This window comes from Macaca mulatta, chromosome 7, assembly GCF_049350105.2.
Source record: "Macaca mulatta isolate MMU2019108-1 chromosome 7, T2T-MMU8v2.0, whole genome shotgun sequence".
Classification (NCBI taxonomy): domain Eukaryota; kingdom Metazoa; phylum Chordata; class Mammalia; order Primates; family Cercopithecidae; genus Macaca; species Macaca mulatta.
Genome location: NC_133412.1, coordinates 174,931,166 through 175,455,995, shown reverse-complemented (window position 1 = coordinate 175,455,995; position 524,830 = coordinate 174,931,166). Strand labels below are relative to the sequence as shown.

At 46.4% G+C, this 524,830-nt stretch overlaps 3 protein-coding genes, 14 long non-coding RNA genes, 1 other non-coding gene and 2 pseudogenes across 40 annotated transcripts; 8 read left to right on the top strand and 12 right to left on the bottom strand.

Annotated features, from left to right (window-relative positions):
- Positions 1–1,688: 1,688 nt before the first annotated feature.
- Positions 1,689–11,507, bottom strand: LOC144330415 (uncharacterized). Its single transcript, XR_013396575.1, has 3 exons — positions 11,343–11,507; positions 5,670–8,015; positions 1,689–1,847 (listed from the first exon to the last, which is right to left on the bottom strand). It is a non-coding gene; the product is annotated as an uncharacterized LOC144330415 (long non-coding RNA).
- A 3,980-nt stretch (positions 11,508–15,487) lies between these two features.
- HSP90AA1 (heat shock protein 90 alpha family class A member 1) lies at positions 15,488–21,756 on the top strand. The gene is made up of 11 exons (NM_001195667.1): positions 15,488–15,546; positions 16,145–16,306; positions 16,396–16,762; positions 17,083–17,216; positions 17,511–17,831; positions 17,947–18,112; positions 18,538–18,728; positions 18,831–18,978; positions 19,218–19,486; positions 20,056–20,389; positions 20,977–21,756. Exons 2-11 carry the CDS (start codon positions 16,145–16,147, stop codon positions 21,084–21,086), a joined length of 2,202 nt encoding a protein of 733 aa, NP_001182596.1. The 5' UTR covers positions 15,488–15,546; the 3' UTR covers positions 21,087–21,756.
- A 24,913-nt stretch (positions 21,757–46,669) lies between these two features.
- Positions 46,670–140,236, bottom strand: DYNC1H1 (dynein cytoplasmic 1 heavy chain 1). The gene is made up of 78 exons (XM_015144508.3): positions 139,862–140,236; positions 128,936–129,023; positions 124,260–124,433; positions 123,767–124,022; positions 123,273–123,459; positions 120,551–120,822; positions 120,232–120,459; positions 118,753–119,829; positions 117,875–118,054; positions 116,810–116,959; positions 112,368–112,514; positions 109,394–109,534; positions 108,854–109,030; positions 108,609–108,719; positions 108,405–108,524; positions 106,434–106,673; positions 103,491–103,646; positions 103,237–103,350; positions 102,587–102,697; positions 102,298–102,507; positions 101,970–102,116; positions 100,947–101,113; positions 100,685–100,858; positions 99,290–99,455; positions 99,006–99,194; positions 98,720–98,914; positions 97,786–98,068; positions 96,841–96,941; positions 95,612–95,771; positions 93,866–94,109; positions 93,193–93,376; positions 92,709–92,921; positions 90,949–91,187; positions 90,291–90,447; positions 87,263–87,490; positions 86,517–86,747; positions 86,128–86,268; positions 85,633–85,866; positions 85,338–85,544; positions 85,128–85,249; positions 83,851–84,016; positions 81,120–81,283; positions 78,895–79,024; positions 74,634–74,767; positions 74,054–74,168; positions 73,791–73,952; positions 73,502–73,716; positions 73,194–73,398; positions 71,303–71,476; positions 71,077–71,196; positions 70,750–70,870; positions 67,187–67,382; positions 66,476–66,593; positions 66,174–66,389; positions 64,862–65,074; positions 64,608–64,735; positions 62,442–62,595; positions 60,134–60,280; positions 59,892–60,042; positions 59,504–59,757; positions 59,253–59,387; positions 59,066–59,160; positions 58,408–58,582; positions 57,837–57,912; positions 56,805–56,965; positions 56,421–56,532; positions 56,257–56,317; positions 56,038–56,161; positions 55,823–55,936; positions 53,925–54,095; positions 53,481–53,698; positions 53,274–53,377; positions 49,475–49,686; positions 48,836–48,989; positions 47,910–48,052; positions 47,610–47,778; positions 47,276–47,403; positions 46,670–47,033 (listed from the first exon to the last, which is right to left on the bottom strand). Exons 1-78 carry the CDS (start codon positions 140,115–140,117, stop codon positions 46,905–46,907), a joined length of 13,941 nt encoding a protein of 4,646 aa, XP_014999994.2. The 5' UTR covers positions 140,118–140,236; the 3' UTR covers positions 46,670–46,904.
- LOC144330421 (uncharacterized) lies at positions 89,208–206,798 on the top strand. The gene is made up of 3 exons (XR_013396581.1): positions 89,208–89,549; positions 89,889–90,513; positions 205,639–206,798. It is a non-coding gene; the product is annotated as an uncharacterized LOC144330421 (long non-coding RNA).
- Positions 113,201–117,440, top strand: LOC144330426 (uncharacterized). Its single transcript, XR_013396586.1, has 2 exons — positions 113,201–114,239; positions 115,656–117,440. It is a non-coding gene; the product is annotated as an uncharacterized LOC144330426 (long non-coding RNA).
- Positions 121,207–130,690, top strand: LOC144330418 (uncharacterized). Its single transcript, XR_013396578.1, has 2 exons — positions 121,207–121,280; positions 129,985–130,690. It is a non-coding gene; the product is annotated as an uncharacterized LOC144330418 (long non-coding RNA).
- On the top strand, positions 132,947–140,236 carry LOC144330422 (uncharacterized). The gene is made up of 2 exons (XR_013396582.1): positions 132,947–133,461; positions 138,806–140,236. It is a non-coding gene; the product is annotated as an uncharacterized LOC144330422 (long non-coding RNA).
- On the bottom strand, positions 137,183–139,781 carry LOC144330412 (uncharacterized). Its single transcript, XR_013396572.1, has 2 exons — positions 137,346–139,781; positions 137,183–137,212 (listed from the first exon to the last, which is right to left on the bottom strand). It is a non-coding gene; the product is annotated as an uncharacterized LOC144330412 (long non-coding RNA).
- On the bottom strand, positions 150,751–157,411 carry LOC144330404 (uncharacterized). The gene is made up of 3 exons (XR_013396564.1): positions 156,302–157,411; positions 152,096–153,122; positions 150,751–150,948 (listed from the first exon to the last, which is right to left on the bottom strand). It is a non-coding gene; the product is annotated as an uncharacterized LOC144330404 (long non-coding RNA).
- Positions 174,047–179,496, bottom strand: LOC106999575 (uncharacterized). The gene is made up of 3 exons (XR_001446484.3): positions 176,477–179,496; positions 175,731–175,869; positions 174,047–174,270 (listed from the first exon to the last, which is right to left on the bottom strand). It is a non-coding gene; the product is annotated as an uncharacterized LOC106999575 (long non-coding RNA).
- PPP2R5C (protein phosphatase 2 regulatory subunit B'gamma) lies at positions 179,568–348,864 on the bottom strand. Of its 23 annotated transcripts, none has more exons than XM_015144498.3 (16): positions 347,405–347,613; positions 346,344–346,409; positions 323,499–323,664; positions 251,277–251,476; positions 225,307–225,417; positions 224,237–224,329; positions 224,024–224,154; positions 217,618–217,677; positions 214,514–214,622; positions 212,960–213,013; positions 204,988–205,158; positions 200,340–200,467; positions 197,217–197,318; positions 195,119–195,191; positions 189,733–189,849; positions 179,568–182,393 (listed from the first exon to the last, which is right to left on the bottom strand). In XM_015144498.3, the coding sequence occupies exons 1-16, from the start codon at positions 347,429–347,431 to the stop codon at positions 182,262–182,264; spliced, it is 1,740 nt and encodes a 579-aa protein (XP_014999984.1). In that variant the 5' UTR covers positions 347,432–347,613; the 3' UTR covers positions 179,568–182,261. The 23 variants fall into 23 exon arrangements, with proteins under 23 accessions (XP_014999984.1, XP_014999986.1, XP_014999987.1 ...); XM_028851842.2 differs by lacking the exon at positions 179,568–182,393 and adding an exon at positions 185,032–185,181; XM_028851847.2 differs by lacking the exons at positions 179,568–182,393; positions 347,405–347,613 and adding exons at positions 185,032–185,181; positions 347,059–347,123.
- Positions 186,678–191,238, top strand: LOC144330410 (uncharacterized). Its single transcript, XR_013396570.1, has 2 exons — positions 186,678–187,422; positions 189,455–191,238. It is a non-coding gene; the product is annotated as an uncharacterized LOC144330410 (long non-coding RNA).
- On the bottom strand, positions 226,778–229,973 carry LOC144330425 (uncharacterized). Its single transcript, XR_013396585.1, has 2 exons — positions 227,045–229,973; positions 226,778–226,907 (listed from the first exon to the last, which is right to left on the bottom strand). It is a non-coding gene; the product is annotated as an uncharacterized LOC144330425 (long non-coding RNA).
- LOC144330406 (uncharacterized) lies at positions 240,951–243,690 on the bottom strand. Its single transcript, XR_013396566.1, has 2 exons — positions 242,203–243,690; positions 240,951–241,069 (listed from the first exon to the last, which is right to left on the bottom strand). It is a non-coding gene; the product is annotated as an uncharacterized LOC144330406 (long non-coding RNA).
- LOC114679649 (uncharacterized) lies at positions 299,467–303,700 on the top strand. The gene is made up of 3 exons (XR_013396558.1): positions 299,467–299,590; positions 301,358–302,058; positions 302,829–303,700. It is a non-coding gene; the product is annotated as an uncharacterized LOC114679649 (long non-coding RNA).
- LOC114679767 (U6 spliceosomal RNA) lies at positions 306,460–306,560 on the bottom strand (annotated as a pseudogene).
- Positions 348,865–372,743: 23,879 nt separating the features above from the next.
- On the top strand, positions 372,744–374,744 carry LOC144330402 (uncharacterized). Its single transcript, XR_013396559.1, has 2 exons — positions 372,744–372,844; positions 374,711–374,744. It is a non-coding gene; the product is annotated as an uncharacterized LOC144330402 (long non-coding RNA).
- A 2,142-nt stretch (positions 374,745–376,886) lies between these two features.
- Positions 376,887–384,279, bottom strand: LOC106999574 (uncharacterized). The gene is made up of 6 exons (XR_001446483.3): positions 384,230–384,279; positions 383,296–383,413; positions 382,780–382,968; positions 381,861–382,203; positions 378,695–378,776; positions 376,887–378,295 (listed from the first exon to the last, which is right to left on the bottom strand). It is a non-coding gene; the product is annotated as an uncharacterized LOC106999574 (long non-coding RNA).
- Positions 384,280–437,003: 52,724 nt separating this feature from the next.
- Positions 437,004–437,988, bottom strand: LOC718869 (eukaryotic initiation factor 4A-II pseudogene; annotated as a pseudogene).
- Positions 437,989–438,086: 98 nt separating this feature from the next.
- LOC114680071 (small nucleolar RNA SNORD2) lies at positions 438,087–438,155 on the bottom strand. Its single transcript, XR_003732141.1, has one exon. It is a non-coding gene; the product is annotated as a small nucleolar RNA SNORD2 (small nucleolar RNA).
- Between the last annotated feature and the right edge of the window lie 86,675 nt (positions 438,156–524,830).

Sequence of the window (524,830 nt, the reverse complement as noted above, 5' to 3'; positions counted from 1 at the left end):
CTATGTTAGAGTCTATACGTCTTTGAAGCTGGTCAATTTCTTTAGAGAGGAACTTCACAGATGAGGAAATTGAGGCACATGGAAGTCAAGTTGTCTCTCCAAAGTCATACAGAGTGGTAGCAGAGCAGGGATTTAAACTCTTAGCCAGTAAAGAATGAAAAGATAGGATTACTAATCAAAGAAATACAAATTAAAATCAGGGCTGGGCATGGTGGCTCACACCTATAATCCCAGCAGTTTGGGAGGCCCAGGCGGTCAAATCACCTGAGGTAGGGACTTTGAGACCAGCCTGACCAACATGGAGAAACCCTGTCTCTACTAAAAGTACAAAATTAGCCGGGCATGGTGGTGCATGCCTGTCATCCCAGCTACTTGGGATGCTGAGGCAGGAGAATAGCTTGAACCCAGGAGGTGGAGGTTGTGGGGAGCCGAGATTGTACCATTGCTCTCCAGCTTGGGCAACAAGAGTGAAACTCTGTCTCAAAAAAAAAAAAAAAAAAAAAAAAAAAACAGATTGAAAATTTTGTTTTTTTGAGACAGGGTCTCACTCTGTTGCCCAGGCTGGATTGCAGTGACCCAATCATAGCTGATAGAACCAAGCCCTGAGAGAATTCACTGTGAGCCTGACCCTCCTAACACTGCTATCCTTCCTCAAAAAGCACTGGGAGATTCACCAGCTGTTCGTTTTTAAAGAGGAAATTTTTACATAATAAAAATGTTTTTGAATATTTATAGTTCTTTTTTTTTTTTTTTTTTTTTGAGACAGAGTCTTGCTCTGTTACCCAGGCTTGAGTGCCATGGCACAATCTTAGCTCACTGCAACCTCTGCCTCCCTGGCTCAAGCTATCCTCCCCGCTCAGCCTCCCAAGTAGCTGGGACCACAGGCCCATGCCACCACTGCCTGGCTAATTTTTGTATTTTTTGTAAAGATGGGATTTCCCTATATCACCCAGGGTGGTCTTGAACTCCTGAACTCAAGTGATCCACCCACCTTGGCCTCCCAAAGTGCTGGGATTACAGATGTGAGTCACCATGCCCAGCCTACATTATAATTTTATTTTTGGAATTTTAAAATAGAATTTAGAAGAGATACCACTAATGACAGGAAGCCCAGGGTCCCTGTGAGAACGGAGGGACATCAGGGAAGCCGCTGCTGGGCAGTAGCACTAACGGGCTAACACTCGGGAAACAGAAGCAAAAACGAAGTGTCCACATTCTCACTCAGTAAGAACGTCAGGGCCGGGCGCGGTGGCTCACGCCTGTAATCCCAGCACTTTGGGAGGCCGAGACGGGCGGATCACGAGGTCAGGAGATTGAGACCATCCTGGCTAACCCGGTGAAACCCCGTCTCTACTAAAAAAATACAAAAAAACTAGCCGGGCGAGGTGGCGGGCGCCTGTAGTCCCAGCTACTCGGGAGGCTGAGGCAGGAGAATGGCATGAACCCGGGAGGCGGAGCTTGCAGTGAGCTGAGATCCGGCCACTGCACTCCAGTCTGGGTGACAGAGCGAGACTCCGTCTCAAAAAAAAAAAAAAAAAGAACGTCAGCCACTGGCCTTTGTAAAGCAGAGCATTCTTCACCAGCCCTAAACACACGTGTCACATTTAATTAGCTTAGCTGTTTTAATGTGGGTAACAAGATTGAATGTTGACTGAAATCCAATGTTAGGGAGGTCTTCTCCTGCATTTTTTTTTTTTTTTTTGAGAAGGAGTTCTGCTTTTATTGCCCAGGCTGGAGTACAATGGTGTGATCTCGGCTCACCGCAACCTCTGCCTCGCGGATTCAAGTGATTCTCCTGCCTCAGCCTCCCGAGTAGCTGGGATTACAGGCAGGCGCCACCACACCGGCTAATTTTCTATTTTTAGTAGAGACGGGATTTCTCCATGTTGGTCAGACTGTTCTCGAACTCTGGACCTCCAGTGATCCGCCTGCCTCAGCCTCCCAAAGTGTTGGGATTACAAGCTTGAGCCACCGTGCCCAGCCTCTCCTGCATTTTTAAATGAAATACAAAATTGTTGAAAAGGTTTTCATATAAGCAGCATGCTGTACACTATGGAGTGCTGCTTGGAATACTACATTATGAAGTAGCTTAGAAATTTTTTTAGTTGGCTATTATACATCCATTAGCCACTCAAAGTATTAACTTAGCATTATGATTTGCTACAACATATTAATTGGGGCTAGGACACATCAGTTTATAAAACATTTGCATAATGCTTGCCTGCTCTAACTTTGGAGAAGGTACAGGGTGTTTGCAATATGTGGAGGTTTCAGCTCATTCTTGCTCAGTTCTACTTAATAATCCACTTCTACTCTAGCTGTTCTGTCCTCTAGTGAAATAATTTAGAACTACATTAAGACAGAAATGGAACCTGGTCTAACTGTCCCATCCCTACTCCTCATTTTACAGACAACAAAACTGAGGCTTGGCCAGGTGCAGCAGCTCAAGGACTGTATCACTTGAACCCAAGAGGCGGAGGTGGCAGTGAGCCGAGATCGTGCCATTGCACTCCAGCCTGGGCGACAGAGCACTTTGGGAGGCCAAGGTGGGCAGATCATGAGGTCAGGAGATTGAAACCATCCTGGCTAACATGGTGAAACCCCATCTCTGGTAAAAATACAAAAAGTAGCCAGGTGTGGTGGCGCATGCCTGTAATCCCAGCTACTCTGGAGGCTGAGGCAGGAGAATCGCTTGAACCAGGGAGTCGGAGGTTGTGGTGAACTGAGATCACACCACTGCACTTTTTTTGTCTCAAAAAAAGAAAAGAAAAAAAAAGGATGGGGGCAGTGACTCACGTCTGTATTCCCAGCACTTTGGGAGGCCAAAGCAGGTGGATCACAAGGTCAGGAGTTCAAGACCAGCCTGGCCAAATGGTGAAACCCTGTCTCTACTAAAAATACAAAAATTAGCCAGGCGTGGTGGCAGACGCCTCTAGTACCAGCTACTTGGGAGGCTGAGGCAGGAGAATCATTTGAACCTGGGAGGCGGAGCTTGCAGTGAGCTGAGATTGGGCCACTGCACTCCAGCCTGGGAGACAGAATGAGACCCTGTCTCAAAAAAAAAAAAAAAAAAAAAAAATTCCCCAAGGCTTAAAGGGAAGAGACTTGCCCCTAGGTCAGTAAAAGAGGAGCAAAGAAGCCAGCATTCCCTCTCCCTGGAGGTGGCAGGGAAAAAAGGCATTTGGAAGGGATAATGTTGATCTGGAAGAGGAACAGCATGAGAGCAGAGGTGTGAACTAGCAGGGTGCTGGGCAGAGGTGTGAACTAGCAGGGTGCTGGGTAGAGGTGTGAACTAGCAGGGTGCTGGGGTGGGAGGGCCTTTTATTGCAGGGTTTGGAGATGAGGGCAGAAGCTGACAGGACCAGGTAATAGAGGACTACAAGACCAGGTTATAGAGGACCCGTAGGTCCAGCCCAAGTCTATAAGGAAGTCTGCACTGAAACTCACAACCCATATGTGACAAGGTAGCCTGATCAGGGTACCTACTACCTGGTCCGTTGGCCACATAGGCAATTCCTGACAGCCAGGTGACCCCTGGCTCAGTGTAGACAAAGGAACGATCAGCTCCCCTACCAGGCAGGAACATCACATCTGCTCATTCCTCCTCTAGTTTCAGCTTTAACCCACCCCACCTCGAGAGGTAGCTGCGGATAAACAAGCCCTCTGGGCACTGGATGGACCAGCTAGGCCTGTTCTTCCACTGGCTGAACCAGAGGTTGCCCTTGGGTGGGACTCACCAAGGCCTCTGCTCTTGCACTGGCCAAGACCAGAACAGGAGCAGCAGTGGAGGGCAGAGCCAGCCTGCACCCACCCCGGTTTGTGCCCACCACCCTATAGTTGCAAGGGAGATCCTGGGAGGTTTTAGGGAGGAGCAGGGAGGGCTGTCCACAATCCCCGGCTCTCTCTCTACCTTAAGACTGCTTGCTTCAAATTTTGCTTTTTTTTTTTTTTTTTTTTTTGAGACGGAGTCTCGCTCTGCAGCCCAGGCTGGAGTGCAGTGGCCCGATCTCAGCTCACTGCAAGCTCCGCCTCCCGGGTTTATGCCATTCTCCTGCCTCAGCCTCCTGTGTAGCTGGGACTACAGGCGCCCGCCACCTCGCCCGGCTAGTTTTTTTTTTTTTTTTTTGTATTTTTTAGTAGAGACAGGGTTTCACCGTGTTAGCCAGGATGGTCTCGATCTCCTGACCTCGTGATCCGCCCGTCTCGCTTTTTTTTTTTAACCCTTCATTCTTCCTTTTTTTTTAAAAAAAAAAAAAATTGCTTTTGTTGGGCGCGGTGGCTCATACCTGTAATCCCAGCACTTTGGGAGGCCGAGGCGGGCAGATTACCTGAGGTCAGGAGTTCAAGACCAGCCTGGCCAACATGGAGAAACCTGTCTCTACTAAAAATACAAAATTAGCAGAGCGTGGTGGTGGGCGCCTGTAATCCCAGCTATTCAGGAGGCTGAGGCAGAGAATCACTTGAACCCAGGAGGCAGAGGTTGCAGTGAGCCGAGATCGCACCACTGCACTCCAGCCTGGGCGACAGAGCCAGACCGTCTCAAAAAAAAAAAAATTGCTTTCTTCTCTTACACAGACAGTTTCATTCCTACTCCATGAAAGGCTAGAAGCTTTGCCATGAATTTTTCAGGGTGAAACACTAATGATGGTGGTCTAGACTGGAAGTCACATAATTCTCACTTTCCTGATTCTCCCATTCACAGGGAATAAAGAAAAAATGAAATTCCTAAACTTCAAAGTCATTTCCAACTGGAGGCCCCATATACAACCAATTAGCTGGCCAGTAGGTGGCGCCAAAGGTTAATCACAGCCTTTGGGCGAAGGGTTCCCATTTGGTCCCGCTGGAAAGCAATTCAGTTATCCATTCAGCACACATAGATGGCTGCGTGCCATGTGCTGGGTCTTGAGATGAGAAAGACAGAGTCTAATTTCAATTCACAGCAGGGCTAAGAGCTGTGGAGGAGGCACCCAGAGTGAATTTGGCCAGAGGAGGTGATTTCCAAGCCAAGCTCGGCAGACACGTGTTTGCCTGGAGAAGGGCATCGCAAGAGATTCCAGGTGCATTTGGAGAACAACCCAGCATGGAGAGACGATCGGGGGCAGAACGTAGACGCTTGGGCTGCTGCAGTAATCTGGGTGAATGAAAGGGAGTGCTGTAACGTTGAATCTGAGGGGCCCTGAGTACACTTAACAGGATCTGCTGCCCCTGGAGGCTGGAGGGAGGGGCGAGAGAATGGAGCTGCTGCGAACTCAGAGGAGGAGAGGAGGCTGGAACAAAACCAGAAAACAATGCAGCCGCATATTCTTGGTGCACCCTCCACCCTCACCCCCCTTTCGTGTTCTGTTTGCCTCTCTCAGTATCTATTTCTCTGCCATATTCTTTTTTTTTTTTTTTTTTTTTTTTTTTTTGAGACGGAGTCTCGCTCTGTCGCCCAGGCTGGAGTGCAGTGGCGCAATCTCGGCTCACTGCAAGCTCCGCCTCCCGGGTTCACGCCATTCTCCTGCCTCAGCCTCCCGAGTAGCTGGGACTACAGGCGCCCGCCCCTGCGCCCGGCTAATTTTTTCTATTTTTAGTAGAGACGGGGTTTCACCATGGTCTCGATCTCCTGACCTTGTGATCCGCCCACCTCGGCCTCCCAAAGTGCTGGGATTACAGGCGTGAGCCACCACGCCCGGCCCTCTGCCATATTCTTAAATCACCAGGTCCCCTGGTCAGGGCTGACCATGGTGCCCCATTAGGCTGCCTCAGGGAACTCAGCTGGGTTGTGGGCAGGGCTGGAGGTGCCTTGGTGACACGTGGGTGCCCGGCATTCCAGGTCTGAGAGCACCAAGGTCAGGCATGGAGATGGGCACAGGAGGGGGCCTCCCAAGGAAGGTGTGTGTTGACATGCCAGCAGTGAGCAGGCAGAGGCAGGGTCAGCCAGGCCCTGGGGTTTGAATACCAAGAGAGGGACTACAAGCTCAGTGTCCTGGGAGCCTGGCAGTTTTCTGCACTGGGAAGTGGGCAGATGAAAACGGGAATGTAGAACACACAAACCCAGCAAGAGCCAGCTGGAAGTGGAAATGGTTTGGGGCCCTGAGGGCCTGGATCAGGGCAGGACCCTAAGCACAGAGAGAAAGAACGTTTTAAAGGAAAAATCCACCAGACTTGGCAGCTGTCAGAATGTGGGGGCTGAAGACAAGAGATGAGTCAAAGATGACTCAGAAGATCTGAAGGTGAGTTCAAGGGAAAATGGCAGTACTTTGGGGAAGGAGTTCAAATTTATGTCCAGGACCCCTGGTTCTGCTAGGAGACAAGAGCATGCCCGAAGGCATCCCACTTGTTTGCATGTTTCTGGCCTGTCCCTCCCCGACTAGAACATAAGCTCCTGAGGGAGCTGCCTCTGCTTTGTCAGTTCTTTGTGCTTTGCCCAGAGGGGCTTACGCACACCGTCCCCTGCCTGACTCAGAGCAGATGCCAGGGGTGCAGACTGAGGCTGCCGCAGGAGGGAGGCTCGGGAGGCCTGCAGCTGAGGGGTGACAAGGAGGAAAGAGTCCTGCCACCCTCTCCCACAGGTGCTCCAACATCCAAGCACCCCCAGGACTGGACCCCCTCACAGGCACAGCCTCCTGTCCCCCAGGCCTCTCTTCCTCTGAGATCCCAGGCTTTCTGGCCCTACTGAGACTGCCATCCTGGGAACCGTCTTTGTGCCCATTCATGCCTGTCTCATTCCCTTCCTTCCCAATACATCCCTTCTAGCACATTCCTGCTCATGTTCCCAGCATCCTGTTCACTGGAGGCCCATCCACATGAATGCGCCACAGACATTGTGGTCCAACAAAGGTGACACTGAACCACTGGCAAGGGTCACCTGCCACCATCTGCCTGAGCCCTGTGTTCCCCTGGTGAGCACAGCCTCATCCACCCGGGAACCTCTGGGGCTCCTGTGCTTCACCCGGTTAACTCACTCCCCTGACCGCTCCCAAGTTTGCCCCTGCTCCGCCCACCAACTCTTCGGGGACAGGTCCTCCTCAGGTCTCACTGGAAGTGTGCTTCCTCCACCCCACGGTCAGAGTGGACGTGGGTCAGACTGCAGCTCCTGGGAAGACACCACAACAACCTCCTCTGGTTTCCAGGCCACATTTCCAGTCCCTTGGCCCCCGCCTACCTCTGACTTCAGCTCCAGTGGTGGCCAACCCCTGCCCCAAAAGGGGCTCTGTGTCCCCCCCACCCACTGCACTGAAGGAATTTTCCAGCCTCCATTTTCTTTTTACTTCTTGCCTTCTCACTGTTCCCTGGCTAACTCCTAGTATTCCTTCTAGATTTCACCGCAGACCCTCAGGGCTTTTGCAAACTCTGTTCCCTCCCTCTCCTGCATGCCCTTCCCCACACTCCTTCCCCGCAGCCAGCACCTGCCCTCCTCAGTGCTTGGGGTGCCCCTCACCATCCCAGCGCTCTTCAAGAGTTTCTGAGTCCACATATTTAGGTGGTGGGGGCTTTATGTCTGCCTCCGCCACAATGGTGAGGACCCAATTTTGCTCCCACTTTGACCCAGGGCCTGGACACGGGCTTTTGGTAAACAGATATGAAATGAATGGTGAACAGACAAATAATGAGCAGTAAGACTCCATTTCTGGCTTATCAACGTGGCCAGACATATTTTTTCAGCCGCACTCCAACAGTGGGAGGGGAGGGGAAGGAGAGTTTGCCGACTTCCCAGTGGCAGCATGTGGTGAATTCAAGAAGTGACCAACCCCAAGCTGACCTTTGAAAGACAGGTTAAAACTCGCTTGGTGAAGTTTTGGTACTGAAGTATCCTGATTTTATAGTTACTCAATGGAAAAACTGGTTTGCTCTGTGGAAATCCACTTTAGGGTCACCTCTGAAACATAAATGGCCAGCACCTACTCCCAGGATCCCCCCACGTCCCTTCTTTTTTCTTTTTTGAGAGAGTCTTGCTCTGTCTCTTAGTCTGGAGTGCCGTGGCACAATCTCGGCTCACTGCAACCTCCTCCCCTCAGGTTCAAGTGATTCTCCTGCCTCAGCCTCCTGAGTAGCTGGGATTACAGGCACATGCCACCATGCCTGGGTAATTCTTTGTGTTTTTAGTAGAGATGGGGTTTCACCACATTGGCCAGGCTGGTCTCTAACTCCTGACCTCAGGTGATCCACTCGCCTCGGTCTCCCAAAGTGCTGGGATTACAGGTGTGAGCCACTGCACCCGGCCCTTTCATGTCCCTTCTATGGTGACACCCCTATTGTAGAGATATTTAGACCGAAGCACAGAGAGGCTGAGGAGCTTGCTCAGAGTCACACAGCCAGTGAGTGGCAGGATCGGAATTCACAATCTGGCTCCAGACCTGTGCTTTAACTGATGCCATCTTTCTTGGAAACTGTGTCTCCAAGAAATGACTGGATTTTTTTTTTTTTTTTTTTTGAGACGGAGAGTCTTGTTCTGTCACCAGGCTGGAGTGCAGTGGCGCACTCTCGGGTTTAAGCGATTCTCCTGCCTCAGCCTCCCAAGTAGCTGGGATTACAGGCACATGCCACCACGCACAGCTAATTTTTGTATTTTTAGTAGAGACGGCGTTTCACCATGTTGGCCAGGATAGTCTTGATCTCTTGACCTTGTGATCTTCCCACTTTGGCCTCCCAAAGTGCTGGGATTACAGGCGTGAGCCTCTGCACCTGGCCTTTTTTTTAAAGTATATATATATATATTTTTTTAAATTTACTTTTCCCACACTACACTGATTTATAATTTTTCTTTCCTAAGTATGAACCACTTACTTTTCCTATATAACTATAGCTTGATCCTGAACATTTCTTCAACTTTCTACAAGGTTTGCTAAACATTGATTATTTAAAAACAACTGTTGGCTGGGCGCAGCGGCTCATGCCTGTAATCCCGGCACTTTGGGAGGCCGAGGCAGGCGGATCACATGAGGCCAGGAGTTCAAGATCAGCTTGGGCAACTTGGTGAAACCATGTCTCTACTAAAAAGCAAAAATTAGCTGGGCATGGTGGCGCACGTGTCCCAGCTAGTCAGGTGGCTGAAGCATGAGAGTTACTTGAACTGGGGAGGCAGAGGTTGCAGTGAGACAAGATTTTGCCACTGCACTCCAGCCTAAGTGACAGACCCTGTCTCAATAAAAACGACAATAAACTGCACAAAAGTACAATTTGATGTATTTCAACGTATGTATATACCTAGGAAATCATCACTACAATCAAGATAATGAAGATTCATCATCCAAAAGTTTCCTCAGGTCCCTGGGATCCTTCCCTCCCGCCCCTGTCTACCCACCTCCTACAGGCAACCAGTGATCTGCTTTTTGTCACTAGAGATTAGTTTGCATTTTCTAAAATTTTATGTAAATGACTGACTGACTGGCATCTTTCTCTCGGCATAATTATTTTTCAAAAAGAACATTTAACCAAGGTAGACCATATTCTGGACCATTAAACAAGGCTCAATAAATTTAAAAGGATTTGAATCATGCAAAGTATGTTCTCTGACCACAATGGAATTAAATGTTAGAAATCAATAATAGCATGGTGGTTCAGTCCTGTAATCCCGGTATTTTGCAAGGCCGAGGCGGGCAGATCACTTGAGGCCAGGAGTTTGAGACCAGCCTGGCGAACATGGTGAAAGCCCATCTCTACTAAAAATACAAATAAGTTAGCCAGGTGTGGTGACGCACGCCTGTAATCCCAGCTACTTGGGAGACTGAGGCATGAGAATTGCTTGAACCCTGGAGGGGGAAGTTGCAGTGAGCCGAGAGCATGCCACTGCATTCCAGCCTGGGCGACAGAGTAGGACTGTCTCAAAAAAAACCAAAAAAATCAATAACAAAAAAATCTGAAAAACCTCCAACTATTTGAAAACTAACTAAAACATTTATAAATAACCCATGAGTCAAGAAATAAGAAAAGCACATTTTAAAAATATTTTGAACTGAATGAAAAGGAAAAAAACAATGTATCAAAATGTATGAGCCAAGGGCAGTTGTGGTGGCTCACACCTGTAATCCCAGCACTTTGGGAGGCCACAGTGGGAGGAATGCTTGAGTCCAGGAGTTCAAGACCAGCCTGGGTAATATGGCAAGACCTCATCTCTACAAAAAATAAATAAAATTTAGCTGGGTGTGGTGGCACATGCCTGTGGTCCCACTCCTCAGGAGGCTGAGGCAGAAGGATCACCTGAGCCCAGGAGGTTGAGGCTGTAGTGAACCATGTTTGTGCCACTGTGCTCCAGCCTCAGCACAGTGAGACTGTGTCTTTTTTTTTTTTTTTTTTTTTCTTTTTTGAGACAGTCTTGCTCTGTTGCCCCTGCTGGAGCACAGTGGCGCAATCTCGGCTCACTGCAGCCTCTGCCTCCTGAGTTCAAGCAATTGTCCTGCCTCAACCTCCCGAGTAGCTGGGACTACAGGTGTGTGCTGCCACACCCAGCTAAATTTTTTTGTATTTTTCATAGAGATGGGGTTTCACCTTTTTGGCCAGGCAGGTCTCAAACTTCTGACCTCAAGTGATTGGCCTGCCTCAGCCTCCCAAAGTGCTGGGTTTACAGGTGTGGGCCACTGCACCCGGCTGAGACTGTGCATCAGGATAAAAAAAAAAAAATCACACCAGACCTGGGTGTAACTGCCCTGGAGGCCCTTGCTCTGGGTGACCCTGAGTAAATGACTTACCTCTCCTGAGCCTCAGGGTTCTCATTTGTACAGTGGGACCAAAGCCACCTACTTCAGAGTTGAGAGGATTAAGAAACCGCATGCAAAGTAGCTAGCCTGCTGCCTGGTAAGCATGTAAGGGGGCATAAATTGCTATGGGGTAGGCTATCACCTGAGCCATTTCCAAAACCAGAAGCAGCTCATTTAAGCTTTATAACCACTCCATGAAAAAGACATGTTTATGTCCATGCTACAGATACTGAAATGGATGCATAGAAAGGGTAAGTGACTTGCCCTGGGTCACACAGGCAGTGGCTGAATTAAGATCTGAATCCAGGCCACCTGGATCCAGAATCCATGCTCCAGCTTTACTGAGGGACACTGAAAGGTTTCAAATGGAGAAGGAAAATGGTCAGATTGCCCTAACAGCAACATCACTGTGGGATGAGGTCAACAAATATTTAGGATGCTAAATCTGCAGGGCTTGGTGATCTATTAGAAATATGTTGTTGAGGCTAGGCGTGGTGGCTCACGCCTGTAATCCCAGCACTTTGGAAGGTCGAGACGGGCAGAAAACAAGGTCAGGAGATCGAGACCATCCTGGCTAACACGGTGAAACCCCCTCTCTACTAAAAATACAAAAATTAGCCGGGTGTGGTGGCAGGTGCCTGTAGCCCCAGCTACTAGGGAGGCTGAGGTAGGAGAATGGCGTGAACCCGGGAGGCGGAGCTTGCAGTGAGCTGAGATTCGGCCACTGCACTCCAGTCTGGGCGACAAAGCGAGACTCTGTCTCAACAACAACAACAACAACAACAACAAAAAAAAAAGAGACTCCGTCTCAAAAAAAAAAAAAAAAAAGGAACATGTTGAATAAGGAAGAGGAGGAGACTGGACAGAAAAGGAGGTGAAGCAGGAGTGGAAGAACTTGAGGTTGGAGGGCTAGAGGAAGCAGAGGAGCACATGTGGTCTGTCCTCCGAAGGAGAGGGCACCACATTCTGAGAACCTCTCCATGACAGAACACCTGGCCTGGTGGGAGGTAGGTGGGAGTTCCTAAGAAAATGTGTGAGCAGAAGTTCCATTAGAAATTAATTAGAGGCCGGGCGCGGTGGCTCAAACCTGTAATCCCAGCACTTTCGGAGGCCGAGACGGGCGGAACACGAGGTCAGGAGATCGAGACCATCCTGGCGAACACGGTGAAACCCCGTCTCTACTAAAAAATACAAAAAACTAGTCAGGCGAGGTGGTGGGCGCCTGTAGTCCCAGCTACTCGGGAGGCTGAGGCAGGAGAATGGCGTGAACCCGGGAGGCGGAGCTTGCAGTGAGCGGAGATCCGGCCACTGCACTCCAGCCTGGGCGACAGAGCGAGACCCCGTCTCAAAAAAAAAAAAGAAAAGAAAAGAAATTAGAGAAGAACAGACGGAATGGTGTTCCATGCAGAGGGAACAGCATTTGCACAGCCTTGTGGGGGCGAGTCATGCGGAGAGTGCCAGACACGGAAATAGGAGCACAGTGGGAACTGGGGCTGTATGGGTAGGCAGCAGCGACCTGCAGGGCCTCACAGGCCTAAAGAGCTCTGTTCTCTTCCTAGAAGGATGGGAAGTCAGCTAGGATTTGCGGAGGGTGGGGAGGAGGGAATAGAGAGGGCCAGGTCTGTGTTCTCAAAGCTCACCCTGGCTACAGGTTGGAGACAGACCAGACCAAATGCAGGGAGCAGTCAGGTGATTATGGAGGCCTTCCAGGTGAGTTCCCGGTTGTGTGGAAGCGGGAGATGAAGGTGGAGGGAAGTGGCTGGGTTCAAGAGGTACTTAGGAAGCACAAGTGGCAGGACTCAGTGGCAGATCCCTTATGGGGAAGCTTGGGATTCTTTAAGGTGGTGGGATAGTCAGTCACCTGGCTAACGAACCCTCATAGAGGGCTGGAGAGGTGGGAGAAGCTCATGAGGCTCAGCATCCAGGTCTGGAGCTGAGTCCTGGCCCGGCTCTTCCGTGAGTCATCTGCACACAAGTTCTATTAGTGAGAGTGCTGGACAAGATTTCCTGGGGACAAGGACCCACCTCCAGGAGCTCCGTGATGTGCCAGGGAGAGGGACATGAGTCTGAGAAGAGAGAAGGAACAGCCAGGGGCTGGCATATTGATGGTAGAAACCATGGCAGAGGTCTCAACTGGTGTGTAACTGTGGAATGTCACCCGGAGACAGGACAAAAATGTCCTGTTTATTTTTTATTTATTTATTTATTTATTTTTTGAGACGAGTCTCGCTCTGTCGCCCAGGCTGGAGTGCAGTGGCCGGATCTCAGCTCACTGCAAGCTCCGCCTCCCGGGTTCACGCCATTCTCCTGCCTCAGCCTCCCGAGTAGCTGGGACTACAGGCGTCCGCCACATCGCCCGGCTAGTTTTTTGTATTTTTTTTTTTTGAGACGGAGTCTCGCTCTGTCGCCCAGGCTAGAATGCAGTGGCGCGATCTCGGCTCACTGCAAGCTCCGCCTCCCGGGTTCACGCCATTCTCCTGCCTCAGCCTCCCGAGTAGCTGGGACTACAGGTGCCCACAACCGCGCCCGGCTAATTTTTTGTATTTTTAGTAGAGACGGGGTTTCACCGTGGTCTCGATCTCCTGACCTTGTGATCCGCCCGCCTCGGCCTCCCAAAGTGCTGGGATTACAGGCGTGAGCCACCGCGCCCGCCGTATTTTTTTTTTTTTAGTAGAGACGGGGTTTCACCGTGTTAGCCAGGATGGTCTCGATCTCCTGACCTCGTGATCCACCCGTCTCGGCCTCCCAAAGTGCTGGGATTACAGGCTTGAGCCACCGCGCCCGGCCAATGTCCTGTTTATTAACGGAGGCGGGAGAGCTGGAAAGACAGGAAGTTGTGGAAGGAAGGAGGGACATTAAAGGTGGGGCCTGACGGGAAACAGTGGTTCCCAGTGATGCCCAGACCCAGGGAGGGGCTTTGGGGCAGGTTCACTGGAGAAACGGGGAAAAATGAAGGTCCCAAAAACAAAAGACAGACTGTCAGAGCTAGGGCCCGGGATGGCTCTTCTATAAGAAATCTCAAACCCCATTGGCAATGGCAGAAACTGCGGTAGGAAAAGTTCCAAGTGAGGAGAGTGGGGACAGTGGCTGGTGGTGACAGGAAGGAAACAGGCGGAGGAGGCACTCGCCAGGGAAGACCTTGCGCCCCTTCAGCGACCTGCTCACCGCCACGCCTGCTTCCGGATTCCTCCCCGCCGGTCCCGGCTGCAGTGTAGGGAAGGCCTGGGCCGGGGGCGCCCCCCAAGGCTGCGGAACAGCTATCACGGGAGCCGGCACACACCCAGTAACCACCGCTGGGGCCCGCGCCACGTGGCTGCTAGTTTCCATCCACCCCGCTTTGTAATGCTGGGCAAGACGCTTTATGTTGATTTCACACACTCTTAAAGGGTCCCAGGCCGCAGTCTGAAAACCCCTGCTCCTGAGTAAGTTGGTTTCCCTAGAGACCAGGAAGCGGAGGTAGTTCCGTCGTTTGTTTACACGGTAAGGAGCTTCCAGATTATTCCGAGGACCTGGCTATGAGTTTAGGCAGGAGGAGGCCCAATCATGGGAGGCGCCAGAGAGGAAGAGGACATGGACGAGGCATGGGAGCCAAGTCTAAGGAACCCCAACACCTCTAAGGTTCTCATAGCTGGCCTTGACCAAAATATCTGAAAATTCTCATGTAGAAACTGGTTCTTCCAGCCTGAGCAACATGGTGAAACCCCAACTATACAAATAAATACAAAAACTAGCCGGGTGTGGTGTCCGCGCTTGTGGTCCTCCGCCCGCGCTCGTCCCAGTTACTCGGAAAGCTGAAGTAGGAGGATCACCTGAGCCCGGGAGGTCGAAGCTGCGGTGAGCCAAGATTGTGCCACAGCACCCCAGCCTGGGCGACAGAGGGACAGCCTGTCCAAAAACAAAAAAACACCAAACCTGTCTTTTAGGGAAGGTTAATCACCAAAATGTCAAGTGTTAGATACTTAATTTGGAGACCTCAAATCGATCGGCAAAACGATGGGCTTTTAAAAAGCATGCCGGGTGTAGCTGGGTAAGCATGAATTTATTCACCAAGGGCCCGATTCCCAAGCTAAGGGACCCTGAAGTGTGAAGGACATGGCTTCCGGGGAACCCAAAGGTAGGGAGCGCTCCTGAGCCAGCAGTGGGTCTGGAGACTCCCCGAGCGCGCAGGCCGCGGGACGGCGTCCCCTGCGCGCAGCAGCTAGAAGCCAACAGCCCAAAGGCCCCCAGGGAGCAGAGCCCCGCGATCCCGGCGCCGCCTGCGGCTGGATTTTTTGGCAGCGGGCGCGCCGTCCGTGAGGATGACGGCTCCGGTAGTCTCCCGGGCGTGCGAGACCCGGGGCGCTCCCCGTCCACGCACGGCCCTCCCTCCAGGCGCGCCTCCCGCCCCAGCCCCGCATTCTGCGCAGCCCGGGTGACCAAACTACACCTCACTTCAAAGGCCCCCACGCCCGGGCGTGCCCTCCGCCCGCGCTCGGCAGGTGGGAGTGCAGGGAGGAGGGCGCGGGCGGCCCCAGAAGGCGCCCGGACCTTCCCGAGAATTCCAGGCCGCGCAGGCGCATTGAGGTCGGCGCGGGGGCGTGCGAGAGGCGCGGGGCGGTGATTGAGGGAAGGTTTCCCGGGCTGGGCCATGAGCAGGGCCTGCGCGCGCCAGCGGGAGGGGCGGGCCACGGCGAGGGCGCAGGCGCAGGCGCGCGGCCGCGGCGGCGGTTGGGGAGGGTTCTTCCGGAAGGTTCGGGAGGCTTCTGGAAAAAGCGCCGCGCGCTGGGCGGGCCCGTCGCTATATAAGGCAGGCGCGGGGGCGGCGCGTCAGTTGCTTCAGCGTCTTGGTGCTGCTGTGCCGTGGAACGTTTGCAGCCTTTTAGCCAAGGTGTGAGGGGCGGTTGTGGGGGCCTGTGGAGGTGGATTGGGGAGTGGGGGCGGTTGGCGCGGAGCGGAGGCTGTGGGGGCCGAACGGGAGCCCTGAACCCGCCAGGGCCGCTCTCCCGGGAGGCCGCGCTGCCTATTCCGGAGGCCGTGGGCCCGCTGCTGTCTCCGCAGCCCGCCTCAGGAATGGGCTGGGCGGCTGCTCCCCGAGTCTCCGCGGCAGCCCCGGAGCTGGCGCCGCACGCGAGCAGAGCGGCCCTTTGGCTGGGGGCCCCCCGGGCGGCCCAGCTGGGGCGCAGGCGGAGGAGGCCGCCCTGGCGGAGCCGCGGCCCGCGCGGGAGGGCACACGGGGTGTCGGTTGGGGACCGCGGCGCGGGACTGGGCCGGGCCTGCAGTGGCCTCCCGGAAGCGCGCACACGCTCGTGGTAGTTACCGCGCTCCGAAATGAGGTCATCCTTTGTCAGCCGCCCTTCTATTTTCGGTTTACTTAAACTTCGCAAATCTGCAATCCGGCTTTAAAAATATTGGGAGGACGCGATGGAATCTCGTGTTGCCCCTGTAGACGCCCTGCAGGGTTTTAAACCGGCGCGGTGTCGTTCCAGATGCCTGAGGAAACGCAGACCCAGGACCAACCGATGGAGGAGGAGGAGGTTGAGACGTTCGCCTTTCAGGCAGAAATTGCCCAGTTGATGTCATTGATTATCAATACTTTTTATTCGAACAAAGAGATCTTTCTAAGAGAGCTAATTTCAAATTCATCAGATGTAAGTCGTTTATTAACCCAGAATAGGATTTTGGTTTCAATATGAACTTCTTGGGGGCTGTATGCTTAATTAATATTTTGTGTTAATAGGCATTGGACAAAATCCGCTATGAGAGCTTGACGGATCCCAGTAAATTAGACTCTGGGAAAGAGCTGCATATTAACCTGATACCAAATAAACAAGATCGAACCCTCACTATTGTGGATACTGGAATTGGGATGACCAAGGCTGACTTGATCAATAACCTTGGTACTATCGCCAAGTCTGGGACCAAAGCGTTCATGGAAGCTTTGCAGGCTGGTGCAGATATCTCCATGATTGGCCAGTTCGGTGTTGGTTTTTATTCTGCTTATTTGGTTGCTGAGAAAGTAACTGTGATCACCAAACATAACGATGATGAGCAGTACGCCTGGGAGTCCTCAGCAGGGGGATCATTTACAGTGAGGACAGACACAGGTAGGTACCTGAACACTCACTGGTTAAGTCAGTGGCGGAATGGTGGGGTGTTGCAACCCTTGGACCCCTGGGGATGCGGCGAAGTTCACAGAAAGTGTGTTTACCCAAGGATCAGGAACAAGCTAGAGCTCTGAATTAGTGTGTAATGGCATGACTTGGTGATTACTTCTTTTGGGCAAGGCACTTAGATCTGCTGTGGGAGCCTTTGCATCTGTAGTAAGGGCAAACCTCGCTTCATAGACACGTTATAAGGGTTAAGCATGGCGTTGAGCACTAAATTGAATGTATTATTGAGTCAATTTTCCTTATTTCTCTTGCAGGTGAACCTATGGGTCGTGGAACAAAGGTTATCCTACACCTGAAAGAAGACCAAACTGAGTACTTGGAGGAACGAAGAATAAAGGAGATTGTGAAGAAACATTCTCAGTTTATTGGATATCCCATTACTCTTTTTGTAAGTTTCTACATAATTGCAGAGTGAATTACTGTCTGTAGGTGACTGGGGTGACTGTACTACATCCTTAGTTCCTAGGTCTGTTGAACTAGTTTGAAGCCTGGGGAACCTAAGCTCTACTAACTGTGAAGGTTCCTCGGGTTATTAAGTAGATATATCAAATATTGATGAGAAGCTGCCTGGCTGCTTCTCATCCTCGGTAATTTAGGCTTTGGCCTTAGGTTGAAAGTAGTGGGGCAGCGCTATGACTTAGTTCTAGAGTGCAGCAGTGATGCGATTTCATGTCTTTTGAAGGTGGAGAAGGAACGTGATAAAGAAGTCAGCGATGATGAGGCTGAAGAAAAAGAAGACAAAGAAGAAGAAAAAGAAAAAGAAGAGAAAGAGTCTGAAGACAAACCTGAAATTGAAGATGTTGGTTCTGATGAGGAAGAAGAAGAAAAGAAGGATGGTGACAAGAAGAAGAAAAAGAAGATTAAGGAGAAGTACATCGATCAAGAAGAACTCAACAAAACAAAGCCCATCTGGACCAGAAATCCCGACGATATTACTAATGAGGAGTATGGAGAATTCTACAAGAGCTTGACCAATGACTGGGAAGATCACTTGGCAGTGAAGGTGAGTGAGGGACTGATGGATGCTTCAAGCTTGTCTTTAGATTATCATCCCACCACCCCAAATATCTGCTATAATGCATTGTTCATTGATACTTAGTGTGTTTGTTCTATTACAGCATTTTTCAGTTGAAGGGCAGTTGGAATTCAGAGCCCTTCTATTTGTCCCACGACGTGCTCCTTTTGACCTGTTTGAAAACAGAAAGAAAAAGAACAACATCAAATTGTATGTACGCAGAGTTTTCATCATGGATAACTGTGAGGAGCTAATCCCTGAATATCTGAGTAAGTATAGATAGGAAAAATAATCACTGTCACTGATTAAAGAAATACTTCTGGCTGGGCATGGTGGCTCACACCTGTAATCCTAGCAGTTTGGGAACCCGGGGTGTGCGGATCACTTGAGGTCAGGAGTTCAAGACAAGCCTGGCCAACATGGTGAAACTCCATCTCTCCTGAAATTAGAAAAATTTGCCCGATGTGGTGGCAGGCTGAGGCATGAAAATAGCTTGAAAACCCCCCTGGGAGGCAGAGGTTGCTGTGAGCGGAGATTGCACCACTGCCTTCCAGCCTGGGCAACAGAGTGAGACACTGTCTCAAAAATAATCTCCTATCATCTCCAGGTTCTTGTCTTTGCTTTTGGGGGTTTACATAGTACCAGTTTTGTCCTTGGAATGACTCAGTGCATTTGATTTTTATATTTTTTTCAGACTTCATTAGAGGGGTGGTAGACTCAGAGGATCTCCCTCTAAATATATCCCGTGAGATGTTGCAGCAAAGCAAAATTTTGAAAGTTATCAGGAAGAATTTGGTCAAAAAATGCTTAGAACTCTTTACTGAACTGGCGGAAGATAAAGAGAACTACAAGAAGTTCTATGAGCAGTTCTCTAAAAACATAAAGGTTGGTGTAAATATTTGACCATTGGTAGTTTTCCTGCTGGCCTCTTTTTAGATTTCTTTTTGAATTCAGAGAGTCTTTAGTAAAGAACATACTTTGTTTTAGCTTGGAATACATGAAGACTCACAAAATCGGAAGAAGCTTTCAGAGCTGTTAAGGTACTACACATCTGCCTCTGGCGATGAGATGGTTTCTCTCAAGGATTACTGCACCAGAATGAAGGAAAACCAGAAACATATCTATTATATCACAGGTAGGGGGACGCTATGTTACAGTCATATACGTCGTTCTTATAACCTTGTAGGCTCTGTGGGTGTGTTTTCTACTCAGGTAGCACTGTTATAACTGGCGTTGATCTAGGCAAGATAATTAACATGAACTAGGTCATTATTTGTCTTAGGTTCTGCCTAGGTATCTGGCTAGCAAAAGTTAGAAGTAGATGAAGCCATTCTTACTGTTAAAAGGTCTAAAAGTAACTTTGTAATACCTCAGGTGAGACCAAGGACCAGGTAGCTAACTCAGCCTTTGTGGAACGTCTTCGGAAACATGGCTTAGAAGTGATCTATATGATCGAGCCCATTGATGAGTACTGTGTCCAACAGCTAAAAGAATTTGAGGGGAAGACATTAGTGTCAGTCACCAAAGAGGGCTTGGAACTTCCAGAGGATGAAGAAGAGAAAAAGAAACAGGAAGAGAAAAAAACAAAGTTTGAGAACCTCTGCAAAATCATGAAAGACATACTGGAGAAAAAAGTTGAAAAGGTATGTGAATACAGCATTTCCTGATCATTGATACCTCTAAGGTGTTTTCAAGCTTAGTCATACATGACCCATTTTTCTTTGCTTTCAACTTAAAATAGAAAACTATGTCGTGTATGGTTGGGCGTGGTGGCTCACGCCTGTAATCCCAGCACTTTGGGAGGCTGAGGCAGTGGATCACAAGGTCAGGAGATGGAGACCATCCTGGCTAACACGATGAAACCCCGTCTCTACTAAAAATACAAAAAAATTAACCAGGCGTGGTGGCGGGCGTCTGGAGGCTGAGGCAGGAGAATCTCCTGAACCCGCAAGGCAGAGGTTGCAGTAAGCCAAGATTGCACCACTGCACCTCCAGCCTGGGTGACCAAGCAAGACTATCTCGGGGGAAAAAAAAGGTGGTGTACGTAAAACGAAATTAATTATAATCTGTGCTCTTTGACTACCTAATGCAACATTTAAGTTCTATTTAATAGTATTTCGGATCTATTGTTTGGGTTCTTCAGATTTCATTTGACAATGAAAGTTTAGGGTTTAATCTTTCTAGGCTCCTAGTCATCACTTCTTGATTACAGGTGGTTGTGTCAAACCGATTGGTGACGTCTCCATGCTGTATTGTCACAAGCACATATGGCTGGACAGCAAACATGGAGAGAATCATGAAAGCTCAAGCCCTAAGAGACAACTCAACAATGGGTTACATGGCAGCAAAGAAACACCTGGAGATAAACCCTGACCATTCCATTATTGAGACCTTAAGGCAAAAGGCAGAGGCTGATAAGAACGACAAGTCTGTGAAGGATCTGGTCATCTTGCTTTACGAAACTGCACTCCTGTCTTCTGGCTTCAGTCTGGAAGATCCCCAGACACATGCCAACAGGATCTACAGGATGATCAAACTTGGTCTGGGTAAGCCTAATACTATGTAATGTTAAAAAGGAAAGAAATAGGCCGGGTGCGGTGGCTCAAGCCTGTAATCCCAGCACTTTGAGATGCCGAGACGGGTGGATCACGAGGTCAGGAGATCGAGACCATCCTGGCTAACACGGTGAAACCCCGTCTCTACTAAAAAATACAAAAAACTAGCTGGGCGATGTGGCGGACGCCTGTAGTCCCAGCTACTCGGGAGGCTGAGGCAGGAGAATGGGGTGAACCCGAGAGGCGGAGCTTGCAGTGAGCTGAGATCCGGCCACTGCACTCCAGCCTGGGCGACAGAGCGAGACTCCGTCTCAAAAAAAAAAAGGAAAGAAATACACATGACAGTGAAGAAAGTGGTAAACTTTCAGTTATCCAAACTTGGAGCACCTTGTCCTGCTTGGAGGCATTCAAGAATATTTTTTTTAGGGATAAGTAAGGTCTTATAAGAGCTAAGAAATGAAATTGAGATTTATATGCCCTGTAAATACTGTCTTGAAAGCAGGTATAAATCAGGAGTATTACACTAATAGCTGGCTTTAAGAAATCTTTCTAATACGAGGATTTTATTTTGGAAACAGGTATCGATGAAGATGATCCTACTGCTGATGATACCAGTGCAGCTGTAACTGAAGAAATGCCGCCCCTCGAAGGAGATGACGACACATCACGCATGGAAGAAGTAGACTAACCTCCGGCTGAGGGATGACTTACCTGTTCAATACTCTACAATTCTTCTGATAATATATTTTCCAGGATGTTTTTCTTTATTTTTGTTAATATTAAAAAGTCTGTATGGCATGACAACAACTACTTTAAGGGGAAGATAAGATTTCTGTCTATTTCTAAGTGATGCTGTGGTACCTTAGGCACTAAAGCAGAGCTAGTAATGCTTTTTTAGTTTCACATTGGTTTATTTTAACAGACTGGGGTAACGTGTGTTGTAAGATGTATGTAACATGATGTTAACTTTGTGGTCTACAGTGTTTAGCTATCAAGCCGGATTTCTAAGTAGACCAAATCTTGTTATTGAAGTGTTCTCGAGCTATATATACCTGGATGTTTAGAAAAGTATTTGTTACATCTTGTAGGATCTACTTTTTGAACTTTTCATCCCCTGTAGTTGCCAATTTTGCATGTACTAGTCCTCTAGAAATAGGTTAAACTGAAGCAACTTGATAGAAGGAACTCTCCACAGGGCTTGTTTTCCAAAGAAAAGTATTGTTTGGAGGAGCAAAGTTATAAGCCTACCTAAGCATATCATAAAGCTGTTCAAAAATAACTCAAGTCTTGTGGATGGAAATGTAGTGCTGGAGTCACATTCTGCTTAAAGTTGTAACAAATACAGATGAGTTAAAAGATGTTGTGTGACAGTGTGTCTTATTTAGGGGGAAAGGGGAATATCTGGATGACATTGGTGCCAAAATGTAAAACATGAGGTGCTAGCAGTAGACGGTTAAACACTGGCCGCTCCAAGGGTTGACGTGATCTTCCCAGCATATACTCCGCAGGTGTGGGGTGGAGCACATGAAGTAGGCACAGAAAATAGCAATGCAGACGTGTATCCCCTGTCTCCGTGAGTTAACACGTGTTCTCCCCTTAGCGTCCACATTGTTTTGATGTTATTCATGGAATACCTTCTGTTCTAAATACAGTCACTTAATTTCTTGGCCTTACAGTGTCTCAAAGTTGTTTACCAAATCTACTTAAAGCTATCGTGTTTGAAATCTCTCCTTACTAATTTTCTGGTTTTTTATTGAGCCAGCTGACACCTGTAAGCAGCAGGTAACAAGCTGGTGGGAAAAAGATGGGCTGGCACAAGTCAAAGGAAAAAGTGCCAGGAGCAGTGGCTCACGCCTGTAATCCAGCACTTGCGGGTAGATCACCTGAGGTGAGGAGAGCAGCCAGCCTGATCAACATGGAGAAATCTCATCTCTACTAAAAATGCAAAATTAGCTGGGTGTGGTGGTGGGCCCCTGTAATCCTAGCTACTAGGGAGCCTGAGGCAGGAGAATCACTTGAACCCGGGAGGTGAAGGTTGCCGCGGGCTAGGATTGTGCCATTGCACTCCAGCCTGGGCAGCAGGAGCGAAACTCCATCTCAAAAAAAAAGACGGAAAATATCAGCTCAATAGGTAAGATTCCCTCTGGGGACTGGGGGTGGTAATGGCTAAATAAAAGTCTTCACTTCTGAAATTTGGTGGTTCTAGAAAGAAAATTTGGTTAGATAGCATATAGGATTTGTATTCTGAGCCTAATGCAATATATAAAAATGATAGGAAATGCCTGGGACTTGGATATGTGACAGTGACTAAGGGGACAGTACACAGGCAGGGAGAGGCCTTTGTCTCAGTCCCTCGTGCTAAGCAGGTATTGAATGCTTGGTAAATGGCAATCACATTTAATCCTTTAAATCTCTGAGAAGTTCTTAGTTCCCTTAGACAATATATAAGAGGAACATGTAAATTGAGGTCTTAGTAGTGGCTGAATTTAAACTCCAAAGCCCCATTTTGTTCTAAGTTTTGTTGCATACTGAAAGGTGTTAGCAGCTAGAAGAAAGGTTTATGGTGTTGAACTAGAAAGTGAATGGCAAAAAGGGCAAAAAGTCAATTTTGTTTTATCCCAGGTCTAGCAAGAGAATATTAAATCTTAAGATTTCTTTCAATTTAAAACATAAGGCACTTGAGGGGATCAGTCAATGTAGGACCTCCATAAATGATTTCCCAAATGAACTCACCCTCCTGGAGTTACTGGAAAAGCGTTTATGGCAAATAGATGGGTACTTACCTGCGCATCTGGACCTATCTCCCAGCAACCCCTGTGCTAGAGACTGCACCACCAAGAAGATGGATCCCCAGCCCAGTGAGTGAGAAGATGAGCTAGATGACACATGAATGTCGTGCTGAAAATGCCCTTGTACTGCTCCAGGACCACAATTCTTACTCTGTCGCTTCAAAATTCACTGTTGTTTCAAACCTTCCATAATCAAGTTCCATCCTGCCAAGGAGAGTAGTGAATGCAGAAAAGACATACAAACTGGACAAGAGAAAGACTTCATAGGCCGGGCGCGGTGGCTCAAGCCTGTAATCCCAGCACTTTGGGAGGCCGAGACGGGCGGATCACAAGGTCAGGAGATCGAGACCATCCTGGCTAACATGGTGAAACCCCGTCTGTACTAAAAATACAAAAAACTAGCCGGGCGAGGTGGCGGGCGCCTGTAGTCCCAGCTACTCAGGAGGCTGAGGCAGGAGAATGGCGTGAACCCGGGAGGCGGAGCTTGCAGTGAGCTGAGACCCGGCCACTGCACTCCAGCCTGGGCGACAGAGCGAGACTCCGTCTCAAAAAAAAAAAAAAAAAAAAAAAAAAAAAAAAAGACTTCATAGATGACATGGTTGTCTAGGTAGGAAACTCATAAGAAATCTACCAAAATGATACTAGAAGTGATTTTAGCATAGGATAGGAGATCAATATATAAAAATCTGTTGAGCCAGGCATGGTGATTCACGCCTGTAATCCTAACACTTTGGGAGGCCAAGGTAGGATTGCTTGAGCCCAGGAGTTCAAGACTGCCTAGGCAACAAAGCGAGACCCTGTTCCTCTGAAGAAATTAAACTAAGGCCAGGTATGGTGTTTCATGCCTGTAATCCCAGCACTTTGGGAGGCCGAGGTGGGTGGATCACCTAAGGGTCAGGAGTTCCAGACCAGCCTGGCCAACATAGCAAAACCCCATCTCTACTAAAAATATAAAAATTAGCCAGGCGTGGCCGGGTGCGGTGGCTCAAGCCTGTAATCCCAGCACTTTGGGAGGCCGAGACGGGTGGATCACGAGGTCAGGAGATCGAGACCATCCTGGCTAACATGGTGAAACCCCGTCTCTACTAAAAAATAACAAAAAACTAGCCGGGCGATGTGGCGGACGCCTGTAGTCCCAGCTACTCGGGAGGCTGAGGCAGGAGAATGGCGTGAACCCGGGAGGCGGAGCTTGCAGTGAGCTGAGATCCGGCCACTGCACTCCAGCCTGGGCGACAGAGCGAGACTCCGTCTCAAAAAAAAAAAAAAAAAAAAAAAAAAATTAGCCAGGCGTGATGGCAGGCACGTGTAATCTCAGCTACTCGGGAGGCTGAGGCAGGAGAATAACTTGAACCCGGGAGGCGGAGGTTGCAGCGAGCTGATTGTGCCACTGCACTCCAGACTGGGCAACAGAAGGAGACACCGTCTCAAAAAAAAAAAAAAAAAAAAAAAAAAGCCAGGCATGGTGGCACATGCCTGTAGGCCAGCTACCTGGGAGGCTGAGGTGGGCGGTTGCATGAGCTCAGGTGTTCAAGGCTGCGGTGAGCCATAATCATTCCACTGCACCCCAACTTGGGACACAGAGCAAGACCCTGTCTATAAAAATAAAAAAAAGAATGAAAGAAAGAAAAGCAGTAGTTGCCTGGGGCCAGGAGTCAGAGTGGGGAGTGACTGCAGAGAGGCAAGAAGGAGCTTTTGAGGGCAATGGAAGTGTTGGAAAATGATCAGGTGGTACCAGCTGTGTGTGCGTGTGTGTGTGTGTGTGTGTGTGTGTGTGTGTGTGTGTTTTCTTTTTTTTTTTTTTTTTTTGAGACGAAGTCTCACTCTGTTGCAGACTGGAGTGCAGTGGCGTGATCTTGGCTCACTGAAACCTCTGCCTCCTGGGTTCAAGCAATTCTCCTGCCTCAGCCTCCTGAGTAGCTGGGATTACAGGCACTCACCACCATGCCCGGCTAATTTTTTGTTTTTGTTTTCCAACAAGTCTCACTTTGTTGCCCAGGCTGGAGTGCAATGGCGCAATCTTGGCTCACTGCAAACTCACCTGGTGGGCCCATATTCCAGCTTTCATTTTATTTATTACATTTTATTTGGTGGGTTTTTTTTTTGTTTGTTTTTTGTTTTGTTTGTTTTTGTTTTTGAGGCAGAGTCTGGCTCTGTCTCCCAGGCTGGAGTGCAGTGGCAGAATCTCGGCTCACTGCAAGCTCCGCCTCCTGGGTTCACACCATTCTCCTGTCCCAGCCTCCCAAGTAGCTGGGACTACAGGCGCCTGCCAACACGCCCGGCTAATTTTTTTGTATTTTTAGTAGAGATGGGGTTTCACCATGTTAGCTAGGATGGTCTCAATCTCCTGACCTCGTGATTCGCCCGTCTTGTCCTCCCAAAGTGCTGGGATTACAGGCGAGCCACCGCTCCCGGCCTGTTTTTTTTTTTTTTTTTTTTTTTTGAGACAGAGTCTTGCTCTGTTGCCTAGACTGGAGTGCAGTGGCACAATCTTGGCTCACTGCAACCTCTGCCTCCCAGATTCAAGCAGTCCTCCCGCCTCAGCCTCCCAAGAAGCTGGGATTACAAGTATGTGTCACCACGCCCAGCTAATTTTTGTATTTTTAGTAGAGACAGGGTTTCACCATGTTGGCCAGGCTGGTCTTGAACTCCTGATTTCAAGGGATCCGCCTACCTCCACCTCCAAAAGTGCGGGGATTACAGGCATGAGCCACCACACCTGCCTTATTTTATTTTATTTTATTTTATTTTATATTTTATTATTTGAGACAGGGTCTGGCTCTGTTGCCCGGGCTGGAGTGCAGTGGTACAAGCTCAGCTCACTGCACCCTTGACCTTCCAGGATCAAGCGATCCTCCCAAATCAGCCTCCCAAGCAGCTGAGACTACAGGCGGGTGCCACCATGCCTGGCTAACTGCTAATTTTTGTATTTTTTATAGAGACGGGGGCGGGGGGGGTCTCACCATATCGCCCAGGCTGGTCTTGAACGCCTGCCTCAGCCTCCCAAAGCTCTGGGATTACAGGTGTGAGGCATCACACCCGGCCCTTCTTTATTTTATAGATAAGGAAAACAAGCTCTGGAAGTGGAGGCCGCACAGGGCTCTCCGGGTTAAAGGGAGGCCAGGGCCGTGGTGCAAGCACCAGGCTTCTACTCCTGCACCCTGGCACCTCCCAAATGGCCAAGGGCTAGGCAGGGTCTGGGAAGTGGAATGGACGTCCTAGGCTCAGCTCTGCTTCCAGGGAAGGGGTTCAGGAGGAGCAGATAGGCCCAGTCTTGAGTTTAAGGCCACCAACGTGTGTGTGTTTTGCTTAGGTTTGTATCCCAAATACTCATAACAGTGTCTGGCACATGGCAGGCACACAAATCTTTGCCAACAAATAACAAATTAACCTAAGCACTTCATGGTTTATACTTTCACTTACAGCTTCTAATTTTTTTAATTTTTATTTTTTTGAGACTGAGCCTCGTTCTGTCACCCAGGCTGGAGAGTGCAGTGGCACCATCTTGGCTCACCACAACCTCCACCCTTCCAAGTTCAAACAATTCTTGTGCCTCAGCCTCCTGAGTAGCTAGGACCACAGGCACACATCACCACACCTGGCTAATTTTCTCGCTTTTATAAGCTATTTATTTTGGAGATTTCCAGAACAAGCAAAATAGAAGAAGATAGATAATAACAAATGTTGGCAAGAATGTGGAAAATTGGAACTCTCACAGGTACACTGCTGGTAGGAATGTAAAATGATACTGTTCTGGAAAACAGTCTGGCTGTTCTTCAAAATGTTAAACACAGCATTGCCATACGATCCAGCGATTCCACTCCTGGGGATTTACTCAAGATGAATGGATAAACAAAATGTGATCTATGCATATAATGGAATATTATTCAGCCTTAAAAAGGAAGAAAATTCTGACACATGCTACAACATGGATGAACCTTAAAGACATTGTACTAAGTGAAATAAGCCAGTCACAGAAGGACACACACTGTATGATTCCACTTACCTCAGGTACCTCGAGTAGGCAAATTCAGAGAGATTCAGGAAATAGAATGCTGGTTGCCAGAAGCTTGGGGAGGAGGGAAGGGAGAGTTGGCATTTAATGGGAACAGTTTTCATTTGGGAAGATGAAAAAGTTCTGAAGATGGATGGTGATGATGGTTGTACAACAATGTGAATATCTCCACCACTGAACTGCAGACTTAAAAATTGTTAAAATGATAAACTTCATGTTATGTATATTTTATGTATGTATGTATGTATTTATTTATTTATTTTTGGAGAGTCTCACTCTGTCACCCAGGCTAGAGTGCAGTGGCGCGACTTTGGCTCACTGCAACCTCCACCTCCAGGGTTCAAGTTATTCTCCTGCCTCAGCCTCCCGAGTAGCTCGGATTACAAGCACTGCCACCACGCCTGGCTAATTTTTTGTATTTTTAGTAGAGATGGGATTTCTCCATGTTGCCCAGGCTGGTCTCGAACTCCTGACCAGCTGAGGTCAGAAGGCTGAGGCAGGAGAATAGCTTGAACCTGGGAGGCAGAGGTTGCAGTGAACTGAGATCGTGCCATTGCGTTCCAGCGTGGGCAACAAGAGTGAAACTGTCTCAAAAACAAACACACACACACACACACCCAAAAAAAAAAAAAAAAAAAAGACAGAGAAATCATTCCAGGCAGAGGAGCTCTGGCGTGTGAGGTCTTAGAAAGAGACGTCTGTCAGGTTTTTTTTTCTTTTTCTTTTTTCTGTTTTTTGAGACAGAGTCTTGCTCTGTGCCCAGGCTAGAGTGCAGTGGTATAATATCGGCTCACTGCAACCTCTGCCTCTCGGGTTCAAGTGATTCTCCTGCCTCAGCTTCTTGAGTAGCTGGGATTACAGGCACCAGCCACCATGCCCAGCTAACTTTTGTATTTTAGCAGAGATGGGGTTTCACCATGTTGGCCAGGCTGGTCTCGAACTCCTGACCTCGTGATTTGCCCACCTCAGCCTCCCAAAGCGCTGGGATTACAGGTGTGAGCCACCACACCCGGCCTGTCACATAAAACTGACCATTGTAAACCATTTTTAAGTGTATAATCCAGTGCATTAACTACCTTCACAATGTTATGCAACTATCATTACTATTTCCAAAACTTTTTCATGTCCCCAACAACTCTGTGCCCGGTAAGCCATCAATTGCCTGAGATGGTCTCCATGTCCCCTTGCACCAGGCTAAATCCTTCCACTCTTCCACTAGCTGGCCCCAGGTAATCCCTTCCATTATCTGGTCTCAGAAAATATTTTCCTGACATAACGTAAGCCCTGCATACACTCTCCTTGCATCCTCTACCTTTCTTTGTAGCATTACGCAGCTGTAATGAAGTGACCATTCGTTTCAGGTCAGTCTTCCCGTCTCTCCGCTGCCTGTCAGCCCAGGAGGGAAGGCGTGAGTGTTCACCGCTAAATTGGTGCATGTGGCAAACACCTGATACGTATTTGTGGCCTGAGTGCAGAAGTGGTATGTACAACTGATGTTTTCCCCCTTCCTGTGGGGATGACAATTTGTTTAAATAATTCTGTACAATTAAGGAAGCTTTTGTTCCCTTTGCTAAGCCTTCAAGATCTGCTCAAGACTTTGAAAGTGTGATTATAGACTCTTCTTCCACAGGAGGGAATGTCACATCACCTCCCTGGGAAGAACATTCCAGGAAGCAGGGCTTTTAGTGAGTCACGGTGTATTAATAGCACCATCAAAATCTGAACAAAGATGCCATTATGTTAGTGCAGAGCCAGTGAGCTGAACACGCTATCTGCCAAGTGTATGTTTTTGCTTGGAACATCTATCATCTTCTTATGAAAGCATTTTAGGCCTTAACACTTGATCAATGAAAGTTCTAGAACTTGAAATGCAGTCCAAAAAGAAGCACTCTTGTTTTTTGTGAGCCACCACGCCCGACCATGAGGTCTTGTTTTTTTAATGCCAGGTTAAAATTCAAAAAACAGGCCGGGCGCGGTGGTTCACGCCTGTAATCCCCGTACTCTGGGAGACCAAGGCGGGTGGATCAGGGGGTCAGGAGACTGAGACCATCCTGGCTAACACAGTGAAACCCCGTCTCTACTAAAAATACAAAAAATTGGCTGGGCGTGGTGGCAGGAGCCTGTAGTCCCAGCTACTTGGGAGGCTGAGTGAATGGTGTGAATCCGGGAGGCGGAGGTTTCAGTGAGCCCAGATCGTGCCACTGCACTCCAGCCTGGGCAACAGAGCCAGACTCCATCTCAAAAAAAAAAAAAATAAAAATCAAAAAACAAAAAACAGGCCAGGCACAGTGGTTCACACCTGTAATATCAGCATTTTGGGAGGCCAAGGTGGGTGGATCATTTGAGGTTAGGAGTTGGAGACCAGCCTGAGCAATGTGGTGAAACCCCATCTCTACTAAAAAATAAAAATAAAAATAACAGAAAACACATTAGAACGAAAACCAATAAAACATTTAACATCTGAAGGCCATTTGTTGTGGATATAGAAAAGTATGCTATTTTGCACTCTACCCCCTGCTTATTTTTTGTGGTTTTTTGAGATGGTGTCATTATGTTGCCCAGGCTGGACTCAAACTCTGGAGCTCAAGTAGTCCTCCCACCTCAGCCTCCTGAGTAGCTGGGATTCCAGATGTGCACCACCACACCTGGCAACAGTTTCCCTTTTTTGTTTTTAGATGGAGTCTCTCTCTGTCACTAGGCTGGAGTGCAGTGGTGTGATCTCACCTCACTGCAACCTCCGCCTCCCAAGTTCAAGTGATTCTCCTGCCTCAGCCTCCCCAGTAACTGGGACTACAGGTGTGCGCCACCATGCCTAGCTAATTTTTGTATTTTTAGTAGTGGTTTTAGAGGTTTCATCACGTTGGCCAGGATGGTCTCCATCTCTTGACCTCATGATCCGCCTGCCTCAGCCTCCCAAAGTGCTGGGATTACAAGCGTGAGCCACCGCGCCTGGGCAAACACTTTCCCTTTTAATAAAACCAGTTGGTACCATCTCTAAGCACTTCCTGAATCCTGTGGATTCTGCTGTCTCAGTCTCCTTCCTTAGCCTGGGAGGTCAACACCCATAAGTGAAGATGCCCAACCGCACTGCAAGTCATGAAAGGGAAAGTGAGCGTAAGAAGATGCATTTTTCAACCATCAGGGATGGCAGAAATTAACGGAGGACAGTACCAAATGTTGGCTATGGTCTGAAAATGGGGTCTCCAATGTGACCCGATGGGGGTACAGATCAATACAGTTAATCTGGAGGGCAATTTGGCACATCTAACGGAGTTGAAGAACTTACCCTGAGCGCTTCCTGGTATACGCTAGAGAAAGTCTTTCCACTTGCACCAGGAAAAAGATACAAGAATGTTCTCCACAACCCTGAAGTAGGGGAATTTGAAAATACCTAAATGTCTCAAAATCGGAGACTATCTTGGTAATTTGAGTTAATAGGAAATACAGGGGATAAAGGGACATGCTAAACTCTGAGGAAGCAGGCAGACAAATCCAGATGTGTGGGATATTTGCCTTGGTCTCTTCCACAAATAAGTGCCATTTAAACAACTCTTGTTGCCGGGCGCAGTGGCTCATGCCTGTAATCCCAGCACTCTGGGAGGCCAAGGCAGGCGAACCACTTGAGGTCAGGAGTTCGAGACCAACCTGGCCAACCTGGTGAACCCCTGTCTTTACTAAAAATACAAAATTAGCCAGGTGTGCTGGTACATGCCTGTAATCCCAGCTGCTCGGGAGGTGAGGCAGGAGAACCACCTGAACCCGGGAGACGGAGGTTGCAGTGAGCAGAGGTCGCACCACTGCACTCCAGCCTGGGCAGCAGAGCAACACTCTGTCTCAAAAAAAAAAAAAAAAAAAAAAAAAAGGTACACTCAATGCAACCTTCCTCCTTTCTCTAAGTCATTCTGAGGCAATTCGGAGATTTCATTATATCATTTCACCCATAAGTATTTTGTCTTTTCCCTACTATTTCTCTGCACTCAAACATATTCAAGGCACTTGGTACTACAATTAAATGCACAATTAAGTGAGTGAACAAGAACAAGTCAAGATGTTCATTTTCATCATTTCTATTTAACACCGTACTGGAGGTTCTAGTCAGGGGCAATTAGTCATGAAAAAGAAAAGACATCCTGATATCCTGGTTGGACAGGAAAATGTAAAAACTATCTGCATTTGTGAATGACATGATCTTGTATATAAAAAATCCTAACGATTACAAACACACAAATCTATAGAACTAATGAGTTCAGCAAGATTTTAGGATATAAGATTGGCCGAGCATGATGGCTCACACCTGTAATCCCAGCACTTTGGGAGGCCAAGGTGGGAGGATCACTTGAGCCCAGGAGTTCAAGAGCAGCCTGGGTAACTTAGCGAGACCCCTGTCTCTACTAAAAAAAAAAAAAAAAAAAGGTTAATATACAAAAATTAGTTGTGTTTTTATACACTAACAATGAGTGATCTGAAAATAAAGAAATAGTTTTATTTGCAATAGCACCAAAAAGAATAAAATACTTAAATAAAATTAGGTCAGTCTTGGTTGCTCATGCCTGTAATTCCAGCACTTTGGGAGGCCAAGGTGGGTGGATGGCTTGAGCTTAGGAGGTCAAGGCTGCAGTGAGCTAGGATCACTCACTGTCCAGCCTGGGTGACACAGTGAGTCTAAAAAAAAAAAGTAATAATAATAAATAAAATTAACAAAAGGAATGCAAGACTTTTTATACTATGTATTGAAAACTACAAAACACTGTTGAAATTAAAGACAACTTAAAATGGAAAGCCATACCATGTTCATGGATTGGAAGGCTTAATGTTGTGGAGATAAGCAATACTACTCAAACTGATCCACAGATTCAACCCAATCCCTATTAAAATTTCAGCTGGCATTTTTGTGCAGAAATTGACAAACTGGTTATAAAGTTTATATGAAAAGGTAGGCTGGGCACAATGGTTCACGCCTGTAATCCCAGCACTTTGGGAGGCTGAGGCAGGTGGATCACGAAGTCAGGAGTCAGCCTGGCCAAGATAGTGAAACCCCATCTCTACTAGAAAAATACAAAAATTAGACGGGCACAGTGGCAGGCACCCGTAATCCCAGCTACTCGGGAGGCTAAGGCAGGAGAATTGCTTAAACCTGGGAGGTAGATATTGCAGTGAGCTGAGATCACGCCACTGCACTCTAGCCTGGGCGACAGAGCAAGACTCTGTCTCAAAAAAAAAAAAAAAAAAAGAAAAGAAAATGTAAGGAACCCAGAAAAGCCAATCTTGAAAAAGGATAAAGTAGTAAGACTCACACTTCCTGACTTCAAACATTACTAAGAAAAAAAAGTGAGGCCAGGTGCAGTGGCTCATGCATGTAATCCCAGCACTTTGAGAGGCTGAGGCAGGAGAATCACAAGGTCAGGAGTTCGAGACCAGCCTGGCCAACATAGTGAAACGTTGTCTCTACTAAAAATAAAAAAAAATAGCTGGGCGTGGTGGCTGGCTGCTGTAATCCCAACTATTTGGAAGGCTGAGGCAGGAGAATGACTTGAACCTGGGAGGCATAGCTTGCAGTGAGCCAAGATTGCACCATTGCACTCCAGCCCGGGCGACAATGCGAGACTCTGTCTCAAAAAAAAAAAAAAAAGACGGCTCAGCGCGGACAGGAGGAATCTGAGGAGCCTTGCGGGGGCCTGGGCTGTGGGCAGGGCTGGCGGGGAACAGGCAGGGGGATGGAGGAGCAGTGGGGCCTATGGGGGAGGGCCTGGGTGGGCTGGTGGGGCCCTTCTGTGCTGGGTTGCCGAGGAGACAGCAACATCATACAGGCTGAACAGCAGGACCTTCGCCACCCTTAACTCCTGGGTGATCACTCTGGGAACAAAATGGATATCCCATCCAAGAGGGAAGTGCAGAGCGGCAGTCCTGTGCTCTCTGACGGCCCTGGAGCCTCAGCCTCAAAGACTTTACATAAGCGTCACCTCCAGGGCCAAACTGATCTTGAGCCCGGATTCACAATGGCGCCAGCTTGAGTAACAACACGCTGTGCTCATAGTTGGAGATCATGGACCAATTACTTGCTACACCAGGCTGAATTCGGGGCTGCTTTTCTGGGAACAGAGGAAGCTGTGGCCCAGCCGGGGTCTCGGTACAGATGGGTGCAGATGTGCTGGGCACGAGTGTGCCCAGGTGCCCCAGCCAGGTGTGTGGGCCACTGGAGAGGCTGCCACCATCAAGAAGAGGCTCCCAGCGCCAAGAAAGGCCTGAGGCAGTCTGACCCACCCGGGGAAGTGAGGACGACTCCTCACACATAGAGGATGAGGGTGTCCCGCCCCATTAGAGTGAGGATGTGACTCCTTCAAGACTATGCTGGGTGCCAGTGGCTCACCCGATAATCCCAGCACTTTGGGAGGCCAAGGCCGGAGGATTGGTTGAGCCCAGGAGTTCAAGACTAGCCTGGGCAACATAGCAAGACCCTGTTTCTACAAAAAATAAAACATTAGGCCAGGCGTGGTGGCTCACGCCTGTAATCTCAGCACTTTGGGAGGCTGAGGCGGCCGGATCACCTGAGGTCAGGAGATCGAGACCAGCCTGGCAACATGATGAAACCCCATCTCTACTAAAAATTTAAAAATTAGCTGTGCATGGTGGCGGGTGCCTGTAATCCCAGCTACTCGGGTGGCTGAGGCAAGATAATCCCTTGAACCTGGGAGCTGGAGGTTGCAGTGAGAGCACGCCACTGCACTCCAGCCTGGGCAACAAGAGCGAAACTCCATCTCAAAAAAAAAAAAAAATTAGCCGGGCAAGGTGGTGTGCACCTGTAATCTCAGCTACTCGGGTGGCTAAGGCGAGATAATCACTTGAACCTGGGAGAGGGAGGTTGCAATTAGCCGAGATCACGCCACTACACTCCAGCCTGGGCAACAAGAGTGAAACTCCATCTCAAAAAAAAAAGAAACAGAAAATTAGCCGGGCAAGGTGGCGTGCACCTGTAATTCCAGCTACTCAGGAGGCTGAGGCGAGATAATCACTTGAACCTGGGAGGGGGAGGTTGCAATTAGCTGAGATCACGCCACTACACTCCAGCCTGGGCAACAAGAGCGAAACTCCACCTCAAAAAAAAAAAAAAAAAAATTAGCCGGGCGAGGTGGCGTGCACCTGTAATCCCAGCTACTCAGGAGGCTGAGGCAGGAGAATTGCTTGAACCTGGGAGGCAGAGGTTGAAGCGAGCCGAGATAATACCACTGCATTTTAGCCTGGGCAATGGAGTGAGACTCTGTCTCAAAAATATATATATAAAAAAAGAAGTGTGTGTGTTCATCCTGGGAAAACGCGCCTCTACGGCCTTCTAGGGCTTCCCGTTTTCCCTGGTGGCTGATCCAGAAAAGGTGCTCAGATACTGAAAGCCTAAACCAGATCACCGTTGCAGGTGGGTGGAGGAGTAAAGATGCAGCATGTGGGGAACGGAGAGCATTTCAGTATTGCCTGGGAACGAAGGGATCTGAGTCTCAGCTCACCCTAAGCCTCTTAGGAACTACGCTGGGGAGAAGGAGCTTGAGAAATCTTTCACACACATTGCAAGGAAAGGATGTCTGGTTTTGAACTAAAACTATTGGTGAATCGTTAAATATTGTTAAGTGGGAACTCCTGAATCACGTTTTTCCTTTAAGGCAGAAACGCAGCGTTGAGTTAAGCACTGGTCTGAACCTGAGGGCAGCCTAGAGGTCAACGCAGAGGTCATCTGTTCTGAATCCTCACTCACCCACCATGCCTGGGGTGGGAGCCTGATTTTCTCTTTGCTCTCTGATGGTATGGAGGGTGGGGACAGGTCTGGAGACTATATTTGCTAACCCCTCTTTGTGGAAAGACCATTCTGCATCGGCTGGGACCCCAGTCTCCCCTGCTCTTCTCTCCGGAGTCTGCTCCCCAGACTACACTCTGCCTTCCGGACCCCAGGTAGGAGCGCTGGGAGGCGTTTCTGGCCTTGCAGCCGCCTGGCCCTACCGGCCGCCGCTCCCCTGGGCGTGGCTGCAGGGGTGGGGTTACAGGGCTGGCGCCCCGGGAACCCGGTCAGTCCAGTCTCGGGGAGGGAGGCCGCCAGCGCGCCTGGGGCTTTGGTCTGTCTGGGGAAAGCCCTTGTCATCTTTGTCCTCTTACTGCCTGGTTGACAGGCATTTAATTATTATTATTATTATCTTTTTTTTTGAGATGGAGCCTCGCTCTGTCGCCCAGGCTGGAGTGCAGTGGCGCAATCTCGGCTCACTGCAAGCTCTGCCTCCCGGGTTCACGCCATTCTCCTGCTGCCTCAGCCTCCGGAATAGCTGGGACGACAGGCGCCCGCCACCACGCCCGGCTAATTTTTTGTGTTTTTAGTAGAAACGGAGTTTCACTGTGTTAGCCAGGATGGTCTTGATCTCCTGACCTCCTGACCTCGTGATCCGCCCGCCTCAGCCTCCCAAAGTGCTGGGATTACAGGCATGAGCCACTGCATCCAGTCTAGATAATGTCATTTTTCTCAAAGCACCCAATTCGTTTTGTTTTGTTTTTTTTTTTTTTAAGACGGAATCTCATTCTGTCTCCCAGGCTGGAGTGCAGTGGCACCATCTCCGCTCACTGCCAGCTCTGCCTCCCAGGTTCACGCCATTCTCCTGCCTCAGCCTCCAGAGCAACTGGGACAACAGGCGCCGGCCACCAAGCCTGGCTAATTTTTTGTATTTTTTGTAGAGACGGGGTTTCACGGTGTTAACCAGGATGGTTTCGATTTCGTGACCTCGTGATCCGCCCGCCTCAGCCTCCCACAGTGCTGGGATTACAGGCTTGAGCCACCGCGCCTATAACCTTTTTTTTTTTTTTTTTTTTTGAGACGGAGTCTCGCTCTGTCGCCCAGGCTGGAGTGCAGTGGCCGGATCTCAGCTCACTGCAAGCTCCGCCTCCCGGGTTCCCGCCATTCTCCTGCCTCAGCCTCCCGAGTAGCTGGGACTACAGGCGCCCGCCACCGCGCCCGGCTAGTTTTTTGTATTTTTTAGTAGAGACGGGGTTTCACCGTGTTAGCCAGGATGGTCTCGATCTCCTGACCTCGTGATCCGCCCATCTCGGCCTCCCACAGTGCTGGGATTACAGGTGTGAGCCACCGCGCCCGGCCTTTTTTTTTTTTTTTTTTATTAAGAGAAGTCTCTCTTGTCCCCCAGGCTTGCGTGTAATGGCCTGATCTCGGCTCCCTGCAACCTCTGCCTCCTGGATTCAAATGATTCTCCTGCCCTTCCTTGCCTCCCAAGTAGCTGGGATTAAGGCACCTGCCACCACACCCGGCTAATTTTTGTATTTTTAGTAGAGACGGGGTTTCAGCATGTTGGCCAGGATGGTCTCGAACTCCTGACCTCAGGTGATCCACCCGCCTCTGCCTCCCACAGTGCTGGGATTACAGGCGTGAGCCACCGCGCCCGGCTCCCAGTTTGTTCTTATACCTCACAGAGTGTAGGAGTTTCTTATAGCTGCCAACAAATTACCACAAACTGGTGGCTTCAAACAACAGAAATGGCTTTTTTTTTTTTTTTTGAGGTGGGGGGTCTCACTATGTTGCCCAGGTTGGTCTCAAACTCTGGGCTTAAGGGATTCTTCTGCCTCAGCCTGCCGAGTAGCTGGGATTACAGGTGTGCACCACTGCACCCAGAAATCGATTCTTTCACAGTCCTGGGAACAGCCCTCTAGGGCTTTCTGCTTTCCCTGGTGGTCTTGGAGGTTAGAATTCTGACAGGGCGTGTCAGCAAGGCCGGTTTCCTCTGCAGACTCGGAAAGAGGGTCTGCTGCAGGCCCTGCTTCCGGCTTCTGGTGGCTCCTGGCAGCCCGGGGCACTCCTTGGCTTGGGGACACCTCTCCCCTGTCTCTGCTTCCGCGCGCGCGTGTGTGTGTGTGTGTGTGTGTGTGTGTGTGTGTGTGTGTGTTTCAAATCTCCTTCTGCCTTTCTCTTATAAGGACACCTGTCATTGGATTTAGGGTCTGTCCTCAATCCAGGATGATCTCATCTTGAAATCCTTAACTTAGTAATTTCTGCAAAGATTCCGTTTCCAAATAAGGTCACATTCACAGGTTCCAGAAGTTTCGATGTGGATGTGTATTTTGTGGGGGGTCACCATTCAACCCACTCCACAGGGCCTCCTGAGAGCATTTTAAACAAGACCCTCCCTTCAAAGAAGACGACACTGGGCTGGGCACAGTGGCTCATGCCTTTAGCCCCAGCACATTGGGAGCAATGTGGGAGGAGTTTGAGACCAGCCTGGGCAACACAGTAAGACCCTGTCTCAAAAAAAAAAAAAAGAAAAGAAATTCTCTTAAAAAAAAAAAAAAAAAAAGATGGCCAGGTGCAGTGGCTCATGCCTGTGATCCCGGCACTTTGGGAGGCCGAGGCAGGTGGATCACCTCAGGTCAGGAGTGCGAGACCAGCCTGACCAACATGGAGAAACCCCATCTACACTAAAAATACAAAATTAGCCGGCCGTGGTGGCAGGTGCCTGTAATCCCAGCTACTTGGGAGGCTGAAGCAGGAGAATCACTTGAACCTGGGAGGTGAAGGTTGCAGTGAGCCGAGATCACGCCATTTGCACTCCACCCTGGGCAACAGGGGCAAAACTCCGTCTCAAAAAAAAAAAAAAAAAAAAAACGACACTGTGTGTGGCATGCAGACTTCCACTGCCCTGGGTGACAGGTGATGCTCTTATTTAAAATGCAATTTTCCAGTGACTGGGCATCCTTTGAGCCTTGTGATTTTCATGGGCAGTGATTTGTGTGGGAGTGGGAAGTTGGATGTTGAGGTGAAATGTTTACCTTGGGGTAGCCAATGAAATGAAAACCTCTTCACCTGTGGGGACTCCTCACTGTTTTGTCCAGATTTACTGATGGGAAAACAGGCTAGGAGAAGCCACTTTAGATGTCTGAAGTCACACAGCTGGGTTGGTGGCAGATCCGTTTTTTGGAGTCATGTCACTGCTCAATGCGTTCTTCCTGTCGGCTGTGCAGACAAAATCAATCCACTTTAGTGCATGGCATTGCACTAAAAAAAGTTTAGGAGGCCGGGCATGGTGGCTTGCGCCTGTAATCCCAGCACTTTGGGAGTCGAGGCGGGTGGATCTCCTGAGGTCAGGAGTTCGAGACCAGCCTGGCCAATGTGGTGAAACCCCTTCTCTACTAAAAATACAAAAATTAGCTGAGTGTGGTGGCTCACATCTGTAATCCCAGCTACTTGGGAGGCTGAGGCAGGAGAATCGCTTGAACCCTGGAGGTGGAGGTTGCAGTGAGCCGAGATCACTCTGCACTCCAGCCAGGGCAACAAAAAGCAAGACTGTCTCAAAAAGAAAAGTTTAATTGACATGAGGCTGGCCATGCCATAAAGGAGACAGTTATTACTCAAGTCAGTCTCTTCAAAGGCTCGGAGGTTACACGTTTTTCAAAGGAAGTATGGTGGGTGGGGGGCTAGGGCATGGGTGCTGCTGCCTGGTTGGGGAAGGAACTGTAGGGGTGTAGAAAATGGTCCTCAGGCACTGAGTCCGCTCCTGGGCGGGGACCACAGGACTGGTTGAGTCATGTTCTGGCTGGGGCCATCCTGTTATCAGAAAGGCAAAATCCTAAAGACATCTCAAAAGGCCAATCTTAGCTTAATTGCAGGAGTGATTCGGGGAAGTTGCAATTCTTGTGACATCCAGAACAATGACTGGTAATTGTTTTAACTAAGCCGACCAAGACCAACCGTTAGCACAATTCAGGGCCCTCTCATCCTTCTAACCTGGTGGCCTTTTTTTTTTTTTTTTTTTTTTTTTTGAGACAGTCTCGCTGTCTCCCAGGCTGGAGTGCAGTGTCCTGATTTTGACTCACTGCAAGCTCCGCCTCCCGGGTTCATGCCATTCTCCTGCCTCAGCCTCCCAAGTAGCTGGGACTACAGGCGCCTGCCACCACACCCAGCTAATTTTGTTTTTGTATTTTTAGTAGAGACGGGGTTTCTCCGTGTTAGCCAGGATGGTCTCCATCTCCTGACCTCGTGATCCACCCACCTCGGCCTCCCAAAGTGCTGGGATTACAGGCGTGAGCCACTGCGCCAGCTCTTGGTGGCCTTTCATTAGTTTTACAAGGGCGGTTTAGTATGGGGAAGGGCTATTATCATTCAAACTCCAACTAAATTTCTCCCAAAGTTAGTTTGACCCACTCCTAGGAACGAGTGAAGACAGCAAGGCTGAGAGGCTAGAAGCAAGATGGGGTCGGCCACATCAGATTTCCCTCAGTGCCATCATTTTGCAAAGGCAGTTTCACCCAGGGAGTCTGGTTCTAGACCCGTCAGCTATTCAGCCTCCGGTGGAAGCTTTGTGGCTTCAGGCTCAGGAGTCTTCGTGGATAGTGGGAGGCAGATTTGCCCTAGGCAGTTGCCCTAAGGAGTTAACTAAAAAATCAAGACCCAGCTGGACCTTTTCCTTTAGCTTAGTGATTTTGGGGCACTCAAGGAACACTGCAGACAGAGGGGCACGTTCTGGGGGAAAGGCATTTGGTTTGGGGCGTGTTAGGTGAGTGGTCTCTGGGATGTGCATGTGTTCATTCATCCAGCAAATACCTGCTGAGCACCCCTGCCTGCTCAGAGCCAGGTTCGGCTTCCGGGACACGGCTGGAGACAAAGCAGCCGAGCCCCAGGCCTGGAGCACTGGTCAGTTGGGAGGGAGTGATCCTGACCCTAACTGTGATAGAGGAGGAAGATGTGAGCACGTTACAGAGTGCAAGGACCAAAGAGAAAAGTGCAGAGTGTGTGTGTGTCTGCATCTGTGCAGTGCGTGTGTGTGAACATGTGTGCATCTGTGCAGCGCATGTGTGTGCGTGTACACATGTGTGCACCTGTGCGTGTGTGCACCTGTGCGTGTGTGAGGTGTGTTGAAATAGGAGGGGACTCCAGGAGGGCCTCAGGGAAGGGTCACCCTAGAGTAAAGACTGGCTGGAAGGAGAGGTTGGCCAGGTGGAAGGCGCGGGTGGGCTGAGCTGCAGCAGGAGTTGGGGTGTGGCGAGGGATCAGCCTCTCTGGCGTGCTGCGTGGCGGGGTTTAGCAACATGTGAAAACAAAAATCTTGGGGCCCCCAAATCACTAAGCTAAAGAGAAAAGTCAAGCTGGGAACTGCTCAGGGTAAACCTGCCTCCCATTCTATTCAAAGTCATCCCTCTGCTGGCTGACTATCAGTGCATATCTGATCGCCTCCTTTGGAGAGGCTCATTAGAAACTCAAAAGAATGCAACCGTTTGTCTCTCACCTGCCTGTGACCTAGAAGCCCCTCCCCACTTGGAGGCTTCCCGCCTTTTCCAGACTGAACCAACATCCATCTTACGTATGTTGATGGATGTCTCATGTCTCCCTAAAATGTATAAAACCAAACTGGGCTCTGAGCACCTTGGGCGCATGTCAGGACCTCCTGAGGCTGTGTCGTGGGTGCCCTTCCTCAACCTTGGCAAAATAAACTTCTTTTCTTTCTTTTTTTTTTCTTCTTTTTTTTTGAGACAGAGCCTCGTTCTGTCGCCCGGGCTGGAGTGCAGTGGCTGGATCTCAGCTCACTGCAAGCTCCGCCTCCCGGGTTCACGCCATTCTCCTGCCTCAGCCTCCCGAGTAGCTGGGACTACAGGTGCCCGCCACCTCGCCCGGCTAGTTTTTTGTATTTTTTAGTAGACACGGGGTTTCACCATGTTAGCCAGGATGGTCTCGATCTCCTGACCTCGTGATCCGCCCGTCTCGGCCTCCCAAAGTGCTGGGATTACAGGCTTGAGCCACCGCACCCGGCCAATAAACTTCTTTTCTAAATTAACTGAGACCTGTCTCAGATATTCGGAGTTCACAAGCATTGCTCCAGTCTGAGAGTGGACGATGGGCTGGGGGCCAGAGCGGGGAGCTAGGGCAGAGATCGAGATGGAATAGCGGGGCCCAGGACAGGCAGGGAAGTGGGGAGATGGGGCTGAATTCTGGACATGTTTCAAGGTTAGAGTCACCGTTTGCTAATCAGCCGCCTGTGGGGTTTGGAAGGAGGAGGAGCCAGGGCCTTGGGAAGCATTTCAGCCTGAGCAACGAGATACCTGGAGGTGCCGCCAAGGAGCAGGGACAATTTCAGGGTTTTACCTTGGACAGGTGGAATCGGAAGAACCCATTAGAGACCTCAGGACGGGGCTGGGCAGAGTGGGAAACCAGGGCTGTGAGTGGAGCCTTGGCCAGGTCGAGGGGGGGCCTCGATCAGATGTCTGGAGGGCAGTGGGGACACGGGGGTGGAGCTTAATTGGAGGTGGAGGTTTGGTGGCTGTTGGTGCAGGGGCAGTGACTCCAACAGGAGAGCATGGGGTCATACTCTACCAGCTTCAGTGACTGTCGAGGCCCGGCCGATCCTGTTTCATCGTCCCACCCGCACCCCATGTGTCCCCCTCAAAGAGGAGGCCTTTGTAGACACAGCCACGCACCCTGGGTCCGGGTGTTCCTAGCCTTGGCTGTGTCGGGGGCGGGGCACTGCTGCAGGAGGAGCAGAGTGGTGGTCATGAAGCGCACACTGCACCTGTCACTTAGGTGACTTGTCACTTGAGTCCAGAAGACAGCTGGGATTCTGAGGTCAGAAAGCCGACTTCCAGGGGTGGAAGAGAGAAAGTGGAAGTGAAGAGGAGGGGGCTTCTCCTCCAGGGTCCTCCTTAAGGCCTACTTTGACCTTGGCTAGGAAAGAGAAGTCCAGGAGGCCGGGCGCGGTGGCTCAAGCCTGTAATCCCTGCACTTTGGGAGGCTGAGGCGGGCGGATCACGAGGTCAGGAGATTGAGACCATCCTGGCTAACATGGTGAAACCCCGTCTCTACTAAAAAATACAAAAAAACTAGCCGGGCGAGGTGGTGGGTGCCTGTAGTCCCAGCTACTCGGGAGGCTGAGGCAGGAGAATGGCGTAAACCCGGGAGGCGGAGCTTGCAGTGAGCTGAGATCCGGCCACAGCACTCCAGCCTGGGTGACAGAGTGAGACTCTGTCTCAAAAAAAAAAAAAAAAAAAAGAAAAAGAAAAAGGAAAGAGAAGTCCAGGAGTGACCAGGAGGAATTGCAGATGTTTGTGTGTAACAAGGTGACTTCAGTAATAATAAGGTTGGGCCGGGCGCGGTGGCTCAGGCCTGTAATCCCAGCACTTTGGGAGGCCAAGGTGGGTGGATCACTTGAGCCCAGGAGACCAGCCTGGGCAACATGGCAAAACCGTGTCTCTACAAAAAAATACAAGAGGGCCGGGCGTGGTGGTTCACGCCTGTAATCCCAGCCCTTTGGGAGACCAAGGTGGGCAGATCACCTGAGGTCAGGAGTTTGAGACCAGACTGGGCAACATGGTGAAACCGTCTCTACTAAAAATACAAAAATTAGCCGGGCATAGTGGTGGGCGCCTGTAGTCCCAGCTGCTTGGGAGGTTGAGGTAGGAGAATTGTTTTAAGTGGGGAGGCGGAAGTTGCAGTGAGCCAAGATCGCACCATTGCACTCCAGCCTGGGCGACAGAGCAAGACTCCATCTCAAAAAAAAAAAAAAAGTTCTGCAAAGCCCGTTGGCGATGGTGTTGTCCTAACTGGTGTTTGGGTGGCCCTGGGGGTTGGGGGTGGGCTGCGCCACCTGCCATTGCTTCTCAGGTGCATTGCTTTGAGAACAGGAAATGGGCACCTTTGAAAACAAGGTTCGGACTTAAATGCCCATTTCAGCTTCTTGCCAACCACCTTGGCGGCAGCCTTCAGTGTGAAGGTGGGGCCCCCCTCAGAACGCCCATCAGGTCCTGGATGTGGCAGAGGGAAGACTCAGGGGTGGGTCTGGCCTCAGCTTCATTTGCCCCTCACCAGGAAAATCCTGCCTTGCTCTTTGGAAGAGCTGTTGAGAGGAAAAGACGGAGCTCGGCCCTGCCAACGGAGGGCAGGGTGCCAACGGAGGGCAGGGTGGTTTGGGCCAAGCCTCCCAGGTCCGTGCCCAGCACTGGGTTGAGGGCTTGGTGGAAACAAAGCTGAGTCCCCAATGATGGTGGGCTCTTAGGCTGTTTTTGGGTGATACGAATATTGATCTAACGCATTTTTAAAAATTCGTTTGCAGCTGGGCACAATGGCTCATGCCTGTAATCCCAGCACTTTGGGAGGCTGTGGTGGGTGGATCACTTGAGCCCTGGAGTTCAAGGCCATCCTGGGCAACATGGTGAAACTCCATCTCTACAAAAAATACAAAAATTAGCCAAGCATGGTGGTGGCACCTGTAGTCTGGGGAGGCTGAGGTGGGAGGATCACTTAAGCCCAGGAGGTGGAGGCTACAGTGAGGCGAGGTTGCACCACTGCACTCCAGCCTCGGTGACAGAGCCAGACTGTCTCAAAAAAAAAACCAAAAACAAACAAAAAAAAACCCAAAGAGGCTGGGCGCGGTGGCTCACACCTGTAATCCCAGCACTTTGGGAGGCCGAGGCAGGTGGATCACGAGGTCAGGAGATCGAGACCATCCTGGCTAACACGGTGAAACCCCATCTCTACTAAAAATTCAAAAAATTAGCTGGGCGTGCTGGCGGGCGCCTGTAGTCCGAGCTACTCAGGAGGCTGAGGCAGGAGAATGGCGTGAACCTGGGAGGCAGAGCTTGCAGTGAACCAAGATAGCGCCATTGCACTCCAGCCTGAGCAACAGAGCAAGACTCCGTCTCAAAACAAAGAAAGAAAGAAAGAAAAAGTCAGCCGGGTGTGATGGCTCGCACCTATAATCCCAGCACCTTGAGAGGCTGAGGTGGGTGGATCACCTGAGGTCAGGAGTTCAAGACCAGCCAGACCAACACAGTGAAACCCTGTCTCTACTAAAAATACAAAAATCAGTGGGCGCCTGTAGTCCCAGCTACTCAGGAGGCTGAGGCAGGAGAATCACTTGAACCCAGGAGGTGGAGGTTGCAGTGAGCCAAGATTGCGCCACTGCACTCCAGCTTGGGTGACAGAGCAATATTCCGTCTCAAAAAAAAAAAAAAAAAAAGAGAAAGAAAAATTCATTTGCAAGGCAGAGCCTGCAAAAACCAGCCTCAGTGACAGAAGGAAGAGTCAGTGCGTGTGAGCATGTTAGACTTGACTCTGCCTCGAGGAACTGCTCCTGGACTGAGAAACACTTTTGTCCTCAGCTGTCAGATCTTCATGATGGCAATTCGGAAGACACCCCCGGTCGTTCCGACTGGAGCTGCAATGACTGCTCTCTGGGTGGCATGAGCTGTACAGTGGCTTCCTACACACCGAAGTCAGAGTCCAGAGAAACTTCATATAGTAGACGCCCTGTCACCAAAAACCCCAATTCTTGTCATAAAACTGGCCAGCTGGGCCCCTATGTCCCCGGAAGCCAATGATGTGGACATGTAGCCTGAGGACTCGAGGATGATGGAGGAGGACCAGACACCCAGGGCTGCCGAGTCCTTCCTTACTCCCATGGAGCCCCTGAGACTGGCAGACATGTGCCAAGCAGAGCTCGAGGGGCATGGCCACCACCTACGTTCGGGAGTGACAGAGAAGAGGGGCTCAGAATCTCCTCCAAGAGGAAGCTGGAGCCCTTCCTTGCAGAGCGTGAGAAAAGGAACAGGAAGCAGCAGTGCATGGCCTCATCCAAGACGGGCAGACTCAGTCCAGGAAGGGGTCCCAGCCCAAAAGGGGCAGGGGCTCCTCTGATCAAAGCTGATGTCAGTGTACATAAAAAATGTCTTTAGGGGCTGGGTGTGGTGGCTCACACTTGTAATCCCAGCATTTTGGGAGGCCAAGGTGGGAGGATCTCTTCAGCTCAGGAGTTCGAGACCAGCCCGGGCAACATGGTGAAACCTCATCTCTACAAAAAATACAAAACTAGCCGATGTGGTGGTGCGTGTCTGTGGTCCCAGCTGCTCAGAAGGCTGAGGTGGGAGGATCACTTGAGCCCGGGGGGTTGAGACTGCAGTGAGCCATGATCATGCCACTGCATACCAGCCTGGGCAACCCTGAGTGAGACCCTGTGTCTACAAAGAAAAATGTTTTTAGGGGCTGAACTCAGTGACTCACGCCTATAATCCCAGCACTTTGGGAGGCTGCGGTAGGAGGAGCCTTTAATGCCAGGAGTTTGAGACCAGCCTGGGGAAAATAGCGAGATCCCATCTCTATAAAAAATACAAAAATATGGCCAGGCACAGTGGCTCGTGCCTGTAATCCCGGTACTTTGAGAGGCTGAGGAAGGAGGATCACTTGAGGCCAGGAGTTTGAGACCAGCCTGGCCAACATGGTGAAGCCTTGTCTCCACTAAAAATATAGTAATTAGCTGGGCATGGTGGCACATGCCTGTAATCCCAGCTACTCAGGAGGCTGAGGCAGGAGGATCACCTGAACCCGGTAGGTGGAGGCTGCAATGAGCCGAGATCACACCACTGCACTCCAGTCTGGGCGACAAGAGCGAAACTCCATCTCAAAAACATAAAATAAATAAATAAAGACATTGAGATGCCAGAAGGCCGTTTCCACGGGTGTAGCACACTCGTCACCTCCAGCACCGTGAACGTGAGACGCAGCCAGCCAGCTGTATGGGCCACTGCGATCGCCACCACTGGCAGATTGTGTGGGAATGGATGTGCTAGGGTGGCGATGGGCAACTCCCTTATCCGAAGCAGGAAACTCCTTTGTCTGGAGCCGAGTCCTGGGGCCCCGGCCAAGAACACGAGCGGTTGGGGGTTTTTTTTTTTTTTTGAGACGGAGTCTCGCTCTGTCGCCCAGGCTGGAGTGCAGTGGCCGGATCTCAGCTCACTGCAAGCTCCGCCTCCCGGGTTCACGCCATTCTCCTGCCTCAGCCTCCCAAGTAGCTGGGACTACAGGCGCCCGCCACCTCGCCCGGCTAGTTTTTTGTACTTTTTAGTAGAGACGGGGTTTCACCGTATTAACCAGGATGGTCTCGATCTCCTGACCTCGTGATCCGCCCGTCTCGGCCTCCCAAAGTGCTGGGATTACAGGCTTGAGCCACCGTGCCCGGCCTTTTTTTGTTTTTTTTTGAGACAGGGTCTCACTCTGTCGCCCAGGCTGGAGTGCAGTGGTGAGATCGCAGCTCACTGCAGCCTCCACCTCTTGGGCTTGGGTGATCCTCCCACCTCAGCCCTCAAGTAGCTGGGACTACAGGTGTGCACCACCATCCCTAGTTTAATTTCTTGTAGAGACGGGCTCTCACTGCATTGCCGAGGCTGGTCTTTAACTCCCAGACTCCCCAAGTGCTGCGATTACAGGCGTGACCCACTGTGCCCAGGCCCCAGGGCTTCCAGAGCCACATCTGGCTGCGTCTGTGTCTGAGAAGGGGTCCGAAGGTCTTAATTCATGAGTGCTGTGGCCGCTCTGGAGCAAACTCATGATGCAAGCGAGGTGGGGAGGGGCATGGCTGGCGTGGGGAGGGGCATGGCTGGCGTGGGCTGCCCTCCCGGGGCTGCGTGGAAGGCAAGGCTCTCTGCCCCGGACGAAGGTGAGAAAGAGGAGGCGGAGTCGGCTCATGCTTAGTGTTTTATTTCCTCAAAGGAGCCCTGCCATCGGCCTTCTCAAATACCTCCTGGTATCCTCCCAACTTCCACCACTCCCAGCCGTCAGATTCCATTCAGCTTCCTCCAACCTCGAACCAACCACTTTCTTGTCACAAGCTCAGACCTTCCAAACATTTTAATAATGAATAAATGTTAAATAACAACTTTCACTATTACAGAAAGGGGCAGCTAGAAAAGTTTAGTTCTACTCTGTGCACAAGACCGCGACACCCCGCTCGTAGAAGCTGCGAGGATCCTCCTTTGTAGCAATTTCAAAGTCGACGGTGAAAATCAGGTCTGCACGGGTGAAGTTCAGGTACACAGGTAAGGTCACCTGCAGGAGAAGCAGAGGGGTTTACTGGTGGCTTCGGGGAAAAGTAAGAAAACTGGAAGACTGCCAGGGACAGCTGATGGGGGCCCTGGCAAGAGAGAGGTTGGGACAGGTGCAAAATGGTTTTGCTCTAGGAACCTGACTTCCAGGTGCAAGCAGCACCCAGGGGTAGAAAGGAGGCGCCTCTGCCCGTGGTTACTGCAGGGGTCGCTGCGGGAGACCCCGGAAAGGTGGCGCTTCCTTACCACACTGGCCTTCTTCTCGGCGTTGGTCTGCTTGAGCCAGCGCAGCTGCGTCAGGGGGAGGGCGGTGGAGATGGCGCTGGACAGCGACAGCTTGTTGTTGCTGCACGTGGCCCCTTGAAGTTTCAAACCTGTGAGGCGGAAGCCAAAACCCAGGCTGAGGTGACCACGACAGCCACACAAACCCTGTCACAGGGCTCCCAGAGGCTGCCAAACACAGCGGCTCCACCCGAGCACCAGCGGGTCACCCTAAGTGCGTATATCTGGGAACAGTGGTCTCAGGCCACCGAGGTCACCTGCAGAGAAGAGCCGGTATTTCCTGTGAGACTCCACTCACCCGTGACTCCAAAGCTGCAGGCGTCCAGGGTGGCGCCCTGGGAGGTGGTGACGTTGACTTCCAGGCAGAGCTCCTCCAGGGACCAGCTGTTGGCCTGGGCCACGTACTGCCTGGTGGCCGTGATGTACGCCTCCGGCACGAACAGGCCACCCAGGCACACGTGGATGTTCTGTGGAAAGCGGCAGCCCCCGGGGGAAGGAGCTCAGGTCAGACCTGGGCCCTGTGTTTGTCCCCAGAGCCACTCCCACCCCAGCCCAGGACAGCTGCTGGCCACCCCAGACTCGTCAGGAGCGCCTTCACCTTTAGCTCCTTGGCGCCACCAGACGCAGCTGCCAGTGAGATGTTCTGCAGCTGTTTGATCCTCTCGCTGAAGTCGGACACCCACTGGATGACCGTCATGCCGGCAGGCACCGTGTAGTGGGACCAGCTCCGAGGCAAGATCCCTGCAGTCAAGGCACAGAGCGCAGGGCGTCAGCTCTCACAACTGCCCCAGCACCGATGCGGCAAATCTGCAAGTGCTCCGGCATCCTGGCTGCCCACACAGGCGGCTGGCGGCTCCACCTGCTGCCTTTCCCAGGCTGCGCTTTATGCCCCGGGCGCCGCCCTCACCTCCGTATCTGCTCTAACTCAGGCTGGTCCAGAGCATGTCTCAGAACCGTGAAATTTCTAGGGTCAAATTAGTCCAGGTGTGTCTGTCTGCAGGACCATAATCACATTCAAGTAAAACCGTGGCTATAAACTCATGTCACACAAGTGGCTCAGTGTTCCTGGTGATTAGGGCTTTTTGGGCAAATAGGAGGATGCTGGGGGCTCCCCACAACTTTGGACAAGCCCCCCCATGCCTGCCTGCCCCTGCTTTTCCACTGTCCTGGGGGATGGCCATTCTTCACAGGCCGTAACCTACTACCGTCTGTCACTGTCCTGGACCACCACATTCCCCATTCACTGTCTTGGAAGACCCCTAAAAAAACTGTAGAAGTTGCGTAAAGATTTTGGTCAACATTCAGCGAACCAGCACAGAAGAAAAACAAATTCTTCAGCATTTCCAATCCCTGCCCCTCCCCCTGCCCACCTTGAGGGTAAGAGCACAGAGCTGCTCTCAGAGGCAAACCCCCAGGCCTGCTGTCCGCAGGCACGTGGGGCTGTGTGGCTGGGCTGGGCCAGGCTGTGGCCCCAGGCCAAGGTGCCCGCCGGAGGCCACACCGTGAGTTGGGCGTCTCACGCACCTTTCACCAGCTCATTGATCAGCGTGCGCAAGTAGTTGGTCTGCTTCTTCTTTCCTTCGCACACCTGGACCACATCCGCAAGGTCCTGGCGAACGTCCTGAAGCAGCTTCGCGCCCATCTTCACTTCTCTCTCAAAGAACCTGAACAAAGGATCCTAAAATCGTTCAAAAGGGTGAAGAGAAGTTAGGAAGAGGTTCTTTCTGCAGCAGAAAGATCAAACAGAAGTAACTCGGCCTCCGGGGAGAGCCCCAGAGCTTCCGACCTGTCCAGAGTCATGGACAGCTCTGGCAGAGCGTGACTTGGAATCGAGCTTGTGTGAGGCTGAGGCTGCTCGGAAACCCGCCGAGGCCCTGCCTGAGTCGCAGCTCTCGGGGCCCTCTCGGGAGGAAGGGCTGCGGTCGCTCGCTGTGGAAGCTGTCTGCCTATCTCGCCGTCTTCTGAGTATTTTCAGTCCACTTCAAAAGGGCCAACTCATTTTGCCCAATGCCTGGGCTCAGCTAGACACCTGCCCTGAGGTGACATGGATGTGAGCACGTTCCGTCCGGCACAATGGAACCAATGATCCACGGAACGATGGTCTGTGACCATATCCAGCACCTGGGACCTTGGGACCTGGCCGGCCCGCCACCCTCCAGCTACCTTGATATTCTCCACAGTGCGCTTGAGGTGGCTGAGTGTCTGGGGGATGAGGTGGAGCCAGTTGGACGCGGTGGTGTGCAGCGTCCGCATCCAGGCAGGGCGGCCGTCAGACGTGGAGTCTGTCCTCGTCTTTTTCTCGGTCTCTGCGTAGGCTAGGTCGTCCTCGTCCTCCAACATCTGCATCTTCAGCATCTTACTGATCATGTCCACACCTGGCCCATAGTCCCACAGTCACAGCAGGAGGGAGGGAGGGGACGGGTAAGAAATCACAGAGGGAAAAAGGACTTGAATGTAAAGGCCACGTGGTGAGTCTGCACTGGGAACTGCAGCAATCTGAAAGGTGCTCAGTCGTATATATATATATATAGAGAGAGAGAGATGGAGTCTCGCTCTGTCACCCAGGCTGGAGTGCAGTGGTGTGACCTTGGCTCACTGCAACCTCTGCCTTCTGGGTTCAAGCGATTCTCCTGACTCAGGCTCCCAAGTAGCTGGGATTACAGGCACGCACCATCAGGCCCAGCTAATTTTTTTGTGTGTTTTTAGTGGAGACAAGGTTTCACCATGCTGGCCAGGCTGGTCTCGAACTCCTGACCTCAGGTGATCTGCTCGCCTCGGCCTCCCAAAGTACTGGGATTACAGGCATGAGCCACCATGCCTGGCCAGTCGTATATGTTTTTAAAGCACAGAAAACGGCCTGACCAGAAAGCTAACGAAACAGATACAGAAGAAAAAACTGTTACCAGGTCAAGTACATGACTCTTAAAACTGACCCAGCAAGACAGACACAGTGGCCCACACCGACAGTCCCAGCACTGTGGGAGGCTGAAGCGGGAGCATCTGTTGAACTCAGGGGTTCAAGACTAGCCTGGGCAACATAGTGAGACCCTCATCTCTACAAAAAATGAGAAAGCCAGGTGTGGTGGTGGTACCTGTGGTCCCAGCTACTTGGGAGAGTGAGGTGGGAGGATTGGCTTGAGCCCAGGAAGCTGAGGCTGCAGTGAGCTGTGATTGCATCACTCGTCTGAGTGACAGAGCAAGACTCAGTCTCAAAGCAAAACAAAAAAACTGAACCAGCAGCTTGAGTCCAAAGACTCAAGGAAGGCTCTTCAGGACCCTGGGTTCACTGCGACACCTGGGCCAAGCCCCAGCCCGCTTTGTGCCCGACCATGAATGAGTGCGTGCTCGAGAGGGGCTCCAGGAGAGGGTGCCACCTGCCCTCTTAACTCAGAAAACTGGTCGCCATGGTGTCCCTTGACCTGTGACTGCCACCATGTGGCTGGGATTACCCCGAGCCTTGTGGTGCCTGTAGTGTGCTCCAGCCCCGCCCAGGTCACCCGGCTTTCCCTCCGGCCCCGCCCAGGTCTCACGGCTTTCCCTCCGGCCCCGCCCAGATCACCCGGCTTTCCCTCCAGACCTGCCCATGGCACCTGGCTTGTCTCTGGGATGTGACTGGTGATGATGTGGGGCAGCTGGATCTCTGGGTTAGGGCAGCTCCCCTTTCCTGCCCCGACACAGTGCTGAATGTCAGGCTCCCAAGAGCGCTGCCTCTGGGACTTGCACCGCAGGGAGGCAGAGCCTGGGCCTCGCTGCTGTGCTCTAAGTGGGACTGGACTAGGTGACGGGTGTGCTGTCCCCTGCACAGTGCTGGCACAGTACGGGGCTCAAAGAGCAGACATGATAGGCCTGAGGGGTCCTTCACAGGGACCCAGTTGTGCAGGGCCACACTGGGGCTCCCGGCATGTGACACCCAGTACTAAGCACAAGCCTCTGTAGGAGCCAATGCCCCTGCCCCACCCTTGGAAGCATGCTTGGTACCCAGGGCTCCAATTCTCCTGGGCTTCCTCGCCAGCTCCACATGACTCAGCTGCCAACCGTCTTATGTGTTCATTCTGAATGGGCAGCTGAGTTTGCGGGCCCAAAGCTGGTCTACAAGCACATCCTCCGTGGGAGACGGCTGCTCTCACAGGAGGCACAGATGCCCTGCAGGGTGGCCTCGGCTGAAAGTCAAGCCCCATAACTGGAAGTTCTGCCTACAGGACTAAAGAGGTGGCCTGATACTATCCTGTTAACTAGCCGTGAGCTTCAGCAACCCCTTTGTCTTCTTTGCTTTTCGTGATTTTTCCCCGTAACAAAAAGTCGAGATTTGATCAGCCACTGTCAACCCCATGTGTAGTGCTTGGAGGCTTTGTGAAGGCCAACTGCTGGGCCTGTCCCTAGTCCTGATGGAGTGCGTCTGGGCAGAGCCTGGGAACATGCATTTCTTTCTTTCTTTTTTTTGAGACGGAGTCTTGCACCGTCACCCAGGCTGGAGTGCAGTGGCGCGATCTTGGCTCACTGCAAGCTCTGCCTCCTGGGCCCACGCCATTCTCCTGCCTTAGCCTCCCGAGTAGCTGGGACTACAGGCGCCCGCCACCATGCCCGGCTAATTTTTTTTTGTATTTTTAGTAGAGACGGGGTTTCACTGTTGTTAGCCAGGATGGTCTCGATCTCCTGACCTTGCGATTCACCCGCCTTGGCCTCCCAAAGTGCTGGGATTACAGGCGTGAGCCACCGCACCCGGCCGGGAACCTGCATTTCCAAGAAGTTCTGGGGAGGTTACTGCTGCTGGTTTGGGAGCCACACTGTGAGAGACACTGGGTTAGAGAATTTTTAAGGTCCCTTGTGGCTCACAGCACTTGAAGTCTTGAAGAAAACATCTTGTAAGTGAAAAGGAAAAAAAGACTGCTAAAAAATTCTAGGGAAGATGAATGGTTTTAAAATATCCCTTAATATCAGGTACTTTTCAACTCTTGAAGAAAAAAAAAACAGTTTTTGTTTTTTGAGACAGAGTCTCGCTCTGTTGCCCAAGCTGGAGTACAATGGTGCATTCTCAGCTCACTGAAACCTCCGCCTCCCGGGTTCAAGCGATTCTCCTGCCTCAGCCTCCCGAGTAGCTGGGATTACAGGTGTCTGCCACCACACTCGGCTAATTTTTGTATTTTTTGTAGAGATGAGATTTCACCATGTTGGCCAGGCTGGTCTCGAACTCCTGACCTTAGGTGATCCACCCACCTCTGCCTCCCAAAGTGCTGGGATTACAGGCGTGAGCCACTGAACCCAGCCTTTTTTTTTTTTTTTTTTTGGAGACAGAGTCTCACACTCTGTTGCCCAGGCTAGAGTACAGTGACGTGATCTCGGCTAACCGCAACCTCCACCTCCCAGGTTCAAACGATTCTCCTGTCTCAGTCTCCTGAGTAGCTGCGATTACAGGTGCCTGCCACCATGCCCACCTAATTTTTGTATTTTTAGTAGAGATGCGGTTTTGCCATGTTGACCAGGCTGGTCTGGAAATCCTAATCTCGAGTGATCTACCCGCATTGGCCTCCCAAAGTGCTAGGATTCAGGTGTGAGCCACTGTGCCCAGCCAGTAACTGCTTTTCAATATGAGATGAAAATCTCTATGTTATTTCTAGGCTCATTTACATAAATATCAAGGCTCTTCTCTAGAACTGAGTTGATGCTGCAGAAAAGATCCCTGTTAGAGCCAATTCTTTCCCCTGCCTCCCCTCCGAGTGGAGCTAGGAGCAGCTGGAGACTGGCAGGGAGGCCGAGGCTGACAGAGCCACACCCAGCATAACCAGGGAGGGCCCTGGGACAGCAGCGCACACTCACCCTGTGTGTGAGGACCCTTGCCACCCACCCTGCGTGAGGGGAGGACCCTCGCCACCCACCCTGCGTGAGGGGAGGACCCTCGCCACCCACCCCATGTGTGGGCACCCTCGCCACCCCCCCGCGTGTGGGGAGGACCCTCATCACTCACCCTGTGTGGTAAGGAGGACTCTCTCGGCGTTGTTGGGCAGGCCCAGCCAGGAGGGCGTCTGGGTGTCAGGGAGCAGCTCCACCCACTGCACAAACTCCTCTCGCCTAAAAAACCAGTGCGTTTGGAAACGATGTTAGAGGCTACCTCTGAGTGACACCAGACGCTCTGACGTCACAACTGTCTCCATTCCAGCAGGCAGCAGCATACCTGATGCCATCTGGCATTTGAATGTCTTTATGCCCGTCAACCTTGCATGCCAGCTTAAATTCACTGTCGAAACTCCTGGTTGTGAACAGGCGCTCCAGGAAGGTGTTGAGCAGACGTTGGTCAAACTCGTTGTCCACGCGCCCACCATAAATGGACTGGGCCATCAAGGTCTTTAGTGCAGACCACGGGATCTTATCCGGTGAGATGTTCTGCCTGCCCTGGGGGAGGAAAAGCAGGGTTCGTGTGTGGTCGGAGGCGGGCATGCCCGGGGCTCCCTTTCGAGGGGCACAGCTTTCCTCCTCACTCCCCATGGCCCGCTAGGCTTTGGCGGTCATGAGCGGTCAGCTCGCTCTTCCAAGCTGAGTCTGGCCTCTCAGCACCACGCCCTGCAGCGTCCTTCCCAGGTGCACATCCGCTGCCTGTCCTGGCACAGCCCACACTTGCCTTGGCTGTGTCGTCCAGCCACGTGTCCACTGTATCGCAAGCTGACCGTAGGTCAGACTCTCCAAACTCATACTTCTTTGACCACCCCAGTGGTGCGTATCGTAAGCGTTCTTGGATGATGGCGTGGAACCAGGCCAGCAGGAAGTACAGGCGGGCACGCTCGTTGGGAGACTGGGTGAGGAAAGTGACCGAGTACAGTCATTAGATAGCAGCACTTCTCCAAGAACAGCGCAGAGGCTAGGTCAGAGTCAAAGCTTTACAAAGAGCTCTCCACATCCTGATGATGGCAGCAAATTCACACGAGTACTGTTGCTAGGAGAAAAGTATGCCAACTTTTCTATTAATAGAGATGTCATCCAATGAGGCCATCAGAGAATTTATTCAGCCAATAAGAAATCTACAGAATGGCCGGGCGCGGTGGCTCAAGCCTGTAATCCCAGCACTTTGGGAGGCCGAGACGGGCGGATCACAAGGTCAGGAGATCGAGACCATCCTGGCTAACACGGTGAAACCCCGTCTCTACTAAAAAATACAAAAAAAAAAACTAGCCGGGCGAGGTGGCGGGCGCCTGTAGTCCCAGCTACTCGGGAGGCTGAGGCAGGAGAATGGTGGGAACCCGGGAGGCGGAGCTTGCAGTGAGCTGAGATCCGGCCACAGCACTCCAGCCTGGGTGACAGAGCAAGACTCCGTCTCAAAAAAAAAAAAAAAAAAAAAAAAGAAATCTACAGAAGACAGAGTTTCTAAGAATGTCAGAAAAGGTGGATATGGCACAAAATAGAACAGAATTGACAGAACGAAACCCCTGCCCTTCTCTTGCCCAAGAGTCTTGGTTTTCACTTGGCACCTGGGAGGGCTCGGCTTGGTCTCCGGGGGCCTGTGCTGGGGGAGAGGAGATTGTCCGCCACCTGGGGACACAACGCTGAGTCCCAGCTTCTCCGTGGGAGAAGCTGCTCCTCTGGGACCTAATCACACCCCATAATCAAACATGGCTTTTACTTTTCAACCTGCTCACAGGAAGGAAATTTTAGAGAGAGAGACAGGATCTCACTATGTTGCCCAGACAGGTCTTTTTTTTTTTTTCGCCCAGGCTGCTGGAGTGCTGTGGCCGGATCTCAGCTCACTGCAAGCTCCGCCTCCCGGGTTCATGCCATTCTCCTGCCTCAGCCTCCCGAGTAGCTGGGACTACAGGTGCCTGCCACCTTGCCCGGCTAGTTTTTTGTATTTTTTAGTAGAGACGGGGTTTCACCGTGTTCGCCAGGATGGTCTCGATTTCCTGACCTCGTGATCCGCCCATCTCGGCCTCCCAAAGTGCTGGGATTACAGGCTTGAGCCACCGCGCCCGGCCAGGTCTTTTTTTTTTTTTAGATGGTATCTCGCTCTGTCGCCCAGGCTGGAGTGCAATGGTGCGATCTCAGCTCACTGCCAACCTCCGCCTCCTGCATTCAAGCAATTCTCCTGCCTCAGCCTCCCCAGTAGCTGGGACTACAGGCATCCACCACCACGCCTGGCTAATTTTTTATATTTTTAGTAGAGACGGAGTTTCACTATGTTGGCCATGCTGGTCTCAAACTCCTGACCTCAAGTGATCTGCCCACTTAGGCCTCCCAAAGTGCAGGGATTACAGGAGTGAGCCACCACACCTGGCCTGCCCAGACAGTCTTGAACTCCTGGGCTCAAATGATCCTACTGCCTCGACCTTCGAAAGTGCTGGGACTACCAGTGTGAGCCACTATGCCTGGCCAAGGAAGGAAATTTTACCTACAGCCGAAAAGCAAAAGCACCTGTGCAGTTCACTGCATGGCACTTCTGGGACGCCCAGGGACCCACTTCTGCATTTGGTGATGGCACTGGGCTTCAGCTTCTATGGAGAAAGCACGCTAGGAGGACAAGGTGCTTACCTTGCATATCCGTGAGACGGGAATGCTGCTGAACGTCCTCAGCATGTTGGCCTTCACCCCTGGCGGTGGCTCGAACACAAAGATGCGGCCCGCACGGAGCAGATTCACCGGCACCTAAGGGAGAGCGCGGCCCCCGTTACGGCTCGGGTGTGGACACGGGCGCTGACAGGACTGCCACACCAGCCTGCAACGTCTCCACCCCTTCGACTACCCACCTTGGGGTTGATCTCCATGGTGAGGAAGAGTCGGAAGCAGGCATGCGGCTGCAGGGAATGCAACTTCTTTTCCAGCTGCATCAGCCACCCAGGGGCCAGATGCACATTCTTCAGCATCACCCACCTGCACACACAACGTGAGAGTCACACAACACGCCAGGCTGCCTGCCTGAATGCCTGGGGACTAAGGCTTTCTTCAGCCAAAGAGAACAGGCCTACCTGCCCGACTTCACAGCGGTGTTGATTGCCTTATCTGCTTGGTTAAAGCCTTCTGCAGAGCCTGGCGCAAGGAAACTTAGTGTCAGCAGTGGCAGCCGCGGTCATCAATGCCCACCACGAATCCTGCAGGGCTCCAGCCCATGAAGCCCATCAAGTGCCCTTACCGATTGCAATTGAAGTGATCTGCGTGTTCTGCTCGGCTGCAAGGTCCTCGACATGCCCACTGGCGTCGTAACCAGGCACAGAGCACATTAAGACAGGAGTGTTGGGCTTCACCTGCAAACAGAGAAAGCAGAAGTTACAGCGCTGCCAGCAAATAGTGTGTACCTGTCAAGGGAAAGGAGCGCCCCGAGTGAGGGGCCTGAGATGTTCTTTCGGGGTCCAGAGGTGTGGGCACCACACAGCCGGTTGAGAATCTGCAGCGAGCTCCTGGTCTTAGGAGCAGACTGTAGCCTGGAGTGACAGGAGACGCCAGGGCTGCTGACAGCTGTGGTTGGGGAGGTGGGCGTGGAGTCTCTTGAGACGCCTGGGCTGTATCAGGACATTACCTCTGTGCCCACAATGTGGGTCAGGTCGAGCGGCTGCTCCATGATGGACATGAAAGACTCCCCAAGGTTTGTTGAAACAAACATGTGGGCCATGGCCAACAGGCGGTCGGGCCGGAAAGCCTGGATCAGGAGCAGGCGGTGGATGGCCTGGCCAATGGGTGCTGAAACAGGTACAGAGGGGTGGGTGCTGGGTGGAAGCAAGGACTTGGAGACACCCTCCCCTGCCTGCAGCGTTCTTCCCAAAGCACCCCACGCAGTATTTCAGGATCAGCTCAAATCAGGAAATTCAGCCACATCTCCTGTGCCTTCCGTGAGCCCTCATAGGACACACCTATGAGAACACTTACCACCTGGATGTCTCCATAGGACAAGGTGCCGTTTGCTGATTTTTAAATTACTACACTAACACCTGCTGACTTCCTGAAAACACCTGAACGTACTCAGGAGGGGGGTCCACGCTCTGCCCTCCACAGTCTGACACTTCCCCTCAGCCTGGCTAGCCCAGGGTCTGGCTAACACACTCAAAACCGGCTGATGGCATTCCATTCCTCTGCAGCGTGAATACAGCCAGTTAACTCCTTACCATCAGGCAGGAGCTCCCCACCTAGTTCTCTTATGGTCTTCAAGCATGAGATGAATAGGAATTGGAAATTTCTGATCTACCTCTAAGCCAACACCTATCTAGAAGCGATCTCCCTAAGTGGTTTCCTTAAAAAGTTTAACATTGAAACACTTATCTTGGGCATCAGTGACCACTCACTCAGAGACAGGTCTCTGTCTGCTGCCCAGGCTGGAGCGCAGTGGCGCAGTCGCAGCTCATGCAAGCTCGACCTCCCAGGCTCGAGTGACCTTCCTGCGTTAGCCTCCCGAGTAGATGGGACTACAGGTGTAGCCAAGGCTGTATTTTTTGTAGAGATGGGGCCTCCCTATGCTGCCCAGGCTAGTAACTTTGCATGTTTTGAAAGCATCCGTTTAAGCAGCAAAACCCAACTTTACATTCAGGTTCAGAAAGAAAACCACAGCGGGGCTTACTTGCAGGTGTTTCTTCACTCCAGAGGTAGGGCACGGTCTGCTCCGGGGAGCTGCTGTCCAGCCAGATGCCAAATTGCTGTGGAGACAACAGTGGAAGCACCCATGGGGCAGGGCCGGCCTCGGGGGACTGACGCAAGAGTCTGACGCGAGAACGCAGACACGACATTCTGGGTTTTATTTATTTTTTTTTGTTTTGTTTTTTTTGTTTTTTGAGACGGAGTCTCGCTCTGTCGCCCAGGCTGGAGTGCAGTGGCGCGATCTCGGCTCACTGCAAGCTCCGCCTCCTGGGTTTACGCCATTCTCCTGCCTCAGCCTCCTGAGTAGCTGGGACTACAGGCGCCCGCCACCTCGCCCGGCTAATTTTTTGTATTTTTAGTAGAGACGGGGTTTCACCGTGGTCTCGATCTCCTGACCTTGTGATCCGCCCGCCTCGGCCTCCCAAAGTGCTGGGATTACAGGCGTGAGCCACCGCGCCCGGCCGACATTCTGGGTTTTATACAACATGCGATTCCTGACATTTCCTGGGAAAAGGCCGACATTTTTCACTGGGAACATTCAAAAGAACAATCACCTCGTCTGCCTGAACCTTTGCAATCAAGTCCTTAAACGCGGGAAGGCAGCTCAGCCTCACCACCGCCTCCGCCTGCTCCACAGTCAGGCCCTGGATCCTCGGGGTGGAGCCAGCACTCAGGACGATCTCATTTCCTCTCAAGAAGTGCTGGAATTCTGCATCGTAGGTGGGCTCCCTGCGAAGGGTGCAACAGGTTAGCTAGGGTCCCTCATGTTCATTCCCACTGTCACTAAAATAACAGTTGTGATTTAAAGAAAAGAAAAGAAAAAACAGGCCAGGCACAGTGGCTCATGTCTATAATCTCAGCACTCTGGGAGGCCAAGGCAGGCAGATCACTTGAGGTCAGGAGTTTGAGACCAGGCTGGGCTGCCAACGTGATGAAAATCTGTCTCTACTAAAAATACAAAAAAAATTAGCCTGGGGTGGTGGCAGGCGCCTGTAGTCCCAGCTACTCAGGAGATTGAGGAAGGAGAACTGCTTGAACCTGGGAGTTGGAGGTTGCAGTGAGCTGAGACTGCACGACTGCACTCCAGCCTGGGAAACAGAGGGAGACTCCATCTCAAAAAATAAAAGAAAAAATAAAAGCACGTATCTGATCATGAAACCCTTGTGGGCCACCAGCAAGATGGCATCCTCCTGCGGGCGTGAGTGCTCTTACCCCACAGTGCCCTTCAGTTTGATTCTTGCCAGCAGCATGGCAAAGGTGATGTGGTCCTGATGCAGCATGCCTCGAGCCACTCGGTTAAATGCCACCTGGGACAAGAGCAGGAGACGATGTTGTTCCATAAGAGAAGCAGCACCCTGCTTCCCCCCGCCGGGGAGCGGCTGAGGACCTCGCTCTCTACCTGGAAGAGGTCCTTCGTTATAATGGACAGGCGCTGTGTGTGGTCGGTGACGCCCTTCAGGTTCGGGTTCTCATATAAGACGTTGTGATAAATGTCCAGGAAAAACTGGAGGGAGTACTGGTACAAGAAGTGTATCTGAAAGGAAGCAGTGGGCAGCCGTGAGACAGCTCCCCTGGCACCCGCCGAACTTCTGCGTGGCCGACGAGCTACTGTGCGGGGCCGGCCAGCCTCTGTGCCGCCAAGGCACCCACCTGCTTGAGGGACTCCATGGTGAAGTAGATGCTGCTGCAGGCGGTGGAGAGCGGGAGGTACTGCTGGGACACGGTCTCCACCTCCTGCATGACAATGTCCGTCTCCTCAACTTTCCTGGTGACCTCTGCAGCCTCTCTCTTCAGGTTCTCCAGAGTGGTTATGATGGTGTCGTCGTCCAAAATGCGTCCTTTCACCTCGTTCAGAGCTTGTAGTAGAGATTTTTCCAGCTGACGCAAACGGAGCTGAAATTCCCCTTAAATGAAAACATCCAGAGTTTGCAATAATACTTCAGAAGTGTTTGCCACAAACGTGGAACATCCTAGTCACTTAAAAGTTCAGCCCCTTCACCTGTACCAACCATCTAACAGCCACAGGTCCAGATCCTACCTTGAAGTTTAAGAAGATCAGATCGTTTCTCATCCACATCAGGTCTTTCTGCTTTAAGTACTTCATTTAGACACTGGCTTTGTAAACTGCTACGGGTGACTGTGAAGTTTACAAAAGTAACCCGGGAACAGAGATCTGGTGGGAACTCGACCTGCCAAAATAGATAACAGAACAGTCTGTTTTAATTCAGCTTCAAAACCAAATCCTGCCAGATTTCCCTGAAGAAGAGTCCCATTCCTTACAGTTGGATCCCGGGTGGACAGGAAGATGACAAACGATGGCGACAGGTCTATGTCCTGGTCCCCGAGGGTGATCAGCACTCTCCCTCCTGTTCGCCGCACTTCACGGTTCAGCACTGGGTTCAAAACTGGATCGTAGCTTTCCACATCCTGCACAGCACACGGGTGGAACTTGATGGCCAGGGCTTTGTAACTTTATCTTCACCCAAATGCTATGTTGCTGTCCTACTTTAGATAAGCATACCTTCCCAAAAGCCACCCACCACTTGTGTATGGTGGCCACTAGCTATGTGTGGCTACTTACATTTAAATTAACTAAAATTGGCCAGGCGCGGTGGCTCCCGCCTGTAATCCCAGCACTTTGGGAAGCCAAGGTGGGCGGATCACAAGGTCAGGAGATCGAGACCATCCTGGCTAACATGGTGAAACCCCGTCCCTACTAAAAATGCAAAAAATTAGCCAGGCGTGGCAGTGGGTGCCTGTTGTCCCAGCTACTTGGGAGGCTGAGGCAGGAGAACGGCGTGAACCCGGGAGGCGGAGCTTGCAGTGAGCTGAGATCACGCCACTGCACTCCAGCCTGCGCGATTGAGCGAGACTCCGTCTCAAAAAATTAACTAAAATTAAAAACTCAGCCAGGCGTGGTGGCTCATGCCTGTAATTCCAGTACTTTGGGAGGCTGAGACAGGCAGATCACTTGAGGTCAGGAGTTCAAGGCCAGCCTGGCCAACATGGTGAAACTCCATCTCTACTAAAAATACTAAAAAGTTAGCTGGGGGTGTTGGCACATGCCTGTAGTCCCAGCTACTTGGGAGGCTGAGGCAGGAGAACTGCTTGAACCTGGGAGGTTCAGACTAGGAGACAGAGCAACACTCCGTCTCAAAAAAACAAACAAACAAAAAATTAAACACTCAGTTCCTAGTCACACTAGCCGTGGGAAGTGCTCAGTATAAGCCACCTGAGACTAGTGGCTACCACACTGGAGAGTGTGGACCATAAAGCATTCCTGCCCCTGAAGAAAGTTCTGGGGGACAGTGCTGATACAGACCCTCTGAACGGCATTGTATTTCATTTCTTAAATTTTTTTCAATTTGCATAATGAATTCATCTTGTTGCAAATCTGATGCTTCCTAGTGACCTTACGTGCTGTATTTAAAAACAAATTTTTAACTTTTAAGTTCAGGAATACAAGTGCAGGTTTGTTACATAGGTAAACTTGTCATGGGGGTTTATTATACAAATTATTACACCACCTTGGTTATAAGTCTAGTACCCATTAGTTGTTTTTCCTGATCCTCTCCCTCCTCCCACCCTCCATGCTCTGAAAGGTCCCAGTGTGTGTTGTTCCCCTCTATGTGTCCATGTGTTCTCATCATTTAGCTCCCACTTATAAGTGAGAACAACTGGTACTTGGTTTTCCACTTTTGCATTAGTTTGCTGAGGATAATGGCCTCTAGCTCTATCCATGTTCCTGCAAAGGAACATGTTCCTTGTTCTTGTTTCTTGAACATTTTTCTAGTTCTTTTTTTTTTTTTTGAGACGGAGTCTCACTCTGTCACCCAGGCTGGAGTGCAGTGGCATGAACTCGTTTCACTGCAGCCTCTGCCTCCCAGGTTCAAGCAATTTTCCTGCCTCAGCCTCCTGAGTAGCTGGGACTACAGGTGTGCACCACCACACCTGGCTAATTTTTGGATTTTAAATAGAGATGGGCTTTCACCATGTTGGCCAGGGTGGTCTTGATCTCCTGACCTTGTGATCTGCTTGCCTTGGCCTCCCAAAATGCTGGGATTACAGACATGAGACACCACGCCTGGCTGTTTCTTGGTTTTCATGGCTGTACTGAATATAATTTTTTTTTTTTGAGATACAGTCTCTTTCTGTCTCCCAGGCTGGAGTGCAGTGGCACGATCTCGGCTCATTGCAACCTGTGCCTCCCGGGTTCAAGTGATTCTCTTGCCTCAGCCTCCCAAATAGCTGGGACTACAGGTGCCCGCCACCTCAACCAGCTAATTTTTGTATTTTCTGTAGAGACGGGGTTTGGCCAGGCTTTCTTGAACTCCTGACCTCAGATGATCCACCCGCCTCGGCCTCCCAAAGTGCTGGGATTACAGGCATGAGCCACCTTGCCCCACCACTGAATAGAATTTTAAATGCAAATAATGATTCTGCCAAATTTATCTATTATAGAACCATCTCAAAGCTTTATCCTTCTGATACAACGTGAAGTCTTACAAAGTTGAAAACTAAATGCAGTCCCCAAAAAGGAATTCACTCTTGAATGCGGTGTTTCAAGAATTCAAAGGTCAACACCAACCTGGACCAGAAGGGGGTTCCCAAATCGCAGTGCACTCTCTAAGTTCTTCCTGAAGGCGTCATCCAGGAAGCTGGTCCGTGTGATCTTACGATCCTTATATTCATTCATAATGAATTCTGTGGCCTGTCCAGAGGGGTCAATGATCAGGGGATACCTGAGGATGAGGCCACAGAAGAGAAGGTTGAAACACTGAATGGGAAAAGCACAGGATCATGGTCAGCCAAGTCCCTGATGAGAGGGACAGGCTGTTACCGCCACCCGAGGGTGCTTTCCAGAGACGCTTTCAGGTTTACCAACAAAGCTTACATGCTTAATGCTAACATCACATCATCCTTTTGAAGAATTATTGGCATGAGGAGGTAGCTTGAGTCATATACCAGGAGGGCCATGGTTAAAAATCCTTTTTCTTCTGGGACAATCGTCCTCCCTTAGCATCTGGCACTGTTAGAATAGCTTTTTCGTATTTACGATCCTTCTAGACAGCCGGTATCAACACCGACGCTGAGCAGCACCAAGGGATTAACTTTACACAGAATTTAAATTGCCAGGGACTGTGTCAAATTACAGACACTATCTCAGGTAATCCTCCTAACAGCCCTACGAGGCTGACACTGTTATCAAACCACTCTACAAATGCGGAAAGAAGGGCACAAAGAAGCTAATGTGAAGTACCTATAGTCTAGCCAGTTAAAACGTGGAAAAAACCTAGCTGGTAATACACACAAGCTTCTACAAAACTCAAACTATCAAAGGGCATATGCTGAGAAGAACCACGCTGCTCTGCCTTTTGGACCCTGTTCTTTGGTCCCCAAAGTCCCTTCCCCAGGTGATGGCTTTTACCAGTTTCTCGTCTGTCTTTACAGAGAAGGTCTAAGCATTTACAGACACATGTGTCAGTGTGGGTGTTGTGGCCTCGGGGGAGGCCTCTACCACCTGCTCTGCACCTGTCCAGCCTGTATTCGAATGTCCTGTAAAGACTGCCCAGCACCGCAGTGTGGTGGGCCCTCAGGAGGACCATCTGAGTTATCTCCAGTCTTCAGCTGGGACACACTTGCTCTTAGATTAGCCATTTTGTACACAGGCCAAGCTACTGTTGAATGAACACCTAGAAGTGGAACTCCTAGGTGAAAGGGTCATTTAGGCAAATCTAGCCCTGTGCACAGGGTGTACTGATCGATTCATATTCTTGTTGGCGCCACCTGGTGAGACATGGCGCCCTCTCAGCACCTAGCCCATCTTCACTGCAGTTACGTCCCCGTTCTTATTCTGTCCTTCCTAAACAGAAAAACAGGCAGCACTTCCCCTTTAACTAGCTATTTTCAGTTCTTGTAACAGAGGACTGTTTGAATGTCCACCCCCAAACACAACCCTGCCAATCAATTTTATTTTTATTTATTTTATTTATTTTTGAGATGGAGTCTCGCACTGTCACCCGGGCTGGAGTGCAGTGGCGCGCTCTCGGCTTGCTGCAATCTCTGCCTCCCGGGTTCAACTGATTCTCCTGCCTCAGCTTCCTGAGTAGCTGGGACTACAAGCGCCTGCCACCACACCCCACTAATTTTTTGTATTTTTAGTAGATATGTTGGCCAAGCTGGTCTCAAACTCCTGACTTCGTGATCTACCCGCTTCGGCCTCCCAAAGTGCTGGGATCACGGTGTGAGCCACCGTGCCCAGCCTATTTTTATGTTTTTTTGACATGGAGTCTCGCTCTGTTGCCCAGGCTGGGGTGCAGTGGCATGATCTTGGCTCACTACAACCTCTGCCTCCTGGGTTCAAGAGTTTTTCCTGCCTCAGCCTCCTGAGTAGCTGGGATCACAGGCACACACCACCACGCCTGGCTAATTTTTTTGTATTTTTAGTAGAGACAGGATTTCACTATGTTGGCTAGGCTGGTCTCAAACTCCTGACCTCACGTGATCCACTGTGTCTGGCCCCTGCCAATCAATTTTAGAAGGTTACAAGAAGCATTCACTGCAGAATAACTCAGACACTTGACAATAAAGAGAACAGCACACGCCCCACCGTCAGAGGAGCATCAAGCTGCCAGCACTGTATGCCCACGTCCCATTTTCTAGTCCTCTCTTCAAACAAGGGTGTATTTTGAACAACATTCAAGATCACCACCCACGTTCTTCCCGAGCCTCTCCTTGGCACCCGAGCTCGTACCTGTTGAACCGTTTCAGCATGATGGCGTTTTCTGTGCACAGGTCATCAGCAGGCAAGGAGCTGGCCTGCCAGCGAAGACGCTCATCCGCATTGGAAAGGTATTCCGTCCTGGCAATATCTGTACGGAACTGAAAGGCAAGGCCGTTACCTTTCCTCCTCTTCGAAGCCACAGATGGGGCGTTCTAACTGTGCACTAAACACCAGCTTGCCTCACACTGCTCGCACATCCTTTCTGAATTCCCCGTGATTCTCACCTGGATGTTGGCCTGCTGGAGGTGATGGGACCAGGTAGTGAACAAGTTCTGACGCATCTGCTGGTCAAAGTAACCCGCGTAGGCAATGAACGCAGCCGACAAGAGACAGTCCCCAGCAATGGTGGACATCTGGTTTTTGAAAGTTTCACTTGTTTTTTCCCATCGTTCACGTTCAGCAGACAAGCTCTTCAGAAGAGCAGTGCTTCGGTTTACCTAAAAGGAGAACCGAACAAGATGCTCAGGGATCAGGCCTTTCAGGATTTATACCGAATCCTGTAAATTGGTTCATCCACATCATGTGCAGGGTTTTGGGTGGGTTAGAAACGTGCCCAAGTTGTTCACAATCCCAAAGGAGATAAGACCCAGATCATACATAACTAATGACCACACACGACTCAGAATCTCAGCGGGACAGAGGCTGAGTGCGGAGTGAGGCCTTCAGGCAGCAGAGCAAACAGGTCTGGAGCTGCCAGTGGGGGATTCAATGGCTGTAAAGCATCCAGTTTGTATCAATCTATCCGAATTAACAACACTTAGTGAATAGTGAATACTCAAGTGTGTATTATTTTCCAGGGAAAAAAAGTGCTCTGGGCCCTTACAGATGTTACAGAGCGAATTCACTGAGGCCAGCATGGTACATGCAGCGCGTGTTAAAGTGTGTTTTTTTTTTTTTTTTTTTTGAGATGGAGTCTCACGCTGTTGCCCAGGCTGGAGTGCAGTGGCGCGATCTCGGCTCACTGCAAGCTCCGCCTCCTGGGTTCCCGCCATTCTCCTGCCTCAGCCTCCTGAGTAGCTGGGACTACAGGCGCCCGCCACCGCGCCCGGCTAATTTTTTTTGTATTTTTAGTAGAGACGGGGTTTCACTGTGGTCTCGATCTCCTGACCTTGTGATCCGCCCGCCTTGGCCTCCCAAAGTGCTGGGATTACAGGCTTGAGCCACCGCGCCCGGCCTTTTTTTTTTCTTTGAGACGGAGTCTCGCTGTGTCTCCCAGGCTGGAGTGCAGTGGTGTGATCTCGGCTCACTGCAAGCTCCGCCTCCCGGGTTCACGCCATTCTCCCGCCTCAGCCTCCCAAGTAGCTGAGACTACAGGCACCCGCCACCACACCCGGCTAGTTTTTTTTTGTATTTTTAGTAGAGACGGGGTTTCACCATGTTAGCCAGGATAGTCTCGATCTCCTGACCTCGTGATCCACCCGCCTCAGCCTCCCAAAGTGTTGGGATTACAGGCTTGAGCCACCGCGCCCGGCCTAAAGTGTGTTAATCTCTGCTTCCACGGCAGGAAAGACTGAGGATGAATGATGATAATCTTACTTTTGCCTCGACAGCAGCCAGATCTGCCTTGATAGCCTGGGCCTCTGAGATCAGGACAGCGTATTCCTCCTTGTAGCGGGCGATGCTGGCTTCCAGGTCTCGGATCATCTGCTCCACCTCGTTGGCCTTCTGCTGGTTGTCCTTGGCGTCATCTTCCAGCTTCTGCAGCTCATTGCGTAGGGGCTCCACTCTCTTTAACATGTCTGCATAGTTAAGCTGGGAAGAACCAATTGATAACTGTTATTTAAGTGACAGAAAATGAGGTTATCTTTCACATGGGAGCTCTTGGCTGTGTTAATCACCTGTGCGATTGCCCATTTCACCATAGGGCCGCAAGCCAGGGAAGCCCGATTAACAATTTCGTAATTGTAACTTGGATTGGACATGTAATTTTTCTTCATCTTCTCCCTTATGGCGTCACTGTAAGAGAGGAATGATATTTCTAAGCACATGCGGGACAAAAGCAAGGAAGAGTTTTCATAAAATTAAAATGGAAGAGACCAGAGCCAGCTGTCATCTCATTGCCCTAGTGACTGACCACTGGGGATGAGCGAGACTGACCCTTGGTTCTCAGGCAAAAGCTGGAAATGTGCTCTCAACACTTGAACAATTTCTTTCTTTTTAAAAAGCGAGACAGGGTCTTGCTCTGTCACCCAGGCTGGAGTGCAGTGGCGTGATCTCGGTTCACTGAAGCCTCGATCCCCTGGGTTCAGGCAATCCTCCCACCTCAGCCTCCCAAGTAGCTGGGACTACAGGTGCATGCCACCCCACCCAGCTCATTTTTGTATTTTTTGTAGAGACAGGGTGTCACCATGTAGCCCAGATTGGTCTCGACTCGTAGGCTCAAGCACTTCACCTGCCTTGGCCTCCAAAAGTTCTGGTTTTAGAGCCGTGAGCCACTGTGCCTGGCCTGAACAGCCGAAAGTTCTGGGACTGGAGGCGTGAGCCACCGTGCCTGGCCTAAACAACTGATTTCAATTTCTGGCAATACCTTGGCACTTCCACTTTCTCACCTGATCTCCTCTGCAGAGAAGTTGACGATGGTGGGGATGAAGTTCTCCCGCATGATGATGGAGCGGATCTGCTTCCAGTCCGTGGTGCTTTCCCCCAGCAGCAGACAGATGGACTCCAGCGCCAGCTTCACTGCAGCAGGAGGGTTGGCCATGGACCTCACCTCTACCAGGTGCTGCTTCTTGATCGACTTCACAGCTGAGTGGCAGCAGGAGTGGATGAGGGTCGACGGGTGGGAGAAGACAGAGCAAAGCATGGTGAGAATGAACCAAACAGTCAGGAGCTCCAACTCCAATGAGAGAAAGGACAGCTAGCTGCTCAGAAGAGCTAAGAAATGAGAGACTTTTCTGTATTAAACCCTCTGGAATAGGGTAAGTAGCTGATCTCTTAAATGATTACGAAGATCTTACAAAATGCAAGCATTCCTTAAAAAGCAGGATATTACCTTTAATATTTATTTGAGACAATAATTTATTTGAGACAGAGTCTAGCTCTGTTGCCTAGGCTGGAGTGCAGTGGCACGATCTCAGCTCACTGTAACCTCTGCCTCGCAGGTTCCAGCGATTCTCCTGCCTTAGCCTCCTAAGAAGATGGGATTACAGGCCCCTGCCACCACGCCTGGCTAATTTTTTGCATTTTTTTTTTTTTTTGGAGACAGAGTTTTCGCTCTTGTTGCCCAGGCTGGAGGGCAATGGCACGATCTTGGCTCAATGCAACCTCTGCCTCCAGGGTTCAAGCAATTCTGCCTCAGCCTCCCAAGTAGCTGGGATTACAGGTATGCACCACCATGCCTGGCTAATTTTGTATTTTTAGTAGAGGTGGGGTTTCTCCAAGTTGGTCAGGCTGGTCTTGAACTCCCAACCTCAGGTGATCTGCCCGCCTCAGCCTCCCAAAGTGTTGGGATTACAGGTGTGAGCGACTGAGCCCTGACAAGAATATTTTTAAGTGTAATTGTGCATTTATTTCATACAATTTCAACAGACATTTTAAATTTGCTACAATTTAGAGGGATGAGTAAAGATGTGGAGTTAACAGTTCTAAAACAATGGCTGCCAGGCACAGTGGCTCACACATGTAATCTTAGTACTTCTGGAGGCTGAGGCAGGTGGGTCGCTTGAGCCCAGGAGTTTGAAACCAGCCTGGGCGATATGGCAAAACCCTGACTGCACAAAAAATACAAAAATTAGCTGGATGTGGTGGTGCGCCCCCATAGTCCCAGCTACTCAGGAGGCTCAGGTGGGAGGATCGTCTGACATGGAAGCCTGAGGCTACAGTGAGCCACGGTTGCACCACTACACTCCAGCCTGGGGGACAGAGTGAGACCCTGTCTCGAACAAAGCAAAACAAAAACAATGGCCCACGACTGCTATACACTGAAAAAGTTTTCCAGGCTGAAACTTTTGTAGATCAATTTTAAGTAATTATTTAGAAGGTGAGAACTACATTAAATTATCATCCAGGCCGGGCGCAGTGGCTCAAGCCTGTAATCCCAGCACTTTGGGAGGCCGAGACGGGTGAATCACGAGGTCAGGAGATCGAGACCATCCTGGCTAACACGGTGAAACCCCGTCTCTACTAAAAAATACAAAAAAAAAAAAAAAAAAAAAAAAAAAACAAACTAGCCGGGCGAGGTGGCGGGCGCCTGTAGTCCCAGCTACTCGGGAGGCTGAGGCAGGAGAATGGCGTAAACCTGGGAGGCGGAGCTTGCAGCGAGCTGAGATCCCGCCACCGCACTCCAGCCTGGGTGACAGAGCGAGACTCCGTCTCAAAAAAAAAAAAAAAAAATTACCGTCCAAATCCAACTCTGAATGAAAATCTATAGCTTGGATGGTGCCTTTGAATTCATCTTGTTGTATAAGGTAAAAACTACAGATAAGTGGGTTATTTGAAACTGGTTAAATACTAGTGGGCAAGAAGAGAGCACTGTTTTTTTTTTATTTTGTTTTCATTTATTCAAAAATAGAGATGGGGGTCTTGCTATGTTGCCCAGACTCAGGCTGGTCACAAACTCCTAAGTTCAAACGGTCGTCCTGCCCCAAACAATCCTCCTGCCTCACCCTCCCAAAGTGCTGGGATTAATGCGAGCCACCTTGCTTGGCTGACAGCAGTCTTAATCACTGCATAAACTGCAAACTAAAATAGGGTGGCAGGTTATTGCCCTTTCTTTTTTTTTTTTTTTTTTTTTTTTTGAGACGGAGTCTCGCTCTGTCACCCAGGCTGGAGTGCAGTGGCCGGATCTCAGCTCACTGCAAGCTCCGCCTCCCGGGTTTTTACGCCATTCTCCTGCCTCAGCCTCCCGAGTAGCTGGGACTACAGGCGCCCGCCACCTCGCCCGGCTAGTTTTTTGTATTTTTTAGTAGAGACGGGGTTTCACCGTGTTAGCCAGGATGGTCTCAATCTCCTGACCTCGTGATCCGCCCGTCTCGGCCTCCCAAAGTGCTGGGATTACAGGCTTGAGCCACCGCGCCCGGCCATCTCTTTTTTTTTTTGAGATGGAGTCTTACTCTGTTGCCCAGGCTGGAGTGCAGTGTCTCGGCTCACTGCAAGCTCTGCCTCCCAGGTTCATGCCATTCTCCTGCCTCAGCCTCCCGAGTAGCTGGGACTATAGGCGCCCGCCACCACGCCTGGCTAATTTTTTGTATTATTTTTTTTTTTTGAGACAGAATCTTGCTCTGTCGCCCAGGTTGGGGTGCAGTGGCCGGATCTCAGCTCACTGCAAGCTCTGCCTCCCGGGTTTAGGCCATTCTCCTGCCTCAGCCTCCCGAGTAGCTGGGACTACAGGCGCCCGCCACCTCGCCCGGCTAGTTTTTTGTATTTTTTAGTAGAGACGGGGTTTCACCGTGTTAGCCAGGATGGTCTCGATCTCCTGACCTCGTGATCCGCCCATCTCGGCCTCCCAAAGTGCTGGGATTACAGGCTTGAGCCACCGCGCCCGGCCAATTTTTTGTATTTTTAGTAGAGATGGGGTTTAACTGTGTTAGCCAGGATGGTCTCCATCTCCTGACCTCGTGATCCGCCCACCTCGGACTCCCAAAGTGCTGGGATTACAGGTGTGAGCCACCGCGCCAGGCCTGCCCTATTTCTATAGCATCTTATAGGCATGTAAGGAATGGAAAAAGAGAAGTAAGTGACTGCTATCAATACTTAAATTAGCAACTGGGTCATAGCCAGAGCACTCAGAAATAATTACAAGACAGTCACACTGAATATTTTGTATTTCTTGGTGAAATTCAACTCAGGGATAAATAGCATATTTATGTTATTATCAGCAGATCTCTAAAAATGTATTATTGACATAAAGCTTATATTGTGAAGTTTCTTTTATGAGAGGGGTTTCACTATGGTACATACAATCTAGCTTTATAGGAACTTTGCTTTAAGAGATGAAGACAGTCTCAAGCACTCAGAAAAAGCTTCAGATGGTTACTAATGATATTTTTGGAAACATACATAACCAGAACCTTTGAGGGAAGCGTGTGTGCGATGTTCAGTGACCTGAACTCCACAGTAATGTTGAGGAAGAGCACCCTTCCTAGACGTCAAAGCTCTGACAGTCTTTACATACCATTCTGGGCCTCAATGACAGCAGGTTCCACCTTATCAAGATCTTCTTTGACACTCATCTGTTTGTCTGCTATTACCTCCTGCTGCTTATGCAGCTGTTCCTGGATTTCTTGGCTCATAACCTAGAAAGGAAGGATGGCTTAGGTATGGGTTAAGCATTAATTTGCTGAGTAAATTCTAAACAACATTCTTCACTCTGCCAACACACACACACACACTCACACACTCTCACACTCTCTAACCCTAAGACCCATTTTGAACTACAGTTCCTACTCTCTGGAGACTGAAAATGCCCAGTCCGTACAGGCAGAATTCCCTGACACCATACCTTCTTCTTTTCAGCCTCCTGCTGGTCTTTCACCATCTTTTTCAGCTTGTCATTGGCTGCTGCATTCTTCACCTCCAGCTCCTGGCTCTTTATCCTCAAGTCGCGACGCAGTTCTTCTACCTAAAGAGCAAAGCCCACACTCTGAGACGAGAAAGGTGCAGAAATCACATGGAAAGGGGTCCTCACTGCAGCTCACTCCCGTGAGGAATTTGTGCCTGTGGCGCACCTGGTCAACTGTCTCCTTGATCTTCCTGAGCCCCACGTTCAAGTGCATCTGCTGCTCCTCCAGCTCGCTCCGCTTCTCGTGGAACAGGTTGGCGTAGTGATTGATGAAGTCCAGGTAGTGGCGAGGGGTGATGGCCATAGTTCTGCCGCCTCGCTTTGCTAGTCGAGCATTCGCCTTTCAGAAAACAGTTACATCTTCTCACTCTTCGGGAAACTCTGTGACTTAACCTCAGAAAACAAGTTTGGTCTTGGCAGACGGGTGTGACATGACAGAAGGAGCCCAGCCCTCGGGGGCCAGAACACTCGAGTTGGGCCTCAGCTCAGCCACTTAGAGCTTTCGAGACGCCCCCTACACTTCCAAACTTCTCTAAGCCCCTTAACTTCTCTAAACTGAGGATGGTGATTATGCCAACTTTAGAGGTGTACTTTATGTGAAAGGCATCACAAATGTCAGTTACTACAGAAAGGTTAGCTAGCCTGCTTCCACCTTTTATTAATAAGAAATGACACAAGCAAGAAAGGGGCAAGGCAGGCCTGACGTGAGAAGCTGCTCTGGTCCCTTGATTTCTGGAGCACAGCAAGATGATCAGACTACCAGGGGAAGCTGGGGCTGGAAGACATTCCAAGGGCAATGGAGACGGCCTGCAGGGACTGGGCAGCAGGACACCTACAAGCTCAGAATGGATGTCACAAACCTCTTCCGGGAGAGAGGAGTAGACTGAAAGCTTCTATTACAGAAAATCTATAGCAAGGATTAGCAAAATACGGCTAGCAGGCCAAGTCCTGCATTTTTCGGTAATGAGGTTTTACTGGCCACTGTCACACCCATTCACAAATATACAGTCTTTGGAGGCTCTTGCCCTACAATGGCAGCACTGAGTAGCTGTGCTGGAGACTACTCCACCTGCAAAGGCTAAAACATTTACGATCTGGCTCTTTAAAGAGAAAGTGTGCTGATTCCTGGTCTACAGTAGAGAGTAAGGGCCTGAACATACAGCAGCACTGGGAGAAACAGGCCAAGGAGATCACTTTATTAGAGGCAGAGTCAGTGGGGGCACTAAAGTGTTAGATGGCTCCAGAATTTGCAGCCCAGTGACAAGAATGAGACGTTGTTAAGGAGGCAAGAGGTAAGAAACAACTATTTCCTTTACAAATAACAGTACAATGTCAAATATGAAGTGCCCTCCTAAGGTCTATTTATGGTTTTTTGAGTCTATATCTTGCTCTGTTGCCCAGGCTGGATTGCAGTGGTGTGATCTCAGCTCAATGTAACCTCCTCCCACCTCAGCCTCCTGAGTAGCTGGGACTACAGGTGCCCACCACCAGGCCTGGCTAGTTTTATTTTTTTATTTTTTATTTTTTTTATTTATTTATTTTTTGAGACGGAGTCTCGCGCTGTCACCCAGGCTGGAGTGCAGTGGCCGGATCTCAGCTCACTGCAAGCTCCGCCTCCCGGGTTCACGCCATTCTCCTGCCTCCGCCTCCCGAGTAGCTGGGACTACAGGCGTCCGCCACCTCGGCCGGCTAGTTTTTTGTATTTTTTAGTAGAGACGGGGTTTCACCGTGTTAACCAGGATGGTCTCGATCTCCTGACCTCGTGATCCGCCCGTCTCGGCCTCCCAAAGTGCTGGGATTACAGGCTTGAGCCACCGCGCCTGGCCCGGCTAGTTTTATTTTTATTTTTTGTAGAGATGAGGTCTCGCCATGTTGCCCAGGCTGGTCTTGAACTCCTGGGTTCAAGCGATCCTTCTGCCTTGGCCTCCCAAAGTGCTGGGATTACAGGCATGAGTCACTGCACCTGGCCTTAAGGTCTATTTTTATAGCAATTTAGTTTTATGTTAGCATGATGGTTAGTTCTGTGTTTTATGTGTTGATCTGAAAATTGAACCCACCTGGTGAAGAGTCTGATGAACAAACACACAGCTGTTCACAATGGCTTCCCGATGGGATGGTGGCTGTGGCAGTTTATCATACACAACGGGCATGTAATCAGGAACGATGTAATTTGGCTTCTCCAGGTCCATCTTACTTGTGAATTCTTTGCCAACCTGATACAGTGCTTCGGTGGACCAGTCTCCAAACCAATTCAACACACACCTGAGAAAGAGGCCCACGTTTCAAAACAGGTATGAAGGGCAGGCTTTGCCCCTTGGAAGGACACCGACTTTCCCGACCCAGAGCCAAGTAAAGGTCCGCATACCTGTTGAAAAGTGCTGGCGATGTGGCTGCCCGGTCCTTGAGTCCTTCCGAGGACGGGTTCATGGTGAACACGACGTGGAGGTTACGGATAACCTGGCTGGTGAACCACTTGTAGAGCTCCTCGTGCGAGTCCAGCATCAGGCCTTCCTTCTGTGCCCCCTCTTTGCACTGCGTCATCAAGGTGGCATACTCATCTCCTTCAAAGAGACCAGGCACCTGGGAAACAGCACAGGGCTGACTTACTGGTCCCCCGGTAACACGTAACGCAACGCAACACGTCACCTAATTACCTCTCCATTGGCCAGAAGGGTATTCATTCGCTCCAGGAATCCAGAATCTAATACATTAGATTCATCCATTATAAATGCTATCTTTTCATTTTTACAGCCAGAGCGTCTCAATACTGTCCGCAGATCTTCATCGAAGTCTTCCCCTGTGTACTTCCTGTGGACCTACAGAAGCACAGGCAAGTTAGGTCCATTCCTACTCACTGAGCTCTGCACACACATCAAGAATCTGTTGCTGGGATTAAGAGGCCACCAACCAGACGCACCTTAATCTGGTACACACTCAAACCGTTCATCCAGGCGACAAAACGAGACAGGGTAGTTTTTCCTGCTCCACTAACACCAATCAGAAGCAAGTGGCCTTGAGGCTGACGGAATATTCTGAAACATCATGAGAACTGATCAATGTTAAGGCTTATAACGCCTCATTCCCCTTTTGACTCATATCTAGTGTCTACAGTATTTCGGACATGTTTTAACTTGAACTCGTATATTAAACGTTTGCTGAGCAACTGTCATTTGTGAGGTCCAGGAGAAATGCAAAGGCCGGTAAGACACGGTCCTGTCCTCCAGACTGACATGAGACTAATGCAATCCTAGCAGAAGGTCAAAGGGCCCTAATCATGGCAGGCATGCAGTGCTGGGGGGAGGAAGAATGAAGTTCTGCTTGGGATAAACTGAGGAAGGCTAAGCTGGACTTAGAAAGAAGAGAAGGGGGAAGCTGCTTGGCAGAGAAGGCTGAGGTGGAGGTGGTAGGACAGCATCAGGCCTGGTGTGAGCCAGCACACATACTTACTCAAGAGCAGCTTAGGCGAGAGGCGGGCCTGTAACAACAAAAAAGCCCACCTGTCAATCCTCAGCACGTGGTCTAGGACTTCATTGAACAGGACCAGCGGAACATCAAGTTCTTCTTCATAAAAGACCTTCAGCCTAGCTTTGACATAATCTCTTAACTCTTCTTGGTCTACTGGGATGTAATCCTATAGAAAAAAAAGTAATACCCAAATTACTTAGAAAAAATGTTAGTTATTAGATCAAAGTCAACTGTATTTCCACATACCATGAAGAAACTGTTAAAAAATGCAACAAAAAAAGGTATCATTTACAACATAGCAAAAAAATATAAATTCACTAGAAATGGATCTAAAAACATGAAAAGTTTTTATAGAGAAAACTGAACTTCACCAAAAGGCAATGAAGATGACCTCAATACATGAAGAGACATACCCTGATCACAGAGGGAAAAACGCTCTACTATAAAAATGTCAGTTCCATCAAACTCAACCATAGGTTCAACGTAATCCCGAGCGAAACCTCACTAGTGGGAGGTGCTTACTGTCTTGGTGCAACCTGACAAGTCAATTCTGCATTTCATTTGGAACAGGAAAGATCCCTCTAAAAAAGAAGCAGGTGTGAGGGCCTGCCCAATTTTTTTTTTGAGAGTAGCCTCGCTCTGTCACCAGGCTGGAGTGCAGTGGCGCGATCTCAGCTCACTGCAACCTCCACCTCCAGGGTTCAAGCAATTCTCCTGCCTCAGCTTCCCAAGTAGTTGGGACTACAGGTGTGCGCCACCACACCCAGGTAATTTTTGTATTTTTAGTAGAGACGGGGTTTCACCATGTTGGCCAGGATGGCCTTGATCTCTTGACCTTGTGATCTGCCTGCCTTGGCTTCCCAAAGTGCTGGGATTATAGGCATGAGCCACCGCACTTGGTCTGGGCCTGCCCTATTAAACAGACTTATTACCATAATCAGGACCATGTGGTTTTAGCACAGAGAGCAACCAACAGATACCTATGCACACAGGGAAACTATGATGACAGACTGATACTGTGGAGTAAATTATTATTTAATAAACTTTGCTGGGATAAGGGGCATACACAAGGAAAGAACTGAAAATGGAGCCACTGCTCACTCCATACACAAACTCAATTAGAGACGTGATTAAGGGTTTCAAAGATCCATCTATTTTTTTTTTTTTTCCTTGAGACAGGGTCTCACTCTGTCACTCAGGCTAGAGTGCAGTGGCCTGATCTTGGCTCACTGCAACCTCCACCTGGGTTCAAGTGATTCTCCTGCCTCCCAAGTAGCTGGGAGGACTACAGGCACATGCCAACATGCCTGGCAAATTTTTTTTTTTGAGTCGGAGTCTCCCTGTGTCGCCCAGGCTAGAGTGCAATGGTGCAATCTCGGCTCACTGCAACCTCTGCCTCCTGAGTTCAAGTGATTCTCCAGCCTCAGCCTCCTGAGTAGCCGAGATTACAGGCACGCGCCACCATATCAGGCTAATTTTTGTATTTTTAGTAGAGATGGGTTTCACTACGTTGGTAAGGCTGGTCTCGAACTCCTGACCTCGTGATCCACCCGCCTTGGCAAGACGGAGTTTCACCATGTTGGGCAGGCTGGTCTCGAACTCCTGACCTCAGGTGATCTGCCCACCTTGGCCTCCCAAAGTGCTGAGATTACAGGTGTGAGCCACTGTGCCCAGCCTGAAAGATACACTTTAAGAACGTTTGTTCTTCAAAAGATCTTAGAAAGGAGTAAAAAAATGGCTGGGCGCAGTGGCTCACGCCTACAATCCCAGCACTTTGGGAGGCCGAGATGGGCGGATCATGAGGTCAGGACATCGAGACCATCCTGGCTAACACGGTGAAATCCCGTCTCTTCTAAAAATACAAAAACATTAGCTGGGCGTAGTGGCAGGTGCCCGTAGTCGCAGCTACTGGGGAGGCTGAGGCAGGAGAATGGCGTGAATCTGGGAGGCAGAGCTTGCAGTGAGCCGAGATCATGCCACTGCACCCCAGCCTGGGTGACTGAGCAAGACTGTCTCCAAAAAAAAGAATAAAAAAAGATAAGCCACAGGGAGATGTTTCCTATATATGAAAAAGAATGGGTACCTAGAGTCTTAAAATATATAGAAAATTCTACCAACATTGAACACACCCACTTTACTACTCCGGGCTCCTATCAGGCCCTCTGCCTCGTACGCCCTCCCTGACGTGGTGAACCCTTCTAGAGAAAGCTGAACTTCACTGAAAGCCACTGAAGAAGACTTAAACACATGAAGACCCAATGCAAGGGTCACTCTACCAGAAATCTCTTCCCAGCCTGAGTTACCTCCCTCTGTCCCGCTCTTTCCTCCATTGGAGGGGGAGCTCCCTAAAGGAAGCTCTTACTCATGTCTATCACCTGGGGCTACTGACTGAAATGCAAGTGAAGAATGTAACTCAGTAAACATCCTCATCCTTGTCAGAGAAAAAGGACAACTCACAGCCATTCTGGAGAGGTGAACTCCATCTAGCATTTTAGCACATGAAACATTTTCACACAAGTTATTCACAATTGTCCTATTTTCAGTGTGAGGAATGTGAAAACAAATTTGTGAAGCAAAGATATTCACTGTAAACCCACTGAAGCAACACCTTCTACCGGATGGCAATCCAATGGCTTGACCCTCACACAGAAGTCAGAACCCCAGCAGCAGCCAGCCAGCCATACTCCTGGGAGTTCCTGCCCTAAAGCATCAGTGACTGCAAACCCATAGCCCATCACTGACGTAACAGCAGCCTCATTTGTAGTGCACTTCGGGACAAAGAGATTTTTCTTGTTTTTTAAGTGTTTTTTTGAGGTAGGGTCTCACTTTGTCACCGAAGCTGGACTCTTTTTTTTTTTTTTTGAGACGAGTCTCGCTCAGTCACCCAGGCTGGAGTGCAGTGGCGCGATCTTGGCTCACTGCAAGCTCCACCTCCTGGGTTCACGCCATTCTCCTGCCTCAGCCTCCCAAGTAGCTGGGACTACAGGCGCCCGCCACCTCGCCCGGCTCATTTTTTGCATTTTTAGTAGAGACGGGGTTTCACCGTGTTAGCCAGGATGGTCTTGATCTCCTGACTTCGTGATCCGCCCGCCTCGGCCTCCCAAAGTGCTGGGATTACAGGCGTGAGCCACTGCGCCCGGCCAGCTGGACTCTTTTTAAGTTTTTATTCTTTTTTATTTTTGAGACAGAATCTCGCTCTGTTGCCCAGGCTGGAGTGCAGTGGCATGACCTCGGCTCACTGCAACCTCTGCCTCCCAGGTTCTAGCAATTCTCAGACTCCCGAGTAGCTGGGATTACAGGCATGTGCCACCATGCCTGGCTAATTTTTGTCTTTTTTTTTTTTTTTCGTATTTTTAGTAGAGACGGGATTTCACCTTGTTAGCCAGGATGGTCTCGATCTCCTGACCTCGTGATCCGCCCATCTCGGCCTCCTAAAGTGCTGGGATTACAGGCTTGAGCCACCGCGCCCAGCAATTTTTGTCTTTTTAGTAGAGATGGAGTTTCAGCATGTTGTCCAGGCTGGTCTCGAACTCCTGACCTCGAGTGATCTGCCTGCCTTGGCCTCCCAAAGTGCTGGGATTGTAGGCGTGAGCCATTGCACCTCATTGTATTTTTTTTTTTTTTGGGACACAGTTTCACTCTTGTTGCCCAAGCTGGAGTGCAATGGCGCAATCTCAGCTCACCTCAACCTCTGCCTCCCGGGTTTAAGAGATCCTCCTGCCTCAGCCTCCCAAACAGCTGGGATTACAGGCATGGGCCATGATACCCAGCTAATTTTGTATTTTTAGTAGAGACGGGGTTTCTCCATGTAGGTCAGGCTGTTCTCGAACTCCCGACCTCAGGGGATCCACCGCCTCGGCCTCCCAAAATGTTGGGATTACAGGCATGAGCCACTGCGCCCGGCCAATGTTTTGTTTTTTAAAGTATTTTTTGAAACAGGGTTTTGCTGTTTTACTCAGGCTGCAGTATGGTGGTGTGATCACAGCTCACTGTGACTTCCCGGGCTCAAGCCTCCCAAGATGCTGGAACCATAGGCGTGAGTTACTTTGCCTGGCTAAATTTTCAAATTTTTTTGTAGAGATGGGGTCTTACTATGTTGCCCAGGCTGGGCTCAAACTCCTGGGATCAAGTGATCCTCCTGCCTCAGCCTCCCAAAGTGCTGGGATTACAGATGTGAGATACCATACCTGGCCCAAAGGTATTTTTGAGTAGAAGATAATTGGTTAGAATTGGTTAGAATTAGAAAGGGACGGCAGAACAAGAAGGACGTCTAAAACACTGGGAGTCTGCTACCTTTGACAGCCAGTTGCTGTACAAGATGGGCCGGCTCATTGCCTTCTCTCTGTCGATGTTAGGGAAGTGCTTCAGAGCAACCGTGTCGATGTTCTCGTCAGTCCAGCGCCTCTCCTCATCCTCCACGAGTCTGTGGGGAGAGCAGCACGTGCATTTGGGTAACTACAGGCCACGGTGAAGAAGCACCATGTTTGTGGGTGCTGTGGGCTCTTCCAAAGGATGCAGTCTTTATCACACATCTTCCTTTACTATGCATGGACAAACCTAAGAAGCTGAACTCATGACAGCTTAGGCAACCTGAAATTTTATTTACTTATTTATTTATTTACTTTACTTACTTACTTACTTACAGAGTCTCACTCTGTTGCCCAGGCTGAAGTGCAGTGGTGTAATCTTGGCTCAATGCAACCTCTGCCTCTCAGGTTCAAGCGATTATCCTGCCTCAGCCTCCTGAGTAGCTGGGATTACAGGTGTGTGCCACACCATGCCCAGCTAATTTTTATATTTTTAGTAGAGATGGGGTTTCGCCATGCTAGTCTGGAGCTGTAATCCCAGCACTCTGGGGGGGCAGAGGCAAGCAGATCACTTTAAGTCAGGAGTCCGAGACTAGCCTGGCCAATGTGGTGAAACCCTGTTTCTACTAAAAATATAAAAATCTGTCTCAAAACAAACAAACAAACAAAAAAAGGGAACTGTGATGTATGTAGTTTTAGAGGTGTAAGACTTACTTACTACAAGGCAAGCACGTGAGACTGTGATTGCCCTGCCGTGTGAGGACCTTTTGAGAAGCTGACTGTAAGATCTCCTATGCGGGCTACCAGGTGAGGGTCTACTGAAGGCAGGTATATACTTACTTACTGAAGCCAATATGAATTTGTAAGCACAACTGCTGTTGCTACATTTGAATTTAAACAAAATTCTCTGTGGTATTAGAAATCTGTGAAAATTATATTGTGGGAGACAGGGTCTTGCTCTGTCACTCAGGCTAGAATGCAGTGGCACAATTATGGCTCACTGTAGCTGCAGCTTCCCAGGCTCAATCGACCTTCCTGTCTCAGCCTCCCGAGTAGCTGGGACTACAGGTACATGCCACAACACCTGGCTAATTTTTCATTTTTTTTTAGAGATGGGGGTTTCACTATGTTGGTCAGGCTGGCCTTGAACTCCTGGGTTCCAGGATCCTCCTGCCTTGGCCTCCCAAAGTGCTGGGATTATAGATGTGACCCACTATGCCCAGCCAATTTTTTTTTAATTGAAAAGGGGAGAGTGAAGGTAGTTGACACAGCAACAACCAAAGACCGTTTAAACAGCAGCAGAACTCCAATAAGAAATAAAAACAGGGCTGCCACGGCCAACACGCTCTGTACTCAGCCTTGCCTGCTCATCTCTTACAGTGGCTCTCAGTAATGTGCCCAGTATTACCCAAGAACCCCAAGGGGTCGGGTTTGAAAGCCAGCGATTACAACTAGGCAGTATTCTGAGACCTCTTGTACAGTAATGATAGGAAAACCTGCGGGATGACACCTGGTCCAGAAGCACAGCTGCCCAATACTTAAGCATTTCTTAGTCTGGAGGGCACCATCTGCCAAGTCATCTTACTGCGATTCAAACCACAAAACCTACACAGTTGATGCTGATCAGTCATCCGTTAGCGGTTTTTTTCCCTTAAGTACTGGTCACTTAACTAGAAAAACTCAAAACTTACAAAACAAGAATTGATCCAAGTGGGCAACAGGTAAAAGAGAAAACCAGTGCCCCAGGGCTCCAGCTGCAAAGCCTCTGATGAGAACACAGGCTGAGAGTCAGGAAGAGGGATGGTGGTTACGGAGCATGTACAGTGGGCAGTTGTTGGGAGGCCTTTTAACTCAGCAGTGAACCCGTGCTCTGGGAAGGTTATCACAGGCAGCTGCTACCTTGTGTGGTCCCACCTGACAGTTTAAAAGGTTTATTAAAGTGCCCTGTTTTTTGACTTCTATGGTGTATCTTTAAAAAAAAGTACCCTGTTCATGGCCACAAGGTTTATGAAAGTGCCTTGCGTAAGCAGACAGTGGTGGGCAGCTGGTGCATTCAGTGCACTGTGACTTTGGTACCCTGGGGCGACTGTGACCAGTGTCCAGGCGGGAGGCTGCCCTGACTGACGCTCCTTCCACCACTGGCACCACCCGGCTCTAACTTAAGCAGGCCACCCCTGCAAAGACCCCAGCTGGATCCTCGGCTTCCCTTACCTATCTTGGAAGAGACGCAGAGCTTCATGTGCCCAAATCCGAATGAGGCCTTCAACAGGCAGGGTCTCCAGAGGTCTCAGCGCTTCGAAGATGCCTCTCACCCACCTAGTCATTTCACGGGGCGAATAGATATAGTGAGGTTGTGTATCCTGGGTGAATCTCTCCTAAGGGAATGAGAAAAATGGAAGTTACATGTCAATATCTTAAGACACAGAGAAGTGGTCAAAAGGTAAAATGCGGCAAAATATGTTTACATTAAAGAACCCAGACCCTGAAATATTTAAGAAGATAGCTGGACATGGTGGCGGGCGCCTGTAGTCCCAGCTACTAGGGAGGCTGAGGCAGGAGAATCGCTTGAACCCAGGAGGCAGAGCTTGCAGTGAGCCTAGACTGTGTCAGTGCACTCCAGTCTGGGCAATAGAGCGCGACTCCGTCTCCACATGAGTAAACGATGTTGGAACAACTGGATAACCGTCCAGAACAAAGTTAGATTCAAGCTGCTCACTTTATGCTGAAATACATTTTGTTTCATGATTTAAACATTTAAACAACGAAACTACAAAAAATCCTTCTGAAAATGCTTAAAATTAAAAGCAAATTAAATACTGGGAAAAAGCATCTGCCACCTATGACAAGCAAGCCGTCCCAAAGCATGAAGAGCGAGGGAGACGCAGCAGGGCGGTCGGCGGCTCCCACTCATCCCTGCAGCCAGCGCTCCATGGGAGGCTCAACAGAGAAATGCCAACAGCAACGACGAGAGTCATTGCTCACCAAATGGGCAACGACATTTTTGTTAATGACTCTTTTTTAAATGTTGCAGAACACAGGGAAGCAGGTGCTGCTGGTGGGAGTGTAGCTGGTCCCACCATCCTGAGAGCAATCTGGCAGATACACAGCCTTTCTATACATTTAGAAACTGCACAGCCTCTGTTCTCATCATCTACACATACATACACACGTATCGGATAATGATCTACACATACATACACACGTATCGGATAATGATCTACACATACATACGCACGCATCGATAATGATCTACACATACATACGCACGCATCGGATAATGATCTACACATACATACGCACGCATCGGATAATGATCTACACATACATACGCACGCATCGGATAATGATCTACACATACATACGCACGCATCGGATAATGATCTACACATACATACGCACGCATCGGATAATGATCTACACATACATACGCACGCATCGGATAATGATCTACACATACATACGCACGCATCGATAATGATCTACACATACATACGCACGCATCGGATAATGATCTACACATACATACGCACGCATCGGATAATGATCTACACATACATACGCACGCATCGGATAATGATCTACACATACATACGCACGCATCGGATAATGATCTACACATACATACGCACGCATCGGATAATGATCTACACATACATACGCACGCATCGATAATGATCTACACATACATACGCACGCATCGGATAATGATCTACACATACATACGCACGCATCGGATAATGATCTACACATACATACGCACGCATCGGATAATGATCTACACATACATACGCACGCATCGGATAATGATCTACACATACATACGCACGCATCGATAATGATCTACACATACATACGCACGCATCGGATAATGATCTACACATACATACGCACGCATCGGATAATGATCTACACATACATACGCACGCATCGGATAATGATCTACACATACATACGCACGCATCGGATAATGATCTACACATACATACGCACGCATCGATAATGATCTACACATACATACGCACGCATCGGATAATGATCTACACATACATACGCACGCATCGGATAATGATCTACACATACATACGCACGCATCGATAATGATCTACACATACATACGCACGCATTGGATAATGATCTACACATACATACGCACGCATCGGATAATGATTAAACATGGAAATGGCAGCAGTCTTAGAACCTGCAGAGAAAAGTGACTTTGATGACAGACCTTGGAGAAAGTCTCTCGGCTCGATAACATCTCTGAATAAAGTCCAATCTTTTTCAACACAGTTCTCATTTTTTTTTTTTTTTTTTTTTGAGACGGAGTCTCGCTCTGTCGCCCAGGCTGGAGTGCAGTGGCGTGATCTCGGCTCACTGCAAGCTCCGCCTCCCGGGTTCACGCCATTCTCCTGCCTCAGCCTCCCGAGTAGCTGGGACTACAGGCGCCCACAACCGCGCCCGGCTAATTTTTTGTATTTTTAGTAGAGATGGGGTTTCACCGTGGTCTCGATCTCCTGACCTTGTGATCCGCCCGCCTCGGCCTCCCAAAGTGCTGGGATTACAGGCGTGAGCCACCGCGCCCGGCCCTCATTTTTTTTTGAGATAGGGTCTCACACTCTACCACCGAGGCTGGTGCAGTGGCACAATCACGGCTCACTGTAAGCTCTGCCTCCAGGTTCAAGCGACTCTCCCACCTCAGCCTCCTGGGCAGCTGAGACTACAAGCATGCACCACTACGCCCACCTATTTTTTGTACTTTTTGTAGAGACAGGGTTTTGCCATGTTGTCCAGACTGGTCTCAAACTCCTGGGCTCAAAGGATCCACCCACTTCAGCCTCCCAAAATGCTGGGATTACAGGTGTGAACCACCACACCTGGCCAACAGAGTGCCTTCATTATGAGAGGAAAACAATTTCTGGAAGAGCAAAGAAACTCTGCATACCTGAGACATGGTGTAGAACTCCACCATGGCAGCAGTGAGCGGCTCCGCGTATGTCCGCAGGGATGGAATGAGCCTCAGCATGGCGCGGTTGAAGGTGCCGTAGATCTGTGTGAGGGAGGCGGGGCCCGGGTAATCCACATACACGACAGGCACGTGACGCAGGAACCTGTGCACAGACAGCCCAGCTCAGCGCCCCTCCCTGACAGCGGCTCCAGGGAAGGGGCAGTGTGCCAGTGGAGTCGCCCTGCCAGGGCCCTGTCTGGAGGTCGCTTCCTAACCCAGCTATGCAGACTCGACATCAGTGTTAGCTGAGATCACACACACACTGCTCAGGCTTGGGGTCCGACACATAACAGTCGATGGAAAACACTTGAAAAAGAAACCAGCAAAGATGAGAAAATAACCGAGGCTTATTTCAGCCTCATCTTGGCTCTACAGATGAGTCTGGAGCAGTTCATCACTACCAAGAGATCAATGCTTTCATTTTATTTAATTTTATGAGATGAAGTCTCGCTCTGTCGCCCAGGCTGGAGAGCAGTGGCGCGATCTCGGCTCACTGCAAGCTCTGCCTCCCGGGTCCACGCCATTCTCCTGCCTCAGCCTCCCGAGTAGCTGGGACTACAGGCGCCCGCCACCTCGCCCGGCTAGTTTTTTGTATTTTTAGTAGAGATGGGGTTTCACCATGTTAGCCAGGATGGTCTCGATTTCCTGACCTCGTGATCTGCCCACCTCTGCCTCCCAGAGTGCTGGGATTACAGGCTTGAGCCACCACGCCTGGCCAACGCTTTTATTTTTAACTTGTTTTTCTGGCATTACAGCAGAGAAGTAACCCAAGAGGAACCCACGATAAGCAGTATTGTTTTTATTCTCAAAACCAGGTTTTTGTGGTGCTGTGTGTACAGCAATCCTGAAGCTGTGTGTACAGCAATCCTGGAGCTGTGTGTGCAGCAATCCTGGAGCTGTGTGTACAGCAATCCTGGAGCTGTGTGTACAGCAATCCTGGAGCTGTGTGTACAGCAATCCTGGAACTGTGTGTGCAGCAATCCTGGAGCTGTGTGTGCAGCAATCCTGGAGCTGTGTGTGCAGCAATCCTGGAGCTGTGTGTGCAGCAATCCTGGAGCTGTGTGTGCAGCAATCCTGGAGCTGTGTGTGCAGCAATCCTGGAGCTGTGTGTGCAGCAATCCTGGAGCTGTGTGTGCAGCAATCCTGGAGCTGTGTGTGCAGCAATCCTGGAGCTGTGTGTGTGTGAAGCAGAGCAGTCTACCAAGCTGTTTTACCTGTGTGAGAGGGGCTTTCTTCCAGGGTCTGTGGGGGGATTACAAGCCCCAACAAACTGGATTCTCTCCAGCTTCACCCACGTTTGATCTGAGGTACGGTAAAAGCCTCCGTGCTCCACCATCTGAAGGAATGGATAGGTACTACATTAGGAGCAAAACGTGAACAAGAGACATTGTGGGGCAGGAAGGGCCTTGTGGACAGAAACAAACCTGTCTGATGAAGGATATGACCCTCTGCGTCCCATATTTATCCATATCTGGCAAGTTGATTTCATCACAGAACAACACCAGCCACTTTCCAAGTTGAACAGGAGCCAAAACAACCCCGTTAGGCGTGCGCCTGTACTCGCAGTAGTGATCAAAAGTCTTCAGAAGCAGCTCTGGCGTCGTAGCACTGGAGAAGTTGAGACCCACCACCTTTGGAGGGAAGACACAAAACCACACTGTGAGACCAACCCCCCGCTCAACACCAAAAGCTCTGCTGTCCACCTCCTGGCCTCTTTACCTCCATGTCAGGCAAGGCCCGGAGGGCGCTGAAGAGTGTCATGGTCTTGCCAGACCCCGGAGGGCCACACAAGACCAGGGGCTTGTGCTCGGCCAGCCAAGTGTACAAGAGGGCTTCGTGGCGGACTGTGTCCAGTGTCGGCACGACGACGTCAGGGGCTGCCACCTTGTGCGTCTCCACTTCAATCTGAGGCACTTTGGCCTGCCACGGAGACCACTCTCCGCTGATGGACACCTACACACAGAGATGGAAGTGTGAGTCAGGCTGGAACCAAGGTGTCTCCTCACGAGGTTTGCTTACCTGAACACAAACTTGAGCTTTCAGAATAAGGAAGGAATTGGTCAGGCTAATCTGCATTCTTTGCTAACACATGAAACTAAAAGGATAAAGTCCTTCTACGAAAAGGAATACAATGAAAAGAAAAAATACTCAAGGTCCATGGTCAGGTTGTTCCAGGACGAGTTAAATCAACACGGGCTGTAACCGCATGCTCACCTCATAATCGATAATGGGTATGTTGGGCGCAGTGGGCAGAGGCACGGTCGTGATTCTTCTGATGTATTCACCCAGCTCTGCTCTCATTTTTAGCCGGCTGTCTCCAGACAGGGACCAGAGTATGGCATAAACCAGATATCGCTATTAAAAGAGAAATTAAACTTTGATTTTTACAAAATTTCAACAACAAAAGAAAGACACTTACGGCAAAATTAACAAAAAGACAGTGGTTCCCAGTTTTCTTGCATCACAGACACCCACTGCACCTTTCCTAGCCCCTCAACGAAGGCTCTGCCCTCGCTTAGGAGAGAGCACCTCCACACAGGTGCAGCATTTCAGAGGTCCTCGGACCTGTGGTGAGCTCTGTGAAGCCCCTGATGCCCCCTGACCTGAATGTAGCGCTCCAACTGCTCGATTTGCATGGGGAAGTCGGGATGGTTGGCGTTATACTGCGCCACGTTGCGGCAGGCCTGGTGCAGCATGGAGAAGAGCGAGCCCAGGCAGCGCAGGCGTGTTAGGTCCATGATGTGCTCCAGCTGGAAGGCATGCTCTAGTGCCTTGGTGACCAGGCCGTTGGACGTGAAGTACGGTTGCATGATCGTGGCTGCATCTCTTTGGATCTGGAAAGTGGAATGAGTGATACTTAACTATCTTTCAAAAGGCAGGCGTGTTTCATGGATTCTAACCTGGTCCCAGGAGAAGGTCATATGACCTTGGAAAACTAATTTTGGATGAAGCTTTGGTGACCAATCCTCATTCCTTCACCCTGGTGGTTCTCAAAAACCCTGCTTCCCAGGAACTTTGGTTTTCCCATTGAATATGGCAAAGAGCAGTCTTCCATCAATTTGTAGAGAAAAGTAAGATAATGAAAAGAATTCGGTAAATTTTCCCATACATGACTTTTAACATCTGTAGCTGCTACAGCCGGGCTTCCTTGTTTAAGCTGGCGGAAGACAACATTGATTACACAACACTTGGCTGAGACTCACGCCTGTATTCCCAGCACTTTGAGAGGCCAAGGCAGATGGATTGCTTGAGCCCAGGAGTTCAAGACCAGCCTGGGCAACATAGTGAGACCACATCTGAACATCCTAGCACCCTCGCGTCATGATGTGTGGGTCCCACCTGGGTGTACCTGCAGCATGGGGGAAGCGGCCTCCTCCCCCTCATCCTCTTTGCCCTTGCGCCGCCGCTGTGCCTCATCCTCCCCTTCATCCAGCGGGATGCTGCGTAGCCTGGCCAGGAAGTTGTTGAAGATCATGTCGGTGCTCAGCACATCCTCACTGAACCAGACCATGCCGCAGCGCGACACTGTGGCCAAGGTCGCGTATTTCAAGTCCTGTACCTCAAACATTATTCTCACCTTGAAAGAAAACATTAAGCAGATTTAATGACATAGGTTTAGAAAAAACCTGGACATTAAGATTCTTTCACCTATATACACACTGAAAGGGTGACTTAAAACTTAATTTTCCTATACAGAAAGTAGCCGGGCATGGTGGCGTGTGCCTGTAATTGCAGCTACTTGGGAGGCTGAGGCAGGAGAATCACTTGAGCCTGGGAGGTGGAGGTTGCAGTGAACCAAGATCATGCCACTGCACTCCAGCCTGGGTGATAGTGAAAACCTGTCTCAAAAAAATTTTTTTTCTGCACTTATTAAAAAAAAAACAGGCCGGGCGTGGTGGCTCATGCCTGTAATCCCTGCACTTTGGGAGGCCGAGGCGGGTGGATCACAAGGTCAGGAGTTCGAGACCAGCCTGGCACACATGGTGAAACCCCGTCTCTACTAAAAAAAAAAAAAAAAAAAAAAATACAAAAAAAAACCCAAAAAAAAAAAACAACACCTACAGCTCACATCACTACAGTATTCACCATTCTCTCTACAGGAATCTGGGCAGGACAAGTGTGTGTGCCAGGGAGAAGAGCAGGGCAGACCACCGTGTTTAAGGTTTCCCACTGTTCTTGAGGGCACAGAAGCAACAGCCCCTCCAAGGGTGATGTCAGTAGTGACTGCGTCCTGGGTACGCACTGGGCCTGGATCCCTCCAGTCTCACACAACCTGACCAGGCATGACCAGGCAGGCATGCTGTGTCTCCAGTGTTTTTTTTTTTTTTGGAGATGGAGTTTCGCTCCTGTTGCCCAGGCTTGAATGCAATGGTGTGATCTCGGCTCACTGCAACCTCCGCCTCCCAGGTTCAAGCGATTCTCCTGTCTCAGCCTCCCAAGTAGCTGGGATTATAGGCATGCGCCACCACGCCCAGCTCGTTTTTTGTCATTTTAGTAGAGACAGGGTTTCATCATGTTGGTCAGGCTGGTCTCAAACTCTTAACCGCAGATGATCCACCTGCCTTGGCCTCCCAAAGTACTGGGATTACAAGCACGAACCACTGTGCCCGGCCTCACCTCCAGTTTAAAGATGGCGCAGGTGACTTGCTGGGGTCCCACTGCTAGTCAGTGGTTGAGATTCAAAGCAGGTGGTCGGACTCGAGTCTTAACCCCGGAGCTGTAACGAGGAGCTCAATCTCCTCTGACAACAGTTAGACTCTACTGATTAGCTGTCAGAGCGGAACTCGAGTTGTTGGAGTAGGTGCACTTTCAGACAGTACTCAGAATCCATGGCTGGTTCCTGAAGCTGAGATAAATACCAATCCTAAGCCTTGTTGTTGAAGGCTCATAAGCTGATCAGGCCAGAAACCTCGCATCATCCTTGAATTGTTTCCTTCACATTCACATCTAGTCCATCAGCAAATCCCATGCATGCTTTAAACTCCGACCACAGCCAGCCACCTCTCAGCACCTCTGCTGCTGCCAGCTCACCCCGTCCCTGATGCCTGGAGGACTGAGGCAGCCTTCAACTGGCCTCCTGGCTTTCACCCTGCCCTCTTCATTCTCCAAAAGGCAGCCAGACGGATCTTCGTGGACATACACCACGGAACATCGCTCCTGCCAGGCTGCTCCATGGATCCCAGCTTGCCCAGTGTACAAACTCACACTCCCACAATGACCTCCAGGGCCCCTGACCTGGCTCGTTTCTTCTCTGGTCTCAGCCCTGACTTGTCCTCCCTAGTCCTCTCTGTTTTAGCTGACTGCCCCTTGCTGTCCTCATGCACACCGGCCCCTGTCCCAGACCTGCTACTCCTGCTTGTGTGTTCCTTTGCCCAGAATACTTGGGAGCCTTGGAACCTAATCCCTCACTCCCCTGTGTCTGCTCAAACCACGTTCACAGGGAAGGCTTCACATTTTAACCTCCAGCCCCCACCAACACCTGACAGCTCACTTTCCATTTCTTTTTTTCTTTGCACCAATCACTATTCATTTTGTTTGTCCATTTTAAGCATCACACATGAGCAAGGGCTTTTGTCTTCCTGCTTTTTTTTCTTTTCTGAGACAGAGTCTCGCTCTGTCACGCAGGCTGGAGTGCAGTAGCGCAATCTTGCCTCACTGCAACCTCCACCTCCCAGGTTCAAGCGATTCTCCTGCCTCAGCCTCCCAAGTAGCTGGGACTACAAGCGCCCGCCACCACGCCTAGCTAATTTTTTGTATTTTTAGTAGAGACGGGGTTTCATCATGTTAGCCAGGATTGTCTCGATCTCCTGACCTCGTAATTCACCTGCCTCGGCCTCCCAAAGTGCTGGGATTACAGGCGTGAGCCACCACGCCCGGCCTGTCTTCTTGCTTTCTTACTGCTGTATTTTCAGCATCTACAACAGGGTCTGACTCAGTGCAAATCTATACCGGGCCTGGCAGTGTTTATTGATCAGTAGGTGTTGTCAGGCACCTGCACCATGCACTCATTTTCCAAGGGACAGCCTAGAAAGTCCCATTCCAAATTTCTCATTTTCCCAACTCTTTAGATGTATAATAGCTTAAGAAACCCTAACGACAACCCCACCATACAAGGTTAACCGATAATCACAGAATGTGCTTATTATTCCATAAATGATAGAAAGCCATTAATAAAACCTATTAAAATGTTTCTCACTAGTCATGGAAATGGAAAAAAAAATCTAGCAGTTGAGATGCTGCCTTTGAAAATTACTTACACAATGATCGCTACTCCACGGAATCTGGGTCCACGACTCCAGATCTGCACTTAGCTAGCATATGAATTTTAGTTGGCCAAAAGGAATTATTCAGTTGATGACATACAAAAGGCTACTTACATTGGGTGGAAGACTGAGGCGCTCTCCATTGGGCAGAGTTAGGAGCTTGTTGTCATCCAGCACTGAGTTCAAGTTCTCAACCCATTCTGGATCCACATCGCCATCGAAGACGATCCACTGGCGCTTCTGCAGCTCGCCTCTCACGCTGTCGATGATCCTGGTCGGGGAAGGATTTTAAAACAGCTGCTGACTAAATCAAGATTTTTTTTTTTTTTGAGACGGAGTCTTGCTCTGTTGCCCATTCTGGAGTGCAGTGGCATGATCTAGGCTCACTGCAAGCTCCGCCTCCCGGGTTCACGCCATTCTCCTGCCTCAGCCTCCCGAGTAGCTGGGACTACAGGCGCCTGCCACAATGCCCGGCTAATTTTTTTGTATTTTTAGTAGAGACGGGGTTTCACCGTGTTAACCAGGATGGTCTCGATCTCCTGACCTCGTGATCCGCCCGTCTCGGCCTCCCAAAGTGCTGGATTACAGGCGTGAGCCACTGCGCCCAGCCAATCAAGATTTCAACATTAGGCATGTTTACCTATGATGGTTTGAAGTGACCTTTAATTTGCTCAGACTTTGGCTGAAAATAATGTATACTCTGCTCTTGTGAGAGCAAAGTACGTAGGGCCCACATCCAGGAGAACACAAACACAGATCAAAGACGACGTACTTTCTCAGCACGTGTGTGAAGAGCCCATCTGTCCATTCCCTGGTGTTGGGGTCCAGGGTTCCGTAGAGGTGGTCTTTGCTGATGGCCTTGGGGTCGATGATATGGGCCACACCTTCCACACCCTCGAGTCTCTCCAACGCCTTTAGCAGGACACGCCAGGCCATGCTCTTCCCACTTCCCGAGGGCCCCACCATCATCAGGCCATGATTGATCTGGGTGATCTGATAGAGCTGGAGAACCTGCAGGGCCCAACAGACCAGCACAGTGACCATCCCAGAGGAGGAATGGGGCCAGCTCCTCGCTCAGCCACCTCTTGTGAAAGTCAGCAAGAAACATTACGTGTGGACTTCTTCTTTTTTTTTCTGAAACGGAGTCTCTCTCTGTCGCCCACACTGGAGTGCAGTGGCATGATCTCAGCTCACTGCAAGCTCCACCTCCCAGGTTCCAGTGATTCTCCTGCCTCACTCCCCCGAGTAGCTGGGATTACAAGCACCTATCTATGGATTCTTTTTTTTTTTTTTGTTTTGAGACGGAGTCTCGCTCTGTCGCCCAGGCTGGAGTGCAGTGGCCAGATCTCAGCTCACTGCAAGCTCCGCCTCCCGGGTTCACGCCATTCTCCTGCCTCAGCCTCCCGAGTAGCTGGGACCACAGGCGCCGCCACCTCGCCCGGCTAATTTTTTGTGTTTTTAGTAGAGACGGGGTTTCGCCGTGTTAGCCAGGATGGTCTCGATCTCCTGACCTTGTGATCCGCCCGTCTCGGCCTCCCAAAGTGCTGGGATTACAGGCTTGAGCCACCGCGCCCGGCCTTTTTTTTTTTTGAGATGGAGTCTTGCTCTGTTGCCCAGGCTGGAGTGCAGTGGCCGGATCTCAGCTCACTGCAAGCTCCGCCTCCCGCGTTCACGCCATTCTCCTGCCTCAGCCTCCCGAGTAGCTGGGACTACAGGCGCCCCCAACCATGCCCAGCTAGTTTTTTGTATTTTTTAGTAGAGACGGGGTTTCACCGTGTTAGCCAGGATGGTCTCGATCTCCTGACCTCGTGATCCGCCCACCTTGGCCTCCCACAGTGCTGGGATTACAGGCGTGAGCCACCGCGCTATCTATGGATTTTTAAAGGCAAGTACTGAAACTCCCCAACTGGAGAGATGTTACATAGGCCACATCTAAAACAAACATTTCCAAACTGGCGAGTTCTTTAGTAAGTCAGGAAGGCTGGAGCCAGTGGGACAAGACACCAACGAGCAGCCTCAAAAAGGACACATCAGATCCCGGCAAGGACAACGAGAGACTGAATGGATGAGCTGTATGTTCAATCCCGTACAGCGTCTCTCAGGCTAAACACACACAGCTTGTGTAAACAACAAACTTTTTCTTAAATGAATCACATAGAGTAAAGGAAAGAAGCCAATACAGAATGTAAACTACTTACTGATCAGCAATTTAGGCTGTTCATCTCTGGCACTGGAAAGTCTTGTAAGCAGAATTTTTACCAGTATAAACAACTTTCCAAAATAGTCATGCACTTAGCATTTTCAGAAATCGAACTGTATCGTGTAAAATTTTCAGGTTAAGTATTGTTTCCTCTTCATTTAAACAACAACAACAAAAAATTCAAATAGGCCTTGGGCAAATCTTCATAAAGCATATTATGCACCTCCACAGCCTCTGTGGACAGTTTCATCAAAGGGCCCACGGTTGTCATTACTGGACACTAAGGCCAGCAGGGTCTGTGAGGGCAGTGGTCAAGAAACAATCCGAGTTACCTTTTCAACCCACATTCCACCAACTTCTTCTCCATCTCCATATGTCAAATACATCTCCTGACACACTTTCTTCAGCTCTTCTCGAAGGGCAGTCATCTCACCCCTGTGATACTGGACTCCAGGGAACACGTCCGACAGGAGGCTGAAGAGCAGCGGGATGTCCTCTGCCACCAGCTTCGGCACCATCGTCTCACAGACGCTCTGTATCAGAATCTACGGGGAAAGGGCTGGGCTGTGAGCAGTGGAGCACAGCTTAAGTGCTGCCCACTGCATCCCCAGGAGGTGCGTGATCGGTAACTGTTGGTGAACAAAGGGTGCGACCATCACTCGCCCACATTCGTGCACTCAACTCACTGGGCCAACATTCCAGTCGATTCCAGTCATCCCAAGACATGTGAACCACAAGAAGAACCCACAAGTCATGGCTTAAATGTTAAAAAGGTAAAGTTAAATAATGTATAAGGTTTGAATGATCAAAACGAACCTCTTGTTCAGGGAGATTTTCAGCAATTTCTCCTTCATCAACTGCTTCCCCTCGTTCCTCTTTCTCCCTCTTTATCTTCTGGATTCTCTCTCTCTTCACATTGCCTGCACTCACCAGCACACTCTTCAAAGCCCGAAGACCAAAGTCATAATGGCTTTGGGAAGATAGCTGCTCATCGCATAGTCTAGATAAGAAAAATAAAAGGCTTTCTTTAAAAACAGTATACTTTAAACAATAATAGGGTCAAGTGTCAAGAAATCAGAGATGGATATTTTGAAAGACGTACCATCATTACACATAAAAATTGTAAGGTTGGCTGGGCGCGGTGGCTCAAGCCTGTAATCCCAGCACTTTGGGAGGCCGAGACGGGCGGATCACGAGGTCAGGAGATCGAGACCATCCTGGCTAACACGGTGAAACCCCGTCTCTACTAAAAAATACAAAAAACTAGCCGGGCGAGGTGGCGGGCGCCTGTAGTCCCAGCTACTCGGGAGGCTGAGGCAGGAGAATGGCGTGAACCCAGGAGGCGGAGGAGCTTGCAGTGAGCTGAGATCATGCCACTGCACCCCAGCCTGGGCGACAGAGCAAGACTCCGTCTCAAAAATTTTAAGGTTAAATGGGCACATTTATCACATGTAAGAAATATGATTAGGAAGAATTCTAGGCTACTTACTTAAAAAATGGGACGATTTTGTTGGCAAGCACTTCAGCAGTGCGGAAGCCCTGTGAGTACAGCATGACCTGGGCAATTAACTGCCGGTCGGGCTTGGTCATCGCCAGGCTCCGGAACAGCTTCTTCAAGTTGTCAGGAAGGTTAGACCGGCCCGCGTAGCCAGGGTTCATGGTGATGAAGATGGCCATGTCCGGGCTCACCTTGACTTGTTTGTTCAGTAGCTCACAAGTAATGGGGGCAGAGGCTGAGAATGAGATGACAGTGTTAAGGCTAGAAATGTTAAAAAACAAACAAACAAACAAAAAACCCCATTCTAAAATGTCTCTAAAACAACAGACAAAGCTCTCGTTCTCCCAGGGAGCTGGAGTAGAGGCTTCCTGGGGGGCTGCTCTCTGGCCTTTCTTCAGGGACCACCAGCCACGCTCTCCCAGCCCAGGTGGACCCATTCCCATGCACCTCACGTGCACGTGTCCCAGGTCAAGCCACCAGAGGCAGAGACCACTATGTTATTTGGGCAATACAGCACTGAGTGTCACAGAGAACTCAAGATAGAGATGCAGTCCACAAATGCGCAAAAATAAAAAGGAAGAAATGCCGCAACACTGACTGGCTTAGATCATGGGAATTACCTGTTCCTAGCATCGACAAAATAAAAAGAACCCCAAACCTCCAAGCACCTCTGAGCCACTTTGGAACAAAGTGTATTCTCGCCTTAAGAGAACACTGATTGCAAAGGCAAGTGCTGTGCTTTCTTCCACACTCCTTTTGTTTTACTTAGGAGGTCCGGGGAATTCTCCATAAGGTAAGTTGTTATTATGCAATAAAAGGAAACATTAAAAGCTACACTGTGTACCTAAGACAGAATTTCACACCTACCCAATACCTAAATGTTTGCCTCCTTCAGCATCCCACCCTCCCTGACCCATATGCTGGGCCTTTGTGTTGAACTGGGAAGGGAAGTGGTCCCTGGGGCCTCTCTGACAGCTGCTCCTATCATGATAAAGGGCTTGTTTCCAAAGACAGATGGCAGAACACTGGCCAGACAGGTGGCTGGGGAGGCTGGCTCTCTGACGATGTGGGAAGGAAGAGGGGGCACCGAGGGCCCACACCAGAGGACACACTCATCCCGTGGCAAAGGCCATGGAGGGCACACACAAGCTGTAAGGGAGCACGGGGGCATCTGCCTGGCTGAGGAAGGACTGTTCAGGTTTTTGGTTGTCCTGGGACATAGAAACCTCTATGCTGCAGCCCTAGAACAAGGACTGAAAGCGGTGACGCAGAACAGTCCTGGGTTTTTTGGGGGGAACAGTTTTGCTCTGTGGCCCAGGCTGGAGTGCAGTGGCATGATCTCAGTTCACTACAATCTCTGTTTCCTGGGTTCAAGGGACTCTCCCTGCCTCAGCCTCCCGAGTAGCTGGGATTATAGGTGTGCACCACCACGCCAGGCTAATTTTTATATTTTCAGTAGAGACGGGTTTCACCATGTTGGCCAAACTGGTCTTGAACTCCTCACCTCAAGTGATCTGCTTGCCTTGGCCTCCCAAAGTGCTAGGATTACACACGTGAGCCACCACGCCTGGCCTGGGTTTCTTACCTTCCATCTTTAACCACGGCTCACTATACTGCCTATAATAGTGAGTTCCTGTGAGCTAAATTCCTATTTCTAATCCAAGAGGTAAAAAATCAGTTCACAAGGGAATTTCTCTCTACATTCTCTAAGTAATCTTTGAAGAAGAGGTGTCTTACTCTTGTCGTAGTTGGGGCTGGAATGTTCACGCAGTGCTTCCTGTATGCACTGCACCTGCTGGGACACAGCTGACAGCATCCGCTCCTCCAGGCGGTTGAACTCGTCAAAGCAGCCCCAAGCACCCACCTGGCAAAGGCCCACAAAGATCCGGCCCATTGCCTGGAAAGGAGAGGAAGAAAGAAGCTAAAACCACCTGCTGTGCCCTAACTTGTCTCCCCCTCTCCCTTGCCACAAATTAGTATGTTGATGCCCTTACCCTAGTGGGTTTGTCTCTAGCAAAAGAGCGTGTAAGGATGTAACTAAGGTTAAATGAGGCCATGAGGGTTGGGCCGCTTATCCATGGGACTGGTGCTCTTATAAGAAGAGGAAGAGGAATCAGAATACTCTCCATGCTTATATTCCGAGGAAAGGCCTTGTGGGGACAAAATAGCCATCTGCAAGCCAGGAAGAGGGCCCTCACTAGGAACTGAACCCCACTGGCACCTTGATCTTGGACTCCCCAGCCTCCAGAACTGTGAGGAAATACATTTCTATTGTTAAGCCACACAGCCTGTGCTGCTTGGATATGGTGGCCTGAGCAGACTCCCATACCACCTGCCTCCGTGCTGGCTTCATGGGGCTCAAATCCTGACTCTGACGATCTGTTTGGCCTTGGGCAAGTCACATCTTTTTGAAACGCATATCTCCCCATCTTTGAAATGGGAATAATACTACCTACCTCCCATGGTGGTTGTGAAGGATAAATTAGAGTCACATCTCAGGTGAGGGGCCCAGTGCCCACACACAGCAGTTACTTCATGAACAATAGCCATTATCATGACAGATGAAAAGTATAATACCTTCTTTCCTTCTGTGCCAATAAAATCTCAATGACAAAGCTACTGTTTTTATTCTATCACTTTTTGTCGAATAAAGATAAACCTCCTCCATAACATGTGCTTATTCCAAGACACAGGCACTAAAAATGTCTTCAAAAAACTGACATTTTACAAAAATATTACACTAAAGATCTAACTTTGAAAACATGAAACTAAAGTCAACTTCAAAGCATGTATGCTGGACACCTCAAACACTTCAAAATAACACCTATCGCTACTACAGGACTCAGGAGGCCATACAAACCATGCTGAGCTGCAACGCAAACGGCTTTCACAGGTACGAGCTTGATATTCCCCAAACAATCCCCGCAGGGCATTAGATTTTAGGTGGATCCCATAAAGCGTCTCACCTGGAAATCAAAGGTTTCATCACAGTTGAAAACTAAAACAAACCGTCCAAGCTGATGGCCAAGAGCTTTGACAGACTCCGTTTTCCCAGTTCCAGCTGGTCCTGTTTAAAGAAAAGCAACAGAATGCTTGAGTCCATTACCTAACTGAAAACATATCTTTAGCTTTAAAATAACTATAAAAAGCAACTCATTTAAAAAACCCAAGTAGTGGCCAGGTGCGGTGGCTCACGCCTGTAATCCCAGCACTTTGGGAGGCCGAGGCGGGCGGACTGCCTGAGGTCAGAAGTTCGAGATCAGCCTGGCTAACATGGTGAAACTCCATCTCTACTAATAATACAAAAATTAGTCGGGCTTGGTGGTGGACGCCCATAGTCTCAGCTACTCGGGAGACTGAGGCAGATTGCTTGAACCCAGGAGGCGGAGGTTGCAGTGAGCCAAGGTTGCACCAGTGCACTCCAGCCTGGGTGACAGAGCAAGACTCCGTCTCACAAAAAAAGTCAAAGTAGTAATAAATGCAAAAAATTTAAGATTTTAGAATGTACACACCACATAATTAAGTAGTACATTCAGGCCGAGTGTGGTGGTTCACGCCTGTAATCCCAGCACTTCGGGAGGCTGAGGTGAGTGGGTCACCAGGTCAGGAGTTCGAGACCAGCCTGGCCAACATGGTGAAACCCTATCTCTACTAAAAATACAAAAATTAGCCTGGAGTGATGGCGCGTGCCTGCTATCCCAGCTACTCAGGAGACTGAGGCAGAAGAATGGCTTGAACCTAGAGGCAGAGCGTGCAGTGAGCCAAGATCACGCCACTGCACTCCAGCCAGGGCGACAGAGACTCCATCTCAAAAAAAAAAAAAAAAAAAAGAAGTACATTCAAATCATTAGTTCTATCTTCAAACATTTTAATACATGATTCCATCTGTCCAGATCTGTGGAAGAACTTACCAAATGGGGAACCCCCCAGCCTGGCCTCCAAGGCTTGTGTCATCGTCAAATAGCAGCGGTCAGTGAGGGGGGTCTGGACCAGTTTGTCCTGAACACCCAGGTACTCAAAGCCATAGTTAAATTTGGCATTTGCCATTTGAATTGACAACTGCTGTAACACATCAGTTTGCTTAGGGTCAAAGTAAAATCGCATCTGGCTGAGCCATTCAAAAGATTTGGCGTTGTCAATCTTGCTTTTGATCAAGGACCTTGTAACGTCTCTCTGGTGAACCAACTCTGTAATCTGAAGAAAGACAGTCACTTTAAAAGTTCATCTACACTAAAGCAATACAGTGCATTCTCGGGGGTTGTGGATTGTTAAACTGAAACTGAGGTTCTAGGTCCAGTTACAATGGCTTTCAGTAAATGTTCCAAAAGGCAAATTCACTTTCAGAGATGAGAGAAAGGTTACTCATGAGATGGTATTACATAGAACCCAGAGCTGCAGCAAAAACAAAGAAACAGAAACACCTGGCTTTAAATATTTTAAAATTCTGCAACTATCCTAAAACATGATGGAAGACTAGCTTTCTGATGTCTGTCCTAAGAGTCTGCCATGTGCCACCATGGGACTCGGAGCAGGCACTGCCCACGCCGTGCAGCTTAGCACTGCTGTGGCCACCTCTCTGGGGAGATGACGGGAAAGAGCAAGAGATCCTGACCAAGGTTGATCCCTTCCTCTCTACCGTGATGTCATGTAACCCCCGCATGCCCCTGAGATTACCTTTCAATAGGGACAGGGAGCCAAATGCCCACCCTCAGAGGATATCCGTACACCGTCCACTGTTCTCCTTGATACTATCTGAAACCTTTTTCAAGCATGATTTCCACTTAACTGCATGGTTGAGGGTGTAAGAGTCTAACTGGTAAGGAAGGAGTCTGGCGCGAGACTAACCAAGTGTTCTAGCTTCCGCCTTCGGAGTGGGGGCTGCTCCATGAGGACAGAGTCTGCTAACACATTGAGGGTGACCTCCACATTGCTCAGCACGGAGTGCAAGGGCGCAGCGTCTCCACCTCCGCCCATGCTGCTCAGTGCGGTCTCCACGTTCTCAGACCAGGCTATCTGGGCTGACAAAACCACAAGCTGGGCCTGAAAGACACAGGAACAAGATCCCAAAAGATCATTTTAAAGATTGGTCCGCGTTTTCACCATGAGCCCACTCACTTCTACTATAGATTACCTGGTATTTATCAATCCAAGTGATGTAGGTATTTGGGTCAATTGAAGTTGCTTTACCAAAAATCTCAACTTCCGTAACAGACTCAGCAAGCAGTTTGGCCAGGGTGACCCTCATCTCCTTCTCTACCAGCGTGAGCCACTCGTTGATTTTGGGATGCTCAGTAATTGACACTGGAGTTTTAAACAGAACCTGAAATAAATGAAGAAATAAAATTGAAGTAACAATTTTAAATGAGGGGTGCAAAAATGTGAGAGAAGTTTTAAAAGTTACAAACAGAAATTTACCTCCTCTCCTTCCCGAGATGAAATACCCAAAACAACAGAGTTATCCTCGTTCAGGATGATGCTTGAAACTCCAGCAAACATCTTCTTGAAATGTTTCTGTAATTTAGCGACATTCTTGCTGTTTCCAATGATTTCAAGCAAATCTTCATCACCCACAAAATAGAACCTAAAATTAAAATAACACTCAAGTTGCTAAAATATGATATACACATATAAGGTGAATCAAGGCAAAATTTCAAACTGCAGGAAGGGAAAGAAGATGTGGCTGGTGGTGGCAATCTCCAGCTCAAATTCAAATCACATCGAAATTTCTTCCAGTCCTTGGCAAAAGATACACACTTACCTAACAAGATCTTGAAGTAAGAGGAATTCAACGAATGCAAAGAATTGCATGTCATCTGCCTTAGTAAGTTACTTTATTAACTCTTTTTTTTTTTTTGAGACGGAGTCTTGCTCTGTCACCCTGGCTGGAGTGGAGTGGCGCAATCTCGGCTCACTACAACCTCTGCTTCCCGGATTCAAGCGATTCTCCGGTCACAGCCTCCCGAGTACCTGGGATTACAGGCAGCCACCATCATGCCTGGCTAACTTTTGTATTTTTGTAGAGACAGGGTTTCACCATGTTGTTCAGGCTGATCCTAAAATCCTGACCTCAGGTGATCTGCCTCCCAAAGTGCTGAAATTACAGGTGTGAGCCACCACGCCCAGCCTATTAACCAATTTTTAAAAAAATCTGTCCAATTCAGCCTAAGCAAACTACTCTGAAAGGAAAAGATGCCACTCAGAAAACTGTCAGAGGCTGGGTGTGGTGGCTCATGCCTGTAATCCCAGCACTTTGGGAGGCCGAGGCGAGCAAATCACCTGAAGTCAGGAGTTCTAGACAAGTCTGACCAACATGGCGAAACCCCATCTCTACTAAAAATACAAAAATTAGTTGGGTGTGGTGGCGGGCACCTGTAATCCCAGCTACTTAGGAAGCAGAGGCAAGAGAATCACTTGAACCTGGTAGGAGGAGGTTGCAGTGAGCTGAGATTGCACCATGTGCTCCATCCTGGGTGACAGAGCAAGACTCCATCTTAAAAAAAAAAAAAAAAGAAAACTGCCAGCGATAAACACTGAAGAGATGCCATGCAAGCTGCCTTGGAGGGTAGATGATAGTTAAATTAAAGACTTAGGAAATCCAAGGTAGGACAATTTAAGAAATCCAAGGTAGGTACAATTAGTAATCACTGCATGACAGGGAAGGGAATGGTAATCATTATATGTATTATTGGCTAACAAAATCCTTGATGTCAAAACTAACAAACAGAGGCCCAGAAGGGAAAGGAGATAGCTGGAAAAATGCACAACTGAAATTCAGCTTGACTCCAGGCCAAGTCAAAGCAAGGATCTTACCTGGGGAAAGATGACCGCTCTCTTTCCAGATATTCTCCCAATGCTTTCTGGATCTTTCCTAGCAGGTCTGCCAATCTTTCCAGAGACCTCTGTACTCCCTGGATATTCAGAACATCCATAACAAGGGGAGACTTGGACACTTTTTTCATTAGAGCCAAAAACTCAGTGCTGATGCTACAAATGAAATTAAAACATGCGTCAGTCTTTGCACAGAGTAGTTACCAGCTGCTGGCAAATCTGGCTCTCGGGCTGGAGGCCATACCTCTGAAACCGCTGGGTTTCCACTGGCAGCAGGTGCTTGATATCTGCACTGCCTGTGAAGATACCCTCCAGGTAGACCCACCGCCTCTGCACATCAATCCACACATCAAAGAGAGCCATGATCCTGTTCAGCTTATCTTCCCAGCTGAGTGCATCCTCTTCAAAAACCTGGTGGACAGACAAGAGGGCAGAGGTAAACTGCTAACCCTTTTACTCACAGACATGCCAAAACTCACTGAAAAATGCAGATCAGGATCTCATGAAGTAATCTCATTCACATTGTAAAAAACAAGTAGATGGGTGCAGGTGGCTCACACCTGTAATCCCAGCATTTTGGGAGGCCGAGGTGGGTGGATCACTTGAGGTCAGGAGTTTGAGACTAGCCTGGCCAACATGGTGAAACTCTGTCTCGACCTAAAATACAAAAATTAGCCAGGTATGGTGGTGCGTAGCTGTAATCCCAGCTACTTGGGAGGCTGAGGCAGGAGAATCACTTCAACCCAGGGGCGGAGGTTGCAGTGAGCCGAGATGGTGCCATTGCACTCCAGCCTGGGTGAGAGCAAGACTCCACTTCAAAAAAAAAAAAAAAAAAAAAAAAAAAAAAGCAAGCAAACAAAAAAACAAGTATTGGCTGGCTGTGGTGACTCACGCCTGTAATCCTCACACTTCAGGAGGCTGATGCAGGAGGACTGCTTAAGCCCATGAGTTCAATACCAGCCTGGGCAATATAGTGAGATGCTGTCTCTACAAAAAACAAAAAGTTAGCCCAGTATGGTGGCATGTGCCTGTGGTCCCAACTACCTAGAGGCTGAGGTGGGAGGATCACTTGAGCCCAGGAAGTCAAGGCTGCAGCAGTGAGCTGTGATCGTACCACTGCACTCCAGCGTGGAAGACAGAGTGAGACCCTGTCTCAAAAAATAAAATAAAAAACAGGTACCTAGTAACTGTCAGTGAAAAGGTATTACAGTGAAAGTGTGGGAGACCACTGGTGGGGAGGGCAAGCTTCCTTCCCCAGCGACAGCACCTTGTAATACGGAGAGAGCTTCATGGCCGAGACGCTGTTGATGTGCTCTTTGACCTTGTTGAAGAGGTCATCCCAGCCGCGGATCAAGCGGCACTTGTTCTGATAGTTAACCAAGTCTAGTTCATAAGTATTCCACACTTCTCGTATCTGAATTCAAACCGGAAAGACGCACGTTATCAATATGTGGGCATCCACTAGTTGCACAAGGGACCAAGCACTATGAGAACCAAAAGGACCACAGATGACAAGGCTCCATTTTTACATAGCTCAGATCCATGTAACAGCCCGGAACACAACATAAAAGCAGCCGTTCAGTCTTATTACTTGCCTGCTTCAAAAATTCTTCCAAAGCCATCTCCCCTTGTGCCACAAGCAGTACATCCTTGACAATAGCTTCATTTTTCTGCAAGTCAACATCCCAGATTTGGCCAAGGGTTAGCTCAGAAACAACCCAATTAACATGAAGCCTTTTCATGAGCTGTTTCCAATGGCGGTCTTTAAGTGCTTCAGATTTCAGTTCAATCACCAGCATGTTTATCTGTGGAGAAAGTAAATGAAGTGTCTGTGCAGGTGCATTTCTGACGGACACTCATCACCGTGCGACACTGGTCACCCACCTTCATGTAACCTTTCAGAAGCCTCTGAACAAACTCATAGGACGCATACTGTCGCAACCGGGCAGGGAAGCTTTTCAGCTGGTTCAGGAGGGCATCCAAATTTTGTCGAAGCTGTCGAGAGAAACATAAGATGCTATTTAGCTTGCCGGCATTTCTTTAAATGGAAATATTTCTTTAAAAAATGGTTTCAGGCCGGGCGCGGTGCCTCATGCCTCTAATCCCAGCACTTTGGGAGGCCGAGGTGGGCAGATCACAAGGTCAGGAGATCGAGACCACAGTGAAACCCCATCTCTACTAAAAATACAAAAAATTAGCCGGGCGCGGTGGCGGGTGCCTGTAGTTCCAGCTACTCAGGAGGCTGAGGCAGGAGAATGGCATGAACCCAGGAGGCGGAGCTTGCAGTGAGCCGAGATCGCGCCACTGCACTCCAGCCTGGGGGACAGAGCAAGCCTCCGTCTCAAAAAAAAAAAAAAAGGTTTCAAAATAAGTTTTACAATATTCTGGACGAATAATGTAAATGACATGCAGGACATTAAGTGACATCTTATGAACTCACAATACAAATACACGAACTTGGCTTGTCACGTTCCTAAATAAGGTCTGTAACTGTTAAAATAGACATACACAAACACCGATTTCATGAGATATACCTTTCGAGGCTGTACTGAAACCCAGGGTTGCTCCTTCATCTGATCGATTTGCTCCCAAACCTTAGAAAGTTCTGACCAAACGCCTTTGAGGTCCTGTAATTCTTCTAAGGCCACCTGTGATTGAGAGTAGTAAAGCAGTTGACTTTGGAAACAGAAATGGCCCCAGAATCTGGCAGGGCCCCGGAGATGAACAAAGTCAATGGCAGAGTCCGGGTGGGGAGCGGGACTCTCCACCCCTCCCCAGTGGTTCATACCTGCACGCGCTCTTCACTGCCACTGAGAAGCCCAGTATCTGTCAATTCCAGCGCCTCCTTGGCCTTTGCACACTTCTCTCTGTCGTCCTTCAGCCTACCAAACTTCCCTTCATATATGGTGAGAGCCTGAAGTGCCTCTTCTGGGCGAAGGTTGCCCTGAAAGCAGAGCACAGAGAATTGGACACAACGTCTCGGGAGAGATGAGCACTGAGGCTTTAAGATGGCGCATGGAGCCCACAGGGCTTCTGGACATTTCGGATTCTTTGCACACATCTTCATCAGGAAACATTCAACAAGATGTCCACTTTGGATGTGTGTACAGTAGTGAATTTAATTTTTACATCAATATTTTACATAACATAGAATGGTGGAGCATCTCTTGATTTAGCCATTGTCTTACTCAGTACCCTGGAAGGTGGGAGAAGAGGCAGCACAGACTCGGTCTCAAGTGCACATCCCCAGTGATACAAGAGGACAAACCCCCGGGGCCTGCCAGCCATATCCTCCCCAGAGAACACAGTTGTTACATCAGTCACCTAGCTAAGAGAAGAATGAGAAATCAACAGAAACAGACTCTACTTCAGCATTAACACTACTATTGGCATACTTCCTTTTCATTTTGATAACTGTTGAGAGGTGTACAAAATATTGCTGTTTTCTACTAAGGCAAAATATCAAAAAACATTTTACTTAGGCTGGACACGGTGGCTCACGCCTGTAATCCTATCACTTTGGGAGGCGAAGGCAGGGAGACTGCTTGAGTTCAGGAGTTTCAGACCAGCCTGGGACTTCATCTCTACTAAAAATAAACAGTAAGCTGGGTATGGCGGGGCACGCCTGTAGTTCCAGCTACAATGCTTGATCCCAGGAAACAGAGGCTTCAATGAGCTATGACCACATCACTGCACTCCAGCCTGGGCGACATAGTGAGACTCTGCCTCAAAAAAAATTTTTGGCTGGGCGTGGTGGCTCACGCCTGTAATCCCAGCACTTTGGGAGGCCGAGGTGGGTGGATTATGAGGTCAGGAGATCGAGACCATCCTGGCTAACACAGTGAAACCCCATCTCTACTAAAAAATACAAAAAATTTGCCAGGGGTGGTGGCAGGCGCCTGTAGTCCCAGCTACTCGCGAGGCTGAGGCAGGAGAATGGTGTGAACCCAGGAGGTGGAGCTTGCAGTGAGCTGAGATTGCGCCACTGCACTCCAGCCTGGGCGACAGAGCAAGACTCCGTTTCAAAAAAAAAAAAAAAAAAATTTTAACTCTAACACATTACTGGCACCAAGGTGAGGTGATAAAAAATATTCAAATTTTGATGACCAGAATCTTGCTATTACTACTCCACTCCTCCACTGGAGCAAGCACTCATAACCTAGCAGCAATAGCAGCACTGGCAAAAGCAGAGACCATCAAATCAAAATTAAAAACCAAGGACACAGTAGAACCCGCAGGGAGGGGCCCAGCAGCACGGCAGCGGTTACCGGCAGGATGGGACATTCACCAGCAGATCTTTGTGGAAGGCTCAATCTGTCACTGGCCTACTGTAGGAAACTTACATCCCCAAATGAGAAAAAGATTAATATTCAAAATATGTTCACATCTTTTCCATTTGTCTTTTCTATGCTTATATTCCATAAATAAATAAAAATTTAAAAATTTGAAAATTAGAAAGAAAACCACTCGCCTGGGACCCACGATAACCCAATGGGATCAGCATGTAGAGAGGAGAGGGCCCAGGCATTTGCATTTACACGCTCTCCAGATAATTTCATGCGCCCTTAGGAAACCACCAATACAAATAACAAGGGGAGCAGAACATAAAATACATACAATTTTGAATTCCACTCCCACTAAACCAAACACACCGTTATCTACTATCGCCTCCGCCATCAGCACGAGTTGCCAGCCCCCTTCCACACCACCCTCCCCGGCACGGCAGTAGCCACCAAGCCAGCGTCCTCTCATCCACTTCTGTCGCGGCAGCACTACCACCTGCCTTGCCTGTCTCTTCTGGCTCATTTTTTCTCTCTCCCACTGAGCGTGACTCCATGAAGGTAGGAGGCTCTTGTCCTTTTCACTCACTGCTATACCTCCACAACCTAGAACAATGCCTGGAACACAGCTGGTGCTCAATAAATGCTTGAATGCAAGAAGAAGAGTGGATGTGGCAGTTTCTGAGTGGTGGCAGGTTTAATGGCTACGGTAACGATGGCAACGGAACCTGCCTCCCCACAACCCACCAGCAGCACTGGCAAAAACAGAGACCATCCAACCAAAATCAAATTAACTAGCAGCAGAAGTGGGAAGCTTGGCCTTTGTCTACAGGAAATTAAATTCTAATTTCTGTGCATATCTACGTAAGAGAATGAATGATCTAAGAACAGAAAAACTTTAATCCTTGAAACCAGCTCCTGAATGCCATTCTGGGTAAAAAGAGGTCTAAGCTGGGCTTCATATTTTCACATTTACTATCTCCATCTGCTTTTTTAACTACAAAAAGGAAAAGAGTCTTCAGTACTGGAAAGCTCAGTCACAGCAAGGACTTTTAGGCTTGAAAGAAAGTCACCAGGCCGGGCGCGGTGGCTCAAGCCTGTAATCCCAGCACTTTGGGAGGCCGAGACGGGCGAATCACGAGGTCAGGAGATCGAGACCATCCTGGTTAATACGGTGAAACCCCGTCTCTACTGAAAAGTACAAAAAACTAGCTGGGCGAGGTGGCGGGCGCCTGTAGTCCCAGCTACTTGGGAGGCTGAGGCAGGAGAATGGCGTGAACCCGGGAGGCGGAGCTTGCAGTGAGCTGAGATCATGCCACTGCACTCCGGCCTGGGCGACAGAGCGAGACTCCGTCTCAAAAAATAAAAAAAACAAAAAAAAAAAGAAAGAAAGTCACCAAATCACACTGCTGGGTGAGGAGTCTCCTGGGTCCCCAACAGGCGGGACTCACCGTGACAGGCTTGGTCTTCTCCCAGTCGGTCAGCAGGTCAGTGGTGCGGCTTTCCACGGCCCGATCCTCCTGGACAATCTTCATTTGCAGGTTTGCCACCTGCTGCTGAATGGCAGAGTCCTTTCGCCGCATGATGTCATTGAAGGCTCCCCACTCTCCCTCGATGTTGTCAATATAAAGCCAGGAAGGTGGGAACTGGAATCTTTGCTTTTCCAGTAAGCGCTGGCCATTGCGGTAGAGCTTTGAGAGTTAACAAATAAATCAAATTTTTTCTTCTATAACAATGATAGAAATTATTAATTAGAGCCCCATGAAAGAGAAGGCACTTGATAGTTATAAAACATGCAAGACTGGCCGGACACAGTGGTTCTCGCCTGTAATCCCAGCACTTTGGGAGGCTGAGGCGGGTGGATTGCTTGAGTCCAGGAGTTTAAGACCAGCCTGGGCAACATGGCAGGACTTCGTTTCTACTTAAAAATAAAAAAATCAGCCGGGCATGGTGGCATGTATCTGTAAGCCCACCTACTCAAGAGGCTGAGGAGGAGATGTGAGGAGATTTGAGGAGGTTTGAGGAGATTGAGGCTGCAGTGAGCTAGGATCCTGCCACTGCACTCCAGCCTGGGTGACAGGTGAGATGCTGCCTCAAACAAAACAAAACACACAAGATCAATACATGTGCTCTTCTCCTAAAACCATTCATCCTAAGACATCATGGCCAGAGGGCGACTTCCTCTGAGAGCCCACTGCAGCTAGTCTGGGTGCTGCACTCCACTGCATCCGGATGGCCCCGGACAGGATACAAAGCAAGGTAGAGCTGGGCTTCACCCTTTATTCCAAGTTATTAAAAGGATACTTGGCCGGGCATGGTGGCTCACGCCTGTAATCCCAGCACTTTGGGAGGTCAAGGCGGGCAGATCACCTGAGGCCAGGAATTCGAGACCACCCTGGCCAACATGGAGAAACCCCGTCTCTACTAAAAATACAAAAACTAGTTGGGCATGGTGGTGGGTGCCTGTAATCCCAGCTACTTGGGAGGCTGAGGCAGGAGAATTGCTTGAACCTGGGAGGCAGAGGTTGCAGTAAGCCGAGATTGCACCACTGCGAGACTCCATCTCGGAAAACAACAACAACAAAAAACAGAAAAACCCAGATGCCAAGTATCTGCACTGAGTTTTTCATTATTTATTTAGCTTTTTGAGATGGAGTCTTGCTCTGTCACCCAGGCTGGAGTGCACTGGCACGATCTCAGCTCACTGCAACCTCCACCTCCCAGCTTCCAGCGATTCTCCTGCCTCAGCCTCCCGAGTAGCTGGGACTACAGGCACGTGCCACCACACTCAGGTAATTTTTTGTATATCTTTAGTAGAGATGGGGTTTTACCATATTGGCCAGGCTGGTCTCAAACTCCTGACTTCAGGTGATCTGCCCACCTCAGACTCCCAAAGTGCTGGGATCACAAGCGTGAGCCACCAAGCCTGGCCTGCACTGAGTTTTAACAAGCACATCAGGCTGTTGTAATAGAGATGATCTGTGGGCCATACTAAGAAAACAGTGCCTTAAGGGTTGAGTCAGGTCATTCTCTCAGAATGCAAAATACTATAGAAGCCAAATTAAACTAGAGATCTAGTGTGATTTTTAAATTTTTATTTATTTATTTTTTTGAGACAGTCTTGCTCTCTGTTGCCCAGGCTGGAGTGCGGTGGCGCCATCTCAGCTCACTGCAAGCTCCGCCTCTCAGGTTCATGCCATTCTCCTGCCTCAGCCTCCCGAGTAGCTGGGACTACAGGCACCCGCCACCACACCCGGCTAATTTTTTGTATTTTTAGTAGAGATGGGGTTTTACCGCATTAACCAGGATGGTCTTGATCTCCTGACCTTGTGATTCGCCCGCCTCGGCCTCCCAAACTGCTGGGATTACAGGCGTGAGCCATGGCGCCCAGCTGAAAATTTTTAAATATTCAGAGAACTCACCTCAACTTGCTTCTCAAACTGCTTGATCTTCCGTTTCAAAGACTGCACATAGGTGATGAAGGTCACTGCATCGGAGGTGCTGGCTGTGTCTACTGAGTGCTGCTCCAACTCTTGGCGGGACTGTTCAGAGAGAGGGGAGCATTTCATCACAGAGCCGGGGTTTACCAGTAGACTGGTTACAGAGACAGAGTCTTATGTCCTCACCTTTGAGATCTGGGAATGGAATTCCGTCATGTTTGATCCTAGCATCTGCCCAAATTTGCTAAGAACCTCCTTATGCCAAGAGTCATATTTCAAGTTCACCTTAGATTGTACCTGAGGGTGAAACAGCACACAACACATCATCAGCTCTTTTCTGCTGGCATTTATCCTTCCAATGAGTATCAGTCTAACAGAAATATTGCTTTTACACTTCCCTTGATACCTTTCAACTAGACAGCAGTGCTCACCTTGCCATAATCTATAACTACTGGTCCAAACTCTTTCTTGGTTTCCGCATTGTCAAAGGTTCCTCTGGCCTTCCTTATTTGGACCAGGAGAGCCTGCCATTTGTTGAGATCTTCTCCAAGTCTGTTATAGATGTTTTCAGCCTGCATATCCCATAAACACTGATACTGAAGCCAAACCTGCAAATGAAGAACACAGTTAAATAATAGTTTGAGTTTTCATTTTGTAGAATACTAGCACCTCTGACGTTCACATTTTCCATTAAGAAGGTTCATGTCTTTCACCACTGTTAGAGAAATTCTCATTTGAGATTCTCAGAATTTTCATATCAAAAAAGAATAAAACTTACTATTCTCGAATGTCATGGTTAAAACTCCAAAAGATGTATCCTAGCATTTACTCTCTGCTTTGAAAGAGCAAATATAATCCAGCGAACCACACATACAGTCAAGACCTTTTAGCTCCATGTTCTTTATATCTTGTACTCTTAAGCGTCTAGAATAGATCATATGCATATTTGAATGAAATTAGGAGTTTCTTACCTTGACATATTGCTCAACTTCAGTTACAATGCCCATGACAGCAGAATACGACTCTTCCAGGGCAACAGGGCCATCAGGCATCCGTGTTAAAGCATTCCGATAGAATTTCTCTTCCTCAGTCAATTCGTAATGTACACCCACCTGGCCAACCAAAGCCGAAATGAATGCAAGTAGTGTATATGAAAGCGGTAATCTAAGTGTCACCTTTTACTTAAATAAAATGAACCGAAAAAAAGCTCATGGCCAAAATGGCATTTAAGGGGTAACATCCACTTACCCTGGCCACAAGTAACCAGAAAGCCTACTTACATTTAATTCATCAAACCAATACAAGACACATTAATGACAACAGAGAAATGTGGCAATGCAAAAACAGCTGAAGAGTGCATGAAGCCATTTGCTCATTTTAACTGAGTGCTTGTTATGTGCCAGACACTATTCTAGGTACAAAAAGCAGATAAAAAAACCCCTGCTTACTTACACTCTATGGGAGGAGAGATGCGATTAGGGAATCAGCAAAACAGCCAGAATGTCAGGTGGTGAGAGGGAACTACGGAGCAGAATGAGGACGAGAGGGAGTGTGGGCGCAGCACGGGGAAGGCTGCATTTTCCTTTTTTTTTTTTTTTTTTTTTTTTTGAGACGGCGTCTCGCTCTGCCGCCCAGGCTGGGGTGCAGTGGCCGGATCTCCGCTCACTGCAAGCTCCGCCTCCTGGGTTCACGCCATTCTCCTGCCTCAGCCTCCCGAGTAGCTGGGACTACAGGCACCCGCCATCTTGCCTGGCTAGTTTTTCGTAGTTTTAGTAGAGACGGGGTTTCACCGTGTTGGCCAGGATGGTCTCCATCTCCCGACCTTGTGATCTGCCCGCCTCAGCCTCCCAAAGTGCTGGGATTACAGGCTTGAGCCACCGCGCCCGGCCTGAAGGCTGCATTTTCAATAGTGAGGTCAGGAAAGGCCTCGCTGAGAAGGGGAAAGTTGTGAGAAACCAGGAAGAGGGGAGGGGTAAGTTGTGAATATTTGCCGCCAAGGATTCTGAGTTGAGATCAACAAATGTGAAGGCGTAGGGGCAAGAGTCTACCAGCATGTTTGAGGACCAGCAAGACTGCAGTGTGACGGGGCAGAGCCAGTGAAGGAAGCAGCAGCAGCAGCTGAAGTCAGAGAAACAATAAGCAGCACATTACACGGGGCCCAGCAAGCTGCTGGGGCTTTGGTTTTCATGAGTGAGATAGGAAGTCATTCAAGGGCTCCGAAAAGAGTGTCAGGATTGACTCAGAATCTAAGACTTGCTTTGGCTGCTGTGTTGAAAACAGATTTTAGGGAGGCAAAGGCAGAGAGAACAGATAGGAGGGAACATGAATAATTCAAGTGAGAGGTGATGGTATCTTGTACGGAGTGGGTCCAGTGAACAGCTCGGCATTCATTTTCAAGAGACACACAATGGGAGGCAAGGACAACACCACGATTTTTGGCCTGAATGAGCTGAAGGATGGGAAGTGAAAGACTGAGGGAAGATCAAACTCGGGGAGGCAGGGCTCAAGAGGTGCTCAGTGTGACGCCACTCCCAGACAGCCAAGTGGAGATGCCATGCTGGCAGCTGGCCAGACAAGCCTGGATCGGGAGAAGAGGTCAGCTGGAGATATGAACACAGAGCTGTCAGCTTGCAGGTGGCATTTAAAGTCAGTAAGACTAGATGAGACCACAAAGACAGTGCACAGGAGTGGAGAGGGAATGGAACATTTAGAGGGAGTTTAAGGGGAAGGCAAAAGAGGAACCAATAAAGGAGACTAGCCACTGAAGTGGGAGGAGAACCAGGAGGCACGGTGTTCTGAAGAGTCCAGTGCATCACGCAGGAGGCAGCTTCCATCAAATCCTGCAGTTAAGAGGTGAGGCAAAGACAGAGAAGCCCACTAGTCAGCAGGGTGGGACCGCGGGCGATCACACAGAACAGTGCTGGAGGAGGCTGGATGAGCGCCTGAGAAGGGAGCTTCCTTATGAAGATTGCAGGGCACGTGGGGTCCCGTTTAGGTACTGAAAGAAGACCCAGAAGAGAGGGAAGAACAGCTGAACAAGAGTGAGGGGATGGGCTCTAGGGAACAAGGAGACTGCTGGCTTTAGTTTGTTAAATTTGGAGATAAGCAAGAGAATGATGCAAACAGAAACGAGGCTGGTCAAAAACAGAAGCATGATGAGAAAGACGCTAAGGATTGTATGTGGACTCCTTGAAGGGCAGAAGCCAATATCCAGAGCTTGGTTCTGATTAGCTGGACAGTGCCCAGCATTAGGTGAAACACTACCACGATTTTAGTCATAGGCAATTAACTACCTAAAAAAAAAAATCCTAAAAGATCTGAGTTTATGTTCAAAGTTAAGAAAAGGGATAATGTCTTAACAAGATCACTAAATTCTGGAAGAGTCTGCAATAGCAGAAGTTGTGCCATCTTTTTATTGAAAGCCACTGGTTCTGTTTAGAAGTGACACTGGGGACTAAATTGTCTTTTGAGCTTTCTTTTTGCTCTAAAAATTTACAAGTATATTATATCTGAGATTTGCTTTAAGATAATCTGGTGGGGGTGGAGAGGTAGGGAAGAAAATATAAATAACATTGGCCATATATTGATAAAGCTGTGTGGTGGGGGACTCTTGATTCCCTCAACTTTTGTGTATGTTTTAAAATTCCCCTAATAAAAAGTGGGGGGTGGGGAGGAGAGGGAGAAGCAGGAATTGAGATTCCCGAAGAAGCTCATGGACAGAAGTTCAAAGAGACTACTGAGACCAAGCTACAAATGCCAAGTAACTAGTTGGAAAAAGGTCAGGGCACAAAAAGCCTCCCTAACTTTCCCCTGGGATGTCTGGAGTTTGTAAACATCAAGAGCTTATGTAAAGAAGCACCATGAAGAAGCACCATGAAGAAGTGGTATCACGAGCCCATGAGAAGCCTGGTCAGAGGCGTGTGCTTCAAGTCGCCGAAGGCTTACCTGGTACCTCTGACTCTGGATCCTGGGGAGAGACAGGACAACCATCTTCCAGGCAAACATTTCCTGATACAGCTTGTATCTGCACTCTTCAATTGGCGGATTCAAGTAGATTACCTGATTGGTTATTCTTAGCTCATGAACGACATTCTGTGAGAGAAAGGTTTCATTTTTTACTCAGCAATCTATTTCAATACAATTTTTTTTGTTTTAAGACAGAGTTTCACTCTTATTGCCCAGGATGCAGTCCAATGGAGCAACCTTGGCTCACTGCAACCTCCGTCTCCAGGGTTCAAGTGATTCTCCTAAGCCTCCCAAGTAGCTGGGATTATGGGCATGTGCCACCACGCCCAGCTAATTATACATTTTTAGTAGAGATGGGTTTCAGCATGTTGGTCAGGCTGGTCTCAAACTCCTGATCTCAGGTGATCCACCTGCCTTAGCCTCCCAAAGTGTTGGGATTACAGGCGTGAGCCACCATGCCAAGTCCTTTGGTTTTTGTTTTCTTGAGATAGGGTCTCACTCTCTCACCCAGGCTGGAGTGTTGTGGCGACATGGCTCACTTGACATCCTGGGCTCAAGCAATCCTCCTGCCTCAGCCCCTCAGGTAGCTGGGACCACAGGCATGCACCATTACACCCAGCTGATTTTTGTTTTGTTTTTGTTTTTTTTGAGACGGAGTCTCACTCTGTCGCCAGGCTGGAGTGCAGTGGTACCATCTCGGCTCACTGCAAGCTCCGCCTCCGGGTTCAAGCCATTCTCCTGCCTCAGCCTCCCAAGAAGCTGGGACTACAGGCATGCACCACCATGCCCAGCTAATTTGTGTGTGTGTGGGGTTTTTTTTTTTTTCACTCTTGAAATACAGAATTTTATTTAGAAACTGTTTAAAATAGAAAAAAACCCTGTCAAGAAAGACCAGGTGGAAAAATGGGTTCCCAATAAAACGGAATTTTAGGGCAACAGAAGTCTAAGAGGCCACACAAAAGGAACAGCACCACTGCCGTCTGAACCATGGCTGGTCACTCACATTTTCTGGCACCGTTAATCACTGAGTCTGGTTTCCTCTGAACTCCACACAGCACGCACTACACAACAATTTTATCATACAACACTTGCTTTCTACACACATTTCAGGACAAGCTACCACCAGAAACAAATCAATACAAATACATCAGAGGCTGAACAATCTCAGTAGCAGGTGAGACACATTTTGCAGAATCCTGCCAAAAAAGGAAATGAATAGGCTGTGGGCAAAGCAAATGAGGGAGAGTTAAGGAATGAAATATTTTAAATATTAATAATTAATTAAGACACGGTACTGTATTTTCTGCAAAAGAAAATTAACATTTAGTAACACACTAATGAATTTTATCTCCAAAGAGATTAGTGCACGGCAAAATATTTGGATTACAGTGGAGAGCTGTGGACAGCAGACACTGAAAACACGCCAGTCTGGCAGATCCCAAGGTAACGATGGCCTTCACTGACCACTCCCTTTGCCAGAGGTCCAGAAAGAGCTTGCAGCATGATCACCTGCCTGCTGGACTTCCAACTCTAAGCATCAAACTTCAAGGAGCCAAAGAGGAGTCCCCAGTGGGCAAGGGGAGCAGAGAAGAGAAACGTGGTAAATGTAAACCTAAAAGACAGTAAAGGCCGGGCGCGGTGGCTCAAGCCTGTAATCCCAGCACTTTGGGAGGCCGAGACGGGCGGATCACGAGGTCAGGAGATCGAAACCATCCTGGCTAACACGGTGAAACCCCGTCTCTATTAAGAAATACAAAAAACTAGCCGGGCGAGGTGGCGGGCGCCTGTAGTCCCAGCTACTCGGGAGGCTGAGGCCGGAGAATGGCGTGAACCCGGGAGGCGGAGCTTGCAGTGAGCTGAGATCCGGCCACTGCACTCCAGCCTGGGCGACAGAGCGAGACTCCGTCTCAAAAAAAAAAAAAAAAAAAAAAAAGACAGTAAAATGGGATACAATCCCCATTCAAATCCCAGAGATGTGGGCAAGTCCCCAAAACTAGTTGTTAGATTAAAAAACTGAGCACACCTCACTTCCCCAAAAACATAATACATAGAAATTTCGGGGATAACTGGAAAAATAGAGAAACGCTCAGTGAAAACTGAGCTCTTCAACTCGAACATCTCAGGGCTGAAACACATCCTCTATTATCCAGGCAACGATGCCTCTTGCTTTTTAGCAGGAATGCAATTGGTCAATGACACCAAATAACTTTACAGGGCAACTTTTAAAATGTTCCTTTTAGACCAAGGCCTAGGCCTAGCCTTGCAAGACCTGTGACAGCAGCTTCCAAAGGTTCCAAGGTCTGGCCCTTCCTTCTCAGACACGATGTCAAACGCAAAATCTCCTGTCATGTTACATTTTATATTTTGAAATATGGAAGCATATTTTGAATACTCTTAAGGCATTTATTTATTACAGCATTCTCTGATTTCACATTAGCTTAAAATTGAGTCTTTCCATTTCTCCACTGAGGTGGCCACCTCAGCACATTACACAACACCTTCTCCCACACTCAGTGTGACCTGCATCCACACGGTCAGCCCCACGGCCAGCCTCTTTGTCTCCCAGGTGAACCAACTACATGTTAATACTGCTCTGCTACAAGGTAAAAGCTCCTACCTCAAACTTACTGGAAAAGGAGTGAAACGTCTGCAAAGTGCTCTTTAAGAAGAGGCACTTTTTGCTTATGAAAAGAAACCAGTGAGTCCTCTAAGGATAACGAAAGTGCTCTAAGGATAACAGGTACTCAATGAACCTTCATCTGATGGGACATAAGTATACGACGATGTCTCAATATAACGACCTTGAGACCTGAGAAACTAGCACCACTGAAGCAGTGATACAAGTCAGGTTATCAGTTGTCGGGCAATGACTCAGGTTGACCAAGGTCAGGTAAGTCTGTGCCACCTGCCAGTGCTTTAAGCTAAACAAGAATTCCAACTTAGTCTCCACTAGACAGTCATGTGTTGCTGAACAACAGGGACACGTTCTGAGAATCACGGTTAGGCGATTCTGTCACTGTGCAAACTCCACAGCATGTACCTACACAAGTCGAGCTGACAGAGCTGACTGCCCACCTAGGCTACGTGGCATGGCCGATCGCTCCTGGGCTGCAAATCTGCACAGCATGGTACTGTACTGAATACTGCAGGCAACTGGAACACAATGGTAAGTATCTGTGTATCTAAACATATTTCAACATAGAAAACGGACAGTAACGGGAGGCTGAGGCAGGAGAATGGTGTAAACCCGGGAGGCGGAGCTTGCAGTGAGCTGAGATCCGGCCACTGCACTCCAGCCTGGGCAACAGAGCGAGACTCCGTCTCAAAAAAAAAAAGAAAAGAAAAAGAAAAGGGACAGTAAAAATATGGTATTGTAATCTTCAGGACCACCATTGTATATGTGGTCTGTCGTTGACTGAAATGTCATTATGCAGTGCATGACTGTAATTGCATCAATTCAGAAACACTCATTTGCTTCTCTGGGACTTGGTATTCTAAAAAGTATGCTCTGGGGATGAATATCCAATAATAGTAATAGTCAAAGGTAAAAACAGAAATATTCAAAAATGAAAACATTTTTCAAGTATAAGGGAAAAAAATAAAAAGGTAAAGTGTAGGTAGGGAAACAAAGCCAACTGTTTCTCCCAGATCAAAGATTTTACTGTTTTGTGAGGCCTTTTTATTGGTGAATATAACACAAATACTACAAACACTTACTGTAAGGTGGATTCCTTCGTAACCACCACCAACAGCAGCAGATAGGGCCTGCTTACACAGTGCTAGTTGACAGAAGCATTCAGTTGTGTAGAAAGCTTGCTAAGCTCCACACCAATGGGGAAGAGATGGCTCGGGAGGCACAGACTACTACTCTGTGCGGTGGCCACTGTGTGCCACCTTCTTCCCAGGGATGTGGACTGAGACCTTTGTTAAAACAGTAGAGTACGTTTCAACGTCACGGTCTGAACACTTTCTTCTGGTGGATTACCTGCAGTTCTTGAAATAATTTACTGCATGAATGTTGGGTAAGACATTTTTTTCCACAGTGTAGTTTTCTTTTCTAAAATTTAATTTTTCATTTTTTAGGACTTAAAATAATTATTTTAGACTTACAGGAGAGTTGCAAGGGAAGTACAAGGAGTTGCCACATATCCTCCACCAGCTTTCTCTAATGTTAACATCTCACATGAGAGTGAGGGATTTTGGAAAAGGAGCGCAGAGGTGACCTGCCCTTCCCTTCCCATCACATCACATCGGAGGGCACATGACACCTGCACATCGCCCGGGTGAGGCTGACCTTCATCACCTGGTTAAGGTGGCATCTGCCAGGTGTCCACACTAAGTGACCTTTTCATAGGTGCTTTTTAACGGGAGAGTTTTGTTATTGTACTTACTAGCAAATAGAATGCCGCAGAAGTACTCACTTTGATCTTTGGCTCTCCACCAGGCTTGTGACTAACTTGTGGAGCATCCGTATCCATGTCAACTTCTGCTTTATCTTCAGCTTGTCCAAGAAGAACCTGGGTCCAAGCTCTTAGGCCAGCTTGCAGACGGACGCCCAATATTCTTTCAATCTACAGACAATGTTATATCAGAGAATAGTGTTTCTTCTAAAAGTTAGCTCACAAAGCAAGTTAATTAGAAAGTGGTAGGTGTTTCAGATCAAAGATACACAGTTCCTAACTATAAGCCTTCATCTCTCTCTTCTCAGAATCTCACTTTCTCCCAGCCGCAGATCACTTGTTAGGCTGTGTTCTCCATCTTTGGATACCGAATCACCAATCCTTCACAACCTGTAACCTCTGCTATAAAATATCCTCCTCCCCAGCACTCTCCTCTGGCGTGCTCTCTGAAGTCCACCAATGAGAAAAGGAATGGATTGGTAAGCGTGAAGAAAAGCAAGGAAGGGCAAATAGGAAGCTATCAAATATCCAGCAAATAAAGGGAGCACTTTCTCCTCCCTCCTGTCTCCCTGCTTCCAACTTAAACTTGATGTGAGTACTGACATGCAGTATCATAATTCAGTTCCTTTTTTGTGTGTGTGACAGGGTCTCACTCTGCCACACAGGCTGGAGTGCAGTGGTGCAATCTCAGCTCACTGCAACCTCCGCCTCCTGGGCTCAAGTGACCTCCCGCCTCAGCTTCCTGAGTAGCTGGGACTACAGGTGCTCGTCACCACACCTGGCTAGTTTTTGTATTTATAGTAGAGATAGGGTCTTGCTATGTTGCCCATGCTGGTCTTGAACTCCTGGGCTCAAGCGATCTGCCTGCCTCGGCCTCTCAAAATGCTAGGATTACAGGCATGATGAGCCACTGTGCCTGGCCACAATTCAGTTCTATCATTAGTTAAATGAGAGAGATTTTGGAGGGGAAGTGAACTATCACAGATAATTTCCAGGGAAAAATACTTTTTAGTGACAAACTAACAAACTTACTGGAGGGTAAGCAGAAGAAAAAGGAGGAACACGCAAGCAAATTCTAACCCTTACCTCCATGTCAAGCTTGTTGACCCAGATGGGCAAATTGGAATAGGAGTGCAGATTTAAGTCATCCACTGCTTTCTGGACTCTGTTCAAGATCTCTGAGAATGTCTTATGGTCATACATACAAGTTTCCAAGGAACGGACCTCTAGGTCTATTTTTTCTTCAATGATCAGCAGATCATCCACCTGAAGGAAGAAATATTTAATATTTAAAACACCCACTCACACTCTGTTCCTTTATTCTCACACCACGTTCTCCTCGGGTATTATACATTGACAAATGCTCCAGGCAGTTCTTCCATAAGTAGCTAATCCTAGCTGCTGGGGTGAGAACACTAATCCCCACTCGCATGTCCTTGCAGAGGGAAGGAAAATGCATGGAGCCTCCCCAGCTTCTCTTCCCTTACTCCCACTCACGGGAGGGGTGGCCTCTGACGGGTAAATGTGGGAGAAGGAAACAAACGTGCTCTGTTCAGCTCCTCCTGTGACTGGTGAGCCAGCCTCGCTGTCGTATGTGTCTGCTCTGCTGGCAGCCGCGGGCTCTGGGTAGGTCATTAGCAGGCCTCCATGGCTGCAGACCTAGAGCCTGCTCTGCATTCAGCTGCATCAGCAATAACACTGCATTCTGCTCTCTGTCAGACTCCTGTGTCCTTTAGCTCTCCACTTGTTTCTAAACTCAGGTTGTTACTTAATGGCCTCCCTGAAGCCCCAGCACCACCTAACAGCCTGGTGAGTACAAAGGGTCGTCCTCCCTTGCAGCTCACACGGCTGTATGCTGCATCAACCATGCATGCCTTCTTCGGGAGACCTGGTGTTTTAGCTGAGCTCGCTATTGCCGTGCTTCATTCGTTACCAGGACGCCTGAGGATTACACGAGAGCGTACCTTTTCTTGGAAGTTGAAGACAGTCTCTGCTAAGCGCTGTACATACGGGTCAAGTTTGTAGGATTCCCACACCAACGCAATGCCTTCTGCGATCAGGGCCTGCACTTCCTTTTTCAAGCCAGCCACCAAAAGCGAAATGGTGTTCCGCTCCTCCACCTTCTCGCAGGTCCGTTCATAGGTACGAACGCTCTCGATCAGTGAGATGGCAAATGGGTAAAGCTGGTTTGCTTGATGGGCTTTGTTCACAATCGCCAGTGGGACTCGGAAACCAAGCCACTTGAGGTTCCGGACTTCTTTGGATAGTGTGATAATCTCAGGAAGAAAGTTAACTTTCAGCTTAAGCACATTTCCAGTTCGGCCCCGAACCCGAGTACTTTCAATAGTGAAAATGCGCCCCGAGACACCGAGGTTGCGCTGCTGCACCTTCCTTGCCCAGTCATCAAAGATCTCCTGTGTGTTAAGCTTCATACGGAAGCTGTCTCCATCCTGCTTCAGCTTCTGCCCCTCCACGTGATTTTCCCAGCCCTTGCCGAGGACATCTTCCACCCGCTTCATGTAGGCTGTCAGCTGCCTGTCGATCTGTTTAGCCCAGATGATAGACCCCGACACAGGGGGCAAGTCACGAACATGACTCATCTTACAAGCCTGACTCTGTGGGTACTGGACCTTGAACTTGTCGTGAAGAGACTCGATGTCATCTTTCACACGCTGGATCAGCTGGGTCTGGTATTCGCGAATGGCCCCACGGATGTGAGGTCTGACAAACAGTGCATTAAACCTCGAGAAAATCCTGAACATCTCGTTGGCATTCTTGGCTGTGCCAAGCTGATCTCGAAGGCGAGCAGTGATCCGGGTCTCCACTCTGTCGATCCTCTCATCGTACCTCTTCATCGCAGCCTCCCAGGCTTCCGTGCCCTCTTTGGAAACATCCAGCCCGTCCACTTCCTTGACGTTTTCATAAGCAAGGTTTACTTCCTCAATGGCATTCGCATCTGCAGCATCAAAGAGAACCTCAGCCACTTTCATATCTTGGGGTTCGGGGACCTCTCCTTGATTCTGTTGTGCAACTGCTGTGACCTAAAGGAGAAAGATATGTAATCAAGAAATGCTGACCAATGAAGGCTTTAAAATTTATTTTAAACTGGGCACAATGGCTCACGCCTATAATCCCAGCACTTTGGGAGGGTGAGGCGGGTGGATCACCTGAGGTCAGGAGTTCGAGACCAGCCTGGCCAACATGGTGAAAGCCTATCTCTACTTAAAATATAAACAATTAGCCGGGCATGGTGACAGGCGCCTGTAATCCCAGCTACTCGGGAGGCTGAGGCAGGAGAATCGCTTGAACCCAGGATGTTGCGGAGGTTGCGGTGAGCCGAGATTGCGCCACCGCACTCCAGCCTGGGCAACAAGAGTGAAACTTCATCTCAAAAAACAAACAAACAAAGAAAAACCCACAAATTTTTAGAATGCAAATCGTACCTGCGGCCTCAGGACCCTGACGATAACAGCTCTCAGCTGTTCATGCTGGCGTCTGAATTTCCTCATCTGGTCAAGGCGCGCCTGCAGCTTCCTGTGGGCAGGGTTGATACGCCACACCATCTTCAGATTTTCTTCCCTTTTTCTTTTGACGATGTCTCTCAACAGTACCTGCAGTTTCTCATACTCATCGTCCCAAGTCTGAAACACTTCGAAGCATGCCACCATAACCTAGGGTACAATTTCAAAAATGAGGCTTATTACTAAGACATATTTTCATCTAAATGTCTTGAGGTTAGTTTTCTAATACATTCAAACTTACTTTTTCAAATTCTTCATAAGCAACATGCATCAATTTCCTAGTGCCCAATACTTTGAGTAATTGAGAACTCAAGTCTCTTGAAATTGCCTCCACTAAACGCAGTGCCCTCTGAATAGGATATTTTGTGTTTCGGATCTTTCTCAAATGGGTGAAAATGGCAACAAGTGCCTGTCTTATTTTGTCCAGCTCTGTGGCAGACAGCAAATCATTCAGAGGGAAATCTTTCATCAGAGGATTATAGTCATTCACGGTTTCCAAAGCCTGTTTTAGACCTATATTAACAGAGAAAGAGTTAATGGTTTTCACATAAAGTAACAAAACTAAGTAAACTAAAATGTGCAATTACAATGGAACATTTTGATGTTGCAAAAGATCTAGCGAGACAAAAACCACTCACATTTGAAAAAATGTTATTAACAGGATAACTCTAGCGTTGTTCCATTTTTGCTTATTTAAGAGTACGAGCCAACTCACATATACTCTAAAGGCTGAAGGTGGCAGCCTCAGAGAATTTACCTTGCTTTGCTTTCTACATCAGCGCCCCCAATATTTCTGGCAACAGGGACCAGTTTCATGGAAGACGATTTTTCCACAGACGGTTGGGGGGGGCAGCGGGGTGGGTAGTTTCCAGGTGATTTGAGCGCATTGCATTTATTGAGCACTTTATTTCTATTATTTTATTTTGTTTTGTTTTTTTGAGACGGAGTTTTGCTCTGTTGCCCAAGCTGGAGTGCAGCGGTGTGATCTCGGCTCACTGCAACCTCCGCCTCCCAGGTTCAAGCGATTCTCCTGCCTCAGCCTCCCAAGGAGCTGGGACTACAGGCGCCCGCCACCACACCCGGCTAATTTTTTGTATTTTTAGTAGAGACAGGGTTTCACTGTGTTATCTAGGATGGCCCTAATCTCCTGACCTCATGATCCGCCCACCTCAGCCTCCCAAAGTGCTAGGATTACAGGCATGAGCCACCGCATCCAGCCTATTTCTATTATTATTATTATTACATACTCACCATAATGTAGAATCAGTGGGAGCCCTGAGCTTGTTTTCCTGCAACTAGGCGGTCCCATCTGGGGGTGATGTGATGGGAGACAGTGGATAGATCATTAGATTCTCACAAGGAGTGCACAATCTACATCCCTCGCGTGCGCAGTTCCCAGCAGGGTTTGTGCTCCTATGAGAATATAATGCTGCCACTGATCTGACAGGAAGCAGAGCTCAGGCAGTAACGCTCACTCACTGCTGCTGGTCTCCTGCTGTATGGCCTGGTTCCCAACATGCTGCGGACTGGTACCAGTTGGGGACTGGGGGTTGGGGACCCCTGTTCTATATTATTTTAACGTTCTATCAGTCACAATTAAGTTTAGAAGAACTAAAATTTTATCTGTGAGAACATTAAAATTTAAGTTTTACATTCATGGTTTAATTTAGGTGAATGTATTACTAACTACGGACATGGAATCATGAAAGTGCTTGGATCCTAATCTATTTATTGACTTTCTTTGGCATAAGATCAAAAAAAGTATTAGGAAAAATACAAAGGTTTCAGAGGTGTTAAAAAAATCAAAGTATACATTTCAGCATAGCGAATGTGCAGGTAATGCGTGCAATGTGATCGAAGTAACCGGAACGTTGCAGTTTCCTCTGACATTTAAGACGCGGGTATCACACGTTTTTTGGGGGAAGTGAGAACATGACAACGGCTACTGTCTTAATTACTTGTTCTAACACGTCTTCTGTGAGCACAGAGTTGAACAGAAATGCCTAATAATGCCTCCTGTTCAAACACTGTAGACCTAGTACGTGCTCACGCAGCTCAGCCAAGTTTTAAAGTTTTTAAAAGAATTTAAAAATAATCATAATAATGACTGTGAGTGGTAGCTCATGCCTGTAATCCTAGCACTTTGGGAGGCCAAGGCGGGAGGACTGCTTGAGACTAGGAGTTCAATACCAGCATGGGCAACATGGCAAGTCCCCATTTCTACAAAAATTAAAAAATTAGTTGGACATAGCGGTGCATCCCTTGTAGTCCCAGCTACTTGGGTGGTTGAGGTGGGAGGATTGCTTGAGCCTGGGAACTCTAGGCAGCAGTGAGCTATGATCATGCCACTGCATTCCAGCCTGGGCAACAAAGTGAGACCTCTATCTCTTAAAAAAAATAAATTTTAAAAAGAAATAAAAACAAAACAAAACAAAACAACATCACTGGCACTGTTCTCCACTCAGAAAACTAAATTCATTTTGGTCACTTATCAGAATAGGAAGGAAGACAAAGAAGAGAAAGGGGCAAGTAAAAAGAAGAAGAGAAAGCGGTACGGACTAGTTCTTTTTCCACAACCCTCTGGGCAAACAGAACTGCTTTAATGGAACCACCTTCTTGCCTGGCCTGTCAAAAGCACACCTGACTTTGTGCCAATAGTACAGCCGACTCATGGAGATGATTCATGGAGCCGCGCAGTGGGAAACAAGAAGGAATCTGTGCTCATACCTAGAGACTTTCACATTCTTAAAACCCCTGAAGGGAAAGGGGAAAGCTAAGTGTGCAGGAGAATAATTTTCATTACTTGGAACTGAAGGAAAAGATAAGATGTGATGTAAAAGAGGAAATCGTTAAAAATGACAGTACATCTATGAAAACTATAGTTTTCATTTAAATTATCAAGTAAGATCTCATAAAAGCCAGATCAATAACTTACTGATCAGATTATTAGTTCTAGTTGTTACCTGTGTCAGTGTCAAAACTGACGGTGGCATGGAAGCGCTTGCCATGTTTCAAGATATCCAGAGTCAGGAGAACTTCCGGGCTCTCCCGTTTCTCCTGGATGCGGTATAACGCACGTTCCAAGTTTAGCCAAAAACTAATTTCCTGTAAGGCAGTTCCCGATGCAGGATCTCGATCCAGTTTGGTCACCTTTGAAAATAAAATAACATCCAAGGGTATTCACTAAAGGTAGAGATATCGTTAACTAAACACATGCATTACAACGCAATTTTATGCTCAATGCTCTATCAGGGTGCCGACTGAAGCAATCTCATGCTGTCCCCTGACCATTCCGCCTAGACCAAGGCTCGTCCTGCACTGAACAGTCTCAGCACCAAGAGGAGGCACCACTAACACGTTACCACGTAATTTACCTCACTGACAAAATCCAGATCAGCTTACCCAAACATATTAAAGAGTAACATATTTTACATAACTTTCAATCCTGTGCTCTTACTTTTTGAATTTCTCGGATCCAGCGGTTGACTCCAGACTGTAACTGATTAAGAAATGTCGGGTCTTCAACCTTATCACCAAAGTCTGTAACTTTTGGCTTTTCTCCACGCTCATAGCACTGTTTTGCAACATTGGTGATGATGGGATGAATCGGCAGGCTGATTTCCGGAATTTCAATATTTTGCTGCAAGTGAAGCAGTCCCATTTCGAGTTCTGCAATCTTCTTTTCAACCGAAGGAGCCATCTTGTCACCATCCCTGAAATGACATTGCACACCTCAACATTTAGTGTGCTATTGGTCTCCAAAGAGAGTCTATCATTTCAGGTCTGTCAAATAGCAACGACACACATATTTATTAATGCACAGGGTTTATATCCCCTTGGTTCACTAGCTTTACCCTCCCAATTCCCAAGTTTTACACTGAGTTCTACACTAGCTCGTGAACATTAAGTGAAATATAACATTCAAACCACAGAAGAAAACTGGTTTTTACCTGTCTGCCTTGCCAGACTCTCTAATATAGGACTTAAAAAAAGGAGCCACCGCGTTGCTAATGAAAGAATGCAATGTTTCGTAGGGCGAGTCTTCACTGAGTGTAAGGACCCGGAGCTGAGAAGAGACGGGTTTATCGGCATCAATCACGGGAGTACGTTTAATGAATGCCAAGCTAAAAAGAAAAATAAAACAAGAAATTAGAAAAGTTACACTCCTAATTAGGCTTATTAACTTAAAAATCATACTAAGAATATACTGAAGTGTTGTTTTTCTAATAGTGAAATGCACTGCTTGTCTTTCTTTAGTACATACGTGAGAGCTACTGAATCAAGGTTATGGTTACAGAATGTGAACAAACACGAAACCAGGCAAAGTTAACTTGTCTCATACATGGGTTGAATTCATAATATTGGCCTAAAACTAACCTGCCCTAGAAATACAAGTTATGAGCCAAGCAGTACTTAAATCTGATCTTACACTAATTTGTAACATTTATTTACTGTACTAAGTAAACAAAAGTTGCTCGCTGGTTAAAGTGACAAGAGGGCATTCCAGGCTCCCTTTAGCCTGGTCCTACTCAACTCTTCCTGTTTCACCTCCTGCTATGTATCCTTTTTCCCACCCTGAGACACCACTTAGACCAGATGTCCCATTCCCTAAACACATCATGTGCTTTGTGCCTTTGCTTACGAAATCTATATTCATCTGCTGAAATTCTAACCCTCAAAACTCAATTCCAGTGTGACCTCTTCCGTGGGCTTCCCCTAATCAGAAGCAAGCTCTCCAATCTTCATGTTTCCATTGTATTTTGACAAGCATTACAATTAGTTACGTATCTGCCAATCTTTCTCCCAAAGACAAGCTTCTTGAGAACGGAAGCAGGTTTTATTTCTTTGTGTATTACTCTATACTGCAGGTTTTATTTGTGTATTACTCTATACCTACTGCCACACCTTGTACACAACAGGCACTCAAAGTTTGTTAAATTAATGCCTTTAAGGTAATTAATAAAATTTGAATTTTCTAATTCCCTTGCCAGTACTTTATACACAATACTTCACAGGCCAGGTGTGGTGGTTCATGCCTGTAATCCCAGTACTTTGGGAGGCTAAGGTGGGCAGATCCCTTGAGGTCAGGAGTTCCAGACCAGCCTGGCCAACATGGCGAAACCACATCTCTACTAAAGATACAAAAATTAGGCCGGGTGCAGTAGCTCACACCTGTAATCCCAGCACTTCGGGAGGCCGAGGCGGGCGAATAACTTCAAAAAGTTATCTGAAAACTTCAAAACCCCATCTATACTAAAAATACAAAAATTAGCTGGGCATGGTGGTGCATGCCTGTAATCCCAGCTACTCGGGAGGCTGATGGAGGAGGATCACTTGAGCCCGGGAGGCAGAGGTTGCAGTGAGCCGAGATTGCGCCATTGCACTCCAGACTGGGCGACAGAGTGAGACTTCATCTCAAAAAGAAAAAAAAAAAGGCCGGGCGCGGTGGCTCAAGCCTGTAATCCCAGCACTTTGGGAGGCCGAGACGGGTGGATCACGAGGTCAGGAGATCGAGACCATCCTGGCGAACACGGTGAAACCCCGTCTCTACTAAAAAATACAAAAAACTAGCCGGGCGAGATGGCGGGCGCCTGTAATCCCAGTTACTTGGGAGGCTGAGGCAGGAGAATGGCGTAAACCCCGGAGGTGGAGCTTGCAGTGAGCTGAGATCCGGCCACTGCACTCCAGCCCAGGCGACAGAGCGAGACTCCGTCTCAAAAAAAAAAAAAAAGAAAAAAGAAAAAAAATTAGCCAGGTGTGGCAGCAGGCGCCTGTAATCCCAACTATTCAGGAGGCTGAGGCAGGAGGGTCGCTTGAGGCTGGGAGGCAGAGGCTGCAGTGAGCTAAGATCGCCCCACTGCATTCCAGCTTTGGCGACAGAGTGAGACTGTCTCAAAACAAACAACCCCAAAAAACTTCATATAACTGTAAAGTAAATGAAGCTTTCTGATGTAACATATTGAGAAAGAACGAAGTCACAATAGTATTTCTGCCAAAATCGTATAACCTGAATCTAAACATCGGGCAAACCCAACAGTTCCATGAAGCTATTCGTGTGCAAATGTCAAACATGTCAGTGTCATAAAAGGTACACAAAGGCTGAAGTACTACTCCAGATTAAAGGAATTTAGAGTGACAAGAAACTAAAGTGTGATCCTGGACCAGACTCTGAATCAGGGGAAAATTACTATAAGGGACATCATTGAGACAATCTGAACATGTACTATAATTAGAGAATAATACTGCAGCAATCTTACATTTCCTGAATTTGATCATTGTACTGAGGCTATGAATGAGAATGTCCTTGTTCTTAGGAAATACACACAAGTATTTAGGGATAAAGCAGCATATTGTCTATAACTAACTGTCAAATGATTCAGGGGAAAAATGATAATGCAAAAGTGGCAAACATTAACAACTGATATCTGGGAGTTCTATATACTATTCACGCAACTCTTCTGTAACCTGAGATTACTCAAAATAAGTTTAAAAAATGCAGAATAAATTATGACATTTACATATTTAAATCTGGATATATCTACTAGGATACATTAGCACAATCTTTCTGAAAGGTGGAAAATCTGGTAACATGCATTAAAAATTTTAAGGTTTTGCATGTGAACTAGTAATGCTGTCTTTAGGATTTATCCTAAAAAGAATCAAACCTGTACATAGAATGTTTACTAGTTATTTGTAATAACGAAAAATCAGACATCCTGTTGTCCCCTGGTGTATGTGGGAAATTGGCTCCAGGATTCCCCTGGGACACTAAAATCCGCAAATGTTAAGTTGCTTATGTAAAATGGCACAGTATTTGCAGATAACCTATGCACATCCTCCAGTATACTTTAAATCATCTCTAGATTACTTAAAATCCCTAACACAACGTAAAACTATACAGTTGTTGGCCGGGCGCAGTGGCTCACGCCTGTAATCCCAGCACTTTGGGAGGCTGAGACGGGTGGATCACAAGGTCAGGAGATCGAGACCACCCTGGCTAACACGGTGAAACCCCGTCTCTACTAAAATATGAAAAAAAATTAGCCGGGCGTGGTGGTGGGTGCCTGTAGTCCCAGCTACTTGGGAGGCTGAGGCAGGAGAATGGCGTGAACCCGGCAGGCGGAGCTTGCAGTGAGCTGAGATCCGGCCACTGCACTCCAGCCTGGGTGACAGAGCGAAACTCTGTCTCAAAAAAAAAACAAAAACAAAAACAAAAAAACTATATAGTTGTTACACTAGCTGTTTTTTACTTGCTTTCTTTTTTATTTTTGTACTATACGTATTGCTTGTTTCCTGCAAATATTTTCTTTTTTTTCTTTTTTTTCTTTTTTTTTTTGAGACGGAGTCTCGCTCTGCCACCCAGGCTGGAGTGCAGTGGCCGGATCTCAGCTCACTGCAAGCTCCGCCTCCCGGGTTCACGCCATTCTCCTGCCTCAGCCTCCCCAGTAGCTGGGACTACAGGCGCCCGCCACCTCGCCCGGCTAGTTTTTTGTATTTCTTAGTAGAGACGGGGTTTCACCGTGTCAGCCAGGATGGTCTCGATCTCCTGACCTCGTGATCCGCCCGCCTCGGCCTCCCAAAGTGCTGGGATTACAGGCTTGAGCCACCGCGCCCGGCCTACTGCAAATATTTTCTATCTGTTGTTGGTTGAATCTGAAGATGTGGAACTACAGATATGGACGGCCGACTGTGATCTGAGAGTATTATCAGACATGCTACATATATTATAGCTCAAACAGAAGGTAAATGCCATGATATGGCAATTAAAAGGACAACACTTTATAATTTATATTGTCTTGGAAATCCCAATTTGAAGACATGAAATCAAAGACACTGAATTTAAAGACCAGAAATCTTTTGAGCATTTTCTTTTTTCTTTTTTGAGACGGAGTTTCGCTCTTGTTGCCCAGACTGGAATGCAATGGCACAATCTCGGCTCACTGCAACCTCTGCCTCCCGGGTTCAAGCTATTCTCTTCCCTTAGCCTCCCAAGTATCTGGGATTACAGGCATGCACCACCATGCCCTGCTAATTTTGTATTTTTAATAGAGACGGGGTTTCTCCATGTTGGTGAGGGTGGTCTCAACCCAACCTCAGGTGATCCGCCCACCTCAGCCTCCCAAAGTGCTGGGATTACAGGCATGAGCCACCATGGCGGGCTTCAGTGTTTTCTTAATGTGTTTGTCTGAGTCAATTAAGATTTATATTAATTTTAGGCCAGGCGTGGTGGCTCATACCTGTAATCCTAGCACTTTGGGAGGCTGAGGCAGGCAGATCTCCTGAGGTCAGGAGTTCAAGACCAGCCTGACCAACACGGAGAAACCCCGTCTCTACTAAAAATACAAAATTAGCCAGACATGGTGGTACATGCCTGTAATCCCAGCTACTTGGAAGGCTGAGGCAGGAGAATCGCTTGAACCCAGGAGGCAGAGGTTGCAGTGAGCTAAGATTGCGCCATTGCACTCCCGCCTGGGCAACAAGAGCGAAACTCCATCTCAAAAAAAAAAAAAAAAAAGATTTCTATTAATTTTCTTAGTAAGAATTTCCGAGTTTGAAAAGAAAAAAGATTCATATTAGTTCTCACAAATTTATAATCGGAGATAATGGTAATATTCATACTACTCACCTATTGGATTTAACCCCATAATGAATGTCTATGTTGATGTTATAGGAAATGAATTCTTTTTCTTCTTCTCCTTCATCACCAACGTCCTCTACAAATCATAATAAATATATCAAATTAATATCAACATTTCCAATTTCTTATTTATCAACTGTTTAGACAATGACTATCCTCTCCCCACTCCCAACCTGACAAACCAACACCTACATGACTTGGCACTATTTTTCCCTTCCCATCCGTTTTTTCCCTCACTCCTGACTTTGCTGTGTGACTCTGGGCAAGGTGGTTGTCTGTGCAGTGGGGTAGTGTGGGCATGCCAGGGCTTCTGCAAGGATAACGGAGTTGGCGCTTGAAAGCACTGGAACAGGGCCTGGCCGTGGGCAGTGCTAGCCGCTACAGGCTATGGCCAAGTTCTCAGCGTCTCATCCCAGGAGGCTCATCCATTGTGCTTCAAACACAGGAGACACTTTCCGCCCCTGCTCTCAAGAATATTCTGCTCAGCTGTTCACTCAGCACCACCTGTGTGATGGGCATTTTACAAAGCACTTTACAGCTACATTTAACCCTATGGGGTTGGTGTGACTATGATTATCCTTGTTTTCTCCTTAAAGAATATCAGTAACTTGCCCACAGACACTTGGGTGGGAAGCAACAATGTGAGAATTCAGAAGTTTGTGATTCCAAAGTCCAGGCTCCTCACCACGATGTAGCATGGCCAGTTTTCATCCAGGCCAGGCTCAAGGCAAATCCCAATCAAGAAAACTATGAAGAAACATCCCAGGCTGGGTGCGGTGGATCATGCCTGTAATCCCAGCATTTTGGGAGGCTGAGGCGGGAGGATCACGAGGTCAGGAGATCGAGACCATCCTGGCTAACATGGTGAAACCCCAACTCTACTAAAAATGCAAAAAAATTAGCCGGGCGTGGTGGCGGGCGCCTGTAGTCCCAGCTACTCAGGAGGCTGAGGCAGGAGAATGGTGTGAACCCAGGAGGCGGAGCTTGCAGTGAGCCAACATCACACCACTGCACTCCAGCCTGGGGGACAGAGGGAGACTCCATCTCAAAAAAAAGAAAAGAAAAGAAGAGAAGAGAAGAGAAGAGAAGAGAAGAGAAAAGAAACATCCCCAGGGTCACTGAGAAGCATTCGTCTGGCCTTGCCCTCCGCTGCACCACAGCACTTAATCTGAGTCTGCTCTGGGTTTGACTTACGAATGTATCTTCCTCCCCACCTGTGAGCTCTTGGAAGGCAGAGACCACGCTAGATTCCACACAGTACAATATGCACACGGCAGTCATTTTCAAACATTTACGGAGGCTAGGTGTGGTGGCTTACATCAGTAATCCCAGCACTTTGGGAGGCTGAGGTGTGGATCACTTGAGTTCAGGAGTATGAAAGTAGTCTGGACAACGTGGTGAAACCATGTCTCAGTTTTTTAATAATAAAATTTAAATCTAAAAAAGCTTACTGGAAATTAATAGTAAGAGAGCCTCAAGAAGCATGTGAACCAAATTTCTAAATTAAAAATCAAGATTGAAAAACTAAAAAAAGTATAATAGAAAATAAATCTCTACATCTAGTACTAATCCACGCGATACCTAAGCATTCTAGTCAAATTATCTTTGCAATGACGTACTGTATGAAATATATATTGGCAAAAATTACAATCTAATTTAGCATGATTATTTTATACATAGTTCACCTTTGTTTTTATTTTTTTTCTTAAGACGGAGTCTCGCTCTGTCGCCCAGGCTGGAGTGCAGTGGCGTGATCCCGGCTCACTGCAAGCTCCGCCTCCTGGGTTCACGCCATTCTCCTGCCTCAGCCTCCTGAGTAGCTGGGACTACAGGCACCCGCCACCACACCCGGCTAATTTTTTGTATTTTTAGTAGAGACGGGGTTTCACTGTGGTCTGGATCTCCTGACCTTGTGATCCGCCCGCCTCGGCCTCCCAAAGTGCTGGGATTACAGGCGTGAGCCACCACGCCCGGCTGATTCACCTTTTAAAAGTCATGTAACAGAAAGGGAAGGCTAGGCGCGAACCTGGGAGGCGGAGGTTGTGGTGAGTCGAGATCGCACCACTGCACTCCAGGCCAGGCAACAAGAGTGAAACTCCATCTCAAAAAAAAAAAAAAAAAGAAAAGAAAGAAAGAAAAGGAAAGGGCAGTAGCTTTAACAGATTAAGTTCTACTGCTTAGAAGATATATAACCTTGAGAAAGTCATTTTTCTTTCTCTGGGCTTCAAATTTGTGAGGTGTACAATGGGCGGTGGAACAGGCAGTAGAATATTGAGTTAGGTGGTCTATAAGGTTTCACTAAGCACTAAAAACTATGAAACCTGGTTATATAGGGTCTAAGCAAAAGCTATTTGCTTCTTTAGTTGTTGTTTTAAAACTCTTGCTCCTTCTGCAAGCATTTTATTTTAATTAATTAATTTATTTAGAGATAATGTCTTGCTCTGTCGCCCTGGATGGAATGCTGTGGCTTCATCAGAGCTCACTGCAGCCTTATCTTCTGGGTTCAAGATATCCTCCTCCCTCAGCCTCCCAAACAGCTGGGACCACATGCTCAAGCCACCACCTTCAGTGGATTTTTAAAACATTTTCTAAAGACGGGGTCTCTCTATGTTGCTCAGGCTGGTGTCAAACTCCTGGGGCTCAAGAGATCCTCATGCCTCGGCCTGGCATTACAGCATTCCAGGAATGAGTCATTACCCCCAACCCTTGCTTCCTTAGTTTTAAGATGAGACAAATACAAAATTCACACTAAAGAGTATAAAATATTAGTCTATCTGGCCAGGCGCAATGGTTCATGCCAGTAATCTCAGCACTTTGGGAGGCCGAGGCAGGCAGATCACTTCAAGTCAGGAGTTCAATACCAGCCTGGTCAACGTGGTGAAACCCCATATGTACTAAAAATTCAAAAATTAGCCGGGTATGGTGGTGGGCGCATGTAATTTCAGCTATGTGGGAGGTTGGGGCGAGAGAATTGCTTGAACCTGGGAGGTAGAGGTTACAGTGAGCTGAGATCAGTCTCGAAAAAAAGAAAAAAAAGTGTATCTATCAAGAGAACAATAATTTTTCCAAATTATTGTTTTGGATATATTTGAATATAATTTTAGGAAGAGGAAGGAGTAGGCGGCAGAACATTCTAGTATGCCAGATACTTGCTCTTTTTTAAAATGACCATTAAAAAAACTAAAGAAATCAACCAATTTTTCTAACCACTCAAATGTAGCTAGACCACAAGAGAAATCACACTGCCTGAAAGCAGCCACACATGATTACAACCTGTAAAATGCAAGCACAGAGAATAAAGAACTATCTCCAAACTGAAACAGCTGTCAAAGTAGTGCGACGATTTTCTCCCTCAATCTTCTGAACTCTCCATAACATTGCTCTACCACGTATATAAAATATGCCATCAAAATAACACCAAAACAACACACAGAAAATAAAATTAACATTCTATAAAGATCAAAGGAAATCACTGATGCAACTAAAAATATGGCTTGTTAACTCTGAATCATTTCTTCCCCCCCATAAAGAGTCATCACTGGTACAAATAAAATAACGCAGAAAATGTGCAGTCAGGACACAGCATCTGAGCATGTGGCCTGCACTTCCTAACGCAAACTGGGTTAGGGGAACTAGGCGCCATTCCAAGAGATGAGTCACCGCTGTGTGGCGAGAGCTCTAGCTCTGCACTGGGAATACTGCAATGCAGCAGAATACTGCCTCAGCTCAGGAAGGCACACCCGATGACATAATCCTCAAACAATGATCATGCAAATAGATATTCCCTGCTGCTTTGTTAAATTCTAACTTCTCTTGATAATAACTTATGGAAGTCGCTATGAATCAGTCACAGAAAACATCTTGGACAAGTCTTTTTGTGCATATTCCCTATATAAAGACACGGATCAAACGCAGTTGAGTATGTCTGACTCTCATTTACAGTCACGCAATTTAGGACAGTTTCAAAAACTGCCATCAAATAATAATCTGACATTCTACTTTTCTTTTTTCTTTTTGTTATTAATTCTTAATAACAAAGAGGCTATTAACCCTGCTATATTTAGAAGCTTACATACAAACACAATCTGCAAGTTTGATTAGTTAATATCACTTTCAGTAAAATTTGAATCCATTTCCATATGCTTGGAGGTTATTAGTTAATACAAAGTTACTGTTAACATGTAACAGACCAATACTGTACTATCTGTCCATGTAGTCAAAGAATCAAAGTACTGGGCCTGCTTCATGAGCTCCTTCCCTGCAAGCAATACTGACACATTACAACAACTTGTGATCACTTTCTTGGTCAACTTCTGAGGGTTTACTGAATTTTTAGAGATGTTCAAAATGGCATTTGGCACTAATGTGTGTATACTTTTATTCAAAGACAGTTTAATGTATTTCAAACTTGTAGTAATTTGTATCATTAAACTATGACTTACGTAAGCATTACATCTGTTTTATTTTTTTTTTGAGACAGGATCTCACTCTGTCACCCAGGCTGGCGTGCAGTGGTGCAATCACAGCTCATCACAGCCTTGACCTCTCTGGGCTCAAGTGATTCTCCTACCTTAGCCTCCTGAGTACCTGGGACTACAGGTGTGCATCACCACGCCTGGCTTACTTTTGTATTTTTTGTAGAGACAGGGTTTCTCCATGTTACCCAGGCTGGTCTTGCTCCTGAGCTCAAGTGATCCGCCTGCCTCAGTCTCCCAAAGTGTTGGGATTACAGGCGTGAGCCACTGCACCCAGCCAGCATTATGTCTTAATGAAATATAAAAACTATGCAATTTTGATTACCTTAAGAACAATATCACCCTCGACTGGGCCCAGTGGCTCATGCCTGTAATCCCAGTAGTTTGAGGGGCCAAGGTGGGTGGATCACTCAAGCTTAGGAGTTTGAGACCCATCTGGGCAAGACGGTGAAACCCAATCTCCACAAAAAAAACAAAACTTAGCAGGGCGTGGTGGTGCATGTCTGTGGCGGGAGGATCTCTTCAGCCCAGGAGACCGAGGCTGCAGTGAGCTGAGACTGCACCACCGCACTCCAGCCTGGGTGACAGAGCAAGACCCTGCCTCAAAAAAGAATAATACAGCCCTCTCCTGAGTAGACAGGGCACGCCCTCTCAAAGTTTGGTGAACGGGCAGTTGGAAAAGGGACAAAGCACACTGGTAAAGTGCCAGGTGAGGCTGCCCAACTCCTGCACCCTTGCTCATTCACTCATGTACTCTTCCTTCCAAACTTTCTCCCAGCCAGAGAGCAAGTCTCTTCCTGGTCTCGAAGCCATTCATTTCCTTTGGCCCACGTGTACTACCAAATTGCATGTTAAATGTTCCGGGGGTTCTCTTTATCTTTTGTCTTCTTTCCCTTTTAAAATTCCAAACATGGGCTGGGCACAGGGGCTCACGCCTGTAATCCCAGCACTTTGGGAGGCTGAGGCGGGTGGATCACCTGAGGTCAGGAGTTCGAGACCAGCCTGGCCAACATGGTGAAACTCCATCTCTACTAAAACTACAAAAATTAGCCAGACGTGGTGGCACATGCCTGTAATCCCAGCTACTCAGGAGGCTGAAACAGAAGAATCACTTGAACCCAGGAAACAGGGGTTGCAGTGAGTGGAGATCACACCACTTGCACTCCAGCCTGGGTAACAGAGCAAGATGCCGTCTCAAAATAAATAAATAAATAAATAAATAAATAAATAAATAAATAAAATAAATCCCAAACATACTAATACCACATTATTCTGGTCAATCACTGTTATACATGGCCTCCCTTTTTTTCCTGCCTTAGTGTTCCCCTTTCTTGTCTCTGGTGCTTTCTCTTGTCACACGGACGTCCACCTTTTCATCCTCCTGAGGGGCCATGACTTCTTCACCATAACCATTCCCTGCTCTGGTACAAGGCTCAGAACACGGTGAGAAAGTCAGAGCATTCTTCTCCACCTGAGGACTTCCCTGTAACATCATTAGGAGTATGAAGGGAGCACGAAACCCCATAGAATATTTATATTTAATGTAAACTGGAGTTCATTTTGGTATTTCCAGAAAAGAAAAGAGAAAGAATTTTTAAAAACCTAGTAAGTTATTAACACCTAAGGAACTTAAGACTTGGTACTTTTCAAGTTACTACTAATTCAAAAGAAATGACAGATACCAAGGCACTGCAGAGATGAGCGTTTAGGTTTCAGAACCCTCCTTAGAACATCCTTTTCCCAATTGTGTCTTAAAATCCTAGGGTTTTGGTTTCCTCACTCATGAAAGATGAGGGCTGGACTAAATTGCTCCCAATCTGACATTCTCCAATGCTGACACGCAATTTTCATCCATGTTTACTTTTTTAAAAAAAATGATAACTGTTTTCCCTTTGCTGTACATAAATTTCGTTTAGTATGCTACACTGCACGTTCAAATTTATCTTGCTGCAGACGGTGTGTCCCACAGTGTGATGGCATGGGGCAGTAAGAGCCTCCCTGACGTGCAGATACCACTGAGTCCAGAGCCTGGTAGCTAGGTTTGTTCTCTCCTTTTCAACGGGAGGCTCCTGGTGCAAACATGCATTGCCAGATCTTCGGTCAGGCCAAGAAGCATGAGTCTGCTCCCCGTCTGTGTCTGCTGGAGCTGCAGGTACTGGAGCAACACTGTATGGCCTGTATCTGGCACTGCTCAATCCAGATTTTACTTGGGACAGAAAGAAGAACTGAGCGCCCTAGAACAAACCAGGTCACACGGATCAATACGAGTTCTCCCCAGTGAATGTGGATTACAGTAAACTTAAGAAAGAAGGTCCAGATTTCTAAATAAAATGTTTCACTATAAAGCTGCTTTAGAAAGGTCTTGCAGAAGCCATCAGCACAATTTTCCACTTAACCAGAAAACATTTCTCCTCTAAACGCATGAAATCATGTTGATATGTTGTGTTGCAGATTACATTGATTAAATTACATTTCTTCACCCTTTAGAATTAAATCCTCAGGCTGGATGTCACGGCGCACGCCTGTAATTCCGGCACTTTGGGAGGCTGAGGTAGCAGGATCACTTGAGTCCAAGAGTTCAAGACCAGCCTGGGCAACATGGGAAGACCCTGCCTTTACAAAAAATAAAAAATGAGCCAAGCATGGTGGTGTGTGCCTGTATACCAGCTACTCGGGAGGCTGAGATGGGTGGATCGCTTGAGACCGAAGGTTGAGGATGTTGTGAGCTGAGATTGTGCCACTGCACTCCAACCTGGACAACAGTGAGATCCTGTCTCAAAAAAAAATATTCCAGGTCTCAAATACTGCAGCGATAAACAAACAAGAGGGGTGTGGTGGCTCACACCTGTAATCCCAGCACTTTGGCAGGTAGAGGTGAAAGTATTACTTGAGCCCAGAAGTTCGAGACCAGCCTGGGCAACATGGTGAGACCTCACCTCCATAAAAAAATGAGAAAATGAACTGGGAGCCCAGGAGGCCGAGGTGGCAATGAGCCAAGATTGCGCCACTGCACTCCTGCCTGGGTGACAGAGTGAGACCCTGTCTCAAACCAAACAAAACCCTCTCACCACCAAAAACAAACAACCCAAACTACACACACTCATACAGACCAACCAACTTGGCACCCGATTCCAGGCAGGTCATGAACAAGCTGGAGAGCACAGACAAGTCATGGAAACGTCAGTTCCATCAGCTGCAAACTGAAGTATTCCCAACCAATGGGGATATACAACCAAAAAATGGTCCTTGAAGTAAAAAATGCTACAAAAACATCATTAACATAAAATGGCTCATTAAGTAATGAACACCTGTTTTGTCACCATACTGTTAAGTATACTATGAGGAAGATAATATCCTACCGGCCAGGAACTATAGAAAGGTTTCTCTTTTTAAAATGAGAGCTATAACTTAACAATCCCTTTTTCCCACAAACTCTCCAATTCCTCAGTGTCAAGATAAGTTGTTAAGTTCACATTTATTCTATATTTTCAGTAATGCTGTACTTGATTTATTTTAGAGATAGGGTCTCACTCTGTTACCCAGGCTGGAGCAATGTGGTGTGATCCTAGTTCACCATAGCGTCAAACTGCTGGGCTCAAGCAATCTTCTCCAGTACCTGGGACTACAGGCATGTACCACCATGCCTGGCTTATTTTTTAATTTTCTGTAGAGATGGGGTCTTGCTGTGTTGCCCAGACTGGTCTTGAACTCCTGGCCTCAAGTGATCCTCCTGCCTTGGTCTCCCAAAGTGCTGGGATTACAGGTGTGAGCCACTGCACCCAGCTCAATGCTGCACTTTAACTACAAAAGTTTATCGCTAGCTGGGGTAGCTAAAACAAACAAAGAAACAAAAAAATATATATATAGTTTCACATAAAAATGTTTCCATATTCAATTACAAGTGTTTGGATACTTCCTTCCACAAAAAAGGGGGAAGGAATAAAATAAATAAAAGTAATTTCTACTGTTCATTAAATTACATGACTTCATTGTTGATGATCTTTATTCAGTTTAAATAATTCAGCTCTGTTTTCTATATCAATCCAAGCCTATCTTTTCACTGTAATTAACTACTGGATGCACATATTTGATTACATGTACAAATGCCAAAGCTAACTCATAAAAGCCACCGAGAAGAAAGCCCTCCTACCAAAAGTGCCGGGTTTCTACTTATAGCTAAGGTGTCCTAGTGTAGCCAGGCTGCTAATAAGACAGAGAGACCATCTATCATAAAACTAGATTAACTTTAAAATCTTTCCTTAGGTTTTTGTAAGTGAAAAATAAACTACAGACAGGTTGAATTGGTAGAAATACTTCAGGGATTGTTATAAATACAGAAATGAGGTAGGATTTCAATTTTAGATAGTCTCATTCCTTAGTCAACTTTCAAAAGTGCAAGTCATTATGGAGCCAAGATTTGGATACCTGCATATTTGTTTTGCTGAAAGAAAAAAAGGTACCCATAAGAAAACACAGAGACAATTTGTACTAGATAGTGTACTATATAAACATAGTCCCCCGCCCCAATAATTTTAGCAACATCCAATTTTAAGATGCCTGGAAAAAGCAAATTACTGGTGATCACTCGAGAAGCAAAGTATAAAACTTAAATTTTTTTTTCATAAAAAGAAACGGTGACCCAAGGTAAAAAAAAAAATAAAATCACTGATTCTAACACATAAACTATGCAATAAAAATATCAAGGATTAGCCATGGTCAAGCTACTCAAAATACAATTAACTTTAAAAATGCAGATTAAAATATATTTTAATAAAATAACGAATAGGCATTGAAAAATGACCACAAAGACATAGACCAAAAATGCTGACAGTGATCACATCTGGGTCAAACAATTCCCAGTGATTTTTACTTTAGCTGTATATTACATTTTCTACAATGACTATGTATGTTTTTTGGGGAAAAAAAAAAAAGAGTAGATGAGTTAATTTTTTTTTTTAACTCTTGTGGCTTCCACTCAGGAATACATAACCCCAAACATCACAGTAAACCACCCTCAACAACATTAATACTCTAAATATGCTCAAATGGTTTATTTGCCTTGAACATTCCATGTGGATATAAGAAAAAAATATTCTTTTACATTCTGCTAATCTCTGGCAGGAAACCAAGGCTACAGGGAAGCATCTTCTCAGTAAGAATAACCTTTGAAAGAAACAAACTATCAGAAACAGTGTGTGTTAAGGATGGGGCAGACAGTACAGGTTCTCTTACTGACAGAACCACACAGGTTTTTGAAATTTTAAGAAACTTGTTGGCAAACATTTTTAGACAATCTCCAATCCCTAGAGGCTAACCTTGGACATCATCCTTGGGTTCTTAAATGGACATGCCACACCCAAAGTGGCTGTAATGGGCTACAAAGTGGTTGTAATGAAACCATGAGAAAGCCTGCCTGCAGGCAAGCCCCAGACTTAGATGAATGTAATCTTGCCGGTGGGCGATCATTATTTGAGGAGACAGTTGGAATATGCTAACTCTTGCCTCTTCCCCCTGCTAGAAGCCTAACCTGAACCTTTTTTTAAAATCTGTAAAATTAGACTCAAATATTACAGGGATCATCTGTTACATTAGGATCATCGAATATTACATTAGGATCATCGAAGCATTAAACAAATATGAGGTATGATCAGTGAAAACAAGCAATGGACAGGGAACTGAGATACTGAGCTAGTCTCAGGACTAGGATTAGCTGGTGACCTTGGGTGAAATCACTTAACCTGAGCCTCAGTTTCCTCAGGTGTAAAATCAGGATACACTCGTTCAGCAAGGATGCTGTGAGAGCATCTACCTACAACAGTGATGCTCGCAGGCCCGGGGCTGGCACCGTCGCTCTGTGGGCCTCGGCCTCTTGGTCCCCACAAGGCACGGCTGGGACACCCACCCGACCTCCTCCAGAACCAGAACCCCGGTTGCCCCCGGCTCCGCAGATCTGTCCCCGACACATCCCTCCTGAAGGCCGCTTGGCCTGGACACAAATCGAAACCGAAAAGCTCATGTGACATTGGAGGCAGGGATGCGGCCTCGTCCGCGCTCAGCCCAGGGAGACGCTGTCTCCACCCAACTCGGCCATCTTGAGAGGCCCGAGCAGACAAAGCGACCCCATTGTTTTGGGTGACGGCAGACGGGGACTCCTCTCCCCTCCCCGCGACGAGAAGCGGGGCGCCCTGGGGGCTCCCGGCCTGGCAGTGCGTGTGGCGAGGGCGAGCCCCGGGCGCCGCGTCGGCCTCTGCGGGGCGTCTGCGGCCCTGGGGACCCGGCCGGCGGGACGTCTGCGGCCGCCGGGCTCTGCCCATCCCGGGGTCATCTGCAGCCGCCGGGATCCTCCCATCCCAGGAACATCTGCGGCCCCGGAGGACCTGGCAGGCCCTGCCCTCCGCGAGACTTGGCCCTGGCGACCCCGCCCTCCGCGGCCCCGCACCTTTGAGCGTGGAGCGCTCCACCAGCACCGTGTGGACCTGCGGATCCGAAAGGAACTTGCGCATCTGCTCCAGGGCGCTCTTCTCCTCCAGCGCCGCCTCCAGCGCGGCCGGCGCCTCGCCGCCGTCCTCCAGCAGCAGCGGCACCAGCTTGCGCAGGTGCTTCTGCAGCACCGACACGTCCGCCACATTCTGCACCGCCGACACTTCCAGGCCGGCCGAGCCGTCCTCGCCGCCGCCGCCCCCGGGCTCCGACATGGCGCCGCGCTCGGGACCCTCCAGGAGCGATGAGAAGACGGCCGCGACTCAGCGAGACAGCGAGCAAGGGACAGAAACGGCCGCCGGAAGCAGGACCATCCGCTAGCCCACGGCGGACTGAGGAAAGCCGGAGCCGGCTCCGCCCTAAAGGCACCCACTGCCAGCTGGCCCCGCCTCGCCCCGCCGGCGCAGCCGCCGCAGCCACCCGCGCTCGCTCGCGGCCTTAGCGTCACGGAGTCGCGCATGCGCAGGGGGCGGGCCCGGCGATGCCGCCGCGCAGCTTTCTGGCACTTGTAGTCTCCGCGCTGGGCTGGGCCCGCATCCACCGCACTGCGAGTTCTAGAGATGCGGACTTGGCTCAAAGTCCTGGCTCGGTGCCTGGGCTCGGCAAGGTTGGTCCGGGGCCGTGTCTGTCTTCTTCACTGCTGTGGACTCAGCGAATAGCACACAGCCAGAGAAACTTTATAGTGAATGAGTGATGTTATTGGCGAGAGCTAACGTTTAATGAGCGCTTAGCCTGTGCCCGGTGTTGTTCTAAGCCCTTAACCTCTCATTGAATGTTCTCTCACTGAATGAATGAATGACTACATATCAGGTACCAAAATATAGGCACGACAGATGTGTTATTAGATATAGACGGGGAGATTGAGGATACTTTTCAGAGGGGGAGGAGATGAGGGGCGTGCTCAGAGGGTCCCATTGCCAGGCTGGAAAGGGACAAGTGGGGAGGGGGCCTTCAGGGCAGTGTAAGGTTAAGCCAGTAATGACACCTTCACTGTAGGTAAAACCAAGCTGTGATAGGATCTGGTTCCTAATGACAAAAATCATTGTCCCCAAGGTCGCTATGAGGAACAAGAGGGAGACCTACTGAGAACAGCCAGCAGTGGTGCTCCTCCAGCCACGTAGAACTGGCACTGTCATTCTGTGGGCCTCAGTATCTGAGTCAGTACAAGGCAGGGGCTGGGTTGCCTGCCCACCAAGTTTCCCCCTAGCTCTGGCCCACCACCACCTCCTCCCCTAAACCATGACTACATAAGGGCCAGAATCCAGGCTGCCCAGCTGGGTGCGGTGGCTCACGCCTGTAATCCTAGCATTTTGGGAGGCTGAGCTGGGAGGATTGCTTGAGGTCAGAAGTTCAAGACCAGCCTGGTCAACATAGTGAGACCCCCATGTCTGTGTATATTTAAAAATTAAAAATTTTGTAAAATAATAAAAAAATAGAATCCAGGCTGCCCATATTTGTAGTTTAGAGATGGCAGGTTCTTCTAAGGGGTAGTAATTGGCCTTTGAAAGTTCACATACATAACTTCTTTCTTAAGTTGGGTGGAGAGAGGGAAGCAATGGCGTTTTTTTTTTTTTTTTTTTTTTTAAACAATAAAGTGCACTGTCAGAGTGCTCAGTCCTGATTGGTGGAATGATGATGGTATGATCTGATTCTCCCAAATCATCTTTGAAAAACTGTGAAACATACAATAAGCTTATTCCTTGCCTAATTACCGGTTGCTGGGTCCCAGGGGGTTGCTGGAACACGGAGACTAATCAGATGATTCTTGTCTTTAAGGAGCATGTGAAAGAGGGGACAGATTAATACCCCATCTTCCTGCTCTCCATCAGTTCACCCTGGTGTGATGTGCCCAAGCAGTTCTGAATAATCTTCCTGGAAAAAATAAATAGGCGACTGCAATGAATTTGTGCATGATCCTAATGGTAATGAATAATAACAACACACCACTGACAGCGAACGCTGAGTGCTCGCTGTGTGCTAGGCACTATGCAGAGGGTTTCCCCTCACATGTACTTTAGGGGTAGAAAGAGGGGCAAAGAGGAAACTCTATTAGGTGCAGGTCAGTGAACTCTGAATAGGCCATCCACCATCTGAGACTCAGAAACCCGCAGGGACCTGGCTGATGGGCAGGCTGCATGCCGTCTGCACCGTGAATCAGCACCAGGCTGGGAGACGCAGCCACTCGGGGATCCAAAGGACTCAAACATCTGCAACCTGGCCCCAGGCCAAGAGAACAAACTGCAGGCTCCGGATTTGCCGCCCTGTAGAATAGGCTCAAAATGAAACATGTTTGTTATTTCTAACTGGATGGGAACTGAAGGAACCTGAACAATCAGTGTACAAGGATTCATAAATGGACCAAACATGCTTGCTTTTTGTTCTTGAAAGATGTTTGTTGTATTTAATATATAATGAGAAGAGCAGTCAACACTGCCTGGGTGCTGAGCACTTTAAGTGCATTACCTGGGTGGCTGGCTGGGCTGTGCCAGGGCTGAAGGGTGTGGGGAGCTTCTTTCGAGGTGCTCCTTCTGCCTCCTGGCACAGGACTCTGGCTCCAGCACACCCCAAGCTGACCCTGGTGAGGGTAGGGCCCCGCACCCAAACCTGGCCTCTCCCATCTCTTGTTCTGCTGCCTCAGCTTTCTCCTGTCTGTGGTAGAGTCTGCTTGGACAGACTCTGGGCAGGGTAGGGGCAGGGCAAGCTGGAGAGAGAATTCGTTCTAGGTTGATGTGGGATGATAGTGGCTGGTAGGACACTTGTATCCTATCAGAAACCAGTGATGAACTGTCTGCATGGATGAGATCCCATCCATTCCCACCCTTCTCTTAAAAATACCATACACAATGTCTCCTCGAGGCCAAGTCTCAAGTCGGGTGCCCAGTTTCATACCATCCTTCCTCTCCCTCTCCCAACCCTCGGGCAGGACCAACCCCCTCAGAGGAACCACTGCTGCCCCAGCCCTTTTGGGCTCTACGCCCAGGATCTCCCCTCCACTCCCTGGAAATTCCACATTGGGCCAGGTGTGGTGGCGCACACCCTTGGTCCCAGCTACTCAGAACGCTGAGGTAGAGGTCGAGGCTGCAGTGAGCTGTGATCTCACCACTGCACTCCAGCCTGCAGGACAGAGTGAGACCCTGTCTCTAATAATAATAATAATAAATAATTTAAAGAAAAAGAATTTCCGGCGGGGCGCGGTGGCTCAAGCCTGTAATCCCAGCACTTTGGGAGGCCGAGACGGGTGGATCACGAGGTCAGGAGATCGAGACCATCCTGGCGAACACGGTGAAACCCCGTCTCTACTAAAAAAATACAAAAAAATAGCCAGGCGAGGTGGTGGGCGCCTGTAGTCCCAGCTACTCGGGAGGCTGAGGCAGGAGAATGGCGTAAACCCGGGAGGCGGAGCTTGCAGTGAGCTGAGATCCGGCCACTGCACTCCAGCCTGGGCGACAGAGCAAGACTCCGTCTCAAAAAAAAAAAAAAAAAAAAAAAAAAGAGAAAGAATTTCCATCTTGGGCTCATTCGTTCATTCATTCATTCATCCCCACTTGTGACAGCAGGGAGGTCTAAGCTTCTCGGGATTCTCAGCACCAGCAGGGCCTGGACCAAAGTGTGTACTTGGTTGGTGGGTGTGAAACTAATGCCTTACCCTGAGGAAGGGGCACTAGCGGTGGCCGTGAGGACACGGGGTGCACTGTGGGTCAGGACCTTCCTGGCCACATCTCTGGGGCTGTCAGGGTGCTGCTGGAGGGCAAGGCTGGGACTTCACAGGGTTCGCAGGGCTACAGGACGCTCTCTGAGGAGGCTCATTCCAGGATCCACCCCCTTTCTGTCTTGATTCCTTGTCAAATGAGCTTCAGGGTGAGACTTGAGCCAGATCTGGTTCCTGGAGGCTTTGACCCCAGCAGGTTGGAGTTTGAAGCGCGTGGTGAGAACAGAATGGTCTCTTGGCGCCGTCTAGTGGCAGAGGAGGACGTGTCGCATGGAATTTTCTTCTGCTTGTAGGGGGCCCACCTCCCCAGGCTGCTGCGCATCCATGCTGGTGATGCCAGCAGGCTCACCTTCCCAAGGTCACCTGGCTTGCTTGTCCAGGGTCACAGAACAAGTAATGACAATGACCAGAAGAAAAATGGCAGCCTGCACCCCACTGCCCACGGGGAAGACGTTAGTGAATCCTGTCTCTACCTGGGCAGACAATTCCCACCTGGCTCTCCTGACCCCTGGATTAACCCAGGCTGCCTGCAGACGCTCAAAACCTCTGACACCGCCCTGGCCCTTCCCTCTGGTGGTGTGTGGCCCCTTCTCTAACCAAAAGCTCTCGGTGTCCCCAGCCAGGACCACTACTCCCTGGGTGTGCTGGGCTCCATCTCCTCCCAGGGTATCACCTCTAAAATTCTCCCGTTGCTCCCAGATGTTCTCTCTCCCTCCTAGATTTTTTCCACTGATATCGGAGCTATTTTAGCCCTTCTTTATTTTATTTATTTTTTTTTTTTTTGAGACGGAGTCTCGCTCTGTCGCCCAGGCTGGAGTGCAGTGGCCGGATCTCAGCTCACTGCAAGCTCCGCCTCCCGGGTTCGGGCCATTCTCCTGTCTCAGCCTCCGCAGTAGCTGGGACTACAGGCGCCCGCCACCTCGCCCGGCTAGTTTTTTGTATTTTTTAGTAGAGACGGGGTTTCACCGTGTTAGCCAGGATGGTCTCGATCTCCTGACCTAGTGATCCGCCCGTCTCGGCCTCCCAAAGTGCTGGGATTACAGGCTTGAGCCACCGCGCCCGGCTAGCCCTTCTTTAAAATGAAAAAAAAGGAAGCCCTACCATAGCCCACTGCCAGCACCTTTCCACTGCTTCACTGCCCTTTCCAGCAAAACTCCTTGAGAATAAGCATATGTGGGCATTGCCTTTCCCACCCCATCCCCACACTCATGGACAGGTACTCTTGGCAAGGTCACCAGTGGCTTTCGTGTGGCCAAATCCAGTGACCAGTTCTCAGTCCTCATCTTGCTTGACCTGTGGACACACTGATGCAGCCGGCACTCCCTCCTTCTCTGACCACCACCTTCACCTGGCTTTTGGTGGCCGCACTCTCCAGATCCTCCTCGTCACCAAGGTTCCTTCTCCAGTCTCCTCTGCTGGATCCCACTCTTCGCGACCTCTAAAGGTTGGAGGGGCCCAAGCCCCCTGGCTGCTTTGTGTTCTATCAACATGCCCTCTTCAGTGGCCCTCTAGCCTTGGATTGATCTATCTTTCTTTCTTGCTTGCTTTCTCTTTCTTTCTTTCTTTCTTTTTTTTTAGATGGAGTTTCACTCTTGTTGCTCAGGCTGGAGTGCAATGGCACGATCTCTGCTCACTGCAACCTCTGCTTCCTGGGTTCAAGTGATTTTCCTGCCTCAGCCTCCCAAGTAGCTGGAATTATAGGCATGTGCAAAATTAGTACCCGGCTAATTTTGTATTTTTAGTAGAAACGAGGTTTCTCCGTGTTGGTCAGGCTGGTCTCGAACTCCCGACCTCAGGTGATCCGTCTGCCTGGGCCTCCCAAAGTGCTGGGATTACAGGCGTGACCCACCGCACCCGGCCCTTTTCTTTTTTTTGAGACAGGATCTTACTCTGTCAACCTAGCTAAAGTGCAGTGTCACAATCATGGCTCACTGCAGCCTCAACCTCCCTCCCAGCCTCAAATGATCCTCCCACCTCAGCCTCCTGAGTAGCTGGGACTATAGGCACATGCCACCACGCCTAGGTAATTTTTGTTTCTTTGTTGTTGTTATTTTTAGTAGAGATGAGGTTTTGCCAAGTTGCTCAGGCTGCTCTCAAATTCCTGGGCTCAAGGATCCTCCTGCCTCAGCCTCCCAGAGTGCTGGGATTACAGGCATGAGCCACTATACCCGCCCAAGTCTTCCTTGGATCTTCAATACAGCCATGTGTTGACTCCCAACCTTAGAAGGCGGTGTTCTGCTGTTGTTGGGTGGAATGTTCTAAGAAATGTCAATTAGGCCATGTTGGTTGAAAGTGTTCAAGTCTTCAATATCCTTATTGGCTGGGCATGGTGGCTCACGCCGGTAGCCCTAGCACTTTGGGAGGCTGAGGCAGGAGAATTGCTTGAGACTAGGAGTTTGAGGTTACAGTGAGTCATGATTGCACCACTACACTACCGTCTGGGTGAGAGACCCTCTCTCTATTTTTTAAAAAATAGTAAAATAAATATTCATTTAGTACTTTCTAACTTAAAACATTAGAAACACTGATAATTTTTTTTTTTTTTTTTTTTTGACAGGGCCTCACTCTGTCACCTAGGCTGGAGTGCAGTGGCACAATCTCGGTTTACTGCACCCTCCGCCTCCCAGGTTCAAACGATTCTCCTGCCTCAGCCCCCTGAGTAGCTGGGATTACAGAGGCATTCCGCCATGCCTGGCGAAATTTTTTTTTTTTTGTATTTTTTACTAGAGACTGGGTTTTGCCGTGTTGGCCAAGCTGGTCTGGAACTCCTGACCTCAAGTGATCTGCCTGCCTCGGCCTCCTAAAGTGTTGGGATTACAGGCATGAGCCACACCACACCCGGCCAGGGCCAAGCATCTTCTCTGGGCCCTGATGAGTTGCCACGCTCCTTTCTAGTTGGATCAGCTTCCCATATTTTATTCCTTGCACTTCCAGAGTTGCAAAATATCTCCCAGAGTTCCTTTCGTGTGAGGTTTTTGTTTTTGTTTTTGCTGGCATCACACCCCCAGGACATCATCATCCTTCTCATCTCAGCTGTTTCCTTACTTATGTGGACAGGCCGCCCTCACTCCACCCCTCTGGCTGCACTGCTGGAGCCCCTGGCTGGTGGCAGTGTCCACCTTCACTCCCGCAGCTGTTTCCTCTTATGACCTCACTTATATTTGATTGGAATGTTCGCTCCAGGGCTATCGCATTTTATTTCTTTTTATCACACATTCACCTCTGTGGGTCAGTGATGTAATTGACCATGGATCATAACGTGCTTCTGTCTTTTATGATGCAGTGATTTGTGGACTGAAGAGCTGGCCGCAAAGCTTGTATTTTATTCAATTACTCACAGGTAATTTACCATGGTAACTGGTACTTGAACCGTGTTGCTGGGAAACTGGTGTTACTGAACTAAACCGCGATGAGGAAATCTTGTCCATATAGACTGGACCCATACAAAGCTGGGACTGCCTATACTGACTGATTTTCTCCCTCCATCTCATGTTCCTCCTGCCCGTTCATGCAGGAACCTAGCTTGGTCTGTGGTTCTAGGACTGAAAGTAGAAGGTGCCTGTTGGTCTTTCAGGCTTTTGTTTTTTTTTTCCCCCCAAAAGTCCAAGCCCTTGAGAGTAAAAGGGCATATGGGGGAGAAAGGAGAAAGTTAGAATCCCCCATGTAAGCAAAGCGTGCTGGAGAAGCAGGAGGTGACAGAGCCATAAGAAGACTCTCGGCTGGGCGCGGTGGCTCAAGCCTGTAATCCCAGCACTTTGGGAGGCCGAGACGGGCGGATCACAAGGTCAGGAGATCGAGACCAGCCTGGCTAATACGGTGAAACCCCGTCTCTACTAAAAAATACAAAAAACTAGCCGGGTGAGGTGGCGGGCGCCTGTAGTCCCAGCTACTCGGGAGGCTGAGGCAGGAGAATGGCGTAGACCCGGGAGGCGGAGCTTGCAGTGAGCTGAGATGCGGCCACTGCACTCCAGCCTGGGGACAGAGCGAGACTCCGTCTCAAAAAAAAAAAAAAGAAGACTCTCCAGGCTGGGGTGAGGAGAGGCAGGTGAGGGGGCCCTGCTGCCCACCAGCCCCTGGAGAGCAATGCTGGCGAAGTGGGAGCTGGCACCCAGGTGACAAGACCCCAGGCGGGCTGGCCAAAGAGGCCCTCCTACCCATTGAGGCCAGGAGCAGCAGGAGAGGTGTGGGACCAGGGGGCCAGGGTAACTGGTGGGAGACAAAGTAGCAAGTGTAAGAAGCCATGTGCGTTCAGTTCTGCTTGCCAGCAGGATTTCACAAAGCCCTGCCCCTTCGGATTCTCTGAGGACAAAACGGGACAGAGCACAAGCCCACGTGTCTTGCTGGAGTCAATCTATCCTTAAAAGATAAATGGCCCTAGCCTTGCCTTTTCCTGCACGTAAGATAATGTATGACGGGGTTAGTGCTGATGATAACCTGATGTGGTTATAAATCTACAATCTATAACCAGATGTACTCTCTCTCTCTCTTTTTTTTTTTTTTTTTTTGAGACTGAGTCTCGCTCTGTCGCCCAGACTGGAGTGCAGTGGTGCGATCTCGGCTCACTGCAAGCTCCGCCTCCCGGGTTCACGCCATTCTCCTGCCTCAGCCTCCGGAGTAGCTGGGACTACAGGCGCCCGCCACCACGCCCGGCTAATTTCTTTTTGTATTTTTAGTAGAGACGGGGTTTCACCGTGTTAGCCAGGATGGTCTCGATCTCCTGACCTCGTGATCCGCCCGCCTCGGCCTCCCAAAGTGCTGGGATTACAGGCTTGAGCCACCGCGCCCGGCCTCTCTTTCTTTTTTGAGATGGAGTCTCACTCTGTCACTCAGACTGGAGTGCAGTAGCACAACCTCGGCTCACTGCAACTTCCACCTCCCGGGTTCAAGCGATCCTCCTGCCTCAGCCTCCCAAGTAGCTAGGACTATAGGCGTGTGCCACCACACCTGGCGAATTTTTGTATATAATTTTTTTTTTTTAGACAGTTTCGCTCTTTTGCCCAGGCTGGAGTGCAGTGGCATAATCTCGGCTCACTGTAGCCTCCGCCTTCTGGGTTTCAAGTGATTCTCCTGCCTCAGCCTCCCAAGTAGCTGGGATTACAGGTACCCACCACCACGCCCAGCTAATTTTTATATTTTTAGTGGAGATGGGGTTTCACTATGTTGGCCAGGCTGGTCTCGAACTCCTGACCTCGTGATCTGCCTACCTCGGCCTCCCAAAGCGCTGGGATTACAGGCATGAGCCACCGCGCCCAGCCTAATTTTTGTATGTTTAGTAGAGACAGCGTTTCACCATGTTGGCCAAGCTGGTCTCAAACTCCTGACCTTGTGATCCGCCTGCCTCGACCTCTCAAAGTACTGGGATTATAGGCGTGAGCCGCCGTGCCTGGCCTATAAACAGATATACTCTTGTACCCAGACTTTGATGTGATTTTGCATGCACTGAACCTCCACTACCTGGATGTAAGCTATGATCTGAAACGCTGTTCTGGAGCATTCTGACAGTACCTCTCTCAAAGACTTCCCCTGGCCTGTGCAGCCTCTAGGCTTCAGTGAGGCTTCTGAATAAAATTACACGTGTTTAAACGCTTGGGCAGGGACCAGGCACGGTGGCTAATGCCTGTAATCCTAGCACTTAGGGAGGCTGAGGAGGGAAGGTCCCTTGAGACCAGGAGCTTGAGACCAGCTGGGGCAACAAAGTGAAACCCCGTCTCTACAAAAAATTAGGTGTGCATGGTGGCATGGGCCTGTGGTCCCAGCCGCTTGGGAGGCTGAGCTGGGAGGATTGCTTGGGCACTGGGAGGTCGAGGCTGTGGTGAACCCCGATCACACCACCCCAGCCCAGGCGAGAGTGAGACGCCGTCTCAAAAAGAGAAAAACAAAAAAAGTCGAATGCTTTTCTTGCGTCAATACTGGTGTGACAGATGACAGATGACCTGGGCCAGCATGTTCTCCCCAGACAGAGCCTGTCCCTGCTGTGCTTTAGCTGACTCAGGAAAGGGCAGAACCCTGAAACTGAATCCTGGGATGTGCCGGCCGTGGAATCGCGGAGTCGTGGAATGGGAGCCTGGACAGACACTAGACTGTTGCATACACTGGAGACGGCAGACTTGCGGGCACGCCCCGCTGCTGGAGGGAGAGGCCTGCGTCTCCGGCTGTGTCGTCACCACGCGCCGGGGGCGTCTAACGGCTTCGTCCAGCATCCCCAGATCCACCAGATGGGTTAACTGCGCAATGCAAAGGGCAGGAACAGGTTTGGAAAGGGCAGTAGCTTGCTGAAGTCTCAGAGATAACAGGAGGTTGAGTAGGGGTTCGAACCCGGAGGCCGACTGTGTCTAGAGCCTTCAAGCCACCAAGGGGCATGGGCCGGGTCCTCTCCTTCCATTTACCCCATGCAGAAGGGCTGGGAATCCTCCAATGTTCCCTCCCTCTCTCCCAAACGTCGACGAGCTCTCTGGGCGGCAGCGTCCAGTGCAGAAAGCCGGATGCCAACAGCCCGGCTGGGATGCCCGCACAGCAGCAGCGGGGCCAGAGCATCCCGACACCTGCAGACCCCCACCAGCGCACAGCACCTGCAGCTGCCCGCTGTCCTGGCATGTGGGGCCGGGCCCGGCACCGAGCAGGCGCTGGCAGATATTAACGTAGCCGCTTCCCTTAATTCCGTGATACCTTTCCTCCCAGGACTGATGGAGAGGCAGCAGCAGAATCTCCTCCATCTGCCTCGCCAGCTGGTCACACAGGAAGGCCTGGAACCACCTAGAGCAAGCTTGTCTAACCTGCGGCCCACATGTGGCCCAACACAAATTGTAAACTTTCTTAAAGCATTTTATTTTTATTTATTTATTTATTTATTTTTGAGACGGAGTCTCGCTCTGTCACCCAGGCTGGAGTGCAGTGGCCGGATCTCAGCTCACTGCAAGCTCCGCCTCCTGGGTTTACGCCATTCTCCGGCCTCAGCCTCCCGAGTAGCTGGGACTACAGGCGCCCGCCACCTCGCCCGGCTAGTTTTTTGTATTTCTTAATAGAGACGGGGTTTCACCGTGTTAGCCAGGATGGTTTCGATCTCCTGACCTCGTGATCCGCCCGTCTCGGCCTCCCAAAGTGCTGGGATTACAGGCTTGAGCCACCGCGCCCGGCCAGCATTTTATTTTATTTTATTTTGTGTGATTTTGTGTTTCCCCGCTCTTAGCTGTCCTTAGTGTATTTTATGTGCCCCAAGACAATTCTTATTCTTCCAACGTGGCCCAGGGAGGCCAAAAGACTGGACACCCTAGAATGACCTAGGTCACCTGCCTAGAACAACCGTCACGCCCGGCCAAGTCTTGGTCTTGTTGCTTAGACTGGAGTGCAGTGGCGCGATCTCGGCTCACTGCAGCCTTCACCGCCCCGCGGACTTCAAGCAATTCTTCAGCCTCAGCCTCATGAGTAGCTGGGATTACAGGCGCCTGCCACCACACCCAGCTAATTTTTGTGTTTTTAGTAGAGACAGGGTTTCACTGTGTTGCCCAGGCTGGTCTCGAACTCCTGACCTCAGGTCATCTGCCCGCCTCGGCCTCCCAGAGTGCTGGGATTACAGGCGTGAGCCACCGCACCCAGCTTCACTTTGAAGAAATAACTCCCCACTTTACTCCAAAGGATGTGCATATTTCACAGGCAATCCGAAGTTCCCAGAGGCTTGCCTGTGTCTGCAAGACTGGGACTTTGCTGGGCCTCAGGACCACGGTCACTTCTCACCATGGCAGTGGGGGAACATGTTGACATTTTTAGTGACAAAACAAAACCCTATTTCACCCTTAAAGGTGATAGAACATAAAAGGATTTCTCAGAAAATAGTGTTACTCTTTCCCTTATCACTGCAGAATCCCCTGGTGCTGCCAGACAGCCTTATTCTAACTGTATTTCTTTCTCTCTGTCTCTCCTGCTTTTGAGACAAGGTCTCTTTCTGTTGTCCAGGCTGGAGTGCAATGGCACTATCATAGCTCACTGCAGCCTTCACCTCCTGGGCTCAAGCGATCCTCCTGCCTCAGCCTCCCCAAATGCTGGGATTACACATGTGAGCCACTGTGCGCAGCCTGTAACTACCTTTCGTGTATATTAAAACTCTTTAGCATTTATTTTCTAAGTGGAGTGAGTAGGGGGCTGTGGATCAGCCACTGACCTCTCTACACTTGACTTCCATTCCTCGAGCATGAGGGGAAGACACAGCGAGACCCTGTTTAGGAGCGCTGCTCAGGCTGGGCGCAGTGGCTTACGCCTATAATCCCAGCACTTTGGGAGGCCAAGGCTGGTAAATGGCTTGAGTCCAGGTATTCAAGACCAGCCTGGGTAACTTGGCAAAATCCTGTCTCTATAAAAAATACGTAAAAAGTAGCTGGTTGTGGTGGCATATACCTGTGGTCCCAGCTACTGGGTGGTGATGGGGGACTGAGGTGGGAGGATCGCTTGAGCCTGGGAGGTGGGGGTTGCAGTGAGCTGAGATTGCGCCACTGCACTGCAGGCTGGGTGACAGAATGAGACTCTGTCTCAAAAAGAAAAAAAAAAAAAAGTAGCACTGCTCAGACAGCCTGTGAATAGCAACTTGGAGGCCTGAGGCCTGTTGATGGATCTTGCAATGAAAATGGGCTGCTGGGGCCAAAGAGATTTGGGAATCACCGAGTTAGACGAAGCCGAAGGGGTGTCATCACTGCAGCTCCTTTCAAATCCTCTAGGAGGCCCTTCCCAAACTTACTTGGCTATGAGACTATTTTATTTATTTATTTATTTATTTATTTGGCAGGGTCTCACTCTTGCCACCTAGGCTGGAGTGCAGTGGTGTGATCACAGTTCACTGCAGCCTTGACTTCTCAGGCTCAGGTGATCCTCCCACCTTAGCCTCCCAAGTAACTGGGACTGCAGGTGCACAAAACTGTGCCCCGCTATGAAACTACTTGTCGGTGGAGCATCTGTGGGGCTAGAGATCTACAGGTGACGTCAGCCTGGAGAACACTGTTGTGGAACATAGTATGTGTTTAATAAACACCAGTCACTACTGTAATCTTTTTAAAGAAGGCAAACAGCCCTTCCTCTTGCTAGTCCTCATTTGGACCAGAGGGCTTATTCCACAGGCAGCTGGCAGCCTCCCTCCTGGGCTTGGCCAAGGACACCTCTCTCCTGCTATTGAGGTGACTTTGGAGGATTTTGGGAGGCCTTGCTGGCACTGACATGGGTGGTGAGAAAGAGAAAGATCCTTCTGGTTCTGGAAGGATCCTGGTGCTGCCACTCCCAGCTGCATGACCTTGGATGAGTCCCTTAACTACCCTGTGCTATGTTCCCGTGAGCGTACCTGCCCCGGGGCTGTGTGAAGAACAGATGGCACCACGTGGTACAGCTGCTAGCACAATGATCGATCAATCACGGCCGTTGTTGCTATCGCCATTGTCATTAGCAGTAGCAATGACGGTGGTGCTTTAGCCCCATCGGCACTGATCCCGGAACTCCGTTACTTGAGGAATGTAAAAGGCTTCCAAGCAACAGACTGAAAAAAAAATAGTTTCCTTTACTGAAAAGCAAAAAGCAGAAGCCTTAAGTTGCATCTTTATTTCTTGAGATTTTAATTTTAATTTTTTGAGACAGAGTCTCGCTCTGTCGCCCAGGCTGGAGTGCAACGGCACGATCTTGGCTCACTGCAAGCTCCGCCTCCCAGGTTCACGCCATTCTCCTGCCTCAGCCTCCCGAGTAGCTGGGACTACAGGTGCCCGCCACCTCGCCCGGCTAATTTTTTTTTTTTTTGTATTTTTAGTAGAGATGGGGTTTCACTGTGTTAGTCAGGATGGTCTCGATCTCCTGACCTCATGATCCGCCCACCTTGGCCTCCCAAAGTGCTGGGATTACAGGCATGAGGCACTGTGCCCGGCCTATTTCTTGAGGTTTTAAAAAAACTGTGATAAATGATGAATAAAATTTACCATTTCAATCATTTGAAGTGTATAATTCAGTGGCATTAAGTAAATCTGTAAAGTTGTACAAGCATCACCACCATCCATTTCCAGACATTTTGTCGTCCCAAAGAGAAATGTGTACATACACATTAAACAGTAACTCCCCACCACTCCCAACTCAACGGGCAGTGTGGGAAGGGACACTATGCAAGGTGAAGACCCTCCCCAGCGTCCTGCTAGTGCCTGCTCAGCTGTCACCCGTCAGGCAGAACGCTGAAACTCAGCCACAGGCTGCTGCTGCCATCTGCAGCATATAACGAAGGGAAAATTCAGCAAGTATGTGCTGCTTTAGCCTCCTCTCTTAATACTACACCCTCAGAATTAAAATTGTGGTGGACAACTACATGCGATGTGGTGTTCTGCATGGGATCCTGGAACAGAAAAGAAACACGAAGAAAATCTGAACACACTGGGCGTGGAGGCTCATGTCAGCAACTCCTGGGCCAAGGCAGGAGGATCGCTTGAGCCCAGGAGATCAAGGATGCAGTGAGCCGTGTTCATGCCACTGTACTCAAGCCTGGTGAGAGAACGAGACCTCATCACTTAAAAAAAATTATAGGCAGGTGGATCACTTGAGTACAGGAGTTCAAGACCAGCCTAGCCAACATAGCAAAACCCCATCTCTACTAAAAACACAAAAAATAGCTGAGTGTGGTGGCACATGCCTGTAATCCCAGCTACTTGGGAGGCTGAGGCACAAGAATCGCTTAAACCCAGGGGGTGGAGGTTGCAGTGAGCTGAGGTTGCGCCACTGCACTCCAGCCTGGGCAACAGAGGGAGATTGTGTCTCATAATAAATAAATAAAATCATGACTATAGGCCGGGCGTGGTGGCTCACGCCTGTAATCCCAGTACTTTGGGATGCCGAGGCAGGTGGATCACCTGAGGTCTGGAGTTCGAGACCAGCCTTGCCAACATGGTGAAACCCCGTCTCTACTAAAAACACAAAAATTAGATGGGCCTGGTTGCATGTACCTGTAATCCCAGCTACTTGGGAGGCTGAGGCAGGAGAATCGCTTGAACCCAGGAGGTAGAGGTTGCAGTGAGCCGAGATCGTGCCACTGCACTTCAGTCTGGGTGACAGAGTAAGACTCTGTCTCAAAAAAAAAAAAAAAAAAAAAAAAAAAAATTATATAGTAATGTCTGTTTAACAAAGAAAGTCAAAATTGTCACTGTTGAGCCTCTTGGGGCCCCCAGGTCATGGGTACTGGGGTACGGTACAACATTCCTTCCCTTTCAGAGGGACTTACCAGCAAAGAAAGGGGGTACTATTTTATGAACCAGTATACTTTCCCCTCCAGACCTCCCCTCATTCAGGCAGCTGGGCCAGAGCTTGCCATGGCTCTTAGCAGGGACTGTTACAACAGAACACAGAAGAGCAAGAGCCAGTTCCTGGCTTTTGACTTTCCAGAGGTTTGTGAGCACACGAGGCCCATGGTGGCTCAGAGGTGCCTTTGTGGAAATGAGGAAAAGCGCCTCTCCACTTCTTTGTATGCAGGTCCAAGCCAGGACAGGCAATGTGCCAATTTCACCGCCACTGGCTCACTAAACATCTGCATAACCTTGTGGGGCAGCCTCAGAGCTGAGAGCTGAGCCAGGGACGGTGTGGAGGGAAGTGGATACATCAGAGCCAGAGTTTCTCTGGGAATATCCCACAGGCCAGGGTGGGGTCAGGGATGGGAGAATCAGAGGACAGGCAGGAAGGTGAGGTGCTTGAACAGGGGCAGCTGCCCTGGCCTGGGCAAAGATGATAGAGACACTGAGGGTGGTTTGGGGTTCTGGGAGCAAAGGGCATAGCTCCTTCTTGCTCCTAAGAGGTGTCCAGCTCAGTGAGAACAGCAAGAAAGCTGCTGGGGGCTGCCTGGGAAGGAGGCCTGAGACCACCTGGCAGTTACAAGGCAGCAGGGTGTGGAGGCAGCTGAAGGGAAGCTAGATGTGGAGTGGGAAACGCTGTGCCCCGTGTGGACCTTCCTGGAGTGAGATGGCCTCCACAGATGCCAGTGGAGATGGACAAGGTGACAGGGGACCAGACTCCCCACCCACACCACCCATGACTTGGCTGCCACAACCCCCAGAACTGAAGGGTGGGATCCTGAGATTGAGTTTCTGCCCCTCTGTGGAATGGAAACTTGAAGCAAAAGTGAAGGGAAGGTGCCTTCATGAAGAGGAAGAAAGGTTTCCAGGATAGTAGGCCTACGGGTGGTGATCTGGAATGGCATGCATCCAATTCTACCTTTGGAATACCTCCCAAACCCAACTCCTTTCCCCTGTTTGCACTGCTGCCACTGTGGTCCAAGCTACCCTCATCTCTGGATTATCTCTGTAGCCCCCCAACCCTCCAAAGGCTCTCTGCCCCTACTCTGGTCTCAAAGAGTTAATTCTCAACAGACCAGCAGAGCGCACCCACTACAATGCAGAGACCAGGTCAGTCCTTAAAATCCTGCAACGGCTTTATGCCACTGAGTCTTTTCGGTAGCCACTTATTACCTCTCTGACCACCACCTAGTACTGAAACCCACGCTCACACCACTGCGTGATCACTTCCACCCCTGGGCCCTTGCACACAATGAGCCCCAGGCCTGCAATGCCCTTCCTTCACTTCCTTCATAGTCACCTTCCCAGTAAAGCCTTCCCTGCCTCTTTTGTAAATTTCTCCCCACCCTCTATACCCTTCCCACCTCTCCCCCCATCTTCAGCTTTTCCCTGTATCACTTACTTCAACACGGCATAGATTCTGTTGAAGGCAGGGATTTCTGCCTCTTGTTTAACGCTAGCTGCCCAGTGCCTAGAAAAGTGCCTGGCACCCAGTAGGTGTTCGATAGATATTTATAGAGCTACATGAACTAAGCTTGGGAGGGGGGGTTGTTTTTCTTCGGGCCTTTGCCCGTTTCACTCCCTCCTTCTCGTTCCAGCTTCTAGGTTTCTCATTCCTTCTGCTTCTCCTCTTTTGCTGGCTCTGGCCTGCAGCCCTCTTGCCCCTGGTGTAAACGGCTCAAAACACCAGACAGCTCTGCCACCGTGGGGAAGAGACCCTGACTGAGAAGCCAGGGCCCCGGCCTGCAGGGTCACCAGTATCTTGGGCAGGCCGGGCTGTCGCTGGGGCTTGGGTGACTCCACCAGGCAGGGAGAGGGTGGGTACTCCCAGCTGGCTCGCCAACCCTCGCTTCTTGCCTCGCAAGAGCAAGCCGGCGGAGGGTCTGTGGGTCAAGCAGGGTCCAGCTCTAGTTTCCCCACCGCCAGGCTGTGCGCCCTCAGCTAGGCCTCTCCTCGCTTACAGGGCTTGCGGACACTTCTGACCCTCACTGAGGTCGTGAAGATGACAAAAGTCAGTGGTCCACAACTGGTGGCGTCGGGACCGCAGCATATCCACTACGTACGACTGGCCGCTAAGTCAGCCGAGGCCTTGGAGCTTGGCTCCACAACCCAGTCCACGGCCAGCTTTCCCGGGCTGCTCCGTCCCGCGAGGCCATCGCCCCATGGATATTCGGCAGGGCATTTCCACGCGTCCCAACTCAGGCAAGCAAGCCCCAGAGAACCCTTTTTCGGGCCACACTGTGCCCACTTCACTAGAGAGGGAACCGAGGTCCAAGTCACTGGGAGAGGAACACATGACGTATTGAGCTCTTTCCTTAGCAAGTGACCTAACCCGCCTTGCCCAAAGCCGCGAGCAGAGGGCCAGGCCGGAAGTGCGCTAGCTCTGCTGTTCCGAGGCCCGCCAGTCTCCGAACCCTGGTCTCAGAACGCGGTCTCTCTGGCCCTTGCCCGCCGCAGCAAAAGCCTTGTTCCAGGACCACACCAGACGGGTCACATGACCTAGGTCGGCTCGGTCACGTGTCCCGCAGTCCGGTCATGTGCACCCTCGGACCAATCCCAGCGGCCAGGAAGGAGAGACATTGTGATTGGTCCATGCCCCTAGGGGGCGGGACTCTTGCTGAGGAGGGCCCTCCCCGTTCTCACAGCTATGTTCCGCGTGAATCTCGCTCTCTCGCGAGATTGGGTGTATGACTGGTGCCCTCAGGTCCCACAATGCACCGGCCGGAGGCGGGGCGGTCCTGCATTGGCGCAGCCTGGCGCGCCGTTTGCGTCATCTCTTGGTGTCGCCCTTGAGATTGGGGCATGTTCCACTGAGATCCTGCACTCTGCTCTGGGGAGCCTGGAGAAGAGAACGAATTTGCCCTCGGCCCAGGAGTTTAGGCTCGTTGTCGTCCCCTCCTTGACTCTAAGGCCCTCTCCTCGCGACAGCCTCTGAAACCGTCGGCTCCTTCCTCGTTTTTGTCACGGTCTGGCTTGCATTCCCAGCCAGGCACTCATTTCATGTTTATTGTTCCAGATGGACTAGGGGTTCTTAAACCGTGGTCCATGGCTAGGCTTCTGGGGTCGTGACCCCCTTCAAATTATATGTAGTATATAGTTGTTGTGGGTGCTGCTTTTGGAGATGGTGCGTGGCTGCTGTCACACTTAAGTGCTGGGTACCATCACAGGACTGGCAGGGCCCTACTGTGGCCGTCAGTGCGCTCTTTGTCAGCGCAGAGCCTGACGCAGATGTCCAAAGGTGCTAATTAGACAGAAGCGAATATCCCAACTGTTACCTTCTGCACACACCTCGGTCTACTCTTTTGGGACTACTTGCTGTTACCTGCACACACCTTTTTTTTTTTTTTTTTTGGAGACACGGTCTCGCTCTGTCGCCCAGGCTGGAGTGCAGTGGCGCGATCTCGCCTCACTATAGCCTCGACCTCCCGGGCTCAAGCGACACTCCTGCCTCAGCCTTCCAAATAGCTGGGACTACAGGCCCGCGTCACCACGCCCGCCTAGTTTTTTTTTTTTTTTTTTTTTGAGACAGAGTCTTGCTCTGTTGCCCAGACTGGAGTGCAGTGGCGTGATCTCGGCTCTCTGCAACCTTTGCTTCCCGGGTTCAAGCGATTTTCCTGCCTCAGCCTCCCTAGTAGCTGGGGTTATAGGCGCTCGCCACCACACTTGGCTAATTTTTGTATTTTTAATAGAGATGGGGTTTCACCATGTTGGTCAGGCTGTTCTCGAACTCCTGACCGCCTCCGCCTCCCAAAAGTGCTGGGATTACAGGCGTGAGCCACTGCGCCCGGCCTAGTTTTTGTATTTTTTGTAGAGACGGTGTTTCGCCATGTTGCCAGGGCTGGTCTTGCACTCTTGAGCTCAAGCGATCTTCCCACCTAGGCCTTCCAAAGTGCTGGGAGTACGTGTGCCACCGCTCCTGGACCTGCACACAGCTTTTGATTGTATGCCTTCCTCCTGTGATCATGCTGTTCTCTGACCGAACAAGAGAACAGATAGATGTTTCTATCAAACATCGATTGAGCTTGAGCGAGGGCATGGAGGGGTTGAGCACAGTGCCAGACACTGGAGACACGTTGGTGAACAAGACAAGCCTGGGCAGTGTTCCCACAGAGCTCACCAGCTAGCGGGTGAGACAGGTTGGAGATGGGGGAGAGGCTGCGAGCGTCTCAGCTCTGGCACTAGAGAGATAGACTCCAGGATAAGCAGTCAATAGCTAGGTCAGGGCCCGGCACGGTGGCTCATGCCTGTAATCCCAGCACTTTGGGAGGCTGAAGCGGGTGGGTCACGAGGTCTAGAGTTCAAGACCAGCCTGGCCAACATGGTGAAACCCTGTCTCTACTAAAAATACAAAAATTAGTTGGGCATCGTGTCGGATGCCTGTAATCCCAGCTACTTGGGAGGCTGAGGGAGGAGAATCGCTTGAACCCAGGAGGCGGAGGTTGCAGTGAGCAGAGATGGAGCCACTGTACTCCAGTGTGGGCAACAGAGTAAGACCCAACTCTGTCTCGGGGGAAAAAAAAAGCCAAGTCAGGGCAAGATGTGAAATAGCAGGTTGGAAGGCTCCGGGGTAAGATTTGACCTGTCACAAGAGGAGAGAAGGTAGCTGGGGCAGCGATTTGCTTTCCAGAATGGTGGTTGCTAGGCAGGGTTCTGAATGGATCAGATGGGTGTTTTTGGACGATCACTCTGGCTGTTAATGTTAGGGGTGCAAGGGCAGGAGGGAGTTGGGCAGCCAGAGGCGGAAAGAGAACAGCCAGAACAGAGGCTGGATGTAGAATTCTGAACATGTGTGGGAACTTTTCTGGGCCTCAATTTGCCCATCTGTAAATTGGGAGGTGGACTCAATCTTTAAGGTCCTTCTGTAGCAGGACGAGCCGCAGACAAAACTCCTCAGACACCGGATTAAAGAAGAAAGAGGTTTTGTATTTGGCCGGGAGCGTCGGCAGACTCGCGTCTTAAGGGCCGAGCTCCCTGAAGAAGAAATACTTGGCCTTTTTAAAGGCTTACAACTTTAAGGGATCCATGTGAAAGGGTCATGATAAATCAAGCAAGTGTGGAAAACGTGACGGGGGCTACATGCATCAGCTAACAGAACAAAAAGTTTTACAGTGCTTTCTCATGCAATGTCTGGAATTTACAGATAACACTAGTAGTCTAGGTCAGGGGTTAATATTATTATGATTATTTTAACCACCAGGGCCAGGTGGTGGCGCCAAGGTCGTCTAGCTATTTATCTTACTTCTGTTTCTTTCCAACGTTTTGCTTTCTCCCCTTTCTCCTGTCTTATAAACTAGGGGAAAGGAGAGGTGGGGAAAAGCTGGGAAGGACAACAGGAGAAGTGGTGGTCTCATTCTATACTCCCACCTCTGATTAAAATTTAGCAACGCTCAGCTGGGCACCGTGGCTCACTGCTGTAATCCTGGCACTTTGGGAGGCTGAGGTGGGCGGATTGCCTGAGCTCAGGACTTCAAGACCAGCCTGGGCAACATGGTGAAACCCCGTCTCTACTAAAATACAAAAAAATTAGCCCGGCGTGGTGGCATGCGCCTGTAGTCCCAGCTACTCAGGAGGCTGAGGCAGGAGAATTGCTTGAACCCAGGAGGTGAAGGCTGCAGTGAGCCGAGATCGTGCCACTGCACTCCAGCCTAAGCGACAGAGCGAGACTCTGTCTCAAAAAAAAAAAAAAAGAAAAGAAAAGAAAAGAGAATTTACCAACACTTCAGGTAGGTGAGAACTTACAAGTGGTTAAAACAGAGGAGAAAGATAATGGGAAGGAAAGGAGGCAGGAGGGAGGGAGGAAACAAGGAAAGGGGATACCTGCGAAAGAAGGGACTCCAGTGAAAAATCACAAAGGGTTGATCAATGTCATGTGATTAGGCCAGCTGTCAATTACAGAAGTTAGGATTCTGTCTTCCCACAGAGACTGGGAAGTCTAACCTTCCTCATGATTACATTTCAAAAGGACGGCTTTCAGGTCCTTAGAAACACTCCAGAGCTGAAGGAGATACATACATGTCTCAAAGGGATAGAAGCAGGATTCATATTTGCAAGGCATTTTTAGTAAATGCTCGAAGGGAGGTGCCAGGGGTCTGTCATTAGGTGTTGGCTAAAAACAAATAGTAAATTCTGGCATCACTGAGCTTCTCTGGCAGGCATTGTAATGGGGGTGCTGGGGTCACCCTAGGACCTTGTGCTTCTAGAAGCATGCTACTGTTTTGTCCTCTCTTAGTGCAGAGGTTAGAATGGAGTTGTCATGTGCTGAGATGTCTGCAGCTCTCGGTGCACTTTTTTTTTTTTTTCCTTTTTTGAGATGGAGTCTCACTCTGTCGCCCAGGCTGGAGTGCCATGGCATGATCTCGGCTCACTGCACCCTCTACCTCCCTGGTTCAAGCAGTTCTCCTGCCTCAGCCTCCTGAGCAGCTGGGACTACAGATTCACGCCACCACACCCGGCTAATTTTTGTATTTCTTTTTTGGTAGAGATGGGGTTTCACCATGTTGGCCAAGCTGATCTTGAACTCTTGACGCCTCTCGGCCTCCCAAAGTGCCATGATTACAGGTGCGAGCCACCACGCCTGACCAGGATGCACTTTTATTCATTTAGTAATTTCTTCACGGCTTCTGTATCTTTTTCAATATGGAGAATGGTGCTGTTGTGAGCATTCTCGGGCTTGTAGCTGTCATTCTTTTGTGCAAGTACTGGTGGCTAAATTCCTAGAAGCAGAATTGCAGAGTCAAAATGTATGACATTTTAAACATTTTAAATGTTTAGCATTTTAAACATTTTAAACATTACCTAATTACCCTTCCAAAGAGTTGTACAAATCTGCGTAGCCATCAAAATAAACTAAAATGCTGTTTCCTCCCATCTTCCCCACTACCATTGTAATCTCTTGTCCCACCAGGGCTGCTAATTTCTTTTTTTTTTTTTTGTCTTTTTTTTTTCCTTTTTGTGGAGAACGGGGTCTTGCTATATTGCCCAGGCAGGTCTCGAACTCCTGGCTGGGCTCAAGCTATCCTCCTGCCTCTGCCTCCCTAAGAGCTGGGGTTATAGGTGTGAGCCACCACACTCAGCCTCTTTTTTTTTGCTCTGGTTGCCCAGGCTGGAGTGCAATGGCACGATCTTGGCTCACCACAACCTGCACTTCCCGGGTTCAAGTGATTCTTCTGCCTCAGCCTCCCAAGTAGCTGGAATTACAGGCATGTGCCACCATGCCTGGCTAATTTTTGTATTTTTTTTTTTTTTTTTTTTGAGACGGAGTCTCGCTCTGTCACCCAGGCTGGAGTGCAGTGGCCGGATCTCAGCTCACTGCAAGCTCCGCCTCCCGGGTTCACGCCATTCTCCTGCCTCAGCCTCCGGAGTAGCTGGGACTACAGGCTCCCGCCACCTCGCCCGGCTAGTTTTTTGTATTTTTTTTAGTAGAGACGGGGTTTCACCGTGTTAGCCAGGATGGTCTCGATCTCCTGACCTCATGATCCGCCCGTCTCGGCCTCCCAAAGTGCTGGGATTACAGGCTTGAGCCACCGCGCCCGGCCCATTTTTTGTATTTTTAGTAGAGACAGGGTTTCTCCATGTTGGTCACGATGGTCTTGAATTCCTGCCCTCAGGTGATCTGCCCTCCTCAGCCTCCCAAAGTGCTGGGATTACAGGCGTGAGCCACTGCGCCCGGTCAGGGCTGCTAATTTCAGTGGACCCCTTTCCCTCTCAGAGCCTTTGTTTTCTCAGTGTGAAATGGGGATAGGACAATGATAATAATGACAGCAGGTGTTATCTGCTGAGCTTCCTCTGCATGCTTTACATGATCCTCCCGAAGACATACATAGGAATCATTATCTCCTTTCCACGGATGAGAGTACTGAGAGGCAAATGGAGCTGAAATTGCAATTCCACTCTGACATCAGGAAACTTCTTGGCTGGGTGCAGTGGCTCACACCTGTAATCCCAGCACTTTGGGAGGCCAAGGAAGGCGGACTGCTTGAGCTCAGGAGTTTGAGACCAGCCTGGGCAACCTGGCAAAGACCATGTTTCTACAACAAATATAAAAATTAGCTGCGCCTGGTCGCGTCTGCCTGTAGTCCCCCAGGACTACCTCAGGGGCCACATACCCCCTTCATCATATTTGCTCCCTCACCTCCTCTCTCTCTTTCTTTTTTTTTTAGATGGAGTCTTGCTCTGTCGCCCAGGCTGGAGTCAGTGGTGCGATCTGGGCTCATTGCAACCTCTGCCTCCTGGGTTCAAGGAATTGTCCTGCCTCAGCCTCCCAAGTAGCTGGGACTACAGGCACGCACCACCACACCTGGCTAATTTTTGTATTTTTAGTAGAGATGAGGTTTCACCATATTGACCAGGCTGGTCTCAAACTCCTGACCTCATGATCTGCCTGCCTCGACCTCCCAAAGTGTTGGGATTACAGGCATAAGCCACCTCGCCCAGCCCACCTTCTCTCTTATAGATGTATAGATACATTGTCTTTATCTGATCTGATGCCCCGGCACCCTTGATTCCCAGAGTATACCTCCACAAACACGAACCTTCTCCTACTTGACTTTCTTACCGACCTTGTGTCAGGAAATTGACACTGTTAAAAACAATGTGAATTTGGCTGGGCACGGTGGCTCACGCCTGTAATCACAGCACTTTGGGAGGCCGAGGTGGGCAGGTTGCCTGAGGTCAGGTGTTTCAGACCAGCCTGGCCAACATGGTGAAACCCTGTCTCTACTAAAAATACAAAAATTAGCCGGGCATGGTGGCACGCACCTGTAATCCCAGCTACTCAGGAGGCTGAGGTGGGAGGATCACTTGAACCCAGGAGGTGGAGGTTGCAGTAAGCTGAGATTGCGCCACTGCACTCCAGCTTGGTGACAGAGTGAGACTCTGCCTTCAAAACAAAACAAAACAAAAGTGAATCAACATCAGACTCCATTCCATTTTACCAGATACGCACAAAGTCTTCTTTCCCTTCTGTTCTATTCTCTATCCAGAGAATTGCATGGTAATTCCTTGCCATGTCTCCTCAGCCTCCTGGCAGGAACAGCCCCTCAGCCTCACTTTGTCTCTTAGTGTCCTTGACAGTCTATTTTAGTCCGTTTGTGCTGCTATAACAAAATACCACAGACAGGGTCATTTATAAAGAGACCTTTGGCCAGGTGTGGTGGCTCATGCCTGTAATCCCAGCACTTTGGGAGGCTGAGGTGGGCAGATCATGAGGTCAAGAGATCAAGACCATCCTGGCCAACGTGGTGAAACCCTGTCTCTACTAAAAATACAAAAATTGGCTGGGCATGGTGGTGCATGCCTGTAGTCCCAGCTACTTGGGAGGCTGAGGCAGGAGAATCATTTGAACCCGGGAGGCGGAGGTTGTGGTTAGCAGAGATCACACCACTGTAACTCCAGCCTGGGCAACAGAGCGAGTCTCTGTCTCCAAAAAAAAAAAAAAAAAAAGAACAGACCTTGATTGCTCCCAGTTCTGGAGGCTGGAAGTGCAGCATCAGGGCATTGGCAGATTTCTTGTCTGGTGAGGGCCTGGCCCCTGCTTCCAAGATGGTGCCTTGACGGCTGTGCACTCCCACAGGGATGAACTCTGTCCTCACATGGCAAAGGGGTGAAAAGGGCCAAACTCTCTCCATCAAGCCCCTTTATAAGGCCATCAAATCCCGTTCCTGAGAGCAGAGCCCTACGACTCAGTCACCTCCCAGAGGCCACACTTCCCCGTGCTGCTGCCCTAGGGATGACGTTTGTTTTTTTTATTGCCCTTTGTTTTAAAAAATATTTTTTCTACTTTGGGAGGCTGAGGTGGGCAGATCACCTGAGGTGATCACCTGAGAAGTTCAAGATCAGCCTGGCCAACATGGTGAAACCCTGTCTCTACTAAAAATACAAAAAACTGGGCAGACGGTGGCTCACGCCTGTAATCCTAGCACTTTGGGAGGCCGAGACGGGTGGATCACGAGGTCAGGAGATCGAGACCATCCTGGCTAACACGGTGAAACCCCGTCTCTACTAAAAATACAAAAAATTAGCCGGGCGAGGTGGCGGGTGCCTGTAGTCCCAGCTACTACTCGGGAGGCTGAGGCAGGAGAATGGCGTGAGCCAGGGAGGCGGGGCTTGCTGTGAGCCAAGATCGTGCCACTGCACCCCAGCCTGGGCGACAGAGCGAGACCCCGTCTCAGAAAAAAAAAAAAAAAGTCCCGGTGCGGTGGCACACACCTGTAATCTCAGCACTTTGGGAGGCTGAGGCAGGCGGATCACCTGAGATTGGGAGTTCGAGACCAGCCTGACCAACATGGAGAAACCCTGTCTCTTCTAAAAATACACAATTAGCTGACTGTGGTGGCGCATGCGTGCAATCCCAGCTACTCGAGAGGCTGAGGCAGAAGATTTGCTTTAACTCGGGAGGCGGAGGTTGCAGTGAGTCGAGATCGCACCATTGCATTCCAGCCTGGGCGACAAGAGTGAAATTCCGTCTCAAAAAATAAATAAATAAATAAAATAAAATTGTTTTCTTTTAAAGACCAGTGGGATAGTAAGGGATTACATTTCAATATAAAATTTGGAAGGGGCAAAAACGTTGAAAGCATGGCATTATCTTACAGAATACAAACCTTTCTTCTGCGGGCTGGCCCCCCACCTGGGTCCAGGCGATGTGTCCTCATGACCCCATTCTTGGCAAGACAACTGCAGACGTGTGTTCCTGGTGGTGCAGTGCATTGCATCAGGGGGCTCATGTTCTCCTTGCCCACTGCTGCTGATGTTAGCCTCTGTCACCTGGCCAAGGCAGTGTCTGCCAGGTTTCTCCAATGTGAAGTCACCATTCCCCAATTAATTAAATTACTTTATTTACTAGGATCTCGCTCTGTCTCCCAGGCTGTAGTGCAGTGGTGCAGTCATAGCCCACTGCAGCCTTCAACTCCTGGGCTCAAGCAATCCTCAGCCTCCTGAGTAGCTAGGACTACAGGCACTGCCCAGCTAATTTTTTATTTTTAAATTTTTTTTTTGTATTGATAGGGTCTCACTATGTTGTCCAGGCTGGTCTCAAACCCCTGGGCTCAAACGATTCTCCCATCTTGGCCCCTCAAAGTGCTGGGATTACAGGCATGAGCCGCCGTGCCTGGTCCCCACTTTATGTTTGATTGGCATGTTGCAGAGAGAGATTCCACTATCCTACTAATACCTTGTGCCTTATCAGACATCCACCCACCAGCCTTAGCATCTATTGATGAGTCTTGCCTTTATCAACCACCTATGTAGTGGTTGCTATACCATAATGATCTATTTTTTTTTTTTTTTTTTTGAGACGGAGTCTCGCTCTGTCGCCCAGACTGGAGTGCAGTGGCGCGATCTCGGCTCACTGCAAGCTCCGCCTCCCGGGTTCACGCCATTCTCCTGCCTCAGCCTCCCGAGTAGCTGGGACTACAGGCGCCCACAACCGCGCCCGGCTAATTTTTTGTATTTTTAGTAGAGACGGGGTTTCACCGTGGTCTCGATCTCCTGACCTTGTGATCTGCCCGCCTCGGCCTCCCAAAGTGCTGGGATTACAGGCGTGAGCCACTGCGCCCGGCCCATAATGATCTATTTTCATCCTTTTTTTGATATTTATTAATTGGCATTCTATCATAAGGAAGACCTTTCCCTTCTCCCTCATATAGTTTTTTCATTCCTTTATTTACTAGCATGGACTCATGAATCTTATTTTGTTCAGTGGGTTGTAATCTGATAGTCTCATTATTTGTATTGAAACTCAAATTACCCTAGATTTGAAGAGTGGGAGAACCTGCAAATTGGCCCCTGTGTCCTTTTAATATGTCCCCATCATTCTTTGAGTACTTCCTTAATTTCTGGTCCCCCCCCCAAAAAAAAAAGTTCCAGGGTTAACTTGTAGACTCAGCCATCTCTCCAAGGCACTGTGCTATGGTTTGAATATTTGTCACTCCAAAGCTCATGTTGCAGTTTCATCCCCCATGTGGCAGTGTTGAGAGGGGACTGGGTCATGCAGGCTCCGCCCTCAAGAATGGAGAAATATATTCATGGATTCCTGGGTTATCCTGGGACTGGGTCAGGTGGCTTTATAAGAAGAGGAAGAGAGACCTGAGCTGGCACACCCAGCCGCCTCGCCGTGTGATGCCCTGTGCCACCTCAGGGCTCTGCAGAGTCCACACCAGCAAGAAGGCCCTCACCAAATGTGGTCCCTTGACCGTGGACTTCTCAGCCCCCAGAACTGTAGGAAATAAATTCCTTTTCTTTATAAATTACTCAGTTTCAGGTATTCTGCTATAAGCAACAGAAAGGACTAAGACGAACTATGTTTCCTTTTAGTGGAGTACAGAACAGAACAGAATTGAGAGATGAAGTTCTTGGCCCTCAGTGTGCTCAGAGTTGCCAGGGATTGGTGCTTCTAGACCCTCTTAGAAGAGGGCTAGGAAACATATATATGTACAAACGCTTTACATATATACACACAATCTATAATTCTTTTGTTATCTTTGTCTGTATATGTGTGTGTATGTACATGTCCTGAATTTGACTGTTGTTTCTGATTCAGCATCTCCCAGGGATCTTCCTAGCTTCTTCCTGTGTTTGCAAACCCTGTCTCAGTGAAAGATCCAGCTTTTATTTTTCTGATATATGTATTTATTTGCTCAATCAGCGATCAGTGTATTAGAGTTTTCTAGAGAAGCAGAAGCAGTAGGTTATATATTGGTGAATATAAACCAATGGAGAGTTATAATAGGAATTGACTGGTATGATTATGGAAGCCAAGAAGTCCCACAGTATGGCATCTGCAAGCTGGAAACCAGGAAAGCCCATGATGTCATTCAGTCTGAGTTTGAAGGCCTGGGAACTAGGTGAGTCAATGCTATAACTTCCAATTGGAAGTTGAAGGCCCGAGAGATAAGGTGTGGTCACGGGGTGGAGAGAGCGGCCATAGGTATAAATCTCAGAGACTGAAGGTCCAAGAGCTGAGAGTTCCAGCGTCTGAGGGCAGAAGATGGGTGTCCCAGCATCTGGGCCCTCAATGGATTGGATGAGGCCCACCCACATTGCTGAGGGCAGATCTTTACTCAGTCCACTGATTCAAATGCTAATTTCCTCCAGCAATATCTTCACAGACACACCCGGAAACAATGGTTCCCCAACTATGTGGGCATCTCTTAGTCCAGTCAAGTCGACACATAAAATGAACCATCACAATTAGTTTATAGTCACACTTAGTGCCTGTGGGAGACTGAATCCAGGACCTCTGTGGATACCAAAATCACAGCCTACACTTTATCCTGACCAATGTCTGAAAAAGTTTTCATGTATTTCTCTCTTTTTTTTTTGAGGCAGAGTCTCACTCTGTCACCCAGGCTGGAGTACAGTGGCACAATCTCTGCTCACTGCAACCTCCACCTCCCAGGTTCAATCTATTCTCACGCCTCAGCCTCCCAAGTAGCTGGATTACAGGTACCTGCCACCATGCCCAGCTAATTTTTACATGTTTAGTAGAGACAGGGTTTCGCCATGTTGACCAGTCTGGTCTTGAACTCCTTTCCTCAAGCCATCTGCCCACCTCAGCCTCCCAAAGTGTGGGATTACAGGCGTGAGCCACTGTGCCCGGCCTTCATGTATTTTTCTAATTCTGCAGTTCTTTATGGTGGGAGGGTAATTCTGGACTCCCTATGGGCAAAAGCAGGATTCGGCCTTCACATTTTAAAGCATCCGTGCCAGTTGTCTTGTTGAATTTTGCACAGTCTGGATTTGTCTGATTGTTTGATCATGGTAAGGTTCAGATTGAACATTTTTGTTAGGAATAATGTGTAGGCAGTGCTGGGACTCCCCACTGCATTGTATGAGGAGGAGCTAATGTCAGCTTGTCTCCTTATTGTCAATGACAAGCCTGCTCACTTGAGTAAAAGGATATGTTGTATTCCCTTTGTAATATACATTGGATTGTATTTGTTAATTTGCTAAGATTTTGCATCAGTATGCATAAATGAGATTGGTCTGTATTTTCTTTTTGTGTGCAGTCTTTATTGGAGTTTGGTATCATTATATTTGCTTTATTAAAAAAGCAGTTTTCCTTCTTCTTCTATGCTTGGGATCAATTTAAGGAAAATTCATATTATCTGATCTTTAAAGGTTGGTTAAGGCTGGGCGCGGTGGCTCACACCAGTAATCCCAGCACTTTGGGAGGCCGAGGCGGGCGAATCACGAGGTCAGGAGATCCAGACCATCCTGGCTAACACGGTGAAACCCCGTCTCCGCTAAAAATACAAAACAAATTAGCCAGGTGTGGTGGCGGGCGCCTGTAGTCCCAACTACTCGGGAGGCTGAGGCAAGAGAACGGTGTGATGGTGTGAACTGGGAGGCGGAGGTTGCAGTGAGCCCAGATCATGCCACTGGACTCCAGCCTGGGCAAGGGAGGGAGACTCCATCTCCAAAAAAAAAAAAAAAAAAGGATTAGAAAGATTTACCTGTGAAGCCTTTTGTATGTATCTAATTGTCATAAGTAGTTTTTCCTTGTTTTGTTTTTCTTTGCCACTCTGTCAGCCAAACCCTGGCAAATCTTCCAGCCTCCTTCATCTTCAGGTCTTTGAATGCATTCTCTTGCTTGGGGCATTCTCTGCTTTCATCAGGGGAAGCCCAGTGGGGAGCCTCCCTGCAGTGCCCTAGCCTCTCCCCACTGCGATGCCGGCTTCCTGCCATGGAGCCTGACTCACTGGACTGTCTCAGGACATGGAAACTGGGGCGTCTGCATTGGGTTCACCGCTGTCATTGCTTGGCACGCTCCATAGACATTGGGATGAGCGAATGTCCTCCCACGGTTCTGCCCCCTTCAGGCACAGTCACTACGGGGTGTGCATCCTGCTCTTCACGTCTCATTCACTTCACAAGCTGAGCAAGCTGTCCCGTCTGCACCAGGGATGGAGCTGGGCACTGGGGCCACCTCCATGAAAAAGCAGAGGAGCTCCCTGCCTTGTGGCGGAGGCCCTCTACTAAGAAATAAATGAAATTACAAATTGTACCAGGGCTCTGATGAAAATAGGGTGCCCTGATAGAGAGTAAGGGGATGGGGGATTCCCAATTTCAGGAGGGTGGTCAGAGAAAGCCCCTTTCGAGAGAAACCATTGCATTTTAGACCTGCCGTTGAAAACAGTCAGCGCCATCACTTTGGGAGCTAGAAGTAGGAAGTGACAGTGACAGCGTGTGTGAAGGCCCTGGGGCAGGAAGGAGGTTGGTGGGTGAGAAGCAGAAATCAACGATGGACCAGTGGGAGCACGGCTGGCCATGGCTGCAGAGGTCAGCGTGGGGAGGGACTCAGGCTTTATTTAAGTGCCATGTGAAGCCACTCGAGGGTTTTAAGCAAGAGGGCGACGTGATCTCTATTTTAACATGTCCTGGAGAGAAAGCTGTCACTGCAGACTAGGGAAGGGGCGGGGCCGGGGCAGGAGAGAAAGGCTAGGCTAAGGTGCAGTCTCTAGGATCTAAGAATCCTAGGAAGGGAAGAATCATGGCCAACCTCCGGGTTTCTGGCTTGGTGAGTCTGCTGGGTGGTGATGTCAGTTCCTGAGGTGAAGAAGATCACAGGGACTGGGCCGGGGGCGGGTGGGCAGGTGTGACCCATGCTGCTAGCACTGACCCCTCTATGCTGTGGGTGTCCGCTCTGTCTACCAAGAGGGTGATACTGTCCAGGGCATACTGAGTCCCCAGTGCCCACATGTGCCACCCCACAGATACCTGTTGATTGAAATTCTTTTCACTGTCTTCATTTGGGTCAAATCCTCACCAAGGGGGTTGGATTTGATTTTTTCTTCTTCTTTTTTTGAGACAAGTTCTCACTCTGTCGCCTAGGCTGGAGTGCAGTGGCGCAATCTTGGCTCACTGCAGCCTTGATTTCCCAGGCTCAGGTGTTCCTCCCACCTCAGCCTCCTGCGTAGCTGGGACTACAGGTATGTGCCACCATGCCTGGCTAATTTTTATGTATTTTTTTGTAGATACAGGCTTTTACCATGTTGCCCAAGCTGGTCTCAAATTCCCGGGCTCAAGGGATCTGCCCATCTTGGCCTCCCAAAGTGCTGGGGTTACAGGCATGAGCCACCATGCCCAGCCGGATTTGAGTTTTGACACCCTAGTTTTTCAAGGTCAACTGGTGGAAAACATGGGTACTTCTTATTTTTTAAAAAAAATTATGTATTTTTTTTATTTAAAGAGACAGGGTCTTGCCATGTTGGCCAGGTTGGTCTTGAACTCCTGGCCTCAAGCAATCGACCCACCCTGGCCTCCTAAAGTGTTAGGATTACTAGCTGTGAGCCACCAAGCCTGGCTACTTCTTATTTATTCTAGGGCACTTTTTTAAAAGTAGAAAATGTGTGACTATACATGACAGAGCATTTCTGGTACATCCTGTATGGCAGACTGAAGATGATTCCAAAGATCTTTTCTCAAGTATTCTGAGAAATTTAGCTTTTTTTTTTTTTTTTCTTGAGATGGAGTCTTGCTCTGTCGCCCACGCTGGAGTGCAGTGGCGCGATCTCAGCTCACTGAAACCTCTGCCTCCCGGGTTCAAGTGATTCTCCTGTCTCAGCCTCCCGAGTAGCTGGGACTACAGGTGTCTGCCACCACGCCCAGCTAATTTTTGTATTTTTAGTAGAGACGGGGTTTCACCATGTTGGCCAGGATGGTCTCGATCTCTTGACCTTGTGATATGTCCACCTTGGCCTCCCAAAGTGCTGGGATTATAGGCATGAGGTACCATGCCCGGCCAAAATTTAGCTTTTTAATACGGGAAATATTTTCTATGTAAGAAATATCTGAATTTTTACTTGGTAAAGTAAAACATTTCTATATGAGATCCATTGCCTGTCTCAAATAAATCTTTCAAATGTGCATTTTCCTAGACTTTCAAAAAATTCACAACCTAGAAAGAAACCAAATGGTAGTCAAGATAAAGTACTACCCGCCAACATACAACTTGGTGAGTTTTTTTTTGGAGATGCAGTCTTACTATGTCACCTAGGCTGGAGTGCAGTGGCACAATCTCAGCTCACTGAAACCTCTGTCTCCAGTGATTGTCCTGCCTCAGCCTCCCGAGTAGCTGGGACTACCGGGGTGTACCACCATGCCCAGATAATTTTTTATATAGTAGAGACAGGGTTTCACCATGTTGGCCAGGGTGGTTTCAAACTCCTGATCTCAAGTGATCCACCTGCCTTGGCCTCCCAAAGTGCGGGGATTACAGGCATGAGCCACCACGCCCAGCTAACTCTGTGAGATCTTAGCAGATACACAACAGGGGCTGGCTCACCAGTTATGGGGCTTTCCTTTCTCTATTTCATTTTCTGTAAAACCAGGGTTTGAACTAGACTGGGGTTCCTAGAAATTGGGATTTCATAGGTCTGGAAGCTGGTCAGCATTATCGTACTATTTAAATTTTAAAATGGTATTGCCAATTTTTTTCAAGTGGAGAATTATAAAAGACACTAGTATTTACACTTGCCATTTCCAAAGGTATATTTCCGTATTTACACTTGCCATTTCCAAAGGTATATTTCCATGCTAAAAGTGGAGGAAGAGCATGTCAGAAAAAGGATCCTTCTTCAAATTGAGTTTCCAGAGGAACCATTCCATTGCTCTTTTCTCTTGTTTTGTTTTTGAGTCAGGGTCTTGCTCTGTCATCTAGGCTGAAGTGCATGGCTCAATGAAGCCTCAGTCTCCTGGGCTCAAGTGACCCCACCTCAAGCCTCTCATATGGCTGGGACTACAGGCAGGCGTCACCACACCCAGCTAATTTTTTTTTTTTTTGGTAGTGACAGGGTCAGTGTCACTATGTTGCCCAGGCTGGTCTTGAACCCCTAGGCTCCAGCTATCTTCCCACCTAAGCCTCCCAGAGTGCTGGGATGACAGGTGTGAGCCACCTCACCCAGCCGTCTTTTCTCTTGTTTTGATGAGGACATAGAAACACTGTCGTGCCCGGGGGCAGGTGTGCAGACTGGCTGTAGGGACCCTGGCAACCACCAGGTCCTCCTGGTCATCAGAAACCCAACACTGGTTCCAGGGTCAACTTTGGTGGAGCAGATTTAGGGTCTCACCGCGGTACCATATTGACACAAGTGTGGGGCCAGGAGCTGAAAGATTGGGGTCTGCCTGACACTGTTGCTGTGCTAACTAGTGTGGAGGGTATTGGGGTTCAGTGGTCCTGGCTGTCCTCACTCATAAAGCCACGGGCTGCCTAACACGGCCGTGAGGCCTCCTCCCACCCTGAGCTCCTCATGGCGAGATGGAGTCGCGCCGGCCTCTAGGCTGGAGACTCCCACCCCGAGCTCCTCATGGCGAGATGGAGTCGCGCCGGTCTCCAGGCTGGAGAAAGCAGCTAGGGAGAGCGGCAGTCATGGTTGCTTTCCTCATCCTCAGCTGGGGCAGGGGGGCCGCGGGTGTTTTGTTACGAATGAGTGAATGCAGTCACAGAAGTTTCTTCTGCCTGAGATTTTTGCCCTCCAGAGACTCTGCTGGGCTTTCACCTTGCTGGAGAGCTCATTCAGGAAGACTCAGGCTCTTGGGTTCCCTGAAAACCTGCCACTCCCCTACAATTTTTTTTTTTTTTTTTTTTGAGATGAAGTCTCCCTCTGTGACCCAGGCTGGAGTGAAGTGGCGCGATCTCGGCTTGCTACAACCTCCACCTCCCGAGTTCAAGTGATTCTCCTGCTTCAGCCTCCTGAGTAGCTGGGATTACAGGTGTGCACCACCACACCTAGCTACATTTTTATTTTTATTTTTTTTTGAGACGGACTCTTGCTCTGTCACCCAGGCTGGAGTGCAATGGCGCGATCTCACCTCACTGCAACCTCTGCCTCCCAGGTTCAGGCAATTCTCCTTCCTCAGCCTCCTGAGTAACTGGGATTACAGGCTCCCACCACCACACCTGGTTAATTCGTTTGTATTTTTAGTAGAGATGAGGTTTCACTGTGTTGGCCAGGATGGTCTCAAACTCTTAACCCAAAGTGATCCGTCCACCTCGGCCTCCCAAAGTGCTGGGATTACAGGCGTGAGCCACGGCGCCTGGCCCCCACTCCCCTACTTATTGCCAATTAGACCATACAAGATGCTTAGCCAGCGATGGACACGCTTACCACACATTCACACTCTAAGTTGAGGGGGGGAAATAAAGCTAGGTATACCCATATGTATTTAATGTTGATATAAAAGAACGCTCATCTCCAAGCCACTTCAAGGTACGGGATTGTTTTATCTCTGAGTTACGGGGAGTGGTTCACATTCTGAAGGCAGGTTCTATTCCTTCTCCTCTGCAAGTTATTCTCACTCTGGAAGCCTCTCCTTTCTCAGATTCACTGGAAAGCAGACATCGCCATTTAGCTGGGAAGTCCCTTCTTCTTGCTGTGTAGCGGGAAGAGCTTTGAGTTAGGGAGGTCCTGGGTTGACTGTGGGACCCCCACATTGCCCTTAGCTACCTCGGCCCAGCAGATGAGCCTCTGTACTCCGGTTCCTCCTGTGGGGAGGACAGCTGTTCAGGAAAGGTTCAACCTTGTCCAAAGAGAGGTCTGGCCTTTTCCCCAGCTTTGCAGCAGCCGAGAGGCCCTTGGCATGCTGTGCCCGGTGAGAGCGCCTTTGTCTAGCCGGGGGCCTTGGGCCCTGCTGGCCAGTCTAGGCAAACGACATGATTTATGCTGGGGGTCTCGGGCCACACAGGATGGCTCCACCTCTGGAGGGGCTGGACACCGAGGCCACCATGTACACATGATAAACCCCCAGTAAAACGGTGGACGCCAATGCTCAGGCGAGCTTCCCTGGTGGGCGATACTCCACGCGAGCTGGTGCACACCGTCACCGGGAGAAGCCAGTGCGCCGCGGGGCTCCACGGGGAGAGGACGGCTGGCAGCTCTGACGTCTCCTGGACAGCCCTGCCCTGTGCATCTTGTCCTGTTCCTGATTTTCATCAGTGTCTGCTCACTGGCATAATTGTAGCCATGTGTCCGACAGCTCTACTCACCCCTGTGAGTCCTCAGAGGGAACTCTTGAGCCTGGGAGTGGTCGGAGACTCCGGGGGGGCCCCATGTCCCTCCTCTGCCCCTCATGCCAGTCTCACACCGACCTCTGGGCCTTTAATTATGATGTCAATTTTCCGTAGCAGGCTTTTTATTCTAGTCTGTTTGAAACCCACAAAGAAGCAATCCCGAAGGAAGAAACCTCCAGGTTTCCTGGCAAAGCGTTTACTAGAGAATCACCTGGGCTCTGACAGCACTGGAAACAAGGCGGCTTCTCACAAGTCCTCTGACAGCAACAGGTGATATGCGTGACTGTTTCCTTTAGCTCAAGCCCTGGGGTCAGCCTCAGTTTTGTGGGCTGTGGGGCCACGTGGGTCTAAAGAGGCTCCAGCCTCAGCATGGATTCCTGTTTGAAAGGAGGAGGTGACCCTGCTCCGAGCCTCAGGCGTGGCGCTCACTCTGGGGGTCGCTCCTTGATTGAGGACCCGTTTTCTTTTTTTTTTTTTTTTGAGACAGAGTCTTGTTCTGTCGCCCAGGCTGGAGTGCAGTGGCGGGATCTCAGCTCACTGCAAGCTCCGCCTCCCGGGTTCACGCCGTTCTCCTGCCTCAGCCTCCCGAGTAGCTGGGACTACAGGCGCCCGCCACCTCGCCCGGCTAGTTTTTGTATTTTTAGTAGAGACGGGGTTTCACCGTGTTAGCCGGGATGGTCTCGATCTTCTGACTTCGTGATGCGCACACCTCGGCCTCCCAAAGTGCTGGGATTACAGGTGTGAGCCACCGCGCCCCGCCGATTGAGGACCCATTTTCAACAGGCATCTAAACACCCAAGAAGTACCCGGTGGACGGACTCACCTGCGTTGCATTAGACGTGGACGCTCCAGCTTAGGGCAGCGCACAGAGGGGAACCCAAGGGAGAGTCAGCAGGGGGCTCGGCAGCAGGAAGGGAGCCTTGTTTTGGAGGCAGAAATGAAGACAGATGAGGTCACCACACCTGAGAAAGGGAGGGAGGGAGGAGCCGGGGAGAATGTCAGCCTTTGACTTCTCCATGTTATGCTTCAGCGCCAGGATCCGGCCTAATCTTTCCCCTTGCTTGGCACCCTCTCTGATCCATATTCTGATTCGGGGGTGGCAGGTGTGTGTGCGACGCTTCTGGGAGGCAGAAGCACCTGAGCAGCGCTGTTGGCTGTAAAGTGCTCATTTAGCATCTCTGGGGCTCCCGGGCACTGATTCTCCTCATTCCCCCTCCACTCGTCTTTTTCCATCACAGCTGTGCTGCATGTTTGTTCACCAACAGTATGTTACTGGTTGCTTTTATTACAGAAATTAAGAAGACAGGTCAAAAAACTCTTGGATTGCCAGGTATGGTGGCACAGGCCTGTGGTCCCAGCTACTTGGGAGGCTGAGGCAGGAGGATCGCTTGAGCCCAGGAGTCTGAGTCCAGCCTGGGCAACAAGACCCTATCTCTAAAAAACACAAAAGGTCCCAAAACATAAACAAAAACCCCTCTTGGATTGGCCAGTAATCCATTTGTTACATATTAGCCTATAAAAATACACAAATCAGTACACCTGGGCCAGCCCCAGCTTATATTTATTTACCTGTGTATTTCTAGAAGCCCCTCAAGGCAACCACCCTACACCAGACATGAGCAGGAAGACCTGTAAGTAGGAAAATAGGAATTCTAGAGATTATAGAGTTATGTGGCCCGCACCCCCACCCCCAAGTTCTGTGGAATTTACATCATGCTTTTTATACGAAGCAGAAAGTCTTATGAGAGTAGGGACACTTGGCTTCCAGTCAGTGTGGGCCCATCTCTGCACCTCTAGGTCTGTTCCCTTCTCTAAAAAAGGAGCTGAATTAAGCTTAGTGCATTTCAAACTTTTTGACAGTGGAATCCATTTTTTTTTTCCTCCAAATGAAATCTTATATAAAACTACATATTAAATAAGAGCTGAACCTTTGATAATTTTATAGGTTCACATTAGTAATATAATGAGAATAGAGGCTAATGTGTTGGTGGTCTCCAAAGTGCTGAAATTTAGCATGTTTGTTTACAAAAATGCTGATGTTTTATAAAATCTAAACTTACATAAAAACAAAAGCCTCGGGCTGGGCACGGTGGCTCATGCCCGTAATCCCAGCACTTTGGGAGGCCGAAGCAGGTGGATCACAAGGTCATGAGTTCGAGACCAGCCTGGCCAACATGGTGAAACCCGTCTCTACTAAAAATATAAAATTAGCTGGGTGTGGTGGTGGGCGCCTGTAATCCCAGTTACTCCGGAGGCCGAGACAGGAGAATTGCTTAAACCCAGGAGGCAGGGTTACAGTGAGCTGAGGTCGTGCCACTGCACTCCAGCCTGGGTCACACAGTGAGACTCTGTCTCAAAAACAAAACAAGACAAAACAAACAAACAAAAAAAATAGCCTCTGAGGAAGGGGAGCCACTGGACTAGAATCAAGCTCTTCTGGTTCTGGGGTCAAGTACACCGTCAGAGCCCGCAGCCGTCACAGCAGTCCCTTGACACTGTCTCCATAGGGGCTGCTTCCCCAGTGCAACGTCGGGGCTAAGCACGGGCTCTGGGTGGCCCTGGGTATCTCCATGGGGCAATGGTTGTGAAGGACAGACCCTGGGGTCCATGACTGTGGTTACCCCTCGACCTTGCAGGGCCCGGGGTTCTCCCCAGTGTCAAGTGGTGGTGAATGCAGATGCAAGGGTTTCACCTGGAGTTCAGGATGAGAAGAAAACACTTTTTTCCTGAGGAAGGTGAGCCCCCACGCCCCACTCCCCCTCCTGCCTTGGGAGATCATCTCCTGAAGCTCGCTGTGTGGGCTGCAGACTGGCACCAGTAGCTATGCATGTACCTAACAATGCCACATGTTGGACACCGCATCTCGCGCCCTGTAGTTCAACCATGTATAGCCAATCACTCATCAAGAGTTTCTGTCAACCAGCGAGAACTCCTGAAAAACAACCTGAGTAACTGCCCCCTTCCCGATCTGTCCTTTCTCTTTTAAATGCTGAAGCCTCTTTTTCTCCCCCAGAGCATTTCTCAAGGCAGCTTGCAAGTGTTTCCCAGGCTGCAGCTCTCGACCTTGGCCCAAATAAGCTCTCTCCCTGTATCTTCTTTTTGAGACAAGGTCTTGCTTGCTCTGTTGCCCAGGCTGGCATGCAGTAGTGAGATGATGACCCACTGCAGTCTCAACCTGTTGGGCTCAAGTGGTCCTCCCACCTCAGCCTCCTGAGTAGCTGGGATGACAGACATGAGCCGTGGGGCCTGGCCTCTCCCTGAATTGTCTCAGTTTCTTCCTTTAGGTTGACAATACTGTAACTTCACACTGTCCACCTGGGGGTGTTCCTACTGCCTGACATCGTGCTGCGAGCATGTCCCCAGGCCCTCACCTGTGTTCACCATCACCCATGACGCTGCCCATCTAGAAGGCATTTCCACCATGTAATGTGATGGTCGGGGCTTGGACCCCAGGCCACACTGCTTGGGTAGCAACCTGGCTCCACTCAGTATTTGCGTGACCTCGGGCAAGTGACTTCACCTTTGTGTGCCTCAGTTTCCTCATTTGTGAATGAGGATAAGAGTAGTAAATTATTTGGTGGGTTGTGAGAAGTAAGTAAATTAACCCAGGGAAATGAGGCACCCACCACAGCTCCTGGCATAAAGGCAGTGGTAAGAAATACGAGTTCTCCTTGTCATTACTGCTGATGGCTGCTGCCAACCCTCACAGGAGACACGAAGCCAGTCGTTTTGCCTTTATGCTTCTTGCTACCCCCAAATAGCAGCCGCGTGCAGCTGGGCTGGAATCGCAGCATGCCTCTGTGAGTGAGTCCTCTCGAACTCTTGTGCTGCAGGAAGTTACTAAACACCAGGTTTCCTGCAGTGTTAAGATGGGGGATAAGGACCGCAGCGGGCAAACATCTAGTCTGTGGAACACTGATCTGGGTAGCGGCGCAGGATGTGGAGTCTTCTGGCTGGCGTGCCCACTTTTAGGTGGAAGTGGAGCAGCAAAGTTACTGGACCCTTGGGCCGAAGACCACACTCTGCCTGGGTCGCAGCCTCGTCCATGTGCCCCAGCCGCAGAGTGACGGCGTCTGCACCTCTGTCAGTGCGAAGGCAGCACAGACACCACTGGGGAGAGAAGGAAGCTAAGGACAAAGCCTGCCCTCCCACGCCAGCCGGCGTGCTGACCACACGCAGCTATGGAGAGGTGAGGTAATAACCACAACACGAGGAGGTAACACTTTAGTCCTGTTTCCATGGGCTTCTCGCGAGAGCATCAGCGAGGATAACGCTCTCTCCATTGAGGAGGTGGGTGAACTAGGATCCCAAATTCATACTTCCAGCAATTCCCTATTTTCAAGACTTTCATTTCTATAAATTGTATTGATTCACCTTTTCCTACTCAAATAAGCCCCAAAACCCAAACCAAACCAAGAGGTGGTCTATAAAAAGGCACACTGCCTTTTCCACTAAGTAAAAAATCAGCGGATAGACTTAGCTTTGAACAGCTGTGGCTAGCAGCTGGTGCAGTCAGCGCTCCCGGCGGGCTGGGTGGAGATGGCCGGGCCCTCCGCAGTCAGCGTCCCTGTGTGCGGGCGGCCCTGACCTAACGGGAACCCGATCACGTCAGAGCCAGCTTGCCCAACACCATGGCTAAATTTAGTTTCATGATGAGCAATAAAATTCACATGTTCTTTATTTCGTCCATATGATACACCGTCTCTTAGTTTTTGAAAATTAGATAAAAGAGCATATTAAATGGCAGGTGTCTGAAGTTTCTCTTCATAAACAAGGTCAAAACAAAAAGTTCTGAATTACAAAATGTTAGAAAATATGTCGGTACTTAACATTTCACTAATGCATAAAGTTACAGGTATTTTCTAAAGAAAAATAATTGTGCCACTTACCTATATTTGCTGTTTCTATGAATTTTTTTATTCTGTACATAGGACATTTTGTACAAAATATGAAGTCTACATTTTTATTACTTATTACCATAAAACAAAGATACAATGTATGTACAATATTAAAAGGAAGCCATACTAAAGCCACACTAAAAAGACACTTGGAATAGTGACATTTCTGATGTACAGATACATTCTGGAAAGAGTGAAGATGCCAAACGCAGAACTTTATGAAGAAAAACAGTCACCGGTTTATTTTCAATGTAATACTTTTGAAATCAGTTTGGTACAGAATAAACAGTCTCTATACAATGATATGTAAGCTGACAATTAGCACAGGAGTCCAAGTACTAACTAGGGAACCTTTAGGAGGCCAGAATATTAAGTAATACTCTTGCCAAAGAAAATTGGTTTCTTTTATTTTTCTTTTTGGTGAGTGTTTGTCTTCAATAAAGAGCAGAAAGAAAACCTAGACAAAAAGATGTTCTTACACACTGAGCTTTACACAGTCAACCAAACATTGATATTTTGCTTTTTCCCTAGGGCGAAAAGAGAGTCTTCCCAGAAACCTCTCTCACAAACATACTGAACATCCAAAATCAAGGATATTTGAGAATCTATCAGCTAAAGACGGAAGTTCAAACAATGGTATATCAAAATACATAAGACGCTGCTTTATACAATAAAAAGCACCCTTTTTCCCTCAAAAGGAGAAGGCATCAAAACTGTTTTTTTGAATGATAAGTTTTCAGAATGGTAAAATGGAGAGATACTCGTCAAGTTTCTCAGGAAGTGTTCATCTCACAAAGTGGACTTGTCCACTTTTAGCTGGGGCAGTCTTCGCATTTCATACCTGCACTTGCTCTTAACACAAGAAGTCCCCTCCCCCCAGGTGATTTTCCTCCAAGACACGAGGACAGAAGCATTGCCAGTGGCTTGAAATGACAGCAGTGGGCAGCAGGCACTAGAGCTGCACAAGGAGCAATGTCTGCTTCTCACAATCTTTAAAAGGATACCCGAGACCTCGATGAAAAACCAGATCCTAAAAAAAAGCCAGATTTTGTCTTTTATGCATCAAGACACTTAACATTAAGTTATATAATCTTATGCCAGAGATGAAAGAAACTAGAATCACGTGTTTAGAATAGCAGTACACATCTCAAGTAGCTTTCAAGCAGGATAAATAAGTCAAAATACTGGCCACCCTGAGAGAAATAAAGAATAGACAAAGCACTAAGTTTAAAGATTTTTCTCCTTGTGCTATTCCATCTAAAAAAGCTCAGTACATGCAAGGAAGTCTGTGGAATACATAGCAGCATTTGAAGACCGATGAAAACTCAGACACTGTATTTTCCTTACGAGGTGTTGATAATGTGAGCTCTTTGCAACAGAAAGAGCCCCACTGAACATCATCCTCGCTGGTGCCTCCTCCAAGCTCTCAGAACCGCGTTGCAGCCTTTGGGGAAGGCAGCGGCACTGCCGGTCCCGTGCAACGCTGTTGTGTTACTTTACGCTCAAAGACAGCTGCAGTTTGCGTTAGGCTAAGAACTGGCTTAACTCAAAATGATTTGGCTCTAACTTTCCATCACATGTGGAATTCTTAGAGACTATAATTTTATGAATTCAAGAGCCTTGTTGAAGGGCAACAATGTTTAAGTTGATGGAAATGAAATCTGCAAATAACAATATGAACACATAATTTTTAAACTCCAATTTCTGTCAAGGTAGACAGAGCAAGCTCTTTTAAGATAAATTTCAGAGCAATCTCTTTTAAAATAAATTTCTTCTACAAGCTTACTCCTGGAATCCTGGAGTACCACAGACTTGGAAATATGGCTTTAGGTACACACAAGAGAAGGAGACACGGTATTCATGTCACTCATCAAAGTGAAGAGACCCCTTAGAAAATACCAGCGGTTGAGGATTGTCATTTTCCCAGTACGTTGTGTGAGAACTCGAAAGCAAAGAGCCATTTCACTGAGATTGAAAAACAAACAAACGAGAACTGCTGGCGTAACAATCGCGTGGAAACCATTTCAAAGGCTGTAAAGTCTTAAAAAATAGGTCATACTTTTTAAAGTGTTCCTTTGATTTGGAAAACATTGACGTTATCACAGAACCACCTATGTTAAAAGATCCTAAGTTGCATTTGGGAGAACATGAAGATGAAGGGCAGGGTGCTTTCCTATAGCTCTGACTTTGTGAAATAGTCTGACGTGGACTATGCTGGGGTGGCGACGACACTGTGAGGACACCGTCGTCAACCCGTGGCTCTGCCAGCGGGCTCTGGGAAGTCACCATTGTTTGAACTCCTAATCTCGCGCTGAGGCGGACGCACGTTATTGCCTACAGAACGGGGTCCAAGAAAGCTTTGAGTGTAACTGATTGGTATGGCACAGAAAGTATGTATTTTCTACAGAATCCAGAAAAGAACTGGCGGGCCCAGCCCCGATGCGGCACCCCGGAGGCTAGCGGCCGTCCTGGGAGGCCAGCTCATCAGCCCTGCAGTGAGCTTCCAAGGCTTTCTTGGTGTGGGGGTCCTGAGGCAGCTCGGACTTGCGGCGTGCAAGAGGACGGTCCTTCTTCGGATCTTTCTGTGCCTGGAATTAGAAATGCAATGGTGTTGGCTACAAACTAAGCTATCTGAAAAGCAAGCTTACTTCTGAGGTGGAAGTCAAAGGATAACCTCGAGGCACGTGTGCCTCACCCACTCACTGTTGGCACCCTGGCCACAGGGAAACGGCGTATGTCTTATCATGGAAATTCGCCAAAAATGTCTTGCTACTAAAAATCGTGACTCGTGTGAGGGCCTGTGTGTTCAATACTGGCGTTTTGGTCTTCTGAAATGTGCAGTGCTTATACAAAGGACTCAGTACCTCTAATTTGCATATTTCATGCATTTTAGTAAATCTCATAAGTAACCTATTTCATAAATGTCATTAAAGCCGTTTCATCGGCATGTCCCCTACAGAAGCATTTCAAGAAGTAGAAATTTCCGGCTGGGCGCGGTCACTCACGCCTGTAATCCCAGCACTTTGGGAGGCCGAGGCGGGTGGATCACGAGGTCAAGAGTTCGAGACCAGCCTGACCAACACAGAGAAACCTCGTCTCTACCAAAAATACAAAAATTAGCTGGGTGTAGTGGTGCATGCCTGTAATCCCAGCTACTTGAGAGGCTGGGCAGGAGAACCGCTTGAACCTGGGAGGTGGAGGTTGCAGCGAGCCGAGATTGCACCACTGCATTCCAGCCTGGGTGACAGGGCGAGACTCCACCTCAAAAAAAAAAAAAAAAAAAAAAGAAGTAGAAATTTCCTTGGAGGCAAAGAAAAAAAATGAATGAAAAACATATTTAAATTGGATTTCAAACATCTATCAAATTGAAAAAAAAAAAAATACTCTCTTCTCCAATCCATTGTCTTCGTAAAGTCTAGGAAATTTTGGTTTCACTTAAAAAAAAATTAAGTGAATCCCATTTCTGCATGAAGATTTGGATAACTGTATCTGCAATAAAAGGGAAACTTAATTTGGAGAGTTTACATATCAAAGCATCCATTTCCACGAATAAACACATAATCCAGTTTAAAAGTAGAGACACTGTGTTAATACCAATATTTTGAAACAAAACAATAAACCATCTAAATCACCCAAACATGATGTATATGCCAGACGACTTGACGGCCAGTTAGTTAGAAACTTCTCTGGATAAAGCTTCTTAATCAGAGTTAAGTCTTCCTTTTTGTTCAGTGTATTCAAAGAGACTAAGTTACTTTGGTGGTACGTCTAGCAGACAAAATTTAAGTCAATCATTTGACAACAGAAAGAACACAAGCCTCACAGATTCCAGATGTCTGATTTTGGTATGGATGTAAAATACATTTTCCTTCGCTTTAATGAAAAATTCAAGGATCTGCAGAAATCCTGAATGAAAAGTTCAAATTTTTGCTAAGTGTTTCCCAGCAGGGTTCTCTGCAAATGTATCGATGAAAACAGCAATCATGTCAAGGTTTAAAAAGAATTTTGTGTCACATCACTTTAGGATGATTTCTAGAAATGTTATTTGAATATTCACATTCACTCATGGTAGGGGCAGGACTTTGGATTTGTTTTCCCCCTGGAAACCAGCGTGAGGGTTTTGGGAGAATCTTCCACTTCTGGAGATGGTGAAGGTCACGGTCCCCTCACCCATCACGGTACTTGTGAGAGCGTGTTAGTGTGTGAGGATGCAGAGCATGTCTACCTTCAACCCATGAGAAACTCAGAGTTGAAATCCTACCCTGAATTTTATGCCCATTCTATGTTGATCTCTAAAACAAAGTAAAGCAAAACAAAACCAAGATTTTTATATACTTAAAATATGTAATTACAGCTGCAATAGGCACTCCAAAGAGAAGAAACATTTTCCTAGAAAAAAGCAACAGTAAAAAGCTTGGAGCTGCAACCAGTGAATGCAAACTGAGAACACACACATGACCCCAGAGCTTCTGAAAGGACAGAAAACCGGTGGACATATCTGGGCCTTTCTGCTTAGACATTTTAAATTGAACTGATGTGCAAAGCAGAGAATAATTTTACTATCCACAAGGCAAAAAAATGAGGACAGGAGGCAGGGAGAAGACAGCACGCAGACGGTGGGCGAGGAAGGGCCGGCGGAGGGGATGTGCAGGTGAACATGCTGGCAAGGGCGGAGCGGACCGCGGGAGACACAGGTCAATGAGAGGCGGCCTCTCTTCTGCAGCCCACGGGCAGACCCGGAAGGCTCAGTGTAAACCCGAAGTGCTGAAAGAACACCAGGGGTTGGGCATACATGGCTATGCAAGTTTTCTTCCTCTTTAAAGGTGTACATTCAAACTTTACTACTTAATTTGGGATAGAAATAATCAACATTTCTTAAGGGACCAAATTTCTTAAAAAAATTTTTTTTAAAAATTAGAGACAGGGTCTTTGTCACCCAGGCTGGAATGCAGTGGCGTGATTACAGCTCACTGTTGCCTTGAACTCCTGGGCTTAAGGGATCCTCCTGCCTCAGTCTCCTGAGTAGCTAGGACTACAGGCATACACCACATGGTTGGCTAATTTTTTTTTTCCTAGAGATGAGGTCTTGCTGTGTTGCCCAGGCTGGTCTCAAACTCCTGGCCTCCTGGGTTCAAGTGATTCTCCTGCCTCAGCCTCCCAAATAGCTGGGATTACAGGCGCCCACCACCACGTCCGGTTAATTTTTTGTTATTTAGTAGAAGCGGGGTTTCACCATGTTGGTCAGGCTGGTCTCGAACTCCTGACCTCAGGTGATCCGCCCACCTCGGCCTCCCAAAGTGCTGGGATTACAGGCGTGTGCCATTGTGCTCGGCCTCCCAGTCGCCAAATTTCTTTCTTTGTTTTGACCATCACAAGCTGGAATGACATGGACAAAAGGGAAAATACTTCATGTACATGTTAACTCGTCAGTTCTTTTCCTGGAGAACAGGCTTCCATGTGCTCTATGCGCTGAATAATGAGTACCTGCACTGACCACCTTCCGTCTCTCTACACCTTCCTTACTTGCATGGTTGGTGATGCTTTTCTCCCGACCAACTGTTAAAAATGAGAATTGCAAACATTTTAAATGTCTGTGATATAAATGCCATTCACATGATATGTGCTAGTTTTCTTTGAATGTTCTGACTAGGGTTATACTAGTTTCTTGAAGGAAATGTAAATAAAGGATAGGTAAATACATGGTTGATTTCTCCACAAAAATCCAGCCTACTCCATCCATCAGCATCAGAGCCTGCTTCCCTCTCTCCAGCTATTCCTTCAACCACCGCTCACACCCGTCCCAAGCCAACCCTCACGTCATCTCAGAGAAATGTGAAATGATTTTGGAAAAATAAAGTTAGCTGAAAATAAAATTAAAAGGGCATTGAATATCTTCAAATGACTATATATAAAAACCAAAAAATCTTAATTTTTAGCTATAATTTCTTATGTCAATTTGGTCAACAAATTGTGCACATACATTTTTCCTGCATCCTGGTACCTTTTTTTAAAAAAAAAAAAAGTTTTGAGAGTCTGAGTCTGGCTCTGTCACCCAGGCTGGAGGGCAGTGGTGCGATCATAGCTCACTGCAGCCTTGAACTGGTACCTTCTTTTTGCTTTAACAATAGTGCTTTTCAGAATTTTAGGAAAACCACTCCAAACATTTTTCAACTTAAGAAAAGTTTATTGGCTGGGTGTGGTGGGCTCACGCCTGTAATCCCAGCACTTTGGGAGGCCGAGGCAGGCAGATCACTTGAGACCAGGAGTTTGAGACCAGCCTAGCCAACATGGTAAAACTGTCTCTGCTAAAAATACAAAAATCAGCTGAATGTGGTGGTGCCGGTAGTCACCGCTACTTGGGAGGCTGAGGTGGGCAGATTGCTTGAGTCCAGGAGGCCGAGGCTGCAGTGAGCCAAGACTGCCACTGCATTCCAGCCTGGGTGTCAGAGCAAGACCCTGTCTCTCAAAAAAAAAAAAAAAAAAAAAAAAAGGAGTAGAATTTATCATTTCAAATATTATACCTAGACACTGCACTCCATAAATACCTTCATCTGGATATGTTGAATTCAACTGATTCAACTGATCCACAGAAATCTACGAGGAGTCAGGCCAGGCACAGGGCCTCACACCTGTAATCTCAGCACTTCAGGAGGCTGAGGTAGGAGGATTGCTTGAGCCCAGGAGGTTGAGGCTGCAGTGTGCTGTGATCGCTGTGATCGTGCCACTGCACTCCAGCCTGGGTGACACAGTGAGAACCTGTCTCCAAAAACAAACAAACAAAAACTGTAAGAGGTCTTGGAATTGCATAGTGTTATTAGTCTTCCAACTTCATTCTTTTTCACAGTTGTTTTGGCTATTCTACATCCTTTGCATTTCCATGTGAATTTTAGAATTAGCTTTCTCAATTTCTTGAGGATAAAAAGCCTGCTGAGATTCTAATGGAGAGTATGTTAATTTGGGGAAAACTGACATCTCAATGATACTGAGTCTTGACTCAGGAACATAATTCATAGCGATCTAAGGATGAGGTGAGGGAATCACTGTTGTAAGAATGTCAGTCACACAGGAAACCCGGTGACAGAACACAATTGCAAGAACTGTGAAAACAAGGAAGCAGACATGCTACAGAAGTTCTCCAACAACTGTCCTGCCTGTGTGTGTATTTAGAACTAGACAAGTGGATGGCCACAGGACCTGTTCCTTCCTGTCACCGTATAAGGTAACCCTCCCAGGAGGGGACGTGCCCCTTTCCAAGGGCAGTGGACAGACCGAGCAGCTGGAAGTTCCGGGGCCCCGAAAATCACACAGATACTAGGGCTGACTTTCAAACGCAGTTTTACTCAGGACAGAATGCTATTTTGGTTTGCATTCTTGATCAAGTTCTTGATCTACTACAGAGCAGGACCTAAATTGCAAATATGTACATACCTTTCAGGTACATTACATTTTGGACATAGTTTATTCTTTGTCTAGCTTTAATTCTAACCTAAGTCAAAGGCTACACCAAAAAGAAAAATTCCCCAACCCTAAGCTATTTAATGTGTAAGAATCGTTTTTTTGTTTTTTTTTGTTTTTTTTTTTTTAAAACGGAGTTTTGCTTTTGTTGTCCAGGCTGGAGTGCAATGGCGCGATCTTGGCTCATTGCAACCTCCACCTCCCAGGTTCAAGCGATTCTCCTGCCTCAGCCTCCCAAGTAGTTGGGATTACAGGCACCTGCCACCACGCCTGGCTAATTTTTGTATTTTTTAGTAGAGACAGGGTTTCACCATCTTGGCCAGGCTTGTTTCGAACTCCTGAGCACAGGTGATCCGTCTGCCTTGGCCTCCCAAAGTGCTGGGATTACAGGCATGAGCCAGCACACCCGGCCAAGAACTGGCTTTTAAACTGTGTATAGCCTCGTGTCTTAACACTAACTGTGATTTCCTTCTGTGTGCAGTAACAGGATCAGCTCACAAGTCTTTAGCAAATTTGAAGCCACAAAATCAAAATGGCAAAAAGGCGACCTTAAATCCCTGAGTTAAAAAAAATATCAAGAAGGGAATGCCGGGCGCAGTGGCTCACGCCTGTAATCCCAGCACTTTGGGAGGCCGAGGCGGGTGGATCACAAGGTCAGGAGATCGAGACCACGGTGAAACCCCGTTTCTACTAAAAATACAAAAAATTAGCCGGGCGCGGTTGTGGGCGCCTGTAGTCCCAGCTACTCGGGAGGCTGAGGCAGGAGAATGGCGTGAACCCGGGAGGCGGAGCTTGCAGTGAGCCGAGATCGCGCCACTGCACTCCAGCCTGGGCGACAGAGCGAGACTCTGTCTCAAAAAAAAAAAAAAAAAAAAAAAAAAAAAAAAAAAAAAAGAAGGGAGAACATTAACACTCCCACAAAGAGAGAAATATACACAGATTTTCATATTTGTGATGAAATCTATTCATTGCTAAGAACATTCATTGTGAGGAAAGTATGGAATCCAACTGAATTAGATAGAATATTAGTTACCGATGTTCGGAGTGTTCAGTGGGCTTTTCCACTGTATTTCTAGTACTTTCAGGCTTTGATGAGCTAAAAGCAGCATTCAGTCATCTATTTTGCTCTTAACCTGAGCTGAGGAATTAGAGGGGCAGAAGAGACCAATGACCGTGGCTACCGTGGGAGCTTGGCACCATGAGCCCCTTCCTGTGCAACTCCGAGAAAGCAGCTGGGACCAGTGCAGCCCCACTGGGATATGGCGCCAGCCATGTGCTAATTCCCCATCTTCTAGGAGTCACATTCAAAATGTAAAAAAAAAATGGGGGGCATTCATTTAAATAATATATTTTAGTTAATCTAGTAAAGGAATAAAAGAATGGCCACTCCACAGGCAGGGTGCCTACTTTCACTTTTCACCTCAGAATTTTAGAACAGGATGTCTTCAGGAATTATTTCCCTGGTCAAAAAGAGGTTCAAGTTTCTCAGGGAGAAAGGCCAATGTCTCCAGACCACTTGGGACTCCTTTTTTAGTTTACAGGCATTTGAAACAGGGAGGGATGCTCAGGGAACACCGCAGTTGAAAGGCTCCTTGAACTCAAGCAGGAACTGAGTAAGTTGTCCTAAGTGTCTACAGGCCCAGTTGAGGAATAAGAGTGGTAGGAGGCTCTCTTTGAATCGGGGTGATCTACATGTTTATTCCACAACAAAGGAAAGAAAACCACTCGAGCAGGGCTGTTACCTGAGCTGGCCTGTGACATAAGGACTGAAAGATAGTGCCCGGGAGGGGGTGAGGGGGGCGAGGGGGGCGAGGGGGGCGAAGGGGGCAAGGGTGAGGGGGGCGAGAGGATTGAGGGGGATGAGGGGGGTGGGGGGGAAGGGGGCAGGAGCAAGGGTGGTAAGGAGGCAAGGGGGTGAGGGGGACGAGGGGGGGTGAGGGGGCAAGGCGGCAAGGGTGGTGAGGGGGCAAGGCGGCAAGGGTGGTGAGGGGGCAAGGGGGGAGGGGGCAAGGGGCATGAGGAGGGCGAGGGGGGTGAGGGGGGCGAGGGGCATGAGGTGTCCTGGGGAAGGGGTTGTTAGCACCTGCTGTGAAGAGCTAAAAGGGAGCATCTCTGGGCCAAAGCAGAAGCCAGAGGGCTGTGAAGGAAAAAGCGAGGGGTGGATATGGCTGTGAAGCTTTCGATTTTGCTGGAGTTAACATTTAAAGAATAGTTAAGAGTTGGGATTACTACTACTGTTAGTAAATGGAGATACAAATCTTAGGCACATACTTAATCCTTAAAAACTGTTTCTAGTAATTTGATCACTAAGATCTATAGATACAGTATTTCCTATAAGGCTAGCAAAATTTAATTTTTAATTTCAGCTTAAACAGAAGGCGCTGATGCAAATCACATCGCCTACCAAGAGTATGTGCATTTCTTAAGCAATTATGTGTCATGGGCGCCCAGCTGAGCTCAGTGCGCTTTTACCTGATGAGCCTCGTCCTTCACTGTCTTTCTCAGCATCTGCACATCTTCAAATAAAGGCCCATCTGTCTCCATTGCAACCGGAATGCTCACGGTGCTGGCTTGACTATACACTGTGTACTGCAATGCAAAGTGTGGAGTCACTCTGTTAGGTGCCCAGGCTCTGAACGCCAAGCTTCTCATCCTGGCCAGGGACGCATCTCCCCTGCCACCCCCCCAGGGCCCTCTCCCGCACGAAGCTCACTCAGTGGGACACTCGCCTACGCTTGCAACATGACGCGCCTTGCTGACTTCTGAAACCAGAAAGCACTCAGTGGAGACAGCAAAGCAGCTGGTCCCCTCCTGGCCCCTCTGCACCTGATGGACAGTGACCCATACCCTGGCCCACACCCCACAGCCTCTGCAGTTCTGACCACGTGAGCAGCCAAGCGCGAGGGCGCGCCCTGGGCTCGGTGGCGGGAGCTGTCTCACCGCTGGAACCCTCACCTCTGGCCGCCCATTCTTTGCCAGCGACCTCCAACCTCATGATTCTCTTCCCTTTCCTCTCACGATCATGTCCTCTCATCAAGGCAGCTGGCATGGTTCTCTCTCCCCTTTATCCCATTTTCCCGGCTTGCTTATGAAACCCTCTCATCACATCCTGGGTGACTTGCTCTCCACCAAAACAAACACAGCCTGGGTGAGCCTGACGTTCCCTCTCCATTCACTACGGGTGGCCCTGGGACTTCTTCACTCTCCCTGTGCTCTGGATGGAAATGCAGATGGCTCAGCCTGCAGTCACTGGGCCCGGCTGACTCCGCTTCCATGAGTGTAGTGCAGGGGTAAGGTCACCCTGGAGGGTGGCTGTGAAGTTTCCATGAGACAGGGTGTGCGGGACAGCATGACTGTGACGAGCGTCTGCTCGCTTTGAGGGCACAGGCGAAGGAAGCGGCACCTGTGTCTGCTGTGAGCGGGGCGCCTGTTTGTCCTGCATGGTCGTGTGTGTGCTGCCACCCTCACCTGGCTGATGGGGGAACTGGGACATGGAGGGGCTGGTAGCTTGCTCAGGGCCTCTGAGCTCAGGAGAGGGGAGCGGGGGTTCCTGCCCAGGCTGCTCTCATCCACACCCCTCCATTCTCTGCCCAGAGAGTCCCACAGCTTCGGCCTCTTTCAGGCTGCACCCCCGTCACAGCAGCGCCCTCCTGCCGACCTGCTTCACCCTTGCCCCTCACACCCCGCCAGCCCAGAGCAGCTCTGTTCTCAGCCACCGTCCGGTGTCGGCCCTCACCTCTGATGGAGCCTCCTCTGGCATGAGGCCTATGGGTGCCCTCTGGCTGCTAAGCCCTTCCCGGCCTTGCCTCACTGGACCTCTCTGAGGAATGAAGACCGTGAACGCCATTATTCAGCCCTGAACCTGCACCCTCTTGGTCTCTGTGACCCCAGCCTCTCCTCCAGGCATCTTGGGCTCCTTCCTCTGTGGGCCACCTTCAGCCTTTTCCCAACCCCCTGCCCCTCCTCATTCACCCCGGCTTCCATGCCTCCAGGCCCAGGCCCTGCTGCTCAACTCTGGACCCACCTGGCTTCCCCTTCCTCCCAAAACAGCCGGGGCGCACACCTTCGGCTGGGTTCCTTCCTCGAATGCCAGTCGGACCAGGTCCTCAGCGCCCTGTGCCTTCACTCCCACAGCTCCGCCCAGCACCACGATCTCCACACATCTCCACACGCGTCCCCTACCCCAGCGGCCCCAGCACTCCGTCCATGCTGCGCCAGAAGAGCTTGCAAAAATGCAAGTCGGGCTGGGCCATGTTGCCCTTATGGCTCTTTAATATCTGCTCACATTTTGAGGGAATTCTGCTCCCTCTCCACCCTCACCTCTCAGCACATCACACCAGCCCTCCCCATAACTGACACCCCACCAGGGCCAACACTTGCCACCCACCATGTCCCTGCTTTTCTCTACCTCTGCCGCGGGCACCTTCCCTCAAGTCTGACTGGGTGACCCCCTCAGTCAAACCAAGAGGCCAGGCCCCTGTACTGTGTGTGTCTTTCTTTAGAGATGGGAACGAATAAGCCGGTCCTGCCATCTCCAGCACACTCCCCCCGGTGTCTTCTTAATACAATCTCATCATCTGAGCTGAATTCACCTGCCTCTCCTAATGGACTGTAAGCTCCCTGAGGCTGGGGGCTATGTCTTGTTCTCATCTTTGTGTCCTTAGAACCACAATTCAGGACACAGCACCTTGTCCTCGAGGGGGCTCAGTCAGGTGGGGAGATACAGAAACCTAAGTGGCTGCAAGACTCCTGAGACTTGCGGGGACTGTTTCACACCAGCACTTCTAGAGCTTCTGACTAGTCCAGGCGACAAGCAGTGCTTTCCACGGGACCCACCAACAGCCCTTGCTTGGAGTTTGGTTCACTTGGAGTTTGTCCTTGGGGCAAAGGACAGTGTCCCCACACGAGAATGCCACCAGATGGTCACAGCAAAATAAACCTTACATAGCGGGCACCGGCAGGAGAGGGTTCCGACTAGGAATAAAAATCTTCACTGAAGGCCGGGTGTGGTGGCTCACACCTGAAATCCCAGCACCTTGGGAGGCCGAGGTGGGTAGATCACAAGGTCAGGAGTTCGAGACCAGCCTGGCCAACATAGTGAAACCCTGTCTCTACTAAAAATACAAAAATTAGCCAGGCGTGGTGGCGGGCACCTGTAGTCCCAGCATACTCAGGAGGCTGAGGCAGGAGAATTGCTTGAACCCAGGAGGCGGAGGTTGTGGTGAGCTGAGATCACACCACTGCACTCCAGCCTGGGCGACAGAGCAAGACTCCGCCTCAAACAAAACAAAAGAAAAACCTTCACTGAGGTGCGTTCCTCACATGAGCTCCTCTCTCAAAGCAAAGGCAGGCATCCATCCCAACCCTGCCCCAGGCCGCTCACGGCAGTTTTGGTCATTGCAAACACTGAGCCACAGCTACTCTGAGTTCACAGAAGTACCTGACTTCATTTCATACGGTTCCCACAAAAGCTGGGGTAAGTGAGTAGTAAAATATTATACGGCCCCTTTTGATGGATTAGGAGAAACACATTTATGTTAGACACTGCCAATATTTCATGATTTTAGAAAATTAAATCATGTGTGACATTAAAAACCCCAACAAAGCTGCCACAACTGCTCAAACAAGATGCAGTCTTGAGGGCACCGCAGCCTTCCCGGGTCCCCAACGCCTGCTGGGTACGTGCTGTCACGCGTTTGAGTGGATGAAGGCTCAGTCTGCAAGGACGGGGGGCATGGGGGAACACACAGGGAGTCCCTGGGAACCCACCTTAAAAACAAAGCCCGCAAGCCCATTCTCCACAGGCAGATCTGAGATGGAAAACCAAACTTTGAAAACCTGTTTTCACTACAGAAATAAATGGACTGTATTATCCACAAAATTGGTGACTTTTTGTTGCTGTTATAATGCGAAGCAGTGATGAGAATTTAGAGATTTTCTCCTGAGAATGAGAAGCAAGTACGAGGCCAGAGTTTCCAGCTCTGAGGTATTGACCCATGAAGTATTTTCTGTTTTGGAGACCATGTGCCATGCAACTAGAGCATGTGGATGAGACTCATGGGGACTGTGTCACAGATGGTGTCAACACAGAGATGAGGACAAGGCAGGGCTAAGCTCCCAGCATCACAGTTCATCAAAGCTCCTGGGCAAAACCACGGCATGCCTGCCATCACCACAGACGTTTGTAAAGAGAGCAACCAAAAAGCATACATAAAGTTACTTGAGAACATTCAGGAAAAGTTGAGAAAAAGAAAAAAGAGAGCAATACGTATTTCGGAAGAAACACTGGTTATGTACAGTATGTATGGGAGTGAAACTGGGCCATGTTTGTCAATACAAACAACCAGCTCTTGATTTGTAATGTAACGATTTTGTGCAATTTTTTCAATAAGCTATTTCTGTATTCTAGGTACATAAAATCAGACCTTCTGATTCGCGTGTGTGTGTGTGTGTGTGTGTGTGTATTCATTTCTCACATGTTTTTGAGGCTATTGATTTCAACTGCATGTGTGCTGAGGTCCTTGACAATCCTGAGGACTGTCAGCACCTACTTTGTCTGTGGCTCTTCAGAACAAAGCAAGACAGGCACCGTAGCGTCAGGCAGGGCTGGGCCTTATAAACTTGCCCAGGTTTATAGTGTTACCATGTTTTAAACGAGTTTCAGTATTTTAAGCACACTTTCAACATAAATTCAATTCATTAAAGTAGATACCTATAGCTATGTACCTCAATTAAGGACTACACAGTTTTAGACAGTAATCTTAAAACAGCATTTGTATGTCAGTATGAATAAATACTGCTAGAAAAATGTTGGCTACCTGTTTTAGGTGGACTCAAGGGCTCACTATTAGAAATGTCATTCAGTTTTCCTGATCTGAGTTTCTTGATTGTAGTTTTCTCAGAGTATACAAACCAATATGTTGTTATATAGGTAAATATATACTTTTAACTTTATATTCATGTATAACTTTTTATTAAATGTCAGAGAAATTTAAAAACCAACTTAGATAACTGCGCACATCTCTCGCTAAAAGAAACACATTGTCCGGTAAAATCTTTTCTGGAGAGTTGAAGGAAAGCTTGAGAATTCTTAGAGTGGCAAAGATTCAGACAAAAGATTTTCTGAAAAAGATTTTCTTTTTAAGAGGCACTGTTATAATTAGGCACACAGAACATGAAGAAACAACTGTCATAATGCTCTAAGCATTTAGACCAGTGTACATCAAACCCAAAGACCATGACACCAGGAAGCCCTCCCGGACCCCGGCAGCCCCGGCAGCCCCGGCAGCCCCGGGACGTCCGGCCGTCGGCGCGGACTCACCAGAGCACACTGGCACCCGCTGCTGGGGAGGGAAGGAGGGTTAGCTGCTAGCGTGGCAGAATACAGCTAATTTGTAATGATAAAAGCCTGGGCTTACAGAAACCTCATACAAAGAAGAAGACATCAAAACGTCATACTTACTCTATTTCCAATCTAATTTCCTTTCTTTTAGAAATAATTTCATATGAAAAAGAAAGGGAAGTGCTGTTTGAGCGACAGCATCTATGACATTTGAGAGAGGAAGCATAGTCTTGGACTGTATTCGAGTTTTCTTTTTACCACAGTATATTAATCAGATTCAGATCTTATTTAAAAAGCAGAGAAAAAAAGTCAATTCTGTGGTAAAAACGATATGGGGCAAAATAAGTACTTGTACAAGAGGAGGGTTACAAAGTTTAAAAGTACTTTTTATTGCAGACATTTTCATATACAACGTTAGTGAAATCACGTCCCCCCGCCATGGTGAAGACATATATTCCTATCTTATAAAAACATTCAAGTAACCCTGGGCGTTTTCATGTTACTCTTTTTTAGTACCTGGGGATTGGCTTTGGCTAGATTTTCTATTTTAACCCATGCTTCTTCCCGTTCTTTCATTTTTAGCTTCTCTCTGAAAAACAGTAAAATGTCATCTGTGTTAGAGATGAATCAGACACAAGAACACGCTGAAGGGGCGAAGGCACAGGCACGTTGGGCACAGCCAGCGGCTCCTCCCGCAGCCCCTCCGCTCCATCTCCCCACACTGCACAGTGCTCAGCACAGCATGAAGAATGAACCGAGATTTAAACATGAGAAAATATCAGAACATTTAACATGACCAAGAATTGGAATTCTTAAAAGAAATCTAATCTAAGTAAGTCTTATGTCTCCATCCTTGCCCTTCCCCTGGTCGGTTGTTTCTTCATGGGACCTACATACTTCGATGAGAAGCTCATATATCCACTGAAGAAACGAGACTGCAGGACAGTGTAAAGCGACCAGTGTCAAAGGAGCCAGTATTCCCATTCCTACAATATTAAAAAGGAAACGTCTTAAGAGCCAGGAGACCTGGGTTGTTGACTGACTCCACTGCGATAGGCACGTGACTTTCAGTCAATCACTTAACTTGGATCCAAGTCTTTTTTTTTTTTTTTTTTTTGTGTGTGCGACAGGGCCTCACTCTGTCGCCCAGACTGGAGTGCAGTAGCGCGATCTCGGCTCACTACACCCTCCACCTCCCAGGCTCAAGTGATTCTCCTGCCTCAGCCTCCTGAGTAGCTGGGATTACAGGCACATGCCACGACCACCCGGCTATTTTTCGTAGTTTTAGTAGAGGCGGGGTTTCACCATGTTGGCCAGGCTGGTCTCGAACTCCTGACCTCAAATGATCCACCTGCCATGACCTCCCAAAGTGCTGGGATTACAGGTGTGAGCCACTGCGCCCGGCCAGGATCCAAGCTTTTTAACCCAGAAAATGTACTACACAACCTTTAAGGTCCTGTCGGGAAAGCTGTGGGATTCCATGAGAGGAGGATCCGCCGTCAGAAGGCCCTGTTGCTTGTGTGCTTCCCACCTGCACACCGCTCTGAGTTGTGTGCTTCCCACCTGCACACCGCTCTGAGTTGTGTGCTTCCCACCTGCACACCGCTCTGAGCGCTGAGATGAGAACGGACCACGCAGCTGGCAGCTCTAGAGGAGTGGCTGGCCTGTCTCCCTGGCCCTTTCCTGACGGATCCGTCGTCTCTCACGCTCTATGGTTCACTTAGGTGTAGTCTGCATTTTCCCCCCCACACTACCCAGAATATAAACCCCAAAAGGGCAAGGATTTTTGTGGGTTTTATTCATTGCTATATTGCCAGAATCTAAAACAGGGCCTGGTGTACAGGTAAATATTCACGTATTTGTCTAAGGAATGACTAAATGGCAGTTGTTTCATATATATATACACATATACATACGCACATATATACACAGCGTATTTTGAATTACATTCGTGCAAAGCTTATCTACCTTAGCCAGTTAAGTGACAAGCAAAAAATAAAATCTGCCAATAATCCATACTCAACTTGGAAGAAGACCTCCAACAACTATTTAATCACATTATGACTTGCACAGCCTAGGGACGAAGTACTTTGCCACTTAGATCATCCCTGGATACATGTGGGCTCAAAGACATGAGGGCAGGACCCTGATTTTGCAAAGCACAGACTAGATTCCAGAGAACGCCCACATTACTGAGTTAATTAAATCAGAATAAAGCTACATTGAAATGAAGATTCCTGCTCTCTTGTATAAACCTCACAGGATATAATTCAAATCCCTGCCTTATAAACATGAAAATGGACTACACATTATAGCCTTTAAGCCCAATATAGCCAAGAAAAGAAAAAATTCTGAATGTTAGATTCTTGCCTACATAAGCACTTACTGCAAAGATGATTAATCTGGCAATACAAGGGGGGAGAACTGCTAACTTTAGACACCGTTCTTTCAAAATACGTTATCATAACACAGTTTTAATTTGCTCTCCAAGTATGAGAGGCCTGGTTTTGCTTTCGAGTGAAGAATAACGTTTTAGGACAAAACAGTGGAAGAGGTTTACTTAGGATTAAGAAAAAAATCCTGGAAACAGTAATTTGTGAAAGGAACAACTCACTTTAGTTTCTCTGCTTTGAACTGTTGTGTACAGTCATCGAATAGCTTTTGGTTCATCTCCATGAAGAGCTTCAGGGCGTTGTATATCAAGCCATGTATTGTCCTGTAAAGAAAACTGCACGGTGAGCCTGGGAGCACGTGTTCCTGCTGAGCCCTCGCCTCTCCACACTCAGGCTGCTCCATATTCCAACAGTCCCACATTGCACAGGTTTCCCAAGCTCTAAAAGGCAAGGCCTGCTCATTCCCAGTTATTCATTTTCTGACAGTCAGCCACGCATCCGGAGACTTTCTTCAGCGTGGCTCTCACACAGCCACGGAGGCCACTCCACTTACTGTCTCCGGCTGACAGTGGCCAAAACCCACCTTGCTCAGAAACTGAACTAAAACATTAAAACCTGAACAAACATGATTAAGACAAAATTATAAAGACGACAATAATAGCAATACTTTATTTCCTATAAATGTCAGTTTCTTTTCAGCTTATTCCCTGAGGACAGAAAAATTAATTTTAATAATGCCAACACAGAGCTTTGAAAGAGAAAATAAAATTAGCATAAAACAGCTTAATCAATGCTTAGTTCTCAGGCTCTGACACACATGGAGAAGGAAAGAGGCCAAACTGTCCCAACTGAGCTTCTAGGTGACTCTAGTCCTAGCTGCCATCGGACTGCAGCCACATAAGAGCCCCGATCCCCCAGCAGACACCAGCGAAAGCCTGCACAGCAGAGCCTGCCCGGCCCATAGGATTGTGAGCAACAATTGCCAGTAGCTAAAAAACAAATACCAAAAAACCTAACCCTCAAATCATAATTACTTCTTAATCCACTTTTTAATACAACCCAAATCATACTTAGAAAACACTTAAAAGAACATTTTTTCTTTGCAATGGGCAGGGATTGAGTCAGTTATGGATTGTGCTGACTTTCATACCACACTAAACCACACACAAGAAACACGGCAACGCTCCAGGGGCTTCTGTTGCCATTGTTGCGCTCAATTAAAAAAAAAAAAAATCAATGCAAGCCAGGCGTGGTGGCTCACGCCTGTGGTCCCAGCACGGTGGGAGGCTGAGGCTGGTGGATCACTTGAGGTCAGGAGCTCAAGACCGGCCTGGCCAACACGGTGAAACCCCGTCTCTACTACAAATGCAAAAATTAGCCAGGAGTGGTGGCTCGTGTCTGTAGTCCCAGCTACTTGGGAGGCTGAGGCAGGAGAATCACTTGAACCTGGGAGGCAAAGGCTACAGTGAGCTGAGATCGTGCCATTGCACTCCAGCCTGGGCAGCGATGGAGCAAGACTCCATCTCAAAAATAAATAAATAAACAAATTAATGCTACAAAGAACAGGCTGTTGAGGGTGGATGTGCTGCACTAAAAACTACAGCCACCACGCTATGGCCACCAGGGTCTTGGCTGCTGCTTCCACTGCTGTCAGCACGGCTGCTGGCCCTACAGACACTAAGCGACAGCAAATGCTTCCTCGGTGCCTATCATAAGCCAGGTACTTTATGCATTTTAACTGTATCGTAATCCTCCAACCAAGTGAAGATTGTTGCAAGGCAAAGCACTTTACTTTCTCAGTTTTTCCGGCTGAGAAAGATCTGGTGAGAGCTAACTTCCCTGGGTAGCTGGTCAGGAGGAAGGCAGGAATGTGAACCAAAGTCATCCTCACTCTGATCTGCCTGCCCTTCTTTGTTCAATTCCTGGGCGGCAACCCTCAGAGGACTTGATGCAAGTGGACTGGCTGGACCCTTGCTTGGGGGTCTGGCTCAGAGCTCCAGGGCTAACACCTGTCTGGCTGCTGCCCTGCAGAATTCTGGGAAGGAGGCAGTGCCACCGGCAGCCCCGAGCGGACAAGGAGAGAGGGTGCATGGGAGAGGGCTAGTCCGCCGGCAGTAGGGTGACTGTGCAGCACAGCAGGAGGGCTGCCCCAACAGACACTGGGAGTCAGGAGATCGCACTGGGCCAGAGTGCTGCTCACCAGCTTTGTGACCGCAGACTGGGCTGCGGATGCCCTCCAAGTCTCCCCTTCCTCACCCGTAAACTAAGGGAGGAGGGCTGCTCTTCTTTAAGTTCTGAGTTATAATTACAATGTACATTGGAAAGAGATGAAAGAAGGGGGGGAAAGAAAAACTCAGATACTCATATTTCTTTAAATAACAGGAGTATTAGATGATACCATATTAATAAATAAGATGGCCTGGGTGCAGTGGCTCACGTCGTCCCAGCACTTTGGGAGGCTGAGGTGGGTGGATCACTTGAGCCCAGGAGTTCGAGACCAGCCTGGGTAACATGGCAAAACCCCATCTCTACAAAAAATACAAAAATTAGCCAGGGGTGGCGGTGGGTGCCTGTAGTCCCAGCTACTCGGGACCCTGAGGCAGGAGGTTTGCTTGAGCCCAGGAGGTTCAGGCTGAAGTGAGCCATGATTGTCACACTACACTCCAGCTGGGGGGACAGAGCAAGACCCTGTCTAAAAATAAATAAAATACAAAATTTAAAAAAGAAAAATAAATAACGTGGCACCCATATCAACAGTTTCCTTTTAAAGTCTCAGAAGACTATTGCTCAGTAAACACATTTATTCATCCTCTTTAAGTCAAAAGATGAAGGAGCGGAGGAGGAGGAAATGCTTTTTGCTCCTGGGGCAATGCGGCTGTGTTCAGGTCACCTGGCTTCCCTCTTTTTCTCTAGGGAGTGGCCACTGTGGGGTGGCTCCTGGCTCTCAGACAGGGGCTCCTCCAGGGTGCATGTCCGCAGAGCTCAAGAGACACCCCGAGAATTCGGCGGCCACTGTGCCCCTGCGGGGGCTGAGCTCCATCAGCTCCGCGGAGACCTTCAGCTTCTCTGCAGGGTGCTCAGGAAGAAGCCTAGAAGCTGCTGTTACTGGGAGGTGGCTGCAAACCAATGTGCCTCTATACTGGCTAGGAACGAAGGTGAGGTGGTAAAATCAAAGGCCACAGAAACAACCCACACTGCTACTTAATTTATAAGTCCACAAAGCAATTGACATTCTTGTTTCTTAACTGATATTTAAAATTCTGATATTTATTCTAACTGAAATAGCAGTAAAACGTGCCACATTTTCAAATGACTGAAAAAGATGGCAGCCAGTTCTTTCTTACTTGTTCCAATGGGTCTTTGAGTTGCGGTACAAGGAAGGAAACATGATGGGCAGAATCTTCGCTGCGTTGTCACTGATTAAACTCATGATGTATTCATTATTCCAGTAATAGAGAGCTCGCTCTGCCACCTGAAAGACACAAGTGGATGGCTTGCTGGAGGTTGTGCCTGAGACATCGGGCAGCTGTCCTTGCTATTAAACCCATGAGTCGGGTAATGAACTACCTTGGACCAGAAAATTATGATTATTTCTATAAATTCAAAATATTCTAGACTGTGACCTGTAACCCTGAAGAGCCTTCAACAAAGAGGCAGATAATTTCTGTACATCAAGCAATCAAGAACATTGTCACATATTTCTCCACTTATTCAGTAAACATTTATGCTAGACGCTGGTTAGATGCTGAGGAGACAACTCGAAGTAGGCTGCTCCACCTATCTGTCTGCCTCCCCCATCTGTCAGGTCGAGGGGGTGCGCTGTGTTCTGCTGAGCGTTCGGCACTGAACAAAGCAAGGCAGAAATCCTTGCCTCCATAGAGCTTACATTCTAGAGGGGAGGAGACAGGTGATGGATGATTATTAATTTACTAGAAACGGTAAGTCACACACAAAGGGCAGCAGGGCAGGGGGACAGAGAGTGGCAGTGTGTGTGGGGTGGGGTGGCTTCAATGGGGAGGAGGGGACACCTGAGCAAGGACCAGAGGGAGGAGAGGTCCTGAGTTGTCAGCACGGGGCTGGCTGAGGACCACTGCAGAGGCCAGTGGGGGCATGAACGAGAGGAGGGCAGGGGAACAGGGCCTGAGTGCACTTGCCCTTACTCATGGGAAGCCACTGGAGGGTGGTTCCCCCATTTTTCTTTTCTTTTTTTTTTTTGAGATGGATTTTTGCTCTTGTCGCCCAGGCTGGAGTGCAATGGCATGATCTCGGCTCACTGCAACCTCTGCCTCCCGGGTTCAAGCGATTCTCCTGCCTCAGCCTCCCGAGTGGCTAGGATTACAGGTGCCCGCCACCATGCCCGGCTAATTTTTTTGTATTTTTAGTGGAGACGGGGTTTTGCCATGTTGGTCAGGTTGGTCTCGAACTCCTGAGCTCAGGTGATCCACCTGCCTCAGCCTTCCAAAGTGCTGGGATTACAGGCACGAGCTACCACACCTGGCCCATCCATTTCTGTTTTTTAATTTTTTTTTTTTTTTTGAGATGGAGTTTCATTCTGTCGCCCAGACTGGAGTGCAGTGGGGCCATCTCGACTCACTGCAACCTCTGCCTCCTGGGTTCAAGCGATTCTCCTACCTTAGCCTCCTAAGTGGCTGGGACTACAGGCACGTGCCATCACACCCGGCTAATTTTTGTATTTTTAGTAGAGACATAGTTTCACCATGTTGGCCAGGCTGGTCTCGAACTTCTGACCTCAGGTGATCCACCTGCCTTAGCCTCCCCAAAGTGCTGGGACCACAAGCATGAGCCACTGCACTCGGCCCCCCATTTTTATTACTAAAACTTTCAAAAACAGACAAAGCTGCAAGACTAATATAATAAGTGCCCCCCACCTCCCTCCACCCAGATTCAACAACTGTTCATATCCTGCCCTATTTGCGTTTTCTCTCCATAGTCAACCAGCACGCATGTGCATGTTCCACAGAACTATCTGGGAGTTCGCGGCAGTCACCAGGACACTTGGCCTGTCCCCATCACAGCATGCGTGCCTCTGGGAAGAGGAGCTTCTCCCGTCTTACTACTATCACCACCTCCATCTGCACACAACTCACAGTAGCACTTGCAGCCTCTGAGCAGCGTGGGGCTGACGTTTCTCCTGCCAGAAGCCTACAGCTTAGAGATCCTGAGGTTGCGGTGCAGTGTGTATGGGTGGGATGCTGAGAATGGCGGGTGAGCCTGTGCCAGGCTCAGGAATCAGGGCCGATTCCTCAGAGGCAGTGAGCTGGGATGAACTTTGCAGAACAGCAGGGAGGCAGGTAATAGGGGAGGGGAGGGCACGCATGAGAGTGAGGTGTGGATTCAAAACAAGGCACAATCGTAGCACAGCTCCTGGGCTAGTTGTTACTTAAGAGTTCAATACCTTGTACTTTAAAAAGCATCCATCTAGGCCAGGTGCGGTGGCTCATGCCTGTAATCCCAGCACTTTGGGAGGCCGAGGCAGGTGGATCACTAGAGGTCAGGAGTTCAAGGCCAGCCTGGCCAACATGGTGAAACCCCGTCTCCACTTAAAATACAAAAATCAGCCAGGTGTGGTGGCAGGCACCTGTAGTCCCAGTTACTCGGGAGGTTGAGACAAAAGAATCACTTCAACCTGGGAGGCGGAGGTTGCAGTGAGCTGAGATAATGCCATTGCACTCTAGCTTGGGCAACAAGAGCAAAACTTTGTCTCAAAAGAAAACAAACAAAAAATAAAACCATCCATCCATCCATTCATCCACCCACCCACCCACCACCCACCAATATATGTGGGGGTAATGTTTTAAGCCTGATTTAGAAAATAGAAGCTTAAGATGCTTGATGGTTTAAACTTTAACTTTTTCCAGTTTTTAAGACCAGTACTTTTTTTGGGTGGGAAAAAACATCTAAAAGTTAAGAATGAGCCAGTGCGGTAGCTCACGCCTGTAATCTCAGCACTTTGGGAGGCCGAGGTGGGTGGATCACGAGGTTGGGAGTTCAAGATCGGCCTGGCCAATATTGTGAAACCCCGTCTCTACTAAAAATACAAACATTAGCTGGGTGTGGTGGCGGGCACCTGCAATCCCAGCTACTTGGGAGGCGGAGAATCACTTGAATCTGGGAGGCGGAGCTTGCAGTGAGCCGAGATGGTGCCACTGCACTCCAGCCTGGGCAACAGAGTGAGGCTCCATCTAAAAAAAAAAAAAAAAAAAAAAAAATTAAGAATGAGTTGGCCTTATGTATATGTGTCTGGAAAAGATTCTGGAATGTACTCTGTGCTGATCAGGTCCTCTAAGAAGCAGAAGCCAAGATGGGTGCAAGCATGCATGGGGGACACAGATGAGGGCGAGTGGGGGCGCTGGGCCTGCAGCTGAAGGTCCGAGGGGGTCCTGGCACTCAACTCCCTCATCAGAGGCACGGCAGGCCACCCTGGCAGCCTTCATGCTCTGTTCTTGGCAGGGATGTGAAGGCTTCTGTGACATGTGGAGTGGCACCCACACCCCTGGCAGCTGCATGGCCACCTTGGCTCTGCTTTCCCCACCTGGACTTCCCTTCCTCCTTGCCCTGTCACATGCTTTTATGCAAAACAGCACATTGTGAGTTCGCTCGTCCCTGTCTTCTCTCGGAATTCTGATGTTACCTATGTCGGTACCTAATTTTGCATCTAGGGAAGGAGTTCAAGTTTTCAGGACACTTCCCACGACTGCCAGTGTCTCCTGTACTTCGACCAGGGCTCTGTGTCGCTGGTCTCTACAGTTTCTAGGAAACCATGCTCCTTTGTGCAAAGTGCTCACACAAGTCTTGAAAAACTATTTTCTCTGTAGGCCAGGATTGATGGAAAACAAAACAAAACAAAAAACCCAAAACATCATTTTCCTTTCTTAGTTCCTAATGTGAAAACTCACTGAAATTTATAAAATGAAAATAACCTGAATATTTGTAATGGAAGAGACCACGGCAGTTCCCTCCTTTAACCCGACTCAGCCTGGCCTCACTTTACTACGGCTGCCCATGCTCCAGAGCTTCTCACTCCTCTGTCACTTGCCTTCTTGTCTTAGTTTTGTTGGTTTCAATGACCTCTTTTCAAAACCATCTTGAAAGGCTCAGTTCGGAGGACCCCTCACTCTTGTGGACTTTTTCTAACTGCTTAGACTTGTGCTAAGGTAACTGCTCATGTGCTTCCGAGAGCCTGCTGCACACGCCACCTGGCCTTTCACGTTTGGCTGTAAGGTGGTGGTGTGACACGGTCACCGTCTTCCACTGCGTGGCCTGCTCCCTGGGCACCAGGAGGTCGTGCTCATTTTGTGCCTATTTTCACCTTGTTCATGATGAGTGCACAATAAATATCCGCTCAATGATGCAAAAGCACAGGTGGCTAGCACGTCCAACAGAGGCAGGCAGGCCGGGAAGGTGGGTGGGGGTGGCCTTCCAAAGAGGTGATGAGCTGAGGCTGGCTTGAAGGGTTAAGGAAATGGGGAAAAGAAAGTAGAAAGTAGCTCTGACCAAGGTCGTCCTCTCGCACAGGAATCTGGCAGTGACAAAAGTCAGAGTTGTCAGCCGTTTTGAAAGGTAAAGGGAGACGCATTTACACAATGTCAGGAATGAAGTGCCTCAGCAGCAAGGGCATCTCAGAGCCGAGGCTCTGACCACCTGTTGTCTATCAACATTGATGCTCAGGTGTGGAAAGGAAGGTTTTATGAACTTGGAAGCACACTGAACATGAAGACAAAGACAGCTTTAGAGAAGCCAGATGACTGCTCTTACTGAGAAAAAGTATTGCAGCAGAGGGGACAGGACGTTCAAGGGTATTCTATAGAATTCATAGTTGCAGCATCGTATTTGAAGTATAATTCAAGTAAAAACTTGGATTTTACCTTTAAATTGCATGAGAGGCAAACCATGGCCAGCTACACATGGAACTTTTCCTTTCCCAAATGAACACGGGAACAATTTCATCAGGTCTCCCCAAGCCCCACATACCTGGAAGTGCGGGCTGGAGACACATTTGGCCAACTGCCGGAAGAGGGGCTCCATGATCTTCACAAATTCTGATGGTTCAATGACGTCTAAAATCTCTTCTAATTCATTTAAGAACATTACTTCTTTTGGACTGTGAGTCTTTGGCCAGTATTTGAGAAGTGCCATCACCACCTACAAAAGAAATGACACATGGAGTGACTGATGCCCACGAGGCCCCAACACCTGCAGGGGAAGAAGTCTGTGTTTTCACTGAGGTGGCCCCACTGCAAGGCAACACAGGAAGATGCTGCTGTCTTCCTTACGGAGGGAACAGTGACTCAGTCACTGTACGCGATCTTCTGTATTTGAGAAATCAGTCTGTCTGTCTGGGTATCTAACTATCTGATCAATCAATTTATTCAGAGACGGGTCACACCACGTTGTCCAGGCTGGATTCGAACTCCTGGGCTCCAGTGATCCTCCTGCTTCAGCCTCTGAGTAGCTGGGACCACAGGCACATACCACCTGCCTGGCTGAATTTTATATACTTCAGAAATTATACAATTTTAATTTATATAACCCACTTTCTCTGATCAAACACCATTTCAGTAAGAGTCCATTCTTAAAAAAAATAGCAGTTGGGGCAATTTAGAAAGAATAAGATCAACGGAGAAAACACAGAGCATTATCAATTCATATGTACATTTTAGTGTGGAAGCAGCCGGTACTGAAACTGCTGGCCACGTGGACACAACCCATTTCTTTCTCAAATTTATCAACCATCCATATGTATTTATATACAAACATACATACTTTTGTATGCATAGACAGTGTTTTCAACTGTGTTAAAATATGTCAAAAATAGTGATGTGAACTAAGCTGACCTTTTTAACTTGCATCCGCAGGTGCTGTGGTGGGACCCCGGGCAGGGCGCACTGTGCTCTCTGTGCTCACAGTTGTAGGCGTCAGATGCAACAGCTTGAGCAGTGCTGGGCCTGCAGTGAGCAGGCTGCAGTGGCAGCTGTAGCTAGGACTGTCACCACCCAGAGGGTCTGTGCCACCAGCTCTCTGCCAGGCACAGCCCGTCGGACTGCAGTGGTTTCCCAGCTTGTGGATAGTGGCTGTTTTATGTTCCTTGGCCAAGTCAGACAGCTAGAAAGGACTTCCACTGGGCAACCTTTCTTTATATGTTCCTGTAGTCTCCAAACGTCTTACCACAATCATACCAGTACAAAATACTGAATTTGAATCCATGCAGATTTCATAATATTTTTACAGTGTAGCCATCTTAGTTCTAAAAAAGTACTACAATCCAAAACAGGCATTTATATATGAAGTACATGTATGAGCTTACACACATAAATCGTACAAGTGCAGTCCAGCACGTTAGAGCAGCTGTTTGGCCCAGTCACAGCAACATCATGGGGCTTCTACGGCTCTTGTGCTGTGCAACTGCCGCAAATGCTGGCCCCTGGGACCGCCTGGTCATTTTCACTCACTAGTCATTTCCAGCTCAGTAGATCACACCAACTCATGGCTTAGCAGGCCAGCCTTTTAATCATTACAGTGATTTTTTAAAAAGGTGGACATTTAACATCCATTTAGAAAAATTTTGTTTTGATGCTTTGGCATTTGGGCTCCCAGATAATCTTTTATGATATTACACTTTATAAAACTCCAAAATCTACGAAACAAAGGAAGTGAGGCTGGGGTGGTGGCTCACGCATGTATGTAATCTCAGGACTTTGGGAGGTCGAGGTGGGAGGAACGCTTGAGCCCAGGAGTCTGACACTGGCCTGGGCACCATGGTGAGGTCCTGTCTCTACACAAAATTTAAAAATTAGCCTGGTGTGGTGATGGGCACCTGTGGTCCTAGCTACTCGAGAGGCTAAGGTGTGAGGATTGCTTGAGCCCAGGAGGTTGAGGCTGCAGTGAGCCATGACTGTGCCACTGTACTCCAAGACTCTAACAAACAAACAAAAACCCCAAAAAAGCCAAATAAAAATAAAAAAGGAAGTGCTGCTAGTTTTGAAGTCTGACATAAAAATCTACCATACAAGTGTCTTTAAAAGGACTTATTTTGGCCAGGCGCGGTGGCTCACGCCAGTCATCCCAGCACTTTGGGAGGCCGAGGCGGGTGGATCACGAGGTCAAGAGATTGAGACCATCTTGGCTAACACGATGAAACCCCATCTCTACTAAACAAAAACTGCAAAAAATTAGCCGGGCGTGGTGGCGGGCGCCTGTAGTCCCAGAATGGCATGAACCCGGGAGGCGGAGCTTGCAGTGAGCTGAGATTGCGCCACTGCACTCCAGCCTGGGCAACAGAGCAAGACTCCGTCTCAAAACAAAACAAAACAAAACAAAACAAAAAAACAAACAAAAAAGGAATTATTTCTAAAAATGCATCATTTAATGGTTCTCCTACCTCAAAACTATTGAATAAATATTCGTTGTCTTCCTACCACACTCCGTGTGTACTGGAATCACTCTTAAGGATATAGCAGATGCAAATCACTTCCTACATCTATTTCTCTTCATTTGTCACATGGAATTTTATTAGAAGAAATATGTTAATTTGTGAACTATACAACACAACCAATTTAGCTCTTCCATTTCTCTGGAAAAGGTATCATTTCTGGGATGGGATTCACACACGGGCCTTCCTGTTCACACTGTTTGGAATGAGCTGTGATTGGTACCAGCTATTTTGCCGCGTCAGTGCGGCGTGCTCTGTGGAGGAGGGTGTCTGCTCAGGGAATGCGAATCCGAGGCAACAACGGCTGTGTGCTGCTGGGTTTTCCTTTGGAAGACCAAGGACTGCCCGCTCCCTGCAGAGGGCAGGTGAGCCAGTGGCCCCAGCCTTGAGTCTTGGGGAGCCCCCTTCCTGTCCTGGTAGACTAAGGAGAAAGGAGAGCTGCTACTACGCCATGGAGTAAAACGTGATGAGACTGAAGAGGCAGGTGGGTGAAAACGGAACACAGTTTTACTTCTGTAAAATCTCTGATGAGCTTCTGTTCTTCTTCCAACAGAGAAAGTGCTTCATGTGCCCAGAAAGCTTTTGAGCACTGCACACAATCAGCAAATGAAAAACACTAATTACAGTATTTACTACAAATGGGGCAACACATGTCCTTCATATCTCAGTCTTCTAAGTGGATCTGACTTAAAACATTCCTGAGCCTGGACATTTGATGGCTTCAGGAGTCCCTTTGGTGCAGGCCTGTGAGATGGACGTGGACACCAGGTGTCCTATGTGCTACCAAGAGATGCACACCTGCACAAAAGCCTATACTTTGATCTTATCATTAACAAGCTTTCAATGCTGAAGTAAGACAAAATGGCCTTTGTGTTTTCATAAAATAGGCATTTCAAAAGAGAGAATTTACTGACATGTGAGTCTGAATGATCTTAATATGTAGGAAATTAAATCTGCTTTCTAAAGCTGGGACAGTACCATTACATTATCCGTACAGCAGGAAACTAAGCAGTGAAGTGTCGCTGGGTGGGAACATTGGGGCCTGGGTTGGTGAGGTTTGTACCTTCTTTGTGCTGGTGCCAAGTCAGAGTCCTGCATGTAACATTTACGCTGGAAGGACCCAACTGAAGCCGGCACCGGGTCTCTTGCCCTCTTTTAGACGTGACTGCAATTAACAGCTCTCACTCTTGCAAAGTGATATTCACTTTATTTACTATATTCATGGGAATTAAAAACATTTACAAACATTCTCTGCTTTTGTTACTTTTCGGTGGAAGAGAGAATAGGGTGGGGATCATTCACTGAGCCCTCGTTGGAGAAGGATTAGGGTCAGGCTGACAGACAGTGGATGGGGGAATAAAGATGCTGGGACAGCGGCTTAGGTGGGAGCAGCCTCTGTCTGTGGTAAATGCAATGTGGCATTTCGTGAATTCTTCAGCTACTACAGGAGTATGAGAAATACGCACAAAGAAAATTCATGAAAGAAAACTGCAGACTTTCAAAAAATCTCTCCTTCCATATCTTTCTTTTCCTTCTATTTGTATTAACTTATTTATTTGAAACAGGGTCTTACTCTGTCACTCAGGATGGAGTGCAGTTTGTGCATTCATAGCTCACAGCAGCCTTGACCTCCTGGGCTCAAGCCACTATTCCACCTCGGCCTCTTGAGTAGCTGGGACCACAGGTACGTGTCACCATGCCCAGCTAATTATTGTTATTATTTTTTCAGGAGAGAGGAGGTTGCCCAGGCTGGTCTCAAACTCCTGGCCTCAAGGGCTCCTCCTGCCTTGGCCTCCCAAAGTGCTGGGATTAGGGGCATGAGCCACTGTGCCCAGCTCTCTTTTTTGAATAGGAAAACGTGGGAGAGGATGGGAGAGAGAAATTTATTTATTTATTTTTTTTACATATTACTTTCTCTAGTAAAATCTCTGTGATAGTTAATACTCAGTGCCAACTTGATTGGATTGAAGGATGCACTGGGTGTGTCTGTGAGGGTGATGCAAAAGGAGATTAACATTTGAGTCAGTGGGCTGGGAAAGGCAGACCCACCCTTAATGTGGGTGGGCACCATCTAAGCTGCCAGAGAGGCCAGAATATAAGGCAGGCAGAAGAATGGGAAAAGACTAGACTGGCCTAGCCTCCCAGCCTACATCTTTCTGCTGTGCTGGACGCTTCCTGCCCTCGAACATCAGACTCCAAGTTCCTCAGCTTTGGAACAGGCCTGGCTTCCCTGCTCCTCAGCTTGCAGATGGCCTATCGTAGGACCTTGTAATCATGTGAGTTAATACTCCTTAATTAACTCTCCTTTATATATAATCTATCTTATTAGTTCTGTCCCTCTAGAAAACTCTGAATAATACCACCTCTTGGCCAGGTGCAGTGGCTCACGCCTGCAATCCCAGCACTTTGGGAGGCTGAGGTGGGGGGATCACCTGAGGTCAGGAGTTCGAGACCAGCTTCGCCAGCATGACGAAACCCCATCTCTACTAAAACTACGAAAATTAGCCAGGCCTGGTGGTGTGCGCCTGTAGTCCCAGCTACTTGGGAGGCTGAGGCAGGAGAATCTCTTGAACCTGGGAGGTGGAGGTTGCAGTAAGCCGAGATCACGCCACTGTACTCCAGCCTGGGTGACAGAGCAAGATCCTGTCTCCAAATAATAATAATAATAATAGTAATACAACCTCGCACCCTTCAGTGTGGAAAAGACCTCAAATATAGGCAGAAGAGTTAAGGCATGTAACCACTGGAGAAAATACAGTTAAACAAAAATCCCCAATGAGTTTTATTAACACTGTTCATTTTTCTTTTTCCTACCTAAACATGTCTTCAGTCAGTTAAGGAGGATAAAAATAACACCTCCTCACCCTAAGCCTTGACTATGCTTGATGCTGAAGTGTGATGAGATTTGGTACATTTCCTTGGGAGGTCCCCAAAATCTCGGATGGAGGCATCTAGCGGCGAAGGGAGAGCGTACAGGGATGCGACCCTCCACGAGGGCCTGGCAGGGCACGGCGGGCCCAGCTCGCGGCTCTGTAGCCCCTGCTACCTCTGCAGTCATAGGACAAGAGCTCTTCTTGAATTTTGTCGGTGAAATGGAGGGAATCTACACATAGAATTTAAAAGCTTAGAAGAAAGCAGAGCCCAAAAGCCAGTTTTACTCAGAAATTCAATGTTAAGAATTTCTCATGCAATTGCACTATAAAAATTACAATGTCACAAGAGAACTGTGAAAGAGAGAAAGGGACGAGGAATGACAAGATCTACCTTTTCTAGTCTAACAGTGACTTTTAAAAGAGCACTTAAACAGGTGAATTGGCTCCTAACATTCCTTACTTTGACACTCAAATAATTAAAAAAAAAAAAAAAAACCCAATTGAAAAAATGGGCAATGGATTTAAATGGACATTTCTGCAAAGAAGATAAACAATTTTTTTTTTTTTTTTTTTGGAGACAGGGTTTCACTCTGTTGCCCAGGCAAACACCATCATGCCTGGCTAATTTTTGTATTTTTTGTAGAGATGGGGTTTCGCCATATTGCCCAGGCTGGTCTCCAACTCTTGGGCTCAAGTGATTCACCCGCCTCAGCCTCCCAAAGTGTTGGGACTATAAGAGTGAGCCACCGTACCCGGGCCAAGAAGGTACACAGATTTTGGTCAATAAGCACTGAAAAGATGCTCAACATCATCAGTCATTAGGGAACTGCAAATCAAAACCACAACAAGATACTATTTCACACCACTAGGCTGGCTATAATTAAAAAAACAGGTCGGGTGCGGTGGCTCATGCCTGTGATCCCAGCACTTTGGGAGGCTGATGTGGGCGGATCACTTGAGGTCAGGAGTTTGAGATCAGCCTGACCAACATGGTGAAACCCTGTCTCTATTAAAAATGCAAAAATTAGCCGGGCACGGGGGCAGGCACCTGTAATCCCAGCTACTCGGGAGACTGAGATAGGAGAATCGCTTGAACCCAGGAGGCAGAGGTTGCAGTGAGCCAAGATTGCACCATTGCACTCCAGCCTGGGTGACAGAGTGACACTTTCTCTCCCCCCAAAATAAATAAATAGATAGACAGATAGATAGATAGAAAGAAAACAGCAGCAGCAGCATCAGCAGCAGCAGCAAGCATTGGTGAGGATGCGGGGAGACGGGAGCCTTTGTGCATTGCTGCGGGGAATGTAAAACGGGGCAGTCGCTGTGGGAAACAGTATGATGGTTTGTCCCACAGCTAAACATACAATTACCATATGATTCAGCAATTCCACTTCTGGATATATATCCAAAGGAATTGAAAATGGGGACTATAGCAAATATCTGTACACCAGTATACAAATAGCAGCATTATTCGCAATAGCTGAAAGGTGGGAATAACCCAAGTGTACACTGAAAAAACAATAGATAAACCCAATGTGTTCTATCCATACAGTAGAACAGCATTCAACCACGATGAGGAATGAAGTTCTGACATGCCACACAAGGATGAACCCTGGAAGACATTACGCTGAGTGAAATAAGCCAGGTGTGAATGGACAAGCATTCTATGATTCTCCTTATATAAAGTATCTGGAATAGTCAAATTCAGAGATAAAGCAGATTACAGGTCAGCAGGGGCCAGAGGGAGGGGAACGGGGAGTTATTGTTTAATGGGTAGAATTTCTGTTTGGGACGATGACAAAGCTTTGGAAATAGTGGTGATGGTTGCACAACATTATGAATGTAATTAACGCTGGTGAATTGTACATTTAACACAGTTAAAATGACAAATTCTATGTTTTATATATTTTACCATTATTTAAACAAATTCAAAATGTAACATATCAAAAATGTTTGAATTGTACTCTTTAAATGGGTGAATTGTATGGTATGTGAATTATATCTCAATAAAGTTGCTTCAAAAATGTATTTAAATGTTTAAACTGGCACCTGACATGTCTGTTAACCCTGGCTATGACAGCCTTTTACTTTTAATAAACAAGATTACAAATCCTCTGACAAACTGATGGAGGCTGAAAAAAAATTCAAATCCACACACAGAACAGCAGTAATCTAACGTTCACTTGTGATTCAATGATCATAAAACAGTTACAGTGTAACTTGGGAAGTATTTTCAAGACGGTAAAGCCTCTTCAGTACAAGAATTTCAAACCCTAATTATAATTCCTCTCATCATAATCAGTTCAATATGTTGTCAAACCAAGCAGATGTGAAACTACTGAACTGCACACTAAAATTCAGTGGCCATGTCCGCTCAAGTGCTTTACGTTCGAAAGAGTAAAGTGCGATGAGGGATAAGGCGGCAATCTCATCACATAAAATAATCACTGTAATAAAGGAACCTGCAATTAAAATGACTATACTTTGAAAACCTATAACCTATGAACGAAATGAGCCTGTTTATTAGTACTGCAATTTAAGATGAAAAAGTCTCAACGGCAATTTGGTGAAGCAGATGTCGTAATATTTACATTTAGTGAAACACACACATCTTACAAGATGCGCTAGCAACAGTACTTACTGGTTCCGTGAGGGTGCTGTCCTTTTCTAAAAACTGCACTACACAGTATGCCAGCTACAAAGTAAAAGAAGAAAGAGTATTACCATTTCAACATAGAAATGCTGCTGTGCTTCTTCTAGAATTGTGGTTAAACAACTTCCCACAGCAAGACAAGGACCCACAGTATAGACAACGCCCTCGTGTGATCACGATGCTGCCCCCAGCGTGTGCCACCCCCCGGCAGGCCCCACAGGAGGCTCTGAGTGGGACTTTCAGGGAGGGACCCCAGGAGCAATGCTCAACATTCATGTTAAAGGGCATTACCACTAATGCCCATGAATTGGTGATAGATCAGAAAGCTGAAAAATAAAAATAAGAAAAATAAATCAGGAAACAGTCTTCTTAGTCTAACTACCACTAAATCAATCCAGTATGATGGGATTTTCTTATGGTCCTTGTGGAGATTACAATCAACAAGTCACCTAACAGTGGGAAGAACAAATTAAAATCTGGTTCCATCTTAAATCTCTGAACTATTTCTTTTGTACAACAATTAATACGATAATCTGGCTGGATGCAAAGATATTACCAGTTAAGAGCAGTCAGAGAAAATAAATATTTCCGAGGAAGAATCAATTAAAGAATATACCTTTTGTCATTTAGCTCCTACCACAAGCTCTGAACGTAGGGCCTGGCAGAAAGGAGGCTTGTGCGCCCTGCGCCTGTGCTGGGGCGTGCCTGCTCAGCGCCTGGCCCTGTGACCGCCGAACGTGAACAAAGACGCTGACGGCAGCCAGAGTGAAAGAAAATCAAATCTAGGTAAATGCAGCCCACTAACCACGTACTGACCAATTTTTCAGTACAGCTGTACTTAGACTGCTACAATTTTAAAAATTCACAGTTTTGTTTATTAATTTACTTATTTTTGAGACGGAGTTTCACTCTTGTTGCCGAGGCTGGAGTACAATGGCGCGATCTCAGCTCACTGCAACCTCCGCTGCCCGGGTTCAAGCGATTCTCCTGCCTCAGCCTCCCGAGTAGCTGGGATTATAGGCACGCGCCACGACGCCCAGCTTGTTTTGTATTTGAAGTAGAGACGGGTTTCTCCATGTTAGTCAGGCTGGTCTTGAACTCCCAACTTTAGGTGATCTGCCCGCCTCAGCCTCCCAAAGTGCTGGGATTACAGGCAGCTTTATTTTTTTAAAAAACGTTTTCATAGGCCATTCATTGGCCATGGACCTATATAGGCTTTTCTCTTAAAGGTGCTGAATTTTAGATTACACTACAAAAAACTCCACTCAGAAGTCTTCCTAGACTCCTTTCCGAGAGTTACTCCTTTCTCTATGCTTAAAACTAACTGAAAAATTTTGTATTACAGAGATTTTTCTGAATTTCTTAAAAGGAATCTCTCTTTATCCCCTTACTCTTTCAATTGTCACCAGAAGTTTGTTACCAAAGTCAGTAGTGTCGTATAAAGAAGAAAGCACTCTTAGTTAAGGCTGGATTCACTATCTTGTATTCAATCCTGATCAAATGCCAACAGCTGTGTTCCCAGAGTTCCCCACTGCCCCTTACCTGGGGATGGTAGACACTCAGAGATTTCACTTTGTGCAAAGGTAGTAACACCTTCAATAAGAAAATCTTGTGCTCTTCTTTGAGTGGTAAGGCAAATCCATTAATTATACTGTAAAAAGAACATTTATTTGGTTTGAACATTTACAAATTCCAGTTTTTTTTTTTTTTTTTTTTTGAGACATAGTCTCGCTCTGTCGCCCAGGCTGGAGTGCAGTGGCCGGATCTTGGCTCACTGCAAGCTCCGCCTCCCGGGTTTACGCCATTCTCCTGCCTCAGCCTCCCGAGTAGCTGGGACTACAGGCGCCCGTCACCTCGCCCGGCTAGTTTTTTGTGTTTTTTTAGTAGAGACGGGGTTACACTGTGTTAGCCAGGATGGTCTCGATCTCCAGACCTCGTGATCCACCCGTCTCGGCCTCCCAAAGTGCTGAGATTACAGGCTTGAGCCACTGTGCCTGGCCCAAATTCCAGGTTTTAAACAAACATCTTGCTGTTTTTCTTTCAATTTTTGTTGTTTTCACCATCAAAACTCAGCAGGCAAAATATATGTAGCCAAGCATGTTGCCATGCACCTGTGCCCCAGCTAATTTGGGAGGCTGAGGTGGGAGGATCATCTGAGCCCAGAGTTCAAGGCTGTAGTGTGCCATAATCACACCTGTGAAGCGCCACTGTTCCCTAGCCTGGGTAGTATAGTGAGCTCCTATACAGGGGTCTGTGGAACACTTTATATAGCGCTCCGGTCCCCGCAACAGTCTACAAGGGAAATCCGAGGATTCTTTCTCTATATATATACATATGTGTGTGTATCAGAAAAAAGAGGATACCAGCAAAAAGTTTAAAAATATTAAATGCCTATGAGGAAGCATATTTATTTTTATCCTTGTAACTACATGATTTAAAAACTCTGGGTTAACAGGTGTTACCCAGAACAGCAGGAGCTCCTGGTGGCAAAATCTTCCTCCCTAAACAGGCCAGGAAGACGGGACAGTTCACGCGGGACCCCCCACCCAGCACCTTCCCTCAGCCTTATCCATCTGTAGGAATTCTTGCTGCCTGGAGTAATTCAGATACGTTATTCTAATGCTGGTAACAGAGACCCGTGGACACTGGATGAGGGCTGGTTAAAAATCAGGGCCAGGCGCGGTGGCTCACACCTGTAATCCCAGCATTTTGGGAATCTGAGGTGGGCGGATCACCTGAGGTCAGGAATTCAAGACCAGCCTGGCCAAGATGGTGAAAGCCCGTCTCTACTAAAAACACAAAAAATTAGCCAGGTGTGGTGGCGGGCTCCTGTAATCCCAGCTACTTGGGAGGCTGAGGCAGAGAATTGCTTGGACCTGGGAGGCGGAGTTTGCGGGGAGCTGAGATCCAGCCACTGCGCTCCAGCCTGGGTGACAGAGCTAGACTCTGTCTCACACACAAAAAGAAAAACAAAACAACAAAAACAAAAACAAAAATCAGTTAGAAAGCTGTTCTCTTGTGCATGAAAAGGTGGTCCTACCTAGAGCCTCCAAAGCAAAGTTTTTGTCTCAAACAACTAGTTTATTGTCTTGGTTTTGTGATTAGGCAAACGGAAGTGACTGTCACTGAGCTGCAGAAGTAGACAGAGCTGTCTCTAACTTAGTCTTCCATTATTCACTCTGCTCGGCATAGCGGGCAATGCGGGAAGGGCGAGCCTGGAGCGGCCCATCAAGGAGGGTGTGCTCACTCACAGGGTCACCCGCAGGCTCAACCTCTTCTGGAAGAAAGATACAACTAATCAGTTTCTCGGTGGGAGCTGCACGGGGGCCCTACACACTCAGGGGCCCTATGCACGCAGCGTGGCGGGCTGTGGAACACACGTCATACAGTGCTCTGGTCCCTGCAACAACCTCGGAGGCAAATGCGACGATTCTCCCAGCTTATAGAAGTACCTGCCCACAGTCACACATCTTGCAAGCATCCTCTTCACCACTCACTGCACTGCACTGAGGAGAAACCCCACCCAAGTTTGTCTAAACTAAAAGTAGAATTGTCAACGAGGACATTTTTTCAAATTACATCTAAAATGGCAAGAATAGCTTTTCTCAGAACTACTGGGCGGGACCTGATCCACTGTGAGAAGAGAGTCTTGTGCTCAGGAGCTGCAGGGAGTCACCAGGTCCACCCAGAGCGCCAGGCTTCTCCACCACAGACTCCCGAGAACCCTGAGCTGCCCATCTACACTACTGCCCTACAAAGGTGCAGGGAAAAGCACTTCCACACTTACTAGCCATGGGACCCTGAGGACTCTGGCAAACAGTGGGTTAGAAGGTCTAATATAAAATCTACGCGTTATCAATTAAATAAAAGTGGCCAGGCCTGGTGGCTCATGCCTGTAATCCCAGCACTTTGGGAGGTGACGCGGGCAGATCACCTGAGGCCAGGAGTTCGAGACCAGCCTGGGCAACAAGGAAAAACGCCATCTCCACTAAAAATACAAAAATTAGCCAGGCATGGTGGCGGGCACCTGTAGTCCCAGCTACTTGGGAGGCTGAGGCAGCAGAATCGTTTGAACCAGGGAAGCGGAGACTGCAGTGAGCTGAGATGGCACCACTGCACTCGAGCCTGGGCGCCAGAGCAAGAGTCTCAAAAAGAAAAAGAAAAAAAAAAAAAAAAAAAAAAGGCGAGTAAAAACTTTACTTGGATAAAGATGATGAAAGTTTTGAAATGTTAATTATTTTATAAATATACATATAAAAACCCAAAGTAATTGAAAATATTAGCATTTACATGATACCCCAAATGCACAATCTATTCTTCCAAGCTTCTAATATAAACCTTCTTAGGTAACTATTTTTAACATTGCTCTTGAGGAAATAACCGGAATTGTTTCCATAGTAATGATATTGAGGTATACGAAGCAGAATCTACGTACAGAACCCATAAAAATGGGAGAGAGTTGTCATTTGGCATGTTCTAATCTAAGAGCTCACCAACTCCTGCTCTAAGTGAAATTTTATTTGAGTTCTTTTAGAGAATGGTTTAAACTGCCTTGCTTTAAAGGGGGCAGCCGAACTCAATGAAATGGATCACTCTGGTATAAATTCCATCCACAGCCGTTTGCTACCCATAACACAGAGGCTTACCTTCCCAATATTTCCAGTAACTCTGCTATGCCATTATGATGCTCTGTTTCATAAATAAACCTAGAAAAAACAATTTTCCAATTAGAATTGGACACTGAACTAACGTGAATAAGAAAACAATGCCCTAGGGGGAGCCACGGAGCCAGGTAACAAGAAGCGCGTCTATTTGTGCAAACACACAGCCCGTCAGGAACCAAAGAAACTCCTCAAGGCCTGCAGCTGTAAATGCCTCAAGGGCAGGTCTTGCACAAATGTTTTTCTCAATATTTTATTTTGAAAAATTTCAAGCATCTAGGAAAACTGAAAGAATTCTACAGTGAACACCCATTTCAACACCCAGATTTGACCACGAGCAATGCGCTCCATCTGCTTGATCACATACACATCTGTTCATCCACCTTTTACTCATTCGTTAACCCATCTTACGTTTCAGCCATATTTCAACATAAGCCTATGTCTTAATTTTAAAGCCTGCAATATTTAGCACAGTTCCTGCAAAGGGTAGGAGTGATTCCTGAACACCTCTGATTCTACCTGCCCAGTTTCCCACTGACACCCACACACATCCTCCGCGCTGCTCAGGTGTGATCTTTCTGAAGCACCCATCTGTGACAGACCCCGCTCCCTTCCTCTGAGAAGTCTCTGTCCACTGCACTGCTTCTAGGGGACCCCCGGGACAGGCACCCCACCCTCTGCGCCAGCCCGTCTCCCTTCAGATGGGGCCACCATCTCGTGACTGTGTTCCCGGGACTAGGAGCAAGCCTGGCATCTGTTTGATGATGAAAACACGTCTGCTGAATAAACTGGGGACAAGGAGAGGGAACAGGGACATGTGAGGAAACAGGAAAATGTCCTCCCCAAAAAGGGGTCCTACAGAAACAAAGGAATCTCTCCTGCCCCAAGCCTCGAGCACCTGGGGTTGGTCTAGAGCAGCCCACGAGGGGTGTCCTGCATGAAGTGAGAGGGTCTGAAAGATCCCTGCCCATCAGATGAAAACCATTTGATTCGAGACAGCTCTAAGTCAAAAATAAGTTTGAGAAGATTAAAAAATTCAACTCTGGGCCGGGCGCGGTGGCTCAAGCCTGTAATCCCAGCACTTTGGGAGGCCGAGACGGGCAGATCACAAGGTCAGGAGATCGAGACCAGCCTGGCTAACACGGTGAAACCCCGTCTCTACTAAAAAAATACAAAAAACTAGCCGGGTGAGGTGGCGGGCGCCTGTAGTCCCAGCTACTCGGGACGCTGAGGCAGGAGAATGGCGTAGACCCGGGAGGCGGAGCTTGCAGTGAGCTGAGATGCGGCCACTGCACTCCAGCCTGGGCGACAGAGCGAGACTCTGTCTCAAAAAAAAAAAAAAAAAAAAAAAATTCAACTCTGAAATTTCATTCACTTTGTTTGAAACAAATGAAATAGAGTGACCTTAACATCCACAGGCGTGAAATATTTTTGAAGAATGGGTCTTAACATTTCTATGTTCCCAAACGATCAGAATGCACTGAGAGGTGGTGCTTGAATTGGGTCCTGAAGGAGGATTTTAACCGATTTTTTTTTTTTAATGGCAGTGTGGACAGGGAGAAGAACTCTGGCTGGAACAAAGGTCGGTGACGTGGAGTTGGGTGGGCAAGATGCGTGGAGAGGGTGGAAGGCCAGCTTAGAAAAACCGAAATCTGGCCGGGCACAGTGGCTCATGCCTGTAATCCCAGCACTTTGGGAGGCCGAGGCAGGCAGAACACCTGAGATCAGGAGTTCGAGACCAGCCTGGCCAACATGGCAAAACTCCATCTCTACTAAATATATAAAAATTAGCCGGGTGTAGTGGCACATGCCTGTAATCCCACATATTTGGGAGGCTGAGGTGGGAGGATCACTTGAACCCGGAAGATGGAGGTTGCAGTGAGCTGAGGTGGTGCCACTGCACTCCAGCCTGGGCAACAGAGACCCTGTTTCAAAACAAAACAAAACAAAACAAAAAAACCCGAGATCTGCTCTTGCAGGCGCCAGAAAGCAGAACCGTTAGCAGCGAGACGCAGCAGCACAACGACGCATGTGGCCAAAGCCTGAGAGCGAGGGAGAAACGCCACGAGGGCAAAGCTTGGTGCCGTGGGTGACAGGAACGACACTGGTGCCATGACAAGAAACAGAAAATGCTCTCCCCTGGTGTCCCTGAGCCTGCGCCTACCCTGACGTTTGGAAGCTGCGCCCAGGCAGAAGTCAGTGTGTGTGTCTACGCTGAGAGGTGCTTTAATTTACCAAACTCACCCGCAGGCTCCCTTGCAGCCGTGTGGCTTCAGTTTACTATTCCTCTCGCAGGGGCCTTGGGGAGCTGTGCTCTGGGCCCCTCCGAGGCAAAGAGCCCTGAACCCCTTCTGGTCTAGCTCCATCAGCTCTAACATTTACATGAGGGTGGCTTGCTGTTACAAGCCATTTTGTTTTCCTAAATCAATGTTACTACATTCTTACTGATAAATTCTTAATTTCTAATTTTTTAAACCTGCTTTGAAGTAGGCAGAAGAAAGAGAAAATAAAGACAGTTCTTTTCCTTCTTCCTTTTCCAGCAGAAGACAAACAGGGACACCATGGGAGGGAAACAGAGATCCCTGGGAGCCGGCGAGAGCGTTTCTCACTCTTTTAGCAGAAAGGGAATCAGACCCCCCAGACGCTGAGCTGGGAACCTGCTGGCTATGGAAGTCTCCAGAAGGGATTCTAAATGCCTTTCCTGCCTGTATGATGTGTTCCGGACTCATGGGAAGAGGCGAGGCCAGAACAAAGGGTAGAAGTGACTCCTGAACACCTCTTATTCTACTTCTTTCTTATTTACTTATTATTCTACTTATTTCTCTGAAGCTGGGCTGTCCTCGTGCCCTGCTTTGACCAATACAAAGGGCAGAAGTCACTCTGCACCAGTTCCAAGCCAAACTCTTAGGAGGACTGGGGGCCCTGCTTCTCCCCTCTTGGATGTGGCCATGGCTGTAGAAACTGCCACAACCTGGAGGAGCTCAAGGCATCACAGAGGCAGCGTGGGGACCTGCTCAGCAGCCCCTGGGAACCCTACGGCCCCAGCACATGCCACGGAGCAGAACCGTCTGGATGAGCCCTGCACAGATGACAGCATCACGAGGAGTGACGGACCATGCTGACGGAAGCCACTGAGCTGGGGGTGGGTCCTGACTCCAGGATGGTGTGAGATAGTGACACATCCTGGCGATGACGGGGACAGTTTGATGGCATCTCTCTGTGAGATAAGAGCATGAGCAGGTGCTGCACAGCCTCGCTGCAGGGCCAGGGTGAGGATGGTGCATGACCCATGGCTGGTTATGCAGCAAGAGAAGGAACGGCACACTGCCCTGCCCGCCCAGCCTCCAGGTCCCACTGTGTGCCACAGCAGGTACCATGGGTTATGGACAGCACCGTTTAACTCACACTTAAGCTGACGATAATGAGAAACTACAGAAATAAACAGCAACCTGATATTTACATTTTCAGTTAAGTTGAACCAAATATGTTCAAAATGTTTTTTTCTTAAAAGACACAGCTGTACTATATTGAACTTAGATGAGCTGGCTGGGTGTGGTGGCTCACACCTGCAATCCCAGTGCTTTGGGAGGCTGAGGCAGGAGGATCACTTGAGGCCAGGAGTTTGAAACCAGCCTGGGCAACACAGTGAGATCCCCATCTCTACAAAAATTTAAAAAATTAGCCAGATGTGGTGGCACACATCTATAGTCCCAGCTATTTGGGAAGCTGAGGTAGAAGGATCCCTTAAACTCAGGAGTTTAAGGCTGCAGTGAGCTATGGAGTATAGCATCACTGTACTTCAGCCTGGGTGACAGAGTGAGACCCTGCCTTAAAAAAAGAGAAAAGAAAAGGCAAAAAAAAAAAAGTTAGATGAGCTGAATGCATCTCTCAAGATCTTTCTTATTTTTTTCTCACATGAAATGAGGAGGTAGTGGTACCGACAATGAGGACCCAAATCAATTATGGAATCTAGATAGTATGCTTGCTTTTGATTGCATATATCAGGACAATTACAGAAAAGATTAAACGCATGCACAAAAACACAAATGCCATACTCTAGCACCAAACCTTTAGTGAGAACTGAACTAAATCATGTGTAATAACTTTTGAATACTCATCTATTTAAGTATTTCATAAGGTTAAGGTATGAAACATTTTCTACTTCTTAAATGCAGGTGTTCAATAGATTTGTGATTCTGCTATCTGAACAAAACCTACTAGGATTAAGAAAACAGAAATAGGTAGAGCTTTAATTTTAGGTCAAGACGACTGAAATTTAAATTATATCTGTTGTATGTTAATTAAATCATGTATATTATGTTTTCATAGACAAGCACACAAGGCAAGTAATGATCTTGTTGAAAAGGAATCATGATACCAAGAAACATAAACCAGAAACATAACATTTAGGAAAGTGACGCCATTCTCTGTTACAGTTAATGTGTCAGGTCTGGGCTATGCCCGGCACTGGGCTCCATTTTATAAATGAGATGTGGGGAACTTGGAAGGAGTTCAAAGGAAAGTCACACACAGAGTCAAAGTCTCTCATGCCAAAAATGCCCTATCAGGTGTGGAGGCCGGGAGGGAACGCGACCCTAATGACCGCAGAGGGGAAGGGTGGTCCCGACATGCGATCCCAGCAAGGGATAGGAAGGGCCGGGGCTGTGGGTCTCGGCGGGGGGGTGGGGGCCGTCTCATCTGCCATCTGTCTCAGATACCCCTGTTCTTTTCCCGTGCTTGGTCACTGTGACTAAGAAAGGACCCTGAGGTCTATGTTGGCCGTGGCTGACACCTGGCTCCTTCTCCAGGCCATGGCCCATGCTCTGTCCACACCCTGGCCCTGCAGTGAGGCTGCGTAGGACCTGCTCATGCTCTTATCTCGCAGGAAGACACCGTCATACTGTCCCCATCATCACCAGGATGTGTCACTACCTCGCGCCATCCTGGAGTCAGGTGCCTTAGAGGCAAGCTGACCCGAGAAGCTACAACTTGTAGAAGAAACTGCTCATTTAGTGAACTTTCCAGAAACAAAAAGAAACGACAGGAACTGTTTCCTCTATTAACATTCACTTGGTGCCACCGCAGGGGGTGGGGCATGAAGCTGGCAGTGGGGCGGGGCGTGTGACAGATCAGCCGACATGGTGGCTGCCCTTGCGGGAGACCAGACCCACCGCCAAGTCAGGCAGAGCCTCCCAGTGAAGGGATGTTTCAGGAAACCTGGGAGGCTGAGGGAAGGGCTGGTGAAAAAAGACATCCCAGGAAGCTCAAACACTGGCTGCAGAGCCCTGGCGTGGAAGGAGCCTGGCACCGAGCAGAGGCTGGCTGGGGAGGGGCGGGCCTGGAGGTGGGCCTGCCACTGGACGCTGTCCTCCTCCATCCGCTGCTCCAGCGGGGCTCTCCCTCCCCGGTGCACAGTGGGAGTCTCCGAACCTTTAACCGAGGTGCACAGATCTCAGGCTTTCTACAGATGAATGACATCACTCCTCGCCCCGCCTCCTCTCACCGAGACTCCACGGGAAGAAGGAGGTGATGCACAGGTAGAAGGAAAAAGCTAGTATGAGGGTTAATACTGAGTGTCAACTTGACTGGATTGAAGGACGCAAAGTATTGTCCCTGGGTGTGTCTGTGAGGGTGTTGCCAAAGGAGATTAACATTTGAGTCAGTGGACCCATCCTTAATCTGGGTGGGCACCATCTAATCAGCTGCCACTGCGGCCAGAATAAAGCAGGCAGAGGAACGCGGAAGGGCTAGACTGGCTGAGTCTTCAGGCCTCCACCTTTCTCCTGTGCTGGACGCTTCCTGCCCTTGAACACTGGACTCTAAGTTCTTCTTGCTTCTGGACTCTTGGACCTATACCAGTGGTTTGCCAGGGGCTCCTGGGCTTTCGGTCACAGACTGAAGGTTGCACTGTCCGCCTCCCTACTTTTGAGGTTTTGGGACTCAGCTTGCAGACGGCCTATTGTGGGACTTCACCTTGTGATCGTGTCAGTCCATTCTCCTAATAACTCCCCTTCATATATTCATCTATCCTATAAGTCCTGCCCTTCTAGAGAACCTTCACTAACACAGTTGGATTGGATGGAACCAATTTATCCACATTTCTGGGAAACTAGACCTTTCAGTAGAAACAGGAACGATGGCGGGACCCAGGGTGAGGCGCTGGGGAGCCTGGTGGCTCAGGAGGGAGCTGTGGGGAGAGGGGAGGGAGGCAGGGAGGATGAGCCCAGCGGGCCCACCGCACACAGTGCACGAGGGGGTCCACCTGCACATGACAGGCTTTGAGAAACCCCTCCACGTGCTGAGTCCTGTCAGAGACAATGGGGTGGGGGAGCACTGAGGGGGAAGTGAGCATCACCACACGCGAGGACAACGCCATCCACAGGTGACTTACCTATAAAATATATTATTTATCTGTTTTCTGATGTAAGCTCTCAAGCCTAGGAATTTCCCATAGATTCTGTGAAGGGTGGTTTTAAGAAAATCTCTCTCCCGAGGATCTTCACTGTCAAAGAGCTCTAAAAGCTTTGAGAAGAAAAAGACACTTAGTGGCTGGCTGTCACCACTCCGTCAGGGCTTTCAGAGTGTCAGCTAATTTGTACCTTACCTGCAATACAAACTTCTGATCAATATATTTCTTCGCTATATTAGGTTGGAAATCTGGAGACTCTAAAAATCTTAAGAAAAATTCATAAACAAGCTAGGAGAAAAAAACAACAACAACGCGTCAAATAACATGAGATTTTATTGAATGGAGATTAAAATATACCAGGAATTGAATCTTTACTGATCTGCAAATATTAGCCTCTTAAAGCCACGTATCTACAGAATTAATGCTAAATTACATGGCTTAATTTAATGATAAATGGTGATGTAACTATTTTATTTGGTGAGACCCACAGACGCTTAAATGGCATTTAAACAAAATGATCTCCATGGCTGATGTCCTCAGTTATAGTACACTGTTCAGAGACTACAGGGCACAGATGCCACAAACCGGGCCATGACCCAACTCTGTGGGGGGGGGATTTGCAGCCTGTCGTCCAGGAGTGTCCCAAAATGCCAAGGCACAGAGCCAACCAAATGCACAGGAACTCTGGGGCTGGCAGGTAAGAGGGCCCTAAGATGCGGACCCTGAACCGTGACCTCCTGGAGCTGGGACGATTCTTCCCCTGTGCAGACATACTGGGTAGGACAGCGTGGGAGGCCTGTCACGGGTGGATGGCCCTCCCACTCGCACGCCTGGCTCCTGCTCTGCTCTCGCTGACCCTGGTGCCTCCTTGCCAGCCACCCTCCTGCCTTACAAATGCCCTGGGGGGACAGTGGCCAGCCAGGACCTGGGGGCCCAGCAGGCACACATTAAATATGAGTACCAAAAACTGGGAGACTGTCGCTTAGGACCTCTGAGCCTGAATTCAACGGCCATCAACAAAGTGGCCGTTTTCACTGAGAGCACATCGACAATTCCACATCTTCACTGGCTGTGTAAAGTGGTCAAACACACACATTAACTGTATTCTGCCGAAACATTCTTCTTGTACGTATGGGTTTGCGAGGACCATGCTACTGAGGGGGAGAGGTCCATCTGCCCAGACCTGTGCGCCTGCTCTGTGGACCCCAGGCTACTCCCATGCATCACTGGTGCCCTCCGATTCTGGTCACCCCAGAGCCCAATACCTGTAGATGAGGCCAGGCTGCTTCTAACGTTGGTTCGTCTTCCTCTGGGTCAAATTCTGCTCCCGTAGGATTGGAGGAAGGTGGTAATGTTCGAAACATGTTAACTGCAAACTAAAATCCACATATTCTATAATTACAACCAGGGCATTTAAAATATTGACAGAGAACATTTTAAAAAGTCTTAGGTAATTCTAACAGTAGCCGCTTCCCATGGTAACTTAGCTCCTCCATATCCTCAAAACACAGAAGCCGTGTGGGTCCTCAAAGAGAGCCCGGATCAAAACTGCAGCAGGAAACGTCACTTTGGACAGGTGAACATGAAAATTTACCACCAAAGTCATTTGAACCCTTGACTGTCAAACTTTAAATGATAACCAACACCAACAAAGGCTGATGGCACAGTGATGACTTCTGAGGTCTTACACTATCCAGTGGCTACAAGAGCAAGGAGAATGTTCAAAATGAGAGTAAGAAAGGGACGAGATGAAGAAGGACACAGCAGAGATTCACAGCTGAAAATGCTGGAAACAGCAAGGGCTGCATGACGCAGGGAGGACCCTTGTGACAATGGCACCAACACCCTCTGCAAACTGCAACGACGAGGAAAGCAACAGGCAGGGTGGGACGACCTCTGAGTCGGCAGCTAGGATCATTTCCAGAGAAAGGACTGCTCAGGCGCACAGAGGATTGTTAGGGGCAGCACGGCTGTGCGTCCAGGCATGGGCTGTTAGATTTCTCTCAGTCTGTTTGGACTTGTATAACACATACTGACAGATCAGTGACATAAACAGAAAAGATAAGTGTTTCTGTGTCATACATTTATAACCTATTTTTATTCTGTACTAAGTCTATTTATTTATTTATTTATTTATTTTTTGAGGCAACGTCTCCCTCTGCGGCCCAGGCTGGAGTGTAGTGGTGTGAACTCGGCTCACTGCAACCTCTGCCTCCTGGGTTCAAGCAATTCTTGTGCCTCACCCTCCTGAATAGCTAGGATTACAGGCGTGCACCACCATGTGTGGCAAATTTTTGTATTTTTAGTAGAGACGGGATTTCACCACGGTTTCACCACGCTGGCCGGGCCGGTTTCGAACTCCTGACCTCAAGTGATCTGCCCCCCTCAGCCTCCCAAAGTGCTGGGATTACAGGTGTGAGTCACCGTGCCCAGTCCTCTTTTGTACTAAGCCTAAATATGATTGGTTACCTTGCTGAATCTCTGAACGGATCATATGCCAGTTATATAACTGGGCTCTGGTGAATGGCTCTTACAGGTGATCACAAAAAGCCCCAGTTCCACCACTCTTAGAAGCACAAAATTAAAACCTTTGACATAAAAGATTAAAATTTGACTCTACGACAACAATGAGAAGATGTTTCTAGAGAGTCCAGGGCAAACTTGGCTGGCTTTAGATACCCAGTCTTGTAAAGACTAAGTTAATACTCAATGTTGCCACTGTTGTTTCTTCCCTTCTTTTTCTTTTTTCCTCTTAAAGACAGGGCGTCACTCTGCTGCCCAGGCTGGAGTACAGTGGCCATCATTGCTCACTGCAGCCTCCAACTTCTGGGCTCACATGATCCTCCTGCCCCAGCCTCCCAAGTAGCTGGGACTACCAGCATGCACCACCATGCTCTGCTAATTTTATTTATTTTTTGCAGAGACAAGAACTCACTATGTTGCCCATGCTGGTCTCAAACTCCTGGGCTTAAGCAATCCTCCTGCCTTGGCCTCCCAAAGTACTGGAATTAGAGGCATGAGCTACCACACCTGCCTGTTTCTTCCCTTCTTCACTGGTATTGATACTGAACTCCAAACCTTAATATCATTTTTCAGAAAGTCATCAGCTATAAAAGCTCTGAGCATCAAGCATCTGAGCTTGTTCTCTGTGTCATCTGAGAGGGGAGCTGACGTAAAGACCACCTGTAATGGCCTTCACAGATAGTGTAGAAATGCAGGGATGAAAAAAGGGGCTGAAAAGCCAGCAACAACTAATTAAAAAAACTTTTATTAGTAAAAGTATGAGTAATGTTCCTGAGACACAGATACAAAGAAAAAAGTCTGCAATCTAAAACCAAGAGTTAGCCTGACTCACTCTCACTGGTGTATGATTTCTGGCAATTTCTACCCTCCAGGGACTGTCCCCTCCTCTGTGAAGCTGATGTGCGTACAGGTCACTGCAAGGAGCCTCCCAAAGAACAGTGATTGCCAGGTGGACGGTCCTGCCTCAGTCGCTGGCCCACAGGCACTCGGTGCAGACGGGAACTAGTCTGCCGCTCCTGGCACCCTGACCCCAAAGCCCACAGATGTGAACAAGGAGATGCTAAGAGCGCAACTACTAAGGAAAGGCCACACACACACTTTGGGCGGGCCGCCGTCTCCTCCCAGGGCGTGTGGAGACGTAACAGAACCGGTCCTGTCAGCGGCAGCCACTGCCGAAGCTCTCCATATCTTCTAGGGCCATGAAGGGTACAGAGAGGAAAGTCTGAATTGAGTCTTTAGCCCCTACAGGGAGTGTGGCATTCGTGAACTGGGGTTTTCTATCCTCTCTCTCAAAGCCCAAAGATTGGGGTCAGGGTCCAGCCACCCACAGCACAGGGTCACCTTCAGGAAAGGGAGATGGCACTTTGTTATTCAGTGGCTTAGAGCTGTGAGCCCTGCCTGGTACCGACAGGAGCAGAGCACAGTGTGGGGAGGGCAGAGCCTGGGCATGAACTCTGGGTGGCAGAGGAATCTGTGAACAGGACCATGCCCGGCAGGAGACTCTGGGAACAGCCTGTGACATCAGGGCCTGAGGAACCATGGCGCCTGGAAGGAAAGCAGGGCCGCCGCTTCCGAGGTTTCTGGGGCTGCCCATCAGGGATGCAGAGGCCAGAGCAGGAGCTGTAGGGCCACACCACCCAGGAAGCTGCAAGGGAGAGGGATGTCAGCTCACCCAGAGAGGAGGCCGTAGGCCTCGGGGGAGAGGAAACAGCTGTCTCTCTGGAAGAGGCCTGCTGCCAGAGAGTCACAGACATGCCACAGAGGAAGAGACCACCATTCTGGCCAAGGCCACAGGTAGCAAGTGAGCAGAAGCACAGGCAGCTGGCCTTCCCCTCTGCTCCAGGTTCTGCTCAGAGCCCTGGGAAGGGCGGGCAAGAAGGGCTCGGAGCCAACCCTGCTTCGCCTCCTCTCCCATGGCACGTCCCTCCCTGGCCAGGCTGCCTGGGGTGCGGTTTAGATGCCATTTGGAGAGGGTCTGAGATGAAAGCTTTAACCTAGATTGGATTTCTGTAACCAGGGATTACTAAAAAGTTAACCAACTTGCCCAAGATGTATTTAGGGTCAGGAAAGTGTGACTGCACCCATCATGGTTAAAGGCGATAACTGAAAAAAAGTAAAATGTCCCCTACTGTGCCAGCTGGCCATATGTGTCAACCTGGCCAGATCACAGTGCCCAGCTGTCCAAACACTGCTGTGGGTGTTGCTGTAAAGGCATTTTACAGATGTGGTTAACACCTAGAATCAATGGACTTCAAGTAGTGATCACCCTTGAGAATGGGGGGGCTACCAGCCAGCTGAGAAGTCCGTGAGACCCAAACTGCAGCTTCTTTGAGGAGAGTCCACCTGCGGCCTGCAGTGTCCGCCACGGCCAAGTCTCCTGCCCGCTGCCTGTCCGCGGAGTCCAGACCTGCCCGCTGGACTCACCCACTGCAGAAGGCAAGTCCTTGAGATCTCCATCTGTCTCTCGTGCTGTTTCTGTGGACAGCCCTGACTGAGGCACCCAGTCAGCTGAGATTTCTGAGTAAACTGGTGGTTTCTACGAGCAGGAAAGCTAGTGATTAGGGTTTCCAGTTGAAGCTCTCCCGCACAGTGACAGTCAGTCCAGCAGTTAGGCCCCGTCTCAAACACCTGCACACTCACTGAAACCTTGATGCTGAGCTGAGGGCTTGCAAGGCGACTCACATGGCTTGCTCTTAACACAATGTCCTCTCTTCAGCATCTGTCATGGACTCAATGGTTGTGGCCTCCCTTCCTCAAGTTCATGTTAAAGACCTAAACCCTGGTGTGGCTGGATTTGGAGACGGGTCCTCAAAGAAAACAATGAAGGGTGAATGAAGTCATAAGGGGGGCCCTGGCCCTCCAGGATTAGTGTCTTTGTAAGGAGGGAGAGTAGAAGGCTCGCATTCGCCTTCTCTGCACTTGCTCAGAGCAAAGGCCATGGGAAGGCACAGTGGCCGTCTGTAAGCCAGAATGAGGCCCTCAGCAGGGAACAAACCCTGCTACACCCTTGAGTTTAGACTTTCCAGCCTCCAGAATGGAGAGAAGATACATTTCTGTGGTTTAAGCCACTGAGTCTGTGGTATTTTCTTACGGCAGCCTGAGCAGACTGATACAACGTCCTTGACTGATGACCAAGCTAGGTCCAGGCAGGTTCATTCCAGCCAATTCTGATCGATCGAAAGTCATTTCTCATGTGTAAGGAAAAAAATCTTGCACTTCTGACTTCTACACACTTTTCTTACCACATTACACTGCATTAATTTAGTATACATCTCTAGAAAAGGTTAAATAAAAAGTAATATTTTGGGGGGAAAAAGGAACAGAAAGCAAACAGTGTATCACCTCAAATTATTCTCAGGTTTCTTTTTTTTTTTTTTTTTTGAGACGGAGTCTCGCTCTGTCGCCCAGGCTGGAGTGCAGTGGCCTGATCTCAGCTCACTGCAAGCTCCGCCTCCCGGGTTCACGCCATCTCCTGCCTCAGCCTCCCGAGTAGCTGGGACTACAGGCGCCCGCCACCTCGCCCGGCTAGTTTTTTGTAGTTTTAGTAGAGACGGGGTTTCACTGGGTTAGCCAGGATGGTCTCGATCTCCTGACCTCGTGATCCACCCGTCTCGGCCTCCCAAAGTGCTGGGATTACAGGCTTGAGCCACCGCGCCCGGCCCTATTCTCAGGTTTCTAACCTAGCAACATTTCTTAGCACAAAAGCTTCAGGGGCAAATCAGGGGGCAGGAGCCTCAGGTACAGAAACCCGGGTCACTGCCATGCTACCTGGATGCATGGATCTGGTCTGAGGAACCAGGGAAGACATCAGCGTCATGCGGTGAACACCAAAGCAGCTCTGAGGTCTAGGGAGTGCTGGGTCTTCTGTGCAGCACACAGGTTCACTGTGATCTCTCAAATGAGACCTACGGATCCAGTGCACACCCAGAGGTACGGACGCAGAATCATGCTGCCCAAGAAAGGCAGCACAGCCTCATGGAAACAGTCCCTCTACATCCTCTTCCCACCTAGAAGAAGGACCTCAGAACAAACAGCCTGCCTGAGCCTCAATTTTCTCCTCTGTTGGAAAGGGTAAAGGCCAGGCGTGGTGACTCATACCTATAATTCCAGCACTTTGGGAGGCCGAGGTGGGTGGATCACTTGAGGTCAGGAGTTCAAAAGCAGCCTAGCCAACATGGTGAAACCCCATCTTCACTAAAAATAAAAAACTTAGCTGGGTGTGGTGGTGGGTGCCTGGAGTCCCAGTTACTCGGGAGGCTGAGGCAGGGGAATCACTTGAACCTTGGAGGTGGAAGCTGCAGTGAGCCGAGACTGCACCACTGCACTCCAGCCTGAGCAATAGAGTGAGACTCCATCTCAAAAAAAAAAAAAAAAAAAAAAAAAAAAAAAAAAAGGTAAATCCTTTTTTTTTTTATTTTTTGCATTGGGCTGTAGTGAGAATCACAGAAAACGCATGCAACAGCACGTACTAAATGGGAAAACATTATGCACGAACAGTTAGCATTACACAGCACTTCCCAAACGTTTGTGACTGTTTGACCTGCACACGAAAATAAAGGCACGCACGTGAGTGCACACGTATGTCTGCATGTGATTCACACAGCCCCATCTGTGCCAGGACCGACTCTGGTTAATCTCAGGAAGCACCTGCTTCTGCTGCCTCCCTGACACTTCCACTTTCAGTACTTACATCAGCCCCGCAGATGTTCTCCAAATTGCTAAATTTATTAAATTAGATGTAAACTAGAATGGCCCAAAAAGCAACTTTACGGAAAATTCTTACAATTCAGCAATATCCTGCAGTCTTTCTGTATGTGTTATCATTCATTACCAACGAGTGAAGTAATAAAATATTTATGCCATAACATAACTGCAGCAGTGTAACATATAAAAATTTTAAGACATGAAGGGATACATTTCAAAAAAAACCAAAACACTGATAGTCTAACTTTAGAGGCAACAAGAAAGAAAGGTTTGATTATTTACAGTTCTCTGTTCAAACCCACAAGGGTTATTGTGTTATTTATTCTCTGTTTTATTCATTTCAGCAGGATTTATAACAGATGAATTCATCAAAGACCAAATTACAGTTACTGCAGAACACTTGCTCCCGTGATAGAACTGTTAGGTTCTACAAATCACATTGCTAAGAGATACATTTCTGGGAAGGGCAGAATGTGTAAGCCCCTTCACAATATATGTATTTTTAAACACAAAATTGTCATTTGTTTGCAAATGATACAGCTGGAAAACAGACGCAACAGACAGACCGTCACAACTAGACTACCACATGCAAATATCAAAAATACGAAACCAACAGCAACCACCTCTCCACTAACAATTAAACAATTACAAAAAAGAAACAGAGACGAAGACTCCAGCTACCCAGACACAAAAACTATGAAGTGCCTGGGAATGACTGACCTAGTTATAAGGCCTTGATGGAGAAAGCAGAAAGCTCTAATAAAAGGCACTGAAGAATGCCCGAATAAACGGAGGAACCTTTGATGTGGGATGACATCATATTACAAAGATGGAACTTCACAAAGCAATGTAAAAAGTAGACACAATCTTAAACTGAATTTTTGATGAACTCAATGAACTTAACATGTAGGTAGAATAGTAAACATTGTAGTAGCATTCCTAAAGGGAGAAACTACCCCTTTCCCCATTTGTAAAGTGAGTTTGAATCTGCTTTCATGGCGCCAGAACTCAGCTGTCATCTAGAGAACGTAAATGTACAGCAATCCCAGCACCTACCACCGTGCCTGGCACCTAGGAGGTCCTCAAACACTTGCTGAGAGTAAATGGATCCTGGGAAAAGCACACATCAGTCACCTTATTAACTGCAACACCAATTAATTACCTGGAAGCTGTGAAAAATGTCTCATTAAACCTTTACATCTCAGCTGCAAAGTAATTACAGTCCTAATTGGGCCCCTAATTTTAAGCTCTTCCACGATGCTGTACATTTTCTTTGGAATATTTATCTCAAGTACGACTGGGGGGCTGGGAAGTCCCTGGTTTAAGGTCTCCCTGGCGCACAATGAGTACTCGGCAGTGCCGCGAGGCTAAGGGAAAGCAGAGGTTTCTTCCCACAAATCCACCTCGCGCTTCCTCCACAGCAAGAGCTGCTTTCAAAGAATCGATTTCACCTCCAAATAGATGCCATGATGTGACAGTCAAGAAAAGAACCACATTGAAAATTCTTACTTTGAATAACTTGCTATTTTTACGATATATTCAAATATGTTCCTAAATAGCAGTTAAAGATATGGAAATAAAAATTTACGGGCGAGGCGCAGTGGCTCACCCCTGTAATCCCAGCCAGCACTTTGGGAGGCTGAGGCGGGCAGGTCACCTGAGGTTAGGAGCTCAAGACCAGCCTGGCCAACATGACAAAACCCCGTCTCTACTAAAAATACAAAAATTAGCCAAGTAGGGTGGCGCAGGCCTGTAATCCCAGCTACTCCGGAGGCTGGGGCAAGAAAATTGCTTGAACTTGGCAGGCGGAGGTTGCAGTGAGCTGAGATCGTGCCACTGCACTCCAGCCTGGGTGACAGAGCAAGACTCTACCTCAAATTAAACAAACAAACAAACAAAACAAAACAAAACAAAAAACTTACAAACCTTTATAGAATACTTAATGAAGGAAATTTAGTCTAAACTTTTCAAACAATGAATATTTTAACTTTCTACAATTTCATAACAATATACGGTATCATCTTCAGAGAGCAAGAAAATAAATCATTTATAGTTATGAGCCTGAGTTTAAATTTTTTTTGAGTTTAGAACATTTATATGTAAGAAATGATTCATAATACTTATAATTCAATTCAACTAGTGTCATTTAAAGATAACATTGGATTTGGAAGTGTTCTTATTTACTCTGGGCCAAAGATTAGTTTTGCATAGATTCTGAATGATGTATTCCCAATGTTTTTATGATGAAAAATTTCAATGCAATAAAGGTGAAAGAATTTTATAGTGAATAGCTATCATCTAGATTTCATCATTAACATTCAAATATATTTGCTTCATCATGTATTCTGATTTCTTTTTGCAGTAAGTTTTGAGAAAGTTTAGTAATGCTTTAGAATAGCAGAACAACATGCTCTGTATCCAACGTGATATAAATCAACTGAGAAGGGAAGTTTCAGAGATAAACTCCTTATCACTTCCCAGTCATGTATGCACAGCCATGCCCCCTAACCGCCAAATGATGTATGAGATTATGGCATTATAAATTATGCAAACAGTCTTTCATTTTGATAATAATTGCTAGATCCCCTGGGTGGATGGAGTTAAGTCTTTATTGAGTATCTATTATAAATGAGGCCGACTTATGCTTCCAGATGAGATGGAGTAACAAGGATGAGGTTTATGCTACTGCCTGAAACAACCAAATATGTGGGCAAAAAAATATAAAATTATGGTTTTCAAGATACTGGATTTCAGACAATGAAGGATAAGGACAGTGATCCCTGAGAGATGGGAATAAGTGAGGTGCGTCCCACACTGCCCCAGCCTCCTGCCTTGATAGATTTTTAGGTTGTAGTACAGGGAGAAAGAACCCAGGTGGGATCTAGCAGTCAAATGGGATTAGAATTTGCAAGGCAGAGTTCCACAAAGGAGACAGTTGCACAGAGAGAACTACAGCGATTTGTGGAAGTCGCTCAACTATTCAGCAGAGTACAGATCAGCATATGTGTGTGAGGAAACTACCAGAGGCTGGGAAAAGAAGCACCTGAAAGGATTAGTGAGAACCCAGTACTTGCTCAGGGCTGGGAACAGTGTCTGTTCCCACCAATCAGATGGGAAAAATTCATGATTCATGGGGCACTGGCTTCCTAATCAGAAAGGTCTCAGTGGTGGAGAATAATTAGTTCTGGTTTTAATATAACTGTTCCTGCCTAAAACATCTTAAAAGCAAGAACTGAAAGGATCAAACTGTTTCCAAGTAACTTAATTGCATCCCCAAACAAATCTCATGAACATCAATAGAGCTATGTAAGCATACAGCACTCAACAAACCAAAATTCACAACGTCAGACATCCCATTAAAAATTACCAGACATGCTAAGAAGCAGGAAAAGGATTTATAATGAGAAGAAAAACCAATCAACGGAACTAAACTGAACTGACACAAATGTTAGAATTAGCAGACAAAGATATTAATACAGCATTCTGTGTCCAAAAAGTTAGGAGGACATGAAAGATATTTTAAAAAGACGCAAATCAAACCACTAGAGATGACGTGACAACAACAATATATACCCATAGATCTCTAGTTGCTTAAGTAAACTTGGTCACTTAATTAAAAAAAAATGTGTGAAATGAAAAATTTACTGTAATAAGAATTAACAGAAAAGACGCGGTGGAAAAGATTAAAGAACTTGAAGACAGCAAAGGAAACTATCCAAATGTAACACAGAAAAAAAAAAAAAGAATTAAGAGAAATAAAGCATCAGCATCAACTCTAAGAAGACTAATACACGTTATTGGGGTCCCTAAAGGAGAGGAAGAGTCATGGGACAGAAAAAAATATTTGAAGACACAATGGTTAAACAATTTCCCAAATTGATGAAAATAATAAACAAGTTCGAAACACAGGAAAAATGAAGTAAATCGTGCCAAGGCCCATCATAATCAAATGGCTTAAAAAGAGCAATAGAAGAGACAATTTTGAAAGCCCCCAGAGGGGGAAAGGGTACATTATGTCCAAAGGAACAAAGAAAAGAATGGCAGGAGACTTCTTATCAGAAATAATGCAAGCAAGACAACAGGCGAGCAAAAGTTTTTCAAGGATAAAATGGTTGACATGCAATTCTATACCAGCAAGCAGATCTTTCAAAACTGAAGGCAGGACCAGGCTCATGCCTGTCATCTCAGTTCTTTGCGGGGCCAAGATGAAAGGAGTGCTTGAGCCCAGGAGTTTGAGACCAGCTTAGGCAACCTAGTGAGACCCTGTCTCTACAAAAAGTAAAAAAATTAGCTGGACATGGTGGCATGTGCCTGTCATCCCAGCTACTGGGGCAGAGTTGGGGTTGGGGGGGTGAGGTGGGAGGACTGATTGAGCCTGGAAGTCAAGGCTGCAGTGAGCCGTGATTGCACCACTACACTCTGGCCTGGGCAACAGAGCAAGACCCTGTCTCAAAAAAAAAAAAAAAAAAAAAAAAAGGCAAAAAAAAAGAAACGCTTTTTCAGATACACAAAAGCTAAAAGAATTCATCATCAGTAGACCTGTGCTATAAGAAATATTAAGACAGTCCTTCAAGCAGAAGGTAATTGATATCAGATGGATATCTGAATCTACACAATGGAATGATGAGCACTGAAAATTGTAACTATCTGGGTAAATATAAAATATTTTTAAAAAATCACTTAAATTTCTTTACAACAAAAACAAGATTGTGGGGTTTATAACATACTAACTAAAATGTATGATAATAGCGGAAAGGCTGGAAGAGGAGCAGTAGAAGTATACTGTTGTAAATTTCTTCTATTCTAACGAAATAGTACATTATCGCTTGAAGGTAGAGTGTGATAAGTTAAAGGTGTATTCTAGAAAAGAGTAACAATTAAAATCAAACAATATGGAGTTATCTTAAAAAAGCCAACAAATGAGATAGAATGGAATCATAAAAAGTACTCAATTGATCCAAAAAAATGCAGACAAAGAGGAAAGAGAAACGATAAACAGGTGGGACAAATAGAAAAAAAAATAGGAACGTGGTACATTTAAACCCAAGTACATTCATAATCATGTGAAAAATTAATAGTTTGAACACCCCGAAAGACAGGGATTGTCTGATTGAATAAAAAAGCAAGACTCAGCCGGGCACGATGGTTCACGCCTGTAATCCGAGCACTTTGGGAGGTTGAGGCGGGCGGATCACAAGGTCAGGAGATCGAGACCATCCTGGCTAACATGGTGAAATCCCGTCTCTACTAAAAATACAAAATTAGCTGGGCATGGTGGCGGGTGCCTGTAGTCCCAGCTACTCGGGGGAGGCTGAGGCAGGAGAATGGCGTGAACCCGGGAGGCGGAGCTTGCAGTGAGTCGAGATTGTGCCACTGCACTCCAGCCTGGGCGACAGAGCGAGACTCCATCTCAAAAAAAAAAAAAAAAAAAAAAGCAAGACTCAACAAGATGCTATCTACCATAAGCCCACTTGATGTATAAAGATACAAACTGATCAAAAGTAAAAGGGAAGAAAAAGACATACTATGGTAACACTAGTCAAAAGAATGCTGGAATGGCTACATTAAGGTCAGAGTAGATTTCAGAGCAAATAATATTACCAGGAATACAGTCATCTCTATTGTGGTAAAAGAGTTAATTTACCAAGTGGATATACACTAAATATTTATATGAATATATATAACATGAAGCAAAACCTGATAAAATTACAAGAAAAAAGACAATACACAATTACAAATGGAAAATAAACAGATCTATTTACAATGACAACTAAAAACCAAAATACTAATTTATGAGTCTAAGAAGATATTTATAGCATCTGTTTGCTGACAACTACAAAACAAGACCAAAATGGGGAGACATGCTGTGTACACGGGTTGCAAAGCTCATACTGCTAAGAGGTCAATGGTCTCCAAGTCTACATGTTCAGTGCATGTGCGGTAAACCCCTGGAGAATATTTTGTAGATAACAAGCTGATTTTAAAATTTATATGGAAAGGTAAAAGAACTAGGATAGTCAAAACAATTTTGAAAGAGAAGAAAGAGGTTATAGCAGAGTCACACAACCTCATCTCAAAATTTACTATTAAGTACCACACTGAAGACAGTGTGAGACTGGCAGAGACACACAAACATGTAACAAGACAGAGTCCAGAAGACTCACAACATGCTCAACTGATTTTTAACAAAGGCACACAAGCAGTTCAGTGGATGTTCATTAGTCTTTTCAACAAACAGAACAATTGGAACTCCATACGCCAAAGAATGAACTGCAGACAAAATAGATCACACAGACCTAAATGTAAAACGTGAAGCCATGAAGGAAATATAGGAGAAAGATCTTTGTGAGCTTAGGTTTGGCAGACTTCTTAGATATGATACCAAAAGCACTACTGATAAAGGACAAATCCTAAGTTGGACTTTATCTAAATTAAACGTTTTTGCTCTGTACGAGACACTTAAGAAAAAAAAGACAAGCTACAGACTGAGAGAAAATACTTGCAAATCATTTATCTCACAAAAAAATCTGTACCCAGATATATAAAGAAGTCTCAAAAGTCAAAAAAAAAAAAAAAAAAAAAGACAGCCCAATTAAAAAACAGGCAAACGATTTGAACAGACACTTCATCAATGAAGATATACAAATGACAAAAAGCGCAGGGAAAAAATGCTTGGGCCAGGTGTGGTGGCTCACACCTGGAATCCCAGCACTTTCATAGGCTGAGGCGCGGGGATCACTTGAGCTCAGGAATTCGAAACCAGCTTGGAACAACACAGTGAGACCTTGTCTCTACTAAAAATACAAAAATGAGGTGGGTGTGGTGGTGGGCGCCTGTAGTCCCAGCTACTCAGGAGGCTGAAGTGAGGATCACCTGAGCCTGGGAGGTAGAGGCTGAAGTGAGCCATGATCGAGCCACCGCACTCCAGTCTGGCTGACAGAGCGAGATCCTGTCTCCAAAAAACAAAGAGACAAACAAACAAAAAAGCTTGGCATCATTAGTCATTAGGGAAATGCAAATTAAAATCAAAATGAGATAAAAGGACTGCTGACACCAAATACTGACAAAGATACAGCAGGCACGAGAACTCCTGCACTACTGGGGGAATCACAGGGCAGCCACTTTGGAAAACGGTTTGGCACTTCCTTAGAAAGCTCAACACACACTTACCATTCACCTAGCGACTGCATCCCTATGTTTACCCAAGTTAAATAAAAGCTTAAGTCTAAAATCTGTATATAAATATTTATAACAGTTTTATTACCCCAAACTGGAAACACCTCAAATATCCCCCAACTAGGACATGGATAAACAAATGGTGTTATTTCTATATAATGAGACAACACTGAGAAGGAAAAGGAACAAACTGTGGGACAACATGGACGAATGTCCAACGCATCATGCTAAGCAAAAGAAGCTAGACCCAAAGGCTACACACTGAATCCATTTCCATGGAGTTTCCATTCTGGAAAAGACAAAATGATGTGATAGAGAACAGACTAGTGAGAGGCAGAGATAAAGGACGGGGAAAGCTCTGACGACAAAGTGGGCAGAAAGCCATGTTTCTGGAGGTTAAAGAAACTGTTCTACTCGGGAGGCTGAGGCAAAAGAATCACTTGAACCCGGGAGGCGGAGGTTGCAGTGAGCCGATATTGTGCCACTGCACTCCAGCCTGGGCGACAGAGACTCCGTCTCAAAACAAACAAGCAAAAAGAAAAGAAACGGTTCTATATCCTGACTGTGGTGGGGAAGAAGTGACTATATACATTTACCAAAGTTCTGAGAACTGGCCACAAAAAAGAGTGAATTTCACTATATGTAAATTAAAAATTAATTTAAAAAAAGTTATGGAAAGATATTCACTAGGTCATAAGTTCCCAAAACGTCTTGGTTCACAATGCCCTTGGTGTCTTAGTAATTTCTTCACTGCACCCCTAGACCAAAAGAAATACCTAACAACTTTGGACATCTGAAAACACCCAGCTTTACTGAGATATAATTTATATACAATTAACTGTACATATTTAAAGTGTACAATTTGATATTTAACATATGCATATACCTGTGAAACAATCATATAAATCAGATAATGAACATACTCATCATCCCAAAAGTTTCTCAGTAGCCTTCTGAAAATACAATAAACATGAATTGGTTGACTGGAGGTAGAGATGGCTAGAACTGGGGAGGGGTGAAGTAGGAAAAAGACTAACTTTTTAAAATGTTTTCATATTTGTTTCATTTGTTATCACATAAGCATGTATTTCTTTTATAATTTAAAAACATCAAAGGAAAATCTCAAAATCATAAGAACAAACAAACCTCTAAAAAACAGCTTACTTTGGGAGGCTGAGGTGGGCGAATCACAAGGTCAGCAGATCAAGAACATCCTGGCTAACACGGTGAAAACCCATCTCTACTAAAAATACAAAAAATTAGCCAGGTGTGGTGGCGGGTGCCTGTAGTCCCAGGAGGGACTCGTGAGGCTGAGGCAGGAGAATGGCGTGAACCCGGGAGGCAGAGCTTGCAGTGAGCCGAGACCACGCCACTGCACTCCAGCCTGGGCGACAGAGCGAGACTCCGTCTCAAAAAAGAACAAAAAACAAAACAAAACAAAAAAACAAAACAAACAAAAAAACAAAAACAGCTTACTGATATTTAAAGTGGAAAAATCATTCTCTGGATTTCAAAAAGTACTTGGGAATGCATGATTTAAAACCTCACTTGAAATAAATTTGTTGACTGAAACTCCATTGGTCAATATACTATCCTTTTTAATTCAACACATTCTTTCCTCTCCCAAACTATCATCACCCTTACAGCAAGTAAAACTTTCCAGAACACACTGTAAATATCAGCTATAAAAATAGAAGAAGGAACGTGCTCTACATCGGTCCCTAAGTGAAGCACAGGACACCCGTCTCGGGGTGCAGGGTGTGAGACCTCCCCCAGGACCCGGCCAAGAGATTCTAAGAACATTCTCATGCTCATAAAACGTGTAAGTCAACATCAAATCACTTACAGACAGTGCGGATTAAAATAATGTGATGAACTAGTTTTCCCTGGAAACCCACAAGAGTCCTGATAAAAACAGTACTATGATTACATACAGATAGCTTGTTTTTATTTTATGTTTTTAATTAATTACTTAATTCTTTTTGACAGAGTTTCGCTCTGTTGCCCAGGCTGGAGTGCAGTGGTGCGATCTCGGCTCACTGCAACCTCCACCTCCTGGGTTCAAGCAATCCTGCCTCAGCCTCCTGAGTAGCTGGGACTACAGGTGCCCGCCACCATGCCTGGCTGATTTTCATATTTTTAGTAGAGATGAGAGTTTACCATATTGGTCAGGCTGGTCTCGAACTCCTGACCTCAGGTGATCCACCTGCCTTGGCTTCCCAAAGTGCTGGGATTACAGGCATGAGCCACTGTGCCTGGCCGCTTGTTTTTAAGAAAGAAAAATATCTTTACTGGTTTTTGATGACAAATGTGGTACATAACTCCTAATTTTTTTTTTTTTTTTTTTGAGGCAGAGCCTTGGTTTGTTGTCCAGGTAGGAGTGCAGTGGCACAATCATACCTCATTGCAGCCTTAAGCTCCTGGGCTCAAACAAGCCTCTCGCCTCAGCCCCGAGTAGCTAGGCATACAGGCGCAGGTGTGCCCACCACACCCAGCTATTAACAACTTTTCTTTCTTTCTTTTCTTTTTTTTTTTGAGACAGTCTCGCTCTGTCGCCCAGGCTGGAGTGCAGTGGCATGATCTCAGCTCACCGCAACCTCTGCCTGCCGGGTTCAAGCAATTCTCCTGCCTCAGCCTCCTGAGTAGCTGAGATTACAGGCATGTGCCACCACGCCTGGCTAATTTTTGTATTTGTAGTAGAGACATGGTTTCACCATGTTGGCCAGGCTGGTCTCGAACTCCTAACCTCAGATGATCTGTCCGTTTCGGCCTCCCAAAGTGCTAGGATTACAGGTGTGAGACACTGTGCCTGGCCTAAAAATTTGTTTTTGTAGACACAAGATCTTGTTGCATTGCCCAGGCTGGTCTCCAACTCCTGACCTCAAGTGATGCTCCTGCCCTGGCCTTCCAAAGTGCTGGAATTATAGGCATGGGCCACTGTGCCTGGCCCATTGAGAATTTTTTTTTTAAATTGCAAAAGTGTATAGTAAAAGGGAAAAGTTCACATACCACCCAAAGGCACCGACTATTAACAGTTTGTACTATATTCCTTCAGCTTTATTATGTGTTTATTAATTTGAGATGGAGTCTTGCTCTGTCATCAGGCTGGAATACAGTAGCGTCATCTTGGCTCATTGCAACTTCTGCCTCCAGGGTTCAAGCGATTCTCCTGCCTCAGTCTCCCGAGTAGCTGGGACTCCAGGTGCACGACCCCATGCCCAGCTAATTTTTGTATTTTAGTAGAGACGGGGTTTCACCATGTTGGCCAGGCCTTCAGCTTTACTCTACAAATCTATTGATAAAATGGAACCAAATCAGTCTGCGGTGTGGACGGTGCTGCAGGGCTGGGTCACTGTACTCTGCAGAGTATTTCACAAGTTGCTTTCTCTCCCTAAGTTTGATTTTATTTTCATGAATTTATTTATATGTTACAAACATGAAATCATACTTCAGACCACGTATTTTTAATCTTCTGATCACCACTTAAACTAATCTAACTAACTCTCTATGAAGTAGTTCCACAGCATGATAACCTTCTAAATAAGAAAACAGAGGCCAGGCACAGTGGCTCATGCCTGTAATCCCAGCACACTGGGAGGCCGAGGTGGGTGGATCACCTGAGATCAGGAGTTTGAGACCATCCTAGCCAACATGGTGAAACCCTGTCTCTACTAAAAATACAAAAATTAGCTGGGTGTGGTGGTGCATGCCTGTAATCCCAGCTACTTGGGAGGCTGAGGCAGGAGAATTACTTGAACCTGGGAGGTTGCAGTGAACCGAGATTACACCACTGCACTCTAGCCTGGCGGCAGAGCGAGACTCAGTCTCAAAAAAAAAAAAGTTAAGTAACCTCAAGGTATCAGAGTCTGGAGCAAGAATTAGAAATAAGTCCCATACTAATACGAAGAAAGAAGGCTGCATGAGGCGTCCCCCTGGTAAGCGTTGAGAAATCTTGGAGGCTTGTCCCTTTCTGGCCCACTTCCAAGGACACTGCCAATTTTGTCACGGGGCTACCCAGCTTTCCATGTGTCTCCCCATTCCTCCTAGCTGCTCTGAAAGGCAGAAGCATCACAGCTCTTTGTCTGCAGCACTAACGGAAGCTTACAGAACCAAGCCGCTCACCTGAAGTAACACAGTTAGTGGATGAAAGTTGGGTACAGACCCGACCGTCTCATCTGCCCAGAGAAGCACACAACTCCCTCCCTTCTGGGGAATTCTTGCTCCTCAACTCTGTCGCGTGGTTTGGTGGGCACATGACGCAGTGTGAGTCACAGCCATAGTACCCCACCTCCCTAGCTACAGCAATGGGATCAAGGGCAGGCAGGGGACAGGAGGCATCAGGCCTCTTCTGGCAAGCCAGCAAGGGCCATGCTTTCCTCTGTCGTCATAGAGGGATGCCCCAGAAGGAAGGCTGCATACAGAGAGTGGGGGACATGGGACATGGAAGGAAAAGCTGTCCCTGTGAGTCTGTGGACTAAGTGTGAGTGACCCAGTGCCTGCCTGGTAAACTCCCTTGTGAGGGTAAACCACAGTGAATTGGGTGTCGGCCCCTGCTAACCCAAAGAGCTCTAAATAATGTTAACAGATAACACCATCTCAGGCCTTTCCCACACCAGGGCCCATGCTCTTTCCCGGAACTAGCATTCCACTTGCTCAAGTCAGAAACCTGCATGTTGGTTCCTCTCTCCAAGTATCTCAACCAAATCCACCCTGAATTGTGCTTCTACCTTCTCAACATCTCTGCATCTGCCCATTTCTCTCTACCATCAAAGCTGCTTGGCTCATTCCACCACTTCTCCCCTGAAATGCTGCAGATGTTGAGCTAGTCCCTTCATGCATTATTTTGACACCCATTCCCATCTATTCTTCACACTGCAGCCAGAGCACATGGGGTGGTCTCAGCTCTCCCAACGACCTCAAGTCCTCAGTTTCCGTCAAGCTCCCCAGGATCTAGACTCTAGCCCCACCAAATCGGGAGCTCCAGGCTTGGCTCAAACCCAAACACATCTTACTTTGTCTAGTCTTTGGGCCTTGGAGGAGCTGTTCCTTCTGCTGGGAACACTCCCCTTCCCTTCCCTCCTCTATATTGTTTTCACTGAGCCAGCTAGTCGTGAAGCGTTGGCCGCTGGTGTAGATGCCACTTCTCTGGGGCGCCCTGACAAGGGGTTAGGCCTCCTAAGCCTGTGCTCCCACCGGACCTTACACTGACCGCCACTGCAGTCCTTGGCCCTCATATCGTAACATCTGCTGCCTCTTCTTTTTTTTTTTTTTTTTTTTTTTTGAGACGGAGTCTCGCTCTGTCGCCCAGGCTGGAGTGCAGTGGCCGGATCTCAGCTCACTGCAAGCTCCGCCTCCTGGGTTTACGCCATTCTCCTGCCTCAGCCTCCCGAGTAGCTGGGACTACAGGCGCCCACCACCTCACCCTGCTGCCTCTTCTTGTCTCCCAGACCAGTAAGGGTGGATATCATACAGGTAGAGACTATACTATTTTATTCCTTGGGGTAGCCCCAAGCGGTAGCATGGTGCCTGCAATACACATTTCTTGCATGATTGAGTGAGTACAACAGGCTGCCTTCTCAGTGGTCCAGCACAATAGATTTGGGTAATTCTAGAGAGGTCCACCCTAATGCGAAGTACTTCTGAGTCATCCGACTCATTCAACCACCAATCCAAGCAATTCCTTTTCTGATCTTCAGGCTATTTTCATTGGTGACTATGAAGACTAGTCTTAATGCCCAAGTCTACACAGAAAACCTCATATCGAATGAATATTTATTGAGTCTATAAAAGGCAGTGTGCTGAATTCAGTGGAAGAAATGCAAGAGTATAATAAGTTGTTCTCTGAGGGAATTGACAATCCAAAGATGGGACAATGCAGGACGTTATTCAAAACAGTTTTTAAAGTTTTGGCTTGCCTGAGGATGACCTGGAGAATAGTGAAAACACACAGCACTGTGACACACCCCCAGAGAGTCCACAGGTCTGGGGTGGACCCGAAGAATCTGCATTTCTTTTTTTTTTTTCAGATGGAGTCTCACTCTGCAGCGCCCAGGCTGGAGTGCAATGGCGTGATCTTGGCTCACTGCAACCGCCCACTGCCGGGTTCAGGTGATTCTTCTACCTCAATCTCCCAAGTAGCTGGGATTACCTGCCACCACATCCGGCTAATTTTTTGTATTTTTAGTAGAAATGGGGTTTCACCATGTTGGCCAAGCTGGTTTAGAACTCCCAACCTCAGGTGATCCGCCAGCCTTGGCCTCCCAAAGTGCTGGGATTACAGGTGTGAGCCACCACACCCGGCCAAGAATCTGCATTTCTAACAAGCTTAAAGGCTGTTGAAGCTGCAGCCTTTGAGTAGCACTGTTTTAGAAAAGTAGCTCTCAAACTTTTTGGTCTCAGGCCCCTACTAAACTCCTCAAAACAGTTACAAATCCTAAAGAACTTTTGTTTACAAGAATTGCATCTCTTGATATTGGCCATATTAGAAATTAAAACAGAGAAATTAAAAAAAAAATCCCAACTTGGGAGGCTGAGGCAGGATGATTACTAGAGGCCAGGAGTTCAAGCCCAACTCAGGAAATGTAACCAGACTCCATCTCTTTTTTTTTTTTGAGACGGAGTCTCACTCTGTTGCCCAGGCTGGAGTGCAGTGGCTCAATCTCAGCTCACTGCGACCTCTGCCTTCCAAGTTCAAGCGATTCTCCTGCCACAGCCCCCCAAGTAGCTGGGATTACAAGCGTGCGCTACCAAACCCAGCTAATTTTTGTATTTTTAGTAGAGACAGGGTTTTATCACAATGGCCAGGTTGGTCCCGAACTCCTGATCTCAGGTGATCCGCCTGCCTTGGCCTTCCAGCGTGCTGGGATGACAGGCGTGAGCCACTGCGCCTGGCCCAGACTCCATCTCTTAAAAAAAAAACCAGCTAGGTGTAGTGGCACACACTTGTAGTGTAGACTCAGCTACTTGTGAGGCTGAGGCAGGGGGAGGGGGAGGATTGCTTGAGCCCAGGAGTTTGAGTCTGCAGTGAGTAATGACCATGCTGCTGTACTCTAGTCTGGGCAACAGAGCAAGACCTCATCTGAAAAAAAACAAAAAAAAAAAAAAGAAAAAATATCATGTCTTAGTATAAATGACATATATTTATGCATGATAACTATATTTTCCAAAACAAATAAGTGAGCAAAGTGGCATTGTTTTACATTTCTGTAAATCTCTTTAACATCTGGTTTAATAGAAAAATGCTGGATTATCATATCTGCTTCTGTGTTCAGAATGCTTAGGTTGAAATACAGGATGAAAGTCTGGTCCCACACAGACAACGTAGTTGACGAGGAAGGAGTATCTATCTAATAGTGTTTTCATTGTCTACACCAAAATTCAACCAGTAGTAGTTTATTAGGGTGAGCTCCTGCATGGGTGCTGAAACCCATCAATGAGGGTCTGTCCTCTCACATTCAAATCCAGCGCTGGATCGTGCGCTCTGAATGGCTCTCTTGCCACAAATGACTCTGTAACCTCTACTGGTCATTTGGAAAATACTCGTTCACTGAGTTATGTGGCTCTTCCAAGTGGTGACTCACTTCATATCTATTAAAAATCCTGCTCATTCCCATCACCACTGAGCTCAGCAGGAGTGTCTGCAGCTTTGGGAGGCTGAAGCTCACCCTGCTGCATATAAATTTTCCAAAATTCAAAATTTCTGGCTGGGTGTGATAGTTCATGCCTATAATCCCAGCACTTTGGGAGGCCGAGGCGGGTGGATTGCTTGAGCACAGGAGTTCGAGACCAGCCTGGCCAATAGAGTGGAGACCCTGCGTCTACAAAAAAATAAAAAAAATCAGCTGGGTATGGTGGTGCATGCCTGTGGTCCCAGCGACTTAGGAGGCTGAGGTGGTAGGATCACTCACGCCCAGGAGTTCGAGGCTGCAGCGAGCTATGACTATGCCAGTGTACTCTGCCGGGGCGACAGAGCAAGACTGCATCTCTAAAAACAAAATGAAACAAAATTTCCCTAGAAAGCTCAAATTTTATCACTGACAACAAATGCTGTCAGTTATTTTCCTTAAAGTGACTTTCTCATTTTGCTTCTTTTCAGAAGATGCCCGCCAAATATTCAAAGTCTGAATAACTGGTCTGTCTGCCAGTTTTCAGGTAAAAACGGTGTTCCATGAAAACAGCAGCAAGTTTGGCCGACAGCGCCACTGCACAAGAGCTTTCCCTCCTGACTATTGCACCAGCAGCAGAAAAGTTTTATGAAAACTTCACATTTCATCATAGAGTCCTAAGGCCATGTGTGCACAAGGGTCATGAAATAATAAAATTAATCTATTCTATTGCTTCATTCTGGCCACTAAGTGAAACTGGCAGTTTTTGTTTCTACTGGGTGTGTGGTTGTCAGCTTGGTGCCACCCCTGTGCTTCTTGCTAAGGTGCCAGATGTTGTACCTACTACTGCCTCTGCACCATCGGTGCAGATTTCAACAGGGTGAAAAAGTCAATGAAAGTCTTAGCAGTATGATGGAAATAGTTCTAACATCACAGACCCTCTGAAAGGCTCTCGAGGAGACCAGGTATCTCTGATCCCCTGATGTGGATGAGAACCCTGATTTAGAAGATAAGAGACTCTACATTTCCTAATCTGGGGTCTACTGTAGGCTCTAGGAGGCTTGCACCCTCTGAAATCATGTAAAAACTGCTAGATATGTCAATTTTTCAGATTTTGAAAGGGTGCAACCCCTAACCTTAACTCTTTAGTTACTGTTAACAAAGCAGCTTTACTTTTACGACACTGAGTTTTTAAAAAGCTATAATTAGTTTTGCTACTGGTGTTTTGACTATCAGAAGAAGGTCCATGCCCGAGAAACAGATTAACTAGATAATTTAATTGAAAAAAACAGGTGGCTGATTATATTTAAACACGGCTGAAATTAATGATGGAGCTGGTATAACTTAGACCTGGGAAACTGCACGCCAGGAGCTGGCTCCCCTGGGAATTGCTTCTCACCACCCGCATCTCTCTGAACCCAATAAGCTTTTTTATCTGGAAAAGAAAAGGGTCAAGCTAGATGATCAGTATGTTTCCATTAATTTCTAGCTCTAAAGTCTATGATGTATAAAAATACACAACACACAAGGAGCTGCTCAGCATAACTGGCTGTCGGGAAACACATATCAAAACCACAATGAGGTGCACTTCATACCCACTAGGACGGCTGCAATAAAACAGATCATATCAAGTGTTGAGGAGATGGAGAAACTGGAACCCTCGTACACTGCTGATACGAACGTAAAACGGTGCAGCCACTGTGAAAACGGTCTGGTAGTTCTTCAAAATGTTCAAGTTACCACATGACCCAGCAACTCTGCTCCTAGGTATATGCCCAAGAGATATGAAAACACACGTTCATACAAAAGCTTGTGTATCAGTGTTCACACAGCAGTCATTCATAACAGCCCCCAAATGGAAATAATACGGCGTCCATCAACAGATACATGGATAAATAAAATGTCGTGTATCTGTACAACGGAATATTACGGGGCAATAAAAAGGAATGAGGTACTGGCATGTGGATGGACCTTGAAAACATTATGCTAAGTGAAGGAAGGCTGACACCAAAGGGTACATATTCTGTAATTCCACTTATATGAAATGTCCACAACAGGCAAATCCATAGAGACAAAAAGTCAATCAGTGGTTGCTCAGGGCTAGGGGCGGGTGAGGGAGGAGGGAACAATGGCAGTGACTATTAATGAGTGCAGGATTTCTTTTGGAGGGGATGAAACAGTTCTAAAACCAGATGTGAAAATGGCTGTACAATCCCATACTCATATTAAAAATCACTGACTCACACACTTTAAATGGGTGAATTCTAAGCTATGTGAATAATGTATCAGTAGATCTGTTACAAAAAACAACACATCTAGCAGTCCAGTCTAATAAGCAGGATACTTAAAAGTAGCAGCATTAGGAGTACAACTATAAAGCTTTGGATTTTTCAAAAAAAAGTGGAAATTAATGTCTCTAAAAATATTATGACCAAAATATACACACTCCCACCCCCAACAAGAAACAAACAGAACAACAGGCATGGCTAAAGGCTGCTTAAGTGTTGAGCACACAGGGGCTCTAAGCTGCAGAGCTTCTCACCAGACGTGAACCACAAAGAGGCCCAGGCTTTTGCCACCTGCCACACCAGGCCCAGGCACTGCTTGGGACAGACGCCTTGTACAGGCTGCTTAAATTCTTGACAAGAGGGTCACAAACCACGGCCAGGCACCACCCCACCGCCTGTGTTCTTCCTTCTTTCACTATACTTCTCATCAACTCTGCTGAACTTAGAGCAGAAAGGAAAGGAAATGAACTGTCCCCTGCTCTCACAGTGACCACAGAAAAGCATCTCATGTGCCTCCATCTTCACGGGACGGTCTAATTCATCACCAAGTTTCCACTCCGTGCCTTCTTCCCGCCCACGTGGGCAGAAGGCAGAAATCACATTCCCAGTCTTGCAACTCTGTTTCACCTGGATGACTTTTATTCACGGCATTACTGCAATCTAACATGATATATTATTGGTTGGCTTATTTTATGGTTGTCTCCCACATGAAAATGAAAGCTTTAGGAGGGCAGAAGTCTTGTTCGCCATTCTATTTCCTCACCCCAAAACGTGTCTGGCCCACGGTGGATGCTCAGTCAGTGTCTGCTTACTGCTTAGGGAGCCCGGGGCTGACAACACTCTGCAGTCTGGCGTGAGGTTCGGGTGGGAAACAAGTTAAGACAGCAGGAGGAGAATCAAGTTAGGAAACAATTATAACAGGGAGAGGAGAGGCAATGACGACTTCATCTATAAAAACAGCCTCAAGGGCTTTTAAGTATCCTAAGTGGTGCCAGTAACCCACACTGCTGCTGTGAAATACAGAGGAGAGGCAGTGGGGAGCACACCTGGTTCAAGGGCAGGCATTTGACCTGAACCAGGCCAACAGGAGCCTTGTCATTCTTTGTAGACTCTTTCCTCTTAGGTTAAAGAGTGGGAATCAGAGACTTTCTCAAACACAGGAAAATCTTCCACACACGTAAACGTAATACAGAATTTATATACTTATAAATCTAACATATAATACAATAAAATGAATACATAATAAGGAAGCATTAAGCAACAGGGGGAAATGAAATATTCAATACATGATGTAGGGAGAAATAATTTTTCAATAATTTTAGAAGAAAATAAATTTAAGAGAAAATGAAGTTCTACCCTAACCCACATCATAAAAAAAAGACAAAACAAAACTGGAATGTCCTAACACAAAGAAATGATAAACGCTTGAGGTGATGGAAACCCCAATTACCTTGATTTGATCATTACAGATTCTATGCTTCCATCTAAATATCACACGCTCCATAAATATGTACAACTATTACATATCCATACTTAAAGAAAAATGATTATAAAATGCAATGTGCAAAACAAAATTATGAAAGTAATAGGAGAAAATATTAGAGATTTTTATGATTCTGGGGCTAGAGTTGGCTTCCAAAGTAATTGAGAGTTAAAATTAATGAAAGAAAAAGAAAGAAAAAAAGCTATTCCTCAAGTGTCATTAGTCTGAACAGGTAAGGTTTTAGGGTTTATATTCTCTGCTCAGTTTATGCCTATAACTATTCTTCAGGCACAAGTCTGGGACAGGAACCCGCATGGCTTTTGCAGTCCTTAGGCCGACTACACAGTAGCCATGCCAGTGAATTCTGAACGTTAAGAGTTAACAACAAGTTAAAACAATCAAGTTGATCTCAGCCTCTGACACAGTAGACTGAACTACAACAAAGAACATTACTTTTATCTTTTTCCAAAGCAAACGTACTAAAGAAGGAAATAAAAGTATTTTAGGTCAAGAAGTCTAGTCAATTCTGAAATATATAGCTTTGGAAAAAAAAATCCGGTAACTTAACAAAGAGCTCAATGAAAATTGGATTTAACATTTTACACTAAGCCACAATGACTCCCCAATAAGTGTGTGTGTGTGGCACTAGTTTCAAAGGCAGATAAAATATCAACATTTCAAGAAAACTCAACAGAAAACTGGATTTCAGTGTCAAACAGCAAATTTTGGTAATGGCACTGAATTAAGTGTTTCCAGGTGGTACTGACTGAGGAATGGGCTGTAAAGTATGACACTTCAGAGGACTGAGATCTGGGGGCTGAAAAAAACCAACAGGGAACTAACTGCAGGATGATAAGACTATCTCAGCCAGTCAGGACATACTGTCATTGATAGAGGAATGACAGAGGAAGCATTGATAGAGGAAGGCCTTCCCAGCCAATCAGCATGGGCTGTCCTGATCCCAGCACTGACAGGCGGAGGCCTTCTCAGCCAATAAGTATGAACTATTCTGACAGCAGTTTGGTTCTGTCAATATTTCAACTCTATCCCATCGTGAGAATTTTCCTGCACATGGATGGACAAAATTTTTACTTCTGAACTATAAAAGGGCACTAGTATATTAATGTTAAATACGTTTTAAAAAAATTTAAAGAACATAAAATAATACATAGAAATACAAATTCTAACATTTCTACCCCATAGGGTAGTTGTGAGGATTAAATGAGTTAATAAATGCAAAGCACTTAGACTGGTCCCTAGAAGGCAACTGACTTCCCTTACTATTATTATCATTATAATCCAGGATACAAAGAAAATTTTCATTCTTCAAGTACAACTACAAATTCTGGAACAGGAGGATGCTTCTCCTGGGTAGCACTGTGTTAGGCTCAGATGTCTTGCCCTGTCCTGTTTCTAAATCAGAACCGGGACACACTGGTTAACCTGCAATCACTTACCATATGGACTACTTCTGGGTAAATAGGCTCTGTGATCACATTCCGATTATGGGTGATATATTCCACCATTTCACTTAAAGCAGCTCGTTTTACCTCCTTCCACTTTAGGTCACTTAGTGGATCAGAAACAAAGTCAAAGAGGACGCAACACTGACGTAACTTCTGGATAAAAAGCTTCTCTTGGTCAGCAGGAGGAACATCTGAAAAGCAGAAAGCAAAGTATATCGATCACAAAAGTGCTTAATGCAAAGTTATTGTGAAACACATTTAAGCTTTCTGCTATTTTTATTTTGGTAGAGGTTCAAGAAAAAAGGAGATGGCGTGGGGTATACAAAGGTTAAATATTCCCTAAAGAAAATAAAAAGAAAAAAACCAGCTAGTTGCTGGTCATACTATATGTTTGGTATGATGAAGTTGTTACGCTTTTTTTTTTTTTTTTTTTTGAGACGGAGTCTCGCTCTGTAGCCCAGGCTGGAGTGCAGTGGCCGGATCTCAGCTCACTGCAAGCTCCGCCTCCCGGGTTCATGCCATTCTCCAGCCTCAGCCTCCCGAGTAGCTGGGACTACAGGCGCTGCCACCTCGCCCGGCTATTTTTTGTATTTCTTAGTAGAGACGGGGTTTCACCGTGTTAGCCAGGATGGTCTCGATCTCCTGACCTCGTGATCCGCCCATCTCGGCCTCCCAAAGTGCTGGGATTACAGGCTTGAGCCACCGCGCCCGGCCTGTTACGCTTTTTAAGTCTTTCAAACCATGTTGAGAGCACTGTTCGAAATAAACTCCATCTACATGTGTTCATTCAACAAGTACTATCTGAGCAGCAATCATCACAGGCACCGTGTTGGGCAACGGAATGAGAGGCAACCAGTAAGGTCCATGTCTGGGGAAAGGGCGTGGACACATTCACACCAGGTGATAGCTGCAGAATTTAGGTTCAGGCAGGGTAAAAAAGACCAGAGGGGGAAGGGTGCCTCCTTCTGTCTGTCTATAGGCTCTCAGCTTACAACATGGGAAGGGCAGGTGGTTGTCCATGCTTGCTAGATGACAGACAGAGCAACTGGCATCAGTCCAAAGATGTAACAGTCCAAACTGATGTTTCTTCCAAACATTCAAAGAGTTAGCACCTTACAGCCCCACCAAGCACATTGCATTTCCCTCACCCTGGTCTACAGTCAAGGCTTATCACACACGATGACTGACGTTAATGATGACGGCAATTTAGAAACAGCAGTAACGATAACGACTACTTAGTGAGTGCTTACCTGGGCCAGATATCATCCTAAAAATTTTACACAGATTGACACTTTCTTGTCATTTAAGCTTTATAACTGCACAACAGAGATAAAGAAAGAGGTTTAGAAAAATCACTGCAGGGCTGGCAAGTGGATGAAGCTAAATTCAAACCAAGCTCTGAATGACTGTCCAGTATTCTGGGAAGTCTGGAAAACTATCTGCCACTGGGAGTGTGACAGCTTCCCCGGGCTGGAGAGGAGATCAGTGGTGATATTAATAAATGGCACTGACTGATACACATACTGAAATGCGTCAAAGATTTGCAAAATGACTTAGGAGATTTGCATAACTCGGTGAACAAGTATTTTCCAAATGATGAATAAATAGTGTTAACACCATTCCAGAGCAAAAGAGCCATTCAAAGGACAAAGTAGACCACTTGATTTAAAGGAATAAAATTTACAGACAGCTTTCACTGATACGGTTTCAGATTCCACATTACAGATTCCTTTAAGAACTACCCATGCTAAGTTCTGGTGTAATATCAAAGCAAATGTCCACGACTATCTGAAAAGGCTACTAAAATACTCCTCCCTTCCCGACCATGTTTTTCCAAACTTCCACCAGAGCAATATATGGCAACAGACCAAATGCAGAAGCGGACAGGGGAATCCTTGTCTTAATGTCTCCTATTAAGCCAGACATTACAGAGATTTGCAAAAGTATAAAACTATGCTACTCTTACCACTAAATTAGGTTTTGTTTTGGAAAACATGGATGTTTTCTTTCTTTCTTTTTGAGACAGAGTCTCGCTCTGTTGCCCAGGCTGGAATGCAGTGGTGTGATCTTGGCTTACTTCAACCTCTGCCTCCTGGGTTCAAAAGATTCTTGTGCCTCAGCCTCCCCAGCAATTGTGACTAAAGATGTGCGCCACCACACCCAGCTAATTTTCGTATTTTTAGTAGAGACGGGGTTTCACCATGTTGGCCAGGCTGGTCTTGAACTCCTGGCCTCAAGTGATCCACTTGCCTCGGCCTCCGAAAGTGCTGGGATTACAGGTGTGAGCCACTGGTCAACGTGGCTAAATCATTAAAAATGTGCTATTTCTGGGCCGGGCACGGTGGCTCAAGCCTGTAATCCCAGCACTTTGGGAGGCCGAGACGGGCGGATCACGAGGTCAGGAGATCGAGACCATCCTGGCTAACACGGTGAAACCCCGTCTCTATTAAGAAATACAAAAAAAACTAGCCGGGCGAGGTGGCGGGCGCCTGTAGTCCCAGCTACTTGGGAGGCTGAGGCCGGAGAATGGCGTGAACCCGGGAGGCGGAGCTTGCAGTGAGCTGAGATCCGGCCACTGCACTCCAGCCTGGGTGACAGAGCGAGACTCCGTCTCAAAAAAAAAAAAAAAAAAAAAGTGCTATTTCTGTTAAAATGTAATAGGTTTATTATATTTTAATAAATTAATACATGTTTAAACATTTTTCCAGTTTAATTTCAAATTGGTCAATAGCAATAGCTAAATTCACATAAAGAGTGCTTTTTCGGGTCCTGCATAGTTTTTTAGGAGCACTGGGGCCCTGAGACCCACTGCCTCACGCCAGCCTCGCTCCAGGGAGTGTCCTGGGGGTGGCGGGTTTTCCTGCTTTCCTGCAGCTCCTGCGCTTCCTCTGGTGCTGAGCATTTCCACACTCCTCTTTCCCTTCCCTGTCCCTACTGTCAACTTCCTGTTGAGGTTTCTTCTACAAGGCCTTTCCTTACTGCCTAGGTAAGACGTATGACTCTGAGCAAGTCATTTGGCACTTGTTAGAGCTTTAAACAGCGCTCTGCTTAGTACCTCTTACTCCCAACTAGATGCTTTTTGAGGGTAGGTGCCGTGTGATTATGTCTTCTAGTTCTCTATATGCCCAAATGCCCAACATTGAGCCTTGCAAATAACAGGCACACACACAGACTCTCCTGTCTGAGCAGACCCATTCTGTGGGAAGCTACCGCTTCCGTTTCCTACACTGCATTCAGAGACCAGAAGCACACACGCAAGGCCACGGGAGTGGAGTGTACTGCCTGTAGGATCCTAAAACACCACGAGAACAAAAACTTGATTCCTAAACACTCTAAGAACTCAGTGGCTGTGCAACTATTTGAAACGAGTAACCGTCATTACAATGTTCAGGACTCTTCACATTCAGATATCCAAGCCTTTTTCGATGAAAAAGGTTCATTTTTGGAATTACCGCTTTGCTTGCCTTCGATTCCCATCAGTTCTACACCTTTGTATCCTAATTTGCCAGGATTACCTGAAATGAGCTCATGTGTGCTGTCGCGGCCTGTGTATTTGGAGCTGTTTGGCATTCTCACATTCTTGGCACTACGGAGAGCTGAGAGTCCACCATTCCCCCTGTGAGCCATGCTATGCACAGCTTGGCTCCTAAGGAGTGGTCAGTTAAGTTCTTCAAGAACATGTCCTCGCCAAATCCTCCTAACAGCAGTCCAAGCCAGTGCCGTTACCCCATCTGGAGGCAAGGACACAGGTACGAGAGCCAGCATAGCTTGCCTAAGGCTGCGCTGCGATGAAGTGGCAGATACAGACACGAGGGCCAAATGTACCCTTTTCAGGGAACTGAAACTCAAAAGGATGTTGGATCATTCAGAGTGGAGTTAAATAACTCATATGCCTTGAAATGCCCTAAAAGCATCCTTCGTTTTATAAACACTGCACAGGAACTGATACTCAGAATAAAGACTAAGTTGTCATCCAAACACAAAAGCAAATTTATTACAATTAAGAAGGAAGAGCAGAGTAACACTGTTTTTAATAAAATTTCTATCCAAAATGTTCTAAAAGGCAAGTGAATTTCAATTATCCTAGGCTTCCAGACAGGGTGTTTCTGTACTATTTTTGCTTATAGACTATAAGCAGATATGCTTGTGATTATAATCTTATGAGCTCTTTTTTTCATTTAAAAAATCTCATTTGACCAATTTTTTTTTTTTTAAGAATTTTACTGTTTTTTAAAAAAAACCTGTAACAATGAGTTGGGTACAAAAGTAAAAAAATGCATCCTTGGCCCTATCAAATATTTCCATATTTTTTTTTTGAATGCAAGTTAACAACTTCTTTATCAACATATTTTAAAAATCTTATTTTCTGCTGTGTTAACAGGACTGTAGCACTGGGAAATAAAAATGGGTGGAGGTGATGGAAGAATATGCTTTATACCATTATGCATTCTGATTTTTAACAGTAAAGTGTTATTACAAATGCCTTATACTTGTATAGATCATTTTAGCTTTTCCCATTATTCCAATTAACATGTTATTGTGAATTTGAGACAATTTCCAAATAGTTCAAGATAAATCCTCAATCATACCCAGGAGCAATATACATGGACATACTCATGCAAAACCTGTAGGGGGAGAGGAGAAAAGACCCAGGACATCCACAACGACAGAAAGAAAGTGGAGATAAGAACGTGCTACTCTGGCTGGGCGTGGTGGCTCATGCCTGTAATCCCAGCACTTTGGGAGGCCGAGGTGGACGGATCATCTGAGGTCAGGAGTTCGAGACTAGCCTAGCCAACATGATGAAACCGCATCTCTACTAAAAATACAAAATAATTAGCTGGCGGTGGCAGGTGCCTGTAATCCCAGCTACTTAGGAGGCTGAGACAGGAGAATCGCTTGAACCCAGGAGGCAGAGGTTGCAGTGAGCTGAGATCACACCACTGTATTCCCACCTGGGTGACAGAGCGAGACTCTGTCTCCAAAAAAAAAAAAAAGAGAAAAAATGTGCTATTCTTTCAAAAACGTATTTACTAAAAGGAAGCCTGTTATTAATCAGTGATAAATAGAGATGCTTAACAAAGGTGTCCTTTAAAGTAGGATGGGAGCACTCCTGTCTAGCTTTCTACATGACCCTGGCCCCAACAGTCAGGGAGGCACAGGAATTGAATGCATTTCACTGGCCACTGGTCTCCAGAGTGCGGGGTGAGCCTGGGGGTTACTCAAGATTGGGATGTAGAAAGAAAACAGCAGTGTCTATTTATACTTTTTTCTTCTACAAAGAACAAGAAATTACGACATACTAATACTCAATAGACGAATTTGGACGCAGTGGAGGTGTGTGCTGGAGGTTGTTTTTGCTTCCAGGCAAGCGTGGACAGAAGAGTTTGGAGACCACTACTGGGCGGTGAAGGCTTTTGTAAGTGAGTCCTAAATGGTGAATGCCACAGTCAGCTTCACTGATGCTGCTAGCAACATGCACCTCAATTACAGAAGGGAGTGAGAGCTGTGACATACATGCTTAGCCACCAAATCACAGACTATGAGGAAGTAAGGCTGAATCACTAAATCGTCACTATGCACCAAGAGGCACCATGTAAACTGCTTGTGGATAGGAAACTGATTGAAAAAAAGAAGCCAAGCTCACATTTACACGACAAGTCTTGGTGGTCAAAAGAAATGCTCCAAGAAACCATAAAGGATCAACTTTCAGCATCGCAGCTGCAGAAAGGCAGCAGAACCAGGACTTTCTGCTGCACAGATGTTGGGGTCTTCCAAATAAACATTACCCCGATGGAGCAAGGAGACACAGCTGCAAAAACCACCAGCCTAGACAGTGACAACTCAAAAGATACCCCAGGAGGTGCAGGCTCATAAGGGTGGGAAGTACTTCCTGGTCACTCAGGTAGTATTCACTAAGCAGCTGACGCAACCAAGTTTCAGACACAGAGACCACAGCGAGATCAGGTCAAGCACCACCCTCAGCTTCCATGTATGTTTTTACTTTTTTAACTAGAGACAGGGTCTCACTACGTTGCCCAGGCTGGAGTACAGTGGTATAATCCTGGCTCACTGCAACCTCGACCTTCCAGGCTCAAGCCATCCTCCTGCCCTCCCTTTGAGTAGCTGGGATACAGGCATGCACCACCACACCCGGCTAAATTTTAAATTGTTTATAGAGACACAATCGCACTGTGTTGGCTAAGGTTGGTCCTGAACTCCTGGGCTCAAGTGATTCTCCTGCCTCAGCCTCCCAAAAATGTTGGGATGACAGGCGTGAGCCGCCACGCCAGCCCCACACGCATTCTTCCATGCACGGCGCTCCCAGGGTCCTGGGGAGGTCTATGCAAGTGGCGAATCTACAGATAAGAGATCTCCCGCAAAACACAAAGAAGTGCTCAAGCTCTCGGAAAGGCAGGAGCCAACCTTTAGCGACGGTGCCATCTTGTCTTTCAAATATATTTATTCTTAGTACAAAGCGAGTAGGAACAAAGTTGAACTAACAACTTGAGGCAAATTTGGGATTTGTCATTAATATGTACTAAATTCCATTCCCCTCTGTGTCCCAGATGAGGAAACTTAGCAGAGGATGAGTTTCCCCCACCAAGTAAACAAAAGCTCAGCAGTACTATTTTGTTTTTAAAGATAATATTTACATGCCATTTTTTGAAATGACCATTTCTCCATGACTTCTAGTGTCTCCTCTGTCCTAGAGCACAGTCTGTGCAGGCAGGGTTCTCTCTCTTCTTGGCCACTGCCTCATCCTGCACCACCTGGAGTCTCAGTTTCTAGAGCCCTAAAGGACTTAATGTCTAGTTGACTCCTGCGCCTGGTCCTTCCTTCATGGTTTCATTGCTTGTGGCCCTTTGTATTTCCCATATAGATCTGGGGAGAACTTAAGAATTTGGCAGGATTGAGTCTTCCAGTGCACGAACATGGACTATTTTGCCAATTACTCAAGTTCTCTTTAAATGTCTCCCAACAAAGTCTTCTAATTTTCTTTCAAAAATGTGCGAAGCATTAATTTTTAGATTTTATTCTTAGGTATTTGCTATGTTTTGATGTCATCATCAATGGTATCTTTAAAAACATTTAATTTTCTAACTGCTGTTGCAATAGAGAAAAAATGGTTTTTGAGTATCCCTTCTATATGTAGCTATCTTGCTCAACTCTCATGCGTTCTGATAACATATCTGTAAATCCCTCTGGTTTTCCTTTCATCTGCAAGTCCCCACACTGTTCATCTCTTTCTTATCTACTGTGCTGACCAGAACCTCTGCGCAACGCTGACAGGAGCAGTGAGAACGGCCCCGTGCACCCATCTCCGACTCAGAGGGCAGCTTTTACTAGCTAACCATTGATTCGATGCTTGCTCTGGCAGCCCGTGGATAACAGTTACCCGAGTAAGAAACTGACCTATGGATTCAATGCTGTCCCAATCCATATCCCAACACACACTTCTGTGGAACTGAATACATGGATTCTAAAACGTATGTGGAAATGCAAGGCGTTAAGACTAACCAAGACACCCCCGAGAAGAACAAAGCTGGAGGACTTGCTGTTCTAGAAATCAAGACTTCCTGTAAAGCTTCACGAATGAAAGCAGCCAGGCTCTGTGCTGTCACACAGGCTTGTGCGTAAATCGACACCTGACTTGTGACAGCAGCAGGCTGCAGAAGAGTGAGGAAAAGTCGGCCTTTCAACATGTTGTGTTGGGACAACTAGGTACACAGTGACAAAAAAGAAAGGAAAGAAAAGAACAAAGAAAGAAAGGAAGAAACTGGATCAAATTATATACATATATATTAAAAAAAAAACTGCTGGTGGGTTAGACTTAAATCTGAAAGGCAAAACTCTAATGCTTTTAAAAAATAATATAGAAGAATGTCTTACGTAGGGAAAGAAGTAGAGAAGGACTTCCTTAGACACAAAGCCAGTAATCGTTAAAAGACTGGTTGATCTATATTAAAACTAAACATTTTTCTTCACCAAGACACCCACAAGGATGAAAAGGCAAGTCACAGGATAGAACTATTTGAATACATATAACCCACAGACTCATTCCCAGAATACATAAACATGTCCAATAACTCAGTAAGAAAGCTTCAGAGTACAAACAGAAAAACAGGCAAAAGTCTTAACCAGGTTCTTCACAAAATATATCCAAATGGCTAATCACTATGAAGGGATCGTCAATCTTAATAATAACCAGAGAAATGCAAATTAAAACCACTACTGCGAACACCAAATAGTGCCTCAAGGAGCTGCTTTGTGGCTGGAGCCCGAACACCACCCATGGGCGGGGCAGTGCGTTATCAGTGGTGTTGAGGATACACGCAGCTGACAGCCAGGACAGCACTCCTGGCGTGCCACCTCACGACACTCACACACATGTGCATCGCAACCGAGGTAAAAGAATGTCCACAGCACACCGTCCTAACAGCTCAGACTAGAAACAACCAAATGCCCATTAGTGGTGGATTAGGTAAATGCAAATGCAGTCTCTGTAACATTCCAAAGCGATAGAGATGAATGAAATACAGCTATACACAATATGGATACGCCTTACAGAATACTGTTGCATCAAAGGGGCCGATAAGGAGGATTTATTCAGTATAATTCCATTTATAGGTAGAAACAGGCATCCCTAAAACTATAAAAGACTTACGGGGGCTTTTAGGGTGCCCAGCCTGAGTGGTGGTTATGTGGGAATTTGCTTTATAATTATTCACTACATATTTGTTTCATATGCTTCTGTAAGTAAGTTATATTTCAAATACAAAAAGGCTAAAGATACCTGCATATGGCTAAAAAATGAAAATGGAAAGAACCTAGTGAGACGTGAGTCTCTTTGCACACACCCACCCTCTGGCCTCCCTCTCTTTTCCCAACTCCCACTGTTGCCAATCGGGGCACCCCTGGGCTGCTCCAGGGCTGCACTCAGGCACACGATCGTCAGCTGTTTCCTGCGTGGTTTTAGATGCGTCAACACTGACGACCTCTAAACTCACCTGGATCTACCTGAGACTGGAAGACACACTTGCACACACAAAATCCGAACAGTTTTTCTCTTTTTTGTTTTTTGTTTTTTTTTGAGAATGAGTCTCGCTCTGTTGCCCAGGCGGGAGGGCAGGGGCTTGATCTCGGCCCATTGCAACCTCTGCCTCTTGGGTTCAAGCGATTCTCCTACCTCAGCCTCCTGATTAGCTGGAACTCCAGGGGCCCGCCACCACACCTGGCTAATTTTTATATTTTTAGTATAGACGAGGTTTCACCATATTGGTCAAGCTGGTCTCGAACTTCTGACTTTGTGATCCGCCTGCCTCGGCCTCCCAAAGTGCTGGGATTACAGGCGGGAGCCACTGTGCCCGGCCCCCCAACACAGTTTCTAACGTTCCTCTACATAGTGTTTCATGTTGAAGAATTAAAGCTTCAAATTTTTTTTTTAATTGAAAAACTTTCCCAATTAAGATAAGGAGATCTAGGTGATCTCTATTTTTTTTTCTATTTATATGAAGATTCTCTCTTAAAAGAAAGATCAGTAATTACGCTCGCAAATGGATAAAATAAAAACTGTGGTACGACGTGTTTATCAGATCTAAAGCATGGGTGGGGAGCAATTGGGATATAAGAACTAAAATCTCAAGGCCAGGTGCGGTGGCTCATGCCTGTAATCCCAGCACTCTGGGAGGCCGAGGCGGGTGGATCACGAAGTCAAGAGATTGAGACCATCCTGGCTAACATGGTGAAACCCCGTCTCTACTAAAGATACAAAAATTAGCTGGGCATGATGGCATGAGCCTGTAGTCCCAGCTACTCGGGAGGCTAAGGCAGGAGAATCGCTTGAACCCAGGAGGCGGAGGTTGCAGTGAGCTGAGATCACGCCACCGCACTTCAGATTGGAGAAAGAGTGAGACTCTGTCTCAAAAAAAAAAAAAAACAAAAAAAGAAAACTACAGTCTCAGAGCAGCCCCAACCATGAGGACACAGCCTGCATCACTAGGAAGTCTTTCCCAAACGCATCCCATACATACACGCCAGGCACTGTGCTAGGCATTGACGATATAGAGATACCTTAAAACACAGTATCTGACCTAAAACTACCAGAATATGGGAGGTGATGAATTCTGCTGGGAGATCTGGGGATGAAGGCTCAGGGAGAACAGGAACCACAGCTGAGGAGAGGCTGAAGTTGCTGGGAGGGCACTGAAGGCCGCATTAAACGGGGGGACTGTCTAGAGGCACTCACTTGTCAATCACGGGGGGCCTGAAGTTACAGGAGAGATTAATCAGGCTGCATTCTCCTGGAAAATCAATTTTCCTCAAAAGACAGTACCTTAAAAATGAGGACAATTGATTATATTTTGCATACCCCCCATTAATCATACTGGCTGCTTAATTATACATTTTCCCAGAGGACGACCTTTTGTCTTTTCACCATTTTTATCCTCGGTATCTAAAACTGGCCAGCACATAGTGGGACCACAGATGTTTGCGGAATGAACAGATCCATCTGAGGAAAACAAATTCAGGAAATTTAAATGAGAGGTACTGTAATTTGAAATATATTTATACCAAAGAACACCACCTGTATCAGAGTAGAATGCAACATCTACATAAACTTTTAAGATAAAACTCAGGTCTTCAGAGAAACTGCTCTTAGGCATTTCTCCTCTGTTGAATCTGCAGTCAGAGGTGCCCTGATAGAAACATCTAAAAAGTACTGTGGGAAGAGAGATTCTAACCAGGGGATCTGAAGCAGATGAGTGATCCAACTTGATCTCCTATTTCAGGAGAGACACAGGAGAACTGAAACCAAGAAGCCAGAGGCAGGCAGTTCTCCTTCAGAAGAGAAGGGCCTTAGCTACAGCCCATGAACTCAGCCCTCAGCCCTCTTCTAGGCAATCCCGACTTGCCTTCCTGGGTACAGGCCTGCCAGTCCTCATTTTTGGTAACAAGGATCTCTCACTCTATAAATCCAAGCTTCTACCACTTGAAAGCTCGATAAACATAACAATGAAATGCGCACTTCTATATATCTACGAAATGTCAAGACTCACTTCTACCCTGACCCTTAGCACCTAAATAACTTCAAAATTGGGTTAATCTTCTCACACTGTTTGTAACTCAGTTGATGCTTCTGAAATTTACAATAAATCTTTCTTAATTTCAAAGTGCAAGTGTCTTATTTTATCCATTCTAATACATACATTTTCCATATTGTTTCTAAAATCAAGTTACATCTTTCACTTTTTTTTTTGTAATTCTTTAAAAATGGTTTGGGCTACAATTAACAGTGCCTTAGGTGTGATGAGATATAGTATCTTAGCTTCCCTACACATGTGACTCTGCTCAGGTTTCTAAATGGATATCATTTCATTCAAATGAAGCCAATGCCCCGCCTCCCTCCGGGTCTGTCTGTACCACCCAATGAGAAGGAGTTGAAGCAAACTGGCTGTAGAAAGCAGACAGGATTTTAGAAGAGGCCGTGCCCACCCTAAGTGTTCCCCGTTCCAGCGTGTGGCTGCCTGTAGCTAGGTTTGTTTGGCTGGGCTCCATGACAAACCAGGAGAGGCAGTGCACAGCCTTTCCTGTCACCAGGGACGCTGAAACCATCTTTCCACTCTGTGTGGGTAGATTTCGGGCAAAAGGAACAGTGCCGCCAGGTACACTTCATTTGGGTATAAATTTGGTAACGTGGGGCTGGTCTGCAGTTTCTGCACTGACACTCTTATTCACATGTTTGGATAGAGACAACCCGTGGCTCACAATCCACCATGAACGTTCCAATGCTGTGGTTTATCCAGCTTTGTTGTACACATTTACCAAGGTTACATCATCTTTCCTGGAGAGAAAGATCTGCTAACCACAGGACCAAGCTGGGGTTCCCTCCCAAACCTGAGCTGCTCCTACCTTAAGCCCTTTGGGTTTTTCTGATTCGTTTGCCTGGTTTTATTTGCATACGAAGAAAGGGGTAATATTCACTTTCCCCACAACTTTCTACCACCAACCCCATCTTTCCTTTCTCATGAAATTAACAGTATAATTTAATAAGGCAGAGATTTTTCATTTCAAAAAGCAGTGGTTGAAGCCAAATTCTAGTTCATTCATACTTTCTGCCCATGAAGACTGGCAGCCTCTACCAGAGAATAGGTGGGGAAGGGTGGAGTGGAGTGGAGTGGAGTGGAGTGGAGTGGAGTGGAGTGGAGTGGAGTGGAGGGGCGCCCGGATGGAGAGAGGTCAGGCTGAAACGTGGAGTGGAGTAGGGTGGGGTGGAGTGGAGTGGAGTGGAGTGCAGTGAAGTAGAGTGGAGTGCAGTGGAGTGCAGTGGAGGGGCGCCCGGATGGAGAGAGGTCAGGCTGAAACGTGGAGTGGAGTAGGGTGGGGTGGGGTGGAGTGGAGTGGAGTGCAGTGGAGTGCAGTGGAGGGGCGCCTGGCTGGAGAGAAGTCAGGCGGAAAGGGGCGAAGGCCAGGAGTGGCTGCTTTCCTCGGAAAAGCTCTTCAGTGAACTTTTCGGTAAAGAGAGTCATGCGGAAGAGCAAACGGACTCCCCCCGGTTCAGACTCCGCTAAATCAGAACATGGTAAACTCATGAAATTATTCTCAGCTTCAGGCTCCTCATCTGTAAAATCTCCTGTGGACACACGCACATTCAGAATGAACCTTCACTCCGGCTGCAGGACAAGAGAAATTCAACGGCGTTAGCTGAACTGGAAGATTCAGCCTTTTTTTTTTTTTTTTTTTTTAAACAGGGAAAAGTTAAGACAGGTCAAACAAACTCTTAGGGATAAAGATATAAATCCAGCACAGCATTATGTCCTGATACAGGCCATATTTCCCACTTAAGACTCTAGTTCTAGCAAGCCTTGTGGAGAACAGACACTCAGGGCACTGATTAGTAAACGCTCAACACCTTCTGTGGAGCCCGTATCGCTTCACCTTCCACTCACACCAGCACGCCTGGTGAAACGCTGACTATTAACACTATTACTGCACCTGGTGACCAGAAGCTCCAGCAATGCAGTAGCTCATTTACCCAAAGAACAACGGCAGGTACCATCTCAGGAAAAGTAACAGCTCTTAACATTTGACAAGAAGATGTAATAGTATCTTTTCAATTTCATCTTGAAATTGATTCCAGAACCTTCAGTGTGTTTACCAGCAGACAAAGCAGTGCAGGGGTGTGAAAAAGATACACTGAAAATACACACACATTTTTTTCAGTCCCTTTTTATGTTCTCTACTTCCTTTCTCCATGTCTCCGACAGAGGAGGTTCAAGTGCTTCCTTCTAGACACCAACTCTTGCTGAAGCTTGGCTCTTCCTGCAAATGACGTCCAGCCCGGGGATGGCAGCAGGGAGGGTCGGTGCAGGACACAACCAAATGAGCATGTGGCCTGTGTGCCAGGACCTACTGGGCCCTGGGCTGCTCCCGGAGCTCCAGCCTCACAGAGGCAGCCTGGGGATCAGGGCCACAGAGCAACACAGGTACCATGTCACATGCCAGAAACCACGATATCAGGACTGTGTGCATGTACACGTGTGTCCAATCTCTGGGGAGGTGAGACAGAGGGAAACCAGTGCCAGAGCGCTCCGGCCCCTCTCGCAAGCTACCAGCCTCCTCGAACTTGTCACATACCCACCGCTCCACTCTCTAAGATTCGAATTAGTTACCTGGTATTGGTATTAACCTACTTTGTGTTCCAGCCTCCACCTCACCTGCTCATCAACTCAAAAAAAAAAAAATATGATGACCACTTTAAGATGGATGATGATGAAAATGAGTACCAGCTGTCTTTAAGAACAGTCGTAGGGGCTGGCACAAAGGATGAATTGTGCATTGTTGAAGCAGAGGCAATGAATGATGAAGGTAGATATATTAAGGTAACACTGATGGCTTTGAAAACATCGGTACAGCCAAGGGCTTCCCTTGGGCTCTGAAATACCACCACCTGTGGCCTTGTGGGTGAAGTGTGGTTCAGGGCCCGTGCGTATCAATGGATGGCACTTAGTAGCTGGGGAGGAAGATGCAGAGTCAGAGAGACAGGAGGATGTGAAACTCTTCAGAACATCTGGAAAGCGATCCCGCCTGGAGGTGGTAGCAAGGTTCCGCAGAAAAAAGTAAAGTTGGCTGCTGCTGAAGATGATGATGACGAAGAAGAGAAGGAAACTGAGGACAAATCTCCAGTGAAGAAATCTATACGAGACACTCTAGTCAATCATGCACAAAAATCAAACCAGAATGGAAAAGACTCCAAGTCACCAATGTCAAGAAAAGGTCAAGAACCCTTCAAAAAATAGGAAAATACGTCTAAACACCAGAAGAACCTAGTTCTGCAGAAGACATTAAAGCAAAAAATGCAGCCAAGTATAGCAAAAGGTGGTTCTCTTTCAAAGTGGAAGCCAAGATAATCAATTATGTGAATGGCTTCTGGATGACTGACTGGGGGCTATTGAAGATCTCTGGCAGGGCAGGAAGTCTCTTTAAGAAAATAAACAGTTAAAAATTTTCCATCTTATTTCCTATCTCTAACAGTTGATATGTGGCAGTCCTTTTTATAATGCAGAATGAGAACCTTCCCTACCGTGTTTGATAAATGCTGTCCAGGTTCCATTATCAAGAATATATTGTCCAAAATGCCCATTTGTTTTAGACAGGGTCTTGCTCTGTCACCCAGACAGGAGTGCAGTGGTGTGATCACAGCTCACTGTAGCCTCAACTTCCTGGGCTCAAGCGATCCTCCCACCCCAGCCTTCCAAGTAGTTAGAACCACGGGCACATGCCACCACTCCCAGCTAATCTTTTTATTTGTTTTCGTAGAAGACAGAGTCTTGCTATGTTGCTCAGGTTGGTCTTGAACTCCTGGGCTCAATCGATCTTTCCATTCTGGCCTACCAAAGTGCCAGGATTACAGGGGTGAGCCACCACGCCCAGCCCAAAATGCCTGTTTAGTTATTAAAGACGGAACTCCACTCTCTGCTTGGTTTTAAGTACGTATGGAATGTTAACACAGGACATAGTAGTAGCAGTGATCAGACATGGAAATGGTGGGGAGATTAAAAAAAAATGCGAAATAAAACTCACTATTTTAATAAAGTAAGAAAAAAGAAAAAAGACACATCACTCCCATCCATGCCCTCCCGAGCTAAGGCTGGTCTACCCATGCCAGGTATGAGCAGGCACCACAGCCACGCTGCTATCAGGGGACTGACCGCACCTGGGGAGGGCTGGACACAGATCCGTGATCTGGAGGATGATTCGGGGATAGAAGATAAGCAGGCACCCCTCGGGTGGTGACTGTGGGTGACACGCAGCTCCCCAGGACAGTACCCTCATGCCTGTCACCAGCACACCTGGGTGGGGACCCTGAGGAGTGCACGCAGAGCACCCCGGTCGGGGCCGAACCCCAGCTTGCTCCTCACACCCCTTTCCCCAGGATGCTCAGTGGCTGCTCACCAGCGGGAAAGCAAACCAACAAGCAGAGTAGCCACTGAGAGCCCACGGGCGCTCCCGCCCTCTCCTCCTGTTTCAATGGGGACTCGAGGGGGCAGGCTGCACCTGGAAACCTTGGCTTTCGACCGCTTTCTCAAAGGGTCCATCGAATCACACTCCCTAAGTAACACGACTGTAATACAGCTGGCAGGTTATTCAAGAGGCTCACCAGCTAAAAGGTTCATTTTTCCACTGGAGAAGAATATGTCACCTAAAGATTTGATATGTTTATTATTCATGGAAACGAGGAACATTCTAGCGTTCGGGTAAGTGTTGAAAGACAGTGGACCCTTTTCTACCCATACGTCTGTGCTGCCACTGAATTCGTTTTCTTGACACAGCAGGGTTTGGTGTGGGGAACCTGCAGGTATAAGGAGGGCTCTGGGGGACCTCCACGAGCTGGACTCTTCAGAGCAGCCGCGAGAGGCGGCACTAGAAATCGGGTGCCAAGCAGCTCCATGGGGAGCTGAGAGCTCAGTGGTCTCTGAAGGAGGAGGTGCTCCCTGCCTTCCAGACTAAGCCTGGGTGGCCTGTGAGGGACTGCATGACTCCAGCCTCCTGGCTGTCCACCTGGCCCTGGAGCCCTGCTCCCTGACCTGGCCTCACTGCCCCAGTTGGCCTCAAAGGGCCCCCTTTGACAGGTGCTTCCCTCCCCTGCCTCCCAGAAGCATGGGCGATCCTCTGCCTTACTCTCTACGGCTTTTCGTGTCTGCGGCTGGAAGGTTTCATTTCAAAAAGAACACCACAGTGACCGTGGGCAACCCCCTTCCCTCGCCCCACCTCCTCAGGTGAGGACTGACCACTCAGCAGGGAGCCTGCTGTCCGGAGGCAGAGTGAAAGTGTCTGTCTGGACATGGAACGAGCCGGCCCCATGTCTTTCAATGTGGAAGCCCGGTTTGGTGATCTGAGAGGTGGTGGCATTTGGGGAAACCTCCACAGGCCGTCCTCTAGATTCTACTTTTCTACATCTAGTACTTCCTAAGATTTGCTCTTTATGGTCCAAGTTTTATAGCTAACCTAAAAACTTAACATTCATGGCCATTACTAGGCACAGTTGCCCCCTTCATTTCTAATTTGGAATCCTTCATTTAGCAAGTATCTGGAAAGCCTCGAAGACAGGGAGCAGCAGTAAAACAAAGGTGTTAAGAACTCGGGCAGAAAACCGAAACCTGTGGGTTGGAATCCCAGCTCCATCTCTGACTACCTTAGTGACCCTGGGCAGAAAATGATCTCTTTGGGCCTCAGTTTTCTCAACTAGAAAATGGGAATAATTGTCTTTACTGGGGTTGATGCGAATTAAGAGATGTACAGTGCTTAGAAAAATCCCTGAAATATAGCGTGTCCTCAATAAATGTTGCTTTTGTTTTTTGTTAATCATGTATCAAGTGACTTACTAGCATCTATAACTCAATCTTATTACCGTCCTGATGGTAACGGAAACAACTAACGGAAGCAACATTTTCACCCTCTCCAGGCATGTCCGAGCAGGCCTCGAATGCACTGCACTCAGCAACTAAATTTGTACCAAATGAAAGGCGGAATCTCAATTTGACAATGTCTGGTTCTGCATAACACAATTATGCATATGCCCTGATAAACAGCACAGCAATAGTGCTTTGCTGTTCTTGATCCCGTAACAGGGCAGTGCAATAGGAACTACTTAAATGTTGGCTGAAAGAGGCTGAATGAACCCCAGATCCGATTATTACAGATGTACCCACTAGGTCATGGGGGAGCCAGTCCGTTTGGTGAGTTCACAGACATCTTAGTATTATCAATCTGTGGCATAACTAGATTTGAATGGAAAAATATCCTTAAAGTTTGATGGTTATAAAAGACCGGTGGAGTGGAGCTTTTTTTTTTTTTTTGGTGAGGCAGAGCAGGTGTTGCTGGAAGCTCACATGGGTAAGAGGATAAAAACCAGAAAGTAGCAAGCAGACGAAAAAGGCAAGAGACACTGCTATTAACCAGCTGCGAACAGTTGCTTGACCTTTTTGGGCCTCAGTTTCCACATCTGAAAAATGAGGTTCTTTCTGGTTCTTTTGAGACTATGAGAGAAAGTTTCTTTCAGGAACTTGAGTGCCAGCAGCAAATCCCACAGAGGGCAAAAAACGAAAATACAACAGGGTCTCTAAACAGGAAAAGAGAAGAGAATAATGTGATATATGTTTTTTACTCCAGGAAAATAACGTACAAGGTGGGCACTACAAGAAGGACCATATAAAAACCTATAAATGAAATCTTTCACTCTGTGTATAGGTGACCATTGGTCTTTACAGGAAACAACTGAGTATTTGATGGCTAATGTGATATGTAAACATGTGTAACTTATTTTGAAGAATTTTCTTTTCAGAAAAATAATACATGCTCACTATAAAATAGAAAAAAAAAAAAAATCCAAACAACACAGGAAAGGCCAACCCAGAGAGAACACTGTGGACGTCCCCGGGTGCGTGCAGACGAGTGCACCACTGGCAGCCAGGCTTCATGGGCTCCTCTGTTCACTACCCATACCCCGGGTCCACGATGTCTCACACGCCAACAAATAGGTAATGTCATCGTCACCTGTTTTGAAATTTCACTTGACATGTGTGCCACGATTCAGTAAATCAAGTCGGGCTTCTCATGGTGTTCTTTAAAAAATATTACATCACAAATAACGCTTTGCTTTATGATTACAGATGTAGGATGGAATACATTTATCTGAGTCTACTCTCTTCTAAAACCCACTAAAAAGACAGGGAATTTTGTAAAGAGTTTACACTTTCCAGGATGTGGGATCACGGGGCCGGAGGGCAGGCAGGGAGGCAGCCAGGTGCGCACTGATGAAGCCTTACCAGCTCAGGTCAGGGTGTCCACAGGTGCCCGTGGAGTAGGGACACAGATGGGCAAGAAGAGGACTGGCAGGAAGTCCTTGCAGGCTGTTCTCACAGGCTCTGTGCCACCTGTGATCACATAACTTGACTCTGGAAATGAGTGTTCTTTTTTTTTTTTTTTTTTTGGAGACAGAGTCTTGCTCCGTCGCCCAGGCTGGAGTGCAGTGGGGCGATCTTGGCTTACTGCAACATCCGCCTCCCGGGTTCAAGCAATTCTCCTGCCTCAGTCTCCTGAGTAGCTGGATCACAGGTACATGCCACCACGCCCAGTTAATTTTTTGTATTTTTTCAGTAGAGACGGGGTTTCAACATGTTGGCCAGGCTGGTCTCGAACTCCTGAGCTCAGGCAATCCGCCTGCCTTGGCCTCCCAAAGTGCTGGGATTACAGGCATGAGCCACCGCGCCTGGCCCTGGAAATGAGTGTTCTGTACTACCAGGGAATCTGCTTTGGTAATGGCCGGATACGTTACAGTCAACACGCACAGTGGGCAACAAGAAAGACTTGAGAAAATATATTTTAAAAAATCTGTTTAGAGGTATCAACAAGCTCGTCAAACAGTGAAGATTTTTTTGCTTTTTTTTTTTTTTTTTTTTGAGATGGAGTTCTGCTCTCGTTGCCTAGGCTGGAGTGCAATGGCGCGATCTTGGCTCACTGCAACCTCCGCCTCCTGGGTTCAAGTGATTCTCCTGCCTCAGCCTCCCAAGGAGCTGGGATTACAGGCATGCGCCACCATGCCCAGCTAATTTTGTATTTTTAGCAGAGATGGGGTTTCACCATGTTGGCCAGGATGGTCTTGGCCGATCATGGCCCGCCTTGGCCTCCCAGAGTGCTGGGATTACAGGCATGAGCCACTGAGCCCAGCTAAAATAGTGAAGATTTATACAACCAAGAAGAAAGGACAATACAACCCTCAAGGGATAGGCTGTGTGCAAGGGGCTGCCTCCTCTTTCCCCGGGGCTCCTCCCTTCTGAGAAGACCATGTGCCTGGGAGGCACAGCGCTTTGCTTTTCACAGCCGCCTGGGGCGAGGGGGACAAGAGGTGAGTCCAGGGCCCTGAAGGTAAAGGAGGGGCTGGTAAGACCGCCCGCTCATTACAACATATAGAGAAATGTGCAGCAAATATGGCAAAATATTGACAAATGGGTGAAATTCGGATTAAATTCTTTACATCATTCTTTCAACTTTTCCATGCTTTTGAAATCATTTCAAAAAGTTAACAAATATGCAAACAAACTACAAATCAGGAATGGAAAGTGAATTTTACCAAATGCCATCTTCAGATTCACGAGACGCTTGCATTTACCTTCCTTCGACGATTACTACTTCTTGCACGCTATGATTTCTCACCGTTTTCCACCCCACTGGCTCCAGGTCTACTTGTCTTTACTCTCCCCACTTCAGGGGCTATCTGTCCCCTTCCAAAACCTGCTCTTTGGTTTCATTCTCTCTTTTCCTTAGTTGAATCACTTCTGCTTTTGTCTTTAAAGAACACAGTAATTCTTCAACTTACTTTGGTTCTTTTCTACCTCTTTAGTGTTTAAATCATTTCTTTTCATTCTTATTTAATAACAATCTTTACACTCTGTAAGCCATTACCTTATCTCATTTTTTCATGCATTTGGAGGCAATGGTGGTTCTGCACATGAGAACACAGCCAAGTCCGACAGCCTGGCCTGAATCTCAGTCTCCCACTTATCAGCTGTCAATTCTGGGGCAAGTGACTGAGCCCACCCTTCCCATTCCCCCATCTGTGAAATGGGGATGAGGACAGCACCTTCTTCAAACAGGGACTGTGAGGATTGAGTGACATAATAAATGTACAATGCTTAGAAAAGTGCTTTCAACGTATTTATTAGGATTATTAGCTCTTATTCATTTAACAAGATTTGTTGAGTCTACTCAGTGCTAGTGTTCTAGAGGTTGAAGATAAAGCTTCCACGAAGCCTACGGTCCTTGCCTCTGTGGACGTTTTGCCCAAGCGACGAAGCTCTTCTCGCCCCAAGGGACTCGCAGGGATGCCTGGTTTCTGCCTGTGTGTTTATTTCTATTTTTATTGCATTATAATGTGAGACTATGGTTTCTAATTATGTCAAATTTTTGGAAATCACATCTGTTTCCTCTGTAAACTATTATATATTAAGTTTAAAAACTTATACCATGAGCATTTGTTTTCCAGCCACCAAACCTGAACGTCTCTACTGGCTCACAGTAGTAACAACTCACGTCTACACGTCCTGTAAAGGGCCAAGAAGTCCAGGCGCGTCTCCCACCAGCACCGCACTCACCAATTTTGTCTTTAACTCCCTACACTTCTTGCTTTATATGTTTCAATGTTCAATCATTTAGGCCACACAAATTCATGGTAGTTATATCATCCTATGCACTGTAGGCTTCAGCGTGATGAGTAACCCTGTTTCATTGATTATTGTTTTGTCTTCACAATTTAGCTTTGCCCGGCATTAATGTCATGACCCTTGCTTTTCTTCTGCATCTGCCCGACATATATCTTTACTCTCTATTTCTTTTTAATACTCTTTTATATATTATCTATCTCTTCTTAGGATTTAAAGCCAAAGTTAGAAGATCCATGTTTGTTTCATTTGTTACTTAGAGTAACGCATATATAAAGGTAAATATAACTGAAATTATAGAAATCATCTTTTAAGCATTGCTAGCCTAGAAAAATGCATGCAACACCCCAGGCATTTAAAGTAGGGATATTATATTTAAAGAAATTTATTTTGTCTAAACAGTATTTTGAAAAAGAACTATCTGCAGATCCTGGCATGAGACGTGAGTTTCCAAAATAACAGAATGACTCATTTACAATACAAAACCAGTTACAACAGTGTGTGTGAGTCTAGTAGCTCTGATTTTAGGCTAAGGTTGGCAGGTCGGGAGTAGAGAGAGAAGGGCAAGGGAGAGAAGGCTGGCAGCTCCTTCCATGCCTTGGGGGCTGCTGGGGTCTCGCCTGAGCTTGGGTATGCTCTCCCTGCTGCTCCGCAGGTGGCCACAGTCGAAGGTCAGGGACTTCCAACCTTAGCTCAGCTGAAACCCTGCCCAGCTTTATAGCCTCAACTGCAAAAGACCTTTCAGCTGCTAGGAAATCTAACTTTCTTATTGTTCCTTGTGGATTGAAGAATTTCCTTAAGTAATTAAAAAAAATTAATTTCCTGTTGTATTTTATCTTACTAATGTTTCCTACTATTTTCACTTTTAATTCTTTTAAGGAATACTAATAGTTCATCATTATTGGGTATTCTCTACATGCTGGTAATATATTACCGTAACTTTTCTCAGTCCACTAATCCTAGTAAGAACACACAGAGGGGCTACCATCATCCCCATTAGACAGACAAGGACAGAGGTCTACCGAGAGGTTAGACCTTAGATGGGACAGTGCTGATGCCTGAGCCCAGGCAGGGCGGCTAGAGCACCTGGTGACCTGCATGGGCAAGAGGCACCCCATGAGGGGACACCTGTGCAGGCAGGGTGGTCCCACACATGCTGCTGGTCCCTTACGGGGAGAAGATGGTCTCATCATTCGTGGTCAAGATGAAGACTGTGTCTGTCCCGGGAGACCTCAGATGCCTTAACGAGAATATTACTTCTAAGACCTTTGAATTCCTCAATGTAAGCCCGTGAATTGAAATCAATGGTTCCTAATACAAATCTGACATGGGCCAGGTTTCCCACTAGCCGGTATTACAGATGAGAAGTGGGAAGGAGCCCTCTGAACAAACGTCTGGGACACCACCTTAACTGCAAATCTGACTTGATAACATGATCACCAACCAAATACCTAAATCATCAACATTCCCCTCTACTGAGTTCTCCTGAGCACTCGCTGACTGTAAACTGCGTTCCCAGGTGGCAGTCACTGTGGAGTTCAGGCCACATCAGTTCCTGGGTGTGATTCACCTCCCAGCTCTGTGCCAACACCCTGCCCTGGGCTTCCCTTATCCCAGTTCATCCCGCTCCCCCAGCCGCAGGACAGCACCACATCTTTGCTTCCTTAGATGGCCCCAGCTGAGCAGCCCATGCTCCCACCACCGTGAGGAGCAGCCCAGTGTCAGCCTACCAGTTCTAGGGTTGCTGGGCAGTTATCAGAGACTCCCAGTCCCTAAAGACACAGGCTGCATTTTTTTTTCCTTACTGTGAATATGCTTTGAATACACTCCCAAAAAGTAAACAAAACAAAACAAAACAAAACACTTCTCCAAGCCCCTGGCAAGTAGGCGGAGCAAAGCAGGACTCTGGCCAGAGCTTCTCACCTTCCTCTGAGGCTCTGTAGCCACAGGCCCACCAGCGAGCTGGGTATCATCAAGTACCAAGTCAATCTCTGAGATTTGAGGACTTTTTCTCACAGCTTTTTGGCAAAGTCATCTTGGGAGAGGAAAGAGTAGTAGCAATTAGAGCTGATTTCTGATTTTCCCAGCATGTAATGAAGATCCCCTCCTCTCATCCCCATCCAGACTCCTGATAACCAAATTAATATCTTAATAAATTCTCAGTATGAGTATCTCCAAGCAACTTGACAGGCCTGGGGCTTTAAGCATGCATTCTATGATCTCATAATTTACAGAGATTTGGAGGCCGGGGCTGGCAATGAGCCAGTGAAATTTCACCCCCTAGACTGGGGTGTCTGGGAGGAGAATTTCTCCTTGAGCCATTTCTGCTGGAACAGCCTCCTGATTGCAAGAGGAAAATGCCTCCTCAGATTAACTTGCTGGTGGCCTTGTGAGACACCTCAGCAGCTGTACTGAGACGCCACATCAAGGGACCATCTTTAGTTCCATTTTTTTAGAAGACTTTTTGTTTGGCTTGAAGAGTGTCCCCCTGAAGCTGACCCTCAGTGCTGCTGTCACTGCTGCAGCCTCAGCACCTCAATGGCCTGTGTGTGCAGACAGGAGAACAGGACCAGGTCAAGGTCCCACCAGTTCTGCAGACAAGGGTCTGGAGTCCAAGTAACCACACAGCATGCCCCGCTCAAATTCTCAGGGTGACTCTTCACATGGGATATAATCTGTCCTGACTGGATCACGTTTGCCACCCAGAGGAAGAGACAAATGTTAAAATTTTGATTCAGGCTGGGTGTGGTGGCTGACACTTATAATCCCAGCACTTCGGGAGGCTGAGTCAGGTGGATCACTTGAGGTCAGGAGTTTTGAGACCAGCCTGACCAACATGGTGAAACCCTGTCTCTACAAAAATACAAAAGTTAGCTGAGCGTGGTGGCGGGTGCCTGTAATCCCAGCTACATGGGAGGCTGTGGCAGGAGAATCACTTGAATCTGGGAGGCGGAGGTTACAGTGAGCTGAGATCGCACCACTACATTCCAGCCTGGATGACAGAGTGAGACTCTGTCTCAAAAACAAAAAATGCCAAAAAAACCCCTTTGATTCAATAAAGCTGGGAAGTGAAAACCCCTAGTCATGTTAGGGAATTTCACATGGCCTGTTACCACAATGCCTTGAAAAAACAGTTTTGGAACAGTGAACTAACTCGGCAATTTATCTGGCTGGGGGTGGTGGAACTCAAGTTTAGGTCCATGTGCTCCCTCAAACTGTGTCCTCTCAAAATGGAACCCAACAAAATGCATCCTTTACAAAATCGCAAGTGGGCGTGTCTTTGGGGCCAGACAACAAGAGCAAAAAATGAAGGCAAAATTAAGAACAATGGTTCACCCAAGGTGGTGGTTTCTGAAGAATGATCAAACCATATAATTAAACCAATCATTTTAGGTAACTGTGTGATCCTCTACCAACTTCTGCCAAACTTGGAGAGTCTAGGAATCTTTGGCAACCCTATCTTCCTCAAACATCTGACCAATCAGAGCTGGCCAAGACATATCAGGCAAGACTCCTCATTACCAGAATGGTTGGGAAGCTCCACCTTGAATTAAAACCCTGACACTGGCCATGTGAACAGCAGCACTGGTGGCCTCTGGCCACGGCTGGCCAAGGGGCGGACCTAGGCGCCCATGTTTTTCCTGGACCACACTCCAGGGCGGCTTGGAGCAAGAGTAAACAACTTGATCAAGGACAATGTTTTGACCAAGTCAACGTTTTTCTCCTGAAAATTGAACCTACCAACGACTTTTCACTAGATGGAACATGGGAAGAATCAGGCAGCTCTAATCACTGCCAGGGTGGACATGACTGATTCCAGCACGTTTCAGATGCTGTGCCAAGTGTTCACACCCCAGCCTCCCTGACCATCCACAACTGTCCTGTGAGAGAGAAACTGTTATCACTCCCATTTTACAAATGAAGAACAGCTACTCAACAGTTCAATACTTGCTGGAGGTCCCACATTGCTAACTGTATTATGTCCCTGAGTAAAAGCAAAAGAGCATGCAGAGAAATTACACGGTAAAGTGTGGGGAAGAAGGGGCATGACACGCAGAGACTGGGAGTGGCGGGGTGGACGAGGACACAGAGGGGTCACTCATGCTGCTGGAGTCTGGACCCTTCTGGCTCCACAGTCCAGCTCTACCCTGCTTCTCTGTGTGGAGTCCCTCCATGACTGTGCCTTAAAAACACTTGTGTTCATCAAAGCAAGCCCAAGTGCGTCTCCACTGCTTGTAACCCAGGAAAGAGATGGGAAGGCGTCTTCAGAACAGACTCCTCAGGTGGTGCCCAGAGTCACCCACCCTGAGGTTTCTCGTACTTCAGTCCTGCATGAACACCTTCAAGAGCGTCACAAATCCGTGTACAGTCATGCTTTTATTTACTTGGTATTTTGCTTTAAATGGATACACTTTTTTACTAAGACCTGTCCTAAGCAACAGTAATTCAAGAAACCATGGATTTGATGTGCTAATTATACAGTTTCACATTCATCGATACATAATTATTAAAGTAAAATAATACTCAACTCTGAATCACTTAAAATAACTGCCATAAGTAGTGGTGTGCACTTGCTGCACTTGGAGGAATCCTGGGCTCTCCCACAGCATAAAGAAAGAAGATAACAAGAAATCCTCTATTTGGCCTAAGCTGTAGATTTCTATGTTGACTATTATTGCTCAACAAATCTCCAATGATTGCCTGAATGAGGAGCAAGAGAATCACTTTACCTCTGTTGTTCTGTTCTGCTCCTTTTCATTATGAGGACAGACAGACCACTTGCTCTCAGCCTTTGCTAATCCCCTGCTAGTCTTTTGTTCTATACATGCAATACTATTTAGAAGCCCAGGATTAGAATATTTCCATGGATCCAAGGCTATCCATGGGTTCTTTTAAGTTTTGCCTTCAAAGCTGTATCATAATATTGCTGCTTAAATGTCTTTGGACAAGTTAAACTCAACTTTAAAGCCAATGTAAGTAACAGACCACAGCAGTCCATGTAGGGGATTGGTTCTAGGACCACCACGCTTACCCAAATCCACGCATATTCAAGTCCCACAGTCGGCCCGCAGAACCCGTGCGTATGAAAAGTTGGCCCTCTGTATACATAGGTCTCGAATCTTGTGCATTTGCAATCTGCATTTGGTTGAAAAAAACCCACATATAAGTGGACCTGTGCAGTTCAAACTTGTGATGTTCAGGGGTCAACTGTAATTCTTGTACTTATTTAAGGAATGTACTACGATAAGGAGTAGTACCCCATCTTACAATTAGACAGGATGATAAGCATCTTCCTTTATGCATCTGCAATGGTTTTAGTACCACTAACTGGAAGGAAGCTTAAAAAGATGCTATGCCCATTGGCCCATTAGTAGCATAAAAAAAATTTCTGAAACTGTTGAATAGCCCCATTCAAAAGCTGAACTGGTCCTCCTAACTGGCTTCTAGTTATTTTGTTTCCTTTAACACACTGTTGCACATATTTTAGTAGTTTAAGCCTTATCAAATTGTTTTCTGGATGTAGCCAAAAATAAACATAATGTCATACATAAATATAAGCATGTTTTATACATTAAGATATCTATGCCAACATATCACAGATAACATATTAAGAAGGCTCATATTTCATTTATGGTAAAACAAGCACAAATAAACAAACAGAAGTCAGCACACCTCTTTTCTCCCCAGGTGTGGAGTGAGGTGCCCTTCTGCTGGGCTCTGTTAATGTCCCCGCGTAGCTGCCAGCCCTGCACATGACACACGATGTTGTCATTTGCACATGGGTTGTTAGTCTACAATTTTCCACCAGCTATAACAGGATCAGACACAAAAGTGCTCGGAAGTGTTTGCTGAATGAAGAAACTTACAATAAAGCCCCAATACCTGCAAATGCTGCTGTGATGGTAATGTACTTATCACTCTAACTGAAGGCAATCTTTGCATCCTCTTGCCCCGTTAATGACACTTCCATTTTACTTTAAATTATACATATTTATGTTCTCTTAGACTGCAAGCTCCCTGAGGGCAGGCAGGTTCTATTGCTGCTTCTCTGTATTCCTTGCTGGATGAAACTGAATTTTTTTTTTTTTTTTGAGACAGAGTCTCACTCTGTCGCCCAGGCTGGAGTACAGTGGCGCGATCTCTGCTCACTGCAAACTCCGCCGCCTCCTGGGTTCATGCCATTCTCCTGCCTCAGTCTCCCCAGAAGCTGGGACTACAGGCGCCCACCACCACGCCTGGCTAATTTTTTTGTATTTTTAGTAGAGACAGGGTTTCACTGTGTTAGCCAGGATGCTCTCGATCTCCTGACCTCATGATCTGCCCGCCTCGGCCTCCCAAAGTGCTGGGATTACAGGCTTGAGCCACCGCGCCCGGCCGAAACTGAATTTTCAATTTACATCTTTAAACCCCAGTATCTTATATTTGACCCAACTTAACAGAAGCTGCAGGTTTCTTTTAATAGAATGACATGTTTATATTAATTATAACTAAGTACCACTGCTAGAATGGTACTTAAAATGGTCCAGATACACTTCAGGATGAGTGTTTAGAGCAGAGACAGAAGCCTGCCTGAGGATTCATTCAGGTGCAGGCTGGGGACCTGTTGTCCAAAGCATATCCAATCCGGGGCCCCACCTCGGGTGGATTTTCTGTTGCTCTGATTTATGCTGACTTGGGCCAACACTTGGCTGTCGTCAGCCTCAAAGCAGGACTGAATCGGGTCACAACTACCAAGGGTACAATGTAGCATTTGTTTGCAATTCTGAATGGATCATCCTTTGTTAATGTAAGTGAAACCCTGTGTCTTGTCTGGAGACAGCAGTGTAGAGTTCCCAAGTTCTACTTGTGATAACTAAAAGTTTCACTGAAATAAAACTTTATATGGGCTGTAAAATATGAGTTGGTAACAGGAACCCGAATTAATGAACTTGGAAACTCTCATTCTCCTATGGATTAGAACATATTTAAGTCTTGAAAAATGAATGGGAGAACGATTTGGCATTTTTAGGAATTATTTAGATCTACTTTGAATATAGATGCTTTTCTTTACAAAATGGTATTGTACACACTCTGAGGGTTCAGAAAATACCATTCACGTCCTAATCTCGTTTCTGGCTCTTACCAGGAAAGAAAGCTAAGCAATAACTTGGGTCACAGAGGACCAAATAGAAACAAGTTTTGAAAAAAATTTTTTTTTTTTTGCCGCTATGGACACTAAAACCAGTGTTCGGTCCCTACGAGTAACATTTCAATACTGCAAAAAAGAAAAATACGACAGTAATAGAACAACCAAACTGAGACTAAGCAGCACCTTTGAAGACACTCAATTTGAAGGCACTGCGTAAGGATGACCTGTGGGCAGGAAGGCTACCATGTGGAGCTGGATGTCTGATGAGGGGCATCTCACGTTGCCTGCTCCCGCTGTGATCAGGGTCCGTGCATGGAAAACTGTCTAAACACTGACCAAACACACACACACACACACACAGAGGCAAGGTTAAGAGGAAAAATCGTCTTCCTCAAAAAAATATCCAGCCTTATGGAATATTATAAGAGGTCTTCATGCTCAGTTAAAATTAAGCACAATCAGTATTTTAACTGAAATTAAGGCAACAAGCTCAATTACTTCAGGAAACTAAGAAATCTGTGTTCAGGCTGCCCAGAACCCCAAGTCCAGGTGGGGCCCCTGGCCCGGCACTTCCCTGATGTAGGTTCCTTCTGCTTGGCCTTCTTGCCTGGTAAGAGCTATAAACGAAATCAGGAAATGAATGGTAGCTGGAGATTGAAGAAGGAAGCAGGAGAAGGAGAGAAAAGAGTTAAAAAGATGTTGTACTAAACTTAAAAATAACACACGGTTGCTTTTTATTTTCTCTTCCTTTCCTTTCTCTTTCTTGGAGGAATGGAGAAGGGGAAGGCAAGTCTCATGCTCCTATTTCAAGGTTAGAACCCCACAGAGAGAACCCCACTGACTAACTTCAGCCTGTGTTGATCGGAGTTCCACTAAACACCAGGAACACATCGACCAGACTCAGCAATAAAAGAAACACAATTCAGATTTATCCTGAAGATATTTTCACAACTTCAACTTTCCAGTGTGAAAGGCTGAAAAACATAGCTTCTGAGGTAAGATAAAGAGTATCTTTTGAGGCCACAGTGGCTCGCGCCTGTACTCCCAGCACTTTCAGAAGCTGAGGCAGGTGGATCACTTGAGGCCAGAATTCGAGAACAGCCTGGCTAGCATAGTGAAACCCCATCTCTACTACAAATACAAAAAATTAGCCAGGTGTGGTGGCGTACGCCTGTAGTCTCAGCTGCTTGGGAGGCTGAGGCAAGAGAATCGCTTGAACCCAGGATGTGGAGGTTGCAGTGAGCCGAGATCGTGTCACTGCACTTCAGCCTGGGAGGCAGAGTGAGCCACTGTCTAAAAAAACAAAAAAAAAGAATATCTGTGAATTTCATTGAAGTGTTAAATCTTTCTGTTTGTCCCAAAGCAGAAAGTTTATTTACCTAATCAGCTTCTAATGATCATACTTAGAAACATAAATTAATAATAGGTATGTTCTTTGTGTATATGTATTTGTGTGTGTGTACAAGCATACAGAGTATCCTTGCCTTGATGTATATCCTCTGAATACAACACTCACCCTACACCTTCCAGTCTTCTTATATATCATTAATCCACTGAATAAAATGGGCTTTTCAAAAAAATTGAAAATTTACATAACATATAATGAACCATTTCAAGTACACTTCAGGGGCATTTAGTGCATTTACAATGTTGTGCGATCAGCCCTCTGTCGAGTTTCAAAACTTTTTCACGATCCCAGAAGAACTCCCCGTCCCTGTAGGTAATTACTCCCCCTTCCTCCCTCTCCACAGCCCCTGGCAACCTCTGATCTGCTTTCTGTTTCTATGGATTTGCCCATTCTGGACATTTCGTGTGAAAAGAATAAAAAAATGGGCTTTTAGGTTACACAAATCATTTGAAATATGATGTGGTTACTACAAATGTAAATGAGGTACAAATCTGGGATTTGCGGTCTAAAGTGAAATTCTAGAGTTAGAATTTCACAGACGGGGAACATTTCATAAAGAATCCTGAGGACTGATGCTGGGTTGTCATCCTAACCACAAATAAGATCCGTTAAAAAAAAAATCCTACAGAAAAGACATTTTAATACTGAAAAAGACAGTATCTCACTTCCAAGGTTATGGGGAACAAGAAGACAATTTCGGAATAAAAGATAGTCCTGTACATTGAATAAATTTAGCTTAATGGAAAACTCACACGACATCACCCTTATTTTTGCCTTTGACAGGTAAGTCCTGTCACAGAGCACCACGGGTGTCTGGGGTGCCCTCCTCAGCGCACCTGAGCCTACACTTATGGCCGAGAACTGATTTCCCAAAACAAGGTAATTTAGGAAAATAATGGATTTAATCCTGCAAGAGTTCAATCTTTTTGATGGCCAAAATTGACAAGATCCAACTCTCTTTTAAGAATCAGCAGAAAAAGATAGTGGCTTTGAGAGAGAAAGCAACAGCTGTGAGTCAGGTGAGGCCATCTTGCCCAGTGCAGATGGCAGCAGATCAGTGTCGTCTCTGCCCTTTAGTTCGGCTCTGCTAGCTATGGTCTGGAGAGGTCAGAAGGCAGACAGTCAAGGAAAGAACTTTTATAAATCCAAGAACTCCAGCAGGCAGGTTTCTCCCTAACTTGGCCTTTTATGCTGAGGTATGCATTCCGGAGGATGCATAAAGCCACAGGATAAACTCAATATACATCCTAGAATATCAGTTTTCCATGCAGTTGAAAAATGTTAAATAAGGCTGGGTGTGGTGGCTTAAGCCTGTAATCCCAGCACTTTGGGAGGTCAAGGCGGGCAGGTTACTTCAGGTCAGGAGTTCGAGACCAGCCTGGCCAACATGGCAGAACCCTGTGTCTACTAAAAACACAAAAATTAGCAGGGTGTGGTGGCACACACCTGTAATCCTAAATACTAGGGAGGCTGAGACACAAGAATCGCTTGAACCCAGGAGGCAGAGGCTGCAGTGAGACGAGATCACTCCACTGCACTCCAGCCTGGGTGACACAGCAAGACTCCCTCTCAAACAAACAAACAAAAAAACAAAAAGAAAAAAAAAAAAGTTAAACATTTTTACACCTAACTATAATAATCATGAAACGGAATACTAAATTCAAATAGCTTTTTACAATAAAACCAGGGATTTCAGAAACTTAAACATTTTAGGGGTTCCTCATGGACCATTTCAGATTAAGTGCCCAGATGGCCCACGGGTTCTCTACTCACAGTCAGAGCAGCTACTGGGCAGATTCCAGGGAGCACTGTCCTAATCTGATTCTAACCCAGGAAAGGCTACAGAATTAAGAGAAAGAGACAAGGAACATTGCTAAGCTGATCCTAAAATTCATATGGAAATGCACATATCGTTACACCACTGAGTAAAATGGACCCAATATACCAAAAGGGACCCAAAATACCAAAACAATTTTGAAAAAAAGAACAAAGTTGGAGAGTTCACACTTCCTGATTTTAAACCTTACAACAGAGCTATAGTAATCAAGACAGTGTGGTACAGACATAAGGACAGACATACAGACCAATGGAATAGAGAATCCAGAAATAAACCCTATTTATGGTCCACTGATTTTCAACAAGTATGCCAAACCCATTCAATAGGGGAAATAATAGTTTTTTCAATAAACGGTGCTGGGAAAACTGGATATTCACATGCAAATAAATGAAGTTGGACCCTTACCTCACACCCTATATAAAGACTAACATGAAATGGAACAAAGACGAAAATGTAAGAGAGCTAATATTAAAAAACTCTTAGAAGAATGTATAAGAGTAAATCTGGATTCAACAATGGTTTCATAGCTATGACACTGTAAGCATAGGAGACAGAAGACAAACCAAGATAAACTGGTCTTCCTCTAAATTAAAAACGTGTGCTGCAAATGATACCACCAAGACAGTGAAAAAGACAACCCACAGTATGAGAAAAATATCTGCAAAACATATATATGATAAAGACTTGGTTCTCGGAGTAAAGACTTTGCTGTGATAGCCGTGATAGCCACCTCTGACCACGCCCTCTGGGCCACCTCTCACTGATCCTTGGTCAGTTCCCTCTTCATTCTTCATGCTTGTCACTTATTGTTCCCCCTCAATTCTCCAGAAGCCTCCTCCCTTGGAACACCAGAAAAACCAAAGCCATGAGGTCCTATCTTCCCCAACTTCCTTCTTAAGTTTCTTAAGTTTCCCTTCCCGCCCCAGAAGTTTCTGATAATCCCCTCTACCAAAGATGACACTGAACATTTTGGTTTTTCAGCAGATCTGGTTTTGACAGCTTTGCCGTTCACCTACAAAAACTGAACAGGTCTGACCACACAGTGAGAATATCTGAAATACAACAAAACTGGTTCATTCAACTAAATGAAATGCCAACGTGAAAGTTCAGTACAATCCAAATGATGGACTCGGAGTGAGGCCCTGGCTGGGAGGTGGATGGACTCAGAGTGAGGCCCTGGCTGGGAGGTGGAGTGGTGACTGACCTGCACAGTTCCACCTGCATGCTGTGTTCTGTTGCCCTCACTGATGAGTGTGTGCACCCCAAACAGGGTGGGCAAAAGCTGGGAGCGTGCACTCTATGATAAGGACTAGGAAAGTTACCTCTTGGTCAAGTCTCTAATCTTAAACCCATGATCTTGGCCTTTCAAAACTGTTCTAGCCAGTTAAGTGGCTAAAATCATAGTAGTAACTTCTAAGACACAGAAAGATAGTAATGCCCGGATTCTATTATCAGTATATGTCTCCCACTTTTAATGCTATGACTTCTTTATATTTTTTAAATAAGTAAAACATTCATCAAGACACACACACACACACGGTGAAAACCCTCTTATCCTATTTCTCTGCCAAAAGTATCACTTTCAGTTTCTTCTGTATCTCTTGGGTTTCATCCTGGAACCAAAACAAATTTATTCTTAGCCCAACTTCCCCTTGTGTAGTGACGAAGACGGTGGCACGAGACACCGCTGCTGTGTCCTGCCTTCCACTTAACTGCTCTCTGCTGCTCTCCTTTCATCAGTCATAAACGGATGCTACTTATTTGATACACACCCTTTTCCAGGATTTCTCTCACCACAGTGCGACACCCACCCCCAACACATACCCCAGCAGGCTACATCATCCCATCTTCCCAACTGCATCTTAGAACCACCAATTAGTAACTTCAGCTAATGCATTGCTTCTCCTGGGAGGCCTTGCTGGGCCCCACAGGGCCTGCTCTCTCCTGAAGCCAACGCAGACACGCACCCACAGCACCTATAACATGACCAGTTCTTAGCACTAAGCACAGTTGATTTCTACATATTAGTGAGTGAATGAAATACAGCTTTAGGTGGACATAGGGCAGAAAGTCAAAACTAAATTTTGTTCTCTTCTGTGTTAGGTATCATGTTGTCCTTCCACTTGAAATGAACTCAGAAATTTTTTTAGTCTTAATTTGAACCTTGTTTGGCACAACAAAGGACATAGGGTCACCAACACTTAAATTAGCAACAGGACATACGCAGAGTCAAAAGCAAAGAATGAGGAAGGAAATCTCTGCAGAGCTTTATTAAAATCAGGAACATGCATGCGGAGGTTTTCTTTCACTACAATGTAAACAACACCTCAATTGTATACATCAAGAAGTATTTCTTGATGCTTTCCTACTGTTTCCCCGTAGACAAATGTTTACACTAAAACACAGCCAGTTTTCGGATGAATGCCTCTCTCCCCCACCCTGCAAGAACTCCACGCTCTATCATTACCAATAAAAAGGATATATCTAATTTTGTACTGAATCCTAAGAATTACTCATTAAGAATCTTTACCAATAGTAAGTTTATGTTTAGCACGAAAATACCCTTGTCAGCTAGGTCTAAAATGCAGCTTGAACATGAATCTCTTGGGATGTGCGAGCTCCTAAAATCAAGTGGAAAGTCAGTCCTGGAGTCTGTTTCTTCAACAGGAGTTCTGGGGCTGTGCCACGGAACAGGTGGGCACTGTGCCTAGTGAGACAATGTAAGGCTCAGATAAGTTAATTTCGCCCATAACCACAAACCCTCAAAGTACAGTCTTACCTTCGTGACCCAGAATCTGCATCTCTTGTTTTTCTAGATGACACCATAAGATCAACTAACCTGGTTTCAGCTGCACTGCACTCTACACCACTGTAAAAAGCTGAGAGCAGAGAGTACCGTGTAGATAGATCCCTGTGATAAAGAAACCTGCAAGGGCAGGCTCAGTGCATGCTCCGAGAGGGGTGAGCCCAGAACCGTGAGTCAGAAAACCCAAGCGCTGGTTCGGTATCTGGTCTCTGTCACCAGCTCCTTCTCGGACCTCAGGCAAGTTGGAGAACCTCTCTGCTTTGGTTTCCACCACTGTCAAAGTAGGACTAATCAAACATGTTTACTATCTCCTAGGAAAGAGGGCGACGGCTAATGAACCCTTTTGCAAGGAGCTTTGAAGATGAAAAAGGTTCCAGGGTGCTAATGACAAACAATAACAGCCTCTCTATTCTCATTTGGGTATCTATCATGCTGTGGGGGAGGGGGTACCGAATTACTCCGAGTAAACTGGTTCTCTAGGATTCTTTTTCTTTTTCTTTCTTTTTTTTGTGTGATCGGTAACAGTTTTTTTTTCTTTTATTTATTTATTTATTATTATTATTATACTTTAAGTTCTAGGGTACATGTGCATAACGTGCAGGTTTGTTACATATGTATACTTGTGCCATGTTGGTGTGCTGCACCCATCAACTCGTCAGCAGGATTATTTTTCTTATGGCTAAACTATTTTGAAAAACCCTAGAAGAGATGAATGATGCTGTCATGCTTGGAATACCGGATAATACAAAAGGAATCAAACATTGGTGGCTGATGCTTTAATTTCACTGGCCTGAACTGCTTTGCCTGGGTTCTGCAGCACTGCTCGCTGGCATAAATCTTGACAACAAATATTTACATCGGCAGCATGTGTTAGTTACTATGGATGCCATAGCTAAGGCTATTAGCTTGGCTGATAAGTCCCCATTTCCTGCCAAAGAACTCTTTACCAAACATGCTTCTTAAACTTTGCTTTTTTTTAAAAAAAACATTTAAATGTGAAGTAGTTCAAAATTATTTTAGGGGTTCCAAGTTTAGTTTACATTTTACTTAAGGGCTCTCCTCCTTTTTACAAATAAAGGGTGAAAAGGCTCAAATAAGCAAATGTCTCCGCCCGTATGTTACACTAAACAAGACTGTAAGACTGAACCGGTTTTTGTAAGTTGGTATTTGGTTTTACATAAACACGTGTGCATATACACAGCCCACCAAAAGATATTTTTCCAATCTATGTAGGCAGTATAATTTATGTTCATTTAATTGGACAATGCCAACTCACACAAAAATGTGACAATTCAAGATTAATATTTTGAAAGTTAACATTTAAATGATGCATAAGATTTAAAAGTAAAAACATGCAGAGTTCATATCCACTGATATTAGACTATTTGAATGAGAAAAGTCAGTCCCCAAAAAGTTTACATGTCTTCAAAAGGTCGGTTTCAATACCTGACAGCCTCATCTGGGATATAAATGAGAAAATAAGAATCGGGTTCTTAAGGGGAGGAAGTAGGGAAGAGAGGAAGGATAAGTAAAAAATTTCCCAAAATCACAACTTTAACATTGGCTTAAATTTAAATGTTGTTTAAGATAAGTCATAAAAACACTTATCAACATAACGTCATTTGTGACTTTGTGTAAAAAGAAAAAGTATCTGAATTTATTAGATTCTTTAAAACACCCTACCCATTGGATAGTCATTTAAGGTTTCTCCCGGCAGAGCATTTCTCTTAACTAAGAATAATATAAAAGGAGAAATATGTTCATTTTCATTCGTGTTTTCATCTTCGGGGGATTAGATCGGAAAACCAATCACAGTCCCTTTCTTCCAATTCCCTTGAAAATAAGTAATTTAATCAAATGCATTTTTAATGTAACTTATTTGGAGATTCAGGAAAGTATGGTGACTTAATCAAGAACCTCAGTAACTAGTGACACTATTAGGCCTTAACTCTGGCTCTGATAGCGCCAGATTCCTGTATGATTTGATGTAATAATTCAGGAAAGGATGTGGGGAGGGGCCGGGGGGGGGGGCTGGGGGGCGGTGGTGGTGGGGTCATTAAATTAATAAGACCTCAATGTTTTCAACATCTAATAAAATACTTTTAAAAGCATCAATGATGTTCTCTAAAGGGAAACATCTCCTCAGGACCAGGTCCAAGAATTGAGAAACAAAATTCCACATTTCCAGCAGCTTGGTGAAGCATAACTGACCTCTGTTCTAAAATCAGACAACATGGTTTCACTCTGGCCTGGTCATTACATCTGTAAAATTAGCCTAGAGCATCCATGCACAGGCTGTGGAGGCTGAGTGTCTGTGACAGCTCCACGTTCCACTTGCCGCCACCTCCTAGACACCTTGCTAGTCTGAAAGTTTAAGCCAAATTCACAGAAAAACATGCGAGACCACATTAAGCATTTATGCAATGTATGTATACACAGTATAATACAGGATATATGACGTAACACCAGGTCAGAGCATTAAGAACCGAGAGGGCTAACAAGATACTAAGAACGTATAAAAGGTTTTTGTTACTAAAACTGCTCTCATGTCAATTTTTTAAAGAGATGAAACAAAAAATGCTATATACTCTGTGAATAAATATATATTTATATTATTTATGTGGATACACACACACACACACCCCACCCCACAGGGAGAAAATGGTCTGGAATGACATACAGCAAACTCTAAGTAGCAGTCACTTTGAGATGTGGGGATGGTAGACCAATCTCAGGGGATAAGGTTAGCGAAAATTTCAGTTTTATTTGCAATGAAGAAAAAATGTAAAGGTGGTTGTATTCACATATTAACTGATGACTTGAAAATGGCTTTAAAAAAAAGATTTGAAGAACACAGAAGGAAACTGACCAAGGCAGGAGGAAGGACCAGGGTTAGGTGGGCTCCGGATGCTCTCAGCTCTCATGGTCCCAGAGACCAATTTAGATGATTCTGCTGACTACTTAATTTTTTTTTTTTTTTTCCCTAGAGAAAAGAGGGAAAAAACCAAGGAAGCTTGGTAAAAACTAAGGGTCACATCCAGCCCATTCTAGAAAAATTTCCTAGGCCAAGAGTTTTCCATTTTTTTGGTGTCAAGACCTATTTACGTTCTTAGAAAGTATGGTGAACCCTAAAGAGCTTTGATTATGGGGGTTATATCCATTGATATTGACCATATTTGAAAATTTTAAAAATATTTACTTATTCATTTAAATTAGCAATAGGTTCACTTCATGTTAAGTAACATTTTATGAAAATAAACTTATTTTCAAAAAGAAACCAGCGAGAAAATGGCCCTGTTGTACATTTTTGCATGGATCTTCAATACTCAACAGAAGACAGGCGGATCCGCCGAGGTGCTTCTGTGTTCAATTTGCTGTGATATGCTATTTTGGTTCAAGTATATGTAAAGAAACACCCCAGGCTCAGACAGACATGTCTGGTGGGAAAAGGGAGGTTTCAATAGCTTCTCAAAAAATTGCCAATGTTTTTCTTTGCCTACGCTAAAATTCAACAAGTGATAGTTCCTTAAAGATTAGTTGCAATGAGGAATCTGAAACCGTATTGATGAACCCGTCAGTTACATTAACACCCGGCAGTATCTCTTACACTTGGGGCGGCTCTTCGCCCACGCTTGTTTGTAGCATCGTTTGTCGGTCACTGAGAGCACACTGCTGCACGTATTGTGCGGCCTCCCACCGTATACACGAAGAAACTCCACTTGCTAATGTTGCCACCCCTCTCGGCAGAAGAGTCGGTGGCACTGGGAGCTGCCACACTTACACTGGCAGATAAAAGTTCTCCAAAGTTCAGATTTTTCTTGAAAGCTCAAATTTTATCATGGGCCAAAAACAGTGGTGCAGTTGTTTTCCCCTGCATTGGTAAGCTCACTTCATAGATTTTCTAGAAAATATCAGCCAAATATTTAAGTCTTAATATCTATCGTTTGTTTGCTTTTTGTTCTGTCAAGTAAAAATGATTTTACATTACTGTTCTCATAATTTATAAGTTCCTGGAAAAAGTGGCTATTTTGGCTCGTAACTCACACATCAGCACGGGCGCTTTTCTTCGAGACGGCCATCGCACTCCAGCATGCTAGAAGGGCTTTATGTGAACTCTGCATTTCGTCACGCAAAATCAAAAAGGAGGCTGGCTGCAGTGGCTCACGCCTCTAATCCCAGCGCTGTGGGAGGCCAAAGCAGGAGGATCATTTGAGCCCAGGAGTTTGAGACCAGCCTGAGCAACACAGTGAGACCCCAGCTCTACCACAAAAAAAAAAAAAAAAAAAAAAGTTGGGTGTGGTAGTGCTTCTTTGTAGCCCTAGCTACTCAGGAGGCTGAGGTGGGAGAAGTGCTTGAGCTGGGGAGGTTGAGGCTGCAGTGAGCTGTGATTGCGCCACTGCACTCCAGCCTGGGCAACAAAAAAACCTAACCAAAACAAACCCAAACAAAACAAAAGTAAAAAGGTATACAAAACAGTTGAGACTTAAAAAACTAGTAACTTCATGCTTCATCAAGGACATCCTTGGTCAGACTGGCGTGCTGCTAGCTGAGCACCGCTGTCCTGCTTGATGAAAGAAAGGCGCCATGCTACTTGCCACTGCCTTTGCACCACCAGGGCAAACGTCCACACAGCAAAAGAGGTAAATCAGATCTTGGTGATCTTACGAGACAGTGATGGCCTTGCAAACGCCCTGGAAAGCAGCTCTGTGACCCCAGGGGCCACGGGCTGCCCAGGGTGAACACTGCTCCACACAAAGGCTTCAGAATTCCAAGAGAACAATTAACCAACGCTACCCGCCTTTGAGAAGTCTGACCAACTACATAAAGCTGGGGAAAAAAAAAACAAAACCAACAACCCATTCCTAATTATACATGGGCAGAAACTGTCTACAAATGTGAACACACATATACAGACACCCGCACCGCCCACCTCCTCCTTGAAGCCCGCAAAGAATAAAGAACCAGCAGCTTAGGAAGAAGTGGAGGTGGTTCTCTGGGGCTTAAGGTTCTCCAGGACTTGTTCCCTAGAGTGAAACATTACTGGTTTCACAAGTTACACGTTAAAATACCATAATTAGAACACATTGCTCGTGAGCAACACAACCAGCAGATAAAAATCCATGTGTATTATAACGAGGTCACAAACGTCGATGACAAAGAAACTGAAAAAACCTAATCAAACACTGTTAACAGCTCAAATTCTACTGAAAACACCAAAATATCAACATTTAAAAACAGTAAGATACAAGGTTAGAGTTGGGATCCCACTTATTTCAAATATTATTTAATTAAAGCAACATCTGCACTTAAAAACAACTAAAGGGAAATGACATGTAAAGTCACCCTATTTGAGATTAACCACAGATATCTGTAACTTTTTTTTTTTTTTTTTTTCTTTTGAGACAGAGTCTCACTCTGTCACCCAGGCTGGTGTGCAGTGGTGCCATCTCGGCTCAGTGCAACCTCCGCCTCCCAGGTTTAAGTGATTCTCCTGCCTCAACCTCCCAAGTAGCTGGGATTATAGGCACTTGCCACCACGCTGGCTAATTTTTATATTTTTAGTAGAAATGGGGTTTCACCACGTTGGCCAGGCTGGTCTTGAACTCCTTACCTCAGGTGATCTGCCCACCTTGGCCTCCCAAAGTGCAGGTATTACAGGTGTGAGGCACTGCGACTGTAACACTAACTTTTAAATATGAAATTTCTTATGAATGTGATACTGAAACTCTTCTTCTAAAGATGAGGAGGGGAGATGTATATAAATGCTAATTTCTTATTTTACTCTAGACTTCACGGACTGGAGCACAGGAACAGAAAGACTGAATAGGGAGCACTAAGTATACTCTGAACTGAGGCTGTGGACATGTGCTTAGGACCATCTTAGTAGGTAACTACACACAATCTATAAGCAGAACATAGTGCAAACTCCAGAGGTACCGATGATACTAATTTCTTCCAAATGGTGAAATGCCAAGCAAACTGCAAGAGATGAAAAGGCTGGGTAAAAGAGAGAAAGACAGAGAGACAGATGAGCTTTGAGAGAACAAATACAGATAATACAGCTGGAGAAAAAGAAAACAGATCATGGCTAAGTGGCGGGGCTCTGGAGTACCACATACAACCTGCGAAAGAGGTAACCACAGACACCACAAACACTGAGTCTCATGACACTCCAGGCGCCATTTTAAGCTCTTTACGTGCATTCACTTAACTTTCAAAAAACCCCAAAGAGGTAGCCTGTATTATTATTCCCATTTCACGTTCCATTTCTAGAAACAGAGAGTGAGTCACATGCCCTGGACAGCTGAGCTTGCCTGGGGTGGGTGGGGTGAGGGGTGGTGGTGATCTGACCCTGGCATGTGGCTCCAGGTCCTACCCTTAACCACCAAACACCCTGCCTGTTAAAGTGTGCAGGAAACTTTGGTTTTATCTTATCTTCCGGTGTGCCTTAAAGGCAGTTACACTCCAAAAGACCAATAAAAATGGCAATAAACATCAAAAATGGTGATGCACCCCAAAAACGCTGTTTGGTAAGATGGTGCGGTGGTCTGTGCAGCTACCGTGAGTTATAACCAGAGGACCAACACTGGCTGGCAAAGACTCAAACATGAAAGGCCACTGCTCATGGCTTAGGAAACAGTAGCTAAGTTATTACATTTCCTTTGTACGTTGTTTCCAAAGCAGAACCTTTTTAAAGATATTTCCTTCACCAGTGAATATTGAAATGATAAGAGAGCGAAACAGCCTTATTTTTAAAAAATATATTTCTCATCCTGGGGCAGTGGCTCATGCCTGTAATCCCAGCACTTTGGGAGGCCGAGGTGGGTGGAACACGAGGTCAGGAGATCGAGACCATCCTGGCCAACATGGTGAAACCCTGTCTCTATTAAAACACAAAATACTAGCCAGGCATGGTGGTGCACGCCTGTAGTCCCAGCTACTTGGGAGACTGAGGCAGTGGAATTGCTTGAACCCAGGAGGCGGAGGTTGCAGTGAGCTGAGATTGCGCCACTGCACTCCAGCCTGGCGACAGAGCAAGACTCCATCTAAAAAAATATATATATATATTATATATTTTATATATAATATATATAATATATTTATATATAATTTTTATATATTTACATATATTATATATATTTATATATAATTTATATATGTTTACATATATGTAATATTTTTATATATAATTTATATATTTCTATATATAAAATATATATTTTTATATATGTATATTTCTATATATAAAAATATATTTTTATATAATATGTATATATTTCTATATATAAAATATATATTTCTATATATTATATATAATTTATATTTATATATTTCTATATATAAAATATATATTTCTATATATTATATATAATTTATATTTATATATTTCTATATATTATATATAATTTATATTTCTATATTTCTATATATATAAAAAATATATTTATTTCTCTCGAAAATTATGAAAAAGTTAAAATCTCCATAGAATTTCAATGAATACTTGTATATTGTATATCCACTCGCCTAGATTCAACAACTGTTCATGCTTTGACATATTTGCTTTTTACCCACTTTTCTCTTTATCATTTCAAGTTGCAGAGATCATGATCCTTCACTTATTACTACTTCATTCTGCATTCCCTCAGAATAAGAAAAGTCCCTTACAAAATTTGGACACCTTTTTACGACAAGAAAGTTTGCAGTAATTCCACACATCCAACATCATTCTGCACTCCACTTTCTCCAGCTGCCTTCAAAATGTCTCTAATAGGTTTGATTTTACACTTTTTAGAACAAGGATCTAATCTAGATTCACTCACTGTACCAAACTGTTGTATCTCTTCAGTCTTTTTTTTCTTTTTTAAACTAGAAGAGTTTTTGATTTATGTGTAATTCAAGGGCCTAAAATAAAGCCAGACTTCTACCTGCTGTAGGAGTATTGATTTGTCCCCATGCATTTTAGCCAGTGTCTTTTTTCCAAGATGTCAGTGAGAGAAATTATTTACCCCACGTTTAGAAGTTCTCCATGCCGGGCGCGGTGGCTCACGCCTGTAATCCCAGCACTTTGGGAGGCCGAGGCGGGCGGATCACAAGGTCAGGAGATCGAGACCACGGTGAAACCCCGTCTCTACTAAAAATACAAAAAATTAGCCGGGCGCGGTGGCGGGCGCCTGTAGTCCCAGCTACTCAGGAGGCTGAGGCAGGAGAATAGCGGGAACCCGGGAGGCGGAGCTTGCAGTGAGCCGTGATCGCGCCACTGCACTCCAGCCTGGGCGACAGGGCGTCTCAAAAAAAAAAAAAAAGAAGTTCTCCACTTGGCGGTCCTATTTCCAGTGCGACAGGGAGAGGAAACAGCGCCTGAGCAAGGCCCAGAGTGGAGTGGGCACCTGTGTCTGCTCTTTCAACCAGCCACCTTGTGTAAAGTCTGGCACTTTTTTGGTAGTCTTACTCTTGAACTTGGGTATAATGTCTGCTCAGCAGGTTTCTGCCTTGCAGCAAAAGCCATCTCCTATACGTTTTTCATTGAAATACATCAACTGTATAGAGGATTGAGAGAAAAATAAAGTACAGCTTTTGATGAGCTTTTCATTCCACTGATCAGGTATTTAGCTAAGAAATACACTAGATAGGCCAGGTGCGGTGGCTCATGCCTGTAATCCCAGAACTTTGGGAGGCCGAGGCGGGCGGATCACCTGAGCTCAGGAGTTCGAGAGCAGCCTGGCCATCATGGTGAAACCCTGTCTCTACTAAAAATACAAAAAATAGCCGGGCGTGGTGGCGGCCACCTGTAACCCCAGCTACTTGGGAGGCTGATGCAGGAGAATGGCTTGAACCTGGGAGGTAGAGGTTGCAGTAAGCCAAGATCGCGCCACTGCACCCCAGCCTGGGTGACAAAGCGAGACTCCATCTCAAAAAAGAAATAATAGTAGATAGCTATTTCCTAAGTGATCACTCAGAAATAACTTTTAATTTTCAATCCACTGACACTAACTGATGCTTCTACTCTGGGAATAATGCTCAGTGTCACCAGAGAACAAGTTCAACAGGACTGTCCTAAGGATACTCCTGATTTTGTGGAGGAGATAAGTCAACAACTACTAGCTGGCAGATTTGGTAAGTGAACTGGGACAGCAGGTAAGAAGATTATCAACTTTCTCCCTGCACACCAAGAACATACACATGTAAACCTTTAACAAACTCCTATTCAACGCTGAAATGAGTTTTGAACTCCAGACACTCAAATATATTACCACTGTATAGAAAACAGTAAAAATCAAAAAGTACCTATGAGGTGAGAGCTTCCACCAGCATCTCTCAACACCCTGATGTCTGCAGAGCAAAGAACATGAGCTTTGCTATCAGACTGATTGAGGCTCAAATCTTGTTTCACTACATTCTCGGTGGCCCTGGGCAAGAGGCTCCCTTTTTTTCTCCCGGGGCGGGGGGGGGAAGGCAGGGGTGGCAGTGAGTGGGGGAGGATTATAATGCCTCACAGTGCTGGGCAGATTCAGAGAGAGAACAGAGGTACAGGGTTTCAGCCATGACCCAGCACACTGAAGGCACTCAATGCACACTGCTTCTCCTCTGGGACAGCCACCAGCAGCAGCTTCGGGACCTCATACTCAGTGCTGCCAACAGTCCTGGACTGGGCCCTCTAGGCTGGGTGACCTTGGGGAGGGGAAATGCTAGGATTGTCCTGCTCACCTGCCAGGCAGGAATGCTGGGAGGAAGAAGTACATGAGCGTTCATAACAGCTTGTCATAATTGGCAAAGTGCTGTAGGATCCAAAAAGAACCACCTTGCAATTTCATTTGACATGTGGAACCAAAAGTTAGGATGTATCCCAAACCACTTTGTCTTTGTGTTTCTGTCTATTCTTTTCCTGGGTTTAAAAACACACACCCTATTCTTGACTAATAACCTTATCTTTATTTTTCTTTCATTTCTCTACACAACATACTTTAATGAAAAAATTTTAGAAGATAGCTTTTGCTGCAAGGCAAAACCTCCTGAGCAGACATCAGACCCAAGTTGAATGGTAAGTTTTTGTTTTTGCCTCTGAGATTGAGAGCGTATGGTAAGGGAGGTGGATGAGAGTGTGTTTGAGCATAAATGTGCGTGTGTGTTTAACGAACAAAAAGGTGTACAGACTTTACACAAACATACCCACCCGTTTCCTCAGAGAGTTATCTGTTACTCTGGTTACCTTCCATACCACCAGGAATACAGAAGAAACAACTTCATATATAGGAAACAGGATTGGACACAGGATAAGATACAGGTTTAAGGTTAAGGCTGTATTTCTATAAGGTCACTTTGCAGAGGGCTACAGTTACATAGTACATAGATGTTTATGAAGCAAAAATCTTGAGCTGAGGCACTGTTCAGAGAATCACCGGTTTAATCATTTGAAGAATCTGTTTAGTCATCATTCAAACATTTTTCCTTCCTAATTTTAGGGAATAAAGGTAACAAGGGGCACCCATTCTCACTAGGACTTACTGACTTCACACCATGCAGGTGTGTTACTAATTTAGTAACCCATGTGCATTATGTATAATAGCTATTGTTATTATTATTAATGTAGGTTAAGTCACCAGATTTAGTGCAGCAGGAAATGAAAACCATGGGGTTTGAGTTCTATGCTTGCTTCTTGCATGTTTTTTAATGAATTTTTATTGGAAAGGTGAAGACCTTCAACAAACTGGTGACTCAGGAAGTACTTGTGAGAAAATAAACTTTTCCATTAGACCTCCACTTCCCAAGAAAAAATGGGTTTCCATCAAAAGAATGATTTGTTCTCCAACATCCCACCAGGCTGGAGCTACTCCTGAGTCTTTCAAAGACAGACTCATCCACTGGATAAGTTTGCTAATGACTAGAACAAGATGAGAGCAGTTAATAACATTCTTGAAGCCCAGAATAAAGGCCAGCTGGAAAAGGCTCAAAACTGTGTGATTCCTCTCTGGCCATTACCATCTTTCTGGCTTGGCTGTCACTGCCTTAAACCTGGCTCCTGAAGTGAGCATGCGCTGCAGGGTGGGAAGCAGGCCCGCCCACCACGCCTCACAGCATCACAGCTGGCTCAGCTTCCCAGCATAGGGAGGAGGCACTAGACCCAAGGCCTGCAGGAAACATGCTTTCCTATCCTTAACAGGCAATTCCAAAAGTCGAAGAGCAGTCTAGAACAGGGTGGGTGAACTATGGCCCATGGGCCAAATCCAGCCTGTCACCTGTTTGTCAATAAAGCTTTATTGGACCACAGTTAGGCCTATTCATTTACTGTCTATGGCTGCTTTCACCCACAAAGCCAGAACTATTTACAATCTGGCCCTTTTCCAAAAAAAAGTTGAACACTTCCAGTCTAGGACTGTGCTGTCCAATATCGTAGCCACTAGATATGTGTGTCCACTTACATTTACAATAACTACAGTTAAAAATTCACTTTCTCAGCTGTACATGTCAAGTGCTCAGCAGTCGCAGTTGACCAGGGGCTGCTGCAGAGGACTGCACAGAACATTTCCACCACAGCAGGCAGGTCTCCTGGACACGGCTGAGGGTAAGGATTGACGTCACCAAGCCACATTCACAGTCATCAAGTTCCAGGTGACTCTCCTTCTACAGACAGAAGGCCTTACACTAACCCTCAAAAATATGTCCCTTTCACACTTGAACTTATTAGGTTATGCAAATTCGCCATTTTAATCGCAAACTCCAGACTACTTGGTAGACAGTAACAAAGCGATCGTGACAACAAATCAGGTGATCACTTTACTTGCTTACTTGGTCCCCACCCCGGCGGATGGTAAACTGGGAAAGCTGGGCCATAGCCCCTGCTCATATCCACATTAGAACCCTGCCTGGCATGTGGTATAGATCAATCAATATTTGTAAAATGATTAAGAAATGAGCCCAAGGTACAAAACTGTTACACAAAAAGAGGCCACCGAGCCAAATAAATGATAAGGCATTGGGGAAAATACCACTATTGTAATCCTGTAGCAAAATATTCTTCAAGCAGCCAACATTCCTATTTTAAAATGATTTTTTAAAAAAGATTCAAAACGAAACAACACAACAATCTGGGTTTGGATTCTGGCTCCACCACTTCTAGGCTGTGTAACCTTGGGTGAGTTATTTCTCCTTCAGTGGGAAAGACCCCTCCTCCCTAAATAAACGGGAAGGACAGTGCATCCCTGCCCCATCCGTGTGGGCAGGGTAGCCCAGGGCGCAGCCCTCCTCGGTTCCTTCTGCTCCGGGCATCACACCACCAGCCCCTGCTCTCCCCGGCACCCTGCCGGTGCGTTCTTGCTCTAGCCCTCTCGTAGCAGAGCTCCTATGCTGGGCCTCTCCATGTAACCATTCGCTCCTTTGGGACAGGGGCTGCGACTTAATCACTTCAATGATCCTCAGCACTTGGCACACAGGAGCTGCTCAATGGATGTTAAGCTAAGACTCTAAGGCCCAATAAATAAATCAAATTTTGCTAACTCTCACATTAACATGCTTGCTGCACAAAGTCAAGCGTTCTTCAAATTTTGAAGTTAGAAATCACCCCCACTGTTTGAGTCAGAAGTTAGTTTTAGGTCTCCATAGGTTATCAAAAACCCAAGTCTCTTTCAGGCTAATACATTTCACTACTTTTTCCCTCCACAATTATATAGCAAGCAACAAACTACCCAACCAACAGTAACAAATCCAAACTGACCATAATAAGGTCTTGGAATTAAAAAAAAAAAAAAGAAAGAAAATCAATGTGGTTCAAGATACAACACGACATGATTCTATTTCAGAATAAGTTCATAATTCAAAAACTGAGTAGTATATTAGGCATCTAATAAAAACCAGAAAACTCAAACCAAAAAGATTTATGTTATTTGTAAGTGGATACCTTAAAAGTATAAAAATTTACATTTTATATGCAGTCAATTTATCTTACTGCTAACTAGTTCGTTTTTAAGAACTAACTTGGCAGGGTACAGTGGCTCTTACCTGTAATCCCAGCACTTTGGGAGGCCGAGGTGGGAGGATCGCTTGGGCCCAGGAGTTCGAGACCAACCCGGGCAACATGGCGAAACCCCATCGCTACAAAAAATATTAAAAAATTAGCTGGGCATGGTGGTGTGTGCCTGAAGTCTCAGCTACTCAGGAAACTGAGGTGGGAGAAATCAGCGGAGCTCGGGAGGTGGAGGCTGCAGTGAGCTGTGATTATACCACTGTACTCCAGCCTGGGTGACAGAGTGAGACCCTGTCTCCCAAAAAACAAACAAAAACTATTTAACTTAAATCCAAACAATTACATTTTATTCTTGCCCATTTGGTTCTTGCAGCTAAAATACCTGAATGTTACCTATAGGCAACCTTTGCTTTTTACTAGGTGCACTACAAAAACAATAAATTCACAGCGTGCCCTATAATGTGGTCATTGAATGCTGGTTTCCACCTTCATGAAAGATGGTGTGGAGAGAAAAGCACCACCCATTTTATTCCAGTAGATTGGGTATGCATGTGCCTGGTACACCCTGCGATCTGAAAAGTCTGGTCTGGCATTTTAGTCAGAGAGATTATTAGTCACCTAGAAATCTTGCTCCCACCCTTCCTTAAACACGTCCTTAAAAGAGATTCTGAGAAACAGTTTTGTTGGGGCACAGCTCTGATACTATAAATTCTAAAGTGATCTGATGAAACTTAAAATCATTTTTCTATTTCACTCAATTATGACCAAAAAAATTCATAATCTTAAAATACCAAGAATAAGTAGGCTACTACCCTGATGCCTGTGGTTCAATATAACCACTATTAATTACTAGAGTAGCTGTGCTTTTAGGCTCAGTTTTGAAACCAAAATATGCATACAAAGAGGCAAACTGTAATTATTAATAGTGATCTCCATATACCTTGAAAACTTGTTGCCATTTAACATTTTAAAAGTCAAATGGCAATACAGAGCCTATTTAAATGCAAAATATTTCCTAATATTCCACGAAAACGTTAACATTTCAAAAACGATGACCCAGGACAGATTTCAGTATTTCAAAGTGGAGCATATTTCTCTCTCAGGCTCCACGGCAAGAATGAAAACAATCCTTTTAAAGGAAGTTCCTTTCCAATTCATTGTGCATATTTTCTGACTGCAATTCATCTTTAATTCTGAGATGTGTCCTCGACAAAACCTTTGCAGCATTAAGCAACACAGATGTAACAGAAACTCTGCGTACGGACAACTTGGCCAGGCGCGACGGGCCCGCCTCTCCTTCCTACCCCCACCCAATACCTTCCCTGGGCAGTGACTTCACATCCTTTGACATCAGCACAGCTTTGAAAGGGGGATGGGAGAGCGAGGAGAAAGCAGAAAAACCAGCTTTGAACTATGCATGCAAGGCCTCTTTCAAGCCTCAAATTCTGTAAGTAGTTCGTAAAATGCCAAACTGCAGTGACACACCCAACCTCCTCTGCTTCAGTCTGCAGCGAAATGGGGGGAATTCTGCTAGAAAGGACTTCCTGCTTTTCTTATCTGAAGCACAATAGCCATTTATTAACTACCCACGGAAGGTTCCGATTCAGTGAAACACACAATAACTTACCTCGAATATGGAGAAGGGCCACGGGCTGGAAAGGCCCATTGGAGTTGGCCGCATCCACCACCATCCTGCTGCCCGCTTTATTACATGTCAACATCTAGACTTCAGCGGGAAAGGCAATGGGCTCCTTAAGGCAAGAAACCAGCCTCCATTTTAGTTTAAAAAAAAAAGGCAAACTGAAGCTCTCTGCAGCTGGAGGGAACTGGCTGGTTCGTGATGTCAGCAGGCATGAAGCGCGCTGATTGGCCGGAAGCTGCAACTTAAAATGACACTAAAAAAAACTGCAAACGGAAAGAGCGTTCTGTTTGGCTGTCAGTGTGCATTAAAAGCTTGGACATTTTCCGGCTTTCTGCAGCCTTCGTTTCTCAGTAACTTTTAGGCAAAGGTCCCATCTCTTAGGGGAAGTACTGGAGGCCACAACCCTGGCCAGACTGTAAACAAATGATTCCGAGGGAGCTACCAAAAAAAAAAAAAAAAAAGTGTGTGTATACGTCTGCGTGAACTTCAGCATTTCCCAGTTAGGGATCCCAAATTCATTTTATACCCACCTGTGCAACTTCGACTTGCTAGTTCTAATTAATATCTGCATCTTAGGTAGGATTCTGGCAACTCAGTGTTTGTTTTGTTTCGTTGTTCTTTAACAAATGGCTAATCAAATATTACACAATTCTAACCATTAGTTTGGACTCTTATTCAACTTCCTTTACCAATAGGACATGTTATTAACTTATGATCCCAAACACTTTTTTTCTTGAGATCTATTTTTTCCTGAAAAAATTAAGCTTAAAAACTTACATAGAAAATGAAAGCTGTTTTATAAATTCCATAGCTAGAAAGTGACACAAATTGAAATATTTGTATCACCTGGCCTTGGGAGTAAAAAGGCATAAAATGAAATTCAGTGTGTTTATTTTTGTATTGCAAAGATGCTGACATATTAAATACTTTTTAAGTTTTAGATATTGTTCAAATTTAAACTTAAAGATATTTCACTTATTTTTATGGGGCTATTAAAAGCTACTATTCAGATCTTAGTTTTCTATCTTCAAATGAGCTTAATATAAAAAGCTATTCCAAGGAGAAAAACATTATTTCTGAATTGGAGTATTGCAGGATCCCATGAGGGGGTGCGATGAGATGATTCCCTACAAAAATCAGTGTTATTAGTAGTTCCAAATGAAAACAAACTATAAGAAAAGCCTCTTTGGCAGGTAGAACTGAAAAAAATTCCTCCTTTCTTCACACCAACAAGAAACTTTGTCCAAACTATGGCTCCTCATTTTTAATAGCCTCTCACACAACTCCTCTGCTCTTTTCCCCCACTTGTGAACGATACAAAAGCCCTTTAGTTCCTAAACATAATTCATAGTAGACTAAGAAACACCTGAGACATAGCTAGGGCTCGCAGTTCCAGCTGAGGGTTTAGCGCCAGGTACATCCAATGAGTAAGGGACCTGCCACCACCCTTCAGGGCTGCTAATCAAGTCCTCCCTCGCAAGAATGTAGCTTTTATTGTGTGTATCAATAGCAATTAAAATAAATAAATAGATAAAAGCAAACCAAATCCCTCTCTTCCCTCTCTTTCCCCAGAGCTGACAAGACACTGCTGGATTCCATAGCTGGCCAGGAGATGATGTGATTTCTGACACATGTGGGCAGTGGGCACGCACCACCTGAGCAGCCTGCTGGCCTCACACCTGCCCTGGCTTCGCTGCCATCTGAACAGCAGAATTAATTTTTTTTTTTTTTAAAGAGCACGTGCTTTCAGTTGGGTAACAGGAATTTAGATCTTAGCTGCCCTCTTGCCTCTGGGCCTTCACTGCTGACCTGTGGGTTGTCTGTCTGGAGGGGACGGCCACCGATCACCAACGACCACTACGAAGCAGTGTTGATGGCTCTCACTGCCACATACCCCAGCCTCGTCCTCCTCCTCCGAGTGATGCCAGATGAACTCAGACACAATTAGGAACGAGGCGTTCAGTGGCTCAGGAAGGAGCCCAGGAGCAGATGCTTATTGAAGATCTGGGCTTTAAAGAGACAGAGAACTGCTCGCCAATGATTTAATATTTCATATGAGATAAGATGAAAAAATGTGCCTAGCCTATGACTGTGCTGATGAGTGGGATACAGAAATAAGGGGGAAAGGCTCCTGAGAGCTTTATATCTAATATACGGAATAGCAGTCAAAGAAAGGGAAGACACTTTTTGATGTATTTTTCCTAATGATCTCAGATCAAAGGATCTCGCCTTTATTAGTGATTTACCCCACGCTCTTTTGAAACCCTATGCATGTAAGTAGTTCTTTAAAGAATTCCAAGGCTGATCTGGCCATCACTGATAAAACAGACTCTAAGATAGAAATAATAAACAAATAATATGAGGGAAGAAAAGAAGACTTGAATAAAGGTAAGGTATACTTCTGAATTGGAAATATAAAAATATAAATACTGCAGCTATGCTGATAATTTTCCCCCAAACTGATCTACAGGTTTAAAGTATTTCCAATTAAAATTCTGGTGGGCCTCTATTTTTCCAGGTACTTAGCAAAAGTATTCGAAAGTTCACCTGCAAAAACTAAAAGAACAGGAAGAATGAGAACACTACTAATGAGAAAGGCTAGTCCTACCAACTGTAAAGCTGTATGAATTAATGACAGTGTGATGGGGCAAAAGAGGCAGATTAATGGAACAGAAGCCACAGCCCCAAACTGAGAAATATATTGACACAAATGTAATATAATAAAGAGTGTATCTCAAATCAGTGGAAGGGGAAGAATTAGATAATTGCTTGGCAATCTTGGGGCAGACAACTGATTAACTATATGCAGAAAAAAGTCAAAGTGTTTTCACATCACACCAAAATAAAATTTGAGATGGCTTAAACAGTTAAATAAAAATCAATCAAAACCACCACCCCCAAATCCCTATAACTTTTAGAAGAAAGGGAAAGTGAATAATCAATTCTCAAGCAAAAAAAGAACATTTAAATACTTCTGAACAAACTCCTCAGGAATAGTGCTCATAGTAAAAATGACAAATTTCTGTGGTTTGTTTTTTTGGAGGCAGGGTCCTGCTCTGTCACCCAGGCTGGAGTGAAGTGGTATGATTTCTGCTCACTGCAGCCTCGACCTCGTGGGCCCAAGTGATCCTCCTGCCTCAGCCTCCTGCAGAGTCGGGACCACAGGCTTGTGTCACCACACCTGCTCATTTTTTTCATTTTCAATAGAGATGAGGTCTCTACTATGTTGCCCACAGTAGTCTTTAACTCCTGGGCTCAAGTGATCCTCTGGCCTCAGCCTCCCAAAGTCCTGGGATTGCAGGTGTGAGCCACCATGCCCGGCCTTAAATCACAAATTTCTGTATGTTCTCTCCAAAAGCAAGCAAAAGGAAATAAAATGCTATAAATACAAGGAGTTAGTAATATTATAATGGATTAAAAAACAATCGTCTAAAAATTGTGCCACTATTTACAACAGCAAAGACTTGGAACCAAGCCAAATGCCCATCAATGATAGACTGGATAAAGAAAATGCGGCACATATACACCATGGAATACTATGCAGCCATAAAAAAGAATGAGTTCATGTCTTTTGTAGGGACATGGATGAAACTGGAAGCCATCATTCTCAGCAAACTAACACAGGAACAGAAAACCAAACGCTGCATGTTCTCACTCATAAGTGGGAGGTGAACAAGGAGAACACATGGACACAGGGAGGGGAACACTACACACCAGGGCCTGTTGGGGGGTGGGGGGCAAGGGATGGGAGAGCATTTGGACAAATATCTAATGCATGTGGGGCTTAAAACCTAGATGACGGATTGATAGGTGCAGCAAACCACCATAGCACATGTATACCTGTGTAACAAACCTGCACGTTCTGCACATGTACCCCAGGACTTAAAGTAAAATAAAAACAAAAAAATAAAAAAATTGTGCTAAAATACACATCAACGCAGAATTTACCATCTTACCTGTTTTCAGCATACAGTTCAGTGGCATTAAGCACATTCACAGTGTCTTGCAACCCTCACTACCATCCATCCACATAACTCTTCATCTTGCAAAACGGACACTCTGTTCCCATTAAACAGGAACCTTCCATTCCCCCTCCTTCCAGTGCTGGCAACCATCACTCTATTTTCAGTCTCTATGAACTTGTCTACTCTTGGTACTTCACATAAGGGGATCTTATAGCGTTTGTCCTTTTGAGACTGGCTTACTTCACTTAGCATAATGTCTGCGAGGTTCATCCATGTTGTAGCAAGTGCTAGAATTTCTTTCCGTTACAGGGCTGAGTGACATTCCACTGGCACACACTGAAGTTGTTTATTCACTCTTCTGTTTACGGACACTTAGGTTGCTTCCACCTTTCGTCAACTGTGAATAATGCTGCCACGAACATGGGGCTACAAGTATCTGCTCATGCCTGTTTTCAGTTATTTTGGGTGTATACCCAAGAAATGAAATTGCTGGATCATATGGCAGTTCTATTTTTATTTTTTTCCCATTCTATTTTTTATTTATTTTTAATTGATGCATAATAGCGATACATAGTTGCAAGGTATCTGTGTAATATGTGGAAGAACTGCCATCTTGTTTTCCACAGTGGCTGCACCATTTCACATTCCCACTGACAGTGCACAGGGCCGGGCGTGGTGGCTCACACCTGTCATCTCAGCACTTTCTTTGGGAGGCTGAGGCAGGCAGATCGCTTGAGGACAAGAGTTCGAGACCAGCCTGGCCAACATGGCAAAACCCCATCTCTACTGAAAGTACAAAAATTAGCCGGGCCTGGTGGTGTGTGCCTGTAGTCCCAGCTACTCGGGAGGCTGAGGCAGGAGAATGGCGTGAACCCGGGAGGCAGAGTTTGCAGTGAGCCAAGATCGTATCACTGCACTCCGGCCTGGGTGACAGAGCCAGACTCTGTCTCAAACAAACAAACCAACCCTAAAAAACAAAAAACAGTACACAGCAGCGGTTCCAATTTCTCCATGAGGACATTAACACTTACTTTTTAAAACTTATTTTTAGTTTCTGTGGGTACGTAGTAGGTGTATATATTTAAGAGACACATGAGATGTTTTGATACAGGCATCCAATGTGAAATAAGCATATCATGGAGAATGGGAATGGGGTATTCATCCCCTCAAGCATTTATCCTTTGAGTTACAAACAATCCAATTACATTCTTAATATTATTTTAAAATGTACAATTAAGTTATTGTTGACTATAATCACCCTGTTGTGCTATCAAGTGGGTCTTATTTATTCTAACTTTTTTGGTACCCATTGACCATCCCCCTCCCCACTACCCCTCCCAGTCTCTGGTAACCATTCTTCTACTGTCTCAGTCCGTGAGTTCAATTGTTTTGATTTTTAGATCCCATTAATATGTGAGAACATGTGATGTTTATCTTTCTGTACTTGGCTTATTTCACTTAACATAAAGATCTCCAGTTCCATCCATGTTGTTGCAAATGACTGGATCTCATTCTTTTTCATGGCTGAATAGTACTCCATTGTGTATATATACCATATTTTTTTTATTCATTCATCTGTTGATGGACACTTAGCTATTGTCAACAGTGCTGTGACAAACATAGGAGTGCAGATATCTCTTTGATATACTGATTTTCTTTCTTTGGGGTATGTGCCCAGCAGTGGGACTGCTGAATATATGATAGCTCAATTTTACTTTTTTAAGCAACATCCAAACTGTTCTTTATAGTGGTTGTACTAATTTACATTCCTAACAACAGAGTACGAGGGTTCCCTTTTCCCCACATCCTCTCCAGCATTTGTTATTGCTTGTCTTTTGGATAAGCCATTTTAACTGGTATGAGATAGTATCTCATTGTGGTTTTCATTTGCATTTCTCTAATGATCAATGATGTTGAGCACCTTTTCATATGCCTGTTTGCCATTTGTCTGTCTTCTGAGAAATGTCTACTCAAATCTTTTGCCCATCTTTTGATCAGATTATTAATTATTTTCCTATAGAGTTGTTTGAGCTCCTTATATATTCTAGTTATTAATCCCTTGTCAGATGGGTAGTTTGCAAATATTTTCTCCCATTCTGTGGGTCGTCTCTTCACTTTATTGATTGCATCCTTTGCTGTGCAGAAGCTTTTTAGCCTGATGTGATCCCATTTGTCCCTGTTTGCTTTGGTTGCCTGTGCTTGTGGGGTATTGCTCAAGGAATTTTTGCCTAGACCAACGTCCTGCAGATTTTCCCCAATGTTTTCTTGTCACAGTGTCACAGTCTGAGGTCTCAGATTTTTTTTTTTTTTTTTTTTGAGATGGAGTCTTGCTCTTGTCGCCCAGGCTGGAGTGCAGTGATGTGATCTCCGCTCACCTGCAACCTCCACCTCCCAGGTTCAAGCAATTCTCCTGCCTCAGCCTCCCGAGTAGCTGGGACTACAGGTGCCTGCCACAATGCCCGGCTAATTTTTTTGAATTTTTAGTAGGGACGGGGTTTCACCGTGTTAGCCAGGATGGTCTCAATCTCCTGACCTCGTGATCCGCCCGCCTCAGCCTCCCAAAGTGCTGGGATTACAGGTGTGAGCCACTGCACCCGGCCGAGGTCTTAGATTTCTTTAATCCATTTTGATTTGATTTTTGTATACAGTGAGAGAGGGGTCTAGTTTCATTCTGCATATGAATATCCAGTTTTCCCAACACCACTTATTAAAAATATGCAACTGCTTCACGAATTTGCATGTCATCCTTGCGCAGGGGCCGTGCTAATCTCTGTACCGTTCCAATTTTAGTTTATACGCTGCTGAAGCGAGCACTAGTTTTATTTTTAGAGACAGGGAGGGTCTTGCTCTGTCACCCAGGCTGGAGTGTAGTGGCATGATCTTGGCTCACTGCAGCCTTGACCCTCTGGGCTCAAGCAATCCTCTCACCTCAGCCTCCGGAGTAGCTGGGACCACAGGCACGTGCTACCACACCCGGCTAGTTTTTGTATTTTTAGTAGAGATGGGGTTTCACCATGTTGCCCAGGCTGGTCTCAAACTCTTGAGCTCAAGTGATCTGCCTGCCTTGGCTCTTTTTTTTTTTTTTTTTTAAATTAGTAGCCATCCTAGTGGGTGTCAAGTATCTCACTGTAATTTTTATTTTCATTTTCCTAATGACAGAGATGTTGAGGATCTTTTCATGTGCTTATTGGTCATTTGCAGATGTTATATTCTTTGGAGAAATGTCTATTTAAGTATTTCACACATTTAAAAAATCAGGCTGTTTTGCTGAGTTGTAGGAGTTCTTTAGATATTCTGGATATTAACTCCTTATCAGTTATATGATTTTTCGAGTATCTCCCCCATTCTGTGGCCTGCCTTTTCTTGCTGACTGGCCCCTTTAATGCAGAGGCATTTTACATTTTTATGTAGTCCAATTTATCTATTTTTATTTTTGTCGCCTGAGCTTTTGGTGTCATAGCCAAGAAATCATTCAAATCCAATGCCATGGAATCTTTCCCCTATGTTTTCTTCTCAAACATTATAGTTTTAACTCTTAGGTTTAGGTGTTTGATCCATTTTGAGCTAATCTTTGTATGTGTTGTGAAGGTAAGGGTCCCACCTCATTCTTTATTTTTATTTTTATTTTTGAGACAGAGTCTCGCTGTGTCACCAAGCTGGTGTGCAGTGGCGCGATCTCGGCTCACTGCAATCTCTGCCTCCCAGGTTCAAGCGATTCTCCTGCCTCAGCCTCCCGAGTAGCTGGGACTACAGGCACCCGCCAACACGCCCGGCTAATTTTTGTATTTTTAATACAGACAGGGTTTCACCATGTTGGTCAGGATGGTCCCTATCTCCTGACCTCGTGATCTGCCCACCTCAGCCTCCCAAAGTGCTGGGACTGCAGGCATGAGCCACCGCACCCGGCCAGGTCCCACTTCATTCTTTTGTATGCGAGTACCCAGTTTTCCCAATGCCATTTGTTGAAAAGACTGTTGTTTTCCCCATTGAATGGTCTAGGCAACCTTGTCAAAACTCATTTGACCACCTGTGTGAGGGTTTGTTTCTGGGCTCATCTTTATGCCAGTACTACACAGTCTTGATTACTGTAGCTTTGCTGTAAGTTTTAAAATCAGGATGTGTGAGTCCTCCAACTTTGGTCTTCTTATGAATCTTAGGATGGACTTTTCTATTTCTGGAAAAGAATGTTGTAAAAGTTTTGATAGGGATTGCACTGAATTTGTAGATTGCTTTGGGTAGTATTGACATCTTAACAACATTAAGTCTTCCAATCTATAAACAAGAGATGTTTTTCCATTGATTGGTGTATTCTTTTGTTTCTTTCAGCAACATTTCATAGTTTGCAGTGTGCACGTCTTTTCTCTCCTTGATAACTTCATTTCTAACTATCTGACTCTTTTTGAGGGCATGTTTTATTTATGGTTCTAAAATACTGGAAACTACTTTAATGCCAAAGGGATTGTCCCACATACCTAGTGAAATATTCCACATCCATCAGAAATACTTATAAATGTATAAAATGAAAATATAAGTGAAAGAGGCGGTGTATAATCAGAAATAGTATGATCATAGGAAGAATCACTCCCCAAATATCCACAGTGTCATCACTGGCTGGTATGGGTACGAGTTTTTCTTTTTTAAAATTGATATATAATAGTTATGCATATTTGGAGGGGACATGTGATATTTTGATACCTGTTAACAGTGTGTCACGACCAGGTCAGGGGAACAGGGATACCTAACGCCTCCAGCATGTATATTTTCTTTGTGTTGGAAACATTACAATTCTTCTCTTCCAGCTACTTTGAAATAGATAATAAATTATTGTTAACTACAAATCAGCTACTGTACTCTTGAATTCTAGAACTTATTCCTTCTGACTGAATTTTTGTAGCCCTTAACCACCTTCTCTCCCTACCTTCCCTTCCCAGCCTCTGGTAACCACCATTCTCCTCTCTACCTCCATGAGATCCACTTTTTTTTCCCACCTCCCACATGCATAAGATCACATGGTATTTGTCTCTCTGTGCCTGGCTTAGTTCACGTAACACAATCACCTCCAGTTCCATCCATGTTGCTGCAAATGACAAGTTTCTATTCTTTTTTACAGCTGAATAATATTCCATTGGGTATATGTCCTACATTTTGTTTAGTCATTCATCCACTGATTGACACTTAGGTTGATTCCATTTCTTGGCTATTGAGAGTGGTGCTGCAACAAACACGGCAGTGCGGTGTCCCCGGGATATACTCATTTTCTTTCTTTTGGATATATTCCCACAGCAGTAAGGCTGTAGGATCATATGGATGTTTTTTATTTCTAAAACTTCCCTGTTTTTTTTTCAGTATTGCTAAAACAAGCACATATTACTTTCAGAGTAATTAAAAGTAACAATTTTATTTTATATATTTTTAAAATTTTTATTTCATTTTGAGACAGAGTCTTGCTCTGTTGCCCAGGCTGGAGTGCAATGGCACGATCTTGGCTCACTGCAACCTCTGCCTCCTGGGTTCAAGCAATTCTTGTGCTTCAGCCTCCTGAGTAGCTGAGATTACAGGCACGCATCATCACACCTGGCTTTTTGTACTTTTAGTAGAGACAGGGTTTTGCCATGTTGCCCAGGCTGGTCTCAAACTCCTGGGCTCAGGTGATTCCCCTGTCTCGGCCTCCCAAAGTTCTAGGATTACAGGCATGAGCCACCATGCCTGGCCAAAAGTAACAATTTAAAAAAATACATATATTTTTTGAGACAGGGTCTCACTCTACCACCCTGGAACCTAGTGGCACGATCACGGCTCACTGAAACCTTGACATCCTGAGTTCACATGATCCTCCCACCTCAGCCTCCCAAGTAGCTGGGACTACAGGTATGCACCAGCATGGCTGGCTAATTTTTAAATTTTTTGTAGGGCCAAGGTTGTCCGGGCTGGTCTCAAACTCCTAGACTCAAGGGATCCACCCGTCTTGGTCTCCCAAATTGCTGGGATTATAGGCGTGAGCCACCACACCTGGCCTAAAAATAATTTTTAAAAAGAGATATAGATTAAGTCACTGCAGGAAGAATCCCTTAATGAATACTGTCTCTTAGGCACAGGCTAGGAACAAAGGAAGGGCTGTGATGAGAACCAAGAAAATCTGAACCAAGGAAATCTGGATAAATGAGATCAGGCATGTAAAAAACACAAACAAAAATTAGCTGAAATGAGGCATGAAAAATGGAACCAACATAGATTAGAGGAGGTTGACTCCCCGTCTCAAATCAGTTTTGAACTGCCTGGACCTTCTGCTGTAAGCCCGTCACCTTTGCATTGAGACTGTACGCTCACTGAAGCTATCAGGGTTCAACTGGGTCTCCAGAGTACTTTCCTCACTGATGAAACAAACTCTCAATAATTGCAACCCAGAAGAGGCTCATAATGCAACCACGTCCCTCGCACTGGGCCATGTTTTCATCACCTGCTCAGGGAGGGGCTAGACAGGGGGAGCTCAGCATGGGGAGCAGGGCTGCCTTCACTAAACCCTGCTGGTCCTTTCCTCACCTGTAAGCGGGCGTATATGTGATCTCCCTACGCCGTCACGTTTAGATAAGCCAGCGTCAGATACGGAGTGTGCTCTCCATGCTGAGCTGAGGTGGACAGCTTGGGACGGACTGAGGCAGGACACACCTAAATGCAGCTCCGGCCATCAGAGCAAAGTGCAGGAAGCAGTGGGCATTGTCCCACTAGAAAAAGACAGGCCATCAGCCAACAGAAAGATCCCTTCAGCTGCCACAGGGGGATGCAGCAGAGCCACCTGAGGACAATCTCTGCTTAGATGGCCCTCATCCAGGCAGGCTTCCTCTTCCCTCCGGGTCTGTGGCTCGGTCCACAAGCTCTTCCTGGGTCCAGCTCCTAGAGAATGGCTGGCATGGAGATGTTCCGTCAAATGTACTGAATGAATGAATGAATCAAGCAGTCGTACCCAATTCTGATCTTACAAAACCACCTCACTACCCTTTACACCTCTTCCAGGTAGCATATAATTAAGAGGGATATGCTGTCAAATCATCCCAAGAACAGCATTTCCCTCTCCCCTGAACGCAGACTCCATTCCAGGCTTCCCATGATGCACTTGCTAAGGAGTGGATGCCTTCCACTCACCACCTGTGACATGCCTACCTGCCTTCTACGCTGGCCTCACAGCAATGTTCTGAACCTTTCCTGAAGCTGCGGCTGCCTGTGAAGGGCTTGAGCGAGGACCAAGGAAGGGCGCTTTGCTGGGCCCAGCCCACCTAGCATGCCTTCCACAGCTCAATGGGCCAACAAGCCCACAGTGCTCAATATGGTCTCCCATCAAATGCCATAACTACAATAATCTATGTACTAGACAATAATGAAGAAATAATTCTTTATTTCATTTTTTTTTTTTTTTTTGGACACAACGTCTCCCTATTTTGCCCAGGCTGGGCTTGAACTCACGATTCAACCCCTCCTCAGCCTAGTGAGTAGCTGAGAAATCAGGCGCACGCCACTGTGCCTGGCTTGAAAAGGAATTATTCTTTATTCTTTGATCCCTCTGTCACTGTTTTATTCTTTACGTAGAAACAAACTGCCTGTAAATACATCCCACTGATTTTATTTCTAGGTAGTATTTCTGAATAAAACTTTCAACTTTTCCTTTCTACATCATTCAGCTGAAGGTTTTATTTTTTAAGTCTCTCCAAGCAATTTTGAAGGCAAATTAAATATGCTTCTATTTTAGTGAAGACGTTTTATCGTAATTAACAGAAGGCTGGTGTCCTGAACCTAGAGAACTGTGGCATCACGAGCACAGTGCACTGACACTGCGCTGGCCAGCACTATTTTTTTTTTTTTTTTTTTAAACTGGAAACTGTATGAGCATGGATGATGTATGCTTTGTTGGGTAAGAATCTGACCTAAAAAAATTGGCTTCACTTCACAGTTTAAAATAGACTTTTTCCTTAGACAGATCAAAGATACCTAACATTCAGCTATGTTCAAAGGCTGCCAGGGAACTTCCGCTTGCCAACAGCAAGGACACAGGGACAGGCACTTGTTGCTGTGTGAGCGAGGCCTGGGAGTGATTAAAGAGGACGGACGAGCTTGTCCACAGGGAAGCTCAGCGTAGGTGAGTGGAGTAGATGAAGTGAAATCTACCCAGAGTGCTGGGGCTGTGTGTGAGACCTTGGTTACTTTCATACTTCCTACAGCTAGTCTGGAAAACCTTTCAATCCAAAGCAAGTACTCACACTCCTTCCTTGTTCTAAGAATGTAGGGAACCAACGCGAAGTAAAAGTATGCATACATCGGAGTGCTTTCATGCTAATGGTTTTTTTTTTTTTTAATTTGCTGACACCCTTAGGAGCCTACACAGTAGGTCAAGTGAGTCAGAAGCCTCACTTTCCAAGAGGAAATCCGAGGCGGAGGGAGGTGAAGGGAGTGGTGGGCCTGGCTGAGGTTTTGGCCACCCTCTGTGAAAATGGAGGGGGCAGAGAAAGAGGGCAGAGGGGCTAGGAGGGCTTTTCATTCCTTCGGGGGACACACTGTGTGTTTCCTGGGTCCTTGGCAGATGCCCGAATGGACGACCCAGGCAGACCAGCACACAACTGTTAACATGTATACTGAGTGAATGTGTGTGGTGTGCTCTGCGACCCACGCATCCATCCACTGATGAGGGGATATGCGGAATGGGTCCAACCACACAGTGGGATGGCATCAGCCTTCGACGGGAGCGAGGGTCTAGCACATGCTACAATGTGGGGGGACCTGGAAGATATTATGTTTAGGGAAATAAGCCAGGTACAGAAGGACAGATACTGTACGATTCCGCTTATAACAGGCTGCTACCCTGGGCAAAATCATAGAGACAGAAAGCAGAATGGGGAGACAGCAACTTACTGTTTAATGGAGTCTTTGTTGGGATGATGAAAAGGTTTTGGGTACGGATAGTGGTGATGGGTGTACAGCATTTTGAATGTATTTAATACCACCAAGTTGTACACTTATGAATGGTTAAAATAATAAATAATATGTTTTAACATGTGTATTTTACCTGTTTTTTAGTTTTTTTTTTTTAGATAAGGACAGCTTGAGCCAGGACAGTTCAGGAAACACTTGAGGAGCAGAGGCAGCAGGTTCTGGACCAGACAGAGGACGGGAATGTCCAAGGAGTGGTCTCTGTGTGTGATAATGAGCTGAGATTACAGCTGGCACGTGGAAACCAAACCCTGTGGGTGCCACCCAGAGAGAGCTGAGACTGACCATGGAGTAACGGTCAAGGTCATGTGTGTGGCCCCTGGGCCATGGAGAGTGGGTACCCTGGAGAGGCTGGGCTGGCTGGCTGGGCTCAGGCTGTCTGACAGGCAACGGGCTCCCCAGTGTTCCAAAGAGGGAGCGGCCCTGGTGGTGCCTCTCTGTGGCTTAGAGGGGCTGAAGCTAGAACACCACTGTGACTCTGGGCCCACTGGTTCCCTGAGGGCAAGGGCCACCTTGGGTCATTGCTCTGAACACCTCCCCTTGCTTTGAGCAGCACAGATGGCCAGTGTGCTGCCTCACCAATCCAGGGACTGTGTCCTCTCCTCAAGATATTAAGGGTAATCATGAGAAGAAACAAAAATCAAAACGTGAGAGAAGAAAAGACTAATGAAAGCAGAGGTTCCCCACTTGGCTCTTTCTAAGCCAACTGGAAGAGCAGCAGGCACTCGATAGCTTCCGTACAGTCCATTTTTATTATTCTTCAACTAACAGGCCAGAAGCCAAAGTTCCTGTAAATATATGCATAATTCATTTGTAAGCAGTTAAATTTATGGTAAAGCTTTCAATTGTATCAGAAAATAGGCAGGGTGCAGTGGCTCATGCCTGTAATCCTAGCACTTTGGAAGGCAGAGGTGGGTGGATCGCTTGAGCCCAGGAGTTCGAGACCAGCCTGGGCAACATGGTGAAACCCCGTCTCTACTAAAAATATAAAAATTAGCTGTGCATGGTGGTGCACACCTGTGGTCCCAGCTACTCAGAAGGCTGAGCTGGGAGGATTGCTTGAGTCTGGGAGGTCCAGGCTGCAGTGAGCTGACATCATGCCATTGCACTCCAGCCTGGGAGACAGAGTGTCTTAAAAAAAAAAAACAAAAAAACAAAAAAAAAAACACAGAAAAGAAAATAAACTGCTTTGAATGAGGATGAAGTATTGTATTTGCACAAGAGGAAGGCAAGAGATATAAAATATTTAACTGGTATTCAAAAGCCAATTTTAAACAATTCAAGTAAATTCTAACAATAATACAACGACTTCTTTCACAAAAGGCCAAATACTCAGCAACTCTTTTACCCCAGGGTCTCTAATTAGCCAATAATAAGTCTTACATTATTCCGTTATAACTTTGACTTCTCCCAGTCTTTTCTTTTCTAAAAATGGCCTCAAAAAAACAAGTCCCTGATTAACTTACTCCTCCTATAAATATCTTTTAAAAAAGGGTCTCTTTATTTAACATTTAACCCTTCTACCTTCTGGTCCAAAAATGTTAAATGAAGGCATTCATTCAGAATAATATTTCAATGAACAGGTCTGAGGGCTATATTCAACCTCACTGTTAAAAAAAAATAAAAATATGAAATACCTTTTTCTACTTATCAAATAACTACAACTTTTACATGATCTCAGCATTGGATATGATGGACAGGCAGTTCACACACTCTGGGGAGAGTATGTGGTGCCACTCTCTGCAAAGTGTGTAGACAATATCTATTAAGGGTTTTTGAAAATCCCTGCTCTTTGATCCAGTATTTCCTTCATCAAGTTTAAGGAAAGGTTCAAAGATGTGAACAACAATGGTAACAAAAGATTAACAGAACAGTATCATTTATAACGGCTGAAAAACTGGGGTATCCACAGAATGAAATAATAAACGGTTGCTAAAAATAATGCCTTTCATTCCCACTAATGTCAGAAACAAGACAAGTATGCCCTCTCTCACCACCACTATGTAACATTTTACTGAAATTGTTTTACTGAATTTTTTAGTAAATTCAACTGGAGACAAAGACATGTGAGTTTACAATTATAAACAGAGGTGAAATTATCTGTAGATGCTCTAATACCTGAATATTCAAAAGAATCAACTGAAAAACTGATGAAAACAATCAGGTAATTCAGTAAGGAAGCAGGTTATGAAAGCAAGCCCCCCAAATTCAATAGCCTTCATATAAACAACTAATAACTAGAAGACACAATGGAAGAAAAGACCCCATTTACAACAGCAATGATAATTGATTATCTAGGCATTAGCTTAGTAGGAGACATGCAAAACCTACAAGGGAAACTTAAAAACAGCCATAAAGGACATGAAAGTGGCCTTGGAAAATAGTCACAGCATACTCTTAGAGGAGGCAAACATCACAAGATGCCAGCCCTCCCTCAGATAGTTGCAAAATGTAACAGGATCTCAACAAAAATGCCAACAGTAGCCAGGCATGGTGGTGCATGCCTGTAATCCCAGGTACTTGGGAGGCTGAGGCAGGAGGATCATTTAAGCCCAGGAGTTCAAGACCAGCTTGGGCCACATCGCATGGCCCTGTCTCTAAAATAAATAAATAAATAAAGTCAACAGCCATTTCTTTCTGCAATGACTATGGGTCAATTCAAAGTTCCAACTGTTTGCAGTAATAATCAATATTGTTTTGGGGAACTGTTTAAGAGAATATACCCATAATTATATTAATGATGCTAGAAATCAACATTTTCAGTGTAAGACAGAGATAAAACTATGAAAAGCCAAGAAATGAGTGAAAATGATAAGAACAGGAGGCAGGGAAGTTCTGGGCAGAAGAGGGCAGGTCCTCGGTGAGGGCCCCAGCCTCAAGCCGAAAAGCCTGGAACCTTGGCCCAAAGTGAGAACATGCATCCCTGCTTTCTCACTTGAATGTTGCCTTTTCCAAAACCACCAATGGCTTGCCCCGTACCTCCATCCCGTGCCCATAAAAACCCCAGGCTCAGCTGGCAGAGAGAAGAGAAGCAACTGGACATTGCAGACTACAGTTGGATGTTGGAAAGAAGTGACTTGACTTCAGAGGGACAGCTTGATGACGTAACTTCAGAGATGAATCTGGATGGAGACAGCTAGACTTCAGGGGAAGATGACCTTCCCACTCTGTCTCCTTTCTAGCTTCCCTTCCCACTGAGAGCCACTTTCACTGGCAATAAAATCTCCTTCATTTACCATCTTCAATTCGTTCGTACAACTTCATTCCTCCTGGATGCTGGACAACAACTCGGGTGCCATGAGTGCGGGTGTAAAAGGTGGTCACACTGACCCCCTCCACTGAGCTGTTAACACTTAAGTTGTCCATGGATGGCAGAGCTAAAAGAGTATTGCCATACTTTCTCTGGGGCTTCAGGGATCACAGGGACCCCCGAAGATGCTGCCATGGGGCTGGTATGGGGTTTGCTCCTGCTGGTGCCCAAAAGTGCTCACCCTGGCTCCTGCACCAGCTCACCTGCCCTCCCCCTCCCATAGGGGGTGGAGCAGCGAGTAAGTGGAGTTCGCCTCTGCTGCTGCTGAAGAGGCCAGCTAGTTCCCACACCCATGCACTCCAGTTTCCGCCGTGAAGTGCTCAGGGCAATAACCTGCTTCAAAAACATTATGTTAAAATTAAATTTAAAATATCAATATGAATGTACAATTCAGAAAATTTATATTCTAGCTCCTCCACTGAAAGCATTTAAAAGTAATGTCAGACCAGTAGCAATAAACATCCCTCTGACCCAGATTTTGGTTGCTAATATATTTACCACTGAAAGGAACCTGGGCTCTTTGAAAAATGTCTGATTTGGCCAGGTGTGGTGGCTCATACCTATAGTCTCAGCACTTTGGGAGGCTGAGGTGGGTGAATCACTTGAGGTCAGGAGTTTGAGACCGGCCTGGCCAACATGGTGAAACCCCATATTTACAAAAAATACAAAAATTAGCTGGGCTTGGTGGCACACACCTGTAATTCCAGTGACTTGAGAGGCTGAGGCAGGAGAATCACTTGAACGTGGCAGGTAGAGGCTGCAGTGAGCCAAGATCGCACCACTGTACTCCAGCCTGGATGAGACAGCGAGATTGTCTCAAAAAAAAAAAAAAAAAGATAAAAAGAAAAAAGAAAAAGAAAAATGGCTGATTTTAAGTCTGGGGAAGAGAAGGTACTAAATGAGCCCAAGGGACATCTCACTGTGTCAGAAATCAAGGAATCAAAAATAAACGAGGCTATGTAAAAAAACCACAGTAGCACTGTGGCACTCAGTGATTGAAATTATGCCATCTGAACACCAGAAAGACTAATGATTTTAGCACACAAAAATGCACTGAAATCAACAATAATACATTAGTCCACAATGATATTAAAACAAAGAGAAAGCTAGAAAAAAGCTTCAGCTGTCACCATTAGAGAGAACTGGTAATAAAAGGCAAAGAATTACGCTTATCCTTCTTTTTCAGTAGGAATTCCATTTCAAGAGAACCAAGTATCTCTGGTTGGTAAGAAAAATCACTGCTTTCAGAAGAATGTTAGAGTAAATGTTGAATTCTCTAGTGAAACTACTGACTCAGGAAAGGATTATCAACTGTTGTTCAAGACATTAGCATATGGTTGACAGGGAATACACATTGGCAGGACGCCAAAATATACACTGCAGATTATTACTAGTACTTTTTGAGTTGTAAAGGGAAATACGTAATTGTTCAATAGAGATATCAATCTATCATCAACTGAATTCACTAGTAAAATTGAAAATTTAGCATCATTTCTGATGATAGGCAACCAGAGGCTATGTATCTCTCACAATAATGACACTATCTCCTAAGTTATAAAGCATTGCCTTTGATGTACTTCAGCCAAAAAAAGGTTTCCATTTACAGGAACCACAGGAGGGTAAGTGGGATATATTGCAGAACAACAGGGTCAGTTGATTTAACAAACCAGTGTTGTGGTTTAAGGCACTCCCAGATTGGCAGTGCCTCCAGGTGTCTGGCAGAGCAAAAACAAATCCCTATTGAACAAGACACTTTGATTCTAGGTTTCAATTTATTTCAAATATCTGAATACAATGACCAATATACAAAAAAAAAAAAAAAAAATCAGGTACACAAGGAAATAAGACATCATGAACAAAATGTAACAAACACCTCAGATACTAGTATGACCTGACACAGGCTATAAAACAGCTGCGTTTACTATTCTTATGACAAGTTTTGATGGTGTGTTCAAGAGAATAGGAAAATATTTTAAAATGACACTGCAGACTGAAAAAAGAACCAAACAGAACTTTCACCAACGAAAAAAAAAAACCCTGAAATTAAAAGCTCAAAAGAAGGGTTTAACACATATAGACACATCTGAAGATTTACAATGAATAACAAAAATTGAGAAGTATACGTTTCGAAACTTTCATATCAACAGGGCAATCTTATGTTTACTGAATAATAAAAACCTTGTGGGTGTATTTTGTACTTCACTTCTGTAATAATTTATTTTTATTGTATTTTATTTTCTGATAAAATAAAGGACTCATAGCTGGGATAACATACTCTTATAATTCAACAACAAGAAGACAACCAACTTAAAAATAGACAAAAGATACAAGTAGACATCTCATCAAAGAAGGCAGACAAATGGCTAACAGGCATATGAAAAGATGCTTCATATTTCCAGTCACTGGGGAAATGCAAATTGAAACCACAGTGAGACACCATTACACACCCACAAGAATTAAGCTATAATCAGAAAGACAATAATAATATTGGCAAGAATGTGGACACATCCTCATACATTGCTGATGGAAACGTAAAATAGTGCAACCACTTTGGAATACAGTTTGGCAGTTTCTTTTTCTTTTTTTTTTTTGAGACACAGTCTTGCTCTGTCGCCCAGGCTGGAGTGCAGTGGTGTGATCTCAGCTCACTGCAACCTCTACCTCCCAGGTTCAAGCGATTCTCTTGCCTCAGCCTCCAGAGTAGCTGGGGCTACAGGCGCCCACCACCACACTCGGCTAATTTTTTGTATTTTTAGTAGAGATGGGGTTTCACCGTGTTAGCCAGGATGGCCTTGATCTCCTGACCTTGTGATCTGCCCACCTCAGCCTCCCAAAGTGCTGGGATTACAGGCGTGAGCCATGGTGCCCAGCCAGCAGTTTCTTAAAAAGCTAAACATAAACTTACCATACAAGCCAGGAATTCTACTCCTAGGTATCTACTCAAGAGAAATGAAATATATGCTCACAGAGACTTCTATGCAAATGTTCACAGCAGCAGTTACTCATACCAGCTAAGAAACAGCCCGAATGTCCATTAACTGGTGAATGGATAAACAAAATGTGTTATATTCATCTGACTGAATATGAGGCAGCATTAAAAAGAAACAAACTACTCAACACAGATGAACCTCAAAAACATTACAGCAGATGTAAAAGACTACCTATGGTATGATTTCGCTTATATGAAGTGTCCGAAAGAAAGTCTAGAGACAGAAGCAGATCAGTGGGTGCCTGCATCTGGGGTTGGCGTGGAAATTAATGGTGAATGGGCACAAGGTAACTTTTGGAGGAAGACGGAAACATTCTAAAATAGAACTGTGGTGATGGTTGCACAACTCTATGTATTTGCTAAAATAACTAAATTTTCCAGTTACAATGGGTAAATTTTAGGATATGTAAATTATGCCTCAATTAACTCTAAAAAAGAAAAGCCTATGACTTGAAAAGTTAGGAAAAAAAGAAAATCTAGGGATAGGGCTGAAAGTTACACTCAGAATGAATACATGGCTTTAAATTCTTTTATTGTTAAAAAGCAAACTAAAAATAAGTGAACTCTCTACTCAATAAATGACGAAGAGGTTAAAATAAAAGACACAGGATAATTAAAGATAAAAGTGCAGATGAATAATATTGAACACAAACAGAACAGTCAAAAGAATAAATGAACTTACAAGGAGACATAACCGCCACAGATGGGGAAGAGATTAAAAGGGCCGTTAAACAGTGACCATGTACTGGTTAACAGACCCTCCTTTCTAAATGAACCCACTATGGAAAGAAGCTACAGACGTTTCATAGAGAAAAGCAACAGGCCCACTGAGTTCCAAGTCAACCTTTCAACCCTATTTCATGGACACATTCCACATTGTGTTGTTTCTGAAATCTGGGTCCATCTCATCATCCCTGTCATCAGGTGGTAGCGTGAGGGAGCTGCGGGAAAAGCTTCTGCAGGGCACCCCAGGAACCATCACCAAGTGCTGGTGACAACGAATCTTAGATGGGACAAAATACAGGTTTATGAAAAAGAAGTAAACCATAGACCAGCTCCATTTAGTAGAGATTTAGTAAATATGGAAGCAAATACTCTAAAGAAAATTAGTTCCAAACACTATGAAAACACACTGTGACAAAATTGACAAAATGCAAAGATATTTCAAAACCAGAAAAAGCTGTCAACACAGCAATTATAATAGTAACATCTTAAAGAGAAAAATCATGTGGCATTTGACCAAATTCAGCAGCGGTACCCACCCAGCATGCACTGGCATGGTGCCAACCTGCCTGCATGGGTCCAGGAAGAGTCCTGTGAGTGTGGACTCTGGAGCACCGGCAGCCTTGCCAAGACCGCTTACCAGAAACCAAGAGCCACTTTCCCATCAAATTAGGAAATGCCGAAGCCATTTACTGAAACAGGAGAAAACAGGAATGCCTGCTATCACCTCTGTTCTAGGTTGTGTTGGTCCTTCTTAGTGGCAGAATAAAATTAAAATAACTGGTGTATGTTGGCATAAATAGTGGAAGAGAGATAAAAGAATCCATTGCAAACAACAGGACTATATATGCAGACTGTGGTGGAAACATTAAGACTAATATGAAAATGTGGTAAGGTGATGGCAAAATATTTAAAAACCAATAGCTCTAGATGAGATTAGCAAAAACCAATCAGAAGTGGAAATGGGAAAAAATATAACCCAGTCACAAGAGTAACAAGCAAAAGCTATAGAGTATTTAGAAATAAATTTACTGGAAAGTTAAAGATTCACAACAAAACCATAAAATTTTATAAGTCAGAAAACAAGACCCAGAAAAATGGGGGATATATACCATCCTCCTAGATGGAAAAAAGATATCAATTTTCACCAAATTAATATATAACTTTAATTCCAATCAATTATTTTTCTGAACTAGATGAAATTATTTTAGTATATATACAGAAACATTAATGTTTTAGAACAGCCAAGAAATAATTATCAAGCAAGACCAGTGAGGGGAACTGGCTTGATCCATGTGAAATTCTCCTGGATACGTAGATTTACTATGGAGAATTTACTCTTTTCGGGAACAGTGAAAATGTAAGTGTCAGTGGAAGTACATTGCATGCCATTCTTACTAGGTATAATAAAAAACGAAGGAAATGGAGATAGAGAATAGAAAACAGATGTAGAACAGATGTAGAAAGAGGCTTGTGCAGAGACTCCTCAGAAGAGGTAAAGGAAGTATGCTGGAGGCCGGCATACACCGGTACTTGCATGGGCTGTGCCCCGTGCATGGAATAATATACGATGACAAAAGTGACAAATGCAAAGCTGGTTCAAAACCGGAAAAATCTATCAACACAGCAATTATAATCTTAACATCTTAAGGAGAAAAATCATATGGCATTTGACCAAACTCAGCAGCAGTACACACCCAGCATGCACTGGCTGAGGCAGGGCATGCATGGAAAGGTGCAGCACATGGCCAACCTTCTGTATCATGGCAGATCCAAGCCCCAGCTGTGACGGGCATTAGGGACAGGGCTTGGGATACGAAGGCCCAACAATGGTTATACAAAGCCTTTTCCCTCCCTCTGACTCTCGACCTCCGGAGGGTACTGGAAGGAGGAGTCGGTACCTATCCCTTTCCTTGCTGTCTCACCAATGGGTTGCTCACTCCAGGAGAATAGGGGCTTGCTTTTGTTTAATTCTGTACCCCTAGTACCTAGAATAGCTTACACAGGCGCTCAATACATATTTGCTGAATGAATGAACAGCATGAGAAACGTATATTCTATTTGGGAAGACAAATAAAAAATGACTTAGCATGCATATTATCTACCACAAAGGTAAACCAATTATAAGCCAAATACAATACAAGCTCTAGAAAATGCAAGCGAGAACCTGAATTTCTTTTTTTGTTTGTTTATTTGAGACGGAGTCTCGCTGTCACCCAGGCTGGAGTGCAGTGGCACAGTCTCGGCTCACTGCAAGCTCCGCCTCCCGGGTTCACGCCATTCTCCCGCCTCAGCCTCCCAAGTAGCTGGGACTATAGGCACCCGCCACCACGCGCAGCTAATTTTGTTTTTGTATTTTTAGTAAAGACGGGGTTTCACCGTGTTAGTCAGGATGGTCTAGATCTCCTGACCTCGTGATCTGCCCTCTTCGGCCTCCCAAAGTGCTGGGATTACAGGCGTGAGCCACTGTGCCCGGCTGAGAACCTGAATTTCTAGCAAGTGGGGCACAAGAAAATTCATCAACCCATAAATCCACCATCCACCCAGCCTCCCGTCCTCCCTCCCTCCTTCCACCTGGCAAATCTGCTATCTGCTTCACAGTGTGGAAGGCCTGGGAATACAGCTATAAACATGACAGACTGCTGCTCTCACTGAGTTCATATTTACTTTTTTTTTCTGAGACAGGATCTCACTCTGTCATCCAGGTTGAAGTGCAGTGGCATGATCATGGCTCACTGTAGACTTGGCCTCCCAGGCTCAAGCAATCCTGCCACCTCAGCCTCCCGAGTAGCCGGGACCACAGGTGTGTGCCACCATGCCCAGCAAATTTTATTTTTTTGTAGAGACAGAGTCTCCCTATGTTGCCTAGGCTGGTCTCGAACTCCTGGGCTCAAGTGGTCCTTCTGCCTCAGCCTCCCAAAGTAATGGGATTATAAGCAAGAGTCACTGGACTGGTTGCTGAATTAATATTCAGTGGAAATTAATTTAAAAAGATCCATTATTATAAATTTAAGGTATGAAAAATGATATTTTATTTAGTATATCTGTCTTATATTTTAGTAATTATAAAGGCTTTAAGAGGTTCACATTTGACTTTAAGGTCCTTACTCTGTTTTCCTTGGTAAGGTTTTAAGCACCTCAATCTCAAAATCTAAAGGAAGACTTTTAGGGATTAAACAACCTGAGATGGAAAGGGATGGCTGTGTCATTTGGGGGGAAATTCAAAGTAAAGAGCACTTTTTCCTAATTTCATATAAGGAACGCTTGAGGTAATCCCTAATGACTCATAACAAAGCAAGTCCATAATGTACTATAGCTACAGTCCTTACTTTAGAAACGTAGAGAACTTCAACGATAATTTTTACAATTATTCTACTCGGAGTAATTCCTTTCAGAATTGCTACAGTTCTAAGACAAACAAATGAGAAGTAATTTAAAAGAAAAACTGGCTAGCTTAATACCATAAATAAAAAAATGTTCAGCTTTTCCTGTTTTCTTAGTGTATTATGCCTATATTGTGTTGTTAAACTTTTATCTTAAATAGCTCTGGAACTTAAAATGTTAATTGAGTAAACAAGTTAATGACATGCAACCTAAAAAAAACAAAACAAAACAAAAAACACCTCAATACAGAAAAGACGACCCTGCAAAATACAAACACAGCAAAGGAATAAGTTAGCACACTATCAAAACATTGCTCCTTCACTCCAATAGCCACAATTTAACTTTTAAAAGACAAATAAAAATTACCTTTTAAGGATGGTAGTTTTTGAAGTTCTCTATTATTGCTTGCGCTAAACCTTGAAGAATTTTGCCGTTTGTCTTTCTTCACTATGGGCTGAGAGACTGGTACTTTTATTTTAGCAGATACTGTAGACGGGACAGCAACAAGGCTGTTTTTCCTGACGGAAATTTGCTTCCAAAACAAAAACAAAAACAAATGAATATGTACAATGGTTGTATTTTTTAGCACTATTAAAATATAGAAAAGCATATACATGAGTCTGACTCTGGGGCATTCCCCTGCACTCCATGGGAGACATCATTCCTTACAGTGGCTGGAGTATGGGGCTTATGTCCCACCTTCAGCAATGCTAGACTGAGAGATTCAAAGATACACCTAATTTCTCATATCTTCCTTCAAACTTTTGATTGCTAAATATTTACCACATAGGTTGATGTGGCAGACTAAATAATGACCCTTAAACATGTCCACATCCTAATTCCTGGAACCGGTGAATATGGGACCTTGCTTGGCGACAGGGACTCTGCAGATGGGATTCAGTTAAAAATCTTGAGATGGGAAGATGATCCTGGATCATCCAAGTGGGCCCAAGGGAATCACACAGGTCCTTACAAGAGGGAGGCAGGAGGGAGACAAGAGAAGGCAATGGGATGACAAAAGCAGGGGTCAGAGAGAGATCCGAAGATGCTACATGGCTGGGTTGGAAGATGCAGGGAAGTGGCCACGAGCCAAGGCAGGCAGGCGACCTCTAGAAACTGGGAAAGGCTGGAAATAGATTCTCCTCTAGAACCTCCAGAGCCATCACCACCCTGCTGACACCTTCATTTTGGCCTCATTTCAGACCTGCATACCAGAACTGTAACATAGTAAGTTTATGCTCTTTGGAGCCGCTGCATGTGTAACTTGTACAGTGGTGCGAGGAGATGAATACAGCTGAGTATCTCACAAAATGCTAGATGCTCCCTGCTGGGTCACCACTCAGCCTTGAACACATGGAGAGCAGGCCTCTGAGTGCTTTCCCTTGAGCCCCAGGAAAATGCTCTGCTGGAGCGGTTCTGCTGCCATTGTCCCAGGCTCCTGGTGTGTGCGCTCATTCCCAGGCTGCACCATAGCTCCAGGGCTGGTCAACACCCCTGTGGCCAACCTGCAACGCTGCCATCTGAACTACTCAGTAGAGGCGGAGAGAGTCTGAGGATGCACGAAGCAGAGGAACCAGGGGTCCCCTGTCATCCACACAGGCCAAAGGAGCTCACCAAGGGGGTCTATGGAGCTCAGCTATCCTCTGGGCCCCCCAGCTGAAGGGCTCTCTGGGTAGCAAGCAGTGACCTGGCCCACAGCTGTTTGCTGCCACCACTGTCCAGCAGTGACAGCCAACAGCTGCTGTGTCGACCGTCAAGATGATTTACACAATGTGCTTGTTGCCCACCCTTCTTGTCTGCCCAAAGAAAAGGAGTCTGTGTCTGCCTGTGTGCTCTTTAAAAAGGCTGTCCCACTCCGAGACAGTTTGCTTCTGTGTCCCCACCCAAATCTCATCTCAAATGGTAATCCTCACGAGTCGAGGGAGGGACCTGGTGGGAGGTGACTGGATCGTGGGGGCAGTTTCCCCCATGTTGATCTTGTGATAGTGAGTTCTCACGAGATCTGATGGCTTAAAAGTGTTTGGCAGCTCCCCCCTCCCTTTCTCTCTCTCTCCTGCCACCGTATAAGAAGTGCCTTGCTTCGCCTTCGCCTTCTGCCATGATGGTAAGTTTCCTGAGGCCTCCCCAGCCATGTGAAACTGTTAGTCAATTACACATCTTTTGTTTATAAATTACCCAATCTCAAGTAGTTTTTTATAGTGAAAATGAACTAATATAGACTCCATCCTTGAGACACAAACCCATCCAGTTTAGGGTCAAGGAGAGCAGACACACCAACTGCAGCCCCAAACATTAATTTGTTCTCATCCTTGAATGAAATTTTCATAGGCAGTAAGTGCTGCTTTACTTTCTACTAAGGTGCTTAGGAATGCCTGCAAAGCGCTGTCTGATGTGACAGACTGCCGGAACAGCAGGCAGACTCTGACCTGGGAGGCAGGGGCCTCGGTTCCCTTCCCTTCTCTCCCTCAGTCTGTGGCTTTTTTCACAAAAGGTACTTTCTTGGGCTCTGAGCTTGACATCTGTCAATCTTTTATCATGAAAGCCTGGGTCTTTCTTCCCTAAAAGCCCCTCCATAACCAGCTCCTCCACAGATCCCCCAGTTAGACAGTTTCTGCTCCGCTTTCCCTGGGCGCCCCTGGCATTGATTCCACAGTCTGGAGGAGATGCTCCTAGGAGCTGTCCCGGCTTTAGATGTTCAGTCACATACGTGCGTGCTCCAGTAGATAACCCTCTCCATCTCCTTTTCGTTTCACTATAGTGCCAGCCCAGCACTCACAGCGAGGACCTTGGGTAGAGGCCAATGACAGGGCTCCCCTGTGGCTTCTGACCCCAGCTAGAAGGTCAGCCGCATGGAAGGTGGCCCGGCCTGGGGGCTGGGAGGCGAGCCCATGGGTCCTGACTGCCATGGGGACACACTGAGGATAGGCTTCTGCCCCTGAGACAATAAGAAGTCAGCCCTCGGGCACAGTTCCGAAGGGGCCCTTGGCCCTTTGGCCACCACGCCCCACTCCTCTCTCTTGTCAGGGCCAAGGCCAGAGAGAGGAGCCACTCTGCCGGCCCTGCCCAGACCAGCCACCCGCTGCCTGCCCCACAACACTGTGACCTGATGCTCCCACCAACTCTGAGGGGACATCTTCTTCCCTGATGGGACATCAGCTCAGGAGGGCAGGCTCTGTCTGCATGAGACACTGTCTGTCCCTGGGAAGGTGAGGTGACCTCCCTGAGGAACGAGCTGCAGAGCTGCCCAAAGCAGATGCCACCAAGAACTTGGGCTCAAAGAGGGGAAGAAGGAGAGAGAGGGGGAGAGAGAGGGAGGGGGAGGGGGAGAGAGAGGGGAAGAAAGGGAGGGGGGAGGTAGAGAAAGAGAGAGAGGGGGGAGAGAGGGAGGAGGAGGGGGAGAAAGGAGGGGGGAGAGAGGGAGGGGACAAAGAGAGAAAAAGGGGGAGAGAGGGAGGGGGACGGGGGAGAAAGGGAGGGGGAGGGGCAGAAAGAGAGGAGGAGAGAGGAAGGGGGAGGGGGAAAAAGAGGGGATAGAGAGGAAAGGGGGAGGGGGAGAAAGAGAGAAGAGGAGAGAGGGAGGGGGAGGGGGAGAAAAGAGACAGGGGGAAAGGGGGAGGGGAGAGGGGGAGAAAGACAGAGAGGGGGAGAGAGGGAGGGGAGGGGGGGAGAGAAGGGGGAGAGAGAGAGGGGGAGAAAGAGAGAGGGGGAGGGGGAGAGAAGGGGGAGGAGGAAAAAGAGAGAGGGAGGGGAAGCGGGGAGGGGGAGAAAGAGAGGGAGGAGAGAGGGAGGGGAAGGGGGAGAAAGAGAGAGGGGGAGAGAGAGGAAGGTGGAGAAAGAAAAAGCAGAAAGTGGGGGGGGAGAAAGAGAGAGGGGGGAGAGAGGGAGGTGAAGGGGGAGAAAGAAAGGGGGAGGGGGGAAGGGGGAGAAAGAGGGAGGGGAAGGGGGGGAGAAACAGAGAGGAGAGAGAGGGGAGGGAGAAAGGGAGAGAAAGGGGAAAGAGAGGGAGTGGGAGGGGGAGAAAGAGAGGGGAGACGGGGGGGGGGAGAAAGAGAAAGGGGGTGAGGGGGAGGGGGAGAAAGGGGGGAGAGAGGGAGAGGGATGGGGAGAAAGAGAGGAGAGAGAAGGAGGGGTAGGGGGAGAGAAACGGGGGGTAAGAAAGGGTGGGGAGAGAGGGAGTGGCAAGAGGGAGAAAGAAAGAAGTGGGAGAGAGGGAGGGAGGGAAGGAGAGAGAGAGGGAAGGAGGAACACAGGGAGAGAAGAATGGAGGGAAGGAGGGAAGGAGAGAGGGAGGGCGAGGGGCTCCCTTGGGAGCAGCTGCCCAGGGCGGGTGGGCGCAGACGAGGGTGCGAGAGGGAGCGGGTGCTGGGGCGGGATCCTGGGTGCCGCTCCGGGACGCCTGGCCACGGCCACGGCGAGAGGACGAAGCCCCCGAGACGGGACGGAAAGGAAACGGGAGAGCGCGGTTCGCGCGTGGCCAAGCAGAGGGTTGGAGGCGCAGCGCAGGAGGCCAGATCCGCATCCTCCGCTTCTTCCCCGGGGGGCCGGCTCCCCTCCTTCGGGCTCCGGGGCGAGGCGGGACCGCGTCCTGGGGCCCATGCCGGAGGTTCTGGAGGCGGCCGGGGGGGAGCTGAGGGTCTCCTTGGAAGGCCGCGACAGACGACACTCGAGAAAACGTGGTTGGGGCAGAGGGGTGCGTCAGGCGCCCAGGAAGGCGCAGGCTAGCTAGGACAGGGGCGGGGCGGCTGGGGGGCGGCAGGAGGGCCCGGCGGGAGCCCACACGGGTGCGCCCGGCAGCCTAGCGGCTCAGGGGCCAAAGCCGCCAAGGTCGCTGTGCCACCGGGAGACGCAGGGCGGGTTGAGGCTTGGGAGGGTGGGGAAGGTCTGAAGGGGTCCCTGGGCAGAGGACAGAAGCCAGGGTCCCGGGAAACACGGTGGCTGTAAACAAGCCCTCCTCCTGGGTGTCAGACACCACCAACACCGCTGGTTCGTGGACAGCCCGGAGGGGACCCTGCCGCAGCCCCGACACCCGGCTCCCTCCCTGCTCCTCGGATGTCCCGTAAAACTAAAACTACAGACTCCTCCGGTGGCGGCAATGCAAGGCACCTGCAGCTTGAGGGAGACAGCTAGGGAGGAAGGCTGGGGAGCGGCTGCCCGGCGTTTTTCCATGGTTCAGGCCGAGCTGGTGCATCCTTAGCTTACAGAGAGGAAAGCAGGGCTCAGGCTGTGGGGTGAGCGCCTGAAATCACCCAGTCAGTGCTGCGGCCAAGCCCGAGCCTCAGTCCCTGGACTCTGGGTCTGGGGTTGAGCCAAATGCTGGGCCCCAACTCCCCCTTACCCCCCACACCCGCGCAAGTCCATGCTCCAGTGCCTCTCAAAATCCTCCCTCTCTGCAATTTTATCAAACGGAACAAACTGCCACCACTTATGTGCTAAGGACTAAGTGATACGCCACTTAAGAAGTATTTTTAATGCCGGAAAGTCCAGCCTGAATCTGATCAAGCCCTGAGGTCTAACCACCAGTTCTTAGGAAAATACAAGAGAGAGGGGAGTGTGTGAACCAACAGGGATGCGATCTGCACGCAGGGAACGTGGGGGAATGGCAGGAGCTGTCCTCCCCGCAGCACCCGGCAGTCGCGCCACCACACTTCAGCCCAGGTGAGCCTCCGCTGTGGGCTCTGACCCTTACATGCAAGCAGCGCCCCCCACCAAGCGGTGACAACTAAGAACGTCTCCAAACATTGCCAAATGTCCCTTGGGGGGCAAAATCACCCTTGGTTGACTATCATATCCCTCAAATGTATGGGAACAACCTGATTTAACAATTAAATTTCAGGGAGAAGAAGGAGAGGAGGAACCAGCACATATCACAACCTAGTGTAATGTATGTGCCTGATTTGGATCTCAGGACTCAATTCAATTCAGGACTCAAACCAACCAACTGAAAAAGGGAGGAGGGGAGGGGAGATTTAATGCTTACTCCTGAGACTAAGCAATTGCAGTTAATATTCTTAGGTGTGACAATCACGTTCTGGTTCTTAGAGTCCTTGCTGAAGGACACCACAGGTGGGACTTACAAATAAAATATGATGACTGAGATTTGCTTCAAAATAATGTAGTGTGGGAAGAGGGCCGTGCCCGTGGAGGAGGAGGCCTGGATAAGACAAGCAAGCCGGGTTGCATGTGGATGACGGCCAAGGCTGGGCAACAGGGACCTGGGGCTTCCCTATATGATTCCCTCGACTACTGTGTATGTGAAAATAGTCCAAATGAACACGTTATTCCGCCCTGCATTAACCCCAGCTCCTGTAGACCAGACAATCAGAACACCTTCCCTCATCTTTCTCCCAATCATATTTTCAGTGTTGGTGGTACAGTGGTGACCACAGCTGCCTCCGATCATATTTTCATATGGTTACCGGACTGACTTTTCTAAAGGTCCATCAGACTACTGCCCTGCTCACGAGATGCCAGCGGCTCCCCACTGCCTGCAGGAGAAAGTTCAAACCCCAAAGCATGGGGTTGAGCTCGGCTGCTGTCTCCCCTACACTTATTTTTCCAGGACTCATCTCTCAATGTATGGAAGAGATGAGTCTCTCCTTTATTTCAGGAATGCTGGGCCACTCTCAGATTCTCAAATGTCTTCTGACCCTGCCCTGTTTCAATGCCTGTTTCTCCAGCATGAAATGCCCTCTTCCCGTTTCCAAACTCTCACCCCCACACAAAGCTTTTGATCTACTCAGCCTTCAGCTCTAGCTCAAACGCCATTCTCTTTAACGTGTTCCCCACTCCTCACACATGCAGTCAGGCCCCACAATCTCCTCAGTGTTCTTAGGAGGGTTCCCTTACACTTACGTCAGGCTTGGAATCCCATGTCTGCTTCTACAAAGAGATTCTGAGCTTGTTGAGAGCACGGACACATCTCATGTCCCCGTTATCTGGCAACACTCAGGAGGCTCCAGAGCTTGCTGCATCTCCTTCACACAGTCACCGTCTCTCAGGTCCTTAATTCCAGCCTTCACACAACCACTTCCATGCACACTTGATGTTCCAGCAATACCAAACTACTTGTCCTCCCAGACAAAACCTAGTTTTGTATGTCTTTTCAGACATTTTATTTATTTTTAATTTTTTTTTTTTTTTTTTTTTTGAGACAGGGTCTGTCTGTCACTCAGGCTGGAGTACAGTGGCACAACCATGGCTCACTGCAGCTTCAACCTGCTGGGCTCAAGTGATTCTCCTCCTTCAGCCTCCTGAGTAGCTTAGTCTACAGGCACTCGCCACCATGTCTGGCTAATTTTTGTGTTTTTTGTAGAGACAAGGTCTCACTACGTTGTCCAGGCTGGTCTTGAACTCCTGAGCTCAATCTTCCCACTGTGGCCTCCCAAAGTGCTAGGATTACAGGTGTGGTGAGCCACTGCACCCAGCCTCAGATCTTTTAAAAGTGCATTTGGCTCAAGGTAGTATGATACTGGCATAAGGATAGACATACAGACTGATAGAATACAATTGAGAGCCAAGCCCATTCACTGGGGAAAGAACAGTCTCTTTAACAAATGATGCTGGGACAAATGGAGAGCCACATGGACAAGAATGAAGTTGGATCCCCCCTCACACCACAGGAAAAAATCTAATTCAACATGGATCACAAACCTAAACAGAAGAGCTGAAACCACACAACTCTTAGAAGAATACAAAGGTAAAGCTTCATGACCCTGGATTTGACAATGGTTCCTTAGCTATGACACCAAAGGCGTGAGCAACTAAAAAGAAAACAGATGAACCAGACTTCATAAAAATTAAACATTTTTGTGCAGAGGACACTATTAAGAAAGTGAAAAGACAACCCACAGAATGGGAGAGCATATTTGCAAATTACATAAGGGTCTAGTATCCAGAATAAAGAACTCTAACAACTCAATAACAAAACGAAAACCCGATTAAAAAATAGGCAAAGGACTTGAACAGACATTTCACCAAAAAAGATATACAAATGGCCAAACAAGCACATGAAAAGACGCCCACCACCTTTAGATGTCAGGGAAATGTAAATGAAAATTACAATGACTTCACACCCGCTGGGATACCTATTCTTTTTCAAATTGAAAAATAACATGTTAGCATGGCCAGGCTCACGCCTCTAACCCCAGCACTTTGGGAGGACTGCTTGAGCCCGTAAGTTCAAGACTAGCCTGGGCAATATAGTGAGACCCCTTTTCTCCATTAAAAAGAAAAAAATAGCCAGTTGTGGTGGCATGCACCTGTAGTCCCAGCTACTCAGGAAGCTGAGGCGAGAGGATAGCTTGAGCCCAGGAATTCAAGGCTGCAGTGAGCTATCATTGTACCATCGCACTCCAGTCTAGGTGACAGAATGAGACCCTGTCTCAACAAAAAGACAAGTGTCATAAAGGACGTGGAACAACAATTGGAACCCCTGTCTATCGTGGTGAGAATGTAAAATGGGGCAGCTGATATGGAAAACAGTTTGGTGGTTCTTCAGCAAGTTAAACTTAAAATTACCATCCAAAGCCAGGTAAGGTGGCTCATGCTTGTAATCCCAACACTTTGGGAGGCCGAGATGGGAAGATCACCTGAGGCCAGAAGTTCGAGACCAGCCTGGCCAACATAGTGAAACCCCATCTCTACTAAGAATACAAAAATTAGCCGGGCATGGTGGTGTTTGCCTGTAATCCCAGCTACTTGGGAGGCTGAGGCAGGAGAACCGCTTGATCCCAGAAGTCAGAGGTTGCAGTGAGCTGAGATAGCGCCACTGCACTCCAGCCTGGGCAACAGAGTGAGACTATCTCAAACACACACACAAAAACGACCATCCATATGACCCAGCAATCTCACTCCTACGTATATACCCAAAAGAACTGAAAACAAAGTGTTCAAACAAAAATCTGTACACAATGTTCACAGCAGCATTATTCACAATAGCCAAAAGGTAGAAACAACTCAAATTTCCTCAACTGATGAAACGAAATGTGCTATATCCAAACAATAGAATATTAGCTATAAAAAGAAACGAGCGTTTGGGAGGCCAAGGCAGGCTGGTCATGAGGTCAGGAGATCGAGACCATCCTGGTCAACATGGTGAAACCCCCTCTCTACTAAAAATACAAAAATTAGCTGGGCGTGGTGGTGTGCACCTGTAGTCCCAGCTACTCAGGAGGCTGAGGCGGGAGAATCGCTTGAACCTGGGAGGCGGAGGTTGCAGTGAGCCGAGATCATGCCATTGTACTCCAGCCTGGCAACAAAGCGAGACTCCATCTCAAAAAAAAAAAAAAAAAAAGGGAATGAGGTATGACACTTGCTACAACACGGATGGACCCTGAAAGCATTCTGCGAAGTAAAAGAAGCCAGACACAGAAGGACAAATATTGCATGATTCCGTTTCTATGAACTATTCAGAATCGGCAAATTCATAGAGAGCAGACTGGTGGTTGCCAGAGGCTGGGGGAAGGGGAGTGAGGAGTGACTGCTAGTGTGAATGGGGTTTCCTTTTGGGGTGAGGGGGGCTTTCTGGAATAGGTGGTGGAGAGGGCTGCACTACCCTCAGCATCCTTGAGTCTTCTGGGCTTATGGTGACAACAGCAAGGGCCCCACGAAGCCAGGGAGACACACACGCTTTGGGAGGATCAGCTGTTCTCGGCACAGAGAAGGCATTAGTGTTGGCTGAACGCGAAGTGAGAAACAACAGGTGTGCTTCCTCAGTTTAAGTGCTTACTCCTGAAATAAAAACTGGATATCTATCTTAAAGCGGTAAGAAATCACTATAAAGAAGTATGATACTGTTTAGCGATCCGGCTTGGGCAACATCTGAAAAAAAGGACTTGATTCTTCCCCGTTTGCCCTCTTCTGGAATGCTGGTTACGGGGAGTTTTATTTTATTCTACCCACTCAGTGAGGGGAGAGATGACCTAGAATTTACTTTAGCCTCTTGATGTCTGGCTTAATGATGGGAAATTATTTTTCGAACTCAGCTTATCTGTCAAACCCAAATCAAAATAGTCGGCCTTTTCCGTCAGTAGAAGCCACTGAAAGTCGGTGGTCTCGGAGGGTTCCAAGAGAACACTGCGGCCCCCACCTGTCTGAACGGTGGCTGCACCCGAGCAGCAGCTGCATTTTCTAGGAGGAAGGCAGGGGTGGAGTGGATGGGGGGGCACAGTCTGAAATGCTATTTGAAACACTTGTTGGCCACTCAAATGGAAGCTACGGGAATAAAGAGGAAGTTGTTCCCTCCCCTTCCCAGAGCCTCTCCACTGAAGAGACACGGGGTCCCTGGAGGAGAAGGTGTCTATTGCCGTGAGGATCTGGGATTCTGGAGTCTGTGGCTAGGGGGAAGGATGTGGTGGGAGTGTCTGGAGAGGAGGGAAGATGAGGTGGCCAGTCCACATGGCAAGGCAAGGTGCTGCCCAGATGGGCCTTGAAATTATGCAGGAGTTCAGGTTCCCAGCCAGGGTAGATGAGCTGCTGGCCCTGAGCCCAGCCCCGCTGCCAGGCCCAGAGAGGGACAAAGGCAAAGGGCGTTGCCTGCCTCAGTGGTACGTGGCCCTCTCCCAAGTCTTCCCAACAAGCATGGCCGCACTTCCTCAGGTAGAGGAAACAAGACACCAGAGGCGTCCCTCACGCTCAGGGACAACGCCCCATTAGTTTCTAACAGAGACACAGCAAGTCCAAGTGTCCAGGTGCCCTCACAGCGCACAACCTTCCATGCAGCCAGGCAACAGCACCCCAATATATTTGGAGTAAAAAGGCAATCTGTGCAGCAGATACATGGATATCTATTAGTCTCTCTACTTTGAAATATTTCATGGAAACAGCAAAATGGGCAACTGGATTTGTGACAAAGCCTCTCTCCTAGATGTTTTATCATGTAAGGGATTACCAAATGAAACAAGCCGTTCTTTCTCTTCATTTAAACACTGCAATTCTAAAAATTCACAACTAGATATAAGATATTTATTGTTCAGGTGGGCAGGGCCAAATCACTGATCTCTCAGTATCTCTTAGATGGTGAATAGAGTTAAACACAAAAGATACCTCTTCCACAGACCATAACTAGTACTGGTTTCAGATACGGGCCCAGGGACCCATAGCAGCAGCTTCTCCAAGTGCTGAACCTGATTTGGATTCCAGTAGGCTGGGGCTGGGGAAGCCACAGCCCATGAGCCACATCTGGCCTCCTGGTTATTTTTGTAAATAAAGTTTTATTGGCATACAGTCATGTCTATTTATCCACCTACTGTCTACGACTTCTCTCTTGCTGCAACAGCAAGAGTTAAGTAGTTGCAGTAGAGACCACGTGCCCCCCTAAAGCCTTGAATATTTACTATATGGCCCTTTACAGAAGAAGGTTTCCTGATTCTTGTGCCAGGACAACAGTTTCTGGATGAGAGGAAGAAATAATGGAAAACAGGACAGATCTCCCTGATCAAGTCCGATGATGCACTCACAATCAGCAAACCTCCTGAGCCTGCCTTACAAGTGACAGTGAAGGAAGAGGCAAGTTACGACCTCCAGTAATAAAAAGATCTGCGGAGGCAGTCACTGGTGCATCTCAGCATAGGAATAGTCAACAGATGCAACTTCCATCTGGCAACCACAAAGCAGGGTGGGGCTGCAGGGAGAAAGCAGGTGCTCTGTCCCTACAGAATCCCCCTGAGGCCACGCACTCGGAGACTGGGTATAGCAGAGGATAGGAGTGAGCTATGCAGCTGAAAAGGAGATTGATGTTAGGTCTGAATACTGATCTGTCCATAGCCACCTTATCCCCACACACCTCCTCTGCAGAACATCAGTAAACTGAGTGGTTGTGACAAGAAAAAGGGATTCTCCAAAGAAACCAGTCTGTCGAGGAAAAACTAAGGCTGCTAATGCAGGAGCCGGCACCTCAAAGCAAATTCTCTGCAGTTTAGTCTCTAGGGGCCAAAAGTCACAAGAGCCAGCTCTCAGCCAAGGCCTCTAAAGCAAGTGGTCAGCTGACAAGCCCGCCCGCGGCCAGCTGTGCCAGTGCCTCATCCTTGCCTGTGTGAACAAAGAAACCCTTCATCTGAGAAGCAGAGTCTTCCAGTTGGTCTCCTTGTTCAGCTCTTGCCCCTTGTTCCCACACAGCAAATAGGAAGATCCTCTTACTTCCCTACTCAAAACACCCTAGTGGCTTCCCTCAGAATAAAAACTCAAAGCCCAACTAGACTCAGTGGTTCATGCCTGTAATCCCTGCACTTTGGAAGGCCGAGGTAGGAGGATCGCTTGAGGCCAGGAGTTTCAGACTAGCCTGGGAGACACAGTGAGATCCCTTCTCTACAAAAAAAAAAATACAAAAATCAGCTGGGCATGGTGGTACATACCTGTAGTCTCAGCCACTTGGGAGGCCGAGGCGGGAGGATTGCTCGAGCCCAGTAGTTCAAGGCTGCAGTGAGCTATGACTGCACTACGGCACTCCAGCCTGGGCAACAGAGTGAGACCCTGTCTCTAAAAACAAAACCCCAAAACAACTCCCCCTCCTCGCCAAAATCCCAAAACCCTGCGTAGGCAGGCTGTTTATAAGACCCTACCCCACCTTGTCTGTGCCCGGCTCCCTACCTCCATCCCTCCCGCTCTGCCTACCCTCACTTCTCCTTAGCCAACTGAACACCTGGCAGTGGACACGACACACTCACTTCCTCCATGGGGCCTGTGCACTACCTGCTGCCTCTGGCTGAGTGAATATCTTGCCCTAGATCTTTGCACTGTGGCCTCCTTCTTGACATTTACATTTCACTTTTCATGTCATCTGCTTGGTTAGACCATCCCTGACCCCTTGAAGCAGCCTCCCAATCTCCAGCAGAGGGGCTGCCAGAGGGTCCTGTCCACCAGCAGTGTGTGGAGCCATGTGAGGGGTTTTGGTTGTCACCATGGTGTTGAGATCCCCAGGGCCACTGCTCTGCAAAGGTGAGACGCTCTCACGCCCACTGTCACTAGTGCCCTGCGGAAAACACCTGCAGCACCGCACTCTGCTTTTGTGCCCTCACTGGAGGCACAGTCCACAAGTGCAGGAACTCTGCACTCTCCATGGTGCTCAGCACATGCCGGATCTCAGAATGAACCCGCTGGCTGACTAAGAATGAAGGAATCCCCTGGAGGGAAGCCGCAATGTCAGAGAAAACAGCCAAGATAAACAGGAACATGATACAGAGAGAGGGTATGATCCCTCCAGGGGACAGAAGGGGGACCTGACTCCAGAGCCCAGCCTCTGCCACACTGCACAGCTTCCCTGATCTGGACAGTGGCCCCATTCCTAATCAGCAGGACAGTCAAAGCGGCTGTGCTCTGTGAAGCAGGTCTGAGAACGGGAGGAAGATGAAGGGAGAACCTTGATTTCCGTATTATTTATTTATTTATCTATTTATTTTTTGAGACGGAGTTGCACTCTGTCACCCAGGCTGGAGTGCAGTGGTGCAATCTTGGCTCATTGCAACCTCTGCCTCCCGGGTTCAAGGGATTCTCCTGCCTCAGCCTGCTGAATAGCTGGGACAGCAGGCACATGCCACCGCGCTTGGCTAATTTTATTTTTTATTTTTTTAAAAAAATTTTTAGTAGAGATGGGGTTTCACCATGTTGGCCAGGCTGGTCTTGAACTCCTGACCTTAGGTGATCCGCCCGACTCGGCCTCCCAAAGTGCTAGGATTACAGGCGTGAGCCACTGCACCCAGCTGTATTACTGTATTTTTTAACCATGTGTGTTTTGGCCCCAAAATAAATAAATAAATAAGAGAAAATGTCTATAAAAGACTAGGAGGACAAAAGGTCTTAACCGCTCTTGGGTCTGTCCAGGTCCCACTCTTATGGGCAATGCAGTCTTTCTCATATGGGTATCAGGTGTAGGCCAACCACAGACCAAACAGCAGACAGGGCCTCCCTCCCATCTCACCACACACTCCCTCTTCTTCTCGCTCTTCTCTTTTGCCAATATATGCCTTCTCTTCCTTTAAATTTAACCTTAAATTTGATATTTCATATGAAGAGTGATAGCTAACAAAATACGTTAAACTAAATTAAATACACTCACATAAGAATTATTTTGGAAAATACTGTTAGGGTCTGAAGTAGCTCTGTCCAACAGAACTTTCTGTGAAGCTGCAAATGTTCCACATCTGCTGGTCCACAGAGTAGCTGCTGGCCACATGTGGCTACTGAGCATCTGAAATGTGGCCTGTGCAACTGAGGGACTGAATTATTTACATAATTTTAACTTTCATTAATTTAAATTTAAATTTAAAATAGCCATATGCAGCAAACAATGAACATCTTGGCCAGGGCAGGTCTAACCCCTTCAGAGCCCCTTAGTACTTTGATTTTACTACTGGGCAATGCCAGCCCTTGGTCAGAGCTAACACCTGCAGGCTGCAGGGTATCTGAAATTAATCTCTTGAGGGCCATTTTTGTTGTTGTTGCTGTTGAGGTGGAGTCTCACTCTGTCACCCAGGCTGGAGTATAGTGGTGCGATCTCAGCTCACTGCAACCTCTGCCTCCCAGGTTCAAGCGATTCTCATGCCTCAGCCTCCCGAGTAGCTGGGATTACAGGTGCCTGCCACTGCGCCCAGCTAATTTTTGTAGTTTTAGAGGAGATGGGGTTTCACCATCATGGCCAGGCTGGTCTTGAACTCCTGACCTCGTGACCCACCCGCCTGGGCCTCCCAAATTGCTGGGATTATAGGCATGAGCCACCGCGCCCAGCCGCTCAATCTTATATTAAAAAAACATATACCAGACAGTGTGGTGGCACGCACCTGTAATCCCAGCTACTTGGGAGGCTGGGGCAGGAGAACAGCTTGAATCCGGGAGGCGGAGGTTGTGGTGAGCCAAGATCGCGCCACTGCACTCCAGTCTGGGTGACAGTGTGAGACTCCATCTCAAACACACACACACACACACACACAAGATGAAGAAAAAGCCAAATGTCCTTAATAAAGCAATTTTTTCCCCTTCTGGAGAGCTTAATTTCCAGGCTTGTTCTCTCACTCCCCCAGGTGGAGAACATGAAGATGACAATGTTGTCTGGGTTTGGGAAGCAGCACTTGTTTCACTGCAGGAGCACTGGAGAGTCTCTGCTTAACACAACACACTGATAGGAACGTGCGAGGTGCTTAGATAGGACGTTGTGCTAAACCAGACACCGCTGTGCCCTGCCCTTCGGCAGGTACCCAGTGTTTTAGGAAACACTGAAGACCTGTCTTCAAATGGAAATATTCCAGATGAATCTTCCTGTGATTTAGGAAAACATCACCGCATTTCATGTTGGTGGCAGACGGACTCACTCAGCTCTGCTAAGGATGCAGGTGGAAACCCTTCCACCATCACATGGCAGGGCCATAAGCTGCTGTTCACCTTGCTGTTGCTTTAATGTAGCAACTTTGAGCATCTTTCTTGAACTGGAAAACTTCAGATTTCATATCATTTGCTTGATGAGCTCTTTCTAGAATTGCATATACTGTAGCGAAGCTTTTACTGAAAGAGGGAGAGGAATGCTGATCTTATCTACTGGCCTTAACCATAATACACACCCTAGGATCCACTGGCTTTCTGGAGCTCCATAATTTAGTGGTGAGCCTGTGTCTGCTTAGATGCTTTAAAGCATCTGATTTTCTCACCCAAAACTCCAGGTGGCTCTTTACATGAAATGGCTTCCATCTTGTCCCATCCACTCAAGGACAACAAGATCTAACTGAATGGGGGCCAAGTTACTCCTAAGTATACTGGATGTCCAGAAGCAACAGGTGCTACACTTCAAAAATGATGGGAACGGCCAATACTTCCGTTCCTAACAGGTCAATACTTCCTTATTCTTTTTTATCTCCTCAATCCTCAACACAGTGCTCGCACAGAACAAGACGTGCTCAAAACAAAACCTATCTTATAAAACACATTAAATAGATATGTAACTATGCTCTGAGAAACATTCCCAAAATAAATTTAAATTAAGATATACAAAGCACAAAAGATCACAGGGAAACCTTTACAGTCACTGCCACATACCAACATTTAACAACAGACTGCACAAATGATGCTGGTGCCTTCGATTATAACACCATATTTTTATGGTATCTTTTCTATGTTTAGATACACAAATGCTTGCCATTGTGTTACAGGTGCCTACAGGGTTCAATACAATGACATGCTGCACAGGTGTGTAGCCTGGAGTGACAGGCTATTCCCTAGGCCCTAGGTGTGTAGCAGACTGTACCACCTGTTTGTGTTAAGCACATGCCATCATGTTTACAAAATGACAACATCGCCTAACAGCGGAGCTCTCCGAATGTACCCCCCTCATTAAGCGATGCGTAACTGTATTTAAATGGAAATCCTATTTTGAAATGCTTTAATTAAAATAAGATCTTATGAGGTTATACTTTTTACCACTGACCTTTTAACCATGATCTTATGAGACTACACTTTTTTCCACTAAGTATGTAAAAGAAAACTAAGAAAAAACCAAAATACTCTAGTTTTTAAATTTTTCACAAGACATTAGAAAAAGACCTAAATACCATAATCTTCTGCTTTAGAATAATGTTATTTATTTAAAATGAATTACACTGAATAAAAATTCTACATTAAAATTCCCTTATTGGATCAAAAAAGTGATATATAAGCCTCTTAATAAACAAGTTGTTTTATTGTTGTTGCTAATTTACAGTATCAGAAAAATCAGCAACCTAACTGATTTGAAGCTCTCCTTTTCAGTACTTTCAGAACCCACCAACTCAATACTTCTCGACTCTAGGTCCTAATATATACGGCAAGATCAAAGCAGAATCAAACTCAACTGATGCCTTCGAGGACTGAATCTAGCTAGGAAGGCAAGTCACAGGGGAACAAAGGTCATCTAACACAGTATACGTGGCAGAGAACTATGCACAGCCAGCCACTGGTCTAGTAAGTAATTGCTATAAGCATTTAAAAGATGGAAAACGCACAGTCCAAGATGGTGAGAAACAGCTTCACTGACATTTCTGGATAGATGAGCTTAAGTTGGAGCTACAAAGATGAAAGGGGCCGGGCACGGTGGCTCATGCCTATAATCCCAGCACTTTGGGAGGCTGAGGAGGGCAGATGAGGAGGGCAGATCACGAGGTCAGGCGATCCAGACCATCCTGGCTAACATGGTGAAACCCCATCTCTACTAAAAACACAAAAAAATGAGCTGGGTGTGGTGGCAGGCGCCTGTAGTCCCAGCTACTTGGGAGGCTGAGGCAGGAGAATGGCATGAACCTGGGAGGCAGAACTTGCAGTGAGCCAAGATTGCGCCACTGCACTCCAGCCTGGGTGACACAGCGAGACTCCATCTCCAAAAAAAAAAAAAAAAAAAAAAAAAAAAACCCACACACAAAAAAAAACGATGAAAGGAGTCAGATGGCCAGCAGAGGATGGGGGAAGAGTATTCTAAAACAGTGGTTCTCAAAGTGTGGTCTGGGGACCGGAGGGTGTCCCTTGACCCTTTCAGGGGTCCACAAGGTCAAAACTGCTTTTATGATAACATGAAGACGTGATTTGCCCTTTAAAGTGTCATTATGGGGAGTTTTTCACAGGCTACACATACAAAATCAGAACAGCTTGCGTGCAGGGGCAGACAGCTACCTTCGACAGAGCCAGATGTTAAAGAGATTTGCAAAAACAGAGCCATGCCACTTTTCTCAGCAAATTAAAAAAAAAATTCTTTCCACATAAATGTTTTTTATGCCGACATGTGATGGGTGTTATTGTTATTATTAGCTGAACTATTTAAAAACTTTCAGCTTTAATTTCTAAGGAAAAATATCAGTATATATACATAACCCACTAAATAAAAGCTCTTTGGGGTACTCGATCATTTTGAAGAGTATAAAGGAGTGATCCCCCTTCTGTGTAAGCACTCACTGCTGTTCTAAAGGAAATACAATGCTGAGATGTATATGTGCCAGGCATGGTTTGTAAGCAAATGTACATACTCCATAGTGCAGTGGCTCAACAGGGGGCGATTTGATCCTCCAGGAGATGTTAGGCAATGTCTGGAGGCATTTTGGTCGTCACACTTGGTGGGGGCCGTGGGCCACTGGCATTGAGGGGTAAGGCCCGGGACGCTGGTGAGTGTCCTACAAAGTACAGGGCCACTGGGCAGCCCCGCGACAAAACATCTGGCCCCACAGTCAAGTATTCCGATTGGAACCCTTGGTCTAGAGCGGTGGAGGTCACAAAGGAGGTACCTGGGGTCTACCGACCTTGCAGCTTGTGATGTAGGACGGGAATGGGGGCTAGAGGAGGGAGCCACTTAAGGAAGAACCCACCACTCTCTCATGCCCCAAGGGCAGCAAGCTCAGGACAGCTGCTTGCTAACAACCCCAAAGCTCAGGGCTGCGCTGCGGCTGCAGTGGCTGCGGGGATGGATCCGCCCTGCAGCACCTCTTTCCCATGCCCCTGGGCTCTAAAGAAAGACCATGGGGAGGCGCTGGGAAGAGTGAGCCAAGACGCGGCAATTAAAAGCAAAGGATTCCATTTGCTCCATAATCATTACATATGAATTTCAAAAAGATTTTAAAGTATTATTTCTCTTGGTCTTCTCTGGGTTTCACTGAAGTTCAGCTTAGGGTTATATGGAAAAAGTTGGGAAAAGACTGATGGCAGCGAAGGCATGGGAGGTTCCAGCGCAAGCCCCAAGCTCGGAAGTGAGCCTGCAGGGTGCCAGGAGCCCTCCTTGGAGGGGTCATACCGAACAAAAGGACTGTCCTTGTCTTCCTCCCACTAACTCAGGTGAAAACTTGCTACAGAGACTGTGAAAAGAAGGAGTATTTCTTGCAAAGATATTTTTCATAAAAATGTTGTTAACATTTAATGGGTGTATTATTAGATAAATATTTTTTAAATTTCAGTTTTAATTTCTAAAAAAATTACTCCTCGCCTAGCGCCTATGCGACCCGAGGCGACTGTCAGTCTCCCTAGGTCTAGACCATCAGAGTGGTGGCACCGGAATGTAAAGGGAGAGATTATAACAGGAAAAAAGTTGTTACTAAAGGTAGAAGGTGGCAAAGCTAGCTAGGATTGTTCTTTCTCTTCAGCAACAGATATTATGTAAGAGTTGCTGTAGAGACTTTCAAACAAAACTCAGCTGAAGCAGGTGTAAAATACATGACAATACTCAAACAACCTTTAATGTGTTTAAAACAAATCACTTTACAAAAAGCATGAACACTTTTAAAAATGTAACATTGGACACAGTACACAAACTTAAAAGAAACAACACCCACCTATGGTCTGATCTTACAAAATGGACTTGAGGAATCTCAGAGCAATTTATTAACATTCCAAATAATCAGAAAATGTGCCTAGTTATGTTTCCACAGATTTGAATGTTACACTGAGAACAGATGCTCAAAAGTGAGTCTCCTTTGTTAATCTCCACAGAATTTTCCAACTTCAGGTGACCCATGAGCCCACTTGTTGCCTCGTTCCTTAGACTTCCTATGAAATAAATCAGCAATAAGGAGTGGGAAGAAACTTTTATTTCCAGGACACATGTACATAAGCAACAAGTCAAAATTAACCATTCTATCTGAAAGAGAAGAAACATGTACCAACACATGTCATTCAAAGAGAAGTTTCTAGAATAAGGCAAAAGTTACAGGGCAGCAGTTATGACCTTTGACAGAATTTTGCTACACTGAAAGATACAGCCTGCCATACCTGCAGGGAAAATGTCTTTCAAGAAGGATAGCACCCCATCTGTCCCATACATTTAAAAAGAGCCTAATCTTAAACTCATCCAATCATTTTAGGGATGAGAAAACAGGGTCACACAAATTAGGTGACATCATTTATGACAAAGCAAGAATCGGCATGTTTATTTTCTAACCCCCAGGCTGAAATATTTTCCACTCTACCACTCTATCCTATACTCCAGGACTTTATCTTTCTTACTGAAAAACCCAAACCATCAAATATCCCCTTGTTCTACCCAAGAATTGTTCTGCAACATACGCCACCTGCTTTCTTGCTTTCTATGAGGCTGAAGAATAGCCAGGCAGGATTTTATTATACGGATTTGCCATATACTTGAAGTAGTGTGTTACGTCAATCAGAGGCCAGCTTCTTGAATGCTTTCTCTGTTGGGATTATTTCCATGCCGTCTGGCTGCTCTGCCCTGGGCAGGTCCCTGCTTTGCACATCTCTTAAGGCTGTGAAGCCCCAAGTAGGGTAACTGTCCCATCAGAAGGTGAGTTCACTGGGTAATGGGAGCAACTGCTCATTGTGAAGGTGACATGATGTTAAAAGGCTTGAAAGGGGCTGGGCGTGGTGACTCACATCTGTAATCCCAGCACTTTGGGATGCTGAGGTGGGCGGATCACCTGAGGTCAGGAGTTTGAGACTAGCCTGGCCAACATGGTAAAACCCTGTCTCTACTAAAACTACACACACACACACACACATAAATTAGCTGGGCATGGTGGCGGGAACCTGTAATCCCAGCTACTTGGGAGGCTGAGGCAGGAGGATCACTTGAACCCGGGAGGTGGAGGCTGCAGTGAGCCAAGATCACGCCATTGCACTTCAGCATGGGAACAAGAGCAAAACTCGGTCTCAAAAATAAAATAAAATAAAATAAAAGGGCTTGAAAGCAGCATGGGACTGTCAAGCCTATTTAAACCGTTCAGGTTAAAATATTCAAGTTAAGAGTAATACTGAAAGAGAGGAGAGGGAAAAAGTGTGCAATAATGGTTTAATTCACCTGCATGAGTCAATCATATTTGGTAAGTGGGTGGAACTAGAAGTGAAGCAGTCAGCTGAAGACTGAGGGGAAAAAAAACAATAATAAAAAAGTTAAGGGTCAACTCAAAGGTCAAATGAACAGAAGTGTCCCAATTTGTATTCCTGAAAAACAATTTACACAGTGATCTGCCAAGTGTCAAGCTTAATATGCCATGTTGCCTCTGGTATCCTTATAAGGAAGCAGTGAAGGGCCCAACATTTCAGTATTTTTCAGTGGTAATTTCAAGCTCTGTAGCTCCAGCTCTTAGACAGTAGCACTAGAAAAAATACAAAAAGACAAGTGGGGCATCATACTCAGGCACTGCAGGCTACACCGCAGGTCTTACATGGCTGGCAAACTGCTTTCAAAACACACATTTCACATAGTAGTGGTTTTGGTATCTTTGAGTTACTGACAGACTTTTCAGGTTTAAACTTAACATTATTCATCCTTACAGCCAGGATCTTCCTACTAAAAATAGGAATAAATGAAATATACACACTGATGCTCCTATCCCTAAAGTAAGAGGATATAGGTACGTTAGCAAGAAAGTTATGGGGAGAAGAAATCTTAGCAGTTTTAATGAAAGATCAAAAGACCAAAAAAAAAAAAAAAAAGGCATATCGCATACACCTCCATGAAGCACCTACGTTTCGTCTTCATCTAAACGAATTTAGTCAAAAGGGTGACAGGGAAGAAATAAGCAAGTGAAATCCAAGCATGGCATAGTAAACCTCAGTTGTCTGCTATAAAGACAGGGAGGGACAGACTGGCACAAATGATCCTAACTATTGACATTTAAGGAACCTTTTGGATTTCTGCTTTTTGCTTTGGGGAGGGCAACAGATTTGCTGGAATAAACCACCTGCTGAAGAGGAGGGAGGTTCAGAATACACCAAGTGATAGAAAAGAGAGAACGCAGAGCTAAAAAAAAGTCCACTGCAGATCATCGCCAGTTCACTGTGCTTCCCAGACAGAACTGAACTCATTCTAATTTGGCTTACAGGAGGAAGTCTGACACTGGCAAATAAATGTCGTTTGTGATAAGACTGGGACCTCAATGATCCAGCTCTGGAGAAATGACACTCTATTAAGCCAATTATCTGCTACCCATGGATTCAAAAGGACCCATCAGCTCTGCCTGGGTCCACGCAGCTCCTGAACCCTTGGCCCCAGGTGCTCCAGTTCAACAATAAATCACAAGGAAGAAAAGGCAAAGGAAAGTGGTGACTCTGCAAATCCTCTGAAGGCACTTCACGGTGTGAAGGAACAGTATCAACCTTGTTCAAGTAGATGCAGTCCTCACTTGGCATTCCAGCTGTTCCTCAATGAGGCCAAAGCCAAGAGGCAAAGAAATTCACAAGTGGCCAATGCACGCCCGTGCACGCACGCAGGCGTGCACACACACACATACAGAATGTGAACAACAATAACATATCAAAATCAGGTAAATTTTTCAAATACCAACATTACGGGGGAAAGAGGCCAAGGAATCATCAACAGAAATAGGGAGCTAGCCCAGGACGTCAGTAGCAGAGATAGTATGAAGGAAAACAAAGGTGATGGAAGAAAAAGAACCAACCACTGAGTCGCCTGGCAGCTTGCAAAGAAGTGGCGGTGGCGGGGGATGACCCTAAAGCTAAAAGCAACATAGCAACACCCACCATAGACCCCATAACACCAACCTATACAGGAGGGCTGCTGGGTTTGAGGTGTGGGAAATGAACTTAAAAATACCAGTTCCAGGCTGGGCACAGTGGCTCAGGCCTATAATTCCAGCACTTTGGGAGGCTGAGGTGGGCAGGTCACGAGGTCAGGAGTTCAAGACCAGCCTGACCAACATGGTGAAACCCCATCTCTAATAAAAATACAAAAATTAGCCGGGCATGGTGGTGGGCACCTGTAATCCCAGCTACTCAGGAGGCTGAGGCAGGAGAATCGCTTGGACTCAGGAGGCAGAAGTTGCAGTGAGCTGAGATCGAGCCACTGCACTCCAGCCTGGGTGGCAGAGTGAGACTCCATTAAAAAAAAAATTAGCTGCATGTGGTGGCATGTGCCTGTGGTCCCAGCTACTTGGGAGGCTGAGGTAAGAGGATCACTTGAGCCTGGGAGGTGAGGGGTAGCAGTGAGCAGAGATTGAGCCACTGCACTCCAGCCTGGGTGACAAAGTGAGACCCAGTCTCAAAAACAAACAAACAAAATACCCCCAAAAGACCCACAAACCAACTCCATAGGCAAGCACAATTTTCATAAAATCATTAATAGTTTTCCAAAGCAAAACAGTAAATACCTAAACAACTAAAATTGAGGGTTATGAAAGACACCACAAAAAAAAAAAACCTCACAGAGAGAAGCATTTTAGAAGATTCTAGGCTTTATCACTCTCAGTTTTTCTACCTTAAGTTAAAAGCTGTGTATGAAATACAAAGTCAATATTTGATGACAGTTACCTCTGATTCTACTGTGTCTTGTCCTTCTTTTGAACTTTTTCCACTCTTTCCTGCTTTTGGTGATTCCTGGTAAACATCAAGCAAAGGCAATTAGTCTTCTCACTTTTTAGACAGGTAAATATCAGATAAGCCAAATGCAGTTTTAAAAGTGATTTATTTATACAACTTAACTAGAGCTTCTGATATTTTTAATTCATCCCATTAGGAAATTCTATATCACATTGTTTAGGATTCCAACAGTGCAATGCCCCCCACCCCCAATTCAGATTCCTTTCGTTTTATCTGCATTTGAGGTTGAAAACTTCAAGCAGAAAACAGATATATCCAATTTTACACAGTGCTTCTGGCATTTTGAGATCCATATCACATCCCTTTCTTCCTTCCCACCCTAAACCCTATGAGTGAGGATTTCTGGGGTGATAATGAAACGCTACAGAGCTCCACCTGAAGCAGAAACATACCCGCCCCCCTCGAATGCAAACGCAGCACCCTTGCTCGCAGCCCTCACCGCCGCCGCCACCCAGGATAATAATAGTGTTTGAGAGCCTCACAGCGTCCCTCTGGGGCGGCACAGAATTCCTTACCAGCTTTCAGCGGGGTCCCTTCCCGCTCCCTTTCCCCCGTCCAGGGGTCCCTCCCCAGGAGTCTACAGCCCCCATCCCTGAAGCTCCTTTCCGGGAGACTGCGAGGCTGCGAAACCCCTCGGCGGCCGCACCTGCCCGCCCAGGCCCACGGCGCGCTGTCGGGGGCCGGCGCCCCTCCGACCCTCTCCCCGGGCCGCGCCCTCCCTCCACGCTCAACCCCGGCCCGTCACGAAGGTCCCCGCGGCCCGGGCCTGGGCCCCGCGGTTCCGGCGCGATCCCCGGGCTCCCCGCCCCCACCAGGCTTGAGGGCGAGAGAAGCCAGGGGATGCCTGGCCCGGCCGCCCTCGGGGACGGGGAGCCCGCGGTGTCGGGCGGGGAGGCTGAGCCGGGGCCCGGGCGCAGGATCCCGGTGCCGTCGCGCCCTCCCGCGGCAGTCCCTCCCCGCTACCTCCGTCCCGCGGCCGGGCCCGGACTCACTTTCTCCTTCTTGTTTTTATTCGGCATGGCTGGAGCGGGCCACCTCCGCCGCCGCCGCCCCTGCCGCCGCCTGCCCCCGCAGCAGCAGCGCCCCCACCCCGGCCGTCGCGCCCCCGCGGCCGCCGCCGCCGCCGCCGCCGCCGCCGCCGCCCGGGGACTGAGTCGTTCGCTCGCTCTCGCTTCCCCTTTTCCAGGCTCCCAAAGGCTGCGGCAGCCGCGGCGGCGGCGGCGGCGGCGGCGGCAGCGGCGGCGGCGTCTCTCCGCCCCTCCCCCGGCCGGCCCGCCCCGCCCCTCCCCACCCCCGGCCGGCCGCCCCGCCCCGCCCGCTCGCCTCTCACCCCGCCCCCGCGCCCGGGCCCGCCCCGCTGCCCTCAACAGCGCCCTGCCATTGGTCGACGCGCCCCCACGTGCCCTAACGCTCCCCGCTCCCCCCACCCTCTCCGCGCGACCCGTTCACACCCGCGCTCTCCGTCGCGAGTCGCCGCGAGCCGGCCTAAGGCAGGCCGCGGCCTCAGGGCACGGGCCTGGCCGCAGAGCAGAGCCGAGCCAAGTCAGGGGAGGGAGCGTGTGGCTGCGATTGCGGTGATAGGGCCGTGGCCCGCTGTGGAGGCGCAAGACAGAGCGTGAGACGTAGGAAATGCACATTTGAAATGTATGGCAACAACTTCTGCAGCCGGCGAGGCGTGAACCGCGGCCTCCTGGCCTCGCCCCCTCACCGCCGCAGGTCTCGCTGCAGTCAAGAGTGCCCCGCACGCTTTGCACTGAGGCGCACAGAGAGGCCCGGGAACCGAGAGAGCGGCTGTTTCGCGGGACCCCGCTAGGCCCCGCCTCCCCTCCCCTCCCTCCCTCTCCTCCCCTCCCTCCCTCTCCTCCCCTCCCTCCCTCTCCTCCCCTCCCTCCCTCTCCTCCCCTCCCTCCCTCTCCTCCCCTCCCTCCCTCTCCTCCCCTCCCTCCCTCTCCTCCCCTCAACCAGCCCCCAACCCCTCCCCTCCCCTCCCCTCCTCTCTCCTCCCCTCAACCAGCCCCCAACCTCTCCCCTCCCCTCCCCTTCCCTGCCCTCCCCTCCCCTCAACCAGCCCCCAACCCCTCCCCTCCCCTCGACCAGCCCTTCCCCTCGACCGGCCCCTCCCCCCGACCGGCCCCTCCCCTCGACCGGCCCCTCCTCTCGACCGGCTCCTCCCCTCGACCAACCCCTCCCCTCGACCAACCCCTCCCCTCGACCAACCCCTCCCCTCGACCAACCCCTCCCCTCGACCAGCCCCTCCCCTCGACCAGCTCCTCCTCTTGAATAGCCCCTCCCCTCACCAGCTCCACCGTCCGTAGATCCTCCCTCGAGGTCCCGCCCATCCGACAGGCCCGTCCCTCCCTAGTTGGTCCCGCCCTCCGCAGTTTCTCTCGTAAGGTCCCGCCTACCCGACAGCCCCGCCCTTTCCTGGTTGGTCCCGCCCTCCGCAGCTCTTCCGGCGAGGTCCCACCCACCCGACAGCCCCGCGGCTCCCCGTTGGCCCCGCCCTCCGCAGCTCCTTCCGCGAGGTCACGCCCACTCGTGCAGCCCCTCTCCTCCGGCCTCGGCCCCGCCCACCGAGGCCAGGCCTCGAACACTTGGTGGCCGCTGCGCCAATAGGATTTTATTTTTATTCTTTAATTTGACTGGATCGTAAATGGTAAGGAAACCTCTGCATGATGACTGGGAGTCACCTGATTTCTCTCCCCTCGTTAATAGCTGTGAGGAGGGGGTGTCCCAGGGAAAAACGTTAACTTTTTAATACAGTACTTCCGCAGTCCACCTCGTTCCCACAACTATTGGAGACGCTAATGACAGGCGTCCCGGATTGCGGAAATGCATTAGGTAGTAAGACTAGGAGTGTACGGATTTCACGTGCGAGAGGCATTGGTGCTTCACCTGTGATGATGAAGGAGCTACATCTTAACTGGCAGCTTAAAAATCATCGCGTTCTCTTAGTCCCTGGGGTTTTGTTCTTGGAAGTTGCCAGGCAGAGCATTTTCGATTATTCTCAGCAGTTCTGCAATGGGAAAGCTGAAAGACAGGGGATAAGAAAAAAAAGATCTAAAGTGAGGAATGTTGTGGGAGGTCCAGAAAGTAAGTTGTGTTTGCGGGTGTCTGAATGTCTATGGGCTCTTAGACGAGTATCTGTAGGTAAGCAGGACAGCCTCAAACAGCTATTTGTGTGGAATAAATGGCTTTTTTTAAAATTAATAATTTAGGTGGGTTAATGGTGTCTCCAAAACAATTTTGAGGATGGAGCGATGCCCCTAGTTAACTTAATAACATTTTAAAAATAAAATATATGCTTTCAATTTAATAAGCCCAAGATATATCCATATCAAAAAAGGAGTAGCTCTGAAACTATTGGTTTATGGCCATGAACTCTTAGGGAGGCTTAGAGGCTTCTCTGAGACAAGCCTATGCCACCAAAATACTTGTATCATAGCTCCTGATCCGGTGTTGCATACAATTCATTCATTCGACCCACATTTGTTGGATAACTATTTTTTTTTTTTTTTTTTTTTTTTTTTTGAGACGGAGTCTCGCTCTGTCGCCCAGGCTGGAGTGCAGTGGCGCAATCTCGGCTCACTGCAAGCTCCGCCTCCCGGGTTCACGCCATTCTCCTGCCTCAGCCTCCCGAGTAGCTGGGACTACAGGCGCCCGCCCCTGCGCCCGGCTAATTTTTTCTATTTTTAGTAGAGACGGGGTTTCACCATGGTCTCGATCTCCTGACCTTGTGATCTGCCCACCTCGGCCTCCCAAAGTGCTGGGATTACAGGCGTGAGCCACCACGCCCGGCCTGGATAACTATTATGTGCAAAGCATGATGCCAGAAATTTCATGGTGAACAAGGCACTACCCTTGTCCTCAAAGAATTCACATGCTTGCATGGAAACAGAAGAAAACCAGCAATCAGAAGGACATGACATGTGACAAATCTGCAGGACTGGGATGAGGGGGGTCAGGCTTGGAAGCATGACAGAGCACTGCACAGGACGTTTTGTTATGGCCAGAGATGAGACTGAAGGAACAACGACGCTGAATTAAGACTGGTAGACCTTGCCAACATATTGTACTTCTTTTTGAATGCATTTCAGGGTCACTGACAGATACTGCAGTGGGGAGTGATGTACTCACATTTGCATTTTAGAAGACATCGGTGGTAGGAGTGTGGAGAAGGAGGTGAGGGTGGGAGTAAAAGCAGGAGGCAGAAAGAGCAATCAGCATCCAGCTATGGTTCAGGTAGGTGCCGGGGAAGCATCTCCACAGCAACACGGGGAAGGATTGCTGACGCGACAGAGAGCCAGAATCGAGAATAAAAGGCGAATGCTCATGCTTGTAGTTTGGGCAGCACAGTGAATGGTGAGGAAGGGATGCAAGTGGAGGGCATGTTTGCAAGGGAACAAGACTGCAGTTTGGGACACATCGCTGTGTCCGCAAAAGGTAGGTAGAGGTGTCCAAGATGGCAACTGGAAACATAGCATAGAGGACTAGTTGCATGTCAGGTTAGGGGTTTCTCAGGTCAGTTTAGAGTTTGAGGGAAAGCACAGGGACAAGGTACCAGCAAAGCTGCCTAGTTACCATCCAGTGACCTTGAAACTATAGCAACCAGAGAAATCTGACTCAACACCATTGCCTGTACACCTGCATGTGTACCTCGCCGGCCATTGGACTGGCTTCATCTGCCCACGTTAGGGAGGACCATCTTTAATGACAGTTACTGACTGCTCTAGAAGACACTGGGTTTCATGCAGTGTCCTGAGTGCTGTGGTATTTACAGGAACGCTAAAGATAGATATAGCTCCTGCTTCCAAAAGAAGGGATTCAGGACAGGCTATTGAGATGGGATATAAAGCCATCATGTGGCTGTGCATGTGTGTGCACACACACTTGGGTGCGTTCTTGTGTGTGTGGCTGAGGGTTACCTCTTCCAGGATGGCCCCACATTCCATGTGCATGAAGGCACTGCTCGCATTCACACAAAACTCCTTTTCTTCCAACCCCTGCTCTTCTGTGACACTTTTTTGAGATGGTCCCTGATATAGTTAGGATATTTATCCCCACCCAGATCCCATGTTGAAATGTAATCCCTGATGTGGGAGGTGGGCCTGCTGGGAGGTGTTTGGATCATGGAGGCAGATGCCTCATGAATGGCTTGGGCCATCCCTTTGGTGATAAGTGAGCTCTCGCTTGGAGTTCACATGAGATCTAGTTGTTTAAAAGTATGTGGCACCTCCCCCCACCTTGAGCCTGCTTTCACCATGTGAAGTGCCTGCTCCCCCTTTGCCTTCCACCTTGAGTGAAAACTCCCTGAGGCTTCACCTTAGAAGCCGAGCAGATGCCAGCACCATGCTTCCTGTACAGCTTGCAGAACCATGAGCCAATTAAACCTCTTTTCTTTATAAATTACCCAATCTCAGGTATTTGTGTATAGTGATGCAAGAATGGACTAATACAGTCTCTAAAAACCCAAACATACTTTTTCCATGTCTGTCTTCTCTGTACGTTGGATTGCTTTATTTGTGCCCCTGAGGTCTCTGGAGGATCAGAGAGGTTCCCACAGGACTGAGGTCTTTGGCCTCACTGCAGCCACCAGCCACAGCCCTACAATGTTCACTGCTTCGCTCTGGATAACATAAGTGGTGCATATGAGCAGCGCAGAGAGAAGGTGGCCCTTGACTCAGAATCAGCCCTGCACCCTTCCCTGCGTCTGCCCTCAGAAACCCTTCCTGCGTCTTCTCTATGAAGATGCCTGCAGCACAGCTGGCCCTGCCTGTTCCTCTGAGGCTGGTGTGGATCTGCCCTGCCCGCCAGGCTACAACTTTGGTCACCCTGCCCAGAAAGCCTTCTCTCTTGGCTCTCACAGACCCCGGCCCATGGACTTAGGTTTCTTGATGTTCCTAGGCCTTCTGGGCATCCAGGCAGTCTTGCATACTTGGATTTTCAGCTGAGTTTCCTAGGGGCAATGATCATGTCTCAGGCATTCTGTGTGACTCAGTGCCTAGCGTTTAAAGAAACTAATTCTAGCTGGGTGTGGTAGCTGACACCTATAATCCCAGCACTTTGGGAGGCCAAGCTGGGAGGATTCCTTGAGCCCAGAAGTTCAAGAGCAGCCTGGGCGTTGTGGCATGCATCTGTGGTCCCAGCCACTCAGGAAGCTGAGGCAGGAGGATTGCTTGAGCCATCACTGCAGATAGAGGCTGCAGTGAGCCGTGATCATGCCGCTGAACTCCAGCCTGGGTGACAGAGCAAGACACTGTTGCATCTCAGACTTTTTTCTGACTTTATGCCACTTTTCTTTAACTGCTGTCTTTCTCCAGCTTTGTAGTGTGCTTATGGGCCCGCCTCTGTCTGTATCACTAGCTCCCCAGCCCCTCCTCCTCACCTCTCCTAGACCAGGGCTACCTGGATTGGGTAGTGACTTCCTTTCGGGCATCCCTGAGGCCTCCCCAAAAACTAGATGTTCATCACATCTGCTCCTCCCAACTTTCCTCACTTCCTTTCCACGAAAATGTCATGAAACACGTATTTTGTACTGAATTTGTATCTATTTATTCATGCACCAGACTCCTTCCACTACAAATTTGTCTGCAGAGTTGGAGTACAGAGTATGTTAAGTCAGATTACATTTGAATTAATTATCCATATATTGAGTGCGGATTACACTCTGGGCATGTATCAAGCACTCAGTAAGTTTAACAAGTGGACCATGATTTGAAGTGAGGTGCCATTTGGTTCTGAGGAGTCCAAGAAAATACCCAAAAGTTAGTACTTTCAGGCACAAGGGCACCTAGAGAGCTTATTAGATTAAGCCAGGCATCTTGTTTGGCCCCTGTAGAGCTTTGAAAAAATGCCGCGAGCCAGTTAGTCCCCAACAGATGGGAATAAATGCTGCAGGTGCCTGGAGTACTTTCCCAATGAGATCCAAAAGGTAGAAAGAAATCTGTGAAAGTTTCAAAAACTGAAAATTTCATAGATTATTCTAAAAACTGTGGAAGTTCAAAATAATTCTAAAAATGTCTTAATACAATTTTGTATCCAAGTATTGAAGAAAAATGGAAAACAACACAAAATAATTCATTTTCATATACATGGAGTGAAATACAATCCCTTTCTTTTTTCCTCCCAAATCCCCAAGTCCAGTGGAGGAGATAAGACAGGACAGAAATAACTTAACCCACGGTGGCGGGAGAAGCGCACCATAAGAGCATTAGCGAGCAGGATTGGGGGCTTTCAGAGAGGAGACGTATTCAATAGAGCAGCAGAGAGCTTGCTGGAAGGGAGGGTGTGGATAATCAGCTGCAGCGTGTTCACCTGCTGACTTTCAGTTCTTGTCCTAAGTTTGGGTGATGGTTTTAATAGGCTGGAACAGATGACCCAGTCAGAGGATTTAATTGGAAATAAATGAATCAAAGGTCCATGCACAGAGGCATGCAAAGGCCACGCCAGGGACGAGGGAGTGGGAAGCAGGCAGGGGCAGTGGCTGTGGGAGCTGTCCTTGTTCCCAGGCCTCACTGGGCAGAGGGAGGCAGAGGTCATGCCAAAGCCTGGTGTAGCCAACTCATTGTCATAGTCCCCATCGGTGTGCAGGGATGGAGGCTAGGACAGGTGAAGACACACCCCACCCTCTCGCTTCTCCCCTCCTCTCTCTCACCAGTGGCTCCCATTTTGCTGACCCACTTGAGCCAGAGAGCCGGGAAGCCCAGTGAGGCATCCCTTGATGTCCTGCTCTAGGGAGGAGAAGGGTGGGGAGTGGCTGTCAAGGGGGCCTTAGGTGGAGAATAACTTGGTGTCATGGCAGAATGGGAGATCTGGAATTAGAAGACTTGGGTTTGTGCAGACTCTGTGTGCGTCTCAAAACCTTTAACCTAATGGTTCTGAAACAGGAGTGATTCTGCCCCCCAGGGGACACTGGTGATGTCGGGAGACATTTTTGATTGTCACAACTGGGTCGGGGGGAGGGCTACCAGCATCTAGTGGGTAGAAACCAGGGATGCCACTATACATCCAACAATGCACAGGACAGCCACACACAACAGAATCCTCTGGCCCAAAAGACACTAGTGCCGAGGTGGAGAACCCCTGGTCTAAACTCACGAAAAGCAGATGTGACACAACATGCCCTGCCCTCTCTGCTGGTTACCAAGAGCATCACAGAAGACAGTGGGCATGGAAGCCAGAACTGTGCCACAGACTTCATTTAAGGAGAATTTCTTGGTCTGGATGGAACTCCACAGTTTGCTGAATGCACTTCACTGCCTATCCCCCACCCCCTGCCATTGTCATCTTTCCTCCCCTTCATGTGGAGAAAGAGAAAACCTCCACTGCATCTTCGAAAGAGAGCAGCCCCCTGCTCCAGTGAACAGGATTCTCTTCCAGGTCACCACTCCATCCTGGCAGACCTGAAGAGATTGCCTTTCTGCATGAACTGGCATCCAAGTTATAACAGAGAACTAATGAAACTGCCTTTAATTTTGTAGAATTATGACAAAATACATACAGCATAAAATTTACCATCTTAACATTTTTAAGTGTATAGTTCTAAGACATTAAGTGCATTCACGTTGTTGTGCAAACATCACCACCATCCACCTATGGAACTTTCATCTTCACAAACTGATATCTGTTCCAACCAAACCGCTCCTCATTGCCCCTCTCCAGCCCCTGGCAACCACCATTCTACTTTCTGTCTCAATGACTGACTACTCCAGGTGCCTCAAATGTGGAATTATGCAGTATTTGTCATTTTGCGATTGGCTTATTTCACTTAGCATAATATCCTCAAGGTTCATCCATGTTGTAGTATATGTCAGAATTTCCTTCCTTTTTAAGGCTGATATTCCATTGTATGAATATTCATGTATTGTATTCTTTATTCATTCATCTGTAGATGGACACTTTGGATGCTTCCACCTCTTGGCTATTGTGAATAATGCTGCTATTGTAGCAGGATGAGCCACAGACAAAACTCATCAGACACCGGATTAAAGAAGGAAGAGGTTTATTTGGCTGGGAGCTTCGGCAGACTTGTGTCTTAAGAGCCAAGCTCCCTGAGAAAGAAATTCCTGGCCCTTTTAAGGGCTTACGACTCTACGGGGTCCACATGAAAGGGTTACGATAGATTGAGCAAGCATGGGGAATGTGACTGGGGGCCACATGCATCAGTTAACAGAACCAAAAGTTTTACAGTGATTTCTCATACAATGTCTGTAATTCACAGATAACACAAGTAGTTTTGGTCATGGGTTAATATTATTATTATTATTTTAACCACCAGGGCCGGGTGATGGTGCTCAGGTCGTCCTGCTATTTATCTTATTTCTGTTTCTTTCCAACTTTTCGCTTTCTCCTTTTTCTCTTGTCTTATAAACTAGGGAAACAGGGAGGGGGTGGTGGCGAAGAAGGGAAGGTCAGCAGGAGAAGTGGTGGTCTCACTCCATACTGGTAATATGGATGTGCAAATATCTTTTTGAGATCCTGCTTTCAATTCTTTTGTGTATACACCCTGGATTAGTTCATTCTCACAATGCTGTAAAGAGCTACCGGAGACTGGGTAATTTATAAAGAAAATAGATTTAATTGACTCACAGTTCTGCAGGCTGTACAGAAGGCATGACTGGGACGGGGCGGCTCACGAAACTTACAATCATGGCAGAAGGGTGAAGGGGAAGCAAACACGTCTTCATATGGTGGCAGGAGAGAGAGAGAGAAGGGGGAGGTGCTACACACTTTTGAACAACCAGATCTCGTGAGAACTCACTATCACAAGAACAACAAGGGGGAAATACAACCCCATGATTCAGTCACCTCCCACCAGGCCCATCCTCCAGCATGTGGGGATTACAATTTTACATGAGATTTGGGTAGGGACACAAAGCCAAACCATATTATACCCAGAAGTGGAATTCCTGGATCATATGGTAATTCTATTTTAAATTTTTTGAGGAGCCTCCATACTATTTTCTACAGAGCCTGCACCATTTTATATTGCTACCAATCACATACAAGGTTGAAGGGGTGGCCTGCCCCTCCACACCTGTGGGTATATCTCATCAGGTGGGACGAGAGACTGAGAAAAGAAATAAGACACAGAGACAAAGTATAGAGAAACAACAGTGGGCCCAGGAGACCAGTACTTAGCATACCAAGAACCTGAACCGGCACTGGTCTCTGAGTTCCCTCAGTTTTTATTGATGATTATTTTCACTATCTCAGCAAGAGGAACGCCACAGAAGAGCAGGGTAATAGTGAGGAGAAGGTCAGCAAGAAACCATGTGAGCAAAAGAATCTGTGTCATAATTAAGTTCAAGGGGAGGTACTATGCCTGGATGTGCACCTAGGCCCGATTTATGTTTTTCTCCGCCCAAACATCTCAGTGGAGTAAAGAATAACAAAGCAGCATTGCTGCCAACATGTCTCGCCTCCCACCATAAGGCAGTTTTTCTCCTATCTCAGAACTGAACAAATGTACAATCAGGTTTTATACCGAGACATTTAGTTCCCAAGGGCAGGCAGGAGACAGTGACCTTCCTCTATCTCAACTGCAAGAGGCTTTCCGCTTTCACTAACCCACCTCGGCACAGACCCTTTACGGGTGTCGGGCTGGGAGACGGTCAGGTCTTTCTCATCCCATGAGGTCATATTTCAGACTATCACATGGGGAGAAACCTTGGACAATACCCGGCTTTCCAAGGCCGAGGTCCCTGCGGCTTTTTGCAGTGCGTTGTGCCCCTGGTTTATTGAGACTAGAGAACGGCGATGACTTTTACCAAGCACACTGCCTGTAAACATTTTGTTAACAAGGCACGTCCTGCACAGCCCTAGATCCCTTAAACCTTGATTCCATACAACACATGTTTCTGTGAGCACAAGGTTGGGGCAAAGTGGCTGGGGCAAAGTTACAAATTAACGGCATCTCAGCAAAGCAGTTTTTCAAAGTACAGGTCAAAATGGGATTTCTTATGTCTTCCCTTTCTACATAGACACAGTAACAGTCTGATCTTTCTTTCTTTTCCCTACACAAGGTTCCACTTTCTCCACATCCTCACCAACACTTGTTATGTTTTGTTTTTTCAATAGTAGCCATCCTAATAGATGTGAGATGATATCTCATTATGGTTTTGATTTGTGTTTCCATAATGATTCGTGATGTTGAGCATCTTTTCATATGCTTTTTGGCCACTTTTACATCCTCTTTGGAGGAATGTCTATTCACGTCCTTTGCCTATTTTTAAATTGGGTTATTGATTTTTCTTCCTGCTGTTGTTGTTGTATTGTAGTAATTCTTTATATATTCTGGATATTAATCCCTTATCAGATACATGATCTACAAATATTTTCTCTCCTGTAGGTTGCCTTTCACTCAGTTAATTATGTCCTTTGAGTCACAGAAATTTTAAATTTTGATGTCGTCCAATTTATCTATTTTTACTTTTGTTACCTGTGCTTTTGGTGTCAAATCCAAGAAGTCATTGCCAAATCCAATGTCATGAGGCTTTTCCCCTATGTTTTCTTCTAAGCGTTTTACAGTTTTACCCTCCATATTTAGGTCTTCGGTTTATTTTGAGTTGATTTTTGTGTATGGTACAGGGTAAGGGTCCAACTTCATTCTTTTGCATTGCATATCCAATTTTCACAGCACCATTTGTTGAAGAGACTGTCCTTTCCCCATTGATTGGTCTTGGCACCTTTTTCAAAAATCATTTGACATTTTACTTCTGGGCTCTCTATTCTATTACACTGGTCTATATATCTGTCTTTATACCAGCACCACACTGTTTTGCTTTCTGTAGTATGTTTTGAAATCAGGAAGTGTGAGTTTTCCAACTTTGGTCTTCTTTTCCAAGACTGTTGTGACTATTCAGCATCCCTTTAGATTCCATATGAGTTTTAAGGTGGAGTTTTCCTCTGCAAAAACTGCCATTAGGATTTTGGTATGAATTGCATTAATTAGGTCACATTGGGTAGCATGAACACCTTAACTATTATGTCTTCCAAATTCATGAGCACAGGATGTATTTCCATTTAGTTGTCTTTAATTTTTTTCAGCAACATTTTGTAGTTTCCAGTGTACAAGTCTTTTGCCTCCTTGGTTAAGTTTATTCTTTTTATGCTATTGTAAATGGAATTGTTTTCTTAATTTCTCTTTTGGATTCTTCATTTTTAGTGTAAGAAACACAACTGATTTTGTGGGTCGATTTGGTATCCTGCAACTTTGCTGAACTCATTGATTAGTTCTAACAGGATTTGTTTATGTATTTGTGTGTGTATCCGTCTGTGTGTGTAATCTTATCATCTGCAAATGGAAACAATTTTACTTCTTCCTTTCCAATTTGGATGCCTTCATTTCTTTTTCTTGTTTAATTGTTCTGTGTAGGACTTCCAGTGCTATGTTGAATAAAAGTGGCAAAACGAGCATTTTTGCCTCATTTCTAATCTTAGAGGAAAAACTTTGTCTTTCACCATTGGGTATGATGTTAGTTGTCTGTTTATGTACAACCCTCATTATACTGAGGTGGTTTCCTTCTAATCCTAGTTTATTGAGTGTTTTTATCATGAAAGTATGTTGAATTTTAGCAACTGCCTTTTATCTGTCAATTGAGATAGTCAGGGTTGTTTTCCTTCATTCTGTTAATGTGGTGTGTTACAGTGATTGATTTTTGTATGTTGAACCATTCTTGCATTCCAAGAATAAATCCCATTTGGTCATGGGGTATAATCCTTTTAATGTGCTGTTGAATTCTGTTTGCTAGTATTTTAATGAGGCTTGTTGCACTGATATTCATCAGATATATTGGTCTGTAGTTTTCTTTCCTTATAATGTCTTTGTCTGACTTTAGTATCATGCTAGCTTCATAGAATGAGCTAGGAAGAGTTCCCTCCTCTTCAATTTTGTGGAAGAGTTTGAGGAGGGTTGGTGTAAATTCCTTAAATGTTTGGTAGAATTCACCAGTGATGCCATCTAAGCCTGGGTTTTTCATTGTTGTGAGGCTTTTGATTACTGATTCAATGAGGCTGCCTTCTTAGAATGAATGTTATAAATGTTATGGCCAAACAGATTTCCTTTTAGAGGAATAGTTCTTTACTTTGGAAGGTGATGTACGTTTTATAACTATGTGCTTTTCTCAGATTTTTAGAATATCTTTTTGGAATAATAAGTTTTGATGACTTTATTGCCCTAGTTTGTTGCTATTACTTCACTTCATTGCCAGTTTGCTTTCTTTTTTTTTCTTTTTTTAGACAGAGTCTCTCTTTGTCGCCTGGGCTGGATTGCAGTGGCATGATCTCGGCTTACTATAGCCTCTGCCTACCAGGTTCAAGTGATTCTCTTGCCTCAGCCTCCTGAGTAACTGGAATTACAGGCGTGCACCATTACACCTGGCTAATTTTCGTATTTTTAGTAGAGATAGGGTTTTGCCATGTTGGCCAGGCTGATCTCAAACTCCTCGGCTCAAGCAATCCACCTGCCTCAGCCTCCCAGAGTGCTAGGATTACAGGCATGAACCCCGTGTTCGGTGCTGCTCTCTTCTTCAACAGAAAAAACCCAAGTAAACCCAGACATTAGTCTCTACCTTATGCAACTTGACACACAGTACTCTTGGCTCTTGTAGATACCAAATCCACACTTTAAGATGAAAATTTCCCACAGTTTCAGGTATGTAACAGCACGTGCTACAGGCTTGTAAATGAGTTCTAGCTCACAGTAAATTAACTTTTGATTAACAACAGATGGGTCCTTCGAATGGCGAGCGCTTATGTAAGGGCGTCCAGAGGCCCCGGATGGCGAGCGCTTAGGTAAGGGCGTCCAGGGCCCTGGCAGCCTTGACTTCATGGGAAGGGCAGGGAATCAGCTGAGGGGGTCCTGCACGAATCCAGGTTCTGCCACTCGCTGCCTGTGCCATCTGCGCAGGATTGCAGGGCAGAGTTTCTGTGGTTTCCCAGAGCTGTGCCAGCCTGGACAAAGCAATATCAGAAAAAACTGCCAGACCCATTCCACTGATTGTAGCCCAGCTTACCTTCTAGAGTTCTCAGGGGTGTCCCTCATGTGAACTTGTAGAGTGAACAGAACACTGGCTTTGAAGTTAGGGCTATCTGCCGCTTTCGTTCATTCATCTACTCATTTATCCATTCATTTGTTACTGAGCTCTGGCAGCTGGGCCTTGTTCACTTAATCACCTTGGGGCTCAGCGTCCTCATCTATTCAATCGAGATAAAAGTGTCCCCCTCAAAGGGCTTTGTGAGATGAGGAATAGCATATATAAAGTTCCCAGCAGTGTCTGGTCAGGGTCTGCTTTAGGGGCCTGCTCCCTGTGCAGTTACGTAAGGCACTGTGCTCAGAAGGGCCCTGCACTTCAGTGTTCAGATATTACCATCCTGAATTTTTTTTTTTTTTTTTTTTTGAGACGGAGTCTTGCTCTGTCGCCAGGCTGGAGTGCAGTGGCACGATCTCAGCTCACTGCAACCTTCACCTCCTGGGTTCAAGCGATTCTCCTGCCTCAGCCTTCTGAGTAACTGGGACTACAGGTGCGTACCACCATGCCCGCCTAATTTTTGTATTTTTAGTAGAGACAGGGTTTCACTACATTGGCCAGGCTAGTCTTGAACTCCTGACCTCAGGTGATCCGCCCGCCTCAGCCTCCCAAAGTGCTGGGATTACAGGCGTGAGCCACTGTGCCTGACCTTGAAATTCTTAAGATTTTTAAAACAAGTGGCCCTGCGTGTTCATTTTGCACTGCCCCCCCGCAGATCATGTCACAGTCCTGTGTCTGGGCGGAAGCTGCACTGTGGTGGAGGGGTCATTGATATAGCCGTCTCTGTACCATCTAGTAGTACCTGCCTGTCCTTTTCCACCTCTCCCCTCTGGACTCACTGAGTTCTGAGAAGTGTCTGGAAAGTCCACAGGGCCTGCTTCAGCCACCGTGGCCTGCAGTGGTATGCCACGGCCTATAGCTGCTCCCTGAGCCATAGTGTGTGCACACCCCAGTGTCGGAGGCCAGGACGGCCCTGGAGCCTGTCCCTCTCTCTGCTGGGCTCTGCTTCCCAGTTTCAGGGCAGGGCTGCCTCTCTGCCTTGGGTTCCTAGGGCATCCCAGACATTTCAGGGAAGAAGTGTTTCTGATTGTTACTTTCCTTGGGCTGTGGGCACGTATTGACCAGCGCACACCTGAACCATGGTATGACAGTGTACCAAAGCAGGGCCTCCTGCTCACATGCAAGATGGAGATGATCATCGTCAGCCCTCGGATTGCTGTAAGCCTTGAATGATATATGAAAATGCCTGGCATGTGGTTAGAAGGTACTCAGAGAACACTGTAACAAGATCAATAAAATCAGCTGCCGTTTCATCAATGATACTGTGTGTGTGTGCATGCCTGGATCAGTGACTTACATGGAAAACAAAATAAAAATATTAAAAGCTAGTAACATTTTAATCCAGTGAAGCCATTCTATAAACATCTCACCAGCCTTTTCCTTTAAATGTGTATTGGAACTGATTTCCAATGTACCAAAAGTTGCAAAAATAAAAATAGTATAGAGAATGCCACACACCTTTTACTTAGATTCACCTATTGACATGTCACCCTATTTGATCACTTTCTATCTCTGTCTGCTTGTATCTGTCTGTCTGTCTATCTATCTACAATTTGTTTCTGAGCCATTTGAGAGTAGTTGCTTATATTATGGCCTTTTCTCCCTAAATACTTGAATTTGTATTTTGTAAGAAAAAGGCTCTTCTTTTACATAAGCGCATAAATGTGCATTGATACAAGACTTTAACTGATTGCCCATGTTCCAGTTTCATCGGTTGACCTAATACTAGGTTTTACAATATTTTCTTTTTTTTGCCCTCCAGTACAAGATCCAACCTAAGGCCAGGCATTGCATTAAATTTACATCTCTTTAGCGGCCTTCAATCTGAAACATTTCTATAGCCTTTCTTTGTCTTCTATGATATTGATATTTTAAAAGAGAACTCCCCCACCCACCACCACTTTTGAATATAACATTGCTCATTTTTGTTGTCTGATTTTTTTTAATTAGCTCAAGGTGATGCATTCTTATGCCTTTCTCAGGGTAACTTTGGAGGCACACAATGCCCTCCTCAGCTTTTTAAACGGTGCCTCCAGATGCTGGCCCAAGTCAAAGTTACGAAGCAAGAGTTTGGGTGAGCCTCATCTGTCTTGGTATGTTTCTTTCCTACCTAAGTGACCCTAATGCAACCCTGGTAGATGGGGAGAATTTGTAACCCATGCATCCTAATACAGAAATAGGACAGTTGAAAACGTGATTTCTGTCTCCATCCTTTGCCTCTTTCCTTCTGAGGGAACTCTGTCCTGAGCATGCACATAATATTGCTTAGGGTTCTTTGCTTCCAAGTAACAAGAACCACTCTATCCCCACTTGAATAAAAAATGCAGATTTGTTGAAAGGGTGCTGGGAGGGAAAACAACCAGGCTTTGCAAAAGACAGAAGTGAGGGGTCAGGATCTCCACAGGAGGGGTCCAGTGCGGTGTTCCGAGCCCATGGCTCTCTGAAGGACTCGACTCGAGCAGCTCCACCCTAGGTGTTCTGGCTTGGGATTCAGACTCCCTAGAGAGCTGGGGAAGAGAGGGGAATGGGAACCATGTTTGACAGCCCCCCTGCCCCTGAATTACCAAGGAATCAGGGAAGGACAGTTTCCGAAACGAAGAGGAGCAAGACAAACACAATAATCACAGATACCAGGCCCTGTACTTCACCACTCTCTCAGCCTTTGGGATCCGGGATATGCAGGCACTGGCACTTCGTTTGCTCTGCTGCTCACGACTGCAGGGCATGTCCACCATGAGGCTTGCCTTATTCTCAGGGACATTTGGTTCTACATCGTCCTGCAGCCATAGCTTATTGGCTCAGAGCTAGGAACCTGAATTTAAGAGGAGCCAATCTGTGGTCTGGGCAGCAATTTAGGATGGGTCCTGGTGTGAGAAGTTGTGTGAACCCATCACAACCAAGAAATTTGGAGAGCATGTGGAGACAGCCAAAAGACCTAGACCAGAAGAACCTGGAAGTACCTGGAGTTGGATAGGCCACATCAGCTACATTCAAGCCCAAGTTAGGAGGGGCAGAAGGTAAGAGGGAAGGTATGGAGATGAGAGGGTAGAGAAGCCAGTTGGAAGAGAGACTGGGAAACCCCCAGACATATTGGAAAGAGTTCTAATTGCAGAGGTTCCCAGAACTGTCTAAGCCTGACACCTGCTCTCTAGTCCCTGGGGTTCCCAGCCCAGCCCCTGTCCTCGGCTTCCCCTGAGATTCCCTCCTCCACACATCTTTACAATGATCTATCATTTTCTTGAGCTAGTCAGACTGAGTTTCCATCCCAGTAACTAAAAAGCCAAATGGTAGATTGCATGAAGGCCCCCAATTCCTCTTTCCTGCCTGTGCCCACACCAGTTATCATGTGATTTTGCAGGGCCCTGTGACTTTGGGCTCAGCTGTGGACTCGCATGGGCTAGTAGAATGAGGCAGAAGTGATGGCGTTTCAGTTCCAAGCCTAAGCTTTGAGAGGCCTTGAGGGCTCTGTCTGCCTCTTATGTTTTGGCCATTGCCCTGGGGACATCACGCCCAGGCCTGCTGCTGGTCTTTGGAGCAGGGCCAGTCCCGCCAAACCTCATTAGCCACCCCCAGGCAGCTGCACATGTGCAAGTGGTCGCAGCTGAGCCAGCCTGGGGGGTCTGCTGGGCATTAGGTAACCCTAAAGTAACCCAGACACCTGTACGATTAAAAGATGTTTCTTTGAAGTTATCGAGTTCTGGGTTGTTTTTGTTACATAGTGTATTTGGCAACAGCTGTATGACACAAGATCTAACCAAACTACAAAAGTAAAGATAATAGCCTACAAAGTCTGTCTTTTCTCCTACTATTCATTTATCATTTATTGCCTTCCTACTGTGTGTTTTGGAGCTGGAATTATAGCAGTGAAAAAACAAGCCCCTTCCCCTGTAGAACCTACATTCCTTTTTTTTTTTTTTTTTTTTGAGACAGAGTCTTGCTCTGTCGCCCAGGCTAGAGTGCAGTGGCGCAATCTCAGCTCACCACAACTTCCATCTCCCAGGTTCAAGTGATTCTCCTGCATCAGCCTCCTGAGTAGTTGGTATTACAGGTGTGCACCATGTGCCCGGCTAATTTTTTTATATTTTTAGTAGAGACGGGGTTTTACCATGTTGGCCAGGTTGGTCTTGAACTCCTGTCCTCAGGTGATCTGCCTGCCTTGGCCTCCCAAAGTGTTGGGATTACAGGTGTGAGGCACCATGCCCAGTCCCAGAACCTACATTCTGATGGGGGAAGACAAACTGTAAATTTGTAAACAGTTGAGAAAGATAATTTCAGACAGTGATATGCTATGAAAACAGAAACAAGTGGGTAATGGTTTGGCCTATGCTGTCTGTTATGCTAGCCACTTGCCACATAGACATTTACTTTTAAATTAGTGAAAATGAGAGATTCTGTTCCAAGATGGCTGAATAGGGACCGCTCCGGTCGGCAGCTCCCAGTGTGATTGACACAGAAGATGGTGATTTCTGCATTCCCAACTGAGGTACCTGGTCCATCTAATTAGGATTGGTTGGACAGTGGGTACACCCCATGGAGGGCGAGCCAAAGCAGGGTGGGGCATCACCTCACTGGGGAAGTGCAAGAGGTCAGGGGATTTCTCTTTCCTAGCCAAGGGAAGCTGTGACAGACTGTGCCTGGAAAATCAGGACACTCCCACCCAAATACTGTGCTTTTCCAACGGTCTTAGCAAACCGCACACCAGGAGATTATATCCCGCACCTGGCTTGGCAGGTCCCAAGCCCATGGAGCCTTGCTCACTGCTAGCACAGCAGTCTGAGATCAACCTGTGATGCAGCAGCCTGGTAGGGGGAGGGGCGTCTGCCATTGCTAAGGCTTGAGTAGGTAAACAAAGTGTCCAGGGAAGCTCGAAATGGGAGGAGCCACCACAGCTCTGCAAGGCCTGCTGCCTCTGTAGACCCCAACTCTGGGGGCAGGGCATAGCTGAACAAAAGGCAGCAGAAACTTCTGCAGACTTAAACATCCCTGTCTGACAGCTCTGAAGAGAGCAGTGGTTCTCCCAGCATGGCGTTTGAGCTCTGAGAAAGGACAGAAGACTGCCTCCTCAAGTGGGTCCCTGACCCCCGTATAGCCTAACTGGGAGACACCTCCCAGTAGGGACCGACTGACACCTCATACAGGAGGGTGCCCCGCTGGGATGAAGCTTCCAGAGGAAGAATCAGGCAGCAATATTTGCTGTTCTGCAATATTTGCTGTTCTGCAGCCTATGCTGGTGATACCCAGGCAAACAGCGTCTGGAGTGAACCTCTAGCAAACTCCAACAGACCTGCAGCTGAGGGACCTGACTCTTAGAAGGAAAACTAACAAACAGAAAGGAATAGCATCAACATCAACAAAAAGGACATCCACACTAAAACCCCATCTGTAGGTCACCAGCATCAAAGACCAAAGGTAGATAAAACCACAAAGATGGGGAGAAACCAGAGTAGAAAAGTTGAAAAATTCTAAAACCCAGAGCACCTCTTCTCCTCCAAAGGATCGCAGCTCCTCATCAGCAATGGAACAAAGCTGGATGGAGAACGACTTTGACGAGCTGACAGAAGTAGGCTTCAGAAGGTCTGTAATAACAAAATTCTCTGAGCTAAAGGAGGAAGTTTGAACCCATTGCAAGGAAGCTAAAAACCTTGAAAAAAGATTAGACGAATGGCTAACAAGAATAAGCAGTGTAGAGTAGACCTTAAATAACTTGATAGAACTGAAAACCATGACACAAGAACTATGTGACACATGCATAAGTTTCAATAGCCAATTAGATCAAGTGGAAGAAAGGGTATCAGTGACTGAAGATCAAATTAATGAAATAAAGCGAGAGGAGAAGTTTAGAGAAAAAACAGTAAAAAGAAATGAACAAGGCCTCCAAGAAATTTGGTACTATGTGAAAAGACCAAATCTACATTTGATTGGTGTGCCTGAAAATGACAGGGAGAATGGAACCAAGTTGGAAAACACTCTTCGAGATATTATCCAGGAGAACTTCCCCAACCTAGCAAGGCAGGCCAACATTCAAATTCAGGAAATACAGAGAACACCACAAAGATACTTCTCGAAAAGAGCAACCCCAAGACACATAATTGCCAGATTCATCAAGGTTGAAATGAAGGAAAAAATGTTAAGGGCATCTAGAGAGAAAGGTCGGGTTTCCCACAAAGGGAAGCCTGTCAGACTAACAGTGGATCTCTTGGCAGAAACTCTGCAAGCCAGAAGACAGAGGGGGCCAATATTCAACATTCTTAAAGAAAAGAATTTTCAACTCAGAATTTCATATCCAGCCAAACTAAGTTTCATAAGTGAAGGGGAAATACAATCCTTTACAGACAAGCAAATGCTGAGAGATTTTGTCACCACCAGGCCTGCCCTACAAGAGCTCCTGAAGGAAGCACTAAACATGGAAAGGAACAACTGATCCCAGCCACTGTAAAAACATACCAAATTCTAAAGACCATCAATGCTAGCAAGAAACTGCATCAACTAATGGGCAAAATAACCAGCTAACATCATAATAACAGGATCAAATTCACACATAACAATACTAACCTTAAATGCAAATGGGCTAAATGCCCCAATTAAAAGACACAGACTGGCAAATTGGATAAAGAGTCAAGATCCATCAGTGTGCTGTATTCAGGAGACCCATCTCACATGCAGAGATGCACTTAGGCTCAAAATAAAGCGATGGAGGAAGATCTACCAAGCAAATGGAAAGCAAAAAAAAAAAAAAAAAAAAAAGAAAAAAGAAAAAGAAAAAAGAAAAAAAGCAGGGGTTGCAATCCTAGTCTCTGATAAAACGGACTTTAAACCAACAAAGATCAAAAGAGACAAAGAAGGCCATTATGTAATGGTCAAGGGATCAATTCAATTCAACAAGAAGAGCTAACTATCCTAAACATATATGCATCCAATACAGTAGCAACCAGATTCATAAAGCAAGTCCTTAGAGACCTATAAAGAGACTTAGACTCCCACACAAAAATAATGGGAGACTTTAACACCCCACTGTCAATATTAGACAGATCAATGAGACAGAAGGTTAACAAGGACTTGAGCTCAGCTCTGCATCAAGCAGACCTAATAGACATCTACAGAACTCTCCACCCCAAATGAATGGAATACACATTCTTCTCAGCACCACATCACCCTTATTCCAAAATTGACCACACTTTTGGAAGTAAAGCACTCCTTAGCAAATGTAAAAGCAGAAATCACAACAAACTGTCTCTCAGACCACAGTGCAATCAAATTAGAACTCAGGATTAAATTCACTCAAAACCACACAACTACATGGAAACAGAACAACCTGCTCCTGAATGATTACTGGGTAAATAATGAAATGAAGGCAGAAATTAAGATGTTCGTTGAAACCAATGAGAATAAAGTCACAATGTACCAGAATCTCTGGGACACATTTAAAGCAGTGTGTAGAGGGAAATTTATAGCAGTAAATTCCCACAAGAGAAAGCAGGAAAGATCTAAAATCGGCACCCTAATATCTCAATTAAAAGAACCAGAGAAGCAAGAGCAAACAAATTCAAAAGCTAGCAGAAGGCAAGAAATAACTAAGATCAGAACAGAACTGAAGGAGATAGAGACACAAAAAACCCTTCAAAAAAATCAATGAATCCAGGAGCTGGTTTTTTGAAAAAATCAGCAAAATTGATAGACCACTAGCAAGACTAATAAAGAAGAAAAGAGAAGAATCGAATAGATGCAATAAAAAATGATAAAGGGGATGTCACCACCAATCCCACAGAAATACAAACTACCATCAGAGAATACTATAAACACCTCTACACAAATAAACTAGAAAATCTAGAAGAAATGGATAAATTCCTGAAGACATACACCCTCCCAAGACTAAATGAGGAAGAAGTTGAATCTCTGAATAGACCAATAACAGGCTCTGAAATTGAGACAATAATTAATAGCCTCCTAACCAAAAAAAGTCCAGGACCAGACAGATTCACAGCTGAATTCTACTAGAGGTACAAAGAGGAGCTGTACCATTCCTTCTGAAACTATTCCAATCAATAGAAAAAGAAGGACTCCTCCCTAACTCATTTTATGAGGCCAACATCATTCTGATACCAAAGCCTGACAAAGACACACACACAAAAAAGAGAATTTTAGACCAATATCCCTGATGAACATTGATATGAAAATTCTCAATAAAATACTGGCAAACTGAATCCAGCAGCACATCAAAAAGCTTATCCACGATGATCAAGTCGGCTTCATCCCTGGGATGCAAGGCTGGTTTAACATATGCAAATCAATAAATGTAATCCATCGCGTCAACAGAACCAACGACAAAGACCACACGATTATCTCAATAGATGCAGAAAAGGCCTTGACAATATCCAACAACCATTCATGCTAAAAACTCTCAATAAACTAGGTATTGATGGAACGTATCTCAAAATAATAAGAGCTATTTATCACAGCCAATATCATACTGAATGGGCAAAAACTGGAAGCATTCCCTTTGAAAAGTGGCACAAGATAGGGATGCCCTCTCTCACCACTCCTATTCAACACAGTGTTGGAAGTTCTGGCCAGAGCAATCAGACAAGAGAAAGAAATAAAGGGTATTCAATTAGAAAAGGAGGAAGTCAAATTGTCCCTGTTTGTAGATGACATGATTGTATATTTAGAAAACCCCATCATCTCAGCCCAAAATCTCCTTAACCTGATAAGCAACTTCGGCAAAGTCTCAGCATACAAAATCAATGTGCAAAAATCACAAGCATTCCTATATACCAATAACAGACAAACAGAGAGCCAAATCATGAGTGAACTCCCATTCACAATTGCTACAATGAGAATAAAATACCTAGGAATCCAACTTACAAGGGATATGAAGGACCTCTTCAAGGAGAACTACAAACCACTGGTCAACAAAATAAAAGAGGACACAAACAAATGGAAGAACATTCTATGCTCATGGATAGGAAGAATCAATATTGTTAAAATGGCCAAACTGCACAAGGTAATTTATAGATTCAATGCCATCCCCATTAAACTACCAATGACTTTCTTCACAGAACTGGAAAAAACTACTTTAAAGTTCATATGGAACCAAAAAAGAGCCCACATTGCCAAGACAATCCTAAGCAAAAAGAACAAGGAGGCATCAAGCTACCTGACTTCGAACTATACTACAAGGCTACAATAACCAAAACAGCATGGTACTGGGGTACTAAAACAGAGAGATAGATCAATGGAACAGAACAGAGGCCTCAGAAATAACACCACACATCTACAACCATCTGATCTTTGACAAACCTGGAAAAACAAGAAATGGGGAAAGGATTCCCTATTTAATAAATGGTGCTAGAAAAACTGCATAGCCATATGTAAAAAGTTGAAACTGGATCCCTTCCTTACACATTATGCAAAAATTAATTCAAGATGGATTAAAGACTTAAATGTTAGACTTAAAACCATAAAAACCCTAGAAGCAAACCTAGGCAACACCATTCAGGACATAGGCATGTGCAATTTCATGACTAAAACACCAAAAGCAATGGCAACAAAAGCCAAAATAGACAAATGGGATCTAATTAAACTAAAGAGCTTCTGCATAGCAAAAGAAACTACCATCAGAGTGAACAGGCAACCTACAGAATGGGAGAAAATTTTTGCAATCTACCCATCTGACAAAGGGCTTATATCCAGAATCTACAAAGAACTTAAACAAACTTACAAGGAAAAAAACCAACCCCATCAAAAAGTGGGCAAAGGATATGAACAGACACTTCTAAAAAGAAGATATTTATGCAGCCAACAGACACATGAAAAAATGCTCATCATCACTGGTCATCAGATAAATGCAAATCAAAACCACGATGAGATACCATCTCACACCAGTTAGAATGGTGATCATTAAAAAGTCAGGAAACAACAGATGCTGGAGAGGATGTGGAGAAATAGGAACACATTTTACACGTTGGTGGGAATGTAAACTAGTTCAACCATTGTGGAAGACAGTGTGGTGATTCCTCAAGGATCTAGAACTAGAAATACCATTTGACCCAGCCATCTCATTACTGGATATATATCTAAAGGATTATAAATCATCCTACTGTAAAGACACATGCACATGTATGTTTACTGCGGTACTATTCACAATAACAAAAACTTGGAACACCCCAAGTGTCCATCAATGATAGACTGGATTAAGAAAATGTGGCACATATATACCATAGAATACTATGCAGCCATGAAAAAAGATGAGTTCATGTCCTTTGCAGGGACATGGATGAAGCTGGAAACCATCATTCTGAGTAAACTATCACAAGGACAGAAAACCAAACACTGCATGTTCTCACTCATAGGTGAGAATTGAACAATGAGAACACTTGGACACAGGGTGGAGAACATCACAAACCAGGGCCTGTTGTGGGGTGGGGGGCAGGGGGAGGGATAACATTACGAGAAATACCTAATGTAAATGAAGAGTTAATGAGTGCAGCAAACCAACATGGCACACGTATACCTACATAACAAACCTGTACGTTGTGCACATGTACCCTAGAACTTAAAGTATAATAAAAAAAGAAATAAAATGTAAAATTCCATGTTTAGTTAACACTAGCCATATTTTGAGTGCTGATAGCCACATGTGGCAAGTGGACAGCATAGACACAGAAGAGTCTCATTGTCACCGAAAGTTCTATGGACAAAGCTGGATTAGACTTTATGGGGTGTGTGCTATGGGGTGTTGACTATATTAGCTACGATGGTCAGGGAAGGTTGCTCTGAGTAGGTAAATTTGAACTGGGACCTGACAAGGGATTCAGCCATGTGAGACACTGGGAGAGAGCACTGGCACCTGAGGACCAGCTGGTGCAAAGGCCCTGGGGCATAGACAATATCTAACTTAGGACATCAAAGGAATGCTCTGGCTAATGGGTTGGGGGGGATGTATATGAAGGTGGGATGGGATAGGGTGGGCAGAGGAAGCAGGGATGCTAGTTTTCAGCTTTCATGGTGGTCTTGGCAGGACATAAATTTGACTTAGGCTATTTTCTCTGCTACATATTGCCACTCCTATTGCCCTGGATGATTTTTTTGTTCTCATTCTGCTACTGAGACGATACCAACCAGCATGATACTACTGTGTTCAAAAACTGCTGTTTGAATCAGCTTTGCTATGGAGAGGAAGAACCTGTTACAGTTGTGGGCTTTTTCTGCTTTTTTCAAAACTTAACTGACTCCAAAAGTAAAATATTTACTGCACAAACCTTAGCAAGTGCAGGTAAACAAGAGAAAGGAAAGTTAAAAAATTTATAATCCCATCTCCTAAAGGCAATTATTGTTCTCATTTTTTGTATGTTTCCACTTTTTTCTATGCGTTTTTAAAGTTGTTTTTTGTTTTGTTTTGTTTTGTTTTTGAGACAGTCTCGCTCTGTCGCCCACGTTGGAGTGGAGTGGCACGATCTTGGCTCATTGCAATGGCTCCTGGGTTCAAGCAATTTTCGTGTCTCAGCCTCCTGAGTAGCTGGAATTACAGGTGTGTGCCACCACGCCCGGCTAATTTTTTGTATTTTTAGTAGAGATGGGGTTTCACCATGTTGGCCAGGCTGGTAGGCTGGTCTTGAACTCCTGACCTCAAGTGATCCACCCACCTCAGTCTCCCAAAGTGCTGGGATTACAAGTGTGAGCCACCGTGCCCAGCCTCTATGCATTTTTTTTTTCATTGACACATATGTAATTATACTAAACCTAGTTTTGCATCTGAGTTTCACTCAACATACTCTGAGAAAGTGGTGGCACCCTTAATTCACTGCCATGGACCTTATGGATGCTGCTACTGGGGAAATTGCTTTTTTGTTTCATCTTCCTCCCTCATAGCATTGTCCTAGTTACCCTTTTGGGGTACCCAGTTGGAGGATCAATAGATTTTTCAAATGATCCCATATCTCTGATGATTTCTTACCTGATTCCCTTCTCTAATGAATTCTGCCTGTGGTTACCAGTTACTGTCCTCTACATGGGCTGGATCATGTCACATCCCTCCTCAGGAACCTTTGATAGTACCTGATATGGTTTGGCTCTGTGTCCGCACCCAAATCTCATCTGGAATTGTAATCCCCACAGGTTGAGGGAGGGACCTGGTGGGAGGTGATTGGATTGTGGGGAAAGCTTCCCCCATGCTGTTCTCGTGATACTGAGGGAGTTCTCATGAGATCTGACGGTTTTAAAAGTGGCAGTTTTTCCTGCGCTCTCTCTTTCTTCTGCTTTGCTGTGGCAAGACATGCTTTGCTTCCCTTTTGCCTTCTGTCACGGTTGTTACGTTTCCTGAGGCCTTCCCAGCCATGTGGAACTGTGAGTCAATTAAACCTCTTTTGTTTATAAATTACCCAGTCTTAGGTAGTGTCTTTATAGCAGTGTGAAAATGGACTAATACACAGAATTGGTACTGGGAATGGGGAATTGCTAAAAAGATAACCTGAGGCTGGGTGTGGTGGCTCACGCCTGTAATCCTAGCACTTTGGGAGGGCAAGGTGGATGGATTCCCTGAGCTCAGGAGTTTGAGACCAGCCTGGGCAACATGGTGAGACCCCGTCTCTACTAAAAATATAACAACAACAACAACAACAAATTAGCTGGGGGTGGTGGCCCATGCCTGTAACCCCAGCTACTTGGGAGGCTGAGGCACGAGAATTGCTTGAACCTGGGAGGTGGAGGTTACAGTGAGTCAAGATTGCACCACTGCTCTCCAGCCTGGGTGACAGAGTAAGACTCTGTCTCAGAAAAAAAAAAAAAAAAAAAAAGGATAGCCTGAAAATATGTAAGTGACTTTGGAACGGAGCAATGGGCAGAGGTTGGAACAATTTGAGGGTTCAGAAGAAGATAGGAAGATGTAGGAAAGTTTGGAACTTCCTAGAGACTTGTTGAATGGTTTTGACCAAAATGTTGATAGTGATATGGACAGTGAAGTCCAGGCTGAGGTGGTCTCAGATGAAGAAGAGGAACCTGTTGGGAACTGGAGTAAAGGTCACTCATGCTATGCTTTAGCAAAGAGACTGGTGGCATTTTGCCCCTGCCTTAAAGATCTGTGGAACTTTGAACTTGAGAGAGATGATTTAGGATATCTGGTGGAAGAAGTTTCTAAGCAGCAAAGTAGTCAAGATGTGACCTGGCTTATTCTGAAAGTGTTCAGTTATATGCATTCAGAAATAGATGGTTTGAAATGGGAACTTATGTTTAAAAGGGAAGCAGAGCATAAAGGTTTGGAAAATTTGCAGCCTGACCATGTAGAAAAGAAAAACCAATTTTCTGGGGAGGAATTCAAGCCAGCTTCAGAAATTTGCATAAGCAATGAAAAGCTGAATGTTAATAGCCAAGAAAATGGGGAAGATGTCTCCAGGGCTTGTCAGAGACCTCCATGGCAGCCCCTCCCATCAAAGCCTGGAGACCTAGGATGGAAAAATGGTTTCTTGGGCTGGGCCCAGGGCCCTGCTGCTCTGTGCATCCTCAGGAGTTGGTGTCCTGTGTCCCAACAACCACTCCAGCTCCGGCCATGGCTAGAAAGGACCAAAGTGCAGCTCGGGCCATGGCCTCAGAGGTTGCAAGCCCAAGCCTTGGCAGCTTCCACATGGTGTTAGGCCTTTGGGTGTGCAGAAGACAAGAGTTGAGCTTTGGGAACCTCTGCCTAAATTTCAGAGGATTTGAAACGTCTGGATGTCCAGGCAGAAGTCTGCTGGAGGAGTGGAGCCCTCGTGGAGAACCTCTATTAGGACAATGCAGAGGGGAAATGTGAGGTTGGAGCTCCCACACAGATTCCCCACTGGGGCACTGCCTCGTGGAGCTATTAGAAGACAGCCACTGTCCTCCAGGCTCCAGAATGGTAGATTCACTGACAGCTTGCACTATGTGCCTGGAAAAGCTGCGGGCACTCAATGCCAGCCTGTGGAAGCAGTCATGGGGGCTGTACCCTGTAGAGCCACAGGGGTGGAGCTGCCCAAGGCCTTGGGAGCCCACCCCTTGCATAAGCATGCCCTGGATGTGAGACATGGAGTCAAAGAAGGTCATTCTGGAGCTTTAAGATTTAATACGTGCTCTGACTGGTTTTGGACTTACAAGGGGCCTGTGGTCCATTTGTTTTGGTGAATTTCTCCTATTTGGAATGGGAACATTTACCACCCCCATTGAATCTTGGAAGCAACTAAATTGTTTTTTATTTTACAGGCTCATGAAGGCAAGGCAGAAGGGACTTGCCTTATCTCAGAAGAGACTTTGGACTTGGACTTTTGAGTTAATGCTGGAATGAGTTAATACTTTCAGGAAACTGTTGGGAAGACATGATTGGTTTTGAAATGTGAAAAGGACACGAGATTTGGGAGGGGCCGGGGTGGAACGACATGGTTTGGCTCTGTGTCCCCACCCAAATCTCATCTCAAATTGTAATCTCCATGTGTTGAGGGAGGGACCTGGTGGGAGGTGGTTGGATCATGGGGACAGTTTCCCCCATGGTGTTCTCATGATAGTGAGGGAGTTCTCATGAGATCTGATGGTTTAAAAGTGGTAGTTTTTCCTGCATGCGCTCTCTCTCCTGCTTCACATGGTAAGATATGCCTTGCTTCCCCTCCACCTTCTGCCATGATTGTAAGTTTCCTGAGGCCTCCCCAACCATGTGGAACTGTGAGTCAATTAAACCTCTTTTGTTTATAAATTACCCAGTCTCAGGTAGTGTCTTCATAGCAGTGTGAAACTGAGTAAGACAGCACAAACAAGATGTATCCAGCTCCTCAGCAGGCCAGCAGGGCCCTCTGAGCTCCGACTTTGCTTCCACTCCCTCTGCATCCCACAAGGCCCCTCGTCCTCCCTGGTATCCCCAGCCCACATGGGCCTGCCTCTGCTCTTGCCTGCCTCTGCACTGGCCTTTCCCAACTTCCTCACCTACTGAAGTTCCACCCCATTCCAGATGCCTCTGCCAGTCTTCCTGTTGGAGTCACTCCCTCCTCTGGGTTCCAAGGACAGCATCTCTGCACCTCTGGGAAGTGTTTTCTGTGTCCTCTCCTGAATCCTTGCAGGCTGCTTGCCTGCATACACCCCTCACCTCCTGCTCCATTGTGCTGAGATGACTATGCCAGCCCAGTGTGCACAGCCAGGCTATGTTCACACCCACCTCCTCCACTTCCTAGTCCCCTTTGCAAGGAAGTGACTGAAACTGCATGCCACAGTTGCTGCATCTGCAAGGTGGGCGAATGATTGTGCCGCCTTTGTAGACTGCTATAAGAATGAAAGGAAAAGACGTGATTTGTTATGAATCTCCCTTTTCATGAATCTATAATCCCTTTTGGGGTAGGAATTGATGGAATATTCACTTTGGTGCCTCCATCTGCACCCCCAACCTCGCACAGCCCCTGGTGTACAGTAGTCACTCAATAAACAATTGTGGCGCTGGGCTGTCTGTTAAGGTTGTACACTCCTCGTGTGACGAGCCCTTCCTGTATTTCCACAGGACCTGGGATATTTTAGGTACTCAGTAAATATGTTTTGAATCAAACACGGACGTATGCTTCCCTGGAAATTGAAAACATGCCCTCATTTTTTTTCTCACAGGTCAGGATACTGTGGCCAGGTGCTAATTCATGCTGGCTTCTTTGCCCTGGAGGAGAAAAGAAAAGTGGCATGAAGACAAAAAGGGGCCATATGCCCAGCAGATTTCACTGAGACACTTGGCATCTATAATTATTCACTGTTTGCAGGGAAAAGACGACATTATAATTTATGCACTTGGCATTCTCATTCTTGTCGTGCTGAAAACCTTCTGCCCAGCAGCACACAATGTCCACATACTGCAGGGACTGGTTTTGCCCCAAAGATGCCGTCCTTCTCTCTCTCCTCCTTCCTTCCTTTTCTCCCTCTCCCCTCTCTGTTCTCTCCTTTCCCCACTTCCCCTCCCCCTTTCCACTTCCCCCCTCTTTCCACTTCCCCCTTCTCCTCTCCCTTTCTTTCTAATAATGCAGAACTCTCAAAAGGCCAGTTTAAAATGACTTTCAAATGAGCTCCTAGAATTATTAAGATCCTGCACGACGCATTACAGAAAATATCTTTTATCTGAAGTTGGTTACGCCCAGAAAATGTAGCCTCACCTCAAAAATTGTCTAAAGCCATGATCTGTATCCGTGCAAGAGGGGAGGAGGTCATGAAAGCAAACGAGATGCCATCCCTTTGGGCTCAATATTCTACACCCTACAGAACAGGACAAGCCTGTCGTGGTACTAAGTAAATGAGGTTATTTTGGACTCAAACTACGATTAGTTCTTCTGGATGTTGCTAAAGACTATAAAATATTCAGCACGCCCAAATTCAGACTTGTACATGGAATAATTTGTAGCCATTACGAATCTGTAGTAAATCAATTATTTAGGCATTTATTAAGCACCTACAATGTGCTTAATGATTAGCTAGGAGCTATGAAGACTGTAGCAGTCTGAGATGATTCCACTTGCATGGTGGCTAGGAGAATAACTTATGTAAAGGAAGCAAGTTAGGGACTTTATCTAAGTTGGTGGTGCAGACCCCTAGCGCTCACGCATGGTCCCTGGCACACTGTTGGTGCTCAATGATTGCTCATGGCCTGAATGAATCCGCAGCACTTGCCCTTTATGCAGCACTGCCGTGTGGCTCTCTCATTTCAGGAAGTCAACAGGGCAGGTGGGTTTGTTGCTAGGGCTGCCTTAAGAAAGTCCCACAGATGGGGGCTGAAACAGCAGACGTTTATTGTCTGAAAGCTCTGGAGGCTGGAAGTCCAAGATCGAGGCGTTGGCATGGCTGGCTCCTTCTGAGGGCAGTAAGGGAGGGTCTGCTCTGGGCCTCTCTCTGTGGCTTGTAGATGACATCTTCTCCCTGTGTCTCTTCACATCATCTTCCCTCAATGTCTGTCTGTTTCCGTGTCCAAATTTCCCCTTTTTGTAGGGACGCCAATCATATCACACTAGGGCCCATCCTAACGACCTCACTTTACCTTGATGACCTCTGTAAAGACCCTATGCCCAAATACGGTCACATTTTCAGGTCCTGGGGGTTAGGACTCCAACAGATCTTTTTTGGAGGAACATAACTCAACCCATAACAGCAGGGGAGGTTACTTGTGCTGTGGGGTGCAGGCAAATTAAAAGCTTGTCTAGGGTCACATGACTAGGCTGAGCCCACATTGGAGTCTTTTGTGGGGAACCTGTGCTTTCCCCACTTCTCCTGAGGCCCCTCCATGAGGACTAGCCAAAGGGACCTCAGTGCAGAGTGGAGGTGCAGAGCAAAGGCCAGCTGTGCCGGGAGGGAACAGGAGCCACTGGGAGGAGACCCCCCAGTGGGACCCCCAGTGGGACCCATGTAGCGCTCAAGATCCTTTCCAGACTCATGTCAAAATCAAGATTGCTGGAACAGTTTCTTTCAAGGATGAAATCCTTTGTGATCAAGTTCTAAAATTAGGGTTAGCATTTGGGGTGAGGAATTCCAGGATCCCAGATACCCGGTGTGGGCTCCCGGTGGGCTTGCGCCCTTGGCCCTCCCAGCTAAGTGGCTCTGCTGGAGGTGGTGGACCAGAGTGGAGCTCTCCATGGGGCTGATGTGATCCAGGGGTTGAGGGAGAATAACTGAGCAGTTTAGGTTTTTTACAGGGGAAAAAGGGGGGAGGGAGATTGACTGGGAGCCCAGAGTGGGGTTGGGGGAATAGGATATTGAGAAAGTTGGTCAGTCCTGAGTCTCTGGTGCTGGAAGTCTTGGAAAAGTTCAAAGTCAAGCATTCGGGCTGCGGAGAGAGGTTTCCTGGAGAAGAGAAAATAGAAGGCAGAAGGGACTTCTCATGCACAGTGAAAGCCCTGGGGAGAAATGAATCCTGAGCTGTCTTTCTAGGAAGGTGGGTCAGGCTAAGGGAGGGCTGGGTGTGTCCCCAGCATCCAGGTTGGCATAAGGGTCTCTTGGGAGAGGTCCCGCCCAGCGGGCCAGGAGCACCTCCTGCCCATCAAAGTGTGGGTGCCCCAGGTGGGAGCCTCAGAGTTCCTGCTTCCCCCTGCTCTGTCCTCTCTCCCACCCACAGAAGTGAGGGGGGATGCAAGCAGAAGGGGATGATGGATTGCACCTTCTTGCAAAGTGCTTGTGACCCATTAGGAAAGCAGTAGTTTGGAGGCAGGCAGTGTTCTGAGTAGCCTTTGGCAAAGCGCTCACCTGGAGAACAGCATCAGCTTCCCAGCTGGGTCCCAGCCAGGCCCCTGCATCCTTTAGGCTCAGGACCAAGCATCTCATGGGTCTCCACAAAAGTCAGGGGCCAAAAACAAAACAAAACGACAACAACAACAAAAAAAACCACATACGGGGTTAGCTGATTTTATGTCGATTTCTCGAATTGGTTAAATTGAGTATTAACATAAAGCTATCTTGAAAACAATCACTCCTACTTCGCAAGGATTCCCGAGGATAAAGTATCACTTTTAAACTTGAGCATTTGGGGGTTTTGGCCCAGGGCTCTGTGCCTTTGAGGGTCCCACTCTGGTCCGCCTCCTCCAGCAGAGCCACTTAGCTGGGAGGGTCAAGGGCACGAGCCCACCTGAAGCCCACACCAGGTATCTGGGATCCTGGGATTCCTCACCCTCAAACCCTAAGCCTTTTTCTAAGGACTGTGCAGGTGTCTTCCCTGGGTCTCCCCTGTGGGCAGACCACACTGCTGGAATGTTCACCCTGGACCTGAGGTGGGGTGGGGTTGGGAGAGTTGTTTAAGGGGTAGGGGAGCTCGGACCTGAGGGCTGAGAGGCTCACAGCCATGCATGTGAGGCCTTTACAGATGTGGGACAAGCCTCCGTGGGTACCCTTGTCCCAGCCTCACGAAGATGAGGAGTGAGTCTGTAGGTGTGCACAGTCATTGTCCACAGATCACAGCCAAGAGTTGATGAAATGTTTTACAGCCAAGGAACTTCAGAAAAAAATTAAAATAATTGTTTTCCAAATACATATTCTAGCATGGAAGAATGACATTTCAAATATAGATTGTGGTGTTGACCAACAGAAAGAAATGGAAGCAAAATTAACACAGGTAGAGAGTTTATTTGGGCCACAGTTGAGGACTGCAGTCCAGGAAGCCCTCCCAAGTTACTTTGGAAAGTGCTCCAGAGAAGAGAGGCTCGAGTTTTTAAACAAAAGAAGACAAATCAGGAAAGGGGCGATTGCAAAACTGTTTTTCAGGAATTCTCATCAGTTTACAGAAATAACATTGATGAGTGATTGTCTATACGTTGTTGAACTACAGGGCACGAGTTACGGTGTCTGGCATGTGGCATTGTTAGGTTGATGCATAGCTACTGGTACCAGTCAACCTAGAGCCCACACAGCAAGCGGCTTCAGGAGATTTATTTTCTCAGGTGGGGCAGTGAGCTGTGACAGCTGTCACATCTGTGCCTCTCTAGGCCTGATCATTTAAAGGGAGCTTGCCTTCCTCAGATAAAAGGTTTCTTTGTAGTGGATACATTTGAATGTGCTGGGTCTGATGCACACTGGGGCTTCTCAAACTCTGAATCCTGCAGCTTCTGAAGTGGCCACCATGCCCTCCCTACAATCCACTTCTATCTCCTTCAATTCCACTGTGCCCAGCAACCAGGACCACCCCTTGAAAACCCAAATCTTAGCTGAGCGCGGTATTGCACGCCTGTAATCCCAGCACTTTGAGAGGCCGAGGCAGGCAGATTGCCTGAGGTCAGGAGTTCAAGACCAGCCTGGCTGACATGGCAAAACCCTGTCTCTACTTAAAAATACAAAAATACAAAAATTAGCGTGGTAGTGGGCGCCTGTAGTCCCAGCTACACAAGAGGCTGAGGCAGGAGGATCGCTTGAACCCGGGAGGTAGAGGTTGCAGTGAGCCAAGATTGCACCACTACACTCCCCTCTGGGTGACAGAGCGAGACTCCATGTCAGAACAAAACCCCGAAATCAAAAAAAACACAAAAACAAAAAACAAAAAACGAAAACTCCAAAATCTTATGGTATTACTGCCCTCCTGAAATCCCTTTAGCAGCTGGCCACGGCCCTCAGGATGGAGCTCCACCCCTGGCTCGGCTCCCCAGGCCCTTGGCCTTCTGGTTTCCACTGACTTCAGCCTCATCTCTTCCCCTCCCCTCCCAGCGTTAGTTACACCGCTTGCAGCGCTCCTTGGGTTTCCACAAGCTGCACCCCTGCTGGAGGCCTCATGTCACCCCACGTCCCCTTGCGTCCCTCTCATCCCCCCCGCCTCAGCCCGCTCTGGCTGCTTCCTTCTCTAACACCTGACTCAGGCTTTTCCTGGGTTCCCTTAGCCCTGTTCTTCCCTTTTCCCTGTTACCGCCTGTCCCTGTGGGCAGGGATGACTCTTCTCCACCCACCTGTGACCTGTGGAGGGCACAGCTGTGTCTGAATCCTCTCCCTACCCTGGGCACAGCTTGGAGCACACTCAGAAGTGGGTCTTTAGTGCTGAGGATGGGAGTCTAAAAAATGCATGAATTCTAACCCAGTGCATTTGCTAGAAGACTAGAAACTAGCCTAAAAAATGATCTTGCATGAGTTTCCTTTGGGAGGGAATGGCCTTGGCATAGAGCCCCATGCTGGTTATGGGAGGAACCCTCACTGTCATGCTGGGCCACACCGTGTGGAGCCTGTCCCCCAGGTGGAGCCTTTGTTGTCTTCTGTGTCTGGTGCGGCTCTGAGGAGCTTTGAGTGACCTGAAAGTCCTGAGCATGCTGTGCACTCGCCTTCTTTCCTCTCAGGCCACATCTCTGCCGATCTGACTCTCAAAGAAGTAGCCCAAGGCTGCTGCATGTGAAGTTGAACTGCCAAGGCGGTCAGATCACCTGAAGTCAGGAGTTCGAGACCAGCCAACACATGGTGAAACCCCACCTCTACTAAAAGCACAAAAATTAGCTGGGCGTGGTGGTGCATGCCTGTAATCCCAGCTACTTGGGAGGCTGAGGCACGAGAATTGCTTGAACCTGAGAGGCGGAGGTTGCAGTGAGCCAAGATTGTGCTGCTGCACTCCAGCCTGCCAGCCTGGGCAACACAGTGAGACTCTGTTACAAAAAAAAAAAAAAAAAAAAGAAGTAACTGAAATAAAATGAAAATGGTGCTTGTAGGACGTGAACCAAGCAGATACCCGCAGTTGATTTTGTACCGTTGTTTACACAATGCACGCTTCTACGTGCACGTGTACCTTGCATATTAGACACATAATTACATCTGCCCCACTTAATTTTCAGACGCTCTCCGAGATGGGTGGGGGGTGTGATGGCACAGAAATGCATTACATCATCAGAGTCAAGGCCCCACTGGCAATGCGGTGCTCATTAGTTAAGCAGATATTATTAGGCATGTTTACCTGAGAGGAGAGGAACATTCTGTGAAATAATGAATCTGCTGGTTTCTATTCTTCTCCCTTTGCAGGCTGAGTTTTTATTATTTTGATCCCAGTACCCATTAGAAACACACAGTGTCTAAATATTGAAATGCTTTGCTTCAAAAGCTGCTAAGATTCAGTGGCAAAGGTAGCCTTGCAACGACGTTTTATCTCCAGAGTCCCAAGTTTTGGAGACAAATCCAATGACGCAGGTCTTGTGGTCAAGGGTGATGCAATGGCGCTCTGGGAACAATATCAGGCTCTGTGACTTGGGTGCCTTCTGGGTGTGTGGTGTGTTGTCAGTCTGGCAATTCCTAGAACAACCCTACAAGGTGGTAATTATTATTCTCATGCTGCAGGGGATATCTCCCACCTCCTAGGTGGACTCAGGTCTCGTGGGGCTTAATGCTTAAAAATTCGAGCTGCCGGCCGGGCACGGTGGCTGAAGCCTGTAATCCCAGCACTTTGGGAGGCCGAGACGGGCGGATCACGAGGTCAGGAGATCGAGACCATCCTGGCTAACATGGTGAAATCCCGTCTCTACTGAAAAATACAAAAAACTAGCCGGGCACGGTGGCGGGCGCCTGTAGTCCCAGCTACTCGGGAGGCCGAGGCAGGAGAATGGCGTAAACCCGGGAGGCGGAGCTTGCAGTGAGCTGAGATCCAGCCACTGCACTCCAGCCTGGGCGACAGAGCGAGACTCCGCCTCAAAAAAAAAAAAAAAATAAAATAAAATAAATAAAAAAAATAAAGGGAAAAGACTACAAAATTATGAATACAAAATGAGGTTAAGGTCTTGGGAGGGGCCGTGCAAGCTAGGGGCTCTGCAGGTAAGCTTGTTTAGCTTCCCAGCAAATCCACCTCTGAGCTTGCAAATTATAAAGCTGGAATTTGAACTCACATCTGCTGGATGCAAAGTCCGAGGTCTTCCTGTAGCATGACTGTCTTCCTGTGTGGTGAGAAACATCAGGCTGCCGAGGCCAAACAGTGGGTGCGTCGCTTTCCAATGAGGCAGGTGTGCGGGACAGGAAGTGGGAGGGGCTCCTTGCAGGGGAGCGGCTGCTGCCAACGTCTCAGCTGGTGCCTGTTCCTGAGAACGGTTTGGCAGGTGGGGGCCATTTGGAGTCTCTGCTCCTACACCCTCTCACCCCTCCCGGGCTGCTTTCAGAGGAGGGCAAAGGGTATTCGTTCCAGCCTCCAATTTCTTCCTCCCACTCCTCGAAAGCATTTAAGTGAGGAAGGGAGGGAAAACGTAGATAATTCTGCTATTGAGAGGAGGCCTTTTTGTTTTCCCTGCTGGAAGTAAAAGGAGGCATTCTAGCTGGGCAGCCGGCCCCACTCTCCAGGGATCCCTCCATCTGGCCTGGCTGAGGCTGGCCAGCCCCGGCTGTGCCTGGAGGGGTGCTGGGAAGCCTACCTTGCTTCACACTTTCCTCCTCCACACCCAGCCTGTGACTCATGCCTGAAACGCCTCCGCCTCCGTTCAAGCAATTCTTCCTTTTATTGTGAAGCGCTGCTCTCTTCCGGCTCCTCCCCTAAGTCACCACAAGGGAGATTTAAAGGACAGGTGATTTCTCCACCGTGTTCAGGGACAATCCTGTAATCATGGTTTTGGTCACACAGCTTTCAAGTGAGTGTTGTGCAAACGTTTGCTAGGATCTCTCAGGGAGCGTGTTAGAAAAACTCCTGAGCCTGCTCCAGATCAGCAGCCTGAGGTGGGACCAGACTCCTGTCTTTTCAGCAAGCCTCCCCCACCTTTGAGGATGCACCCCAAACCAGAGAATTCCTGCTCTGAGCCATCACTGAAAGCACCAAGAGCCAGGTTTGGGGTTTGTTTTTTGGAATTACACCCAGGTGCCTGAACAATTGCTGTCTCTGGAATCAGTGCAAAGTTACCAGGAGCTGCAGAAACCCAGAGAGACTAGAAGGAGGGGAGAGCTTGGCTCTAACACACGCAGACTCCCCATTGCCCACGTCCACCCCCAGACCACCTCGCTGCAACCAACCATGAGCTTTGCAGAGGGCAGGCATGCCCCAGGGGCTCTCAGCATCACCCCCCTGCCCCTACCTGTGACCAGAGTCTCCCTGAATTCTCAGCTCTGTCTTCCCAATTCGAGGAGCCTGCCAGGCCCCACCTGGGTAACCCTGTCCATGCTGTGGCCTGGAAACCCTCTCAAGAAAGGAAGCTGGGTTAATTGCAGGCTCACTTTATTTTCCACATTCTCAGAAATCATTGTGCCTAGTTGCCTGATATCCAGTGTATTAGTCTGTTCTCATGCTGCTGATGAAGACATACGTGAGACTGGGTAAATTATAAAGAAAAAGAGATTTAATAGGTTTAATGGACTCACAGTTCCACAGGTCTAGGGAAGCCTTACAATCACGGCAGAAGGTGAAGGCACATCTTATATGGTGGTGGACAAGAGAGAATGGAACCAAGTGAAGAGGGAACCCCCTTATAAAACCATCAGATCTCATGAGACTTACTCACCTCCACGAGAACAGTATGGGGGAACCACCCCCATGATTCAAATATCTCCCACCAGGTTCCTCCCACAACACATGGGAATTATGGGAACTACAATTCAAGATGAGATTTGGGTGGGGACACAGCCGAACCGTATCATCCAGTGTCTCGAGAACTCTTGTTTTATACATTTGCAAGTTCAATTTATTTTGATTTTTTCAGGCAGGAGAGGAAATCCGTTCTCTATGATTCCATCTTGTTTGGGAGTGAAAGTGTTCATTTTCTTTTAAAACAGACAATATCCTTCCAAATCTATAGTTACTTCACTCATCCATCACTCATCCATAACCACTGTTAATATTTTGGTCTACATTCTAAGATTTTTTTTTTTTCTGTGCATATGTGTGCATGCAGCAGGGTCACAAAATCACTCATAGTACATCAGATATGCAAAGATAATAGAGTGTCTTCATTTTCCTACTTAATTAATCTGATCTTTCTTGAAAGGTATTCTTTTCTGGGTAATACGATGCGGAAAAACATCCATTCTAGTAACCTTAGTCTAATACAAACATTTACCCAATTCCTCGAGCAGCTCACCATTCTGAGGCTGAAGTGTTTGGCCAGTGGGGCTTCTGATGGCTGCCACTGTCTACACCTCTACTCCAGATTGGGTCTGGGCACATAGCGGGTGGGTTGCAGGATTTGGGGGTTCTTTTGGTAGCCAGGAGGAAGGAATCCTCTGGTCCACACATGTTCTCCAAGTTTCCCTGACTTTGGCTGCAGAGTAGTTGGCCTGGGCTACTTCATGGAATGGAGTGGTGGCTGCCGAGGAGCAATGGATCATGGGAGATCAGGTCACGTAGGGTCTTGTGGCCACTGTGAAGACTTTGGCCTTTTTTTTTGTTTGTTTTTTGACACAGGATCTCGCTCTGTTCACCCAGGCTGGAGTGCAGTGGTATGATCTTGGCTCACTGCAGCCTCGACCTCCCAAGTTCAAGCAATCCTCCTGCCTCAGCACCTCAAGTAGTTGGGATTACAGGCATGCGCCCTGCACATGGCTAATTTTTGTAGTTTTTGTAGAGATGGGATTTCACCCTGTTGCCCAGGCTGGTCTTGAACTTCTGAGCTCAAGTGATCTGCCCACCTTGGCCTCCCAAAGTGTTGGGATTACAGGTGTGAGCCACCGCACCTGGTCAAGACTTTGGATTTTATCCCAGATGAAATAGGGAAGCCACTGGAGGGCTTCAGTGTGGTGGTAGGAGGCAAATATTGATTGAAAAGCATTCAAGAGAAAATAGGAGGAGAGAAATTGAAGATAGTCATAGATACTTCTGGCTGGGTGCAGGGGGTCACACCTGTAAGCTCAGCACTTTGGGAGGCTGAGGTAGGGATTGCTTGAGGCCAAGAGTTCCAGAGCTGCCTGGGCAACATAGCAAGACTCTATAAAATTGTTTTTGATGGAAATCTCGCTCTGTCGCCCAGGGTGGAGTGCAGTGGTGCAATCTCAGCTCACTGCAACCTCCGCCTCCCAGGTTCAAGTGATTCTCCTAACTCAGCTGCCTGAGTAATTGAGATTACAGGTGCCGCCACCACACCTGGCTAATATTTTGTATTTTAGTAGATATGGGGTTTTACCATGTTGGCCAGGCTGGTCTCCAACTCCTGACCTCAGGTGATCCGCCCACCTTGGCCTCCCAAAGTGCTGAGATTACAGGCATGAGCCATTGCGCCCAGCCTACAAAACATTTTTACAAGTTAGCTGGGCATGATGGTGCGCACCTGCAGTCACAGCTACTAAGAGGCTGAGGTGCGAGAATTGCTTGGGCTCAGGAGATCGAGGTTGCAGTGAGCTGTGAATAGGCCACTGCACTCTGGCCCAGATGGATACTTCCAAAGAGTCTTGCTATAAAGGACAGCAGAAAGGGAGAGAGAGATTGTATTAGTCCGTTCCCACGTTGCCAGTAAAGACACACCTGAGACTGGGTAATTTATAAAGGAAAGAGGTTTAATTGACTTACGGTTCAGCATGGCTGGGGAGGTCTCAGGAAACTTACAGTCATGGCAGAAAGGGGAGAAAACATGTCCTTCACATGGCGGCAGCAAGGAGAAGTGCTGAGCAAAAAGGGGGAAACGCCCCTTATTAAACCATCAGATCTCGTGGTAACTCACTCACTATCATGAGAACAGTAGCATGGGGGTAACCACCCCCGTGATTCAATTGCCTCTCCCATGACAAGTGGGAATTACGGTAACTACAATTCTAGATGAGATTTGGTTGGGGACACAGTCAAACCATATCAGAGATCAAGTCTTAATTTTTTTAATGAATTAATTATTATAACGGGAGATGACGGAATGCTCCAATAGGGAGGACAAATCAACAATTGGTGGTGGTGGAGCGCTGCAGAAATGGGGAAGCCAGCGCTTGAGTGGAGGGTCAGAATCGTTGCGTGTTTTCCTTCAACCTTGTTCAGCTTAACAGGTGCTGGCACAGTGTTGTAATTGACCAGGTTGGAAGTTTTTTCCAGGCCAGTATGAGAAATTAGAGAAAGGTGAGGGGGCTGAAGGTGCACAGGAGAGAGGGGCGGCACAATGGACCATGGAGTCCACATGGAAAGAAGGGGAATGAGGACATGAGGTAGAGGAGGGACAATTATATTCTATTTAACCCAAATGCATCCCAAATGTCACCTCAACATGTCATCAACATTCAGAATTATTAGTGAAGTATTTTACATGTTTTCCCACACTATGGCTTTGAAACCTTGCATGTAGTTTACACGAACAGTGCCTCTCATTTTGGACCAGGCTCATTTTGAGGGGTTTGTGGCCACTCTGTTGGACAGCACACAGGGATCTAGAGAAGGAGCGTGGGAGAGGTGGCCGAGCACGGGTAGACGGCAAGATCATTGGAGGAGCAAAGGTCAGGGAAGGAGGAGGATCATCTCTGTGGAGATTTAAATTGCCAAGAATTAGGACAGGGATTTAGTGAGAGTGACAATGAGCTGGGAGTGGGAATCTTCCAGGAACAAGACGGAGGGGACTAGGGTCTGCAGAGAACCAGACAGGAAAGGTGGCACAGAGCATAATGTGATGGCACCAGCTTCAAGGTTGGCGAGTTTGGGGAAGGTGGGGGCTGATCTAGAAGTAACCACAATGGAGGATGCTCCAGGGGCCCAGGTTCCAGTCAGAGCAAGCAGGTGGAGAGAAGCTGTGGGAAGGAGGAGCTTTTGCTCACGGCATGTCTCAAGCTCCAGAGGAAATAGTGAGGGTTTTTGAGAGTAAGGAGGCCTGGAGGTGGGGCTGGATTAGGAGGTGAGCATGGCCTTACTGGGATTAGGGCACAGTGTGAAGTGACAACCTGGGCGTCCTGTGTCTTTGGTGAATGAGGAGAACAGAATTTGCAGCTGTGCACTGAGGCTGAGTTAGAGTGCACTCTTTGGCCTGACGTGTAGGCTTTGCCACTTTCCACGGTGTAAATACTCCCACCACAGCTCATTTCAAGCTACCAGTGGTTTAACATCAGGCTCGTGGAATATTTAAACACTTAACAATGGGCTCTTGCAAGCTGGCACAAGCCACTTCCTGTAGCAGATAGCTGGGTATAGGGCACCATGGGATAGGTCCTGGAGGTCTCCACAGCAGATGGGGGAGGGATGTAGGGGGGGGGGTGTGAGTTGGGGGAGGGAGGCATGGAGATCTTGTCAGAATTACTCAGAGCTCTAACACCCTTTCTTTTTTTTTTGAGACAGTGTCTCGCTTTGTTGCCCAGGCTGGAGTGCCGTGGCACGATCACGGCTCACTGCAGCCTTGACCTCCCTGGCTCCAGTGATTCTCCTGCCTCAGCTTCCCAAATATCTGGGATCACAGGTGCATGCCATCATACCTGGCTAATTTTAAAAATGTTTTTGTGAGTTAGGGTCTCGCTGATCTCAGACTCTTGAGCTCAATCAATCCTCCTGCCTGAGCCTCCCAAAGTGCTGGGATTACAGGCGTGAGCCACTGTGTACGGCCTTTTAACCCCCATTTGACCCCTGTCAGGGAGTCTGCAGAAATGGACTGCACATCACAATGGCTGCTTTTTTTTCAATTTTTTTGTTGTGGTAAAATATGCATAACAAAACATTTACCATCGTAACCCTTTTTAAGCCTACAGTTTGTAATGTGCAAACATCACCAGGTATCTCCATAACTCTTTTCATCTTGCAAAGTGGAAATTCCATACCCGTTAAACACTAACTCCCCATTGCCCCTCTCCAGCCCCTGGCCCCCACCATTCTCCCTTCTGTCTCTATGTTTTTGCCTACTCTAGTGCCTCATATAAGGGGAATCATCTAGTATTTGTCTTTTTGTGACTGGATTACTTCACGTGACATAGAGTCCTCAAGGTTCGCCCATGTTGTAGTAGCAGATTGCATAATCTTCTTCTTCTTCTTCTTCTTCTTCTTCTTTTTTTTTTTTTTTGAGATGGAATCTTGCTCTGTTGCCAGGCTGGAGTGCAGTGGCACAGTCACTGCAACCTCCGCCTCCTGGGTTCATGTGATTCTTCTGCCTCAGCCTCCCAAGTAGCTGGGATTACAGGTGCCTGCCACCAGACCCAGCTAACTTTGTTTTTTTTTTTTTTTTTTAGTAGAGATGGAGTTTCACCATGTTGGCCAGGCTGGTCTCAAACTGCTGACCTCGTGATCTGCCTGCCTTGGCCTCCCAAAGTGCTGGGATTACAGGCATGAGCCACATGTCCTTCTTTTTTAAGGCTGAGTGATATTCCCTTGTCTGGATGGGCTACTTTTCACTTATTCACTCATCCATCCACAGACACTTTGGACTGCTTCCATGTTTTAGCTATTGTGAATACTGTTGTTATGAACATGGGTGTGCAAATATCTCTTTGACTGCCCGCTTTTAATTCTTTGGGGTGTATACCCAGAAATGGAATTGCTGGATCTTGTAGAAATTCTATTTTTAATTTTTGAGGGATACTTATTATATTAGTCAGGGTTCTCTAGAGGGACAGAGCTAACAGGATATATATATACACACACACACATATATATACACATATATATACACACATATATATATATACACACACACACATATACACAAAGGAGAGTTTATTAAGGAGTATTAACTCACACAATCACAAAGTCCCACAATAGGCTGTCTTCAGGCTGAGGAGCAAGGAAGCCAGTCTGAGCCCCAAAGCTGAGGAACTTGGAGTCCGACGTTCAAGGGCAGAAAGCATCCAGCACAGGAGAAAGATATAGGCTGGGAGGCTAGGCCAGTCTAGTCTTTTCATGTTCCTCTGCCTGCTTTATATTCTGGCTGCACTGGCAGCTGATTAGATGGTGCCCACCCAGATTAAGGGTGGGTCTGCCGTTACCCAACCCCTTACTCAAATATGAATTTCCTTTGGCAACACCCTCACAGACACACCCAGGAATGATACTTTGCATCCTTCAATCCAGTCAGGCTGACACTCGGCATTAATCCTCACACCCATGTTGTTTCCACAGCAGCTGCACCACTGTAATTCCCGCCACCAGTGTACAAGGGGTCCAATTTCTCCACATCCTCCCTAACACTTATTTTCTGTGGTTTTTTTCTTTTTTTTTGATAGTACATCTTAGTGGCTGTGAGCTGGTATCTCATTGTAGTTTTGATTTGCATTTCTCTAATGTCAGTGACTTTTAATTTTAATTTTTATTGTTTTATTTTTAATTTTTTTCTTTTGTAGAGACAGGCTTTCACCATGTTATCCATTCTGGTCTTGAACTCCTGGGTTCAACTGATCCTCCTTCCTTGGCCTCCCAAAGTGCTGGGATAACAGGCATGAGCCACCGTGCCTCTGGCTTTTAATACACATTTTTGTGTATCTTCACTGTGATGAGCCACCTAGATCCCCCTTCTGGGAAGGACTTGTTACCCCAGCTGCTTGGGTGCCTTCAACTCTCAGTCCCTTCAGAGACTGTCCAGCTACAAAGAGCCACCCTGTCCAAAGCCGGGACTCTTCCTGGCAGCTGCATTCAACGACACCTCAATGTGGGGGTCATCTCTGCCCGAGTCAGGAAGGGCTCCCGGAGCCACTCTACTCAGAAGCTCCTGTGGGATCTTTGGGGCTATCACTGGGTCTGTGTGGAAGTTTGCCTTCTCCTTCGTCGGATCCTGCTTCTCTCTCCTCCTTCCACCAATGCCGAGGCAAGCCCCTCGTAAACATCCTGTGGTGCCTCCCTAGGAACCCAACATGCCAGGCTCGCTTTACGTAGACTGGCATCTGAGTCAGCCTGATGGGGTGGGAAGATGTCCGTTTTAATTTGCATCTCTTTGTTAACTGTTGAGGTTGAACTTTTTTTTTTTTTTACAAGCATTGACTGAATGACTTCCTTTGTGGATTGCCTTTGCGAATGACTTCCTTTGCCTGTTTTTCTACTGAGATGTTTGTCTTTTTCTTATTGGTAAGAGTGCACACATATATTACTGTCATAAAGATATAATCTTTGCTTTTCGGATATGGTTCACAAAATGTTCTCACGTTCCCCACTCGGCCGTGCGCCTGTTACTTTTGTGGTTCGGGGCACAGGCGCAGCCACACTGCCCCGCCACTTCCTAACTCTGTAGCTTTGGGTGCATTGCTTCACCTACTGGAGCCTTTGTAGTACCTTGCAGGTTTGTCGTGGGAATTAAATGGGTTAATAAAGTACTTATAACAGGGCCTGGAATACAGCGAGTATGAGATAATTATTTGCTATTTTTATTAGTGTCTATATTATTTTTCTTATTGGCCATATATATAGTATTATATTTTATGCAGTTAAAGCTATCTTTTTTGTTTTTTGTCTTTGGAGTGATATGTAGAAATAACTTCTTTATTTTTATTTTATTTTATTTTATTTTATTTTATTTTATTTTATTTTATTTTATTTTATTCTTGTAGAGACAGGGTCTCATTATGTTGCCCAGGCTGGTCTCAAACCCCCAGGTTCCAGTGATCCTTCTGCTTCAGCCTCCCAAAGTGTTGGGATTATAGGCATGAGTCACCACGCCCAACCAGCTTCTTTAAGATTATATAAGTATTTACCTCCATTTTCTCTCTAGTACCTTTATTACCGGTAAAAGGTGTCCAGGTTCTTGGCGTCTTGAACAAATAAGTGGACAAAATGCACAAACGAAGCAGGGAAGGAAGGAAGGGATTTATTGAAAATGGAAGTACTCCCCACAGTGTGGGGGCAGGCCTGAGCATAGGGGCTCAAGGGCCCCATTGCAGAATTTTTGGGACTTTACCCCCTAGAGGATTGCACTGGTTACTTTGGGTATACCTGATGTAAATGGAGAGAATGAAGTAAAGTTACAAAGTCATTTAGGGCATATGCCCTATGGAGAGGATATATCCTATTATAGCTGAAGTGTGAATCAGCCTTCTGTTCCCTGCCTCCAAAACCCTATTTTCCTGCCATGAAACCCTCATGGTTTCATTAAAAAAAAAAAAATTTTATATATATATATATATATATAGCTCTCTATATAAATATATAATATATATTATTTTTGTATATCTCCGTGTATATGTGTGTGTGTCTATATATGTGTGTATATATATATGGAGAGAGAGAAAGAAGAGACAGAAAGAAAGAGCCAGGGTCAGGGTCGCACTCTGTCACCCAGGCTGGAGGGCAGTGGTGTGATCTCGGCTCACTGCACCCTCCACCTCCTGGTCTCAAGCGATGCTCCCACCTCAGCCTCCCAGGTAGCTGGGACAACAGTCACATACCACCATGCCTGGCTAATCATTAGTATTATTTTTTATTTTTTGGTAGAGATAGAATTTTATTATGTGCCTAGGCTGGTCTCGAATTCCTGGGCTCAAGCCCATCCACCTGCCTCAGCCTCCCAAGGTGCTGGGATTATAAGCGAGAGCCACTGTGCCTGGCCTAAAAATATGTATGTTTGGATCTTACATCCATCTGGAATTCAGAACATATTTTTGATGTGAGGTTTAATAGATCCATATTTCTTGAGTATCTAACATTCCTTTTCGGCCCCAACTTGGCCCCCTCTTTTTAAATAAACCTTTTCTTTGAGGATAGCTATAGAGGCACAGAATCATTGTGAAGCTAGTACGGAGCATTCCGTACCTCTCACATGATCTCCCTTATTACGAACACCTCACAGCGTATGGTACATCTGTCACCATTACCGCACCGTTATTGACACCTTAAGTTCACACTTTATTCAGATTCCCTTAGTTTTTCCCTAATGTCCTCTTCCTGTTCCACGCTTCCACTCAGGCCCCCAAGTGACATTCAGGTGACATGCCTCCTTAGGTTCCTCTCGACGGTGACAGTTTCAACGTGACAGTTTTGAGGATATGTGGCCGAGGGCTTTGTAAGATGTCCCTCAGTTGGGATTTGTCTGATGTTCTTATGGTTAGACTGGGGTTATAGGAGGCCATTTCATCACATCGAGGTCAAGGGTCTGTGCCATCCACGCCACTTATCCCTGTTGATGCTGGCCTTGACCACCTGGCAGAGGTCATGTTTATGGGATTTCAATAAAAACGGAGCACAGGAAGGGGAACATCACACACTGGGGCCTGTTGTGGGGTAGGGGGAGGGGATAGGGATATCATTAGGAGATATACCTAATGTAAATGACGAGTTAATGGGTGCAGCACACCAACATGGCACATGTATACATATGTAACAAACCTGCACGTTGTGCACATGTACCCTAGAACTTAAAGTATATAATAATAATAAAAAAAAACGGAGCTCCTCCCCCTGGCCCGCCCCCGTGCTGTCCTTTTGCGATGCGTCTTTTAGTGCAGCCCACGCTCAGGAGCCGGGAGTTCTGCTGCTCCTCCCTGAGGGAGGTGTTTCCGCATACATTAGGTGGAATTCTTCTGCGGGAGATTCACCTCCTGTCCCCTCTCCAGGTGTTTATCCAGTCACTCATCTGGATCCCCACAGACTCAAGGACGTTTGCTTTCTGCTTTGGGTCATAACCCAGTACTGTTTTATTTTGTGCCCCCAATTGTCCCAGCCTAGGCCATTGAGAGCTCCTTCAGGGGCCTCCTGGGTCCTCATCATCACTGTGGGCTCCTACTGAGCTCCCTGTTTCGTGTCTGGCCCCTGTGATCCACTGTGTCCTGTGCCTTGTTGTCACTGTGTCCTGTCATCACTGTGTCCTGTCGTCACTGTGTCCTGTGGTCACTGTGTCCTGTGTCTCGTTGTCACTATGTCCTATTGTCACTGTGTCCTGTGTAAACTGCTGCTTGGCCTCTGTGAGTCTCTCAACACCTTAGCCCTGAGCTTCTGGAGGGAGTGCTTCCTGTCTGTGGAAGTTGCTGAGGGGACAGGCGCACACCTGGAGAGTCACTCCAGGACAGAACCCAGGGAGGAGAGGGCCGCTGGGAGAGGCATTTGTGGAAACAGAGAGGGATGGGGCCCGAAGAGCCCTGGAGACTGCTGCGCCCAGATCTATGCTTGGCCTATTCAGTTATTGAGCTAAGAATCCTTCCTACTCCCCTCCCCTCCCCTCACAGCATATGGTACATTTGTCACCATTATAGCACCATTATTGACACCTTAAGTCCACCTTTTATTCAGATTCCCTTAGTTTTTCCCATGTCCTCTCCCTGTTCCACGATTCTACTCAGGACTCCACGTGACATTCAGGTGACATGCCTCCTTAGGCCTCTCCCTTCCCCTCTTTTCCCCTCCCTGCCCCTCCCCGCTCCTGTCTTCCCCTCCCCTCTCCTCCCCCTCCTCCCCTCCCTTCTCCTTCCCTCCCCTCCCCTTTCCTCCCCTCTCCTCTCTTTTCCTTTTTATTGACACAGGGTCTCACTCTGCCACGATCTTGGCTCCAGCCTGAACCTCCAAGTCTCAAGCAATCCTCTCACCTCAGCCTTCCAAGTAGCTGAGACTATAGGCATGTGCCAGCACACCAAGCTGTTTTTTGGTATTTTTTGTACAGACAGGGGTTTCACCATGTTGCCAAGGCTGGTCTCGAACGCCTGAGAGGACACATTTCTGTGGCTGAAGCCCCGCGTCTGTGGGATTTGTTAGAGCAGCCCTGGCTGGCTAATATCGTGGCTTGGACTAGACATGACCCCTTCACGGTTCTGGAGGTCAGAAGTCTGAGACCACGGTGCAGGCAGGGCTGTGCTCCCTCTGAGGGCGCTAGGAGGGCCTGTTCCTGGCCTCCCTCAGAGCTTCCGCTGGTTCCTTGGCTTGGGGAAGCAGAACTCCAGTCCGCACGTAGCACTCTCCCTGTGTGCGTACCTGTGTCCAAATTTCCCCTTCTGGATAAAGACACCAGTCAGGTGGACTAGGACCCACTCTAATGACCACATCTTCACTTCCATACATCTGCAATGACCCTGTATCCAAATAAGTTCACATTCTGAGATGCTAGGAGCTACGACTCCAACACATGGATTTTGGCAGACACAATTCAACCTGTTACAGAGTGAATTTCTCTGAGAAATTCCAGTGCTGAAGCCCTGGCCTCCAATGTGACCACATTCAAAGATAGGGCCATCAGGGAGGTAACTAAGGTTATGAGGCCGCAAGGGTGGGGCCTCAAGCCAATAGGGTTGGCGTCCTTATGGGGAGAGGATAGACACCAGAGACCATCCCCTCTCTAAGCGTGCACAGGGAAGAGGCCATGGGAGGATGCCGTGAGAAGATGACACCCACAGGCCAGGAAGAGAGGCCTTCCCAGAAACCAACCTCACGGGCGCCCTGATGTGGACTTCCAGCCTCCAGAACTATGAGAAACAAGCTTCTGCTGTTTAAGCCACCCAGTCTGTGGCACTTCTTATGGCAGCCTGAGCAGAAGAAAATGCCACCCAGGGCCTTAGCTATTAAATCGTTTGGTTGCAAATGACAGAAACTTAAACCACTTTAACCAAAGGAAAATTTCTAGCTGGGCTTAGTGGCTAACACCTGTAATCCCAGCACTTTGGGAGGCTGAGGTGGGCAGATCCCTTGAGCCTGCTCGTTGCGCCCTCACATGCTCTATTTTTATGCACTCACACATCCCTGTTGTCTCTTTGTGTGTCTGAATCACCTCTTTTCTTTCTTTTTTTTTTTTTAAGGACGTCAGCCAGGTTGGATTAGGGCCAACCGAAGGCCTCCTTTTAACTGAATCACCTCTTTAAAGGCCCAGTCTCCAAATGCAGCCACATTCTGAGGTACTGGGGGTGAGGGCTTCAACATAGGAATCGGGGGGTGAGGGGTGGCTGGGGGACACAGCCTGTGAGCTTTGTTATGGCAGCTCAAGGAAACTCTACAGCCTCTAGAGGATTTGTCTTTAAGGGGCTGGTCCCTCAAGCCGGCTCTGTGCAGTCTCAGGGAGGTCTCCTCTGGTCCTGCCCTCTATGCTGACCCTCATACCACAGCCTGGCCTGTGACTCCCAGAGCCACGGCCCCTCCCTTCCTTCCTAACTCCTCTCCACTCCCTGCCCACATTAGTATCTCCCCAGCTGCCCATTCACAGGCACCTCCTGCATCCCCACTTCCACTGTGCCCGCTGGATAACTGCACCTGTCCATTCTAAATAAAGATGCATTTATTGAGTGTCTAGGGATCTGCCCTGGCAGTGCCCATGGTCTAAAAAGGAAGTCAGACAAGTAAAGACTGCGGGTTGTGAGATAATTACAACTGGGCACTATCTGGGGCAGACACGTCACTCCACAGCCCATGTCCTGCGGCCAGCAGGGGTGCCTTTTCCTTGTTGGCACAGAGACTCCTTGCAGGCCAGCCAAAGAGGGGGCACAGGGTGGCATTCTGGGAGCTGAGGGTGGCTCTGCTGAGGAGTGGACATGGAGCTGGGTGTTGGTGAAACTCTCCTGTTGAGAGGCTGCCCGGGTGGCCGCGGGCAGCAGGGGGCTCCGACTGGGGAATGTGGGCAGGTGCAGCGGCGGGAGAGCTGAGGGGTGCAGTGGTGGGAGAGCTGAGGGGTGCAGCGGCGGGAGAGCTGAGGGGTGCAGCGGCGGGAGAGCTGAGGGGTGCAGAGCTGGGTCAGGGGCCCGGGAGAGTGCAAGGGAGAAACACACGAAGGCATGAGCCGAGGCAGCCACTGTGGGAACGAGAGGTTGACAACGGGAGCCAGAGGAATGGAGAGCTGGTGTCCTGCAGGGGTGAGTGGGGCAGGAAGTTACCCCCTGGCAGGCCTGTTGAGGGGCTGGGATGGGTACGGTTAGTGTCGGGTCAGCGGTTCCGCTGCAGTCTGCTTCAGTTTGAAATTCTATGCCTGCGGAAGACGGAGAGCCTCCAAATCTTCAACACTGCAGCCAGCAGGGGAGGGGATGCAGCCCGGTTGGCGTCTTGGGGTGGGGCAGGCAGGTCAGGGGTTGTTGCTCAGACCCAGTGGGCAGACCTCGATGAGTTCTCACCAGTGTGACTGTTCACGCTGCCTCCCACTGGCCCTCACTGACCACGTCCTGTTCCATACTCAGGTTTCTGACCCATGATATGGTTTGGATCTGTGTCTCCGCCCATATCTCATGTGGAATTGTAATCCCCAATATGGAGATAGGGCCTGGTGGGAGGCAGCTTTGCCAGGCCTGGAGGTCACCATCTGGTCAGCCACGGGATTTATTCATCCCAAAGGGGGCTCTTGGCTTAGTGCGGGGTGAATGTCCACAGGTCCCAGAGGACCCAAGAGCGGAGGCTGGAAGTGGAGCTGCCCCTGGAGAGAGGCCAGCACTGGAGTGCTGTAGTCCGTTCTTGCACTGCTGTAAAGAACTACCTGAGACTGGGTAATTTATAAAGGAAGGAGGTGCCATTGGCTCGTGGTTCCACAGGCTGTACAGGAAGCACGGCAGCATCTGCCTCTGGGGAGGCCTCAGGGAGCTCTGACTTATGGTGGAGGCCAAGCAGGAGCACCAAGGGGGGATGGTGTTAAACCATGAGAAACCGCCCCATGATCCAGTTACCTCCCACCAGGCCCCACTTCCAGCATTGGGGTTTGCAATTGCAGTATTCCCACCTCTGCCCGGGCTTTCCTGGACAAACACTTGAAGATCTGCAAGACAGAGAAGCAGACGCCCCCGAAGCTTCCACTCACAGCCCTGCAATACCTGGGTTGCCTGCCTCCCTCCGTAGTATGACACACATTTAACTCCTCAACTCGAGTGAGATCAAGTTCCTCTTCACTGCTTGTGCATGCATGAGGGGAGGGTGCCTACAACTCAGATGATCCAAGCACTGGCACCAAAGGCTCAGAATCCTCTGGACCAGCTCTGCCCAATAAGAATGTCATGTGAGCCACAAGTGCAAACCACATAGGTGATTTAAAAACTCTTAGTGCTCACATTTAAAAAGTAAAAAGAAAAAGGTGACATTGATTTTAGTAATATATTTAATGTAGTCCAAAATAATGCTCAAAACATTATCACTGCAACATCAAAATAAAACTTATGAATGAGATATTTAGCCTTCATCCTTTTTTCCTACTAAATTTTATTTTTAATTGAGAACAGAGGCTCACTCTGAAACCCAGGCTGGAGTGCAGTGGCATAATCATAGCTTACTGAAGCCTCGACCTCCCAGGCTCAAGGTATCCTTCCACCTCAGCCTCCTGAGTAACTGGGACTACAGGTGCTTGCACCATGCCTGGCTAATTTTTAAAAATTTCTACAGAGACAGGGTCTCGCTATGTTGCCCAGACTGGGAATTTTTTTTCTAGAAATGGGGTCTTCCTATGTTGCCCAGGCTGGTCTCAAGGGATCTTCCCACCTCAGCCTCCAAAATTGTTGGGATTATAGGTGTAAGCCACTGTACCCAACCTTTATACAGAATCATTACATTCCAGTGTATATTTTGCATTTTATAGCCCAGCCCAATTCATACTGGCTCAGTAGTCACATATGGCTTGTGGCTGTGTCTTGGTCATTATAGGTGTTATGGACTACATGTTTGTCTCCTCCAAACTCATGTGTTGAATTCCTAACCTTCAATACAAGGATATTCAGAGGTGGGGCTTTGGGATGTAATTAGGTCATGAGGGTGCAGCCCTCATGAATGGGATTAGTGCCCTTATACAAAGAGACAACGGAGTTTGCTCCTCCTCTCTCTGCTGCCTGCCATGTGAGGACACAATGAGAAGGTGGCTATCTGCAAACCTGGAAGTGAGCTCGTATCAGACAGCGGATCTACCAGCACCTTGATCTTGGACTCCCCAGTCCCTAGAACTCTAAGAAATAAATCTGTTATTTAAGTCACCCACTTAATGGTAGTTTGTTACCACAGCCTGTCTTAGTCCATTTACTGTGGCTTATAACAAAATACCTGAAACTGTGTAAGTAAAGAAACAAGACTTATTTCTTACAGTCCTGAAGGCTGGGAAGTCCAAGGTTGAGAGGCTGCATCTGGTGAGGGCCCTCATGCTGGCAGGGACTTTCTGCAAAGTCCCAAGGCAGCCCACGGCATCACAAGATGAGGAGCTGAGTGTGTGAGCTCAGTTCTCTCTTCTTGTTATGGAGCCACAAGTCCTACTCCCAAGAACATCCAGTAGCCCATTACTGCCTGAATGGAGTAATCTACTCATAAGAGAAGGGGACATATGACATAGTCACCTCTAAAGGCCCCACCTCCCAATACTGCCACATTAGGGATTAAATTTCAACATGAGGACGGAGACAAATATTTAAACCATAGCACAGTGCAAGCCAGGGAAGACAGTAGGTCTAGTACGGCCCGGGATAAGAAGGGAACTGCTAAAATCATACATGAGCAGAAGACAGCCAGTGAGACACTAGAACCAGCCTTTGTAGCCACAGCAATGGACCAAGAACACCCAGCATCTTCTCATATACTTGTCAAGACATTAGAAAGAAAAGTGGTGCTGCAAGATTATAGTTGAGTGGGGAGAGATCCCAGTGGGTGGGGTGAGATCTCAGTGGGTGGGGAGATATCTCAGTGGGTGGGGTGAGATCTCGATGGGTGGGGGTGAGATGACAGTGGGTGGGGTGACATGACAGAGGGTCGGGTGAGATGACAATGGGTAGGCTGAGATCTCAGTGGGTGGGGTGAGATGACGGTGGGTGGGGAGAGATCTCAGTGGGTGGGCTGAGATGACAGTGGATGGGGTGAGATGACAATGGGTGGGGTGAGATCTTGGTGGGTAGGATGAGATCACGGTGGGTGGGGTGACATGACAGTGGGTGGTGAGAGAACTCAGTGGGTTGGGAGAGATCTCAGTGGGTGGGGAGAGATCTCAGGGGTGGGGAGAGATCTCAGTGGGTGGGGTAAGATCTTAGTGGGTGGGGTGAGATCTTGGTGAGTGGGGTGAGGTCTCGGTGGGTGGGGTGAGATGACAGTGGGTGGGATGAGATGACAATCGGTGGGGTGAGATCTCAGTGGGTGGGGTGAGATCTCAGTGGGTGGGGTCAGATCTCAGTAGGTGGGATGACAGTGAGTGGGATGTGATCTCAGTGGGTGGGGTGAAATGACAGTGGGTGGGGTGAGATCTCAGTGGGTGGGGTGAGATGACAGTGGGAGGGATGAGATCTGAGTGGGTGGGGTGAGATCTCAGTGGATGGGGTGAGATGACGGTGGGAGGGGTGAGATCTCAGTGGGTGGGGTGAGATTGCAATTAGGAAGTGCTGAGTTCTGTCCTCTGTGTTTCCCCTGAGGACTTGGCCTGTGAGGGGACAAGGCAGGAGTGGCTGTCCCTTAGCCACAGTGGAAGCTTCCAGTCAACCTCTGCTGAGTGTCTGGACCCAGCCCCAGCTGCTGCTCCCCTGTGGCACTCCTTTGGCCGCCACCCCTCCTCACACAGGCTGCCTCCCTTCTCTGGCCCTGCAGCTGGGGCAGCAGGCTCTGTGTGTGTGGGGGTCCTCATGCCGCCTCTCTGCCTGCCTCCCTCCCTTCGGGGAATGAGTGTGGGTCAGTGGCAAGGGGTTCAGGGAACAGAGTGCTGGAAAGAACCTGCCTGGTGTTTATGTTGTCGTGGAGGGTGGAGGCAACAGGGTAAAGGAGGAATGCTTTTTTCTGTGTCCTGGTGCTACATGAAGCCGGGAAGGGAGGTGACGCCTGGGAGGGGTGAGATTCTCAGTGGAGTAGCTGGGCTGTCCTCTGGGACATTCAAACATAGAGCTCCTTGCACTTCGTCATGGGTGAGAGCAGATGACGAGATGGGGCCTCCACAGGCAGGCAGGGGCCCAGCTGTTTCCTCATCCCCAGCACTGGATGGCCCAGTGCCTGAGTCAGGGGGGTGGACAGGCAGCCCCAGGGGATGTGGTCTGCAGGGTTCCAAGCCTCTTGTTTTTCTGAGCCCTCCCCAGAACCGCCCTTAATGATTCATAGCAGTATAGGGGTTTCCTGGCAGGTACCCCAAACTCTTACAGTTCCAAAGCTGCTTCCACATTTTTAAGCATTTGTTACAGTAACACTCCCCATCTTGGTACCAATTTCCTCTTAATACCATCGCCTGGGAGTTAGGATTTCAACACATAAATGTTGGGGGAACCATTCAGACCACAGCACTCCTTCCTTTGAGTTACTTGCATTTTTTTGGGTGAGCCACTGAGAGGCAGGTGGTGCTGATCCATCGGGTGCCTGTCCTGGCCTCATGCCTGGTGTCTGTAACCCAGCAGTCACCGGAGGGGGACAAGCCCAGTGAAGGAGGCCAGTGAGGCTGCTACCCAACAGCTGCGTGCCATTGGGTGTATAGTGGGCCTCTCTGAACCTCAGTCTCTTCTTCTGTGCAAGAGGCGTAGTGCTTCTGGCCTCACAGTGTGGTTTGAAGGAGTGAGTGGGCTCCCAGCATTCTCACAGGCAGTGGGCCCCCGCTCCTAGTGAGGTGAAGACTAAGTGGGCTCGAGGCTCTTCCTCTGGGCAGAGCAGCTCTGCTCCTGCCTCTTGGTGTTTGGGTCCCCCCGAGATGTTTGTTGGAGAGGAGTCTTCTGGACCCCAGCTCATCTCTACTCCCTCTCCGAACACCTCCCATGGGGGAACAGATGCTGATTGGATTGGTGGATGCTGACTCCCTGGCTGGTCTGTGTTTACAGTGGGCGTGGCCAGCAGGTGTGGTCGGTGGGCAGGGTCACCACATAAAAGGCACCGCCTCCCCACTTCCGGCTTCCTGGATCCCTGTGTTGACCGACAGGAAGAGGGACAGGTCCCGTGTGCTGACCTGGGCTATAGGTAGGGCCTAGGCTATATCTGGGGCTGATGTATCCTTCATTTCCTCCTCGCTGAAGCCGGGACCTCTCTCCTGCAGCCTCAGCTGGTCTAGCAAAGGTTCTGGAATGGGCGTGGCAGCTGCTGTTGACCAGTTGGGGCCGATGTGAGGTTATGGAGTCAGGGAGACCTCATTCCAATAGAGGCAGAACTCAGCTGTGAGCTGTGTGTTGGTCAGTAGACCGTTTGGTGACAGAGGTTTTGTTTTTGTTTTTTTTAATCTCCATATCCTTTATCTTCGAGGACTGTAGCCTATGGTGCCTGAGAACCCGAGACACCAAGCGTTCGGAACCTAAGTGTAGGGCACTGCTAGGTGGCACTAGGTTGGCCCCTCCAATGGAGTCCTCCTCCTTCTGTTGGCACAGCATCTCCAGTCAGGGAGCGAGCTGTTTTGGGGGGCCCTTTGCCTCCACCGATGCCCCCACCACATGTTCTCAGCTCCCCTCTGACCTCAGTTCTTCTCTTTACCTACACTGGCCCCCGTGGAGATCCTACCTGCGTGCCAGCAATGCCCACCCACCTCCAGCTGTCTACTCGATGTGGCTGATGATGTCGAAAATGCCCCAAAACTTCAGTCCTCGCCTTCTGTCCCTCCCCCATCCCCCACCCCTGCCCTGTTTCCCTGCATCCTCCTCATCTGAGAATGAAGGCAACGGAGGCAGCGTGGGGCTGGTGTCCAACAGAGCTGCCCAGGCCTGCCCTGCTGCATCTGGGCGGTAAAAGGAGGTGCTGGCAGACAGGACTCCTCCCCAAACATTTGTGCAGTGGCAGGGTGGCAGAAGCAGCAGACAGATACCCTGGGGCAGGCTGGGATTCAGGGTGGCAGGACTGTGTCCTGGTGGGGATTATTTTCCCGTGTGTTTAAAAGCCATCTAGACCGTGCTCCTTGGCACTGAAGGAGAGGGCCTGATTTGGGGCGGCTTTCTTTCTGCCGTCTGGATGTCAGCCAATGGCTCCTCCAAGGTACTTGGGCTTTCAAACGTGTCCTGGTCCAAGTTGCTAAACTGCATGACGCTCTGATTCTTCACTCCTTTACTTGAACGCCTCTTGGTTCCCCTGCCCTCAAGACCTTTTAAAAGTGCAGTCCGACCATGCTGCCCCTTATGGGCAGTAGTGCACTTATGTGTAAATGTTTAACGACTGCTCTGGATAAAAAGCCCTGATTGGCAGTGTTTGCCAGTTTCCGTGGTGTCAATCTGCCTGTCATGGCCAATTTCAAACTACCAATCTGAAGTCACTGACTATGCCGTGGGGAAGAGATCAGTGGCACATCGTCACACAGGCTCTACTGTGCAGACGCACCGCCCAGAGGAAACGGCAGAGGAAACAATACAGTATAGTGAAATGTTAGAAAGTTTTGGGTATGTATTACCTGTTTTTGAATATACTGTAATCTTTAATAATGGCTGTGCATAACAGCGATCTGCAGAATTCCTGAAAACGTTAACAGTCTGCTTGTGAGCTGGCACAGGGTCAGACCCAGACTCCCGGGACAAAGCCTAAACGGGTGGCCCACTGCTGTCCAGACTCACCCTCCTCCACAAGCCGCGCCTCATGCTAGCTCCCTGGATCCGCTTGTGGGGCCCAGATGGACTCTGCTGGTCTTTGCCCTTCCACCCTCTGTCTGAACCTCCCTCCCTTCATCCTTCCCTTTCTCTTTCTCACCCTCTCTTTACCTCTGAGTATTTACGGAGCCCACTGCTATGTGGCAGGACTTTGCAAAGCCGGAGGATGCAAATGTGGCCTCCGCCCACTGGAGCTGGTGTCTTCTCAGAGCTGGGTCTCCAGAACCACATGAAGCTTCCAGGTTTGGGTGAATAGGGAAGACTCCTTGGCTGGAGCCATGAGGCCCTTTCTCAGCTAACCCTACAGCAGCCCCCATATCGGGCCCAGGACCCCCTCACTCACCTGGACAATACGCTGTGTGTTTCCCTTCTCTCCGAGCCCACCCTGGGGCATGCAATTCCAACAGCTCAGAGGCAGAGCTCCTGGGCGTATTCCCTTCCCAGATGGCCTGCGTGATGGCTTGGGGAGGTCCAGGATGGCTGTCCTCGGCGATCAGGAGCATGTGAGCACTGGTGGGGATGAGGGAGCCCAGAGGGTCGGTCCTACTACGCACCCCGCACCGTAATGGTCTGCTCGTGAGCTGGCACAAGCACACCCTACTACAGGGTCAGACCCAAACTTCTGGGACAAAACAGAGGACTTTCCTCTCTGCTGCACTGTGTGCGCCCCTAGCATTTCAAATTAAAGTCTGGCACCTTATACAGGGAGATATTTTGCTAGAACATGAACTTAAATGCATGCAGTATCATACAGGTCCAACAGGAAGCAGTATGGGGGTGCACAGTGCAGCCTCTGGAGACAAGACCTGGGCTCGGTCCTGCTTCTAAGAGTTACTGCTGTGTGACCTCAGGCAAGTTACTCAAATACTCTGAACCTCAGATTCTCGGCTGTGTAAGGGCAACAACAAATACTTCATGGTTGGTTGTGAGAATTGAGCTGACGCAAGAAACACCCAACAGTGGCTTGCATGTGCTGAATGCGCAGGAAGTTTTCTGCTGCGTAATTTGAGATACTAAAAGCAAAGATGATGATTGAGCGCCCTCTGGCGGCCAAATGGTACAATTACACCTTAGATTACGCCCAGCTCAATTTTTTACGCGGGGCTCAAGGACTCACAGGCCCTGCTGGTGGTGAATTGCCTGGGGCCCCTTCTTGCTCCGTTTCAGTTCCTTGGCCCCTGTGGTAGGCAGCCTCCTCATTAAAGGGGAGGATTTCACTGGACAGGCATCTTCACTACACCTGTCCCGGACTCTTCAGAACTAGCTCCTGTCTCTGATGCCTCGAGGGGGATCATCGTTCAGCTAAGGAAGCTGGTCCCTGCTGCAGCTGGGCTGAGGACTGCCAGGGATTCGGGGCCTTCGAAACGGAGACGACAGACCCTGTTTTGTGTGCGTGTGTGTGCGTGTGCGTGTGTGTGCGTGTGCGTGTGCGTGTGGCGCCAGACCCAACCCTCATGCCTCCATGTGAACGGCAGGGCCTCATTCTGGATTTTAAAAACCTAGTTGTTACCGGGCCTGCAGGTCGGCTGTATCCCTGCGGTTCTCTGCAGCCCCTGCCCCTGTGGGCAGTCATTCTGTGCGCCAGGCACTGTGCTGGGTGCTGGGGATATGGCACAGCACCCGGGGCTTAGGTTAGAGGGGGAGCTGGAGGGGAATTTGGGCGGGACTTCCGGAGTCCTGTCCCAGGGGGTGGAGAGGTCTTCCCTTCCCCCAGCGCTTCCTCATGCACAAGGCCTGTGCTGACACCTGGGCCACTCTGCCATGTTCCCTGCGGCCTTGAACTCAGTGACAGCCAATATTTACCAGCTCTGTCCAAGGGCCATGCGTGGTAGGCGTTTCCTTGAGCCCTCGAGATGGCCTTGAGGTCGGTACAACCTCCTGCCAGCACCATGCCCTCCGTTCTGCGGTGGAGGAATCGGACCTGGAGAGGTCGTGTTCACTGGCAAAGGGAAGTCAGGGTCAGGCTCTCAGAGCCCAGAAGCTCTCACCCCTCGGGCCGTGGTTCCTGCTGCCGCTGCCCAGTCCTTCCCTTTTTGCCGGGGAGCCTCCTCTCTCGGCCTGGGCCTCCTGAATTTCTTCCTGAAGGGAGTTTGGGGCAGGAATCCGGCGCCAGCAGCTTTTCACCCCACCCAGGGCTGCATGTCAAGCTGGGGCGGAAGAGGAGGCCCTCGGCGCACGTGCCTCCAGCGCTGCCTGCGGCGGCCTCGCCCAGGAAGTGCGGCTCAGCGGGAGCTCGCCCGTGTCCCTGCCCCCGGGGCGGTGCCGCCACGGCCTGGGAAGGAGGCCGAACCCCTGCTCCCGCGACCCCTGCATGGGCGGGGGAGGCCCCAGGCCCTAGCTGAAACCAGGCTCCCGAGTTTTCAACGAACTGCCGCGCCCGGCCCTTCACCCACGTGCTTTCCCTGCGGCGGCTCAGCCTGCAGCAGGCGGGAGGGTGTGCGTCTGGTCCTGGCTCCCCCTGCGCTGGGGACAAGCGGCCCCGCGCCCCCCGTCACCCCACGGAGGCCTTCACCTCCCCGTGCCCGGCCGCGGCGGACCGGGGGAACTGGGGGCGGGCCGCAGAGAAGGCTCGGGGCACGGCGTGGGCCCAGGGCCGGGCTCCAGGGAGGGCGCGGAAGACGGCTACCCCCGCCGGCTGCGGTCCCGGCTCCTTTTCCAGGTTCAGGCCTCGGCTGCTCCCGGAAGCCCCGGCGGGGGAGCGGCCGCCTGCGGGGAGATCTCGCGTTCCGCCCGCTGGGCTGCGTCTCCTCCAGCCCCGGCCCGCAGGGTCCTGGCTTGGGCACCGCCCTCTCTCTCCCCGGGACTCAGCTCGAGGTGCTCACCCGTGGTGAATACGCGCCGGCCACACAGCATGGGGCAGGCATAGAGGCCACGCTGTCATCTCTGGGGACTGGACAAAAATGTCCAAATCCACGGAAAAACGAAATGCCCAAATAATCTCTCATAATTCTTCACAGTTAACATTTTGCCTTCTTTTGTCACGTTCGCTCTCTGTCACTCTTCTTATATATGTACCTTCCCCCCACAACCCACTGGAAAGTAATATTCAGACACTGTGACACTTCACTTCTAAATCAATTTCCCCTTAAGCATTTACAGCATTAAAGATAGAACATTAAAGCTTTCTATTAGAAACAAAGAAAGGTCTCTCATCAATTACCCAAGCTTCTACATTAAGAAACTAGGAAAAGAAGAGCAACAGAAGTCCAAAGCAAACAGAAAGCAGGACATAATACACAAAAGGCTACACGCAGTGGCTCACCCCTGTGATCCCAGCACTTTGGGAGGCTCGAGGCGGGCGGATCACCTGAGGTCAGGAGTTCGAAACCAGCCTAGCCAACATGGCAAAAACCGTCTCTACTAAGAATAAAAAAATTAGCTGGGTGTGGTGGCAGGTGCCTGTAATCCCAGCTACTACTCGGGTGGCTGAGGCAGGAGAATCACTTGAACCCTGGAGGCAGAGGTTGTAGTGAGCTGAGATTGTGCCACTGCACTCCAGCCTGGGCAACAGAGTGAGACTCTGTCTTAAAAAACAAACACACAAACAAAAACCCCCCAAAATTAGTCGGGCACGATGACGCACTTCTGTAACCCCAGCTACTCAGGCGGCTGAGGCAGGAGAATCGCTGGAACCTGGGAGGCGGCACTTGCAGTGAGCCGAGATCGTGCCACTGCACTCCAGCCTGGACAACAGAGCAAGATCTTATCTCAAACACAAAACAAAACGGCTGGGCGCGGTGGCTCACCTCTGTAATCCCAGCACTTTGGGAGGCTGAGGCGGGTGGATCATAAGGTCAGAAGATCGAGACCAGCCTGGCTAACACAGTGAAACCCCGTCTGTACTAAAAATACAAAAAATTAGATGGGCATGGTGGCGGGCGCCTGTAGTCCCAGCTACTCGGGAGGCTGAGGCAGGAGAATGGCGTGAACCCGGGAGGTGGAGCTTGCAGTGAGCCGAGATTGCACCACTGCACTCCAGCCTAGGCGACACAGCGAGACTCCGTCTCAAAAACAAAACAAAACAAAACAAAATCCACCAAAAAACAAACAGAAAAACCATACGAGAGCAGAAACTAACTCAATTGAAAACAGAAAAGATAAAATTTTTCTAAAAACATGTTTACTATTTAGATCTACAATCTGTCTAGACTAGATTGTGATATAGGAAAAGCAAGCCCCCAAATTGGGGCTTAGCCCTGGGGGGGGTCCTGGCTTCCGCCAGGTAAGAATTCAAGGTTGAGCTGGTGGTGTTAGCCAGCAACGTTTATTGAAGCGGCAATGCACAGCAGTGGCGGAGGGACTGCCCCTTGCAGAGCAGGGCCACCCCTTAGACAGTGAGCCCAGAGCAGCAGCTCAGAGGCAGGTCTGCATTCACATTTACACCCATGCTTAATTATATGCAAATTAAGCGGTAGTTTATACAGCGATTTCTAGGATGAGGGCGGTAACTTCTGGGTTATCAAGTTGTTGCTACGGAAAGGGGTGGTAAATCCCTGGTGTTGCCATGGCAATGGTACACTGGCATAGCACACTGGTGGGTGTGTCTTACATGGAGGTGCGTTGGTCCTGGACCCGTTTTAGCTAATCGTCAATTTGGTCTGGTGTCTGAGCCTCATCTCTGGAGTCTAATCCCGCCTCCTACCTCAACTGTTAGGCATCATTTGAATCGGGGGTGAAGATACCTTTTTTCCCCAAATAAATACCCAGTTAACACCACCATTTACTGATGAGACCCTCATGTCTCCAGTGCTCTCCTGTGTCCTTGTTGTAAATCAGGGGATTGTATATTTTTGAATCAGTTTCTAAACTCTTTTTCTGTTGGTTTATATTTCTACCTTTGTACCAGTCACAGTGTCTTAATTACCTTTGGTTTTCCCCTTCTCATCCTCATTGTCTGCCTCCTCCTTCTTCAAGATCACCTTGGTTATTGTCAGCCCTTTGCATTTTCATACACATTTTAGAGTTAGGTTATCATTTTCCACCAAAAGTGACTTCTCCTGGGAATTGGATGTGATTATACGAAATATTTAAATGATTTTGGGGAGAATTTCACATCTAAAAATATTAAGCCTTTCAATGACTAACATAGTGTATATTCTTTATTTAGGGTTTAATTTCCCTTAATAGTGTTTTGTAGCCTTCAGTGTAGAAGTCTTATACATCTTTCATTATATTCATTCACCTAAGAGCGTTTTATGTTTTTCAAAGGCTTTTCTAAATTTCTAACATTTGTTGCTGGCATATAGAAATACAAGTGCTCTTTGTATACTGACCTTGGATACAGCAACGTTGCTAAATGCACTTATTACTTAAAATCATTTATTGGTAGATTCATTTGGATTTTCTAATACACAATCATGTTATTTGCAAATAATAACAGTTTTATAGTTTTCTTTTCTATCTGGATGCCTTTCATCTCCATTCCTTGTCCTTCTACACTGACTAAGCCCTTCAATACAATATTGAATAGAAGTGGTGATAATGGACATCTTTGTCTTGTTCTTGGTTTCAGGGGGAAAACTCTCAACATATTACCAATTCATATGATGGTTTCTGTAGATTTCTTTTTCAGATCATGGAAGTGTTATTTTATTCTTAGTTTTCTAAGAGTTTTTAATCATTAATTTTGTTAAATGCCTTTTCTGCATCTATTGACATAATCATGGGAGTTTTCTCCTTTTTTTCTTTCTGTGATTGTGGTGTATTAGGGTTTTTCAGAGAGAAACAGAACTAATAGGATAGGTAGATAGATAGATATAGAGATAGATATAGGTATAGGTGGATAGATATAGATAGGTAGGTAGGTAGGTAGATAGACAGATAGATAGTGTATCAGTCTGTTTTCATTCTGCTGATGAAGACAGCCTGAGACTTGGCAATTTACAAAAGAAAGAGGTTTATTGGACTTAGCATTCCACATGGCTGGGGAGGCCTCACGATCATGGTGGAAGGCAAGGAGGAGCAAGTCACATCTTATGTGGATGGCAGTGAGAGGTGAAGCTGGCTGGGCTTCTGGGTCCGGTGGGGACTTGGGGACCTTTTCTGTCTAGCTAGAGGATTGTAAACATACCAATCAGCGCTCTGTGTCTAGCTGAAGGTCTGTAAATGCACCAGCCAGCACTTTGTAAAAACGGACCAATCAGCACTCTGTAAAATGGACCAATCAGCTCTCTGTAAAATGGACCAATTAGCAGTATGTGGGTGGAGTCAAATAAGGGAATAAAAGCTGGCCACCCGCGCCAACTGCCGGAACTGCTTGGGTCCCCTTCCAGGCTGCGTGAGGTTTGTTTTCTTGCTCTTTACAATAACTCTTGCTGCTGCTCACTCTTTGGGTCTGCACTACCTTTATGAGCTGTAACACTCACCACAAAGGTGTGCAGCTTCACTCCTGAATCCAGCGAGACCACAGACCCACCAGAAAGAAGAAACTCTGGACACATCTGAACATCTAAAGGAGCAAACTTTGGACACACCATCTTTAAGAATTCTAACACTCACCGTGAGGGTCCACGGCCTCATTCTTGAAGTCAGCGAGACCAAGAACCCACCAGAAGGAACCCATTCTGGACACAGCAGCTGGCAAAGAGAGAGAGAGCTTGTGTAGAGAAACTCCCGTTTTCAAAACCATCAGATCTCGTGAGACTCATTCACTATCATGAAACAGCATGGGAAAGACCTGCCCCATAATTAAATCATCTCCCACTGCTTACCTCCCATAACACGCGGGAATTATGGGAGCTACAAGATGAGATTTGGGTGGGGACACAGAGCCAAACCATATAATTCCGTCCCTAGATACAATGAGGGTATAGGTATTGGGTAAATACAACCGTTCCAAATGGGAGAAATTGACCAAAACAGAGAGGCTACAGGCCCCATGCAAGTCCAGAATCCAGCAGGGCAGTCAAATCTTAAAGCTCCAAAATGATCTCCTTTGAGTCCATGTCTTACATCCCGGTGATGTGGATGCAAAAGGTAGGTTCCCATAGTCTTGGGCAGCTCCGCCTCTGTGGCTTTGCAGGGTATGGCTTCCCTCCTGGCTGCCTTCATGGGCTGGTGTTGAGTGTCTGCAGCTTTCCCAGGCACAGGGTGCAAGCTGTCAGTGGATCTACTGTTCTGAGATCTGGAGGATGGTGGCCCTCTTCTCACAGCTCCAATAAGCAGTGCCCTGGTAGGGTTACAAGATGAGATTTGGGTGGGGACACAGAGCCAAACCATATTAGATAGATAGATAGATAGATAGATAGATAGATAGATAGATAGATAGGTAGAGATTTGCTATCAGGAATTGGCTCATGTGATAATGGAGGTTTAGAAGTCCCAAGATTTGCAGTGGGCAAGTGGAGACCCAGGCGAGCTGCTGATCCAAAGGCCAGCAGCCTCAAGACCCAAGAGGGGTAACGTTTCTCTCTGAGCCTGAAAGCCTGAAAGACCAATGTCTCAGATCAAGTAGTTTGGCAGGAGGCATTCCGTCTTAATCTTTTTATTCTACTTAAGTCTTCAGTTGATTGGGTGAGGCCCACCCACATTGGGGAGGGCAATCTGTTGTGCTCAGTCTGCTGATTCAAATGTTAATGTCATCCAGAAACACCCTCACAGACATAATCAGAATAATGTTTGGCCAAATATCTGAGCCACCTGTGGCTCAGTCAAGTTGATACATAAAATTAACCATCACAAGTGGCGAATTACTCTGATTGTTTTTTTTTAGAATTACAGAAAAGTTCAAAGATGACAGAGAATTTCTCATATGCCCTTCATTCAGTTTCCCCTATTGTTTTTTATATTTTATTTATTCATTTATCTTTATTTTTAATTTTTGTGGGTACATAGTAGTGTATATATTTATGGGGTACATGAGATATTTTGATGCAGACATGCAATTTGTAATAATCACATCAGGGAAAATGGGGTGTTCATCATTTCAAGCATTTATCATTGTTTTGGTGTTACAGACAATCCAATTATACTCTTTTAGTTATTTAAAAAATGTTTAATACATTATTGTTGACTTTAGTCACCCTGTTGTGCTACCAAATACTATATCTTGTTCATTCTATCTGAGTATATCTTTGTACTCCTTAACTGTCCCTACCCTCCACCCCTTTCTACCCTTCCCAGCCTCCAGTAACCATCATTTTACCCTCTATCTCCATGAATTCCATGGTTTTAATTTTTAGCTCCCACAAACGAGCGAGAACATGTAAAACTTGTCTTTCTGTGCCTGGCTTATTTTACTTAACATAATGTCCTCCATTTCCATCCATGTGGTTGCAAATGATAGAATCTCATTGTTTTCTGTGGCTGAATAGTACTCCATTGTGCGTATGTACCACATTTTATGTATTCTTTTGTCTGTTGATGGACACCTAGGTTCCAAATCTTGGATATTGTGAATAGTGCTGCAGTACATGGGAGTGCAGACATCTCTTTGATTTACTGATTTATTTTCTTTTAGGTATATCCCTATCAGTGGGATTGCTGGATCATATGGTAGTTCTATTCTTAGTTTTGTTTTTGTTTTCTGATTTTCTTTTTCTTTTTTGGGATGGAGTCTCACTCTGTTGCCCAGGCTGGAGTGCAGTGGTGTGATCTTGGCTCACTGCAACCTCCAACTCCCAGGTTCAAGAGATTCTCCTGCCTCAGCCTCCTGAGTAGCTGGGATCACAGGCACGCACTGCCACACACGGCTATTTTTTGTATTTTTAGTAGAGATGGGGTTTTGCTGTGTTGGCCAGGCTGGTCTCAAACTCCTGACCTCAGGTGATCCTCCCGCCTCGGCCTCCCAAAGTGCTGGGATTACAGGCGTGAGCCACCGCGCCATGTCTATTCTTAGTTTTTTGAGGAAATTCCATGTTGTTTTCCAAGTGGCTGTCCTAATTTACATTCCCACCAACAGTGTACGAGGGTTCCCTTTCTCAACATTCCAGCATTCATTATTTCCTGCCTTTTGTACAAAAGCTACTTTAACTAGTATGAGATGATATCCTATTGGAGTTTTGATTTGTGTTTCTCTGATGTTCAGTGATGTTGAGCACCTGTTCATATAACTGTTTGCCGTTTGGATGTATTCTTTTGAGAAATGTCTATTCAATCTTTTGCCCATTTTAAATCAGATTATTAGATTTTTTTCCTATTGAGTTGTTTGAGCTCCTTATATATTCTGGTTGTTAATCCCTTGCCAGATGAGTAGTTTGCAAATATTTTCTCTCATTCTGTGGATTGTCTCTTCACTTTGTTGATTGTTTCCTTTGCTATGCAGAAGCTTTTTAATGATGTGATTTTTAAAAATGTGATTCCATTTGTCCTGTTTTGCTTTGGTTGCCTGTGCCTGTGAAGTATTACTCAAGAAATCTTTGTCCGTACCAATGTCCTGGAGAGTTTCTCCTATGTTTTCTTTTAGTAGTTTCATAGTTTCAGGTCTTAGATTTAAGTTTTTAATCCATTTTGATTTGATTTTTGTGTATGATGAGAGAGAGCGACCTGGTTCAATTCTTCTGCATATGAACATCCAGTTTTCCCAGCACAATTTACTGATGAGACAATCCTTTCCTCAATACATGTTCGTGAAAGCTTTGTTGAAAATCAGTTCACTGTAGCTGTATGGATTTATTTCTGGGTTCTCTATTCTGTTCTATTGGTCTATGTGTCTGTTTTTATGTCAGTACCATCCTGTTTTTGTTACTTCGTTGCTGTAGCTCTGTAGTATAATTTAAAATCAGGTAATGGGATTCCTCCAGTTTTTTTTTTTTTTTTTTTTTCTCAGGATGGCTCTGACTGTTCTGGGCCTGTTGTGGTCCCATATAAATTTTAGGATTGTTTTTTCTATTTCTGTGAGGAATTTTATTAGTACTTTAATAGGGATTGCATTGAATCTGTAGATTGCTTTGGGTAGCATGGACATTTTGATAATATTGATTCTTCTAAACCATGAACTTGGAATATCTTTCCATTTTTTGCTGTCCTCTTCAATATCTTGCATAAAGGTTTTTATTGTAAAGATCTTTCGCTTCCTTGGTTAAGTTTATTCCTAGGTATTTTGTTTAATTTGTAGCTATTGTAAATGGGATTACTTTCTTGATTTCTTTTTCAGATTGTTTGCTGTTGGCATATAAAAATGCTACTGATTTTTTATGTTGATTTTGTATTATGCAACTTTACTAAATTTGTTTATCAGTTCTAATAGCCTTTTGGTGGAGTCTTTCATTTTTTCAAGTATAAGATCGTATTATCTGTAAATAAAAATAATTTCACTTCTTCCTTTCCATTTTGAATACCTTTTATTTCTTGCTTTTGTCTGATTACTCTAGCTAGGACTTCCAGTACTATGTTGAATAACAGTGATGAAAGTGGGCATCCTTGTCTTGTTCCAGATCTTAGAGAAAGGCTTTCATTTTTCCGCATTCACTATGATATCAGTATGATCAACTTATATATATATATTACATATATGAAAGTTGCAGGATGCCAACCTGGGTATAGAAGAAACATGCCTCAACACAAAAGTCATGCTTTTTATTGTGTTGAGGCATATTCCTTTTATGCCCAGTTTTTGAGGGTTTTTTTTAAATCATGAAAGGATGTGGAATTTTGTCAAATGTTTTTTCAGCATCAATTGAAATGATCATATGGTTTTTCTCCTTTATTATGTTGATATGATCTATCACATTGATTGGCTTGTGTATGTTGAACCATGCGGGCAGTCTTGGGATAAATCCCACTTGGTCATGATGAATGACCTTTTTAATGTGATGCTGAATTTGGTTTGCTAATATTGTGTTGAGTATTTTTGCATCAATATTCATTGTGGATATTGGCCTGTAATTTTCTTTCTTTCATGTGTCTTTGTCTGGTTTTCATATCAGGGTAATACCGCCTCATAGAATGAGTTTGGAAGTATTCTCTCTTCCTCTGGTTTTTGGAATACTTTGAGTAGGACTGGTTTAAGTTCTTCTTTAAATGTTTGGTAAGATTTAGCAGTGAAGCCATTGGGTCGTGGGCTTTGCTTTGCTGGGAAATTTATTATTATTATTGTGGCTTTGCTCTCATTACTTGTTATTAATCTATTCACATTTTGGATTTCTTCATGGCTCAATCTTTGTAGATTGTATGTGTCTAGGAACTTATCCATTTCTTCTAGGTAACCAGCATGCAGATCAAGGAACATAATTACCAAACCACCAGGGGCCCTCCTTATGCCATCTTATGGTTTTTAAACCTCCCAAAGGGTGATCTCTCTATAGATGTCCAACACTACAGATTATTATATAATAATTTTGTCTGTTTGAACTTTACATAAATAGAATAAATTTGTACGTACTTTTCTGTCTGTCTGTCTTCTCTCAGTACCATTGGTTTGAGATTTGTCCGTATTGTGTGTAGTTGCATTTTGTTGGTTCTCATTGCTGAATAGTATTGCACTGTGCAAGTAGGACGCTAACTATTCATCCTTCTGCAGATAGACACCTCTTCAGTGCCTAGGCAGTAGGGCTAACATGCAGAGTTTCATATATACATCATGTAAGTCAAGCTTGCTGATTTGTTGTTTAGCTCTCTTATATCTTTACTTATTTTTTGGTTTGTTTTAGTAGTTATAGCTGTTTGTTTTTGTTTTCATTTTTTTTCTTTTTTGAGGCAGGATCTTGCTCTGTCACCCAGGTTAGAATGCAGTGGCACGATCTTGGCTCACTGCAGCCCCCACCTGCTGGGTTTGAGCAATTCTCGTGCTTCAGCCTCCCGAGTAGCTGGACTACAGGTGTGTGCCACCACGCCCAGCTAATTTTTTTGTATTTGTAGTAGAGATGGGGTTTCACCACATTGCCCAGGCTGATCGTGAACTCCTGACCTTAACTGATCCACCTGCCTTGGCCTCCCAAAGTGCTGGGATTACAGGTGTGAGCCACTGTGCCTGGCTGTTATAGCAGTTTTAAAATCTTATACTCTGATGATGAATTTGTTTATTTTTCCTGTTAAATATGCCAATTTTTGTTTCACTTATTCCAACTTGCGTTCTTTAGGGCCTCTAGATTTAGGATGTTGATATATTCTTGGTGGATTGACCCCTTTGTTTTGGTGAAAAGTCCTTCTTTTCCCCTAGTAATGGTTCTTGCCTTAAATCTTATCTGGTATTAGCATAGTTGTACCTGTTCTTTCCATCTTGTGTTTGTCTACTAGCCCTTTTCTCATCCCTTTTTTTCAACCTGTTTGTGATCTTAAATTTGCATTAAAGTTGTACCCCCCTTTTTTTTTTTTTAGAGACAGGGCCTTGCTCTGTCACCCAGGCTGGAGTGCAGGGGCAGAATCACAGCTCGCTGCAGCCTCAAACTCCTGGACTCAAGCAATCCTCCCATGAAGCTGGGACTATAGACACATATCGCCATGTCCAGCTTATTGAAAAAAATCTTTTTCGAGATGGAGTTTCGCTCTGTCACCCAGGCTGGAGTGCAGTGGCTTGATCTCAGCTCACTGCAACCTCCGCCTTCCGGGTTCAAGCAATTCTCCTGCCTCAGCCTCCTGAGTAGCTGGATCTACAGGCATGTGCCACTACATCTGGCTAATTTTTTGTATTTTTGGTAGAAATAGGGTTTCACCATGTTGGTCAGGCTGGTCTCTAACTCCTGACTTCAGGTGATCCACCCACCTCGGCCTCCCAAAGTGTTGGGATTACAGGCATGAGCCACTGAGCCTGGCCGAAAGTTTTTTTGTAGAGATGGAGTCTTGCTGTGTTGCCCAGGCTTGTCTCAAACTCCTGGCCTCAAGCTATCCTCTCACCTCAACCTCCTAAGTTGCTGGGATTACAGGCCATAATGCTCGGCTGTGTCTCTTCCACATATTATATGTTTGGGTTGTTTCTTTATCACGTCTGACAATCTTAATATTTTTCTTGTAATTACTAATATAGTTAGGTTTATATCTATGATACAGTTATTCATTTTGTATTTTACTCACCTGTTTTATAGTCTTTTTTTCTCCTCTCTTTTTTCCAATTTTTACAATTATTCTGTTTTTCCTTCTATTTGCTTGTAAGTTATATATTCTCTTATTAGCCTTTTAAAAGTTACCCTAGAGATTACCGCACTTTTTTTGAAACAGAGTCTCGCTCTTGTCGCCCAGGTGACAATGGTGCAATGGTGCGATCTCGGCTCACTGCAACCTCCGCCTGTTGGGTTCAAGCGATTCTCCTGCCCCAGCCTCCCGAGTAGCTGTGATTACAGGCACTCGCCACCACACCTGGCTAATTTTTTGTATTTTTAGTAGAGACGGGGTTTCGCCATATTGGCCAGGCTGGTCTCGAAGTCCTGACTTCAGGTGATCCACCTGCCTTGGCCTCCGAAAGTGCTGGGATTACAGGTGTGAGCTGCCACACCCGACTGAATTTTTTTTTTTTTTTTTTTAGAGATGGGATCTTGCAGTGTTGCCCAGGCTTGTCTCAAACTCCTGGCCTCAAGCTATCCTCTGGTCCTGAGTTGCTGGGATTACAGGCCATAATGCTCCGCTGTGTCTCTTCTACGTAATGTATGTTTGGGATGTTTCTTTATCATGTCTGACAATCTTAATATTTTTCTTGTGATTACTAATATAGTTAGGTTTAAATCTATGACATGATTATTCATTTTGTATTTTACTCACCTCTTTTATGTTCTTTTTTCCCCTCTCTGGCTTTTTTTCAATTTTTACAATTATTCTATTTTTCCTTCTATTTGCTTGTAAGTTATATATTCTCTTATTAGCCTTTTAAAAGTTACCCTAGAGATTACAGCACGTTTTTTTTTTTTGAGATGGAGTCTCGATCTTGTCGCCCAGGCGACAATGGTACAATGGTGTGATCTTGGCTCACTGCAACCTCCGCCTCTCAGGTTCTCCTGCCCTAGCTTCCTGGGTAGCTGTGATTACAGGCTCCTGCCACCATGCCCAGCTAATTTTTTGTATTTTTAGTAGAGACGGGGTTTCACCATGTTGGTCAGGCTGGTTTTGAACTCCTGACCTCAGGTGATCCACCTGACTCGGCCTCCGAAAGTGCTGGGATTACAGGTGTGAGTCACCGCCAATGGCCACAGCCCATATTCTTGACTTGTGATCTAGTACAGATGTTTACTCTTTCGTTTCACCAATAATGCCGGGCCATCAGAATATTTTTAACTCTATGATTCCTCCCCATTTTTTGCTTTATTATTGTAATATATTTTCTTTCTGCATGGATTTTAAACCCAACACAGTATTTCTAGTTTTGCTTGGCACAGTCAATATTCATGTAGATTTGACCACACAATCATTCTCTCTAGTGCTCTTCATTCCTGCCTGAGTTTCCATGTTGTTTTGTTCGCATCATTTCCATCGATCTGAGGAGCTCTATTATTTCTTTTAATGCAGAACCTACTGACAACAGATTCCCTTAGGTGGTTTTGTGTGTGTGTGTGTGTGTGTGGAAGTTTCTTTATTTATCAGCCCTTAGTTGCACCCAGATTGGCAAGTGCTCGCAGGAGAAAGTGGTTGCAGCTTGTTAGTGTCAGCTCATACTCCTGGAGGTTTTCACTCTCACTTGTCTTCTGGGGCCTTCTCTAGTAGGCCTTTGTCACCTGAGCACCATGAGGTTGAAGAATATTCCACTTCGCTTTTCTAAATTTGGTGAATTATTTAGCCTCTCACTTGTGAAGCTACAGGATCCAGCCTTTTGAGGTCCCTACTCTAGGATTTTGTTATCTCAGCCTCCCATGACCACTCGTATCTCTGCTGGTTTTGCTTTTTGCCACAATTGACCTGATTCCTGGGCCAATCTAAGATGGACCAAGTTGAGATTTTACCTTATTTATTGTCCTAGAAGCTGTGAGGGGAGGAAGCTGTGTAGATCTTGAGGAAGGCAAGAACCGTCGTGCAAAGCATTTGCCTCAGGAGTGGGCTTTGCAAGGTCTTTAGGCCAAGGAAGGTAGCTACCCTTTAACAAGCAGTGTGCATGATTTCCATAGGACTGGAGGATACGGGGCACTCTGGGTGTTCAAAGTTCCCAAGTGCACCCATCTGATGTCCTTATCCCAGGTTTTAGGGTCCCACATCTCCCCTGGCAGAGCCTTGCATGTGGCAGAGATTTGCCAGGGATATGACGTTGGGCTTCTCTGTAATTCTATCCCCTTCAGCATCAGGTCTTGCCCTCCATCAACAGGAGAGGAGGTCACTTTCTGCATCTTCACAGAGGCCTCTGGCTCTACATCATTCCCTGTGTTAGTGTTTGGTTGACTTGAACCATCATTTTCTCCCCTGCAGCACATCTCTGGCACTTCACAGCATGCAGACACCTCCACCGCACTGAAAACTTCCCATTCCCTCTGCATCTCTCTCATGCTATGGACATTTCACAAATATAAAGGGATAGGGTTTGGATTTGTGTCCCCACCCAAATCTCACGTCGAATTGTACTCCCCAGTGTTGGTAGAGGGGTTTGGTGGGAGGCAATTGGGTCACGGGGTGGATTTCCCCCTTGCTGTTCTTGTGATAGTGAGTTCTCAGGAGATTTGGTTGTTTAAAAGTGGGTAGCACCTGCCCCTTCGTTCTCTTCCTCCTGCTCCAACCATGTGAAGATGTACCTGCTTCCCCTTCACCTCCCCAGCCATGCTTCCTGTACAGCCTGTGGAACCATGAGCCAATTAAACCTCTTTTCTTTGTAAATTACCCAGTCTGTCTTTATAGCAGTGCAAGAACTGACTAACACAGGAAGGTACAACTTTTTCTCTCTGTGTCTTCTCCCAGTTCAGCATAGACCGCCTCATGATGGCAATGCTGTGATGTGCCCCATAGGGTGATGACAACCCCAATCACACCAGCGATCCTGTGGCTAGTGGTCTAATTCCAGGGCCCCACTAGAGGATCTGCCTCCTACTTCCGGCTGTAAGAGTTGAAGAAGGAAGAAAGAAACATGAAAAGTGGCTGAGTAATCAAAGACAGGTTTATTTCAGAGAATAAACCTGAGAGGGCCTTCTGGCTGAGTTAGGTCAGGAGCACTGTCTCTTACAGACTAAGAGTGTTTAAGGGTTCAGGGCGGGAGAGCTTATCCCAGGCTTCAAATGTTCTGTGTCTCTTTGTCTTGCTTATCAGGGAGGGAGAGTTTTGTGTCTGTTCCCATACACCTTCCTGCAGCTGCAGGCATACCCCCGAGTTTACTTTTAGCTTCCCTATCTTAGTGCACCTAAAGCGAAAGGAATGTGTTTATTAGGACCCACTGTTTTACTGGGTCCCATTGTATGAGTGTGAAGCTCGGTGGTCACCCAAGAGACTTTCCCCCCTCCCTCCTGTGCCTGAGCGGTCTTATCTGTGTTTTACTGTCTGCTCTTTCTGCCTGCTTGTTGTTAGAAGAGAAGTGATTTCCTTGAAATGCATGAGGTTAGAAAGGGAGCTGGAACTTAAAATAGTGGCGTTTGTCCAAGATGGCGGTGCTTCTGCTCTGTCACTGACACCAATGGTTGTAGATTGCGTCCTTCCCACAGTTGATCCTGAGATGAAAATTTGAGAGCAGGATGTTTATTTGGGTGAAGAAGTGATACCTGGAAGGGGATACAGCCAATCAAAGTTGTGTCATTAAGCTAGCCACCACAGGGGAAACCAGAGCTTAACACTGTTGGGAGATGCTGGGAAGTTGTGTAACATGCCTTAGAGTTATCTCACTTGGAGGAGGGCCAAGGGAGCCGAAATATTTATGTGCCAACTTTCATCAGTCATTGGCACAAGCTCTTTCAGAGGGTTGTTAATAGCCCGGCACTTCTGCTTCCCCCAAGCGTGGGCAGAAAGCCCCCACGGTGGAGTTGCTGAAATGGCAACGGGAAGTCACCTGGAGCATAGTGAGTGGAGAGTCTGAGGCAAGTGGGCGGGGCAGTGATGATTGGCTCCATCCAACCATCTTTCACCTAGTGCTGTTATTCACTGATGGCCCTCACCTGAATCAGTTTTTACATTGGTGGTTGCAAAATTGTGATTTTCTAAATTCATGACTTCTGGATGAATTAACTGGCATTCTTTCACAAAAAGCTCTCCACCTTTTTTTCTTTCTCTTTTTATGAACGCCACTATGGATGAACTTTGCTTTACGCAAATTGTTCATCAAACGTGGTGTCAAGCTGGCTTCCATGTCTTTTTTTTTTTTTTTTTTTTTTTTGAGACGGAGTCTCACTCTGTTAACCAGGCTGGAGCATGATCTTGGCTCACTACAACCTCTGCCTCCTGGGTTCCAGCGATTCTCCTGCCTCTCAGCCTCTCCAGCAGCAGGGATTACAGGCGCATGCTACCACACCCAGCTAATTTTTGTATTTTTAGTAGACATGGGGTTTCACCATGTTGACCAGGCTGGTCTTGAACTCCTGACCTCAGGTGATCCGCCTGCCTCGGCCTCCCAAAGTGCTGGGATTACAGGCGTGAGCCACCACACCCGGCCAGCTTCCATGTCTTTTTGGCAAGAACCAAATAGTCTTTCACTTCTTCCATGATTTTAGCACAGATGCCCTGACCTATCTTGGGCACCCCCTGTCTTGCACCTCAAATCAGCCACTTCTCTAAAGAGCCACTGACGGGAAGGATTCAGTCTTTAAGATCGGTTGCTCACTGTGCTCACTGGAACTGAGGAATTATTGCTTGTAGTCTTTTCACGGGCCTTTATATTGATATTTTTCCAGTGATCTCTGTTAGTTGTAACAGTGGCCTTTATTCCTTTAAACATTTTGCCCACATTTTTTTCTTTTGTTTTGAAAATATTGTTATTTTGAATAATACAGCATAAATTAAAACTTTTAGGCTGGGCGCGGTGGCTCATGCCTGTAATCCTAGCACTTTGGGAGGCTGAGGCGGGTGGATTGCCTGAGCTCAGGAGTTCGAGACCAGCCTGGGCAACACAGTGAAACCCCGTCTCTACTAAAAATACAAAAAAATTAGCTGGGCATGGTGGCGTGTGCCTGTAGTCCCAGCTACTTGGCAGGCTGAAGCAGGAGAATTGCTTGAACATGGGAGGCAGAGGTTGCAGTGAGCCAAGATCATGCCACTCTACTCCAGCCTGGGTGACACAGCAAGACTCCATCTCCAAAAAAAGAAAAAAAAAAAGACTTTTAAGGAACTTAAGTACATATTTCCTGTGTCAATATCTTTTGTTTATTTATTTTTTAATTGACAAGTAGAAATTATATATATTTGTGGTGTACAACCTGATGTTGTGATACACTATGGAATGGCTAAATCAAACTGTTTAACATATGCGTCACCCCACATACTTATCATTTCTTTAGTGTGTGGTGAGAACACTCAAAATCTACTGTCTTAGGAATTTTCAAGTATATAATACATTGTTATCAACTGTAGTCACCATGATGTACAATAGATCTCTTGAACTTATTTCTCTTATTTCACTGAAATTTTGTGTCCTGCGACCAATATCTTCCCAATCCCCCAACCCCCAGCATCTGGTAACCACTATTTTACTCTCTGCTTCTCTAAGTTTGACTTTTTTACACTCCACATACACTTAAGTGAGATTACGTATATGTCTTTCTGTGCCTGGCTTATTTTACTTAATGTAAAGTCCTCTAGGTTTATCCATGTTGTTGCAAATGACAGGATTTTATTCTTTTTAAAGCTGAATAATATTTCATGGTGTACACATACTGTATTTTCTTTATTTGTTCATCTATCAGTGGACACTTAGGTTGACTCCTAACTCGATTCTTGTGAGTAACGCTGTAGAACATGGGAGTGCAGCTATCTCTTTGACATACTGATTTCATATCCTTTGGATTTATACTCAGTGTTGGGATTGCTGGATCATATGGTAGTTTTATTTTTAATTTTTTGAGGAACCTCCATGCTGTTTTCCATAATGGTTGTACCAAATGTAGATGCTTGTGTATTGTACCTTGTACAACAGTGTACAAGCTTTCTCTTTTCTCCACATCCTTGCCAACATTTATCTTTTGTCTTTTTGATGAGAGCCATTCTAACAGGTGTGAGGGGATATCTCACTGTGGTTTTAATTTGCATTTTCCTGATGTTTAGTGATGTTGAGCATTTTTTCATACACCTGTTGGCCATTTGTATGTCTTCTTTTGTGAAATGTCTATTCAGGCCCTTTGTCCATTTTCATATCAGGTTATTTGTTTTCTTACTATTGAGTTGAGTTTCTTTTATATTTTGGGTCTTAATCCCTTACCACATGTATGGTTTGCAAATATATTCTCCCATTCTGTAGATTATCTCTTCACGCTGTGAAAGGAAAATAAATCTTGGGGCCCCCAAATCACTAAGCTAAAGGGAAAAGTCAAGCTGGGAACTGCTTAGGGTAAACCTGCCTCCCATTCTATTCAAAGTCATCCCTCTGCTCACTGAGATAAATGTGTATCTGATCACCTCCTTTTGGAAATGCTAATCAGAAACTCAAAAGAATGCAACCTTTTGTCTCTCACCTACCTGTGACCTGGAAGCCCCCTCCCCGCTTCGAGTTGTCCTGACTTTCTGAATGGAACCAATGTACATCCTACATATATTGATTGATGTGTCTTGTCTCCCTAAAATATGTAAAACCAAGCTGTGCCCTGAGCACCTTGGGCACATGTCATCAGGACTTCCTGAGGCTGGGTCACAGGCGTGTATCCTCAACCTTGGCAAAATAAACTTTCTAAATTAACTGAGACCTGTCTCAGGTATTCTGGGTTCACATTTTGGTAACCACGAAGGGATTTTCAGTGAAGGTACCCCTGGCGTTTGACAAATCTCCTATCAGTGCTTGGTACTGACTTGAGCTATCTATATGGCTGAAACCAATGGGACAATTTGCTGAGGCCTGGAAGTTCCTCCTCCGGAAAATCCCTGATCTCCCAAAATTTGGTAGAGATATAAAGTTTATTTTGCTGTACGACTCCTGTTTTGGAGTTTTACTTGCTTCCAACACAAGGAAGTCAAGTTTTTCTTGCTTCCATCACGATGGACGGCAGGCAACTTTTGTATGGAGTCTGAACTCACTTCCAACAGGGAAGATGAGTTTGTGTTTTTTCCTGCTTCTAGGATGGAGGAGAGCAGTCTTCAGCCTGAGACCCATCCCTAGCTAAGTAACTGAATGGAGGTTTGTTTTGGCTAAAGTTAAGATTAACAACCCACTGGTCTTAATTTCTGCTTGCCATTAGAGCGCTCAGTAATCACACACATTGTGTGATCATTTGTTTCATTTAATTTTTTTTTGTTGTTGTTGTTGTTGTTGTTTTGGTCTTTTTCCTTGATCACATCTGAAGGAAAGTTCCAAATTATGGGGAACAGGTCCTCTGAACTGGCTAAATTCCACCCCTCCACCAACACACACAAAAGGTGATGTGGTGGGGAGAGAAAAATAGCCAGCACAAGGAAAAAAAAAGGAAGATTTTTTATTTTGGCCCCTTAAGGGGCTTTATTTATTTACGTAACAGGGCTATGTTTTTGCTAGCCAGTCCAAACTGAAAGAGCCATGGCTGTCGCCCCACGCTGCAGTTTCATAGCTAAGGTTCTGCCTTTTTTTTTTCCACTATGACAGCCTGACTTTGGTTCCTAAATCAAGCCCTTTCTGGTTTGATACTTGGTACTTCTGAAATAGCAGCAATTTGTCCTAGCTAAAATATGGTAATGAGGTTTAAAAAGATTTTTAAAATAGGAGCTCAATGGTTAAAAGCTTAATTGACAATAACATCCAAGATGTGTGTGTGTATGTGTGCATGTGTGTATGTGTGCATGTGTGAATGTGTGCATGTGTGTATGTGTGCATGTGTATGTGTGTGCATATATGTGCATGTGTGTATGTGTGCAGGTATGTATGTGTGCATGTGTATGTGTGTGCGTGTGTGTGCATGTGTATGTGTGCATGTCTGTATGGGTGCACGTGTGCATGTGTATGTGCATGTATATGTGCGTGTCTGTGCGTGTGTGCACATGTGTGCATGTGTATATGTGTGTGCATGTGTGTACGTGTATGTGTGTGCATGTGTATGTGTGTGCATGTGTGAATGTGTGCATTGTGTATGTGTGCGCATGTATGTGCATGTATGTGTGCAGGTATGTGCGCATGTGTATGTGTGTGCGTGTGTGCGTGTGTGCGCATGTGTGTGTGCATGTCTGTATGTGTGCACATATGTGTGCGTGTGTATGTGCGTGTATGTGTGCGTGTCTGTGTGCATGTGTGCTGTGTGCGTGTGTGCACATGTGTGCATGTGTATGTGTGCATGCATGTTCATGTGTGTGCATGTGTATGTGTGTATTGTGTATGTGTGCGTGTGTGCATGCACAAGTGTGAATGTGTATGTAGGCATGTGCATGTGTGTGCATGTGTGTGCATGTATGTGTATGTGTGCATGCGTGTGTATGTGTGCATGTGTGTGTATATGTGCGTGTGTGTTTGTATTTAACAGGCTTTCATGTTTTTGTTTTTTTCCCTCTCTTAGGACCTTGTCTTTTTTTGAGCAAAAGTTTTTTCTTCTCAGTTGATTGAATTCTGTTTTCTCCATTCACTTCTGCTGTCTCTCCTTTCTCCTGCATGCTCTGCTGCATGAGGGACCTCAAATAGCTTATAAGAGCCTGGGGTTCCTTAAAGAAAATGAGGAAGGCACCAGGCTCCCTGCTTTTCCTTATGCAATCCCGAGAGCGTAAACAAACAAGTTTGTCTCAGCTCGTAAACTGCTTGCTTTCGTATTGTGTTACCTGAGTTTTTGACTAAAATAGCTGTTGTAACAGAGGCTACTCTTGGGTTTTTAAGGAAGACTGTAGTTTAGACACTTAGAAATGTCTTTGATTAAAATTTTTAAAAAAACTGTACTGTAAAAACATCACGTGTTCTAGCCTCAAGTCTCCCTTTTTGGAGACCCAGGATTCAGTGTGGGCTCTGCCCAGAGCTCAGAGATCCAGTTAAAAGATAGGTAGTTTCCATCTAAATAAAATTGGTCTCCTTATACAATCCTATCATAGATTTCTATAATTTCATGCTTGATTTGGCATTCATCTTTAATCTCCCTCTAGCTCCACCACATCTTTTCTCTCTGTACCTTGAGATGTACATTTTGCCATCTGATTTTTCTTCTAAGAATTATTTCCTTCAGTATGCAGACTGAGGGCTATTTAGCTGACAACTGCCAGGGTAATGAAACAGATTATCAAGAGTTTGAAAGTCTGAGGTAAGAAAAAAAAGGTCTTAGGAATCTATAAGATGTACTTCTATTGGCATGCCTAATACATTGATGTATTTATGTCTTGGGTACACATTTAACTACTAAAAATATATAAAAGATCTCTAATTCAATTGGCTTAAAGGAAAATAAAAGCACTTAAATCAAATACTTTATCAGAAAAAAGGAAATACTGGTCAAATGCTTTTTCAAGTTTACATGACTTAAGTAAAATCTTTAATAAATAAGCTAGCTTTAAAATTATTGGTAAAGTAATATTAGAAATGTCTTAAGAATTTCCAGCATACATTTTTGTTTGCATTTATTGATTAAGCAATTTCATACTTACCCCTGCCACATACTATAAGGTGTCAAAATTTGGCATCAGGATTACAAAACTATAAACCCAGCCCCAAACTGAATGATCTTTGCTGGTGTAATTGTTACTGGTTTAGTGAAAACAGTCATCTTTAATTATTTAGCAAAATTACCATAACTTTTAATCTTGTGGCTTTAGCAGCCTAGTCCACAGGCAGAAAGGAGATTTGTTTTGGGAAAGGACAGTTATTGTCTTTGTCTCAAACCTAAACTATAAACTAAGTTCCTCCCAAAGTTAGTTTGGCCTATGCCCAGGAATAAATAAGGATAGCTTGGAGGTTCAAAGCAAGATGGAGTCAGTTGGGTCAGATCTTTTTCACTGTCTCAGTTATAGTGGTTTCACAAGTTTAAATGATGACTATCACAGTTTTCACAAATAATCTAGATAAATGATTAAAATAATTAGGTAAATTTAATGGGATAAATACTTGTAGGCAAACTTGTCATAATTTAGAATCTAAAGTTAAATCAAACATTAGATATTTCGTTATTTGGGTATTTTCCATAAAAATATATTGTAGGAAAACATGCTTTCTAAAAAAAAGTCCTTTTAAAAAGGTGAATTGTTTTTGTCTGATTCAAAGCTTATTTAGAGGTTATGTATAAAACAAGGTAAAAGGAATCAGGAAATAAGAGAGATGTGAAGAAAGTTATAGAAATAAAGAGTTTTTTTTTTTTGGTAAGAAAGCTTAAAGAGAGATAATTTTAAATGAGAAAGAAAGAATGGTAAATTTTGTCCTAGAATAAAATGACTGGTTGTTTAAGAAAGAGGGTGTTCAGGATAAATCAGAAAGTCCAAACATGTCATGAATGGTCTAAGTCACAATAAGTGGATTTATTTTTAAAAAACCCTTGAATGAGTTCATGCCCATTACAGGATCATGGATAAAGATGGAAGCTGTTAGTTAGCAAACTAACACAGGAACAAAAAACCAAACACCCCATGTTCTTGCTCATAACTGGGTATTGAACAATGAGAGCTCATGGACACAGGGAGGGAAACATCACACACCAGGGCCTGTCGGGGGCTGGGAAGCAAGGGGAGGGAGAGCATTAGGACAAATACCTAATGCACACAGGGCTTAAAACCTAGATGATGCATTGATAGGTGCAGCAAACCACCATGACACATGTATACTATGTGACAAACCTTCACATTCTGCACATGTATCTCATAACTTAAAGTAAAATAAAAAAGAATTAATTCAATGAACTAATAAATATACCAAAAAAGCTTTAAAAGAAAACAAAAAAAGAACCCAGAAAGTTTTATATGATCAAGTTGTCTACAACTAAAGGGAAATTATCATGATCTTTCTAGAGATTGGGTTTAATGTAAAGAAAATCACTTATACATTAATTGGTTAGAACAGTGAAATTTTCTTAAGGGGTTGATTTACTCTTAGTAAATTATAAGGTATTTTATTTATTTATTTATTTTTTGAGATGGAGTCTTTCTCTGTTGCCCAGGCTGGAGTACAGGTGCACAATCTCAGCTCACTGCAACCTCTGCCTCCCAGGTTCAAGCAATTCTCCTGCCTCAGCCTCCTGAGTAGCTGGGAGATACATGCCACAATGCCCAGCTAATTTTTTTGCATTTTTTTTTTTTTTTTTTGAGACGGAGTCTCGCGCTGTCACCCAGGCTGGAGTGCAGTGGCCGGATCTCAGCTCACTGCAAGCTCCGCCTCCCGGGTTCACGCCATTCTCCTGCCTCCGCCTCCCGAGTAGCTGGGACTACAGGCGTCCGCCACCTCGGCCGGCTAGTTTTTTGTATTTTTTAGTAGAGACGGGGTTTCACCGTGTTAACCAGGATGGTCTCGATCTCCTGACCTCGTGATCCGCCCGTCTCGGCCTCCCAAAGTGCTGGGATTACAGGCTTGAGCCACCGCGCCCGGCCATTTTTTTGCATTTTTAGTAGAGATGGGGTTTCACCATACTGGTCAGGCTGGTATTGAAGTTCTGACCTCAAATGATCTGCCCACTTCAGCCTCCCAAAGTGTTGGGGTTACAGGCATGAGCTACTGTGCCCAACTGATATTTTACTTTTTAAAAATTTTAACCCAAAGTTCAATTTTTATTGCATCTCATCATTTTTGGTTTCCTCTCCCCTTTTAAAAGATGCAAAATAACACTGTCCTTCAACTCATTTTTCAGCTCATGTTAAGTTTTTTTTGCATTGGTTTCTGTTTGTTGTGGCCTGATGCTAATAATGTTTTCTTAAGGGTCTAAAGAAAATGTTTTCTTCCAACATATATTCTGTGCACTGCAGAAGGTCTTTCTTTTGCCTCTCGGTAACTGGCCTAACAGATTTTTACATTTTATCAAAATAATTCCTATGCCATTATTATTAAGTTTTGATTTGCTTAGAAAAAACCAGAGATTAATTTTTTAAAAAAATTATGGTTATTACATCTGTGTATCTTTATGTATGTGCTTTTAAAGTCCTTGTGACATTGAGTTATGGGGCTTTGACTCCTTGGCCCAAAAAGGACACCAAGTCCTGCTAAATCTTAAACGCTGACAACAATTAAAGCCTCATCTTCAGGCCTGGTGGGGGGTGCCAATCAAAATTAACTGTGTTCCTGAGACACAGGGGCAAAAATTAAAGCTATTCAACTCCTCAAGGCCCAGGGACTATTGCAGAAGAGGTGGGTGTGTGAGATTGTAAGGGCTGATTTTGAGAGATAAAATAAGTTCAGTTTTTCTGAACTGAATTTAACCATTAATGTCAAAGACCCACTGATGCAAGACCAGCAAATGGGCCCCCATGTCAGATTAACAAGTTTTCCTTGAAGCATTAACCAACTCCTTAATAAAGGTTATAAAAGGCTTATGAAGTTATACCTTAGGGTCAAGATGAACATTTTATAGATTGCTTATAAAATTTTAAAAAACAAATTTAATTGGCTTCATGCTGATTTTATTAGGGCTTATTGCTTGGAAAATTAAGTCTCCTCTCTCAAAGAATGAAGGTTTTTGCTTTTTTTTTTTGAAATCCTTGAGTTATCACTCGAAATGAATCACTTATTTTACAATGACCTGTGATCCTATTTTGTGATATCAAGTGTTTTAAACCTTTGATATTTGACAAACTTTCCAAAATAAAATTATAAATTATATCTCTTTCTGACCTAATTAATCCTTTAAGATATTAGATTCCCTAAAGTCCAAAATGGCATATTTGGCTTGTTTGGTATAAAATGTGTACAGGAAGCATTGTCAAATATGAAATGGTGTTTGGTTTTCTTTGGGTTATATTTGTATGAATATGTTATTGGTATGTGTTCCAAAATTATGAGAAACTCCTATAATTCTGATATGACTCAGTATACATTATCAGTAATAACTATAATTGCTGTGTGAAATTATTGTATGCCACAGAGGTAACAAACTTCCATGTCAATTGTGTCTTTGACTATGGGTGCCCTAAAACCTTTTGTCATCCGTGGACAATTGTCTTGTTTTGGTCCTCTTTAGAAAGTGGTTTTATAATCAGCTATAAAATTCTAACAGGCACTTTTGAATGCAGGTTTCTGAAAACTTTGGAGATGGTGACATTAGAATAGAGAAAAACCTTTTAGGACTCCTGGAAAGCTGAAATGTTCATGAATATCAAGCAGAACTGCATGGACTGAACTAGTAGAAAACTGAAGTAGTCTTTTTGACTTTTTGCTTAAAATGTTGCTGATCCTTTGTTTCGTTTTTCAGAGTCAAGGAAACTTTTCTTTTGAGCTATTAATAGCTTTTAACAATTAAATATACTCTATGAACAAAATTTGAAGCATATTTGTTTCTCTCTACCTGATTCTCCAGAATTTGGAAACTGTGAGTATTCTTAACTTATGGCTATATAGTTATTTGCAAAAGTGCAATGTGAATCTGTTTTCATTTGTAATAGGACACAACTGGATAAACTGGTTATTTTACCAAGCCTTTGACTGGAATGGTGTGCTTTCCTCTAAGGAATCAAACTTGACTTATAGAGCCAATAAAAGCCCTTTGGAAAAACTGGTCTCATACCTACACAGTCCCTGTACAGGGTTCCTGACCTGTGGTAAGTAAAGAATGTCACTTTCTGACAGGCCCAGGAGCCACAGGTTATCTTGGGATCTCAAGAGGAGAGGAATTCACCCAACTCATAGGTATTTGATGATACAAATGCGTGGTTGGGCTTGGCTTTAAAAAGTCTAATCTGAGATTCCTTCTATGGAACAAAGTTCCATCAAAGCCAATTTAAAATGCCTATGTGAAAAATCATTATTCTTGCTGTACTTTGTACAAATAATCTGGCCAAGTATAACAAAGCAAATCAATCGTAACATGATTTGTCTTTGTAAAAATGGGAAACTGCAGAGAGAAAAATTATGTTTCAAAAACTATGGTACACCTGTTGTTAGAGTCTAGTCTTGCCTAATGTTTTTCAATTTTTATTATTTTTCTACAGTCTGGATTGAATTCTAATTTTTCCTGGCTACAAGTCTCCAAGATAATGTTTTCAATTTTTTTCTTCTTTCTTTTCCTTATTTCCCCCACTTTTCTTAATTTGAAATCACTGAAAACTAAGCTGTGCTTTCTTAAAGCCTTACAAAACTAACACTAGACAACTTAATCTCTGGAAGAAAATAACAGCAACATTTTACATACATAAGCCACTGTTATACCTGTCTATTGATGTATGGACTTTACAGTAATGTGACCTATATTGATTTTCCAGGATTGTTCTTTTGTTTATTGTTGTTTTTCTTCCTTCCTCCCCCTATTTTCTCTTCATACGACATGAGACTTTACAACCTGCTAAAAATGAGCTTTCCTAATAACTTGGAACCTACCCATTTAGGAATAAACCATCCTAGCCATGAGAGATCAGATGAAACCTGAGACCAGAGACTCATTTTCTTCTAAAATGCTTTCTCCAAAAGATTTTAAAAAGAAAAGAGGGGAAATGTGAAAGAAAAATAAATCTTGGGGCCCCCAAATCACTAAGCTGAAAGGTAAAGTCAAGCTGGGAACTGCTTAGGGCAAACCTGCTTCCCATTCTATTCAAAGTCATCCCTCTGCTCACTGAGATAAATGCATATCTGATTGCCTCCTTTGGAAAGGCTAATCAGAAACTCAAAAGAATGCAACCATTTGTCTCTCACCTACCTGTGACCTGGAAGCCTCTTCCCTGCTATGAGTTGTCCCACCTTTCTGAATGGTACCAATGTACACTAAAATGTATAAAACCTAGCTGTGCCCTGACCACCTTGGGCACATATACTCAGGACCTCCCAAGGCTGTCTTATGGGCTCATGTCCTCAACCTTGGCAAAATAAACTTTCTAAATTATAATTATTAAATACCTGTCTCAGATATTCTGGGTTCCCAATTCTGTTGGTTGCTTTCTTTTTTTGGTGTGCAGAAGCTTTATAGTTTGATATAGTCCCACTTGTTTATTTTTGCTACAGTTGCCTGTGCTTTTGGGGTCATACCCAAAAAAATCATTGCCCAGACCAATATTATGTAGCTTCCCCCTATGTTTTCTTATAGTAGTTTTACAGTTGTAAGTCTTATGTTTATGTCTTTAAGAATCCACCTTGAATTCATTTTTGTATATGGTGTGAGGCAAGGGTCTAATTTCATTCTTCTGCATATCAATATCTAGTTTTCCCAGCACCATTTATTGAGGAGACTGTCCTTTCTTTATTGTGTTTTATTGGAATCTTTGTCAAAATGCTGTTTTGATTACTATAATTTTTAAAAAATTTAAAACAAAATTAATTTTTTTTTAATTTTAAAAAATCCCCTGAGTTTACCATTCTATAACTTTTTAGTAGATTTTGAAATCAGATAGTGTGATGCCTCTAACTTTGTTCTTTTTGTTCAAGATTGCTTTGGCTATTCAGTGATTTTTGTGGTTCTATGTGCATTTTAGGATGTTTTTCTATTTCTGTGAAAAAGTTCATTGAAATTTTGATAAGAATTGCAATGAATCTGTAGATCACTTGTAATTTTAACAGTATTACTTTTTTTTTTTTTTTTTGAGATGGAGTCTCACTCTGTTGCCCAGGCTAGAGTGCAGGGGTGCGATCTCGGCTCACTGCAAGCTCCACCTTCCGGGTTCACACCATTCTCCTGCCTCAGCCTCTGGAGTAGCTGGGACTACAGGCGCCCGCCACCACGCCCACCTAATTTTTTTGGTAATTTTAGTAGAGATGAGGTTTCACCGTGTTAGCCAGGATGGTCTCGATCTCCTGACCTTGTGATCTACCTGCCTTGGCCTCCCAAAGTGCTGGGATTACAGGAGTGAGCCACCATGCCCAGCCCAACAATATTAATTATTTAAATCCGTAAAACATAAATATCTTTCCATTTGTTTGTGTCTTTAATTTTTTATCAATGTTTTAATTTTTAGATTACAGATCTTTTATCCCCCTGGGTATATTTATTTCTAAGGAATTTTTTTTTTTTTAATAGCTATCGTAAGTGGGGTTGTTTTCTTGATTTCTTTCTCAGGTAGCTTTTGTTAGTGTTTAGAAACACTACTTATATTTGTATGTTTACTTTGTATGCTGCAATTTTACAGAATTTATTTATTAGTTCTAAGAGCTTTTTGGTGGAATCTTTAGGATTTTCTACATAGAGGATCATGTAGTCTGCAAACAGACAATTTAACTTTTTCCTTTCTGACTTGAATGGTTTTTTACATCTTTCTCTTGCATAGGCTAGGACTTCCAGTACTCTGTTGAATAGAACTGGTGAGAGTGGGCATCCTTGTCTTATTCCTGATCTTAGAGGAAAAGATTTACTGAGAATGATGTTAGCTATGGGTATGGGTATATGAGCTTTATTGTGTTAAGGTAAGTTTCTTTTATGTCTAATTTGTTGAGAATTTTTAGGATGAAAAGATGTTGAATTTTGTCAAATGTCTTTTCTACATCTATTGAGATGATCATATGACTTTGTCCTTCATTCTGTTAATATGATGTATCACACTTATTGATTTGTATATATTGAACCGTACTTGCATCCCAGGGATAAATCCCAGTTGATCATGGTGAATGATCCTTTCAAAGTGTTGTTGAATTCTGTTTGCCAGTATTTTATTAAGGATTTTTGCATCTATATTTATCAGGGGTGTTGGCCTGTAATTTTCTTTTCTGTAGTGTCCTACTTGGCTTTGGTATCCAGGTAATGCTGGCCTTATAAAATGAGTTTGGAAGTATTCCCTCCTTTTCAATATTTTGGAATAGTTTGAAGATAATTAGTATTAGTGTTCTTTAAATGTTTGATAGAATTCAGCATTGAAACCATCAGGTCTCAGTGGAAAAGTCTCAAACGTGAGACTTTTTATTACTGATTCAATCTCCTTACTCATTAGTAATCTGTTCAGATTTTTAATTGATTCATGATTTAGTCTTGGCACATTGCATGTGTCTGGAAATTTATTCACTTCTTCTAGGTTATCCAATTTGTTGGCCTACAAATGTTCATAATAGTCTCTCTCTCTTTTTTAGATGGAGTCTTGCTGTGTTGCCCAGGCTGGAGTGCAGTGGCGTGATCTCAGCTCACTGCAAACTCTGCCTCCTGGGTTCATGCCATTCACTCACCTCAGCCTCTCAAGTAGCTGGGACTACAGGTGCCTGTCACCACACCTGGCTAATTTTGTTTTTGTATTTTTAGTACAGATGGGGTTTCACAGTGTTAGCCAGGATGGTCTTGATCTCCTGACCTCGTGATCCACCTGCCTTGGCCTCCCAAAGTGCTGGGATTACAGATGTGAGCCACCGTGCCCTGCCCATAATAGTCTCTTTTAATCTTTCATATTTGTGTGATCCAGTTGTAATGTATCCTCTTTCATTTGTTATTTTATTTATTTTAGTCTTCTCTTTTTTCTTACTGTAGCTAAAGATTTGTCAATTTTATTCCTCTTTTCAAAAAACAAATCTTTGTTTTGTTGATCTTTCTATTGTTCTTCTAGTGTTTATTTCACTTATTTCAGCTCTGATCATTACCTTAGTTTCCTTTCTTCTATTGTCTTTGGGCATAGTTTGTTCTTTTTCTAGTCCTTTGACATGTAATGTGAGGTTGTTTATTTGGGATCTTTCTTTTTCTTTTTTGATGTAGGCATTTGTTGCTCTTAGGATTACTTTTGGTATATTGAACTTCCATTTTCTTTTATCTTAAGATATTAAAACAATTATCCTTTTAATTTCTTCTTTGACCCCTTGTTTAGGAGCATGTTGTTTCATTTCCACATGTTTGTGAATTTCCTAAAATTTCTTCTATTATTAATTTCTAGTTTTACACCATTGGGGTCTGAAATGGTTTCAATCTTCATAAATTTGTTAAGATTTGTTTTGTGGACTAACATATGGTGTATCCTAGAGAATTTTCCATGTGTATGCTCTTGAGAAGAATGGGTATTCTGCTGCTGTTGAATGAAATGTTCTATTTAGGTTGGTGCAAAAGTAATTGTGGTTTTTCCCATTAATGCAGTTACTTTTGCACCAACTTAAAATATGTGTCTGTCAGGTTCATTTGATGTAAAGTATAGTTCAAGCCAATGTTTCCTTATTGATTTTCCATCTGGATGATTTGTCAATTGTTGAGAGTGTAGTTTTGAAATTCCCTACTATTATCATACTGCCATCTCTCTCTCTCTTCAGATCTATTAATATTTGCTTTATATATTAAAGTGGTCTGATGTTGGATACCTATGTATTTATAATTGTTATATCTCCTTGATGTATCAATCCCTTTATATCATTACATAATGACCCTCTTTGTCTCAATTTACAGTTTTTTGGCTTAAATTCTATTTTATCTGTTATAAGTACAGCTATCCTGCTCTCTTTTGGTTTTCATTTGCACGAATATCTTTTTCCATTCTCTCACTTTCAATCTGTGTGTCTTTTTAGGTTAAGTGAATCTCTTGTAGGCAGCATATAGTTGGGTCTTTAAAAAAACTCATAGAACATTCTGTTTTTTGATTGGATATTTTAATCTATTTCCACTCAAGGTAATTCTTGATAGGTAAGGATTTACTACTGCCATTTTGTTAATTGATTTATGGTTGTTCTGTGGAGTTTTTGTTTCTTTCTTCCTCTCTTGCTGTCCTCCTTTGTGATTTGATGATTTTCTGTAGAGGTAGTCTTTGATTTCTTTCTCTTTCTTTTTTGTGTATCTACTACAGGTTTTTGCTTTGTATAAAACATCTTATAATAGGCTGTTTTAAGCCAATAACAACTTAACTTTGCATAAAACAACTCTAGACTTCACCTCCCCACATTTGATGTTATTGATGTCACAATTTGCATCTTTTAATATTGTATATCCTTTATCACATTAATATAACTATATTTCAAAATAATTTTGTCTTTTAACCTTTATACTTACAAAATAAGTAATTTACACATCACCATTACAATGTTAGAGTATTCTGAATTTGACTGTGTACTACATACTTTTACCAGTGAGGTTTTTGCTTTTGTATGTTTTTATGTTACTAATTAGCATACTTTTGTTCAGCTTGAAGAACTCCCTTTAGCATTTCTTGTAAGACAGGTCTGGTGGTGATAAACTCCCTCAACTTTAATTTGCATGGGAAAGTCTTTATCTCTCTTTTGTTTCTAAAGAATAGCTTCTCTGGGTAAAGTATTTTTGGTTGGAAGTTTTTTTTTTCCCCTTCAGCACTTTGAATATCATCCCACTCTCTCCTGGTCTGTAAGGTTTCTGCTGAGAAATCCACTGTTAGCTTTACTGGAACTTCTTTACATGTGATTTGTTTCTTTTCTCTTGCAGCTTTCAGGATCCTCTCTTTGTTTTGGTTTTTGACAAATTGATTATGTCTCAGGGGTAGCCTTGTTTTGATTGAATCAGATTGGAGATCTTTAACCTTCTTGTACCTGGATATTTATATTGCTTCCCAGGTTTGGAAGATTTTCTGCTATTATTTCTTTAAATAAGTTTCCTTCTCCTTTGTTTCTCTCTTCTTCTTCTTGAACTTCTATAACATAAACATTTGCTCTTTTGATACTCTCCCCAAAGTCCCATATGTTTTCATCATTCTTTTTCACTCTTTTTTCTCCTCTGACTGTATGTTTTCAAATAATCTGTCTTCAAGTTCACAGATTCTTTCTTCTGCTTGATCATTCTGTCACTGATGCTTTCTGTTACATTTTAAAATTTCATTCATTGTATTCTTCTGTGCCAGAATTTCTGTTTTTTTTTTTTTTTTTTTTTTAAATTTCAATCTTTCTGTTACATTTCTCATTTTGGTCACTTATTGTTCTTCTGATTTCACTGAATTCTCTGTATTTTTTGAAGTTTGCTGAGCTTCCTAAATTATTTTGAATTTTGAGTTATTTGTTAGTTTTTTTTCATTTCCTTTTTTTTTTTTGAGATGGAGTCTTGCTGTGTCCCCCAGGCTGGAGTGCAGTGGCTTTTTTTCATTTCTTTCTGGTCAATTTTGGGAGATTATTGTGTTCTTTTGTGGCTGATATATCTCCTTGGTTTTACATGTTTCTTGTTGCCTTTCATTGATGTCTGTATATTTGATGGAGTCACCTCTTGCAGACTTTACAGACTATTTTCACTGTGGAAAGACCTTCCCCTACAGGGAGGTAGAAGGGTGCTTGCTGGTGGTGTGCAGTGGTTCTGTCACTAGTGAGAACATAGCTGTGTAGTCTCTGTGCAGCTGTGTCTTGTATTGACATATCTTTCTTTTCCTAGAATAAAACCTACTTGACCAAAGTGTATGAGTTTTTTTTTCACTAATTAAGTACTTTATTGAATAAATACAATACCAAATAAAATGCATTCTAAAAAAGTTTTAAAGGCCTTTCTACTCAGGCTAATAACAAACACAACAAAGGCAGATATGCTAGTTTAATATAATTGGCTGATTTTGTACAGCACTTATATCTTTTAGTTCACAAGTATATTATTAAATGATAGAGAACATCTAATACAACCATTTCTACAGAACTAGGAAATAAATTTCTAAGAAAGAAAGATTTTACAGACCCCATCTTTTATACCCACGCCAACAGTCTAACTCTAAAGAGGATAAAGCCAATGACTTTCCTCACAAGAGCTCGCGACTAATGTTGCTTTGCTATCAAAATCTGTATTTCTGATCCATTATGAGCATTGAGACAAGATTCAAATATTCCTGAAGAAAGAAGTACAATGCACGTTGTGATCACCTATTCAGCAACAGCGAGCACTGCATCCAAAACTCTCATCCCAGGAATTAAATAAGGTCAGCCACATTCATGGACATCCCCTCCACTGCAGTATTGTAGAAAGTCTCAATGTCATGAAGAATCCTCTTGTCTTCTTCAGTAACAAAATTTATAGCCACACCTTTCCTCCCAAATCGACCCCCTCTGCCAAGTCGACTCACTCTTTATTCAAACAGTGTGCTGTTTCACTTATGATTCCACGTCCTAACTTATGTCAGCACCATTTCTGAGTGCCATCTCGTCATCGACTGCTGCTATTGACTCCTGTGAAAATAGTTTTCACGATTGGTAGGTAGATCATAATTTATAACCAAAGACACTTGTTGCACATCATTCCCATGAACCAACAAGTCAGTAGTGATCAGAACATGACTTGACCCTGACTGGAATTTCCTCATGATAACATCTCTCTCCTTCTGGTCCACGTCACCATGCAGAGCAGAAACTGTGAAGTCTCTGGCATGCATTTTCTCAGCCAGCCAGTCCACCTTGCGCCTCGTATTGAGAAAAATAACAGCCTGCATAATGGTCAGTGTCTTGTACAAGTCACAAAGTGTATCCAACTTCCATTCCTCTCTCTCAACATTAATATAAAACTGTTTGATTCCTTCAAGGGTCAATTCTTCCTTTTTCACCAGAATTCGAACGGGATCTCTCATAAATTTTTTGGTCACTTCCAACACATCCGTTGGGCATTGTGGCAGAAAGCAACACAACCTGAATACTTGTGTTTAGTGTTTGGAAAATCTCATAGATTTGATCCTTAAACCCATGGCTCAACATTTCATCTGCTTCATCCAAAACAAACATTTTGATCAATTTTGGAGAAAGATGTCTTCTGTTTAACATATCAAACACTCTCCCGGTGTACCAACAACAATATGTGGTGCTTCAGCCTGCAGTTTTTGCATTTCATTTCGAACATTTGTTCCACCAATGCAGGCATGACAAGTTGCTCCCATATAGTCTCCAAGTGTCAGAATTACCTTTTGGATCTGTTGAGCCAGCTCTCTGGTGGGGGCCAATACTGATGCTTGGGTCTCCTTGAACTCAATCTCCAACTGTTGCAGGATGGAAATAGCAAATGTGGCTGTCTTGCCAGTACCTGACTGAGCTTGAGCAATCACATCATACCCTGAAAAAAGTAGGATACGTATTTACCGATCCCACATCAAATTGTCACTTCTACTTCACACCATGTATTCCATTTGGAACATGCATTATGCCCAAATAATCAAGAGATCAGCAATGAGTATTCTCTTCATTTCAGGTCAGTCCCAAAAGATGATTGCCATCGTTTCACACAGTGTATGATTTTAATATACATTTGTTTTTTCCATCTATCATAAGAAATGAAAACTGTTCTTTTTTGAAATAAGAAAGTTTTGATACTAAGGTGTGTTAGCATCATGAATTGAGGAAATTTCTAATTTTTTTTTCTATGGCGTGGAATACTTTGACTAACATAAAAATTATCCTTATTGGAATGTAAGCTAAAACTAATTTGTAAAATCATTTTGGCCTAGAACACTTTTATAGGGGATGCCATCATTTAGGTATTTTAAGCATTAAAATTAATTTGAACCTAGGCTTCTGGTAAACCTGAAATCTAGGTAATTTATCTCCTCTTTTGAAGACAGCCAGAAAAGTTAAATAAAAAATCTACTTGAAGGTATTAGGACATAATAAAATAGTGAAGAAATACTGGCCCCAAATTTGGCAGAAGTGACAAACCATTTTGGGTTGCTTCTCCTCTCAGAAGAAACTGCCAATTCAGTGTGGGAGGTACTGAGAGGCTGAATGATGCTTTTTTGGAAAGTAATATGTCTTTTATAGTCTGCTTTTGATATTTTCTCTTTTTCTTTCTTTTCTGTAGTTCTACCATCCTATATCCAGGTATGCATTTCTTGTACTTTTTCTGCTTGGGTTTTCAAAGTTTCTTAAATCTGCGCTTGATCTCTTTCAACACTTTGAGTAAATCCTAGGGTGTTATCTCTTCCATGATAATTTGATTCCATTAACATGTATTGTTCAGTTACTGTTTTGCCCCCTCACCCATGTGTTTTCTTTACATATATGAAGAAGGTCAACATATGCCTCAGTCTTTCTTTATCTTCTCTTTCTTTTAGCAGCTTTTCTGATTTTCCCTTATTCTTTTTTTGTCCTCATTATGCCCCCAAATTCTCTATTCTTTTATTCCGGATTCTATCACCCAGCCTATCTTTAGCCCAGTCTAACTAGCTATTAGGCTAATCAATTAAGTGTGTAATTTCAGTTATTTTATTATTATTTAGCTATAGGATTTTTACTTGATTTTCGTCTTAGCCAGGGTTCCCTAGTGATTGGATTCCATTGAATTTTGTGCTCTACAAAAAGATATGGCAAAGCCCCAACCCCCAGTGCCTCAGAATGTGACCTTATTTGAAAATTGGGTCTTTACAGGGGTATTCCGTCAACATGAAGTTATTAAGATGGACCATAATTCCATATGACTGGGGTCCTTCCTTATAGAAAGGGGAAATGTGGACATAGATGGACAGACATACAGGGAAGACGACAGGAAAACATGCAGGTGAGAACGCCGCGTGAAGATGGAGGCAGAGATGGGAGGGATGCGGCCAGAGGCTGAGGAATGTTGGGGGCCGCCAGAAGCTGAAGAATGTTGGGAGCCACCAGAAGCTGGAAGAGGCAGGAAGAATTCTCCTTAGAGGCTGCAGAGGGAGCACAGCCTGGCTGATTGCTTGATTTTGCACTTCGGCTTCCAGAACCGTGGGACAATGAATTCCTGCTGTGTGAAGCCCTCCAGTTGTGGTGCATCCTCATGGCCTCCCTAGGTAACAGATCCCCCTGGAAGGCAGAGTGCCAGGCAAGGACAACGCTCCTGTTTTATTAGAGAGTGAAATCCAGGGGGCGCAGTGAGGAAGAAGGGAAGGGACACAGATATGGCAGAGACAGGGCTGCAGACAAGTGCGACTGATGACCGCTTCTCAGAGACATACCTTCTAAGAGTCTGCAAAACGGCCGGGTGTGGTGGCTTAGGCCTGTAATCCCAGCACTTTGAGAGGCCAAGGCGGGCGGATCACCTGAGGTCAGGAGTTCGAGACCAGCTTGACCAATATGGTGAAACCCCATCTCTACTGAAGAAAATACAAAAGTCAGCTGGACGTAGTGGCGGGTGCCTGTAATCCCAGCTACTCAGGAGGCTGAGGCAGAAGAATCCCTCGAACCCGGGAGTTCGAGGTTGCATTGACCCGAGATCGCGCCATTGCACTCCAGCCTGGGCGAGAGGGAGACCCTGTCGGGGGAAAAAAAAAAAAAAAAAAAAAGGCCGTAAAATGACAGACTCTCAGCACATTCTGTTCAGGAGGAGGAATGGGGAATAATTTATTTACCAGCCAGTGCCAAATCCCATTTATCAGGGGTTCATCCCGTGGAGCATGAATACCTCACGTTACTGGGTGGCACAGGCATGGGTGCTGAGTGAGTCCCGGGGCGTTTCTTGCCTTGTTGGCAACAGGGAAGGACCGCGGTAGGAGACAAGGGGCATTCACCGCAGGCTTGGGGTGAAATGTGCTGCCCACTCCCTGTGGAGTCAGGCATTGCCCACACAGAACGGGTGACCACTGGGGTGGTGGAAGCCAAACAGATGGCTGCTATGGACCGAATGTTTGTGTTCCTCCGACATTCACGTGTTGAAGCCCTAACCCTCAATGGGAGAAAATTAGGCTGAGATGAGATCATGAGAGTGGAGCCGCCATAATAGGAAGGATTAGACCCCTTCTAAGACCAGAGCCCTGGCTCTCCACCATGTGCGGACACAGCAAGAAGCTGGCCATCTGCAAACCCCCAAGAAGGCCCTCACCAGGAAATAAATCTGCCGACACTTTGACTTTGGGCTTGTCAGCCTCCAGAACTGTGCAAAATAAATCTGTTATATAAGCCACCCAGCCTGTGGAATTTTGCTATGGAGCCCTGAGGCGGCCAACACACAGCCAACGGCTCCAGAACAAGGAGACCGAGAGAGTCTGCCCAGGTCTTAAGAGGCACTGGATGTAACTTTCGTTTTTCTTTCTTCTTCTTCTTTTTTTTTCTTTTTAACAGTTTTCAGATCTCTGCCAAAATTCTCAAATTTTGTCTTTTTCCTCCATAAACAAAGAATGCATATTTATTTTGAGATCTGTGTATCATAATTTCGTTATCTGGGTGACTGTGGACCATTCTGTTTTGTTTGCCCAAACAGTCCGTCTTGTCTCCTTGTGTGCCTATTGTGTGATAGGGCATCCATTGGCGTATTGTAGAAATGCATCAAGATGTAGGAGGCCTCCCTCCAGGTGTGAGATAAATTGGCTCTGTCAGGCACCAGGGGGCACCAGAACTCTATGGTTGCCTTAATCCAGTTTTAGGAAGTGTGATGATTCAAAGGCGCACTTTACTTCCCCAACTCAGCAAGGCTGGAATGCCTCTAGGTTGCTCTTACACCAAGGCCACGAGTCCCCACCCCAAGCAAGAGAGGTCCCAGAGCCTACCTTTGGTGGGTCCTGCACTCCTACCCCTTTCCCTTATGCTTGTAGCTGATTTTCAACAGAAATAAAGGAAGTCAGCAGCATTAGAACCACGTTTTTAGAGTGCTGCAAGAAAAATAGCTGCTAAACTGGGATTTTCTATGAAAAGAAAATATCCTTCAAAACTAAAGATAAAGATATCTTCAGATAGATGTTTGGCATGAGAAGAACTACGCTAAAGAGAATACTTCCAGAACCAATACAATTGGGTTTTGCAAAAAAGAAAATACTAAAAGGTATCTTCAGGTCAAAGGATGAACCCAGGCGAAAGGTTAGAGATGCAGGAAGGCATGAAGTGCAATTAAAAGAGTCAATAGATTGGGAAATCTAAATGAATATTCAACGGGGTGTGGTGGCTCACTCCTGTAATCCCAGCAATTTGGGAGGCTGAGGCAGGAGGATTACCTGAGGTCAGGAGTTCGAGATCAGCCTGACCAACATGGTGAAATCCAATCTCTACCAAAAATACAAAACTAGTGAGGCTTGGTGGCACATGACTGTAATCCCAGCTACTTGGGAGGCTGAGGCAGGAGAATCACTTGAACCCAGGTGGTGGAGGTTGCAGTGAGCCGAGATCGCACCATTGCATTCCAGTCTGGGTAACAAGAGTGAGACTCTGTCTCAAAAATAAATAAAAAAAAAATGAATATTCATAGCATAGGACAATGACATCTTGTTGGGTTAAAAATATGAATAGAATGAAAATGTGTGGCAACTTGGCCTATAATTTGTGAGAGAATAGATGGAGTAAAAATGTTGTAAGATTTTTGCATTCTCATAAAAGTACCATTTATTATTAGACTTAGTAAATCCAGAAGCATGTTATAATTAATCTCTAAGGCAACTATTAAAAGAATAATACAAGATTGCATAACTTTCAAGCTCACAGGATAAAAAAATGGAAAAATAATGCCAGGTGCATTGGCTCACACCTATAACTCCAGCACCTTGGGAGGCCAAGACAGGAGGACTACTTGACGCCAGGAGTTCCAGGAGACCAGCTTGGGCAACATAGTAAGATCCTGTCTCTACAAAAAATTTAAAAAAAATTAGCTTGGTGTAGTGGTTCATGCCTGTAGTTCTAGCTACTTAGGAGGCTGAATAGGAGGATCGCTGGAGTCCAGGAGTTCGAGGATACAGTGACCCATCTTCATGCCACTGCATTCCTGCTTGGGTAACAGAGTGAAATCCCATCTCAAACCAGACAAGCAAAAATGGAATAAAAATAATTCATTCAAAGTAGATAGCCAAAGAGAAAAAGGAATATAGATCAAGTGAAAGATTGTAAAGAATTATTAAGCCCAAATAGGTCAGTAATTACTAATATATTTTAAACCAAATATATCAGTAATCACATTAAATAAGAATAGCCAGGGACTACTAATGAACATCAAAAAACAGGGATCAGATATATCCTACCACCTGAATCATTCAAAGAATGGACAAAATATATGACATGATGAGAGAATCAGGCACCAAAGGATAGTGATTCTTGAGACATGAGAAATAAATGGGGCAAACCCTATTATTACCCCAGCTTGCTGCCTTGAGAGTTTCTTAGATGGAGCTTGGTGGACTCTCTGAGTTGAGGAGATGGAGCTGAGAGTCCGAGGAAGGCGAGGTGCTTCCTAGTGTTAGCAGGACAGGGGACCTGAGAGGAGAGAGCTGCACAGAGACAGAACTCCAGAGATCTGGGCAGGGTCTCCTTTGAGTATTTAGCTGGGTGTTGATCAGTGCATGCATGTGAGAAGACTACCAGAGGCTGGGGAAAGAACCACCCAAAGGATTAGAGATAATAGTACTTAGTGCTCACATTGGGCTGGGAATAGTGCCATTTCCAAATAGCTATACTGGACAGTCTTAAATATTCATTGGGCATTGATAGAGCACGCAGGAAGATTTTGCCTCAGGAGTGGGAAGTAATTAGTCCCAGACTGTGTGATGCTCTAGTCTATCTAACAAGTCCTAAAAGGAAGACCCAAAAGGATCACAATATTTCTGAGGACCTCAACAGCATCCTGAAACAAAGTTGAAGGCTCTTTATGGGGTTGAGAAAATATCCAGCACCTAACCAGATAAAATTCACAATGTTAGTTATCTAAGCAAAAATTAACAGGCATGCAAAAGAGCAGAAAAATACAATCTACAATGAGGAGAGAAATTAATTAAATGTAAGCCAGAACTGACTATGAATTCAGCAGCATATTAAACAGATTATAAACCATGACCAAGTGGGATTTATTCCTAGAATGCAAAGGTGCTTTAATGTATGAAAATTGATCAATATAATACACAACATTAACAGAATGAAGGGAAAAACCCAACATGGTCATCTCAATTGGTCCAGAAAAAGCACCAGACAAAATTCAACACACTTTCATGATAAAAACATAAAAAACTAGGGATAGAAGGAAATTACCTCAACATAATAAAATCCGTATGTAAAAAACTCACAGTGAATGTCATACTCAATAGTGAAAGACCAAAAGCTTTTTATCTAAGATCTGGAATAAAGTGAAGATGCTCCTTTTGTCATTTCTGTTCAACATAGTTACTGGAAATCCTAGCCAGAGAAATTAAGCAAGAAAAACAAATAAGGCAATTTAAATTAGAAAAGAAGTAAAATGATCTGCTTCTATATGATATGGTCTTATATGTAAAAAATCATAAAGATTTCACCAAAAAACCTTTTAGAACTAATAAATCCAGCAAAGAATGGGATATAAAGTCAATGACCAAAAATCAGTTGCATTTCTATACACTAACATTGAATAATCCAAAAAGAAAATTAAGAAAATAATTCCATTTGTAATAGTATTGAAAAAAAAATACTTAAGAATTAACCAAAGAAGTGAAAGACTTGTACAATGAAAACTACAAAATATTGCTGAAAGAAATTAAAGACATAAATAAATAAAAGTACATCCTGTGTTCATGACTGGAAGAATTAATATTGTTAAGATGTCAATACTACTCAAAATAATCTACAGATTAAATGCAATCTTGATTAAAATCCCAATTATGTTTTTGCAGAAGTAGGAAAAACCCATCCTAAAATTTGTATGGAATCTCAACGGACCCCAACAGCTAAAACAATACTGAAAACAAAAAGAACAAAGCTGGAGCACTCCTGATTTCACTTCCTGTTTTCAAAACTTATTACAAAGCTACAGTAATCAAAACAGTTTAGTCTGGCATAAAGACAAACATATAGAGCAATGAAATAGAATACAGAGTCTAGAAACAGACCCTTGCATATATGGTCAAATTAGATTCAGCAAGGGTGTCAGATCACTCAGTAGAGAAAAGGCTATCTTTTCAACAAATGGTGCTGGGAAAACTGGATAGTCACATACAGTAGAATAAAGTTGGACTTTGTATTAGTCTGTTTTGCATTGCTATAAAGGAATATCTGAGGCTGGGTAATTTATAAAAAAAGAGGTTTGACTTATGGCTCTGCAGGTCATACAGAAGCATGGCACCAGCTTCTGCTTCTGGTGAGACCTAAGAAGTTTTTACTCATGGCAGAAGGCAAACAGGAGCTAGTGTGTCAAATGACAAGAGAGGGAGCAAGAGAGAGAAGAGGAAGTGCCAGGCTCTTTTTAACAATCAGATCTCATGGTAACTAATAGAGCAAGGGCTCACTCATTACCATGAGGAGGGCACAAAAACATTCCTGAGGGATCTGCCCTCATGACTCAAACATCTCCCGCTAGGTCTCACCTCCAACATCGAGGATCACATTTTAGTATGAGATTTAGAGGGGACAAATATCCAAACTATGTCAGATCCTTATCTAAACCTGTTATACAAAAATTAACTCAAAATGGATTACCTATTTGTGAGGCCTGCAATTACAAGACTCTTAAAAGAGACAGGGCAAAATCTTCATGACATTGAACTTAGCAGTGATTTATTGGACATGACACAAAAAGCACAGGCAACAAAAGAAAACATAGACTTATTAGACTTTATAATAATTGAAAAATTGTGTGCATCAACAATCAACAGCTATTTTGCAAATCATGTATTTGATAAGATATTAATGTTCAGAACATATACAGAACTCCTCAAACTGAAGACAAACAAAACCAAACAACCTGCTTCAAAAAAAGGGCAAAGGACTCGAATAGATATTACTTTAAAGAAGATATACAGATGGCCAGTAAGCACACGAAAAGATGCTCAACATAACTAATCATTGGGGAAATGCAAATCAAAATTACGATGAAATACTATCTCACACCCATTACATGGCTATTTAAAAAAACACAAAATGACAAGTGTTGGCAAGAATGTGGAGAAATTAGAGCCCTTGTACCATCTCAGTGGGTATGTAAAATGGTACAGCCACTGTGGAAAACAGCATGGCAATTTGTCAAAACACTAAAAATAGAATTACCATTTGATCCAGCAATTCCACTTCTGGGTATATATCTAAAATAACTGAAAGTAGATTCACAAAGAAATGTTTATATAACCTTGTTAATAGCAGCAATATTCACAATAGCTGAAATGTGGAAGCAAGCCAAGTGCCCACTGATGGATGAATGAAGAAATAAATTGTCTAAGGTTGTCCCTTGGTATATTTGGGGGACTGGTTCCAGGACCTCCTGTGGATAACAAAATCCACAGATGTTCAAGTCCCTGATGTAAAATAGTGTAGTATTTGCATATAACTCATACACATCTTCTCATGTACTTTAAATCATCTCTAGATTACTTATAATACCTAACATAATGTAAATGTTATATAAATAGTTATACTCTATTGTTTAGGGAATAATGACAAGGAAAAAGTCTGTGCATGTTAAGTACATATGCAATTTTTTTCAAATATTTTTATCTGTGGTTGGTTGAATTCATGCATGCAGAACCCATGGATATGGATGAACAACTGTATACATATAATGGATTATTATTTGGCTTTAAAAAGGAAGGGAATTCTGATATATGCTACAAAATGGATGAACTTTGAGAACATTATGCTCAGCAAAATAAGCCCACCACACAAAGACAAATACTATATGATTCCACTTATATGAAGTACTTAGAGTAGTCAAAATCACAGAGACAGAAAATAGGATGGTGGTTGCCAGGGGCTAGTGGAAGGTGGAAATGGGAAGTTACCGTTTAATGGATATAGAGTTTTAGTTGTACACAATGAAAAGAGTTCTGGAGATGGATGGTTGCACAACATTGAAAATGTATTTAATACCACTGAACTGTATACTCGAAAATTGTTGAGATGGTGAATTTTGTATCTGTATTTTACCACAAGGAAAAAATGGGAAAAACAGTTAATACTGAGAAGCACTTTTAGCAGAAGCTGGAGGCAAGCTCTGACAGAGAATCTGATAGGATATTTTCTTTTTCTAGCAGGAACAAAGATAGCAACCTTTCATTTTATGGAACATTGTGCACCAATAAAACATTTCACTTACAAGAAACCCAAATAAAAGAAAAGAGCATCAGTGAGCTGTAGGACAAATTCAAAGTGGTCAAATATATGAGTAATATGGATAATTGGAGTTCTCAACAGAAAAAATATTTGAAGCAATAACAGCTAAATGCTTTTCTAAATTTGATAAAAACTGTAAACTCACCTAAGAAACTTAACGAAGTCCAAGCACAAGAAACCTAAGGAAAACTATTCCAAAGTACATCATAATCAAATTACTCAAAATCGATGATAAGAGAAACATCTTAAAAGCAGCCAGAAGAGAGCCAGTCCTGGTAGTGCGCATCTGTAATCCCAGCTACTTGGGAGGTTGAGGTGGGAGGATTGCTGGAGCCCAGGAGTTCAAGACCAGCCTCAGCAACATAGTGAAACTCCATTCCCCCAAAAATAAGAAGAAAAAAAAAAAAAAAAAAAAAAAAAAAAGCAGCCAGAGTTGGGGCTGGGAAATTTTGTACACAGGAAAAAAGAGAAAAATAATAGCACATTTCTTATTGGAAACAGTGAGGAAAAAGCAGAGACAGTGGAGCAACATCTTTGAAGTACTAAAATAAAAAACCTGCAACCTAGAATTCTATCTTAGTGAAAATATCTTTTAAAATGAGGGTAAAATAGGCCGGGCTCGGTGGCTCACATCTGTAATCCCAGCACTTTGGGAGGCCAAGGCAGGCAGATCACGAGGTCAGGAGATGGAGACCATCCTGGCTAACACGGTGAAACCCCGTCTCTACGAAAAATACAAAAAAGTAGCTGGGCGTGTTAGCGTGCGCCTGTAGTCCCAGCTACTCGGGAGGCTGAGGCAGGAGAATGGCGTGAACCTGGGAGGCGGAGCTTGCGGTGAGCCGAGATCGCACCACTGCACTCCAGCCTGGGCGACAGAGCGAGACTCCTTTAAAAAAAAAGAAAAAAGAGAGTAAAATAAAAAGTTTTTTTAGAAATACAAAAGCTGAAGGAGTTCATGACCAACAGACCTGCACTACAGGAAATGTTAAAGAAAATGTCAAATAGAAGGAAAATAGTACCATGTAAAAATATGGATATACATCAAGGAATGAAGAGTATCTTAAATGGTAACTACATGGTAAATATGTAAGATTTTAAAAATTGTTTACATATCTTAAAAACAAAAAGAATGATAACCTATTGTTGGTTTTATACATTTATAAAAGAAAAATGTATGACAACAATAGCACAAAGGTCATAAGGAGAAAATAGAAGCATACTAGTGCAAGTTTCTTATACTATACATGAAATGGTATAATAGCTATCATTAAAGGTAGATTGTGATAAATTAAAGATGTATACTGTAATTCTGAAAGCAATCAGAAAAATAATAGAACAATGAGACCTACCAAGCCAAAAAAGGAGATTAAAATGACATAATAAAAAATATTCAAGTAATCCAAAAGAAGGCTGAAAAGAGGGTAAAGATAACAGAGAACAGATGGAACTAATGGAAAACAAATAGCAGGATAAGCTTAAGTCTAATCAGAACTGTAAATACATTAAATGTAAATGATCTAAACTTTCAATTAAAAGTTAGAGACTGGATAAAAAAGTGAGCCAAGCATCTTCTGTCTATACAAAATGCACTTTATTTTATTTTATTTTTAATTAATTATTTTAAAATTTTAACTAATTAAATAAAAACAGGTTCTCACTATGTTGTCCAGGCTGGCCTTGAACTCCTGGACTCAAACAGTCCTCCCACTTCAGTCTCCTGAGTACTGGGACTACAAGTGTGCACTACCACACCTGGCTCAAAATGTACTTTAGATACAGAAATAGATTAAAAGTAAGAGAATGAAAAGCAATATGCCATGCTAACACTATTCAAAATAAGCCTGGAATAACTAGATTAATATTAAAAAAAGATTTAAGGCAGATTTTTACCATGGATAAGGACACTAATTTCTTTCTCTCTCTCGCTCTCTTTCTTTTTTTTTTTTTTTTGAGACAGGGTCTCGCTCTGTCACCCAGGCTGGAGTGCAGTGGTGTGATCTTGGCTCACTGCAACCTCCACTTCCCGGGTCAAGTGATCCTCCATGGTTTCTCCATGTTGTCCAGGCTGATCTCAAACTCCTGAGCTCAAAGTGCTCCACCCACTCTCACCTCCCAAAGTGCTAGGATTACAGGTGTGGGCCACCACAACTGACCAGGAAACTAATTTCATAATGATAAAGATTTCAATTCACCATGAGAAAAAAAAAAACCAATTCTAAATGTTAATGCACTTAACAAAAGAGCTCTAAAATGCATGAAGAAAATCTGATAGAACCACAAGGAGAAATAAACACAACGAAAACCAGATATTTCAATACCTCTTTTTCAATAATTTTTCAGAGCAATTAGTATGAATATGAAAACTTGAACAATGCTGTTGATAACTTGAACCAATTGACATTTATAGGACACTCTACTCAACAACAGGAGGACACACTTTTTTAAAATTCAGAAGGTTCACCATATTTGACTATATTGTGAGCTATAAAATGAATCTCAACATATTTAAAATGATTCAAGTCATACCAATACAGGCATACCTCAGAGGTATTGTGGGTTTGGTTCCAGATCACCACAATAAAGCAGATATTGCAATAAAGTGAGTCACATGACTTTTTTGGTTTCCCTGAACAAATAAAAGTATGTTTACACTATTCTGGAGCTTTCAAGTATGCAATAGTGAGAGGTGACAATGTGCTAGTAGCCCTCACTCTCAGCGCGTCCTTGGCCTCCGGCCTTAGCGTCCACTCTGGCGGCGTTTGTGGAGCCCTTCAGCCCGCCAGGGCACTGTGGGAGCCCCTCTCTGGGCTGGCTGAGGCCGGAGCCTCCTCCCTCTGCTTGCGGGGAGGTGTGGAGGGAGAGGCGCAGGCGGGAACCCACGCTGCGCTCACGGGCTGGTGTGAGTTCTGGCAGGTGCGGGCGCAGGCTCTGTGGGCCCCACACACGGAGTGGCCCAGGGCAGTGAGGGTCTTAGCACCTGGGCCAGCAGCTGTGGGGGTTGCACTGGTCCCCCAGCAGTGCTGGCGCTCCCGTGCTGCACTCAAATTCTCGCTGGGCCTTAGCTGCCTCACCGTGGGGCAGGGCTCTGGACCTGCAGCCTGCCATGTCTGAGCTCCTCCTCCTCCTGCAGTGGGCTCCCATGGGACCTGAGCCTCTGTGACTGGCGCCGCCCCCTGCTCCGTGGCGCCTGGTCCTATGGGCAGCCCAAGGGCTGAGGAGTGCAGGTGTGGCTTGGGACTGGCTGGGCAGCTCTGCCTGCAGCCCCAGTGCAGGATCCACTGTGTGAAGCCAGCTGGGCTCCTGAACCGGATGGGGACTTGGAGAACTTTTATATCTTGCCGGAGGATTGTATGTGCACTAATCAGCACTCTGTATCTAGTTAACCTAGTGGAGACTTGGAGGACTAGCACTCTGTGACTCTGTGTCTAACTCAAGGATTGTAAATGCACCAATCAGCACTCTGTGTCTAGCTCAGGGTTTGTAAATACACCAATCAGCACTCTGTGTCTAGCTCAGGGTTTGTGAGTACACCAATTGGTACTGTGTAGCTAACCTAGTGGTGACTTGGAAGACTAGCACACTGTGACTCTGTGTCTAGCTCAGGGTTTGTAAATACACCAATTGGTACTCTGTATCTAGCTAACTCTGTGTCTAGCTAACTAGCACTCTGTGACTGTGTCTAGCTCAAGGATTGTAAACGCACCAATCAGCATTCTGTCCAAATGGACCAATCAGCTCTCTGTAAAACAGACCAATCAGCTCTCTGCAAAATGGACCAATCAGCAGGATGTGGGTGGGGCCAGATAAGGGAATAAAAGCAGGCTGCCCCAGCCAGCAGTGGCAACCTTCAACGCTGTGGCAGGTTTGTTGTTTTGCTCTTTGGAATAAATGTTGCTGCTGCTCACTGTTTGGATCCACACTGCCGTTATGAGCTGAAACGCTCACCGTGAAGGTCTGCAGCTTCACTGCTGAAGCCAGCTGGATCACGAACCCACTGGGAAGAATGAACAACTATAGAGGTGCTGCGCTTAAGAGCTGTAACACTCACCACGAAGGTTTGCAGCTTCATTCCTGAGAGCGAGACCACCAACCCACCAGAAGGAAGAAGCTCTAGACACATCTGAACGTCTGAAGGAACCAAGTCCAGACACACTATCTTTAAGAACTGTAACCCAGAAGCTGCAAGGGTCCGCGACTTCACTCTTGAAGTCAGACCAAGAACCCACCAATTTGGGATACAATAGCATGATATGTAAAAAGCAATGTACATATATTGATTAGAAATACTTCATTCCTAAAAATGTTAACTATCATCTGAGCCTTCAGCAAGTCATAATCTTTTTGCTGGTAGAGGATCTTACCTTGATGTTTACGGCTGCTGACTGATCAGAGTGGTGGTTGCTGAAGGTTGCAGTGGTTGTGACAATTACTTTTTTTTTTGTGAGATAGGGTCTCATTCTGTTACCCAGGCTAGCGTGCAGTGGCACAATCATAGTTAACTACAACCTCAAACTCCTGGGCTCAAGGGATTCTCCCACTTTAGCCTCCTGAGTAACTAGGACTACAGGCATGTGCCACTGTGACTGACTGATTTCTTTAATATTTTGTAGAGTCGGGGTCTCTTTATTGTCCAGGCTGGTCTGGAACTCCTGGTCTCAAGTGATCCTCCCCATTTGGCCTCCCAGAGTGTTAGGATTACAGGCATGAGCCATTGTGCCTTTCCCAATTTCTTTTTTTTTTCTTTTTTTTTTTTTTTTGAGACGGAGTCTTGCTCTGTTGCCCAGGCTGGAGTGCAGTGGCTGGATCTCAGCTCACTGCAAGCTCCGCCTCCCAGGTTTATGCCATTCTCCTGCCTCAGCCTCCTGAGTAGCTGGGACTACAGGCGCCCGCCACCTCGCCCGACTAGTTTTTTGTATTTTTTAGTAGAGACGGGGTTTCATCAGGTTAGCCAGGATGGTCTCGATCTCCTGACCTCGTGATCCGCCCGTCTCGGCCTCCCAAAGTGCTGGGATTACAGGCTTGAGCCACCGCGCCCGGCCCCCAATTTCTTAATGTGAGAGAAGAATGAAGTTTGTCACATTGATGGACTTTTCCTTTCATGAAATATTTCTCTGTAGTGTGTGGTGCTATTTGGCAGCATTTTACCCACAGTAGAACTTTCAAAATTGGAGTCAGTCCTCTCAAAGCCTGCCACTGTTTTATCAACTAGGTTTGTGGAATATTCTAAATCCTCTGTCATCATTTCAACAGTGTTCACACCAGCTTTACCAGGAGTTATTCCATTTCAAGAAACCACTTTATTTGTTCAGCCATAAGAACCAACTCCTCATCTGTTCAAGTTTTCTAATGAGATTGTAGCAATCCAGTCACATCTTTAGGCTCCACTTATAATTCTGGTTCTCTTGCTATTTCTACTTTATGTGTAGTTCTTTCCTCTCCTGATGTCTTGAGCCCCTCAAAGTTATCCATGAGGGTTGGGACCAATGTCTTCCAAACTCTTGTTTTATTTTGAGACAAGGTCTCGCTTTGTCACCCAGGAATATGAAGGGCAGTGGTGTGATCTCGGCTCACTGCAGCCTCAAGTTCCTGGGCTCAAGTAATCCTACCACCTCAGCCCCCCAAGTAGCTGGGACTACAGGTGCACGAGTAGCTGGGACCACAGGTGCACAGCACCACAGCCAGCTAATTTTTGTATTTTTAGTAGAGACACCGTTTTACTATGTTGTTGAGACTGGTCTCAAACTCCTGGACTCAAGCCATCCATCCTCAGCCTCCCAAAATGCTGGGATTACAAGCATGAGCCACTCTGCCCCGCCCAAACTCCTGTTAATGCTGCTATTTTGATCTCTTCCCATGAATCACAAATGTTCTTAATGACATCTAGAACTGTGAATTCTTTCCAGAAGGTTTTCAATTTACGTTGCCAGGATTGATCAGGGGAATCACTACCTATGGCAGCTATAGCGTTATCGAAATGTGTTTCTTAAATAACAGGACTTGAAAGTCAGAATTACTCTTTGACTCATGGGCTGCAGAATGGATGTTGTCTTAGCAGGCATAAAAACATTAATCTTCTTGTACATCTCCAACAGAGCTGTTGGTTGACTACAGGCACTGTCGTGAACAGTAGTATTTTGAGAGGAATTTGAGCATGGGTCTCAAGAGTGGCTTTAAAATATTCAGTAAGTCATGCTGTAAACGTGCTGTCATCCAGGTTTTGTCGTTCCATCTAGAGAACACAGGCAGAGTAGATTTAGCATAATTCCCTAGGATTTGCAGAATGGTAAATGAACACTGGATTCAACTCAAAGTCACCAGCTGCATTAGCCCCTGCCAAGAGTGTCAACATGTCCTTTGATGTTTTCAGGCTAGCATTGACTTCTCTTCTGTAGCTATGAAACTTCTAGATGGCATCTTCTGCCAATATAAGGCCGTTTCATTTGCATTGAAAATCTGTTGTTTAATCTAGCCGCCTTCATTAATGATCTTAGCTAGGTCTTCTGAATAACTTGTTGCAGCTTCTACATCAGGACTTGCTGCCTCACTTTGCACTTTTATGTTATGGAGATGGCTTCTTTCCTTTTACTTCATGAACCAACCTCTGCTAGTTTCCAACTTGTCTTCTGCAGCTTCCTCACCTCTCTCAGTGTTCATAAAACTGAAGAGAGGTAGGGCCTTGCTCTGTATTAGGCTTTGGCTTAAGGGAATGTTGTGGCTGGTTTTATTTACTCGCACCACTAAAACTTCCTTCATATCAGCAATAAGGCTGTTTCACTCTCTTATCCTTTGTGTGTTAACTGGAGCAGCACTTTCAATTTCTTTCATGAGCTTTTCCTTTGCCTTCACAACTTGGCTGTTTTTGATGCAAGAGCCTAAGTTTCAGCCTATCTCCATTTTTGATATATCTTCCTCACTAAGCTTAATTATTTCTAGCTTTTGATTTAAAATGAGAGATGTGTGATTCTTTCTGTCCCTTGAACACTAAAAGGCTTATTACTTAATAACACAGTAGGTTTATTAACTGACTGAATTTCAGAATTGTTGTGTCTCAGGGAATAGAAAGACACAAGGAGAGGGGGAGAGATGGGAGTATGACTAGTCCGTGGAGCAGTCAGAACACGCAACAGTTATCGATTAAGTTGGCTGTTTCACACGGATGCAGTCTGTGGTGCCCCCAACACAATTAAAATAGTAACATAAAAGATTGCTGGTTACAGGTCAACATAATAGATATGATGATAATGAAAATTTCTGAAATATTGTGAGGATTACTGAAATGTGACACAGAGACTTGAAGCAAGCACATGCGGTTGGAAAAATTATGCTGATAGAGTTGCTTGATGCAGGGTTGCCACAAAACAACACAAGATCTGTGAATCTTAATGAAGCAAAGTGCAATGAAATGCGAAATGCCTGTGTGCTCTTTCACCACAGTGGATTTAAACTAGAAATCCGTAACGGAAGAATCCTTGGAAAACCCTCTTGTAATTGGAAATTAAACAACATACTTGTAAATAATTCATAGATCAAATAAGGTATCAAAACAGACATTAGAAAGTATTGGAAACTGAATGCAAATAAAAACACAACATATTAGATTTGTGGGATGCTGTAAAAGCACCACAGCGGGATGGGGAATTGTAGCAATAAACATAAATTACAAATGATAATTCTCAAATCAATAACCTCTTCTTCCACTTTAAACTAGGAAAATAAGACATTAAACACAAAGATTATAGTATACTGTAAGAGGTATATCATGGCTATCAGATTAATGGTAGCCATAAGGCCCACTTAAGCATCTCACGGGGCTAATGCATGTCATTTAGCAATGTGATGCAGCCTGACCTGGGAATTTCCAACCCAGAGATTTCCAGGAGACAATGCCACCACAGCAAAGATGTAACTTTCATAAACTTAAAACAAAGCTTACCTTTAGAAGAATAGCTTAAATTCCCTTTATGAAAGAAACACTTGGAAACGGATGCAGATTAGATGCAGGTATAAGAAAGGGGGAACAATCTTCCAAACCCTGAGAATGGTCTTTAGATGAAAACCCTCCTGGTCAGTCGTTCTTCTGACCCCTGACTGTATCTGGTTCACGCCACTAGCCTGCTCCCACAATCAGTCTTAGAAAAGAAGAGTGGTCCAGAAAAAACTGCTTGTGCATCAGACAGCAACTAAGACTCATCTTTGGTGCAAATCAAGCAGAAAGGGAGAAGTCACCCCTGTGGAAGCAAGCCAACTAGGACCACCCCAAATGCCCAAACATGACAGACATGTATACGTATGATGATGAGGACATTATTTATAATAGCTCCAAACTGAGACCTAAGACAAAAACCCAACAAAAAATGAATCAAAATTGATCTCGATACTGGAGGTAGCAGATATCAATTTTAAGGTAACCATGATTAATACGCTCAAGAAAACAGAAAAAAGATTGAGAAAACCCTTGAAAAGTTGGTGAATTTCAAGAGAGAATTGAAATCCATAAAAAGAATCAAACAAGCATTCTATAACTAAAAAATACAGTATCTGAAATAGAACTCTCCAAAAGGATTTAACAAAGAATTAGACAAAGCCAATGACAGAGTTAATGAAATAGATAACAGACCAATAGAATGTATTCAAACTGAAACATACAGAGGAAAATATAGAAGGAACATTAGAAGCACGTGAGAAAGAATGAAAGGTTTGACATTTAGTTGAAGTCCTAGATGAGGGTGGGGAAGAAGTGATATTTGAGGTGATACTGCTCAATAATTTTTTCAAAATTGATGAAAAACATAATTCACAAATTAAAGAAACCTGGTGAATCTTACAGATGCTGGAGATATTTATTAGTTCTGACAGATTTTCAATAAATTCCTTAGATTTTCTGCATATGAGATCATGTCATCTGCAAATAGAGATTGTTTTACTTCTTCCTTTCTAATCTGGATGCCTTTTATTTATTTTTCTTACTTAGTTTCCCTGGCTGCAATGTCCTGTGCTATGTTAAACAGAAGTGACAAGAGTGAATATTCTTGTCTCATTTCTGATCTTAGGGAAAAGCATCCAGTCTTTCACCATTCAGTGTGATATTAGCCAATAGTATGAGTTGGGTTTTTCATAGATGCTTTCATAGATGCTTGTCAGATTGAGGACCCCTCAAAGAGCATCTATGAAACATTCTCATCTATTCCTAGTTTGTTGAGTGTGTGTGTGTGTGTGTGTGTGTGTGTGTGTGTGTGTGTATTTTATCATGAAAGCATGCTGGATTTTTGTCAAATGCTTTTCCTGCATCTATTGAGATAATATTGTAGTCTTTGTATTATTAAAAATTCTATTCATATGATGTTTTATATCAATTAATTTCTTAATTAATTAAACCAACTTTGCATTCCTGTGGTAAATCCCACTTGCTTATGGTGGGATCTTTTTTTAGGTGATGAATTTTGTTCGTTAGTATCTTGTTGAGGGATTTTGCATCTGTAGTCACAAGATATAGGGGTCTGTAGTTGTTTATCTTGTGATGTCTTTGTCTGGTTATCAGGGTAATATTAATCTTATAGAATCAATTAGTTAGTTTTCTCTCCTCTTCTATTTATCTAAAGAGTTTGTGAAGAATTTGCACTAATTCTTCTTTAAATGTTTGGTGGAATTCACCAGTGAAGTCATCTGAGTCTTGGCTTTTCCTTGTTGGTGACTTTTTTCCATGACTAATTAAATCTCCTAACTTGTTATAGGTCTAGTCAGATTTTCTATTTCTTCTGTAGTCTATTTTGTTAGTTTGAGTCTTTTTTAGAAAAATTTCCATTTTATCCAATGTGTCTAATTTATTGGCATATAGTTTTTCATGGTATTCCTTTACAATTCTTTTACTTCTACAAGGCTATTAGTAATGTACTCTCATTCATTTCTGATTTTAGTAATTAGAAATTTATCCCTTCTTTGGCCAGTTGAGTAAGAATTTGCCAATTTTATTAATATTTTCAAAGAACTAACTTTTGGTTTTGTTGATATTTTTTCTATTGATTTTCTATCTCCATTTCATTAGTTTCTTCTTTAATATTTATTGTCTTTCTTCTGTTTGCTCTAGGCTTAGTTTGTGTTTGTTTTTCCAGTGTCTTAAGGTGGCAGGTTATTTGACTTCTTTCTTCTTTTTATAAATAGATTTAGAGCTATACATTTTCCTCTAAGTATCCCATGAGTTTGGGTATGTTGTGTCTTCACTTTCATTTCAAAGTATTTTATAATTTCCCCTGCTATTTATTCTTTGACCTATTTTAGAATTTTTAATGTTTTTCTGTTGAATCGATTCTTTAATCATCATGGAATACCTTTGTTTGTAGTAATACTTCTGGCCTTAATGTTAACTTTGTGCTGTGATATTGTAATCATTCCAGTTTTCTTTTGGTTAGTAACAGCATGGTTTTTCTTCTCCCATCCTTTCACTTTCAACCTTTCTGTGTCTTTCAGTCCTTATATATAAAGTGTGGACATGGTAAACAGCATGCAGTTGGGTCTTGATTTTTATCCAGACAATGCTTATTTCATTACATTTAATAAAAATTAACTGATGTAGTTGGGTTTAAATCTACCATTCTACTACACCTTCTGTGTGTTCCATCTGTTTTTTGTTCCTTATTTGACTTTTCCTGTCTTATTTAGAAGTAATCAGATATTAGTTCATTAGATCTATCAGATCTTTAGGTAGACATTTTTATATCATTTTTAGTGGATTCCAAAGACAAGAGATTTCAGTGTGCATTCTTGACTTACTATAGTTTACCTTAAGTTAGTATTTATATCACTTCCCAAAAAGTGCAAGAATCTTACAAAAATTTAACTTTATTTATCCCCTTTCACTTTTTTTTTAAAAAGAGATGGAGTCTCACTACATTGTCTAGGCTGGAGTGCAGAGGCTAGTCACAGACATGGTCATAGCACACTATAGCCTGGAACTCCTAGGCTTTTGCTATCCTCCTGCCTCAGCCTCCCAAGTAGCTGGGAATACAGGTGAGTGCCACTGTGCCTGGCTTCCCTTCTGCTCTTTATGTTAATTTTCATATATTTTTGCTTCCTTTTTATGACCACATAACACATTATTATTTTTGTCCCAAATAGTTAACATACATTATTTATAAATAATGTAAATACATATTTACCCACTTATTTACTCTTTCCCATACTCTTCATTCTTTTTCATGATTCTGTGTTTCCATCTGGGGCTATTAATTTGCTTAAGTATTGCTTGTATTGCTGGTTTGTTGGTGGTGATTTAGATTTTATTTTTTCTTAAAATGTCTTTATTTTACCTCATATTTTAAAAACCATTTATTTGGCCAGGCGCAGTGGTTCAAGCCTGTAATCTCAGCACTTTGGGAGGCCGAGACGGGCGGATCACGAGGTCAGGAGATTGAGACCATCCTGGGTAACACAGTGAAACCCCGTCTCTACTTAAAAAAATACAAAAAAAAAAAAAAAAACAAAAAAACTAGCCGGGCGAGGTGGCGGGTGCCTGTAGTCCCAGCTACTCCGGAGGCTGAGGCAGGAGATGGCGTGAACCCAGAGGCGGAGCTTGCAGTGAGCTGAGATCTGGCCACTGCACTCCAGCCTGGGTGACAGAGCAAGACTCCGTCTCAAAACAAACAAACAAACAAACAAACAAACAAAAACCCGTTTATTTTGAAATCATTATAGATTAACAGTAAGTTGCAAAGATAGCATAGATAAATCCATGCACTCTTTATTCAATTTCTTCAATAGTTACACTTTAATTGTAGTGCAAAATCAAAACCAAGATACTGACATTTGGTACAAAATGTGTGTAAAGCTGTATACCATTTTATGGCATGTGTAGATTCATGTAACCACGACTGCAATCAAGTTACAGACCTATTTCATACCACAAAGATCTGTTGGAGTCAACATTTTACTAGCTTGAGTGAAATGTAAGACCTTCTTCCCTCCCGGCTCACACAGTGAAACCCCATCTCTACTAAAAATACAAAAAACTAGCCGGGCGAGGTGGCGGGCGCCTGTAGTCCCAGCTACTCGGGAGGTTGAGGCAGGAGAATGGCGTGAACCTGGGGGGGCGGAGCTTGCAGTGAGCGGAGATCTCGCCACTGCACTCCAGCCTGGGCGACAGAGCGAGACTCCGTCTCAAAAAAAAAAAACAAAAAACAAAAAACAAAACCTTCTTCCCTTTATATTCTTTACCTCCCCTGTTTATAATAAAGTTGTCTTAATGTTTCCTCTCCATTCATTGATGTCTGCATCATGCACTGTTATACTTCTTGGTTTGACTATCAGATGTAAATTAGAAAACTCAAAAGAGAAGGAAACTCTTTTGTATACCCATTTTTTGCTCCTTATATTGTTCCGTTTTTCTCCCCTTGATGTTCCAAGGTTACTTCTTTTATCACTTTCTATCTGTTTCAAGAACTTCCTTTGGCCAGCCCACTAGGGTTGAGCTTCTGGCATCAAATTCTCTTAGTTTTCTTTCATGTTACAATGTTTTATTTCTCTTTCATTCCTAAAGGACAATTTTGCTCCATGTAGAATTAAAGGTTGGCAGTTCTTTTCTCTTGAAAAATGTCACGTAACTTCCTTATAGCCTCCATGGTTTCTGATGAAAAATCCGCTGTCATTCGAATGGTTTTCCCCTGTAGGTTATGTGTCATTTCTCAGTGTGTGAAGAGTTTTTTCTTTGTCGTTAGTTTTCTGAGGTTTGATTATGATGCATTTTGGTGTGGATTTCTCTGCATTTATCCTGTATGGAGTTCAATCACCTTCTTGAATTTGTAGATTTATGTTTCTTGCCAAATTTGAGAAAGTTTCCATCATTATTTCTTCCAGTAGTTTTTAGCCCCATCGTCTTTCTTTTTTCCTTCTGGAACTCTGACGCTTAGACCATTAGACCATCTGTTATCATCACATAGTTCCTTAAAGTTCTATTCATATTTTTCATTCCATTTTCTCTCTGTTAAGATTTATTGATTTCTATTCTATCTTCAAGTTCACTGATATTTTTTCCTCTGTCCTCTCTATTATGCTGTTGAGCCCATTCAGTGCGTTCTTACATTTTGGCTTATTATACTTTTTAATCCTTGAATTTCCATTTGGTTCTTCTTTATATTTTCTATTTCTTTGTTGAGACTTTATTGGTTTTCTTCTGTTTCAAGCATGTTTGTAATTGCACATTATGATGAACCACTTTAAATTCTTGTTGGAGAATCCCAACATCAATATCATTTCAGTGTTAGTGATGGTCTTTCTCATTCCAATATCTCTGATGAACATAGATGCAAAATTCCTCAATGCAATACTAGCAAACCAAATTTGACAACATATCTAAAAGATTATATACCACGACCAAGTGGGATCTGTCACGGGATGCAAAATTTTTTTAACATGTGCAAAACAATGTGATATACCACATTAACAGAATGAAAGATAAAGGCTGGGTGTGGCATCTCACACCTGTAATCCCAGCACTTTGGAACACTGAAGTGGAAGGATTGCTTGAGCCTGGAAGTTTGAGACCAGCCTGGGTAACACAGTGAGACCCCATTTCTACAAAAAATTAAAAAACATATAGCCACACATGGTGACGTGTGCCTGTAGTCCCAGCTACTCCGGAGGCTGAGACAGGAGGATTGCTTGAGCCCAGGAGTTTGAGACCAGCCTGGGTAACACAGTGAGACTCCACAATTTTTTAAAAAATAGGCCGGGCGCGGTGGCTCAAGCCTGTAATCCCAGCACTTTGGGAGGCCGAGACGGGTGGATCACGAGGTCAGGAGATCGAGACCATCCTGGCTAACACGGTGAAACCCCATCTCTACTAAAAAATACAAAAAACTAGCCGGGCGAGGTGGCGGGCGCCTGTAGTCCCAGCTACTCAGGAGGCTGAGGCAGGAGAATGGCGTAAACCCAGGAGGTGGAGCTTGCAGTGAGCCGAGATCCGGCCACTGCACCCCAGCCTGGGCGACAGAGCAAGACTCCGTCTCAAAAAAAAAAAAAAAAAAAAAAAAAAATAGCCAGACATGGTGGCATGTGCCTGTAATCCCAGCTACTTTGGAGGCTAAGGCAGGAGTATTGCTTGAGCTCAGGAGGTTGAGGCTGCAGTAAGCCGTGATTGCACCACTGCACTCCAACACTGCAACCTGGGTGAAAGAGAGCCTCTCAAAAAAAAAAAAAAAAAAAAACAAAAAAAACTTACATGATATATATGTTAGTTAGCCTGATTTTTATCATTTCACAATGTATACGTGTAACAAAATATCACATTGTACTCCGTTAATATACACAATCATTATGTCAATTAAAAGAAAACTAAAAAACAGTGTGTGTATATATATTCTTTTCGTGTGTGTGTGTATATATATCTATATATATCTATACATAGAGATAAAGAAAAACAGAGTCAGAGGCATCATACTTCCTGATTTTAAATTATATTACAAAGCAATAGTATCAAGACAGTATGATACTAGAATAAAAAACACACATATAGACCAACGGAACAGAATAGAGAGCCCAGAAATAAACCTAAGCGTGTACAATAAACTAATTCTTGACAAGGCCATGAAGAAGATAGTATTAGGAACTGATTAGGAACTGGATCAGTTCTGGGTTGTTGGTCTAGTTAGTTTCAGTCATCTCTGGTTATGAATATCTTGAGGTTGCAGTCTGTTCTGTTGTATGAGACACTCTGTCCATTAGTTTTTTTATTTTTTTGTTTTTCCATAAGTTATTGAGGTACAGTTTTTATTTGGTTACATGAATAATTTCTTTAGTGGTGATCTGTGAGATTTTGGTGCCCTCATCACCTGAGCAGTAAATATTGTATCACATTTGTAGTCTTTTATCCCTCGTCCTCCTCCCACTCTTCCCCACAGGTCCGCAAAGTCCATTGTATCATTCCTATGCCTTTGCATCCTCATCGCTCAGCTCCCACATATCAGTGGGAACATATATTTGGTTTTCCATTCCTGAGTTACTTCACTTAGAATAATCTCCAATCTCATTAGATTTTTTATTTATGTGATTCAATCTGGATTTTCTCTTTCTTTTCTTTTGCTCCTACTACCATCTATTAATTTTTTTCTTCTAACATTTTTCATTTTTAGAATTCCCATTAGAATATTTTAAAAGTATAAACTCCAAGTCCTTAGTGAATTTATCTGTTTTCTTGAACATAGTAATTATAGTTATTTTAAAATTTCTTCACTGATAGATCAATTATCTAAATCACCTGTGGGTCGGTTTCTATTGTTTGTTTTTATCTCTTGGTTTTCAGTCATTTTTTTACCCCCACAGAACCCCGCCCACTTTTTAGCATGCTTCAAAATTTTTGTTTGGATGTCAGGCCTTATAAGTATAAATATGAAGAGACTATGGACATGTTATTTTCCTCCTGAGGGAGTTAACTTTTTCTTCTGGCATGCAGAGTAACAGGCCACCTTGATCTTGCTGAGCATTGGTTTTAAGTTATGTTAGGTTTGGCCTATTTCAATTTCCCCTTACTCCTAAGGTATGGTCTGTGACCGGTTTTGTGTGATTGGTTTATTTCACTTAGTACAATGCCCTCAAGTTTCCTCCATGCATATGTCAGAATTTATTTTCTTTAAAAAGTCAAACAATATTCCAGTAATGTATAAAATGCATTTTGCTCATTCATTCATTCATTCATCAATGACCACTTGGGTTGCTACCATGTTTTAACTATTGTGAATAATGGTACTATTTGTATGGCTGTAAAAATATCTCTTTGAGAACCTACTTCCAATTATTTTGGGTATAAATCCAGAAGTGGAATTGCTGGATCAAACAGTAATTCTATTTTTAATGTTTTCAGGAACTGCTGTATTATTTTCCACAGTGGCTATATCATTTTGCATTCCCACCAACAGTGTACAAATGCTCTAATCACTTAACCACTCCATATCCTTGCCAACACTTGTTATTTTCTGTTTTTTTTTTTTTTTTTAATAGCCATCCTAATGGGTGTGAAGTGGTATCTCATTGTAGCTTTGATTTGCATTTCTCTAATGATTAGTGATGTTGAACATCTTTCCCTGTGCTTATTGGCCATTTGTAGACTTCTTAGAGAAATGTCTATTCAAATCCTTGCCTGATTTTGAATCAGGTTGTTTGTTTTTTGGTGTTTGAATTTAAAGAGTTTTGTATATTTTCTCTGTAATGTAGATTTTCATTTAACTCTGTTGATTATGTCTTTTGATGCACAAAATTTTTCCATTTTCTTTAAGTCAGTTTTTTCTATTTTTTTCTTTTGTTGCCTGTGCTTTTGGTATCACATCCAAAAAAATTACTGCCAAATCCAATGTTATGAAGATTTTACCCTATGTTTTTTCTAGGAGTTTTATAGTTTTAGGTCTTATGTTTAGGCCTTTAGTCCATTTTGAGTTAATTTTTGTATGTGATTTTAGGTAAGGGTTCAATTTCATTCTTTTGCATATGTGTATCTAGTTCTCCTAGCATCACTTGTTGGAAAGACTGCCTTTACCCCATTGAGTGGTCTTGGCATCCTTGTAGAAAATAGTTTGACCATATATGCAAGACTTTTGGACTCTTTGTTCTATTCCATTGGTCTACATGTCTGTCTTTATGTCAATACCACTCTGTTTTGATTACTATAGCTTTGTATCAAATTTTGAAATCAAGAAGTGTTAGTCCTCCATCTTTGTTGTTCTTTTCTTTCCTTTCAGGATTGCTTTGGCTATTAGGGATCCCTTGAGCTTCCACATAAATTGTAGGATGGCTTTTTCTATTTCTGCAAAAACATTAATGAGATTTTGATCAGGATTGCCTTGAATCTGTAGATTATTTTGAATAGTACTGACATCCTAACAACATTAAGCCTTCCAATCCATGAACATGGGATGTTTCTCCACTTATTTATGTCTTATTTAATTTCTTTCATCAATATTTTATAGTTTTCATTGTACATATCTTGTATCTCTTTGGTTAAGTTAATTCTTAAGCATTTTACTCTTTTTGATGCTATAATAAATGAAATTATTTTCTTAATTTCCTTTTTGGATTTTTCAATGACAGTGTATAGAAATGCACTAATTTTTGCTTGTTGACCTTGTATCCTGTTACTTTGCTGAATTTATTAGTTCTATAACAGATATTTTTCTTGGTGGAATCTTTAGAGTTTTTTACACACAATATCATCTGTGAACAGGGATAATTTTGCCTCTTCATTTCCAGTTTGGATTCCTTTTTTTCTTGCCCAGTTGTTCTACTTAGAACTTTCAGTACTATGTTGAGTAGAAGTGGTAACAGTGGTATCCTTACCTTACTCCTGATCTTAGAGGAAAAGTTTTCAGTCCTTCATTATTGAATTTGATGTTGACTGTGGATTTTTCATATATGGATTTTATTACATTAAGGCAGTTTCCTTCAATTTCTGACTTGTTGAGTGTTTTTAACATGAAGATGTGTTCAATTTTATACAATGCTTTTTCTATATCAGTTGGGATGACCATGTTTTTTTCCCCCTTTTATTCTGTTAGTGTGGTGTATTATATTGATTGATTTTCATATGTTGAAACGTCCTTGCATTGTAGAAATAAATCCAACTTGGTCATGCTGTATAATTCTTTTAATATGTTGCTGAATTCAGTTTGTTAGTATTTTGTTGAGGAATTTTTGCATAATTTTCTAAGGAATCTTGGTCTGTCGTTTTCTTGTGGTATCTTTGTCTGGCTTTGATATCAGCATATGCTGGCCTCATGGAATAAGTTTGGGTGTGTTCTCTCCTCTTCAATGTTTTAGAAAAGTTTGAGAAGAATTGGTATTTGTTCATCTTTAGATGTTTTTTAGAATTCACAAAAGAAGTCATCATGTCCGGAGCTTTTCTTTGTTAGAAGATTTTAAATTACTGCTAAAATCTCCTTTCTGGTTATAGGTTTATTCAGATTTTCCATTTTCTCACATTTTAGTTTCTCACATTTAGTCAGGTTTTGGGTTTCCAGACATTTGTCTATTCATCTAGGTTATCTAACTTGTTGATGTACAATTATCCATAGTGCTCTCTTACAATCCTATTTATTTCTGTAGAATTCGTAGTAATATTCCCAGTAATTTAGAAATTATTTCTGACTTCAATAATTTGAGTACTCTTGCTCTCCCTTGAGGGTTTTTTTTTTTTTTGGTCCATCTAGCTAAAGGATTGTCAATTTTGTTGATCTTTTTGAGGAGCTAAATTTTGGTTTTGTTCCTTTTCTTTATTATTTTTCTTTAAGATTTTTAAAATCTTTATTATTTTCCTCATTCTGCTAGCTTTGGGGTTAGTCTGTTTTCATTTTCCTAGTTCCTTAGGTTGTACAGTTTAGGTGGTTGATATGAGATATTTCTTAATTTTTAATGGAAGATTTATAGGTATCAATTTCTCTGTTAGGACTGATTTTGCTGTGTTACATACATTTTGGTGTGTGTTGTTTCTGTTTTCATTCATCTCTAAGTATTTTCTAACTTCTCTTGTTATTTTCCTTTGATCCATTGGCTGTTTAAGAGTGTGTTATTTAATTTCCACAAATTTGTGAAATTTCCAGTTTTCCTTCTGTGGCTGATCACTAACTTCATTCTGTTGTGGTCAGAGAAGATACGTTGTATTATATGTATCTTTTAAAATTAATTGAGGCAAATGTGTAGTCTAACATATGTTTTATCCTGGAACATATCTCGTGAACACTTGAGAAGAATGTGTATACTGTTATTGGGTACAGTGTTCTGTCCATGTTTATTAGATTTAATTGGTTTATTGTGTCGTTCGAGTCCTATATTTCCTTAGTTATCTTCTGTCTGGTTGTTCTATCCATTATTAAAAATGGGATACTGAATTGTCCAACTATTATTATAGATCTATTTCTTTCTTCAGTTTTGTCAGTTTTTGCTTTCTATATTTGATGCTTTATATACTAGTTGTGAAAATGTTTATAACTGTTTAGGTCATCTTTCTGTATTGAATCGTTTACTAATATATAAGTCCTTTTCTGTCTCTTACGAGCTTTTTTGATTTAAAATCTATTTTATCTGACATTAGTATAGCTACTACTGTTCTCTTTTAGCTATTATTTTCATGGAATATCTCTTTACATTCTTCACTTTCAGCCTATTTCTGTCTTTGGATGAAAAGTGAACCTTTTGTAGACAGCATATAGTTGGATCATTCTTTTTAAATCCATTCTGCCAATCACTTTTGATTGGAGAGTTTAATCCATTTACATTTAAAGTAATTTCCAATAAGAAAGAACTTATTTCTGTCGTTTTGTTATTTGCTACTGGTTTTCTGTAAGCCTCATAGCTCTTTTGTCCGTCATTACCTGATTTACTTTTTCTTCTTGTAACGACACACTTAAATTTCTTTCTCATTTCCATTTTTTTTGTATATTATTTAGCTATTTTATTTGTGGTTACTGTGGTGATTATGTTTAACAGTCTAGTTATAAAACTCTAATTTGAATTGTACAGAGAGTTTTATACTTACTTCCTCATGGTTCCCACCACTTCAGAATTTTATCCCCTAAGTCTCAGATGGTTAGGCAACTCTAAACTCCAACTTCTGTTTCCTAAACCCACAAAGACTTTTACTTTCTTCTTGGACTTTGTTTTTCTGAACTGGGAAGTAGAAAATGCCCTTATGGAAAATGTGAGGATATTTGTGAAATGTATGCTATGTACTTACCTTCTCTCAGTGTTCATAACCCTTCAAGTTCTGTTGGCTTTGGCTGGTCTCTAATGCCTTCATATAATTGTCTTACATGCTTTAACTATCTTTTGCAGTTGTTGTCAGTAAGAGGATTAGCTCTACAAGTCATTCTATCATGGCTAGAGTCAGAATCCCATTCCCCTTCAGAATTTCTTTTTAAAATTTAATGCATTATGGTACATCGAGGATAAAATTTTTACCAATTTGTCAGACGATAGCCTCTTCAAGCGTTCTTGAAAACTTGACGTGTCTCCATCAGTTTTGAATGCTTCCTTACTTTCTGGCACAAATAATTTTTACTTCCCTTGCCCCAGGCCTATTAATTAGCTTCTAGGACAGTTTAGTGGAGACAGATAAAAAGTAAATATTCAAAAATTATTTCATACCAATACTTCTAATGTCATTCCAACATCCTGAAGTTCTTCCCCTCCTCCCATTTTATTTTTGAATCCTCCTTCTCTCCAAAAGAACCCTACTTTTCAATAACATCCATATACTTACTTTTTGCTCAATCTTACAATGAACAGAAAATAGTTTAGGGATTGCAGCCCCAAATCCACTGCCAACAACAAACTTTTCAATAAAGTTCAGGACTTCTTTAAGTTCTTCTTCTTCTACACAAACAGACCAATGTGTTCAAAAAGTGTTTGCATTTATTATCATTTTCTCCTATACAGTTATGATATCAAACTGATATACAGTTATCTCCACTTGTTTCTGTTCATGTGATTTCAGTGTTTTCCTCCAATCTTATTTAATTTTATTTTATAAATGTATAATATATTAACATGATTTAAAAGTCAAAATAGTTAAAAAAGATGTATTCAGAGAAGTCTCATTTTCTTTCCTTTCCCTTACTATGAGTGGGGGTGAGCATTTACAAATTTGTATTTAAGGTGTCTACTCTTATAGTTAACCAATTTTGTTGGTTTCTGTTTTATTCTATTTCTTTTTACATATATTCACAATTTTCTCTATTTCTTTTGTGGAACTAAATGGTTTCAACTTCTTATCTTTACTGGGATCAATTTTGGTAAATTGTACTTTCCTAGAAAAGCTGCTTTCTGTTTCTGTGGATTTGTCTAATCTGCATATATCATATAAAAGAAACCAGGCAACATGTGACCTTGTGTGTCTGGCTACTTTCACTTAACGTTTTTGAGGTACATCCAAATTTTAGCAGGTATCAGTACTTTGTTCCTTTTTATGGCTGAGTGATGTTCCCTTGTATGGATAGACCACATTTTGTTTATCCATCATCCATTGAAGGACATTTGGGTTGTTTCTATCTTTTGGGCATCATGAATAATTCATGTACAAGTTTCTGTGTGGACATATGCTTTCATTTCTTTGGGGTATATTCCTAGGAGCAGAATTGTTGGGTCATATGGTAATTTTTTTTTGTTTAACTTTTTGAGGAACGGCCAGACTGTTTTCCCAAATTGGCTATATCATTTTACCTTCCTGCTACTTTAATCTCTGTTATTTCCCTATTGCATATTCTTTTGGTTTACTTCGTTAACTTTCTAATTTTTTTGAATTGGAAAGTTAGTTCACTTATCTTTGTTACTGATACGAGTATTTGAGGTTGTGAATTTTTCTTTGACGACCATCTTACAGTATCCCCAAAATGCCGATATGTAGCCTTGCCATTATATATTTTTTAAAAAAGCTCTGCAGTTTCCATTTGTATTTTAACTTTCAGCTGACAGTTATTTGAGAGAGATTTTAAATTTTCAGGCAAAAAATTTGCTTTTTGAATTAGTTTTTAACGTCTAGTTTTAATGTATTATAACCAACAAGGATTATTTGTATCATTTCTATTTATGAAGAGTATTGTGATCTGTGCGTGTGTGTTTATTTTGGTGAATGTTCCATGCGTATCTGAGAATAAGGTGTATCTTTGTTGTGATATGAATTTTACGCATAACCAGAAGATCTTCCTTATTGATTATACTGTTCAGTTATTCCATAACCTTGCTTTTTCAGTTGTTCATTTGACTAGGAGCAGTGTATAAGTCTCCTATTAGTAGTATATTTTTGTCTATTTCTTCTTATATCTCCTGTAGCTTTTGCTTTCTAAAGTGGCTGCTGTGCTGCTTGCCACGTAGGTATTCTTAACTGTTACATTTCCACTGGCCTAATAATGTAACATCTTTTTCACACTTGATGCTTTCTGGCCTGAATTCTACCTTGTTTGAAAATGATGGCTGTAAATAAGCAGAGTCAAATCCCTGCTTGTTTGTGACCATTTTCCTAAGTCACTGTGTTTAGAGTGTTGGCTTGCTATGTAAGCCAATTTGAAAATCTTTTTCTTTTAATAAGTGAGTTAAGCCTATTCATGTTACTGCTATGACTGATATGCTGGTCTCCACTCTATGTTATTGTATATAATATTTATTGTTTCTTTCTCCATGTCATCTGTTTTCCTTGTTCTACTTTTTTAAAGCGCAACTTCCTTTATGCTTTCCTTGTTCTTATTTTTTTAAAGCATAACTTTATTTCTGTGTGTGTGTTTTTTTAAACAGCTTTGAGATTTACTTCACATACCATACAACTCACCCATTTAAAGTGTACAAGTCAGTGGTTTTTGGTTTATTACATTAGTATTTAAACATATGGTAAAACACAGATAATTTAAAATTTATCATTTTAACCATTTTTAAGTGTATAATTCAGTGGTGTTAAGTACATTTATGTTGTTGTGCAACTATCACCATTATTTCCAAAATAGTTTATTACCACAAACAGAAACTCTGCACCCATTAAGCAATAACTCCCCATCTCCCCTTTCCCCGTAGCTCATAGTAACCTCTATTCTATTTTCTGTCTCTATGAATTTGCCTATTCTAAGTACCTTATATAAGTGAAATCAGACATTTGTCCTTTTACGCCTGACTTATTTCACTAAGCATAGTATTTTCATGGTTTACCTACATTGTAGTGTGTTTTTGTTTTTACATTTCTTTTGCAATTTAGGCACGTTTGTGTTTTTGATTGAGTGACTGTCTTTATTCTAATATCCTTTGTAATGTTTAATTAGCTTGAGCAATATAGGATTAGCATTTTTGTAGGGAAAAGATGGTCAGATATTGTCAGTTTCACACAGTGCAAACTAATACTGTTTGGTTTGTCAGCGTGAAGTGACATCCTTTGTCTGCCACCTATTATTTATGTGACAATCAATGAGTTTGTTCTGTTTCCCCTTGATCTCTCTTTTTTTCCTCTCATTTTAAGTTCATTATTTCTATTTTGTCAGAACATATAATAGTTATCTGTTATTATTCTACTCTGGTCTCTGTTTTTCTGTTAGTCTGAGACCTACAATTACACATATTTAATGCTCACCACCAGCCTTCTGGTCGCTTTCTTGGGAAGGGCTTGTGAGTACAGTATTTCCTGGGTTCTTGCACATTTGAAACGGCTTTTCATAGCCTGAATGCTGGAAGGACAGCTTGGCCTGACAGTCCTTGCAATTTCCAATTAAGTTCATTCAGGTGCTCAAAAATGTCAAGTTAAGTGCATCATTTTTTGAAGCTGAGTGAGAAGCTAAGTGAGAATCATTTACACTTTTCCACCCCCATTTCTTCTCTTAGCTCTTAAGCTCTCGACAAGTCTCATTCTTTGGACAGCCACTTTGGCATGGAACAGCCGAGCCCAGTATTCTGATGACACTTTTTTTTTTCACATAACATTGAAACAGACGGTTCTGTCACAGCTTGGATTTTATTAGAGTCACTCATTTGATCATGTAATTTAACGTGGATGTCAGATCTGCGCGCAAACTTTCTATACCAGAGGCTGTGAATAATGCCAAGCATTACTGGAATCTCAGGGTTTTCTAGAACAAACTCTTGGTGGAGAGCTGTTATGCGTCCCATCATTACAGCCACATCTGTATGCAACACTGCAGGGCCTCCACCACCAGCTATGTGTCTCGAAGTATTAATTGTCCAGTTTGAATGATTCATTCCCAGTCATTTGTTTTGGGACTACTCAGAAGAACAGTGTCCTCCCCAGCCTTTTTCTTTTGGGATTCGTATTAGTGCTATTAACTGAGCCCAATTAGTAATGTATTAATATATAGATTCATCAATCTGCAATGAAAACTGTTTTTGACTTAATAAGACTTTGGATTGGTGTCATGTGTGTCATCTGACATGTTGTCAATTCGTTTACTAATAATATTATTTGAAAATGTCACCTTTTCCATTTCCTTTGCTTCATTAGTCCCAAACACAGTGTTGACAATTTCCAATCAGGCTGTTAGAATGAGTGATTCTGCAATTATGTGAGTCATTTCGGCTTTAGGTCGTAATCGCTCGACCTTGTAACCAGCTCCTTGGGCTCCATCGGATGCTGGGGCAATCGATCTCAGCCAAGAACTTTGTTTCTTAATTCGTGTTTGTGGATGCTTAGAAAAGGTCACAGCTTTTTTTCTGGGCAAAAAGCACATTGCGTGGTGAGGTGGTGCCCGCCACTTGGCTCCCTTGCCTCTCTGGATAATTCCCCCATCCAAATAAGACTTTAAGGCGGAAAAGGGATAATTGTCAGGAGCACATGAACCCCAATGTGTGATAATTCTCATTATGCTGCCTAACTAACGACTTAGACTTTTGGGGGGAATTATTGGTCGCCTTGTGACTATGATAGCTTTCCAGTCTTAATTAAAATATTGTCAATTACAGAGAACATAAAAATATCTGTAAAAGTACATCCATTTGGATATGAAATGCTTAAGGAGACCAGAGGCCTTTATAGCCTCTGAAGACTGATTTTAAAGAGTTTTTAAAAAGGCTGTCTGCATTATTAGAAGTTTAAAAATAAACAAAAATAAAAAAATTGAAGCATGGACTAAATAAAATAGGATGTATTAAAGTGTTGATTTTCATTTAATTCAGGAATTAAATTTCTGAAAACGGCATGCAATGTGACTATTATCCACACACATGTATAATAATGAACCTTTTTAGAAGATAGATTTCCTGGTGCTGTAAATGCCAATAGTCCCTCATTAATGTATTGATTTGTTTAAAGTATGTTAAATACCTATCTTAAGAAAACCTGGCTGAGTGCGATGTTAATCCCAACACTTTGGGAGGCCCAGGCGGGTGGCTCACGAGGTCAAGATATTGAGACCATCCTGGCCAACATGGTGAAACCCCGTCTCTACTAGAAATACAAAAATTAGCTGGGCGTGGTGGCACGCACCTGTGGTCCCAGCTACTCAGGAGGCTGAGGTAGGAGAATCGCTTGAACCCGGGAGGCAGAGGTTGCAGTGAGCCGAGATCATGCGACTGCACTCCAGCCTGGGTGACAGAGCGAGATTCTGTCTCAAACAAAAACAAAAACAAAAAACCTAGCATTATTTTTAAATTTCTAAAACAAATTGATTTAAATTTCTGAAATAATAATTCATTATGAAATTTTGTTAAGAATCAGACTGGTAGTCAGGCAAGGTGGCTCACGCCTGTAATCCCAGCACTTTGGGAGGCCCAGGCGGGCAAATCACTTGAGGTCAGGAATTCAAGACCAGCCTGGCCAACATGGTGAAACTCTTTATCTACTAAAAATAGCAAAAATTAGCCAAGCACAGTGATGCACGCCAGTAGACCCAGCTACTCGGGAGACTGAGGCAGGAGAATCCCTTGAACCCAGGAGGAGGAAGTTGCAGTGAGCCAAGATCGTGCCACTACATTCCAGCCTGGGCAACAGAGCGAGACTCCCTCTCAAAAAAAAAAAAAAAAAAAAAAAAAAGAAAAAAAAAGAGAATCAGACTGACTAATTGTAAATATCAAGTAGCAAAGTCAATTATGCTTTATTTGGAAACACCTAACGCTAAGAGTCATCACCACTAAGATAAAGAAACAGAATATAGACCTCTAAGGAGGGAATTAAAATAAGAGTTAATCAAAAAGAAAACTAAATATCTTTGCAGAATAAAGAAAGAAGAAGAAGAACTTCACTTTGCAGAATAAAGAAAGAAGAAAGAAAGAAGAACTTCACTAATAAAGCTGGCAGCTAGATGAAATCTGACTGTGGGTTGATTGATGGGAAGGTCAGGGTCGTGCCCCTGGGTGTAGCGTCTAGGGCACTCTCTGGATGGGGGCTACCCATACAATCTTAGGTGCCAGAATAAGAGGGACTGAATTTAGGATTCGTTACTTCCAAAGAGAAAGAGTCATTGAGAGAGATGTCGGGGCCAGCTACAGTGGGGTGCTGGTCACCATCTTGGTTCCATTTGGCATTTGAAGCCAACGCTGAGGTAGAGAGGTAAGAAAACAGAACAGAGAGATGGAAGGCACCAGGGTCTTTGAGGACCACACCCAGCTGCTGAAACCACACCCTGAACCCCATTCCACTTCTAGACTTCCTGTTATATGAAATGATACCTTTTTTTACGGTTTTAGCTTGAGTCAGGTTTTACGTTTCTTGTGGCCAAAGGCATTTAAGCTGAGGTGATCCTTGATAAATGTTTTTTCAATGGATAGATGGAAAGTTGAATGAGGAGGTTATTAAGGGATTAAAGTAAAGGCTATGTATGCAGGCGGGGCTGGAACCCCCTCCCCACAAATGGTGCCTGGTGTGGGCTAGGGTGGGTGAAAGAGCGTACCGGGCTGGCCCTCACTGCCAGGTGTGATAGAAAGCACCTCTGTCTTCACAGCAAAGGCTGGTGAGCGAACCAAAGGGTTTTGCAAAGTTTTATTCTGATTCAGGAAGGAGTGACAGTGAGGGGGCGACGGGCATGAGTGATCACTCTCAGCTCAGACAAGTTTCATCTTCTGAACGTTCAGTCAGAGCATGAGTGATTGGTGGGTATTAAAGGCGCACCTTTAAAGGTCAGTGCAGCAGACAGAAGTCCTCGTGGCCCAGACATGTGCCTTGAGTGACCACGGCGGAATTCATTAACTTGTCATGGCTGTCCCAGAGCCTGTCAGCTGGCCTTCCACGGACATATGCCATCCTCAACCACATCCATGCTGGCCGGGCCAGAGGAGGAAGCCATACAGGGCCAGAGTATGGGCAACTGGGGAAAGCAAGGCCCAGCGCCCCATCCAGTTCCCTTCACGTTATTCTCACAGTAGCCAGCAATTATTGAGCACTTACTGTGTGCCAGCACCCTGGCAAGTCCTGGATACTTAATGCTCACAACCTCCTTTGGAGACGTACCTGGTGAGTCCCATTCAAAGAAAAGGAGGCTTGGGCATGGCCCTGGACATCCCAGGGACAGAGCTGGGGTGGAGCCCAGGCTCCCAACTGTACCCAACACTACTCACCACCAGGGGCCCACGCTGGGCCTGGGACACACCCCCACATAACACAGCTGTAAACACGTTCCCAGTAAAGGGGGACACACATTTTTGGGGTGTGGGTGGTTTAAGCAAGTCCCAGGGATTGCCCGCTTACTCCTTCTAGGGGCCAGGGAAGATTGGCTGGAGGAGGCTGCCTGGGAGCCCCGGAGGCAAGCAGAGAACACCCCAGGACCGCCCCACACCGGGGGAGCAGCAGGCTCGGCCCCTACAAACATCCCCTGGCACCTTGCAAAGCTAGAGCCCGCCCGGTGCCCTCCCCAGAGCGCCCTGGTCTTCGGTTGGTATTCAGCACATCTTCAGAAACAGTGATAGAAAAACGATGGTTTCTGACTCCAACAGAGATGCCAGCTCGCGGAGGAAAATCTGGAAGGTGTTGAAGCATAGACGCTGGAACATAAACTGACTCATGATCTCACTGGTAGAAGGGCTGGGAACACCGTGGGCTCTCTTCTCCCCGCGCTCCTCTCTCCGGGTCTCTGTTTCCCTCATTCCACGATGTTTAGTGAGCACCTGCGGAGGGGGCTGCCCGGGTTGCAGGGCTCGGGGCAGGCGAAGGGGCGAGCGTGGGCGAGGCAGAGCTGGTGAACGTGGGTTGGGAAGGGCGCCCCTGGCGGGCGGCCCGGGCACAGAGGCTTTTGAGCTGGCCTCTCGGGCAAGGCAGGAGGACTGCCTGGGGGAGGCGGCCACGCACCCACCCTAGAGGAAAGCGGCCACCAACGCGGAGGGGTCCGGCCCCCACTGATCCTCTGAGGCCGAGCCGCCTCGTGTGCCAGCGAGGCCACCAGCACACCTGGCTTGGGCTCCCAGCCCCGCGCACCTCCACGTCGGGGGCGCAACACCTGTGCTCAAGCCCTGGGCTCTGAGAACGTCTGGCCTTTAGATAGGCCTCGCGCTTCCAGCGCTGGGAAGTCCTGCATCCCCTAACAGGGGTCTCTCCCGGATGCAGCAGGGGTGAATCCCTGGGGTCTCGCGGATCTCGAGACTGCTCTGCGCCCAGGACCTCCCCTTGGGCACCCTCCTGCCCCGCCCAGGCAACTCAAAACCAGCATGTCCCCAGACACACTTCCCGAAACACACTCTGCAGTGCCCCAGACCTGCTCCTCCCTGAGTCCTTGGTATCCGGGAACCATCGGGGCAGTACATCAGGCTAGAAGCCGGGGGCCACCCCACCATCCCGCCACAAGCCCCTCCGAGGCACCGCTGTGTCCAGGTTTTGCAAACTCCACCTCCTGAAGGGGCGGGGGTCTGTCCACTTCGCCCCGTCTGCCCTGGCAGCACTTCCTCTGTGGTTCGCACCCCCACAGCAGCCTCCTGGGAAGGCACCTCCCTCGGGCCCCTGTCAGTCCACGGTGTGGACATGGTGAGTTCTTAAACCATGAACTTCTGATTTCGCAGCTCTGCTTGAAGACTTCAGCGTCAGGCTTCCTATTGCTCTTACGATAATGATCAAAATTCTCAACAAAGTTTCCCTGATAAATGCTCTCAACGTGCCCCACAGCATCCCTAACTGTAATGAATAAATCATTGGTCCTCACGGCAGCGGATTAATCGTCTGTGAGTGTGGGTTTAATCTTTCTCTTCTGGAGTTTAGCTGTCACTGCCATATCCCCAGCACGGAGCACAATGACATGTTTATATGTAGAAAATTGAGCGAAAAATAAAAACAACTAACATTTGGGTACTTATTATCTTCCAGGCAACAAGCTATGCATTTTGCATATATTAGCAAATCCATGAGGCAGGTGCTGTCTTCATCGTACAGGTGAGAAGCCTGAAGCTCAGAGAGGTGAAGTAACGTCTCCAAGGCCATGCTCTGAAATCAACAAAAGGTGCATCAGTTTATTGTGGGAAACATCAGAACATGCAGAGAAATTAACAAAGAGAAGTCTCTCAGAAATGACCATTGTTAACGTTTTGGTGTATTTCTTCCTAGACATTTTCCCATGTCTCTGCATAGTAACATACTGTCCAGAGTGCTTGTAATCTGCTAGACAGTTTGATGAGACTGAGTTTTCATGGTAGTAGCCACGGCAATATTTGTATTCATATTTTAGGGTACGGCTAAACTGAAATTTGCTTTTGCTCAACTTAGCCCCTATTGTGAACATTAGGCACTTTGCACTTCCCCTGCTGAAAACGTGGTAGTCATAAACATGCTAGTAGCTCAATCGTCCTACCTATCTTTACTGTGTTCTTCATTCCTAGCAGTGGGGCCTGGGTCAAAAGTTATGCAGGGTTTTAAGGCTTTGGATCAGTGGTTCGGGATTGTCCTCTGGGAAGGGCTGAGAGGCACACACGCCTGCCGGTGGTGATAGGCATTACTTCCTAGTGCAGAGTCAGGTCTGCACCTGGCACCCCCTGCCCATCCAGGTTGGGTCCCTGGCATTCAGTTATGTAGAACAGACCAGAAAAATTAAAAAAGAATCCTCTTCTGCATCTTCCCTGAAGGACCTCTGGCCTGCTGTCTCTCCCCGACTCCCCCGCTGGAGTTCACACCTGCTGAATCGCGACCCCCTTGCGGCCAAGCCCTGGTGCGCTGCCCTGCGAAATCAAAGGTGGTGTCTAGGCACAGAAGCTGGGATGACTTTGTCCCCTTTGTCCTAATCTAGAATCTATGTCCCCTTTGTTCTAATCTAGAATCCAGCCAGGATTATGTGTGTCAGAAGCCAGGGGTGACTGTGTTTTTTCTCCTTCCTCTTTCTTCAGATCAGGAAGATTCCTGCAGCTGCTGAGTCAGTACTTTTAAGAAAGCACTGGATTCCCTCTCACAATGGGACTTGGATTTTTTTAAGGAAAAGGTTTCCTAAGTTTTCAAATAACCTGGAGCAGTTGAACAAACTTAAGGTGGAGCGTGGTCCCTGCTGGCTGGGTTCGAGGGGCTGGGTCTCTCCGAGTGGATGCTGGTGAGGTGTGGAGGTGAGTGAAGGTTTAGCCGGGACTGGAGGAGAAGGGGACAGCCTGGGGAATAAAAAAGAACTCTCTGTGAGACACTGTACTTCAATGCTAGATAATGCCAGGCTGAGGTATTTGCTAGCTTTAAAAACTACACCGTGCATGTTGTAGGGAAAGGCCGGCAGCCTCTCCCAGGGAAAGCGCTTCGTTTGAGTCCGTAGAGACCTCCTATTCCAAGGCCCCTTTTCGTGATTTTTGAGGGGTGTGCAGGAAAAGAGGACAGAGGTCGTAGTTCGGGGATCGCTGGTGACCACGCACCAACTTTTTTGTGGTTTCCATCTCAGGAAGACAAAAAGGTGCCTGAGGACCTGTGTGGAAGGCCTGTCACACAGCACATCCCGAGAAATCTCTCCAGGAAGCTACCAGGCGGGCATCAGCGTCTTCATTGTGCAAATGAGAAACTGAGGCCACAGAGGGGAAGGGACATGCCCAGGATCACTGAGGCAAGATGGGAGAAGAGCAGGGATCTTGGGCGTGATCTTGATTCACTGCAACCTCCACCTCCCAGGTTCAAGTGATTCTCCTGCTTCAGCCTCCCAAGGAGCTGGGATTACAGGCGCCCGCCACCAGTCCTGGCTACTTTTTGTATTTTTATTAGAGACGGGGTTTCACCATGTTGGCCAGGCTGGGCTTCAACTCCTGATCTCAGGTGATCTGCCTTCCTCTCTCCCTTAGGGACCTCACCTTAGTGGGCCACACACTGGGAAATCGCCTCGCTTTTCTTAGAGCTCAGTGTTTTCCTGAGTCTGAGCCACCGTCTGAGTAGCCGTCCCCTGGCGAGGGCCATTCAGGGTTCCAGCAGTCACATGCCATGGTAAACAAGCTTCATAAACATCCCACGATAAATGTGGGAGGGAATCCCAGTAGGCACAATGACTACAGGTGGAATTGCTGGGAAAAAGTATGTTTTAAATGTTGGTAACTGGTCCTTCATTGGTCGTGGTCATTCATTCTTCCGCCAGCCGGGCTGGTGTTCCTGTATCCTCTGCTCACCAACAGAACATCTTATGTTTATTTGTTGGCAACGTGGCAGGTGAAACATGTACGCTGCCATTAAAAAAAATTATTCTTGTCTGCACACTGTGGCTCACACCTGTAATCCCAGAGCTTTGGGAAGCTGAGGTGGGTGGATTGCTTGAGGTCTGGAGTTCGAGGCTAGCTTGGGCAACACAGCGAGACCCTGTCTCTACAAAAAACAGAAAAATTAATGGGGCATAGTAGTGCATGCCTGTAGTCCCAGCTACTGGGGAGGCTGAGGTGGGAGGATCGCTTGAGCCTGTCTCAGAACAAACAAACAAACAAACAAAAATAAGAAAACAATACATAGTTTTAAAACATAGTTTTCAACACATTTGGGAAAATATAGGCAGTAGAAATAACATTTGTGCTGTTAATGCCTCAGACAGGGCTGGGCCCATAGTAGGTGCTCAATAAATATGTATTAAGTAAGTGAATAAGGAAGAAAGCCCCATGGCTCTGCCAACAAGAAACACTTCTGTCAACATTTCACTGTGTTTGTTTTCCCTGAGTAATTTTTCCTCTACATAATTTAGTTTTGTTTTCCATTCATTATGCTCACCCGTGCAGACACAGTTTTTAATCTTGTTTTTTTTTTCACTTCACATCGTTGACATGTATGTCTCTTCTAAGCTGCATTTAAACATCTCTATAATACCCTCACAGGTGTGTGAACCATAGATCATTTGAATCATCTATTGTGCTTTTAGGCTGTTTTCAATTTTTCTTTTTATAAATGATGCCGCGGAGTATTTTTATGCAGAGACTGTTTCCATACTTCTCCTTATGCAGAAGGAAAAGTAGGCAGAAGAAAGATTAACTTGGTCAAAGCTTTTAAAATCTGATTTAATACTTCTTAAGAATGATGCACCTTATGAAACAACTTTATATCTGTTGAAAAACCTAGTTCTTTTTTTAATATTGTTTTAAAAAATGACTTGTTCTGAACAATATCCTGTGCCTTTCAGAAGACAGCGACGGATATGAAAGGAGATTTGTTCTCTCCAAGCTCTTAGGAGGCGATCTGGCTCAGGAAACAGACACATCAGATCCGAGCATGTATCTGATGGTTGCTATGGGAACAAGTCATTTAACAGGAACTCGGCTAAAGCATTGATCAATAAGGGAGGGGGCAGGAGGGAAACAAATTAGTTGGTGTCTGAGTAGCCCTGAGAGAGAGCAATAATGCATTCCCTTCCCGTGGCAGGGGTCCGGGCAGGAGGCAGACACGAAGTCTTGTCCTTCCACGCTGGGATGCATGGCGTAGGAGGGCAGAGGGGACAGAGAACAGAATCATATTGGGGTGAGAAAACTGCTCCCCAAACCAGATATGGGGCAAGGGAGGCCTTAGACAAGGCTGGGAGCAGGGCTCCCAGGGATGGGGGCACGGCCGGTACTGCTTCTCTATGCTCCTGCGATGTGCTCGCCGGGCCTGCTGGGATACCCTGTGGCACCCCATCGTTCAAGTGGGGAGTCCCAGTCTAGAGAGGAGCCGTGACTCCTTCCAGGTACACGGCCAACCCCACTTGTCTTCCGGGGGTTCCCAGCCTGGCAGGGGAGAAAGGCAAAGGCCCTCATGCGGTCATTCATTGATTCATCCACAAATACTTCCCGAGCCTGTCTGAGGGGCCACGCTTAGGCCTGGGCAGACAGCAGAGACCCAAGGAAAGGACAGAGCTTGGGCTCTGGGGCCAAATCGTGGCTCGGCCACTTGGCAGGCTCTTCACCTGTAACCTGTTGAGAAAGTGACGTAAAGTCAGAGCCAGGAGTGGGCATCGTGGAGTGCTCAGCTGCCATTGCTAGAACTCATCATCACAAGGAAGGGCAGAGACAGAAGCAAGAGTTCCTAAGTGGAAGGTACTCATAAAGCCTTGACTGAATACGTATGGCTGACACAGGGGTGTCAGCCTGGGCCGTCTCATGGGTGCTGTTGGTTGTGAGGGGAGGAGACCTTCTTTTCTGAGTCCCTCCCCAAATGAGTGCAAGTTGGGATACACATACGAGAAGGATTCTAATAACATGCATGCCAAAATGCTGCTGTCCCAGCCTTTGGTTCCAGTAGTTTGACTTCTGGAAGTCTTTCCCAAGGAAATAACCTTGAACCCACAGTGTCTGCTGCAGCATTCTTCATAAGAGGAATTGCAAACAACCGCCAAGCCCCAAATCATGTGCTAGTTAAGAAAATAATGATTCCTTTTCTTGCTTTAACTCAGGTGATCCCTAGAAACACAGCCAGTGGCCCAGAAGCTGCACTGTTTTGTGCACTGCAGGAGTGGGCATAGACGGGGCTGCCCGTCCTCCTCCTGGAAGGAGGGAGAACCCAGTCTGGCCTCCAGTGGTCAAGAGCTGACTCTAGACTCAGCAAGACCCAGTTCTCTCTCCTGCTCCTACTTCCTTGCTGCTGACCTGGGTGTCACTGAAGCCTCTCTGTGCCTCAGTCTGCTCATGTGTAAGATGGGCACACGGCACACTGCCTACTTGATTGGGCTCAACCATGGGCAGTAAGTAGTTCGGTGTCTGGCCAGAGCCCTCAGGAAACAAAAACCCCATTAATTCAAATGCACGGGCTTGGAACAGGCTCTGGGGGGCCAGCCCGGGAGTCCCGCTCCATGAAGGCCACAATGGGGCTGGGCGGGCTGGGTTGGCATCCCAGGCCCCCCGGATCCTGGCTGTGCACCCCGGCCAGGCCACGCATCTCTGAGCCTCACTTTCCCGAGTGTGAGATGAGGCTAGAAGCTGCTTTCTCTTGCGTGTGTGGGGACTGGCTGTGACAACACGGCCAGGAGCCCAGGCCCAGCCTACGCGAGCAGGCTCGCCCCAGGCCACACGCCCCACTCCTGACAGCTCTGTGCAGCGAGTGCATGCGTGAGTGGGTGGCTGTCTGCCAGGAGAGGGGCGTGGGGGCCCAAGAGGGCTTCACTGCTTCTAGAAAGATCACAAGCAAAAACCACCTCCGCGGCGGGACGCTCCTCCCAGGCCGCTGCGGTCCCGCTCGTGGCCTGCAGGGGGCAGGATGTCCCCGCGAGTCGCCCGTGTCTTCGCGTGTCCTCGAGTCACCCCGCACCGCTCGCAGCCTCCGCGCCTAGTTAAAGGGCCACGAGCTCATTTCTGCAAAGAAGGAGCCCAGCGGCCCCTCCCCAGGAAACTCTTTCCATCAACTCGGGGCCTAATAATTTACATTTAATTTGTTAGCGATTTAATGTTTAATTTTAAAAATGAGATTATTCATTCATATTAATAAACAATAACATTTATTATTCTCCTAATGAGTGTCCAAAATACAAACGCAATTACATGTTTTATATATTTTCTCGTAATTTGAGACAGCAGAGCGTTAATTACAGAGACTCACGGGTGGACCCCATTCTGATCCAGGGTCCTGATCCTGCCTTTGTTTCCGTCTCTGAACCAGCCGCCCTCCGGGGCTTCTGCAATTCCCTCAATTAGAGGAGAGGAGGTCGTGCCTGACTAAGCTCAGGCTCCCACAAAACCCCTGTGCCCCAGGCCCAGGAGCTGCAAGGCTTCAGCTCCCCGTGCCCACACTCGGAGACCCAGGCCCCCTCTCACTCCCCGTCTCCTCTGTGCAGGGTTCTTCAGGAAGAATCGGAAGGAGGCCCCCCACCCACAACCAGCCTCACATTCCTTCCTCCCGCAGGGATCCATTGAGCTGGGGGTGTGACTATCCTCACTTCACAGATGGGGGAACTGAGTCTTGGAGAGAGAAGCTCTGGTGTCCTCAGCTGGCGAGGTGCAGAGCCGGGAGCCACGTCCCACGCAGTCGGCTGGCCGCAAGCTTGGCTCCTGCCTCAACCCCAGCGCAGGTTGCAGCAGGCCCGCGTAGGAGGGCGGCCTGGGTCTGGACAGATCCACAGCCGGCCAACGCCCCTGGCCTGTCTCTCTATGGCTTTGCTTCTTCCCTTGACTTGCAAAGTTGTTCTTGCTCTTTGTAGAAAATGTGGAAGGTGAGGCCGGGAGCGGTGGCTCACGCCTGTAATCCTAGCACTTTGGGAGGCCGAGGCGGGCAGATTTCCTGAGCTCAGGAGCTCGAGACCAGCCTGGGTAACATGGTGAAAACCCGTCTCTACTAAAATACCATATTAATAAATAGTAACATTTATTATTATCCTAATGAGTGCCCAAAATACAAACGCAATTACATATTTTATATATTTTCAAAAAATATATACAAAAAAAAATACAAAATACAAAATACAAAATACAAAAAAAAAAAAAAAGAGAGAAACTTACTAGGTGTGGTGGCGGGGCGCCTGTAGTCCCAGCTACTTGGGAAGTTTGGGGAGGATGAGGCAGGAGAATCACTTGAACCCGGGAAGCAGAGATTGCAGTGAGCCAAGATCGTACCACTGCACTCCAGCCTGGCGACAGAGCGAGACTCTGTCTCAAAATAAAATAAAATAAAATAAAATAAAATAAAATAAATAAATAAAAAAAGTGGAAGGTGAAAAAACCACGGAGAGACAGCAGAGCTGGCAATGACATGGCTCCAAAAATCCCACTTCTCAGATAAGATGCAGGCAGTAAGGGCCTGGAGGTTTATGTATCCTGATGTTTGAAAGGGCTTGAACAGGGCACTTCCTCCCTCCATAGCTCTTCTGACCTTAGGAATCCCTCCCTTTTGGAGAGGAAGGGTGGGGGTTTTCCTGTTTGGTCCCCAGGGAAGGAAGTTCAGAGACAGAGGCCCACTCAGGACTACCCCTCTGGTCTGCACCCCTGAAATGTAATTTGGATAATATGGAAAATTACTAGAAAGAAAAAACGATATAATCCCCCCACCGAGAGATAACCAGGCATTCTGGTACATACCTATTGAGGACTTTTTCCAAGCACATACTCAGAAGGAGGCTTCCTCCCAATAGGCATGAGATCTTACTCCACATGCAGTTTGTCTTATCTTGATTTTTTCCAGTAATCTTTTATTTCAAGAGTTTCCCATGCCATGTAGTCATTCTTCAAAAACCCGCTTCCAACAGCTGCATAATATTCCACTGTGGAGAAGTGCCCTGCAGTGTAGAGAAATGTGTAATTTATGCTGAAGTCTGTTATTATTTGGACATCTTCCCTTCTCTAACACTGCGATGACCACACTCGTAGGTGAGTCTCTCTGGAAATCCTCGACTACCTCCTTAGGGTCCATTCTTAGAAGTGGAATTACTGGGTTAGAGGGCATGAGTGCCTTGAGGACGTCTGTCTCCCTCCACCTGCATGCCTGCCAGGGCAAACCCATGCATGCTCCCAGGGCAGGCCTGGCAGCGTGTGTCTCCCTGCTGCACCCTTGGCACCTTTGGCAGGGCTGACATTATCCTCTAAACCAGGTCTTTGCAGCACTTACCCTTTTCAAGGTGCTGCTGTGCCTCTCCTTTCACGGTTCATCCCGGAAATTGTGAAACACAGGCGGGCTGGTCGTCTTCTCGCAACTTCATGATGGATAGACTGAGGCCCATGGAGGCCAAGTGCACTTGACTCAGAAGAGTTTAGAGTCTTTTTTGGATCCCATTTGGATCTCACACCATTGAAGCCTCCTTGTGTTTCAGATTATGGGGAAAGGCTCAATGACATGTCCCAAGGAGAGTGCTGTCTCTGAAGTCTACCCAGCCACAACCCATCCACAAACTGCTCCACAGACCTATTCATTCTGGAACTCATCCACTTACCCTCCACCTATCCATTAATCTCAGAACTCATCCACCTATCCATCCACCCATCCATTCACACCGGAACTCATCCATCCATCCATCTATCCATCCATCTATCCATCCATCCATCCATCCATTCACACTGGAACTCATCCATCCATCCATCTATCCATCCATCTATCCATCCATCCATCCATCCATTCATCCATCCATCCATCCACCCACTTAACCATCCATCTACCTATATATCTGTCAATCCATGCATCCATGATCCATGCATCCAACTATCCATCCATCCATCCATCCATCCATCCATCCATTCATGCCGGAACTCATCCATCCATCCATCTATCCATCCATCTATCCATCCATCCACCCATCCATTCACACTGGAACTCATCCATCCATCCATCTATCCATCCATCTATCCATCCATCCATCCATCCATTCATCCATCCATCCATCCACCCACTTAACCATCCATCTACCTATATATCTGTCAATCCATGCATCCATGATCCATGCATCCAACTATCCATCCATCCATCCATCCATCCATCCATCCATCCATCCATTCACACCGGAACTCATCCATCCATCCATCTGTCCATCCATCTATCCATCCATCCACCCATCCATTTACACTGGAACTCATCCATCCATCCATCTATCCATCCATCCATCCATCCATCCATCCATCCATCCATCCATCCACCTAATCATCCATCCATCCACCTACCTACTCATCCACTAAAAAATATTGATTGAGAACCAGCTCTGACTCAGGCCCAGGTTCAGGAAATTTTGCATGAACAGCTCTGGCTTTTACAGGGAAGGTAGACCTTAAAGAGCAAGCATAGTTGCAGTGACTCATCTGCAAGGTGAAGGTTAGGTATTATGGGAGCACAGGACAGGGAGCTCAGACCTTCCTGAGAAGGGGGACACTGGCACTCTTTGTGTGACCTTGGTGAGTCCCTGCATGTCTCCCACCCTGCTCCCTATGCTGAGCCACAGAGGAAAAGCCATAACTCACATATTGGCTGGGAAGCAGAGTTGGCCAGGGAGGAAATGGGAGGCCCAGCCCCTGTGCTGACATCTGTGTGGCAGTTATTCTCAGGGGTCTTGAGAGAATTAGAACAAACACAGAGGTCAGTGCCAGGCACCACTGTCAGGGGGCCATGAACTCTTCATATTGCTTATTATTATTTGTAGTAGTAGTACTAACACCTTCTGAGATTCTTTCATGGGTCAGGCATCATGCTGAGAACTTTCAGATATTGGTTCATTTAATCCTTCCTTAGCCCTGTCAGGTAGGCAGAAATTGTTACTCTCACTTTACAGATGAGAGCATTGAGGCACAGAGTAGTTGTATAACTTGCTCAGTGTCACACAGCCAGTAGGTGTGTGCAGCCTGTGCCTTGTGGCTTTGATGTGTGCCCTGCCATTCTTGTTCTTGCCACTGCAGGCACCTACAGTGGGGCATTTAGGGAGCCTGACTTGCCCAGGGACCCACTGAAGAATCCAGGCCCCATCCCTGGAGTAGCATGCATGGGAGTCTCCCTGCCCTGCTCCGGCCTCTGCAGTGTGAGGTCAGGCCTCCCCTTCCTCCATAGGACCCCATAAGGGAAGGAGGGGAAGCACGTGTGACCCTGCACATGTCTCCCACCCTCTCTGAGCCTTCGTTCCTGAGGAGCCTCGGGGGAAACCATGGATGTGAAAGAATGTTCCAGAATGCCGCGCAGGAGAAGGCAGCGCAGGAGTGAGGCTGGAATGGTCACTCACTCGGTGGGTGCACATGCTCTGCCCTGCCCACAGCAGGCCCCTTCTCAGCGCTGGGGCTCCAGTTGTGAACAAGAAGGTCAGGATCCTGACCTCAGGGCGCTGACAGTCTAGGGAGGGAGGCAGACAGTGAGCGGTGCAATGGTGACCGAATGCAGGGTCAAAGTGCAGTGCTGCGGAGAAAATCTGGGTGAGGGGACGGAGACAAACAAACGGGAAGGGGGAGTCCCACAAAGAGCCCGGCTGGAAAGGAGATATTTAAATGGAATGAATACGGGGGCATGCCATGTGCTTGGGGATGGGAGGAGTAAGAGAGAGAAGAGAGAACATTCCAGGAGCAGCAAGTGCACAGGCCCTGAGGCAGGAGTTGCCTGGTGAGTTTGAGGAGTGCTCAGGCCAGCGGAGGGGAAAGTGGGCAGCAGGAGATGAGGCCAGGGTGGGGGTGGGGCCAGGCCAGGTGTGGCAGTGGGTGAGGACTGAGAGGGAGCTGACCTTCCTGGTGGGTTTGGAGCAGAGCAGGGTGGTGATTTGGTGCAGGATTTCAGGGTGCTTCTGGCTGCGTGAGAACCAGGATGTGGGGTGAGGGCTGGGGCTGCCTGCCAAGAGGCCCCTAGTGTGATCCAGAGGAGAGCAGGGTGGTGGCCCAGACCAGGGCTGTGGCTGTGGAGGGGACCGGCTGGATTTGGGATAAACCTGGATAGGAGGAGACAGCAGAGCTGCGTGGTGGGCCAGCTGCTGGGGTGACAGATAGGAGCTAAGATGACTCCGGAGTTTGGGTCTGAGCCCCAGAGGGAGGGAGGTGCCTCAGCCCTTGAGGGAGGGAGATGCTGAGATGGGGAGGATGGTCGTGGAGCAGGCTGGGGAGATGAGGAGCTCGAGGGGGCAGGTTAGGAGCTAACCGCCCATTCACTGTTTATGGGTGGGGTGGCTGCCCGGCAGGTGGCCATGTGAATCTGGAGCTGGGAGACGACACTGACCTAGAGATTGAAATCAGAAGCTTTTCCCAGAGCTGAGAATGCAGGAAGCTCCTCACCCCACTATCGTTGCTCTGAGAGCCAGGAGTGACCCCTGGGCTCCAGACAAGAGCCTCTCAGGCCTGCACTGTCCCTGCCTTTCCCCTCACACCTTCTCCCCTGCCTCCTGAACTATTTCCCTCTTAGATCCAGAACCATCTTCCTAAAGCACACAACTGACCAGCTTCCTCCATGCCTAGCACCATCCATGGCTCCCTGTGGCCCTGGTAGGTGGACTAGACCCAGGGCTCTGCCCTCCCCTAGCTCCTGCTCTCACCTCTCCTAGTCTCCCACCCAGGCTCTGGCCATACCAAAGTGTCCAGCCCCCAAAACACCCAGCTGCTTCCTGCCTCCACACTGTTCCCCTTGTCCTGGAACCTCCCCCACACCCCCCACCTGGCCGTGAGTATATCACCTGTGGGACTAAACCTCAGTTTCCCCATCTGTAAAATGGGAATAATCCTTTCTGTACCTGCCTCATGGGGTGCTGTGAGGTATAAACGAGTGCCTGCCAGTAGTGCCCAAGAAATGGTAATTTACAAGGAAACAGAGCGTGGTGCCACTTCCTCCTAGAAGCCTTCCCTGGCTGCCTCAAGCCCTCCCTAAAGGCCCAGCGTTCTTCACACTTCCTGTCATTGTCTGGTTGATTTTCGCCCCAGCAGCAACCTGAGGGCTGTGGCGGGGCCCTCTCCTCCCTGGGCTGCCCCGGCTCTGGCATGTAGCAGGTGGGAGAAAGAGTAATACCAATGACTGAGTGAGTGCCGGGGGCTCAGACATGCCTCAGGTGACGGTGGGATGGGGCTTGGGGCCAGGCTTTGAGAGGGCAAGACGTCTAGTGCTCTTCCTTCCTGCTGGGAGCGACAAGGAGCTTCCTGGAGGAGGCCGTGGCAGAACCAGGCCTGGAGGAAGCAGGTCGAGCAGCAGACGGGGAAGGGCATTCTAGGGGAGGGGCCCTGCAGGAGGGAGCCTGTCCAGTCAATGCAGAGAACTGGGGGCTCCCCCTAGTTGGCTCTGGGAGACCGCGGGCGCCCCCTGGTTGACTCTGGGAGACCGTGGGTCTCCTCCTGGTTGGCTCTGGGAGACCGCGGGCTCCCCCTGGTTGGCTCTGGGAGACCGTGGGTCTCCTCCTGGTTGGCTTTGGGGTTGTTGCTCCAAAGATTGTGGCTTCTCTCTCTCTCTCTTTTTTTTTTTTTTTTTTTTTTTTTTTTTGAGCCAGGATCTCCTTCTGTTGCCCAGGCTGGACTACAGTGGCACGATCTCAGTTTACTGCAGACTCTGCCCTCTGGGCTTAAGCAGTCCTCCTACCTCAGCCTCCTAAGTATCTGATACCACAGGCATGTGCCATCATGTCTGGCTAATTTTTGTATTTTTGGTAGAGATGGGGTTCTGCCATGTTGCCCAGGCTAGTCTCGAACTCCTGAGCTCAAGTGATTGGCCCTCCTCAGCCTCCTAAAGTGTTGGATTACAGGCGTGAGCCGCTGCGACCGTCTGTGGCTTCTTTTTATTGACATGACCACAAATGCAAGTTGTACCCAGAGGATGTGGGAAAATGGAAACTAATTTGTTTTCTGGTCATGTTAAATTTACCGTTGGGAAGTAGCAGAAAGGTAAACATCTCTTCTCCCTGTGTTCTCTCTTGGGACTGACAGAGCCCTGCCTTCCCACACTGCAGGGCCAGTGGGTGACTGTGAAGAGTCATTTTATTCATGCAGCCAACGTCCGACCCCGGTTCACTCAGCCTGAGACTGACTGAGGACTGCATGCCACCCGGCTGCAACTAAAGGCAGAGAAGACATGGATGGAGGGGCCCCTTGGCACTGGGGACAGTGGCTTCTGAGCACCCTGGAGGACAGCTGCCTTGTGGCGTGCAGCGGTGGAGTGTGGCTACCAGCGGCGGGGCTACCCGGTTAGTGCGGTCGCCATCATGCCTCTTGGGTGCCATGGACTGGAAGCGGCACCGTGGCCAGAGCGGAGGGAGGTCAGCACCGGGAACCAGCGCACAGGCTCACGCTGTGGCTCAGGTCCAAGTGTCGGGGCTGGACTCAGAGACTTGAGCTCGTCTTGTGCTTGACATGGATGAGTGTCACCCCACGTGCATGGTTCTGACGGCCCAGCCTCACGTGACCTCACAAAAGCAGCGCGGATCCTCCAGCCGAGTGGCCGGCCTGCCAGGCCTCCCTCCCAGACCTAGTTCACTACCAGGGTACCTCTGCACACCTGGTTCACCCCACAGGGGGGGTGATGGTTGGGTAGAGTGAGACCGTGCCCCAAATGGGGAGCAGGGGGAACTAGAGTCTCCACAGTGCAGGCCAGGGCTGGTCCCAGACACCACAGGGGTCTCAGATCATTTGAGGAGGGCGCTTCAAAGCTGGAGCTCCCTTCCCAAGAGGTGAGGCTGGGGCAGGGCCCCTGCTGGTAGGAGCCTGAGGGGCCTCGGAGAGGGTAAGTGATTTGCCAGACATGCGGCCTGCAAGTGGGGCTCTGGTTTTCAGGCCCAGGGCTGTCACAGACAGTGGGGAAAAGTTCCCAAGCCCCAGCCGGGAGTCTCAGCAGCACAGACAGATGACGGGACAGTTATTTGTGGAGGGTGTACGAGATGACACTGGGAACATTTCCAGCCGTCTCCCAAGGCACCCCAGTCCTGACTGGTGATTTTCACTCTTTGCTTCTGGGCTCTCTGTCTCAGAGCCCAGCTGGGGACTTGTCTGAGAAACTCATTCCCACTCAAGTGTTAACAGCTTGACGGGGCCTTCAGCCTTTGCCTGAGGAAATGGAACAGGATGGAAACCCAGTGTCTGACTCGGGGCCTGGCCCAGGCTGGTCCCTACCCCCACTCCCACCTGGGACCCCCAACCCCAGGTCTCCCATCCACATCCTGCCTGAGGGCCCAGAGCATCCTGGCATCTCCTGCCTGTAGGCCCTGGGTCCTTCCTTTGAGGTGTTTTGGGGCCTGGGACCTGCACAGAAATGGAGACAGCACAGCCACAGTGACCCACGACTCGGGGCAGGTGACCCATGCCAAGGGCAGCTCATCCCAGGCCCGACTCTGAGCCTCCACGGTCCCTGGCTCTGGGGTCTTTTGGATGCCAGCACTGCATCCGGGTCTCATGCTGGCTCAGAGGGCAGCAGGGGTGTCTAAGCCAGGCGGCTGTAACGTCTGGAGGAAGCGTGCTGTGGCCAGAGGAGACTGGGGAAGGAGCCCGGGAGGAGGGCTGAGGCGGGACAGCCGGTGGGGAGCCCTGGACCTGAAGCATTTGGGTGTGGCCTGTGACCTGTGCCTGCCCCTGGCTCTCACCTCCCCTGGAAGCTGTGTCTTTGCCTCTGAACCCAGGCCTGCCACCCCCATTTTCAGCTTCTCGAAGGTATGTCCTAGCCCCCAAAGAGACTCAGCGTCCGCCTCTGATTCTTGAGGATCCAAGTTGAGCGGAAGCCTCCAAGGATGCTTGAGCACACCTGGGAACAGGTGTGTGTGTGGAGTGGGGGGTATGGGGGGAGTGGGATGAGGGGTTGGGGTGTAGGACTGCTGGGCTACGTGGTCAAATTAACAGCTCTCCCTGGCTGGGCCTGTCCAGTGTGCCAACCCCACCCATGCTTGACCCCAGTGGTCCCAGCCACTGACTGTCTAGCCCGTCCTGCTGTTGAGAACAAGCCCACATCTACTGGCCAAGGGGCTCTGTGTCCTCCTCCAGCCCTGGACAGGCCTCAGGAAAGGCCTGTCTGCCCTCTCTACCCACCGGCAAGTGTGCCACTCGGCATCTCTGGGCAGGTGGCCCCATTGCTGCTGTGCGCAGGATGAAGCACAGGTAGCAGCTCGTCGCCCTGGGCTCTGTCCTCTTCTTCCCACGAGTCCCCTGATTTGCCTCCCGAGTGAGGGAACCTGGCACTCTGGGGCTCCCTCCTCCCCATTGTGGCCCAGGAGTCCTGGCCTCATTGGTTTATTCCACCCCAGAGTTTTCTGCCTGGACCAAGCTCCAGCACCCTGGCACACTCAGCCTCTGGTTTCACCCTTCTTGACTGCAGGGAGACACAGTTTTACTGCATCCTCTTCAATTTTCACACCCTTTGTCTTGTTTTTCTCTCCTGATTGCAATGCCAGGACCTCCAGTATAATGTTGAATAGAAGTGATGAGAATGTCTATCTTAGGAGGACAGTGTCAATATTTCAGCATTTAGTATGATGCTCACATAGCGTTTTCACAGATGTCCTTTGTTAGATAAGGAAGATTCTCTTTATTCTTAGTTTTCTGAGAGTGTTATCAGGGTTGGGTGTTGAATTGATTGTATTTTTTTTTACTTTCTCCTTTCTTCTTTTTATATGGTAAATTATATTGATTTTCAAATCTTAAAACACTTTATACTCCTGAGATAAATCCTTTTGTTCTTTTAAATATACTGTTGGATTCTATTTGCTAATAATTTATTAAGATTTTTTTGTGTCTATGTTTTCATGAGAGATATTGGACTGTAATTGTCTGCAAAATTATCAATTTTGAAATGTATTTGTCAGGCCTTGGTATTAAGATTAACTTGAGAAGTGTTCTCTTTATCCTCGATTTTTTTCAGAGTCTGTGTTCCTCTTTCAGTGTTTGATACAGTTCACCAATGAAGACATCTGAGTCTGGAGTTTTATTTATGTGAAGGGTTTGATAACAAATTCAGTTTTTAAAGTAATTATAGGGCTATTAAAATGTTCTGTTTCATCTTATGTTAGTTTTGGTAAGGTGTATTTTTCAGGGAGTTGTCAATTTCCTAGCACTTGTTGAATTTGTTCATATAAAGCTGTCTGCAGGATTTGTAGTGATCATCTCTTGTTAAATCTGGGTATTGATGATTTGTGTTCTTTCTCTCTTTCATGATCAATCTAGCTATGGGTTTATCAATTTTGTTTATCTTCTCAAAGAACCGACTTTCGGCTTTGTTAATTTTCTCTGTTGTTTTCTATATACACATAGAAAGTTATAACTTCCCCCTAAGCACTGTTTTAGCTGCATACCATTGATTTTGATATGCTGTATTTTCATGATTATGCAGTTCTTGTGGTTTCTTTGATCCATTGATTGTTGAGAAGTATGTTGTTTAAAAACATTTGGGGGTTTCTTAGATATTGTATTATTATTGGATTTAATTCCATTGTTATCGGATATACTCTGACTGATTTCAGTACTTATTAAACCTTGTTTTATAGCTCAGAATATAGCCTATTTTTGGAAATGCCCTTTAAAAGAATGTGGATTCTGTAGTTGAATATAGTATTCCATAAATATCAGTTGAAGTGGTTGATAGTGTAATTCAGATCAACTATTTCATTTATGTCTGAACTAACTTTTAATCTATTATTCTATTAATTACTAAAAGAGTAGAGTTAAAATCTTTAATGATGATCAAAGAGCTGTCTGTTTCCCCCTTTTAATTCTGTTAATTTTGGCTTCGTGTATTTTTAGGTTTTGTTATTATATAGATACACATTTATGTTTTCCTGATGAATTAACCATTTTATCTGTATAAGCTGGTCTTCATGATCACTAATAAAACCCTTTTTCTTGAAGTCTCTTTTATCTGATATTAAGATAATGACCCCAGCTTTTTTACAACTACTTTTTTTCTCTCTCTATTCACATCCATTCACTTTGAACTACATTTTATTTATTTATTTTGTAAACAAATAATTTATTTTATAAATAAGTAATTCATTCATTTTGTAAATAAATAAATTATTTATTTTGTAAATAAATAAATAAATAAATAAATAAATAAATAAATAAATAAAAGTGCTCAGTCCCCCAGGCTGGAGTGCAGTGGTGCAATCTTGGCTCACCGCAACCTCTGCCTCCCGGGTTCAAGAGATTCTCCTGTCTCAGCCTCCTGAGTAGATGGGATTACAGGCGCCTGCTGCCATGCCTGGCTAATTTTTGTATTTTTAGTAGAGACAGGGTTATACCATGTTGTCTAGGCTGGACTTGGACTCCTGACCTCAGGTGATCTGCCTGTCTCAGCCTCCCAAGGTGCTGTGATTACAGGTATGAACCACTGCCCACTGCACCTGGCCTGTCTTCGTATTTAAAGGACATCACCTGTACAGGTTTATAGCTGGTTCTTGCTTTTGTATCCATTTTAACAATCTCTGTCTTTTTATTGTGGTGTTTAGTTCATTTATATCTTTCATTTTATTATGTGTTTTCTTTTTGTTTTTGATTCCTCTGATTCTCTTTTCTGTCTTCTTTTGAATAATTCGAGTAGTTTTTAGGGTTTTGTTTTCTCTATTGCATTTTTAGCTATACCTTCTTGTATTTTAAAAAATTCTGGTAGCTGTTCTAGGGATTAAAAATACATTCTTAACTTTTGACAGTCTACTTAAATGAATATTTTACCACTTCATGTAAAATGCAGAAATCTTGCAACCATATATACATATACATATATATACACACATATCTATCCATTATGTTATATGTAATATATCCGCATACATTATAAACTCCATAGGAAAATGGGGTTTGCTTTTTAAGAAATAGAATGAAAGTTTTAAATATTTACTAGGTATTTATCATTTATCATTTCCAGGCTCTTTATTCTTCCTGAAGATCTACGTTTCTGTCTGATATCATTTCTTTCCAGCCTGAAAAGCTCCCTTTAGGATTTCTTGCAGTAGAGGTATGAATTCTCTTGTTTTTCTTTGATCCAAAAATGTTCCTATTTCACCTTCATTCTTGAAGACCATTTTCTTTGGATATAGAGTTCTGAGTTGAAAGTCTTTTCCTTTTGATATTTTGAAGATCTACTGTCTTCTTGTCTCCATAGTTTCTGATGAGAAGTCAGTGGTGATTTCAATTGTTCTACTGTATGTAATTGTAGTTTCCTCTGACTGCTTTTACGATTTTCTGTTTAGTTTTCTGAAATTTGGCTGTTATGTTTTTATTTGGGCACAAGTATGTATTTTTATTTTACTTTTTCATTCTCCTTGGAGTCTGTTGAACTTCTTGAATCCTTAAAATTTTTGTCTTTATCACATTTGGGAAATTTTGGGCATTGTTTCTTTAAATATCTCCCCTCCCTCCCTCCCTCCTTTCCTCCTTTCTTCCCTTCCTCCTCCCTTCCTCCCTTCCTCCCTTCCTCTCTCCCTCCCTCCCTCCCTCCCTTCTTTCCTTCCTTCCTTCCTTCCTTCCTTCCTTCCTTCCTTCCTTCCTTCCTTCCTTCCTTCCTTCCTTCCTTCCTTCCTTCCTTCCTCTTTCCTTCCTTTTTATTTTCCTTTTCTTCCCTTCCTGAGACAGGGTCTTGCTGTGTCACTCAGGCTGGAGTGCAGTGACATGATCACAGTTCACTGCAGCCTTGAACTCCTGGGCGTAAGGGATCCTTCCACCTCAGCTTCCTGAGTACTGGGACTATTAGCACGTGTCACCATGTGTGCATCATATTTTTATTTTTATTTTTTGTAGAGACAGAGTCTTGCTGTTGCCCGGGCTGGTCTCAAACTCCTGTCCTCATGCAGTCCTTTCACTCTGAACCCCCAAAGTGCTGGGATTATGGGCATAAGTCATCACACCTGGCTCTCATTTTCTTTTCTTGCTCTTTTTGTGGCTCCAATTACATTTATGTTTGGCCTTTTGATATTTCTGCACAGGTCCCTGAAGCTCTGTTCATTTCTTTTTGATCCCATTTCTCTCTGTTCTTCAGACTGGATAATTTCTGCTGACATCTTTTGAAGTTCACTGACTCTTCTCCCATTCTGTTGCACATAGTGAACCAATATTGATATATTATTATTAACTAAGTTCTAGACTTTATCCAGATTTTGTTAGTTTTGAGCCAGTGGCTTCTCCTCTTCCAGGATCCTGTCTCACTTACTTCTCATGTTTCTTCAGGCTTCTCTTGGCTATGACAGTTTCTTACTCTGTCCTTGTTTTTGATGGACCTTGGGACTTTTGAGGAGTACTGGTCAGGTGTTTTGTAGAGTGCCCTTGTTTGGGATTTGTCTGATGTTTTCCAATGATTAGGCTAGGTTTATGGGTTTTGGGTGGAAAAATCACGGAGGTTTTTCCAGATGAGAATGTCATTCTCATCACACCATATCAAGAGCACAGGTTATCAACATGACTTCACTGACCCTGATCACACAGCTGAGATGTTTATCAGTTTTCTCCATTGTAAAGTTACTGTTTTCCCCTCTTCCATACTACACTGTTTAGAAGGATGTCACTGTGCACAGCCCAAACTTATGGAAAGGGATTTATGCTCCTCCTCCTTGAGGGTGAAATATTTATATACCTTATTTGGAATTCCTCTGCAAGGGAGATTTTTTTCTTCTCCCCCCCTTATTTATTTAGTTAATCATTTACTTATATCAGCATGGACTCATAGATACTTATTTCATACTTTAGGCTATAATCCAAGAATAGTTGATTTGGTTGCTCAACTTGTTCCAGCTTTGGCCCCTGGGAGCAGCAGTTGGCATCTGTGTCCCTTTAACATCCCCCCATCAATGGAGGTATTTTGTGTTTTATTTTTGAGCACTTCCTCAATTTCTGGCACTACAAGGTACTCATTTTGTAGATTTCCTGCCCCAGCCATAGAATCAGCCATTTCTCCAAGGAGCCCTGGGTGGTTCTACTGCAGAATGGCATTGGAAACCGAGGTCTGGATGCCGGACATGCTTGTTGCTATCAAGTGTGGTTGCTTCTAGACCCTCTCAGCTGACAGAGCAAGGAGATATATGTGTCTATAGGAACTTGTGCATATACACACATCTATAAATGCTTCTGTATGTAACCACCTGCATCTATACTGAGCTAAACATGAGTCAATAGTGATGTCTCCAACTCGTATCCCCGACCACATGGGCCATTCTAACCTCCTCTCCTTGCTTATCTGTGAATTCCCACTCCAACAGGGAGAAACCTGGATTCTACCATCCACCATCCTTTTACTTAATTGTTCAATTCCATCATACATGTCCAGTGGTATCAGAATTATTAACCGGTACCACCATCTATCAACTGCAAACAACCATGAGCTAGAGCACAGGGTTTATGCACTGTTCCTTTTGTCTCCATTAACTTCCAGAGTCACTTGGCTCACCATCTTTTCCCTCTTCCGCTTCACGGGGGTGGCTTCATGCATTTATAACACCGTTAGAGTCTGTTGCTATCAACTACATTCCCTCTTGGAATCCCCTGACTAAATGATTTTAAAAATTTGCATAGACGAGGGTTCATTCTTTGTGCCATCCCGTTCTATGGGTTTGAACAATGAATAACATCACGTGTCCACCACTACAGGATCATGCGGAATAGTTTCACCACCCTTATGCTTTACCCGTCTCCTTCTCTCTGAAACTACTGATCTTTGCATTGTCGCTACAGAGTTTTGCGTGTTCTAGAATGTTACATAATTAAATCCTGCAGTATGTAGCCTTTTCAGACTGGCTTATTTTACTTCACAATATGCATTTAAAGTTCCTCCACATTTTCAGTGACTTGATGGCCAATGTATTTTTATTACTGAATAATATTTCATTGTATGGATGTACCACAGTTTATCCATCTATTCATCTGCCGAAGGGTATCTCAGTTGTTTCCAGCGTTTGGCAATTACGAATAAAGCCACTGTAAACATTTGCATATAGGTTTTTGTGTGAACATAAGTTTTCAAATCAGTTGGGTAAATACTTATGAGTGTGATTGCTGGATCGTATGGTGAGACTATGTTTAGATTTGTAAGAAACTGCCACACTATATTCCAAAGTGACTGTACCACTTTGCATTCCCTTGAGCAATGAATGGAAGTTTCTGTTTCTCTGCATCCTCACCAGCACTGGTACTGTCAGGTTTTTAGATTTTAGCAATTCTAGTATGTGTGTAGTAGTATCTCATTGTTTCAATTTGCTATTCCCTTATGACAAAAGATTTTGACCATCTTTCTTTTTTTTTTTCTTTTTTCTTGAGGCGGAGTTTTGCTCTTGTTGCCCAGTCTGGAGCGCAGTGGCATGATCTCGGCTCACTGTAACCTCCTCCTCCCAGGTTCAAGCAGTTCTCCTGCCTCAGTCTCCTGAGTAGCTGGGATTACAGGAATGTGCCACCATGCCCACCTAATTTTTTGTATTTTTCAGTAGGGATGGGGTTTCACTATGTTGGCCCAGGCTGGTCTTGAACTCCTGACCTCAGGCGATTGACCACCTTTTTACATTTTGATCTGTCATATGCAGATCTTCTCTGATGGGACGTCTATGCAGAATTTTTGCTCATTTTTCAATTGGGTTGTTTCCTTACTGTTGAGTTTTAAGAGTTCTTTGTATATTTTGGATGCCAGTCGTTTATCAGATATGTGTTTTGTGAGCATTTTCTCCAAGTCTGTGGCTTGTGTTTTCATTCTCTTAACAGTATCATTTACACAGCAGTCATTTTCAATGTTACTGAAGTTCACCTTATCAATTTTTTTCATGGGTTATGCTTTTGATATTGTACCTAAAAACTCATCATCAAACCCGAGATCACCCAGATTTCAGCTGTTTTCTTCTGAAGTTTTATAGCTTTGCATTTTACATTTAGGGCTATAATCTATTTTGAATTAATTTTTGTGAAAGGCATAAGATCTGTTTCTAGATTCTTATTATTTTTGCATACGGATGTCCAGTTGTTCCACATCATTTATTGAAAGATCGTCCTTCTCCTTCGAGTTGCTTTTGCTCCTCTGGTAAAGAGCAGCTGTCTGTATTTGTGTGGGTCTATTTCTGTGTTTTCTATTCTAGTCTATTGATCTGTTTGTCTTTTCTTTCACCAATACTAGGCTGTCTTGATTACTGTAGCTTTATAATAAGTCCTGATGTCAGGTAGTGTCAGCTTTTTGACTTTCTTCTTCTTCCGTATTGCTTTAGCTTCTGTGGGCGTTTTTCTTTTCACATAACTTTAGAAATCAGTTTGTCAATATCTACAAAATAGCTTGCTGGGATTTTGTTTGGGGTTGTATTGAATCTGTAGATAAAATTGGGAAGAACTGACATCTCAAAATATTGAGTCTTTCAATCCTTAGACACAATATCCCTTGATTAGATAGTGTTTGATTTTTAAAAATCAGAATTTTATAGTTTTTCACATATAGATTCTGAACATTAAAAAACAATTTTTTTTAGACAGTGTATCACTCCGTTGCCCAGGCTGGAGTGCAGTGGCAGGATCACGGGTCACTGCAGCCTCGACCTCCCCCGGCTAAAGTAATCCTTTCGCCCCATCCTCTTGAGTTGCTGGGACTACAGGCATGTACCACCATGCCTGGTTATTATTATTATTTTTTGTAGTTTTGGTAGAGATGGGGTTTCACCATGTTGCCCAGGTTGGCCTCGAACTCCTTGGCTCAGTGCACCTGCCTCGACCTTCCAAAGTGCTAGGTTTATAGGTGTGAGCTACTGCACCCGGCCAGATTCCAAACATATTTTGTCAGACTTATACCTAAATATTTCGTTGTTGGTGCTATTGTAATTCATATTGTTTTAAAATTTCACACTGCTGGCTTATAGGAAAGCAACTGACTTTTGTGTATTAGCATTGTAGCCCCTGACTTTGCTGTAATTTCTTATAGTTCCAGGAGGTTTTGTGTATGTACATGTGTGTGATTTTTTTGGGGTTTTCTTTATGGTTACTCACATCAACTGTGAACAAATACAGTTTTATTGCTTCCTTCAAAACCTGTATAATTTTTGTTTCCTTTTCTCCTTACAATAGCTAGGACTGCCAATATGATGTTGAATAATAACAGTGAGAGGGAATATCTTTGCCTCGTTCCTAGTCTTACAGAGAAAGCACTCAGTTTCTCACTAGTAAGCGTGATACTCACCATAGGTCTCTGTAGATGTTCTTTATCAAGTTGGAGAAATTCTTCTGTATTATTAGTTTGCTGAGAATTTTTTTTTACATGGATGAGTGTTGGATTTTTGCCAAATGTTTTTTCTGCATTTATTAATGTGCACATATGAGTTTTCCTCTTTATCTTGTTGTTGTGGTAGATTACATTAATTGATTTTCAAATGTTGAACCAGTCTTGAATACTTGAAAATAATCCCATTTGGTCATGGTATACAATTATTTTTATATATTAGTAGATTTGATTTGAGAGTCTTTTTTTTTTTTTTGAAATGGAATCTTGCTCTGGCACTCAGACTGGAGTGCAGTGGTGTGATCTCAGCTCACTGCAACCTCTGTCTCCCGGGTTCACGCCATTCTCCTGCCTCAGTCTCCCAAGTAGCTGGGACTACAGGCACTCGCCACCACGCCCGGCTAATTTTTTTTTTTTTGTGTGTGTGTTTTTAGTAGAGACAGGGTTTCACCATGTCAGCCAGGATGGTCTCGATCTCCTGACCTTGTGATCTGCCTGACTCGGTCTCCCAAAGTGCTGGGATTACAAGCGTGAGCCACTGCTCCTGGCCTCGATTTGATAGTCTTTTATTGAAGATTTTTACTTCATGTTCATGAGAGGTACTGGTCTGCTGCATTCCTTTCTTGTTATGTATTTATCTGGTTTTGGTATTAGGGTAATATTGGCTTCATAGAATGAGTTAGGAAGTGTTTCTTCTGTTTCTATTTTCTAGAAGGGATTATAGAGAATTGGTATCATGTCTTCCTCTCTGGGACTGCTACTTTCTATTTTGGAAAGTGACTATTGATTCACTTTCTTTCACAGGCAGGCCTACTTAAATAGTCTTATTATCCTTGCGTGAAATTTTGGTATCTGGGTCTTTCAAGGAATTAGTCCATTTCATCTAAGTTATCAAATGTATCCACAGAGAGTTGTTCATAGACTCCTTTATTATCCTCTTGATGTCCATGGGATCAATAGTGATTAACTTCCTTTCATTTCTGATATTAATAATTTATATCTTCTCTCATCTTTTTCTTGGTTAGTTTTGCTAGAGGTTTATCGATTTTATTGATTCAAAGAACCTGCTTTTGGTTACACTGATTTTCTCTATTGTTTTTCTGTTTTTGATTCTATTGATTTTTGTCTCAATTTTTATTACTTCTTTTCTTTTGCTTGCTTTAGGCTTAAATTGTTCTTCTTTCTTGAGTTTCTTAAGATGGATGTTTAGATTACTGATTTTACATGTCTTTACCTTGAAAAGACATTTTATTATTTTTATGTTTTTCATTGACAAAATTTACTTATTTATCACGTCCAATACATAGTTTTGAAATATGTCCATGCCGTGGAATGATTAAACTGAGAAATTAACATATGCATTATTTCACGTATTTATTTGTGGTGAGAACACTTACAATCTGCTGTTAGCAATCTTCAAGAAGGATATATTGTTATTAAGTATAGTAACCATGTTGTACAATAGATCTCTGGAACATCTGCCTCCTGTCTAGTTGAAATTTTGCATCCTTTGACCAACGTCTCCCAAGTCCCTGCCCAGTTCCTGGTAATCACCATTCTGGTAACTCTGAGTTCAATTTTTAAAGATTCTACATATAAGGGAGATTTTTCTGTGTCTGGCTTATCTCATCTAACATAATGCCTTCCAGGTTTATCTATGTTGTCACAAATGACGAGATTTCCTTCTTTGTGATTTTTCCTTTCAAATATATGCATTTAAGGCCATAAGTGTATAAGCACTGCTTTCATTGCATCCACAAATTTTGAGTTATATTTTCAGTTAGTTCAAAATATTAAAAACTATCTAGAGACTTCTTTTTTGATCCATATGTTGTTATTTAGAAGTGTGTCGTTTTATCTCCATATACTTTGGGATTTTCCAGTTATCTCTACTATTGATTTTCTGTTTAATTCTGCTGTTGTCTGAGATAATTGTTTGCGTGATTTCAATTCTTTTAAGTTTGTTAAGGTGCGTTTCATGATCCAGAGCATGGTCTATCTTGGCGTATGTTTCGTGTGAACTTGGGAAAAGTGTGTATTCTATCATCCTTGCATGGAGTTTTCCAGAAATGTCAATTAGATCAAGTTGATCGATAGTGCTGTTCAAGTCAACAATATCCTTACTGATTTTCTACATGCTTTGTCAGTTACCGAAAGAGGGGCGTTGAAGTCTCCAACTGTATTAGAGGATTTGCGTGTTTCTCTATGTAGTTCTGTCAGTTTTTGTCTCATGTATTTTGACACGCTGTTGTTAAATGCATACAGATCAGGGATTATAATATCTTCTTGAAGAATTTGACTCTTTTATCATTATTCAATGCTCCTCTTCATTCCTGTTAATTTTCTTTGCTCTGAAGCTGACGTGTCTGAAATTAACAACTCGACTCCAGCTTTCTTCGGACTCCAGCTTTCTTTCTGTTACCACGATATGTCTTTTTCTATCCCTTTGCTTTTTGACTTTCATTGATATTTTGCTTTTAATTTACATGTGTCATTATATTTAAAGTGGGTTTCTTATAGATACCATTTAGTTGAGTCTTGTCTTCCTAATCCACTCTGCCAATATCTGTCTCTCAATTGGTATATTTAGAGCATTTATATTCAAGGTGATTATTGATAGGGTTGAATTAATATCTACCGTGTTTATAACTGCCTTCTATTTGTTACACTTGTTATTTCTTTTTCTTCCCTCTTTTTCTGCTTTCTATCATTTTAATTAGGCATTTAAAAATTATTCCATTTTCTCTCCTCTCTTAGGCATATCGGTTATACTTAAATTTTTTATTTTCTGGTTTCCCTAGAGTTTGCAATTTACATTTATAACTAATTTAAGTCCACCTTCAACTAGCAGTATATTACTTCACATGTAGTGCAACCACCTTATGAAAGAATATCTCCAGTTTCTTTCTCCTGCCTTTTTAAAAATTGCCATTATTAATTTCATTTAGCCATATGCTATGATCACCAAATACTTTATTACTACTTGTCTCAGTCCATTTTGTGCTGCTATAACATAATATCTGAGACTGCATAATGTATAAAGAATAGAGATTTATTTCTTACAGTCCTGGAGGCGGAGAAGTGCAAGGTTGAGGAGAGGGCCTTCTTGCTGTGTCATCCCAGGTGAAAGGTGGAAGGGCAAGGCAGCGTGCACATGCACGAGACAGAATGAGAGAGCGAGAGCGAGAGAGAGAGAGAGACAGAGAGAGGACTAGGAGAAGGAGGAGAGGTGGAAGAGGTGGAGGAGGAGAGGAGGAGAAGGAGGAGAGGTGTAGGAGGTGGAGGAGGAGGAGGAGGAGAGGTGGCAAAGGAGAGGTGGAGGAGGTGGAGGAGGAGAGGAGGAGAAGGAGGAGAGGTGTAGGAGGTGGAGGAAGAGGAGAGGTAGAGGAGAGGTGTAGGTGGAGGAGGAGGAGGAGAGGTGGTGAAGGAGAGGTGGAGGAGGTGGAGGAGGAGAAGAGGAGAAGGAGGAGAGGTGTAGGAGGTGGAGGAAGAGGAGAGGTAGAGGAGAGGTGTAGGTGGAGGAGGAGGAGGAGAGGTGGCGAAGGAGAGGTGGAGGAGGTGGAGGAGGAGAAGAGGAGAAGGAGGAGAGGTGTAGGAGGTGGAGGAAGAGGAGAGGTAGAGGAGAGGTGTAGGTGGAGGAGGAGAAGGAGAGGTGGAGGAGGTGGAGGAGGTGGAGGAAGAGGAAGAGAGGTGGAGGAGGAGGAGAGGTGGATGAGGAGGGGGAGATGTGGAGGAAGAGGAGGAGGAGAAGAGGTGGTGGAGGAGGAGGAGAGGTGGATGAGGAGGGGGAGAGGTGGAGAAAGAGGAGGAGGAGGAGAGGTGGAGGAGGAGGAGAGATGGTGGAGGAGGAGGGGTGGAGGAAGAGGAGGAAGAGGAGAAGTGGAGGAGGAGGGGGAGAGGTGGAGGAAGAAGGGGAGGAGGAGAAGTGGAGGAGGGGAAGAGGTGGAAGAGGAGGAGAGGTGGAGGAGGAGGAGAGGTGGTGGAGGAGGAGGAGTAGAGGTGGAGGAGGAGAGGTGGAGGAAGAGGAGGAAGAGGAGAGGTAGAGGAGGAGGGGGAGAGGTGGAGGAGGAGGAAGAAGAAAGGGGAGGAAGAGGAGAGGTGATGAGGAGGAGGGGAGGTGGAGGAGGGGAAGAGGAGAGGTGGATGAGGAGGGGAGAGGTGGAGGGAGGAGGGGAGAGGTGGAGGGAGAAGGGGAGGAGGAGAGGTGGAGGAGGAGGGGGAGAAGTGGAGGAAGAAGGGGAGGAGGAGAGGTGGAGGAGGAGGGAGAGAGGTGGAGGAGGAGGGGGAGAGGTGGAGGAAGAAGGGGAGGAAGAGAGGTGGAGGAGGAGGGGGAGAGGTGGAGGAGGAGGAGGAGAGGGGAGGAAGAGGAGAGGTGGCTGAGAAGGAGGGGAGGTGGAGGAGGGGGAAGAGGAGAGGTGGATTAGGAGGGGGAGAGGTGGAGGAAGACGGGGAGGAGGAGAGTTGGAGGAGGAGGGGGAGAAGTGGAGGAGGAGGAGGAGAGGGGAGGAAGAGGAGAGGTGGCTGAGGAGGAGGGGAGGTGGAGGAGGGGGAAGAGGAGAGGTGAATGAGGAGGGGGAGAGATGGAGGAGGAGGAGGGGAGAGGTGGAGGAGGAGGAGGAGGAGAGGTGGAGGAGGAGAGGTGGAGGAGGAAGGAGAGGAAGGGAGGAAGGTCAGGAGGAAGGGGGCTGAATTCATCCTTCTATCAGGAACCCACTCTTGTGATGACGGCATTAATCCATTGATGAGGGCAGAGCCCTCAGGACCTAACTAATTCTTAAAGTCCCCACCAGTCCATCCTGTTGTCTTGGGGATTAAGTTTCCAACAGATGAACTTTGTGGGACTTTGAAACCACAGCAGCACTAGTATTACTTTTAACAAACATTTATCTGTTAAGATTAATTAAGAACAAGAAAACAAAATGTTTTATTTTATTTTAAAAAACCCTTTTCTGATACTTTTCTTGTTTTTTTTATTTTTATTTATTTTTTTTAATTGTAGATTTGAGCTTCTGACTTACATATTTTTCCCCCTTCCTGAAAAACTTCTTTCGATACTTCTGGTGAGGTAGGTCTGCTGGTGATGAATACCTTTAACTTTTATTTGTCTGAGAAAGTTTTTATTTCTACTTCACTTTGGAAGATCATTTTGCTAGATATAGAATTACAGGTTGGTGGATTTTTTTCTTTCAATACTTTAAGCATTTCACTCCACTCTCTTGCTTCTTTTCTGAGAAGCCTGATGTAATTCCTGTCCTTTTAGGTAAGGTATCTTTTCCCTTTTGCTTCTTTTAGGATTTCATCTTTTTCTCCAGCTTGACAATTATATACCTAAGTGTAGATTGTTTTTGTTTTTTGTTTTGTTTTCGTTTTCAGTACTTATCTTGCTTTGTGTTCTCTGAGCTTCCTAGATCTATGGTTCACTTTGGAAAGTTCTCAGCCATTGTTCCTTCAAATATTTCTTGTGTTCCATTCTGTCTTCTCCTTGTTTATTGTAATTATGTGTATGTTGCACTTTTTTGTTTGATTTTTGAGATGAAGCTTCGCTCTGTCGCCCAGGCTGGAGAGCCGATCTCGGCTCACTGCGACCTCCGCCTCCCAGGTTCAAACGATTGTCTTGCCTCAGCCTCCTGAGTAGCTGGGACTACAGGCGCGTCACCACGCCTGGCTAGTTTTTGTATTTTTAATAGAGAAGGGAATTTCACCATGTTGCCCAGGCTGGTCTCGAACTCCTGAACTCGTGATTTGCCCACCTTGGCCTCCCAAAGTACTTGAATTACAGGCTTGAACCACTCACCCAGCCTGTTGCACTTTTTGAAATCGTCCCACAGTCCTTGGATCGTTTGTTCTTTGTATTTTTCAATTTGGGAAGTTTCTATGGACATACTTTCAAGCTCATTAATTCTTTCCTTGGCCGTGTCCCGTCTGTGGATGAGCCCATCAAACATAGCCTTCATTTTTGTTTTGGCGTTTTTCACTCCTAGCATTTCCTTTTGATCCTTTCTTAGAGTTTCCATTTCTCTGCTTCCATTATCCGTCTATTATCACATATTGTCTACTTGTTCCACTAGTGCTTTAACATATTAATCAAAATTATTTTAAATTTCAAATAATTCCCAAATCTGTGTCACAGGCAAATTTAACAGGTGGGCGACAGATGGGAGAATCTACTTACAATCTGTGAAAGTGACCGGGGATCAATGTCTAGAATACAAAAAGCAACAAGAAAAACCCTAGAACCCTTCTGAAAAAGCAATCAACAATAGCTACCATTTATAGAGCAATCCCTACCTTTTAAGCGCTTACACAGATGTGACAAGAAAGTGCAGTAAGACCTGTGAGAATCTTGAGGGTGGTGCCCTGCCCAGCTTTGGGTGAGTGGTAGTGGAGACTGAGAAACATTATCTGGATGGCTTCTGAAAAATAAACTCCAGTTAGTGGGGAATGGGGTGCAGTACAGTCATTTTAGGCTGTGGGAACAGCCTGGGGAAATAAATGTGTGCAGAGAATAATGTACAAGTCAAGTTTCCCAGAAGATCCATGAGAGACAGCAGCAGGTGCTACAACCAGAAAGCCAGGATACCACGCAATAGGGAGCCATGGATGGTTTTTGAGCAGGTGCAAGGTGAAATGAAAGTGCTAGTTATGAATACGACTTAGACAGGATGGAGGATGGACTGAGGAGAAGGTCTGGGCTCTGGGAGACGTGGCATGGTGAGATTGTCTTCAGGCCAGAGTGAGGGTTGTGGTGGGATAGAACCAGGAAGACCTTGTGACTTGAGCTGAGGGCCAAAGGAGAGTTAGGGGCACTGCCGGGGCCCTGGCTCAGGGTATGGGTGGATGCAGCTGCTGGTCACCAGTGGGTGGAGGGCAGACTGCAAAGATGAAGAGAACAGGCCCGGAGACGTGGTAAGGAGGCTCCAATGAGGAGAGTGGGGACCACTGTCCCCCAGGCAGGCACCAAAGAGGGGACTGATCTGAGGGCCGCCTGCACTTAGTGGGTGATTGGAGGCCGAGGAGGCAGGACGTAGAGGAGCAGGTGTGGCTGGAAGTCTCGGGACCCTGCACCCCTAGCACTGTGGCCACCTCAGCTCCATCAAATGAGGCTCTGGCCTCTCTGTAGTGTCCAGGCCTGAGGGCAACCCAGCTGTTTCTTCCTTCCTAGGCCTGGAGGATGAAGCCAGCCCAGCTTGGTCCTGCCTGGGCCAGAGAGCGGGGCACTAGGAGCAGCAAGATTTGGGTGGAGGGAAGTGGGGGTGGGGGTGTTGCAAGACCAGCCCTCCTGAGGGAGATGACAGCAGGGACTCCACCAGGGTCTTCTCCCTGCCCCTCATCCTCATGCTGAGGGAAGGGTCTGGGCCCAGCTCCAGCTACACTCTGGGTCCCCCACATCTTCCCAGGGTAGCAGAGTCCTGGGGGTACCCCCACCCCATCTCGTGTGAAATGGGTATGTGTGGGTCCCATTCACGCCTCTGCCTCTCTCCTCCCCGCCTGGCCCCTCCCTTCTCCAAACCTCAGCACCCCATCCCCCACCCAGTGCCTCCCTCCATGCATTTTCTTTGTTCCAAGGAAGAGAAAGGCCCACTCTCATGATTGTATGTTGACTTCCGATGTGAAGCCATTCTCTGCCTCTTCTACCTGCCTTCCTGCGTCTCCTGCTCTGACCACGTCCTTGTCCTCCCGGGGGCACAGTGAACTTGTTCCCGACTCTGGGCCTTTGTTCCTGCTGTGCCCCTTGCCAGGAGCACCCCTTCCCACTCTCGAATAGTTTGTGGGGACTCACTTGGGTTAGAGGCTACACCATTGTCACCCATCCTGCTGTGGTCTTCCTTCCAGCTTTATTCTTCCTGGCATGTTTGCCTGTTAGCCTGTGGGATGGGCATTGCTGGTGTATGCTTGAAGCTTCAGACCCTGCGGTCATTCAGCTTGTTGAATAAATCAAATTAAAATTTTGATTCTGGTGGGAGGGACTCTTGAATTTTGGGACATGTATCCTGCAGTGGATTCCAGGAGTAAAATCGTAAGGTTATATTGGCCTCATACCTTCTCCACCGAATAGATTTTTTGATTGAGGAAATGGTTTTATGTTTTCTTTAAAAATTATTATTACTATTATTTTTCTTAAAGAAACAAGGTCTCTCTCTGTCATCCAGGCTGTGGTGTGGTGGCACAATCATAGCTCACTGCAGTCTTGAACTCCTGGGCTCAAGGGACGTTCCTGCCTCAGCCTCCTGGGTAGCTAGGACTATAGGCGTAGCCACTGTGCCCAGGAAATTTTTTCTTTTTTTTTTTTTTGTAGAGATGAGGTCTGCCAATTTTGTCAGGCTGGGCTCAAACTCCTGGCCTCAAGCGACCCTTCCTCCTCAGCCTCCCAAAGTGCTGGGACTACGGGTATGAGCCACCACACCGGGCCAGTTTAATGTTTTCTGATTAAGAGCCCTCATACTTTCTCTCCATTTCAGACGTCCAGTTCCATTCTGCCTGCTGGAAAACGACTGCCTGTGGAAAGGGCAGAGGAAGGCCCACTTCCCCTCCCAGGCCCTGGAGTGCCCCACAACTGCCTTGAACTGTGGGCTTCCAGTTACAGCCTCATCTGGGAAAGAAAGGGGTGAGGAAAGCAGCTGAGAGGGAAGTTTAGGATTCTTGGTCAGGGAGTGGGCGGTGCTGGCAGATCAGGGCCAGGGCTGGGACCCTCCTAGGGGAATGTTTCTGGATCTGGGCTGGAGCTGCAGGAAGGCGGAGTGGACACTGGGTCCTCGCCCCGTCCCTCACCTCTGTGTCCAGGTTGCACGTTGCCCCTTGGCCAGGTGTCCCATTTGGACCACCGGCAAGGGAACCAGGCACAGTCATCCCTGCCCTCTAGCTCTGAGATCCAAGTCCCTGGGGCTGGCCTAAGGAAGCTAAAAATCTCAAGGTCCCCCGATGTGAGACCCAGCTGGTCATTCTACCCGACCTCAGAGTGTAACTAAGGCCTTCCCACTGCCTGGACTCTTCTTCTCCAGACCCCTCTTCATCTCTTCCTCCTCCAGGGCAAAGGGGTCACACCTCCAGGGGCCATGCGTGGCCTTTCGGCTCCTTCTTCACCAATAGATGGTTCTTCCTTGGCTAAGTTGAGATCTGCTCTGTGACTCCTCTACCTTCACCCTGGCCCTGGTGTCGTCCACAGGGGCCACAGAGAATGAGTCGGATCTGCTTAGCCTTGCAGGTGAAACACCTCCAGCTCCTTCTGCCTCCCTTACTGGCTTCTACTGGAAACTCTCCCAGCAGCGTGGTCTCTGAGGTCATGTTTAAAGTCATTTACAGTGAAGATCACGGCTGCACTCGAGTCACCTTGGGTCTAGGACATCCCTGCAGACTCAGTGCCTCTCAGATCCCCGGCATCCTCATCTGTAAAATGCGGACAAGAGCCCCTCCATCTCCTTCTCTACCTCCCTGCCTCACTCTTGGGTTGATCTTCTGCCTCTTCTAAGGAGACTAGAGGCAGGAGCCTGGACAGCAGCTGCGCCTGGCTCTGTGAGGGAGGGGAGGGAGCAGTGTGGGCAGGGATGCCAGGCCTCGGGTCAGCAGTGAGGGCTTCTCGGCAGACGTGGGCCTCGGAGGAAGGGTCAGGCCTTCTGGTGGCCCCAGCTCGGAGCCTGAGGCCCTCCATGTGGCCCCTCCCCAGGGGCCCCCTACAGTGTCCTCTCCTCAAGACTGTGACTTGAGCTGAGGGCCAAAGGAGAAGTTAGGGGCACTGCCGGGGCCTGGCACAGGACTGCGGGCCTGCCTTGCTCAGTGTTCTCCTCGTACTGTATCCCGGCCTCCCTGGCTGACTGGCACCCGCTCCGTGCTGCATCCCCTGCACTGGGAGTGCCAGGAGGGCAGGGCCTCCCTGACCTTCTCCGGGCCCTGCTGCCAGCCCAGCCCAGGCTGAGGAGTCCTGCAGGGCATGTGCTCCTGGGCTCTGAGAATCTGTGATAGTGCCTGTGACATGCTGGTCAACCTCACACAACAGGCTAGGCCACACACAAACCCTGTCCTGTGCGACCTGGGGGCGCAGATGCAGGCATACCCACATGAGGGGCTGGCAAGCGCCAGTCCTGTGCCAGGCGAGTCCCGGATCCAGCACCAAGCATGGGACGGGCACGTGGGACAGGCTCCTGTGCCAGCCCTGCTGAGGCCTCGCAGACTGCATCCCCATCCCCAGACTGCCGGGCTGCCAGGGGCCAGAGCTGGGACTCGAACCCAGACCACCTGCCTCCTGAGTCCATTCACTATATGCCACCTAATTCAGGAGTGAAGCCCCTGCCCTGAGGGATGACTCACTTTCCAGCAGCGGGGGAGGGGTCCTGGGCCTCATTACATGGGCCAGAAGGCTCAGAGAGCTGAGGGGACTGGTCAGGAGTGCACAGCCAGGGAGCGCCCAGCAGGGCTGAACCAGGAGCCTGGGCAGCCTGGCGAGGGGGGCTTCTGTACTTGCTCTCCTTTGTTCACTCAGCAGTGGTCTGACCCCAGGACCAGCCGTGTGGAAGTCCCAGGCTGACCCTAGGCTCAGGCGCCTCTGCCCTTGCTCCTGCACAGCCCTGGACACCTTCCTTCAGCTCTCTGAGCCTCTGTTTCTCTGCCTGTCACAGGGCTGGGATCCCCTACACAGCATCACGGTGCAGATCGAAAGCTCTGGAGGGAGCCCAGGAAGGTGCCTGCAGAGGTCCCATCCCATCCCCTCTGCCTCACCTGGCAGCTCTGAGCATCCCCAGCCTCTTGAAGGAAGACGCGCTCCAGGCAGGGCACCATGCGTGCTGGGACTTACAGGGGCAGCCTGGCAGGACAGTGCACCAGCACAGAGGGCCCGGCAGCTTTCCTGCTCAGCTCCAAGCTCTCCTGGGAGCCTCTAACCCCAGAGGACCCCACTTGCTGTGCTTCAGGCTTTGCTCAAACTTGCAGCTGCCCCATGGTGTCCCACTCCAGTAATGGGCCTGCAGACCCTCCGAGCCCTCCTAGCCAGATGCTCTGCTCTGGCACTCCTGTTCACATGTGAGAGCCCTGGGAACCAGGGGTGGAGGGACATGGCACAGAGGCCCGGAGATGGGAGGGCTTGGGCTGCAAGCCTCAGGGAGCCAGGCCCATGCCAACCCTGCTTGGATAGAGGAAGGTGGCAGAGGCAGCCAGCTGTGCAGGAAAGGGGGCATCACAGGGGTCCTGGAAAGCCCCCGCCAAAGCTGCACTGCTTCCTTGAAGTGAAGAGTTGGGGAGTGCACACAGATGCCACCACGGGGGTGGGCAGGGCCTTCACCATGATGGGGAGGTGGCTGCCTTTGCTCGGCGGCAGTGGGGACCTCTCTGCACACACATCTTCTTGCATCACACAGGTCACATGTGAGTCACATCAGAGAGCCACAGGTCTCCAGGTGGGAAGCCAGGGCTTACTTGGACGCCCCCTCCAGTTTGTCTGGTCTGTGATAATTTCCCAACTATGCTGTGGTGAGTGACGCTGCTGTCCCCATCTGGGGCTAATCATCTTTCTCCTCTTAGTGGGCGGTTTCCTGGGGCAGAGTCCCCAAAGCAGGGCAAACAGAGGTTTGGGCTAAGCCTCCTGGACGCCCTGCCTGCCCCACAGTCAGGTGACTGCCAAGGAGCTGACAGGGCTATCTTCATTTCCCAGCTTGGAATGTCATGCACAGCTTTTCTCTTTCTCTGTCCCAACCTAGAAATGTTCACACACCTGGTCTGCAGCCAACTGCTGGGATGCCGTTCTCCAGGTGCCAGGAAGGTAGCCGGGGGACATTCAGGGGAAGGAGGGTTTTACTTGACTTGCTCGTGCTCGCTAAGAGCCTGACACTGTGTAGGGATGTAACAAAGCAGCAGACAAGTGTCTGGGGCCCCAGGGACCCGGAGCTCCTCTCTACCCTCTGCACTCTCTGGCTGGGGGGTCACAACCAAGTGACAGCCACTTGCTTTCCCTAAGCATGACTGTATCCCACGGACATTGCGAATCTTATAACAGACCACGTATGTATTTTTGCTTTGGCCGCTAGGGAGCTCAGTGCCAAAATGGGAGCCGCTGCAGGAATTGTATTCTCATCACTTTTCCACCCTTGTTCCTTTATCTACATCTTTATTCTTCTTACTCTATTTCTGCCTTCAGTGCTTGAGAACACAGTAGGAGAGCCTCATCTGCTTATTGACAAGACGGGAAAAATTTCGTCATCTCAGGTTCTTCTGAGGATTAAAGGAAGGGAGGGCCCTGTGCAGAAGACGCTGGTGGGTGGGTGCTGCACCGATGTTGGCAGAAGCGAGTCTGGATTTGGCAAAGCTGCACCCAGGGTGTGCATTCCCAGCTGGAGCCATCCCCACTGCGGGCATCCGCGCGGTGCTTCGGAACGGGACCAGGGATTCGGCCCAGAAATCCTCCTGCTCTCGGTAGCTGAGTAAGTCTTGACTTCCTCTACGCTCTGGAGAGTGAGCTCTGTGAGGGCCTGCCTGGCCCCCCACACAGCGTGGGGATGAAGAGACATTTCCTCCGCTGCTTCCCTACTCCCACCCAGACCCCTCCCTCACCGGGTGTGCTGATGAATGGAGCACCCCCATCCAGGCCTCCAAATGACCTTCTTCCCCAGCCTCTCAGCAGATGCTTTCAGCCTCCCCTAGGATGTCCGCAGACTTGCTCTTTCTTGGTTGAGGGGACCCCAGAAATGGGGGCAACCCAGCTTTCTGGAAAGGCTCAGGATGTCCTGGTGTTTGTGAATTCTCCCTGTCATTGGTGCCTTGTTTGATGGCGCTGGAGAGGGGGACGGTCGATGTTTCCTCTCCCCTGTTTCTGAAAGATCTCAAGGTATCCACAAACACGGAAAACCTCAAACCTGTGGTTTCATGGAGGAGCAAAGAGGGCTGTGTTCTGGCTTCCTGTCCTTAAGGGTGGAGGACGTGGGCATCTGTGACTCCACATGTCTGAACTCTTGCCTCTGACTTTCAATTCACTGAATAGGCCACCATGAATGGCCTTCAGTTCTTCTGCTGAAAAGCCAGACCCCCAGAGGAAGGCTGGGCAGGGGCCTGGGGCCGGCGGTAGATCAAGGACACCTGCAGGTTGAGAGGGTCTTGGGTGGGAGAGCACTGGATGGAGAGCCAGACCCGCCTCTGAACACCTCTCTCCAGTTGCTTCCTCACTGACAACCCTGGTGTCTTGTCCTTCCTGGATCCAAACAATACAGAGTGTTGAACACACCCTCAGAAATAATATACTAGCAGAGCCCTCCAAGAACACACTGAGGACCCCACGATGCAGGGATGTGCGCCATGACAAGGGCCGTCTGACTCTTCGAGGAGCTTCTCTATGAAAACCTCAGGTTGAGGGAGTCTGAAGCATGGCGGGAGTTCCACAATTGTCCACTGAGTGGCCCATGCGGTGTGAAGGGCACCTGAGTGCCCTGTGTCTTACGTCCACCAGTCGACCTGGCCAGAAGGGGATTCTTCCCAGACTTGGACATCAAACACTGAGTCCTTCGGGGCCTGGCCCTGCGCCCACTTCCTTTCTCCTCTGACACGCAAGCCTGGGCGAGCCTGGCCACAGCATGGCTCTCACACCCGTCTCCCTTCTCTCTAAGCCCCCTCCCTGGCCAAAGCACAGGAGCTCTGGCCTTGCAGGTCCAGTGACCCATGGACGGTCTCTGCCTGGGTGACCCCTGAAAACCTCCAAGGTTGTCTGTCCAGGCTGACCTCATCGCCTGCCCTGGCCTGCCTCACCCTCTGTTCCCTCCCTTCTGTCAATGGAACCCCACCAGCCAGGTTAGAAACCTGACCTCACCTTCTCCTTCTCCTTCCACATCCAGTCTAGCCCCTTGGACCCCTGACTCAAACCCTTGTCTATCTTACAGGGAACACTTCTGCATGGCTGGTGGGAATGTAAACTAGTACAACCACTATGGAAAACAGTGTGGAGATTCCTTAGAGAACTAAAAGTAGATCTTCCATTTCATCCAGCAATCTCACCACAGGGTATCTACCCAGAGGAAAAGAACTCATTGTACAAAAAAGAACTTGCACATGCATGTTTATAGCTGCACAATTCACAAATGCAAAGATATGAAACCAATTCAAATGCCCATCAATGAGTGAATAAAGAAACTGTGGTATATATACACGATGGAATACCAGTCAGCCATAAAAAGGAATGAATTAATGGCAGTCGCAGCAACCTGGATGAGATTGGAGCCATTATTCTAAGTGAAATAACTCAGGAATGGAAAACAAAACATCTTGTATTCTCACTCATATGTGGGAGCTAAGCTATGAGGATGCAAAGGCATAAGAACGATACAATGGGCCGGGCAAGGTGGCTCACACCTGTAATCCCAGCACTTTGGGAGGTGGATCACAAGGTCAGGAGATTGAGACCATCCTGGTCAACGTGGTGAAACCCCATCTCTACTAAAAATACAAAAATTAGCTAGGCATGGTGGTGCATGCCTGTAATCCCAGCTCCTTGGGAGGCTCAGGCACGAGAATCACGTGAACCCAGGAGGCGGAGGTTGCAGTGAGTCAAGCTCGTACCATTGCACTCCAGCCTGGCAACAGAGCGAGGCTCCATCTCAAGAAAAAAAAAAAATGATGCAATGAACTTTGGGGACTCAGGGAGAAAGGGTAGGAAGGGAGTCAGGGATAGAAGAGTACAAATTGGGTTCAGTGTGTACTGCTTGGTGATGGGTGCACCACATCTTACAAATCACCACTAAAGAACTTACTCATGTAACCAAACACCCCCAAACCTATGGAAATAGGTTAAAAAAAACCCCTCATCTCTCTCAAGTGTGTTCCCTCTCTGCCCTCCTGCCTCCGGCCTGGTCAGCCCGCCGTGTCTTCCTGTGACCCCCTGGGCTTCCTGCAGGCCTTCTCGCTGCCTCCCCATGCACCCTCCTCAGGGGGTCAGACTGGGTTTTCTAAACTGCAGACCTGATTGTGTCACCTCCCCCTGCCTAAAATCACTAGATAGAGTGCAGGTGTCTTGGGTTGTCCAAAGCTGGCAATGAGTCGGTGAGAGCCTGCATCGTGAGATGTTGACTAGGGCTCAGCAGCTACGAAAGGAAGAGGAAGAAGCAGGATGGGGCATGGGGAGAAGCTGAGCTGCAGCACAGGCCTGAGGGAACCCTCAGTTCTCTCTGTGGAACGGGGGTTGCTCTAGAATAAGTATTGCCCATCCAAGTATCCCTTATTGGGCCTGACTGGCCAGGCCTTTACAGTGAGCACTGGCTCACTCACTGCTAGGAAGAGCTGACATCAGGAGAGGCAGCCCCCTGCAGTGAGGCAGGGCCTAGAGAAGCTTCAGCTGCAGGCATTCTGATGACCACCCCTCTCAGCTGGACAGCAAGGCCTTCCTGGAAGAGGCATGTGGCATCTCATGTCTGCTCCCGTCTGCTGCTCACTTCCTGTCTGCTTCCATCTGCCACTCAGACCCACTTCCTGTCTGCTCCCCTCCACTGCTCAGACCCACTTCCTGTGTCCACTTGGGGTTGGCCTCTCTTCCTGGAGGGCAGTTCCCTGGATACAGGAAAGTCCCGCACTGCAGGTGGCCTCAGGAAGGCCACCGTCTCCCCTTGCCGTTCTCCATTTAGATTCTCCTCTTGCTGTGTGTCAGCACCACTGGCTTTCATGGCTTAGCCAGGGGCGTGACTCAGACCCTCTTGCCCAAGGGTTCTGAGGTCCTGGCCAGCACGTCTTTGGCAGGCCAAGGGCTGTCACCCTTACTCACTCAGGGTCACAACTGGGCAAAAAGTGCCAAGACCCACGTGCTTTATCTGACTCCACCGTGGAGCCTGCCTCTTCCTGTTGATCCATCACTAACCCCTGCCAAGGCAGGTCATGCTGCTTGCCTGCTGATCCATGGACATGAGATGTCCAACTGCCCAGGTTGCAGCCATAGCTTGTAATTCAATGGGACGCTTTCTGTGTCCCCTGGTGGAAATGTGTCATTTTGGGGAATGAGGATCCCTGACTCTGCAGAACACAGAGGTGTGGAAATGGAAGCACCAAGTTCCCAGTGGGCCAATGAATGATGATGAGGGAATTCCTCCTGCTTCTGTCCCTTGTATCCTGGGCCCACATGCTTGTTCCACCTGTCAGGTGTACATTGTCAGAGGCAGACACAATGCATCTGCTTGTCCTGGAGGATGACCCCCATGGGACTGAGTCCTGCCCTGGAACACCCCATTCAGAAGCTGCAACCTGACCATGTTGGCATTGCCAGCCAAACTCTGGTGGTCAGTGGAGTCTTTGACTGGCAATGTCAACACAGTCAGGCCTGCAGCTTCTGAATGGGGTGTTCTGTGATAGGGCCAGTGGGCCCCATGGTCCTGGGTTCTCTCTTACAATTCTTTAGCTGCAAAATGGTCCCCTGGTCTATAGTGATGTTACGTGGGGTCCCGCGCTGGTGGCTCAAACACTACAAAAGCTCTTGCTTTGCTTGGTGGTGCTGAGGGTAGGAAAGGCCAGTTTACACCTGAGTAGGTGTCTCTTCTGTGAAAACAAACCGTTGACCCCTTTGTCTTAGTCCATTTGGGCTGTTACAACAAACTACTACAAATTGGGTGGCTTATAAACAAAAGACACTTATTTCTCACAGTTCTGGAGGCTGGGAAGTCCAAGATCAAGGTGCTGGCAGATTTGGTGTCTGATGAGGGCCAGTTCCTCATTGATAGCCATCTTCTCACTGTCTCCTCATGTGGAAGAAGGGGTCAGGGACCTCTCTCTGGCCTCTTTAACAAGGGCACTAATCCCATTCATGAAGGCTCTACTCTTGTGACCTCATCACCTCCCAAAGGCCCCGCCTCCTTATATCATCCCCTTTGAGGTTGGAATTTCAACATACGAATATTGTTGGGGGACATGCATTCAGTTCACTGCACTCTTCTAAAGTGGAAGTGCCCAGGTGGTCAAGGTGCCTCTACTTGGCTGGTTGGCTTCCTCCAAGAACGGTGCCACATGGAGGTCGGCAATGGTTTCTACACGCAGTCAAGCTGGATATTCTTGGGGTGGCAGTAGCTAGATCAGGTTTGATAAGTCAGAGTCCATGCGGTTGGGCCCATGCGTCTCCTGCAATTTTGGTCCCCATGATAACTTCATTCACGTGCCCATCATACCAGCACAGGGATGAGGGACAGAGATTGGCTGCTGTCAAATGGCTGGTCATCTTGTCAAGAGGACTTGGATGTTGAGGGCCTCTATCAGGGTGGTGTTTTCTGATGGGATTAACATGTGTTACATGATCTGCTCCCATAGGTACATCCCATCTCTACCTCAGAATTTCTTGTCCTTAATCTTCAATTTTTTTCTTTCCAATATCCTAATCAACCAGCCAGGCTACTTGTTGCTGCCCATAAGCCCACAGATTCTGTAACTTCTGGCTGCTTCCTTTTCCACACAGAATGGATAGCCACCCGAGGCTCTGCCCACTGGGAGAACTCTCCCTCACCACAGTCTTTTGAGGCCATCTTAAGCGAGGGTGTAGTGCAGCTGTCATCCATTTTGGCTTGAGTTCACAAACAGAATGGACCCATTTGTAAACCACCTTCAAGCATTTCCTGCTCCACACAGTCACTGGCCTGGGCAGAGAGAAGGGGCTGGAAGCCCTGGGACACAGGTGACCTGCCCGTGAGGCTTGTGCCCTCTGGTCTTGCTTCTGCTAAATCCTGAAGGTAGCACTTCCACATGATAGATTGTTGCCTGGCCTGCCCAACCTTATGACTCATTGGGTCTTATAGAAGACCCAACGAGTGGGCAGTTGAAGCTGCATGGCCACTTGGCATGACCTGCTCAGGCATTCTGTCTCTATTAGACAGAGACAGAATGGCACTCCAGTGACACTCTGGGAATTGTTCTCAAAAAGTGCAAATGGCACGGTCTTGCCCCAGAAGCCCAGGGGCCAATGTAGTGATTCTCCTACTTCAGTTCACCATAAACTCGGATGACATCTTTTCCTGCTGCAGATTCCTCCACCCCAGTAGAGTCTGCCACATCCTATGGCCTGAGCCACAGGACTGCTTGCACGGCAGCTTGAACCTGCTGCAGAGCTCTTTCCCAAAACTTGCTGCAGAGCCCTTTCCCAGTCTGGGCCCCACTCAAAGCTAGTGGCCTTGTGCTTAACCCAGGATGTGGGCTGGTGCAATATTACTAGGTGTGTGAGGTATGCTCCCCCTAGAATCTGAACTCTTCAGCACTGTCGTTCCTCTTTGTAAAGAGATGCAAGCTGCAACAATCTGACTTTCACTTTGGAAGGATGTCCTGACCATGACACCCCTAAAAAGGATAAAGACATGGCAGGCCCCTGAGACTTCAGGGAATTCAATTCCCACCTTCTGGAGCATATGGATCTTACCAAGGCCTTTGGTGGTCTGGCTCCTTCTTGCTTATCTGGTGCAATCAACATGATGCCATTAATGAAACAGATCACTATGCTTTTTTGTGGGACATCAAGATGATCCAGACTCTCCTGCTTTTATGATCACAGAAGGTAGGAGAACTAGCACAGCCCTGGGGCTAACTGTAAATGTATACTTTTCTCCATTCCATGAGAATGTGAATTATTTCTGATCCTCCTTTTTGATTGGGATAGAAAGGAATGCATTTGTCAAACCAGTGGCTGCATACCACACCACTGAGACCACCGTAATCTGCTCTAGCAAAGGTACCACCTCTGGTGCAGTGATATGATCCAGGCTCCTACTTAGTGAAGCTGAGGTAGTTTACACCACCCTCTAGGATCTTGTAGGTTTTGCACAGGCTAGATTTGGTGAGTTAAAAAGAGACATGATGGGAACCAGCACCCCTGCACCCTTTATCTCCTTAAAGGTGGTGCTAATTTCTGTTATCCTTCTTTCCTGGGATGTGCTATTGTTTCTGATTTATTATGCTGGTCAAGGAGGAGTTAGTTTCAAAGGCTTCCACTTGGCCTTCCCCGTTTCAATAGCTCTCACCCCACAGACCAAGGATGCAAGGTGGGAATCGCACCAATTGTTAAGTGTGCCGGTTCCAGCTATCTGTTTGGGGGTCAAAGAAATCAATTCCCAGTGACTCAGTGGCTTGCTAGTAAGGTGGCTCTTGGAAAGGGCTCCACCATTGACCTGATGCCTATCAGCCCCCACTCCATGAGGGCCAGGGGGATGGATGCCTCATGTTTCTAGTGTCAAAGTCACTTCAGGTTTGGTCTCCAACAGACCTCAGAATGTTTGATTATTGGCACTATTAGCCTTTGCATTATTAGCTGACTAAATGACCATAGGCCCCTTTGGGGGAAAAATTGGGCAAAATGTTACCATATATAGTTGCTATGATATGGTAGGGTCTTCCCTTCTTGCAACCCACTTACCTCTTCAGCCAATGAGTTATGGATCTAAAACTTGACTGAGGTATGGAAATTGGGCAATAGATTGTGACTTTTTTCTTGCTGTGACCTCCCCCAGCCTTTGGTTCATCCATACTTGATTTCCTTTGTTGGCACAAACTAAGAAATGTCCTTGTCCCTCTGTTTGCTCTGGCCCTGAGGTCATCACTCTCTGCAGGTTGGGCTCCTGTGGCTGCCCTACACTCTGGCTGGTCATCGTGATGCTGGCAAAGTCCCAGCTCCTGGGGAATTGGGCTCCCGGCCTTTAGCACATGGGTCCCCCCGTTCCATTGCTGTCTGTGAGCCCTGTTTTGTAAGAGCCTTGCCTGACATCAGCCCTGGTCTCTATCATGACAATTCACCATCGATGTTGTAGCGATCGACGCAGGTGCTCCTTAGGTCTCGGCAGATGATGTGTCTTCTGGGCCCTTCCCTGGAAAATGGTCACTGGTGTCCTTCTGGCCTGACATGGTGTGTCCATTCCAATGTGTCCACTTCCCTGAGCCTTTGAGTTGTTTCCTTCCTGTGTGCCTGGCAATCCTGGCATTTCCGCTTTGATCGCGTCCAAGGCTCCCAGCAGCCACCCACACTTGAGTTTGACCATCCCCTGGGTTGTGTGCCTTGGAAGAGAGGGAGAGAGTTAGCAGACTCCTCTCGGCTAGTTTTACTTTCCACGTCTCTGATCACACTGCAGTCCTAGCTGTACGCCCTTGGCCCTGGTCAGAACGTGCTGGCTGTGAAGGTCCCGTGGCTCCTTTGAGCATAGTCTGCTTCCTGCATTAGCAGGCCCAGCACATGCCCATCGGCTTAGTGGTGGGGGAGGGTGGGCTGCCCTCTGCACTGTCTTCTGGCGCAGGGGAGTGCTGGCTGGCACCTGAGAGGAGGTGCCTCTGCGGTCTCCGAAGGTCCCGGGTCCTGGGGAGCCAGAGTCTTTGGGAGCATCTGCCTCTGTCCCACATGTCAGGGTCCCTGTTCCCAGGTCTGGCAAAACAGACCTACCTGGGCAGGGCCTGTAGCCTTCTTCAAACTTCAGTCATTCGGACTCCTGGGTCCTCGCTTCCTCTGTCCTGCCCTGGCAAGAGGTGAGGGCTTCAAAGAGGCCCTCTGGGTTCGTACTGGTTTCCAGTTGCCTGTTCCTCACCCTCAGCAGTTCCTTGCTGTCTGGAGAGCATTGCGGTGCCCGGCAGCAGCCTCAGCCCTGCCGTCCACGCACCTCCTGTGTCTCCAGGCATCTCCAGCTCCCCGTCCAGGACTCTTGTCAGAGCGTCCCTCCTGCCGGCAGCCACTCCCAGTTCTTCACAGCGAACGGAGCCCTCACGCTGCGCCGGTTGCACGTCTCCCACCAGCGATGGAGCCTTGGTGCCACTTCTTCATCTATTTTCCTGGGCCATTCCTGGTGCCAACTGTTTCAGGTTGGTTTGTCTGGAAGTGGATGCTGAGATGGATTTTGGGTGAAAGATGTTTATTAGGGTCAACCCCTGTGAAAAGAAAGGGGAAGGAGCGAGTTTGAACAGAAGAAAGGGTCAAGCTGCAGCACAGGCATGACAAAACCCTTGATGATGTCCTCACTCTGTCCCCAGACCTGGCCAGGAGGGGCCTGTGGAGGTGTGTGGTTTCCATTTGTCCTCCTGGTTGGGCTGAATTCCAGGAAGACGGGGATTATGTGGTCTTGATGCTCCTTGTTTCCAGGGGTATGTGCCAGGCCTGCTAGAGAGGAGCCATTCAGTAAATCCCCCCAAATCTGACCCACTCGGGGCTGGCTGCCCTGATGCACATGATGGTACTTCACATTTACAAGCACCCTGGGGCAGGGCCGAGCATCCCCATGAGACAGGCGAGGACAGTGAGACCCAGATCTCTGAATGCCTGCCTCAAGATCACAACTTAGAGAGGCCAAGTCAGGGCCAGATCTTGTACAGCCACACCTGAGTGTCTAAGGTCCTCTCTTTGCAGACAGCACTGCCATGACCCCATCACGCCATCACGTATCTGTGCCCCAGTGTCCTGGCTCAGGAGACACCCCAAGTCACAGCTTTAGGCCACCTTTGACAGACCTCAAATCCAAGTTGGCTTTGTTCTTGGAGTCTCAAGTCAGGACAAGTGCATGGAGGCGTTTGGTCCTTCCTCGGCAGGTGGAAGCATCTAGGGGCCCAGGTCTAGAGGATGGAGTGCTGGTGCACTTGATGTACTGGGTTTTCTGAGGGGCAGGGATTTGAAAGCAGGCCTGGCAGCCTTCTGGGAGTCTGGCCTCTGTGTCCCTGGAGACAGCCCCCGATGGAGCCCACCTGTGGCTTCCCCTCTTTCCCTGGGGGCCAGTCATCACCTCCCAGCTGACCCCTGATTGCTGTGTGGTCTCCGGTGCAAAGTGCTGCCTCTCCAGCCTTAGCGCCTCCTCCAACCACGGTTTAGGTCCTGAAGGGAAGACAAGCCGGTTTGGTTCTAGGGGACTCTGTGGCACCCACTCCCAGCTCTTCCTGATGACATCCCATGGGCCAGCTGTACGACCTTGGGTGAGCCCAGACACCCCTTTGAGTCTCTGCAGCCTTGTCTGTGAAATGGAGCTAATAATGTTGGTTTCACTGTCACGTTGTTACAAATAAGTGAGAAAATGCACGACAAGTATCAGGAATCATTCCTGGCACACAGTTGGTGTCAGAGCTGTAGGCTTTCCCCTTGAAAGAGAGAAAAGGATGCAACTCTTTCCAAGGGAAAGTGGTTTGCATGGGAAGTAGCTGGCTTCTCCATTACCTTTAAGCTGGAGGGGCATGGAGTGTGGGGCACGCACTCCATGGGTGTGGATGGCGGCAGATGGGAGCCTGCCACCAAGGCTGAAGTCCCGAGTAGTGTGTCACTGCTCTAATCCCTCCCCGCCACCCACCACCAGGCCTGGGCAGTGTGCTCTGAGAAACAGGAAAATGGTCAGGGCGGGCAGGCAGCCAGCGGATGTCGTCCCAGCTATGGGGCCAGTCCCCTTTGTGGCCTTGAACAAGGTCTCTTCTTCTCCCAGTCATTTTCTCTGACTTGGGAACATGGGAGTGCAGAGAGAAATGGGTTGGAAGCACTGGACGAGGCCCTTAACCTTTCCAAACCTTAATTTCCCCAGCTGTAAATGGGGGTGAGGGAAACACCTCCCTGTTGGGGCTGCTGGGCTGATGACGTGAGTGCCTGACACATAGTAAGCCCTTTTAAATGTGAGCTAGAATAACGACTACTTCTTTCATAATTGCAAATGTCACTTTTGCAAGAGGAAGGCCAGTGCTGGTGGGGACTGGGATCTAGGACTGCTCTGAGCCTCCTCTCGTACATGCAGACTGGTGCAGACGTTCTGTAGACATTCGAGGTGAGTGACCCCCGTGCCCACCCTGTGTGTGGCAATCCTTTCCTGGAAGTATTCTAATGGTGAGGGGCATGTACCAGGATGCCCCTCGCAGAGGTGCTGGTGGGGGTGGGAGTGGGGGGTGAGAGGTGGTGGATGTGCCCCGTGGAAACTGAGCAGCAGCCAGGACCAAACAGACACTGCAGCACCGAGGGATGTGAGAAACAGCCAGCCGAGTGGAGACGTGCAAGGAAAAGCACTGAGCTACTACACAGCGCTGCCTCTGCACATTGGAGCCGCACACAGACAAAACATCAAGAACCAGTCTGTCGACCACATGCCATGAAAACTGAGCACATCAGACACGTGGGCAGGGCTACCCCTTGTGGGGAGTGAGGGGGAAGGGGCTCCAAGCAGTGAGCAGGGGGCTGTGCATGCACCAGTAATGCCCATGAGCTGTGGGCTGAGGCATCGGGTTAACTCCACCTTCTGCAACTGAGGTGAAAGAACAAAAAGGAAAGAAAAGAAAGAAAGAATGGAAGGAAGAAAGGCAGGCAAGCAGGCAAGTGTGCAGTCTACGACACTGTCTTAGGCCCGGGAAGGGATTTTGGTCCAGGTCTGAGGTGGTGGCAGCAGCTAAGGTGTCCCAGAGAACTCCAGTGGTGTCCTGCAAAACACATTGATAACCATAGCTGGGAGAATGCATCCCCTGGGCTTTTTACAGGATAGCTATTTTCTTTCATGTCCCCCTCTCTAGAGACAGTGGCTTTTGTTGGGACTACTGTTCCCATTCTACAGAAGCAGCAGCTGAGGCCTGGGGTAGTGGGGTGATCCCAGGTCACACATCAATAAGGGAGTGGGGGTGCCAGTCAGAACTCCAGCCCAGCGTCAGCCTCAGGAATGACAGGGCTTGCCCATGGCTCCATAGCTGGCAAGCGCTTGAAAGAAACCCCAGCCAGCCCTGCCGCCTCTAAATCCTGCCCGAGCCCCCTCGGAGTGGTGGAGCATTCATCTGAATCTAAGCAACCAGCACCGCCAACAAAGCCCCGACAACACACGCATGTTTTTCTCCGCAGCTCACTGTACAGGAACAATGGGTATTTACAGCAGTCCTGAAATGCTGCGCGAGCCTCCAAGGCCTTTGGCGTCGTCAAAGCACAATTAGACAGCGCGGAGAATGGTTTTAGCTGCGAGAGCATTTATCGTATTAGTGTTCTTGGAAGACGGCAAATCCCCATTACTTAAGCAGCCGCATTACCGAGCCCAGCGCCTGGCCCCCAGATCTGGATAATCCCTATGGATTCTTTTGAACTCCATGGATCCCCCTGCCTTGAGCTCCTCCAGCCCTGTTTTTGAGCTCCTGTTGCTTGCAGGAAACGTCCGAAGTCTTCATCGTGAGATTTAAGCCCAGGTCTCCAGGCAGCCACCTTGTGTCCCCAGCCCAAAGGTACCAGGCCCGCTGTTCTTAGAATGGGGCAGGGGCAGGCCCTTGGCAGCCCTCCTCCCACGCCCAGGCCTTTGTCCTGAATGTTGCTGCTCTCTGGGATGCTGTCCTGCTTACTTGCTTTTATGGGTCAACTTGGACACCTCCCCTTGGGCAGAGTTCACCCATGCACCCAGGGGCCGCGTCACATTAGTTGCACCTCTGTTGTGGACAGGAACACTTCTGACCTCTCCTCAGCTGCAGAACTGCTCCAGGATTGAGTCCAGGCCTTGCTCACTTGCCCCTCTCCATCCCCCAGCCTTCTGCCTTGGCATAGGCAAATGCAGAACAGTTCCCTGATGACCTTTTCTGGACACAAGATAACTTCCTGTTACCCAGGACGACAGGGAGGTTCCTTCTCTACGGAACTGGTGTCAGGGACTCCTGGACACAACTGTGCAGAGAAGCTAGGACGACACCGGCATGTGACAGGGTGGCGGGGGTCTGTGCCTTGAGCAGGAACCCCCAAGGCAGAGCCTGAGACCAAGCTTCGGTGCAGTTTTATTTGGGAAGTGGCCAGGGGGTGTAGTGGAGGCCAGGGGTGAAACAGAGGAGGGAGGGGAGCTCCCACTGTGGGCACCGGTGCTTGGCCCACCAAGTTCTCCCGGAGGCTGTGGCCAGGTCTTAGGATCCTCCTCCCTGGTGTGAACGGGAGCAAGTGTCCCCAGCTCTGTTCTACTGTGCTGGGAAGAAACTTTGGGTTGACATGTAATGCAGAGTGGATTTCCATGGAGAAGACCTTGGGGAGGGGTAGGAGGAGAGACAAGGGGCCTCCTGAGGCTCTGTTAGGTGTCCCCAGCTGCAGGTGAGTGGAGGCTCATGTGGAACTCGTGACTGCAGTCATGGCTGGTGTAAGAGGTGCCCCCAGAGGGTCTCCGGTGCTGGCCACGGTGTTGCCCTGTGCTGTGGATCCCAGGCTGCTTTACTTATTCTAAAACTTATTATAGAACACTTGGAAAACACAGAAGAGCCTAGAAAATGAAATGAAAATGACCTCAATTCCACCCACGAGGGAGAACCCCAGTGAAAACTTTGTTGCATTCCCTTCCATCTTTTCTCTCTGCATACGAACACTGCGTACATAGGCATATGTCTGTCTGTCTGTAGCTGAGACCATGCAGATTTTACAAGATTATCATGGATTTTCTGCAACTTTTCCCGTTTCGGGTCTGCTCTTTCTCTGCTTGGGGCCAATGCCTGCCCCTGTAATCCCCTGGACACCTCTCGGCCATCCGTCAACACTGGTCTCCTCTGAGACCGTCCCTGCTGACCAGCCCTACAGAGTTGTTGTGACTACTCTGTTGTGAGCAAGGCTCTTCCACTGGGGGTTGACACATCTGCCTCTACCCAACTGGACTGCAAGTTCAAGGGTCTACGTGGCAGTCCAACTGCACTGCTGTAACAAATAAGTGAGAAAATGTATGAAAAGTATCAAGAATGATTCTTGGCGCAGAGTGGCGACAGAGCGGTTAATGTCTGCCACTGAAAGAGGAAAGAGATACAATTGCTTGGATGGGGAAAGCGGGTTTTACTCATTGGTCTCAGCGCCCAGCATGGACCTTGGCATACAACAGGCACTCAATAAATGTCAATTGACTAAACACAGCCACAATGTATCTCATGGACTAAACACAGCCACAATGTATCTCATGGACTACTGCAAATGACAGAAACACAACTCAGACTACTTTAGGAAAAAACAAACAAAGAAAAAACAGGCTTCCAAAATGAGGAGCTCAGTGTGTGGCTCTGGCTTCAGGTAACTGCTGAGTCTAGGAGTTCAGGGTGTTACAGGAGCTCAGTGTCTTTGTCCATCTTCCGGGTCTCTGTGCCTCTGCCTTGGCTTCTGCATGTGCGGGACAAGAAGCTCTTGGGGCTGTATTTTTGTTACAGTTTATGATCCCAGCAGACGAGATCTCCCAAGGGTCCATCTAGCCGATCCCCAGGCAGCCCGAGGAGCCGGGGCTGGGTCAGGCTCCCCGTCCTGTGGTGGGGCTGGGACTGGCCCCTTCTCCACACTGAATGAGGTAGTTTCCTACAGGAAAGGCGGCTCATTGTTGGAGGGAGGGAGGGAAAGAAGGGAGGGAAGAAAGGAGGGAGACGGTGCTGCGGCAAGTGAAAGCCAGTTCCATTAAAATCTCCATCTTAGGACACGGATTTGGGGAAGGGGCCGCACTAAACACCCACGGAAGTGCCTGTAATGGCTACTGCCCGCCACGACTCCAGGCCAATCAGCAGCCGCCTACTGTGCTGGCAGGTGATTGGCTCTGGAGAGTCACGTGGCCCAGCCGTGGCCAATGAAACAGAGGGTGCCCTGAGAGTTTTCCGCGTCCGGGAGGGTGCCGGGAGCTAGGCCTCTTCCTCCGTGCAGGGCGCCAGGCCTGCAGGCGATGACTGCGGAAAGGCTGCTGTCATATCGCCCCCAGCCCGTGGACGGCCCCAGCTCGGAGGAGTCAGGCAGCAGGACGCTGGGCCAGGGTCCGCATCCTGA

What these genes read in the sequence shown, in the direction of transcription:
- HSP90AA1 (NM_001195667.1), top strand. Translation starts at nt 16,145, where the DNA reads ATGCCTGAGGAAACGCAGACCCAGGACCAACCGATGGAGGAGGAGGAG. An exon ending in AGTTCTCTAAAAACATAAAG is followed by an intron (nt 18,729 to 18,830) that starts GTTGGTGTAAAT and finishes ACTTTGTTTTAG; the next exon opens with CTTGGAATACATGAAGACTC. An exon ending in GATGATCAAACTTGGTCTGG is followed by an intron (nt 20,390 to 20,976) that starts GTAAGCCTAATA and finishes TTTTGGAAACAG; the next exon opens with GTATCGATGAAGATGATCCT.
- DYNC1H1 (XM_015144508.3), bottom strand. Translation starts at nt 140,117, where the DNA reads ATGTCGGAGCCCGGGGGCGGCGGCGGCGAGGACGGCTCGGCCGGCCTG. An exon ending in TTTCAGTACAGCCTCGAAAG is followed by an intron (nt 102,698 to 103,236) that starts GTATATCTCATG and finishes TTCTCTCGACAG; the next exon opens with CTTCGACAAAATTTGGATGC. An exon ending in TGTCATTGAGGCCCAGAATG is followed by an intron (nt 67,383 to 70,749) that starts GTATGTAAAGAC and finishes GCTGCCACTCAG; the next exon opens with CTGTGAAGTCGATCAAGAAG.
- PPP2R5C (XM_028851842.2), bottom strand. Translation starts at nt 347,431, where the DNA reads ATGCCGAATAAAAACAAGAAGGAGAAA. An exon ending in ACCCAGAAGTAGTCCATATG is followed by an intron (nt 225,418 to 251,276) that starts GTAAGTGATTGC and finishes TGTGGATTTTAG; the next exon opens with TTTGCAGTTAACATGTTTCG. An exon ending in TCAAAGACCCATTGGAACAA is followed by an intron (nt 197,319 to 200,339) that starts GTAAGAAAGAAC and finishes TTTTCTTTACAG; the next exon opens with GACAATACATGGCTTGATAT.